This window comes from Limanda limanda, chromosome 4 (assembly GCF_963576545.1).
Source record: "Limanda limanda chromosome 4, fLimLim1.1, whole genome shotgun sequence".
In the NCBI taxonomy this organism is placed as follows: domain Eukaryota; kingdom Metazoa; phylum Chordata; class Actinopteri; order Pleuronectiformes; family Pleuronectidae; genus Limanda; species Limanda limanda.
This window is the reverse complement of record NC_083639.1, coordinates 23,879,246-24,302,179: the sequence shown is the minus strand read 5'-3', so window position 1 is coordinate 24,302,179 and position 422,934 is coordinate 23,879,246. Positions and strand designations below refer to the sequence as shown.

Genomic DNA, 422,934 nt, shown 5'->3' with positions numbered 1-422,934 from the left:
GGATAGGACATTACATTAATCACACACTGATACATTTTGAGGGAAATGGGAGCAAAATTTTCAGAATTATTCAAAATAGGCGAAAACAGGTGTGAGATCAGCACAAATATGACCAGGAACACTCATCATGCAGAGCAGCCTCGTACATAAGATGATAAAAAAGCAGGAAATGGCATCTACAATAAGTTTTTTGAAGGCATACAAAATATTACATTGTACCTTCATGTTGTGCAATCGAAAATGTCTACGGTCTTTGTACGGGAGCTTTGCTGTTGCTTTTGCTAAGAACTCTCTGTCACATTCTGAAAAGTACAGCCCACTGTAGCGTGGTTCCAAGTGAAATTGTGAAACTGATGCAAATGTCTGTTTTTTTGTAAACCTGCTAACAATTGCATGATCATCATTTTTGAAGTCATATTGTGATTGATCCAAGTGGTTGTAGAGAGAGATGGTTTCACATTAGACTGAGCATCCCCTCCAAAAAAAAAAAAAAATTCAGTTTTTCCCAAATTACTTGTGGATGTTTTTGAGCAATATTGATGCCAATTTTGTTCCCAAGATTATGAACAAGTCTAGAAATGTGTGTCTGTGTTATCCTAAAATATGTGCAGAGCTTGCCCCTCCCCTTCTGAATGTTGCCTGGCACCTGACCCCTGCTCTCCCATCTTCTCAGCGTACAGCCCTCGCTGCTGGCACACTCTCAAGTCCAGTCTCTGTTGCAAACTGACCGAGTTGCTGTATGAACGGTACCATGTGATGCAGCAGCTCATCAAAACAAGAAATAGAAATACGGTGGACTTTCCCTTTTAACAACACAGATCAGCTGTTCCTCTGATATGAGGCACTGTAACTTAGGGAACAACCAGTGATCGACGTTCGTGATCGACGTATTGGGAACCCCTGCTCTAGAGTTTCAGGGAATACTGCAACAATCAATATGTTGAGCACATAAGGTTTTTCATGCCAGTGATGACATTAAATATTTTGTGCAGTGGCATTTAAACGCACAGGTAGCACTCTAGGACATATTGGCTCATTGAGATTAACTGTTTAAACGGCCAGAGTGGCCACTAAGAGAAAAGCTGATTTCTACATAATATGGTCATGCAGTCTAAGTTCAGTAAAAGATCAGAATTGTTTTAATGCACTGGGGCAAATAATCATAGTCTGTACAAATGTTTTACATGTCTAATTTGGATTATAGCCACATAGTTATCATATTAACCATATTACTCACAACATCTCAATTTGTAAAGTAATTAGTAATTATAGATTGAAATTATTGTTGAGTAAAAAGTACAATATTTGCCTCTGAGATCTAGTTGAGTAGATGTTTAAAGTAAAATGAAATGGCTACACTCAAGTAAAGTATTTCCTCAAATTTGTATAGAGTTTATGAGTAAATGTACTAAGTAACATTCCATCATTGTTTACCCCACACCAGAACAAATAAAGAATAACAATAATAAAATTATGTTTTTCTGTTTGTCTTTATCTAGTTTCGTATATGGGTGACTGAAGTGTATGGGGAGCACCACAAAGCAAAATGGCTAGCAGCCTGGCAGCATTATTTGAAAAATGAAAGCAGTGGATGGGAAAAATAACACAATGAGGATTTAAGCATTTGTTAGAACATTATGGTCTAAAATCTGTCCTGTGTGTTTCGTCTATGAAAAGAAAATGAGGACAATGAAGACAGAAATGAATCATCCTCTGGAGAGCAGGGATATCCACAGCAGGTTTCAGAGCAAATAGCAGTTAATGTATCTTATGTGTTGGACAGATGGATAGATGATTAATGATAAATGGTAACTATTCTTAAAGCTTTTCTTGATGACGACTCAAAGCCACTAACAGCACAGTTTCCCCTGTTCATCCATATGCAGTGCATCTATGTGCTGCACTTTCTCTATCACACATCACTCACACTGCCAGTACAGCCATAAGGAGCAATTTGGGTTTCAGTATCTTGCCCAAGGACACCTAAGACACTCAGAATGGAGGATCCGGTGATTGAACAACCAACATTCTTGTTAGTGGACAAGCCGCTCTACTCTTGAGCCGCAGCCACCCATTAATCAGACACTGCCAACAGCAAAGGCAAAACCTCCATTATTAATTTGGATATACATTTGTGTCATGAACCTCGATGTCAGTAACTTAAGTTAGTGAAATGCGTTTGAACCTTGCACAAGGAGCCACAAGACACACATGTTCATTTTATCAACCTGTAGACGCACACAATTACTTTTTGCATGTGATATGGGATTGTGCAACAAACAAAATGAGGGCACAAATTTGTCAAAAGGTTTCAAAACTGTAAAATATGTAGCAGAATGGTAATGTGTTTGTTTTGTGCAGTGAAATTGAGAGGATGTCAGATTAAAATTCTTCCATTAGAGTGAGTGAGCTGGATTGGTCCTTCACAAATAAAGTGATACAGTGTCACTAATTTTAGAATAGTGTCAAATTGCCTCGAGTTAAATAGTGACAACAGAAGCTTTTTCCTGTGGTTGAAGACACTTACTGCCTGTGGTCTCACTTTTTAGATGTTGTTACTTTGATTTCCACATCAACATCTCTTGTCACTTTCTTTATTTTGGTGAGTAGATACATTAGCAAGGCAATACACATGTAGTTTGGTTTTTAATTAATTTCCCATTTACAGTTTTAAATCAAACTTTCAAATATAATTTGTATAAAAAAAGTTAGTTTAGTCTATTATTCATGTTCCTGTGAGTGCCCTTTACTTCATTTCAGGATGGATAATGGGGCTAATCCACATTTTTATAATGGATGACAGGAAGTGAAGTTTGCCTGTACTTTCCCTCTGTCAACTGTGTTCTATACTGTGCTCCTAGAGCCATGTGTTGTCCTGTATGCAAGTACTGCATGTATTCACTCCCCGAACTGTTTTGCTGTTACCAGTGGGTTCATCATGCTTCTGCCTTGTAGAAGAACCCACTGACGCCAAGAAGATATAAATAAAGGTAAATGGCAAATGTGGAAAGAGCGTGTGACCTTATTTATTGTTGTTGCTTTGAAATCATTGTTATTTCTAGAGAGAAATATGCTGAAACCACCCTGATGATTTGTTAAATTTTGCGTTTTTTTGTGTGATTTTGTTGAGAGAGCCAACCACTTGGATTGCACAGGGATGTTTCAGCAAACTCCCAAAAAAATACATATTTATTCATCCGTGCCACTGACCTCCCCTCCCCCTCTGCAGCATTTTCTTAAGAAAGAGGGTCTGAGATTAATGCACTGGATTAAAGCATCAGGCATCAGGCATCTTGAGAGTTGATATTACTGTCCAGAAGGAGATTGAAAGAATTGCCAGAGATCAAATCAACAATGACCAAAATCAAATCAAGAACCCAAGATGGAAACTAAGACCAAAAGTCGAGAGGATTACATATAATATAGTCCCAAATTAAAAGAAGACAGGATATCTTTTAATTATTTCATAGATGAGGGGGGGATAAATCCCTCTGAGGAGAACAAAGAAAAACACGATTTTGGATGAGAGTAAATTGCAATTGAAATCCTACTTTCTCCCTGGATGATACTAAAGCTTGCTGCAAAACAATAGGCTTATTCATACACATTCATAATGGTCACAGCTAGGAGGCTAATGCCATAACATTAATTTAGAGAATGTCCCTTTACTTTGTGTTACTTAAAAGAACTGTTGGAATCTGAGCTATAATAATAATAATACAACTTATAATAATATTATTAATAATAGTACTAATAATAATAACAATAATAATAATAATAGTAGTACTAATAATAATATTATTATTATTATTATAGTAGCATTATTATTATTATTATGACATTTGTTTGTAATTTCATGAACATGTTAAACAAATGTATTTGAAATGAAACTTGCATTTCAAAGGTTGATTCCTGTATTTTCCTTTGGTGAATGTTAGCTGGTAAACTATTCATCATATTTCTCATACAGTAATTCATGCACAGAAATAAAGGCTGATGAAAGATGTTAAGCAGAGTAGAAAGGAGAAAGGGCTGTTTGAGTTATTGCAACAAAGAACTCATGCTCCTGACCTTAATAGTCTCTACAGAAGCTATGCCCTCATATCCTTTACATATGAGAATAATCAACATCAAATACACAAAGCAGCCCACCTATTTTAAAATCCAATATGCAGAGATGCTTCTGAATACTATTAATTTAATTTCCCCATGAATATCCTGACACGATTGGGCAGTTCATGTGCGGGAGGCAACACTAGGATGGATTAATGTGCCTGGAGTTTTATGCCGGCACGATCTGAGCTTCTTTGGCTTTTAAGCTCCAATCAAGTGGGGAAATGGGAAATGACAACAGTATCAAAATAAAAAGAATCTCCAACTGACTATCACAGTGCGAACTGTTCCTGAGTCTGTGCGCTGACAAGCCACTGCTGTACTGCGGGGAGTCGTGTGCTAATGCGGATGTGAGAACAAGCCGTTCCGACACATTGATTCCATCAAACCGTCTCCGACATGATACGTGTGGATAATGACAACAGGAAAATGAAAAGATGAAGATAGAAATCAGCCCATGTGCAGACATTCAAGCTGCCAAATAAATTGGCCTGTGATTTGTTCTGAAGAGGCATTTCATTTGCAATGCTTTCCACTGTGTCCTTAAACTTAAACAGAGTAGGCCTACAGGCCCAGGAGTTGTGTTTATTTTTATGTGGTTGCTTTGCGTGCCAGAAGTGTCAAAATTGCCTGCCATTTGAGAGGGCAGGTAGATGTCAGATCCTTTTATAAAAAGCGCCCCCCAAAGCCTCTTATGTTTCGCCCCCCCCCTGCACCAAAACCTTCTTATCGTGGCCTTAAGAGGGGACAACAAGCCTGCTGATTAATTTTAGATCTTTTCCATGAAAAGAATGGCTTACAGTTTAAAGCAATCTCGCACAATGTTCAGGCAAGACATGCGGGCAGATTGTGATACCTCAGGGATGAATATTACACGGGACTGTTTGTCCTGTTTCATGGTCGTATACAGTAAACGCCCATATGGGGATCAACAGTATCACAGTCTTAAAGAGGGACTGCTGAAGCCACTGTTATTATTAGATGGATGTCAGGAGTTAATCCTCCCCCCTGCTGGCACATTTGATTGTGCACATCTCTTTTGACCAGATATTTTCCCCATACACACAAACTTTAACCGGAACTGCTAAACGTATCAATGGGAAAGGGAAACAAGTCAGTTTGATGTTCTCTTGCATGTTTATTTATTGGCAAAAAAGTATTCATTTAAGATATACACTTTTATTGAGGTTATTCTCATCATGTTTTTTTCTAAAATAACACATTTAAAACCTTTATTTTGCTTTGGACATGGATATGTGCATCTCAATATAGTATCAATACAGTTACTTTTCTAGCCTTATTGACACTATATTGTGACATATTTTATTGGTTAAATGTCCCTGCTGACTTGGAGATGAAGCTGAATCAGTGTTATGTACCTTGCCATTTAATATGATCTATGACACTATTACCAAGCTACATTGTGACTGTACTGTAATACCTTTACATAGAATAATTCCATTTTAAGGGCTCCAAAAGGCCTGAGCTGGTCCTGTCAATGAACCTTTGTGATTCGAAAGATTTGAATGAACTTGGACAGGAATGCATCATCTCCATATTCCCTGCCAAATAAAATTAGGCCTTCATTCCTGCACCATGTACGTCTTTGCAGCCAGAGCCTGTGGCCGCAATAATTCATTTTGTGAGTTTAAAACCCTGGCTGCTGCTGGACTGTATGTGCACTGGTGTTCAGAGGACATCTTTCTCCCTCATCGCTGCCCAAGGACCTATGAGGGAGGCTGTCTTCAACTTACTCACTGCAGAGCCAGAGGCTGCACACACATACATACACACACACACACACACACCTGTGTTGATCTATAAGAATTTAATAAATCAGAAGAAATAATGTAGGGCTGCCTCAGTCCTTCACTGATGCAGAAATGATAAAAAGAGTCAGAGTCATAAAAAACAAAATGCCCTCTGCATGAAATTTTCTTGTGGCCAAACTGTTCCAAATGACTTCTCTGAGACCCTTATGACTAACAAAATGATGCCAGGGTGTGCTGTAACATAGTGACACAAGATGCCAGCAAACCAAAAACTCTTGTTGTTAAAGGAAGTTGAGTCATTTTATGTTTTCGCTGTGGCAGCAGTACAGAGGAAACAACAACTTATGTTTTCCTTAATTATCCTAACTTCAGGTTTGCTTTTTTAGCTGAATACAAAAAAGTGTCAACGAAAGATGTAAACTAGAGCACATTTTGCAACTCATTCTGTCTTCTCAGAATAAAGACAATTTACCAGGTCGGCCTCACACAATTAGGGGCAGCAATGTAGTGCAGGGTATACAAAGATATACAGCGTATACCCACTTATTTTTCAATGAGCATAGCATAACCCACCTCTGAATCCCCTGTGCTGCGCATCATACACTAATGTACTCTCAGCCAGGTTGGGTCATGTCTCCTGGGAAAAAATATTACCTGCCCTTGACTTGTTTAACTCATTGAAAACTGCCATCTAATGCAATTCAAACATGAAGAGAACTACCCAAACATCGATTTCAGCAGAAAGGACCTCGTGCTACTACCTGGGTGCTGCATACCAGCAGCTCAGGGAGTGATGGGAGTTCAGCGACCACACAGGTATGCACTCAGTCCCCCACCTATATCGGAGAGGATGATGATTGGCGAGCACTTTTAATAAAATAACCTTTAGATGTGTTAATACCATATAGTGGAATTATCCCAGTAGTTTTATAAATAGTTATTATTATTGTTATTATGTAGTAATATTTGTAGCATGTGAAAAAATGGCAACATTTATCAAGTAATATTTACAAAATTTCCCTTATGTTAATTAATAATGTTAATTTGATATTAGTGGCACACTCTGGCCTAAACTTCCTGTTGCATATCAGCGGTTCTAAGTGACATTTTACAAAAGAAACTAATGGCCTATAGACCACTTGAAGAGGATAATAGTCCAATGCTCAAGTATGAAATGATTGAGGTATAAGGAATGACTCCAAATGGGAAATCATGTAGTTCTCATGGAGTTGCGTATCATGCCTCATTCCATAGTCTACTCTATGGGCCAGTATTGATGCAACATGTCACAATCACATTTACACATTTATACCTTGCTGGACAGGTTTCTTCTGAAGCATAATTCAAGAGTATACCCACTGGGCACCACTACACCACTGTATAAGGGAGATGGCTAAAATGAAACTACTCTCTATAGCTAATGTCTGTACTTCACCAAAGATGATTGATTCTAGGAAACACCTCTGTTCAGATATTAGTATTGCTATAGATCCAACAACCCAGAGAGATCAATCAATCGATCATCACATTTTATTTGTATAGCCCTTATTCACCATTTTCCACCCTCAGCCCTTGTCATGTTGCAAGCATAACTACTAGCATACTTCTTCTCTTGAAAAATACAAATTTTGAGGTACAAGAGTCCTTGACCTGGAATTCATATCATATTAATTGAGCATCAACTTCAATATTTTAATCGGATCTCTAGTATTTCCATCCAACACCTCAGAAAATTAAGTGTTTAAAGAAAATGGTAAATGGTATGATTCACATAGAGCTTTCTGTCTTGATGACCATTTACACCAACATTCATACAGTGCATCTATGGGTAGCACTTTCTATGGCCACAATTGTGGGTTCAGTATCCTTCCCATGAACACTTCAGCATGTGGAATCGGGAAGACTGAGATCAAACTGCCAACCTCCTGGTTAGAGGACAACCCTCTTTTTCCCCTGAGCCACAGCCAGGGTTAAAATGCTGCATTTCCCAAGACAGACCAGACATTAAACTTACTTTTAACGGTTGACACTGAGTCATACAATGGACAGTCACAGTGCTCACCTACAACAGCTCCAGCACCTGTCCCTCATGGTCTCTGTAGGTCTGCAGTTGAGCTTTATAATAAGTGTGACCTAAATGCAACCTCCATTGCATGGCCAATGAAATCAGATGTGCTCAGGGAAAACCTAATCTTCTTGTTTTCAAATGCAAACTCAAATCTTGGCATTCAATGGACTGGGCTCGACCACTGGAAAGACAGGGGGGTCATGAAAAAAAAGTGTGTGCAGAGGAGAGTAAAAAGGGACTGGAGCGTAAAAGTGGCCCATGGGGAGAATGTTGAGGGGTGGGGGTAGAAGACTCAAGTGAACAGAGGGGCAGGCTGCTCAAGTGGTTGCTTTATTGAACTAGCGTCTGTTAACTTGACAGCCCCACACTGAGCGAAAGAAAAGAGATTCTGGTGAAAATACACTCTCACACACACGGGATGTCACAAGTGTGTGTGTGTTTGGACATTTTTGTAAAGTGAAGTCATTGTGCCGCTACTTTTTTTTCACAAACAGCAAAGGTACAAGCCCACAGCAGCATAATTGATATAGCTCTAACAAAATCCAGACGGTTGCTCAAAAAAACTGTACAATCCTAACAAAACGGAGCAACGAGTGGCACATTCCTCAGTTTCAAATTCACCCACTTGGATTGCAATTCATATCTTTTGTAGCTTTTCAGTGTTCAAATTTTGAACAGCACTTTAGTATTTAAATGAATGTGCAATAGTAACAAGGCTTCTGTTATTTCAATTTGTCACATACATAATGCATATCTTCTGCAATTTTACATGTACATCTATCCCAGGTCAATTGTGTGTGCAGATATGTTGGAGAATGGGACTGGACTCAGTATCAGCAGATGTCCAATATCAAAGGCGGTTGGGAATCAGAAGGCCTTACTGGCAAAAGCTTAAGCTATGGAAACAAAACTAGTTGTTAAAGTTTAGAAAAGGCCCTAGTTTATGTTGAAACAGACGCTTCCTCAACATGAACCACGTGCAAAGATTTTCTGGCAGAAAGCATCAAAGGCAAACTTCTCAGGTTTGCGTGCAGTGCCAGAGGCCAGGCGGTGACAGGCCACATGGCAGTGGGGGGGTGCTGGGTGGAGTTGGTGTTCGGGAGGCCAGGTGACACATGACAGGCTGAAAAAACCCTCCACAGTGCTTCAGGACGGAAGCCCAGGCTGCCAAAAAGACTCACGCAGAAATCCAGTCAAGCAGTCAGTTCTGCTGTTCGCAGCACAAACATACCACATCGCCTTGACACACCAGGTTTTGCTCTTCCTTGGCATCCTTGCCAGAAACTTTTCTTCCTTTTTCAGGGCAAAGGAAGGAAGTAAGCAGACAGACAGACTGCTGGACACGACATCAGCACTTACACTTGTGTTGCCACAAAACCACGGCTTTGATTTTGATACTCATGAAGTTTAATAAAGTCTGATGAAACCTCAGCCTGATGAATAAGATTTAAAATTGAGAGATGTATTGATTATTTTTGTACAATGTCACAAGTCAAACAGAAAAATTGCTAATCATCATATTCAAAATAATTGCTTTACCAAACACCTTGAGGGTCCGTGGAGCAGATTGACAGAGAAGTCTTCAACTCCATTATATGTTTTTGCAATATCTCAAACAGAAATGTCTAGAACATTACCTGGTAGAGCGTAACATAGAACTGTACTTTTGTTTAGCAGCAAGCAGCTAATGCTGAGCTACAGGCAAAGCTCATGTGTCCTTCCTTGCTCAAGACAGAAGTAGTAGATCGGATGATCACAGCGCTATAACCAATCCAGCTTTAAACCTAGGTAAGCCAACCTCCCTAATTAAAAGGAGAATGTAGAAATACAGAAATGTATCAATAAATGTAGAAATACCCCCATAAATTAGGCAGACTTAAGCCTGCCTACATAATTAAGCTAATTAAAATGGTCACAAATATAAATAAATATAGAAATAGAGAGCTAAATAAATACATTTAGAAATATATAAATGAATAAATGTAGAAATATAAAATAAATGTAGAAATGCACAAATAAAACAATAAATAAATAAGTTTAGACACACATTTGATTATGGTTCAGTTAGTTATTTCATATTGAAGCAAAAATAATAATTTCCATCATTTTGTTTGGAATATAAACTTTGAGAGCAGATAATAGGAGGATTTGAAATAGTGTTGTCGAAATTGTGTGCTGTGAATAAAGGCCAAAAAGTTGAAGATGTGCTCCATGACCTCAATAGGGAATCATGCACACATTTTGCAAGATGCCACTGGGCAGCTGATTCAAATGATATGCTTGTCCTCCCACTTTCAAATCACTTCATTGGGCTGTTTTTGTCAGCAGAGCTTTTGAGCCACCTGGTTTTACCTTTGTCTCCTTCTGAGTTTCCCTGTCCTACTAATGGCACCTATTGCCTGTCAAAATGTCACTGTTTTTGTACAATTATTACATTTTTATTTTGTTTCTAAAAAGCTATTCGCAGAAATGTGAAATGTATCACCATCCCTGAAACATTTCACAGGGAAATCTGTGGGTAAACTCGATTCTCCATCCACACAAAACTAGTTATTTGCTATTGTATTCACGGATCACAATTTGCCTCATTAGAGGGCTTAAGGTGACATCATCTGCCCTTAACTCTACACAAAAGTTAGGAAAAACTGTATAAACCTCAGAGAGAGCTGCAATTGAGGAGGGGTCCCTCTCCCAGAATGAACAGAAGTTTAACAGAAGGTCAACAAAATAACAATATTCACAACATTCACAAGAAAATATAGTGTCCAACATAAACAGAGAGGTGTATTAATGTTTAAAGTATTTAAACTAAAGAAAAAGTCTGATCAACTACCACTGCCTCGGGAACAGCAACCTGACAAATACTGGAACAGAGACAGGGGTATTGATTGCTGCCCCTGTGTACAATCTGTTGCATGACCAGAAAACCATATAACCATAACAGCCATTTTCATGAACACTAAACAGCAGGAGGGTTGAGTTTTCCTTTCTTCACGGTGGTGTAAATTATTAACTCTTACAAGTATGAAAAATACCAAGAAAGGTGTTGAAAACTCAAGACTAATTTACATTTGATATAATGAAGGCACTGCACTACAACTGCATATGCATCAAAAATATCAGTGTTGTTCCAAGGAGAGGGAATAAACTGTTGAGTGTTTCATGTGTCAGCTTTTCTACACGAAAAAATAAATTGATGGTTTAAAGAAAACAGATATATAGTAGGCCTAATATATCACCTGTAATCATTAAAGTTGGGATCTTCCTCTGACAGGACAAGAAGTTTTATAATATTGAAAGACGGAAAACAGAATGAGAGGAATAGACCCCCTCTCTCCTCAGAGCCTGTAGGTGGAATGATCAATAAAAACTCTGATTAGAAAAGTAAGCTTGTAAAAATCTGCCATTAGGTCTAAATTCAGTATTTAAAATATGTTATATTGAAAAAAATGAAGACAGGCACTGAAAAGAAAGGGTTTGCTCCATCCAGACAGAATGCTGGCCCTCACATGCCTGCAGGCAAGAGGCAAGAGTCCCTTAAATCAATGCCTGAGCTAATTGCTGGTGGAGCTAAGAGCCTGGGTTACAGCAATAGGATCAATGTTTATTGTGTGGATGAGCTGGCAATTGCGCCTGAATAAACTCAAATTAGAGTATTCCTGCCTCATTTCCATATGAGTAGCACCGAGACAACAGGCATTAATCCTTCCATGCTGGGATGCAGGTGTAAAACAAAACAGACAAGGGACGTTTTTAAGGTTATTAATAGGAAATCTAGTGTTATAGGACGGCGGCATGCTGTGCTAAGTAAGGCACTAAGTCTATAGAGCTGGAGGTGAATCGTCACCTTCCTCCACCAACAGTGTCACAGGAGCCGTCAGTGGCTAGAAGCAGAGTGGGATGAATTCAGATGAGCAGGAATTCTGTGATATAAGAACCGAAGGTCAGTGGTGAAATTACACTTTTTCAATAACTCTCTTCTCAAGGCCACAAAATAAAATCTATAAAATCTATTGCATATGGTAACATATGGTAATTCAATGTAACTGTTGTGTTGCCGACCATGTTTAAATTCACACATTGCCTTTTTATTTCAATTTTTTTATTCTAGTGATTGTAAAGCTAAATGTCCAGATGACTTATGGGTACATTTGCGCATGTTAAAATGTTAAAAAACAAACTCTAGGGTTTAAATGATTCACTCAAAGGTCTGATGATGATAGTGAAGCTTCATGTGAAGTGTGTGGCAGCTCAAACAGGACAGTAAGTTCCCCTCAGTCTCTGACAGTGAAAAGCAACTGAAGGAGGAACTCCAATAACTTCAACACAGCAACATGAGTGGACCTTGTAGGGACTTTCTAATCAAATCTTAAATGGTTATAGGGAGAAATGTCATTTGGCTCGCTCTATATTTTTAAGGTTTATTTAAAAATGATGTGTTGCCAAAGTGTGAAAGATCAGTTGTTGAGCCTCTTTTTTATTGAAATGTTGTAATGTGTAATTCTCAGAGATTTCTCACTTTAATAAGACAACAAATATGTATAGTTGCAGCTGGATCTTGGTCCAGATGTTGTGTAAAACTTGTCTCTAATATCCCACTGGGCCTCCCTGATGAATTAAGGGTTAGTTAAATATACAAAACAAGTGTCTACTATTAACCAGATGCCTCATAACTGTCCTGTAAAACAAAGTTGCCTCTTTAAGACACTATATGAAGGCTGCCTGGGTGTGGGAGAGGGTTTGCACTTTTTTTTGTTCCATTGCTTTATGTACTTATTTGTAACCCTCTTATTACAAGCTGTATCTATTGAGCATATACAAAGCCTGGGTCATAACTTAATGTTTGGTGTCAATGTGATAAAATCTCAAATTGCTACAAAGTGTTCACCCCAAATTTCACTGTAGCTTAATAATATTTGAAATAATGATTTGAAAAATACCATGTGAAACTGAGTACTATAATGTCAGAACTAATTGTGTTCATACACCCCACCCTCCCTCGCCCTTGGTGGTGGAGCAGCCTGAATGGCTCCTCTCTCTCTCCCTCAGGTAAAATGGCCTGCGAACACATGAATTCAACGCGGCCCTTGTGGCGAACAGAGGAGAGTCTGCTGCTCATTGTAGCTCCCACACAACACGGTGGATTCCAGCAAACTTGTTGTATGCCTCTTTAGAGCAAATGCCTCTCTTTTCACTTGTTCTTGTATACCTCTGACCAAGCTAAGTCTTTTCTTGTTCGCTCTCTCTCTCTCCCCTCTTTAATCCGTCCCTCCATTTCAGGAAGGAAAAAAAAAAAAAAAAACACAAAACCAGGTTCACGCAGTGCTTTAGTGGCTAAAAGTGAAAGAGCCTGTGTTTTTTCTTTCCTTTTTCCCTCCTCCCTGCGCCGAGTTGAGCCTTGAATCGCTTTGGAAAATTGCTTCTTTTGAATAGAGGGCATTGGAGGGAACAACGTTTAATGGGATCCAAAGGGAGTCTCCGCTCTTAAACAGGTGGAAATTGGACGTCCTCGAATTTATACCAACACTGAGTAAGTATATAAGCCGGCGTGGAAAAGGAGGGATCCCATCACGGAGGATTAGCAGCTTTTCTCCTGGAAAAAGAAAAAAAAATCCCAAAGTGAAAAAAGAAAACGTTACTGTGTTAGTGGAAGACTTTTTATAGAAGCGCTCAAATGATTTGTTAAATAAAAGATGGAGAGACACAACCTTGAGTGTAATATTGAAATATTTTCCAACCATTTCCCCCAGAGAGAACATTGAACTGAATATTGAGTGGCAGGTAGGTAACATAGGTGTCAGATAGAAATCACTGCCCCTCCTCTACAGGCCGTGTGTCAGTGACGTGTGTGTTGATAAGTCTCCTCCTGTCAGTGGCTGAGGAGTTGTGTGTCGCTGATATCAGGAGACAGTGATCGTGCAGAGGAGGAGCGGCCGCTGCCAACATGTGACAGAGAGCAGGTTTCTCCACACACATCTGACCAATAAGAGGTAATAGAGGTTCATCACTGCATCTCTCTCTCTCTGTCTTTCTCCCTCCTCCTCCTCCTTCTTCTTCTTCTTTCGCCCTAACGAGCTCTGTAATGTCCTGTTAATTTTGTGTGCACTAGTTAATGAGCATTAATCCATCACCCCTGGATGCTATTGTTGCAGGGGGGATTGGCCATTTGAATGCAAATGCGTGACACTGTGACAGCAAGGTGCTTATTAAAGTGATGTGTCCTCCTGTCTTCTCTGCTGGGAGCTCAGGAGAGTGAAAGGACGCGCTGGGGCAGCTGCAGGAGCGGCTCGGACTTCACCAGTTGTTGCTCACACCACCAAGGTTCTGCTCTGCTGCTGCTGCAAACAAAACACGAAAACAACAACAACAACATGGCAAGTTCTGCCTCGCTGGAGACGGTGATGTCCTGCGGGAGGACCGGACCGTCCGCGGCTCCCAAGTCGCTGGCCTTCTCCATAGACCGGATCATGTCCAAGAGTTCGGAGCCGAAGGGGAGCGCGGAGGAGCGGGCAGAGGGCAAGAAGCTGCTCGGTCTCTGCTGCCCGATCCCCTGCATGATCCCGCTGCAGCCCTTCAGCTATGACCTCCAGGCCAAGGCGCTGATGAACTACTCCGAGCTGTGGAGAGCCAGTTTCAGGGGAACTTTTTGCGGTGCCGCTCCGTGCAAAGGGAGCTGCGGCATGTGCTGCAAAGCGGAGGCGAGTGTGAAGCAGCCGCTGCTGACGCCGGGAAGCCGGGTGGTGAAGCCGCAGGTCGTCCACCAGGCCGTGGCCGTGCCCAGCGGCGGCTCCCTCTACTATCTCAACTACCTGGACTCAGCGTACCAGCAGTCGGAGCTGCTGGCCGGACACTGGGTGTCCAACCCGCAGGCACAGGCCTCTCTGTCGGCGCACCACAGACTCTTGCTGCTGGAGAACGCCAAGCTGGCAGCGGTCGGGGCCGACAAGCTGCCCACACCTCAGTACCCGCACAAGGAGCATCTGCCCGGGCAGCTGGACCAGATCGTGAAGGAGAACCACGGCCTGAGCGCAGAGAAGAACGGAATCAAGACCCACAGCAAAGTCAGCGGCAGCGGCGCCGCGGACGGGAAACCCAAAAACTTCACTTGTGAAGTGTGTGGAAAGGTAAAGTTTTTACACGAGTTGGATTTTAAAAATTGAGATTCAACTTTTTTTTTTAATCAAATAATAATAAAAAAAGGAATCGAACTTTCTGCATTTGAAACGAACATTTGTCGTCAAAAGAAAAAAATAACACGTATAACTGACATTATTGTGACCGAGTTTTTCCTGATATGTTGTCACTTAAAAAAAATGTCACAATAATTCAGAATGATAACCTCGGTGGGGTTGTGTTGTCCGCAGGTTTTTAACGCGCACTACAACCTGACCAGACACATGCCGGTGCACACCGGGGCCCGGCCCTTCGTGTGCAAAGTCTGCGGCAAAGGATTCCGCCAGGCCAGCACGCTGTGCAGGCACAAGATCATCCACACACAGGTGCACACCCCTCATCGACCGGCTGCAACATCACACAACGCATTTCGTTGAACGATATTTAACTTTTATTTTTATTATATTTTTTTTCCATGAAGGAAAAGCCTCATAAATGCAACCAGTGCGGGAAAGCGTTCAACAGAAGCTCGACGCTCAACACGCACGTACGGATCCACGCAGGCTACAAACCGTTCGTGTGTGAGTTCTGCGGGAAAGGCTTCCACCAGAAAGGTAAAGTCCCCATCACTCATGTCTTCTTCACATCAGCATTAAAATCACACAGTTCCGTTGCCGTAATAGTTCATGCCATTATTTTCATTAAAACTCTAATATTTCGTTGCCATGGTCTCTTCTCTAAAAAGACAAAACAGTATAATTTTGATTTAATATGTTGATGCGTCCTTCTGTCTATTTTTATGACGAGAGAAAAAACTCAAAAAAGAGATCATCATATTTATTTTTTTATAGGAACGAATATGTTTACAAATTTAAGTGTAATTTGTCCTTTTATTTTCCTTAAAAGAGGAAAGTCATCTCACCTTACCTCATTTTTGTCACTGGATTTTTTTTTTCCCCCATCAGTTTAGAAATCTCTTCTTCTGTTTTTTTATTTTTTATAATTTGCTAATTTATTTGTTGAGTCTTACCATTAATGTTGTTGCTATTTATATAGTCATAATTTGACTAGTGGTGTAGATAAAAAAAAAAAAATACAGATCCTTATGTCGTATTTTGTTTAATTTACTTTGGCACGAGTATTTATTTTTCGAAGCAGCTGACATTTCTGTGGAACAGAGTGAAAACATCCATGTGAAGGAATCTCTGGAGTTCGTCGTGTGTTGAAATAAATAGGAACGGGGCTGAACGCATGACCATATGCTGCAGCTCTCGGTTTGTCTGTGAGTGTAATGAAAGAGGAAATAATTGCAGGCATGAAGCGATCAGTGGAAATAGGACATGTCACTTTGCACGGACTAATTCTCCCTTCAAGACGGAGCATTTGCTCTGGGTCAGCTGCGAGACCCCGGCAAAGTTGGGATTCGGGCCTTTTTTTGTTTCGTTGTCGCTGCGCTTGATTTTGACAAAGTTTGACAACTTCTTGACTTCGGCACACAAAATCCTGATTAACGAAGGCTGGGGCCGAGCAGAGGGACCTACGAGGCTCTAACTTCACCATGAACTGTTGACCTTTGTGGGGGAAAAGAAAAGTGAGGAAAATAAGGCCTCTTTCATCCTCACTTTCTCAGACGAGTGGAGGACTGCACCGGGTCTCGCTGTCCTCTTCAACGCTCCATTAAAAACTGTTCATCTTCGGTCGTTGTGTCAGCAGTGAGCTCGTTTCATTCAGACGTGCTGCTTGGTTGTTCAGCTTCTCTTGACAACAGCATCGTCTCCGTTATTATTACATATTTTGTTTTTTTAAGAAAAAGCCAAACAGAATTGCTCTGCATCTTTTAATGATCTCAAGACAAATAAGAAGCTGCATGGCGCTTAGTAGCTCTATCATTTCTACAGGTCATTTCTGATGAATGTGTGTTTTTAATTCCATGAGGCAGCATTGAAGCTGCTGGTCTGTGTCAGTGCAGAACTGCATTCACTCTACTCTGTTTCCACTTTATTTATTCCATTTATTTTGGAAGTGAAAGAGTCATTTTTTTCTGTAATTTTTCCATTTTCATGTAGTGTGAAAATGTAATTAAATGATTTACTTCAATAGTGTGAATAATTAGATTTTACATTGTTCACACGCAACACGTATCTTGTATTTAGAGCTGAATTGATCAGTCAGAAGTTTTTTTATAAGTTAAAATACCAAAAGGCTGATTTTGATTTTTTAATTTTTTTTTATTTTGCCACTGTAGGAATTTAACTGTTGCACAAGATATGGCTTTAGGTTCCGGGAAATTAAGATGACATTATTGTCATATGATTACATTTAATAGGTTTAACAATATAATAAGCAGTACTTAAAATAAAAAGGCTGAAACTACAGCAAGTACTGCTGCATTCAAATAAATGTCTTCATGTAATAAGTCATCCTGTCCTCTTATATGCATGTACTGATTATTTTCCTTTTTTTAATTCTCCAGGAAACTACAAGAACCACAAGCTCACACACAGCGGAGAGAAGCAGTACAAGTGCTCCATCTGCAACAAGGCCTTCCACCAGATCTACAACCTGACCTTCCACATGCACACGCACAACGACAAGAAGCCCTTCACCTGCAACACCTGCGGCAAGGGCTTCTGCCGCAACTTTGACCTGAAGAAACACATCCGGAAGCTGCATGACAACGTCTACTCTACGGCCACAGAGGCCTCCAGACAGCTGCAGAGCTGAGCCGAGGAAACAGCCCACCTGGGACTGTGAGGCCTCAGAAAGACTCATGTCTGGCTCTTGTGGCCCTGTTGAAAAGTCCAAGGAGAGGGCGGGGTAGTCCAATCAAATTGGAAATGAGCCCTCAACAAAAACTTTCTAATCTGATGACTTTTAGGACCCTCCTATCAACAGTGGGCATGAAGACCAGAGATGAAGATACAACAATATACACTTAACACTGGTCCCATACTGTAGGAATATTATAGTTTTTCTGTCCAGAATTTCAGTTACGAACTGGGATCAATCGTCTGTCTCCTTGATGGAACTGTAAATAATAGGTTATGGAAAAAATGATATTTAAAATGTGAATTGTCCGGGGAATGCATCACCATGTTGTGTATTTCACAGATAAGCAACTGCTAATGTGAATGAGTAAGTTATAAGTTATAATGAAAACTGAATGTTTGAGCCATGTTGTTTCAATTTTTTGGCATTTGAAAATAAAACTGATGAAAGTATGCTGACTAAAGACATTATTGGTGTGGGGGTTTTAGCTGACTGGTGCATGTGATTATGTTTAAATACAGGAACATTTGAAAAAACAAATTTTCCAGAAAAAGGTAACAAGAGCACAGACAACTCAGGGCACAAAACAATCAAATACACAGTGACAACAAATTGAACAAACAATAAAAGTAACAACGTTTGAAAAGATCTGCTGACATTTGTGAGCAGTTGTGCTGAGTGGCTGATATATTTTTGTTCTGTTTGTTGTGTTCACTTTTCCCTTTTATTAGACATGTTGACCTGTTTTCAGCCTATAGGCCCCAAAGATGAGCGTTTTTCTTCAAGATGATGATTATGTTCAAATGTATATATTTTAAACAAGCCACAATATTAAGGCCTTGTGTGCTGAGCTTTGCTTGTGTTGTATTCTGTAGTTTTGTTAGAAACACACATATAGACACAGTCTGGCTCTAGTGTATGCTCTGCAGCCACTTTGTTTCACCATTTATTGACAGACACGATCTTAATACTGCCGCATTTACACTTGACTCCGACGTAATGATCAGAGATAACATGGGCCCTTGAAAGCGAATTACATTAACCAGATAAACGGCCTCGGGAGGCTTGATAGTGGAGGAGGTGGTGTGTGTGTGTGTGTGTGTCTGTGTCTGTGTCTGTGTGTATGTGTGTGCATCCGAAGCCGCTCATCAGAACAGGAGATAATGGAGCACTCAGGCCGCAGCTCCTCATCTGGGCCCCTGCGTTAATAGAGCACAAGTTATTCTCGGCACGGCTCCTGGAACAATATTATCCCTGCACACATTCTGTCGAGAGGCAGATCCGTGCACCCAAATGGCGCTCTTTCTATTAACAGCCAATTAGCGCTCAGCCAGGTCGGACCGGCTTAGCCTGGCAGAGCTAACCGGGCCAGATGAATGCCTGGTGCACCTACTTCCTCAGTGTGCATCGGAGAACATATGTGGGCAAAACTATCGAAATGTCAAATTTAATAAAATTAACTAAATGGCTGGTTCACTGAGCCTCGCAACATATTGGTCCAAAAAAAAATCCTTGGAACTAGATTCCAAGCTGGATTTCTAACTTTGCTTTGTTGCAAAGTTGCATGAAGTTGTATGCATTCGTTAAAAAAAATCTAATTTAGTTCGCAAGTGAATTGTATTTTTTTTTTAGAATTGAACTGTTTAATCCTAAAAGTGTCAGTGCTGAATTCCACGGAGTTTCAACAAAAATTTACCTGGATGGAATAACAACAAAAGACGAACCTGGATCTGTCCAAAAAAATCAAAAGACTATTCTCCCTACCCTGTCTAGTGCCCCTGAGCAAGGCACCTTACTCCCCCAACATCTGCTCCCCGGGCGCCCTACATGGCTGCTCACTGCTCTGTGTGTCCTGCACCAGATGGGATAAAAGCAGAGGACAAATTTCCCACACACACTCACTCACTCACACACTAACGCACACACACAAACACACACAGGCTGCGGGACATGACAAACAACAATGTCGGAGCAGTAAACAACCTAAAGGCGAGCAGGTTGTCCTTTTCTCTGCACTTTTCCCCTTTCTCGTCCTCCTCCTCCTCCTCCTCCTCCTCCTCCCCCCCTTCCGCACCTCCAGCATCTGAGCAACCGCCTTCACTTCCACAAACACGTTCATTGACGAACGGGAGCTTTAATTAAAGGCGCGCCCACGCGGGGGGAGATTAGAGGCAGGAGGCCGCGGAGGAGACGCTCGGACCGCGGGAGCGCGCCCTCCAATCAGCCGTCAACAACATGAGGACATCTCCGTGCGCCACCGGGGGGATCACCGGGGATTCAAGCAATTTACGGGCCCACAAAGGAGCTCGTTTGAGACGGCGAGGGAAGAAAAGGAGAGGCGGACTTTTTGTCTGGCGGACTGAATTGATTGTAAATGGGAGATTAGCGCGAAGCCTCGGCAGCGGCGCGTTAAGTGCCCGATCGAGGAGGAGGGAGAGAAAAGGACCAATTAAGTCTACCAAATGTTAACTTACATCAGTTTCCCCTCAGTTTAGCCCACATGAAACTCCAATTAAAATGTCCCCGCGCTGGCTGCTTCTTTCTTTACAAGAGGGTGGAGGGGTGACAGTTTGTGTCACAGCAACAAGCAGCCGACAACGTTCCCACAACATGTGATAACCTGCAGCCATTAGGATCACAGCGACACAGGCTTTTTATTCACTACAATCCTCAGTGTGAGAATATCAACTCAATGTAAAAGCGAAACAAGCTGCTCAGCACAACTGTATTATTAGTAGTATTATAAATAATAATATGCGAGTGAAATGACAACATGCAAAAAACAGATGAAGAAAAGACAAAAGATCAGGCAGTCCAGTTACATGTCCATGTAATTCAGACAAAACAAACAAGAGGCCCAGAAGGTTATTTTGTGTATTGCATAAAATAAAAGAAGAATCTGGAAAAGTCAATAGTTTGACATGTTGGAGCTAAATACCAATGAAAAACTAATGGAGTTAGACAATGCATATGTCATTGAGTAAGATAGCCAAATCTCCCACACACCACCCACCTCTCTATCCATTTGAGAAAGAACTGGCCGTTTGGCACAATGAGCCTTCAGGATTCATTGTAAAGTACCGAGGGGTTAATGAGCAGTGGCTTCTCTTCACTAGTTGGCTGTGTTCCTGCTTCAAATGAAAGGACCGAGAATGGAATGGGCAACAATGGAATTTTAAAATGTTGAGATGTTCTGTTGAAAAAACACATTTAGCTTGTAGGGCAAGTTTGGCATTATGCTTATTGAAGGAAAATGTCGTTGTAAGCCTTGATTTGGCTTAAAGTATAATCAGAATGTGTCAGGCACTCCGGTATTCAGGGTGTGATGCATGGAAATGAGCCACTCAAGAAGCAGCCGGACACACAGATTAAAATGGAACAGCCGCGGCATTCACTTGCACCTCATTGAGATTCTTTTTACAAAGTCAACCCTGAATCTTTCACCACCGAAACCTCATCAGAATGTCTTAAAGACAGCGGCGAGCAGCTTGTCCCTGCATGCTTGCCCGTCTGCCTTGGCATATCAAGGGCACAATGGGCTAGGAGAAGGTGCTTTGTGGCTGGGGGGGTAAGTGATGGGCTGCTGGGAATTGAGCAGGGAGGGAGATCTCATCGCTGATCTGTTGTCAAACTCCACTCTCTGACCTCCATCCCTCCATCCCTCTGTCTGCCTTGTCTGTAGCTTGAGGTTGGAAATTGTGTGTGTGTGTGTGTGTGTGTGTGTTTGTGTATGTGTGTGGGTATGTGTGTAACATTTATATATATTATTTAGATCTAATTTTCCGAAAAATTATAATATTATTTTCTGTTATTTTTTAATGGATTTTTAGTGTGTAGGGCAGGGGCCTTCAACGTTTTTCAGGCCAAGGACCCCCAAACTGGTGGAGAGATGGAGCAGGGACCCCCTACTATATATATTGTATAAAATTGTGTTTTATATTAAACTGGGTCTAGTACCATGTATAAACATAACTACCCTGATATTGTGCATTCAATACTAAGCTATTCAAGTACAACACGGGTTCATATATTCATGTTTTTAATTTAAACATGTGCAAGGTACAGGGTGGCCATGCCACTGCTATTTATAAACATAGAGTGGGTACGGAAAGTTTTCAGACCCCTTTAAATTTTTCACTCTGTTTCATTGCAGCAATTTGCAAAAATCAAAAAAGTTAATTTTATTTCTCATTAATGTACACTCAGCAACCCATCTTGACAGAAACATTTTTTTTTGCAAATTTATTAAAAAAGAAAAACTGAAATATCACATGGTCATAAGTGAAACAGAGAGTGAAATATTTAAAGGGGTCTGAATGGTGACATTACACTCAAGATGTGTAAAAAGTACAAAATACACACACCCGGTTCCAAAAGACACAATTTTTAATAAACTCTGAAATGGTAATCTTTAATACTTATTGACACTGACTGAACTTGTACCTTTTAGAAGGGGAGTTCCTCACTGGTGACTGAGAGTACTGTTTACAACTCAGCTATTACATGCAATTATGTTGCTTGTTGATAATGTATCGGCTAGATTTGTACCGAACTGAACATTAATGACTTTGCTTAACCTAACAAGCTACACCAGTAGCAGTCTGCATTGATGCTGAATGGTAAATAACTATGGATTCATTAAATTAAACACATATTTCACCAAAATGAGGGTATTTTCTAAATGAGTAACCCTAACAGTGAGCTGCTAGCAATTGGGCAAAATGTTAAACTGGATCATTTGCGTCTCATTCAAAGATCAGTGCTTCTCTCAGTGTCAGAGCCTCAGAGTGGGACGTAAATGTCAGTTTTCTTTCTACTTAACTGTTCTGTCTCCCTTTTTTCAGGGCTGCTGCTCACCTTCGTAGCCCGGATGCAGTACACGCTCAGTAGACCTACTCAGCATCAAGCATCGTTAGCATAGCTGTGCTGCGCAATTAGTCCATAGACATTATAAAAAGTTATGGGGTTTAATAGGACCATGGTTGGTTTACAGTTTTTGTCTTTAAGAGGTCATCAGAAATAATCACACTGTAGAGATGAGCCTATGAACCTAGTGCACAGCAGTTGCATATGGGCCATAATAAATGTTCTAGTAAATATACTAAGAACTTGGATGTCACGGAAAGCAGGGTGAAAATGGCCTAAGACCCAACACAACAAGTCTCTGATTACGGTGCAAATACAGTTTAAGCAATTATATTCAGCCTGTGAAATTGATGTTACTGGCTATGTACAGATTTTTTGGCTATTAGGATACAATATATGAAAAGAGGGGAAGGTCCGTGGTTTGATCCTCATATATATATGGATATACCATTCGTGTAAAAATAAAAAAATAAAAACTGTCTGCAGGTATAATGCAGAAAAAACTAGCACTTGCCAATAATTCATGTATAATTCATCATTCATTAACCGTAGAAACTGCCAGCATAACATTTTCTGTCAAAAGGGTCAACAGCTGCTCAAACCCGAGGACGGATGGCATCCCAAGCTGAGCTCTCAGGTTGTGCGCAGATTAACTGGCAGAGCTATTCACCAACATCTTTAACCTCTTATTGAGTTAAGGCCGATATATGCTTCTCCGTCGTGACTGACACAGACAGATAGGACCGCCCTCTCTGCCATGGAACGCCCTCTCCGAGCGCGATTTTTCTAACACGTCGGCATGGCGGAGAGCCTAGGAACAGCCCTTGGCTGTGATTGGTCCGCTAACAACAGTATTTCGGAACGACATCATTCCGGACCTCAAACTTCCTGTTTCATCCCCTATGTCACAATAAACCCAAACACAACTACAATTCTACGATTAATGTGACGAGTGTGTTAAGCCAGCGGAGTTGTCCGGCTGACGGTGGCTGGTTAGAGCACTGACGGCATGTGTGCACGGTCATATACGGTTATAACGAACTTTCATAACAGCGCTAGTGTGCTAGCCACCATGCTAAATGCGGTGGTAAGAGCGCAACAACCTGCTGTCACGACTTTAATTCCACTCCTCTATCATTATTTGCACTACTGCACAAATTGAACATTCATCTGTAACGATATATATTTTATTTTCTATTTTAAATTTTTGATATTCTATTTCTTTGTTATTCTATTTTATTCTTTTTTTATTCTATTTTTATTTTTATTTTATATTTTTGGGTTGAAATTACTGAGCATTGCTTAAAGAGAGTGTGTGACCCAAGCATTTCATTGACAGTGACTACTTCATGTTATCTGTGTTCATTTGACAATTAAAAATCTTGAATCTTGAATGACACTGTTTCTCAAATACGGTCAGGTTAGAAGCAAACACTGGGCAGTAGTTAGTATCGGGAGTCCCTGCTGACTGTGTGTGGAAGCGGGGGGGGGGGGGAGCTAGCTGCCTCCGTGTAGCTTCAAGCTGTAGAATTAGCAACGCAGTTCGGAAACAAGACCTGGGAACCGCTGCGCTACGAAAAAAAAACATAAGCATTTTGACCCGCTGGGTGTCACTTTATTTAGTTCTGTTAGTTGCCATCGTTCACTGTGTGTGAGGAAAGCCGGGAGGAGGTAAATAAACAACGTGGACTTCTTCTCGAACATAGAGGTAGGCTTCTATAAGCTCGTCTTCCGTTGCGCCACTTACTGTTCTGGCGGTGAATTGTTCTCAGCACCAACAGCCTTTCGGAGATCTATAAATTAGTGTCCGTCGGGTCCGTCCGTCCGCAACGGATTCGGAGTAGCACTCTGGAGCCTTTGGTCCATGGTCCGTGCCCCCTTCAAGGTATCATACTTCCAGACTCTGCAGTTTTCCCTCTCTATGGAAACATTCTCTAGGACAGTCACCATGATTGTTTGATGCTTCCACAAAGTGCTTTGACTGATTAGTCAAAACCAAAATCTGCTCCCTCCTTCTTCACACCTTGGAGCCTCTTCATTTTGCCTACAGACCGAACAGGGCCACAGATGAAGCCTTGTCTTTGTGACTAACGGCTCAGTGTTACAATACATTTCATTTAGCTGACACTTTTGTCCAAAGCGACTTACAATAAGTGCATTCAACTCCGAGGGTACAGACCCAGAACAAAAAGAATCAAGAAAGTACAATTTCTTCAAAAAAACTACAAAGAGCTATAAGTAAGTGCCATTTCAGTGCTACTAAATTATTATTTTAAAAATTGTATTCAAGGTATAGGCCGGAATAGGTATGTTTTTAGTTTGCGGCGGAAGATGTGCAAACTTTCTGATGTTAGGATGTCGATGGGGAGCTCATTCCACCATTAAGGAGCCAGGACAGCAAACAGTCGTGATTTTGATGAGTGTTTAGCTCGCAGTGAGGGAGCAACAAGCGGATTGGCCAAAGCAGAGCGGAGTGAACGGACTGGGGTGTAACATTTGACCATGTCCTGGATGTAGACTGGACCGGATCCATTTACATCACGATACGTAAGAACTAATATTTTGAAACGGATGCGAGCAGCCACTGGTAGCCAGTGAAGGGAGCGGAGGAGTGTGAGTGAATTCAGGTTGGTTAAAAACCAGTCGAGCTGCTGCATTCTGTATGAGCTGCAAAGGTCGGATGGCACTAGCAGGTAGACCTGCCAGGAGGGAGTTGCAGTAGTCTAGGCGTGAGATGACCAGGGCCTGGACCAGAACCTGCACCGCCTTCTGAGTGAGAAAGGGACGTATTCTCCGGATATTGTACAGCATGAATCTACAGGAACGCGTTGTTACAGTAATGTTGGCAGTAAGGGATAGTTGGCTGGCGAGTGTCACACCCAGGTTCCTAGCCGGCTCGGACTCTTCCAGCATTTTTCATTGTACTGTTGACCCTGTGTTAACTTACATAATATGACAATTAAAACTTGAAACTTGAATTTGAACCTGTCTTCTCCAGACCTACAAAGGTAAGTGCCTATGAGGCATCCTGGTCAGATGTCCACATATCCTTTGCCTTCTGCATCAGCTCACTCTTCAGCATTGTCATGGTCTGATGAAAGTCACAAAAGCACATTGTCTGCAAAAAAAAGAGACGCACAACTAAAGTGGAGTCCAACACCCAATAAAAGACTTCTGGCCAAGATCAGGACACATCTCTCAGTCTGGTTTTAGACCAGATCGCTTGTACAAGGCTCCCCGAGGGACATGCTTGTAAGCCCTCTCCAAGTACACAAAACACATATAGATTGGATGGGCAAACGTCTATTTTATCGCCTTGTGAGGGGGATAAGCTGGTTCATCATTCCACAATTATAGGACAGAAGTTGGACAATTAGTCTCCGTCTCCATTCTGCCATATAGTTTCCCAGGAAGGCTGAGCAGTGTGTTGCCCTGATAATTGGAGGTTACCCTTCGTTGAACCTTTTTTAAAATTGGAGCCACAACTTTTTAAATGATTCTTACGTCATTGCAGACAAACAAATGAACACACATAACACAGTCTATTCAAATACGTAAATCTTTGTCCAGCTAATTTCAGGCAAATTAATCCAATCCTCTGATGCTGCAAACCAATGAGCCATTTTCTCTATCAGGCTCTGGCTGCGCTCAGCCCTTTTCTAGTGGCATTAGTGAGTCATTGTTGGGCAGGATCAGTTGATTTGGGGATGTCCGGTGCTACAGTTAATCCTTTTGACCTGACCTGGCCTTGCTGGGAATCGTCCTCTCCTCCTTCACGTTAGGCCTCTTTGTTAATGGTGAACCAGTCTGTTGGCTAACACAATTAAAGACCAGCTTATACAGAACCTTAAAATCTATGTGATGCTACACACCAAGCTGGAAAAACCTCAAGAGAAGCATGATTTTTTTTTTCTTGCATTTCCTTGAAACTGCATGCAAATTATGCTAAAGAAGGATTTAGGAACATGACTGATATAATCCAATTAATTTGTTAAAGTTAGAACAATTCAACCTGCTGACTTGTGGATCCAAGGTTTCATCTCTGTGTGGTTTCGAGCTGTTGTAGATATAATACTTTGCAAAACGTAACTTTGAGGACAGAAAACAACACTAATGGTAAGTGGTCTGTATTCATATAGCGCTTTTCTACAGGTTTTTTTTTGATTTACACATTCACACACACATTCATACAGTGCATCTTTGTGCAGCACTTTTCCCTATGATAAGGCGTAACCTTTGTGGTTCAGTATCTTGCCCAAGGATACTTCAGCATGTGCAATGGGGAAGACAGAGCACTTACCACCCTGTCTCGTATTAAATCTCTACAATAGATCTATAAACTCTTGATCTGTAATTGTCAATTTTTTTTTTTATCCCACCTTTTTGATGATCATACCTAGGGTTGCAAAAGGGTGGAAAGCTTCTGGTAAATTTCCGGAAACTTTCCGGAAACTTTCAATGGGAAGTTAAGCTCGGGAATTTTGAAAAAAAAAATAAAACTACGCAAATTAAACGCTGAGCAATAATAACATCATTCAAAACTCTATTTTAAAGATGTATGGAATGTAGCACACTGCATGTTGAGTTTCAACCCTCCACTGTGCATTCTTCCATCACATGCACAGATAACTCCCAGCATCCTTCACTCTACAGCAGGGATATTGAGGCCTGCTGTAGTGTGCAGGACTAGTCAGGTAAGTTTCGATGATATTACTTGGAAAAAATATATTAGCATGCTGATTGAGGATTGTTCATCTGTTCATCTAGCCTATTTACATTCATTTATCCATCAATTGTAAAATATGTTTACAGATGATTTGGCTAACTATTTATATCTCTTGCATTGCATTAGTGTTTTTTTATAAACTTTTTTCTCATCTTATTCTACAGAAAAATGCCACATGCACTATCTCATGTGTGGAGACATTTCACCCCATCCAATGTAGAAGGAAAGGCTGTGTACATTTGCAAATACTGTGCAAAGACCTATGTTAAGAATGACACAAAGATGCAGAAGCATATAGTCAAGTGCCCAAATTTCCTCAGGGCTAAAATCAGCCTATAACAAAACAAAATGTTATATTTATGTCTGTATATGACAAGGTCAATACAGTTAGTATAAATTATCCACAAAATTTCCAGTTTATTCCCGTTAATTCCCGTTAATTCCCGTATATTCCCATATATTCCCATTAATTCCCGTATATTCCCATGGAAAGTTTCTAACTTTGAATATTCCCGGAATTTTGCAACCCTAATTATACCTTTATAGATGATTTGGGATTGATTCAGGGTTTAACCATTCTTGTCATGAAATCTAATTTTTTGACTCCAGCAGCAGAATAGTCTGACATTCTCACCCTCTAGAATGGAACTGAAGCATTTCTCATACAGTCTGACCCAACACTGTTACCATCAATCACTGTATCGCTTTACACTGCTTTAGATAATTCATGCTTGAAAATCATCTTGGTCCAAACAGAATCATCTTCAATCTAACACCAGTGAGGGTGACATATGTATCAGACTGGTGAGAGGAGAAGACCCTTTCTCCACTTATAATGGACGATTTTATTTTACTCTGCACTGCAGCAGATCTGCCGAAACAGAATGGTTGCTTTTTCTTTAGTAAGAAACCAATTGAAATGTTTGCTTTGACTGGCGTGTGTGGCAGTAAACTCATTAGAGTGTGATAAAGGACTTAATTAAGATAGAAACACAACACGCTGCTGCAGTGTGTGGATCCATGCCAAGGCAAAATCAATATCAACAAAAGGCACAAGTACACAAACACCAAATTCATACGTGTCCTTTCAGCTGCCCATTTAATCCATCAGTTGATACAAATAGCAGCACATTTTCTGACTTTACCAGGTGACGGCAGAAAGAAGTGCATGGACGCACAATCAATACAGTGAGTGAAGAGGAATTCAGCAGGAACAACCCCCCCCACTGGGCTTCTCTCAGCACAATAATGCAGCTCAAGCAGCCAGGGAAGAATTTTCACATTAGCTCTAGAAGGCTGGTTTCTGTTTAAGTGCACAGAGTCTGAAAAAAAACAAAACAAAAAACGTTTTTCTTTTGGAAGGAGCTATAGGAGAGCTGAGAGGTATGTGATTACAGTTACACAATAGTCCAGGCAAAGTATCCCATTTTGGAGCCAAAAATAGAAGTAATTGTAAAAGAATTTTTTTCAGCATAGATTATTTCTATGAGGTGTCCAGAACAACATACTAAAAGTCCTAAGATATCCTAGTTGAGGAAATATGTTTAATTCTCATCAATGTGTGCATATAAGGCCCGGCAACAATACACCCCAAAAAGACTATTTTTTTCCTTTACTCCTATCAAAATGAAACTTTACACAATGAAAGTAGCCATGAAACGTAACATTTTTTGTATTACAAGTTTCTTTGAAAATGAATTTATGTATGTATTTGTAATACATATGAATGGTGTTTGCCTATGCAAATTAGGACATATTCAATAAGTGTGGAGCTCATGTGGTTGTCAAATTCATTTCAAAAGAAACTTGTAATACAAAAAATGTTACGTTTCATGGTTACTTTCATTGTGTAAAGCTTTATTTTGATTGGAGTAAAGGAAAAAAATAGTCTTTTTGGGCCTTATTGGCACACATTGATGAGAATTAAACATATTTCCTCAACTAGGATTTCTTAGGACTTTTAGTATGTTGTTCTGGACACCTCATACAAATGATCTAAGCTGAAAAAAATTATTTTACAATTAGTCGGTCGTAAAACGCTACTTTGCCTGGACTACAAGTGAAGTCAGGGGCTGTAAAAGAGAAAATGTTACACATGCAGTCAATGAGGAGCTGTGCCAAGCTACCTTAAGGCCAATGTTGCTTCCTCTTAGTGTACGACATGAAGCCTTCTCTTTAATGTGAGACAACATGACAACAGTCAAGGCCTCTGTGAAGGAAAAGACAAAGAGCTGGCAGCCGGAGCTGTTAAGTGGAGGTGACATGCCATGATCAAAGGAGAAACTCTGGACTTCCAGGCGGCGCACAGGGTCAGAGGGAAGCCTCAAACAGCGCCACCAGGCACAGGGCTCGGCAGCCGCTCGGATCGGAGAAATGTGAATTCAAAAAAATTGAGAAGTGAGAACGTGAACAAAAAAATGTAACTCCTCAACAATTAAATGATGTCATTTGCAATTTAAATTGCATCCGCAGTTGATTTCAAACCTGTGATCCAAACAAGTGCAACAGACTCAAAGTGTGAAATAACAGGCTGCAAAAAACACAGCATGCCAAAATATTTTCCCTCCTCCATTCTTTCCCTCCCCTCCGCTTGCCCCTGCTACACCCACAGCATATCACTGAATGAAATGCAGCGTGCAATTACCCATTATCCAATCAACTGGAGTCGACACTTAACCATTTGCGCGGCTTTGGGCTCAGCCAATTATCCATCGGGGCTCTCAGTGGGCTCTCAATAGCCGAACCACGTTGCATAATCGTATGGCTGCAGATTCATGCCACGCCACCGGAGAGACTGAGGCGGGCTGGAGGAGAGCCAGGCTGCTGTCTGAGGGGTCATTGTTGTTATCAGAGGCTGGCAGAGCGCATCGAGGTCTGGTCACTGACAACAGCTGTGATTCAGGCTCCGGCCCCCCCGGGGCGTCGGCCATTAGAATACATAATGTAAGGCTAGTCAATTGGAAGGGCTCCAGATCGTGCTCTTCAAAACCCTTTTAGATAATTCGCTACATTGCATCTTCATCACCCCCACTCAGCCTCCCACCGCCCGACACTGTCACCCGCAATTGGACACACGGCCCTAACGCCTCCCCCACCCCTTTCTTCTTTAAATCCTGCCCTTGACCTCACAGCACTTGCCCCCCGATCCTGCTCCTTCTCCAAACCAACACCCCACCACCCCGACCCCTATCAGTCCAGTCTGGTCCAGTCAGTCAGTGGTGGCCGGTAGCTAGCCGACCCCCCGAGGGCCTTCCACACTGGGGCCCCAGCTGAGGAGCCTGGGCAGCTGCCAACCACCAGCCACTTCAACCCCGGCCGTCCGGATGATTGCGTTTGTCAAGCCGCCACTCCGCGTCAGCCCCGCACGGGTCTGATCACCGACAATTAGGGGTTAAAGTGTGGGGGTCCCATCTCTCTGTGCACCCTGGCAGTGGATGAAGACCACCACTCTGGTCTCTGGTGACAGTCAGAAGCGATGTTCAGCCCATGGCTCTGCTTTGTACATTCACTCACAACTTCTGCTATATCAGCCAGATCAAATGCGGGATGTATTGTTGTTGTGACCCCCTGTGACCCCGTGAATGAAAGCAGTCATACAGCATAGGCTCATTTGGAAAAACAGCAGCGGGACAAAGCCAAGGCGTCCAAAAGCACAGAGTGCACGTGCACAGCTGGATCGGCACACAGCCAGAGCACTACCAGTGCAATACCTGATTTAATCTCACATTTCATACAAAAAATTTGCCAAACTTCTTGAATGCACCAGTATTTATTGAAAGTACAAAAACTGTAACAAATTTACAAATTTGTTGATTATATCATCACATAGTCAGGTAATATATGCAATAAGAAATGACATCTTTGTTCATGTAACATTAATGATTGCATTAGCCATTTTTCACATCACCACAGTTTATGAAACTGTCATGGACACCTGATTGACAACTTAAAAGCTTAAGAAGTGATACACAGAGACCCTGCATCACTGGTGACCTTTAAGAATGTTTAAGATGATCAGCTACAACATGAATAATGATGTCAAATGAAAACAGCAACCTCCTGAGCTATGACTGAAATTACATGCAGATCCCAAAGTTGTTTTTTGGACATCCATAAGACACTAAACGCACTGCATAAATACAATAACTCATTTAAACATTTTGATAACACCTGTAAGATTGTGTCAATGTTGTTAAAATAAACTTCTCTATCTCTAAAATCTAAAAAATCATATATATTAATATGCATGGAAGTCATTTACTGTAACAGACAGACTGGACAGTTTCTAAAGGTTTTACCTCTTCTGATGAAACGCTTTCCTTCTTTTGTCTGGAATGCTGGCTCCCTCTAGTGGGTTTTACACAGCATTGCAAACACAAACTCAAAAAGGATCCTGAGAAAACATGATTGCACTGCAGCCCCCTCTTCCTGTCAGAACGGACTCAGAATGATGTGATTCTGCATAATCACCTGTTGCTCTGTCTTTTCTCTGAATCCAACCTGGAAAGACGACAGGTCACACAAGTGAAGCAGCCTCTAACCTGCATCCACCCCCAGGGCCTCCTTCTTAACCGTTGCATATGCATCTTTCAAACCCCATTTTGTGCGAACACCACTTCTCATAAACGTTGGGATTTATAACAACAAACACGACAGGAGAATGTGCCCACTTGTACGCAAACTTTAACCCATGTGTAAGAAAGTGGCGATGCCGATCTGAAGAGGTGAATTGAAGCCAGATTATTGATCACCTTCCATCAGTAATATCAACAGTGCTATTTGTGCTTGCTTGACATTTGTTCCGTAAGAACTTTCAATTGAAAAACCTATAAAATTGAAGTTGATCCGATGAAAACCCTGGTACAAGTACATCAAAGTAAAAATGTGGAATATGGCCAAAATGGCCACTAAATGCAAAATAGCAGGCTTCCTGTTGTGTTTTTCCAATTGCACCTAGAGACTTTTTTGTTTGTCTGGTAATGATACACCTGTGTATCGATTTTTGTGAAGATCGGTCAATGGGAACACCTTCCGGGAGCCATTTTGCGACTCCCATTAAAAATTCCTCCAGAATACGTACATTTTCACCACTTTCTAGCTTTCTGTAAATTTTGGTAAGAATTTGAGCATGTTAAAGCCCTCAAAAAGCCAATTCATTTGCCTGAATAATAATAATAATAATAATAATAATCCTTACAATTTTAATAGGGTCTCACCTGACACCTTTGATGTCAGTGCTCGGGCCCTAATTAAAGCAAATCAGCGGTCAGATGGACACCACTTACATGAAATTAATAAACTGTGTTCACTTTTAAACTTCAATTTCCAAATGATTTCCCAGAGTGGAGGTGTGTGAAGTATCAGCCCATACGCTGTAAAAAATAAATGCGGTAAATGTAACCACTTTTTTTTAAATTCAGGCACTGTCGTCTGTTTCGTACTCGCTCTGCATTTACAGCAGCAGCAACACGTTACCACTCTGTGCATGCTCTTCTATTAATGACATCACTGCTGTGGCCACCAAACAAACAATCGGTCGATCTCCACCTCCACCTCACAAACAAACACCTTGATGTTGGTGTCAGAAAGTTACGCTTCTTCTCATTGCTTGATGCCATGGTTCACCATAGAAACCCATTGGTCGGCAGAACATCTGACTTGTGCTCATTTTCATCATGTCACTTTAAAACGGTGATTTCAGGCTGCAGTAGCACCATCATAATCAGCTACCTGGCAGCCCGTGGTTTTGGCCGAGGAGGCAGGCCTATGCTGGGGTTGTGTTTGTTTCTCCTTGCGGTCTGTCCTGGACCATCGATTGGGTGTGGGCCTTTACCCAAGAGGAAGTGCTCCCAGGCTGGGACGGACTCTTCCACAGACACCCAATACCTTGTCTGCAAGAAAAGAACCAAAATGAGCCCTGTGGTTGGTCACAAAACTCCAACACACCATATCTCACTCCATTTTCAATCAGGTCTGAAGGCAGATCTGGACCTGAAAGAAATATATTCCTGAAAGAGAAATATCATATGTAATCCTTAGTTAGTGGGACATAAATTTAAATTTTTTCAGCAGCAAATATTGACATTTCGTTTTTTGTTACTTTGGGTCTTTTCCTTCTAGGAATGTAAATGTTTAACAGCCAAAATTAATTTCTTAAGAGTTTCCTTCCAACACACAAATGCATGCACACCCAAACATACACAGCAGACCTGCAGATTTTCACTATTTTAACTATATAAACATTCAGTTGCATCATCACACAATAGTGTAAAATAATATATAGAAAAAAAGTCTGCCAGAAAGGAAAAGAAAACCAGTAAAACAACGTTGATGGTTAATGAGTAGCTAAATACTGGTATGGTCCTTAAGCGATGTTGTAATTTAGACCCTCAGACATTTGTAATGGGATTAGCTGCAGAGTGAGCTGTAGAAAATACAAATGATGGTGATGATGGCACATTTCCTCAATTTCTACATTATTCTTCATCTGTTACACGTAAGCTCCAAGTGTTGGTCTGTAAAGCTGGGCATGCTCCGGACAATTTAAAGGGATAGTTCACTGAAAAATTAAAATCCACTAATTATCTTCTCACCACTATGCTGATGGGGAGGTGGGTGAAGTGTCATAAACTGGTGATAGGATGCACCTGGCGCATGTGGAAACAAGGGGAAAGACTGCCTTTAAGGACTGTGTAGTGTAATTTTGCTGACTCTGTATAAAGTATAAAATGATGTATTTTTATCCCAACACTAACACACCCACATCTCAATCTTTCCCTGTTTCCAGATGAGCGAAGTGCATCCTGTCACTGGTATGCCAAATGCGCTCTGGACATTTTACTGCACATTGCACTGTGTTGAGGTGCACGAAGATAGAGACCTATGTTTTTATTGACAAGTCCACCGGTGCGCGGCATATCCTCGGGTTATATTGTGGCCACATAAAAATGTTCTTCCCCCAAATGTGACTAGGAGGTCTCCGTTGCTTTCCACAAGGGAATTTTACAAGTATGGTGTGAGCAGTCAGGTCGCAGCTAACGATCTGACCGTAGAGTCTGAGCACATAAATCGTTAGCTTTGGCTTCACATCGCAGGCGATTTACTCGTACAGAATGAGTTGTATTTTGACAACAGCATTTCTAAAGTCGTAGTGTATGCCCAGCTTCGTCTTATTAGGAATGGAGCTTTATTTTGAAAAGAAAAACTTTTGCGAAACCAGGCAATTCGATTTTACCTTGATTATCATGATCAATAATCAAATGTACAATATCTGAGTCAGGAGCCTCAGGAGCAGATGTTTCTTGTTCACAAGGAGATAATGTATTAACAGTTAACAGATGTAGAAAACATGACCTGAAATGTAAACTTGTGATACAAGACAGCTTCACACAGTTAGCAGTACTGTAACTATAAAAAAAACATGTCACCTCTGAAGCCAGGAGATGTGTGTGTGTCAGCTTCGCTCCTCTAAGACCATCCTCTATCTTCTGTAAGTCCTGGAGGGACAGGGGGGACATGCTGTTTGTTCCACACTCGTCTCTGGGCAAAGTCGATTAAACTCAATCCTCATCTGAATGTTTAGAATGTCAATTGAAATTATATGAACTGCATAGTTCTGGAAACTCTCTGAAAATGTGTTTGGATGAATATAAACATTACAATCACTCCTCTATTCTGCGTGTCCCTCTTCTCTTCCTGAGGATGCTTCTACAAACTCACACAGATACAGTGGAATAAGCAGTTTTACAAATACCCCGGAGGGAAGTAAAGGAGATGTCGGTACATGACAGGCACAGAGAAGACAGGTGTGAGGGGTCCTCACCTGCAGCAAGGTGGCATTCCTGTGGCGAGCGGCCTCACGCTCCTGTACCTGTCGCCTCCTCAGGATGTTCAGCTGCTCTCTGCGTCTCCCCATCTCCTCCAGCAGCTCTGCACTTCTTCCTGAACTGAGACCACACACAGCAAAGCAAGAATCCATATTCAGCTCATAGCACCTCCAGTATGAACAACGGCCCTGGTCAAACTGGCTGGTGGGTTTGTCAAAAGTGTGGAGTGTACTGTATGTCTGATGAGCATGAGCAAAAGAAAACAGACAAAAGTTATAATGTTTTTCATCAAATTAAGCTGAATTTGGTTACTGTGCATGTGTGTGGATTATATACAAGTTTGAATGATAACTGTTGTTATTAATGATTTTCTGTAGATTATCTGCAGACAAAGAAGACGAATACGTATTCCACTTGGTCCACAGACTGAAGGCCTTCTGCCTCGCCCCCAGAGGACTGCTACGGAGTGTTGCCGGTTTATTACATATTTATAATTTTTAGGTAATGCATGTCCAAATTGCACCAAACTCGGCACCGCACTTCCTCGAGCAAATTACTATACACATGCCAAGTGCGAAGCTGATAAGCCGAATAGACCAGAGAACATGTTTTATAAACGGTTCGTGAGAAATGTTCTACAAACAGCTTAACAATTGTGGAATTGGTAGATAGACAAAACCTAGTGCATGTGTTCCTTTGAAGCAGAGTGGGAATACTTATGGGTAGTTAGGAACCACTTCAGGTTAGTGGTGGGGGAAAAAATCGATTCTGTTCAGTATCGCGATATTTTGCGGCGGCGATACTATCGATACTGTAGCACAAAGTATTGCAATTTTTTAAAATTTTTACAATTATATATGTAACAGCCCCTGGCTGGCAAAGCATGACGAGGGGAGTTTCAGAGTTTAAAAGATACCTAGTGTGTCTGCGGAAAGGATGTTCTCCACTGCAGGAGATATAGTAACGGCCCAGAGGAGCACTTTAACATATGAGCATGTTGACCAACTCCTTTTTCTGAACAAAAATGCCAATATTCCCAAATGAATTTAACATTTTGTGTCATGACCTTGCAGCCAACTGGACTGGACTCTAGTAGTACACATTTGTTTATTTTTCTCAATTTGATTGAAGCTCTAGGTTACTCTTATTTATATGATTATTCTCAGGTTTATGTTACTCTATTATGTCTGCTTGATGTTACTGTATTGTATTTAAATAATTTTAAGTTATGTGCTGGGAGCTCAGTGTTCATCTGAGAGGTCTCCTATTCAGAAAATAATTACAAAGGTCCTGTGTCCTGAATGTTCAAGGACAAAGTTTTTGCACTACCCTTTCTTAGTTTTTGCACTTCAGTTAATGTGTAGAAGACAATGTTGTTCACAGAATTAAATGTGACATTTGAAGTGAGTTGAGCAGTCTTATTTTCCTAATTTTTTTTAATGCCTTTGAATAATATGGGGGACATGAATCGCAATATATCGCAGAATCGAATCGCAATACTTGCAGTATCGCACTATATTGCAGAATCGCAATACTATTCAATCGTAGCCCAAATATCGCAATACTATTGAATCGTCACATTTTTGCCAATTCCCAGCCCTACTTCAGGTTCAGGTCTATGCACTGTGGCTCATCTAACTGTTATCATTCAGACGGCCATCCTTTATCACCAGCCCTGTTCACTCTGTCCTCAAAATCACTTCAAAGCATCCATATACCAGCTCTATGCCTTAATGGATGACTGTTGAAATGATCTGATGTTTCCATTTCCACTTCTCTTACTTTAATTGAAAACGTTGTCAGGTTATAAAATGAACTAAGGGAACCGGCGTTTTCTCTGCCTCCTCCATTATCCTGACAGGTGTTTTAGGTGTTTCACTACATCTGCATGGCAGCACGACAATTCCAAATCCCATGTATATAAAATGACTTATCAGAACAACTGGGACTATTCATGTTCCCTCCAGTGTGTTCTAGGGGATTCATGTTTCTATGATGATAAAGCACCTTTCAACATCTGAAGGAACAATCTGTCCAGTTTCAACCTGGCTCTTTCATTTGCACAATGTCTTTCAGACAGATGATGTTCTCTGGCAAGGATAATACCTGCTCAAGCTCCTTTCTAATTTAAAAACTACCCTCACATATTTTGTCACATTAGGTCTGTTTTACTAGATTAAAAGATTGTATCGAAATTACACCCAATATAAAAGTAAAGATAAGAATATAGTTTGAATAAAAAATGTCATAAAGGTCTTTAAAGTTGTTTTTCTTTCTTGTCCAATGATGAACAAACCATTGTGAATATGCAATGCACATAAATTAAAATTACATCACATTGTTTCTGCAGCTGAAGCAGAGGTGAGAAGAGAAGGACTCAATTATGAGGTCTGTCTGACTGGCACGTTGAAATAATAATCATGAGGAATATTTGACAAATTGTTCGAATTATTTTTTCTAATAAGAGACAATGACAGTTTTAGGTTTGATTTACAATTATCTACTTAGCTGCAGAGGTATAGGAGTATAAACGCATTAATAGTAAAATCATCAGTAAAATTTAAATTAATGTAAGGAGGGGGGTTAATTAATTTGTCTGAAACATCTAGTAGTAGTAAAGTCCATAATTCTAAATAATAATAGCTTGAATTTATACAGCGGCTTTTAAGTGACCCAAGGATGCTTTACATATGTCTGTGGGGACAAAAGAGAAAGAATTTTTTTTTGCACAAAACAGGACAGAAATAAATAGCAGTAATGGCAGAGTGGAGTGTTCACTGAGATTGTAATCCATGATGTTGCCACAGCTGCGGCCCTGGATATGTTTGATCTGTATTTACAGGTGCATCTCAATAGATTAGAATATCATGGAAAAGTTCATTTATTTTGATATTTCAATACAAAAAGTGAAACTCATATATTATATAGATTCAATACAGACAGAGTGAAATGTTTGAGGATTATGGCTTACATATGGCTTCACCATAAGAAGATTAATGTTTGTTTCTGCGTGCTGTAATACAATCAAAAGGGGCTTCAACAAAGTATTAATATAAGGGTGTGCACACTTATGCCACCAGGTTATTGTAATTTTTTTATTTTTTTTATTTTCCGCCTAAAATATTTCAGTTTGTTTTTTATTTCAATTGTTCACATTATAGGTGGAAAAAGTTCGGACAGGATTTATCTTTGTCTCATTAGTTTACATCAAAAAAACCTTGCATTTTAACAGGGCAGTGTAGACTTTTTATATCCACTGTATGTGTCTCTCTCTTCATCAGGCTACAGCTGGAAGCATTGACCAATAGGTTTCCTCTAACAAACACTGGAACCTCAGCACACTGTTTATTACAATCCTGGTGTTAAAGCCTCAAGACGGTGGACTGCACTTGTTGATCCAGTACTGACAGACAGTCATCTACAGCTCAGACATCTTCAGCGGACTGTTACTGTTGTTATAGATAGATTACTTTATTCATCCCCGAAAGGAAATTAAGTCGTCATAGCAGCCGGTATATTTGAATACAATAAAATACAATACAATAGAATAAAATAAAAAATATTGAGGTAGAAAGAATAAAAACGGAAACACAAGATTAATAGGTAGATAAGGTGCAGTGGCAAGATGATGGTAATAGTACTGATGATATGATGGTAATGTTATTGTTAGACAGTATATAAAAATAGTACAGTATATATAGTATATAATATAACATAATATATATTTATATATGATAGTAATTTTACCAATATAATAGCAGTATATAGTAATAATGGCAGCAACAGTATATATAATAATAAATAGTAAATATAATAATAATAATATGTACACATGTATAAATATGTGTATATAGACTTATATATACAAAGAATATACAAAGAGTATGATATAATATGTTATGATATATAGTAGAGGTATAAATATAAGTATTTGACTATATAATAGATAATATAATATACTATGAGTGTAAGAATATGTAGACAGAGTTTGCAAAAGACAATATTATTGTATAAAATGATATATAATATCAATATGGTTTATATGAACACATATCACATATGATGTGAAGTAAGTGTATATGGAGCGGAGTGTTGTACTGGGTACACAGTGCAGGAGACAGGTATATTTAGTGCAGTTCTGTGATGGTGGCTCTGACAGAGGTAGATGAGTTGTAAAGTTTTATTGCGGTTGGGAGGAACGATTTCCTGTATCATTAAAAAGATGAATGTACATCACTATCACGAACACGTCAAAGGGACAGATTCAAGCGGCTTATTGACTGTGTGACAACAGTGTGTTGTATTGGTCGGATCTGATGTGCTCTGTGTTTGTTTTCACAGGTTTAACAGCACCGGGGCTAACCGGGAAGCTAATGTAATCTAGGTCGGCTAATTCTGTGGTCCGGTTCCATCGAACTCTATTATCGCTGATTCCCACCGAAGCTGCCCCACTTACATGTCCTCTTGTTTCTCGGGTAAGTCCATGCGTTCACAGCCACAGTCCGTCTCTGCCTGTAGCAACGAGGCTACACCAACACATCAATAGCAACAACTGTGGCATTCCTAACCGGAAAGGGAACGTGGCGTACTTCAAAATAAATGCAACGTCCGTGAGGTCGAAAAGGCTTTTTATTTACCCTTTTTATAATTATAATAACTGACATGCAGTGGTGTATAAAGTACTTGAAAGCCATACTTGAGTAAAAGTACAGATATCTTACCTGAAAGTGACTTCGGTAAAAAAAAGTCACCCGTCAGAAAATGACTTGAGTAAAAGTCTTAAAGTAGCTCAAAAAGTACTTAAGAATAAAAAGTATCTGGTGTTGAAATGTACTTAAGTATCAAAAGTAAAAGTACAAGTACCAAAATTAAAAATGCAAAGTGCTTTTTATAGTAGGCCTATAAAGACACAAAACTAACCAAAATGTTTCTCCTCAAGATTTATTTCAACTGACTGAAACATTTTAACAACAATATGAATATAATGTATATAATGTAAAAATGTTGAACCCTAGATGAGAGAGAGAGAGAGAGAGATAGAGATAGAGATAGAGAGAGAGAGAGAGAGAGAGAGAGAGAGAGAGAGAGAGAGAGAGAGAGAGAGAGAACCAACCTCCGCTGCTCAAGTAACGAGCCAGTTTGAGAATGTAAGAAGTAGAAAGTACACATTTTTGTTCAAATGTAACGAGTAAAAGTAAAAAGTCGTCAGGAAAATAAATACTCAAGTAAAGTACAGTACAGATATGTGAAAAATCTACTTAAGTACAGAAACAAAGTATTTCTACCTCGTTACTTCCCACCACTGCTGACATGTCACTTATATTTTAATTAAATGTTTACTTATTATGGACAAAAGACAAATGTTTTGATGCTGATTTACAAAAGATACTACACGTGTACTATTATGTTAAAATGTTTAATGTTATTTACATAAGACATTAAACACAAAACCAATAGAACAACAGTGGTGACCTTTATTTGATTGGTTTGGTGCTGGCATTGGTAAAATAAATTCCACACAGGTAAGGTGTCTTACAACTATGACTTAAACCTTTTGCAAAACTAAGATGATTCATTTGGATGAAAATATATGTAAACAGCTGGTTGATCTTATTCCAAGTTACCCAGGTCTGTTCTCTGACACTCGCAACAATTTTATATAGCATGATGTTGACGTGGCACCATCAGGTCTTTCCTCGTATACCGTCTTCCCAAATGAGCTGTGCAATGCTCAGCACCATTTCAGAGATTAATGAACAAAGCTGTTAGTGTGCTGGAGAGCGGTGTAGTCTATTTTGATGTGGTTATTTGTAGCGAAAATTAGGAAGAACATCTAAAAAGAGTAAACGTTTTAGCAATGCAAGCATTTCCTGTTCCCTCCACTAAGTGCAAATTGTTGCATTTCCTGGGGATGGCAGGTTATTATTATAATTGTGTTCTAATGTATTCTGTGTACCCTGTAGTGGCCCCACTGCCTGAGTTTTTTAAATCAGGCATCTGACCATGTGAATAGTCTGTGCAGCTCCTGTGCACGCAAATCCCCGAATGGACTTTTTAATTGAATCTTTATCTTATCACATTGAGTTCAAGATCTTGTTTCCAAGAGAGGCCTGAGAACAAGAAACATTCACAATCAGCAACAACAAAACACAGTAAAAATAAATCAATAAAAACGGTCACAAAACATCACATAGTAGAGATTTAAAATCCCCAAGGAGAACAAAAAACTGTAATTTCAGGGAAGTATGAAAAGTTTTTCATTTAGCAGCTGCATAGCAACCAAATTAAGTTCTGCCATTATTGTCGCGTACATGATGTATGTCTACGGTTATATAATTAATGGATCTGGTGCTGTTTGTACTATTTTTAAATGAGAAAATAGAGCTTAGGTAATTTGGAAGTTTTAACAACAGAGTTTTAATAGACGGATATCATGAGCTGACTGTCTTTTCTTGTTTGTAATGAAGTCCATCCAACAGAGTGATACATAGAACAATGATGTGTGTGGAGTTTGTCATTCTTGATGAAGTCAAGGACTGATGGAGGAGTAGACAATAGTTTCAGTTTCCTTTAGAGGAAACTGAGTTTGATGTTTAATTTCTGGGTTAGTTGTTGAATATGTGTTTTGAATTCAAGTGATCTGTCGAGCCAAATTCCAAGATATTTGTAAGAGGTTGTTTTAGTTATATAGGTGCCGTTTCATTTTTTAACTGGAGGTAGAAAAGACTATGTTTTATCTGCATTTAAAACCAGTCGGAGTATGCAGTGAATATTTTGATGAATCAATGGCAGGCTGTTTAATGAGACAGGGCCTGAGCAGGGGTTGAACCTGCAACTCATAAAGTAGTATCATCAGCAAACAATTGTACATTGTAGAGATGAGATGGCGTAATTTTTTTATATGTATATTGTAAACAGCACCGGTTGCATTAAAAAATAAAGAATAAAGTCTAAAAATATAAGTGAAAAAAAAAAATTATAAGTGTAATGTAAATAAAATATACATATTAAGTGTAATGAACAATTTTTCCAGTAACTAATAGTAAATATAAATGAGAATATAATAAGCATAAAAATAAGCAAGTTAAAGTGAGACAGATAAACTGACAGATATACTTAAACAAAGTGGCAGTAAGTAGAAATTATATAGAGTATGTAATATGTGATATCGCAAATGATATTGAGATATGACACATGATATTTTATATGCCTTCACAGACCTTATAATAAATCTAATAATCTAATCCCTAATAATACTTCTTTACCCCCTGTGCTGAGTTTATTTAACATACAATAGCTCATTTGATCTTTTCTTGGAAATGGCATTCTTGGAGATGTTTATGAACACCTTGTTCAGTTCTGACATTGCAAACATCATATTAAATGAATTTTGATATCACCTTTCACCCTGTAGTTCTTCGATATTAGTTTCTAGAGTTTCTTCTTTTGCTATATCTTCATTATCACTTAAACTGTATCTGCTATCTACTTTCACAAAGGTCAGAGCTAATAACTCTGCATTGTACTTATCTATTATCAAATTTTCTCTATCTTTCATTATCGGATATCCACAATTTATTTCTACTTTGAGCCTTTTTTTAATCGATTTAATACTCTATTTTCATCTTCTTTATTACATTTCTCACTATTGCCTGATTTTTTTGTGAAAATCGGTCAATGTTCCAGGGGTCTCGAGGGGCACCGTTGAGCCATTTTGCGATACCCATTGAAAATTCCTACACAATACGTAAATTGTCACCACTTTCTAACTTTCTGCAAATTTTGGTAAGAATTTGAGCATGTTAAGGCCCTCGAAAAGCCAATTCATTTGCCTGAATAATAATAATAATAATAAGAATCCTTACAATTTCAATAGGGCATCACTAGTCAGTGCCTGTCATTGCTCGGGCCCTAATAAGCCTAGTGACCTTATCCAAAAACCATAATGGCCTTACTTCTATTGTGTATTCTTCTGGCAAACTTGAGTCTACCACAGAACTCACTTTTTCCTTGTTATGCCACTGCTTTTGGGCAAAAATACTTTTGCTGCATCTATTATGATTTTACTGATTTCAGCGCTGATTAAAGGCCAATTTATGCCTCTCCGTTGTTTCTATTACGGACAGATAAGACCGCCCTATCCGTCGTGAAACGCCCTCTCCGAGGGCTTCGGACAGCTTTTCGTACACGTCTGATTTTTCTAACTATCCGTCTTCATGTTGGAGACCCGATGGACCGCTCTTGGCTGTGATTGGTCCGCGAACGACATCATTTCCGTATGACGTCATTTCCGTATTTCCGGACCTCAAACTTCCCGTTTACTTGTAGCAACAAACACGAACACAACTATGATTCTACGATTAATGTGACGTGTGTGTTAAGCCAGCGGAGTTGTCCGGCTGACGGTGGCTCGTTCGAGCACTGAGGGCATGTGTGCACGGTCACAGACGGCTATAACGAGCTTTCAAAACGGCGCTAGCGGGCTAGGCTAGCCACCATTCTAACTGCGGTGGTAACAGTGCAAGAACCCGCCGTCACGACTTTAATTCCACTTCTATCATGACACTGTTTCTATAATACTGTCAGGTTAGAAGCAAACATTGGATAGTAGTTGTTAGTGCCGGGAGTCCCTGCTGACTGTGTGTGGAAGCTGGGGGGGAGCTAGGTCCGGGTAGCTTCTAGCTACATGTAGCCTCAAGCAGATTCAAGCTGTGGAATCAGCAACACAGTTCGGAAACAAGACCGGGGAACCGCTGCGCTAAGAAACGATAACATCAGCATCTTGACACGCTGGGTGTCACTTTATTTAGTTCTGTTAGTTGCCATGGTTCAGTGTGTGGGACGCAGGCTAACATGTAAACAGAGACACGTGGACTTCTTCTTCCCAAATGGGGTAGGCTTCTCTGAGCTCGTCTTCCGTTGCGCCACCTATGGTTTTGGCGATGAATTTTTTCCGACGTACGGACTGTGTCGGAGAAGTAAATATCAAAAAGACTCTTTACCCCCCGCTGAGACCTCTCCGAGAAACGGACACGTAGTAGTATATAAGAGCCTTAATACATTGAGATTTATACCTTTCAATTTAGCCTCATTGACTGTTTTGAATTTGTTCCAGTCTGCCTCCTAAATTGCATCTCCTTCTCTTTCACCTTGTTCTGTATTGCTTTCTATTCATAGGTCAACCAATATTAGAGAGTGGTAGCTTCCTATAGTGTCTTTTACAGTTTTTTCCTATCGTTTTCGGTCATGTACCCATACTATGGTCACTTTTCCCTATCACTTAACACAGTGGGCTTTAGAGACACACACCTCTGCATATCTGTTAACCTTTGGTGCAAAATGCACTACAACAACCACACCACAAACAATGCTGCCATAACTTAACACATGTTTCCTCTCAGAACACTATGACCTAAAAAACACTAACATCTTGAAGCATTGCCAATTGCATATATAAAATGTTGCTGTGTCCTCCAGTTTGGCGTAGATTTCATGTAGTGTTGCATTGAAAAAAAGAGAAAAAACACAGACAAACACTTCTTTGGACTACAGTAATAAAGTTTGTAATATTACAGTATGACAATCCAAGCCAAGTATCTGCTGACAGTGTTCATATGTCGGTTTACCTCCCACAAAAGATGTCACAATTGAGTGTGGTAAATGTACTGTAATTGTAAATACAGTAAATACTGTAAGTGTTTTATGAGAAACTGAGAATAACAATTTTCAGTTTTTGTTATGCAAATTACATACAGTAAGTACGTAATATATGATCCAGAAACAAATCACAAACACAACAGTTTTTTTCACCGTGCTTTACTTTTTGGAGATTTTGTCACAGTGCAAGTGTTACACAAAACAGAAAATACATTACAAAGTCAAAAAATGTGTTCTAACAAAAAATGCAATGCACAAAACCTGCACATACTGTATATTACAGTAGCCCAACAGTGGCGCAGAATTGGGCTAATCCCTCCTACTATCCTCCTCTTCCTCTTCCTCTACCTCTTCCTCTTCCTCCTACTCCACCTTCACCTCCACCTCCACCTCCACCTCCACCTCCACCTCCACCTCCACCTTCACCTTCACCTCCACCTCTTCCTCTTCCTCTACCTCTTCCTCTTCCTCCTACTCCACGTTCACCTCCACCTTCACCTTCACCTCCACATCCACCTCCACCTCCACCTTCACCTTCACCTTCACCTTCACCTTCACCTTCACCTCCACCTCTTCCTCTTCCTCTTCCTCTACCTCTTCCTCTTCCTCCTACTCCACCTTCACCTCCACCTTCACCTCCACCTTCACCTTCACCTTCACCTCCACCTCCACCTCCACCTCCACCTCCACCTCCACCTCCACCTTCACCTTCACCTCCACCTCTTCCTCTTCCTCTTCCTCTGCCTCTTCCTCTGCCTCTGCCTCTTGCTCTTGCTCTTGCTGCATCCATTTTCCTATACCAACTACGTAAAGAAGTCCAAAGCAAATGCCAAAGAAGGCCCTTTTTCAACGAGGCACAAATTACATGTAAAACACCTGAGTAGGTCTTTAGCTGAGTAGGTCATTAGCTGAAATGACCACCAGGTGTTTTGCATTGCAAAACTTATCCTCTGTGTTTTGTACAGATCATTGTATGTAGTGTTGCTTTTACGTAAAAAAAGTAATTCCATGCCAATTCACCAAGAACTATGGTGCACAGGGGAAAAAAAAATCTAAATTACTGTAAAATAAAATAAATAAACTATAAACTAAATATTTTTTCTTATTCAAACATGTAACTTCATTTGTCTGTCCAAATGCAGCATCTTTCCATCTACAGTGATCTAAATTACTGATAAGTTAGGTTTTGAACAGAAAGTTCACTGTTTTGAACAGAGTATCTAAACATTGGTAAAATATGCTGTAGTTCCACAGCGTTTTGCCGGTAGTGAACATTGACTGGGGCAGGTATCCATGAAATTTGGAAGAAGGCGTCATTGCCAGCATTTGTATCTTAGCATAGGGGCAAGTAACCACAGTTTGGTTCACATGGTCTACTGGTATGCTCACTGTGTGAAGTGTTTAGGGAATGTGAACATGGTTTAGGTAAATTGCCTAAAACGATAGGAAAAAACTGTAATGACATCCACTAAGTTTACCACTACTGATGCATTTCCATTGATTCTATCCTTGTGTAGGCTACAGTATCTTGCAAGACCGTATTCTAAAACGGGTTTGAGCCGTGTTTCCTGTAAGCTGATGACATCTTGTTTTGTTTTTAATGAGCTAATATATCGTTTTAACTCTTGTTTGCAGTCAAATTTCTAGAAAAGTATGCACATAATGGGATGATTGGGTGACCTTTCCAAGAAACCTTCACTTTGACTTAGTGTAGATCTGCGTGTTTTCTCTCAAGATAAATCTTTCATATCTAAGATCTTTGCTGCTCCAGTTTAAGCTACCAACTAACAGATGTTAGCAGGTGTTAGGAGTCACCAGCAGATGTCTGGTGTTAGCATGGCGTTCTTTGTCTGGTATTTTGTTCCTCATTCTGACTCGTTCTATGATGTCTTTTCCCACTGTCAGCGATCTTCACTGCCTCTGCATATTACTCTCTGCTCGGGTCTTACTTGCTGGACCTCCACTGCCTGCTTCTCATACTGTATGCTCCCCACCAGAATTGCAGCATCATATTTTAGCTGTTCCCACCACACTCTACATATCTGTTTTCCCTTGCACACACTCACAATGTGACCACATCTCCGGCATTTTAAGAAATGTACGGGTTATGAACTTACTTTTAAGCTCACATAACCCACCATGACGTTTTCCCCAGAAGAACATCATCTTTAAACTCCAGTAACACTGACTGACTGTCCAGCCTTTTGCCTTTATTTATGCCTACAACATTGTAATTCCTCCAACGGTTATTCCTGTCAACATTCTTAATGTGCCTCCAAATCTTCTCCAATGGGAATTCCTGATATCACCAATCTCTGCTTCTCTCACCTATTGTTTTCCTTTCTACAATTTCTTTCTAACAAATTATTTGCAGGTCAAGCTGCTTATTTTTCCGCTCAGCATTCTTGCATCTTTCCAGCAGCCATCCCTCAACATTTTCACCATTTCAATATCCCCACCTTATTTCTTTAAACCATTTGTCAATGCAACCTGGTTAACAGATGAGATTTTATGTTCTGCTTTAAACTTGAGAATGATCTTAAATACGTTTCAATAATTTTGCATATATCAAGCCTTTCATCTTCTTCCTCATCACTTGTTTGTATGACAGCGTGACTGTGTTGCAGTTTTTTCCCATTCCTTCCTTCTTCTTTTCTGTTACCCACAATCCTTGTTGAAGATTTTATAGTCATTATTTTTAATAAAAATGAAACTGGTGTTATGCTTTCATACATTACATGTGAGCTATTCCAGAGGTCTGTTTTAAACTTCTTCAGACTCAACTTTTCAAAATAAAATCTCTGTAATTCAGCTCGGTATTAAGCTTTACACCCAAAAAAACAAATGTCGTTGTTTGCTTTTAATTTGAACTGCAAGTTGCTACAGAAGTGGTTCTAATGTTGACGCCATGATGGAGATGAGCGCCTGCGATTGTCTGTTTTGGACCGATATGGTGAAATTAAAATTGTCAAATTATCAAAATGACCTTGCTGGGATTTTGACCCAGGCACAAGATTAACAGGTGACCTATTGATCTTGATCATATCGCGTTTCCAAATTTGACCAAAATCAGCGCTGCAATTTACAATCCACATGCCATGTGCGAGGCAGTTAAGTTAGGGTGAGTTTGCAAGATAAGCGTTCCACAGACAGACAGACAGAAATAAAACGTTTCTGAATTTTGTCGGTAGATGGATGTTTTTCAATAAAACGTATATTTAAACTTCGTCAGATACAATGGCGGAATTTCAAAGAGTTATACTGAAAGAGTGTTAGTATATTTGATTTAGATGAGAACACGCAGGTTATTGGGAAAGTTGCTTCGCAAGAGACATTACAGTCTCAACAAAGATATAGCACAAACTATTTCAGAAAATTACATCAAAACCCATATTTTATTTTATGTATAGCAATACCATTTACATATTAAATAACACTATAATAGAATGCTTTGATATAGCTTTCAATAAAACAAAAAGGGAAAAAGAAATCCGTCTTTTTTTCTTTCTTAGTTCATGTTTAAAAAGAGGAAGGGAACATCGACCTTTCCAAAATGGGTCAATAAGGAGGACATTATCTAGAAACATACAAGGTAGCTGACAGCAGACTCGTAGCTTCTAAAGGATGAAAACCAGAAGAAATCAAAAGATAGGTGGATAACATCTTAATATCACAATCACTGCCTGGACATTAATGGAGGGCGTGAAGCTGGAAACTGGAATCTGATGATGTGGATACAAAGACACCTGGCTTCCACAGGATACAGCACGAACAGCAATGCCATAAGTGAGTTCACATGAAAGAGAATAGATTTATAAAGTGTGTGATAATAGATCAGATGGGTCAGTTTGGAACCATCGTGAGAGTTCTGGGGCACAAAACTCAAACAGTAATAGAAATGTAAGGTTTATGTTACAAAATCAGTCAAAAGGAAATAATGGAAATGTGTATGATACCACTTCAAACACTCCTCTGACACAGTTCATAAATACACAGTTTCAGGAGAAGGTCTGTGTTACAGAGGCAACAAAATATATGTACATTTTCATTGACAGTACAGCTGCGTGTGCACTTCAAAGGCAACACAAAACATTTTTCATTCAGAATGATCAAGAATTGCATGAAAGCAGGGAGAGAAAGATGGCAGTGACAGTCTGAAGGGCCTGGTCACACCAGCACATTTTAAACTTTATTTCACTCAACAGTACATTCTATATATGAATCCACACCATGAAGCTCCAGCAAACTGTCAACACTGATAATTGGGAGATCCAGAGAGGAAAAAATTAAGGATGCTGTCAAATTAATCAATTTAATAGCATTACTCCACCCAAGAGGAATGTCCCTCGTGCTCTGTAGAGAGATTCAGCATAGTCTGCAGGTATGGATAGAATTGGCCATTTTACCTGAATATTAGTAACTGGAAGCAAACCAGCATCATTGGCTAGGTAACAATTTATATAGAATGCTAGTCAAGTTCACTTTTATGTATATTTTAATATGTACAAATTAATTTAGCTTTGCCTCTTTCTGGTGTGACCAGGCACTTGATAAGTGTATAATTCATAAAAAATGAATAAACAAAAATGCTCCGTAGAGTTCTCCCTCAAAGTTGGACAGTTTCTACTGTGTGCCCCATTGGGGAGATAATACTGCAAGATAAAGAGAAATATAATATGTCTTTAATGCTCTACCTACTCAGATTATCCATTGATTCTTCTCTCTGTCCCAAATGATAATGACAGCAGTAACTGAAAGAACTTCAATGCTAATGTAAAAAAAAATAGGTCTAGGTGAAGTGTTTGTCCGTGTGTCTGTTTGTGTGCGTGTGTGGTGGTTGGCTGATGGGGGTCGGGCAGTCATAAGAGAGATGTCGGCAAAAGAGAGAAAAAAGATCATCCAAAATCTTTTGCTGCACGGGAAGGATTCAAGTCTTTGGTTAAAGTTTCTTAAAAAATGGAAATACATTTGTCCCCCTTTCTCTCAGCGTTACACACTGTTTTGTGCTGTGTGGAAAAAAATGAAGGAAAATACTTTCACAATTGTTCATTTCACAGGTACAGAATATCATCTCGATCTGTGGTAGAGCTAGAACATCCTCAAGAAAAAAAGAAAATAAGTAAGCAATTATGTATATGTGTGTGTGAGAGGTTACTGCAGCTAAAGCAGGAAACATCTTAGACTCTGCTTTTTGCTTGTAGGCCACAAAAATACAACTCCGGAGAAAAGTGAGTGAAGAATGGTGAATATATACACAAGGCCTTGATGAGTAGTCACCTCTGACAGCAAGCATGGCTCTTGGACCTGTTCTGTCTTTGACCAAACGCAATTGGAACGTGCGGTTTCTGCTCGTCCAGTTACATATAGAGATTGCATGATTTTCAGTTTGCAACATATTGTATTTGATCTCTTCAGGTGTTTTAACAGCTGCAGTTTAATCACATCTGGTTTTAGCCCTGGATTTAAGGATAAGAAAAAGGATAGAGGTTAAGATGGGTGTTATTCTGTTCATTTTGTATCGTCATAAAATAGACCTGTTTGAGTTGTTTTAGGAAATTACTATTTATAACTACAACTACTTTTTAATGTCCTCAGTAGAAACCAGTGAGCTCAGAGTGCTTCATTCACACCAAAGGTAGAAGAAGACTTGATCCTACCCTGCTTCTATGGTGCTCAGGGCCTGGTCACACATACAAGAATGTATTTGGGGCAAATGTTTGCATTTTGTCCACTTCCAATCTGTGCAAGCTAGGAGGCGAAATAAAACAACCTGTGTTAGGCAAATCGCAGCGTGGTTTCAACTTTGACTTGTGTATGTGAAGCTGCGCAATCCTAACCTTTTGAATCCTTTACCTTATAAATATCATCACCCTTCATCCCAAACTTGACCAACCCAACCAACAAAGGCAATGGGTAGATTAGCCAATAAGAAGCAGGGGTAGGGGGTGGGTTCTCCTCCATCTCAGACAGGCTGATCTGAAAGAAGTGAGTGAGAGACTAACACCTTCTGATATAATTTGTAGACAGAAACAAAAATATAGAAAAACATCCTTCCAGTTTGACAAAGGGGTAGGGTTATGTAATGATTCTTTTTCTTATCAAATGCATTTTCAGGTTCTTGTCATATTATTACAGTGAAATAAAACTGTGTCAAAAGCAAAGAGAACTTTTTTGTTTAAGCACATTTTGGGCATTAGTGATGCTACTCCATGCAACAATAACTGTATTCTCATGTAAGACACAGCTCTCATTCACCATATCGTAGAGCACTGTGTTGGAGCTGATACAAGCATCGTAGGCCTTAACATTTTGAGATCACCCAACGATATAATGAAAAAACTAAACTGCAAACAAAATACTGCAGCTCATCTTACCCAAGCCTATAGGTGGCAAACTGAAGGATAATGGATCATCTTGAAATGATTCATCAGAAATAAAGCATCACAAACATACAGTATGTGTATTATAAAAGCATCAGCTCCCGGTCTGCAAATTAGTACTTAATGGAAATCCTATGGGGAAACATTTCATGTCAGATTCCGTTGTCAAATATGTGATACATATCATGAACTTAAAATCTCTTTAAAGCAAAATAAAATGATTTTTTTTCAGCTTTTTCATGTTTGAGACAACGTGAGCACAATTTAAATGAATATGTTTAAAAAAAACTGACTGTGAAGAGTCAAATCTAGACTCACACTGAGAAGCCAAAAACTGTTTAAACCCTGTTTCATTTCTAGAACATAAGCTATTTGTTGCATAGAGTTTGTTGTTGAGTCTGCTGTCCCCTGGGAGATCATACTTACTCAACCCTATACAGTGACACACACACACATACAGTTGCATGTGGGTAAATGATGGCTCCACATATATGTTATGTGTTTTTAATCTCTGACTTCATCGTCAAAATGATTCAATGACTAGAAAAAAAGAAACATTCACAACGTTAGATTCAAAATGATGGCAAAATGATAAGAGGTTGCCTCGTCTGTTGTAGCTCATCAGATGTTGTGGATAAAAAATCTCTAGTTGTGGCATCTGTATGTGTGTTTGTGTGTGTGAGGACAAATGATGTAGCAGCATACAAGAACATAGAGGACTGAGGGTGTCTGCTCCCAGATTGCTGTGAGTCAGCTATGAGCACTGGAGTGGTAAATTATCGGATGTAATGGAAATCAACCGGCCTGCGGCAGGAGGCCACAAAGAACATGTACAAAATCACAAAGTTATTATGAGGATATATTTATATATGTATACATACAGTATTCCCATATATTAAAAAGCATATTATGAATTATACAAAGAAATAATAAAAGTTCACAGTAGCAATTGTTATACCACCTCAGGTACTCTTAACTGAATGTGACTTGCTAACAGCAACAAAATAAAAATTGGGAGGGAAATTACTTTCGGAAAACAAGCACTAATTGTCTGTGACAAGCCTTCCAGATCTTGGTTCTTGTGATAAATGAGTGGTAATATGATATTAGAGATGAGCAGGGAGGAGGAGGTTGTACTGAGCTGAAGCTGACCAGCATTTTGTCACTGAGGCTGAGAGTTTGTAACTTCCTCCATCCGCTGCTTTAAATGAACTGGTAGGTGGCAGGCAGAACAAGGTCCTTCACAGAAGCAGTTGGTTGAATAAGGGCAAATGTTATGGAATGTCAAAAGAAAAAGAAAAAAAATCTGAGCTTAAGTGAGGAAAAGCCAAGTGAGTCAGCTTTAGTATAGGCAGTAACACTGACATTATATAGTGCAAACAAGAAAAGACAGAAAGGCGTTTCTCGTTGCCTACCAACGCCGCTGTGAAACTCAAAACGCAGGTGCAAACCCTTCAGTAGGAGAACATTAAGACATAAAATGGCGAAAAAAATAAATATCAAAAACTTTTTATCAGTGTAAAAAAGTAATCAGGTTATTTGTTTTAACCAAGAGTCTGGCAAAAAAGGCCTCAAAAAGTCTTGTCCTCAATAGTTCTTTGACGTTTTACAAAGTTAAGTGCCAGCTTTGTAGGTTCCGGGACCTCGCAGGGTGTTGGGACACACAGGACACGCTCAGCTCCGGGCCTCTGAGGGACCTCCCTCACACCAACGACTCCATGCTCTCTGCCTGGTCGGACTGGTCGGACATGGACGCCATGGTCCCGTTAACGTCCCTGGCCAGAGGACCCAAACTGTTCTCTGTGGTGCTGATGAGGCTGAGCAGAGCTTTGTATAGGTACTGGTAGTGGTCCTGTGGACCAATCAGAGACAGGTAGAGTGAAAAGATGAGAACAATATATGCCCCCAATGCTTTTCTTCTTCGAGCCAAATCCTGCAGTGACACTGTAGCTAGATTATAGTTATACTGAGGCAATGTGTTATTTGAACCAGAATTGATCATCAGCCATGACGTCTTGTCCTGTTTGTACAAGACGTCATGGCTGACATGCAACAGTAACTGTATTCTCATGTTAGACACAGCTCTTATTCACCATATCGTAGAGCACTGTGTTGGAGCGATATAATGAAAAAACTAAACTGCAAACAAAATACTGCAGCTCTTCTTACCCAAGCCTATAGGTGGCAAACTGAAGGATAATGGATCATCTTGAACTGATTCATCAGAAATAAAGCATCACAAACATACAGTATGTGTATTATAAAAGCATCAGCTCCCGGTCTGCAAATTAGTACTTAATGGAAATCCTATGGGGAAATATTTCATGTCAGATTCCGTTGTCAAATATGTGATACATATCATGAACTTAAAATCTCTTTAAAGCAAAATAAAATGTTTTTTTTTCAGCTTTTTCATGTTTGAGACAACGTGAGCACAATTAAAATGAATATGTTTAAAAAAAACTGACTGTGAAGAGTCAAATCTAGACTTACACTGAGAAGCCAAAAACATAAAAGCGGTTATAAAAGCGTGTTATAAAAGCGTGTTCTGAACCTGAAAATATATGATTTACTTAAACTCTTGAACAAGACGCCTGCAGGGATGGTACAGAAGGACAGTTACAGTGTTGTCAGACTCACAATGTCTGTGAAGACTCCTGGCCTCATGAGGTTGATCATCTTGGCCACCTGGTAGATATCGACGGCGCCCTCACTCTCCAGCTGCTGAGACAGGGTGGTGAGGGCACACAACATGCCAGCTGACACCGCTCCCAACCTGACAACCACACACACACACACACACAAGAGGGAAAGAAAAGTCTGTGTGATTTAACCTATTTTAATCTATTTTCTCTGCACATGCACCTGAGGGTTTGGTTCCAGGTTGTGTCAAAAAATGAAAATGGAATACTACAATAATATACAAAACTACTGTTTTGGGTCCATTCATGGAATCATTCAACCTCTTGCTGCTTTTTCACTCCCTCTGGTTCACATCATCATTATACCTTTGTTAGCTACAGAAGTGTCTTCTCGCTCCTCATTCTGAAATTGAAATTCAACACACTTCTTCTTGGTCTTCTTGGTTTTCTTTTTGTGAATGTTAATAAAGAGCTTTTTGTATCTGTAACTATTACATTTCAAGTATGTGAATTCCATTTCTGGAGCTTCAAATTATTATAATTCCTTCCTTGTATAATGTTGTTTTTAGCACATGCTTAAAAAGAAAGTTCTAAACTGTCATGTAATTTGTGTGGGGGTACAATTTATGGACACACTTGACTGGGGAGATTTTACTATTTGACCATTTCTGACATAACACAACACACACAAAGCCAGACTCCATTATTTACACATACATCTTCGAGGCTGCTTGATGAAATGGTTTCAGAAACCACCTCACAAAGATCATGGTTAAGTTGGGGGCTCTGTCTGATCACTTCTTCTTTTGCAGAGTCAACAATTTCACATTCACACCAACTTAACACTGTGATTGATCAACTTTGTGGAGATGAGACAACAGCCAGGATTGGAACTTCACCAGCCCTGCTTTTTTTTAATTCTTTGCACAACTATTACTGTTTGAAGCTGAGTGCCCCCTTAAAGAACAGGTAGTCCACAGCGAGAAACCCCTTAAATTCTGTGGTGAAGAAACCCCTTAAATTCTGTGATTGGCTATGTGCTGGACTGCATTAACACCAGGGTCTGAAACCCCCATGACGAGACCCCATTCCATTAGCTTCATGTCAAAATCTTTTAAGAGGTTTGGTTGAAGACCCAAAAAACATCATGAGTATCTCGCAGTGCATGTTTCTTTTATGATCACAACCTGCTGGAGATTAAATCTGGCCACAGCAAAGTCTCTGTCGCCTCTTAAAGACAGCTTCATCTCTCAGTTTTTCAGATTTCCTTGACAACAACTCAGCCACAGAGTGGAGACACTCACAGATCATAAATGGTAAATAGTAAATGGTTTTGTATTTATATAGCGCTTTTCTAGTATTGATGACCACTCAAAGCGCTTTAAAGTACAGTTTTACATTCACCCATTCACACACACATTACAGTGCATCTATTATCAGCACTCTTGTTGTTCTATGAGGGCCAAGTCAGTGTTCAGCATCTTGCCCAATGACACTTCGGCATGCAGATGGGAATTACCGGGGATCGAACTACCGACCTTCAGGTTGGAGGACAACCGCTCTACCCCTCAGCCACAGCCGCCCCCATAAGCATCATCTTTGCGCTTAAATATTTCTCAGTAAAAGCATTAACCTAAGCATGACAGCTCAGCCCAGCGTGAGGCTCCCTGGAGAACACTGGGTCGCCTTCACCATGTCAGGGGTCTCCTCTTCCATTAGCAGCCCTGCCAGGAGAGCAGCAGACACTGCTGCTTAAAACCCATGCCTGGCTGAGTAATGAGCGCTCAGACAATTAGGACAAGCTTCTAACTGACAATCTCGTAGGTGCCACGAGTTCGACTGCAGCATAGCAACCAGATGAAGTGCTCAATTAGTCGCTCTTCTTCTGGAGGATGCGACAAGCAATCTTCATCATTCTAATGAATAAACATGAGCAGAGCTGCTGGAGTGTTGTTCAAGAACGCTAATGCGTGTCAATACGAAAGACACGTTCATTAATTTTAATTGAGCAGTTTATTGAGTTACCTGTTGTGGGGGGATTTAGGGGGTTGTAAGGACTGTCACTTGCAATAAAAAGGGCTGTAAAACACTAAGTAGGAATCTGATCTCTTACATGATCTCTGTCAGGACTGACCAATACGCTGCTTGATTGCAGGGTTCTTATTGAAAATAACATTTTTCCACACAGATGAACATCGGATCAATTTGGGTTCAGTATCTTGCCCAAGGACACTTTGACATGTGGTGTGGAGGTGCTGGGGATCAAACCAATGACCTATAAGTGCCATGACTCTAAGCTTTAGACTCTTAGATAAAGACGTTTTTGTTTTGTTTCACACTTTTCTTTGTGGACATTTGCCTATAGTTTTATTTTGAAGTTTGAAGTTGGCTTAACTTCCTGTCTTTTTGACCTGTATCCGGCCCCTGTGATTGTCTGCACTTGTTCCTCAAGTGTTTCCCCTGTGTTCAATTACCCCTGCCTACCCTGTGTGTTTATAAGTCTCTATGCTTCCCTTTGTCTTTGTCAGTTTGTTTATCTTTCACTGTCGTTGCCTTTCACCCTTTGGTCTTCACTCACCTTCATATCCTTCTCTTGTGAGTTTTTCTTGTTCCTAGTGTTTTCTTTTGATCCCAATGTTTTGTAGATGTTTTGGACTTTAACCTTATTTCTGTAAGATCCTTTGCCTTAATTTACAGGACACTTTTTGTTATTCTACATGGCTTCTGCAAATGTGGGTCCACCTGCGCTCTACCCCGTGACAATAAGTGGAAGTTAGTAAGGGAACTATCCACTCTACCTCCTGAGCAACAGTCGCTAATGTAATTTTCTATTGTCTTGAGTTTCTGCTGTTTTTTATGAACCTCGGTAGTTTGTCATAATAACTAGCATATTGTATTTAAAAATGAAGCCATGTTTTGAAGTGTGTCTGAATACATCAAAACATGTGACATATTATTTATAGAAAGAATATATGAGTAAAAAAAAAAATCTGACTGACTCATCGTGGACGATGGTTGGTCCATCCCGGGTGGCTGCCTCCTCTTTAATGATGTTGATGAGCTCAAAGGTGCTGCTGATGGGTGCATCAGGGTTCGGCCACTTGGGGCATTGAAAGTGGCGAACCTCTAAAGCATAATCATCCTGGTTGTTGAAAGTGGAAACAAGCAGAAAGATAGCAAGAGAGATAAAGGTTAGACAAGGCATGTAGAGTAATTCAATGCACTGCACACAGCTCAAAAATGTTAACATACAGCCGTGGCCAAAAGCGAAAGTGATAACTAAGTGGCTCGGGGAACAAAACATCGAAATTTTGGGTACATGACCAGGAAATTCCCCAGACCTTAATCCCATTCAGAACTTGTGGTCAATCCTCAAGAGGCGGGTGGACAAACAAAACCCCACAAATTCTGACGAACTCCAAGCATTGATTATGCAAGAATGAGCTGCCATCAGTCAGGGTGTGGCACAGAAGTTAATTGAAAGCATGCCAAAGCGAATTACAGAGGTCTCAAAAAAGAAGGGTCAACACTGCAAATATTGACTCTTTGCTGAAACTTAATGTAATTGTCAATAAAATCCTTTGACACTTATGAAATGCTTGTAATTATACTTCAGTATACCATAGTTACATCTGACAAAAAGATCTAAAAACACTGAAGCAACACACTTTGTGAAAACCAATACTTCTCAAAACTTTTGGCCACGGCTGTATAAGATTTCTCATTTCCATATTAAAAGAAATAGGAAATCAAGTGTTGACACATTTGTTTTCACACTGGGAAAATAATATGGCCCCATGTGTCTGAGCGATCAGATCTTAAATGTGTCCTCAATTACCCTGTTCACACCTGCTATTAACATCCGTCCTGAGAGATCTGATCACAAGTTGCCAGTGCTAAGTAAATGTGTCTTTAAAATAAATGCTTCCTCAATGTGTCTCCTGTGACAAGAGATAAGAGTATAAATAGGTTAAATGAAACTGAAGCAGGTCAGAGGACATCAGCTGAGTACGAGGTCCTTCATATGTGGCCCAGGACGCATGTGTGACTGTTGTAGACACATGCCAGACCACCTCCGACTGTGGTCTGGAGTGATTGGATCTGAGTGCCCTCACACACCTGTGTAGCTTCAAGGATGAAGTCATGGATGATAATCTGCTCCTCGTTGGACAGACAGAGTCGATCTTTGCTGATGAGAGTGACAGTAAACGCCTCACAGTTCATCGCCTCCTCCCGACTGGGCCAGTACACAAACTCATCTTCCGCCTGCAGAAGAGCAGACACACAGTTTTACTTCTGTCTTTATTATTCAACAATGTAAAACAGCATACATTATTCATTTAGTAAACTTTCTGTTCATAAATCTATACTGGTGGGTGAAATGGTTCACTCAATTCAACAATGAACTGAAATGTTCACTTTTAGTAGATAACAGTGAAACAAAATTCATTAACACAAATCCTGTGCTTTCTATTCTATTCTTGCAATGTGTAGACCTATGTATAGATTAAATGATCTATCCAAAAGTCTGAATATATGATTATCTGTATTTAAATTGAGCAAAACCCATCAATGAATGTCCCATGCTAAAGTGGCTGTGGCTCATCAAACCACTGTGAGATGGGATGTTTGCAATCGATGATTGTGTGTTTGTGAATCTTTCTATGTGTGTGTGTGTTAGTTGAGTATTTGGCTGGATGCTTATCAGTGTATATGTAACTCCTGCTTCATAAAAGTCAGGAAACTGTCAGATGAGCACAAGCAAGTTTACAAATTACACAAAATGACACCAAAACACAAAACACTTGCCATGAAGTTGTGTGATAATAACTTAAACACAGGTGTGCGTGCATGTATGTTGGATTCATACCAGTCCGTGGTTGGCGGGGAGCATAACAATAATTTGTGCATTGTGGTCCCAGATCATTCTCCAAAAGTCTTTTATGGTGTGGGGCAGAGGATGCTGGGTAATTATGAATTCATTACTACGGTAGTATCCCTGTAGAAAAGATAGGAATAAAACATCAAATAAAAAAGGGTTAAAGGGAGACTGACACCAAATAATGACATCAACTGATGAAAGGATGATAATGAGCTGCTATTAGATGAGCTGTGAGTTCATTGTCACGCATACATGGAGATAAGTGACTTCACCTGACAACAATCATATCGTCATACATACCTGCTTTTTACAGGCTTGTTGGATTCAGAGGCTAGTCTGAACTTTGAAGTCACTCTTTATAGAGATAATCCACCGATTTTACACATCAAAATCATGTCAGTAGTTACGGAGAGTTCTACTCAGCCCGTGAAAACATGACATATGATGACCTTTTTGGTTATGGCTGGGTTTCAAGAGAGCAGGAAAATGTCACTGTGTAGTCAATCAGGGTTTTTCTCTGCTTAAGACTTAAGACTTGACATTTTTAAATTGACGTTTTCATCACAAATGACAGCATTGAGAAGAGATCCTGACCCACAACCAAATATTAGCCACACCCAAGTTAAATTCACTCTTCTTTGGGTCTGGGTTTTATTCATAATCAAAGCTTACAGAGGTGAGCCACACATAGTCTAGTATTAGGTGCAGTTGTCCTCAGGGCTATAGCAGTTCTGAGTGACTTCATCATTCATTCATGTTACTGGTGTATTTTTATTTTGTATTAGTCAGTTTTGCATTGAGGGGAACAGTAGAATCCAGTGTATATGGAGCTAGACCCATCCTACCGATTAAAGTCTGAATATCTCAGTCTCTCCAGCTTTGATTTTGCAAAACTTGATGTAACCTGCTCTGAGTCAAACAGTGGAGATCAATGACTGACAGAAGAAGTGGGTGTACTGACCATGATATATGATGCGTTAATGTAGTCGGTGCCCTTGATGCCAGGCAAAGGTGCTAGGCCGACTCTGGCTTGCTCCGCTGTTCAGAGACAAACAGAAAGGTGAGGTAGAAAGGGAGGGTGGTGGAGTGGTTTGCATGGAGAGAGGAAAAGAATATAATTTAATCAGTTTATTGAATTGGTTCACATTAAAAGGCCAGTCTGTGTGTATCATGCTTGCACTGTTATTGGCTACAACCAGTAACAGATTACGCAACGGCTGGAAACAAAAGAGAGTAGCTGAATGATCATACTGAGACCAGTCAACATACAGACAGCCTAGTTATTCAAACGAGAAATATTTCAATTTACTATGTATTGTGCCTTTGTTAGATATAGTAATAGCAGAGATAGAAATTATCACCTACAGTCCCTCCGGAGAATAACCGGAGGCTGTCCAGTGTTCAGTACATGTTCGAGAGCAGTTATAGCAGGAATACGTAAACAACTACTCAGATAACATTGATTTCCTTGAAGGGGTTTGACCCAGGGAGGAACCCAGTTATTTTAGAGCCACTTCATTTTTCTTTATTCCAGATTTAATCAATTTTTACAAGACTGTTAAACTTACATGGCACCACAGAGGAATTTCGATTTTTCTCTTTGTTGTAGTCTTTCTGAGCATTGGAGCAGTCCATGAATCTGGAATTACACTGCGTTACCAGCTGAAAAAAAAAACAGAAAAAGAGAGGGAGGGAGTGTTACACCAACAACCAGTGGAATGACAGACTGACTAATACCTACTAGAAGGTTGTCTCATTTTAATGCATATGGTGAGATTATGGGGGAAATTTATTTTTTCCCATTAATCACTGTTGAGTTTACATCTATTCCATAGTGACTTAAAGTGGGGTGTTGTCTCAAGCCTATTTCCTAATTTCTCCTCACCTCTACCTGAGCGCAATTAAAGAAAATGTATCTTTAGACATTTTCTCTTTCTGCTGGAAAGTCGTTCAGTAAATGGTCCAATCACCTTGAGCTTTTGATTCTCATGAATGGTAAAGTATTCACAAGAGTCTTGATTGTTGTTGATGGTATCGTATAAGCTGTACACATTTCTGCATATGTTACACACGTACAAAACGCAAAGAATACAAAAGAGAGAGCAGAGGATACTCTGACAGTCATACCCTGTTCCCTTCAGTTTCTGGTGTTTGTGCTACGCTAAGCTCATCATGACGAGAACTAACTAACTACATCTCAATTGTACAGATTTATACAAATTGTACAAAATTTGCACATATTTATCTTATTGAGTACACATTCATATACATAGTACAATGTATTTGATAAAACAAGAATGCACTTCTCCCTCACTGCTGGTTAGATCTGCTGTGTTTGTGAGTCATCAAGCTTCCTTTTTTACAATGTAGGTAAACAATACCTGAAGGTTAAAGAGAAGGCAGCTCTCAATAGAAAACCCCAATCCAAGAACAAGATTATTCAACAACATGGAGAAAAACAAAACAGCTGAAAACAATGACTTCATTCAGCAGTTTGAACCTTCGCATAAAGTCATAAATTAATTACCATCACAACAGAAGACATTGTTCTCTGCTCACACTTCATCTACTTTAGACTTGGGACTTGAGTGCAGCGTATGTTGTGAATAATCATCAGCCACATACTCTCCTGTTGTCAAGACTTACCACAAGAAACAACACAAACCAGCGCTAGATAACGAGATTGACAGGAGGATAATTTACTTTGTATTCAATTGTCAATACATATCAGTATTTTAATATAATTTAATTTCTTACATACTAATTTAATGAAAAAGTAAGATACTATCATTTAATGAACCACCAAAATCTTGAATTACTTCTTTTTAATGTCTTTGAAACTGAGATTAGAAATTAGATTTGGTAATATGGTCCAATGACAAACTATCTTTTGTAATTGAGTCTAAACACATTACTCACAGATGAATAGTTGATTTTCAAAGAGAATTGTTGGATGTGGGAGAAACATGCAAAGACCTGAGAGACACTGCCAAGGACCAAACTGTCTTGGCCAGAATGGTCGGAGCCTCTTTGGCTCCGGTAGTGGTGAGTAATGAGGCACAGAAGGCTCCACTACACCGGTCATAATGTTTTGGCAAACCAGCATACATTTTATGTTATGATATTTCCCTCTCTTCTCTCCAATTGTGCCATAGTGTTGTCACATGTGTCCCTTCACCTTGAACTGTTTATCCAGACGTATCCGGCCAGTGTGTCCTGGTGTTGTGATGCTGGTGAAGTAGATGTGAAGCTGGCTAGCTGCCATTTCTGTCTCCTTCCCCAAAATAGCTTCCATCAAGGCATTATGGATGAAGATGTACTGCTCCTGGATAAGAAAAGACAAAAAAGATGTTTAACAGCAGGTATAGCAGATCATTGTACAGGTGTTTTCACACATACATACTTACAAATTACTGATTATGTGCTTCATTTGCATTGCAACAAAAGCAAGTATTAGCCATAAGGACATTTGCTTTCACTATGCGAATCTGTCGGTCTGTAAAAAATGAGGTGCAACTGCAGCTGTGCAACCAAAACATAGGAAGTTAGCTCTTTTCTACTCTGGTGAGTCTGGAGACATATGTCCAGCAGGGTCTCATGTGCACACTAAATGACAGAGGGCAGGAGAAGATACTGTTGGACAAATCCATAGAATGTATATAAAGGTGGAGGATAGGACAGCTCCCAAAAGTGAAGCCAAACTTTTTGATTTCCCCCAGGTGCCTGGCTGCATGTAAGCCACAAACCCTGACCCTCCATGTTAGCAAATAAGATTAAAAAAAAAGTACACATCAAATACATTGATTGACAGCAAATAATGCCTCACAATTAGTCCAATAAATGTACTGATAGGAAAATTATACCATGGCTCCATTCCGTGATCACTACTATGCAGACCTCCAAATGGCATTACCAGTGCAACAGAGCATGGCCGGACTCCACAATGTTTTGGCCTGATTTTTGTATAGTGAGAGGAAATGGAGATGGATTGTCTATCTTTAATGACAGACATTGGCAAAAACTGAATGTATATGTTCTGGGTCCACCTGCACACAGATGCAACAGATTGGTTGCAACAGTCCTGGTGGCCAGTTCGACTATGGAGAGAGTTCCATGTGTTGACAAACATCCCATTATTTCCCGCATTATTTCTACGACCTGATTCCTAAACCTGATCAAATTCTTATGGTTCTTTCCTGCTTTGGACAGTGACCAGGGGAATAGTGGCAGCCTGGTGATATTGCTACAGCTAGTAGCCAGAAATAAACATCTATGATTCATTGTCCTTTTGAAAAAAACACAAAATAACATGTTTTCTGGTCAGTCTTAGGTACGTTTATAACGACCAACTTGGTAGTAGGCTACCTAGTATTGATTCACATTAAATCAAATGGTGCCCAATTTCAATACCTTAAAGCTCATGTGGGTGAGATATTTCAGAGCCAAAAAAGACAGAGCGAGAGTGAGACTAACATAAGTCTTCACTCCAGATAAGTGGGTGGTAATGCACCAAAAGATGAAGAAGAAGAGACAAATATGACCACTCAGCGAGTCAGGGCAATCAATGGTCTAAATCTTGATCTCTCTCTCTCTCTCCCCCTCTCCCACCCCCATCTGTCTCTCTTTTCTACAGCTCTATGCCACCCACCTCCACTCTTCCCCATTTCCTCTGCTCACCCCAACCGGTCGAGGAAGATGGCCGCCCACACTAAGTCTGGTTCTGACAGATGTTTCTCCCAGTTAATGAGGGAGTTTTTCTCTCCACAGTTGCTGTGCTTGCTCACTGTGGGAACTGTTGTCTTTCTCTACAAAGCTAAGGTCTCTACCTTATTCTGGTATGATTTGGCTCTTAAGTTGGACTAAACTGAATATCTTTTAGTACAATCGATTCTTCATTTTGCCATGGACTTTTGTGTGGAGCACTTTTTTTTACCTCGTTAAGATACTGTAAGTGCTAAAGTTATTATTATTATCATAAAGGTGAAGCAAAAGTGCTCACAATTGCCACGGCTATTGTTAGCACGCCCTCAGCCAGCATTGAAACCCTATTGAGGATGAAACATTATGTGAGGCATCAACCTCTTGAACAGTTGGACTTGCTGGACCTCCAGTATCAGCAGGAATGAATGATCAATGATGCAAACTGACACATTAAGATGCATGTTTGAATCATGTCCCTGTGCTTGTTTTAATACGTTTAATAAGGTACCAGCAGAAAAAAACAGCTTTTAATCTAAACTGATCAGAGGAAACAAATAAGCCAGTAAATGGTTTTGGTGTCTATGTTCTCATAATTTACAACATGAAAACCAGATATTTGGTTCACACACAAACATGGATATACCAACCTCTGTCTGGACTAGGTAGTTGCGCTGGCAGCGTATGTGTTTTAGGAAGCCAAGTACATTTACTGTGCTCTTTCCTTTGAGCTGCTGCAGCATGCTGTCGATGACGATGTACGTCCCCGTCCGACCCACTCCGGCACTGCAACACAACACAGTGAAACTGAGGACCAGCACACACCAAATTACATTAGAGGTAATGATGGACCCAGACACGACACAGTGAAGTTACAATAACATGGCTTTCATGTGCTATGTCACTGTATTTTCCCGGAACATCCAAATTAGTTAGCACAACTTTTGGCGTCTATATTCACAGTATCTAAAGATGGAAATGTTTGTAATGCGTTAATTGTTCATTCAAATGTGTCCTTTATGTGACACAATATGCAAATCCACAACAAGTCCAAGTCTAACACCAATTAAGTTGCCGTAATTAATGAGCACATACTGATAGAGAGAGATTACAATGCAACTTTGTACTTCAGCTGTTCAGAACTGAGAAATAAAGATGAAACAATTATGTAAAGAGCAGCTGGGAAGTTTTGCTTAACTTTTCCAACTTCCATATTTCTACAAAATAAAAGCATGGGCACCACTGCAATTAGCTCCTGTACTGTAATTACAAATTCATAAATGTATTGAATGTGAGGTATTGTCTGCTACTGTGTGTGTGTGTGTGTGTACGTGCGGCCATAGCACATGTTATTAATGAGTGGTGTGCCTGCAGCCACAGCAATTGGGCAGTGTGCCAACCCCACATCACCCTCCCACCACCACCACCAATAACCTGTAAACACCCTGCCTGCATAAATGTAAAAATACAAAATTACTATAGTGATTGCAGGTTTACTGCTGCTGCTTGGTGAGATAGGAAATTAAAGCTGCAGCAAAAACAACTATTAAGTGGGAAAAGCACAAACACATTGGTTTTACCAGCTGTATTTTCATTTGCCATATTTCTGCTTCTTCAATTCGAATAATACTGTACCATTGTTGCAGATGTAATGGCAGTGAAAAGCAAAAATAATTAGAGGGTGGAATTAATGCCTTTGTCTCACAATAATAATGACATAGACAGAATGACAACAGTGTACTTCTCTAAAAAAAGAAAAATGTTTTTTAATGTGTACATTGAGCACACAGTGTGAGGGAGGATGTTAAAGTGAAGTGAAAGTAGAACAGAGACATCACCTGCAGTGAACAAGCATGGGCCCCATATCAGGCCTCTGAGCCCCTGAGGACCTTCGGACAAACGTGAGGACAGGCAGGGTGTACTCTGGGACACCCATGTCTGGCCACTGGGTGTAATGATACTGGAGCACTGTGCGTTCATTCTGGGTCCCTGCCTTGGAGCTCCCCTTCCCACCCTGGATGCAAGAGAAGAAGGAAAAGGAGAAGGAAGATATGCTTGTTAGAATAGATAAGAATAAAAGACAACATGGAATTGGAAGCATCAACTTTCACCCCAATTTATTTCTGAAAGCTCAAGACTGAATAGATCCTATCATCTCTTCAGTGAAACTAAATAATGACTTTCAAATGACGAAAGCAGCAGAATAAAGGAAACATGGATCCTGAAAGCTACATAACATCTGTTCACTATTTTCAGTCTCAATCGTTGATAATGATAACATATATCACATCAATCATATCTAATTAATGCCATCTTCAAAATTTAAACCAAAGTTCAACCTCGACCTGTCCAGACAGGAAGTCCCACCTCCTGTCTGTTATTCTCACCTTTTTGACTCGAGTGTTGCGCAGTGTGAAACAGCGAACAGTGTGGCAGGCATGAACCTTGGTGCTTTTCAGTGTAACTACCATGTTGCCGTACTCTTCACTGTTTTCTGTTGGCCAGTACTGGTCACATTTTCTCTGTGTTGCACAAATACACACACACACACACACACAGACATACACAGACAAGTTCAATTCAGTTACCTAATGAACCCCTTCCCCCTTCAGGACTCTACAGCACACTCAAATTAACACAGTGTCCATATACAGGAACATCCATCCATTAACCTCAGGCAGCTGTGTGAAGTACCCAAGCAACAGGACACTACTTTTCTCAAAATGGACAATTTCACTTGCCCCAGCAGGAAAACCTTGTTTCACATTATTGATGGCTTGGCCATTAAAGTGAGCGAGCATGCACAACACCAGGTTCTCATCCATATCTGCTGTATAGGCATAAAATTATGCATCTCACCGAAAAGTTGAATTAAAAGAACTTGATCACGTGTACCTGCACAGAAACTGTGACACTTTGGAGAGATGGTTGAAGTAGAGATTTGTATTTATGATATATATAATGACATACTAATTTATAATCTATATTTTTATAATCTGTAATTTAAAATCTATAATCTATTATAAATACAATCTTATTATCTTTCACACGGGTTAAGCTTCAAATATCAAACTAATAAATCATATATCCACAGTGTGACACTGAGGCCACTTGTATTGTGCTTGTGTTCCGCAGAAGCTTATTATATTTGGATGAAAATCTTAATCTGTAATTCATTGTTAAATTAACAGATAAACGATCGAGCACCGGCTCTCCCGGCCAGTCCTGTACTTCTGCCAAGATATATATTTAGATGTATATATTTTATTTTCTATTTTAAATTTTTGATATTCTATTTCATTGTTATTCTATTTTATTCTTTTTTTATTCTATTTTATACTATTTCTATTTTTATTTTATTTTTTTGGGTTGAAATTACTGAGCATTGCTTAAAGAGAGTGTGACCCAAGCATTTCATTGACAGTGACTACTTTATGTTATCTCTGTTCATTTGACAATAAAAATCTTGAATCTTGACTGCACCAGAATGTGTCAGCTAGTAGATTCTGTCTCTCCTTTCCATAATAAGAAGCCTTAATATCCTGAGTTCTCTTCATCTACACTGCATTCTCTGATGCAATAATCAGCAAATTACATCCAATTTCATTGTAGAACTGGAAACATGTCTTTAGGTAGATATCTTACAAAGCCTTTAAACACTGTTAATATCTGAGCAGTTACACATTGTGCTGCTACTCACAAGGTCTATCATCTGCCTCTTCTCTCTCCTCACTTCTTACACCTGCACTTCATCCTGCATATGTTCAATATCAATATACTGTATATGCCTATCAAATGACCGGTGGTGAGCATCAGGGCCTGAGACTCCACTGGTTGGACCATTCTTTGACACCGTGAAGCACAGCAAGCCAATGACATGTACCGTGAGGTTTCATGAAACATTTCAGGATGGCTTTCCATTTCTGCTCCAGAAAACAAAATGTATAAATTATAAATTGTAGATGGCTGGACATAAGCACATGCTGATCACTATATCACCCTTAGAACATAAAACATTGCAACACATCTTCGAACCTCGCCCAAACCAAAAAGCTAGACTGCACTTGAGTCGGCATCAGCACTTACCCTTCCTTTTTCAACTAAGTTGGTGATCATGACGATGACACCCGTATTCTGTTCCCATACCATCCTCCAGAAGTCCTCATAAGTGGACTTGAGAGGTCCCTGGGCGGCAATATAGGCTTTAGGCTTATTATAACCCTGATGAATGAAGATTGGAGAGGTAGACCATTAGTTTGGCAATATGTAGCATAAAAAAATGATATACTTATTACAAAATTCTTCCAAAGCTTAAGAAAGTGTCTAAGATACAATTCAGATTTTTGTATTCTTGTATATCTTCTCCAAGATGATTGTCTTTATCGTGCCTGCACACACACACACGCACACACACACACACACACACACCAGTATTCTAGATTCCCCAGTGGAAGCACTCACGTCTACATAGTTGGCATTGATGTAGTCTGTGTGTTTGGAGTCCCTCCCAGCCAGCAGCCTCAGCCTCACCCTGCTGTGGTCATCTTATGAGGAAACAATGAGCAGTGAAACAGTTAGACTGAAACCTATCCTTAGCCCCAACACACAGTACTTTCCATGTAACGTCCACGCCCTGCCCAGACACCAACCAGAAAGCACATTAACCTTTGTACTTAAAACATTGCTCAATGTACCTGTCCCCTGCCTTCAGCACACACTTATAACTAATGAATACAAGACTGAGCTAATCTAGCCACAGTCAATGTATGAGACATGTGAGACCAACGCCCTCCAGCACCAGGCCTGTGTGTTGGGTTTTAGCTTGATAGGGCTTGTGTTAATTTGTTGTTGTTTGGTCTGTAACAGCTCACAGATATACTTTGTGTTTTGCTTTGACATGATAGAGTATTTGGTATGATTATTCATGGTCCCACAAGGATTGCAATGATTCATCAAGTATTTGGGCAGCTATATATCTGAGACAAACATCCATGAATATATGGCTGAGAATCTATTGGGTACAAGATACGTCTTGGGTTTTAAGATATGTCCTTCAGTGGGGGAATTAACGATTCCTGGAAATGGGTAATTCCAGGATGTTTCCCTTCGCACCACGTTTACTGTCAATATTCTTGGACCCCAGAGGACACATACTTATTTGGACGATCCAGCTGCCTTTCCTTAACAACAATGCACCACTTGCACACACAATCTCGGATTAGTTTACTTTTCTCAAAAGTCATTCGCCTTAAATGATCATGGTTCAGTGGTTCAACTAACTGATATCTTTATTGTAATTCTGATTCAGTTCAGTTACATTTGTTTGCAGTTTTATCTTAGTGTTTACCATTAGAAATATAAATCAGTTAAATGAAAATAAACAAATTAACTGACAATTAAAACTGCCACTGACTGTGGATGAAGTGGCTCTGAATAGATTTTCAGTTGAATGTGGTGTGATTCATTAGGGCTAAGGGAGAATTTAAGAAAACAGCAGCAGGAACAGAGCCCCACTTCCACTGAGTCACTTTAAATTACACCAGCCACAGATACATTCATTAATTTTGTTATAGTGGTTAATACATAAAGTGTGTACTCACAGGCCACTATGTTGATGTATCTGTTTTTGTGCTTGTTGTCAGGGTGGTTGGAGTGCTCCGATGTGATCTTCATATCAGCAGTGCACCGTTGAACAGCCTGGGGAGGAACACACACACACATTCTGACATGTCATTCCAATCCGTTTGTACACTTGTATCAAAATGTTCCATTTCTTGAACATTAACTGTGGATGTCCATTGTCCCCATAGGATGAATCTTTTTTTCAAGATATGCCTGAATGTAATAGGGACTTAGTTGTGAAAGGTACCTTACACATCATGTTCCTCAGAGGATGAACACTTTCCATTTTGCATGCAATGACACAGTGTAACCTATAAGTGCTGAATCACGTAGAATCTAGGGGCTGATGCTTGTGCTTTAGGGCTAAAGCCTTGTTTCCCTCTCGATTGCTCATATTCATATGACATTTATATAAATGGGAAAAAGCTGATTTATTAGATGGATTTGAAGTAAATGTGGTCATGCAAATAATAAAATCATGTCTTTTTCCAATGCTTTCTTTTTAAATGATTGCTCCCAGTTCAACGCACACTTGAGTTTTGTAGTTAATGTAAATTGTATTCTAACTGTTATGTCTCTCCCCAAAAGGCTGCTCTCCTAGTTCTACCAGTTAGGGCTGATTCCAGCTTCTTCAGCCCCTCATTATCTGTCATTCTTATCTTTGGTGACAGCAGGTGTTTCTTCCTTCATACCTCCTAGTCAAGCAACATTCCTTGCATGATAATTATCTATTTTCATGACCCGAGGCCTTAGTGCAGCATGTTGGAAAGTAACAAGTACAATGAAATCACATGATTCAACCTGGAGGTATTTTGTTGTATATCTCCTGTATTCCTTCTTTACGTGATGAAAACTACAGATGACCTTTCTGGGAATTGCAGTCAGTTTGATGTTGAGTTCCTGCCAAGCAAACAGCTGTTAGCTGACCCTGGTTTTGGCTCTGACCCTCGTGTCATTCTCTTGGGAGCTTTACAGGCCAATCAACTTGTTGTATCACTATTAAACATGGATTTATTTGGGGTGAAGCAGACTTCCCCTTTGAGCACATGTGAGAGGCTGCAGGTATGATGGGAAAAGATTTGACTGGAGATGGTTTACACACTGTCTTGTTCTTTCAGGCTGACACGGTGATTCACAGTTTCAGAGACTAAATTACATGGAACCACTGTTAAAACTACTCCTTTTAGGATTCTGAGAAGGTTGCTGTTAAAGTTTTGCTCTTAAGGCTAAAATCTGATGGCACTAGATCGCTTCATCACCTCAACATAAACATGTCATTTTGGAGCTAATGCAAAAAAGACAGACGCAGTCTCCTACGACTGCTGGTCATATACCTGCTGTCACAAACAACAACAGCAACAGCAACAACAACAACGTTTTTAAGGGAGTTTTTTGTGTAGTGCGGACTTTGTCAGTTATTTTAATGTAGTCTTTGATTGTTGTTGCCTCTTTCGTACATAAAACAGATCATTTGGTCATATTTAAAAATACTAATGGACGTCAAAGAAAACCACAAACCCAGGAGAATTTAACTCGAACTTCAGCAATTTTATGATACAAGAAAATTTAGATGACAGATTGAATGATTAGGATCAAAGCTTTGTGGAGAGGGTGCCTGGTCTGAAAACATTATTTAGGATCTGTAAAATGATCAAATCCCCTCATTATAATGTTCAGTTCTGTCAGGACTGAGGCAGAAAGGTTTTTAGTCTCTCATATGATCCCGCACTCGACTTCAGTGAACTTCAGTGATCTTGTCAGCTGCAAACGTTATTGCTCAAACGTCTTTATCATTTTGCAAAAGGTTGTGGTCAAATATTTTTCATAATATGTTCAACTAACTTAACACTTTGTGTGGTACCAAAGGGATGAAAACATTCATCCAAAAGATATATCATTTTGTGCTTTGATGGTGTCAATCAATCAATCAATCAATCAAATTGTATTTGTATAGCCCACATTCACAAATAACAATTCGTCTCATAGGGCTTTAACATGGTGTGACATCCTCTGTCCTTAACCCTCAGCAAGAGTAAGGAAAAACTACTAAAAACCCTTTTAACAGGTAAAAAAACGTAGAAACCTCAGAGAGAGCCACATGTGAGGGATCCCTCTCCCAGGACGGACAGAAGTGCAACAGATGTCAAGTGTAGGAAAACATCATCGGGATTAAAGTTTTTTAGCAGCATCGATGAGGGTAAACATTTTTGAAGGATAACTTCAATACTATATGTCAAGTAGTCCTGCTGCAATCATAGTCTCTCCATAGCAATGGAGTCTGACACATTGTTTAACAGGACGTATAACAGACTGCATATCTGAAAAATGCCTCCTTTGTATATGCTGACTGTGAGGTCATGTACATGTCATATGCGATCCTTCTATAACATGATGTTTATGTGGGTTGATACAAGGTGAAGTAACTGTTTTATTAATCTTATCTGATAACCACAGTGTGGGTGTATTTCCTCTGAGCATGTTCAAAATATTTTTCTTACAAAAGCTCTTTCCAGCGTCCTGCGAAAACTGGGGCACAGGGAAGAGGGAAGAGGGGAAGCGCTCACATAGGTACTTTGTAAGGGTCTCTGCTTTTCTAGTTAAGTAACTCATTCAGGGGCTCCTGCTCAGCCCACCCCCTTTCCTCTTTCTAGGAAGAGCATGGTGATGGACTGCAGAGGGACGGAAGTATATTGTGACAGACCACAAACACCGAGGGAGCTACAGCTGGTGTGATGAAGCAAGCAAGGGGGGTAACTCAAATAAATTGCACATCACGGAAACTTCCCTCTCGTTTTCCCTGCAATAACCATAATCATTCAGTATGCAGTATGGTCTTCGTTATCTCTCACTATCTCTGCTTTTAATATTTATTTGACATGGGAGTGCATTTAGACAGGAGAGAGCCCATATTTTCTTCCCCTACAAGATTAAATACACAAGGGAAACACTCCTGAATGAATCAACGATATCTTTTAGTGAGCGGATATTTGAGTTTTATGAGTGCGTACTCGTGTACTGTGAATAATATGCCAATTAGAGCTTTAGAACTACAGTGGGAATAGGAACAATGACTGTGTCTGAGCTAAAACAATGGACTATGGTGGTAACCTGCTCTTGTACATTCTTTCACCCGTTTATCTCTCATGAACTGATAGTGTGTGTTTTCATGTGAAGGTTTCAGAATTCAGTGAAGGACTAGTGTCATGTGAAACAGATTAGAATTTAACATAGAGTTCTCATGCACTGTTTTGAGATTTCTGTTGCTATTATCTGGTCTTAGGGACTGAGTGACAGTCTGAAAGAAAAACCAGATGCCACTTGCATACCAGCCTTTAAAAGTTGTTTGTATGAAAACTGAGCTCCCCTCAGCTTTACAGAGTTTGGCAGACAGTTTCAGTTCATGGTCTATCTGTCTGGACCACAACTCTCCTTCTTTCATATAGCATAATTTTCAGCTAACACTAGCAACTGTTTTCAGAATAAAAGCTGTATAAATGTAGATGTTTAACAGAGCTAAAGGCAAGTGACTATTGGATTAACCCAATTCCATAAACACGTTCCATAAGCACATTCTTAACTGCTGGATGTGAAAATAAGCAACTACCATATCAACTTGAAATGTACTGACAGACTTACATGTAATGACTTCCAGGGTTATTTTTTTTTTCGAAAAAGAAAAAAATGGTTGTTTAAGAACTCCTGCATTGTTACCATGCCTGGTTTGGTGTGCATGTACAACACTTTACTGCTTACCTCAAAATCCTCTGAGAATCCATGTTGGTTATTTGAGTAGAGTTCAGAGATGTGTTTTATGAACTGCCTGACTGGAATGGCTTCCATGTCATCTGTAAGAGATGAGAGCAGGGTTAAAACATGAGCAAGTGCTGTTACAGGGCCACTTGTATATTTGTAAACAAATATTTGAGAAATAGACACGTATGTATATATCTATTTCTCGCTTCATTGAGAAACCAACAATCCCCTGTTGTAACATTGGTGGAACAAGATGGAAATCTGTTCTTTACTGACAAGACCGGGCGGAATGTACTGAAGAAGCCTCTTGGATGAGAGATGTAACATTTCACTTAATCAAATGTTGAGTTAGTCATCTCGTTCCTGTAACCTTAAGACTGAATACATCTTGATATCGTAATTTTTTTTTCCCCAACGAATGGCACTGGTGGCGGAAGCTCAATGGGAAACAGAAATTGGTAGTTTATTCCATGTTCTTCCAGTTTAAAAAGATAAATAATAAATATGACAGGGTTTAGGGCAAATTTAGTATTTTTTGTTGTTCAGGTGTTTTGGCGCAGGATTGGAGCACATGTTTCATCTGATAACAAACAGCTGCAAAGTGGTAGCTGTTCTTCCAGATGCTGAACTCGAGCCACAGTAATGGAGCCGGTTCAGTGAAAAGACACACAGGTCCTCACAGCTTCCTACACTTTAGTCTTCATCAAATATTAACGAGAGCGTACACTGGCTCACTTTAACTTTGTGTCTTAATTTAGGGATGCAAATATGTCAACATTATTTGGTTGTCAGTAAACACAGCTGGCTGCTGAGAGTTACAAGGATAGGTCTGGAACCAATTAGCTGCATGGATACCTAATCAAATCTGTTTTTATTGCTTTGACATATTTCACAGACAGCACACTCCTTTGCTCCATGGCATGTTCTATCTATCTGTCTGTCTGTCTGTCTGTCTGTCTGTCTGTCTGTCTGTCTGTCTGTCTGTCTGTCTGTCTGTCTGTCTGTCTGTCTGTCTGTCTGTCTGTCTGTCTGTCTGTCTGTCTGTCTGTCTGTCTGTCTGTCTGTCTGTCTGTCTGTCTGTCTGTCTGTCTGTCTGTCTGTCTGTCTGTCTGTCTGTCTGTCTGTCTGTCTGTCTGTCTGTCTGTCTGTCTGTCTGTCTGTCTGTCTGTCTGTCTGTCTGTCTGTCTGTCTGTCTGTCTGTCTGTCTGTCTGTCTGTCTGTCTGTCTGTCTGTCTGTCTGTCTGTCTGTCTGTCTGTCTGTCTGTCTGTCTGTCTGTCTGTCTGTCTGTCTGTCTGTCTGTCTGTCTGTCTGTCTGTCTGTCTGTCTGTCTGTCTGTCTGTCTGTCTGTCTGTCTGTCTGTCTGTCTGTCTGTCTGTCTGTCTGTCTGTCTGTCTGTCTGTCTGTCTGTCTGTCTGTCTGTCTGTCTGTCTGTCTGTCTGTCTGTCTGTCTGTCTGTCTGTCTGTCTGTCTATCTATCGTACACTGTCCATCTGTCTTCATCTGTACCCCTGTCCGTATCTGTCTATCCCTCCTTCCATCTATCTGTCTGTTTGTCTATCTATCTATCTATCCACAGTACTAGGTAATATAACAAATTATACTGAAGTCTGTGTGTGTGTGTGTGTGTGTGTGTGTGTGTGTGTGTGTGTGTGTGTGTGTGTGTGTTGAGTTTAAGGCTCTGTAAGAAGCTGGTTTTAAATCCAGCAGAAGGTCTTAAAGAGGATTCTGGAGTGTGCAAAGCTTTAGGTCTGAGCTTTTTGAGACAATTAACACTGCTGAGACATATGGTCAGACAACACGTCCCTGTCTGTCTGCTGCCATAAATCTGCTGCCCTCATGGTGTGGCTTTCTGTACAGGAGGGTCTGTAAAGCTATGAGGCTTCCAACACTCACTGTATCTGTAGCTCTAGGAGCCTGTTCCTGCTGGGGATGTGACAGAGGCTCTTTGTCTGTGCTGGGCTCGGCCGTGGTGGAGCTGCTGTGAATAAAGGTCTTTGGACTGAGCCAAGGCCCATTGTAATGGCGCCACATGCAGAAGCTCTCAACCGATTTGACGGGTTTGGAGCGGTTTCTAAGATGTGAGTGTGGGTGTTTGGTAACTGGGGAATCTCCACAGTAAGGATGTTTGATATGATTTAAAAATAATACTGCTGTAACACTTTGCAACAACCGATCAAATACACACATTGAGAATTCACATACTCCCTATTTGCTTTTACTACTACACATGTGCATTGAGAGTAGAGTTCTGGCCACCATGGTCACCATGTTTGATTCCTGTCGCCAAATAATGGTGCAACATTTAATATGCTATTAAGATAGAGCTTATGCAAAATACGTGACTTATATCTTTACAAGTTGTACAACTGTGCTTTTGTTTCTTGAAGATGTTTTAAATCACATCCAAGAGGCCTCTTCAGTTCTATCTGAAGCTGTTTTCAGACGCCGCAGATCCTCCATGTTTTCGTGTGCGCATGTGTGAACGCAAATGTCTAGGTGAGACACTCCACAGTTTCTACGGACTTTATCTGCCTTGCCTCCTAGTATAAAGTCCGTAGAGATCCAGGAGAAGTCGATGTGTGAACACAGCGGGGGATCCTCCGCTGGATTCACAGCGAGCAAGTTGATATCATACACATAGAAGACACCGAAAAACATGTCAGGAGAGTTTGTGGTGATAAGAGCTGACTACAGGCTATTTGGTCACCGGAAGATGACACCAGTTGGCTCTTCACACTGGCTTATGACCTCAGACCTCAGATCCAAGAATAGCCCTGACCTACAACCTCACAGAGACCACCTAGCTAACACTGTGGAGAAACAACTTAAAGGGAGTTTACTACAGCAAATACACATTATACAAGCTCTAACCTGGGATGGGGATGACAGGGATCGTCTCATTGGGCACCACTCGGGGTGAATCGTTGTCCTCCACATAGAAATGGGCTGTCTGGAAACAGCGCCTGGCGGAAAGACAGAGAGATCCCATTTTATAACTTTAGTGGTTCTTGGTGAACAAATTCATGATTACATCCTGTCTAACCATAACCAAACACTCATGATAGTTTTCAAACACATTGACCGCTCTTTACATGATTGGTGTTGGTTACCAAAACAGTTGGTTACCAAAACTTAACTGAATCTTTTTCATTGAAAGGGCACACCAGAGAAATAGGTCAGTGTGAAAGGAGAGCCAATAGCACTGGGAACATTTTGGCTGGACACAAACTATTTAACAAACCATTAGTTAGATCTTTTTTGGCGAGGAAGAGAAGGTTTGGCCTGGGCTTCAGTCCTCTGACAAACCCCTTAACATATCTGGTCCTGACCTAGACAAAAGCTAGACAGCATGATGCAGGTCATCTTTCAGAGATCATCACGTGTGTGTGTATGTGTGTGTATGGAGAGAGAGAGCAAGGGAGAGCGAAAGAGAGATTTGGTAATGGCAGTCAGCAATATAGTGCTCCTCCCCTAAAAGTCAAACAGAACGCAGAAATAGACTCTGAACTCCTGCACGCACACACACACACACACACACACACACACACACACACACACACACACACACACACACACAGTGTGTGTTTGAAGTTAGAGACTGTACAAAGAAGCTGTGAAATAGGAAAGTGTTAAGCTGCAGTAAGAGTCATGTCTTGTCTGTGAAAATTCACAAATGCGATGTTTTACATCAGACTGGTGTAAACTAGAGATCTGCACCAGGTATTTAGAGTTGACAAGGAGTTAACATACATCAGATAGAAACAGGAGAGGAGTCACTTGAGTCACTCTCTTAAAACATGAAACTAGAGGTAGAGTAGCAGCAGTTACTGTACATCTAACTGTCAGGCAGCTTTTATGATATAATCTGCATGGCAGCAGATGAGATCTTTTTGTATAAAAGAAATTGACACTTTTTCTGTAATTTAATTGTTCTATATACATGTATTAATAAGTAAGGAAACATTGTGTTACCACCTAAACAAAACATGTTATCAGTTGAAAATGAACTACAACTACTGAAGGAGATGTAATTTGGGCCTGACAAAATCATTAGTGTCTTAAAATGTTACAGATATGTTCTAAAGTCAGTATATTTCCCAATGTGGATTTTATAGAGCCTTTCAGTGGCCTCCATCATCTGACCAGATGCTTTACTGAACACAACATGAATCAATTGCAATTTCTTGACTATAACTCTGAATAACTGCTCAATACACCTCATGGTAGAGGATAAGGGGATCATTCTAACGCAACAAAAAGACATTCATAGTTACAGGTTATTACACACAAATAATAACAGATTTATGGATTCCATATTCCATTGTTCTTCTTACATCTAACACACTGGACCTTTAAGCTTTGCTTATTTTCTGGGAATGAACTGCTGCCCATAAAACACCAGACCAGAAAGCCTTCTTTTCAAGACAAGGCAGAACAAACTACCCTCAACTAGAGAGGAAGCTTTGATGAATGGTGGCTGATGGTAACCTGATTCTATCAAACAGATCGCACTACTGTATTTGTGACATTTTGGAATTACATACATTCTTTCCACCAAAAATAAAATACAGAATCATACGAAAATATTATTAACACCATTCAGACATTAATTCCATAATAGTAGTGAAACAGCAATGATTTCATGATATAGCAGAAACACAGAATCATTACACATGCTCTACAGTGTCATCCATGAGAACTTTATGTGACCTGTTTTCTATTCAACAACTACATGACACCAAATGACAGTGTGTGCTACCACCTACCCTTTGTGGTGTCCTCATCTACTACTATCGCCTCCTGTGACAACAACAATTACTAAGTGTGTCCAGACCCTCCCTACCTGTATTTGATACAGAGCAGAGAGTAGAGAGCGTTCATCCTTGTGAACAAGTGGCAGGGAGAGCAGACGGTCTGCCACATACATGCTGCTAACCTGAACTGACAGCCAGTGTACAAAGAAGGAGGGAAGACCGAGGGAGGGCTTTCCTAACAAGGCATGAAGGGGGCTGGTCCCTCTCAGTCACACACACACACACACACACACACACACACACACACACACACACACACACACACACACACACACACACACACACACACACACACACACACACACACACACACGCACACACACACAAACAAAAGACACTTTAAGAGCCATTATGTAGATTTGCATTTCCAGGAGACTTACCTAAACCCTAACCATAATCACTGATAACCTTACCATATTAACCTCCCATCTAGACCCCTGAAACTGAACCTAGCTGGAACCATTAAAATTCATCTAAAAAAATCTGCTATTTTTAAATCCAGGACACAGCTTTTGTCTCCACTTGGACACGCCATCCCCAATTAACTGGTCTCTAAACTGAAATTTGTCCCCAAAGGTAGCCCATGACAGAAACAGACAAACACACTCACACACAGACACACACACACGCACACACACGCACGCACGCACGCACGCACGCACGCACACACACACACACACACACACACACACCGGCTGTCCAATACCACTTCCTGGTGTGGGATTCAACAACTACTTGTGCATTCATATCAAATGGGACAAAGCTGTGTGCTTTCCACACTTGAGGTCAATGATTCAGTTATTACTTGAGTTTCATGTAACCCAACCCTGCATTACATATTTCAAGAAACTTGGTGCTATTCTACACTGTTTATTGTAGTGATAAAATGTTACTTAAGTCATCACACTGGGCTGCATCATTATGCACCCTGATATTGTGTTGAGAGCTGAACTCTAGTGTTCTTCTTCACATTAGTCCCTGTAGATATTATAAAGTGTTGTGAAACTCATATTTACCTCTACGACCTGAATGCAGCAGCATTGAGTAATGTGGGCTGTCCAATAAGACAGCAGTGGGGGTGGAGTCCGTGCAGAACACAGGGTTGTGACCTGAGCTTTGCTCGACAATAGGATTAAATACCCAAACACTCCCCCAGCACCTGTTGCTATGCCTGTGTGTGTGTGTGTGTGTGTGTGTGAGAGAGAGAGAGAGGGAGAGAGAGAGAGAGAGAAAGAGAGAGAGAGAGATTACGCAATATTTCATACGTAACAGTATTTGCAAAAGAAGCCTGACAGCAAACTGATTTGGTCGGTCCCACAGATATGATGTCGAGTAAATATTCAGGTTTGCGAAGAAAAGACAAGACTGTAGTGGAGCTAGTCATCCATCAGGCGCACCAATTTTAACACTTTGTGATTATTGTGTCAGCATTGCTTACTGTCACCTTCTATCTGTCTTCATATGCCGCCAGTAATTTGTATTGTGTTCAAGATCGCTGCAAGTCCAACTTGGTGGAACCTGTTAAAACTAGTTATATAATCAGGATCTGATCTTTTATTTTTTCCAAAATGTACTAAGAGCACTGTCTACATGAGGATTGCAGAGGCTGGTGTGTAAAGTACAAGGAACTGGCCATAGCCTTTACGAGCAACTTAAAAATGATAATAGATGGCCGCAGAAACAAAAGGCTCTGTATAAAATATCTTACAAAATATTTGTTAATACTTGGCCAAGAAAGGATTTACAGTTATCAATTTGCCAGTATGCTACACTGTACAGTTCTTCAAGCTTCCACCTGGCAGCCAATGTCAGCATACCCTTTGTTAGAGTTACATACATCACTCAAACATCAGCCCAACAGCCAGGGTGTAATCATTACAGAGTACAGACCAATCTTTACATTAGATACAGATTATTGTGAAATAGCTTTTCCTCGATAGAAATATAAGACATGGTCGATACAACTACAATAGAATTCATTCCATCCATGTTTTGACCGACAACATGTACATCCAATGATAATGAGAATAGCGCAGCACCGAACCAATCGTGTGGTTGGAGTAGTGTTCCAGCCACGTCAGGTAAGGTTGATGTACACAGCACAAAGTGTACGAGTAGCAGCCTGCAAATTGTGTTGAAAGAATGTTCCCACAAAGACAGGTAATACCACTTATGTCTTTCAACTTCTGAAGCAGGAATGACAGAAATAGTAATTTGATTTAGATCCTGATATGTACCGGCATCTACTGATATGAAAAAATATAATTTGATATGGTTTTTTTCCGTATCGCCCAGCTCAACTTTACATGCACGCCACATCTCAGAAACAGAGTTACTTCAACAAAATAAGAGATAGGTATATTATTTAAGATGTGTGTATGATATTCAAAAACATGCTAGAAGCCTCAGTGTGACTCAATGTGTTCTTCTTCTCTAATATTATTCATGCACTTTCTAAAGTGTATATGCTGACAACAAAAATGGTAGTGATGGGCAGTGTTGTAGTAACACTACTACATTTGCCAATAACTAGTAGTGTAAACTATGACTTAAGTAAGGAATTGATTGGATGATGGATGCAGCCCAAAGACATAAGTAACACAATGTAGCACAATGCAGCCCTCTCCAGAGGTTTCAGGGTTTCCAATGATTGAATCAACCAATCAGTGTTATCTGACTGACATTTGTATACTTAAGTAAAATAATTGAAGCAGACGTTTAAAAAAGCTTAAAAAAGTAGTTACTATAAACAGTAATCACATGAGGTAATTACTGTTTATGCAGTAACTAGTAACTGTAATAAGTAATAATTCTCAGTAACGTGCCTGACAGTGATTATAGCCACAGGCAAAATAGGCCTGACTGACAAAGGATAAAGGCAGGTTAGACTTTCTGTTAGAGTTGTTTGGTTTAAATCAATCAACCCAATTAAATATTAATGATACAAAGATCAGTGCGCTTTAAGTGGTCATGAAGACTAGAAAAGCGCTATAAAAATACAGACCATTTACCATTTATATACAATTTTAATATCTATTAATGTACCAAACTCAGTAATGATGCATATGCAACCAATGCTACATCAGAAACCTTATACCCACCTTTCCAACATCTAGACCTGCAGCTCAAGAGTAGTGCAAGTGATGGTGCGATAGTACTAACCTCCAGTAGACAAGCACAGCCAGCAGGAGGACAAGGCAGAGGAAGGTTAGAGCTGAGACCATCAACAAAGGTGCCAGCCACTCCACACGGCCCAGAGCTACCCCAGGACCTGGATTTACATGGCCAGTCAGATTGGTCGCAACTCTGGGACGATCTGGGGAAAAAAGATGGAGAAATTAATGGACGAAAGAAATAAATTCTACAGGAATTGTGTGGGAAGAGTACTTGTGGGAGGAGAGGCAGATTGAGGAATTTGACTCAGAAGAAGGCAGAAGAGATGAAAGCCATTTAGAAGACAACGTATGATAAAGTAAAATCAATTAACACTTATCTCCTTTTGTGTGAGCAGGTTTATTGAAAAGACAGGTAATCAAGGTCGCCAGAGATGTTTCATTAGAAAAAATGAACCCATGTCAAGTCCCAAGTATAAGACAATGTACATTCATTTTATCATCACTTCCACATTAAAATCTGCAAATGGACATTTTCTTTCACAATCTAAGATGGGACTTAAACATATACACAAAGAAATATTAAACAAGAAAAATGTATAATGTATAATTACGGAAGTAAAATAACCTCCAGAAAATGTAAAGGTTTTTGAATTGTATGCTATTGATCAAGTGTTGAAACAAACATCAGTTGACCTTTGCATAATTTCTTTACACATCTGCCAATGAGAGCACAATTCGTTATATCACTCAATTCATTCTCTCTTCTTTATTATTATTATTATTATTTCTGCAGATTTTACAGAGGTGGAATTGGGCAGCACACACCAAGAAGCAGTCACCAGCAATGTGTAATATCTGGTCGCTATGTGAGACAAGTTGCATTTGCGGTTAGTGAGTGTGAGAGCAGCCGCAAGCCGGCAGTCTTCAAAACCTGTAAAACTGCAAATCTGCTGTTCATGGACACAGCAATGCTTTTAGGTTATGATTAAATGTCAGCATGAGAACAGAGCTTAAATTATATACCATAGGCTATCTTCTGTAAAGGAATATTCTGACATTTTAGGAAATGTCTTCTGACAGCTTTAAAGTTGTTGGAAGGTGGATTTTGTATTATTTATTTCACTTATAATGGGGCTGTGCTAACAGTTTACAATTTGCTGCCTTTATCTGAGTCCCTACTCCATAACTTAAAAGTCAGAAGTCAGAACGAGTTTTCATTTATTCACTTATTCATCCACCCATTTTGTGTCTATGTATTTTCTGTTGGACTAAACAATCAGTTAGTGTTAGTCGACATGCTGTGATAGCAGCTTATAAAGGAAGAGGTACACGTGTATATGTTTGGAGATTTGTATCCAGTTGGGCCTTGCTACCTTTTTGTGGCCATATTTTTCATGGATATATGTTACCAACCATATAGGAAGAAGATGCCAACCTTTTTAATACAGGGCCCCAATTTGTCCATTACTTCACAAACCAGTGGAGACAGCCACCAATAAACACAAAACTGAACCCAGTTGACAAAACAAGCAAACGTAATTAAAAAAGGTCAACATGACTGCAAACAATACAATTCACCAAGGAAATGAATCGCAACTTACAGCTGGAAAAAGATGCTCTGATAAAAGTCGGACATCTTTGAGAAACATTTTGCTTTCTCCATGTTCCTAATTTTATACTGGAAGAAGTTTGATGGACACGTGTCCGGCCATGTTGTTTTCAATTTCCTGTTCACTTAGCTCTTCACTGTTCATTTTTGGGTCAACTCTTATTTGCTAAGCTAGGCTAAACACCACTGTATCACTACAGAGGACTCAATGGGATGGTGCTGTTCGATAGCTCATGCTGAGTGAGAAAGCCAACACGCTTATGACAAGACGCTGCTCCTTTAACTTCATCTGACTAAAACAGGAGGATGTTAAAATAAAGAAGAACAGACTGCCAGTCCAATCCCCAGTAAACAGACCCCCTGCCCTGATCTCTGCACACTATGCACACTGTGGGAATATGTGCAGCCAGGTAACAGCATCAAAACAACACATAGCTCTAATAATAGATAATTTGAGATAATTTGCTTCATCCAATTTACTTTACGTTCACAACACCACCACCATCCCCACCTACCCAGTTCAGCTGCTGCAGCCGTGACGTTGCTGGAGCTGACGCCGGCCCCCATGGCCTTCAATCTGCAGCTCTGCCCGGAGCCAAACATTACAGCAGGCCGGGCCCCGGCACTGCACCACAGCTGGCTGGCATCCTCACTAACTCTGCATCTCCTCCCTTATATCCACACGCACACACAGATGCACAGAGAGACAAACTGAAATGCCTCTCTTTCCCCATCCGCATTTGTCTTATGATTTCGGCGCTCTGCCAAAATAAAATTTAAAAAAAACCTCACCAGCAGCATGAAAACACATAACACACATGCACAAATTTCAGCCAGTCACTAATGTGCAGTGAGATACATGCACGCTCTAACGCACGTGCGTCAACACACACACACACAATCACAATCACACACACACACACACACACACACACACGCACACGCACACACACACACACACACGTGACTTAAAAATGGAGCAGAGGTTGTTTTTTTCCCCCTACAGCTGAATCTGGCCTCCAAGCCTCATCTCTTTTTCGCCGTGTCTGAAAGTAGGCCAGCACTCAGATCAGAGCAAGACGAGAAGGAGAGGCAGGGAGGATGAGGTGGTGGAGGGGGGAGTAAGAGAGAGAGAGAGAGAGGAAGGGTGGGGAGGGGAAAAGAGAAAATGGAGTAAAAGAAGAGAGGAAGAGAGTAAAGAAAATAGAGAAATAGAGGGATGCAGGAGCAGTAAAGAAAAGAGGGCAGGACATTTGGAAATCGAAAGCAAAGAGGTTTTGCTTCATTTTCTGTTTTCAGTTCACAGGCAGCTGAATCATGGTCCCCACTGTGAGGCCCCCAGATAAACTGCAAGTCATCTGACTTTACTATCAAATAACCACTTCCATAACATTACTAAGAGGATGAGGGTTATAAACAAGTTCACTCTCAAGATATAAGATTAGGACCATGGTGACTTAAAGGTCACATTACATTTTTTAGAACAGAGACTAGAGCAGTTTAAATCCTATTTCCAGATCGATTCCAATTTGTGCAAATGAATGATGAGTTAACTGTGCACATCAAAGTAATGAATTGTAATGTAATCAATTAACTAAACCCGCATTTTTCTCTTATTAAACTCAGATAAAACAGAGGAAAAAAAATTAATTATTGAGGTTGTTGTGAAAAAAATGATAAACTAAGGTATTACAATCATTATCATAATTTTTAAATCCTTATTTATGCCGTTAACTACACTTTTGGGTCTCTGTTGCTTGTGATTCGCAAGGCATTTTGGGAAATTTCTATACCACTTGGTTTGAAGTGAGGGTCGGAAAAATCTGAGTTTTGAAAGAGGCCAAAATCACAGAGGGCAAAAATTATAAACTGGCAGTACGTCGAGGGCCAAACAGGGTCAACATTTATTAAACAGGATAAACAGGATATTGGATAAAATGCAAAAAGAAAACATATCTATTTGTTATGAGACATGAGGACAAACATTTAGTTGCATCTCATGCTTTTAAAATTCCTTACCCCCACAGTTTGTCAAATCACGACACATTAGACAGTGACAGATGATCATGAATATAACATAACATCAAAACTGTATTTCTATAGGGGGGTTGTTATTAGTCTGAGGCTGCTGCTCACCACTGATGAAGTGTCTTTTGGATATAATGCCTGAGCTCATCATCATGAAATGTTTGTACATAATAAGACACTCTTTGTGATTGTTTTTAATGATTGGCACTAAAATCAGGCCTTTCAGAACCTATGTAAATGAAACTGTCCTCTGATGGCAGACCTGCTTCATGAGGGGAAGAGCTTCCTAATGTGCCAACCCAACATGCCACACTACATCATGCTAGACTGCCTGCCTGTCAACTGGGCAGAGGCACTGCCCAAGGGTAGACACCATGTCTGCAGTTGAATTTGAGGTGTGATGTGTGTTGATGTCAGAACAGGGAACTAATGTAGAGAATATTGTCTTCAGCGAAGCATTTATCTTTATCTTCTAAACCAGGGGTTTTCAACTGGTTTTGTCCCAGGGACCACCATTCTGACTAGAAAGTAATCCGCGGCCCACTGATGTGCCTACGTGCGTGTGTGCGTGCATGCATGTAGATTGAAGAAGTTTTAACATTTGGATTTGCATGTTGGTTTTATTTAAAAACCTCAAACAAATCTAGAAAAATCTGTGTAAAAAACAACAAAACGGTTGATTTTCAGTGCTTAAGAATTGAAAACAAAATTAAAACGCAGTTTGTATTGTACTGTATCTCTGTGTCTATTCATTCTGTCAAGAGAACTGCTACTGGATAGATGAAAGTCTTAGAACTCTCCTAAGAAATTGTTTCTCAACCAGCGAACGTGGTAAAGTTGACTGTTATTGCAATCAATTGTTTTGGCTATTATGCCAATTTATTTTTCTCATTACAAAGTATTTGTTTTTCACTCTTTTATTTTATTTAATATTTTCATTATTAATTCTGCCCTTTTGGTCATCTTTTTGGGAAAATAAAAATTCCCATCATACAAACTACATCTCCAAGAGCTCCTGAGAGTTTTTCTACCTAGTTCAAACGCTCTTCTACATCTACCTTTAACACGCATGGACAGGGGAAAACTACTGGCAGTTTCTAGCCCCAAGCCGGTTTCAAGATTCCCCTCATCACCTATATATTATTTTAAACATTTTTTCTTATTTTGGATATTTTTCACGATATTCAAGAGTAATCTGGAAATGTGTTGAAATATCAAATCGAATTTCGCGGACCCCTGCAATGCCGTCGCAGACCACCAGGGGGCCCGGTTGAAAACCCCTGTTCTAAACTGCACTGTTTACAAGTTCAAACCGATAAATTCCACTCAACATATAAGATTAAGTTTGTGATTTTAAAGTGTTCAGAGTTCTGCTGAGCACTCACAATCACTAGGTTCATTCATCTTATATTCTGATTGCATAGTAAGAATCATTGAAATAACACAATGATAGATTATAATAGATTATGTCCTCTCTCTCTCTCTCTCTCTCAGTCAATGTCTCACCCCCCTGTCTCTAACGTCTGTGGTACAGCACAAAAAAAAACACAATAAGCAATGTAAGATCTGACTGACTGAAGCAGTATTATATTTCCAAATAGTCTGATATGTGGCGGAAGCTTTACAGTACTGTGAGGCGAACAAATTATTCATGATCAGCTAACATTAGCCATCGCTGTTCACCCACAAAGATACCAGACACTTTTTCAGCTCTACACATTTTCTGCTGGCAGCAAAGTACACACACACTGCACACACACTCCAGATAACATGGACCATCAACTCCCCGCCCTATTAATTGAATAGTTGATTCTCATATAAAGAACAGAGTTTTGAGCTCACATGTCATTTAAACCTCGCATAAAAAAGTATTTTAGGTGATTGGATTGCAGTAAAATAAAGCTTGACCACACACAGTAAAGATGTAGGTGGCTAACAGCAGTAGTGGTCGTTGAACCTGCCTCCTCCATGTTTGTCGATGGTAGGCCTATACTGGACCAACTGGTTCCGAAACAGCAATGTAGCATCATAATCTCACCATACCAGAATGAGTGTGTCACTGCAGCAGGCCAGCAAGATAATCTTTATTTCAACTTTAATTGTGTGAGTGGTCCTTCTTTATGTATTCATGCACGTCTGATCTTAGTACCATTAGTGGCATTATCAATCCCTACCTCTTTAAGGATTATAATAATTACAATTTTGCAAATTTTCATGAAGATTTAGCTGTGTTAAAATTGTCCCACTTTTTTTCAGTGTAGCATATATATGAATATTTAAGACTGTGTGCAGCAGTGATATAGCATCTCTCTGAGTCCATTCTTATTTTGAAATAGTTGTCCATCATGGTAATTTGACTTACTGCGGGGTTATTACTGAATTAGAGTCAATGCTTTGACTTCATTAATTCAATGACAAACTTCCAAAGCCCTTTACAAACTGCATTACCAATGACCTCACACTTCTAAGGGGATTACACTGGTTAGAATAAAATAATGATCAGAGCTGCCAGTCTTCTACATATTCGTGTTCCCTCCTAAAATCAGAACTGATATGAAAAATTGAACACCCTATTACTTTTGGAACATGTGCAAATATAAGGGCCTTGGTGATCATAAACATCCAACAGTAAATTATTTCACTTGTAAGGATTCTTTCAAATCGTCTGCCTCGATGCATTCCTGACTATAGAGTATTTGATAGAGGCAGATTTTCAGAGAAACTGAAGGCTTCCTGAATGCTCACTGTAGACCTTACTCATTTATTTGATGTTATGTTTATGTAAGAAGGTACTTGGGATTCCAAAAAGAGACTGAGGACATTTTTAGAGAAAAAAACACTCAAAAGTTGGAATGTTTTGGTCACATTAGTAAAAGGAACAGAAAATGGATAATTCTGCACTTTATTCTCTAATTCCCACTTTTCTGTTCTTGCTCTACAAAGTATCACAGGTGATGTTTACATACAGTTTAAGCACTTAGCAGACTCACCAGTGTGGATGGAGAAAGACCAGTGCTTCTTTCCTCTCCCTGCTCTGGGTCTCAATGTTCGTGCCGGCTCCTTGGGGGTAGTGAGTGCTGCTGTTTCATTGGCTGCCTCTGCAATGGTAGTGGCGTCAGAGTTACGTGGACTGTGTGAACAAGCCTCTGGTTGTCTTTCTACACAAGGTGTCATTTTAGTTGGATCTGGTTCAGTCTGTTTTTTCTCCTTTGCGGTGGACTCCGATGTCTTGCCCAGTGGCTCATTCACCACTATATGACTGGCCTTCCTCCCTGCTTTGCCTTCTAGTCTTGATCCCTTCTTCTTCTTTTTCGTCTTCTTCTCGTCTTTCTCTTCTTCCTCATCCTCTTCATCCTTGTCCTCTCCTTCCATCTCTCCATCCTCTTCTTGACCCTTGCTGTTCTCCCTGTCCTCACCACTAGTCTCACCGCAATCGTTGGCAGCAGACGATGTGACAGCGGAGGCAGAGGTGGCGGTATCCTTGCCGGGCTCAGTGGGTTCGGCGGTTTGGCGATTGGAGGTGGGATTATGCCTCAGTGCTCTGCTTGGCCAAACAGAGCTGGGGAAGGAAGAGATGACACCACCACTGAAACCCAGCCCGGCCAGTAAAGTGCTGGTCACCACGGACGCTACTGTGGCCTGACTACCGCTGGAGGAGGGACCGATGCCTGTCGCCATGGAGACAAAAGAGAAGGGGATGCCTGAGGAGGTCCAGGTGGATGAGCCAGAGGAAATGGGTGCCATGTCGGCTGAGGAGGCTGGAGAGACCGTCGGCTAAAGGAGAAAAATGCAACTGATTAGAATTTGAAATATTTTTTTCACCTCAGTCAAATCTAACATTTTAAAGAGTGTTAACCTGTATTTAAAGGAGTAGTTAAAGGTTTGATCCTCAGTTTGTTAAAAGTTATGTTACAACATTGTTATGGGACAGCAGCAATTAAAGCACAATTTTGAAGTGATTTCTGAATCGTGTGAGTTACTGTGTCTGCGTGAAATAGTAAAACATAATAGAAAGATATGACACTCATGGCTGGAAGCAGTTACACAACAAGAAAGAAACAAACAGAAGCTACAGGGGTTCTTACAGTGCAGTAATCAGAGTGTATAGCTAGTCATCAATTTGCAATAAGGTAGCCTAAAATGTAGTTTACTTTCCTTTTACAAAACTGTAGTAAGTAGTAAGTCAGTAGTAAGCTTTGGCTCAGATCTCAAATGATTTACCCTGTTTGTGCATTGCATTTCAACAACAACATTTCTAAAGTCTCACAGTGTATGACCAATTTAAGATATTTCAACGTTTTTAATGGCTGTCTAGTCACCAGATACTTGCACTTTAAAAAAAATGTTTTATCATTTAAGTAACCTGTAAAATTACAAACAATCTAAGATACAAGGTTCGTTGAATAAGAATGAATAATAGTCAAGCAAGCTGGTCTCTGTTCTGTAACATACTGAGGATTACAAATTACAGCTTCAAATGGTTTGGAGCCACTGACATGCAGGATCCCTTCAGGTCACTTAAAACCTATTAATTTTGAGTCATGTGAAATGTGTGCAGAATAAGTAATTAAATTATGGATTCCTATCCCTAATAGACCAAATCAAAATTATAGACTGGTCTAATGGCAATAAATAAAATATGTAGTAAGTGAAGAAAGGCCCACAGGAAAGAAGAATGCTAATACAAACACTGCTCTCTGCTGGATAAAAGGTGCAAAGACAATAGTTGTGATTCAAACTTACCATCCCGGTTTTCACAATCCTTGTTCCTTCAAAGATCCTTGTGGTGTTTGCTGAAATACAGGGAGAAACTGGGTGAGTGAGGCAACACTTGACTTTGGGAGGTGTCACAGACTTCCATAAGTGCACTGTAAGAACATTAATTACAGCATGGCATAATATACGTGGTCTTTGAATAGTGAATGAGGAAAACAATAAACAGAATTTAGTTAGATGAAATAAATACATCTCTCTCCATTTCAGAGTATTTTTTTTCTCTCCTCTGTTGTTTTTCTTTAGCCTGCAGCTATTGATATTAGATTCTTTGTGATATTATGATCAAAGGAATCTTTGCTGCCCGATTATGGTTCTATACGATACAAGACAATATGATAGGCCTGTTAAAAGAAGGCTGTGCACATGAAAGAAATACTAATGCTCATGTGGCGGAGACACTGATAATGAAAACATGACATAAAGGCAGAAATTCATGAGCATGATTCATGTTTGTGTTGGAATTTGTGTGTGTGTGTGTGTGTGTTACCTCTGAAAAGCATGCTCTGGCTGAAGTCACTGCGCATGTCATTCATGCAAACGGCTTGGACTCGAAACAGGTACAGTACATCCGGGGAGACAGGAGAAATTACAGCCTCCTGGATAACACACAAACACACACACACACACACACACACACACACACACACACAAACACACACACACACACACACACACAAAACACAGGACAGAAAGTTAAATCTCTGATTAAGATTAAGAATAGATTAAAACATTCTAAATTTTAATTGGAAGTTTTTTTTCTCAGGATAGTTACATACAAACCTTGAACATTTATAAACTACCTTTCAAACTCACATTCTGTGCATGCAACTGGAATGGTTTCTCAATCCTGAGATGAACAGGGGGGTCAGAAATCCACATCGAGGGGGACTGGATAACCCATGAATAACACACAAAGGAGGAGGGAAACAAATCAGGATTTGGAATTGGGCAATCCATCAATTTTCCCCTTAAATGTCCCAAAAACTGAGACTGGTGCTCATTAAAAAAACAAAATCTATAACAGCACAGCACATTTAAAATAGTGCAGAACAAAAGGGATTGGCAGCTCCAGTGTGTGAGCCTGGTGTGTGGAAGGACAGTGAAATGTGTTGCTCTCCTGGTGAAGCCACAGTGAAGGTCACAAAGGCCTCCTCATCCCCACACAGTCGTATTTCCCACCAGCCTTTTAGTCCAGACAGTTCGCCTCACATTCAATCTGCTGCTGTCCAAAAACTGATAATGTACCACCCTCTCATTCTGTGTCGGAACTTTCATCTTAGCTGTTTGTTCCAAATAATAATAATAATAATTTCGCTGTCAAATCCACCAGACAGTGAGCTGAGAGGTCTCAGTTGTAGTTCACTGCAGATGGAGGGGGCTCAGGTAAAATCTAGGGACGGGAATCGACAGGGACCTCCTGATACGATACTATCACGATACTTAGGTGGCGATACGATATGTATTGCGATTTCTGTGGGTATTGCGATTCTGTAAGTATTGCGATTTCTGTGGGTATTGCGATTCTGTAAGTATTGCGATTCGATATTACGATTTCCTGGGATTTTTTTTGGTTATTTTTTTTTTTTAAATACTGGACTTGTTGAATCATTCCTTCAAATACAACACAGTCAAATTCACTTAGAGCTTTACAAGTTTTATTTCAAATATTAACATTAACTTAATGACTGCCGGGCAGCCAATAGAGAAAATAAATAAAAATGTGCCCTATTATTGTATAGCCCCTGTCAACTGCACACAAACTGACAGATTAAGAAATGTATGCCACTTAGGCTACTTTTAAACAATAAATAAAAGATGAATTAAATAGAATGAATAAAAGTTTACTTAAAATATAAACATTGAAATAAACAAAAAGTAGGCTATTGTTGTTTGCATGTAGCCGATACAAAGCTAGTGCTTGGGTATGTTTAGATTCTTGTGCAAAAACAAGAGCTGGTCAACATGCTCTGGGGTGATGTTGCTCCCCCAATATATCCCCCCCGGTATAAACCAATAAATATGTTTTTTTTTTTTTTTTTTTTTTAAATCGATTTGGGAGGCAGCATATCGATTTAAAATCGTCAGTCACAAGAATCGCGATTTGTAACTGAATCGATTTTTCCCCACATCCCTAGTAAAATCCCATGATCCAGTTCCTTTGTCAAGTGAAAAAAAGATGCATTAGAAAAGCTGCTCTTTATGGTATTAGCAACACAAAAAGCCTCCTCAACGGACATGCTTGCACTCCCCTCTCTATCCTTGAGTGGCTCAGCATGGGGGCCGGCAGCCTGTCCTCTCTAACCACATCAGCTCACCTCCACAAACTGACCATCACCCTGTTAAACAGAAAACATCTGAGCCAGCACTGGGGTTTCTGCCAAACGATCCAATCTCATAAAGTGTCCTCTCATTGAGAAAAATTCCTCTACTAAATAAACCAGTTAAAGATCTCATGACACTTTGGTCCAGCAAAAAAATACAAATATCATGCACTTGCAGTCCTCACCACCATCCATCTCTACCACATAAAGGGGCGACAATGTAAGATTAATCTTAGAACCAGTAAGAGATCAATTGCAGCAGCCTTGCTACAGCCTTATTTTAATGGAATATTAGAGTCGCTGAGTCGGGCAGAAATTTCATGCACTCTTTTATCACTAGTAATCAGAATCACACTGAGTTACAATTGAAATGATGCTGTAGGACATTGGAAAATATAGCCTCCTCAGTTTTATAGTCATACGAGGAAAAATCAGTCAGGAGGAGACATTTAACCAGCAACTCTATCCACTACAGCATCTCATTATATCATCATTTTCTTTATATGCACATTAGTAAACTATAGACTGCAGTTCACTATCAATTAGATAAACGGTATTTTTAGTAACTAATAACTCATTATCAAATTAAGAATACAACCTTTACTAATGTGATAGTGTGTATTATATTCAACAAATTAAAGATACATTTATAAATATCAAATGTACAACTCTTACTAGAAAATAATCTAATAATAATCCTGTACATTCCTCCATGTTTTGTTCCTTATCCTTGTAGAAAACATACATATAGGAAATTGTTTCTTTCATCAGACTTTCACTCATTCAATCCCAGTCTTCCCCATTCCGCATGCCGAAGTGTCTTTGAGCAAAATACCAAGACCACAAATGTACCTTCTCATAGAGAAATTGCTGCACATGGTTACACTGAATATGTGTGTGAATGGGTTAGTGGCAAAAACTCTACTGTAAAGTGCTCTGAGTGGTCATCAAGACTAGAATAGCTCTAAATACAGACCACAGGTGATGTAACTGGCTACACGGTGCTAAACATGATGAAGCATTTACTTTTTAAAAGAGCTGGGGCAAAATGTAAAGAATTAATATTTGATTGTATTGATCAGATGGCCAACAATCCAATGACAATGATAATTGTGTTTTCTGATTGTGTTAACAGGTAATTGGCTCGATTGATCACAGCCACTAAACAAAAGCTTTGGTCCATGGTGACCGATAGTAAATAATAAATAGATAAGTGCGTCTTTAAGGAATTTGAGATTAGCCACAAGTCAGTCTGTGGAGAGAAAAAATATAGTGTTAAGATAACCCCTCCCATAAATGTTTACTGGCTGTAAAACAACTCATTCAACACTGTGTACTTTTCACCAGGATTGTCGTAATATTTTATTTTCCCTATTCCCTCACAGTCCTTTGCAATATGCCCAAACATGCCAATATCTCATTATACATTAGCAGCTCTAAGTCTATTGCTTCGTCAAACACTGTGTGATGCCAGGATAGCTCCACACATCTCATTTATGTCATGTAGTAATCTCGCAGATATCCCACCAAATCCAACACGGGGAATCCCAGTGGTCACGTCCCAGTTTCTCTGCCGAGGATTCAACATTGTTTCGTTCTCATTCCGAGCCTCAATGGAGACAGTCTGAGAGAGCAGGCATTTTTCACCCTTCAATGGAAAGTTGTGGTCAATCCTGACAACTGCAGATGTGTACAGTGAACAGCTCCAGGCTGTAAATATACTGAGTGAAATGATCTACACAATCAAACATGTAGCATCTTCAGTGAAAACAAACAAATTTTAGTTTTCAAAGTCAAAGTGGTTAATTGTAAAGTTTTCGTATCTTTGCTGTCAATTGCCACCAAACCAGCACCCTGGAATATTTGCATATTTGCACCAGCACCATAACAAGCATATTTTAATATTTGCACTACTGCACAAATTGAACATTCATCTGTAAAGGTATATATTTAGATATATATATTTTATTTTCCATTTTAAATTTTTGATATTCTATTTAATTGTTATTCTATTTTATTCTTTTTTATTCTATTTTATACTATTTCTATTTTGATTTTATTTTTTTGGGTTGAAATTACTGAGCATTGCTTAAAGAGAGCCTGTGACCCAAGTATTTAATTGACAGTGACTGCTTCATGTTATCTCTGTGCATTTGACAATAAAAATCTGGAATCTTGAATCTTGTGATGTATTCAGAGAGAAAAGATATTATCATCACAAATTAACCATGGGAATGAACAGAAACTCTGACGTGCCAGTGACTGCCGTTAGACCTGGGTGCTTCTGCTCTCACACACAGGGGGGGGCATAGATCGAGTGAACCAGAGAGGTTTTGCTGTGTCTCTTCTGTTTGATGTACAGTGACATCAACACTAAAGCCCCGGGATGTGTGGAGAGTATGGAATCTCGTCAGTGTCTCTTTACAGAACTGCTCAACACATAGTTTTTACCATTTTGTGTAAACAAGCATACGTCATTCTAACAGTTAAGAATGACATAATATTATACACCGAAGACAGCTAAGTTAGTTAGCCGGCGGTAAATTAACAAGTTGGCATAAGGAGCTTTTCAGTGACAGTATTTAATATTTTAGTTTTTTGAGTATGTAAAAAGTCTGCAAACTTTAAAAGCCCACTAGAAAACACTGAAGCTCCTGAAACACCTGGTCAGTAGTCTGACATATACTTCCGGGGAAATTTGATGTCACATGACATCATAATGTCCCACATTTGCAAAATGCACCCCCATGAAATCATTTTCACCAAGCTGGTTGGTTCCTAAAAGCTTCCATTGTAACTTTAATGGGATTGTGGTCCTAAAAATGTTCCACTTTTAAAGCAACATCAGAATTTTTGTAAATCATCTCAGTGACTATAGAAAAACACAGACTATAATTCATCTGTTAGAGGCCAGAAAGAAAGAGACCCATTCACCATTTTAATTGTTTTAACCATTATATTTAATACAGTTATGTCCTAACTTGCCTACTATTAATTTGCAGTATTATCACACACACACAATATACTCCTCTGCTTTCTATTTGATTTGTATTAGTTATGTTCAAGCTTCTTCTTTTTTCAACAACCTTGTCGGCTCAGGAGACCAACATGAGGCCACTGACATTCCAACAAATCCACGGCTTATATACATATCCTCTATGAAAGACTGCATTAAATTACCATTGACTCCAGATGGCTAATGCATGAAATGATCATTATGACCATTTATGCCATTACACTAATGTCTTTTTTCATATTATGGTGCTTTTTTTTATCGATTTTACCACACCCCCACTCTTCGACTGATGCCAGTTCTGCCCTGTTAAACCCAGTAATTTGTTGTTTCCCTTACTGGCTTTCCAAGCTTTTTCACAAGTGGTATGGACCAAAAAAAAGTCCAGTCCACAGTATCTCATTGCTAGGGGATTGGTCATTGATTGTGACAAGGGGGACATGTGTGTGTAGAATTTGGGGATCCTAAAGCCATGTAAGTCCCTGTTGTGACCTAGATATAGAGGCATCAGGGGAGGATGAGGAATAAGAGCAGAATCAAAGGGCTGACAGAGAGAGGGAGGGGGAAACAATGGTGTGTGGGAACAGGGAACTGGGGAGAGAAGACATGTGGAGAAAGATGAAGAAGGCTGTGTGTGTGTGTGTGTGTGTGTGTGTGGGGGGGGGGGGGTGGTCTCTTGAGTTAATGATGAGAGGATAAAACACTTCCCACCTCTTTCCCTCCATCTCTCATCATGGCAGATTCCCAGTTCAGAAAGCAGATTGTGCACACTTCCACAGCCAGGGGGCACTCAGATCCTTTTTCTTGTGCAGCAAATCCGGTTTTTCCACACAACCACTGGCCCAAGGTCATGCTTTTTTGCACAGGCTGGCAGCCCTGCATCGCCTCCAGCTTAGCATTAGTATTCTGCGAGCTGACCGGCACACCACAATGTAAGGGAATGAAGCCTCCTGTCCGCTCCACAGCCTTCTCTCATAGCTCATTTTGGCCCCTGATGAGACCATTTGTAATGAAACTGATGGAGGATATTGCTTGCTTTGTGTGTGTGTGTGTGTTGGTGTGTGTGTGTGTGTGTGTGTGTGTGTGTCTGTATTAGTGCTCAAAAACTTCTCTCCCCACACAAATTTTGAACTACATTATTAACTTCTCGGCTGACAGATTTCCTATTAATACTTCGTACTTTGCCAAAGCCACATGTGAGCCCCTGTTGAACAAAAAACTAATATCTTAATGATGCAATCAGTGCTGATTTTATATGTATCAAAACAGTTTTGTTCCAAAAGAAGTTATTAGATTTGTCACTGCCCCTCACACTCACAGTTTTGATGATGTAAAACCCTCTGTATCTCTGCAATGAAACACACACACACACACACATATACATTCCCCAGAGCAACTGCATCTGATAGTCCGTAATATGCTCATAATGATTTATAATTACATCAAATAAAGTTGACATAGGCTCCATTCAAAGCACTTTCACTGTCTAATGAGAAATTCATCTGGACAGATGGAAATATACTACACGTTAAAAAAATATGTCCATGTTATGTACAGGGCCTCACAGTGATAAGGGTAAATCAGAGTCCATTAATCAAGTTAACCAAACATCAGATGGCTGTAGGCCTGAGCAGCGGCTGGTGTATTTTCAGCCGGTAATGCATCAGCAGGGAAAGGAGCAAGGAAGTGGGAGGGAAAAAAGCAACAGTGGACAAAAATGTCTAACTGCACTTTGCCTTCACGATCATCTGGAATCAGGAATTTGCTGTCACTAAATTGGGTCTTTTGAGTCCTGCAAAGCTTCCGAATACAGATGTGATGAGCACCTCTAGTCGAGGATTAGGACACAATAACAAGCATAACTTTAACTGTTATCTAACAATAAAACGGTTCTTAACTCAACATCAAATGAAAGGGTCTGTTAACTGACATATACTATTTTTAGAGACATGCTTTTATTTATATCCCCAACTCTTCTATAAGCGTACTTTAATGTAAATTTGTATACACATATACATTTACAGTGTTTGATTTGTTGTTCCAAGTGTTATTGTAAACTCAGTCCTTCCTCTCTTTGTTTCCCATTAAAATCTCTTCAGTGGTTTGGGAAATATATTATTCAGTGAAATGTCTGCCATCTACTTTCCCCAGGAAAGGCTGTGTGATAAGGATATGTCAAATTTGCTGCAGGTCTATCCTAATATCACATGTACACTGGGAGAATTGTTACTAGTTGTAATCTTTCCCCTTTTCCCCCCCTTGTCCACACTTTGCACAGAAACTACAATGGAGTAGTCCATGTTCCTGAGCAACACACTGGCTGGGGAAACAGAAGGAGAGTTTTTTGCAACAAATACACTGATCTCTACTGCACGTGTCAAACTCACATTAGCTTCACAGAATCCAGGGCTGTGGATGTTTCACCCTAGTAGCTCTGTGAATATAGAACATCTCTGTATGGCCGGTGAATTACTACAGCTGTAGAGTTTCTCAATATGATAAGAGACTATATGAATATATAGGTATATAAGTAATGTGATAAATGTGTCTTACACATTTGACATACTCACAGTAAGCAATGGGCGTATTACACGTATGACTGCACACTGGCTGAAGCTGCTCCATACCAAAGACGCAGCATTATGGAACTGGGTTATTGTATTGTTGTGGATGCTGACACATTGGGGACACTGTGTGGAGTATTGGCATCTTTGCTTGTCTAAAGGGGATTTGAGCGCTGCCGTTTATTCACACAAGTTAATTTTATCAGATTTTTATTTTGGTTACTGACACATCTGTTGTGACTGCAGCCTAGAAAATATATATTTTGGTCCTACTAATTTGACTTGCTAAACGCTATGTGTTCCCTGGCAGTATATGCTTTTTTCAGCCTAGGCAGTGTGACGTTCTTCTACCACACAGATGCCATTGGTTGGTTGGGTGGACTAGGCTCAGGACTTTGATATCCTGTTTTCTCTTCTTCATCACGACACACTGTAATCACTAAATGTTTTTAGCTATTTTGTCTATTTTTTAGTCCTTTTTTTTACTGATTTTAACATACAATAAACTCCAACTAACTAAATGGGGATACTGTCCTGTTTTTTACTTGGTTGTTAATATTTACAGTGAGATCTATCTGTGGTCTCACAATAAAATATAAAAAATAAAAATGTTGCAATCAGTGTGAAATTAATGCAATATTCTATTTTGTTAGGCACTCGGCAGGAGACTGGGTCAGGTAGGATTTATAGAATAAAGCACAGCTTGCACATTTATCTTAATATACACTGAGTCCAGCAAGTGCTGGTTGTTTGTATTGTGGGATTTATTTTCCCTCAGTAGATCTCATCACACAACAACAAGTACAAGTCAACATTAGAGCACCTGAAGGCAACATACTGTAAGTCAGCACTGGCCTTTTCAAAGGAATCATCTGCTTATATGCAACATTGCAACAAACACCACACAAGACAAATCCACTCACGTATTCTTTCTGTTATAACCTTCGATCCCTCATACCTGACCCAGACCTGCTTTGTTCCTGATGTATCTAAAAGTGTATATACGATATGTTTTCAAGTCATGCGTTTGTTTAGTCACATCTAAGGGAGTAATCGTAGGATTCCATCTCACCAGTTTGTGCTTAGGGTCTGTGAGGTGCGTCTCCTCGTAGCTGTCGTCGTGGGTGGTCCAGCTGTAGGACACCAGGAAGTGGAGGATGGGCGGGTGGTAGGTGATCTCTGGGCGCGCCCAGCGGACCACAAGAGCGCTGCTGTTCACATGCTGCACCTTCATGTTGATGGGAGCGCTGCTGCACACTGGGAGAAGGATGCAAAAAAAAAAATAGAAAGAAGGTGAGCAGGAGGGAAGTTTGGAAAAAAGAAAAAGAGGGGAAGGAAAGGCAGTAAGATAAGAGATACAAAAAGAAGGGAAAGGGCAGACAAATGATCGAGGATGGAGGGGGAGGGCGGAAGTGGGTGGAAGTGTTTAAAGAAGGAGGATATTTAGGGGGGAAGTGGAACGTCAGAAATGAAGGAAAACAGTAAGGAAGACATTTAAAAGGAAGGGAAGAGTCAATGCGACCAATAAGGGAGAAAATAAGGAAATAAGGAGAAAGAAAGGAAGGAAAGGATAAACACAAGATGGAAAAAAGTGAGGGAAGACACAGAAGCAAGGGTTAAAGTAAATGACGAATAAAGCAATAATAATTAAAGGGAGAAAAGAACAGATAATTTAATGGCTAAATACATCAGCTCAGCTTATCTTTTAAATACACTCAGAGAGGAGGAGACGGAGAGAGAGAGATAGAGAGTTATGTGAGCATGAGTTGTATTCATGATGTGTTATTAATATTGCTCTGAGTCATCAGCACACACAAGCGCACAAACACACATACACACACACACACAACATAACACAATCTAGTGCACACACATCTGAATAGCTGGCCTCTGCCTACATAAAATGTTTAAAACACTGGCACAGAGAACTGCTATACACATGAACAGGCATCAAATACACACACACAAGTAAACACGTACAAATTGTATGTTTCTCTAATGAATTCAACAATATACAACTCTCTCCAGTCAGAGGATGAGCCCTGCACCGGCTGCTCCTGACCACTGGGTGTCTCTATTTGACCACTGAGGTTTCTCAGCAACAGGGACACTGTTTGATTTCATATCTAAAATATCTGATCATTACCATGAATTCGCAACTATGAAACCGGTTTACATTAGACAAAGGCTCTCGTCATCCTCTACATACTGTATGTTTTTTCATAAAGTAAGATCCCTTTCTGTTTTCTGATCTGTTCCCATTCCAATCTGCTGTTGAAGCTGTTTGCTGTGCAAAGGTCCTCCGTGTTTACCTGAAGGCCTGATGACTCCAGGTGCTCCACAGATTAATTCTATTGTCTTCTCTTATATTTCATTCGTAATATTATTCACAGCTTTGCTTACATTTAGCCATTTTGCAATAGCTGTTAGGTTGCCATCAAAGAAACGCACCACTTTCTAACAGTGTTCTCACATCAAAAGCATTTCAGCAGCTCAAAGGGAATTAATGCTAATAGGTTTTCAAAGTGAAACATTTGCATGAAGTGTTGTTTACCATGTAACCTTTTAATTTGACAAATAACTCCACACCCTCAGTGTTTTGGTGACTGGCCTCTAGTCCTGCTGGCCACTTGCTTGGGTAAAACGTCTCCTGTTTCAACATGGCAATGCTTCCATGCACAAAGCCAGCTCCTGTTAGGTGTGGAACATGCTCACCCACTGTGCTTCAAGTTAGAAAATCAAACATATGACGCTTTCATAATCTGGTTGAAATTCATGTGCATTTATCTTAAAGATCCAATCACCTCTTAATCATATGGGATGAATGAGAGACAATAAAAACAAAAGGAATGGTCATAATGATATTCAGGCGCATTGCTTGATTCAAACTTCGATCATTATAGGTGCAACCTGGTACTTTAACAAATAACACTACACCTCTGGCGTGGAGGAACTTGTCTGCGGACCTAAATCCAGACCTTTATACCATCCAACCCATTTGGAATGAGATGGATTGCTGACTGTGAGTCAGACCTTATCACTCAACGTCACTGTTGGACCTCACTAATGCTCTTGTGTCTGGATGGGAGCGAGTCCCTGCAGCCAGGTTCTATCATCCAGTGGAGAGTCTTCAAAGGAGAGTGGAGGCTGTTTAAGCAGCAAATTGATTGAAATGCACGTGCAAAAATCACATGTGGTGCGGAACATTCTGTGTCCACATACTATCGTCAGTGTAATTGTAGTATAACTGTACAGTATTTTAGACAGCAATTTGTTACAGTACACTATTTGCTGTTTACTGTAAGAGAGAGAAATGTATTACTATCCAACAAAGCCCATGATGATTATTCCAAACACTGTATCATAGTATGCAAATGTGTAAGGTAATTTGATGATGAACATGGGTTGATTGAGAATAGAGCTCACGTGCCTTGTGGAACCAAATTGATTACCTTGCTCATAAAGAGCTGCAGTTGAGTTTTTCTATTCATAACCTGCAGTTGAGCCCCTTGTGGCTTAGCATTACTAAAGCCATTAGTCACACACACACACTCATACGCACACACACACACACACACACACACACACACACACACACACGCACACGCACACGCACACGCACACTCACACACACTCATACACATACACACACACACACACACACACACACACACATACACACAGTAGTAAAACACACAGAGAAATAATTTAGAAGTCAAACAGTGAATAACCTCAATGCAGGGAAAGCATATTCAATAGATGATATCTCCCTGGGCCCAGTGAGCCGTGACCTTTGTTTATGTGCGTTCATGTGTGTATGTGTCATATGGTTCATCTGAATACCAATTAAAAACAGACAGAATAATGGCATGGTAATGAACTCAAAGCAAACCCTTCACCATAGATGCAAAACAACAAAAATATGTGAAATACCATATGAATCCAAAACTGTTTAAGTGAGGCTAGCACACAAACTGACTGGTGTAACTCACTGTCAGTCAACATGTTAAAACGTATTAATCGTATTCACATGAGCATCAGTTAGACATATTATGCTGGTCATTCTTGTCATTGATTTTACATCAAACAGATAAACATTTAGTCAAATTTAGCCAATTTGTCTGTTCTGTGTGTATGCTTCAATCCAGAGTTCTTACACAGCGGTGGGCCTCTATAAATAAGTCTCTAGCCAATCAGCAACACAGGAGAACAAAGAAGAAGAGGGGCTATACAGTACAGGCCACACATACACTGTCAGTACCAATCACATTCTGTCATCAGGGAGACATTTTGGGGTTCACTATCTCACCCAAGGACACTTCATTATGCAGTCTGGTGAGTGGACAAGCCTCTCTCTCTCCTGAAGCCACAGAAGGCCCCCACACCTTGTTGTATATCATAGTATTTTACATATAACATACAAAGGATTTGTAACCATCAAGACCTAATACACAATTTTACATACACAGTGGTATTATTTAGATTGATGCTAAATTTCAAATGCTATTCCAGTTAACGTGACCTTCCTTGATAGCTTGGCTACAAACCTGTCCTCTTTCGTTGTAGTTTTTTTTAAAAACAATTGCATGTAGTAGAACAGGTGAAACTGTTAACATGAATAATCACTTAAAGTGCCCAGCTCTTATCCAAGCATCCTTACAGGCATGGGATGCTTACTGTAAATAGGATGCAGCCATTGTTCATATAAACCTGTGCTTTTGCTGATATAACAAGGCTTGGTCCTGACTAACTCAGATACAAAGAACACAGTGACTATAACTAAGCAACAATAAGGCTTTAAAAGGCTCAGATAATAACACTCTCTTCTCATTAATTGCATTTAAAAATTACATATGGTAAATTATGCAACGATAAAACTGACATGTACCAACAAAGCCGTTTATAAAACCACAATCTCTCATTTTCCCACGCTATTTCTCTAAACAAGATACAACATGTGAACAAGCCATTGTTCTGGTCGAGTAACTAAGCGATGGAGTTGATGGTTCCTATAAAGAAGCTACTAATTTTCCCTAAGTTACAGCGTCTCATATCAGAGGAACAGATGTTAAAAGGGAAAGTCCACCGTATGTCTATTTCCTGTTTGATGAGATGCTGCATTACATGGAACCGTTCATACAGCAACTCGGTCAGTTTGCAAAAGAGACTGGACTTTGCCAGTGTGTCAGCAGTGACGGCTGTACGCTGAGGAGACGGGAGAGCATTTTTATTTTTGTATTTTAAAAGCTACGTAAACAGTGTTTACATTGGTTTACCCCCCACAACATCACTGAGTGTATCTGTGGCTTCCACCATATTTTCATTAATCTTGACTAGGGTTGCAAAGGGGCGGAAAGTTTCCGGTAAATTTCCGGAAACTTTCCGGAAACTTTCCATGGGAAGTTTAGCTTGGGAATTTTGGGAATTATAAATAAATAAATAATAAATAAATAAATACGCAAATTATACGCTGAGCAATAAAAACATCATTCAAAACTCTATTTTAAAGATGTATGGAATGCAGCACACGCTGCACGTTGGATTTCAACCCTCCACTGTGCATTCTTCCATCACATGCACAGATAACTTCCAGCATCCTTCACTCTACAGCAGGGCTATTGAGACCTGCTGTAGAGTGCAGGACTAGTCAGGTAAGTTTCGATGATATTACTGGGGAAAACATATTAGCATGCTGATTGAGGATTGTTCATCTGTTCATCCAGCCTATTTCCATACATGTATCCATCAATTGTAAAATATGTTTACAGACGATTCCAATTGTTTGGCTAACTATTTATATCTCTGGCATTGCATTAGCGTTTTTCACAAACTTTTTTCTCATCTTATTCTACAGAACAATGCCACATGTACTATCTCATGTGTGGAGGCATGTCACCCCGTCCAATGTAGAAGGAAAGGCTGTGTACATTTGCAAATACTGTGCAAAGACCTATGTTAAGAATGACACAACGATGCAGAAGCATATAGTCAAGTGCCCAAAGTTTCCTCAGGGCTCAAATCAGCCTATGACAAAAAAAAAAAAGTTTATATTTATGTCTGTATATGACAAGTTAAATACAGTTAGTATAAATTACCCACAACATTTCCAGTTTATTCCCGTTAATTCCCGTATATTCCCGTTTATTCCCGTTAATTCCCGTATATTCCCGTTTATTCCCATTAATTCCTGTATATTCCCGTTAATTCCCGTTAATTCCCATAAAAAATTTCCAACTTTGAATATTCCCGTATTTTGCAACCCTAATCTTGACAGATTCTTTGATAAAGCTTGTCTTATCCATGATTCTTTCGCCACATGAACTATACGTATGCATGTGTGTGTGTGTGTGTGTGTGTGTGTGTGTGTGTGTGTGTGTGTGTGTGTGTGTGTGTGTGTGTGTGTGTGTGTGTGTTTGGGTGCGCATGTGTCTCCCTACACACTCTTGTGTTGTAGCAGAATTGCTACACCGGACCAATGGGCCACTTTAAGCGACTTCTAATATTCCCTGTGTGTAACTCAACTGAAAGGGTTTTGTAGCCCAGTGTGTCTGGTTGGGTGATGAACAGATCCTCTTACAGCTTTCATCAAAGATAAGCGGCCATCTCACACTCACACACACACACACACACACACACACACACACACACACACACACGTACACACAGGGGAGAACCCCGGGTGGCAGTGAGTGATGGAGTCTAGGGGGTGCCTGACACACATAAAACCCACAGAGGACCACTCTCTCTTTCTCTCTCTAATAACTCTGAGTCCAACAGCAGGAGTAAAAGATGCCACCGGCCATGCAGCATGTTGATCAAGGTTGATCTATGAATTGGTCTTGATTGTGGGTCATATGCAAGGTTTTTTACTGGGATGGATTCGCTGGAACTAGAAATGTACCAATATTATGGTGGCAAATTCTGCTTTAGACTATTCATAGTCGAGTGCAGTTAAATGTTTATAGAGTTTATCAAAAGCCAAACCCTTCAGTGCTCGTGTTCGTTTTTTTCCTTTGCAGAGCACAGCTCGTCTGTTTGCTATACATCATCAACTCTGTCATTGTTTTAAAACTGGCAACCTCTTAATTTAAAAAAGGACTGTAAATTGAGTGTCACTTCTCATTTGCTTTGCTCAAACTACTTGATACTGTACTTGTATCTTTTAGTGAAATAGTTATTTATGCATTCTGTGCTATTCAGGGACCTCATTCAGCAACTGAATATCTAAACTAATAGAACATGTGCACAAAATCATGTTCAGAGAAAAGAAAAAGCTCATTCTGATTGCAGTTATTCTTTTACTAAAGTCATTTTAACAATTTTAAGCTACACAAAAGAGCTTAATCAAAACATCTAAAAGTAAAATTGTATTGATATTTGACCCATTTGTAAGATACTGTGATGTTAAATCACTAAATTTGATTAAGAAATAATATGCATGTGATATTAAAGCATGGTCATAACATCATTTTACAAAATACAAAAACAAAAAGCACAAATAAAAAGAGTAAATGTAATAATTCTCTTCACCAGAAAAGGCAAATCCCAAACAAAAGGACTGTTCTTTTAATAAAGAAATCCTGGACATGAATGCATACACAGCTGAAATAGAGAGATAGAGAAGAAGGTAAACTGGTCTTCATCCATTGAGTCCTCATCTTTGAACCCCTACGTTTCGACTAATTACTAATTGGACCAGCAGTTTTGGTTGCCTAGTAATGACAGCCATGACAATAGCACAACCTCCTGGGTACCTTGGATGAATGGATGGATGCGGCATATCTGACGTTTTCCATACAGCAACTATTCACATATGAATGGCCTCTAAGGTTCTGTGATATACAGTATGTGTATGCCAATAGGCTGTATCACCATACGCAGTATGTGCTTTGGATCTTGATTGGAATCTCATTAAGTAGAACAGAACCAAATACAACAGCTTCTGTAACAATGCATTGTTGCACACAGGGGTTGCAGGTTGTAGAATGCGTCCATGTAGCTTTGTGATCATACTGAGAACACATCATGCTCGTTGATTCACAGTATCACTTAACAATAGATGTTGCAAGGTAAGTACAAACATATTGTGAGGTTACACTTAATTATTTACAACATTACTTTACATATATACTGAATGAACAAAACTTGTCCTCCTCTCCCTATTATTTTATCAGTTGTAGTTTATGCATCATTATTTACTTAATTTGTTAACAAAGCTTTCACTGAAATATCGACGCTTAAAATGTTCAGACTGCAAATAGTCCCACTGTTTATTTCACATAAGTCTTTATAAGATAACCTAATCAGAAACGTGTGTATGTTATTATAATTGTATTTTACAAAAGAAATATTGAATACATTCTTGCTCAACTCTTGGTTACCACGAAAAAAATGGTCTTAAAAGTTTCTCCCTGTTAATAGCATATACTGGAAGTGCCAATGTCAGATAGTGATTCAGGAAATTAGGAAGGGGCAGAGTGCAGCCTAGCTTTTTCAATACTTCTCATCTCTACCCAGAGAGTGAAGGGTAGACTCTTTAGGAGCAAATGTCAAAAGGCAGAAATTCCTTTGCTCAATTTTGTCAGCCAAGGTCTTTTGGGCTTTCTTATGATTTCTTGTTCTAAATCCCACATAAACCTATCATTATTTTTTATCACCCTTTGACCTTGAATTTGTCTGATGTGTTATATTCTATTTTAAAACGAAAGGTCTGACAACTTGGAAATGTTTGTTTGATCTCTGAACTGGAGTTGAAAGATAACAATCTCAGTCCAGTACAGAGACAGGGCCAGCATGTTATGAGCTTAACTTTGCACAAACTGTTCAGGCCCTACAACTGAAAGACCTTGTTGGGATTAAGGGGTTTTAAAGACAAAGAACATTTATTGCCCTATAGCGGTGAGGCTGCAGATTGTAACACAGAACACCTCACTTTCATATTTCAAAGCATATAGGAAAATCTATGCTAGCCTTCAGGTAAAATAAAAACGTGAAAACATAATGGGCTAATTCTAAGGTAAAAAAACAGAGTGATGCTTAGTTTTGTGTGATAAACATTAATGAAAACATCATTATGAATATTATATTCCACTTCTAAGACGTAGATCCTCCTACATCCTACACTATGGACCTTGTTCGCACATGGCTGTTATCACAGCAGAACCAGGAAGGACTGCAGAGATTATGGTTTAAATTTGGGTTACATTGTACAATTACATTATAATAAAGCATTGGTGAATATCATGGAAACTGTCTCAAGATCTTCTCATAGACTAAAAAGCTGGTAAAAGTGAGGTAGGGGAGTGTCTCTGGACACGTGGACAGATAACAACAAAAAATGGGTTATCTTTCTGTCACTTTGCATAACATCCATGACAAGAACAAACTGACTGAGCCAGTCTTTGGTGAAATGGGACAATATCTTATGTGGAGAAAGAAATCTGACCAGATGTCATGCATGTTCTGCATGAGCACAGTGTGGATGAGTTTCACAGTGAGTGACTGTGTATCTTGTTTTTAATTAATCGTATGAGTATGGGTCAGGTCACTGGACTTGAGAGATGGAAGGGATATTGATCATTTTATTTATATTATTATCACAGTGTACTGGATGAAACTCAGTTTAAAAAATGTTGGGGTGTAGCTCCAATAACGCTTAAACACTATTCCTCTGTGTTTTCTGACTCCACGCATCTATCCATCATCCTGGCTCACTAAATGTGAGGCTGCCATTCATTCATACACCCAAAAGTAAATGCACTATAATGGCTGATGGGAAAAAATCAGTCGCAGAAGGAAGGTGATCTAGGCTGAGCCACAGCTAAATGGACTAAATTAGCACAGGGAGGGGGGACTGGAAGGAAAATGACTCATGTGGTTGAGCTGCTGTACAGGTTTTGTTCAGGTTTCCAATCTACAATATCACTTGTGTGTTGTGTGGCTGTATGTTGTGAGGTCCAGAATTATAGAGGTGTACATGATTTAATTTCCATCTCTAACTCACTCAGGTAGGATGGCAGCATTAAGAACAAGATATGTAGTACGCATGTGCTCTGTTTCTCTGTGTGTCTGTTTGTCTTTTTTGTTTTCTGCTCCCATTCTCCTCTTTGCGTTTTTCCCCCTGCTGTCCTTCACCCTCCTCCTCTTCTGTGTTTCCTCTGCCGGCCTTAAAGATCTGCTTTCAGCAAATGTCCCACTGCTGTGCTCAAGGACAAACTGTAGGAGCAGGCACTACACAGTACCAGGACACATATACAGTACATACATGTGAGTAGGTTGTGTAGGTGTGTGTACAACTAGGTGACACACCTCTCTTGTAGTAGACCATATAGAAGTGTACCTGAAGTAAGGCAGGGGACAAACCCTGCTAGGACAGTCGACACAACACAGATGCCAGGCCACACATGAGACATTGTAAATACACTAAGAGACATGCGCGAGCACCCACACACAAAAACCGCAAAATGTGTGGTGTTGTTTGAGTGGTAATGAGCTAGGAGTGGGAGGACGGCTGGTGTTCCTCCCTCTGCCTTATGCTAGGGGAGTTACCCAGCTCGCTGGTGAAATGACAGAGGACTAGCCCAGACCACACACACACACACACACACACACGCACGCACACGCACACGCACACACACACACTCACACACAGACAGACACACACATACACACACATACACACACACACACACACAAAGAGAAGACAATTGGTTTCCTCTGGGCATGTGAGCAAGAATGAATATCCCTCATTTATTAGCATTAAGAAATGTCACCATCCAGGAATAATGTGAGAATATTGGACCAGTTTAGCCAGAAGAGGGACTTTAATGATGCTATATAAATCACTGGGCAGAAAAAGTGCTTACGTGAAGCAATTGGAGAGGGTCTACATGCAGCAGTACAACATCTGCGCCTTTTTCTACTTGTAAAAACAAGGGTCTATGCTTATACACATGTTCTTTCTTTAAGAACTCAAGATCAAATCAATCAGACCAAGGATATATGGTTGCACCTTGAGTTCCTTTAATTGAATGTTTTCTATTTACTACTTTGTTGTTAGTAAATAAGGATATTAAATCGCTTTTAGATGACGCTTGGTGTCACGCAGGCTCCTGGTATAGAGCAGGTATAGAATGTGCTTTTGTTACGTGTATGGGAATATATACAAAGAGTTCTGGTTTCTAAATCATCAAAACTCAACCGCCCTACCTTTTGAAGCCTCTGTGCCGTATGGTCCACTGGCGCTGTCAGTCAGGTCGGGTAGCCAGGCATCTTTGACTGCTGACTTGAAGACGTGGCGATTATCCAAGCTCTGGATGGGCCTGAAGTTACTGCGCAGATACTCCACTGACTTAACGTGGTCCTGCTGCTCCGTGGTGAAGATTGAGTAGAAAGCTTCCAACTGCAGCGAGAGAGGAGGCAAGGCAAAGACAGAGAAATGGAGGGAGAAAAGTAGAGAAGAGTTACTTCCAAACACAACTCACTAAATCACAGTTACTCCTGGTGACTTTGAGTTGGTGATTTTTCCATCCCTCTCGCAGAAGAAGCCATTCTTACTATCCCCCCAAAAAACACAATATGAGAATGCAATGCAGATATATAACTGAAATACAAGCTGAGGATGAAATTTTAATGATCCCCATGAGAAAACTGGGTCACTGCTGCAGCAAAACAAAGGCTTATCATAAAGGAGAATACTGGGAATAAATTACTAATAATACTAGAATATGAGGAACATATTGGGTAAACAATGTTTCCATGTGTCAGTGAAAAATATGAACAAATAATAAATAGAGTGCAAAATACTACTGTGACACCTTTGAAATAATGTTGTAAAACTTTAATTTGTTCGAAGCTATAAAGGAAATAAGACTTGTCCATCAATAGTTTGATTTAAAATGTCCATAACGTGGGTTTGTATTATGTTTTCTAGGGGGGATAATTTGACACCTCCAGAAATATGCTCATTCTTAAACTTGCCAAGATTTAAATGAAAGGATTCATACCAATCCCATATCTGAGGGTTGGATATGGAGGGAGAGCCAAGATATGATTAGAATATCTTAGCATAGAGGCTGTGAAAGGGGGAGAGAGCTGGGCGGTAAAGTTATCAGGAAACAAACCGTAATGTACAAATCACAACTCCTGGGAGTCACTGCTCAATAGACTCTAAAATTTGTCAAGTTGACTTTTGGTGGACAATATTGTAGTGACATCTTTCAAAATATGTCATTAAATGGTCTTAGCTCAGACAAACAACGATACACAAATACAAACCAAGAAACTTAAAGGTACAATAGACAAATACAATTGTTTCAGTTATCCAAAGACAATACCCCCAGAATCTGACAAAACAGTTTCGACATATAGCTTGTTCACGACAAGCTTCAGGAAATTATGTCACCAATGCATGGAGAAAGCAAACATACCAATAACAGATTGATATTACATGTTCATATAATTCTGAACATCAACACATCAAATGATCACATATCCGTGAACCAAGATTTCAATCTATAATTTCTCCCACCAGAGGAGCTGTTTAAGTCTGTCAACCATCAATGATGAAAACTACCCTCTCATCTCACATGTTTGGAGATAAACTTGGAACTTGGAGAGAAACTTCAAATACGTCAACTTTAAGTGAATGAGTATCCTTGTGGCCTGCTTCTGTGAAGGGCTGTCCCAGGGGATAATTGCAGTTGTAGAGTTCTGATTGAATATTCCTGCTTTACCTTGTGGTATCTTGTGGGCCACAGACCAAAGAGCCCTACTAATGTAGTGTTTGAGTTGGCCAAGTCCTTGAAATAGTCAGTGTTGTGATGAACACATTGGAATAGAGTACTGTTGTTATTTGCATAAACTGTATCTGAAAGAGCTCTTGCTAAGGTGGCCTAAAAGGCTTGTCCCACCGGCAGTCCAGAGCGGGTAAAGGTAGGTGCCAAACTCACACCATGGTGAATGATCAATAACTGAAAAAGCTCGTTCTCAGATGCAACCTCCAAATCCTTGCCAAATCTAGCTGCCATGTACAGACTAAAGCCAGTTCACATTCATATCTCTGAACATAGCTTTCAGCACCTAGTTGGACTATCGGGTGAATCCTTGGTTTGGTTTGATAAACCAGGAAGTAGGTCTGAGATTGTTAAATTCCTACATACAAACATATTTTTTTGGAAATTAAATACTGTAGATATTGTTACTTGTGAAAGTTAGTATCTCTGACGCATTGAAACGGTTTTGCCAAAATTGTTTTAATCTTAATTTAGCTGCCATGTTATCAAGCTGTGAACATTTTGTACTGCTTTGGTTTGATGTTGAAGTTGGCCTCTTCCTGTTGCCATTTGTCAAACACATGCTGTGTGGCAAGACGGGCGAGCAGACATGGATTTGCACTGTGTGATTGAAGTGTCATCTTTCTGCCTGTGTTGGCAGATGGATACTCTGTACAATGTGTTTGGAAGCAATGCACTCAGACAAACAGCTTGTGAGCAAGGCAGAGCTGCGCGGAGGGGGCTGAGACGAAGATTCAGTTTTATTAAGGTAAAAATCGCAGTGAGGAACTATCTGAGGACAGCAAATTCTCCTGCAACTCTCTGGGCTGTAGGACAACCTCATACTCTAAAATAAAACAGAAACCAAACCACAGCAAAACGAAGTGTCTATCCTGAGCCTGACAGGAAATGATGACTCGAACGTCCTTGATTTATTTCTGAAAGTAGGACTCGGAGATATGCTGCATTATTTCTGACCTCTAGTACTGCTAAGGAGCCGTCTTTCTAGTGATGGCAGTAAATAGAGTGTCTATGAGAACAAGACACATTTTATCAATTAGGCTCATTGCCAAGACGTCCAATAGTGTATCAAAGTGGAAAACCTTATTCTTATTAGACAGTAGGTGATGAGATATCTTCTGGAGCAAAGTCACGCATGGATAAACTGTAAAACATCCCCACCTACTGCTGATAAAAATAATAGTTATTGAGGAAATTAGCTTTTTTTCCTGAGCCGAATGTGATTGCAGCAAACCCAAATCCCAAACCCCCCAAGCTGCTGCAAAACACATGCACAACGCCCATAAAACATCAGCCTGCCAGCTTCGGTGACCAGCTTTTGGGGTGACTTTGTGATGATGGAAGTCAAATGTGAGCGTCAAAGCAAGGGATTAATACGAGTCTGTTTCGACTGTTTACCAAGTCTTAGTAAACCCTCAGGGTTTAGTCTGGACAAAGAATTGAGAATGGAGGACACGCTTAAAAAATTATAAAATAAATACAGATCCAGGCATGACTCTTTAGCTTATCTGTTTGTATTCCAGCTATGGCTTTGTTATGAACTGCTGCTTTACCTTTTAATTTTAAAGTCCCTTTATTTGACACCTTTCTGGGATTTAGTTTGAGGTATTGGTACCCTTAAGATGATATATTAGTGGTTTAAAGTCAGAAAAACTGCAGCAATGTGTATTTCCATTTCCTCTCTTCTGCCTCCCTCTAGAGCTGCAGACAGAACAGGCTGTTTTTCACCTGCCTCTTGATCCTCTCCTCTAATTATCTGACTGCACTTTGAGTGACACGCGACTAGGACTATCACGCTTCATTCTGGCGCATTGACGACCTCTGGTAAACACATCTGAAGGTCACGTTGTTATGTTTGCAGCTATAGAAGACCTGCCACATATTTACAGTCGGTTACAACAGGATGTTTCTGAACGGTGAGTTATACCCGTCCTCATGTTTGTTTAAGTTATAGCAGGACAGTCTGCCAATGTAGGAGTAACGTCCTGAGTTACAGTACGGAGTTTCACAACGGAGTAACGTTACTCCGTACTGAGCTCACTGACACGGCACGTCAGAAGAAATAAAGCGTAACCGCTGGTCGCGAACAGTAACGTTCTTAGGAGGAATGTGCACGGACAAATTATCTTCGTTGGATCCCTCCACTCTGCAGTGTTTCTTCAGTGTTGTTTGTTGTGGTTAGCCTTTGGTTGCTAACAAGCTGCTAGGGGTAGTGGTGGGGAGTGGGGGTGGTGGGTTCGGAGGCGGGACAGGTACCGCCTGGGTGGGGCTGAGAAACAAGTGTGAACCCATATGATTCATACGGGGGAGGAAGTATGAAACAAGACGTTTCTACAACATATTTCTTAGAATGGACTGAGTGAAAAAGTCTGCAGAGTGGACTTTGAGGGTCCCTAATGACCCCCTGCAAGGAATTACTGATAGTTACAGCCCAGAAAAATTTATTTTACACAATATGGGCCCTTTAACACATATTTATTCAATTTGCAAGTTATAATCATTAGCATGCCTTTCAAGATTCAAGATTCAAGATTTTTTTATTGTCAAATGCACAGAGATAACATGAAGCAGTCGCTGGCAATGAAATACTTGGGTCACAGGCTCTCTTTAAGCAATGCTCAGTAATTTCAACCCCAAAAAATAAAATAAAAATAGAAATAGTATAAAATAGAATATCAATAAAATAGAATAAAATAGAATATCAAAAATTTTAAATAGAAAATAAAACAACAATAGTTCAATTTGTGCAGCATTTGTTGTTCCTTTAATTGAAGGTGTAATCAGTTGATCTAGGTCCAGTGCAGTTTGGTTCCTGGGCCTAAATTCCTGCAGTTCCAAAGCAGCAGAAGCATGGGTGTATTAAAAGAACTGGACTAGTGTGATTTTCTAAAAGGTTTGCAAAACCCGATTGTTGAAGTGTGAAAAACCTCAGTTCCTCAACATGTGAAAGATCAAGAGCATTTTTTTTTCTGTGAAATTGGTAAAGTTTGATTGCATGTAATTAACGGTAATTCTTGACTTGCGACACAGACATCATTTGTCAGTGTGTGTTTGTTAGTTACTCCACTTACAGTGGACTGCAGTAGTGCATGAGGTTCAGAGCCTTGCGCCCTTCTTCAGCTCCTGGATCAGCTTCGTACAGTACTGGTACACACATCACAGTGCAGCCCCATACCAGGCCATTATGTATCTGAAACCTCCACATGCCGCAAACCTGAGCTGAAATCACTATACTATCAAAGCACAAAGTCTCAGTCACAGCAGAGCAATATTCCTGTGGCAGTATAGGCAGATTCTAGGCTGTGTGTATCTGTTGCTATGGGGAACAACATCCTCAATCAGAGAAACGGGGACAGAATCCACAATGTTTTTCTCCACACTGAGTTTCCGCTGCCTCAAGCTAAGGCTTCTTCTTTTTTTTTTTTTACTTTTCGAGGCAGTAAATAAGACTTATAAATAAATACTAAGAAATAAATAAGACTATAAATTGTAAATTAAGAAAAGACTAACTGTTTGAATTTCATCAGATTCTATATGCTGATGTCACAGTAACTTGGCCCAGACACAAAGATTCATACGTCATTGCTGCGGCCAAGAGTGATCAGAATCCCAGCAGACAGGTGGGGATGGTGGAAAACCCTGCCAAAAATATTTATATGTAGACTCCATACTTGCCCTTTTTATTTGAAATTGTAGAATATGTCACAAATGATAATCATACAATATCACACAAACAATTGAGGCCTACTTAAGTTTAACCTCATGATCACCAGCACCTTTATATTATTTTAGACATATTTTTATTATTTTAGATATTTTGCATGATATTCAAGAGTAATCTGGAAGTGTGTTGAAATATCAAAGCGAATTTTGCGGACCCCCTGCAATGCTGTCACGGACCACCGGTTGAAAACCCCTGCCATAAAGGAAACCCCACATACAGTACCCTTGGAATTGCTGCACAGAGACAGAACTCACTAGCAACTCCCTCCTCTCAGCTAATATTTAGAGTAACTGCGGTGTGAGACCAACATAGCAAAAGCCATCTCATGTTGCTAACATCTGAGACGCAGCTTCCCTCTCTCCCACACACACACACACACACACATACCCTTACGCCAGGTGGACAAATACAAGCGTGGCGTGTCTACATGTCTGTTTGAAAGGAAGTCATTTAAGGTGAGCTGTTGTGCAAGAACCTGAGCATCGATCCACTTTGAAAGCAGGCCACAAGCAACTGCTGTCTCTCCTGCTGACCTACTTCAACTATCATCCAAAACAAAAGGCTGACAAAAAGAGGAGAAAGAGAAATCAAACACAGAGAGGCAGAAATAGACAATAACTACAGTCACCATCAATGTTAATTCTCCTTCCAACCTCTGCCTTGTATCTTAAAACAAAGGACTTCAAAAGAGGCTGTTGTTAAGACGGATTGACAAATGGACAGATATCAAGGAGCCAAAGAAAAGGAAGGACGATTGATGTCACTGTCACTAGCTTTTTTTATTGACTCTTATTTGATTAATTTTCCCATTTTAATATTCTGCTGGTTTTTGCATAATTTCCTATTTACTGACTTTGAAGTATTGTTTTTTGTATACTTTGCCTATATCACATGAGACGTACTGATGTTGAAATTAGATTAAAACTATATAATAGGTTTAAATGGTAGACTTGGAATGACATGTAAGTATTTATCAGTGCGGAGCTTTTATGGTAAATTATAACATCCAATGTATCTGTGGAGTTTACTGGGTTTTTGGGCAGCTGTGGCTGAGGGTTCGTCTTTTAACCAATGTAACCAATGTATCAATTCCAGTCTTTATCATCTTCTTGGGCAAGATGCTGAACCCCAAATTGCCCCTCGTGAAAAATAAAATTGTTACCCATAAATGCCCTGTATTAATGTGTGGGAAAGGGTAATTGACAAAAACTGTAAACTGTACTGTAAAGCGCCTTGAGTTTGTATCAAGACTAGAAGAGCACTTTACAAAAACAGAATCTGAAATATTGGTTATAGCAGCTTCAGGTCCTGAGGTTAGGATAGGATATGCTCTCTTTTTTTTTCTTTTGGCTAACACAGAATTCCTGACCTTTACACCTGTGGTAATGTGATGAGCAAAACACCACAATTCCTGTCCCAATTCAGGGGCAGGACCTAACACACTAAGCCGGATCCATTACAGGACTGCATGCTCAGCTGAACCTGCAGCTGTTAAAAGGGTTTTTAGTAGTTTGTCCTTACTCTTGCTGAGGGTTAAGGACAGAGGATGTCATACCATGTTAAAGCCCTATGGGATGAATTGTGATGAGATCCAACTCGTCGATTCACATTTCTTTAATACATGAGTAAAAAGGTGAACTGCTCTTAGCAGCCAACCAATACTGCAGCTTCTGTAACAGATTGAAACCAAATAGCTTCACTCCAATTTGATCTTATTTGTTGTGACACTTAAATCATGACAGAAGATGAATGAACTTGGTGGTATCTTCTCTGATGTGAAGATATACACCTTCTCTTTTTCACATCAAATTGAGAATCATTGGGTTTTCAACTGTTGTTCAGACCAAATACGTGATTTTAAGTTATTCCTTCAGGATGCCGGGATGTTTGTATTTGTATTATTTGCCAGTAAAAGAAGTTTGGCTAAAGAGCACCACCATCTCTTTGGCTTCCTGCCTCTACCTCCCTCCGTATCAATCTTCATCAATCTCCTCCGTCTTTGTAATGTCCTCCCACCGCTGGCTATACATTGACCTGTTCTTCTCACTTCAAGGCAGAGAAGCCAATATTTCGTCCACATTTAGTTTGCTCCACTGCTGCTCTTGAGCAACTCGTTTGGTCTCATTAGGGGACGAGTCTGCCAAATGTTCTTTGAACTGGGGAAGAAAGATGGGGGGAAAAAAATCTTTTTCCACAGACCCTTATTAACAGATACTGAACACACTGAAGCTGCTTTCCTAGTAATGACAACTCATATCCCTGTTTTTCACTGTTTTCGTTGACATGCATTTATAATCATATACACATGGAAATACAGCTGGTACTGCATCAAAATGACAGTATGTTGGTTGGTTCTGTCACACAGTGTTTTCACTTCAACAAGAGAAAGTGTGTGTGTGTGTGTGTGTGTGAGAGAGAGAGAGAGAGAGAGAGAGAGAGAGAGAGAGAGAGAGAGAGAGACTTAACATGTCTTAGAAAAAAATTATATATATTAATAACTACATTGTAAGTCCATTTAAAGCCCTTCTACAGTATTTATCTGCAAAGGCATTTATCAACTATGAATTTTAATTTTCTGATGTCATTGTTGTGACCACATCTTGACGTCAGTAATTACTATAATTATTATTGGGAATAATTTTCTGATCAATATAAGCTTTAGATTGTCTCTTTCCTAGAGAGATAAGTTGGAAATGTGTTTTTCAGACCATATTTGTGTTGAGTTTTACCTTTGATCTCAGAGAGAGAGAGAGACAGAGAGAGAGAGAGAGAGAGAGAGAGAGAGAGAGAGAGAGAGAGAGAGAGAGAGAGAGAGAGAGAGAGAGAGAGAGAGAGAAATCAGATGACCTGTAATTAATGTACAGAAAAAAACTGAGTTTAAATGGGGGATGTTATTTTAGTTTCACACCATCTACTTTAACATAATTCCACAGAAAAGAGTTTCACTCTTCATATCCATTATGCTATGTAACTAGCTAGAGCAACTCTGTAGACACTGTACAAACTGCCTTTTGACAAAAATTAATCCAACTATATGTATACATTTTGCCAAAGTCTCAATAGATTGAACAATAACTATATAATTAGACCAAAGTTGTTGTTTTATCATTAGAAAATACCAAAGAATAGTCAATAGACCAACTGCTGCTGCTACATCCTGAAAAAACCCTGCAATAACTGTATGGATGTGTACAGAGTAGAAGTTAAACACAACATTGAGGTGCAGTGATGGACAGGAGAGGACAGCAGCCTGATGTCAGCTGGCAGACTGTGCACACAGCCCTGTCATCCCGCCAGTGACTCTGGGTCATCACATGAAAAGTAAACAGGGGCAACTGTCAGATCTGTTTAGACTCTCAATAAACTGAAAGACCGAAAACAAACACTGCAGAGATTATATGAATTATATAATATATATGGATATTCATACATCTTAATAGAAAAAAAACAAGTTGGTTTTGTTGCTGCAGTGCTTTATACTAAGGATTATAGAGCTTTTATTTAGAAAAGTTGTGAACTTGGTTCTGAGTGTCGATTGCTTAGCAGACGTGTAAAATAGCCGACATTGCAATGTATAAGAAAATATCATCGAGTAAATCTAATAAATGAGTATATATGAGATGTGAAAGAAAAACACATTCTATAAAGTTGGTGTAAAAAATAACACTGATCATAGCTCACTTAGACAGGTTCAGAAAGTAAGCTGCAATCAACATCTCCAGTCACAAGTCAAGCAAAGAGCCCAGTCAGGTGGAGAACACCAAGTCCACTAGTACAGTATTTCCACAAATCAGGATGTCCAGGTTGTTGTAAGGACCAAGAGAACAGGATACAAAGACAGTTGACATTTTGAGAAGTGGCTGTTTGTTAAGGGGCATGCTAGTGCTAGACGGACCTGACTGTATGTACTCTCAGTTTGATCATGCCTCAAGGCAATGCTGATCCAAGTTCCTTGAGATGAACCCCCGCAAATGACAGATAGGTGCTCATAAAACAAACATCCTTTCAGAAACCGATGAGTTCCAAGCTAAGTCTATGTTTTTCTGCAGTCTGTGCAAGTAAAAGACATACCTGTATAATGATGCCCGCCACACATCCTCAAAATACCACAGGGTTCAGGGAGAAGACAGACCTCAAGTCATATGGCTAAAAACGTGTGGAGGGAAAGTTCATGGGCTGTAGTAAACACTAGAAAAGGATATGAACTCAAAGGCCTATTTATTTAGAAGACAAATTATGTGTTTCATACTTAACCCCTTGTAGACGAATGTCGCGAATTTGCCTCAAACCCCATTCCGGTCTTTTTATCCCACTAATGCCTGATGGTGCAAATACTACACACACCATGAAGGTATTGGAAGTACTCTGCTGTCATCTCGTGGTCGTGGAAAATACATACTAGCCCCTTGGTACTGTGCAGCAAAGTTATTTTCAGATATTAAGCTGTATTTGAATTACTGTGATGATGGAACAGCAATGATTGTACAGAAACATATGTGCTTATTCAATTTCAAGCAAAAGCAGCATCAATATAATAATTTACATACCAGAGACTTGAACATTTGTTAAATTACGGTTATACCACATTATGCCTAATGTCGCTAATTTGCATCATACCTAAATTTTATATCTATTGTATATGCTATATTGAAATCAACAATCTCCATTTAGTTTAGCATCTGTATGACAGCCAAAAACACAAATAATATTTTTTTTATATATTGGAAATTAATTCAGACAATAAGGGGTTAGAGCAATTAGCTGCAGTGAAGTCTCCTGGACATTCTAATATTGAAGAGGCTGTTATCCTGAAATAATATAACATATTTGATTACTGATCACAGTTTAAATAATTGCTATTTCAGGATAATAAACTTAGATCCCAACATTATTTCGTTTTTTTACTTGTGATCTTCAGATACCATTCTTGACTTCCAAACTTTTCCACCAAAACAACCCACACATGTAATCTCCACCTGTTTGATGCGTTATATTTGTGTCTTACCTGTTTGTATGAGACGTAAATAGGTCTGCTGAAAATGATCCACTCCACCACCTTACTGCAGGGCGGAGTGGTCAAAGAGCCGGTGTAGCGATAGTAACTTCCCAGTGCGGACGGCAGCAGGTCCTTCAGCACAAACGGCTCCAGGAACGTCTCTTTCTCTGCATGAGAGTGGACAGGACACAATGTTCAGATCAATACAACATGATCTACAGAGCACTTTGTGTTTCACTGTAAACTATGAGTTTCTGGAGCAGACCCAAATGCTACTGTTTCACAGCCTTAAGGTTGATGCTATTGATTGCATTTGCATTGTGCCTGCCCTGTTCAATGTCCCCCTGTTGACACATAATGGCACTGGACACCTACAACATCTCATCTCCAAGCACAAATGTTGACACAACGAAATGGTTCACTAACAATGTTTGCTCCAAACAGAAATCACCAGTGATTTGAAACACAACTGAGGCTTCAAGCCAGACACTCTGTTTACTCTTTAAATTATTCTTTTAGAGGGAGAACAATGTGGATCCAACAAAAACAGCCATTGATTAAACAGTACAATAGTTTTATGTGTGGCTGTGTCATTTAGTGCCCACTGACCTCAGAGGAAACGGTAACGTAAATTATTGTTGTATTCATGGTGGACAAAAGCAAGTTGTGGAGCAAAATTATGTATTAAGCCGTTTTCAGACATGAACTCTGGAAGTTGTCCGCAAAATTGGATCCAGTTGCCTGTCACACATGATCAACGCGGCATGAGATTCTCGGCTCAGACATGTTCACGACAACACAGAAATCTTCAGTGTTCAGGTGAAGGGAGGCTCAACAGGCAGAGGCAGGACATAACACATTAAGTATACTCCGGACCTCAAATGTTTTTGTTTACAGCACAACACCAGCAGTGGCTCTTATTACCAAAAGCTCTCCTGATGTCTTAGTCTGTGTCTGGGATGTGTATGGCTCCGCTTTTTCAACTTGAGATTGTGGTAAATTCAGCTAAATAGATCCCTGTAACCTGGGTATGAACCAGAATCACATATTTAAGCATGCAACCCTCATATTTAGCTTCTCAGTAATTCCTCATTATATTTTTAGTTAGTTCTCTCCTCTAGGGAATGATCTCTGACCTGTTAATGGATAAGCATAGAACATGGGTCTTTGTCTTTCTGCATGAGGCATGTCTTTATGGATACACGATTTCATTCACATTATATGCTTAGACACATGCAGTTATGTCCGGCTGAACCATGAGATTTCAGATGTTGTTTTGCCTTGGGTCGCAACCTCTCTATATAATGTGTGCTCGACTCCTGCAAAGGCAGACTTTCACTATTGGTTTGTGATGTCTCCGGGTATACCATGGTATCCGTCTGACCTGTGAAACTTCTGTGTAATAAACATTATTATACTTGTAAGTACTGGGTCCGCTGTCCTTTCCTTCATCATCAAACTTCGACAACCACATCAACTTCCCGGCCGACCAGAATATACTTCAAGATGTTTATATTCCTTTTGTTAATTTCATTTTATCGTTTTTTGCATGTTTGATATCAACAATCCTGTGTAAGATTTGTTTTCTCATATAGGCTAATTCTGTTGAGTTTTTCCGAAAGGCCTGGCACAAAAAGCTCCAGGGACAGTCCAGAGGCCCCCACTTGGACGTCTGCAACCTCACATACAACCTCACATACAGCACCAAGGAAAATAGGGAAACAGGCTGACTGTCGACCCTGCGTTAATGAGATAACTTGAGTCATGTTTTTAATAAAGCTGAAACTTTACAATTTACAATTTTGTCTCAAGGCATCTTGGGTTGAGTTTGTGGAAAGTTACGATGACAGCCTGCTCTCTGTTTTTGTCAGCACCTTCGCTCATGCCTGCGGATTTAGCTGATGAATTGGACCAGGATGAACCGGAGGAAGATGACAAGCACGATCAAATCATTTTTGGAGTAAGGGAGGACATGTACTTTCCAGCTGGGATCCAAAACATTTTCATTTGACGCAAAATGAGTACGTCCCTGAGCGCAGGATGACTCATCAGTTTACAGTCAACAGTTGAAACCATTTAACAGGAAGACAAATAGATTTAGATGAGAAAAGTGCTATGATATAGATCTGTTCCACATTTATTTGGCAAATACCAAAGCAAAAAAAAGCATTGTTAAATAGTGGGGAGTGTGAAACAGCCACACAATATTTCCTCATGCAAAATAATAAGGCCATCCATTATTAGTACTCTTCTTCTGATGTAACCACTTGTTCTATCTCTAAAATAAGAAACCTACAGCAAATGTGACAGGGACAATGATCCACTGTTCCGATGAAAACATGGAAGGAAGGAGAGTGACAGGAATGGAAATAAAGGGTGAAAGGGTGTGTGAGTGTCTATGACGTGGGGAAGATGAGTGCAGCAGGGCGGGTCACTCGACAGGGACGGCAACGGGCGGAGAGGAAGATGCACTCTCTTTATCAGTGACATATAGATCCCCCCTAACCCTTCTTTCTCTCCCTTTTCACCCTCCACTGACAAGGCCTGTCTCCTGCTGCCTTCCCCCAGTGCCAAGTTCAGGGAAGTATTTTCAGCTCCATCGAATCCGTGCGACCGAGTGAGCTGGGGAGAGAGGAAGAGAGGAGACTGGGGGGGGTGGGTGATGATAGAGAGGGTGCGGGGGTTGGTGGAGTGTACTCAGGAAAAGGAAAATGATGACACAGACCCTCTTCATGATTTATACATCTGAATTAGCTCTCTCAAGTACTGAACACACTCTTTGGCACATCTCGCTCCAAACACACTGCTCAGTAAATGTCTCTGTGTGAGGCAAGAAAAGATGTCTCGGTCTTGTAAACTTGTGGATGACACATGCACGCAAACGGAGCATGAGAGAGGATGACGTTTCGGTGTGGCCGAACAGATTGTATGACAGTGTTGGTTTGTGACTCCTGTTTTTCTCCCACTAGCATAAGTGGTTGTAGCAGCAGCGACGATGCAGACGGGCCCAGGAAAGTCGAACATGGGTTGGAGCAGCAGGAGGTTGTTATCACACTGCAAGTATTTTAAGCTCTCAGCCTCCAGGCGAGGCGTCAGAACAGCTGTCCATTCATTTAATCGTCCCTAAGTGTCCTCGGTAAGGACTTAATATTTCATTCCCCAGCAAGGGAAAACCACACACGCTTAGCATAAAGTCACATTTTGGGAGGCATCCAAGGACTCTGGGTTTGCGTGACTGTATCTGGTGCCAATATTGATCTAAAACTGTGCCGTAGCTGTATTGTCTTGGTTCAGGTTGCTGCAAAAGTTTGAAGCTGTTGTTACAAAACCTAAAGAGATAGAGGTGCAGGTGAACTTTCATTCAGTCTTTGGAAGATTTCTTCGGCTTTAGATGTTCAGTGCCACTTCTGGTCAATCTCACACAGTCACTGCCTTCTGAAATGCAAACTTGTTATGGACCAATTCATGTGAGAATTATTAAGTTTTTAAGTTATTATTAAGTTGGTAGTAAGTTATAATTTAAGGAAATGGAGGGAGCAACAAAAGAACAACACATTTCCATTGGTTAGGGTTGTTAAAGGGAGCACTAAAAGGGAGCAATCTGTCCTACTACAATAACACTTGATCAGGGATGATGTTCTTAGTAAGAAGTGACCCTAAACACCTCAGAATCAAAGCCTTTAATTCAACCCATAAAAGTCATAGATAGGTTAAGTTAGGAAGAAAGCTTCTCAATTTTACAGTATCCGGGAGATGTTTTTGGACTTTGTTAAGAATGGTGACATTGAAGAGGCATTGGAAATGTGAAGTGACTAATCTGGTGTGAGGAATGTGTGCTGTGCTATATTTCTTGTTAGTGACTGTAATCTATTTTAAATATTAAATTTTGTTTTTATTTAGTTTAAACAAATTAGTAGTTTCATTGTAATGTTTTGTATTTGAATTTATGTTGTAATCATATCTTAGCAATTTCTGTGACTTTTGTAATATTTATATCATTTATGCTGCCACATGTTCAGGTTGGGGAAGGGTCTTGTATATATGTAAATTGATGTAAATGTATAAAACTATATAAAACCAATAAATATATGTTTAAAAAAAAAAAAGTCACAGATAGGACCCGTCACTGAATGAGGCAAAAGAAAACACTTCATCTCTTTGGTGTTGTCATTTCATTCGCTCATTTGAGATCACATGATGTGCACTTTGACTTCTACTTCATTGGTCCATGTCACATTCAGTATCATGGAGGAGGTGGGGTTTATGTCCTATACTGCCCCCGGGGGTTGAAGGAGATGTTTGGCTTCACTAATGGGGAGTATCAATCTATAAATGAATGATTCCTGTTTCTCGGTCACTAGTGTTAACTCTTCTATTCTGAGCTGCCAACTGTCACGGATGGCCTCTGAGTGAACACTGAGTTCTACACCAAATGTACATACACTGAAAGATTTTATTGAAACATATCGTTATCTTATTTGACCTGATGTAGGTGTGAGAGAAATACGTTTTCATGCATGACTCCAAATGGGTAATTTTTAGACTTAGCAGCCAATCAGAATCAGAATTATAAGGATGTTTATTTGCCTTTTGGTTTACACGAGCATCCTTAAGCATCTATGACGAAAGAGTAAATACATAATGGCTGTTTTCTTAATTTCTGAACTCCTGGACAGTGCTGCAGCTGGGTATAGAAAAAGTCTTAGAGGGTCTGTGGCACATGACTTTTAGTAGAAAGCTGACAACGTAGTAGTGGTACTTTCAAAAATAAAAAAAGCAGGAACTCATTTATCTGCACTGCAGTTAGATTGCTTCATTTGCACACAAAATGAGTTGGCATTTTATGCATGAATGAGAACTTTGCATTTTGCAGTGATTAGTGTTTTTACTGCTAAAGATGGGGCAAACGACTCCCTCTGCAGTCTTATCAACAGATGGTAAATGTTGCGATTTATTGTGTGGATTTATTAGGATTTTATCTCGTGTTTTTAAGTTTTTCTTTAATTGGGTTTTCTATTCTAAATCCTTTGAAAATGACGTCTGAATTAATTTGATTGGATTGTGGACATAAATGATATTTCTAATGATACCTTGTAGTGTGTGCTTGGCGAGCAGTTACATTCTAATGATCCAAGGAAGTCTACTCAGACTGCAGACTGCTTTGCAAGCTCAAATGATTACCAGGAAACATCTCATAGCTGCTCTCAGACATGCACTGGACCCTGCAGATCCTCCATTTTTTCTCTGGAAGAGGTGCATGTGTGAACACAAATGTCAGAGTGAGACGCTGCACAGTTTCTACAGACTTTATCCACCTGATCTCCTAGTGTAAAGTATGTGGAAATCCAGGAGAAGTCAAAGTGAGAACACAGGATTCACCCCTAGCAAGTTGATGATGCTTCTAACTTCCATCAGACGCAAAAATGAAAAAAACATAATGCGGAGGATGTTATGCTTTTGTCTGTGCATTTAACTTTGTAGTCAATTGTCCGGATTTCACCCGCAGCCGCAGGTCAGGTCTGAAAACTGCTTAGGACATTTCCACTTCCTCCAGCAGGCTGCCTTCTATGATTCTAATCTTAAAGGCTGATATAATTCAACACTGTAATACTCCAACACCGAAGCAGGACAACATGTGGGAACAAGACGTTGAGATGACTCTGCTTACATTGGATCTATTTTTTAACCACATTTACTTCCTATCCATTTGTCTCCATCATGATCTCAATCTCAGTTGATGTGTCCCAGATGTCATTGAGCATACATACAAACATTTGTAAATATTTAAAATGTACTCACACAGTAGATATATACTATCACCTCATACAAGTTAAGTGCTTTGACGTTCACTTTACTTTTCGTTGCTATTATTCTTTTACTCAGTGGATTAATCTCGAATGGGGAATCATATTTGAATCAATCACTAAACAGATAATTAAAGCAGGACCTGGTTTCATTCTATTGATCATGTGGGGGATCTATCCCTCCCTGCAGCTTGGTGTCACATTTTGTGCATGATTTCTTTGTCTCTCTCATTTCTACAGTGTGAAAATCTTTTCTACACACCCTGTTCTCCTTCTCTTCACCAACATAAATTGAATTATTTACTATGTTCCTGAAGGACACATACAATACTATTAGATAATAATAAATACATGTTTGGGTTTGGTCATCTGCAGCACATTTCATCCCAGACCTGAGATGTGAAGACAAAAACTTCATCTGCCATAATAAGAAATCGCGATATTCTGTGACTGACAGTCCGGTGAGCTTGAGATGAGTATACCGAGTTTACTGTAACACTTTTTGTCCAGAACAGTTCACAGCAAAGACAGACGGAGAGTGAGTTGCCTTTGTTTAAATGCTGCATATAGCTGTATATTTGCACACCCCCTGTGACATCACTGTGTCATTTGCCCTGTTTATCTACTCAAGTGTCAGTGCTCTTGCTGCTCTCGTGTCACAGAGCTGAAATGAAGCCCTTCCTCCTCGCAGGCACAAATTACAAGTCCATTAATTCACTATCTTACTCACTGCACGTAGTCTCCGCTGACTTGGCACTCTGTGACCCTGATTGGCAATTAATTTTTAAAGGGCGTACATGGCTCATGGTGTTTCCCCCTTGATTTGAAGTACTGTGTCGACCCTATGGTGCCAGTATAGGAATCTAAAGAAGAGAAATTCTGTTTTCATTTTTCCTCTTCCTCCCTTCGTCTGCACAAATATGTCTACCAGTCATTACCGATGAGGATTTGATTGCAAAACGCTGTGTTTCACATCCAATCTGATGTGGCTCCATTGCAGAATGCTCACATGTTAATCTTCTCTTTCATCCTCTACTCAGAAGGATTTCCAGAAATTTGGAGAGCATATATTTTCCATCTATTTGTCTCTCCTTATTTTCTCCTCAAACTGTGTTTAGGAAGATCTTTATTGAAAGGCTCTACATGGATTTTTATTTTAATGGATATTTCAGCAGTTTGGGCGTCATGGTATCTGCCTTGTGTTTTAAGACCAGGATTCTGGACTCGCATGAAGGTTGTTTGAGTTATTTATTTACAAGCTTTGTGTCGGTCAGCACATCTCTCCTTTTCACTTCCTGGTGAAGTGAACTGCTTCTTAGCAGCAGCTCATTTCCAGCTGTGCCGTGCATCATTTCAATGTCAGGATACCTGAAAGCCCTGCTGTTTTGGATAAGCTTGACTGAGATTGTAAAACTCTCCTAAAAAATGTGTCCCCACTCTGTCTCAGACCCTTCATCCTGCTCTTAAAGAGCGAGATGAGATGAACTAACTTCCTTCTGTATTTCTTTTCCTTCGCATCAAAACAGCTGCAGGCCAGACAGTGGTGAAAATGTGGCATCAACATTAATGTTTATTGAGAGTAAGCTCTCAATGTTTGGGATATTCAATGAGATTTTCCGCATGTATCACATCCTCTCACAGTTTTCTAATGCTGCTATGGATAATAAGGATGCTAATAACAATAAGGTGCTATTTAACTTAATCAAAAATGTATTGGTCGTAACCCAAACATGTCTTTGTTGGTAGTGTTTATCACACTGATGTATCTTTAAGTGCTTTTGTTTAATATAAGTTTAGTATAATTAGTTATTTGATGATGCAAAAATGGAATGAGACATCAGGATTGACAGCTAAAATAGACTAGATTGATAAATTGGTCAGGTAGGTGTGTGGGCGACAGCCCTATACTTTGGCTCTACTCAATGATCACTATGTGCACACTGGCTCCAAATGATGACCCCAGTGTAATATGGCAGCACTGTCAAAGATATTTTTGCTTCCTTGTCTCGAACATAGGTAGATCAACCTATGGTCATGTGGTAACTATGGGTATTTACCTCAGAAAACACAGGAAACATCTCAGTTTATCATTTAGAGACTTGGAATATGTTTTAGTTCATTATTTGTTCTGCCAACTTAGGAAAGGCCTTATGTGTTACACACTCTGGGAGATATTTGATCTTCTCCTCCTCTTTTGTCTAACACTTTTCCAGATATGTTTTTGAAATATCTGTAATGATGATCTCTGCAGTAGCAATGATGACATATCTGTATGTCAGAGTTCACTACAACCAAGATTAAAATGAATAGCATGAGAGGGCTATGCTTTGCTTGTCCTCCTCCTCGCTACCACCTCTCATCTTATCCATCATCCCACCACATCATTATAAGTCTTTGCATCTGCCTCCAAAGCCCCTGCAAACCCGGCTTAGACAATGGGCTCCTCTCTTCGCTGCCGAAGCCTTTCATGAGCTCTCTATGTAAATCAGGCTCGACTTCTTTATACCGGACTGATTTCACAGGGATGGCATGGAGCCACTAGCTGGCTAGCTAGTCAGAGGTCATTTGTTCCAGCGAAGTTTCATGTAAATGCAACAAGACATGAGGTACAAAACCAGCAGAGTCGGGTCTGTGGTGCATGTCCGCCAGACAAGCCCAGCTACAAGAGAAGAGAGTGCTGTGAAAAATGTAACCACCCGCTGCTCTGTAGAGTAGCACTGGTGGAGACAGAGAAAATTAACCAACTACCCTCCCTGTGGGAGAGATGGGAGTGTGGCCTGGATTAAACTTGAGTGGTCTTTGTGCAGATGAATTATGGAGGCAGAGGAGATTTTTTCCAAGACAGCTGAGCAGGAGATGGAGTACATGTATCATGCGCTGGGGTTTAATCAAAGTTTTATTTGTGTATGCTGAAGCTCTCAAAATTCACTCTGAAGCCGTTCTGTCGATGCAATGTGAGTGGGGCCCTTTGGGTGGGTGGCTGGGTGTGTGAAGGGGGGGGGGGGGGGGGGAGTACAGAACATCGCTTCAGGATAAATGTTTTGATCATGACAGGGATGAACTTCAGGGCTGTGTGCATGAGACAACTGTTTCTAACGCAGGGCAGACAGTGCTAACAAAAACATGCAAAACCCTTTAATTTGTTATGGGAACAAAAAAACACGGAATCATCCCAGAAGTCCTAATTTAATTTATTGTAAAAAAAATACTGTATGTGAGGCACTGAATGATGCAAAAGGATGATACTTTTTTGATGAGAAGAAACAAAGCTGGAGTACCCTAGAATTGAACTGAGATACAATAAAATACATCAGCTTATTATTCCACTCAGATGTGTTTTCTCTGCATCTTTCCATGTCGTGTAGAGAGCATCAAAACCCACATTACTGCCTCAACTAGTAAGTTTATTGGTGAAAATACCACAATCAGTCCTCTCTCCATAAATAAGTGAAACTGCAGATTCACTTCCTCCAAAGCACTGCCCATGTTGCTCTATACACTTTGCCCCTTACACTTCCTGTTGTAGTCACCATTCAAGATCAGCAGGTTGATGTTCTGTATATTAGACTGTCACTAATGATGGCTCTGATCACAATGGAGGTGGGACACCCTTGGTCCCTTATTAACGCTGTTTTTAAAACATGAACTTTGACTATTCGACTTTCTCCGAAGATGCTTTTCACATATGTGTAACGCAGCAGGAGATTCTCTGCATTCACAGCAACAGAAGTCTCTGGAGTTTTCAGGTGAGGCAGGATGTAACTAATTAATTCCGCTGCAGAGATCACATATTTTTGTTTACAGTACAACATCTTTGAATGAAGATATCCTACTTTGGCCTCACATTTGGAAATTATGCAGAGTTTTTACTTGGGGGCTTGAAGAAGAAAGTCTGAGGGCACTCACTCGCACATTTAACCCCTTTGGAGAATGTCGGGAGATTGTTCAGAGTTCACTGGGTGTCTGAAAGTAGGGTAACTGGTGTTTAACCAGAAAATGTCTTTAAAAATATCATGTCATGACGGTAATAACATTTATGTTACAACTGTGGTCTTATTTTTTATTTTTTAAGTTTTGACTCCTGAAAACATTACATTTTTCTCGATAGTTTCAGGTAATAAGAAATATTAGAGGTCATTGGTTTAAATCCCAGCTGCTTGATTTGATTTCTTTGCAAAAGCCTTTTTTAAGTTGAAATGTTACCTTTTCTCTACCACTGACTGGTTGCATGCAGATGTGTAAGGATCAAAGAAATGGCATTGGTACTTTTATTAACTAGAGTGAGTTATGGAGAAAATATAGTGTAATTGTACCGATTTTTGATGTCAGAGCTTAATGTCAGAATTTAATGGACGGTAAATGTTCATCAGGGCTAAAATCTCACCTTTCTGTAAATATGTGGACAGAGAAGAATGACAACATCGTAAACATCCAAAAATGTAGCCATCTATTCCCTGTGAAACTGGGCACTAGCACTGCCACTCACCATGATGGACCACGCCCTTCAGGCCATGGATTATGGGGTCGACAGCAGGATTGTCTTTCCCTCCAACCTGAGGAACACAAAAAGATCTGCTGTAAAATACAGTGATTATCACACTAAGCATTATTAAAAGACTACATCACTGTATACAGATTAACCATAATATCTTAGTCAGTACAGGCTCTAAGTACAGCTGACAGACCAAACTGGTGTCAACGGTCCATCAAACCCCCTGTAAGACAACCAACAAGTTTTTGGTTGTCTTACCAAGTGTTCGTGGTTCAATCCCTGGCTCCTCTATTTTGCAGTGTCCTTGGGCAAGAGACTGAACCCCAAATTGCTTCTGACGGCTGTGCTAAAAGATTGTGATTGATCTGTAAAGAGGAGGTGCTGCACAAAGCTGAACTTTATGAATGTTTGTGTGAATGGGGGAATGTCCAAACAATCAAGACTAGAAAAGATATATACAAATAAAAACCAAAGACAATAAAAAAAAGTAATCATATTACGGGCCAATGGTTGTTTACCTCAATTCAGTTTATACCTGCTGTCGCTGCTGCAGTGACTCAGTTCCCTGCAGGAATAAATAATCCCCTTATCTAAGCTTATATAATGCCCACATGTATTCATATTCATAGTAAAGTTGCCTACATTATGTGTTTTAAATCACCTGTGGAAAGAGAGAGAAAATAACAGATTCTCTCTCGAGAAAGAGAAAGAGAGGGGGCGATAAAAGTGACATGGGTGGAGGAAAAAAAGTCAAAAAGCACAGCAGAGATCCTGAGAAACCAAGTGCAGCGTAATTACAAGAAACAATCAGCAGCAATCAACAAGGCCCTCTCCATGGGAACTCAAAGAGGGAGCAATGTCATAGTAACACATGCATTTTCATTGTCTTCAATTAGAGCATCATTGTTGTCATGGAAGCTGGAAATCAATAAAAAAACACAGGCACACAAAAAGGCTAAGAACAAGTGCCTTCAAATATGACCGACCAGTCAGCCTGATCAGAGCCCTCTTTGGTTAAATATTTGCTTAAAATGCACAACATTTTTTTTGTGTGTTATGTGACATATCTGTAGAAGGAAATCCATCAGACTACAAATAGGTGGACTACTTTCATGGACATGCAATACACATTTCACATGACAATAGTTTGAATTCGAATTCATGCGAGAAACATTTTCTTGGAAAACATGGAAAATGTTTGAGTGATGTTTTGTTGAAATACCAGATAATTACTGTTATTACACATATTGACGAGCAAGATGGACTGTTTGGACAGACAGCAGGGTGCAGTATTATTGTCCACTTGCCTTCTACATGTTAAACACTACAAAAAAAAAAAGTGTAGTCAATTTGCATTTTTCCTGTAGTGATTTTGTATCCTCAAGTGAAATCCTTTTTTTAGTCTTCAATTTCCTCGCACTATTGCCGTTTTGCTATCAACACATTGTCCACATACGCGTTTTGGCTCCTTATCAGTTTTAATCCCCATCACTAATCACATACCACGTGACTGCTCCTGTACACAGGCGTGCAGTTGCCACCGTAAACAAGAAGACATGCCCATGCTGGTGAACTGGCACTGCTCAAACAAAAGCTTGTCTCCATGCATGTAAGCAGTTTATCATTGCAAAATGCTGAATTTAACTGCACAACAGCTTTAAGCAAGACAACAGGGTCAGCAACACTTGTAATTGATTTTTCCATGTTGTGTTATACACTGGTAGCCGAGCCTTGTATTCTTCCAGACAAATCAGCATATGCTACATGGTCACTAAAAAGAGCCAATCAGCAGGGATCTATGTCATGTGTCCAAACATCTCTGTTTTTCAAACTAAAATGAGAGTGCTGTATCCGTAGCTGTGTTGATGCATTTTCCAAAGAAAACATGGTAATATGGAAGTTACACAGCCTGCGTACAAACGTCAGCAGTGAGGTCTGGATTATTAACAGTAACCATGTTTAACCTTTTGAAAACTGACATTTTTTCAATGCTTTGAAATAAACAAATTATATTCACGCCCATTATATTCACATACTGGTATAAATGTTAAAACAGCAGGGGGAGATGGTGGCTGGCTCCTTAGCAGTTGTATTAATAAAATATGAATTAGAGAAACAGTATTTACAGCTGTAGCCTCTTTTTCTTCTGTGTGTATTTTTGGGTCAATAATTTTGTCTTTTATCTACTTCTGCATACAATAATTTGACTTCTTTGGTTTAAATTGCTCATCATATGCTGCAGATCATAAACCAGGTGAACTAAAGTAAGTGTGTCCTTAATGTGAGTCCCATCATGAAGCTATATCTCTACAGCTATGGCTCACCACACAATGGGACAGTAAGTTATGCTGTTACATTTGTTGTTCAGTCCGGCTTTTTCTGTGTTCATTGTAACAGTCATGTTGACTGGAGAGTCAATCATGGGATCAATAAAGGAAAAGCTGTTTCATTAAAAACTGGAACAGCCTATTCTTCTGAGGGGCAGAAGGACAACCTGCAGTACATCTGTGCAGACAGGAACAAAAAGAAAGCTTCTGTTTTGACAAGCGTTGTCTTTCTGGAGTATTAGTCATTACTGCTGCTCAAACACACTGACTACTGCTTCAACTACTAACCCTGCTACCACCGTGACTATACCCGCTTCCAAAAAACTGCTATTAGCTATGCTATATTGACACATATATTCAACATCACCCCAACTATATTATTGTTACTATACTGCTACCACTAGTGACTACGTACAGATACAACAACAATTACTACTAATGATAATCATCATTGTCACATTCAATTCAAGTCAATTCAATTTTATTTGTATAGGGCCAAATCATAACATACATTATCTCAAGGCACCTTACATAGAAGGTCATGGAAAATGGGGAGGAGAGGAGAGCTAGGTGGAAAAGAGGGAGATACTTTACCGTTGTCAGGTAATCAATAGATTTCCTTTAATTAAAATGAAGCTTTAAGGTCAAATATCAGTTTTTCACTTTTAGCCAAAAGTGTAAATATGTCTTGGAGAGCAACAGAGAGCTGTGTTGTGGAGAACACAAGCAAACCCAAACTCGGGCAGAGCCACTACCAGCATCCATATCCAAAGAGTTGCATGAACAGCAAAGAGACTGCCAAGACTGTCATCCCACCCCTCCCTCGCCTGACTCTCTTCGACCTTGTGTGTCCTAGATTTGGACACACGCACCTCACCTCAGGGTTTAACAAACACAAACGCAAAGTCCATTTGGATTCTGAAAAAACTACACTTGTTGGATAGGATTTCATTGTCAAGTTTGGTGAGAGGGATTATTGGGATTTGTCCTCACGCTGCCTGCCTGCTTGGACCGCAGCCAAAGCACATAGAATAAAACACAGCCTGTTCAATTTCTGGGCTTTCATCAACCACATGAAAACATCATATTGTGAAGCAAGCCATTTTTGTGGATGATTTGTCCAACAATTTCATCCAATTATCTTGAGTAGGAATTATATAAAAAAAAAAACAGCCATGTTTTTACTCATAAGGGTGGTGAATGATGTGACATACACATGCTTTAATTCCAAACTGTTCCTGCTGCTCACTGACGTGTGTGGATGTTACGGTTGAGGTGCAATCCTTCCTTAATTGGGCAACAGCTCTTTTTGGGTGAGAACAACATGTGTTGTCCAAACGTAAACAAGAGTAGGCCTATCTCCTTCATAACAGCTTGAACACAATCTCCCATTGGCTTGTTGATGATGTTGCACATTCATTCATGGTGACTACAAAATGTTATCAAGAAAAATGCCCAAAAGCTGTTTGCAGAATGCCACCATGTGGATGGCCAATAACGATACTGAAAGAAGATTCACTGAGGACAACCTGAACCCAACAGGTATTCAGTTTTTTGTGTGCACTCCTGACCTGAGCCCGATGCAGTTAATAAGCTGAGTTTGTGTTATACCAAACACAAAGCGCATTTTCACAGTATGTTACCTGCACGTGTTTGGACACAGAACCATTTGTTTTCAGGTGCATACCTCCGCCCTAAATTGTACGGACTCATAGATATTATTTCTCTAAATATGCCTGATGTTTTTCATCAAGATTCATTTGGAAAAATAGAAAAAATGTCAAACAAAAAACCTCTATCTCGCAATGTCAAAAAAGGTAATGATAAAAATCCTTCATTCTCTTTATTTAGATTTAATTAATCTAATGGGTAATTCCTTGACCAATATCTTACCCTTCAGTTTTACAAAATAATTGAGTCGTTATTGTGTAATACTTCTAACACACAAACAAAAATGAAAACAACAACCTCCTTAGCAGAAGTAATGAAAAAAAGCTTTTTCAAACATACAATATGTGCCTGGATGCCTTATCTTAAGCCGGTTTGCAACTTAATCATATGGAAATTTTTTAAATGAGTTCAGCAGAGTTGGCAGACTTGTCAACAACTGTGGTGCATCCCAGGTCAAGGGAGGTGATCTCTTCCTTCAGATGCATTCTTGCCGATCCATGACTAGCTTGTAAAATGCCTTCTGCATTACCATGATGATAAGTGACATCACCAAAACTAGGATCATATGGAGATATAATCTTTGTCTGGGGCAGTCTGCGGTTACTATGACACCAAGGACTGGTGGCCAAAACGGTAGAAAGAATCGAAACAGTGGCATATGGCTTAAGCTGCAGGACTGTGTAACAAGGAGGTATTCCATTGTCTCTGTGGGATCATCTCCATTGACAACGTGGGCTTGTACAGGCAAAACACAGAATAATTAATTAGCCTAAACTTTGTTGCAGCAATGTTAGACACAGTTTTTAACTTAGCAGAAGTACATAACTGGAAGTGAAATAAGGAGCTTGTTTTTGGTTCAAGGCAAGACAGAAATTTGGGGAGGAAAAAAGTGTGTGTGTGTGTGTTAGTGTGTGCGTGTGTGTGTGTGTGTGTGTGTGTGTGTAAATGAAAAGAGATTAAGAGAAATAAAGGCGGCCATGGAGACACAGAGAAAATGACAGACAGACAGGGAGGAGAGAAAGAAAGGAGGACAGAGGGAATTAGCGTTTCATTATTAATGTTTGTCTCTGAAAGCCCACAGGCTCGTCCCCTGAGATCCTGAGCCACCAGGCCTCACTTCACAATGTCCTACTCTCTCTCTATCTATGCCTTTTTCCCCTCTTTAAATCCTGCATCTTTCGTTCTTCCTCTTCATCCGTTGCCACAGCTCAGGCTCTCTCTTTCTCTCCAGGGACAGAGCACCGCAGTGACAAATCAGGAAAAAAAACACTGTACAATGTGACATGTCCTCATATTTCTCTCCTCTACCATTTTTCTCTCTCATCACCCAACACTTTCTTCCACTGTCATCCATTCAAGATCCCTCACAATGTATCATCTCTCTCTTGACTTGCTTCACCTCCTTCTGTGTCATAGAGAGACTCATTTCCTCCCTTTGGCACTGGTTGGACTAACGGCTGATGAATCAATGGCATAATAAATGTGATGGTTTTTTCAAACAAGACACATTGGAGTGAAGTTACTATCAGTGACAAGTTTATCAGTGGGTGCTGGGAGATGGGGACAAATACTAGACAAACACATTATTTTGCTGTTCAGCACCTCTTGGATTTAAACCTGGTAAAATAATTCAGAAGTTGACCAAAAGTCAACTGATCTTTTGGGCATTTTTATTAAGATATCTTTTTATTTCTGGGGTTTGTGTCATTTTTTGATGCATTTTTTGATGATCTGTGTGTTGCGGTTGTCTGATGTTCACACAGGCAGCATTTATGCAGCTTGTCTGAAGAGGAGCTGCAATGTGAGGATTCAGGTATGATCACGAGGGCGCCTATGGCTGAGAAGTAGAGCGGTCGTCCTCCAACCTGAAGGTCGGCAGAAGTGTCCTTGGGCAAGATGCTGAGCCCCGAATTTACCCTCATAGAAAAGAATGTGCTGCTAATAGATCCACTGTATGAATGTGTGTGTGAATGACAAACTGTAATGGATAATGCTTTGAGTGGTCATCAAGACTATAAGTTCTACATGAATACAAACCCTTTTCCATTCCTTTAAAGAGTTGAAAACATTTATATGTTGACATATTCAGCAGATATGCACTGTGGTGACAGATCAGTTTTTTACTGGCTATTGCTGAGAAAATATGCAAGAAATCTATTTTCCAGAAAAGCAGCGCTGTTTACGCAGGCAGTGTGGACGCTCTAATCTGTTAAACATGGGTGGCAAAATGAAAGGCAAGCCATTCGGCAGTGCACACACACTGCTTATTCAGCCAGAGTGGCCAGGGCATCATAGAACAAACAAATGCATGTTAGTCTAGTACAGGGGTGTCCAAACTTTTTGTCCCGAGGGCCACATACAGAAAAAAATACGAAGGACTGGGCCACTCACGCCGCCACGCCCCCCTGCCCTGGAGTGGACTGTTGACAGTCGCGTCGCTCAGGGCGGGGGGGCGTGGCGGCGTTCTGAGGGACAGCTAGCAAGTCAGCAAAGCAATTCACCGCCAGACCACTAGGTGGAGTAACGTTTTTTGTCGAAGAAAACCTTAGAGACACCTTCTTTGTCGACTGTTTATTACTTTTTCTGGAGGACAAATTTGTCCCTGATCTTTCTACACAGCTTTGTACACTCGTCGACCTGCAAATCGACGTCAGCCGAGATAAAAAATGACATGTAATCTCCTTCCAGGAATTGCACGTCATCTGCGTGTCCTTGTATTTAGTCAGTGACGGGTTATACAAGTGGTCATACTTTCAGATCTCTTCTGCCAAGTGCTCTTCTATTTGGTCCATATCCGTTCTTCTAAATCTTCCTTGGTTTCTGCCGGTATTATGGGGCATGAAACCGGAAATATGACTCTGGAAAGGATGTAGTTAGCGGACCAATCACAGCCTTGCGGGCTGCGTGAGGCTTGCATAGCTTTGTCATATAGTTACAAAAATTGGTGAACGCCCGCAAGCACGAAAGGAGCAAAACATTTTTTTTTTTTTATACATTATATTTTTAGACATTGATGCGGGCCAATTAAAAATGGATGGCGGGCCGCAGTTGGCCCGCGGGCCGTAGTTTGGACACCCCTGGTCTAGTAGAATGTATACAGAGATGGAGCCAGACCAGACATGGGCAAAGTACGGCCCGCAGGCTGCAGCTCAGGGGTTGGCGACTAATTTACAGACTCAGCAAAAAAAATGTTCACAGACAAACTTGGTAGATGACTTAAACAGACTTAAAAAGTCATCTACCAAGGCATTTTTTTGGGGGGCATTAGAAATAGCAAAGGCTAGCAAGCCTTTCTCGGAAGGCGAGTTTTTGTTAAATGGCCTTGCAAATAAGTGCTTTGCTACTTGGTAAAGGCCAAAATTCCATGTAATGATAGCTCGGCGGTAGCTCGGTCCCGTCAAAACATATTTTATCCAACATTTTACATACAATAGTGTAACAAAACATATTTGAGTAAAGTTTATTTGATGTAAAGGCTACTTTGACTTTTCAATGAAGCCCATCCCACAACCTCACACGAATGAGTCAATTTTTGAACTATACAGCACCAGCTTGCGATTTAGACGCTTTGGCTTCATTTTTGGGCATCAAACATCCATCATCCATCTTTATATAAAGAGTTACTCTACACGTTAGTTTACATTTTGTTGCTCTGGTTTATTCCTTAAACCACTCTACAGTTGCAGATATAAACGTAATGCTGGTACAAGGCCTGTCTTTGTGTTCCATAGAAAAATGATTTAATTTCTAAATCCGCATTTAGGAATCTCTGATTGATTTTTGAAACACAGAGTTGATTCTTCAGACTGAGTGATGTGTCATAAGTAATGCATTCTGTTTGGGTATATAACTGTAGAGCCTGAGGACTCCTCGTGTTGTGAACATTGTGATGATGGTGGTTTAGCAGATTATACTTTGTAATTACCATCATCGGGAGTAGGCTAATGAAGCTAAGTGAAGGTTCAGTCAGTAAGACGGTCGCCTGGTGCATGTCTCCCAAGTCACATACACAGTTTCTGCTACACCTAGGCTCCAGCAGCTCATTCTATTTTTAGCCAATCACTGACTGACATGCGTGCCTTGAGCCAATCATGCCTGAGCTATCAGAGTTTAAAATGCTCTTTCTCACTGCTGTTATTCAGTGATACTAAGCAACTCTCCTCCACACCTGCACCACCTCAAATCTACAATACAGCCAAGTCTAGTTATTACTAGACTAATTTCATAATATTGGGTTGAAAAATACCCATGGCAATTTAGAAGAAACAAATTAAACTAGCCGATACTTGACGTTGTGAGAACATCTGTTCTCTTAGGGTTAAACATTCAGTTTAAAAACCTTCACCTCAGTAACTTGGGTTAAGAAAAAAAGGAAAAAGGCCCTTCCCATAATCTCAGTTTTTATGATTTCTCATGCAGTTCATTGCAACTGTGCGTATCTATGTTAAAGCCATAAGGGTTTACAACTACTTTGTCTCGGACCATTCCTCATGAAGGCTTTCCCCTCCTCTTTTTACTCGACTTTCCATTTTCTCCGATCCTGCTCTTTGCCATTGAGGCTCTTTTTCTCAGTACACCAACATATTTCCCTTCATCTCTTTGTTTGTTCTCCTGCTTCTCCTTCCTCTCACTCTAAAATATTAAATGAGGTACAGATGCTTCAAAATCATGTGAAACGACTCAGCAGGATTCTTGTGTAAACTAAAGGGACAAATGGTCAAAAAGTAGAGTGGATGTTCCATGTGATGTGCATTCCAGCTGGGCCTTGGTTTCACATGTTTCTGCTTCTAGCTGAGAGTGAGTTAAACATCAGAGGCAGGCCACGCTGTAAATAAGCAAATAAAAGGCCAATGATCGATGTTTACAACAGTCTAGTATTTCAGTTCAAGGCTGTGCTGCAAAGCAATAGATGGTCATACAAGCGTGATAACCAAGCTCAGTCGAGATGATGGGGCCAATTTGCCCTGTAACCCGAGTGTGATGATTTAATTAATAGATGACACAGAAGCAACTATTCAGATGCTGCAGATACGCACTGATAGCAGAGGAGGGACAGGCTTCCTAATGGATGGAGAAACACTCAAGAGAGAAATAAATCAAGACAAGCAGGGCACTCTCCATGTTTACAATTATGTGAGTAAGACAGGCTCATGTTAACAGACAAGGAAAAATAATATCAACTACTGGAAACTGCTTTGTTAAAAAAATTTGATGCTTTAGTTGTGGTTGTACTGGACTTTATGATAGGTCACTGAGGGTATTTTCAATCAGTGTGAGCAGTCATTATCACTCTCATACACTCATATGTATGGAAAATGTTAAGTTAAAATCATAAGCCTTGCCCTCAAAATGGCAGAAGTTAGGTTGAATAATTAGTTCAAAATGTATAATGAGTTCTAAAAACATAGAACTAACTGACTTAATTCAACTGTACTGAGAGAGCAAGACCAACAAACAGACATTAACTGGACTCAAAAGAAATCATGTGGTCCGATATAAATTGCCAACAGGTTTGTATGGAGGTTCATCTGACTAACTGACTTTACTTAGTTTTTTCTTTTCATTTTACATTTTCTCAGTGTAAAGAGTCACGTCACGTCTTTGGCTGCTGCTGTCAGTGCTGCTTTGAGTCTGTGCTTTGAGACCTGGTGATGAATTCCTGCCAATTATACAAGCTACATGCATCTCTCCTTTTCCTGAGAAAATGTGCATTACCACTTCTTTGGTTGGACTTGTCCATGTGTTTAAACAGTGGAGATGAAATGTAAATTTGCATTTGAGAGAAATGTCTGTCAAAAGCCTGGTTGCATTATTTATATTTGTACAAATCAGTCTAGCAAAAGTTTCAGGGAGATCCTCACCTCTGTACATTTGACATTGTTTTTACAGGTTAATGTTGATGGTCTTCCTCTTGGCAGGGTAGTGTAAATACTTGTGATATATGGTGAGGTCTATGCAGGCTCCAACCTGAAAATGGCCGATGGAAGTAGTTTGGTCATGAGCTAATAAAAAACTTGTTGACATGGCTTTACAAGTTATACCATGGTATATTTCAAACCTTCTTTGTATCGATGGCTTCACCTACAGCCTTCTACCTCCCATTAGAGCTGATGGAGCATTTTGGATGAACAGCAAGACATCTCTATTTAAATATAAATAAATTTGATTAGATATATTATTTAAACGTTCAAATTAGTTTGTGTAGATTGATGAAATTACAATGTATACATAAACTGTACATGTGAGCAGATGCTATGAGCTTTTACTATGAGCTGTTACTGTATGAACCTACAGCTCTGCATAAAGTTTATATAACAGATACATACATGTAAGTTAATTTGCAGTAACACTGACCTGACATGTAATTTGGTTGCATCATGTGGCTCCTGTGTGGTCTAATATGAAAGTTTTCTAATATTTTAGTATCAGCTGGTGTTAAAGCACAAATTAGACAGACTACAAATGGCACTGTTTCATTTGAAACTGGTCAGGTCAATGGCTGGGGTCACAGGAAGATAGTGAGGATGAGCGTATTTCTTTTTCCCTGCAGGTGAGACGAAACTGACTTACATAGTAACTATAAACAAAAACTACATTTGATGTCATCAACAAAAAGATGTCAGCGAAATAACAATATCCTATTTTTATTTTAAAAAGGAGACAAATTGACATATTCAGGGAAGAAATCACATAATCCAAAGTCTCCCTCTTGTCTCTGAATGGCTGCACATTTCTCTTTGTGCATGCTTGAATTCCTTTCTGGGTGACTTTGCACATCAGCAGTGCACAGTGCAACAGTGTTAAACCTGGAGCTTGCTGCTCCCATGGCTATATGTGCTCAACCAATGATGTGAGGTGGAGAAAGTACATGATGGCAACATCAGCGCTTGGTTAGGGGAAAAAAACAGGTTGACATTCAAAGCCACTTAAATTTGAGTTTGTGAAGTACTAGTGGGAGAAAAGCCATATTACTCTGAAATAACTGGAAGCAAAATTATAGACCTGAAGACACCACAGAAATGTAGCTGACATTGACGATAAGATGCTATAATATTGTTAATTCGTTTTGACTTATATTATATTAAGGTACCCTGACAGAGAAAGGCAGTGATGAAATTACATATACCACCAGCATCTCCTGACAATGAAACATTGCCTTCCAACGCAGGTTTAGCCAATTAAGTACAAGTCATTTTGCTAGATAAACTGGAGAACCTCCTAATTTAGCTAAAATTGTTTTATGTGGTGTGTAAGACAGTCTGTCCTATAGGTTTGTAATTGTCATTAGCAGTTCTTTTAGCCTCAAATCATTTATATTGTGCTCAAAAAGAATAACAAGGGATTTTTAAATGTAATAAAGTAATGTGGACTTGTCTCTTTCATTTTGCCTAAAATGGCAAAACTAGTCAATTAAGAGTAAGATTACTGAATATAAAAATATTCTCCAAAAGTAAAGCCAGAGTACCTTGATCGCTCCCTGGTGGCTGGCTGTAGTATAGGTCATAAACCTGGCCTCTGCAATTGGTTGATGTGACATGGACTGATTGATAAACTAAAAGTACAGACCAAATGTGTCAAAATGAGTAGTTACTTGATGTTATAAACACAGGACTGACATGAAATTTAGTTAGTTTTTTAGTTTAGTTTAGTGCGTGTATCAGAGCGACCTTGCTAGTATTCGCCACTGGTTAGACTCTGGCTCCGAATTAATTCTTAGGGTCAAGATAGTGGCATTGGTACCTGGGATGTTTGCCATTAATTGTTGGATAGTTGATGGAAATGGAGATGTGGTCTCAATTTGTATATACAGTCCATGGCTGGGGCTAGCTGGTTGGCATGCTAACTACTATAGAGAAAGAAGTAACAGAAATAGAAGCAAAACAATAGTTAACATTTGTCTTTATTCTACCACCAGAGGTCTTAGTGAATGAAGGAAAATAGTTTAATTCTGAACTCCAGCAATTCAGTCACTGCAAGATTGGTAACATCTTTTGATTCTCAGCAAATGCTTATATACGGCACCTTTGCCTGACAAATTGGTTATTCAGCATACTGAGTAACCCAAGAAACTCAAAAAAGAAAAGATCTGGCCAGTTACATGCAGCCATTTAAATGAAAAATAGAAGAAAACAATTACTCAAGCAGCTCTCTCTATGAAGCATAGTGAGGGAGGCTGCTTTAGAACAGTGCAGCATGGCAGAGGGCATATTTAAACTGTATAGTCCAGGAGGAGAGCTTCTCTCAACACCATCAACGCAAGCAGGCCCACGAGACTCTCCAAGCCCGGCTCCACACACACACACACACACACACACACACACACACACACACACAAATACACAGTAAGAAAACTACTAACAGTTTTGTAATGAATTTGTAATCACATGTCAAAAACAACTATTGGGTGATGGCTCACATAATACGAACACACCACATCTACACACAGAGACACCCTGACATAGGCTCACAAATCACTCTTTCCCCTTAAAGTAAAACATTCAAGTGATAAAACTGCATAAAAACTTGATTTATAGGCACACATACATGTGTGTGTGTGTGTGGACTACATCATACAATCTATCTATTTAAAGCGCCTCCTGCGGCTACACACACACGACACATGAAATGACAATGAAAGACATCTTAGAATTTTCTGTAAAATGAGGAATGTGTCATTTGAGACAAACAACAAAATTCTGCCAATCAATTTAATTTTCCATTATCTTGGGGATGGCTGTAACTCTGGTGTGTCATAGATGTGATTGGGTTTCATTTTTCCAAAAGCATGATTGTGATTTATCAATTTCTCTTTTGTCCATCTCCTGATTAAACAGTGTAGGCTGTGTGTGGGAAATAAGACACATTCATTCCCAGCTAGAATGGGCATGATGCCGTGGCTTCTGAATATTCTGGTGGTCTGGATACATTGTGGGATCCTCAGTGTTTGTGCTGCCACCATTCCAAAGCTGAGGCAGCTTTTCATATCAAAATACTGACAAACACTAAATGAGTAAAGTGCAGCCAAGATAAACGGCACTTGATTATGTAGTGTTAACCACTCGAGCAAGTTCTAACTATCAGTACCAAAAACCTGTTAAAACCCCCCGGAATGTTTCATAATCTTAAGGATGGCTTTAAAGTGCATTCTATAGAAACCCAGGTCATTTTAATTTCTCCAGGAATCATCACGAAAAAAACAATTAAAATAGAGAAATATAACATATATGTATGACTTTCTTCATTCTGTTCAACACCCTCATATGTAGGTTTGTTATAAATCAAATGTAATGAAAGAATACCGCAGCATGTAGGTGTTGCAAAGATTTAGATCTTGGTCCAAATGGAAATTACTTTACGTGCCCACCCTCGTCTGTGCAACACTCACAAAGGAGAGAGAGCAAAAGGGGTGAAAGGACGATATAGAGCAAGATAGACTGAAGAGGAGGAAATATTAACTGGGGGTCACTGGTAAAAGAAAAAGTCACTTGGGCAATCGATGGACTCAAAGGATTTTTTTATTCCTGTCAATTGAGAGTGATAGAGCTTACAGTGATCACAGTCCACCCACAGCTCCACTCCACAGGCCAAGGGAAGGTAGAGCACTTTATTGGTGACTGGACTTTGATCTTGATCTACAGGACTTACAGCTCATACCCACACACCCTCAAAGCACTACGGCACAGAAAATCTGACTTTTTAGCTTTCTGGAAAACCAACAGGATAAAGCAAACTGAAGAGATAGATGAAATACACTCTACACCCCATGAAGAGCAGACAAAAATACAACCCTCAGTCTCCACAAAGTCACCACTTTGTATAGAAAATTGAAATCAAATGAAATGAGGGAGTATTTCAATGTAACGAAATGTATTTGTTGATCTTTTGTTGCTTAAAGTTTTGATTTTAAATGTTAACCAAACTTATAAACATGGCCCTATTTTGAGCTAATATTATTTTTTTCAGATTTCTGAAAAGTTAAATTGCCTAACCAACTTCTACTGAGAGATAAAGAAACATAGAAATGGTTCCTACCTGAAAAAACACAGCCATGGCTGCGATGATCCTCTTCTCCCTGAGCGATGCACTGAGGCTGTCGAAGTCATCCGAGTTGTACATGTAGATCTGCATCTGTGAGAGACAGAAACACTGGGTTACACCTTGAGAAACATTCCTTCATTGAAGATAATAAAACCATACATCACAGTGTGCTATTATGAATGAATGCACACTCTCAAAGTTAACCGTAATTATAGCTATACAGATACTTTCTACCTACAAAATACTATTGATATAAATGCTCTACTGTATATAGAATATAGCATTCTGGTGTTTGTATGTATAAAGACTTCAGCTGGATCTATAGTTGTAACAAGAGGTCAATGGGAGAGATTGAGAAAGGTTCAGATAGCTTTTATATTATTATATAACAATGTCAGTCTAATTATATAAAAGCATAGTTATAATTATAATGAGGTCTCAGATTTCACGTAGCTTAACACACGAACACTGGATGGATGGATATATAGCTCTTCTACAGCCAGATGATCAGTCCATTAAGCTGGAGCTGGAAACAGGAAGCACCAAAACAAAACATCTATGTAGAATTAACTATTATGTCAATTCTATGACAACATTAGGATTTACTTATATATAAACAAATAGTCTTTGTCCACATTTATTCAGATGACAGATGGATCCAAGTATGAGCAGACAACCTTTGTCTGCTACAAATGTGAAAACTGCCCTTCATGCTTTCACTACATACTATGGGATTCCCTGCTGTGGGATTTTCACACTCCTGACTAGAACAGCAGCAAATTCAAAGACTGCTGCTGCTGGAAGCCGCTCCTTCATATTAAGAAGTAAAGAAAACTTCTAATAAGATTTAAAACTGATAAACAAAAAGCTAATCAGAAGGACAAAAACATTTTTTTTCGCCGTTACATGTACGAGAAATGTGGACTAAACAAACTGCTAACATTAACAGCTCTGGGCTTCATTTATTGAGAAATGACTCAGCAGAAAATCTGCATTCACTGCATATTTTTGTGTTTGCATAATTGTGGTGATGAGGAAAGGCTGGAATTCAAATGTCCCATTATATTTGACTGGCATTAGCTGTAAAAGGTAGCTAGTTGGCATATTGTATAAACAATCAGTGAGGCCTGTGACCCATTAGAACTCATACAAAATAAATCAGTTGTTTCTTTTCTGTAAAACTGTTTTCCCTTTTACAGAGGAGTCCACATATCTCACATATGTTTAATAGTGTTATAATTAATGAGTAGGTCTGACCTGAAATATATCTCCTAAATGTCAAACTAGCAGTGTTTGTTACTATTAGTGCTCTACAAGCAGTATTTGCCATTCAATCGTCATTGGATATCAATGACATCCCAATACTCATTTCCTATGGTATTAGTCCATCACTTTCCTACTGTATCTGTTCCATTCAGACCCAAGCCCCTGTTAAAAAATGATTTTTTTATTAAATAGCTCCAAAATATTTGAATGGAACTAAATATTGCTTCCAATTTGGGACTACTTTCCAAATAAGTTGACTTAAATTACATGATTTCAGTCATGGATATGGTGACAACAGACAGCCAGTCATCTGGTATCAGAAGCAGTTTCAGTTGGCAGTAAACACAAGAAGAAACCTCAAATCATCAGACAACCATGTGGTAATTTAGGAAAGGATGTCAAAATTACAGTGTTTAAATAGGTTGTGAAATCAATGGAGGCACAGAATAATGTGTATCAGACAGAGGATACTCATTATCATCTTTTTAACCTTTGGTTAGAAGGATATATTTATTGTAGCTTTGGGCCTTGGAATGGGATTTTATAATAGCAAACCAAACTCCCTATAATCCTCATTAACTAAATGAACAAATCCCATATTTGGTGAATTTATGTAAACACAGTTGTCAATCGAGATGTTTATTAACGCAAGGTAAACTGTCACTTTGCTATTTGTGTTGAAAAAACAACCAAGTTGCAACCTAGAATATTATGAAAAGTGCCTAGAGTATGTGCCACTGCTCAGTGAAAACCAATGAGACGCACAGACAGGTCAAACAGTCAGGCACTGGCGGTTGTCATGGTGACACATAATAAATGTGTGCGCACTGTGTGAGAATGAGGAATACATTATTGGTTCTGTATCTATGTGCATGTACACAGAAACTGTGTTCATATGCACATGCGTTTACATAAATTGTGGCGAACACATTCCTGCCAAAAGCAGTTTCGTGAGCTTTTTCTTTGCCAAGATCAACACTGTCAATATCACTCGTGTTGTAGTTTCTCCAGCTTGCTAATCCTCGCATAAAGAGCCCGTGCATCGCTTTTTGATCTATTTGTGGAGTAAACAGTTGTCAAGCAGCCTGATATAGAGTCTGTTTGGTGAGTTTATAGCAGAGACGACTTGACTGGTACATCACATTGTCCCAGACTGGAATTAATTATAATCAAAGTGGAGAACTGTGCTTGGGAATGTGTCAGTGAGACAGCAGCTCCAAAAATTTGAACCGGTTTATACACAGCAGTATTTGTCTTCTTCGCATAGTGAAGTTGGATAGCGATGACACCAAATAGAGAAACGACTCAATTCAAGCAGCCATCTGTGACAAAAGCTGAGTGAGAAGTGTGGTGCAGGGCTCCTCTGGGCCCTTATATCAACTGCTGAGTCCCCCTGCATTATAATGCCATACTACCAACTTTAAATACTAATGAACTAACCAAAATTCCATCAAAATATCTCATGACACTGTTTACCACTTAAGCGCCCGTGCTTTCTTTCAGTTGTTCTAAGGAGAGAGCTTATATAACATCCTAGAGGAGAAGCCCAGCACCTACTGTCTTTTCTCCTAACGTGTCACCTGATTTGTGCAGCCTGTCCAAGTGTTTCTGATATAAAAGATCTGAACAAGAAGACTTTTGTTGTTGCCATGTCTCCCGAGCTGTACCATATGTCAGACTATCACAACAATGACACAACAATGTGGCACCAGATCAGCCAAATTACTCTGGGGAAAAAATCTAAAAAAGTCCAGTCACTCTACTGAACTGCTCATTAATCCAGCTAAAGGCAGACATTTTTGTGGCTCGAGTCTTTAATCGACACTTTCTACAATGAACTACACCTTATATTGTAATGTTTGGAGTCACTACTTTGTGCTGATGTTTATCTTTGAATTGTGAACTCTGCATGTCAATATTTCACACTGGTACCACAGTGAGTGTGCCAAATATATTTTAGCAGTCTGTCTGGGAAAGAGGAAGCCTGCCTCCCTCTCAGCGATCAGCCTTAGGGGGCCTGTAACAGCACCTCTCCTTTCCTGGAGTTCAAAAGCCTGAGTGGGAGAGATGCTGTTGAGCCCGGAGGCTAGTCATCTCATCACCAAACAACTTGTTTATTCTTTGCTCAGGAAAACACTTTGGAGAGGAGAGGGGACGCCTCCTGTCACTCACAGGGCACCCAAGGTCCACTTCCCCACTTTTGAATGTTCACATCAGGCCAAAAGACATCATCTCACAGCTGTTCTGAGACCAGCCATACACAGAGCTGCAACCTGTTATCTGAGCTGAGGAAGACCCATGGTTAGGTGAACGCTTGGTTAAAAATCCAACTGTATGCTCTGCCCTCCCAGGATTAAAATTAAATAGAAATTGACGCCAATGAGAGCCTTTCTGTGACACTGCAATGCATTCTGGCTGGTGAGTAAATGTAAAGACGTGACACACCAAAGGGAAGAAAAGGTAAGCATTCTTCATATCATATAGTGTTCTTCTTCAATGTTGATGCTGCAGTCATGCTTTTGTTTTACTACACTGATGCAATAATGCTGCTTATATTTCTTTAAAGAACAGTTCAACCTTGGAGTTATTTAGCTGCATCATTACAATTGCATCCATGTCTAATTTAACTTCAATTAACTTAAATTCTAAAGAGACAAGCACTGTACTCCCCTGTGAGTCAATCTATGAGGCTGCTATGCAAACCATGTAGAAAACTGTCCGATTGGTGAAAGCTCAGAACAAAAGTTTGTTTTACATTATGTCATGTTATGCAATAAACAGTTGTTGAGTTGTGCGATGTGAAAAATAATCTAGATAGATCAAATTATTTTAACCCGTAGATACAGTACGCATACAAACACATCCTTGGACATCTCATAACTTACACCATATAATATTTACTTATGTGTACATGTGTGTGCCTGAGCTCATCATCAAACACAGATGTGATACTGTGTAATGTACTCAATGAAACATTAATAAAGGTGAAGGCAAGCACAGGAGACAGACTCTCACCATGAACAGGCTGCCGTGATAAATCAGGCAGCCTGCACTGCTGACACCTTAATGCATCATTATTATAGATGTTCTAAGTGGTTTCTGAGGGAGGGAACAACAAGCTGATTTAAAGCTAACAACTCACCTGAAACACCAAGTGTACACACATTCATTCTATGATGGTAGAAGATTCTGTTATCTATCACTGTGAACAGCTCTCCTCAGTGATACACACATACATACACATAGTGTTGCGCATGAACACGTCCATATTTTTTTGTGGACGCTGAACTGGACAAATCAGTTTACAAATGATGAACGTGAGAGGCGTTTACTCCTGTGAGTGTTTAAAAAAAAATCATTATCATATAGGCCATCATGTTAAATACCAGCAGCCTGTGAAAACCAGGAGCGAGTGAAAATATGTGTGTGTGTGTGTATGTATGTGTTGCTCAGACTGCGAGCATACACACACAGGCCCGGCGACCCCGCCTCACTCACTCACAGTGACACAGTGAGATAATAGGACCAGAGCTCGTTGATGTGAACCAGGCAGTAAGTTACACTGTTGAGGAGAAGTGGCAACAAACTGTAAAAACAAAGTTTCCACTACTGTCCACAGCTGTACAAGGATCATGGGTTTGTACCGTGCTGGAGTTTCCTGTGTCCTCCCACACTCTGCTGCTGATCTGCTCTCACTTTAACTAACAAAACAGCAAGTTATCAGGACCTGATCAGAACATGACGTTTACTCCAGATTTTAAGAGGCTGCATTTAAACATCATGAATAATGTGTCAACATTTTGTGCGCACTCAGAAAAACACAATACAAACACACAGCCAGGACTCAGTGTTAAAGTGACCAGAGGATCCGTATTCATGATCTGACACCATGGATTTATAACTACATAACAGGCCTCATGATGCCAAGTGTAAAGTTTTCATCACACTGGTCAATGGTATTTATCCTGTGGTTGAAGGCTGTTTATAGTGTGTTGCATTGCTGCAGTTTGGACATTTGTGAGACAGAAATTGCTCAAACACTAAGTGCCATCATGAGAAGAGGACAGGGATGTATGCACAGTGGCCTGACTTCATTTCAAACTGCTGTCTCTCCTCATTCTTACAGTATGAGCCCAGAGGTTAAACATAGAAAGACTGAAGGTGATGAGGAAGATCAGTCACTTATGGCCCACCCTGTGGCCAAGAACATTTATAGTTTACAAACTGTCTGTCTCTGCCTAGACAGTGGCACAGAACACAAATACCTACATGCTGCGACAGTCAACTAACGTTACAGAAAAACTACATGTCACCTATGGTTTTGCCATTTGTGAGTTTAGTGCTCATTGCCATTTTTGCAGATAAACTCTGGAGATAAATAATGCTAAATTTGTGCACAGAAGATGAAAGCTTGGATATAGCAAAAAGTATCTGGGCGGAGTTTGTTGTCTCTCTGCTTGTCCCACAGACCAGAGACATGCAGTTATTTGGCAACCTTAAATCACAAATCAATGTGTTTCAAAGTGTCAATGTGATTGTCTTTGTCCGAATGTCAGCTCTGTGATGGAGTGGCTACCTGTTCAGGGTGTACCCTGCCCCTTTACACCATGGGTATCAGCCATGGGATTGGCTCCAGCCCTCGGACAGTTTTCACCGTTAAGTGGTTTGGCTAATGGAATCGGACGTAAATGTTTGAAAGTCTGGGTGGAGCTCAGGTCAGATAAGCAACCTTGACTATACTGTTATTTAATCTTGTCCATCAAGCAAACACAGGTTAATCCCTACTTTTTGTCATGCTTATGTACGAAGTGAAGAGGTGCAGAAGATGAGACTTATGCTCTCTCCAACACTCAACACTTCACCAGTGTGTCCTAATAGTTATGCCAAGAAAACCTCCAATCCAAGTTGCTCAGACAGCTGTTTCAGCTGGCTCCTTTTAACACAAACTAGCCGTGGCTCGACTCTGAGCTCCCTCTGGGCGTCTGACCTAGGTATCTTGGTGTGAGCCAAGCTGCGCAGGAAACTAAGTTCAGTGGCTTGTGTCCTCAATCTAAGTCTTTCTGTCAATACCAAAAGCTCCTGACCATAGATTTAAGGTGGAATTTAGATTTTCTGGAGTTATATACGGTAGTTTAATGCGCTTGCGCATGTACTGTGGGTTATATGGTAGTTGCAGACGCATGTAAGTGACGTATGTTGTGAGACACGGTCATTCAATAAAGCGAGTTTAGCAACTAAGAAGCCTCTATAGCATTGCTTTACAACTGGTACATCCAAACCTTTGCTTTGGGGCACAGCTTAAGGCCGCAACTCATTTCAGCCCTTGACACTTGGCTGTTAACCTCCTCATTTTGAAGGTCATGGTTTGATTAAGCCAACAAAACCACATAATCTGCAAAGATCAAAGAAGAAATTCTGAGGTCCCCAAACATGAAGCACCTCACTTCATGCCGAGAATAGGGACATAGCTCCAACTCCAATAACATGAGGAGGCTATTTTATTGGCTCATGTAGATGGCCTTAATATCCCATTCTCCTGCAGTACCCCTAACATGACCAGGCATGGTCATCTGGTCTATGAAACACTGGATGAGCAAACTTCATGACCCCTCTAACAACCTTACAGGAGTAACAAATTGGCTGTTCGACAACCAGGAGGAAATCCACCATCGCGTTCTGTTAGTTCACTGGAATGTCAATGCAGTTGGTTATTTTTTCAACAATTTTGTTCCATTCAAGGAAACATTACCTCACAATGAGACTCAACTTTTCTACCAACGGAGTAGATCCAGCTGAATATAAGCAATGTTACTCACCAAAACAGAAAGTATACAACTCTCCAAAGGAAAGATAGCTTTTTCTTCATTTCTTATCAAAGTAAAGGGACTATTTCCACCAGAGGGGAGTCAGCATTTTCCCCTTTCTCATTAAGTAATGGGGACATCTCTGGAGATAAAGAATATTTTATTGCCAGTTCTCAGCCAATTTAATATCAGACGTTTAACAAGAGAGGCTTTAAGATAATTCAGCTTTAATGCGAGATGTCTAAATGGTGATAGCAGAGTTTCAGATTGCTAACATCATAACGCTCAACACTAGGAGGAGCTATTATTCCTATGCATTACACTCGAGGCTGTGACTATCACACACGCATGCTGACACACACACGCACACACAAACACACAAAAGAGAAAATCAAAAGCAATGTACAGACTCAGTGGACAGAAAGTCGAGCCAGAACTGCAACTATCTCATGAATACATTCAAGGAAAAATAGGAGCAATGAGAAGTTTATATATGAGATTTTCTGCAGTTTTGGCTGTACTGTGTATTTACTTCACATATATATTTCACTGAAAAGAACCTAATGACTTCTTGACACCGATTGGCTGGCTGATTTGCATTAAAGATTTAAATTGTGGCAACAGTCAAAACTTATCGATACTTGTAATCTTATAGAAAAATTAAAAATAACGTTAGTCAAGCTCGAACAACATAATCAAAAACACACTGTTGTTCAGCAAAAACGATGCATTCAGAGGTTGTATTATCGAAAAATACCCCATAATTATATCCACGTGTGTTGTTTTCTTATACAGGGACACATCTGCTCTCATTTATTGCTAGCATAGCAGGACTTAATAATAATATCTGAATCCAAGTAGCTTCCCTCGATACTGATATGATATTTTGCATTTATTTTCCAAGATAAAACAACAACCCATAAGGATCTTTTTATAATGATATGACATAAAAAAAAGAAAAAAATTCTGTTATTCAGCAAATCGCTTAATCCCAAATAGTTTCAGCCTTCAAATGAAGAGATCTTTAAATCAAAAGACCCACGGAAAGTTTCATTACAAAATGTCAATATCCCAACTGACTAACTTTAATTAAAAATGGAAGCTAACATCATGATTGTGATTTTAATATGATAAACTTTGTCTCATATTGCATAGTTTAATTTTATCAGCTCTCACTAAGGACATGCATGGAATTTCTATGATATTAGTAACTGAAGACATACTAATGAAATATGTTGCAGGCTCAGCAGTCAATAATAAGAAAGACCTTCAAACGTGTCTGAGGCAGACATAACTTCTCCTCTGATTCCAACCACAGGACAACAATTCAGAAACATGTGTCCCGACAGAAACCTCTGAGAACTCCTATCATTCTTCCCATCCACCTTCAAGTGTCTCCTGGGAAGGCTCTGTTGCCTCAGGATGGAAATGTAAAGCAGGGGGTGACTGGGGGGGCTGGGTGGAAACGCTGCCGCTACAGTGCTGAGTGTGCGATGAGACCGGGCATGGCAGCCCATGATCCCCCCTGAGGGAGTGACAGATCCGAGGTGACATAAGCAAGGCTTGGTGTGAAAACAGACAACAGAATGTTCCGCATGGACAGCACATCCTTGCTGAGAGGAGAGAGCCAGTACATCAAGAGCAGGGTTTGATGCTGCCTCTCTTCCTCCCTCTCTCTCTCTCTCGCCACGCTATGGGGTTTTGAATTCCCTCGCCACCTCAGAGCAAGAGAAAGGCCGTCCATCAAAGAAGGTCATACGACGTAGTGTTGCCGGTCACTGATGCAACACACTCGCTGCCTTTCATCTCCCTCGCTGCCATGGCTTTACAAAACAGATTGGAGATGCGGGCACAGGGCTGTACAGTCTGGGTTATGAGATATGTTTAGAGCATGCTGTGGCCTCGTGCAATCTATCTGAAAAACCCAATTGAAATGCATTATGTGAGGAATAGCCCTGAGAGTCAGCTGTGGCTTTTTCAATTTCAACAGTGTTACTTTTTCATATAAGCAATGGGTTTGGGAGGAGTAGGGTGGGGATATTGCTTTTGCCCAAAACAGAAAACCTAAAAAAAAAAAAAAAGAAGAAACAAAATTAAGAAAAAGAATACAAAAAAATGGTAAGGGACTGACCCCATCAGCAAGCCAGATTATTAAAAATGGTAGATAACAAGCTCGGCAACTGGGACAGGATCTATGGGCCCTCTAGGTAGCATTGGGCTTTTAAAGAATGACTGTTTTTTGTGTCATTAAGGACAGGCACCAGGAAATACAACATAATTTTAGGGATGGAGTGTGTTCCCTATCTGAAGGGAAGACAAATCATAAATAAAATATATAAATATATATATTTAAAAAAACAAGGGAGTGCAGCCTGGCAGTAATCATTTATCTTTGACGGTCTAATGGAATGTAGCTGGCTGAGAGCGAGAGTGCAAGATTTAGAGGGAGAACGAGAAAGAAAAGACAATAAATGAGAAAAAAAAGGCTGAAAAGCTGGATGTAAAAATAACAGAGGGAAAACTCCCAAGGATAAGGTACCATTACTAATAAGATCAACAACAGAGAAAAACATCCCCCATCTACATAATGTGGTTTTGTACGGAACACCTCCACATGTTCGACTGCAACATCCAGTTAGACTGATTTCCTTCCTCCTGTAGGGAGCAACAGGAGAAGAGAGTGAATAGTGTTTTTCATCAGCTCTGTCTGTCTGTATAACAGCACTAACAGTGTTCTTTTCCGCCTGTCATGCTACTGCATCAACACAGATAGCTGACAGCTCACCTCTCGTTTCACGGACAAAGGCACACATATAGCCATTGCTTATAGGCACACAAATTCTATTATAATGTCTTATACCTCTCCTGCTCAGAAATGTGTCAGGAAACGTTGTTTGTCTCGAGATTAAAAACTAAAGCCTGTCATCAAATCATATTGATACTATTTGTGCTTTTTAATCAACTCAGCTTTACACCGTAATGCAATGGTAGAGTAATACATTAACGGTATGTGCTTCATTTGCACGAACATGCATAACTGTGACCTTAAGAGGAGCTTAATATGCATGCGTTTGTTATTTTTCTACACTAATCTTGTGTCTGGCAGCGAAGTGGAATCCAGCATGGAAACAATAATGAAGGTCAGAAGCTGCTGATATTCCGCCTTTTCTATGTAGCTGATGAACATAAGAAGTCCCACCAAGAGTGGGCCAAGATATTCTGTATTACCTGGCACATTCAAGGCAAGGACTGCAAACTAGTTACTACTTTGCAAAAACAGCTTCGCAAAAGTTGTACAAGTACAGAAATGTGCTCAACGTGTTGATTGGACGTCAAGGATACACAAAAAATCCCCCAAGAGAACTTTGGCTTGTTAACAAGAAAACTCCAAAAGGCAAATCTGAATGTTAACATTTCCTTCAGGCACAGGCCTGGGATTGCAGAAATGTTACTCGAAGGAGGATTATCAATGCAAAAGACTGGAGCCAGTGTGGATCCAGTGTTCGGTAACAAACAATTCCCATTAATTCCCGTTAATTCCAATGGAAAGTTTCCCACTTTGAATATTCCCAAAATGTTGCAACCCTAGTTGCAGCACAAAGCTTGGAATTGCTGTCTGCCTGCCAATGAGCTGCTCTTTGGAGTTGGTGCTGAGTTCACAGAATAAATGCAGCTTTTACCTCTTGTTGTTTTTGTCAGCTCCTGTAATTGAGAAAAAAAGGGGTTCATCTATATTCCCTGTTAATCATGAGGGAGAATCCATTGGAGATTATTCCTGCATGGCAATTTCAGAGAATATCAGTAGGGTTTGCATCCATGTTCAATAATTCTGCCTCAATCAGTTCACATCCAGTGCCAAAGGCCTTTATTTAAAGAGGTGGAAAGACCAAGGCGGTGAATGGGTGTGTGGATAGCTAACCTTATACACAACCTGATGTGATTTGAGTTACTGTAATTGAACCTTAGTTTTCCAGCAATATTGTCACATCAATTATATATTTATATATTCATATCTGGTTTAAAGGGGGCCAAGGCTTTCGTAAATCACACCATTACTTTATTCTACACAGTTTCATCCCAGCTTTAGAAGAGTAAAGTTGAGATCCCGTTTTGGCAGCCCAGCTAGGGAAGAAGTAATATCTATATCTCAGTTTCCCCAGAGTTTATATCCTCATGGACAGCCCTGTATCCCCCTGCATGATGTGCTTTGAGTTGATGTAATGAGCGGCCTTGTGTGGCATGGTCACGACAACTGTAAACATCTCAGACACTGCCAGCTCACTGAGGTGTTTTTGATTGTTTGACAAATATAAGCCAAATAAAATGTTATGGTGCCAGGTTACAAGTCCAAATGAATGATAGTGTTTGTGCTGCGCACACTGACTCCAATACTGTTTATATCATAATTCACAGTCAGGAAATGACTGCCAGAAACAATTAAGGAAACAAACGGTACCAAAAATAGAGAAGCATGAATTAAACTGCATTATTATTCTATGTCAGAAAGGTGTCGTATTTCTCATATCGTGAGTAAGACTAGGGTGGACACTGTTCGCCTCTTTGAAACTTGGCCTCTGTGTTGGTGGTGAATTTGGAACTCTCTCCCCTCAGGTCTGATTAAACAAGGCACAAACAAGAGCTTAAACAGCTACACCCCAGTTTGTGGAAGATCAGCATTCATTTTTACCTTCAGTGTGGCATACGCGCACACACACACACACACACACACACACACACACACACACACACACACACACACACACACACACACACACACACACACGCCTGCCCGCACCACATGCGCTGGGAGAAACAAACTGTTTGCATACTGAGCTTTGCAGAAAATAGTGGGGAGAAATGAAAACTGCTACCCAGTGTTATCATTATTCATCTGATGATTTAGGGGCCAGGATGTGCTTTCCATTTCCCACGCAGCAAAGGTTGATGGGAAATAAAATCCCATTCATCAATGACACATCTTTATCTGTGATACCTGCAGCAAAGCAAAGACGGGAAATGTGTGTGTGTGTGTGTGTATGTGTGAACGAGTGCACAAAGCCCCCCTATCACATACACACACACACACACACACAGCGCCTGTGCTCTCAGCCCCCCTATCGCGTGTTAATTTACAGTGCCTTTCTTATCTAGGCAGGTGGGTAAAAGCTGGCAGAGCAAGTTCTGAAGCCACACACACACTCAGCCCTTCCCCCTCCATCTTTCTTTCAACCTTCGCTCCTCTCGTTTATCACGTCTGGGAGGCTTGGGAGGAGGTTGAGATAAAAATGAGCCTTGGCAAGAGGCAGTCAGACAGAATGGATAGCTCAGCTCCTCAGCCAGCGAGCCCCGATAGCACCCTCACCTGCTCTAAGGGGGGTGGACAGGTGAGGTACCATGGTGGGAGGTATAGACCAGGTCTCTGATATAATGCAGGTGGAGGGTTCCAGATTTCATGATTGATTTCATGTTCATGCTGGAATAGAACCAGATAATACAACACTGGCTGCCACAGATGTCCTGCTGATGGATCTTGGTTTTTCTGTTCAAAAATGTCAGTAGGTAAATATGCAGTAGCTGAGAAAAATGTCTTGGAATACTTTAAACTCACATGCTATGATTGCTGCCAAAAGAGGCTTCTACAAATTATTGGAGATACCCGTTTTTGTAAAGGTACAAACATGTACTAATATTATGTTTTCACTTTGTATTGGCAATCTAATCTCATTATAACATACCAATTTTCTTTTCCCCCAACACCTTCTCATGTTGTGTCATTGATTGATCTAGGTGTGGGAAACTTCTCTCTGAGATTCTGCAACATTATCAAAATAATAAAAACCATCAGTTTTCTGAAGTTGGCTGCCAGTAGTAGAACCTGATGTTGTCTTTGAGTTTGAATTTGTTTGTCTCTCTTAGTTTTTTCTGTTTTTGTGGGAAGCAAGATTAAGCAACAGATTGCCGTGAAATTTTGTGGATTGGTGGGATATGACCCAAGGAAGAACGCATTGATATAGGAGCCTATTGGAATAAATGGGAGGAACTATGATTATTATTTTTTTACTTTCTTTTCTGCGTTGCCCAAATAATAATTTAATCTGTGGCAGTAATGAGGGCTCAATGCATAAAGTTTGCCCTTGTGCAATAGATTCAGAGTAAAAGATACACAGACTCAAGAGGAAAACAGAAGGTTTCTTTCAGAGAGTCCATTGTGAGCCACTCACACAACTGCAGCTGAAACTATGAGCTCTGACTCTCTGCATGGGCGGTAACAACTTAATTGATGATAGTACAAGTGAATATGCAGCAAATAGGGCTCTACAGATCCCCTATGTTATTATAAGAAGTGTTAAATGTTTTTTTTTTATATCATATACACACCCTCCAACTTCTGCGAGGTATTTAAACTACAAAGATTTCCCATCTCTCCCTTTGCTTGTCAGTGCCTCTGCTGCCCTGCGTAAATATCGCTGCCTGTTGATTCAGCCCCTCCACCACCCAGCGTCCACCTGAAGGCTCCGACAGGGGGGTTAAAGAAAACACTTCCCATTATACTAATGTACTCATATCTGGGGATGTGAAGTCGGAGCCTAGACGATGAACTCTAACTATGTTCTACTGCTGCGATAAAGGTTCCACACGACGCCTGACTGATATGAGGTAATATTGCTGCAGTTCAAAGGTTGTTAATATACAGCTGGATATTTAAGCACATAAAGTTAAAGTTACATACTCAGTAAAACTCGTTGCTTTCAAGGTTCTCTGTGCTACATTGCACCACTTCTCCAAAATAAAACTAAATCCTTTACATCCATGTGAAATCTAAAGCTCATATTAATTTGTCATATAATACAGTATGATAAGTGATGTCCTGAAGAATTCAAAAATGAAAAATGTTCAGCAGTGTCTATTGATCAAAAAATGATGTTTGATCATAGGGTAGGAATTATATAATCATGACATCGCTATGAAGTCAGAAAATACCATCATATTGTAGTAATGCATTTTGTATCCGATAACATCAGTGACTCAATATGGAGCTTATTTATATTAACCAACCATTTGCCATTATATGTTACATCATGATGACATCATTATGGCATTTTATATAATATCAAAAGTTAGCATCGACTGATTGAGGAAAATGCAGCACACACACGGTGTGCAACACATAAATGAGGTGAAACAGCACAGCAGATCAGAGTGTTAATCATGCTAACACAATCCCAAACATGTTTTCAGTTAAACTAGCCCACACATCGCAGGCAAGGACCTGCACTGGGTCCCCAGAATGTTCCTATGAAAGCTTGTATTTTTTAATTGGCTTTCAATGTGCAATTGTTCTGATGTGAATGTGCATCACAGGTAAGTAGAGTGTGCATTCACAGCATAATACACTAGTATTATCGACGCACTCGATTTCTGGAGGTCTATTTTGTCCACTACTCTGCAAACAGTGTGTGTAAACTTGTTTTGCCTCTGTTATTTGACCTTGGGCCAGACTTAGCAATTCAGAGTCGACCACACAGACTCCTCATTGAGAATATGTGTGGGGGAACTTATACATGTTTGACTTTGGATGTAAAGCACAAAACCGTGTAATGAGAGTGTACAGTGCGCAGGGGTGTGCATACCCACATGCAGGAGCTGCAGGGTGACACACTCCAGCAAAAGACGTGCACTGTGCTGCCTGGCAGTGCTGTGCTTGGCATATTAACCACGGCATTAGCGTTTAAAACAGCAGGTACGGGAGCAGCAGGTCCCTACTTCATCATGCCATTCACGGGCCCTATTAGGCTACAATTACTAAATGGCAAGGCTTGTAAATCATACATCATTCATGTGGAGAACTCAGAATAAGCACTCCTCACAACGCCCTATGCAACACAGTGAGCTGCTGAGAGGAACGTGTCAGAGGGGAAAGCAAAGGAAATTAAAAAGGATAGGATAGAAAGCAGAGAGTAGGGAAGCAAAGGGAGGGGGAAGGGAAAAGGAACATACGAGAAACAAGGGAAAATCAAAGACAAATTCTGGAATAGCAGCAGAGTGATCATGGGAGAAAATAGAGATAGGAGAAAGGAAAGAAAAGAGGAAAATTACCCAGGCATCTCAAATGGTGTGTGGGTGCAGGAGTGGAATGTCATGAAACCTATTTTAGATTACTTTATTATTACCAGAGAAGATTAAGTATTTTTTTTGGAGAAACAAGAACTGTAAATCATGCTCTACACAAGATGTACAAGAGTCTGAGGGGCAGGTTGGAAGGAAATATAGTCAGAATCAATCAAGCATCACACATTGATTTATAACAATGCAGCAGCTTTCTTCAAACATTTTATAACCCCAAAAGATATGCAAAACCTTTGAGGATGAATTCTAATTTACATTTCCTCTAATAAAATAAGTTAGCAAACACTAAGTTTAGAAGATGGGGAAGTCATTTGTGCTGCAGAGTTTGGGTCATGAACCTTAATATTGGCTGGAACTAACATTTTGAGTAGATGAGGGTGCTAACTGAAACTTAAGCACAAAATCCAAAAACCACAACTGCCAACACACTGAAAGCCCTAGGGGATCAATACAGTCATCCTCTGGGAGCTATCAGTGCTTGTATAAGATATAATCCATCTACCATTTTATTACTCCACCAAGCCATGCTATCAGCATAGCTAAATAAGTAATATGAATATGTTCAGCATGATCTGTATCGTAACTCACTGGTGGGACATGTTCTCTACATGATGAGTGATTAACTGTGTCCCATCATATAATATTCGTGCAGGGATCTCATAATGCCATATCAATATCTACACTACACACAGTGTACTGTACAAATTCAAGGAGAGACATGAACCAGTAGCAACTAAACAAATGTGAAGCAATATGCTTGGTTTACTAACTTAGTGTGAAGCTGTGAAGTGTGAAGTCTCAATATATGACTTGCCTTTGTCTGCCATGAGTTCATCACCAGTAAGACTATCAACTTTTGCCTTCGTATCAGCTGAGAAAACCCATATCTCACCTCGCACAAACACTGAATTCAGGTCAGTTGAAAAGGGAGAGAAATATTGAACCACAACCGGAAAAAGTTGACACATGGGATGAAGTTTTGAATATTTTCCCACAATCTTGTCGACTACAGCATCAGCAGCCCATGATGAAGAAAGATGACTACAGGGAGACAAGTAAGTATGTCTTCATTGTACATTTAGATTCACTATTCAGCAGATTATACGTAAGGCATTTTCTATTGATCTCTTTAGTCCTGGTGAATCATAAATGAGAGCACATAACTTGATTTTATTTTGAGTGCAAATTCAAATCTTTCCACAAATAAATCTTCCTGGACGAATTTGGAAAAATATTTGTCAAATGATGCACAAGACTTCACGCTACAGTTTTCAATTCTATAGAATAGAGCTGCAATAAAAACAAGGCCGACATAAATCCACTCAGTTCACACGTCATGTTTTGATTCTGTATATAGAGAGACATCTGCAGTGTGGGAGATACATACAATACGATAAAATAATGTTTGTTTTAAAACATTTATTAAAATAATTTGACTGCATTTAAAAGTCATCTGCAGTCGGTGTCTATACATCTTTATGTCTGACAGCCCAACACTTAATATTGTTAGAATTGCTGGAGCACATATCCACCAGACTAACGCTTGCACATTTTTAATCCTTTATGTTCTGTGGTGACAGACACAAGCATCAGTTTCTTTATGTATCTTCTGGATTCCTTCATCCATGGTAAGTCTAGACTTCAAGAGCTCCGTCAAGTTAAAATACACCATCGTTGTGGATTAACGTGCATAAGTACAACACAAAATTTGGTTGAATTAACTGACCCTTAAAATATATTTTTGGGAGAGATTTGTCAAGAGAGACAGAAAAAAGGTTAAATGCAATTTTAGGGATTAAATACCAACAAGGTTTTGTGCGTTCAGCCTTTTACAGTAAATGTGAGGATTTGCTTGAAGCTCTCTACAGCTGTTAGGTGATATTTTCTATGAACTATTCATAATATTGGCTCTAGCTCTCACCTGTAAGAATTTATTTTCAACATCTTATGAGTAATTATAGTTGAAAGACAAGTGTGAATCAGGAATCTTTACATTAATTTACAGTTTTCCTTTTAAAAGAAAAAAAGCCCCACTCATTCTTTTTTTATACACAAGGGCTGTTGTAATGGGATGCAGGGAATGCTGAAGGTCTGAATGTGCACTCTGCAGGGCTCGACCAGCAAATTACTGAAACTACACGGAGCCAGAGGGTCACAGATTTAAAGGTTGACAGCAACAACGTAATTGGTGAAATGCAATTTTACTGCAGTTAGCAGATTTTTAAGTTCTTCACGATTGAACTAATGCTGAGCTTTGTTTGAGAACGTTTCCAGAAACGGTGTGCTTGGTTACTTAGAATAATCCACAGATGTTGTTCAGGTCAGTTGATACTAAACAGCAAACTGAAGCTGTAAATATGTCTGGATATCAAAGCTGTAAGTGGAAACATATCTCTTATTGTGATAACGCTTAAGGTGCACACCCTTTTTGAATGTGTGCAAACTATATGTACTATTTGTATACATAGTGTACCTGTGTGTGTATGTGTGTGTGTGTGTGTGTGTGTGTGTGTGTGTGTGTGTGTGTGTGTAAATGCATGTGTGTCCATATATCAGTTTTCCATCCTCTCCCTGCAAAGATAACACTCTGCAATGTAGCAGCAGGCAATAATGTTAAACGGGACGCTGGACTGCAATCAAAGGCTGTGTCCCTATTTCATTGCTGATGTTCCTGTATGGAACAGCATCTGAGAGCATTACAGTCTGATAAATGCAATTCCCCCTTGTCAGTGCACATGCAACACACATGTAGCAGAGGTATTGGGTCCCCGACAACAATCACATTATGGATAAGAAATATTAACTGAAAATGTTCCGTGACTGTGGTGAAATATATAATAAAATGTATTAGAATTGGCCAGATTAGATGACTGTGTGAACTGTGTGATTTAATGCACACTATGCATTTACCATTCTCAGTAAAAACCTATTCAGAACACAAAAAATGTGTATTCACAATGTATCCCACTGGAATCATAAAGCTGACAGAGTAACCACCACCCTCCCTGAACATCAGTGATTTGTTATCTCTAAAAGTACTTTTACTTTCTTGCTCCACGGACAGTTTCACCTTGGAGTAAATTAATACATTCATCTCAGAAAAGCACGACTGACCACAGTGTTTTGTTCATCAGTTAAACAGAAAAAGCAGTGCCCTGGCACTGTTGGAGGCCTAGGCGAGATTTCAGATTGGCGCCACAAATGTGGAATAAGTACATAATTAAAGATCGGGAAATTTCATCATGTTGGGGCAAAAATCAGGGAGATTGAAACTCCAGGAAAACAGCAGGGAAATCAAAAGAATGGGATGTATATTATATATTATATTATTTTTAATTTTTGGCTTATATCATTTAATATATAGCTTATATCATTTAATATCGTTTTTCATTGTGTTTCCTGGCCTGATTCGCTCGCAGCAAACGGAAAAAAATAGAACAGACCCTGAAACCATCGCTGCCGGACAGCGGACAGCTTTCCATGGCAGTTCACAACACTTCTGCCTCCGGTGTGTCCCCAGGGTTAGAGGATGAGGGTGTGATGTTACTGCATTGGTTAACATTGCATGTATCACGTCATGGTAAATCAGCCTCTTGTGCCGCCCTCTTGGCATGGGCGATAGGCGGTTGCCTAGGGCGCTATATGGAGCCTCCCCTGGGTCCATGTGACCTGTTAGTGTACATTCATCAACTATGGTCAATTCTAGTCCCAGATTTGTTAATATATATACTTTCCTGTGCATTACAAGCAAGTAGTAAGATAAATTCCAACATCGGAGGCCTGTACTACGAAGCATGATTTTCAATTATCAGGGTAACTTCAGGTTTACTTAATAAGCTCGTTCACTTCTTATTGGGGTAAATCACCATGGTAACTTATGCTGAACGACTAAACTGCTCCGGAGCAGGTTAAGTAGGAGATAAAAGATCAAGCGGTATAAAAGCTCCACCTACTGACCAATCAATTCCTTTGAAACATGACATCAGCGTTCTTAGAGGATCCTGTGGAGCAACCAATTTTGTTAAAGGATCCCGTGGAGCTGAGTGTGGAGTGTTAGAGTCTCTGTGGAGGACAAGGGTCTTCAGAGATGACTAAATCCTGTGACTTCCTCTGATGAGTATCTTAATGAAAGATATAAATCTTCATCGGAGGGAATGATAAACCTCTGTTAGCTACTGGAACTGAGAGTATACCAACCTGACATGTAGGAGCAACGAGCTCACAGTAACACAGACTGTGAGCTGCATCACATGGGTTTATCCTATGAAATTAAATATTTTATTGTAATGGGAGATATTTTACAGATTGAACATGTGACAGCCCCCCTCCCTCCCTCCCCTCCCTCTTTCTGAGACTAGAACAGTCAGCCCTCACCAAAGTGGCACTACCCTGTTGCGTGTTGTGCACGCTCCTTAAAGGGAAGGATAAAAACATGTCTGGTTGCTTACATCGATCTCAATCTCTGTTTCCAGATGCGCCAGATCCATCCTGTCACCAGAATACCAAATGTGCACATTCACGATCTGTGCATCGTACTCAAAACAGGTCCATATGTTCTTAATGACTGGTTATTGAAACGTTTCCACCACAGTGTGTCCTCAGAGTCAGTGCAGACAGAGTGTGAAACTAAAGCCCATTATAGAGGCTTCGTCATGTGATCAAAACATTTCATCTCTCATCCAAGAATCCTTCTTCAGTTCAGTTCGACGGGTCTTGCTAGTAAAGAACAGATTCATATCTCGTTCCCACACGTTATAGGTGTGTCATCGTCACATAATATATACTCTTTCCATAATGTCACTGGAGGCCTCCGTAACTTACACATCACACAATCAGAGATTTTTTTACTAGCTGTCCTTGCTGCATTTAGCAGCTGTGACAGTCTCTCTTTTAGCCTTGATGATGAGATTGTGCTTATATTTCTAATATAAGAGTTTGATCCTCGTTTGTGACATATGCGGCTCTGCTGTCAGCTCACTTGTCCACACTGTCTGAATCACAGAATTTAGATTAAAGTAACATGTTGAATAATCTAACAAAATTCTTTAATATTTGAAAGTACAATAAAATGTCCTTTTTAATAAACAACAAACCCAGTTCATAACAAGTGTATCTGGAATTTAATTTAACACATTTGTACCAAAGCCTGCAGCAAATCAGGCTGCCAATGCGGTGTGGGTGTGTATCCAACAGACCAAGTCAATATGAGAAAGCAGGCTGGATTTTCACTGAAACTTTATAAAAGTGCCACAAGGAAACTTTTCCCTGCTGCTCTCTCTCAGCTAAATCAATTGTGATGGCATATCATAAATTGGCAATTTTAAAACACACACCTAGAATGCTTGGTCATGCATTCACATAAGAGCTTTTGTGTTTTCAGCAGAATCTCTCAATTCCTCACCTGTGGACACGTAAGCAATATTTCTAAATCAAATAGAGGATAAATGCATCATTTCTACACTGAGCTATCTCAGTCACTGACACCAAGCCACCAATATATGACTTTGTGAAAAGGTTTGGGTGGTAAAAAAAAGACTTTGGAGCGGAAGGAGGAGATTACAATATCAAGCTGATCTGTCAGCGTGCTGATCTGCCAAATGTCAAACAATACATATTCATCTGTTTGGCCAGCTATGGCAAAGAAGAAGCAGTCCAGGAGAGATCCAAACAGAGAGATGGCTGACATTTCAGTATTCAAGAGACTGACAGATGCAAATAACACACACAAACACACACACACTTAGACCAACCAATACACCCTACTCCTTTATAAACTTGGTGTACCACACCACTGACTTTGGCCGGGAAAAGCTGAGGCTGGATACTAAAAGTCCTGTCATGCCAAAAACCAAGTCAAAGAGTTCATGGCTTTCACAAACCAAACTATTCAGAACTGGATTAAGCAACCAGTGAGTGTTTGTATTGTGCTGACCTCCAAGACATCGCTATCAAGATTATGTAATATCCATTAACACTAGATGTAGCACTAGCACCTGAATCTTGGACTTTAGAAAATGTTTCATTAGCCATGCCTTCCCTTCCCTTTGTGTTGTCAGAAAGGGTTGCAATACAGTTGAGTTGTTAAGATCAGAGAAAGTTACTACTGCAAATACAGCCAGAAGTGCAGCTGAATAAATTACTCTGTGTACATGAACGTACACGGGGGTACACACATACAGACTATTAAATTGAAAAGTCATGTGTCATCGTCTGCTTGTCGCTCTTGCCAGTGTCTGAGCCTCTCTACATGAGATGCTCAGTGAAATGTGTTTTTAAAGCTTATTTCAGGCAGGCAAGACCACCGAGTCTCAGTAGGCCCTTCAATGGCAGCTAGTTAGCATTGCTCTCATTTTCTAGGCGATACAAAAACATTTATTTGATTTGACAGCCTGCTTACATTCCAGTAATAAACAAGAGGTATCAAAACAAAAGCTACATCCTAAAGAAACATCACTACTCGCTGTCAGATAAGGCTCATTCCTGAATATGTCATGGTTTGGTAGAATGAACTTGCCTCCACAGGATATCGTCGGCTGTTGATGCTGTGTTCAGAGCCATCAGATCCGTTGCTGGGACCCCAATGAAACTCCACTTTTTCTGCCTTAAATCTCCCCGGTAGGCCTGCTCCCCGAACAAAGTATTCATCCTTCAGCATAATTGCCACTGGAGAAAAGACAGAAGAACAAAGGAAAAAGAGACAGGGAAAATTGGGTGAGTGGTCATACATCACAAAATTGGTGTCTGTTGGCAATTTTCAAAGATTGCTGGAAACACAATCAAAACTTGTGCATGAGGACACATGCACTGTGTGATACCTCTTTAAGGTCTGAGGAGACAGACAAAAGGATGTATTCAGAGGATGTGATAGGTAGATACGTGTTTATCTTCTTAATTTGCTCTGAATAAAACATGCTTACACAGGACAATTTCTGTCATTTTCCATAAGCCTCTGAGGCAAGTTCTCAAATGAGGGGCTAATTTGTCGAGCTGAATTGTTCTCTTCAGCCTCTTCAAATTGCCCTTGCAGCCTCCTTTGCTATTCCATCACATATTGCTTAAATATAGGCAAAATTGAGAAGGGGCCTTATTTTCACATTCTCAAGTGACTCTGAGAAGATTCCCGTGTTCTATTAATCAGTCCATCTGCCTCGATTTCATACTTCATCAGATAGTTCTGTGCCATCTCTAAAGGGAGATCTGGATTGAGGAGAGTGACCTTGTTCATCATTTTATCAAAGCATTGGCCAAAACTCATGGATTGTTACATAGACCTGATGAAGCAGGCCCACTTTACATATATGATTATGTCAGAGCTCAAGCAGAAATGTTCATGAACATTATAATCATATTTCTAATGTTCAATTGAATTGTATTTGCATAGCACCAAATCATATGATACATTATCTCAAGACACTTTACATTGAACATATTCAAATAATACTAATAAAACAACCATAATAATGATCATAATATTAATACAATTTGTACAGCACTTATCTAAACAAGGTTACAAAGTGCTATCCACAAAAGTCGATGGCATAAATGAAGAATCGATTGTAATAAAATATATTCTGTTCAGTCCATTCATTAGATAGTTCTATGCCATCTCTAAAGGGAGATCTGGATTGAGGAGAGTGACCTTGTTCATCATTTCATCAAAGCATTGGCCAAAACTCATGGATTGTTACATAGACCTGATGAAGCAGGCCCACTTGACATATATGATTATGTCATAGCTCAAGGAGAAATGTTCATGAACATTATAATCATATTTCTAATGTTCAATTGAATTGTATTTGCATAGCACCAAATCATATGATACATTATCCCAAGACACTTTACATAGAACATATTCAAATAATACTAATAAAACAACCATAATAATAATCATAATATTAATACAATTTGTACAGCACTTATCTAAACAAGGTTACAAAGTGCTATCCACAAAAGTCGATGGCATAAATGAAGAATCGATTGTAATAAAATATATTCTGTTCAGTCCATTTTAAGAGCCAAATCTTAGCATAATAAGGTTGAGACCTTAAGTTCTAGAGGAAACCCAACAGTTCCCACAATGAGCAGCACTTTGGCGACTGTGGAGAGAGAAACTCATTAACTGGGAGAACCAGACTCAGTGTGTGACCATGTGTCAGTTATTATAGCTTCTATGTTAATGATGTACTTTGATGAAAGTTGATGGAGAGTTTGAAGGGGTTGGCCCTTGCAAATGCACACAGACAGACGGCAGTAAAACAAACGCCATCTAAATGTGTACCTATTGAGGTTTTTTCTTTCCATTAGAATGCACATGGAAGCAAAATAGACCAAAACCTAAAAATTGACCAGTACATGAAAAAACAATGTTTTGCCTGTAGTCTCCGGCTTTAAACAGTAACTACATCATTTTGATTGTAGGCTCCTCAATTATTAACTCTTCATTCTACGAGTTTGTTGTTTGCTGATAGATCTTTATCAAAACATGCTCCAGACAGCCCTCAAATGTGAAAGGGGGGAACAGTAAATACACTGAACTAAGTCCTTGTCACCAGCAGTTATTGTGTGTTATTATAAATATTTACCATAAACTAAAGTAGCATAGAAAACTTGCACATTGTGGCATAGTTTCCTTTGTTGTTGCTGCTCTTGTGATAAACCTTGTGAATACTAAAGAAGACTATTGTCTCTGTGTTAAATTCTCTCTTTTAGATTTTAACGTTTTCTTTAAAACATTTTTTTTCATGAATAATTATGAGAAGTGCCTTTTTTCTCACTTGAGCCCCTGCCGCTATCTTGGAGATTTTAAAGTTAAATAGCTCCTCAGAACTTGATAAACTGTGATACAAATTTTATTATTTTGGTCCAATATGGTAAATGGTAAATGGTTTTGTATTTATATAGCGCTTTTCTAGTCTTGATAACCACTCAAAGCGCTTTACAGTAGAGTTTTACATTCACCCATTCACACAGTGCATCTAATCGCAGCACTTTGTTATTCTATGGGGGGCTATTCAGGGTTCAGCATCTTGCCCAAGGACACTTCGGCATGCAGATGGGTCAGACTGGGGATCACAGCCGCCCAATAGTGCTCCTTCATTTTGTGTCACTCATCTCTTCCCTCCTTCATTCTTGGGTTGCCCCTTTTCCAACTTGCTTGGCAAAGCTAGAAGATATGAACAGAAATCACCCGCCAACTTCTAACCTTATGTCTACAAAATTAACTTGGACACCCAGGCCACCTCCTGTGAGGTTTTCCTTCCTTTTACAAGGCAGCTATTTTTTTTTATTCAGCACTAAAACCTTGTGCCCTAGAACCCTTGTTTCTTTGAATTTTCTTGTGTTTTATTAGACATAGCTGCAGATATATATTTTTACAGGGTATTTGTCTTGGTCATATTGGGGGATTTCCTCTCTCCATCCATATGTTGATTTATTAAAGGTTTAGATGTTAAAGTGGAGCTGTGAATAACACTAACATTATGTCTGTAAACAGAGCTAGTTGAGCAGGAGGTAGGGGGTTATCCTGTCCCTCCCTGCCGGATTTCACAGCTCCATCACAGCATTCAGTGGCAACTACATCAAGTGATCCTTCCACGGATAAAATGCTCATCTGTTGTTAAGAAACAGTGCAGAAACCATGCATAATTCATAGTAAAAAAATGCAGGGACATTTGTCTTGTTAGCCATGCATTATGTAGCGGGGGGAGGAGCTGAATCCGTGGGTGCCATTTTGTGGCGCAGCTGTTGTTTGTGTTAGCATTTTGACATGGCTCTATACATGCTGCGGCACACCAAATCCTTTTGAATAATGCTCTCTGTGTTTGTTACATTGCCTTGGGGCGATGGCTTGAGTTGTCAGATAACTTTTCATCTTGACCGCAATGATGAGGTCTTCTCTTTCGCATCTGTGGAGCGCACTCTCATCTTGCTGGATGTGCAAATGGGGTGTCAGTGCAGGTGATCCTCTACCTGAAGGTCAGCTGGCTGGTCCACTCCCACAGGGAATGACAACACACAACGCAGTGTGTTGGCCTTGCCCGACTGAGCTACCTGCACTCAGACAAGCAGAGGTCTCACGTCTTGGGGACGTCTGCCAACTCCTCACGATGCAGTGATGATGGGACGCACAAGACATTTACTCACTCTCTGTGGCCCAAAAATGAGTAAAACAAGGATGAAGACGAGATTTGCAAGCACAGAGGGAGACATGGCTCTCTCTTTTAATGGCCATATTGTAAACTAATTTTAATGCCATGCAGCCATTTTAAGCCCTGTCAGATTGTATAAAATGATGGACTAAATGACAGTTCCCAAAACCCTTTGGATCACCACCTGTTGGCTGTCTGCAGTAACCTCCACCCCCTCTGTGTCAGCAGATGAGACATAGACCAAACTAAAAAGTCAAAGTACATACATTGCATGTCAAAACAATTTTCCCAAACATGGTCATTTTAGTAAGTACTTATCAAACTGTATATTAGAAGTGTTCACGTTTCTGACAGTTTTAGTTCTAATTAGTTATCTGAGGCAATATACAATTGGATGAGAGCAAATGGTTGTTTCAGCCGGACCTGGATACTGCGGCTCCACTACATGATCACTACTGTGCAGACTCTGGCTCACAATGACGTCAAAGATTCAAGATGGAAGCACTATTATGTTGATTCAGCAGAGGACCCAAATGCAGGAGGCACTGCAGCTTGGTTGTTGATTGATTGTTTATTAGAGATAAACCAAACTAAGGCCTGAACCTTGCTATGCAGAGAGTTTAGGTAATATGTGTTGTGATTTCGGCCCACTACAAATTTGACTTAATTTATATAAATATATAAATAGGGGACCCGCAGCTTTAAATCCACAAACATCTAGACTGCTCGTTTATAGCACCATCAGCCAACAGCCCTCACCTCTGCACAGAAAAGCGGTGTGATCAATGTTCATGATGGGTTTTTGATTTTAGTGGGGCACGATCACTAGGTTGCAATAAAAACAGGAAGTCAAACTACATGCAAAAAATAAGCTTTCTTCATTTATAAGCTCGTCCCAAAGATGTGGGTTATTAAATTTGACTGTGCATGCTGTTGTATTTCCCAGATTGGTTCCTCCAATTTGAAATTGAGCGCATAGTTTTAAAAGACCTAAACATATTTCAGAGTTGGATTCAGGAGGAAAATCACAATGACAAGAAACAAGCTTGAAATGTAACCGTTCCGGCTTGGGGGAACGTCTGGAAGCTTAAATGTCCTTTTTGTTCCCAGCAGATAACCATCTCTTTTCTCAAATAAGAACTTATCACAATGTGTCTGCAGCTGCTGTTGTGTGATTTGATCAATGTCAATGTTTTGGGGATTGTGTGTGTGAAAACAAATATCCAGATTTAATCAGTATCAGCTCTGCGACTGTGAAGCCACAATGTCAGACCTTTGGCTCTGTAAATGAGGGACAGCTGGAAGAATGTTCAACTTGTCCCTTTACTAAGCCAGAGTGATATTTGAAAAATTATTTTTTTTCATATAATTTACTATCATTTAAACTCGTGTACTTACTCTGAAGCAGCAGGAATGCGGAACACACTCAGTGACTTTCTCAGAATGGCAGCAATGTTTTGATTATAAATCCTGCGATGATTGCTCAGGTGAATGTCATCTTTTGGTAGATTTAACTGGTTTAAGTCCAAAATAATGATTTGTAAGTTTCCTCCAAGATGTATGCTGAATAGATTATTATTCGGAAAATTGTAGGACAGATGATTTTGTTTTGACTTCACATCACTTTCCACTCATACTTTGGCCTATTGGGGGTGGGGTCTCTTTTCATGCACCAGCAGCAGAGGGGCTATTTACCCTACAAACCTACAGCTGATAAATGTATATAGCTAAAGTACAGCATTTTTATTGGCAAAGTGTTCCATGGTGAGATCAGAGAGTTGGAGACCATACGACCATTGCGGCTGTGGCTGAGGGGTAGAGTGGTCGTCCTCCAACCTGAAGGTCGGCAGTTCGATCCCCAGTCTGACCCATCTGCATGCCGAAGTGTCCTTGGGCAAGATGCTTAACCCCGAATGGCCCCCCATAGAATAACAAAGTGCTGCGAATAGATGCACTGTATGAATGTGTGTGTGAATGGGTGAATGTAAAAACTGTACTGTAAAGCGCTTTGAGTGGTTATCAAGACTAGAAAAGCGCTATATAAACAAAACAATAAATACAAAACCATACATACATCTGTCATAAAAACCTGTCTGCAGACCTGGACAGCTTTCGGAGCGGGAGAGAACGACACTGCACACCAAATCAGATTAATTCATTAACACGCATCTCTGTTTCCTTCCTGCATCCAGACTAAGGCAGTATTGTTCTCTGTGTCCGGAGCGTGTTGCAGATTTAAACGGTTGAATGGCATTAGCAGTTAGTAGTGAAACAGAGCTTTGTAAAAATGATACTATATCAGTGAAGGGCCTTTCATCATTTTCTTGCTATAACCAAAAACGGCACTGTTTCGTCATTGCCTTTTTGTATGGTAAGCTTTTAAGCTTCTCATCTGTCCACCACTCATGCCCAGTAGCGGGAGAGATTCTTTTTCTTAAGCCTTTTAATGTGGACAATTTCCAGAAACAAGATGAAACCTCTGGTGTGGATCCATGATTTAGCTGAAGCAACGTGGACATCAAACCTCGAACCAGTGTCTCTTAAACAACTGAATTCATATCTGTGCCAACTCACTGTGATATCATTGTAAACTTTGATTTGTTAATGACAAATACATGTTGTTACTCAATATGCTACTTATGAACAAACCAATGAAAAGGCTACTTACAGACCAAGCCAATTGCCTGTCACTAATTGATTTTAACCACAAATTCAACAGTTAACTTTGAGCTGAAAAGACAACAAGCTAGCAGGTTTTTGTTCTTAGAGATATGAGACAAGTGTGAAGCCCTGTTCAACAGAGAGGCACCAGCTCCTGCTACTCAGAGTAATAAGTCAGAGTGGAGAGAATGCCAACTCACACAAGTAGGTGAGGGGGAAAAGACTGCAGCATGGTCAAATGTGTGGCAGGATATGGTTGAGAAATCTGATGCAGAGGCCTACCAAAGGTGAGTCAGTGAACTTAGCTCAGGGGTCTTTGTGTAAGTTCTTCTCTCTATGTCTCAAAATTAGCTTTTCAGTTTTCTGTGACTGAATGGGTCTTGAATCCATCATAGTGCTTCCTTCCACAAGTGGAATCACGTGAAATGAGTTTGAACATCACTTTAATGTCTAAAGGTTTTTGGTGCTGCTGAAGCCACAGACAACGCATTCATGGAGCCTCTGTCCAAAGCCCTGTGCCACAGGGTGAGCCTGCCCATAAACCCCTGAATCTTGTCTGTGCATGATCAAAAGTTTACATTCATGCTCTGACGCTTTAGCTTTAAACCCACTGAGATGTTTCAACATGTCTGCGGGGTAAGCAAGCTGGGCTCTTCACCTCTCATCCAGCATATCTTTGTGTGGGCCTGTTTTTCTTGCGAGTGGGGAGTATGAGTGTCTGTGAGAGGTTTCTTCTGCTTTGCAGTAAGCTTTGATAGCCTAGAACCTGCCAGCAGTGTCTTATCAGAAACTGACACTTGCCAACGAATGGTCTTGCTGCCTCTGCACATACCCAACACTCTTTTGAGCAGTTTTTGTCAATGTGGAAGGGACGTTTCGTAGCCTTGTGCCTCTTCGGCCTGCATGGCACCATGTAAGCAAAAGTCAACTTCCCCAGCAGATGACACACAGGGACTGCCGTTAATATCGCCCATGTAACTGAAGCCATACGACCTGTTACTTTCATGTTACTGTCTACTAATATATAATAATAATCTTTACGTGATATGTGATCTGCAGTGAAAAGATCAATTATTAGATAACTTTACACTGTGGTTGTCATTGAAATCCCCCTGGCTTCCTGCGTCATTCGGGGACCACAGCCTTCTGACGTCCAACACATGTCCACACATTTTTGACAGAAAACAAATTCACACACACTGACCAGGACAAAGCTTCACACACAGAAATAATATTAGTTATTTACTAGAGCGACCACTCATATTAACATTGACTGCAGTTACGCTCTTTCTTAAGATTAAGGAGGTGAGTTAAAAAGTGGTGTGCTACTCATAACGATTACATCAGTATATGAGTGAATTTGCACTATGCGTTATGTCATTTAAGTATTAACCCAATAACAAGTAATGAGCCATGTTGGTGGCAGGTAACATTGACAAGGAAAGCATGCAGGAAAAAAAACTTGGATTAAATCCACTGTTGATGTGTCGGCATTGTGTATGAGCTGCTGAGCATCACTCGTGCTTTTGCCTGCATCAGTGTTGCATGCATAAATATGCAGCCAAAGCTTTACAGAAGTGCTGACACAACATCCAGCATATTATAAATGTGTGACAACATTCATTAAAGGGACTACTGGGGGGCAGGGACAATTGTAATCAGTGTGAGGACAAACTATTTCAGAATCATTTCGATAATGAAAGAACTATGTGTAGAGCTGTGCCCTACTCTACCAGACTCAATAACGAAAGCCTTAACAGTAGCAACATTGTCAGTGAGTAAGGTGAGATGATAATCACATACTTAAGGGGCCGCTAGCAAAGTTTTACACTTAAGTACTTAACAACTTCTGTTCCTGTAAAGTGTGGGTTTTAAAAAAAAAAACTTAATTAAAATCAAAGTCCTCAGTGTCTGGTCAATAATGTGATAGAATTAGTGTTCATGTGCTCAGTAAAAGCTAAACATAGATTTGAGAGTTAACACAGCATATGTTGCAGACATGTATTCTTGAATCAATGCACTGATGCATTTAAACATTGCATTTCCATTAGTAAAGCCTTCACACTCGTGTTCAACCAGAATGCAAATCAGCTGTCTGACATCATATGACTTGAACCCCAGGAACTCATAAACAGCTGCAGGAGCAACATTTTTTAATATGCCACGCTGTTTTCTCTGGTTTGCTGTTTTGAAAGTTAGTTGACATTTGCCTGAGTGGATAACTGTCTAATTAATGCTCCCTCTGCAGCTACAAATGGCACCATTAAATGCAAGAATTAAACAGCAGGCATTATGGGGGATTTTAACAGAACACTTGGCATATTCAAAATTGACTGCAAAACATGTTGTGGGGATAGGAGACCCTCAAGCTAGTACACGCCACTCCCGGCTGGGAAACTGACACATCAGGGGCAATGTAAACCCCTCCACAAAGACAGAGGTGAACAGCAACTGTGACTTAACTGCTCCATGGTGCGGCCACACTGTGGCCGCACCATGGATTATGATTGTGGATCGCGTGTCGGAGGTCGCAATGGTGGATCCAGTTCGGTGGATTCTGTATCGTGCCAGCTGATCGTCGTTGTAATGGAGGATCCTTTGTCGCGTTGGCATCGGATGATGAGGGACCACGACCGAGGCGGCAGCTGATAATGGATTCTAACTGGCGGCGGTGGACAATGACTGTGGATTATAGTGGATCCCATCCTGATGCTGGATCGTGGTCTTGCTGCTGGCCAGAGACTGTGATTGCAGCGGGACTGCCTGACACATAGTATTGAAAAATGTTTAGCCTAATGGATGCTGCTAAAAATCCTGATGATGTTTTCTTACACCTGACATCTATTGCACTTCTGTCCGTCCTGAGAGAGGGATCCCTCACATGTGGCTCTCTCTGAGGTTTCTACATATTTTTACCTGTGAAAAGGGTTTTTAGTAGTTTTTCCTTACTCTTGTTGAGGGTTAAGGACAGAGGATGTCACACAATGTTAAAGCCCCATGAGACGAATTGTTATTTGTGAATGTGGGCTATACAAATAAAACTTGATTGATTGATTGATTGATTAAAAGAGCATCTATGAGGCAGCTGTGCAAGACAGAAGGTATATAGGGAAAGATGAGCATTGCAGGTGTTGGGTTTTCTGAGCTGATGGATGAGCTGCTTAAACCCAGTCTCCTAAATCACACTCATGTACAAGTAAATTGTTTTCCAAGTAATGTTGTGGTGGAAGCATAATCACTGTATTGGGTTCAATTATGTTTCACCTTGTTTTTTGGACTGAATAAAGCACTCCATTTATTAACAGCAGTGAAGTCAACAGGTTGAGATTGAAACAAGCTCACTAAGTGCACTCCAGAGACCAGAGACCTGGGCTCACAGCCTTTGCAGCAACAACATCCTCAAATTTCTTGTATGAAACCAGACCAGGATTTTTCACTTGTCTTAACCACAAGTTCTAAGAAAAACTCTAACATACGTAGTATTTTACGTAATATTATTATCATTATATATTTAGAATGAACATATTTGTGCCCTTCAAATTTGTAAATAATAAATACCAATAATAGGCTGTGGAAGGTGTATATAAAGTAAACGAGGCTGCTTACAATATGACATACCAAAAAATATTTCTTAGACAATTTCAGCAGGTAAAATACATGGATGGTAAGAATTATACATCAGTTCTATTAAATTTGCTGATGATATTCATGATTGAAAGAGTATGAACTGCATGTTTATCATTGTGGAGTCAGATATCAGATGTGATATTATGCATTTGGTCAGTAGGGATCGTTTGGTAATGTTGTACTGCAAATCTGATATGTGCATAATTTTCTTTTTAAAACAGACAACAAATGAATCACTAACTATGAGGTTAAAGTCAACAACATTGAAAACCTGAACAGATGTATTATTATAATGTAATGTCTTCAATTGAAGATACAGGTATGTCTTTTATAAAAATGTTTTTAATCAAAAAAACAGGTGTCGTTATTGATGTGTGTTACTCAAAAATACTATAAAATGTGCAATACATACTGCTGGTGTTATCATGCATCATATAAATAATACATTGCTGCTGTCCTGTCCTGAGAGCAGATTGAAAGAATATTGAGAGACAGAAAGTGAAAGAGAGGCCACAGCAACAATAAGTGTTGATCGCTGTTTGTGCTGCTGAGCAGCATTTGCAGAAGACTTGACAACCTATTTCATAGGAGAATGTAACACTTTGCCTTCCCTGTGCTGTACTGTGGTGCAGATAAACATGATTTCTCCCATATGTAATGTTGTTGGATTCAATAATGTGTGAGTTTGTTCCAATTAGATATTTTAGGGTCTGTATCAAAGATCGGTAGAAATTGTAGAAAGAATGCTAGATATTTGGTTATGTATAATCAAGGTCTCGTGGCAAATTATGTCAAGCTGCAATATTAAGTGTTTTACAGATTACATAAAAAATGATGATTTGCTGTATTTCAACCCTTTCCTGTAGTGGGGCTAAAATTGGGCTCAGCAAATGTCTTGGCAATGGCTCTTTCACATTATACAGGATACTGAGTGCAGGTGGAACTGGCTGTTGCTAAAACAAAGAACTTGGGAACATCAAGATCCAAATCAATCCATCTCAAGTTAACCAGTGCTCTCCTCCTTCTCATTATTTACAGTATACTTTACTCCCCCTGACATTAAATATTATCCCACCATTGTCACAGCTTACAACATTCTATTTATTTTTAACCACAATTCTGCAGAGCTCATAAAGCCTGCACAATAATCTGTATTTCATGCCACACTAGCCTCAGGGCTGGCTCTCACATTTTATATTACAGTCATGTCTCATTTCATATTTACCCCTTAGCTCTGATAAGAATGCATATTATTCCACGGTACAGATTGACAGTATACCTGGTATTGTTGCGGTGCGTTGCTGCTAAAATAAAGTCTACATGTGAAAGATAACCGACTATCCTGCATTTACTTCACAAGCAGCTTATAATAAACTTGGGGAGGCTGTGGCTAAGGGGTTAGAGCTTTCGTCCTCTAACCAAAAGGTCGGCGGATTGATCCTAGTCTTCCTCAGTCCTCATGTCGAAGTGTCCTTTGGCAATATACTGAACCCCAACCCCCCCCCATAGAGGAAGTACTGTAGAATGATGCACAGTATGAATGTTGCACAGTGTGAATGTTTAAAAAAAAGATAAGATAAAATAAAAAATACAAAAATGAATATATATATATATATATATACAGTATATATGAAAAGGATATTAGAAAACTTCCCAGTTTTTCTCTCTTTGTCACACTGTTGATTAGAAATCTACTCTAAGAATCTGAAATTTTCTTCTAATGAGCATACTCATATGGGAGCATTACGGAGCTCAATAAACATGTTCACGCTGCCATATATACTATATAGATTCCCAATCTTCCAAAGTTCAGTTTTGTCATTATGTAAACCTTAAGGTAAAGCTTGTCGTTTTCTTCCAATGCTTTTGGGAAATGGAGTCCTACTTTGTAGTCAGTACCAGAGATTAAAGGTGCTGGACAACAATTCAAAAGGAATAGCTTGTCATTTGTCTAATTTGCTTTCTTGAGGAGTAAGATTTATATCACTGGTTCCTGTACAGTTATGATGATACAGCCAGCAGCTAATAAGACTTATTGATTTAATTTCATGAAATTAAACTTATTCATTTCATGAGAACTGCACGAGAATTATCCAGTGCAATGAATTAGGGCATTTTTAGTAACCAGTAATTTCCAAAGCCTTTTTCATAGAAAGGTCTTTAATACAGAGAAAATCATTGATATTGGTTAAACCAAATGCGTTAATTTAATCAGTACAATTATTATGGTTTAAAATTGAAGGCATGTTTTGTTTTTACTGTTATTCCTTTTTCTTGGCTGGACAAAGACACTTCCTGGAGACTCATGGCCAGGAAATTGGCACACAAATATTTAGTAAAACAGTGCATTGCTGTTTTTCTTTCCTTTTTTTTAAAGGGAATAAAGGGATTAAGCAAGCAAGATTTAATATATGAATCAGCAATGATGATCAAGCTCTTACCTTCAGACATTTCTACTCCTGCTGCTGTTTCCCTATTTTCAGACCTTTTGCAAAGATAACTTTATTGATCGAGTCGTTTAACTTTTTTTTTGTCATTTTCACTTGCAGATATTCATTTCACTTCTTGCATTTCGCTTCTTATCTATTTCCAAATATGAATTGGATATATCAGATATTGGTGTTTTTGGAATGGATTAGATATTTCCATTTGAAGAGTTTATAGCATAGGCTTTATTTTATAAAAAAAAAAACTAAATCAACAGTACACCTTTAAACAAATTGGGAATGTATTCAAATGTCATCACAGATGAATCCCATATCCTTGGCTGAGCAAGTGATTGGATGTTAAACGGGACTGTGCTAAACACACAGCTGTGCGGTGCTTTGGTTAGCACTCAAGAGTGCTGTCAACAGCTATGCCAACCACCTGTGGCCTCTGCCTCTCCAAAGCCTTTCAACTCCATTTCTCCAGTGAGGGGGAGATCATCCATCTTACTGACAACCTGGAATTGTGAAAAATACCCGTGGCTTACAAGGAGGGTCCTCAAGATGCCAAGAGAGCCAAATGCAGATGGCCTGCCGCTGAATCCTACCGGCAGTGACACCTGCCATGGCACTGCTAATACGGATTGCAGCATGTCTGACTGAAAGTGGGATGTGTAATCTTCATCATCAATGACTTGCTACATATTGCACCTGTCTTGTTTCATACTCGTGTGCAGGGAAGTGATGCAACAGATGTTTGACATTCAGACACCTGCCAGTATGAGCTGGGATTATCAGAGGCGTCACACTTCAGCTTTTCATTCTCTTTGAACAGTGGTCCATCACAGACTCACTGTATGTGGTAATATGCATTCTGTTGTAAAAAATTCTATGACGAACCCTACTCCGCCATTTTGGGGTTTATGACCCAATCTTAACTTTAACAAGTCCGAGGTTTCGTTACAAGAGAAACAAAAGATATATAAGAAAACACAAGATAAAATTTACTGAATAGACTAAACATTAAAATACTTGAGGTACATTGGACCTACAAGGCGTTTTAAATGCTCAACAAATCATATCAGCACCTATTTAATTCTCAGTCTTCCCTACGTCCATATGCTTAGTTATTCCCTTTTTACATTTAGCTGACTGTATACTTCTACATCCTCAAACATTGCAGTCTGTATGAGTGGAGGAAAAAAATGCTTATCCCACATAAATCAAGAGGGTATAACCTGGAAAATCTCCATCTGCAGCTTGAGCCTGTATGGTCTTTACTGTACCTGTTTTTCCTGTGTTCTTCATTGATGTCTTATTAGAGGATTCAGACTCAAAGCCCTCCAGTGTCAGTTCCTGATACTCTGTGGATACTTTAGTAGCGTGGTCCACAATATTGATTGGCGACTGGTTTCTCTCTCTGCATTCCGGGTAGGCAGAAGCCCAGCCCTCATCTGGTCCATATAGACCTGAGGAAGACACGAGAGGAAACAGGGTCTCAGCATGAGAAAGACACAATTTAATGTGAAACAGACACAGCTTCAGAAATACATGACATTTCAGAGCCATCTAATGTCCCTCAAGAACAGCTGACACTGTGCGACGCAAAGTCATCTGGATTCCAATCAAACATTCCCACAGAATATATACCATGAGTCCCAAACATTTTCATGTGTGTAGTAAATAGAACATTTCAAAACGTAATTATCATAAGGTTATGATGTTTGGCTGCCTTGGTGCAACATCATACATGCAAAATACATTCTATGGTTGGTTTTGCACTGCTGAGCTCCCTCTCTACTTATTGTCGGACAATCCCTCTGAAATCACTGTCAATCACATTATTTGCTGTGGGAGTAAATGTCCAACCCTGGGGCCAGAGGAGCATTGGAGTCACTTCTTTGCAGAGGCTGTGAGATAAAGATAGTCTGAGGGAAGGCCAGGACTGTAATGGCACAGGGCCTTGTTTGAACACCTGAGAGTTCGATCAAAGAGTTGGGCTGAAGCCAACGCTGGAGTGGCCAATCAGATGTACCAGGGACATTCCCAGTGTGCTGCTTAGTTGTTGGGCCAGAGACCAAGTTGGAAACAAATTCATTTAATTTGACAATTGCCATGTTGGTTAACCTACTCTAAAAGTTCAAGTTTCACATCGGGCAGCTGTGACACCACAGCCTCTGGATGGCAATAGAGTGGATGAATGCTGCTACCTATGGGACTAAGTCATTTCATCATGTGAGGTAGCAATCAGTGTCATTGGAGGTGTCAAAAGGGAGATGATGGATATTAAACAAGGTGAAGAGGTGCTAGAAAGGCCAAGTTATAAAGAAGAGGGGCTGTGGAGGATGACATGGCTTAACTGACGAGCTAAACTAACAGTACACAGCAGGTGGAGAGAGATACATGTTGATGAGACTGGTAATTATAACAGGAATGTCACGTTGCCACCCTCTTAGTAACATTTTTCAAACAAAATGTAATTTGATGAAAAAAATCAACATAGAACATTTAAACCATGACCCATGCATGCAGTAAAAAAGAGCACTTCAGTAATGATCAGACCTGCTATTAACATGCAGCTCAGGTGATGAAGTGTACAGCTCTGAATTTGTAAGCTGACACCTGGCATTATAATCTGTCTCAGCATGTGTCTCCTGTGAACAGATCTCAATTCTCTGCTCATTATGCATATACACATACACCATTTATGTCCTGTGTTTTGAGTAGTATGGAAATAGGGACACATATACATCAGAGGATGGAAAACTTACAGATTTGTTACACAAGCTCAGAATAAACATTTGCACATGTGAGTAACTTCACTGATGTAGCTGACAACACCAAGGACTCTGTTTTCCTTTAAGACTCTTTCAAAGCAACAGAGATAGGACATAAGCACATACTGTATTATGTGATTGGTACTGAGAGATACAATGGGCAGTGATCTATACAGTGCACTTTCTCTCAAAAGACATATGCCAAGGTGGGACGAGGCAAGTGATGACAAATATCACAGGGGACTGTGGGGAAACCAGGTTGTGGGCTAAGGTCCAGGCAGGTCTTTGGATGTTTCAGTAATTACAGGGACACCTTTTTTGTTGGCCTGCTACAGACCTTAGCCTCAGCTGAGGGAGAGAGGAGTGTGAGGACAGCAGTGGGGAACACACTGAGAGGGATACATACAAGCTCTTCTTCAAGTTTGACACTGCCCCTGCTGTTGAAGGGTTGAGGGGACAAGGGACTTTGACTGCACTCTCAGGGAAATATCTTTGAAAAGATGTGCCACAAGCCCATAGAATATGAGATGATGCTTACTTTGAGGTCAATGTGCACAATGTCATTCTGGTCACTGACAGACAGCATACTTTGGTAGGTTTTCAACTAACATGAAACTTCCCTCCGAGTTTTCTGGTCTTGATCCTAAAAAACTTTGCTTTAATAAGAGCAAATGGACCCAGGGGCTCAGCTCTCCAAGGAATCAGCAAACGTCTGCTTATGTCTGATGACAGAGCCGCTCTTGGCACATTTCATGCTGAGCTGTCTAGTCGTCTCTGGTGGGTTATACCGTCAGCACAGGTAATGAGATACCACTAAGAGATGAGGAGGATAGCGATGTACCATCATTTTGTAAATGGAGCCAGACATAAGGCAGCTGCAGGATCTGTCCAAGCCACAAACACTATGCCATTTGTATTCATCTAAACCTCTCACAACTGACTGATGACGCCCATGTAATTGGACTGGCATATAGGTTTCTGTTGACACTTTCTATCACTCTAGCTGTCAATGAGGGACTCTTCTCAACAGTAAAGTTTGTTAAGGACAGGCTAAGAAGTTCTCTGACTCAGCAGCACTTAAAGGCCTTCATGCTAATGTGCACTGAAAAGGAAATCCTCATGGCCATAGACACAAAGACAGAAATAAATACAGTTGCACAAACCAGTGTATTGCTTAGGCAGTTGTTGATGCTGCAGGGCTCTGTCACTTACGTCTCTGTCTAAAGTGTGTAAACCAGAGCTTGTATAGAATGCTGCCACTGGCCTTTCTTTATGAAAAAGTGAAATACAATTGAATTTACAATTATTTGACTGAAGTTTTCTTAACTAAAACAGTTTGAAAGAAAAATGCCTTTTCAGTTCTTGCCCCTTGTTCACCATAAAAATGAAATGGTCTTGGGCAAGAAACTCTCCGACTGAAATGTAGCCCACCTCTGCCCAACGCTGTGGCGATGAGGCACACTGGGGACACGATGCTGCCCGAGGCATTCCAACCCCACTCCTGACATGAGTAATTAAAAACCAACAATGTTTATAATGCAACTCAGTGTATACTTGTTTATAAGTGGAGGTTGAAAGACACATCTTTTTATGGTGGCTGTAAAATATTGTGGTGAATCTTGAACTTCTGGAGAACAATGAACTACCAATCAAATTATATTACACATTTTATTCAATATTCAGCCTTGAAACATAACCCTACTCAGTGGTATGTTGTGCTGTATAATCTGTGTAATTTATCCAGATTAGGTAAAATATATTTAAGTAAATGTTTGATATTTAACGATCCTCCGATTCGAAAAAAATATAGAAATGACTAGGCCGAGATGACAACAGGTGTGGCTCTAACAGCAGTAAGACAGAGAGGACTGATCTTTGCCATATTCATACAGCAGAGAAAAAGTCTGAACAGACTGTAACACGCAGCGAACACAAAAACCTGCAGCAGCATGACATGCTATTAATTCATTTGATGGATTAAAAATCAGTCATAGTGGAGAAGAGCAACAATACAACAAACAGCCTATACGTACATATTCAGAATGAAGGTGAAGTTAATCAGTAATAATAATTAATGTATACATTTCAACAAAATTCTGAAATATAAATAACATGATATTATTCAAAGTTCAGTTTCCTCCTTAAGGACAAAAAGCAAAAAAAAAAATGTAGCCACCTGCCTAATACAAGACAATGTTCTCACCTATAAAATATTTGTGGATCAAATTTCAATCTTCTCGACTAAACTTCTCTAAATCTGAGTGAAATAGCATTTCACAGCCATTACATGGTAAATTTGATGAAGGTTTATATAACACCTGGTTATTCATGCATCTATATTTATAAAAACATATGTGTTTTGAGCTTGATCTCTGATTGGTTGGCGCCATGAATGGATTTCTGCTTGGACTGATTCTTATCTTTGAAAAACATGATCAGCCTGGCCTGCCCTCTCACAGTATCCGACAAATTCTGGTCCCCACAGTTAATTTTAATGGATGGAGAATCTAGTACTCTTGCCAATGTGATTTCTGCTAAATCATTTAGAAATGTGTACCTTTTTATAGACTATTAGTGGATTTCTGACAGTTGCATTGGATTTTTATTCCACGTATGTTTATTGAGATTGAAAAATAGATTTTATTTTCTCAATGGACCCTTTACCTGGTTAAATACAGGAGACAGAGAGATATTAAACAGCTGAAAAACTCAATCTGATCTTTCCTGAGTTAAAGTTCAAACACTAAATCACAAATGGGTGTTGATGGAAGTGTGGTTTGCTGTTCCTTATGTTCAACCATTTGATCTTAATCTGCTCTTTAGTTGTTCTTTAAAGTGAACACACTCAATACAGTTGGGATATTCTGATTTTGAAAATGAAAACATCTGAATGATTGTACCTAAAAGCCTATAATAATCTCAGTATTAAATTAAAAAGACATACTACTATTCTTAATTTTGAATCAACTGTGCTATATTTTGAGGTATTATGGTATAGGTATCACCATGTGTATTTTCTCTGTATGAAAGAGATAAGACAGACTTTGGCATGGCATTTAAAGTGACTCACCTGCCATCCTGTTGTGCTTTACAGCAAAGTGCTGTACTGTTCCTACTTTTGTCTCAGACGTGTATTCTGAGATGGAAAACCTAGATAATAGGCCACCTTATTAATTGCTCTATATTCAGAGCTTTATTCTCTTTTATGTTAGACTCAGAGCTGCTGCTGCGCTTTGGTGCCATCATGTCCTATAAAAGCAGTGTTGTGAGTCCCACAGACCTATAATTCTCCTGTCAGTGGAAACTAGTTGAACTCTAAAATGTGGAGAACGAGACATGAGCTGTTAAAAAGCAGCTTTCACAGAGACATGACTGACAATTAGGTGATGTGTACTGCTCTGACATGTAATGGAATAGGTACAGTACATAAATAGCTCAAGATGGTACATCTCTTAAAAATCACAGTCATCTTCACAGTCAAATTCTGCTGTAGTGGATTTTGAACTGTGCGAAGGCCATTGAATGGTCACAGTCAACTACCTTGTCACAGGCTTATTTCTTCTCTCTTACTCTCAACTGCAGACAAATAAAAGGTCATCTCTGTCTCAATTTAGCAGCTGGTTATGTTGTTTAGGGTTGATTTGGATGTTTTTTATCATTAAAATGTTTTACAGAGTTTAAAACCATGGTGCTATTAGCCTTTGCATCTATTGATAATGTATAAGATCTTTGTAAGTACAGACTACTTTGTAGTCTTTACTCTAGAGAAAGCAGATAAAGGCTGTGATATACATCTGTTATCAAACAGTTTAGAAGATGCAGCTGATGCTGAGCAACATTAGCATTTAACACTAGTCAGATTTCACCTCGTGAATCTATCTCTCTGTATTTGTTTTGGCAAGAGAGAGGCAGTTTTGAATAATCTGGCAGAACTTAATCTACTTCTGGACATATTACCTCACCAAGAGTCACAAATTTGCAAGTGATACAATTAATAATCTAATATTAATTAGCATAATATCTGTCTCCCCCACTCTCAACAGCTCACAGCTAACTTTGTTTGTCTACCATTTGGTCCTGGATAGACTCTGAACACAAGATTTATAGAGCTATTTCACCTTATGGTGCGTTCACACCAAACACAAAGCAAATGTTCATGTTGTGTTACTTAATACCTGTTGTGGAATCCAGCACCGTTGTGTGTGGGTTAACACAACCATCCTGAGTCGCACACAGCTCAAGGAATTTCACAGCCAACTCCAGGAGCTGCGTCTGGATGACTGTCAATTCCAGCGCTATGCTCAGGGCTGATCAGATTACTGGTTAGATGAACTGCTAGCTCGGGTTGGTGCCATGACCTGAGTATGGTGAGTTTCATCATCAATGCTGATTGGCTATTGTGACATTGCGTCACACAAATCTTTTGCTCAAGTTCTTCTTTTGTCAACACTCAATAGAAGAGAGTTGTCTATTTGTATCTTTGCTTTGACTTCGTATGTGATTGGTGTAAACACAGCATTAACTTTTCCATAGGCCTTTAACCACCACTTACTGATTTGTACGATTACACATGGAAAGTATAGAACATAGAGTAAATAAAATACACTTAAATATTCCTTACACTAACACTCAAGATATCACACGTCACCAGTCTGAACAAATGCCAGAGATAAAGATTGTTACATATAGAGGATATAATGAAATCCCAGTGATCTCTAGAAGTGGCTTCAAAACTGCATTCCAAAGCTGCCACTTGCCTCTTCTATATTGGCAGTTGAGCAGAAATGCATTTATTTGCTATTTCCACATGCCAGTTAGAAAATCAAATCTAAAAGCAACTTGAAAAGACACAGCCTCCATAACTGATTTATTTACTGATAAACATAGTGACTGCTGGAGAAAGGTCCGGCTCCTGTCTATGCCTCTGACTGTGTTTCTGTTTTTCTGGCATTTTTTAAAGGAATCCATGCATAAATACCATATCTTACTGTACATCCCACTTGCTATTTTTCTTTCACTGAAACATCACAGTTATCAGCATAATATCCACTCAGTAATTGAACATTTTCCATAACTATATATGTCTGACAACAACTGAGTGATTACATTGCAGGGGATTTTAATGACTCCATGCCCACACTTTTGCCCTTTTGGCATGCAGAGGATGATGTGATATGATGAAAGACACAGCTGCAGAAAATCACCAAGTCAAAAAACATGGAGAATATCAAGAGGCGAGCTGGACAGATATATACAGGGAGAGGGAAGGAGGGCAGATGAGGTCAATGCCATGGAAACAGCAACAGAGAAAACAGATTTATATGTACACACACATTTTCTCACACACATACACACTGCATTCTACATTATCACAGAAATTAGTTGCAAACACACGCACAGACACACACACATAAATACCTTAGGTCTATAAATTGGAGCTGTCCAAATAGTGCATATATACGTTTTTTTTATTTTTGATTAAGTATTGTAGATAATTCAAGTGTAAAACTAAGTTTAATCTCACTTTAAGCACCTTGACTACACGTGGGTGCTTCTTAAGTAGAACTGGATTGTCCTGTCAATCCATTCTGTGGAACTGTGGAGTAGACCAGGTTCATCAGGTTGGACTACAATGGTCTGAAAAGTAATTTGGACAAAGGTTTCTTACTTATTCACATTTGAGCAGCAGTTTTCCCCGATGGATTCAACCTCGCTCATTTTTTTCTAAAAAAAAGGCATTCCATTCCAGCCTTTTTTTTAGCCAGCACTCATCTACAACATCTACAGTATAATGTACTTATTCTCCATGAGACGGAAAACAACACTGAGCCTCTCATGGATGGATCATTATGTGCATTTCACAGTGAACTGGTCAGTCAAGCATTACAACAACTCCTCTGGATATACTGAATGCCTGAAGAAGACCTCAGCTGCAAATTGGCTATGTCAACAGAAACTGATCCGATCTCTGTCTGAGCCTCTCCTTCTGCTGCCCACTCACAGCAGCTCTCACTATATGCACCCCGCTTGCTCTAAACTCTGCCCTTAATTGAAAGCAATACTGGGCTCCAGGGCTCTAAAATGAATTTGTCTATGATTACTCATACCCTGGCGCGTTGCAAGCATGGGGTAATGTCTCCTTCATTGAATTAGGCGGCATCCTGTTCTCCTTCCCATCTCCGTCCTTGCCCAGGGGCAGCTATTGATTGAGGTGGTCTGGCTTTCGTATAAGGCTAGCATTACCTATGGATCCAGACAGCCGTGGCCCGCCTGGCAAGTGCAGTGGAAGGGAAAATGTGAAGCGATTAGTCACTGCCTTAATACAGCTAATTTCTGCTGAAAGCAGCAGTATGGGCGAGTGCAAAGGTAAAGGAGGAAGGGAGAGAGGGGACTAGCCTAACTGCTAAAGCTCTCACCTCAATCACACACCTGGATAATGGTGAGACGTATGCAGGCTGAATCGGTGGACCCACAAGGGTACTGAATCTACAAATCCACTCCCATCTAAGTTTCCATTTTGCTCCGGCCCTGTCTGCATGTGTCGGGATGTGTAGGTGTGAAGTACAAAACAGCTTTTAATTTATCAATTCATTCTGGTACAATTTTACAGTGCTATGGTATGATGGCTGTCTGAATTAAATCCATGACAGCCGTAAAACCTTGCAGTGTGAATTTATGTGTATGTGTGCCTGCGTGCAAGCATTATAGTCTTTCAAAATCAAATCTTCAGTCAGTCCTGCTTGGAATTTTAATTAACTTGCACATTAAACATTACTGAAGGTCAGTCTCAGTATAAAGTCTACGAGCAGGAGAAACTGCTTTATAAATGGCCAAAATACCAGTTATCAACCAGTTTTATTCAAGGTCTAGCAAGCAAGTCAACACATCAGCTGAATTGAATGGAAATTGGTCAAAGTCACGTGGGAAGACAGTACTTAACTTAACTTGTACTTATCTACATTCTACATTGTCTGGCTGCTGCTGGACAAAGATGTTGTGTGTTTTCCCTCCAGGTGAGGATTGTAAAACAGAGACGGGTTAGGGAGACTCTGGCACTGACTGCATTCAGAGATTACAACTAATGCCCCCGCTTCACTGGATTGGTTCCTCTCCTCCAAATCCAGGCATCCTCAGCATACAAGCCAACTCCTCAGTGCATTGATTTCTGCCATTTCCCCACTAATCCTGATGGAATCAGTGCTGAGAGGGAGGATCTCTTAGTGCCTGCTGAGAGGAAGCTTCCTGCCAAATGGAAAAGAGAAACATGCCACACAAAGCTTTCTGTCTCTCTCCATCTTGTTATTTCCACGCTTGAGGAGACCTTTCTGACGTGAGTGGTTAATTGCAGGAGATGGACATATGGCGAGAGTGCGTCTCAGTTTTTCCAGGACAGAATATGAATCGGCATGAAAGATTGCTCTCTGTTTTCCTCCCCCAGCCTCCCTCCTGTTCTCAGTCTCACCGGAAAACCTTGATTTTTGTTATTCTCAAGTTTGTCAGACTTCTCTTGACAGCAAATTTCTCCCCAAGGTGTTTTCTTTTTGAAAAAAAAAACACAAAAAAGCTTTTGTCTTTATAGGCTTGCAGTCCATAACTGTGGTCATTAGGAAACTTTTTTTCCATACAGTCTTGTATCTTGTTTATGCAGCAAATTGGAATCATGGCAGGTGTTTCAGTTTGAAGTGAGCGAGGTCGTCGGCACAGCATCTGCTTCGAGAACGCTCCTTAATTGACTGAAAAGCCTCAAACTGTCTCAAAGGTCAGGAGCAGCAGCCACGTGCATTTACAAAGTGAATAATTGACGTCGATGAAGAGTAGATTGTTGACAATCTGAGGTGGAAGCTGCACGAGCGCAGCAGGGATCTCAGATGCGAGAGAATGTCCTCTCCTCCCCCCCCTCTCTCTCTGTTTACCTGAGTGACAGTTAATCTTGGCTGATCTTAGCTTTCCTCACTGTGGCAACTGTTCCCTTATTGTGTGCCTCTCATTATGTTCAGCCTGACTTCCATCTCCCCCTTTGGAGTGGTCAATGGAGAGCAATCAGACCGTCTCCGCGGTGGATTCAACCTCAAAGAGTTTTTTAAAAAATAATTAGACATTAAACATTTGCTATTATTACGACTCCTGGGCCCCGTGCTATAGGTTTCTCTCCTCCCTTCTGAGCTCTATTCCAGCATATTGCAGGACCATACACATAATGGCCTACATTTTGCAGCTCCATTAAGACTTGCTGTAACCCCCCCCCTCCCTTTTTTTTTCCCCGACTCAACATATTGTTTTCACACAAACTTTGAAAAAGTGAGCAGAGCCTGAGGCATTCTGAGATCTGATCGGAGCTGTTTATTTTAATAATTTTACTTATTTAACCATTCAAATGATTGATTGTCATCTTGTCTTGTTCATTATCATATTGTGATTAAACCCACTCTTCTTTGAATCGAGCTAAAAAGAAGAGGGGGAACATAATGCCAAGGTCCTCTGTTCTGGAGTACAGATATGATGTAGAATGTCTTCTTAATTATGTGATCAGAGGAGGCTGTTCACTGTGATTAACTTAAAGGGATAGTGAAATTCACTCATTATCTTCTTACCACTCTGCCAATGGAGGGGTGGGTGAAGTGTTTGAGTCCACAAATCACTTTTGGAGTTTCAGGGGTAAACAGTGTTGCAACCAAATCCAATACAATCACATGTTTCTGTTGTTTTTATACGTTTGAAGAAGTGGTCACCATTTACCTCAATTGTATGATAAGGACTCACAGATGACTTATAATTCTGAAGTAGCTCCAGACAATCACCTTAGGCTAAGCAAATGGTCCATTCCAAACGGATAGTTTTGGAATGCGCACTGCAGCAGTTGTCATGAGGTCTGTCAATACCATCGATGTGAACCTTAGATCTGGTTAAACTGTTGTTCCTGAATTCATACCTCCGCGTTAAAATGTATTAAACAATGAGTTTGTTCTCTGTCTGGCACTAAACAGTATCACTTAAGTTATTCAGCCTGTCCATTCAAGTCATCTCTCCTGACAGTGAGTTTCTTCACAGGATGACGCGTGTTAGACATTTGTGGTTGCTGCAAGAATGAATAAAAGAAGAGATGGATGACAGATCACAGAGGACCATCACGTTTTAACTGGCAAGTGCAGTCTCCGTCAGACTCAGTTCTGATTAGCAGTACGTTTTTTGGGCTACCGTCATAATGCAGCTATGCAGTGACAGTGTGCTCGCTGGGGGGGGCAAAGCACGGGCTCTCTGACAGGTCACGACTGTAGCAGCCACATGAGGTTTTATATTTGACAACATGAAAATACTGTCTTTAAAATTCAGTGTGTTACTTTGCCCTATGGTCTGACCAGCTGCCTTGATGGCCACATTAACATCTTTGAACATTCGTACATTGCACTGACTGTTACTTTGTTTTTTTATACTGTATTATCCTGCCTATAGTGTATTCATATTTATATATATTTAAATTTTTTAGCCTGCTCATAGTGTATTCATCGTCCCTATATCCTCAATTCCTGTTAATACTGTTATATTCCATATATATTTCTACTGTACAGATCCTATTTATTACATTTTCACTTTAATATGCACAATACTCTGCATTAATATGCACAATACTCTGCAATATATGCACAATACTCTGCACTTTACTGCCTTTTTTTTGCACTTCTGGTTAGACGCTAAACTGCATTTCGTTGCATATGTACTTGTACTGTGCAATGACAATAAAGTTGAATCTAATCTAATCTAATCTTGACGTTTATGAATAAGGGCAGAGGACATATTATTGTTTCAGGAAGCAAAGCAAACATTGCAGCAGGGGGAGCAGCCTTTCATTTGAAATATAACAAAAAAACAACCAAAATGTTTAATTTCTAACTTGTGTCTTAATACAAAGGAGAGTGGCAGAAACATATTGACACTCATCTGCCATCTGTTGAACTCATCATTTAATCAATCCATTCATCAGATACGCTATTTTTCTTTTATTGTTCCTCCATTGATTGAACAACACTTGCAGCAGCTGGAATAAAGCTTGTTTATGATTATGACCTACTTGGATAAGCATGTATTGATTGGATAATAATGTGTGACACCGGTAAACCCTAACTCCTTCATGGTTGAGATAAATGACTTGAGATTTGTTCAAGGGGAGTTTACTTGTGTGGCCTTGAGTGGAGTGCAGAGTTTCTCTTCTTTTATAAAACGTATTCCTCAGTTATGCACTGAGCACTTTGCTGTCACAAGTGTTTTACCCGCCTTTATGACCAGTGACTATCGAGACAGGCTTCAGAGCCCACGACATCAAGGACAGGCAGCTCCAAGTAATGTGTGGGTATATGGTATCAATATGTAAACCAACAATGGATCAAATCAACAAGTAAAAGATTGGCTTTTAGTTATTTATATGACTGTCTTTATGCTCTTTGATTTGTTTTCTTTTGTGTTGCGTTGTTTTTGGCACACAGTGGCACACAAAGTGTCCACTGCTCAGCACAACTATTGCAGAAAAAGCCATCAAGATTTCCGTTTATTTATAATTATTATTAAAATAAAAAGAGGATTTATTAAAAATATATTTTCGAAACACAATATGTGTCAATATAATGCAAATTAGGAAAGGAGATATAAAACCGTACAGATCCAATCGATATGTTGTTACATACCTGGGCTAATTTGTATTGTTTTACCTCATTTTACCAGTGCACTGCCCTAAGTATCTTAACAAGACTAAATATAGAGGCTAAAAGGAAAAGCTAAATGACTCAGCATATCACACAGCTAATAGGAAAAGGAAAAAAGCAGCAAGGAAATGGAAATGCAAATAAGAAAGGAAATCGCTTTTCAAAAGTCATCTGAATTCAATAGATGAAGGAAGTTGTTTATTTTCCTTTTCTATTTAAACTTAATTTTTACTTCCGTTATTTATGTATTCAATTTTAAATGATGTACTCATTGACTGATGTCATGTTATTTCTGTAAACCCTCTCTGGTAACTATGTTGCAGAGTGATACACACACACACACACACACACACACACACACACACACACACACACACACACACACACACACACACACACACACACACACATATACAGTTGAGCACTGTTTGTATGTAAAGGTTCATTAACAAGGTTACGCAGAGTCCAACCATTAATACAGGACATATGTTTCTGATAACATCTGACCAAATAAAGAAAATGTGTTTTCCTTAGGGTCTATATCTTTCTGATGCCTCAATGCTCAGCCCAACACCAATCCAATCCAATGCATAAAAGCTGCAGCGATAAACGGACCCAAAATTTTGCAAACTTTTTACCATGTTCTTAATGTTTTAGTAGTAATCAGTTGGTGATTAATATCCATGAATGTGTAATCTGGAATCAGGCTTCAAATTAATTTACCTAGTGATCTGCCCGATGCAGCAGTTAATTGCGTTAACAGCTCAAAGTGTCTGTCAGCATTACGTAAAATGGCTGCCTCATTATCTGCTCCCAGACATGCTAGGATGTCACTCAGCGTGGCCAATTACTGTGCTCTGTCATCAACACATGAGAGAGGAGCTGAGGAAATGTGCCCACCAGCCATAATAAGGCATGATCAGTGCTGCAGTAATGTCAGGAAAATAATAACACACCCCCTGCGAGGCTCAAAACAACATAAATCACAAGGCTTTGGGGATCAATCCCCAGTCACATTTGACACATGATCAGAAAGAGCAGCCAGTGGCTTGAGAATCCTAATTGCTTAAACAAATTTTTAAAAAACTTTCAAATGAAGGAAATGACACAGGTAGGAACATTATGAAATATGGCTCAGTAGTTAAGAGAAATATAGAAAATGAGTAGAATGTATGAATATGAAAAAATAAGAAGGGACAGAAGATGAATGATTTATTGACTTCAGGGAGCAAACATAGCTGTCTGTGGGTGTGGGTGCAGCTAGTATCCCATGGGTGCTGCCTCCTGTCACCTTGAACACAGGAGCCATCCATTTCACTTAGTGACCAATAGGAAGAAGTGAGCCAGAGTGAGTGCACACATGGGTGGAAAAGATGCATTTTGTCAAAGCCGAAACGGCACTCAGCCTTAATTAGATATAATCAAAACTGTGTGTGTGTGTGTGTGTGTGTGTGTGTGTGTGCGTGTGTGTGTGTGTGTGTGGCAAGGGACATGACAGATATGAAGGAAGGGAAAGTGCGTTGACAAAAGGCCACTGGGGCTCTTGGCTTGCCATGTGTAGTCAGTTAGTCTCGTTGAAGTCATAGTCACATTCCATTTCACAGCTGTCCAATGTCACACACACACACACACACACACACACACACACACACACACACACACACACACACACACACACACACACACACACACACACACACACACACACACACACACACACACACACACACACACACACACACACACACATTGCAAGGGCACCATACACACACTTCAACATGCCCAAGCACGTGACATCCAACTTTTGATTCAGAATAGGTAATGTAGTAACCAAGTTCCAGACCACACCATCTTTGACTACCCGTAGACACAAAGACCTGGTTTACTGTGCCCACACTTTATAGGCTTGTGAGCTACTCTTGAAATGACCAGCTCAACAAGATCTACCGACCAGATAATGTCGGTATCCACTAGAACCTGACTGAACTGTGGTAAAATGCTTATTAACAAGCCACCATATAATGCTTCAATCAGCGTTATGCTATCTTGTGATAGAAAAAAGAAGTGAAGAAGTGATACAAACGTGCCTAATTGCAGCAATTCCCCCCAAAATGTATGCTTTAAAATAATGGGATAATGCTCCCAACACTTTTTTCAAAACCAGTGATTTTCTTATTAATTTACAAATATTTTAACAAATTAACAAAATATTTTACAATTAAAATCAAGCGACTCGTCTGTTCCAATCGGTTTAGATTCTAGTGGATACTAATTACTTTTGACAGTTTCACATCTGCACATAATCATATATGGACCATTTTCAATCCAGACACAGCACCGTGTTGGGGGACTGTTACTTAGACTATACGACTGTAGTCCCTTATTGTTGATACCTTAAAGATGAAATACAATACAAAGGTTGAGGTAATATATCATCAAAATATGGTGACAATAAAAATGACAAAATACTGTAAATGTCAATGTGATATTGCTAAGGATTCGATTAGTTGTTAAGAGCCTGCACAGAGTGTTTGTTGCTGCTCTGCTAGAAGTCTCCATCGTACTTCTCCTTTGACTTCTACCACTTCTCTGAATCACTGAAAGAACTGAACCATGGCCACATGTGTTGTTAATTTTCCCTCAACATTTTGAACATCCTAGACATTTTTAAAGGTTTAAGGAATTCTTATTCATTTCATGACAAAACTGCTACTCCAACCAGTTTTACAAGAGCTAAAAAAAAAATAAACACTGCTACAGTGCTATTAAGATCAAGAAAGGTAAGCTCCACTCAAAAGTTAACCAGGAAATAAGTATGAAAAAGTTAACTTAAATAAATAAATGTAGTCAAGCTGATGGTATATAATGTTGATCCAGCATCCAGCCTCTGAGTTCTCAGTCGCTGTGCACCATAGAGAAGTGATTTCACACCTCGCCCCGTGTCCCACTGACCCGTCACTCTGCACGCCACCAACCATTAATCCCATCTGACTGTCCAACTGAGCGTGAAGAGATTGAAAAAACAAAATGCCCCCTCCACACAGGACTACAGCCGCCCTCACGTCCCGCCCACCTCACACTCACACACACACAAACACACACACACACACACACACAGGGGGGAAAAACCTCACACTTCCACCCAGATAATCTCATTTCCAGCATCACCTCCCACTTCTATTGTTCCACAAGGGCAGAGAGGACACTGATCCAAGCATGAATAACAATAACTTCATGTTTTACACCTTTCGTCACCTTAACTTTGCCTTAAGTTCAAGGCAGAACCCAAAGCAGTGTATTCACTCCCAGTCAAAGGACAGAGTAAGAACAATAGTTCTGTGTAGAGCAGCCTTTAAATGAACGAGTTTTCATACGCTAAAAACATATCCCAGGTGACTTGAGGGTTGAAGTGATGAATAACTCATCTTAATTCAAAGTACACAGATCTCACTTAGTCCTAAGAATGGTGATGTTTACCCTCCATAGGAATTTTTAGTTTTTAACTATATGCAAAAACACCAAATAGCTTTTTTATGGCAGACAAGCTAACTCTGGGTTACGCTTGTTATTAAAATATTGATAAATTGTTTTTCATTTGTATATGCAGTTATGTAGACAATACACAATAAACAGTAAAATGTTTTATTCGGGTAAAATAAAAATGTCACCATCTCCGCACAGAGCTGTAAAACTACATAGGATCTGTATTTGTCTCAGTGATGACGCACCTGTGTCATCACTAAGACACAGGCGGTGTTTCATTACGGGGGAATGAGATCTCAACACAGTCAAGCTGTTTAAAAACAAAGAACCGCTTCTGTAATATTATGTGAAACCTCAGTAAATAAAAGACACACTGCAGTACAGATGTCTCCACTCCCCAGCATTCAGACAATTATGAACGCTTCCACGCTGGATGAATCCCTGGCTGCTGAGGAGCTGCACCCACACTATCGCACGCCTCCTTCTCGCTGCCTCTCACCTCGACACAACACGCTGGAAATGAGAGTGGGAAGAGTTTTGTTGGAAAAGTTTGTGATAAACGGCTGCGTGGGCTCGGTCTGAGACGCTTTAAGTAGACCAATCATCCTTACAGTAGATGTGCTGCTCTGACTGACAGAGGCAAGTGTGTTTCTGGCTTACGCTTCTCCACTCCAAAATGTTGCTCCACAATTTAAGGTGAAGAACTGGTGAAGATAAAGGCAGCCGAGTGTCAGAGCTCTGCAAAGCTTCATGTTATTCACACAAGGAAGACATGAAGCTTTTCCACTGCTCTTCTTTCGATTGACAAGATGGCACAAATGATTGCATTGAGAATAAATGAAACCAAGCCTTAACTCAGGTCGAGGGACTTCCTGTTCTTGTGCATGCACAGATATTGCCATCTCCATTCTCCACCATTTATTTTCTCTTTTCATCCAATCACAATCTGACTTGCCTTGAGCCAATTGCCTGTAAGCCCTCAAATGTCAAAATGTTCACACTCGTGTCCTTCAGTTATCTCTTCAGTACTGTGATCAATGAGTGACCCACCTCCACCCCCGCACACCCCTGGCGTTTGATTGAAGATGACTTGTCATGGTGCTGATTCATCTAAATCAGGGGTTTTCAACTGGTTTTGTACCAGGGACCACCATTCTGACTAGGAAGTAATCCGCGGCCCACTGATGTGCCTACTCACGAGCGTGCCTAAGGAAGTTTTAACATTTGGTTTTCCATGTTGGTTTTATTTAAAAACCTCAAACAAATCTAGAAAAATCTGTGAAAAAACAACAAAAACGGTTGATTTTCAGTGCTTAAGAATTGAAAACAAAATTAAAATGCAGTTTGTAGTTGTACTGAATCTCAGAACCTTATGTACATCAATATATAACGTTCATGACTTAAATGTACAGACATGTAGCTGACATGTTGAGAGAATGTTAAAGTAACGGTGATCAATAACAATCAACATAAACTGGGGCTACAACTGAAGAGGGAAGATGACAAAGTTATGCAGAATATGTCACAAATGATAATCATACAATATAACACAAACAATTGAGGCCTACTTAAGTTTAACCTCATGATCACCAGCACCTTAATATTATTTTAGACATATTTTTTATTATTTTAGATATTTTTCACCATATTCAAGAGTAATCTGGAAATGTGTTGAAATATCAAAGCGAATTTTGCGGACCCCCTGCAATGCCGTCGCGGACAACCAGGGGGTCACGGACCCCCGGTTGAAAACCCCTGATCTAAATGAAAGAAGTAAAGGTGAGTACCCAGCCCGGACAGCATGCACAGTGCTTCTTGCTACAATGCACTACATCACATGTAATACATGTTAAAAGTATACAACTCTGTACATCAGTCAAGATACAACATCATAATGATAAGAAAGTGTCTGAAATTTCAATCCCTCCTTATGGAGTAAGCTATTCAGTCACCATTATAGAGACAGTAATAAATTAGTAAAGGAAAGACATTTTTCTGCATTGGGCAAGATGGTTGCACACTACTTTTTCCAATCATCCAGAGTGTAATGACATAGCAGCAGAATTGCCAATAAGAAAAAAGATAAAGACAACAAGAGACAAGTCACAAACATGTACTCTTATGTTTTGACAGAAATAGGTCTGAGAATGTTCTAATATGTCGTTTTAACATCCCTTCAACACTGAAACTACAGAGCATCTGTGGATCACACATAAGCAATGTTCTCCCTACAGATCTGCTCAAGCTCAGACGTGTATTCAGGATGTCTGGTTTGACCAGCGCTGAGCTCATTCCTTAGCCTCTGGGTTGGGTTAAGGTTTGGGAAAACAAAATGTACAATGATTAAAACAAAGGTTAAGATCTGAAACAAAACCAATACATCCATTTGACACTGCAAATAAGCACTCGTTTGGTGGCTCGGGTTGACCATTTTTTTGTTTTAACAACCAAAAGCTTATCTTCTAGCATGATTGTCAAGATTTGAGACTGCTTTAGTAGTTTCTTTAAGGATTGTGACAAGAGGATGAGAGGATATGCTGCACCCTGCTGACCATCCATAAGCATGTAGCGAGTGCATAACTGTAAATAGGAGGCGACAGTAGTAGATAAGTGAGAGGAGGAAAACTGAATCCAGCACAGACATGAAGCATAAAAGCCCAGTAAAACATTTAATTATTTGGCCCTGCTTAGAGTCTTTATCTTCGTAGAGGAGAGAGTTCAATATGTGTCTTCATGAAAAAAGAGTAGCCATAAGTAGCCAGGTGGTAGAGCAAGAGGTTGCACAGAATGGGTATTCTGCCATGTTTTTTATACTCCTGTATCATGTACATCAAACTGTCCAAAGAGTATTCGTGCTACATTCCTTAGAGATGGTGTATTTTTACAATCCAGGTCTATTTCCCTGCATTTCATACAAATGACTTCAGTGATTATTGGTGTGTCTGAGCATTTCCAAAAAACAAGTGACCTACAAAAACATCAGCGTTGTCCATCTCAAAGCTTTAATCTGTGTGCAGGGATTGTTTAATCATTATGTGCCTGAATGCGTGACCATGTGCATGTGGTTGACTATATGCCTCGGTTGTGTGTGTGTGTGTGTGTGTGTGTGTGTGTGTGTGTGTGTGTGTGTGTGTGTGTGTGTGTGTGAGAGTGTGGTAGGGTTTTACAAGCGGAGACAAACAGCACTGATCCGGACTGTGGAAATAAAAACATTTCATTTTCATGCCGTTAAATCCTTTTGACCTTGCTTTGTTCAAATCCTCCTCGACTGCTGCACTGTTCCTGGGATTGTTCCACTATGATTATAGTTGTTGTTCTTTACTTTTCTTCTGCTATGAATAAAAGATTATAAACATCCCTTTGGCAAAAAAAAAAATAGGTAGCATTTAATTCTAACAGGGATTCAACTGAGATTTACTTTTGGGTGTAGTTTTGAGTGTCACAAGGAGAAACAGTGGTGGAGTTTGGAGACAAAACAGAGAATAATGAATGGCTCTATAAACAAAACTCAAACTAAAGTGAATTTCTGAGATGATCAAAGCCATTCTTTATTAGGTGGTAAGAGGCAGGCAGGCAGGCAGGGAGAAGTTTTGGAAATGGGCTGAAGCAAATCAAGCTGATATGTAAAAGGCCAGATCTAATGAAAGCTTTCTTTATATAGACGTTCAATATTATTCCTTCACCCATCTCATACGGATGCTGAGATTGAATTCAAAAATTACACAGAATGTCCTTTATTAGAGTTCACAGGCAATCTAGGGAAATAGCCTTTTAATGGGTCATTTCAGCAGGCAGCCTTCTCTCACTACATATATGCAGGTATATGGCATATACCCACTTATATTTCAATTAGCATAGCATATATATCGTGGACAAAAAGTGCTGCAGAAAGGACCCTGTGCTGCTACCTGGTGGTAGTTCAGCCCTCTCCTTTCCCACCCCCATCAGAGGGGTGTCTTGCAATATGTCTTGCCATGGTGAGCACGTTTTAATAGAAAAACCTTGTAAATTATATGTGTAACATGCAGTGGAGTTATTTATATACTAATATTTGTAATATTTGCAATCTTACCCTTGACAAATAATGTTAATCCTAGCACACCCTGGTCTAAACTGTGTGTTGCAAAATCAGCTGGTCCAAGTTACTGTTTTCCAGAGAAACTACTGGCCCGTAGATAGTTAACATCTGCCTCAGAAATTAAGTGACAATGTGCAAACACAATTGGCCCATTTTTTGGGGTTAACAGAATATGCAGGAGTATCTTACATGTCACTGTTTATAACACACAACGGAACCATCAGCTTCTGAAATGCACTCACGTCTCCACTTGAGCTGATTATTCAGCCGCTCTCATCTCTTTCTCATGAACAGACAGTGGGACTGAATTCAATGCTTGCACATCCAACTCGTGTCACAACATATAGACTGTAACCAAGTGACACAGTGAACACACCCCAGCTATCTCCAGCACTGCCAGCATCACCTGAACTCTCAACTGCTTTCATCCTCCTCTTCAGATGAGCCTTCAACTGCTGCCTTCATGCACATTAACTGACATCTCTGTCACTTTCACCTTTTGCTCTTTATATATTAGTTATTATTATACCTGCTTAAGTACTTAGATACAAACTGACAATTCAATGTCTGTGGGGCTTAAAGTTCAAGCCTACATTTCAACTGCTTCCAGCTGTTTTAATCTCTTCCAACTCACTTTACATGCTGTCAGTCCTATCACCAGAAACGTCACTTTAACTCCTTTACCATCTTCAACTGCAAGTCACATATTTTATTATACAAGCAAACAGCTCATAATGAAAATCATTTTTACTGAGACATTCTACTGACTTTCAATGGCAGAATGACCATCAATGTATCACTTTTAATGAGTAGTCACTACAGAAGCTGGTATGGTAGCTAAAATAACAATATCAAAATAAAAATATTAGAGTGAGACATATAAAAAGAGTGAGTAAGAGGTAGATAGTGCTGTGTCAGTAAGCTGGGGATGGTTTGGTCTTGTGTTTCCATTTACAAACTAACTGTGGGTGGACGTTCATATAACAACCTTAAACGTGGCGGCAGCTAGAAGTCCCTCACTTACATTAATAACAAACTCCACCACCGTGGTGCCCCACCAAATACTCAGTATGCTTCAAATAGATGCACATCTGAAGACGATAGAGAGGAGGAGCAGCAGCCTTTGTTCACGACCGCAGCTCCCATGTGTTTAGTTCAAACACCAGTCAAGCTTTACAACACAGACAGAAGACCAAAGACAACAGGAGGCTTATTTAGCAGGATGATGATGTTCTACTGTGTTGTTTTCATTTTTGGTTTTATCACAAATTCTTATATGTCAATTCAAGTAGTCAAAGTCTATATGGCTACGACCTGTATACACATTTTGATAGAATTGAAACCCATCAGTAGTAGGTAGCAGCCACTTTAGGTATTAATGCTGACTTTTTGTGTGTTAGTTAATGAACTCTACCATATTGTTGTTTTATCATATTTTAGCTTTATTGCTTAATTGGGTGTATAAACATCCTTATCCAATCCTCTCCCCACTAGAGCACTGCAAGTCTCAGACCTAGTGCCCCTTCTCTTTGCAATATGCATCACTTCCTTGGGTCCAATTATTCACTCTTGGGCCTATAGATGACAGCCAACTACACCTGTCATTACCCCCAGATGGTCCTGATGTGAGTCTCTGCTTGTCTCCTTGACCTTTTGATATGGTTGAGAAAAACACCTTCTGCTGAAACTCTTTAAAACGTCCTCCTCTCATCAGAAACATGGGTGTTATAATCAATGATCAGCTATCCGTCTCGAACCATGTTGCTTCTGTCTCCCAACACAAGAAATATCAGGCTTTCCCTTGACTCAGTATGCCAACAGGCCATGGACGTCTGTTGGCTCAATGGCTGCAGTGCCCTGCTAGCAGGCGTACCTTTCAAGCACAGTGAGAATGGTGTAGAATGTGGCAGCATGTATGGTCTTCAACACACAGCAGTCAAAATCCAAACTGTTCTTCTTTTTTTGGTTCCTCAACGGTGGAACAACCTACCAAATGCCGTCAGAGCAGGGGCATCCCTCTTCATCTTCCAGAGCCTCTTTCACACTCAAACTCTTCTCCACCTCAAACACCATCACATGCCTAACCAACATTTACTGTGCATCTGTCTTATTATATTAACAGAATCAGCATTGAGTACTTTTTTCAAGGAAACCTACTTAATATTGAAGCTTAAGTGTTGTCACCCAGTTTAATATTTGACATGGAAATAAATGGCAAATAAATAAGTTTCTACTGTTCAATGTTCATGTTATTTATTTATTGCCAATAATTATAATCCCAGATGTTCACACAGACAGCCCTGTAGGTGTATAAATGTAGAGCAGCTGCTTAATATTAAATATTCCCAACACCAACACAGTCACAATGAAAAATGTGCCCATATGCGTTGGTGCATATTTTTACTATACACATAATTATTACAGTCTTAAAATGATATCCTACATGGATGACAGCCTATGCCATTGATATATATCTTTCAAATGCAATTCATTGTGTAAACCAACAGGAGCAAATTCCCAGTCAATCTCGATGTAACAGTATATTCATTGATTTCAGTAACTAAACACTGGTCTTGGAAAGATAAAGCTCCTTAAAGTGGAAACTTTTAACAGATATTGAAACAATAGGATAAACACACAACATAAGGTGATGATGTAACTAATTGGACATTTTTGCTTGTTCGCACACAACTATGATTTTTGCTCAACCAGTTAAGCAATATGGGATTTTAATGGAGCCAATGACGTCACTAATTACTGAATACTTTTGCACCCTCACACAAGCTGTTATTAATATAAGTTATGTCCCAAAGCAATACAAACTTTGATCTCTATCTTTCAGATCTTATCTGTATCTTAAAGCAATAATTAATTTGACTAATTTGAAGAAATTATGCTTTTCTCATTAACATTCCAATATATATGCAGAAAGGTGCTCTCAGATCTAATCATCTCGAACCTGTTAAGACAGATAGATAGATAGATAGATTACTATATTTATCCCCAAAGGGAAATTAAGTCATCATAGCAGCCGGTATATTTGAATACAATAAAATACAATACAATAGAATAAAATAAAAAATATTGAGGTAGAAAGAATAAAAACAGAAACACAAGATAAATAGGTAGATAAGGTGCAGTGACAAGATGATGGTAATAGTACTGATGATATGATGGTAATGTTAATGTTATTGTTAGACAGTATATTAAAATAGTACAGTATATATAGTATATAATATAACATAATATATTTATATATGATAGTAATTATACCAATATAATAGCAGTATATAGTAATAATGGCAGCAACAGTATATATATAATAATAATAGTAAATATAATAATAAAAACATGTACACATGTATAAATTTGTGTATATACAAGAATATACAAAGAGTATGATATAATATGATATATAGTAGAGGTGTAAACATAAGTATTTGACTATACAATAGATAATATAATATACTATGAGTGTAAGAATATGTAGACAGAGCGTGCAAAAGACAATATTATTGTATAAAATGATATATAATATCAATATGGTTTATATTAACACATATCACATATGAGATGAAGTAAGTGTTCCAGTATATGGAGTGTTGTACAGGGTACACAGTGCAAGGAGACAGGTATATTTAGTGCAGTTTTAAGAACACAGAGTTTTTAATCATATCCTACTCCTGTCTCATTTTAATATGATTACACACTGTACTTTGCAGCTTATGTAATGTGTTTACGGGTTACAGTTGTGTTGTGTTGATTGTAAGGCTGGAAACAGTATTAACAGTAACACTATTATTACATTCACCACTCACATCATGAGACTTATGATTGAATAAGAAAAAAAAGAATAATAATAAATATACCTTGCTATTTTTTTAATTTACACTAACAATAAATTATGAAAAAGAGATACAGAGAATCCTACACTGGAATCTTCTACCAAAGATATTGGATTATGTTTTATTGCATTTATATTTGTTTTTATTAAAATACATCTCTTTTCAATTGTTTGGGATTCTTTCAGTAGACACTGTGACACTGTCAGCTACTGAAAACCATTCTATGTCACATTTTTGCAGTCGATCAACTGATACAGTTTTTCCTTTCCGCTGTTAGTTTGAAATAATGATGAAGAAATCCTGTGTGTGGGTGTCACCTTGGACAGAGCCATGCTTACTGTTATTTTGGGTTGACAACAAGATTATTTATGTGCAACAATGTGTGGGCTTTGTTTATGTTTCCCAGCAGGTGTGTGTGTGTGTGTGTGTGTGTGTGTGTGTGTGTGTGTGTGTGTGTGTGTGTGTGTGTGTGTGTGTGTGTGTGTGTGTGTGAGCGAGAGAGACCTGGTTCCACTTATTGTGAAAATCCCTGAGAATTTGTTTAGTTTCTCTCCTTTTCCTTTTGATACATCTTCCTATAGGTTCCCCATGGTCCTCTTCCTCCAAAGTCCAGCCGACCACCTGTGAACAATTCCGCCTTCCTCCCACCCCCCTATACAGTCTGCTTGCAGCTGCACAAGTGTCAGTGTCTTTATAGGCTCTGTCTGGTGCATGATCACCCAACATTTTATCCAATTTTATCTCTTCTACTGAGATACCACAAAGTAACCCAAAATGCAAAGCCCCCCCACTTCCTGACCTTCTCACACACACACACACACACACACACACACACACACACACACACACACACACACACACACACACACACACACACAGCTCAGCAGCATATCAGCAGCTGAAGTAGATCCGCTGACCCCTTGCTTGTACTCTGTGTGACTGCTGAGGCCCAGGATAAGAGATCCTTAAGCCGTCCTGCCTATTAACGCTGTGCTTCATCTCTAGCCTCCATCCTTGGCTACCACACATTCCCAGTGACAAGTGTTCCAGCTTTATAAAGTATTACCAGCCTCCCCTGTTGTTTTTTCAACCTTTGGTAAGAATATGCCGGGTTTTTGGAGGATTGCATCGTCGCTCAGCGTGACTAAATAAGAGCACAAACTGCAAACCTCTCGACAACGGCAAATGCGAAACTACCACTTCAAGAAACATATCTGAGATATATCTTCGTTTTTAAACTGAAGTGAAACTATAATCAGTATTTTTTTATTAAATCTTTTTTTTATTTCTCCCAGGATATGTTTTCTCTGCGGAACTGCCTTCCTCCTCCTGCTTGGCAGACAGCTCTGAATTTTCTGTCTTTGTTCGCACGTGTTTCTTAAGTCAGATCCTGGAGATACTGTTATTCTAAATTGATTGGATGTGAATGTGCCGACAGCATATTTAAATCTGTTTTGAGCAGCCAAAGCCTCCAGACACACACCTTAGAGAAACCATTCACACTTTCGAAACTCTTATTGAGTGCTAACCCTGATTGTGTTAGTAGTTTGAACACAGTCTCAGTCTCCGGTCACCTGAGCTCCCCTGCCTACTCACACACCTGTTGCTGCTCGGCCTCCTGGTACATATATAACCTGCCCTTTGTCCAAAGACAGCATTGGATCATCTGCTTTGGATTCTCTTCCTGTTCCCTTGTCCTCCTCACCTTGCTCTTGCTACTTGTGTCTGGATCAGCTGTTTCTGGATTCCTGTTGTCTGTACTGTTCCGCTTGCCTGCTCATCAAGTCATCTGCCTTTAACCCTGCTTTATTTTTTAAAGATTACTTCACTGTATCAGCCTGCCTTTGTTTTTCTGCCTGGATGCTATGCCTGAACTGTTCTCTACAAAATTGGTTTCATATTTAAAAGCAGCTGTTCGCTATGGAGGATTTGACTTTCAGTGGCAGGATTCAATACAATGCAGTGAGCATTGACAGTTTTTAGAAGTTGAGAAGTTTGTCTCTGAGCTAAAGCTGTATTTTTATGTTATTCTATCAATGTTGTGAACACCTTGAAATGTGCGGATTACTGTGAGAGGTGGATTAGGCTGCAGCAGTGGTTACAAAGGTTTCTGTAGTGACTTGGAACAGTTTAACTCAAAAAGGATATTCAGATCAATCAGAGGGATTCATTCTAAATTACCAAATACAGCAATGTGCAGTTTAAATTCTTATTTATAATGTAATAGAAATAAATCATCCACAGACAAACTGAAGCATCAACTTTCCTGCTAAAAGTGTGAATGTCAGAGAAAATATTAATTTATCTTTTTGGTTCCTGCACTTGTGTTATACAGCAACACAGATGTACCTGTTTCCCAGCAGATTTAATAGTAAGTCATACTGTATTATAACACTGGTTAAAATTCATAGGTTACTCTTTTAATTGGGAACTGTAGACTATCTTTAAGTAGCCTACTTGATCTCTTAGATACTGAACTACTATGTCTGATGCTTTACTTTTAAAAATCACAACAATGATCATTTATATACAGTAATTATTATGTTTAAAATTAGATTTCAGCCAACAATAAAAATATGGTTTCTAATTCAAGCAGATGTTTATGGACAGAATTCATGAATGAGGCTTTGCAAATTAAGGAATATATAACAAATATTTAAAAAATACAAAAGTAGTCTGACCTATTTTACTTAAAAACCCAGTTATGTTCATCATTACATAAAAGATGCAAGTGACTGTTTAAACTCAATTGTGTGTGTGTATGTGTGTGTTAGAGGGAAAGAATGCTGTATGACAGACTAAAAGGTGCTGGGTTTTATGGAGCCCTGAGATTGACCAATAAAACTCACATATGCCCCCCCTCCCACAACATACACACACACACACACACACACACACACACACACAGTCACACACAACACCACAGCTGTGCTGATAGGTCCCTGTGAGGATTTGTTCTTGAGTAAGGTGGCAGATTGTTAGGTGATGAATGAGGGCAGGGAGTCAGGCCCCTCAAATGGTCCGTAAGTTGCCTGCATTGATTTTTAGTTCCTCTCCAACAGTCTCTGGGGAAAAAACACAGCTATCGCCTACAGCGTCTGATGTACCTCCAACCAAAACGCACAACCGTGAGAGGCACACTCGCCCTACTGCACATAGAGTGGGCTATACTGGTGTGAGCTGACTGATATTGGCTGGTAATACAACACTCAACCTCTTGTTCTGGAACAAAAACACCTAAAGAGTCCCTGGTTAGAGAGATGGAGAGCACTGCCTCTGCCTTGAAGAACTAAGATAGAATTACAAATGATTTTATTCCTCGAAGTGGCTCAGAAATATTTGCACAATATCCATGGTTTAAAAAAATGTGAAAATTATATTTATATTGTGTGACTTGTGAATATTCAATATAGCCCCCATATATCCAAGCAAAGAGTTGATATTTTCACCAAATACCATCACTGATAAACAATCTTGTGCCTCTATTAGAAAACATTTGTAAATACTGAACACAGATAATATAAAGTGTAGATCTCAGAAATCACTTGCGGAACATTTGGTGTCAGTTTTACACAGGCAGCTGAGAGACTGACATACTGACATATTGCCATTTGGAAATAGAGAATTTGTCCAGATGGAGTCGCCAACTGTGGTGCGATGCACTTCGTGGCGGGTTTAGATTGCGGTGGCACTCTCTCTATCTTCGCATATTTGCAAAGGACAAACTTCGATGGAAAGTTTATGTTGTTTGTAGTTTTTCCTGTAATATTTGTAGTGGGGCCTTAGATAAATGTGAATTAGCTGTTGATGGTCCTGGGAGTGGTGCTGTGGAGCAGAACCAGTCTTATTTCACATGGCTGGGTTCATCCTTAACATCATCATTGTCGGGTGAGAGTAGTGTCTTGTTGGGTCCCTAATTGCTCACTTCAACAGGACATGCTCTCTGGGCTCATCACATCCACGCAGAGAGAGGGTGCAACCCAGCTGAATCTCACATCTTACTGCAGAGTTTTACATCACAAAGGGGAGTTGATTCATCTGCTGTACAATATTCCACCATTTTCTCATACTTCTGCTAACTGACTGACCAGGTATTTTTATAGGTCTTATCCATTTCAAACAGTCTACAGATAGGTTGTGGATACAATTTAAATATTAACCTTCCATGAGGATTTTTTTTTCCATCTTGTTGACAGCCTGAGCCTCCATAACCACAGTCACTTTGGTCCAGAGTCAGTGTTTGATCACCTGAGTATTTACCTTTGCTGTTGCTACTTGTGTCTGGATCAGCTGTTTTTGGATTCCTGTTGCATGTATTGTTCCATTTCTGTGCTCATTCAGACAACTGCCTGCAAGCCTGTTTCATTTATTAAAAACTTCACTGTATCAGCCTGCCTTTGTGTTTCTGCATCTGGCTCCTGTGACTGAACATGTATCAGCATGTCTTGATTTTTGAACGGAATGATGAAAAGAAAAGATAATTCAAAAAATCCCTGTCTTCTTCACATTAGATTCATATGTAAAATCAGCTGTTTGGGCACGTTTGTTATTAGTGAATTTACATTCATTGGAAAGTTTCTTATTAAGCAGATGCTATCTTTACCCTTTCTATTTATACATAATAATGTAGAATATTTCAAACCATTTTGAGCACCAATGTGTTGAGGTTCCAAGGTACAAGGTTAATTATTATTAAATAAGTACTTGTTTGTTATCACCAGATTATCAATTAAACTGCACAATTCTTACAGTACAACATGCTGTTTGGAGAATGCAGCTCAGTTTCCTGGACTCACTCCCACACCATTCTACAGAGCACAGCTTAGTGCACATGCAGTGCCAGCATTCAGTGCTAATGCAGGTGTTCTAATTCAAGTATGGCGTAAAACCTGTGTTCTAAATTATGACATCCCACCTCTGCCATTAGTGTTTTAACTTCTAAGCGTCCTTGGGTCCCATGAAATGCACTATATAAATGCAAGACATTATTATTATTCTAAATCAGAAAGATGAGCTGTTTCCCTTTTATTAAATAATTGTTCTAGTTACCTGATAGAATATCATACATCTTCCCCAAACTGTAGTAGCATGAAGCAATTGGGAATAGCCTTTATATTTTATAAATGTCTTCCACTTAGAATTAATTTAAAATATTTTCTTTTCTTTTATAGGAGGAGGGATTGTTCTATTTCTTGGAGATTGTGGCTCTTCTGGCAAGTTTGATGACAGGTCTTACAGCCTCAGCCATACCCATCATTTAGGAAAGTGGAGAGGAGGGGTTAAATAACCAGTAAAATATTTGATATGCAGGACTCAAAAACAAATCTAATAAAATCTGATTTAAATTCTGGAAAAAACAACCGCAACTGCATGAATGTCTTATAGCACAATGCAGTTTGAGTCTCGCTGGCAAGACACTCAAATTGAAGCACTTTTGCCTTGGCTACTAAACTTCTTCTGTCTTCATGAAGAAGTTTCTGTTCATATATGTGATGAAAATGACTCCATATTACTGACAAGACAATCTGGCCTACTCTGTCCCCTGGCGCTTCCCTCCCAGCAGACTGGATGTCTCACCACGGACAGATGGCAGATCTTCACTGAGGAAATGACTTACACAATGCCTAACCTGAGCTGGGTTAAGATGCAGAGTCAATAGGATCCACCAGCTGGTTAACACACCAGAGACTCTGATAACAAAGTTTGTGTGCGAGCAGAGATTTCTAATTGATTTGTTGCTTCCCCTGCACACCAGCTGCAGGTGCCAGATTAGCTAACCTGAGTATCAGCGTCCATCTGAGGAAGATTCTCTGGATAACGATGTTAGCTGCTCTCCGGGAGCAACACAAGAGGATCAGGTCAGCCATGAACAGTGGGGACTGTATTAAGAGACAGCAGTGCACTGGTGTGGATTTGTATTCCTGCTGAGTTTGACAACGATCATGGAAGACAAGCTTAAGAAACAGATCCATGCTTCAAGATTTATTAGATATTTAAACTGTTCACGATATTATACCCATAACCCTACATTATTAAACTGTAACATAAAACATATTTTGCGATTAAATGAGTCCCAAATACATTGATATAGAATCCATCAATAAAATTATCGTTAAAATATATTTGTTTTCCTAAAAAGAATGGGATTGAACAATCTCCACTTATAGTGAGTCCAACATTATAACCCAATGCGTCATTGAGGCACAGTACTGTTTCCAGCCCTGTCTGTGTGTGGACAAAATAACTCCACATCACATGAACAGACTTTCACTGAAGTCAAGCTCAACAAAAAGATCATCATATACATAACTGATACACAACCCTAAGTGTTTGTATTATTGTAACCATGGTGATGAGGGTCTGCTGGGCCTTCTGCTGAAACTCCAATGCATCATATTGGATAGTATCAATCAATCAATCAATCAATCAAATTTTCTCTGTATAGCCTATATTCACAAATCGCAATTTGTCTCATAGGGCTTTAACATGGTGTGACATCCTCTGTCCTTAACCCTCAACAAGAGTAAAGAAAAACGACAGTCCTTTAAGTAGGAGGTTGCTACTATGCTTTACTGAAATTAATGTTTTTCTGGACAAGGGTTTATGCCTCTTGGACCCTGGTTAGACCTGGTATTAACATCCGTGCTGAGTGATCCAGCTTAAAGTGCCCGGCTCTAAGTACAGCTCGATATGACCAAATAACTGTGTCCTGAGATCTGATCAGTCAGACCACATTCTTTTAGGTGTGAGAACACAAATATTTTCTGGCATACATAGGAAGGACCACCTACTCAGTTGTTGTCATCTCACCCACTTTTTTCTCTGAATCAAATGTATGCATTTGATAAATGTACAATTATTTGTGGGCAAAACTGACCACAAGGTGATGATTGAATTTTTGACGATTGAACTGAAAAATCTTTCTTTATAGCAGAGCTGCATGCAGCTAAATAATTTGACTCTTTACCACACAACTACAACACACAGACACATGGATAACAGACACATCTGTAAACTCAGGCTGTTTAACAACAACTCAATTTGATCTTCATAAACACAAATTACTTTATTTATTTGCATGGTGAGAGCCGATCACAAGTGGTGATTCAGGACACATTTTGATGCCAGATTTTGGACAGACTTAGAGCTGTAGACTGTGGATCTGATGTATCAGGACACAACATTTTTTTCTAGTTTTAAGTACTTTTCTTTTTCATTTTAGTCTTTGATTGTGTATTCAGCTCAAACCTCTTGTGATAGGATTATCTCAGCAGTATGTTATTGAAAAGCACTTTTGTGTGTAAAGAGGATTGTGAATGTTAAAAACATTTTTTCCTCCACAACATGATTCGTATTTATCATTCAAATGTATCAATTTTTTTTATAAAAAAAGATGCTACTTTTTTTGTTGAAAAAGAAAACGTGTGTAAAGTACCCAAGCATTCAGCATTTGCTGGCTGAACACACCCTTCACTCTTTTCATTGGGTGTAACTACATATGACCCAGGCCTTTACCTTTCAGACTCAAACAACTACTTCCTGTTCCTTTCAAATGAGGTGAATAAACAGCTAATAGGCTGTTGAACTTCCTCTCTTCTCTCCACTGTGCTGTACTTAAAACACCATCAACACACCACAAAGCTTCCTTCCCAAACATACCACCTTTTGCCCTCCGCACTATAGGTACCATAAATCAACACTGGCAACAAATAACATTACAATCATTCAGTAATGGATTGCACCTTTCACTGTGGGGATGCGCGATCCATTAAAATTCAATTTAGCCCCCACACTTATTTCTCCAAACAAGTAAAAGTGCCAGTCATCATTTTGCGATGCAAGGAGAGACTCGGGCACTACTGGGCTGCTGAGATTGATGAGAAGAGAGATTAACACTTCATTTTCAACGCCACTGGAGATAGCCAGAACATAATGAGATAAATGGAGTGAAAAGAGAGTTCGTGGGGGAGAGACAGAGAAGAGGGCACAGAGGCAAAGTGAGAAAAAGCCAGAAGTAGATTGAACACTGTTTGAGCACCTGGCATGTCTGACAGGGTTTCAGGCCCAGGGCAGAAGGTGCTGGTAGGGGCGAGATGGGGATAGATGAGGCAGAACATGGAGGCTACATCTATAACACACAGAAGCAGGATGACACCCAGCCAGCCACTGTCAAGGCCGGCCAACCATCTGAAGTCTCCAGTCTAACCTCACATAGTCACCCATGTCTGAAAAAACATTCTTTTTTTCCACTATTTCTTTTAAGATTTCATTGTGAAGACCTTGGCAGACACAACACAACGTTAAGTGTAAAACTGAGAGGCAGCTCGCTGGTTTAGAAAAAAAAACACATGAACAATCTTTAAAAGTTGTTGTTGCCGATATACACGTGAGTGGCATGATTCTGAAAACAGTCCTTGGTTGTGAAAAAATTCCTTAATGCAGTTTTTCTTTTTCACGTTGGAAATCTAGAGGCCAACAACAGCCCTTCATGTGCCTCTATATGAGGCTGTGTACCCTAATGTTGTAGTAATACCTGCCTAAAAAAGATCATTATCAGACTGGGGAAATTGTGTCCACTGCAATGCCAGTAACACACCAGGATGATTCAGTGTCTCACTCCTGCGATTTTCTGAACATTTCATGATATAAAAGCATCATTTTAATTTTATCTGAATATTCCACAACATTAGCTTTCCAACCAATGTTACGTTGCCGCTCAGTGGCGACCCCCATCCTCCCTTGGGCTTGAATTGCCTCCCATCCGACAGCTCCTGCTTCGGGCCTTACTGAGCTTGATACGGCTCAGAACAACCATGGTCCTCCACCCAGTTAATCCCTGCTCCAGGGGCTTCTGGAGGGGACAAGTTTTCCACCTCAAAGGCGCCCGCTGTGTCGTCACCCACCATTTTTCTCTTGCCCGGGGATGTCAATGAGCAACTCCTGCCTCACATATCCATGTGTGACTTGTGCATGATTTTTCTACGTCTGACTGCATTAGATGATGCACACACACACACACACACCCCTTTAAACAGCCAACACAAAATGAATCACGTTCTCTGACCCGGGAGCATTCAGACCTACTGTGTGTTTAGCACATTTAAACACTGTTCACTGAGTTTACATTGCTAAATTCATTGTCCTTGTTTGCATGTGACGCTTGCAGTAAGGCCGTCTTCCAGCAGAGTGCTTTAAAACACAATTGTTGCTGTTACAGTGATGTACACAGAGCCACATGCTCGGCTCACATCCCAAATTGCACAGCTATTAGCCACAGAGTGCCTGATGTTTATAGCTTCAGCTCATTAGGGCTCTGGCTCCCTTATGCTCTTTTATGCATTTGCACAGCTTTTATCATCCTAAATTATTAATGTTTGTGGTGTTGTTTTTTTACTGCTTAATGTGTAGACATTCATATGATGTTATCCAGGCCTGAGAAAAATACATTAGTACAGTTTTAGTAAAGGTCGAATGAAAGTAACATAAAAAATGTATAAATAAATACAGCCAGCGAGTCACAAGTTCAAATAAAGTCTTTAAAGGGCTGTGATTTAGTAAAGCTGAGGAAGCAGGGGGTACCAGCGCTTGGCAGGGGGTTAAGTAAGGGTGTTGCCCTCTTTCATCTAACTGCAGCAGTGTATTTAAATAGCTCTCTCTTTTGGTCCCGCCTCCCTCCAGTTAATGAGGCTGCGTGATGTTCCTTCACCACTGGATAACAAACAGGATAACCTGTAGCCATTCCAGTTTAATTTATACATGTTGCACATTGCTTCTACTTTCTCTAATGGTCAGAGAATTCTGGTCTCCCAGTAAAATCTATGGCACATTTTCAAAGCACACAATAGTAGAGTAAATCTGGGTCCAGCATCTCTAGTACCGTTTCAATAAATTAAACTTAGAACAAGCTCCTGTTTTGAGTACTTATCATGCATACTTATATGTTATGTCTACCTTTATGTTTACACCAGGGATCAGAAAAGAAACAGCATTTGTCAATAAAGTTTTTTTTTGACAAAGTTTGAAAATGGTGCTGGGATTTTGAATAGTTTCTGATGCCACTCTTTGTAACCTAATATATGTATATTAGGTTACATATGTGTATTCAACTTTCCAGTCTATTGCTCTTTTTTATCATTTCTATACAGTAAAAAAGGAATGACACATATCATTCATAACATAAACAAAGGGGAAATCCATATGGCATTACTGAAGCGTCACATATAGATGTGTTTCCCATCACACAGTATCTTAAAGCAAAGCTATGACAACGAAGTCAAACTAACAGGGATAAACACACACACACACACACGTATATATATATATATATATATATATATATATATATATATATATATATATATATATATATATATATCAATAAGTTATATGGTAATAATTAGGCTAGCAATTACCAACTGCTCCCCCTAAGTTTGGCTAAAACTATATCTGAGAAATACACTTAATATCTATCTTCTCTTTTGACTTTGAGTTAGAGAGCAAACAGCTTTTCCAAAATGGTAGTGTTCCTTTAACATGGCCTTTCGGCTCCTGAACACAAGGTACATTTTCCACTCTGTGGCCCATACCCCATCTCCTCTGGAGTCACAGCAGTGTTAAATGGACTGCTCGCTGTGACTGGACGACCCTGGCTGGAGATCCCATAGAAAGAGTCCGACTCAGCTAACTGAACAGCAGACACCTTCATTATGCTGCTGTCAGGAGCACACTGACTGGGGTCAGCCGTAGCCAGCCAACCACACACACGTACACACACACACACACATACACACCTAGAGAAAAGAGGCATGCACACACGTATGCACACACACATATGCACATTTTTGTACTTCTATCTTAGCGAGGATACTCACTGACATAATACATTCCCTCGCCCTTTACCCTAACCTTAACTAAATGCGTAACCCTTAACCTAACCTACACCTAATTTTAACCCTAACCCTTAAATCAAGTCTTAACTCTTAAGCAGGCCATTGAAAAAGTGAGGACCGGTCAAAATGTCCCCACTTTACAAAAATGTCCTCACTCTGTAGAGTTTAGATATACGTACAGGAACACACACACACACACACACACACACACACACACAAACAGAAACACGCACAATTTGTAACAACAAATACATTTAGAGGATATATTAGAGGAAAATAATAATAAAATGACATCTCATGACACAGTTATTTGTGCAGTCACAAAATGTTGATACTGGCAGGTAATCCACAAAAAAGAACAACAGCTGTTGACTCCCTCTGTAAATACAGTAACTAGGACAAACTCCACCAGTGAAGAAGAGTTTCTGACCACAACCACAGAACTTGTGCACCATTCCTCGTTAACACAATCCACTGCCTCTAGTTTCACCAGACAGCAATTACTGCCTGTCATCTATAGGCAGCAAGTTACCCCATCCACCTCGATGGCTGTGTCCAGAGTGCTGTAGCTACTGGAAACAAAGATTATGAGTTCCCTGTTCTCACTCTACTGGGGTTGAAGTTACTCAGCTAAATTAACTAAAGCACGATATATGATTTTATGGTAACGTTTAAGTCTAACTTGCCAACCTTTTTGGATGAAATGCAGAAATTTCTGCTAAAAATAAGCATAGATGTTTAAATTTCAAAACTAAGTTTTGTTTATTTCTGCTTTACTCTACTGTTCCTCATTGTTTGACCTCTAATAGTTATTTTTAAAACCCATATTGGGGATTCCATCCCCAAGGTGGGAAACATTTGTTTAACAGTAACAGCACAATAAAGAAATATAGCCTGTCATCAAAATGCATTCAAACATTTTGTTATTTCCAAAACACATTTGGCAAACCCATTTAGTTTTATATAAATCTTTAGGAGACAGTTGCTGTCTGAAGTCTTTGTCATGCTAAATCAGACAACCAGTAATGTTTATACATGGCTGAGAGACTGTCTCTCTCCAGCAGAATTTTAAATCCATTTTCTCTAATCTCCTAACCTGATTACTGAGACTGTGTTTTTCTCTTACATGACGTTAGTGAAGTCAGATTACTGCAGAGATCCAACAATTACTAAAAAAAAGAAAACAATTTCTGTGTTGGAAACACAGTTAACGTCATGCTGAAAGGTTTTTGAGAAAATTAGATTTAGGAACTCGGTGAGATTTCACTGCTGTGGCATTCATCCCACACGACGCACACATTTTGTGCAAATTCCCCGTCACAAATTTCAGTTGAGACTACTCCACACAGTGAAATGCAATGTGCCACAAATATGCTGTCACACCATTGTAAGACTGCCTCATTAGCATTTCGGTGCTGCAACTGTATATACCATGAGACCGAGCAATATTTTTTCTAAATCTCATTGCCTTTTTCTTAAGAATTTAACACATAAAAGCCACATCTAAAATAATCCAACGATGTAGAACAAAACGGGTGGATTGCCTTGTGCAAGGTTAACCTTTGTTCTGCTGCCTTCACCTGGAAGGGCCAAGGAAGTGACAGGAACATTTGAGCTCTATAATTCCTACGAACACTGACAGCCCGACCCCATCTCGTCAACATCATGCTGGCTGAGAGAGCTGTCAGGCTCTGTCTGTGTGTGTGCTGGTTATGGGGGAATTAAAGGAGGGAGGGAGTTTCAGTGGCAGCAGAGGTGAGTCTGATGATAATTGGCAGGCAGATTATGGATGTGGCATTTGAGGTCTCTGCACCGAAGGCGAGCAGATATTCCAACCCGGAGGCTGCTGATGGTCTGGCTTTATACTCAGGTGTTGTCAGACAAGTAACAAGTAACATCACCAAAGACAGCCACATCTTCTGGGCATGATTATTTTTCACCGTTGTGCCACTTCTTGTTTTCTAGTAATTACATTTTTTTTCTTTTTGAATCTTTTACAAAATGTTTTTTTTCTGTTTTCCCAGAGACAAGACAGACAAAGGTCTTCTAAGGTTTTGGTACCTGCAAAGCCCTAATTTGTTAGTACAGTGAAACACTGTATGGTCAAACACATTTAAGGCATACATACATATTACAGGCTGTGGGGGGAAAAGAAAAGAAAAAAAAAGAGTTCACATTGTCTGACATGTTCCACATTGTACGTTTTGCTGCAGTGGCACTAACAATTATGTATGTAAGCCCTTTGGATTAGGTTACTGCATATATTGCATACATGTTTCTTTCAGTACTTCCTCAAGACTGTTACGCTGAGCTTTTGTTAAATCTCACTGATTATTCAGCTTTGTGCCTTTGAACTCATCTTGGTTTGATACCCACAAATAGGAGAGAGAACTCTAAAGCATCTCTTTTTGCAAAGCTCCTTTTGTCAAACTGCGGAATGATGAGTATCTAACCTCTTTAGGATGACTCTAAAACACATCCCAGCTTCACACAAATCAACACTTCTTGATCCTAAGTCTTCTAAGAACTTGTTTATGCAAGACACTGTTCACATCAGAAGATGCCTCTTGGAAACCGATAACTCAAATTGCCTCTCCAGTTGCGTATTACACTGCCTGCAACTCTTTGTTTATTGAGATTAAATATTCATCAGGTTTATCGTGAACATGTTTAAAACATTTTACTGGAGGAGGACTTCAAGTGTTTTTCACAAGCCAAAGTAGCTCCAAATCAAACCTCGAATCTGGATTCATCACTGGACTCCAGGTTTAGTCATGAGCCAAGGAGGTTATTTTACTTTGCCCAACCAAAACTGTGAATGTCAAAGGTAGGTTTTCAATGTGGACAATGATTTGTGTAATATAAGGCAAACCAACATCTGTTTGTTCATAAGTGTAACTTAGATGAACGTCTGACCATATCCTTACACAAATGTAGACATCAATTTATGATAATTCAAAATAATTCACTCACAGAGACTGGCACCACTATTTCCTTTCTCTTCTTTCTCACCTTCTGGTCTTCCCCGACCCCCTTCTCACCAGGATACCTGATAACTGGCAGCTAAATAAAGAGTATTTTAAAGACACTGCCTGTATCCTCTCAGGGAGGATTACACAGCAAGTAGTGCGCTGGTTTTGTTGTGTTACAGCAGAAACACAAACTGAGACTCTACTGATAATAATAGACTGTGCTATCATCTTTGTAACACAGTCATCTTCATTTCTCAAGGGCCTTACACCAGTGCCTGTGTAAAGTGTACATCAGCATACAAGCTCTGGCACACTAGATCAAAGGGCAAGCAGGAATTGATTTGGATGCGTCTGTGCAGCCTGGAAATAAAAGACTGTAATGAAGCGTGTTTACTGCCAGAGCCCTGTGCAAATGTCCTCTGGGAACCATGTAATGTATAGAGAAGGGGGTGGGGGAGGTGTTTATTGTGACACACTGCCCAACCATAACAGCTTCTCGAATCTGACAATGTAGCTGTGTTTCCATATTGCCTACATCGGATTGAGCTCGCAAATACAGGAGGTATCCGCTGAAGTCAGCAACTGTCAGGAACAACCAAGAGCGAGTCTGTGGACAGTAGAGACGGGAGGAGAGGGAGAGCAACTCAGGGATGTGATAGTGGGGGCTGTCCACCAACACACTGATGTGCCCCTCATAAAGTTTGTTTGAGCAAACTCATACTGAACGCCCTGAAGTTTTCTACTTTCATCCGCCAAAGAATGAACTTTGTGATCTGTTTGTGAAGATTTTTCTTAATCCTGAGAAGCTCTAGACCAGGGGTGGGCAAACTTCTTGACCTGCGGGCCACAATGGGTTCCAAAATTTGACAGAGGGGCCGGGCCAGGAACAGATGGATGGAGTGTTTTTGTGAATCATTACATGAAAGGATTTGGCCTTTACCAAGTAGCAAAGCACTTATTTGCAAGGCCATTTAACAAAAGCCCGCCTTCAGAAAAAGGCTTGCTAGCCTTTGCTTTTTCGAATGCCCCCCAAAAAACATTCCTTGGTAGAAGACTCTTTAATCGCAGTTTGTCTGTGAAAAAAAATGTTGCTGAGTGTAAATTAGTCGCCAACCTCTGAGCTGCAGCCACCCGTTCTTGCGTTGACTGCTTGCTAGCGTAGTTAGCATGTTTCGTAGCAAAGTGACGGCTGATGTTGTACTCCATGAAAACTGCGACAGTTTCTCGGCATATCAGGCATACAGCCTTCGATTGGACATCAGTGAAAAAGTATTTTGTTGTCGACTCCGTGTTAAACCCTCGGCACTCATTGTCCACTTTTCGTTTCCTTGATCCTCTCATTTTACAGAAAAGCTCACAGGGCAAAGGGAAAAAGTGAATGGAGATCATGTGCCCTTTCGAGCCCTATACACCACACTCCCAGTCAAATTTAATTTAGCTGACGCTTTTATCCAAAGCGACTTACAATAAGTGCATTCAACCCAGAGGGTTCAAACCCAGAACAACAAGAATCAAGAAAGTAAGATTTCTTCAAAAATAAAGCAAAACTACAAAGTTGTATAAGTACGTGCCATTTAAGTGCAACAAAATTGTTAGTTTAAAAAAAACAACAAAAAAAAACAATACGGCCGTACTTTGCCCATGTCTGCTCTAGAAGCTCCTCTTCTCTCACTAACATATAGGGCCAGTATCTTTTAGAATTAGCTTAAGCTTATCTCATTCTGTTCAAAATACCAAGCCAGAATCTGCACAGTAATGATGGAGTCTCCGTAGCAAGGTCCCACTAATACATTCATTCAGACCTAAATGAGTGTGACAAATGTATGCAATATTGATTGGATGTGTATTTTTACTATCAAGCATGGCTCCTCCACTAACAAGGAGGAGGCAGGGTTTATGGCCTATACTAAAGGTATACTGGCTTCACTTTTGGGGAGCTGTCATGTTGTCGTTCTTAACATATGTTCTATGGTGCTGATGCGGAAAATAAATGTTCAGAGGTTGCCCTGAACACCATAGTTTGTATGTTTGAATATACATGTTTTTGTTTGCCAGTACCATGATCAATGAACCTAACCATAACAAGTCAAATCCATTTTTATTTCCAAATAATCTTTAATGACATCATTTTTTCCCTTATCTTAAGGACCACTGTGGTTATTAAAACATGTGTTAGTATGTTCAGGGCGACCAACAATAATTGGACCTTTTACTGACGCACTGATTCAATATATTGTTGTCATTAATTCAAAATACAGGGATAGCAGATGTATTTCTTGACCGTGAATTACCTTTGGACCACCTGAACTTATGTAGGTGAAAATGCCTTGTGGAATGACTGAGAGTCTTACCCCTGTCCTGCTCCTTTGAGAAACGAAAAACTTGGCAACTTTATGAGAAGATATGCTATCCTTGGGCTCCTGGTCCCTGACAGAATCATGGCCAATTAGGCCAGCTCATAATGTGAACTTAATTTACTACACACTGGTGCTTTAATGGGTTGTGCTGGACTCTGCAGAGCAAAAGAAGCAGAGCGTGACAGATGAGGGAATATTTGCTATTAATGCTTAAACATATATATACATTTGTGAAGTGCGTTGAGATAATGTATGTTGTGATTTGGTGCTATACAAATAAAAAATAAAATATCTATATATAGATATACCGTATATAGACAGAGCTACCATCTTGCCTATAGCATATAGAGGAGAGGGCCTGGGAGATGTAATAGGCTGTAGCGACACTCAATTGTTTTCATCTAGAAGGTAACCCCCTGTTGGGAATCGACATTAGCTCACTAAATAGCTAAACTCCAGTCAAACTAATCCCCCTAAGCATTTGCAAAGACTGGCATTATCTGACACCCCACATACTGCATTTATTCAAGCTGTTAGCCCCGGTCCCCTGGAGCCTGCTTCCAATCGGTAGATGCACACCCTCACAGAGAATAGGGTATTGACTGAAATCAATTTTAGGCCCATTTACTTAATGAGCTTGGTCAACATCTGTGTCGGTGTGGCCACCGTGCGCCAAGCCTGATTGGCCCGGTCCTGACAATGGCTGAGGCCTGTCCCGGTGGTTAAGGGACACAGAAGCCTCTGTGCTGCCATCTCTTCTGCTATGTCTGGACAGCATAGTCTGTTCTCAGTTTTTTCTTGTTTAAGGACACCGCAGGCAGCTCAATAGACTAAAATCTGGACATGACAAACAATGCAAAACAAACAGGCAAAATTAATGTTTAGAGTCCAAGACCATCTGCACTCAAAGAATACACCATCAATGACCGGTTGCAATACAAGAGCTAGTATTTCTCTATTTGATTTTATGGTTTGGCTACATTTATATTCGGACTCCTTTTAAATATTCGGTCAAGTGCAAAACTGTAACAAAATCAAATCAAATATGAGCACAGTGTAGGAGATCGGTCAGGCTACTGCTGACCACTTGTTGCAGTGTTACTGTAAATCCATTCTTGGTAAAGACAAATGATTCAGTGATAAGTGAAACACTGTTACTGTCAGAAATCACCTCCAGAGCCACTAAAATGAAGACTGAGAAGATGTATGAAAGCGAGATTAAAAAAAGAACGTGCAGATGAAAAGGTGAGAAAGGGAGACAGAGGGTTAGAGATGAAGAGAAAGAGCGCAAGAGACAACATGGAGGACTAAGTGCTAAATGGTGTGAATAATTGAGTTGGAGGTGGCAACTTAATGAGGTGAGCAAGAGAGTGATCACGAAGAAGGCCAAGACTCCCATTGTGCCCCCCTGCAGGAGGACAGGCTAACACTGCCTGGCACATGCTAATCATGAGAGAATCACACGTGCACAAGCAAACACTGGAAGAAAAGGCCGTCTCAAATTGGCACCGGTAAAAAAAATGAGCTGATGCAGAATTGGTCATGCTTGAGGTACAGCTCTCACATTCACTTAATATGCCGTAGGTGCATTCATGCATCAGAGTCAAGGTGTGGTCTTCAGTTTAGTTTTAACATTTTAGTGATTTACATGACACCTAAATAACCTGCGCCTGATGAGTCGTGCTGTGTCACAATGGTTTTACATTAGTCCCTTGTATAGAGTGAAACAGATACAATCAATGGAAGACACTGCTCTTTGTAGCAGCTATCTGAGTGATGTACATGTACTGGATGCAAGTTTTACGTTCAAATAAGTTGAAATTATTGAAACTTTAACTCCCATTACACTGACCTACATAGCACAGGAGCAATAGCGTCTTTGACAGAAAAGAAAAGATCAAGTTGGCAGTTTCACTACATAAGAGAACGGAAGAGTTGTGTGAATGTGTGCAGTTAAATAAAACTACTTTTTAGTCATTGTGGGAGATGTGATAAAACAACTGAAGCCTGGCAGACAATAGAGAATGGGGAAATCAGGTTACAAGATTAATGTTGTGTTTTACATATTCCAATGTCTGATCTCAACGGACTGTAGGTCACAACATTAGACTTAGGTGCTGCACAGAGGGGGCATGGCATGTTCTTTAGCCCCTGCTTGACACTGGGCAAATTATGATGATAATGACGATGTATGTTTGAGATTGAGGGAAAACCAAGCCTACTAACAAGCAGACCATGAATCTTGTTCATACTAATGTATTTGTTTTTAATCCAAGAAGAGTAAAGCAAATCAAATTGACATAAAGGGTTACAAAATTTTACAATAATAAACGTTTATATTAATTTTGGTAGAGTTTAATCTTTCAGATTTGTGCTTCATGTGTTTTATAAACAATTGTTTTTTTTTTGTCGTGGAGGCTGTCTGAATCAGGCCTTTGAACTGAAACACTATCTTCCACAGATATGTTTTAGTAGCACAGCGCATGTACGCTGATGAGCAGTAACATACTGTTGTAGCTAAGACACTTTTGACACAACTCAGAACAAAACCGATAGTGTTTGGTTTTCAGAGGTTCTTCATATGAACGTTTCTCGTGAACACAGTAAACATGAACACATTTGATGCCAGTATATTTCTCTCAATCAACCCTTAGATAGAAATCCCAGGTGTACTCATAATTGTCAAACTGAGGTTGTACTTTATGCATTTTCAGGATAGTCTATGGTTTTTTGATTTGTTTTCAATAATTCATAAGATCCAATACCTTACACGTTGACTTAAAAACAAAATGTAAATATTGGAAGCTGGTACAATTTTAAATCTGTCAATCCTATCCTAGCTGACATTGGGCGAGGGGTGTTGACAGGTTGCCCTCATATTGCTGGGCTGACATTCAGAGACAAAGAGTCTCCAGTCAACCTGACACCGAACCCTATTTCTTTGGGCTGTGAGAGGAAGCTGGAGCACATGGAGAAACCCACACAGACATTAGAAGAACAGCGTTGAAACCTTCTTGCCGTGAGGAAACAGTGCTAACCAGTTTAAACTAATTTGACACTTTACTGATATTACACACATCTTTTAAGGATGCTGTATTGTACTAACTAAGTAACAAGCCATCACTCCTTTCTGTACAAACCTCCTGGCATCCCTCTAGCTGTGAATCATTCAAGGTGTCTTTCACCCAAAGTTGCAACTGCTATTTGTAGCAAATTAGCTAAAAACATTATGGAAACAGTCCTTAAAGGTTCACAGCAGACTAGATTAAAGATCTGGAGCAAAGAAAGGGGCGGGGGAGTTGAGTTGTTCTATATTCAGCAAAACTCAGAGTGAAATATCACTCAGGCTGACAAAGATACTTAGTTGACATTAAAGACTAATTGGCTGCTCAGGCGCTGCGGCTACGAATGCATCAGTCTAGAAATGGTGAGGTTCCGGAGTAACAAACTAACAGAGTCGGGATAATGAGGCACGGAAATAGAAACATTTTCTTTTTAATTAAAACATACACTGAAAAAACAATAAATAGGGTGTGTTTATTTTGTGTGTGTGTGTGTGTGCATACAAGTCAAATGCTTCCCTACTAAAAAAGACAAAAGCAGTGAGCTCATAAGTGCGCGTGTGAGTGTGCGTGTGTGTGTGTGAGAGAGAGAAAGAGAGAGAGAGAGAGAGAGAGAGAGAGAGAGAGAGAGAGAGAGAGAGAGAGGGCTTGAAGACCATGCCTTCTACTATCAAAAGGTTCATGTCGAGAGACAAATTGGAGACAAATAGAGATTTACCCTTGAAAAACTGATGAGAGGGAAGAAAGTCAAAGTTGCTACATCAAGGTGCTTTGAAAAAGGAGCTAAGCGTCTCATCAAGTTGTGTCAGTCTTGTCATTGTCAATATTCTCGTGAGCAACACTAAGCAAAGGCGGCGCCTGAGCCAATGACAGGCCATTTACTTGACAAACTGCTGTGCAAAATCAAAAGAGGTAGTCTGTTCATCAATGTACGCTGATGCTTTACAGATGCCAAGCAGTTGTTCATTCTCCTGTGTAACAGTCACCTCTTAATATTTTGACTGATCACCATTTAAACCAGGTAAAATGGCAGGATTGATACGAACATTAAAAATTGTTGGATAAGCGGGACCAGAACAGTTTGTATGTGATTTTACATACAGATGGGATCATTTCAGGCTTACTGTGAAATCCCACAGGAGGCAAAGCCCATCATATATGGTGTTCCCACTTTTAGCTCTGTCTAATGCCATAAATCTCAATATGCATCGCTATTATACTTTAATAATTTTATGAATCCGGATAACCACCTTGCCATATAGAGCAGCTGGGGCCCAGTTTTCTCAAATCTCATCCGACCACTGCATGTTAGATAAACATTTTGAACAAGTATTCCTGTTGCATTACAACAGCACACTCCCAGTACAAGTCCACCTGTTTTTGTTTATGCCAGCATGTTTTCATGAGGGTAGTGTAATACAAATTCTAAATTCTGATGCTGTATGTCACAGTAAGTTATTCCTCTCAGAATGCCTTTGACTTCTCATTTTTTACTTTCAAACACACAAAAAAATAAAACGGTAAAACACTCTAAACCTGTAGGTTATGCCAGTAATGCTTTTGTGAAGGTTTCTATTTAACCAAATGTCACTGCTGATTATGCAAAGTGTATCTCAAAGTGCATCAATGGATTACATTACCAAAAAAATGCCATGCAGATTTCTCTAGCTACATTTCAAAGTAGTCTGGCCCAACCCTGGTTTGCAAGCAGGTAGCAGATTCAAAATTGTGAAGAGACAAAAGCAGAGATAAAATCAGGGTAACCACACACATTAATATTGTAGATGAATAGTGTTGTTGAGCTATAATTGCTCAGTGTGTAAATAGGCACTTGTTTGGTTCTTCTGTCAAGCCCAGAAATCAGGAATTGTCTGTCTGTTTTTCAAAAACATCCAATCATATCCAGCACATTTTGTCATTATATATCACAGATATATGAAAAAAACGTTTTTACCTGTTGTGAAGAAATCGTCACAGCACATGAAAGAGAAAAAGGCAAAGAAAGACATAGAAAATCATTTACAATTTACTTTTGCACTTAAACATACAGAGATGAAGTCAAAGCACACATATTATCTGTAGAAATGGTAAATGAGTTTCATGTTTTTGATTTGCAAGAGAAGAAGCGAGAGAATGATTTGCACTATAATTACAGATAACTGGCAACAACATGGTTGACATCGGAATTGATGCTGTTTATTTTAGAGCCAAATTTTTTAAAATGATTCCTCAATACACACCACCTGTAGAGACAAAGCTAAAACAGTCTTGAATGAGGAGTCTGGAAAGGAAGAGGTGTGCTCCAGTACTTAGTGCAGTGACAGCCACCAGTATCCAGGAAAAAGACGGTGACATTTTTCATATCAAATGTGCTTGTAAGAAGAGAATTAACATTTAAGGGTTGGAGCAATAATAATAATAATAACAATAATGATAATTTTGAAAATAACACATATATATTTAAATAATAATAATAATTATAATAACAATAATAATAATAATAAAAACAATAATTATTATAGTAATACAGTTAATATAATCAATATACAGAGAGAGATGTGTTTAAAAAATGAGATTATAATAATATTTAAAAATAGTTATATTCCATGGAAGGGTATTAGTACTTCAAGTCAGACACTCCAAATATATATTTGGTACTAAGACAAGAATAACTATTTGTCGGCTTGTTTGACCGGATACTTAAAGAACAAAATATTGTGTTACATCACAGATAAAACATGAGAAAAATCTAAAATGATGAAAAGGGACTTAGAACTTTTCTCTAGGGTTGACATTGTTGATCACACACTCTGATAAAACCACTGTAGTTAAGACTGACAAATCTTGACAAAGGGTTTCCATGACAACCATGGTGACCATCCCATTGACCAAGGTGGTCCTCTGACTTTTCTTCCATCATCAGATGACAACATCAGCATGTCCAGGGGCTACTATGGTTTATTACCCACAGCTGTAAATTAATGACATTCCCAAAAGCCTCCGCTGTTGATGTTAATCACAAATTTGAGCATGTTAAGATCCTAAACTAAGATGATGAACAAAGCAAACATTCAACAGGCTAAATATGACTTAGGGTTAACCATCCGACCCATGAAGTATCTGATATTGCCTGGTTGCATTCATTATGTAATTTTCTAATTTGAAGCTTCACTTCTGGCTGATGTTCTTATGTTTTCTCTCATTTTCATTGACCTTTTGCCTAGGGTTGAGCCGAATACTCAGATGAAAAGAGAACCCAGTACGGATAATGTACTTTTACGAGCACAAGTACCAATCCGAGTAAAATGTGTCCATATCCTTACTTGTGATGGATGAAAATCCTCATTGGATAGATGTGTCTGGATCATTCCTTGATAGGCTAGCCACACACAGAGCTCTTCCCCCACACAGAGCCTATAAAAGGTTCACTGCTTCTGCGCCAGCAGCGCCATAAAAAAAAACACAATCATCTTGTTGTCACAGTCACTCTGTCCACAGGGTTACTAACGTGTAACATTGTTATCTATGATCATATATTCTCAGCGTCAGAGTCAGAGTGCACCACGCCCCGGCCAGATGCACACTGAGCGAGTGCTCCTCTCTGTCACTCACTCATACACAATGTAATTTTTAAAAAGTAAACAAAAAACTAAATGTTGAGTTTGAAAACTCGTTGAGTTAGAATGTTGAGTATGACAAATCTGTACTTTACTTAATACTTCTTAATACTACATGTGTTGTGTTCATTGATTTACTGAGGTTTATAAAAAACATGTTCGGAATTGTTATTTTACTCTTGTGATCAACAACATTGATCTGAAGCTCAATTCCAAAGCTGCTCTGCAAATAGTTTCCTAATAAACAATAAATATAGCAACTTCTGATCAACCCATATCAATGTCAGGCTTCAAATATATAAACTTCCGGTTTAAGTCCAGCTTCTTCCGAGATAAGGATACGGATAATTTAGTTGGTTGAACAGATACAGATACAGATAATGGTGTACTCGCTCATCCCTACTTTTGACAAGCACAGGGCAGGTTGTTATGGACTTTTCTGAGTTGAGGATCAAACTAGGGATCTATAAAGGGTGACTAGCTACATACGGTTTGCTTGTAAAGCTGCCCTAAATTCAGCAACCACATTTCTGAAATAAGGCGTCTTTCGGACATTATTATACACATGTGCATTATGAAAATAATACTTTCACAATTGTAACTTGTTTGTGACTAAAATAAATTGTATGGAAACTCTCCTCACCATATAAGCATAACCGTCAACCCCCAACTGTCAATATTGGTTTCGGTTGGCACTAACATTACTTTTTATGTTTCTTAGATATACAGACTTGTTGTCTGTCTTACAGATTGACCAACATGGTTGTCCTAAGGCCCCTTTGATAGCTGATTACAAATCTAAACAAATTATTGGAGTGGAACATTCTCTATTATCAGTAGGAATCCAAGGCCTCATTCAATCTAATGAGCTTAGATAAGTGTAGGGTAGAGGAAGGACAGTGTGATAGTGGTATAGGGGAGGTTGAAAAAAAATCATTTCTATTCAGAGCGTGGAGCAGTGCCTCCACAGAGAGACACAGAGAGAGCTGAGGCAGAGGACAGGTAATTAATGGTATTCAGGCCAGTCTAGGTGGGAGATAAGCTGAGTCCCTCTTATTGGGCACGTTCGTCAGGCCTTCCCATTACCATCACCAACATAATGACTATATGAGCACCTCAACACACAGCATAGCCTCCACTATACCCCTCGCTGGTGTATGGGAAACGGAGGAGAGACTAGAAACCTAAATGTCCACAAACTGTCCATTGTAGGGCAGTTCAGTGCTCTTAAGGGGTGCTAAAGAGAAGAAGAAGTATTTCTATATTGTGTTCCTTACTTTCATGAATAATAATAATAGGTAACAATCAAGAGCAGCAGGGAAACAATGAAGAAACCAGAGGAGTAACACAATACAAACCTAGTGGGATATTTGGTTTTCTTGTAAGATTATTTCAAGATGAATTCTGATCAAGTGGAGACTTTGTCGTGTGTTTGCAACATTGTTTGCGAATCTATTTGAAATCCTCAATTTTCATAGAGGACTATGACCTGTTAGAAATACAGAAGTTTACTCTCTGCAGACACATTTGAAGTAGCAGTGATTCTTTGGAAGCCTGGAAATAAATATATTGTCAGATGGGACTCGGGAAAATGTGCACTGCATGGTAAGTGTGTGTTTTTGGTTTTGTGCACATGAGAATCCTTTAGGTGTCCCTGTAGTGTGTAACTTGTAGTGTGTAACTTGTTTCTGAAATTAGAATATATATGTAGAAATACTTTCAACAATGACACACTTTTCCACAAGATGACACACACTTGTATTTGTTCTGGTATTTTTTCTTTAATCTTGTAGGAGGGTTAAGGGGTTAAGGACAGAGGAGGACACATCGTGTGAACCCTACGAGACAAGCTGGTATTTGTGAATATGGGCTACAAAAATAAAATTTGATTGAATTTGAATGATTGAAATAATCTTTCCATACACTGTGGACTATTTAACACTGGTAGTCAAGGATGATGCAGTTTCTCTTTCTTCTCTGACCTGTACTTTGATTTTTAAGTTTGGTCAAAGTCCAATGGACTGTAGCCAGCCACCAGGAGGTGATCAAGATGTTTTATCCTCACTTTTGGGAGTTGCCATATGACCTATCTTTATTTGCAGTACTTTGTGTGCACTTGAACAAGATTTCAACTTGAGACTGTCAATTTGCTTAACAGTCCCATCTGAAAGCATAAGGAACCATAGATTTCAGACATAGATCTGACAGAAGCTTGGACAGAGACAATACAAAAAATTTAAATGTTTAACTGTTTAATGCTAAATAGTGGACCAGTATCACAAGTATGTAAACCAACACGATGAATGAGTGAGTCTTTTTATTTTTATATAATTTGTCCTCCTTAATTACAAAGTTGCTTGGCTTCACGTCCTCTTACAGAAGGAGGAGGAGCGTTTTTTGTTACAGCTCGACTCTTCTTCATTGTACAAAACACTTTAATGAAAAGGCTCTAAAAAAAGATAGTGTTTTTGTCCCCTGTTGTGTTTGTATGTCACACATTCCTGCTTATGTGCATGTGGGTGTGCAGGCATATGACTGCAGCTCTGGGTTTTTGGTCTCACAATGGATGTGCTTCCATCCCCTGTGATGTGTGCATTTCAGAGATCGTTTTTTTCTGTGTGTGCTTGTGTATGTGTTTGTGCGTGTGTGTGTGTTTGCGTATGTGTGCATATACGTGTGTGTAGGTGTGTGTGTGGGGGCGGCTGGCTAAGAGAAAATGGGTCACGGGTGGAACAATAACAATTTAGAGAAGAAAACAATGAATGTGACTGTGACAGTTGAGGAAAATACATGGCTTTGCCTTTAACCAACTCCACTGAAAAGAAATGGACAAAACACAGCCAGATAAACACTGGCACAGAGGTGAGATCTATGATGACTAACTGCAGAGCTGCGTAATGCCACCTGAACACAGGTTTATAACTTCCCAAATATAAAGTTTGCAATTATAAATATGCAGCTAAGTTTTAATTGACAATATGTGTAGCCCATTTGCTAAGTGTGACCCTATAGAGCAGTATCCCTGCATCAAAACCTAATGATGTGTTTTCTTACGGTAAATGAATAGATACAAACAGAATTTCCTCAATTCCTTTTATCTATTTGATGAACATGATTCAGAGCTGATGACCCCAGCAGGGAAATGTGACTAAGTTTTAATGATCTGTGTTCTACATTAGTGATCCTTTAATCCAACTTGTCTGCAGCAGCACCTGAATTGCCGCTGGATTACTATGATAGGCAATGTTGTTGATTTACATATTTTGGAACTTATAAATATAGAGATTTGTTATATCAATTTTGTTTTCACAGAAAACATTTGTTTTCAATCAAAATATATATATTAAGTTCCTATTCAGGTTTAAAGGTCCATGCTCCCAGGTTTCATTTTGTGGTAACTGTTATCTCTTGTTATGAAACCATTATTATTGCTTACTACCAAAAGTATTTTGTATTGTCTGTTTTGTGGATGTGCAGAGACACATAGTTGTAAATGCACTGCCTCATTGGTGAGTTTAGAAACGTTGCTCGGCGACAGCATTCATATACAATGTATCAAACTAAACAAACCACAGTGAGGTAGCCTAACAATAAACCAGTATCCTCAAAGCATCTAATTTTATTAGAGTTTAAAGGCGTATGTCCATTCAAAACCTGCCGATGTTGTGTAGACAGCTTTTTATAAACAACTTTGTGATCTTTCTACCTAGTTTATCTGCAATGAAGATTTTATCGTCAATGTTTTTCATAAAATGAAACTGAATTAGCTTTAGGATTGTTGTTGATTATTTACAAGTTTAACTCATCTATTTTACTGTTGTTATTTTTTCATACAGTGCATGTCTGCTACATATTTCAGAGGTCTGTCAAACAAGCCAAAGAATCCTCCAAACAAACTTCACAATTTTTCAAGATAAAAAATCTGTATTTTTCCTCAATGTCATGAATTGCAGCAACAAAACAAATGTTGTGCTTTTACTTTGAAGACAAATTACAGAACAGGAAGTTATTCTGTGAATATCGTTGCTCTGAAAGAGATCAGCACCTGCCACCAGTCAGCCTGTTTGTTTAACTTGGTCCACAGACTGAATAATATCACACTACCCCTCTCAATGACTGCCACAGAGTGCTGCTCACCTGGTGATTCAATTGTTATAAATTCAAAGCTGATAAGACAAATGTTTCACAAGTTATGTGTTCTACATGCAGACAGACACGCGATTATGGAATTGGTAGTACAGTTGTACCCCTATTGTGTGTATTTGGGCCTCAGATAACTTTTAGAAGAAGCATCTCAGATCACACTTACACACAAAAAAAGAAGGATGCGTATTCGTGTGTAGTACCTTTGCTTTAGATTGTGCTTCTCATTCATCTACACTCACAAAAACATGCTCACTCATATGGTGATCAAACTACTGGGAGCAACTGTGGTTCAATGTCTTGCTCAAGGACATGTGAACATGGACAGGAGGAGCCAACAGCTTGTGATTAATACACAACCTGTGCTACCTCCTGAGCCACAAAGTGAAATGCCAAGTCCAGAGGAAAGAGGAACATCAATGCTTTACCTCCACCGGGAGAGTGTTCAGGGTATTTAGCCTTTTCACAGACACAAAGAAGACTCCTTTAAATACTGTCATTTCACTTTCTGCACACAGGAGATGTATTCATGTAGGCCCTTCACCATGACTGGAGTTGTTCAACATTATATTTCACTAGAACCAAATCACGACATACATTATTTCAAGTCACTTTGATGTGGAGACCTAGCGAAAGCCAACAGTTCAAGTTAAAATTTAAACACTTTGTATCGAAACATTATTCAGAGTAGTCCAGGTTCATGGTTTTATACGACGACACACCAGATAGCCTCCCCACAATGGCTGCTAAACTCCCTTCTTAGTCTTCCTTTAAAAGATGTGAAGGCAGAGCTCTGTCTCAATTGTCTTAGTGCCTCCAAGAAGTGCTAGAGCAACTGCACCTCATTGATTCTTTATTATTGCTCCTCTCATGATGACATTTCTCATTTTGTCGGTTCAGCTTTTTCCTCCCCCTGATTTCAATTGCTGATTATTCCGCATCAGTCACCACTGATTTGATGAGAGAGCCAATGGAGTTATTGCTTCCCTAACCCACAGTTATTGCCCTGCACTCTCCCCAAGCCGGCCGGGCTCAGACTGCATGCAGAGTGGCAAATAATATCAACAGTGCAGGCGGCCCAGATTTTGACACATCAGCAGAAGGCTGTTACTGATAGAGGACTACACAAGCCTACACACACACTCACACACTCACACACTAACTCACACACACTACAGAAGGTGCACTGCTTACAGTCAATACTGAATAAAGTCAGTTTTTAGGAATCTTGTACTTGAGAATGAACTGCAGTTTTGATAAAAATGTTTACGTTTCTATTTTTATAAGGGTCTGAGCTCATGGAGCAGGTGCTTGTAGGTCCTGTCTACTTCCACGTTTGGCGAACGAATTGTGAAAAAACGTTGTCGGCTGTTTTTTAAACATAATATGGAACAAACCAATTAGAGCTCCCATTTTTTTTAAAAGCCAGATGCACTTTGGTGGATAGATATTTGGTAGATTCATATAATAGGAAAATAAAAACTTAATCTGTCTGCTGTTAGCAAAGAAAGGCCCCTAAAGATGTGGGTCTTGATTTGTGCATGAAAAACTCAAATGGTTGTTGTCAGATTTAACTCGTTTCCCGTATTTTTAATAATCATAATTAGACATAACAGGTCGACAAATTCAAACCGGCATTCAGAAGACTCAAATGAACAAATGATTGACATAAAGCTGTACAAGGACAGAAAAAGAGGAAATAATAAAAAGTATATATATATAAATCTATACTCTGAAAAATTTACAAATTTTCTGTCTTGTGTGATTATCAAGTGAGTTAAGTCCCAGGTGAGATGCATTCAAGTGTGGTGCATTTCCAACTCAAACACAGTATGAATACAGGGGTTGTTGGATGTTAACATATAAAGATGTACTATCATACGGTGTGCGGAATAGTAGACACGAAAAACCTCCATCGACCCACCAAACCCCACACAACCTACCAAATCACATCATTTACATAAAAGACGTCCAAATCTTGTATACTCAGATATATACAGAAGGAATTGATTTTCTCTCCACTGTATATTAGCTCTGCTTTACTTGTAATTGGACAGACTGACCTTCAACAGATCAAATATGCAGCCCAGTCAACTTTTACACTATGGTTCAGAAAAAAATATACAAACTTTCTGCTCCTGTTCAAGTACAAGGTAAATATAGATTGTATGGAATATGTTGAACAATGGATGCAGCATCCATCTCTTTTCTACATATTCCCATAGACGTTCACTGTCACCAAACCACACATCATCTTACTGCATTGGGATCATTTTTGCATTGCTGTGCATTCTCGCAGTGGATTATACATTACATAACTATGCATTCTTATGTCAAAATGGGATTACAGATTCATTTCAGAACCCAAATCATTTCCCTGAAGTGGCAGGACTGGTTGTTCTGTATTTTTGAAGATTTGCAAATAAAAAGGTGAGAAATGTATCCTGCCTTCAAACCTGTGATGAGCCAACCACACGGTGTGCATTTACACTCGGAGCGAAAGTGAAATAAAAACAGCATTTCCATGAACAGCAAGGTGAACTGTCAATGAATGTGACTGCATTTAGCAGGTCAGACTGAATATGATTTGCAGTTAAATGAAGCTTGTTTGGGTGCAAAGATTGCAGCAAATCCAAAGAGATGGTCCATCATTCATTATTCACTATAGGAGCAAATCCATGTTGTTCATTAGAGTGGCACCGTGTTCTGAAAGTTTGCATTTCATTGGTTGTTTCCTTTCACAAATATTGATTTAACTGTCTGAGCCAGAAGACTAAAAACATGTATGGGGATTACGTGGTGGTCCCCTTAAAAAGGTCAGCCACACAGAAATGTATCTATTACCACTGCCAAGTGGAATATAAATTAAAAGTCCTTTCACTAATATTGGCAAATAGTAATACTATATATGTTCTAAAAGGTTTCAGATGTGTTGAACAAATCCCTACAACTGCAAACTATGTGAAGTACATTAAAAATCAATGTTCTGCAGTATGAGCATCCCACTCCTTGCAACACATAGCACTGTGCTAATGCTCACTTTTACCTCCCCTGACTGTTTAACCTACTTCCAGAGCAAACACATGCTATGGCTGAAAACTACAGGATAAAGTTATCCCTTACAGTCTAGTTACAATAGTCTGTACCTAATTGATTAATGGAAATTGTAAAAAATAATATCAGACATCAAGTAGCTATTGGATTCTCATATTGTTGCAGTAATATTTACTGTAAACTAGAGGCTATTCAGTGTTTCAGCCTCAGAGACCTGTAACTGGAAGAGCATCGTGTCTGTGTTCTTGTGTCAGTGGGAGTTGTTGCAGCTAGTTTGAGTCTGAGTCTCTTTTCTCTGTGATCAGCATAGCTATTTTAGCACAAAAAACAAGATGAAAAATTTCTTTGTACTTTTGAATGTCTTCAGTGCTATTTCATTCATTTAATTTCTACTACTTCACCAGTGGATGTTACTGGGTGTTCGCGACCACCAGCCGCCGGACTGGATCAAGAGCCAAAAAAAAAAAAAAATCGAGGAATCAAACAGCTTACTTATAATTGTAGCAGGTGATTTATATGCTTGTTATACCTTAATAGCATAATTGGGATGCAATTAGGGTTTGGTCCAGTTAAATCCCTGTGGAGTTTTCCACAAATCAAGATGCTAACGTCTGTTAGATGAAAGGAAGAACAGAAAGAAAGGAACCAAACTCCAAAGAGCAGAGATTCTGGCACAAGCTCAATAATAATAATAATAATAATAATAATGATAACAATCACACATATTTGCAATGCCTAAACATTTACAAACCTTGAGAAGGATATTTACTCATTATGGCAAAAAGAAAATATCACACCGACACAAAAAAACCTGAACCACTAATAGAGCACTGGCCTCAACCTTGATAGTGCATTGTAACAGCATGTCTTTCACAGAGCTTTGACTTATACTGTGATGTTATATCCGTTGATATTACTGTGAGAGGTGAGGAGAAAGGTGGAGATGATCTATGAGGTTGAGCATTATGAGGAATAATGGGTATTGTAAACTATAGGAACTCACATACATTTTTGGAAAAGGCGGGTTAAAAGAAACAGCAAAAACTATTGGTTTCACAATGCACATTAACATTGGTATTGTACCCCAACCTCTGCCTAACAAAGGATTTTGTTGCTGGATGTACCACATTGCTTCATCCATTGCTCCCGCCATAATAACAATGGCCACTGGAGGTCATCTAACAATAGAATTTAATAATCTGCACCTATTTGCACAGACCTTTGGAGGGGGGCGGTTAAAGGAGGACAGTCTCGTCTGTAAACACCTCCACAACACGCAGAAACACAAACATGCATACACTTAAGTTTGCTCGCTTCCATTCCAGGTTCCAAGACTGCAGGGTGTAGAACAGACAGAGTAGAGTGTATTGTGTACCAAATCAGTGTAGCCACATCCTTGCTATAATCCATTTAGCTTGCCTCCACCCGGGCGCTGCTGGGAAGAGCTGCGACTCAGCAGAGTGAAACGACGGAGCAGACTGCATAAACCAGTCCTCAGAAAAGATCCAGGCTAAAAATACCATTTGCAACTATTGTCTCTCCGACACCGCAGCTTTGTTGAAATGCCTCGCACGTTCTCTAATTCTTTAAAGGCAAGACTCACATCAGAGAAATCCCTTGTTCTTTGTGATTGTCCCACTCCGAATGCACCATGTACTTTACATTCAGTTTTGCGTGGATACTTCTTCAAGTATTTCATTACATAAGTGAAATATTCATATATCTAACAAGCTGGAAAAAATAAATTTAAATCTTTATTAAATGATATCAGTATATGATATCAGTCATATCAGTTATATGATAATAGTAATACTATTTGGGATTTTGACTAAGTTTAGACTCTTTTTCATGGAGGAGAAAATCATTTGGAGAGTATTTTAACATTATACTCAAAGTTCTCAGTGGAATTAATGCCCATGCTGAGTAAAGCCGTTACGATTAGAATGACTAAGATTGTTAATAACAATTTGCAAATATGAAATACTGGATTATTTTATTGTGATGACTGCAGTAAAGTGTGTAGGGATCTCAGGGAACACATTTTCTGTAGTAACCTACATTGAATACAGTATAGTGTACACACACTGCTTGTGGCAGTTCCAGTGTTTGCCTGTAGACACGGACGAACTGTTGTAGAACAATATGTGTCATGTTTTTCTCAGTTTGTGTTATTCTTGATCAACTGTAAATTAATAAAGGTCTTAAAGTTGAGTTTTGACACAGAGCCCCAGAACACTACATCAGGTGTTAATGACAAATCTTTAGTGTCACAAATGCTCTTACATAGTGCAATTTGTCACAATATACAAGATATTCAATAAGCTTTTGGATCGACTTATGAAGTTGTTTATTTACTTCCAAGCAGCACTGGTTTCCGTTTATTTTACTGAGCTATAAACCTAATGCGGGAGAGACTTGCAACTTGCCAGAGCTCGGTGATTCATCACAGTGGACAACACATCCGCTTTTATTCTGCAAAGTCACAGTTTTTGTTGTGTTGTAAAGCATTTCAAGCACCGCAAATAAATGTGCACTCACAAATGCTTTGTTATTATAAAAGTGCACATGTTGTTGAGGACAATATGTTAATTTGCCGAAAATAATGGACACAAAGGAAAAACCGCAGTTGTAAACAGTAATGGATATGTGATGTGTCTAAACATGCTAAAACAAAGGAATGGTCCTTTAACCTGCTGTGCTTTATAAACCTGCCAACATTTTTTCTAAATAAAACCTGAGATCTCTGCCAACGCTGGGACAACATTTCAAAAGGCCAGTCTCATTATGAACACTAAATGGAAAAATAAAACCTCCACACACTGTATATAATGTACTTAAATGCTCTTTATGGGCTTACATTTTTCAGACTTTATGACTTCCCGTGGCTTGTTTGCCTGAATAGCATCCCATTGGCTGCTATCCCCCGAGCCTCTCTCATCAGCCGCGATGATAAATGATGCAGCTCCACGCCTCATTTCACATTAGACCCAGCAAATCGTCAGTAGGACAGATTAACGGGACGGTGAATGCCGGCACCCTGGGTGTAAACACTGTATTAATCACAGCCGGCCTCTCTGCTGGACCGCCTCACCCAAGTCTCCTCCCCTTCACCCCCTACACACACTGCTGGCAAACTAACAGACATACATACAGTGCAATGGTGCAGCTGTGTATCAGCCCCCCCCCCATGTTATTTCACACTGTGTGCACCTGCCAATTGAAGACCTGTACTTTAGGGACTGAGCTGAGGATGTATGTGTGTGTGTGTGTGTGTATAACAGTGTTTTGTCAACAGGGAAAATGGGTCAGCGTCACGACCAGGACCTGAGCGCATGGGGAGGGGGGCGGCCTCAAGAAACACAGACTGTCTGAGGAGGATCAAAGCCTGTGTGTTTGTGCATAACCTCAACTTTATTGTGTGTATTTGTGTGTCCTTTTGCTCTGTCACACTGTAGCCACACCCATAGCTGAGTTCTGAAGGTGTATGGTTTTTCCTGCACATGAGGTCTCATTCAGAGTGGATAAAGTTGGCATGATGACTAAAGAATTAATATTATTATTAAAGAATCAGCCAAAATATTCTATGTATAATGAATAATGCGTGTTGATATGTGGAGGACTTCTGGGCCTTTACATCAATGCATAAGCTTCTCATAGTTGGGTCAAAGTTGTTCTCAAAGTAAAAGACTGATGCTCCTCTCAGCTCTGCAGGCATTTTAAAAGACATCTCCCTCTCTTTAGCTAAGAACACCTTACAGTAATCTTACTGTCTAATATTAAAGATGTGGTTCAATAAGTATTTTCTTTTATTGATTAATAATATGAATGCCTTTACACTGGCTTTTCAAAATGGCACCATTATTGCTCTATGTGTTTAAATTTGCACTTTCTTGTTATATATATTATATCCACAGTTTTCCTTTGCACTAAAACTTTGGAATCTTCATTGTTTTTTTATATATGTTTCCGCTTTGTTCCACAAAGGTCAGCCACAAGGTGCAACTCAGACATGTCACTTTGTCCATATCAGCAGCACACTATGATAATTCTCACAGCACCTTAGAACCTGAAGCTGGTTTTAAACAGATACATGTTTTATCAGGTTTATAGATCATACAGCGCCTGGGAGAGGAAGACTTGTCCAGTCAAATTACAACTTGGCTGACACTAACAACAAGCTGTTATGTACACAGGCTTGTATCTCTGATTTTTTAATTAAGTAGTGGTTATTCCTCAACACAGTCGCTCTTCTGTTGTATGGATGATTCAAATAGTCGAGTTTAATGTCCATCCTGTCTTTGGAGGTGTTCCAACACTGAATTAAAGTGAAATTTATTCCCAGAACCGTATAAATGAACCAAATCCTTCAACTTTGGATCTTTCCGAAAGTTACAGTTAAGACATCACATGTTGAAAATAGAAGCTGCATTTTCTTTTCTCTTACACTTTGTTTGAAGAGAAAGATCCTTTTTTAATGACTGACAGCTATAGCCTGCTGGATAATGAAACCTATGTAGGAATATAATCAATCAAATTAAATGTGAATCAGTGGCATGAACATGTTTAAAAACTCTCTCTAATAAAGACAACAGTCATTTCTAAGTGGCCACATGTCCACTGTGCGTTCTGCACATCACACCGTCTGAGCTGATGCTGCAGGGACAGAATATGGGATGTTAAATCATGATTATGCTGCTGTAAATGACTGCATGGGAAAAGAATAAAAAAATGGAAGCAATTAAACTAATGCTGAAGATTCCATTACTGATGAAAATATATATACAACGTCATTGGAATAAGATCATGTTTTATTAGGGGTGCAACAGATCAAAAACTCCTGGGTCAGATATTCAAATCAGCAAGACAGGGAGACAAAATATAACTTTGGTTCCTACTTATTAAATAACAACAATTACAACAAGTAACTTTCACAACATTCAAGGTATGAAATCTTTAAATAATGGTTTAAACTAAAATATTCAATATATAGGCTTCCTCATAAATTGAAGTACAATATGAACAATTGTGACCAAAAATGCCCTTTGTTGTTGTGTCTACAGTGTTTTCCATTAATTGTTAAATTAATTGATACATCTATAATAAGCCCCAAATTAATTTGCAGTTAGTGTTTTGTTCTGTTGATTCCTTGTAGAGCTAACTGCAGTGCTATTTGTCTCGAGCTCAGTCTCCCACTTGCTCACCCATAAAGTGTTTTACTGCCCACACAAACTGTCAGACCTCATAGTTTTAACTTCAGCTACGAGCACACAAGCTCTATCACCTGCCTTAACACCTTAGACTGAATCAATTCTGTGGGAAACCCTGGTCAAATGTGCCGGTCCTGCCTCTGGCAAATATGTAGCATAGATGTATTCCCAATGTCAAATGGCTTTCTTTGGGCACAAGTCCTACATAATGCACTGGGAAGCACAACTCACGTCACACACAACTGCTTAGATTTAACATCATCTCTGGAATTACGTTTACAGTTATTACTGTCAGAAGTGACAGTGACATCTAAACTGTATTTTACATTGATATGTAAACTTTGCAATTATTCAGCGGTTCACATGCACTCTGAACCGTGAGGGAAGAACCCCACAGACTGTTCCAGACTGTTCAAGATCAAGATCAAGTGTGGTCCATGACACAACTATATCTTATGTCACCCTCATTCACTCTGAAGCTGTATTTCTACAACCTTGCAACTTCTTTGCCAGGTTTCCATTCACCTCTTGTTATACACCACTGTGATAGTGGGTTAACATCTACATCTCTGTCTTTTCTCTTCCTGTTAATCACTTTCTCATTCTCGGTCTTATGATAATGCATGTAGAATTTTTAGCTGGCTCCCAGTGGCCTAAGATGCCCAATTCATCAGTTGGACCTGCAGGCGTACTTTCAATGTTGAGCTGCTCATAACTGTCAACTCTGCCACAGGGCATAATGCACATTTAGTGCTGAATTGGCTGCTGTAAATGCAATCAATATCCAAGATAATTCCCTCCATAGCATTCTCTTATGAGTCACATAAATATAATCAAATCAAACAACTCCTGACAACTGTTTCATTGCATCTTTAAATACCACAAACGTACAATACATGACAGCTTCAGAGTTTATGAAAGATATACTTTTTTTAGATAGACCTAAGCTTGCGTTCTACCTCTGATACCAACCTTTGATGGAGCTGTGAGGCTAGAAACAACATGTCTGTGTCTTGGATGGGCACAAATCACCATGTGTCCCAAATGTTGGAAGTACAGTTCATGAACATGAACACACCCAACTATGATGTCTGCGTTTCTTTCTTTCCAGTGAAATAAAAAACTATTCAATTTCACACCAATTGTCGTAGCCTGAGTTTTAACCATTTTCACAATTTCTGACGCACATCAAATTGTTGAGGTAGGCTGTGGGAGTGTGTGTGTGTGTGTGTGTGTGTGTGTGTATGTGTGTGTGTGTGTGTGTGTGTCAAGTGGGAACTGATGATTGTTCAGCTGTGAAATTCATGCAGTCCCCTTGAAACCCTCAAGGAGAAGCAGTAATTTATTCTGTGAAGCGCTTTTACTTTTGAGAACACACATGCACATGAACATGCACATACAGTATACAACACACACACACACACACACACACACACACAGTGTGAAGAAAAGAGCTTCTCTTTAACAAAGGACTACATTAATTAGCAGCACAGGGTTTCCTGCCACTCATCTCCAGGGGCCTCAGGGCTCTATCCCAGGAACCCCATAGTCTCCTCCTTCCCACTGACACCCACCCATAATGCATCTGTCCCGGGATTTACCAGCACCTTGCAAAAAAAACCTTTCACTGAAACTCAGGCACACACAGTGCTTTCAACATATTCTAGCAAATTAAAAGACGTGATGAACATTTTTTTGAAAGTAGATTGCTGAGTGTAACACTGAATTACACAGCTGCCAGTTTCTTGTCTTATGCAACAACAACCACATCACTGGGTGCTCTGAGGTGGGAGCTAGTGGGTGGGGGCTATGAGATCAAATATAGACTCATTTAATGGAGGCTGTACTTTCTGGCTAATTGGAAGAAGCTGGTTTGAGAAGAGAAATGGAAAAAGAGAGCTCTAAGTGTATTAAGCAGTGGAGAGGAAGAGGCTTGCATAGAGGAAATATTTTGAGGAAATTGCATCTAAATATCTTGTGATATTCATTAAATTAGAAGTGATTGTAATTGACTGTGAAGTGAGGGTAAATGAAAAGCAAGTTAGTTTAAGGAAATCACAGCCGCAGCCCTCTGGGGTTGTTTATTGATAAGAGGTGAGGGCAACATCAATACTTGGATTGGCACAACTGAGCGCTCACTCTTTGAATGAACCCGAAATTAACAAAAGGACATATTCACAGAACTTTTTGCTCCATTGTTGAAGCAAAAATTGAGTTGTGTTACAGCACAGGCAAATATAATCCAGATACCGACACCTCTTGATGACTTTGAGAAAAGACATCTGGCTGTTCAGCTGCTATATGCTCCAGTATGTTGCAGTGTTCCCAAGGCAAAGCTGCTAAAAAGAAGCTCAACATGCATAGTTTAATATGTTTTCTCTTAACAATTGGCATTTATTTTCCACTATTGTATCAGAGTATTTGCCAACTGCATCATGACTCTTGACTCTAAATACGTTCAAATCTCAACTCAGGAGCCAGTTCACTAAGTATCTGTTCATCATTACAGATTTCCTTAAGAGTCTGTTTGCACTAATATATGCAAATAGAATTGGCACTTATGTTGTGAAGGCCGGCGCATGCTTCTGCAACGGCGTCTGTGGCTTTTCACGCAGTTGTGACGCAGGACTCGTTGTCATTCATGGTTTTCCAAGCGTTGCGCGTGTTGCCATGCAATTCCCCGCCAGAACACTAGGCGGAGTAATGTTTTTTGTCTAAGTCGGCTCTTCTTCATGTGTGGCACGAAGAACAGCCTTTTATTTACATCGCCACGGCGGCTTCCATAGCCTTTTTCTGGCGGACAAATCCGCCAGTCAGTGACGGGTTATACTAGTGGTCATAGTTTCGGATCTCTTCTGCCAAGTGCTCTTCTATTTGGTCCATATTCGTTCTTCTAAATCTTCCGTGGTTTCCGCCGGTATTATCGAGCAAGAACCGGAAATGCGACTCCGGAAATTATGTAGTTATCAGACAAATCACAGCCTTGCCGGCTACGTGACGCTTGCGGAGCTTTGCCGTCTAGTTAGAAAAATTGGACGACGCACGTAAGCACGTTAGAAGGGATATGTAAGCGCTTAAGGGGCCCGGAAGGGCTCTTACGCTTCCGGGCCCGTGAAAACGCAGAAGCATGCGCCGGCCTTAAGAGTGAACATATGAACATTTTAATTAGTGGTGCACCGATGTATATTTGGAATTGTAACGTCCCCACCTCAGAGAAAATCTTATTTGTAACTTTATTAAAGTCAAACGAACGTGTCAAACTCCTTTTTCCTTCTCTGACACTCCGCACATCAACAACCGTCTTCGACACTTTCTATCTCATTCACCCCTGACCCCCAAACATGTCATCCCACACAACCCCACTCCATTGGTCTAGAACTGTCACATGCCCCGTCCTGACCTGTTCACTGACCCTCAGGACATCTCAATACTCCTTTAACACGGTGTCTTAACTGACCATAAGTCATAACAAAACATAAGCATAAACCCAGTCCGTTACAGTATGTTTTCTGCAGCCTGCCAATCCGGCATCCAGATTATATCCCTAGGTGGTGGTACACTCACACACTCAAAACAGGTCAATCTGAGGAGGGCTGTTTGAGACAGGGTAAGAAGGCTGCTGTTTTAAATGATCCTTGTGGAAGTTTGACCAAAATATGTTTCAGACATTTCATTAAGACCCCAAGGAACCAAATCAATTTGTGGTAAAATGGGCATAATTTGTCTCCTTTAAATAAAGTTTAGTTAAACTAAAGATTGTTTCATAAATCTGATTGCATTTCTGCTCATTAAAAGGTGAAAGTGATAAAGGGCTGAAATAATTTAAAATAGTGCTTTTTAAATAATGATTTAATTATTTTCCTGGCACAAAATGGTGAATGAATGACAACAAAAACAAAACAAACAAATATCGGTATCAGCTGTCGGCTAGATTGTTGTTTTAAGCATCGGTATCGTATCAGCCAAGAATTTCAATATCGGTGCATCCCTAATTTTAATGCTTAGACAAATTCTCGCCATGGAAAATGTTGTTTTGAATTCAACTGAATTGCTTTAGTGGGTGACCCCTGCTGACTGTCTAGGATCATGTGTTAATATTATGTGCATTTCACTTTGCTGGTAAAAAATGTTTTTGTCTTGGACTATGTCCCCATTTTTCTGACAAACCCCATGATATGATATGATTTGTATGACAATTATATCTGGTGCTTACTGGAAAAGCAGCAGTAAGAGATCACAATCAGAAACAATAAATCAAGACACAACTAAATTTATCAGTCTCTTCACTTCCCACAAACTTTAAAACTTGATTGTATTCACTGTCCTGAGATATAAAGATATTGAGCAATGCCAGAGTATTGTCATGGCCTGGACAAAGAAAAAGAACACTGGCTGAGGGTTGTGCGAACAAACAGAGTCCTGCATGCTTTCTGAGGTGAGGAGTCTGAGTTCGATACGGCTGCCAAATACATCTGTGGCTATTGTTGCCCAGGCACTGCTCACATTCATACAACAATACAGTCGGTCAGCAAGTGGAGTGAAATTGTTAAATAAATGTCTTACACTCAAACACACACATACACACATACACATTGAGCATCTTGCCTAAACTCAAGAATACAGTCACCATTCAACAGATATTTGATGTGCATATAATCTTGTACAGAGAGGTATGTGTGGATCAACTGTTTCATACAAAATGTCACTTAGCACAACTGTCCACAATCCAAGCCAATCCAATAAAATAATAAATTTTTCTGTCCATCCATTCATCTTTAACTCTTTTTTTGGATGGTGATTTTCCTCCATTCATTTAAAGATGTAAACTGCTCTTTGTGTTTCCGTGGTAACTATGTAAGATACAAGTTACAAAGTTTTAATAGCATCACCTATGATGTCATCAAAAGCTTGTGTACGGCAACTGCATTTACATTTCGGAACCTTTGTGCACATGTGCAGATTCTGCCAGTATTTTTGAACACAATAAAAATTCAGTTTGTATTCACTCAAGATGTGTCCACATTTCATGTGAGCAGTCGGTGAAAAGAGAATCAGACGGTACGTTTTTACCGTCTTTAAATAGAGGATGAATTAGAGCAGCAACAGTCACGGAATTATGATTTGAACATAGGGTATAAAAGTCTCCTGTTGCTGCCTGTAACATCGCATTCGACCTTTTCAGTCCCGTTTTATTTTCCATGCTTCAGGTTCCCTTAGCTTTACATGCATATCTATTATTTTTTTAAATTTCTCCTTTATCTTTTTATTTACCCCTTTATCTTGTTATTACACTTTTCTTAAACTTATAACACATTCACCTCAACCAAACACGGCTCCACAAACCAAGCGACTAAATCAGCATTAATAAAAAACACACTTATTGTACATAACCAAAACATGTGCAACTGACTCATTCTACGTCAATCTGTAATATGAGGTGAGAGTCTGCAGATTCCTGACGTAGGCCTATACTTCACTACAATCAAACTTCACTGAAGCAGCAGCCAGAGAGAAGCAAAAACAGCATGTTGAAGTCAAACAGCCATACACATAAATCACGTATTAACCTTACCTTTCTCGACATAAATTGTCTTTAAATCATTTTAAAGCTTTTTTCATTTTCACTTTTACATCAATGTGTATGCTGTTGTGTTGTCGCTGATATTGATTTTGAGGCCGTCCCTTCATTCTTTTGGCTCTTAGAGTTCTTCAGAGGGGTCAATCATTCAAGGACCCGTGGACAGCAGAAACATCTCTGCTGACACTCAATGGGAGGTCAGCTGCTGTTACGTTGACGACCCCCCACTTACACTCACAGGTTGCCCCTGAGCTAAATGCTTATTTGAGCTTGATAACTTGCTTACAGTGATGACGTTAACAAGATAAAGTTTTGAGTCAAAGGATCATCAAAGTTACTGCAGCTTCTCCTTTTGAAAATGTTTGTCTCCTCCAAGTTTCATAGAAAAATCCGTCCAGTTCAGATATCTCAGCCATGACCAAAGTGTTACAGTGTGTCTTACGTCTCACAAATGTGTCAATCAGCATGTTTATCAGCCCAATATACTGTAGCTACACAAGATACAAAACCTTGAGTTGTCTTGCTCACTGTTAACACACACTTGATTGTGCAATGTACTGTGAACACTGCCAACACATGGGTAACCTGCACTTAATACCAGTGTATCCTGTGTACACATATGAGCTGCTTTCACAACCCACTCAATTGACTTGAGTTGCAGATCACTTCTGATGATCAGTCTGTGTGAAATGTGTTCTTACCGACTGAAAATATTCCATTTGGATTAAGTGAGGGGTGGAGTGTAGAGTGCACAGAATAGAAACAATAGAAACACCCCCAAAATAACGGTGCCAGAGACTGGGGACTCCCAACGACACTGGAGGCGGTTTATAATGTTGCGCACAGCCACGCACATGCACTATGCGTGAGTGCGTGCGTGCGTGCATGCTTATGCATGTCTGCTCCGGTAGCCTCTCCTTCTCCGCTAGCCTGTCCTGTTCCTGTGGCCTCCTCGATTTGGTTGGTATTAACCAACGTTTCATTGTGACTGTCAATAATTTTCAGCTGCTTTCCAAAAGAGTTTTGGCCAGCTACCGTGTGACTGGTGCTGCTGTAAATTGAACTGCTGCTAACCTGTGTCGTAAGATAAAAAAAGGAAATGTTTTTTTTTGTGGAGGAAAAAAAGGGGAGAAAAAAAAAAAAAACTGATGGGAAATGTGTAAGCTATTTTATTTAGTGACTCTTATTTTGAAGAGGGGTTTTACCGGAAGGATGTGCTGTACTAAACGGCTGCTATGTCTCCTGTGTCTTCTTTAGGCTGAGGCCTTATTCAATTTTTATATAAAAAAACAAATAATTGTATTTTTTTTTGGGAATGCATTTCGCAACCCCGCCTCTGTGTCTCGGGGTCGCGACCCCCACTTTGGGAACCCCTGACATAAGCAGCTATAGGTCAGTGTCAACACAGGTCATCCCGAGGTGCCTGGGCAAACGGCTAATGCTGGGGATGTTACTGTGAGAACCGTCTCGCCAAAGAGATGGTTGGATTCTGATCTGTCAGCAGTGAGGCCCTGCATGCTATCCGAGTCACATGGAGAGCAGCTCACATTCCTCCCTCTCTCCTCCTTCCGCTTCCTCGCCTGCTGGAAAGGTCAGTGGGATAATTAGGGCTGTCTGAGGCTGGCTTATCCCTTCTCCTGTCTGTCTGGGACGTCAGCTGCATTTTCCAGCTGCCCCCTGTTCCGTCCTTCAGTTACTGCCCATCACTCAGGTTGGCTTCGTTTGGATCGAGCCCTACTGGCCTCACAGGAGGGAGATTAGTGGTGGTGGTGTGGGTGGAGGGCGGTGCTTGGGGTGGTCGGCTGGAGAGACGGTAAGTAGCGTCAGAATTAAGACATTTCATTTTAGCAGGGCACTAACCTAATTAGCCCTGCTACCCCGCCACGCATATCTGCAATCTAATAAGTAATTAGCATCCAGCGCTGCCTCTGCCTGGCGTGTGGGGAGAGACATGGAGAAAAGAAAGAGGGAAAGAGAAGGAGCGCCTCTGGCTATTTCTCCTTCCTTCTTCGCCTCCTTCCCCTCTCTTCAACACATCTCCCCCTGCCTCTCTGGCTCTTCATGTCCCTCGCTCTCTTCCTCCAAACAAGCCTCCTCCCCATCTCTCCCCCCCATTCCTCTCTCGCTACACATCTACTCTCTCTTTTTCTCCGGTTTGCGCCCACAAGAAAACCAAAAGACAGGAGGTGTATGAGGAGGATGGGTAGGCTTTTTTTTACTTTCATGCACCAGGGGGTTCGGCGAGACAAGAAGCAAGCAAAAGTTCCAAGAAATCAGGAGCAACAAAGCCAGTGGGAAGACAGAGGAAGAGATTGTTCTTCTTCTTCTATCAATTTCAAATCCACAGAGTCTCGGACCTTTAAGTGAGTGAACACATTTTGGTTGTACCCTCTTACAACCTGCAGGGTTTTTTTAGACACTTTTGCCATCTCGTGTCAGAAAAGAATATGATGTTAAACTCTGATCGCCTCCTTAAACCTTCGGCAGAATGTGTTTTATAAAAATTAAATATAAGGCATACCTAATCATTTCTTGTCGTGCCTCATACTAATCAAACAAAAAGCAGATTTTTTCCCTCTGTGTCAACTAAAATCTAAAGAGATTGATCTCTACTCATCAATTGTTACAGTACAAGCAGAAGCTGCTTGTTGCAAATGAAGCGTGATTTTCGGTTACACAAAATCACTAATATGTGATGCAAAAAGAAGTACTGGCTCATTTTGGGGCACACAGCTTTATCACTGACTCCATTGCAACTATGGACGTACTATGATATCTCAATTGTGTTAAAGGCAACAAACTTTCCTCTTATCCTGGTCTTCTTCAGTCTGATTTCAGGCTGCACGGTCCACTGCACATGTGCATTAGTGTCTCATAGACTTTGAATTGATAGGAGTCATTAAACAAAAGGTTGTCTTACTGCTGGGGGGAGTTCCCAATTTTATAACTTCATGGTTGAGAAAATCCAAATTCAAAAAGTGATAATGACCTTGTTTTCAGTTTTAGGCATCGTGTCATCAGGTTACCTACTTTATAATTCTGGTCTACACATAAGATAATTTTTGGGCCACAGGGGACATAATTCAATTCAATAACTCGACAAGAGTTGATAAAAACTTTTCGGCTATTAAACACATTCACAGTTCCTTCATTATAAAAAAATGCACTTCCTATTTATGCTTCCTGTTCAAATCAAGAAAAGTAGGTAGGGATGCGCAAGGTTTTGTTATCCCATGTTCAAGTATAGATATTTGGATGTATGGGACAGTGCTAGACTGTTACTATAACGTGAGTGTCTGTATAAATTCAATTCACATTGATACAGCAAGATGAAAGAAAGCAATTTCAGCCCTGCAAATGCTGCAGCAATGGCTGTTTTGTTATGATTCATTTTTTTTAAGTTCACTACGTACTCTGACTCAAACAGAGATACTGGAAAGGCATATGGCAGAGGGATCTCGCCCCATCCTAATAATAACACTCTAACACTGTGTATGCACACAACACTGGCTCTAGCCCTCTCAGAAGAGCAGATGTATCAGCTCTGTTAACACTAACCTGCTCTCGGCCCATGGAACTCACAAACACAGCAACGCTTAAACTGTGTCCCCAGATGCACTTATTCACTTTAGCACACAAAAAGGATATGAAGCACAGCAAGGTCTCAGTAGGTTTTTATCATGAAGTGTGGAGCAGCACAGCAAACGGCAGAACGATAGTAGAAAATGTTTGCCCTGCATCTTTGCAGCTCAGTTTTTACTGACAGATTTAGTGTGGGACCACAAATCTAAATCTGTACCAGAGCCAAGATATTCTAGCAGCGCTCATGAACTATTAGTACAAAGGCTTGTTCTTTTTTTATTGCCTACATTTTATTATCAAAACAAAGATGCTGAATATTAATCTACTACCAGCAGTGTGTCAGCTTAGTTTTACACTGGAAACATGGTCAATTTAGGATGGCTCAGTCCAAAGGTAACACAATACATCAGCGGCGGCTGTGGCTGGGGGGTAGAGCGGTTGTCCTCCAACCTGAAGGTTGGATTCCCAGTCTTCCCCATCTGCATGTCCTTGGGCAAGATTATGAACCCTAAATTGCCCCTCATAGAACAACAAAGTGCTGCTAATAGATGCTCTGTATGAATGTGTGTGTGAATGGGTGAATGTAAAACTGGACTGTAAAGCGCTTTGAGTGGTCATCACGACTAGAAAAGCGCTATATAAATACAAAACCATTTACATCTATACCTTAAAACCTACCGATCAATACATAGCGTTTTATTGGAACTATTAATGCCTGAAGAGTTCGTGGCTGAGAACAATCAGACATGTTATGAATAATCTTATCATTTAAGCAGATAAGCAAAGGTACTTGGGTTGGTAGAAAAGAAAAGTCAGCATACCTGAGAAGGATAGATGACCCCACATTGCAAACAGCTACAGTTAACTCAACTCAAACTTTTGTCAGTATATGATTTTTTTATGTTCACTGTCACTTATCACCTTCACATTTGCCTTCAACCGTGTTCATAGCAAGCACATTGTAATAGTCAAGCCGGGGTTAATTTATAAACGACAGGTTTAGTTATATAGCTGGAGGCACACATTCCAGCTATCTGTTCAGAGGATCAACAGAAGAAAGCAGTGTAATCTGCAGTTATCAGGTATAATAGAAATTACAGCAATAACTACCACAATGAATTGTTTTTAACTGGAATTTTCATGATGTTTGATCATATAATGCATTGGTAATTTTCAGAGCAGGCAATCTTAAAATTTTGTTCTCTGACCTCCCTAAATTCCTTTAACTTCCTAGAAATGTACCTTTTTATGAAAAATAGAAAAATGATTCCCCCCCATTAGGAATCAGACAACAGAGGCAGATGATAAAAAAAACAGTGCCTATTGTTGTGCTAAGCATCACTTCAGGTTGACATGTATTGGAATGTAAAGATATACCATTGTCCTATTTCCTTCTTCTGAATCTGTCAATGCTTTAGACAAGCAGCAATTTTATCATATTTTCTGTCAGGATTGGCACGTCCCAGCAAATTCACCTTGACTGCCTCTTGTGTCTCTCTGGTGTTCGATGTGTGCTACAAACTTTAGATGACTGTCTGTGTGTATTGCCCTGAAGACACCCAAAATCCAAAGTGTGACCAAGAAGTACAGCAAATAGTCTATTCCTGTTAAATTCAGGCCTACAGTCTTTAGACTTATATATGACAGGTGGGACATTTTGTCAAGTGAAAATCCACAGCGAACGTAGGACTGCATTTGATGCATGCATCCAACAATGATGAAAGAGCATTCATGTAAAAAGAAAATGCTGCAGGGTTTTTACACTAAAGTGTCACACGGCGGAGAGGGATCAGTGCCAGGAACGACAGGGATGAGAAAGTGTCAAGACTGTGTGAGCAGAGAGGGAAATGCAGCTCCTGTTCTCCTGTCCTGAAGTTAAACTCCTGTGAATGAAACTTTCAATTGACTCGTCCCACATGTCCTGTACTGTGGGCACCTGGTTACATTAGCAGTGTACGAGCCTGATTAGTGACTTCTGCCTGCAAACACATTCTAATTTCCAGAGTCTACATTTCACTGGGACCAAACAGCTCCTGTCACGCTCACAGGCTTTCACCGCAGTACATAATGGCCTTTAATTCCCCCTCCTGTCCTCACAGCAACATCTCATAAATCAACCATCGCCCATGTGGTCCACCTTGCATTTCACAGAATTTGAATCAATTCTTCAGTGGCTGTGTTTCCTTGCCATTTTCTGTGATGTGAAATCAGATGACAAAGTGCTCCGCTCACAGTCGGAGTGCCTAAAGAGATGTGGTCGTGTGATCAGAGATTCAGGCCTCCTGTCTATCTGCCACGGCCCTGAGCCCCCTGTCCCCATGAATTCACTTCCCTGTCAGCCTCTGCGGCTCATCAGGCTCTTTGATTGTCCAACTTCGGGCGAGATCTGAGGTTTTTCCACCACCGCTGCAGTCTTCAAAAGCGCACAGCCCAGCCATCGTTTTTGCTGACTATCTCTGCTCTGATCAAATAGACACCCAAATGAATGGGCTCTGGGTTGAATTCAGAAGGAGTCACACATTTGGTATGCAAACCTTAGGTCTAGTTAGGTCAAGTTTTGAAAAATGCGATATTTTCTCAGACGAAAACACAGCATACATCTTTAACAAGTCAAATATTTTCTAGGCCAACGCATTTAATGCTCCCATTTAGAGAAAAAAACAGTATAATCAGAGGTTTTCTTGCACTAGATGATTACAGATACAGTTGTACAGTTGCCCCGGAAAAAAAATCACACCACACAGCATCAGAGTGTTGCTGGACAGCGATACCAACTCAATTTATGCTCTGAAAGCGATGTTGTCAAGCAGCGCTATCTCTTACACTCAGCTGTGACAACCCATCATCTGTGATACACATACAGCTGCATTTGGGGACTGGGAAAGACATCAAGGCAAACCTCATCCAGCCAGTCAAATGACCGAGCCAGCATGGTAGGGTGGGGTACTGCAGTAGCACATCCTGCAGAGGGGAGATGGACAACTTGCTTCATTTTTCACTAAATTACACATTTGCATGTTATGAACATGTGTATGGGTTCATTAGGGGGGGGAATTGGCAAAAATGTGACGATTCAATAGTATTGCGATATTTAGGCCAAGATTCAATAGTATTGCGATTCTGCGATATATTGCGATACTGCAAGTATTACGATTCGATTATGCGATATATTGCGATTCATGTCCCCCATATTATTCAAAGGCATTACAAAAAATGAGGAAAATAAGACTGCTCAACTCACTTCAAATGTCACATTTAATTCTGTGAACAACATTGTCTTCTACACATTAACTGAAGTGCAAAAACTTTGTCCTTGAACATTCAGGACACAGGACCTTTGTAATTATTTTCTGAATAGGAGACCTCTCACATGAACTCTGAGCTCCCAGCACATAACGTACAATTATATAAATACAATACAGTAACATATAGCAGACATAATAGAGTAACATAAACCTGAGAATAATCATATAAATAAGAGTAACTTAGAGCTTCAATTAAATTGAGAAAAATAAACAAATGTGTACTACTAGAGTCCAGTCCAGTTTGCTGCAAGGTCATGACCCAAAATGTTAAATTCATTTGGGAATATTGGCATTTTTGTTCAGAAAAAGGTGTTGGTCAACATGCTCAGATGTTAAAGTGCTCCTCTGGGCCGTTACTATATTTCCTGCAGTGATAATCGCGGGCGCAAAATATCGCGATACTGAACAGAATTGATTTTTCCCCCCACCACTAGGGTTCATATGAGCTAATATTACAATTATGGGAAAAAACATGATCATGGCCATGGATCCTAATATGTTTATATATGCGATGCCACTAGATGTTGCACTTGACACCAGCACCTTGGACCCAGAAATGCTTCTATGGACACCTCCCCCTCCCTTTGACGTATTATTCTGCAAGGTGTCGCCATCACAGTCTATGGGTGTAGAGAATAACAACTAAGTTTTTCTGTAAAATGACAGCCAGTGTAAATGTAAACTGGTAAATGGATCCTGTCAGTGTTAGAGTCTGGCTCCTGTATCGAGACATGTATTGGACCCTGTCATGATGGAAAAATACTCCCCTTCTACATGTTGCCTAGCTGGTTCCATTAATCCAATTTCAGATGTTTCATTCAATTTGTTTGTTGTGTAAAGAAATATTTATGTCTATGGAAAAGAAAGAGGGCAGATGCTGCCTGATGTGACCAGGATAGATGCAGTATCACAGTAAAATTCAGACAGTGTGAAAAAAACAGTGTGTGTCATTGCCATTGCTACAGAGACACATGTTCAGTATGTTCTTTGTAAAGGGACCTAACACATCAAAGCAAAGCGATATTAATAGGTCACATTTAAACTGAGTTCCTTGCATCGATACTTATATATAAAATAAGTTCAGTAAAACCACTTCCATTGTTTTAAAACTATTTGTAAACAAGTGTTTGACCTCAGTTCTCACATTAAATGTAAAATTATTTGACAAAATAAACAGTGCTTTGCATCTTTGCATTATAAAAATGGCCATATACTGTATTCATTAAAGGGCTTAATCCATATGAGATGAGAGACAGACAATATATGCTTATTAATACATTTACACAACAGAAACGTGTACAATGAAGGAGTAATGTGATGTATCATAATAGTATTATTCAGCTAAACATCCATCAACTCTAGACCCAGAAAGGCCAAGTTGCCCAGACACACCTCTATCTCCCTCCATCCCTCCCCCACTCACTCCCCCACACATACACCCACACACACACACACAAACACACAGCAGCTCTTATCAAATAAATTTACTTAACATGTTCATAACGTCAAACATTTCGATCCCTTCAATACTTCCAAAATCTTTCTTATTGATCATTTTCTAAGCTACAAGATAGAGATGCATTTCCTTTCCATGTAAAATATTGTATATTGTGTATTTACACCACGTGTTCATCATAATTCCATGGCTACTTCTCTTCATCCACTTTACAACCATGAACATCCATCTGCTGAAGCAGTTCAGCCTCACTCTATCATCTGCACCATTAAACATGTTTAAGTGTGAGCAGGTATTTATTTACTGCATCTTAACCCATACTACAAAAGGTGATTGTACATACATTGGTTCAAATGATTCAATTGATGTGTTTCTATTCCTATACTGCATTTATCACATTTTCATTGGATGTTGACAAGTCTTCCTTATAAATAAGGTGCTGTATTTCCTTTATTGGAGGCTGAACTGCTCTTCAAGTTGCCCAATCTTCCAAGACAGCAGGACCACAATAAGCAGCAGTGCCTCACAGGGAATAATTCAGTACATTACTCTGAGCTGTCATAGCAAACAACGTCTCAAAGGAACTTTAGAGAATATCAAACATATTTTTTTTTCCAATGTCTGCAGTAGCAATACTATATTATTTTCCACTTTTGGATATTATGAATATTTTTCTGCATTAACAGCAGGTTGCAAACATAGCAGCCCATATTTTTGATATACATCCAAAAAGTCCAAAAAGTTTGTCCAACATGAGAAAAACATTAGAAATGGATGTAGTGGCTGGGTAAAATTAGATCCTCACTCCATCTCCATGCAGACCTGCTGTTATGTATCTGTACAACAGTCAATAGTATGGCTTACTTTTGTATTTCGATACGACAAAATGTATTCAAACCTGTATTTCTCAACTCAACAGTTCTAACCCTGAAGGTTAGGGCAGTATGATATGTAGACAGATAAGTCTCTGTTACTTTTGTTAATAACAAACAATATATTTGTAATCAGTTATTATTCATATACATTCCCTTTGGACCTCCCTCCATGCAATTTAAAAAAACTCTGTAGCTAACAACCATGAACTACAGAGTAAACATATTCAGCAAAATCTTCATGTGCATCGTTACCTTATGTTAGGGTTAGTTTCAATTCTTCTTGTTGCAGAGATAGACACAGCTACAATACAAGCACACACATCACACACGAGGATCACTACACACTTTAATCTGTGATGTTATACACCCATTAACTCCTAATCGAGCAGAGAAGGCGAAAGATGGGAAGAGATGTAGTGTGAGAGATGTAACTGTTACAACTGTTAAACTATCAAGAGAATCATTTAGACAATCAAAAAAACACTTGAAAAACATTCAAGAGTGTCTTAGACCTTCAAATTCAAATATAGACAATGGGAAGTCAAGTAAAGACCATGAAAAACCAGTAGACCAATTAATTGCATTTTTGGATGTTGAAAAAAAAAAGGTTAAGAGAACTAAAGACCAGTTCAGGCCACCAAAGTTTAGCAGCAAAATATAGGGCAACCAAATTAAATCATATTTTGTCCCAATGTTGCAAAGTCCAACAGATCAGAGTGAAAATATTAGACCTGTTCTTGCAGGGCTTCAGTAGCATGCTGATCTAGGAAGAAATTGGCTGCAACCTGTGGACGGTTTTAAGTAGTTTAAGAAATGCAGTGAGTGCAGCCTGAAGAGGGCTCCCACCCTCAGTTCAGGTCAACTATTTGACTGCATTACAATAATCAGTATTTCTTTATTCCAAGCAACCTGCATGCCTGCAGGCTTCAGATTAGTGAGGCACTACTGTATTTTTAATGCTGTAAAAACTCCACATAGTGCAGTTTGGATTACAGCCCGAATGTGGAATGCATAAGCACAAAGGGCATTCTGGGTATGATGGGGTTGCAGGAGTTCAAAACAATGATTAGGTTGTAATAAATTACAACTTGTGTGAATTTTCGAGGATAAGACATGCATGAGCAACTAAACCGTCTGTACACTGGTCAATTAAACTTTCATACACTCATTCGCTCTGCAGCCCACTTTCCAGTCCTGGGCCACTTAACACACATGTGTTCCTTTCTCCTTCAGTTTACTCGAGCATGTACAGTGAGCACAAGCCGACTGGAGGGTTCATGAAAGAAACATTAATGCACACTGGAGGGAGAACGTGAGGAGAACCGCTGTGAAACACCCTACCGGACCAGGACAGTGTTATTTCCAAGGCATTTCATACGGACACTTGAACTCCACTGATCTTTTTTTTTTTGTGGTCTGGATACCCTCTTAGCTCTATTTCCCAAAATGCAGGAGAGTTTGATAAAGTTGATGCATGAGTGAAGCACAGCGTGGTCTGATGATGTGCGGTCTCAAAGTCACAGTGAACTTTATCTGTAATCAACCACACCACAATCTTTTCCTAACCTCATGGAAAGTGCCAGTGTTGCCGTAACCACAGAAAGAAACGCTGGGGTCTGGTGCAACAGTTAGGTCAGGTTCCCCATGTGTTAAAAATGTACGCTAGGGCTCCTAACGCCGGGTTCACACCGGACGCTGAAGCGACGCGTCAAGCCTTGAATAACAGCTGGCTCCCATCCACTCCCATGTTAATCCCTTGTGCCGGCCCCACCGGAGGCTGAACCCCCGCGAGTCTATTCTTTGCGCTTGACGCGAGCGTATCGCTCCGGGAAACACAGTGAAAAATGATTTTAAAACGATATTGATGACATATTTTATATGATATAAATTATCAAATATGCATCCCATAGTTTGTATTCCCCTTCTGTTGTCCTGGAGTTTTAATTTTACCAATTTTACCGATCACATTATTAAATATCCCCCTCTGCCCCCCCAGCCACACAAGCAGTCATAAAGATAAAAAGAGAGAGAGGGTGGGGGCATTGGCTTGAGTGGAGAATACGTAATTTACCCCCGACACCCGACATTGAACGGAGCAAACAGCGGAGAAGTTCTTGAAGATGGATGACATTAAATTAATAATTGAAGTGGAGAAGTAGTACAGTGAGCTGTATGATCCTCGGCACATGTTGTATAAAGACAACATTAAAAAGGACAAAGGTTGGGACGCCGTTGCAGTTAATGTTGGAGCAACAAGTGACCATATGCTTTTATACTACTGGGTCAACGGGTGATACTATAAGCGCTGCCCGGCGCTTCAGCGTGGCTTCAGCGTCCGGTGTGACCAGCCAAACGCTGGCGCTCTAGGGATTAGCGCTAACGCTTTGCTTCAGGGTCCGGTGTGAACCCGGCGTAAGGGCTCTTAAAGCAAGAATTCATACGTTTACGACAGGAATGAGAATGAGTTGATTGCACATAAAGCCCAGAGGTAGAAAACAAACAGGGCTGCATCACATAAAAGAGAAAATCCTATACTGATCCCACTCAGTGTCTGCTGGGACAAATGCAATGTTTTAGCCTTTTTTAGGGGAGGAGCTGCAAGCATGCCTTCCTCGTTAGTCTACAATAAAAGGTAGAAGGTTGCGGATAAAGAGCAAGAAAGGTTTCCCCCAGTGACTGATCGCTAGTATTTGAGGGATCCCATATTCAAGGTTAAAAACTCTATCTCAGGATCCCTTCTCTCTATGCATGGAATGGGTCGCTGGAGGCAACACTCACGAGGAAAATTCATCATGTTGAGTTTAAGGCTCCAGTTTTACCTCCCTGTGTCCTCAAGGCGACAGGGTGACATGCTGTGTGTACTTGCAGAAATGAAAAATATATACGCTGTCTATTGAAAGAAATATTAAGTTATTCAAATTTTTTCACACAGCTCAGATTTTCCTTGCATTTTCTAATGCTTCTCACGTCATTATCTTGTTGGTTTAAAGCCATGACTCTTCACAGACGTCGTGAGAGACGTATTCAAGTATGTTTCTTTTATTTCAAGTCGAGAAGAGTTGTTTATTGTATCCGAGAAGCAATTATCGTTATTTTGTAGAAGAGAAAGAGAGACTTCTTGTGGTGACACATCAATATACAGTTTCTCTAGTTTACAGCATGTCATTTCCACGTTAAGAAGACTAATTTGCCTCTCAGGGAGAACAGTGAGAGCAATTCATATGCTATTGACTTTCAAGTGCAACTTCTCACTTCCCACTGATACAAAGATTTCAGTTTTCAGACTGCATTTTCAATATATAATTTAGAAAATGTTGTTGCTGTTTCTCAGTTTTATTCCAATGCTGTGGTTTACTGGAGGGTAGGAGAACATCAAATTGATTGCTTCCATACCGAAATAATGTCACTGTAAATAAGGCAGACATAATAGTTGTGCTATATTTAGCTGATTTGACTTCGTCGTAGAGCCTCCAGACTGCTGATATAACACTACTAAAGCTTAAAACAGGAGAAGCACCACCTGTGCCACTTGAGGTGTAAGTGATTTAATTAAGTTTTTCAGAAAAAATTTGAGATCAATATTATATATATATTTAGATTACCCAAAATCTATCTATTTTGCTCACTACACACTGTAGTCTGTACAAAAAAAAACCTGTAAATTGAGTTTGATATTGTCTGTAATCTGCCTGTTGTTGTCTGTTAAAGGGTTCAAATCTATAGCTTTCAATGGTGGTTTTGTGTTTTAGTGACAACTCTGTGTTGTGTGTAGTGTTGGTAGAGTCAAGCATAGGAGACATTCTGTTTAGTTGAACAACTGAACTTAGCTGTTCACAGTGTGTATGTTCCATCTTATGATCTGTCTTCTATACTATCTATAAATATTCTCACAAAGGCACCTGGAGAGGAGGTGCAATGACCCACTGTACCAAACCCAATCCGAAGAAGATAAATTGGGTTTTACATAAAGGAAAACGATAATTGTCTGTTCTCTTACCATGTAATGTTATAGAAAGCAAACTCCAGCCTGTTTTAAAAAGTCTGACATATAAAATCTTTGAATGACATTATTTTTCATATTCTTATTCTTCACCGTGACCATGCATAAACAGTACAATATAGGGGGAAATTGCTGGTCAGAATATTGTTGTGGTTTTAAACCTATTTTGCTTAGTTTCACTGCAAAGAGGAAATTGTTTTCGCTTTTGATAGTAAATGAATCTCCTCAATTACTTCAAATAGGCGCTTTCATGGTGTTTCATTAGTTATTACACTGATTTTGTTCATAGGAGATGATGATTGAGATAATTAATGTGTGACAGTGATCTTCGATGGTGGTAAAAGAAACACATTCATCCCTCACTCCCTCTGTGTCCCTGAATGTTTCACCTGTACTCCTGCAGCCTTAGCAGAACTCACTTACGTTCTTTGGTGGTTTACTCGATACAGAAATGTTACACATTCACTTATACTCAGTTACTCAAATGATGTGCTTTCAACAAATCTACAAAGGCCCTATGTCCTAACTAGAGATGAGCCGGATACTCGGCTGAAACGAGTATCCGGTACGGATAAAGCACTTTTGCCGAGCACGAGTATTATACGAGTAATACGAGTCAATATCTGTGCTCCCCTTCACACACGGCTCTGCTCACTCACTCACAGAACAGCTCTCAGTCACTCAGGTTCGCGGGTCTTTTCCGTTAACGTTTACGGTTTCTTCAGCTTGAAGTTTGTTTTTATTTCAGTTTGTACTTACTTATTAACCAGTAGAGTTCTTTTAAACGTGGGTTCGTTCAGACGTGGTGCTGGTAGAAAGCGACTCGCGTTGCGTCTCTGCCTGTCGGAGATTTTTTTTTTTTTTTCGCTGCATCGCTCTTGTTCACATGAATGTGATTATACCGTGTTTGTTTTAATTATCCTCATCCGAAGCAGGAGAGACCCGCGTCTCCTGTCAATCTTGTCCCCGGGAAATAGCAAACAGCATCGGACACAGTCTCCCCGCCCCCCTCTCTCTCTTTGTCTCTCTCTTACTCACTCATACACACACTCACACACACACACACACACACACACCTGGTGTGGAAATAAATTAAAAAAAAATAAAAATAAAAAAATCATAAAAAAATGTCAAAGTTAAAAAAGAAAGTTATGTTGAACCAGCCCACTTCCTGGTTAAACCACACCCACTTCCGGATTAGGCCCCGCCCACCCATAGTACGGATACGGATCATTCATATGGTTAACAGATACAGATAATGCTGTACTCGCTCATCCCAAGTCCTAACGCTCTGTTCTGACCCACTGATGTGTCTCCTGAAATAGTGCAGCTATTATATCAGGTGTGCCACTGTTCTGTACAGTAAACCTAATACTTAAGATTTAGGCACAAACACTATTTGTAAGTTGCTGTTGTGAATTATTATTATGAAAAATATTGTGTTATCTTCACTACAACTGTACATATATATATACATGTCTCCACTATACATCTTTTTTCATCCGCACCCATGAGTCCTTTTTAGTGTGGCATAAATTAGGAAACATTAGGTAGATTACAACGTACAAAGAGCAATCATAGCTGCTGATGCCTTTAAGCAGTGGCATGGATAGAAATATCTACTGGGACTCTGCCAGACATTACAATTGGGTGCATTGTTACAGTTAATGTTTATGTGGCTCTTAAAGTGTTCTGTTAAAATCCCTCCTGACTAATAAAATCCATATGGTGTGCCTTGTAAAAGACAAATGCTGGCACCCGATGGCTTGGCAAAAACCAGCAAGGTTAATATGTGTAATTGACCGGTTGTTGAAAAGAAAGGGTAACCAAAGTGTGGCATTCACATATAGGGAGCAACCTTTTTAGCTGTCCAGATGACACCTTTTACCTCCATTAAAATATTGACCGTTCACTGCTTACAAAAGATGTCTCGAAAGAGCTGCAGAGATTCTGTTAAATAGCTTTAACAAGTGTACCTTTGGTAGACTGTTGTCTGACCTTTTAACCACCACTCCCTGAAATAAATAAAAGTTATACACTAAGACCAGTTTTGTCAAAGTGAATGCATGTGGCCAGGCCTGTTCAGGATTTCAACAAAAAGTGGAATTATACAGAACATCTCTATTTACACCCTGTATGTGTGTTTATAGATTAATTGCAGGAGCAGTTTGCAGTTTCTTGTTCCAGTGCTTTGTGTGGAGACACACATCACACTATTCCAGGCTACTCTTTGTGTTTAGCCCTCTACCCTCTGAGGGCTAAAAGCAAGCCATGCCCTGAAGGTGTTGCATCAAAGAAACTGTAATATCAAAGCAATATATTTGAACAGCAGCTGTGATTTTGCAGGAATCCTCAGTGCCCATGATTTGTGGCTTTTTGCTCAGGTATACATCCTCGAGGCACAGCTCAGAAACCTGAGAGTTCAAGGACTTAACTCCCTGAGGGCAGCACATTAACAGTGGCCTCACAAAGCATTCTGACCCCTTCACTTTGTACACACTTTGTGCTCTACATTCAGCCCAAAACTGAGTCACTCATCGTGTTTTTAGAAATGTTTAACACCTTTATATAAGATGAACAATGGAATCCCACATTGACACAGTTATCCAGAATTTTGTATAATTTAGTGTGTTGTAGAAACTTTGTGGGAATATGCTCGGACAGCTTCTAACTAAAAATCTCTCACATGGACTCTTAGAACTGCCGAGAGGGAGGAAGAGAGGAACGTTTAACTCAGTATAGCATTCCTTATACTGTTGTGCAACAGCTGAACAGTGTAAACAGAAACACAAAAAAAAGGCCCAAAAGAATATTGCACTTAAAAAATGGCATAAGAGTTTGTGCTTAATGTTATTAATATTATAGGATCAAAGAAAATACACATTCCTCTTATTAGATATGTAGTCTGTAATTTAGGGATCTAAGGTCCCAGGGAAAGAAACTGCTTCTAAGTCTGTTTGTCCGGCTTTTAAAAGACTTGTGGCTGAGGGGTAGAGTGGTCGTCCTCCAATCTGAAGGTCGGCAGTTCGATCCCCAGTCTGACCCATCTTAATGCCAAAGTGTCCTTGGGCAAGATGCTGAACCCTGAATGGCCCCCCATAGAATAACAAAGTGCTGCGAATAGATGCACTGTATGAATGTGTGTGTGAATGGTTGAACGTAAAACTGCCCTGTAAAGCGCTTTGAGTGGTCTTCAAGACTAGAAAAGCGCTATATAAATCGCCATGCTGCCTCCCAAATCGATTTTTAAAACATATTTATTGTTTTATACCGGGGGGATATATGGGGGGAGCAACATCACCCCAGAGCAAGTTGACCAGCTCTTGTTTTTGCACAAGAATCTAAACATACCCAAGCACTAGCTTTACAACGCCTACATGCAAACAACAATAGCCTACTTTTTGTTTATTTCAAAGTTTATATTTTAATTAAACTTTTATTCATTCTATTTAATTTACCTTTTATTTATTGTTTAAAAGTAGCCTAAGTGACATACATTTCTTAATCTGTCAGTTTGTGTGCAGTTGACAGGGGCTATACAATAATAGGGCACATTTTTATTTATTATTTTTCTCTAAGTGAATTTGACGTTGTATTTGAAGGTATGATTCAACATTTTTCCATGGTCCAGTATTTAAAAAAATAAATAACCAAAAGAAATCCCAGGAAATCGTAATATCGAATCGCAATACCCACAGAAATCGCAATACATATCGTATCGCCACCTAAGTATCGTGATAGTATCGTATCGGGAGGTCCCTGCCGATTCCTGTCCCTAATATAAATACAAAACCATTTACCATTCCAGAGGGCATGGGTTGGATTGGTTGGTGTGTAAATCGACCACAAACCGGTGAACCAGCAAAGGCAAAATAACAAGAAAACCCAACTGCACAGACAACCAGTCGGGTTTTTACTTTACTCCTAGTTCAACTATCTGGTGAGAGTGAAAACACTGTGAGAAGGCCAAAAGGCAGGTGTGGAAGACAACAGCAGCAGATTAACACCTTGTTCTCTTTGGTTGTGCTGCAGCAGTTTAAATACAAGAGGAGAGACTGCGGCACACAAACAGAAGTCTTCTCACCCAGGTGACTGCTGTAGAACCTACTTAAAACTGCTGGCAGAGTTTCTTTAATAACTTCATGACTTCCATTTTCTCCTCTGGTTGCAAAACTCTTAAAATTCTGCTTCCTCCACCAAACAGTTTTTCACCTTGAGAGCTCTCTTCAGGGCTGAGATGTTTTTTGAATGACTTAAACCTTGTAAATCTAGTTTAAATAGAGAGAAAAAATCCTAAGAAAAGTCTACATATTTAAACAATACAGTTCTGCGACACACACAGTGGGGCTCGATAGGATTGGAAGTGTCTGCCACCTCAAGGTCTTTACACTGATGTTATATGGAATCTAACTTTGTGCTTTGGCGGAGCTACTCAAGGACAGAGAGGCTTAAAAAATAATCTGTGCAGTATTCACTTGTTAACCTAGAAGAGAACCAAATTAAATTAATCGTAAACCACAGTATTACTCAATCACTTGTTTTAATATAATAAAACAGAGAAGGCAGGGGCCCATGTGATTAACACCAGATAAAGGCAGTGTTTCATATTGCCCTGACCTCTACTTCATTTAAACTAACTGCATATAATTTGAGGTCAGAACCTATTCAGAACTTTGAAGTGATTCCTCCCCCTTTGCCAACTTTACACATCTGCACCCATGCCTCTGTTACTAGACATATACTTTATAAACTATTTAAAAAGGAAAAAGAAATAGAATCAGGCATTGACCCTTTTTTCACAGTGTTAAATCAAGCTTATGTCAGCTGATTGTTGCTCCTGGCAGGCCGGTAGTCAAGCAAAAGGTACAGCAGAGATATGCCAGTGGTGTACAGAGTAAACAGGGGAGGGAGGGAAAAGATGGGGTTAAAAAGGAAACAGTGGACCTGTGAAATGGAAATCCAGTCGAGCCTGACCCCCTTCCCGTTCTCCCGTTACTATTTAAAGTGATAGCTTTCCTGTTACACGCCACACTCGAGCCCATGAATATTGCAACAACCAGCAGTTTCCTGTAATGCTGAAGACATATTTTTCCGACTGGTATTGATGGGGATCGCAACAGGGCTTTTAATGGGGTGGAAGGAACGGAGAGATGACCCCCCATCTTTAGAATCACACACAGGAATAAAGAAACGTCTGCCAGTAAGAGGTGAGATGAATCATGAACGAAGACATCCGCAACCCAGTCACCATGCTGGGACATCCTGGAACTGCTGTCCATGGCTGCGGTCCAACACCAAAACATTTCATTATGTCAGCCTGAGATGTGAAGCCTCCTCAGGGTACCAGCATCAGAGACAGTTTGGTAGAAGAAGAGAAGGGAACGAGATAATCAAGCGTCCTGATTGTTTTCAGCAAAGTTATGACAAGGGACTCAAAATGTTTCCAGATAAGAGTTTCCTCCGACACAGACCTATTCATGAAGTAGGTTAGAGCAACATTAAGTGACAAATTAACATACAATAGATCAATGCAAAGGTATTCCTCACGAGGCCTTGTATTGCAAATGTGTCATCCAAATGTGAAACATTGCTGAAGCATTATTGATTTCAGGTCAGGTTGCTAAATGTAAAATACTACTACTACCAACAGGGAAGTCAGTTCCACTGAAAACAAATGAACAGGTGCTTTGGCTTAATAAGAGAATATCCTTCATTGTTCAATCCTGACCTATTTAAAGGTTAACATAACTCTTTCAACGCTCTCTTTCTGCAGTAAAGCGGTTCAGTCTCACATTTCTGCACAGTGGCTTTTTTTATACTTAGATAAATGCAAAATTAAGAGTCAGAGTTAGACAGCACATCAGGGCTCCGGAGAATTAGTGATTTGACCACACTTGAGCCCAATCCCATTTCACCCATTGTCCCTACCCCTACCACTTGTTTTCAAGTGTTAGCTTGTCCCTTGAAATGGAGTTAAAAAGATTAGTGGTTCAAATCTTCACCTAGGAATTGGGACAGCCCTTCAAGAAGCCATTACATCATCAGCAGTCGATGTAAACAGACGAGACAGTTTTGCCGGGGATGTCATAGTAGTAACAGTGCTGAGATCTTAAATAAACCAATGCTATTGTTTGCAGTTACTAAAGTGACAAAACTAAAATTTCCAAGTAACATCTATGCTGATGCAGGCGAATCAATAACATTTGTAATTGAAAAGCTTGGATGCTCTGTATTATGTTATATATGAATCACAAGGACACAGGCTGCCAGCAGTGGTCTATAGGCAACCCTGCCAGGATGCTTTGTTATGAGAGCTGCAGTTCAGTTCAGTTCAGTGACATCGCTGCTTTACTTAGGTTCAAACAAGTGCGACATGTAATTTTGTGAAAATACGGGACTATCATGCAAAATAAAAAGATCGCTAGCATGCTAACCGAGCACGCTCATGATCTATTGTTTATAATTATTGTGAGGAATAATTAACATTGATGTGATCAGACGGACTCTTCACACATATTATTTTTATTATTAAAAGGTGATCTGTCCAACTTTGTTATTCAGGAAGTTTGTATCAAACAATTAGCCCTTCGTACTACTCAGTACCTTTGAAGTAGCTCTCAGTTTCCAAAAGGTTGGTGACCCCTGTGTTAGAGGCGCTGAGTGAGGGACCTTTACAGGTGACTCATTAAAGCATTGACATATAAAAATACGGAATACTGTGTGTTTAATGACAACTTTTTAAGTAGTAAAAGTAATAAGCTTCTGATCTAATACCGTAATTGCAAACGACCCATAAATGCTGACAAGTATTCTGTTATTAGGTTGGTTGGAGGTATATTTTGCCTCTGACGTCCCAAAAAACTCCCATTCTGTTGAAGAAAAATTGGTTACAATAAATCAGCTGCGACATGCTTATTTTACACAGACACTGAGTCATCTAATCACCTTATTGTGTTTACTCTTTTTTTTGGGCTGTTTTCATGGTAGCCTTCTGAATACTGGGGTTGACAAATGCTTGATGAATATAAAGCACATTCCAAATAAAACCGTAGACAGGATCATAAATCATCAACAACAATAAATTCAGTAAATTTGCTGAAGAAGCTCCTTATTTGAGACTTGATGTTTCGTTTAAGTTTTATGTCCAGGTCATATAATCCATAGGGCCGGCCGTCTCCACAAATAGCGCCCCCTACAGTAGGCAACATACAAGACATTCTCTATCACGGTTTGAATTATTAACATGTTGTGTAACACAAGTGTTGACATCGCAACAATACAAAACAGATTGGCTTTACAGCACAAATACTATTTATCTAGGTTGAGAAAAACCAGAGTTGTGTTGAAATAAATCATTTTACATTGTTAACCTCATGGCATACTTAATTCATTCCTCCTTACTGAAAATTGCGTAGGGGATGGAGTCAATTGACATTGGTCGTCAGTCCATCACAGGGTCAATATACAGAGACAAAAAACAAGTCTTTGCACTGTGGGACGAAGCCGGGGTGCCGGGGAGAAAACCCACATAGAAAGACGCTTGTTGCTGTGAGGCAAAAGTTCTAACCATTGCACCACTGTGCCATTCAATTATGGGCAACATATATTTCAGTTCAGGTGTGAACACACTTCTCTAGCTTTACGAAACTGCATTGATGGACAAAGGTTTTTGGAGAACCTGAGCACAAAGTACTAACAGATCCAGTGGGAACTTTCCTCAGGTGATTAGAATTCATTGGCCATTAACGCAAGCGCAGTACACAACTGGTATTAACATGTGATTTCTCTGATCACAAGTCGACAGCTCTAAGCACAGGTGAGAATGCACTCAGATCGGGGAGTGATCCGATCACTCCAGACCACATTCGGAGGTGGTCAGGGCCACATGTGTCCACGGACTCAGCGCTGGCCACAGGTGCAGGTGTGTACCAGGCCTCAGCTAATGCAACATTTGAGCAGTTTGGGCTTTAGCAAATGGCTAATGGTTTTAGGCTTGTCTCTCAAGTGCCTGACATATGGTGACACAGGTTCCTGGACTGGGTTAGAGTCAGTGACTGGTGAAACATAGCAGGTGGTGACACGGCCCTCAGCAGTGAGAACGGAAAGGCCCAGTCATGGTGTGACATCCCTGTCATCCATCATGTGGTGGGAAAGAGAAGCCTTGACTACCCATAAATCATCTTCCTAGAACATAAATGTGACACAGCACCTTTCTTTTTGCTTACAAGATAAGCCAAATGTCCAACCTGTCTGAAAAAAAGGACCAGTAGTTTAATTATCTGTCTTTAGAGCAGTATTACACTCAGCTGTGCTTACTCCCAGTCAGCTCTTTGTTCAATAAAAAGTGGAATACTGAATAGGGTCACCAATCCCAACCCACTTATCTATTATCTATATACCCCATTCAAGGTGGCTGGAGTGTACCCCTATTCACATTGGTCAAGAGGCTGGGTACACCCAAGTTGGTGGTCGATCACAGGGCTGAAATTTATATAGAGAGTGAACACTGGGAAGTAGTGGACATGGGACACTAGTGGGCTGTGGGTTCATACACAAAACCCTGTTACAAAGCATCATATACAATACATCTCCATTTGCAGACATGTATTGTACTATAAATAAGGGTTGAATGAATACACCAAGACAGTGTAATTGCTGATATGTGTGAAACCCCAACAAAGCCACAACACTGATTCCGCTGAATAAAAGCAGTCCTGCCTTCTCTTAGTGTGATCAGCCATGAAGGAGCGCCAGCTCCTATACACACACTCACAATGGCAGTAGGATAGGTGAAAATGAGCACCCACATTAACAAATATGGGTCAGCAGAGCCCTAATATTATGATTTATTATTGCTTTTGTCAGTCTGAGGTCCTAATTTATCTACCACTGGCAGTCCCGGGGGGAATGCTACACTGGCTAACTCAAATCTCCCCTGACACAATGTGCCTTTGAATGTGTTCTTGCAAACACAGACATAACCGCATGCTGAGCCATAATTGGCCTGCATCATTTGCATTTGAATGGAGGGAAGCCAAGTATGGGAGGCCTCAGAGAGAAAAATATCTACATGTCTCACTGTAGTAGGAGCACGACAGGAGAAAATGTACTGGGTAAAGAGGGAGGAAATGGAAAGAAGAGACAGGTAATCAGTGTAAGGACTTTAAAATGAGCAAAGAACAGAAGAAAAATTAGGGAAACAGTAAATTACTAAGGTGCTTTCATTTTAGAAATAGAATGCAGAAGACATGAGTGTGATAGAAAAGACAATTTAACGAAAAGTGAGAGTTTTGGTTGAAATGATCAGGAACAATATTGACTGGTAAAAATAAAAATGTTTCTTTGGCATAAAATAAATGTGATTGTTGTCCAGCCAAATAATGAATGTAATATTTCATAAATGGATCTATTGCCTCTATGTTGGCGGTATGGACTGTACTGGCATTGGCATTCGGGCTCTAAACAAACTTTCAACAATATGGACAACTGCACTGTTGACACAATATCTCCATAAAGTCACTGTGTCTCTTTCTTGCAGTTAACAGAGCTGGCAATGATCCTGGAAATTTGTCCAAGTGGCAAGCAGTTGGTCACCAGTAGTGACAGTATCTCTAGCCTTTTTTGGGGATGTTGCTGGAATGGGTGATGCGAGGTGGGGAGGTAAAGAGTTAAGTTGGGGTGCTGTGTGAGACATCTTCAGACTTGGGGGGGGGGGTCAAATGCTCATGTTCCTCTGTTACCATTGATTTTGTTCCACCTTCTAGTCTCCTTTTTGAATCGAGTCTATATTAAACTCTTCTGTGTAAGACATAAACTGCTTCCTGAGTTCTCCTTTCACCAGCTTCCAGAAAACTTTCATCACATCCAGTTAAAAGACATGGTTGAGCATCAATTAATACTGTAGAAATGCAAAGGGGGCATGGCATGGGTTAAACATTAATGTATATTCTAAATTTGTGCATGTGTGTGTGTTTTAAATGTTTTTTGGGGGTAAATTATATTTCTGTTTGGCTACTTTGTGGTAAACAAATAGTAATAGTAATAGTAATGTTATCTTATCTTGGACAAAGCATTTTAAAATGTTAAATTCTCCCTCTTGGGAAGTGATTTGTGGAAAGGAAAGGACATGTAATTTACTAAATAGATCTGAAAGATATTGCTGGGGGAAAAAGCATTTAAAAAAAAAAATGAGATAAAGAGGACAGGATATCAGCAAATGTAATTTGAAAATATGAATAGTGTTACGCCCATCAGTTATAGGGCGATAGTTATCTTGACACTCGCACAATTGAGAAGTTGCGTCACCAAGAAAGGCGCTTACAGCAGAGGCAGTGAGTGTGAGGCAGAGGTTGGGGCTGGAAAGGAGGCCAGGGATGGCAGGAGAGAGAAAATAAGACATAACAGCGCTGGATGCAACTCAGCACAATTACTCACTCACACTGACACACACACACACACACACACACACACAAGTAACTCCCAGGACGCCGTTGGCCAGCTGTTTAAAAGGTGTCCTCAGAGAACGTGTCCTATCCCCCACCAGCCCATCCTACCCCTACCAGTGTCACCTGGCCCTGTCACAGCCAATCAGAATGGCCATTAATCACACCTCATGCAAACGCTGTCACCCTGCTGTAGCTTCCAGCTCCTTTCCCCTGTCCTGCTGCCTGGCTCTCTCCCTCGCCTTTACTCCCTTGACTCACCAAGCATACACTGAAACCAGGAAATGTCTTTTCCTCTCCTCATGCCGCTGACATTCCTCTCCTTGAGACAACTCACCTACAGCACTGGTATGAACGTGTTAGCCTTGCTTCATGCTGGGTCACCTGACTCTGAGACTTACTGTATGTTTTCACAGAGGTTGTGAAATAGATAGAGACTGATGCAATATGTATAATTAATATGTTTTAATTACTGTGCATTCCAAGTACTATCAGTGAAACTTGAGTCATTTTCATTATGAAGAAATAACTAATAATACAGGTAACTTACCAAATTAAAGTTCATTATAGTTTTTTCTAACACAGCCCTCGATGCTAATCACTGTAACTCATTGTGCCACAGTCAGACCATTCCTCCGATTCACTGATCTTCACTCAAGATATTCCTGTGACAAACAGCACCTACTCATTACTATTGCATGGGTAGCTGTGTTTGTATAGTATGTAGGAAGAAGACTCAGACACCCCACTTAACAGATATTTAGATACTGTCTGCTCCACAGAATACAAATCCCACTATGTTTCAGGTGACTAAACAAGTTCTCTCTCAGATGGTAGATATATATCCTGAGGGACTACCAGCTCTTTTCCCAAATTTAGGCTAAATTCCAATCCACCCCTTATACTCTCACCCTGTCCATTCTGACTCCTCTCAGTGACGGGTTACTCACATTAAGTACCATTCCTAATCAATTAACTTTAAGTGGGAGTGGGTTATATCGCCCTCCAACAGAGTCTGGTTCAGTGCTGACTTACTTGCTGCACTCCTTTAAATAACCTGTTTTGTGTAATGGAGGAGATCCACGAACTTTGAGTTCAAAAATTTGAGTTCCATGCAGTTATTTCTGAGGGAAGTGTAGAAAGTTGCCCTTCTTTAGTCCAACATTTGACATTGTATGACACAGCAAAAATGTCTTACAAAAAAGATAACTTTTCATACAATAGTGTTCATTACCAAGAAAAATAAAGAAAATAATTAAAAACAGGTTGGGGCGTTCCAGAAAATGTGTTATGTTCTAAATGCCAGAATGCATTGCAATGGGACAGACTTGCATACTTGCCAAAAGAGCCTTCAACGTTTCGAGAACTCTGATCTTTTGGCAGGTGTTAAGCAGCACAAGTTGCCACAGCTAAAGGAGGCTGATTGGACACCATGCTGAGGAAATGCCCTTACTCCCCCAGCATGGTGTCTAATCAAGACAAGGGCTTCCAAAAGTGTGCCACTGTATTCATACCTTACACCTTAATTAAGAGGGCCCTCCACAGCTGAGAGTGAGACTCCTGTACAGAGTTCCTGACTTGCTTCATTTTAGCATCCACTCAGTCTATATCTCAGTGCTCAGTGACATTTCTGCACATGGTGATGTCCCCAGGTGTTTTGTATTTTGTAATGTTTTACACTGTGATACATGTGCCAAAGTCAAACTACACAAAAACAAAGCCGTCAGCTGTCCATTCGCAAATAGTTTGGCAATTCAAATCACATCATACATTGTTCCTTGTCCCACACTTCCCCTCTGGCTATCTTCTCTTTTTCCTACTCTTTCCCTCCTCATCCACAGGCCTGTATTACCTGAGAGACTGCTCTTGCACATCTAGCAGCCACTTCTTTCCTCTGAATCCCCTCTACAACCTCCTCTTGTCAGATGCTGTTGCTGAGCCCCATATAGCCTGTGATGTATCTCAACCCATCAACGCTGCCTTCCTCTAGGTGGTTCCATCTAGGTGGTGAGATTTTTGGTACTGTACTCTTTACTGCCACATACCTATACTTTGGCAGTATAATTACTAGCCTTAATTTCGCAGTCCTACGTTAACTTCTCATAGGGAGCTCCAAAATACCAACCCTGCTGAGGGAACGTGGGACTAGTTTGTAATGTAAGAGCTAAACACCTAAACCCAACCCTTTCAGGTATTACCACCATCATGGAAGCAGACCAAAGTGCTGACACCACAGTTTGACTTCAACCAGAGGCCATGACATCTCTGTACTGTTAATACCAACCATCATGGGCTGCCTCAGGCCCTAGATCTGTTCTTTATGACAGATAGCTATTTTGTATCACCTACTAAAACTTTGAACTGGCTCCCCTCACACTGCTGGAATGGCTTTCTTCACGATAGAAACGCTGTTCCTGGAAAGAACACCATTTATGATTTAAATACTACATGATTTCTCTGGCTTAACCATGATCCTAGCCAAATTTTCTTTGGTACACAGTACTGTCACGGCCCTAATGGGTGTTAAGTGCTGCCCTGAATTACCCCTTCTTTATAACTTAGATGCCCTTATAATAACCTTCATTGCCATGGTAAAAAGAGCAAACAGCAGAATTGTGCATGTGACGTGCGACTCTCTCAAACTGTGCAATATAGTAGTAAACTCTGCAGTTGTGAAATATATCTGGATGTTCTGAGCTAGACCCTGACAAGCCCTTTAGTTATGTACAACACAGCACCCCACTGCTTTCCGCAGTAGGCTATGTGAAATTGAACCCAATGCATTAATCTCTACCACATGCACTCTCCTCTTTCCTCTTGACTGATTCTGATGCTATCATGCTTGTGTGCTCCGAACATCCAGGAAAACATGGTATTCCATCTGCCTGCACGGAGGTATTGATACGTTTATTTATTTCTAGGAAGCAACCTCTGTGCCGCTAAAATTGTGGACATTTTACCTTCTACCACGACGAAGCAGAAAAGCCAACAATGTTATATCCCTCCTGTCCCTTCTACAAGATTTAGGAGTAGACTGTTTCCTCCATGCTGCCATGACAAGCCTTCAGAAAAACCTTAACATGAATGGATCATTAATTAAAGCTTGTGAGGCACATTTTAAAACCGTGGGCTCATGCTGATCTTGCTCATCTAGCAAAAACACTTGTTTCAAATGTGTCTGTTGTCACAAAGGAGGGAATATATAGATATAAACTTGACTCCCTTTTCCTATCGAATATGAAATTAGCTTTTCCATATTCAAGATTCAAGATTTTTATTGTCAAATGCACAGAGATAACATGAAGCAGTCACTGGCAATGAAATACTTGGGTCACAGGCTCTCTTTAAGCAATGCAGTAATTTCAACCAAAAAAATAAAATAAAAATAGAAATAGTATAGAATAGAATAAAATAGAATATCAATAAAATAGAAAATCAAAAATTTAAAATAGAAAATAAAATATATATATCTAAATATATATCTTCACAGATGAAGAGAAAAAAATATTTTATAGTCTCGATTAGCCTTTAAATTACTTGTATATGCCACTTCTCTCAATATGTACAACCCATGTTTCAGGTTATCAGTTGGTAAACCATAAAGAAAATGGTTGCTAAACTTAATAGTATATGGAAACACAAAATCTGCCCTGGCTCATTCAAGACTTAATGCTTTCCTCAAAGCTTTACTTTTACATGAATGCCTTGTCCATCACTGCTTTCTGAGTTTCCTTTGTTCCTCAGATGAGTTGATCTTTTCCTGCTACCTTGACTTTACTATCATAAATGCAACAATGGTTGCCTGCATGCTCTCCTCACTCGACTTTGAAACAAGCAATCCTTTGGGCTTCTCCCTACCAGTCCTTTTGCCTTGGTGTCCTACTCTTGCCACTCTTGCAGCCCTACCATTTGGCACTTGCTGAAACACATTTTACCCACTGTGTCACTGTGACCCAAGTGATTGGACCGACTTCGTTGGAGACTACTTCTTAAACCAATTTTTCTCTATGTGTATTTACAAGACCAGTCACAACTGCATATCTGCATGTCTTAACGGTCATCGTAAATTTGACACAGAATATTTTTTAAATAAAACACAAAATGGCATTTGCTTTTCTAAAAAGAGTAAAGGTGGCAGTGACTCACTGGGGTGATATACTCTGTAATCTGAAGTCTCCTGCTCTAGTTGAGAGTCACTTTGTAGCAGCCTTGTGTCATTCGCAGCACTGAACAGCAGTGTATCTGGTTTGGAACTTCAAAAAGCAGATTTCAGAACAACATATCTGTTCTGCTGCCTTTGATTGGCTGCAGGAGTTAAATGAACTGAATGAGAAGCTTTTTATACTAATATAAAGCAGCTGTGAGGAACAGATATAATCTGTCTAATTGTATTCCTTGATAGATCAATGCACACATACTTACTAAACTTCCTGCTTTAAACAAAATAAACTAGCAATATGATTTCAACTTGAACACATCTACTGGTTAGAAAGAGTATAATAGGGGTTAGAGCGGTCGTCCTCTAACCAGAAGGTCAGCAGTTTGATCTCAGTCTTCCCCATCTGCATGCTGAAGATTCCTTGGGAGAGATACTGAACCCCAAAGAAAACCTCCTTGAAAAAATGCTGCCCATAGATGCACGGTATGAATGTGAGTGTGTGTGAATGGGTGACTGGCAATAAACTGTAATTTAAAGCGCTTTGAGTGGTCATTAAGGCTAGAAAAGTGCTATATAAAGGTTCATTTTTTTCCATGCATACTAACTCACACTAAACACTCACTTGCTTTCTGTTTGTTTTTAAGGCCTAGAGACCTGTTTCTGCAAGGTGATCCATCACAGTCCAACATCATGCCACCTTTTATTCTTGTCAATGTTAAATTATTGTGGCATGGTAATGGAGCTGAAAGTGCAGATTGATTTGAGGTCTGCATTGTATTACCATGCCGCACCATCTTTAAGGAAAATAAAAGCAGACCTGGTGCTTATTGTGATGGAATATTGAAGTTAAATAAGTCTCAGGCCCTGAGGTGTTGGTTTTTACAGTAGTAAAATGAACGGAAACCACTGGGTTTTTACGAGGTAGCAACCATTCGTCCAGTAATCTCTTGCATCACTCATCTTCGACAACACCCACATGTTTTGCTGTGGATATATGAAATAGACCACTGCACCTACAGTGGTTAAAAAGCTGAAAACTAAGGTCAACTTTGCCTAAGTGCCTATGCTTTTGGTTTATTTCAAGGATAGCTGTGCATGCAACATAAGTTAGAGTAGGGTAATTGTATGTTACTTCTCTGAATATGATTATATCCACAGGCTTGAACTTTACATAAAAAAGTAAGATGCTGTCCAATACTGCAGTTGATCATCATGTCTATCCATGCCTTGGAAGGGCCCCAGCTGCCAGCCATCTAACAAGAATCTCAAAGGAATCTCCCAAAACTCTGGTGCCTTACTACAAAATGGATATGAGTAAATTATCCACCATTAAACGTGCTTACCACACTAAACAGAGGCACCACAGTCAAACACTATAAAATGCTACTACTTCACAGACACTAATTAAAAAATATATAATACCCAAATGCACTCTTGATAATGTCACACTAATTTACATTCTGTGCGTGGATATTACTGCAATTATTATTTGTTCCATTGTTCAGTGAAAGGTTTAATAGAGGTCATACAGTATTGCAGTAAACAAACACACAGGCAAACACAGAGAAAGGCGAGGAGACAGAACTTAATTTGTCGGACTTGACTGGATTCTTCTCCCACAGGACAGAACTAGTGATTAAGACCGTGTGAATATACAAACAACACTGAGTTCCTTACCTGGATGGGAGGTGTCCGGAGAGATCAGAAACACAAAGGAAACAAGAGAACAGAAGGCGACAGAAGAAAACAAAGAGATCATTAGAAGGCATAAAAGTGTGAGTCAGAATATCTGTGGAAAGACACACAGAATCAACACATGCATGTGAAGAAAGAACAAGGCGCATTCGTTTTCCCACATACTTCTGATGTCGTTTAGCCACACCTCATGACTGCAGTGCAAAAACACCTTTAGGCGGATGAAAGTCTTTCAGAACCTCACTGAACATTCTACAAAAATGCAATAATGGAGTAAAAAACCCAGCTGTTAGATCCATGTGTTGAAGACATCTTGCATATGTGACACGTTCATCCATCTGAAGGAAGCTGCGCTCTACTCACACACACTCACACTCACACACACACAAAATCAAATCAGACTGATAAAGGTAAAGGTGCCTTGACACTTTTCTAAAACAATCCTTATGTGCTAACACACCGACAGTGTGTGCTGTTAGTTAACAGCCCATTATGTGGGGCTGCAATGGTGAAGGGTACACCAAACACCTGGAATAAAAAGTTTTGATTTATTTTTTTCATTACATTTTTGGGGGAAGTATTTATTGTCATAATCATATCATCTATTCATCTTTTACACTATATGATTTGTAAATCATTATTTTCTGACTTAATAGTGACATTCTTGTGGTGTCATTCCTACCATTAGATCATAAATTATCAGGGTACCAAAAAGGTAAGACAGCAAAGTGAGGGAAAATATATGAAAAAGACAAGCACAGCAAATATAGTTTAAGCAGTTTGATGGCAGCCAGGAATCTAGCTTGGAGCTTATTTGCATTTCATAATATAAAATAATTGGTATCATAAATTAATCAGCATCACATCTACAATGTCATTTGGCAGATTTATCAACATTACCTAGCAAATCCTAAGAGAAGGAAATACAAGGTCCTCAGTTTTAGCAGCAGCCCCTGAGAGTGGAGCAGTGGTGGGTCCTTCACGTGTCACAGAGGACGCGAGGCAAGGCTGAGCTCATGAAGTTGTGCTTGATAAAAGTGTATGACCTTTCCCAGAAAGAAAACATAATATATTTGGTGCCATGGATTCATTACACCCTCAAGATCCTCCATGGTAACTTACAATCTGAGCCCGCAATGACCCTCAAAAGAAAGACCAGAATGTTAATGCCTGGTGACTCACTGATCATTTACAAAGTATTTAATGTTGACCAAGTAAAACGAGGAGAAAAATAAAGCCATTGTTAAAATCATGGGGATGAGACAGAGCATATTGTTCCATTGTTCTCTTTGACTTGGTTGAAGTTAAAATTTTGTTCTACTGGTTTCTGTTGCATGGTACAGTGGGTGCAGCCCTCAGTATAAACTCACTTCCTGCTTTGGAATTTCCCTTCAACAGCACAACGTTAGTTTTTTAGGTGCAATGCTTCATATCAAACTGATTATCAACAGCTTTAACTTTTAAAGGTTGTGAACTTGGGTCTAAAGATTTTGCCAAATGCTTAACAAATCTCAGAAATTCCTGACATACAATGGGTGAAAAAAACAACAGTTAAGTTATTAATTCAAACTGGTGTATAAGCCACACATGTGAGCAATGATGAAGCAACATCTGTTTCATTTAATGAAAAAGATTGACTATAAAATCTTCATTGTATAGAAACCTGGTATGATAAACGCACTAGTAATGATAAAAAACAAAATATGAAGAAAGTTAGCCAACATATCACAGCCATTCTAAGCTACAGTATGCTGCGGAGAGAGGGGGAGGACTTGTTTAGAAGTGTGTGATGGACGTACCCATCACACCATTAAAATATAAATTTGATAATAAGCATCCTGTCTCACGCTCACGAGGCAACTTCAAAATACAGTTTTATGGTTTCACACTTTCACATCATAATCCCAGCTGCTGTTTTCTTTGCAGTGACTTATGTTGCATAAAAAAAGAACAACCGTTTTTTGTTGTTTTAGAACTGTGTTTATTGTAAAAGTGTGCCAGTTTTTCTTTTTACTGTCTGTTCCACAAAAATTACTTTCATACGAACAATTCATAAGTGACTATACCAGAATAACCAGTAGAGACTTGTGTACAGTTGTTCAAAAGATATGTGAGAGCCAGAGTTCAAGAGAGGCCCCACAAAGACTGCTAATGTGTTGGTGCCTGGGGACTGTAAAAGTTCTGCTGGACATTTGCGTCAATCGCTAAACTTGCTCACGTTGAAATATCTGAATTTGAACAAAACATTTCCTGGAAACCAATCAGCTTTGAGATTTGACCTGCGCTATCAAATCATTGAAATCAGCCATTGATCAGCCACAGGTTGTAATGGCAATGGCAATCATCCAGACAGAGCTCCTGGAAGTGACGGTGGAAATGTGCATCTTCAGACACAACAGTGCTTGCTTCTCTGGTATCACCACAACACGTACAACAAAGTGAGTGTGGTCACTTCAGCTTGTAGTTCTCCTTTTCACAGGATAACGGGCAAATATTCCTGATCCCACGACCAAACTTTCGTGAGTAACGTGAGTTCGCTTTGTGTTTGGTGTGAACATTGCTTGAGAGTAAGATTGCAGCATGACTGCTTTCATCTGCAGAAGGTTAATAATCCAGTCAAACAAATTAAAGGGGAACATTGCAATTACAATTATTATTGTAAGGTATTGACTTTACTCTGTTAAGTGTCTTGCAATACAGTGTGCTGTGATTTGGTGCTACACAAACAACATTGAAGAATGATCATGAATGATCTCCAAACCCTTATGCCTCGTGAGCTAAATATTTAGGAACCAAGTGATTAGAATTGGGGCATGGAATTTAAAAGACAAGTCTGTTTCACAAGTGTTCGAGTTTCGCAGCTTGATTGAGCTATTTAAGCCTCTGATTTTCCTTTTTTCAGTAATGGAAAGTATCTAACTACATTTACTGTGGTGCCATTCCACTTTGTTTTTATATGCTACTTTACACTTTTACTCCACTACATATCTGTAAGAAATATGGGACTTTTTGCTACATTACATTTATATGACAGCCACAAATCCTCAGGGCTGTATCACTGTCTGGTTTGGGAATGTGGCAAGACCCTGCAATAGTGATTGTGAGGACAGCTGAGGGGATAATCAGAGGCTCTATCCCATCCATCACGGACCTCTCACACATTGCCCTCACAACACAACTGTCATTGTTGCAAACTCTTTCCAGCCCTCACATGAACCGTTAACCCTCCTGCCGAATGCAGATTGTTTCAAAAGAAAGATACTGTCCATCAGATTAGTAGATCACCACACCGAGGAAGAGCAAAGGAAAACACACAAATCATAAACCATTAGGCCAAAACAAACAGCACTTGTGTTTTCCCTCTTCTGCTGTTTTGTTCCATGAGCCAGGAAGAAGCATTCTACAGTAACACATCAGAGAGTTCATTTACCAGCAGTGACGACTCAAGTCATCAGAAACGACAACCCGTGCAATCTGATACGGTGTTAGGAGAATGAATGTCAGGAAATATCATATTTGATGTACATGGGCCATCCTCTCTGACCTCAGGGGCATGAACACAAGTCTTAAGTCCTGCTAAAAATGTACAATTCAAAATGACACAATGAAACAGCCTTGACTTTATTCTAAGATTTATCAGGAGGGGCTCTCAGAATAATTTGCTCATTAAAATTAAAAACCAATTGGTCCTTTCACATTTCATGTCAACTTACCTTACGGGACCTAACGGGACGTTTTTTTATCTGGGGCATACAAACATTTCTGAATCTTTGAGTGTCGAGGTGGATCCAAACTTTACAATTACTGAGTCCACTGTGCTTCTGGGAACACTCAGCTATAGAAATGATTTGATATCCATGCTCTGATCTGTACCTTACTCCAGTTTTATCACACAAGGTCTACAGAGAGTTTCGACAGACTTTAACCTGCTGCACCAGGTGTTTTGTTACACAGCACTTTCTAGGAAGGATTTACTGTATAAGGACAGGCCTTTAAAAACATACTCAGCAGGTGATTGGAAGAACAATCCCCAAATCACCATCTAGCATGGATACCAAATCCAGTCGGGAAAATAATTAAACATGTTTTTCTCTGATAAATTCCTTCGGACTGTTCTTTGCTCTTCTTTTAAAGAAGATATACTCTTGAGTTGTGGAATAACTGATTCTATAGCAGCATCTACCCAAACCTTTTTTAGGAGCCCAATTGGTTTTATTCCTGATAGAACACAGTTTAAACTACTGCAGTTCATCTACATGTGAAGATGGATTCTCTCTTGCCAGGACTCCGGTTGCCTTTTTGTTGCTTTTTTATTTTCCAATCTTAAGTCACTCCAAAATTCAATACTTACGCTCTAGCTGTGTGTTTGTCAAATACAAATCCTTGATAATCAAAGATGAAGGACTTCGGTTTAGATCTGCAAGCACCAACTCTCAACAATCATATAAGGTTAAATCAACCCAAGAGTTCACACAAGGACCACAATACTGTACATATTCTTGGAGTAAAGGACAAGGCTCTGGCACTGCTCTCACACCGCTGTTGCTGCTCTCTCCACCTACACATAAAACCCATAGCTGAACACATCTAGGTTATGTCTGTTCCCTGAGGTGCAAACTTGTCAAGGGTACTTGTGGAGAATGTATTGGAAATCACTGAGTGAAACAGACGCAGGTACTGAAACAAATATATAGAGGCAGGTGGAGATAAAATAAGGGCATCGGAACAAAGAACAACACACACAGCAAAAATAGACTGCACAGTAACAGTACAGGTGGACTGTGTAGTCAGAGTAATGCACAAGTAGTTTGTTTCTTCCTTTAGAGCAGATTTACCTTGAAGAATAGGGACCCCTGGAGACAGCTGCAAGTTGAAAGTTGGAGCACCATTACCAAGAAATGGTTCAACCGGGTGCCATCAGAGCCGCTCTGGTAATTACTACAATTAGTGGCGTTACCCATGGCACTGTCCCAGTGGGGCCCATTTGTGAAGGAAGAGACTCAAAGTACTACATTGTTGGAGAATCTATTATGAGAGCCGAAAACCTCTCAATCCATCCCGTCATTTTAGAACATCTTTGGAACTCTCCATCTTTTTGAAATCAGCTTGAACCAAACAATCACAACAATTTCACACAGATACCAAGTGTTTTGATATGTAAAATTAACATTTACATATAAATCATATAATTTTTACTTTGGGGCAGAGTAGTTCAGGGTGTTAGGTTGTAAGCACCTATAACCGTTAGTGTTAAGCATTCTGTTGAGATTAACACCTACTTTAGTAAGAACAGCTGTACACAAGTTTCAGTCAGCAATCAATTTGCAGCAGTGCAGTGCATAAAATCCTGCAGATACATGTTGGGGTATTCATTATGATTCTTCCATTCCAATAGCATCCATAGCATTCATTGTGCATGGGTAACACTGGCAACAATGTGACTATACAGACAACCAAACTGCAATAAGTGCAGCGGCTGAAACAATAAGGGCAGGACAAGATGTTCACACAAATAGGAAATCTTAAAGAAAAAATGTCTCATCTAATTGTGGTTTGGATCAAATGTACATCCGATTAAAAACGATAATGCTGTTTTAATTTAAATTTGTTTATGTTTGGTAACGCTATGTGAAAAACACTGGAAAGGACATATAGACTTTTAATATTTACTTATACAAAACTAGTATACCTTTTTTTGTCTTATTTATAGATATTGTATGTGAAGGTCTGATATTGAAAAAGTGTATGTGTGCCTTGAAAGCTAAATAGAGCTCTGTGGTATTTGTTCATTTGTGGTGTAAGACCCTGACGCCTTGTCACTGTTGTGAATGACAATTCAATCATTCAGTCAGTGTATATTTTCGGAACAGTGACAAAACATGGCATATTTCTATACTCACTCACCTCCAATGCTTCCAATGAACACCACTAACTGCGGATTTTAAAGGCGTAATTGTCAGGTAGCGCTTTCCTAATTTACTGGTATGCAAAATGACTATAATCAAAGGGGACCATAGTTAGATAATTGTCAGCCTTTGTGACATCATTGTTAAAAATAAGGGACCTCTTTCCACAACCTTTCACCACAGAATAATAATCCCCTTTCATGGTTTCACAGGTAAATAAATAAATGGTAAATGGACAGCATTTATACTGTTTTTTCTGGAATCAATGCTCACTGAAGCCCAGTGCACTAAAAAACACATTTACCCACCCAAGCACACATAAATACACTTAGCACTTCCCTCCTCATACACCCTATTCACACACTGTTGGCACAGCCATCAGGGGGCAGTTTGGGATTCACTGTCTTGGCCAGGGAAACTTTCTTATGTGGAGTGAAGGAGCCTAGGATCAAATCACTGAACTTCCAATGACCTACCAACTGACCCACTGCCTTGAAAAAAAAACTGTTATAATATCGGTTTAAGTCATATGCCAATAACATACGTCTTTCATTGACTTTTATCAAATGAAAGTATCTGAGAGAAAAATAGAGCTGTCTGTTTTATTATAAGCCTGTTCAAGAGCTCCACAAAAGCACAATACTGAACTGGTTATGACATCTCAAGTTCAGTATTGGCCAGTTTGAGAACGTGCATGTCTTTTATTAACATGCCCATTAAATAATACATGATGATAAACTGTTGGTCTGGACAATCAATAACACTTGTGACACTTTTCTTTCTATTTTTCTCATATTCCTTCACATTATTACTGCACTTTTTCATGTTCCTATTATGCAGTCTTCCATTCCTGGAGTTTGAATGTTTTATTGTCACTCTGCTACTGGAAGGAAATGATCTGGTGTCAATCAACATCTCAGCATCTGTCTCTAGTTTGCGTCTTTTTAGACTGTGGAACGTGTGGTGGAATGTCATAATATTTACAGATTTGTATGCAGCCACTAATCACAAAGCAGCAACAGGAGCTGTCACACTGACTCAGCCCCAGCATAATTCATTTAAAAATGTTTTTTCGTCACATTATTTATGTTTATATACTGAAACTAAAAGAACAGCGTCATCACTTTTTCATTTCATATCATATCAATGCTCCACCTTTAAACTGGAACTTCAACTTAATGAAAGTTGAAGATGAATCCCTTAATACTCTTACAATCTATTTATTTGCATACAACTAAATACATGTAATGTAGTTACTGTGACCCTCAAGGAAACAGGTGTATGGAATGCTCAGTTATTAAATGCTTCAATATTTCTTTCTACATATTTCTATTTTTAAGCTTTTACATTTGACATTTTAAATATTGACTTTCGAAGCTGAATAGTCAAAGTCAAGGGCAGCAAGTGCTAGATACGCTATTATATGATCATTGACATCATGAAGAAGTCAGAAAGAAGTCAGAAGATGAGGTCATGCATAGTTACATTTTTCCAGGTATCCAGGTAATGCAGATTTTTGTTCTGTCACCTCTGTCAGAATGCTAGTGTCAGCCAGCAGATGAAAAGCAACCCGTTTCTTCCACAAGAGAAAAGCAGTATGTGCCGGCAGACAGAGAGTAAGCAGAACGTGTGACTTTGTGGCGAGGTCCTTCCTGCCCAGGGGCACAAACCAGAGTAAATGTCACCGTTTTCATCTCCCTCTGCATTGATCTCACACTCGGCTGTTCAAACAGCTACTGGATCTCCTTATGCCCTTTATGAAATCAATGCATTCTCTGCCTACCTCATAAAAGTCCAACAAATGGCAGGAAGGCTTGACACACACAAACACACACACACACGCACACACACGGGTCATTGCTGACTTTGCACAAGTTTTCCACATGGATCATTATCTTAATTAATTTGTCAGGTAATTTGCTGACCCAAGAACTGAGAGCTGAAATGGACTTTTCTGCCTCCTCTCCTCACCTGACGTGTCTCCACACTTCTGTCCTTGCTCCTTTCTTCTCTCTCTCTCTGTTTTCTCTGTTCTTTTTAATGTCTCCCCATCTCTCTTCCTCTGTCCTTCTTGTTCTGTTTCTTCTCATTTTCCATCTCCTATTGTCTTTCTTGTACTCTGACATCTAAATCCCCCTCTGACCCCTCCCTTAGTTACACAGTATATCACTTACTTTGTTGCCACCTTTCTATTCATGAGACTATTTATAGCCTTTTTATTGACACGTGGGAGTAAATTTAAGACCTACTTTAAAACCAAAGAAAAGAAACAAAGTAGCCTCTTTGTAAATGAACAGCGGCAATGAGAGCTGGGGAGCTATAAACCGGCAGTATAAAGGAAGATCACTTGTTAAGGAACATTAAGTCTAACTACAATGTACTTGAAAAGAGACTTAATGTATTTTGTCCTGATAGATATCTTATGTATTAATTAGTACACTTCATGTATCAGGTTTATCATCACTAAATGTCATTTGAACTGCACTTCAACTTTGTTAATATATTTCATCTTTTCTCACGATGAGTCTTTTGCATTGACTTTTCATGTCACAACAAATCATTTCTCCACTAACTCAAACCCAAACCCTTACTAAAATGGCAATATTGACACACCCACTTTACATGTGTCGACATGACACATAGTTGACTTATGGTATATTTTTAATAACCTTAATGCAGCTCTCTGACCTCAATTCACTTCCAACCCTCATAACTCCACTTCCCTCGTTCCTATCTGTTCTGACTCCACCTTTAACAAGCTCTCAGAGGTTTGCCGGAGGTTTCACTGGTCTCCCGTCAACACTTGAACTGTTCCATACACTCTCACACACCCAAACTAAAGCAGGAACATTTGACTTCCAGACTTTCACTCTACCTCAAGTAAAGGTTCTGGGAGAAAGTCAAGTTGCACGGAAAATGTTTGTGTTTTGTATGTTTTAACTTGCTTTGTATTATTACAGCTACATATCATCATCTTTTGATTGTTGACTTTCTTTCACCATCGTCAGAAATTCAACCTGTAACTGCTGTATAGGTCTATCAGAGTATAAGTATCATTAGCTTTCCCAATGTTGCAGTATCAATGTATTGGTACTGTACACATGCTTCAGTAACTGAAGCAAGTGTAGCATTTGTTGAGATTTCTAATTTTAGTTTCTCTCTGTGTTTGACAGAACTCTAAACAATTAAGATAAGTTGGGACAGAAGTAGTTTTAGCTATATATTAGGCATTCATACAAATTATTTTAATAATAACTTTTCCTTCCTAGGGTTTAATCTACAAATTAGGAATGGATGTTTCACTTGTTTTTTATTTCTAACTTCTGATATTAAAGCGTTATTCCCTCAGATTCATTGAACTCACATAGAATTCCAGAAGCTGTCTGATAAGTCTCGAGGTTGGAGTCACAACGATGGTCAGTCTCACAGCTGTCCTGATAGGAGAGTCCAAGAGAGTTTGTTATGGCTCATATGCAGCAGCCGAGATGGCAAGGCGCAGGACATTTTCTACTCAAGGCTAAATTACGAGACAACATCAGACTAGCTGGATAAAGGTGCCAAGCAACCGGCAGAGTAGCGTAGGAGCGCATGACGGAGAGCTGCTGCTATGTCACTTCCTGGATTCGGTGACAAGAGGCGTGAGACTGCGGCTGGACCAATAAGGGAGATCCAAAGTGATTTGTGGTGACACCCCTCTAAATACTTCATAACCAATCACATCAAATCTACTGTTATAATTATATCCCACCCCTGCTGTTCGGGGCCATTTTCAACTTCCTACTGCTAACTTAATTAGCATAGGATGTGATAATTGTCCATAGCTAGGAATAACTCTTCATTGTATCTTTAAATAAAACACTTGATTGAACCAAAATCTTGGATCGGCTCCTCTCATATTTTAGGATAAACGAACACGCCTAACACATTCAATTGCTAAAAATGCATTATGTCATTATATCTGTGACTCAATCATTTTCAGTTTCCACTGCTGGTCATTTTCAGCTGACCGCAGAACATCACATAGTTCAGAGGCTGTGAGAGCCACACATGTGACAACAGATGACTGATCAGAAGTTTAGTTGACATAATATTTTGAGAGATTAAAGTAGGGAAATACTGCAGCATATCTATTGCAATATACTGTGGGTAAATTAATAAGTACAGATATTTGTGAATGACAGCAGATCTGTGTCTTGGATTGTATGAGGCAGCACAGTCCTGTGGCTGCTGCTGACTGAGGTGACACAAGTGACACCAAGGCTCCTACTTCGTGTCTGTGTGTGTGTGTGTGTGTGTGTGTGTGTGTGTGTGTGTGTGTGTGTGTGTACATTTCCACCTGTATGTGTGCTTCCTGTTTGAGAATGTGTGCGACTCAAGGGTCACCTCTAGGTCACGGCAAGGAGGAGGAGTGCTGTGTTGGTGATTTATGGCTCTAACAGCACTATCAGGCAGGCCCTATTTTCCCAGAGGTCTTTGCAACATGAAGAGAATTATATTCCTTTTCCTAGACACCCCTGCTTTGTTTTCCAGCCAGCCAACATCCTCTCCAGTCCTCACCGTATCTTGCTCTGAAGCTCCTTATTATTTTTGCTCAACTCACTGATTTCCAGCTTTACAGTCTGGGAGGAAGTAAATGGCAAACCCTGCCTAAGATCAGGTCACTCACCTCCATAACTGCGTAAAAGGGATTCATTCAATGTGTAAAAGTGAAGCAAGTCATTTGAGGATTTGATAATTTCAGATCTGACTTTTTGTTCCTGGTACAGTATGTGAGGGCCAAGACCGTGGTGTAGTGATAGTACTGGATTACTGGTTCCTTTCAGTCTGGAATGTTCTTCCTCTGTCTGTGTGCCTTTTCTCGTGGAGAATTGGAGAACCTAAATTTGCCGTGGGTGTGAATTCAGTGTGAATGACATTTTTTCTCTTTATGTCGAGCCTGTGAACATTAACAAGTGTACCCTGGCAGACGGGGATTGACTTCAGGGCTGGGTCTAAATTAGATTTGTCTTATTGGTGCTTTATCATGCTACTGTTATTGTTGGAGCTCTCTCTCTCTCTCTGTTTGGGTCTGTTTGAGTTGGCAGACTTTTGTATCAGGGCTAATTAGACTCAGGTAAATCTGGATCACGTCAGCTTAGCTTTCAGTAACTTAATTAATGTGGATCTACAGAGGCCTTTCATTTTTCAGTGGTAGAGGAGGATTGTGACTCCCTAACCCTATGTGTCATGCCACAGTCAAGTCAAGGACAGATCTTTCATGAAACTATAGAATTGTGTTCTACAAAAACAGCTGCTAAGACATGGCTTAGATATGACATTTCTAAACATCTTTCACAACCACAACAAAAAAAAAAGTCACAATGTAATCCCTGGATAGGATATTACAATCTATAGCTTGTATACCCGTAGCTGGAAATAAAGATAAGCACAGTCCTACATACTTTTTTTCCAAATTCATATTAGGTCAGTATGACCTTTGACCATTGAAAGGTAATCACTTTATCTACAGGCAGTCCTAATATCACATTCACAGTATCATGCTGTCACTTGGACCTTGACCTCTGACCCCCAAGCACTAAAATCGAATCAGTTCATCTTTGAGTCCAAGTGAACGTTTGTATCACATTTAAAGACATTCCCTTTCACTGAAGATAACTTGTTCAAGATAAACATACTGAGGCCACCGTGACCTAAACCTTTGACTTAATGAAATGAAAACCAAGTTCAAGTGAATGTTTGGGCCAAATGTTAAAGAATTCCCTAAAAGCATATTGGAGATATCACATTTTGTGAGGTCACAGTGACCTTTGACCACCTAAGTCTAAGTGAATGTTCGTGCCTTGTAATGAAATTCATTGCATTCATATTTATAATGAAGTATATTGAGTTCAAAACAACGCAAGGTCATGGAACCTTGAACTTTTGACCTTCGATCACCAAAATGTTATCAGTTAATCTTTTGAGTCTAACTGACTGTTTATATCAAACTAGAAGACATCCCCTTAGCTGATGTCAAGGTATCAGGTTCAAGAAAAACATAGGAATACTTTGCGAGGCATCCGAGATTTTGACCTTTGACTACTTAACCCTTGAATTCAAGTGGGTGTTTGTGCCAAATGTGAGATGATTCCTTCAAGCATTTTAGAGATTTCACCTTCACAAGAAGATAAATGTGCTTGTGAGGTCTCTGTGACCTTGATCTTTGATCACCAAAATCCAATCAGTTCATCCTTGAGTCCAAGTGTATATTTTTTTTACCAATTTTGAAGAAATCACCTAAAGACAAGTTTTGCTAAACACATTTGTAAGTTTTCAGTTACACATCATGAGATCCAAGTCATTATTCGTCCATATTGGAATTTTAATCAATCAGGCCAACCAAATCCTAGGTCCAGATTTTTCCGGTTACTGTAAATCTACACGACTAGTAGAGCTCAATTATCAAGCACTTACATCTCTGCCCCTCATGTATTTTCCTGTGACCTCCCCTCTCCTCCTGTTATTTGTTAGTCATCACTTGGGTCGCTAACGCTCTTCGAGGATCCTTCATACCAGGAGATTATTAAAAAACCCTTGACTCTGCACCCCAGCATTGCTTGTTGCAATCTCCTCATCTATTTTCAGCAGGAGATTCCACTCACACAAATCAATATGGGAGGAGGGAAGCAGGCCATGTGAATGAATTGTGTGGCAGAGGTAGAATAATCACAATCTATTATTTCGAGGTAGACGCTGAAAATACCATGCAAAGAAGATTATCTGATCAAATAATTTCACAGGGCCATCACCTACACAAACAAACACATGAAATTATTTCTGTTTTGTGTCCCATGACTGATGTGTTGCATCGACCCCTGCCACTGCGGCCCTGTTTTGCACTACTTGGCTGACTCTGGCCTTATTAATTGGCTCATTAGCAAATGAGAGGAGGGATAATGGAAGTCTGTGTTTGCCGATCACAGTGACCAACTGAGGCAACTGGAAAGCATGCCTGTCAGCATCCGAAAGCACAGGAAGCATTAACCTTCGCATTTGTTTTCTCTATCAGAGGGTGGAGAATTAGACTCTGATGATGGACACCTACTGAGGAGTGAATATTAGTGGTCACACTTAATAAAGATGACATCAGGAAACGTGTTCCCTGCAGATATGAAACACATCAGGAAAATGCATAATTTCACTTTTCCTTCCCCTGACTAATTAACAGCATATTTACCACTGGATACAAGCTATTTTGCCCTATTGACATTCTGAGAAGTAGCTGAATCATTTATACATGTTGCAATTGAAGACTGTATGAATATATAATCAGTTTTTATGTTGCATGACAAGATGCTGTATCATGTGCTAGTGACATAATTTGAAACCAGAGTGTGTGCAGTAGTCTCCGTGCAGTGGAAGTCTTAATATCCCACCAATAAACATACCCAAACAATTTACTCAATCGCAGTCGTGTATCAGTAAATTTTCACAGTATAAAAACAATGAGACCAAATTTCACACAAACATGAGCACCTGAACATACATCAATATGAGAGGAACCCCATAGAATGGCAGGATAATCTTTTTTAACATAAATGGTTTATAGACTAGTTTTATCAACCACTCAAAGCACTTTACAATACAAGTCCCGCTCTATCTTTATCTCTCCAGCCACCATGTATTTAGAATTTGTTTTAGTTTGGACCATGTCCCATCTGCTAACATGGGGAAGGAAATATGATTTGGATTTTCTTTTGGGTTCTGTTATGTCATCTATCTTCAAATCCAGTCAGTTACATTCCATACAGAACATATTTTCTCTTTAAAGGGACTCTTACCTTTGTTGCATTTGAGAATTACAGCACATTCAAATCATCCCGCCTTCCTCCAATGCCCCACCCCCTCGTTCCCATCCGCGGTGTTTTTTTGAAGAAACTTTATTTACAAGCAGACTTACAATCTACTGCCTCCGCGCACGCACGTGAGTTTTTGTTTACCAAAGCAATGGATTCGGTAAGTTATATACATTTACATTCACATGCCTTGATGACGCGGGCCCGAATGCGCCACAAGAAGCAGACGGAAAACCTGCATGTCCATGCAGCAAACAGACAGGTCTGTCGGCCAATAAGGTCCTTCGGTCCGAAGAATTTTATTGGTTGAAGTTTCCACTAAATATTATGAGAGTGAAATAATTGTTTGTTTGTACTCCTGGTGGGTCTGTCTTGCATTTTAGAGTGTCATTACCTTATTAATACCAATTTAACCTTATCCAAAAAAAGTGTAAAAATGCAACAAAGGTAAGAGTCCCTTTAAACCTAGTTGTATTAAAAAGTAATACTTTTTAGAAGTGTGTTGTGTATGGAAACCAGAGCAAGAGTCATTAATTGCGCTAAAGCAATAATAAACCTATTGTCAAAAAATCACGGAGAAGAGCTAAAGTAAGGGCCTATCACCATCGAGTTAAGTCAGAGCTTGCATAATGGTCTGTCGACATACAACATGGCAGTATCTATTAAGTCCTACAATCTGTGAAACTGAAAATGATTTCATATCCATCACCAATTACTTCATGACTTATCCTGGTAAAAGTTTCTGTCAACATGTTTGATAACAAGTAAACAAACAAACATGCATATTTGTAGTATCACCAGTAAAAGAATCAGCAACCACAATTTGCATTAAATGAACTAAATAAACCCCCAAACATATCTGTCAAAAGTATTAATACAGTTAACTTTGAGCTTCATATTCATATTCACAAATACTGCCTTTGTTTTGAAGTCAAAGTGTCTGTCAGGAAGTAAGGAATGCTGATCCTTATTTGCCATTAGCTATAATGTAGCAGGTTATTGTGGGTGCACATGCACCTTTAAGACTTGGAATCTTAAGTAAGAGGATAAAAGTGGGAAAGATTTTTTGGGTGGTGAAAGTAACATCGGACATTGAACATGTAGCAACTTACTAGACTTAACAAATCAAAGCAGATTTCAAGCATTCAAATTGTCAAGTAAATTGTGTCAGGCTAAACTGACAACAATTACTGTGCCCCTTTCCACATTACTGAGATCACACTGTGGAGGCATAAGAAATTACCCCAGGACCTATCACTTCTCTTAACCCTATTAAGTAATTGTGCAATTTTAGATGTTATAAAATTCATGTAGGTGCTCGGGTAATAATAACTATCGTTCCACCTCTCCATTGATAGTCAAGTCAGCCAGAGATTGTTGTATAAAGGCCAAGGAAAATGATTCCCTCCAATTTGGAGAGGTCCTCAGAGAATCAGGGACACACCACTTAAAAGTCTTCCTTCATTGCCTGTGTGATATGTCAAACTCTAAATACACACAACAGTTAAACAGAGAGTAATTGAAAACAATGACAGGTTTTTGTCTTGACTTGTGCACATTAGAGGCTGTAACAACACCATCCTAAACCGACACAGACGTGTAATTAAAGTTACCAGGCTGCATGGAGCTGCTCTGACATTATCACCGCTGCTTTCTAAGTTCAGAAGTGAACAAAGGATCAAGTGTTGGTTGGAATGTGATTAAACAGGGACTGGTGTGGGATTTTGAGGGGTTGCCGGTCTGCACTTAATAGTCATCTTAGGGAGGCTTTAATCACCTGTACCAGTGGAAGTCAAAAGGAAAAAGAGCAAACCTAGAACAACGTGGGGCTAATATCACTGCCAGAAGAAGTGATGAGTTCCCTCAGTGGACAGTCAGGGGCCTTATTACCTTAACACCCATCAGTAATGAAGCATGAAACTCATTCAGCACACACACACACACACACACACACACTTCTGATATAGGACAGTAATTACTGTCCCCTGCCCCTGATTCCCCCTGCTGTTTGAATGCATTAGCAGTCACCACAAATATTCAGCAGATGTAGATGAGACTCATGGCACATTCCTGAGGCCACAACCTTGGCATTACACTTTAACAGGCGCACTTGAGCTTCAGTTAGACAATGAGAATATGTTTCCATCCCTTATCATTTTCTTTTCCTGATTTCTGCCTTTTCTTTCTCATGCAACAGCCAAGGTGATCTTGCCTGAGGCCGATCAGACGCCCCTTTGCTCAGACTGACGTTCACTATGTAAACACTTGGTGGAAAAAGCAGTAGTCTAACTCTTACCAGCTACAAGAAAGGAAATCAATGGCAAGCTAAATGGGGAGGAGCTAATGTTGAACCTAATTGCTGTGGGGGTTTTTTTACCGCCTGAACCATTTTTGGAAAAATGTGGTGGAAGGGGGGAGTATGGACAGAGGAGAAATCCATTAATGTTTTGTTTACAGGGAGGGATCCATGACTTCACAATATTTTACATAACAAGACGTTTTGACATTATTGTGACTTTTTTTCTCATTTTGCAAGATCTGATATGAGTGTGTGCAGCTTGGTTGAGTTAAAGGGAACTGCTGGACCTTGCTACAGGTGTGCCCTACTGGGACCATTCTAGTTTGCTTGTTGTTTGAATGGTTTGTTTGTTTATGTGTTAGGAAGATTACAAAAATTGTAACAATACATTTTCATAACATTTGGTGGAAGGATAGGACATGGGCCAAAAAAGAACAAATTTAGGAGTATAAAACAAATTAGGTACCATCCATTTTCACTGTCCACGCAGACAGTCAGACCTCATAGGGTCAGCTGCAGTCTTGCACCTTCCCACAACAGGCTTGCAATGTAGTTATTTCTGTCAAGAAACAACTTCTCTTTTTCCCTTTGGTGTTGTGTACCTGTCACTCGGAATTTGCTACGCTTAGTGCATGTGCACATGTAATGCCGAGGTAGATTTAATAAATTATGTGGGAAAGGCTACAAAGAAAGTGGAAAAAGTGATACAGTTATAATGAGGTAACAAAGATTAGATCATATATGAGCAGCTGCTGCTGTGTACAGGTGCCGCCTGTTGAGCAATTGATCACGTGATAATCACCAAATATTATTTTTAAGTGAGGATAAACTGTCAATACGGGATATATTGCACATTATACATGGTGTTATTGTCTTTTTGCTTGTGACTATTTCATTCAATACCAGAGACACTCACCAAGTGAGCAGAGATATCTAAATATTGATGTGTGACACGTAAAAAAGGTCTATCTTATGTTGTTTCTTAGTTTCTGAATCTGGGTGTTTGGGAAAAGTGATACGAGTTCCCAAAATTACTGTAGGCTGTCTCTTCATTATAGCTCATTAACTAAATAACACCCATTCAAGCTGTTTTTACTGAACCTCCTGTGAAACTGTTTGGAGCCCCCCTGAGGAGACCTTCCTCCCACGTTGATAACCTCTGCCCGAGCCTGAAGACTTTGTTATTTTTTTCTTTCTTTTAATTCAAGTGCCCATATCTGTATATCTGAAGTCAAAATGAGGCTCAGCTGTTTGTTAGTGTCCCTTGGCCAGTTCTTCACCACCAGTGCACCATGCTACCATTATGAGAGAAGCACACACAATTACAGCGCACACTTCAGACATACTCAGTCCAGGGTTAAGCAACAACTTGAAAGAGCCAGAGTTAACCTCGCTTTATGTATTTCAAAGACCGATTGTGCCCTTCCACTTAGAGCTGAGCTGAAGAGCCGAACTGAATCAATTACTGTATATCCTCAGCAATGCTGTTGCATCTTCGGAGGAAGCTGCCCAACGCATATCTTCAGAGAGTAAGAGATATTGTATCCTTCTGTGACACTTTCTTCTTCTGCTCCTCTGTGCAGCCAAGCTGTACGCTGTACAAGCAATGTCAGCCTGGATGGCTCTTTTTGATGTGCTTGGTGATCAGTGGCCTCAGTATTTCAGTCACCATTAACCTGGAAATAAACCAGAACCCCACCCCCACCACCCGACCCCTTTACCCACACATGCCTCATTTTCAATTACCCTGCCAAACACATGCTGCACTAAAGAGGCAACAAGCAGTGGCATCCATCACAGGCCTGCATGGAGATAAGGCTGATAACACGGCAGCAGCTGACAGCCCACCACATCTCTTACGCACAAACACAAACACACACACACAAATTAAAAGCAAAGTTTTAAAATAAGTTAAAATAAAACTGACAGTGTAGAGGAAATTGTTTTTTCCCTTCTGCTAATATCTACGCAGATCGCTCAACTCTGCCTGCTGTCTCTCCCACTGGACTTTTTCTGCAATGTTACAGTGTTCCTGGCTCCTGATTACTTTACTTGGTTTGCTAATTATTGTTGTTACTAATAGAAATAATGACCTGAATTATAACATTAAGACCCAAGCTTAATGAAACATTTTTGGCGTGCATGCCTCCCTTGTTCCCTCTCCTTTCAGCCTCCTCTTCGTTTCCACATCTCCTGCTCAAAAATCATCACCTTCACTTTTTTGGTCAGTGCTCTCCATCTGTCAGTCCCATGTCCTCTTCTTCCCACCATGAGCCACTAGGTTTATTAACTACGTAAACACACATTACCTCAGTCTTTCTCTTACTTGTGGACCACCTCTAACTCACTCTAGCTCTGTTGCGTATCCTCAGATGTTGTTTGTCCGTGTCAGCGCTAAGCCGCTAGTCCCAGGGTATACACTCCGTGTCATTACGTGAAAGCTGTGTCAGGCATACTGAACAGGCTGCGAGACAATAAAGCCGGTCAGTGTGAATTTTACAAACCAAAGTAATCTGCCCGGAGCTTTCATAAGAGATTTTCTGTGTGTTTGGTTTCTCTGCCTATAGGCTACATGTTTGTGACTGTGTTTATTTGTCCCATGAAATTGATATTGTGGAGTCTTGGGAGAAACTCTGCCACTTCCTATGTAATGTAGGCAGGCTAGCATTGATGAGTGATGGTTTCAGGTGTCTAGCAGTTTAATCAGGTTTCACTGACGTAGAACGCAGGATTTTGCAAAAACTCCTACCTCTAACTAATTCACTTGAAAATAGTGTGTGGTATACACACACACTGGGATAATTTGGACTTCAGGTGCTTTTTTTATGATTAATGGTGATTATTCTCTTCATTCAAAGTAAAGACTTCAGAAATGACTTGTATACGAAAGATTTACCAGTTTCCAGGTAACAAGCAAGCACCTCGAGGCACACACAAATACCAGGATCCACAAGGAGCCAAAAGAGTAAGTGCACTTGTCTCGGTCAAACCCTGAAACAGATGGATCCTGGGAATTCAACCAAAAGCTTCTTCACTGGCTACTGGCAGGACTAGTTCAACTGCAGTGAACACACACGTATATTATTCCCTTTCTCTGTTTTATAAGGTAACAGCAATGAAAAATATGTTTTTGTAAACAGGTTGCAAGGTTATTGCAGTAGTAAGATAACACCTTGCAAATTCACTCTCAGCAAGCCTTGGAATAATTCCTGTTCCAATAGAGTTTAATATAATGTAAACTAATGAACATGTTGCACACAGTTATTTGTGATATTGTATTGTGCAATACTACAATGCAAAAGAGTTTATTATTGCAGCTCTTTTTTAATGGTCTGGTTAATGTTTAAGATCATGGGGCTGCTGCGGCAGAGGGATACAGCTGTCGTCCTCCAACCTGAAGGTCGGCAGTTCGATCCCCAGTCTTCCCCATCTGCATGCCATAGTGTCCTTGGACAAGATGCTGAACCCCGAATTGCCCCTCATAGAACAACACAGTGCTGCTAACAATAGCTGCACTGTGTGAATGTGTGTGTGAATGGAAGACTGTACTGTAAAGGGCTTTGAGTGGTCATCAAGACTAGAAAAGTGCTATAAAAATACAAAACCATTTACCATGGCTGTTGAAACATTAGCATGTTTGACTTGTCATTGTTTGTTTGAGATTAAAGAGGATAAACATACACCTGAAATTAGGCTTTTAGAAAACTGGACTTGTATAACTCCTGGGGCTGTGTATTCTTACTTGTGCATACATTTTTGTTAAAAACTGATGAAATGAGTCACTCCTATTGATCAAAAAACAGACGCATCAGTCTAATTACAATACTTACTCATGAACTTCCCTACCACTACCACACACTCATACTCGGCTGAATCTTTTACATCATAAATATATAATCTCCTTGCCTCAGCTAAAATATTGCAGATGACATCACTGAGGTATTGTCAGGCTTATTTCCTCAGATTTGACACAATTGCTCCACCACAATCACAGAAGATGTTTTATAACTGTTTCCACAGGCTGAGTAGTAATCTCCATGCAAACCCTAGCAAACTGATCTTTATGATGAAAATAGAGGCCTCCCCTCAACAATCTTCAGTGACAACAATTAACATAACCAACAGAAATCATAAGACGCGGAGATGAAACAAATCTTCTCTCTTACTGTGAGATCACTATTCAAGAAACGTTTTAAAACAAGGTGTGATACAGTTCAAATGTCAATATCAAATCACACATGACTGACTCCTTAGCACCGGTTGGCAGGGCTGGCAGCTTTAAAACTACATTTCAGGTTACCCTGTCAGGATCACAATCAGAGCAAACATATTTTTTAGTCTTCACTTAAATATTATTAAAACATGTCATCTGTTCGCATTAGATCTGCTTGTTCTGCGATCTTCTTGGAGTCCACCCTTATTTTTTTTCTTTTGCAAACTTTATCTTTAATTTTTACACCCAACTGAATTACTTTTTTGTTTGTGCAGAGTACATCTGAATATGTGTCAGTGTGATTGAATGAGAAAAGCAGAAAATAATTTCCCTCTTGTCTAATCTTTGCTCGGAGCATTTGCTAAGGTAATGGCTTGCTTTGTAAAGACTTGAAACAGATCTGACACCTGTCAACACCACGCCCAATCCTTACCAAATACAAATGGCTCAGCAGTGTAACCGCTCCACAAGCAGCACTGCCATTTGTGATGTTTTATGATGCTACAGTTTAACTGAGGCAGGCAGGATAGTCTGAAGCCAGACACCAGCCAAGAGCTTCAGATTGGCTTTGATCATGAGAAGCCCTGAGCAAAGCCAATCCATTCCATCTGCTGATGCAATGAAACCAAATGGTAGGCTGGTCATATTGGTTTATCTTCCACGATTCTAAGCAGACTGAAAAACTCACATTCTACACACATCTTAGGTTTCAAAAGTAAGAATAAGTAACGTCCTAGTGTTTCTGCCAGAAATGTCAGTTTGCTGACTATATTGCGTCAAACATGTAGGCCTGTATATGGTGAGATAACTGCAACCATCATTCCAGTGCAGAATCACTCCACTGCTACGGCCCTAAATGTCTTCTACCCAGTTGCACTCATCCCATCATTTGAAAGTGTATTGAAAGCCTTGTTCTTTCACATCTGAAGTCCTGGCTGCCCACTACGCTGGACCCCCATCAGTTTGACTACTGCACCAACAGGTCAACAGAGGACTTCATTTCCATGGCGCACCACGGTGTCCTGACTCACCTACACAGTGACAACTCTTATGTCAAACTACTGGTCATTGATTCCAGTTCAGTGTTCAACGCTGTGATTCTCTCCAAGCTGTTTGCTAAGCTGAGGCAGCTTGGAATCAGCACATCCCTCTGCAAATTGACTGAGGACTTTATGACTAACAAAACCCAGACTGTTAAGTTAAAGAACCTTCCTTTTTCTCATCTGAACAAGGCTTTATGTTGAGACATCTGTCCTTCTTCACCCATGACTGAATTCTTGTACATGGTTCTGACAACATTATCAAGTTTACAGACGATAAGCCCTGATCAGAGGGTACACTGAGACAGACAACCGGGACGAATTCCAGCACCTGCAACTTAGAGCCAGGAGCCACAATCTCATCTACAACAGAGTTGAGCCATACCACCAACATCTCTGTGCGCTATGGCTGCTAATGACAGAGCCATTAAAAACTGTAAAAAACAACTATTATGGTCCAAACATGTATGAAAAGACCCAACAATGAGACAAAGCGAGCCACCTGATCACTACAACTGAATTAGCATAACAGCATTTGTATAGTGACCATTGTGTCCCAATCCTTTTGATCCATATAAACAGTGATCACTATATCTGTGAATACTATATCCGGTTTCCACTGTATTATCAAACATGGTCTTTTCTAGCTCATCTGAAATATTCAAAGTGATCCAGTATGGTTTTAACATGAGATGCGAGGATCAGAGAGGTTGATCTGAGAAATAATGTCAGTCAACTGAAAGAGAATTTAAAAAGATCACAGCAGAGTACATATGACAGAATAAATACCCAGTGAACGCTGATGGTCTTTTCTATCATGAGCTGCTTATTCCGAATAACAACTACACAGTCTAGCTATGGGTTTGATACTTTACATTGATCCAGAATATTGAAGGGTTATGAGATGGCTGACCAGAGTGATCAAGTAAGGACAACATAACACATACAGATCTGAAAATTATAATATATATAGCATATATAGTATATACAAAATAGAGGGAGGGTACATTGTGTCTCAAAAGATTTGTTTGTGCCTAATTCAAACTGCCAGTGAATGGGGGAGGTAAAGTGTTTCTTATTATTCTTAATTTCTTAAATTGAGACTCTGGAATGAAAGAGATACTTGTTCGGTTTTGATGAGACAACAAGCTGTGTATTTGCAGAAAAATAACCATTTGACCCATTTGTGTTCCAATTATCTCAAGGAAATCCAGACATTTGCAAGACTGAGTAAAACAGCCATGTTTACTACAAGAGTACTTATTGATCCACAGTAACCCATAACCATGCTGCCACATCCACAGAAATACTGCATCTAACAAAAACAAACAAACAAATAGAAAACATTGCCAACAGACAAATGGCGGTTTTACATTCTCCCTCACTGTTTCCCAACATTTATTATGAATTTTCTTCATAAACTCATTCAAGACGAATTCTGGCTCATATATTATGCCGCAGAAAAATCTGATGAGGTGACTGTGTCACACCGCGGTGAGATCATGTCTTGTTTTGTGTTTTTTTGTCACGTCATTTCCGGTTTTATTTTGAAAAGTAACTCTCCTCTCGTTTCAGGTCACTTGCCCTTCCTCATGTGTCACCGGTCTGATCGTCTCCCCTGATTCCTGATTGTGTCCACCTGTTCCCCCATGTGTTCATATAGTCTGCGTCTCCCTTTGTCTTGTGCCAGTGTGTCGTCTTTTGTCGTCATTCCAGCCCGTGCCATAGTTACAAGAGTCATAGTCTCAGTTTTTGCTTAGCCTCGTGCTTATAGTTTTACCTCAGTTGAGTGATTATTCTTTGTAGCCTTTTTTGTTTCAGTGTTTAGTCTTAGTTAGGTTTATAGAATTAAGCTTTGTTTTTCCTCCCTTTGGAGCGCTTTTGTTTAATTGTTATTTTTGTATTGCAGTGTAAAGATAGCGTTTTCCTCCTTTTTGGAGCGACTTTATTTTTTGTACCGTAGTTTACTCTGTGTGGAGGTGTGAATAAAACATTCTCCTAACACATCCGCTCTGCGTCTGAGTCCTGCCTTTTGCGCGGCCTGACAGACTGAAGGTTTGAGAAACAAGACGCACTGCTCTGTCACCCAGAACTCATGTGGCATAAAAAAAAGACTTAGGCTGATTATGAAGACAAAGATAATGTTTAATTAAAACAACATTGGCTGAGCTGAAAAATAACATCATTATCTGTCTCAGACAGGCAACAATCTAGTACTTTACTTCTCTCTAGATGTTTTTTCGAAACCTCAAAAGCCCTCCACCACATAGGGCCAGAATATGGGGGACCTTGCAGACAGATCTGCAAGATGCTTTACTACTCATATGATCAAATCTTTAACGCCTCAGAAGACCCTCTATCTACTCTATCAGTAACTTAAATGCCTGTCTGTTTGGAAGTGGAATGCATATGGAACCATTCATCTTCTCTCTTGACATGCATATTCTTGATTTCCGAGGGAAGAGCAGTGTCAAATGTGGTGAATTTTGGACACACAATATTTTCAATATTAATACAAGTAAAATAAACAGTTTTGTTGGCCAGGCCTTGTAGTTGGTGAAGGCGGGCCTTAATTGGTAGTTTGCGAACCAGTTTGAACAGGTCTTCTTTCACGTCCTCAGAATACCTACAGCAGTGGTTTGAATCTTGTTGGCCATAGTATAGGTAAAAAGTTGCCCACCAGTAATAATATCTGGCATGCCAGAACATTTTGACTTGATTCATTTTATTATATTTATTTCCCTATATTGGACTGGCAGCTACATTCATAAAAACACTCTCTCATTAGCAAGTTGTTAAGCAAAATACGTTTAGAAAAGTAAAACCACAATGTTTGTTTTGTTGCTGTAATGTTTTATTTTTAGCTGAATCACATCGTTCGCATTTTGAAAAGACTAAGAAAGCCATTCGAACATACATGCATCGGTCGCTTCAAAAAGAAACCTGCAGCCATTAGCCTCCAACAGGCCACACAGTCGTGTTTAGATTGAGTTCAATGGAAGTCTAACAAGGTGGGTTTGCATGCAAACTGTCTAAACTGCCCAGCCTGAGATCGAGCTGCTTTGATAGTAGAAATCAAATGAAGGCCCTCTGCTCACTCAAACCCAGAGCCCCAGTTCCTCTGGAGGCTGAAAACATCGATCATACTCAGTGCTGCGTCCGCCTCTCTCTCGAAATTTGTTCTGCTCTCATGAATCTGTCCCTGCACGCTGTCAAATATTTTTGTCTTGCTTTTGCACTCTTATTAGGAAATGTGTGCATGACTGTACCATATTTGTACTATTTCATGCCAAGAATTAGCAGACTCTGGACTAATTGAAATTTCTAATGAATACATCTGAATCTAGGCGATTGAGTGTGTAGGCTAATGTAGTGTATGTACAAAGGGTGATCATTTGATTTAAAGAAAGTAGCCACAGCTTAGAGGCCTTTGCTGTATGTATGATTCAATAACTTGTTTATGTATGATTGAGCACCAATGACATCGGCGTATGTACATATGTACTATTTACTTCTGTTTTTCTAAATACAACTGTTGCCAGATGATTAAATAAATTGCGAAGATATTTGTATTATGTACTGACATTTGATACTGCCATATGTTCAGGATGGGGAAGGTTCATGTATGTATGTAAATTGATGTTAATGTATAAAACTGTATAAAACCAATAAATATATGTTTAAAAAAATAAATAAATAAATTGCAGAGTCTAAAATAAAGCTAAAAACTATACAAACTATGAATTTTATTACATGGCAGCAAGAAACAAATGCAGGTTCTACTTCACTGCATTTATTGGGTAGCTAATTAATACTCATCAGGTTTGCAAAGTCTTTAATATCATATGCACTTTAATATATGTTAATGCAATAACAAGTGATTGTCCTGCACAGAATTCTGCGGGGTTCTGAGTCCCACAACTAGTCTATCCTTTTCAGCGGCTCAATTACTGCAGGCCACTTTTACAGTTTCACGAAGACAACCAGCATCACCACAGGCCAAGCAAATAGGCATGTTTACTACGGGCACTGCACGTATGAGAGTAAGTCCATGACAGCAAATATATTTTTTCCAAGAGTGAAATTTAAAGAGACAAAAGAAGATAATCCAGAACAGAGCCTTGGGGTACTCTATATTCAGTCAAAAACTGCAGAGAAGTTCAGTAAGAGAAGCTTAGAGCGAAATCTGTATCTATAGTAAGTAGAAGATCATTCACCATTTTAGTAAGTGAAATGGACGAAGAGCACTGAATAGGCAATGTTTTATTTAATTATTATTGTCTAAGACTTGGTTTGGAGGGTCTTTTTTATTCTTTACTTGGAGATGGGGAAGACTTTGGATCCAGCCAATCTACTGGTTAGAGGACGAGCGCTCTACCCTCTCAGCCACAGTAAAGGGACACTGATATACATCTGAACATTCATTGAGATTTGTTTACCTCCTGAAAATGGATAAATTGTTTTCTATTCTGGAAAGGTACCAACTGCTTGTATTTGCTTTAACTTTCTCCCCCCTTGTGTGCTGTTTATTGATTAATTAATAGTGAGTGATCCTTCATCTTTAAGGGCTGTAATTACACTCAGGAGCGATGCAAGGACACAGTGGTTGCTGTCGCACGCGTGCCCTTTTTCAAGTGGACCTCAGGGAGTTGATGTGTGTTAGTGTGTGAGTTTTTTTTCCCCTTCTCTGCTATTGACAGAGCCCATTTACTCCTGCAGATGACCCAACCATATGCCATAACAGGGAGAGTGAACAGGATCCTGGATCATCCCCTGAGCTCACACAAGCTCCTCTGCATGCAGAACAAATTAACCTCATCCCTACATAGCTAATCCGACATGGAATTAGGATTTTAGCCCTCTCATCTCCACCGAACAGGATTCAGTTGAGATGATAAAGGGGCAACCCTGTGGGGCTGCTATTGGCTAACACAAGGTTACACTGCATGCATGTTCTGTTGTTAAAATCCCTTCCAAGCCCCTGCCCACAGGCCTGCAGGGCCTAAAGATGATAATATCATTTGGTTTGTTGGTCAGATAACACTTTAGATCAGATTAAATTAGGTTACATTAGATTCATCTGTATTGTCATTGTGCAATACCACAAGTACTGGATGACCAGTTCTAAGCCAATGAATTCCACTTAGCATTCAATGATTTAAGTGCACAATAATATTTGTTTTGGATAAATACACTACTGTTGAAGGAATATTTTAAAGTAGGGACAGTGCTTTTGACAGTGGAGATTATGTACTGTATGTATAATACATTTAATAATAAGTGTGTGAAGTGGACAGAGGAGTGAAGGCCTAGCGTATAAATATAAAACGTTCAGCTTTTGTGGGAATAAGCAGTACAAATACAGGTCTTGAGACAGGATGTAATGAGGGTAATGATGCTTAGTGCTGTGATGTGGAGGTCACCAGGGTCACATTCGGAAAGAAGAAGCCTGCTGGTGTGGGAGTGGAGGTGACTCACCAGGCAGGATTTTTGGTAAATGTTCTCGTTAGTAGTTAGCTGGGCAGGTTTCACTACCCGCTGGAGTGCTTTACCGCAGAACACACTAATCTACTGCTCCTTTCTGTGTCTCTATCATTCACGTTGCACACTACCAACCGAGGCGAGTCCAACCAATCCCCACCTCCACTGCCTCTCCATATATTGTCTCAGACTCTAATTCAGGGGTGTCCAAACTACGGCCCGCGGACCAACTGCGGCCCGCCATCCATTTTTAAAATTTTTTTTTTTTTTGATTTTCAAAATTTTGTAGCGCTCAAATGGCACTTACTTAAATCACTTTGTTTTGCTTTATGGGGCCAGGCTTCTTCGACAGGGGAGAGGCCGGTGCATGCTTCTGCGTTTTCAGAGACACGCAAGAAGGGGCACGCAAGAGCCCTTGCGTCTTGCGTGCCCCTTCTTTCGTGCTTGCGTGCATTCACCAATTTTTGTAACTATACGACAAAGCTACGCAAGCCTCACGCAGCCCACAAGGCTGTGATTGGTCCGCTAACTACATCCTTTCCAGAGTCATATTTCCGGTTTCATGCCCCATAATACCGGCAGAAACCAAGGAAGATTTAGAAGAACGGATATGGACCAAATAGAAGAGCACTTGGCAGAAGAGATCTGAAAGTATGACCACTTGTATAACCCGTCACTGACTAAATACAAGGACACGCAGATGACCTGCAATTCCTGGAAGGAGATCTCGACCGACGTCGGTTTGCAGGTCGACGAGTGTACGAAGCAGTGTAGAAAGATCAGGGACAAATTTGTCCTCCAGAAAAAGTAATAAACAGTTGACAAAGACTGCCACACACAAAGAAGGTGTCTCTAGGGTTGTCTTCGACAAAAAACGTTACTCCACCTAGTGGTCTGGCAGTGAATTGCTTTGCTGACTTGCTAGCTGTCCCTCAGAACGCCGCCACGCCGCCACGCCCCCCCCCCCCGCCCTGAGCGACGCGACTGTCAACCGTCCACTCCAGGGGGCGTGGCGGCGCGAGTGGCCCAGTCCTTGGTATTTTTTTCTGTATGTGGCCCTCGGGACAAAAAGTTTGGACACCCCTGCTCTAAGTGTACAAATTCTGTTGTTTGTACCTAGTCTGAGTTTACACGTGTGTCCGATGACACTGTTTGTGTTTGGTGCAGCGTGATAGAGAGGGGTAGAGGGCGAGCGGGACAGGCTGATGAATGTGTATGGGTGAGTGTGCAGGCACGCAGAGGCAAGTGCACAACGCTACCTTTCCCCTCGTGCAGTGGAGGATCCTCCGATGTTATGGTGATATACAAGGAATGTATATTTAAGAAACAACTATTGTCTTTGCCTCCCATCTTTATCACCCAAGCCTGTCCCAAAATAAGAGATTGCAAAAACTGTAACAAGACCAGCTTCTCTGTTGATATGAAAAACACAACAAAAAAAATTGACTCAGTCAGTTTCCAAATAAGAATTTAAGCTCTAATTAATATTCACAAATCTAGAACGAGTTATTTTATAATGTCTAAGCCCTAAACTGACATACTGAAAAAACTACTGACAACCCCTAATAGAAATAAATTAAGCATTATGTTCCTTCTCCTCTGAACTTTTTAAGTCTAAAACATTGATAGATAAGATAATATTATTTATCTAGTATACCTTTGATGACGAAGCTGACGATATTCTTTTCAAACAGCATTTATTAATATGAAAAAAGATTAGGCACCAGAAATGGGACAGGACACCCATTTCAGCAGCATGTCATCAGGACTGTTCTCTTAGTCCCTTTTGCGATTTCAAAGTTGAAATAAATTACATGATTTACTCTGGTGTGAAAACAACATTGTGTTGTTTTGTGATCAGGCTCCACTTATTCCTATTTTAGACACAGTTACAGAAGGTTCCTGTCTGTTTTAAACCGAACCTTGTTTTAATCAAGTACAAATTCTGCTATCCTAATGTGTTTGAGGGGACAAATAGTTACATAGTTCACCCAAAAATGTTAATGTCCTCATTATCTACTAACCACTATGCCGATGGAGGGGTGGGTGAAGAGTTTGATTCCACAAAACACTTTTTGAGTTTCAGGGTAAAACAGCATTGCAGCCAAATCCAATCCAATGGAAATAAATGGCAACCACTTCTTCAAACGTAAAAAAAAAATACAGAAAAAAGCATAAAATGTTTCCAAACTGCTCCTGTGGTGTCATCCAAGTGTCCTGAAGCCCCGACATTCAAATAAGACTCGAAATGACGTCCTTTACACCGAGTTTTTAGCCTAAATGTTTTTTTCCTATTCAGGAACGATTTATGTCCTGAACATTAGTCTTGTCAGAATCTTACATCATCGACCAGGTAATGGAAAGTGGAACGTTTCTGTGACAATACCCCCATGAAGTCATGTGATTTCAGTCACGTGATGTCCATGCAAACCTATAGGAAAAGTGCTGTTGACTAGATGTTGTTGGAAGAGGAATTAACAGACTGAAGCTTAGATGTCTAACTTTACCCAATGTCCCAGGCATTATCCAAATTCACCCCTACAACAAAATTACCTGATAAAAGTTTAGCTTTCAATTTCTACTCTATTCATCTATAGATAGAGCCATATTATTCAAATTCTGGATGACATGTTGACATATATGATACAGTATATGCAGCCTCTTTACCTTAGATGATTTTAAAAAGTCTTGCTTTAGACCTGCTTCTATTTTGGGTCTGACTCTTAACTGCAAAACCTCATGAATACTTATTATAATTATCTAAAAATTAGCAAAAGATTTTCCATTGGAGGAATTACACATTTTAACGTTCTCAGACTGGATGTGTCAATATATGAGTATCATGTGCTCTGAATCTCATATAACAGCAGGGGATTATCACAGATATAACAATAGAAGCGCAGCATTTATAAAAAGTGAGAAAACACCACCAAATACTGAGAAGAAAAACCACATACAAAGGTGTAATTTATTCAACGGAAAATGTAATCAAAGAGCATCACCAATTATTTAACAACACATGTGCAGCAATAAGAATAAGTGAGATGCTGTTCACTGCCAGGTAATCAAAGAAAAAACAGAGTAACTCAAAAGTTAGTGGTTTAGTAAATGTTAGTTTATTCAAACACAGCAGCTTTGAGTCAACAAGGAAACAACCATTTTGGTTTTAGCAAAGTCAGCAACACCTATGGTTGGTTATACAGATTTCTGTTCTGCACTGATTGCAAAGGCTATTATTGGGTGTTTTCACCTGGATGGGAATCATATCAAAAGGTGGTTGATGCCCCAACAGACCCTAATCAGCAAGCTGTTGTGAGTTTTGGGTACGAGTGTCAGCTCTTCCACACATCTCAACTTTAGCATCTCTAAATCTCTGGATTGTGGAGACTAGAAGTGAAAGTAACATTTGCTATAAGATTTTGAGCCTTTAAATCATCTGATAATATTTTTTTTTTTCCAAGGCATGATTCATATGTTGAATTTTTTTCTGGCCTCATGTGAAAAATACTTTTGAGATAGAAAAAAAACATTTGCAGGATTCAGGATGCAAACCCTAATCGTCTTTGTCCAAATCCTGAACATAGTAATAAATACACACCAAGCACCTCCACACAACTATAGTTGTGAAGAGATGATATGTTGCCCTTGGCATCATTTATCTTTTACCTCACAATGTGAATACCTTAACAAATACATTTATACATTCATATTATATAAACCTTGATATTACAAGACACAATTGCATGGCCTTCATGGTTATGTGTCTAAAGGTTTTGATTGTAGCCAGTGTCTGAAAATGTGCATTGATAGAAAGTCTGCCTGACCACTTTTGATTTTTGCCAAAGTGGAACATTTTTTTAGAAATGGAAAAGGATGAACTTGTTATGAAACTGCAGTTTTTCTTTAATGTCTATATAAATCTTTACATTGTAATGTGTATAAGAGTTTTACTCTCATATATTTAACCTTGCCTCAACATTTCCAACAAGTTTTCAGTGATTCGCAAAGTAATATTCCCTGCTCTTATAAAACTGACCAAACTATCCACATTTTCCTTATTCTCAAGGACGTACAACACAGCGTTGTACTTTCCTTTGAGAAACTCTAAAATCATTCCCAGACATGAGGAGAAATAAGCTTCTTAAAAGATATACATAGACATGCATTCATTATCAAACACACACACACACTTCAAAGCCAGCTGGCAGCAAAAAAAAAAGCTTTTGGCAGCGACACAGTTGTCATCCATCAATGCTAAAACAAATCCTTCAATCCTTGTCGATACAATATTTATTCTAGCCATCCTAGCGTATACTAATTTATTTACATTCCTGATATATTGATGTTTTTGTTTTTTCTCTCGGTTGTTTGTTTTTCTGCCGCTGAAGCAGGTTGATAGATGGTTGGAGGGGTGAAAGGAGGTGATTTGGTGATTTAAGGCCCAATTCTGGGTGCTAAAATTGGTTCCTGCCAGAGTAATATATCAAAGGGAATTAAAAGGTGATTGTGGTGTGTGTGTGTGTGTGTGTGTGTGTGTGTGTGTGTGTGTGTCATGCAGTCTGGGTCTGTGGCAACAAGGAAAAAAGGAAATGGGTAGATTTCATGGTAACATAGGTAACAGACACACACACATACACACAGAGAGCGAGCAAGCGAGAGAAAGAGAGTGAGAGAGAGCAGACGGATTAGGATGTGGACAGAAAAAGGAATTGAAAGAAAATGGGTGGTGGTGGTGGTGTGGAGGGGGGTGGGGGGACAGCTTCAAACTATCATTGACCTGAGCCTGATTCAGGTTGCCCCAACCCACACATGCACACACACACACACACACACACACACACGCATATGCACACACACCGACACACGCACACACACCACCTCTGTTTCTCCACAGCACTAAACTGTGAGTGATGGGGCACTTGTCCCGTCATCATGACTGCCATGTCGGACACACAGAATAAATGATATCCAGGAGAGCAGGCCAGTTTGGCTCTGATATGTGGGAGAGAGAGCGCACACTCTGTCAGCATCTGAAATTATCCATAAACCAGGATTACAAAAGGGAAAAAAAGTAAAACATAAATTCCTTTTACTATAATATACTTTATAAGCTGGTTCAGTAAACTGTATTAAAATCAAAGTTTATTCCACAACACCAGAGCCTTATATATGAGCTGTGCCCACATTACAGGCCTTCTGGTAGCTGCAAAACAAACTCAATATACTGTGAATTTTAGATCAAGATCAGGAATCCAGTTGTACTTCTGTTAGGTTACATTACAGATAGCTGTGATTTCACTGTTTGGAAACCCTTACCAAATGCTTTTGTTGAATTAACAAACCCACACTCAGGATGCAAACTGTTATCTATCTGTGCTTTGTACAAACACCACCCGTCCTGACCATAAAGTGATCCTGATAAATAATCCTAATAATACAAAAAACAATGCCACCAATTAACACAATCCTCTCTCAAAACAAGACTATAAACATGAGTAATATGTAAACCTACAATAATTTCAAGGTAACTGGATTGTGTATGAAGTTGGTATTTTGCCTGATGACTATTAAAAGTCATGACAATCAGAAGTTGTCTTTATTTGTTGCTCTGGACATCGACAGAACATACTATGCTTTTAGTTAAATCCCTTTCATTCATAAAAAGGCCATTCAGTGTGTTACCTGTGGAATTCTTTTTGGGGGGGTTATTGACATTATTAGGCATTATAAGGATCCATCTTTTGGAGACCCTGAATATCCATCATACTTTTCATTTGAGATATGTTGCGCTGGACCAGAGGGTTGGACTCACCGACTCTACTGTGTTCCTTCCTTATCACACAGGTGACCCCTGCTTTCAAAAACATCCTTCTGTGAATTCATTCATGTATTTGTAACAGCATATTCAAAGGGAGGTTTCTTAACCAGAGCATGGGTGATGTATTATAATTTTAAGTGTACATATTTACTTCAGATCCTACCACGATCCTCCAATGGTGGACATTTTGTCTCTTCCCAGCCTGTGAGAGTGATGTGTTAATTCAAGAAACTACACACAACATTTGTGTGCCTCAAGGGGGCCTGGCAGGAAACACGAATATCATGTTTATGTTAAAACCCTGGACAGTGAGGTTGGATCAGTAAAGCCATGCAGGAATCAAACCCTCACACAAGCTTTAAATTCCCGCTCTTGGTATTTGTCGTGTTTCTGACTTAGAAACAACAATATTATCGAAACAAATTCAGACAGACATCAATATTTCAGCTATCAAATCTAGCCCATTATGGAGCTTAATTTGAAACACAAAATAAGTTTTAGACAACAATCATTTATATTGTACACCAAAAAACACCTGGACAATATAAAAAAAAATTGAACTTATTCCCAGTTAAGTCCATTTACATACACAGAGTAATGCTTTAGCCCAAGCTTAATGATTCCTGTTAAACACAAACCTGTGAACGGATAATTTCCCAGTCTGGACTGATGATCTTTTTCCAGTTGCTCTATACTGGACTTTTTTTGCATTGCTGTGTTTTGCTCTACCTTTCACTGTAAAATACTCAAGTGTCAGCAGAGTGACTTTGACACTTCAGGCAGTTTCCATATTTGCCTGTTCGGTTTAATTAAGACGTGTCTAAGGAAAGCAATATCTTACTTTACTGTTTATCTACAATGATGACTTTGGCAAGGTGGGAACTTTCTCAAAGGATAAAATGTCTTGTGATAAAAACACTCTGTTTCTGTCTCTGTGAGTCCTACAGGAAAAAAGAGTTATGCATTTTCTGTGTAGACAAGAACATTTTCCATCTCCTTTCGTACAGTACAACCTGTCCTCTGTCATCAGGGCTTTGTTCAGTATGAACAATAGTGACTAAGTGGTTCTGCAACCACACAATTCACCCTCCACAAGGGGAATGTAGCTTAAAACCTCTGGTAATCTCTGTCATGTGTCAAGAGTTATAACAATACATGGGGAATGCTGTGCTTGTATGTCTGCAAGCACATTAAGGTGTGCTTCATATAGACAGCATCCATACGCAGACACACACACACACACACACACACACACACACACACACACACACACACACACACACACATTGCCCACCATTACTGCCATTTCTGCCATGCACTGTACGTGTGTGCTTTTTTTTAGATTATGATAATTATTCAAGGTGACATTACAATCAATAATTTACATACCTGCTCCTTCGGAGGCAGATAGAGTGCCGTCATTAAACTGATGTGTGTGAAAGAGCAATATGCTGCATGTATGCATTAATGGATGAGGAGAATTTATGATCAATAACTCATAGAGTTTAAACTCAATCTATGACACAGAGTAGCCACAGAGATCAATAAACTGATCATAGATTACGCATTTAGAAATATAAGCAAGGCAACTTTCTACAACAGGATTCATCAACAATGGAGCTATTCCAGAAATGTTTCATATGGCCTCAGATATGAGCTGAGACGTATCAGTAATAAAACATCTCACATGTGTCTGGACCTACTACTGGTGCATGTCACAGGGCATGTCAACAATAGGATGATGTATTAGCACTATACCTGCAGCCAGTGATGCCTCAGCAAATAAAAAGCAAGATGAGCTATTATCTCCATTAAGAGATCATCGTAATGCAAATCAAAATCTGCTGAGGAGCACAAAAAGGGCTTGGTCTGGCTCTGCATCTTAAACAACCTATTTCTGATTCATACAATTCAAATAATTAAGTGTTGTACAAAATATCTGTTTGTAAAGGGCAATTAGGTCTATGAAAACCAAGATATGTGTATATAAATGTATATATAATATATATATATATCGTACAGGAAGAACATGTGCATCGAGTATGGGCTGGAAGTCTCAAGGTCAGAAGCTCAACAATACCAAGGGCTAAAGAGGAGCTAGAGACAATGTGGAAAGTGAAGGCAACAGTGGTGCCAGTGGTAATCAGGGCTGTTGTTGCTGTAACCCCGAAATTGGGAGAATAGCTCCATCTAAAATCTATGTCTAGAAGAGCACAGTCCTAGGATCAGCTATGATACTGTGAAGAAGACTCAGGCTCCCAGGCCATAGTAAACAGAAAAGTATGTTCATAATGTGACTTTAGGTTACACAAAACAGTAAAGAGTTTCATATTGCAAAAGCACCAATTCACTGTGTTTTGGGAATCATATGTCTCATCCTACATACTGCAAAAAAATCTAGAAATTAGTACATAAAGCATTTAGTACTCAAAAGGCACTTCTGGCAAGAGTGAGTGTTATAATATGGTAAATATATTTAAGTCACCTTGGGGTGACAGTATTTTAGGTGTATCGCGCACACACACACACACACACACACACTGTGTTTACATGGATATAACACCATGCCCTTCACTTCTACAATGTTGTCACAGCCTTGTCTGATGATGAATGACAAGTGTTGGAAATCTTTAGCGGGGATGATCTCGGCCAAATGAATTAATAATTTATGTTTGATGGAGTCTTTTTAATATTTCAGGCATAATTGCTAAGCAGGGGCATTGCTTCCCCTCAACAGAGAAAATCACACTCAACGTCAACAGCAGATAAATGAGACAGAGCGTCCTGCCCGGGCTATCTCTCTCTTTCTCTCTCTCTCTCTCTCTCTCTCTCTCTCTCTCTCTCTTTTTCCCTCACACACACAATCACACACACACAAAGTCATACACACACATACAGACTCAAATACTCAGATGGATAAGACAGGAGGCCTAGGGCGTAGCCTGGCTTATTATTAGTCAAGGAGCAAGGAATGAACATACACTGTCTCGCACACACACACACACACACACACACACACACACACACACACACATACACACACACACACACACACACACACACACACACACACACACACACACACACACACACACACACACACACATTTGTGAGTGATGTGCGGCATTACTGATGTGGAATAAAAAGAGACGGGGAGGAGGAGTGTACATCTAAGTCCCTATTAAGTTCAAATCCAACTCTCAGCTCATAGAAAATTAATTCACAAACGGCAGAACGACTCTCATTCCCTACACACAGTAGCGCTGGATCTTCTCAGGCCGACATGCACACACGCAGAGCTTCAGGGGGAGGCATTAGATAGAGTACAACACACTTGCACACACACACATACAGTCCCTCGAGTGTATCGCTGTGTGTGGTGGCTGGATATTATCAGTGCATCGTGATGAAGAACGGTCCCGGAGCACACGCCGCTTGCTCTAAATAAACCATAATCAGAAATGCCAGCCTTTTAGCTAATACATTCTGTTCTGGCCACAGCAGGGAGGTGATCCTGCTGGGAGGGTGGGGGGATGGGGGGCGGGAGACTGGTGCACAGTGGCAAACTACTTATACTAGTATCTGAGTGGCTTAATTGCCCCCTCATCCCCCGACCTAAATCACCTCCCTTCCTTCATGTGGGTCCCATGTCTCCGCCCTGTCTCCACCATGATAGGCCTAGAACCAATTCCCTGCCCCCACCACCATAAAATAAATAACTTTCTTCTTATAATAATGTGATTTTTACTTCAGTTCAGGCACTAGTTTATGAAATTCGGGTAAAGATCATGATTTGAGTTAAAGTAAGTACTGTAAAGGCGTCTGAGGAAAGGTTAGAAGATCTTCACCATCATGGTAACAATAAGACACATGGTGAAGATTATGCATCATCTGTGTTTTAAGAAATTCACTCACAACTGTTCTGAAATGTGAATATATATAAATATAATTATTAGCCTAAATAAAGTTTATTTACTTGTAAAAAGTACTGACATTGTGGTATTGTTCCCTTTACTGAGGCCAAAGTATCTGAGTCCCTCTACCATTAATGATGGCAAAGAACTAAGTACACTCAGTCCAGATATTATAGACATAGCAGACACTCAGTTTGCACTTGCATAGTGAAGCAGTGTACATTAGATTTATCCACCTATTCGTTTTGATAAATTTTAGTCAGGACAAATTCTCTTTTGGGATGAAATAGATGGGGCAGAAAGTATCATTTTCTCCTACGTTGTGTCCTACATTCTGCTCTCGAGCCCGTCCATTGCAAGTGTAAGCCCATGTTGCTGTACCATTTATTTAACACACTAAATTAGTGGCTGACCCATCACAAAATTGGACATTTGTAAACTAACAACTGTGGGTTTTGGTCTGATCATTTTTGAATTCTAAACCAAATAAAATACAAATCAATGTATCAGACAAAAGAGACAAGCTGAGGGAACAGATCTTTCTGCAGCTGAAGGACGCCAGAAAAAAGGCGTGCAAGTGTAACCTGTGTTATCTGCTTCTATTGTTGCACCGTTGGTGTCTGCATTGTGTTCTGTGCAATAATTATGGGTCAGGACTTACTTGGTCTCAATATTATTCTGTTTAAGTAAAAAAAAAAACAGTGAGCAATGTGGTCTGATGGCATGGGATGTGACACTCCTGATTGAAGAGGAGGCATGAACATCATTAACATCAGATCATTTGGAGTTTATAATATCTTACCTCCCCATTTGCTCCATATTTACCACATATTTTCGAGACAAAACTTCATAAAAAGAAACGTAAAACTCAACAAAACTAGCTCAACACAGGTCATACCTTTCACAGAACAACATTCAACAGTTTGGTCAAATTCTGATCACAACAAAAACTTTTATTAAGTTTAAATTAGCAAAGCTCAAATGTGCAACAACTCATCTCCACCATATTCGACAAAACGTTGACCGGAGTGTCCAAGCACACGTGTGACTACATAACCATGCTGAATGACAACTCCAAGCCACACACACACACACACACACATGCCCAAGAGATATTAATCTCAATTCACATGAATAAAAAAAATGTTTTTGGATGGAATTCATAGGCCATGACAATATAAATCTGCAACACAAGATCAGAAAGCATACATTTGCTGATTTTGTAATGGACAGACACAACCACTCACCAAACCAGAGCCAGCGTAAGATGCAGCCGTATGGAGAGCTGACACATCAGTGGCCTCATTTGTTCACACTAATTATACTAATGTGTGAAAAAAAAATGTGCTAATGATTTATTGATAGTTCAATTTTGCCACCTTTAGCTGTGAGGATCAAATTAGCAGCCAACATTTCTACAAAATCACCATTCATTGGCCAGAAACACACACACACACACGGGCCAACTTGTGTTATATATTTTGCACTGACTGATCACAACTGCAACACAACCACCGGGTCAATGCAGCTTTGTTACGTGATTTTTGTCTCACTTGTGAAGCTGGCAAAGGTCGCCTGGTAGCCCCAGTGAATTCTGGGACACGATTACTGCTTCACATGATAATAGATGATGTTAACCTGAATCAAAATGACAAATGATGTGAAATAATTTATTTTTCAATGCAGCCAATAACATAATATATGTAATAGAGCGTAGGGCACTGCTGTCCTGAGGTTTAGTATGATGTGTTGATGTTCATTTCACAACCCCCAAGTGGACTATAATACATTATTAATACAGTGCAGGAAGGACTGCAATTTTTTTTGTCCGTAACTATCTGAGCCAGGAAGTAAACTAACTGAGCCTGACCCGAACCCACCAGACATGACTTGAATCTGAAAATCCTTTCAAAAAATTTAAGCTGTATCAGTGAATGTAGCCTTAAAAATGATGTGGAATTGATTTGGTTTTGCTTATGTTGTTTATGAATAAAGTGTAATTAAAATAGTTCAAACCTATAACTTGTTTGCATAATTGTAAAGCAAATTTTTTAATCAAATTTGAAATTCATTTAATTTCTTTGGAGGGATGCAGTGTGATGCACCTCAGCAGTTCATCGAAAAATAAAACATGGAGATCGCTCCATCACAGATAGAGGACAGAGAGGACAAAGTCATATCATATTATAGCGATGGTAACCTTTAACTGACTGTATGTGCTTTTATTATTGTCATTATCATTTTGTGCTTTTGTTTATTCCACCTTTGTCTACTTTTCTTTCAAAGCCACTATCTGTAAGAAAGGTACAACCAAATGTTGCTGTGTGTATGCCCTTGAAGTATATCCTCTATCATATTTGTCATATCAAACATGAATAAAAGCATCTACAACAATAATATCTAATGTGAATAAACTCGTGGAAGGGCGGGTGTGAGTCAGGAGGTTTACCCGCCAACCAGAAGGTGGCAGTTCAATTCCAGTCTCCCCAATTTCCCAGGGACACTTTGGCACGTGGAAGACCATTGTTAATGGGGTAATCTGCTTTACCCAGACCCACATAATGCTGTTCGACATAAATTAGTGCAGCGGAACATACAAGAGATATTCTCCATCTTGTCCTATGTTCTAAAAAGGGACACTGTTTAGTAAAAGGCATAAAGGTAATGATGTCTGATCTACTGATCTACATGGCCTTCATAGTATTGCCATACAAGCCAGTAGCCAGTTAGATTTGCATTAAGCCTCTGCCTGTATTATCGATTACAAGGCCAAACCACTTGATGATGCGGATGTACACAACAGAAGATATGTCCCTGAAATCTACTGGTGGCCGCTTACATCTACTGGTAGTTGGTAACTTAAATTGTGCAGAAAACATTCAAACGTACAAGCGATATTCACCATCTTGTCCTATATTGTAAAAACACAGGAAACCCTGCATGCACATACTGGACATGATGTGTGAGAGGAGAGACAGCGCTGAGCATTTAACAGCATTTAACACTTAGCAGAATGCTCCTGCTGTTGTAACAGTAACAGTGCAAGTATCATTAAGATGTGTCACTAAAAGCAACTGAAATCCTGTAAGTCCTTTTAAAGAAACCTGTGTCCTCTGGGTCTGAGTCAGCCTCGTTGCAATAATTTTAAAGTGAGAATCTCTCTCTGTGTTTTCTCAGATGGTTGTGTAGCAGAGCAATGTTCTCATTGCCAGAAGCCCGGCTGCTCAATGTGACCTACATGCTTTATCTACACAAGATGCATTTTTACTCACCTCCTGCTCTCACCCCCCCCCCTCTCTCTCTCTCTTTCTCCGTCTCCCTCACTCCGCCCCAGTGAGGGGTCGCAGCATGAAGCGAAGAGATTACTCAAACAGGACAAAGTCATATTCAATTACAGCATGGGGATATTGGCTGTACAGTAAATTGAACAATTATGTGGCAGGGCTACAGTGGCAGATGTGCACGGGGGCCCCATTTTAGTGGAGTGTGCTGTCAGCGGGGCCAGGTCATTCCATTACATCTGCAGACTGGGAGGGAGGCCGTCGCAGCATACTTATTACACCACACAACCACACACACACACACACACACACACACACACACACACACACACACACACACACACACACACACACACACACACACACACATACACACACACTGGAAGACAGTCATAGTGAAAGGATGTTCAGCACAGATATTTATCTGACCATCTCTACAAACCCCCTGTTTAATTTACATTATTTCCCCCCCCTTTAATGCAAATCCCAATTACAGTGACTGACATCAGCTATATACTGTAACGTCCTCACGTAGAGAGGACAGGAAGCTTCTTCGTCGTTTATCAACTTTATTAACTTTTACATGAACATGTGCCTTTTTCCTTCACTCCGTCACTCGCGCACATCAACAACAAACTAACTTCCTCATTGCCACCCAATCCCCCTGCAAAACCAGCCAATGAGAGAGCCTCTTCAGCAAAGAACCCATCCTATTTGTCTAAACAATCACATGTCCCGCCCCCGACCCCTTCACTGCCGCTCAGGACATCAGAACATTCCTTCTACACAATGTCTTACTGACAAAGCCCAACAATCACACATCACCATAAACCCCAATCCGTTACAATACCATGGAGGAATCTCCAATAATTAGGTAAAACAAATAGGTTATGCAGTGCACTATACTTCAGCATTGCTATTTTAACTTTATTTATGGTATAAGTCCTGATAACACGAAGCAAAACAGAAAAATAATTAAAATTTTGGCCAAAAGAAAACGCAAGTACATTGCCTTGACATACGGAGTCAATTTGAAGCTGATTAATCAGGGGCCCTTCAGTGTGTTAACGGAGTTCAGTTCAGATGAAGAGATGTTAAAACTGGAACCTGAGGTTATCACATGTTGACGATACTACACAATTAAAATGGTAGCGAGTATATGAGCTGCTGCTACAGTTCTACTGCCAAACTATACAGACTGTGACATCACTTCCTGGAATGGTTTTCCCTTTTGCAGTAACATGAAATGTGACCAGAAATCTTAGTGGCCTGATATATTCTCTTTCTTCACAGCAGATACTTAGTTATTTTATCAGAAACACTAGGACGTTAACAGTGTTGACAAATATTTGGTCAGTATGGCGCATGGCAACACCACAAACATGAGATCGTTCAAGCCATTTTAAAGTTGTGATATAAACACCAAGTCCTGAAAATACATAATGCCCACTGCCTCACTGCCCACACACATATGACTGTTTTCAGATTTAATGACTCTATCAGCAGGAGACTGATAATTATGGTTGAAGAAATACTTGGCTATGTTTAGAAAAAGACTGTGAATATGGTTTGAATTGAAAGATTGGAACCTGCGGGTAAAGTCTGGTGCAGTTTGCCTTTCACACATGCACAACCCAGCGGGAGGTTTTCCCTACAATGTGTTCATAACAGCAACAAATCCTCTGCATCGTCCAGGCTAGAGGTGGTGCAGCCAGCTGCAGCAGGCAGAAACAGGATGGAACGTATTCATTCTGCTCTCCCATCTCCCCAACAAGCTGATCAAACTTTGCTTGGTCTCAACACTCACCTGGGAAACTATATCCAGGTGATCCTCACCAGCAGACTACAAATGGTGGGTGTGGGTAAGCACTCACCCTTAACTGTCAACACCAGAGCACCACAGGGCTGTGTGCTGAGCACCCTCCTTTACTTTACAAAGTATTTGACTTTGTCCACAGACTGAAGGCATACTGCCCTGCTCCCACTGACTGCTAGAGAGCGCTAATACTGTGTCCAAATCTCACTCATAGAATATGAGTATGAGTAGAATATTATATTATCTATTGTATAGTAAAATACTTATATTTATACCTCTACTATATATTATATATTATATCATATTATTTGTATATATAAGTCTATATACACATATTTATACATGTATACATGTTATTATTATTATTATTATATTTACTATTATTATTATATATACTGTTGCCTTTCATTATTACTATATACTGCTATTATATTGGTATAATTACTATCATATATAAATATATATTATGTTATATTATATACTATATATACTGTACTATTTGTATATACTGTCTAACAATAACATTACCATCATATCATCAGTACTATTATTACCATCATCTTGCCACTGCACCTTATCTACCTATTTATCTTGTGTTTCTGTTTTTATCCTTTCTTCCTCAATATTTTTTATTTTATTCTATTGTATTGTATTTTATTGTATTTAAATATACCGGCTGCTATGACAACTTAATTTCCCTTCGGGGATGAATAAAGTAATCTATCTATCTATCTATCTATCTATCTATCTATCTATCTATCTATCTATCTATCTATCTATCTATCTATCTATCTATCTATCTATCTATCTATCTATCTATCTATCTATCTATCTATCTATCTATCTATCTATCTATCTATCTATCTATCTATCTATCTATCTATCTATCTATACCCAATATGACACTGCATGTTGTCTGGCCATCAAGGACACATGCCAAGTGTGAACTTGATGAGATGAACTGTTTTCAGTGGTTCAATCATTTCAAGATTTACAAACAAAGAGAAGAACTTGAATTCTAAAGGAAAATCTATTCAAGATACAGTTTGCAATAAGCAGGGGGCTAGGAGTTTTCAAAGGATTCTGAAAAGGCTGAATTTGCTTTGTAGTACAATCAGTACAAAGAGAATGGACAGAATCTAAAACACCAATTATTAAGGCAATTAAATATTTCGGCAAAGTTGGTGCCTTGTGGCAGAATTCATATTCACTTGTTCGGGGGGGCACCAGCTCTTACTAGAGTAAATTTAGACAGTTTAATTAAACTGATCAGTCTCAGATACGAAACTGTGTCTTTAGAGTCAACAGATCTCCATTATCTACTTACAAGGGACATACTTTATAGGAAGCTAGTGGTTCCAAAATACAGGTAATTTATTCACTATTATTTACTGACATGGTATAAATGATCTGACACACCACAAGCCCAAGGCTGGTCATCCCTGTCAGTGGTGGTTCTATTCTCAATATCAGGCATAGATGGTAGGATCCGTTAACAAGCAGAATTTCCCCAGTTCGAACTCTGAACTTGAAAATACTTTAGAAACTTAACAATGGAAAACAAATGTATGCTAGAGTCAGTAGTCAGTAACAGCAAAGTAGATCACAATCAATTAAAAGATCCTCACCTGTCATCGGTGTCTCATCACCCCTTTCAATCTTATTTTCACACTGTTCACCCCCTGCCAGCCTTCTTTCCCCATGTTCTCACCTAATGTTTCTCTGTGGCAAGCCGCCAGTGAATTTATTAGCACACGTGGAGAGAACAAAGAAGAAACCGAGTGTGGGACCAAGAGAATGGAGACGATTGCAGAGAATGTATCTGAACAGCATGGATGGTTTTCATGTTCAAATGCCTCTCCGGCTTAGGTCTATGTCATATAACAGCGATGATAAAGTAAACAGCAGCCGGGCAAACAATGTAAGTTCACTTACATTTAATTAATAAAGTTGTAACTGATACTTGGGCAGGAATTCTTCTCCAAAGATGAAGTGAAAATGAAGTGAAATTTAAAAGGTTGGGGAACAACAGCAACTGAGGGGTTAAACAGAAGCTGACAGTGACGGAGACCAGAAGAAGTTGGAGTCAGTGGCAGGGGTTTGGACTGCTGAGTCTGGATTGATTGTTTCATTAGCTTATCAAGGCTTCAATATTAAGATTAAGATACATTTATTTGTCCCAAACACATGCACAGACATGCACGAGCACACTCATGCAAGGAGGGAAATTTAACCTCTGCTTTTAACCCATCTGGTGCAGGACACACAGAGCAGTGGTCAGCCATGCTCCCGGGGAGCAGATGTTGGGGGAGTAAGGTGCCTTGCTCAGGGGCACTAGACAGGGAGAATCCTCTTGGATTTTTGGACAGATCAATCCAGGTTCGTCTTTTTGTTGTTTCTCCGTGGAGTCGAACCAGAGACGAACCAGAGACCTTTTCGGCCCATAGTCCAAGTTTCTGCCACTAGTCCACCGCCTCTCCCATAAGGAAGTGCCGTGACCCGGATATAAACCGGGGTTGCTGAGGCTTCTTTTACTCACCTCAAGCTGAGCACTGTACACATGTGAGTTTTTGGTATGTAGCTGGATCAACCGTGGCGGTCTATTTACTTGGATCATTCACATTCTTTCATCTGTTTTAGGAGTGCCTCATAAGTTACTTTGGTGTCCACAAGCAGGCTAATGGGCTGAGCTTTCGTCGGACATCATGTATGTATCCAGAGCCTTGAAACACGGTGTGGAGAAAAACATCTGTGGTTGCACTGTACTCTGTACACTGTCTTTTTGTTTAGTGCATATCAACTCTTGGAACAGCTCTGGATTATCTTGCTTAACCCATGTGGGAATGGATAAAGTTTCACTACAGTTTTAATATATAACAACTGTCCAACCCATTAGGTCTGTAGTTTTGGGGTTTATAAAGTTTGATAATAAAATCTGTTTTTAAAGGAAAATCTCTGTCCAGATGAGTTTTTTTTGCTCCATATCAGAAATAGCTCAAACATGTTGACATTTTTCAGGGAGAGACATTAACCCAGAATGTTGGTGTCATAGCCGCTTTCAAACTCGAGCCACTGTTTGTAATCTCCCTCACTTGTGTAACTCCAGTGCAACTTTTCTGACAGGACACCACTTCTGTCACTTGGGGATAGACCTTCTCAGTCACTCTTCAGATCACAAGCTCCATTCAGCTGTCCTCTTCCAACATCATACCTACGGGGGTTCTTTGCGTCATTTCTTTTCCTCTATCACATAACTTCATATGCTGCCTTATCTTTATCTCCAGTCACTTAAGCTCCATTTTTCAGACTTCTGTCATATTTATCAATTCATCTCCAGTTTTGTATCTCCCATCTCTCTCACTCTCTGTCTCCCTCTGAGCCATAACACATTTCGGCTCTTAATTTCCATCGATATCACTGGTGTTCCCATCGGCACTGAATTACATCTCCCATTAAGGAAAACAACATGCGTCAAAAAACTTCACACAGTGTGAAAAGTTGGTCTGCTCTGCTTTTTCTGACGACGTCCTGAAGATGCCTGGAGGCGCAGAGCGGACCACCACACAGGCACATTATGGGACGTTACTGTCAAAACTGATGTGCCTACGCATAAAAAAGAAAATCCCTGCTGAAGAAAGTTTTTCAGTGCAAGAGGAAGAAGTGGGAGTAAAGAAAAGCTTAACTTTCAATAAATTCTGTATATTCAGCTCATTAAAAAAAAACTTAAGAGACTTTAGTGTAGCAGCTAATGACTGTCCATGTGGGCACCAACAAATTTACAACATTTTAAGATTTTCATCTTCTTTTTGTTTATTGATTCCCCAGCTCCTCAAATTCCAAGCATGAAGCAGCTTTTCCCGTCTGTGCCTCTAAGCTGTGTAAATGCTGGTACGACAACCAGTGTCCTTGAATACTTGCAGCTCATGGTAATTGATTCTCTTCTGTTTATTACTTAATTCATTCTGTTTCATATTTTTTTGTGTGCAATAAATTAGTTTGTTACTGGAATTAAAGTTTCCGTATCTGCCAAGTTGAATCCAGGCCATTCAAGCCTTTGAAAAATGCAAACTTTTTAAAAAAACCTTTTCCAGTTTCTGTAGCAGGTATGTCTTTAATAATTAGGAGGGAGTCCAAACAGTTAAATTTGTAAGTCAGTTATACTAATAGTGAAGAATAAATTCAATACACCATGTAGTGATACGGTTGAATCTCATCTCCTGCTAATGCTACTGATTACCTAGCATGTGTTCAAAATATAATAAAGGTCAAATTATTCTAAAGAGATATGACAAAAGATTCAGAACCAGAGGACTCCGGCCATTTATATTAGAGTGATGCTGGAAAGCTTTGTGACTCTTTGCAGGTTGTAGACAAACTGCTGTTGACAATGACTTCCAATGGAGGTTGTCGCAGCTTTGTGAAATGCTGGTGCCAGCGGCTGAATGACAGACCTATTTTAGGCACTTCTTGACTGCAGAGCCGGCTTTCCTGATATATACACTTGATGGATATTATCCTCCTGAGCCCTCAATAGATACCAAGGCTACTCAAGGACTACTTGAGAGGTGTGGAAATATTATGATGGCTGTGAGGGCATCAAATCGATGCGTTTTTCCCAGAGAGCGACTCGGTTTGATCCCGCATTAGACACACAGCCGCTGACGCAATCATGGAGAGTACTCCTATAATGCATCACCTCTCGCACCTCGCACAGACAGCTCAATTGGTCGCTGCCCTTCATTTAATCACCATACACACGCACAAAAACACAGGGCTCTGTGCACACATACACAGCTATAGGCATTTATGGGATGACAGCAGCAATATTGAAGTGACAAGGTTGATTGAGAGGAGCTTTCTTTGTCCTCTTTGTCCTCTGAATGTGTTCATCATCAAAGACTAGCACAACTGGTGTCCCTGCTTTTTCATGGCTGCTTCAGTTTCGGTATTGGTAATGGTTCTGTGATTGACTGTACGAAAGGCAATGCATTTTATTGACACGCATGAAATACATGGCAAAAATATGTGGACACTAAGACACTACACTTGTGAGATAGTTGAACGTGTCGTCCTATCATCCTGCTACCGGAACAGCCTCTGCTGGTCCTCACAGATTTGTAACCTGGTTGAAGATAACATCTTCTCATTGCAGCGACAGAGGCACTTGTGAGGTCCAACACTGATAATGAGTGATAAGGCCTGGCTCACAGAGGGTGTATCAATCCGTTGTCGTTTTGCCTGTCTGTGTTTGCCGTGATAGAGCAGTTTGTTGTAAATTTTACTTATAAAATTCAAGCACCTCTACACACATTCTACAGAGGTCAAGACAAAGCCAAACAAATCCTTTGTCAGGTGCTGGGACATGGTTGAAACTGCCATAAGTAAATTCAGCAAAATAAAGCAGTCTAGTGTGTTGTATGAGTTGTTTGTATGAGAAAACACAAGACAGGTCAGGGCTCCGTGCAGGTCAGTCAGTTTCTTGAATACTGAACTGAGGAAAGACATTAAACAATGGACCTTAGTGGATCTTTATTCTTTCTTGGGGGCATTGCCATATTGGAACAGGGAAGAGACTTCCTCAAACTGCAGTATCACTACATGTGTAGCCATTCCAAAGTCTATGCTAAAAACCAGAGGAGACAGAGCCTTTGCTGTGGGGCCCCAACACCTTGGAACAATCTGCCAGAGGAGATTAGATTGGCAGAATCGGTCACCTGTTTTATTTAACTTCCTAAGACACATCTCTATAAAAGCCTTTATCTTTTATCATGTGATGTCTCTTGCTTTTTTTTTCTGTATTTATTTATTTTTTACTGTGATTGTGATTTTTATATTGTTTATTGTCACTTTAAAATGGTCAAAGTGGACTGAGCGACTTTTCACATACCCCCCTCTACCCCTCATGAATAAATATTAAGTATACTACACACTGACACCCATTTACTGAATCAATATGTAATGCTGATGAATCTATTCATCACATTATTCATATCAATGATTTAGTGATTTCATTGATCACAAACTGTTATATTTGAGGATCACAAAGAAACAGATAACAATGGGAAAATATGCATTGAATGAAGAATCCACAGATATTATTGTCTGTGAAATGGCTGACTCTACACATGCATTAGATTGTTTTGTAAATTGCTTATACGATGGATTTACAACTCAGAATGTGTTATTTTGAGAAACATATTTGTGTTTCACACTTATTTACAGAAAAGTTGCCATTAGTCAAGGTTAAACTTCAACTAGTTGATCTATAATCCTTGATTAAACTAACTCAAACCTGCTTTCCTCTGACAATCTTTGTAAAACAATAGAAAAAACTGAATAAAACATAAAAGATATCAGAATATATAATTTCATTATTTCCATTATTGAGTTTGGCATTGGCAGTGACTGCAGATGCACATTTGTAGATTAGAGCATGGATCAGGAGACATGAGATTTTGAGTTTGGCACACCATTATTGTATTTATTGAAATGCTGTATAGATCTCTGTGGGGAGGTTGGTGTTTTCTGTTGGCCCCTTCCAGCTGAGACAGAGGTCAGGGGTCATTCTGAGCTGCAGAACTGAGCCACAGAGTCGATAGGGATTTAGTGACACTTCAGAGGAAAGAGCTGAGTCATCCAGTTGTGGGACAGAAATATATTTTCCTCCTCAAACTTTGATCTTTATTAAAGCATAAAGCATCACGATAAAAAAAAAATACAGTGGACCATTTTGCTAGGGGTCTGTAGGTGTTGACAGTAAGAACCTCACCAAAAAAAAATGTGTCTTCTTCAGTGAAGTTTAAAACGGTAACAGCAACAATCAGGCAGAAAATTCTCAAGTGACATAAAAAGGTCAAGAAAAGTGACACCTTAGAACGGTTTTATCTTCTAAAAGCTGCCAAATATCATCGATAAAACAATAGCTCACATCATCACATCTTTTTTTTTATGAATTCTTGCTGTCCATTAAAGCTATATAGTCCCCTCAGAATAAAGAATGTCATGATGCTATTGCCATACTGCAGCAAAGCTGTTGTTCTCATGCTCCATCTCTGTTACAGCATAAGTAGCAGTCGTTCTTCTTTTGTTGGCAAGTTTGGAAAGAGACCGTGGCAGGAATAGTACAGTAGTTTGATGTCTATATATGGGGGGTGATAAAAACCAAGCGCATCATTTTGGAAAATTCTCTTGTCTGTCCTCTCATTCATAGTCAGATGAAACATCTAGTTCCACTGCTGGATATTTCTTTTAGATTGTTTCTTTAACACCAGGATAATACACAATTTAACATTGTGGTTTAAGTAGCAGTAAGGTGCTATTTCTGATCAACAATGGCTGATCATGTTCCTGCTGTCACAGTCTGTATTTATATAGCGCCTTTTTCTATGTCTTGAGGACCACTCAGCGCTTTAGAGTACATTCACCCATGTACCCTCACAATTATGCAGTGCATTTATGTACACAACTTTCTTTATGAGAGGTTCAGTATCCTGCCCAATTGGGAATACTGAGATCGACCACTCTACCCTCTGAGCCACAGCCGCCCGTCCCAGTGAAGTGAAGGGGCCAGGTTTGACTGTCATAACTTAGAAAAATACCTGTTATCTTGTTGATGGATTGGTGAATATATGGCGGGCTACAGCCAAAATTCAATTTTCTTTATCTACATATGTGCATGTGTGATTATGTTATATCATTCATCTGCACATCTGTGAGGGTCCTTTGGTTCATAAGTAACCTGTGTGTGAACATATGCGTCCTAATTACGTCTGTAATACGTCCTGGATTCCAACGTGTCAGCTGTGTCTTTCCATGTCCTATTTGAAATGTACTAATAATCAAACAGATTTAGAGTTGTATCAATTTTTGCTCAAGCTATGATTGTATTTTACTGCGTCTTTCAGTCTTCGTGCTAAGCAAGGCTAAACCAGTCATTGATCTCCGCTGCATCACGGTACAGGTAGGCTGAACTCTTCTAGTGGTTCATTCAAACCTTTTCTTCCTAAGAAAATACTTGCAAGATAAGGCTGTTATTATTCTTCTAGGAACTAAATTCTATAATAGTGCAACCAACAATGCAATACTCTGTCATACAGATACATAGGCTACATCCATATTCATGGAAATGTCCATGACTGTCTTCTGGAAGAAAACAACCGCCAAGAGCCTCGGCCACCAGTGTAGAATGCTAATTGGATAACTAATTACAACCATTGCTGACCCTGTTTTCTTTAAAACAGCTGTTGTGCACTGAAATTCTGCATTTCACAATTATGCTGTTTACATAGTTATTGGAGACAAGCTATTATTCAAGCAATTCTGCTTATAGCATAGGTCTGGGTTACCAGCACCTTGTGTTGGTAATGACATGGATTAAAACTGATACATAGGTAAAACGCTTGTGTGGACAATAATAGAGATAATAATACAGATAATTTGGTTTGAAAATGTCATCTTAGGTGTGTAGCTATACTGTAAAAATGTTTAACACAAAGCTAAGTATAAGCTAAATATAAATATATCTGGATGTGACATGTGCTTCAGAAGATGTTAGTATTGAACTAAGTTTGTTCTTACATTTTTTTTTTCAATTTAATGCTCTCTTACATAAGCATAAAATGTTCCAGATTGAATTAAAAAAAAAAATGCTACTTACTATCAGGCTAATAAAATTGCTTTGAGTAAAATGACTGTACAACTCATATCCTTAGCTTCCATCTTCATTTACCCACGTCAAGGCTGCAGCACAAAGGCCCGAGAGCTCTCTGATGGTGACTGTTGTTGAATGGTAAAACAGCTTGACAAGGAGCACACAAATTAGTTCCGCCTCTCCCGTCAATAGCAAGCCTTGACAGCCCACCATGACTCATATATTGCAAAATTAAAAATATATAATTCAATCAAATAAACAAGGGTATTCAGACAACAAGCATCCACAGACAGGGAGAGTCAATCAATTTGACCTGAGAGGGACACAGTGAGCCCATTACTAGAGATAGCCTCTTAAAACTATATGGCAAAGCTCTTGTAGTTATGTCGAATGTGAAACATATATCATGGTAAGGGTTGCATAGTATATAACATGGTTTATATTGCATGTCTGAAGATAAGGCTTGGCTAATGGAGCTTCAATGGGGTTAATAGGAGCAGTAAAAGTTGGAGACTTGTCCTCATAATGACTTGCAGTTAATATGAAGTTATGTTCATTCAATAATAATTTTGATTCATCTGATTACAATGTCCCTTGATTGTGTCATCATTTTATATCAATAATTAGTAAATGACAGTGGAGATAGTGCATCGATAAATCTTTATTAATATTATAATTACAATATGACAAAACTGCATCTTTGATTTTTTTTTTCTTAACTGACTGTCAAGATTTGATGAACAGACTAGACCTGGAGTTTCTAACATAATGGTCACTATGGCACATATAAACCCTATATGATGTATTTGTACACACATGTCACCATTGGCTGTTTGCTCTAAAGTCAGTGTGAACTGAAAGTCTGTTGTTGTCACTATCATTGTGCCAGTAAATAATAAAAAGGCACGCCCAAAATTATCACGTTATGAAATAATTATGAATGTCAATATTATGCTATTATTAGAGTTTCTCTTCAATAACCTCCAAAGTAATGGTTATTGATAGTAAGCAAGGAAGCTGTACATTGATTACAGGTTTAATACACTTTTCTCAGTATGGGTCTTCACACTTCATGCAGAATACAACATTAATAAATGCTGTATAAATGCTGTATAATGCTATAAAACGCCAAGGCACCTTGTGTACATGCCAATAAGAATAAGCCACAAATACAGTTCAGTACAGATTCGTTGTGTTTCTGTAGCAGTGACTGTGAGAATTTGTCTTTTTCTGTCTCTTTGTCCCTGTATAAGGCCGTTTCCAGATAACGCTCGATTTGTCAGCACTGCGCCTGGTTTTAATCTGCCATTCTGATCAGACAGAGGGCAGAACAGCCATAGCCCACTGAGGTCCCGATTAGACTTTGTCAGACCTCTGGAGGACACGATTAGAACAAGCTAATTAGGAGAGACAGAAGTTTAGGAAACTTTTGAGAGGAGAATCAGAGGCGAGAGAACAAGAGGGTAAGATTGTGGTGAGAGAGGAAGAGTTTGTGTGATACCACTGAAAAGTATATTTAATGGAGAATAGTGTTGAGTGCAGAAATGTAAAATCTAAATCATACATTAAATGGATTTTAGTCAGAACAAAAATCCATTGAAATTTAATTCTATTTAAAGACTGTAGAAAGAGAAGAAGAAGCCAAATCCTCAGTGATTAAGGTCAAATTCCACATCCTTCTGCCTAAATGTTCACCTCCTGACAACAGAGATACAGACTGGGCAAAGTGAACAACTACCCAAGAGTTAAGTTTATATTATTGCAGTACAAATAATTTGATTTATTACAAATTGGTGCACAATTTGCACGGATGAAGTCGTTATCTGTGATGAAGACCCTTATCTTACATCTTGTGGTCCTCATCTTGTAGAGGAACAAAATCTAACCTTCAGACCTCAAAGCTGTCGTATGTCTTTTTTAATTTGTATTGTTCTTTAAATCTTCTCCCAAACCTAAATGTGCAGAGGAGTTCACTAAAAAACCTAGCATCAGTGGCAGGCAGAGATAGGAGGGGAATGGTTAGACGTTTTTTATTGTGTGAGATGCGTTTATCAACATTGTTGCCAATAATTTCCTATTGATCGGCTGATCATCTAATCATTTCAGCACTTTAATGGGTAGAGCCTGACTGTTTTTAACTGTTTAGGTTTGGTTGAACTGAGGATTCAGCAAATCTATTCAGTCTTTACATAACATAAGCCCAGGTTTTATAAAAACTACTTTTTCACGTAACTCTGTACTTTCTGTGGTTCTTTGACATAAAACGTGTAATATCAACCAGTATTTCAGCCTGCTGCCTCTCTATTGTTTTCCTCTCTTGCCTGAATCCTGCCCACTGTTACATCAGCGTCTTATGTAAGAGCTGCGACCAAACACGAGCGTGGGGACAACAGGGGAGCATCGGTAGGTTTTATCATCAGCAGCAGCAGCAACACTAAGTGAAACTGTCATTGGCTACGTTCCTTTTTTTCGTCTTTTTTTTTTTTTTTTTACCCACATGCTCCCGCACTCTCGCAGGCACGACGGGCGACCAATTAGGGTTAGACAAGCAAGCGGAAATATTGAAATAAATAAACTAAAAGATCATTTGTGGCCTGAGGCTCGCGTCGCTTGCATGGTGAAAGATTAATGCTGCCTCTCTGAAAAACTAAAGCCTCCAAAGGGACAGTGGAAGTGGCTTTTTTCCTCTTCTGAAGCACTGGTAAAGAAAAAAAATGCCTGGAGACGCCTCCGGGCCAGAGGAGTACCGACCAAGGAGAGATGAGGAGGAAAGTGGTTGAGAGAGAGAAAGAAAGAGAGAGAGAGAGAGAGAGAGAGAGAGAGAGAGAGAGAGAGAGAGAGAGAGAGAGAGAGAGAGAGAGAGAGAGAGAGAGAGAGAGAGAGAGAGAGAGAGAGAGAGAGAGAGAGAGAGAGAGAGAGAGAGAGAGAGAGAGAGAGAGAGAGAGAGAGAGAGAGAGAGAGAGAGAGAGAGAGAGAGAGGAAGGCAAACATATTGCAGTGACAGTGGCACATAATTGCTTTCACTCTTGAGCACACACCCACACGCAGCATGCTCTAAATCAAACAGCTAGCCCCTATACTGTAAAACTATACTGTAAAAGCTTTGCCAATTGCTAAAATCTCTAATATCTGACACTAAACATACTGTAAAGCACAATGCTGTTCTAATATGAAAGGCAGTATTCAGTGATGGTTGAGTCATTAATCACAGCATGAAATAAGGGCTGATGAGTTTTACTCCTGTTTCAGTAAGACACAACTACTGCAGATGTTTCCATCAAAAGCCAAGCTTGAGTACTTTGAGCTATAAGAAGTTGTTTTAATGTGATGCAGGGAGAAGCTGAGTTTCAAAGATTAAAAACTAAACTAAAAAATACAACAACAACCTACATGCAACTGCACCCAATTAGTAGTAATAGTTATTCTGATAAAAGGAGAAACCCAGAGCAACAAAGTGGTGATTTTAAAATAGTTCTGCAGTTGCAATGATGGAGTTAGTGCTTTGGAAATGAGCATTATCCTGCAACAGGTATCGAGATTGCATTTAAAGCTAATCCTCTAATCGAGGCCTGTTTCAAATAGACACCTAATTTTGCTGCTGTTTGGGCAAATCATGGTCACTGATTGGGAATTTAGCACTATTATAAATGTAGTGAGCATCTGGTTCTGGGCTGATACACCAGCAAAATAAACAGATAAATAAACAAATAAAGCATTTATATATAGAGCTCTGCGACTGTAAAACATGAATCATGAAGTTCATCTTGTCTGAAAAAGCCCTGCAGAGTTTTCAGAAAGTCACTGATCCTTCTCTGCTGTGTTTATAGTATGTACTCACTAGAGTACCGGAGGTAAAGATTGTTTTTTTTCCCCTATCAGTTTTATTTTACTACATTTTTAGTCTCAAAGAGGATATTATGCTTCAAGGAATATTCATTATCTACTCACCACTATGCTGATGGAGGGGTAGGTGAAGTGTTTGAGTTTTTTGGCCTACGATACCACAGGAAGTGGCTAAGCTAGTGGACGCAGCAACATGATGGTGTGTCTGAGGGTCTGTGAATACACTTGTAGGACGATATCAGTGGACATTTAGGCTTAAAACATGGTGTCAATGACCTCGTTTTGGGTCGAATATGAATGTCGGGGCTTGCGGACACTTGGATGGCACCACACAAGCAGTATGGAGGCATGTCACGTTTTTTCTGTTGTTTTATTAGGTCTGAAGAGATACAAGTCCTAGTGAATTTTCATTTTTAAGACCAACATGACTCTGACATGATCCCAACATTTTAACTCCCATTAGTTGACGGTGTTTGAGCATGTGACAGATTTATTTTGAGTATCACAATTTAATTGTATAGGCTTTCGAAATTTCCCAAACCATGTGGAACAACCAAGACTCATCGCAGTGAGTTAACTGGACTGTCTCAAACTGGTTATACCAGTGAAAGGAAGTACACTAACACACGGACACACACCTGAGTAGGCCCAGTAGGTCTCCTCTGTGGCAGCTCTCCGGAGTCGCGTCCCATCGGCTGTGGCTTTGCGAAGGCTGAGGGCAGGGGTTTGGGACTCGGCTTGGCTTCCTGTCAGTGCTGCAGGGGGGCAAAAGAACATGGGGACAGGCGGATTAGTATAAACAGTAGCAGAGCTTCAACAGCACTTTGGAGCCTGGGCTGGATATCAGCCGGCCAGGATGACAGCCAACTGTGTGCTTAGCTGCCTTACCACGCCAGCTGCCTCATAATAACAGACACAGCAGGAAGAAAGGTCAACAACAAAGAACAGCAACTCTGTGAAACTCAACTGTCTGAGAAAAAGACCAAGCTACCTTGCGAACATTTAAGGACAACCTCAGACCCCAGCTCCAGTTCTTGCAAAACAGTCTCACTTGTGAGACCAAAAAGATATGGCATTAAAATGCAGAGGTAGGATAAAGACAAAAGACAAAATATCAGCTTTGGCCAAGGATCTTCTCTGCTTCTGCTACACACCAGCCAATGCAGTTGAATATTATACACGATACAGTTGTTTCATATGCATTGCTGTGAGCATTCACAATGTAATGATCAATACTAACAAGGCATAATACCTCAGACTTCTAGAAGCCCAAAATGCTCCAGGTTCACTGCATGTTTGTTGTTTTTTTGTAATTTGATTAAATCCAAACTACTACGAGATTCTGCACCACTTATACCAATAAAAGGTTAGTTGAGCATTTAAGCTATTATTTGGCTGCTTCTAAACCTTTGTTAATTCGAAAACCTGGGGCCAGTTTATATGATTTGTGCACAGGAGTGCCAGCTCATTTCTAGGTCTCTGGGGGAGTAAAATGAAGCTGGCATGTAGAGTCTGTTGAGAGATATGTTTAAAGGATGTATGCATGGGGCCCTACAGGGATAATCTGGCCATGGTCTGACAATGCCCTCTTTTAATGCCCATCATTCAAATCAGTTTATACCATGTTGAAATAATCCTTAATATAAAAAATGTCCCTTTGTCAATTTTGACAATTCTACTGCTAGTCTATTTTTCTATCCTTGAGTTTTTTCCTTTTGGGGTATTTTGTAGTCTAGTAGTGCAGCTTCTCAGACCTGCAAATAATCAAGAGCTGTCACGTTTGAGCTCATTCCTGCCCTGAGGGGATGTGGTTCTTAGAGAGATAATGCTGTCACATGGGTAAAATACCTCAACAAAGAAGATGCAATAAAAGCTGGAAGCAGATGTTTCCTTATGAACTCTATTGTGTACAAAAGTATTCCAAAATAAAAAAGGGGCTTATGTCAACAGTCAAAGTTGCACCCACAAAAGCAATCGTCAATATCAAACATCTAGATGTCAGATGATTGTAAATGTCTTGAGGTTCACAATTTGTGAAAACATGAAATCCCCTCCCACAGTCAGGCATATCACAGCAGAGCAGCATTTCTCGTACATTTCATTGGGGAGTAGAATAATCGAATGGAAATCAAGAATCCCTCTGCTGGATTCATGTGTGAAACTCTAACTCTCTGGTTGAGAAACCTTCTTGATCCCCACTAAAGAAAAGGCAGAGATGGAACGCTTGGCTTCTCTACAGTGGAGGACAGTATTTCTGACAGCTACTCTCTTAATGACTCCACTTGCTCTGCTATTTGGCCTTTAAAGGATCTTCCACAGGACAAAAATCTGACTAAAAGAAAAATAGTGAAGTGTCTTTTAGACTTGTTGAAGGCCACCTTTAACTTCCCACTGGCGGTATGTCTTAAGCCAGAATACATACAAAATAAAAGAGGAACATTTATTTATTTTTCATAAGTTCAACACGGTTATATTCTCACAGTGCATTGTTTGCATTGTATACTAAGTATGTGGCTGCTGATGACATTGTCAATATAATAGTTACAGTATGAAATTCAGTGTGTTCTTGTGATAGGAGACTGGGAGTCTAACATTTAGAATGAAACTTACTCCATTTGGCAGAGTAGCCTGATCACACTGCAGCCATCAAAGCAAGTACTGAGCAATTTCGCCTGTTGCATCATGTTGTTGTTGTGCTAGTACAGTGCATCACTTTTGAACTGCTTCTGTACACTCTGACTGGTACATACTGTGACACATTGAATGATTAAACTGCTGCTAAAATAATGGGTATATGTAAACTAGACCTCTGAAAATGCTAATATCTCATATATATATATATAAACCAGGTTTAAATAATCACCAACAAGCCAGAACTTTTTCATGTTTTCCAACAGCGGCAGGCAATTTTAAAAGTTTAACCCGTTAACATTCTGGAAAGTAATCTAAAAAATAAAAGTTAAGCTGAAAACCTGCCTGACAAGATTTGTTTTTAACATGAGGCATTATGACCCAACTTGGATTTGAATGGTATCCACTCTTGAAGGAATACTAATATGTTAACACTATTATCCATCAAAGTTAGCAACTGTTAAGTCTTTTAATTCATACATTAAAAAATACTATGACTATGTAACTTTAATAATGTTACAACTCTAAAGACTCAGTGGTTTAATGTATGCTCCCAGCTTCAAGGTTAGATTCATACTGTCCAAATGGGTCAACGTGGTGGGAAAGTGTGTTCGAGTTACACTTTTTCACAATTAAATATGTTCTCTTGCTGGGATATGTGCTGTTGGATGTCAGCGGGGAGTCTCACCTCAGCCTACTATAAATAGACAGAGGCTGCATCAGGAGGTGGAACTGCCGTTTCACATCTGACCTCACAGTATCCAGCTGTGATGATGTGACCACCAGGAGGTGTTTTTGTGAGTGAGTGTGTTTGATATCTGAGCATCAGTGGGGCCAGACCGAGCAGTCTCAGGCTACATCCACACTATACTTGTATCATATTTTAACAAAACTGAGATCCAGACAAGCATTTTAACTCCACATCGAAATATTCTCTACCCGCACTTACGCACCGGCAAATGCATTTGTATAAAGACAATGTGTGCTGGTGTAAACAATAGGCAAATTGTGTACTCTGCAATTAGAGAAAAGAAAAAGAAAAGATTTATTTTGATGGAAGTTTTCATAACAGTTAGTAGCAGCAATGCTTGTAATCCGTTATTCATGTTGCATTCACCGCTGTCGTGTCTCAATTTATAAGATCTGATCAGGAAACATTTAAATGCCGTTGTTTCTAAAAGTGTCTTCTTAAAAGGTCTCTGTCTTCTGTCCTCTGTTGTTTCTACTAATAGAGTAGAACCTGTGGATGTAGCCTTGATCTGAAAACAGATACCAATCACATTGTGATGAAAAAACTACCTTTCTGGCATTTTGTAAATCAATGTATGAAAGATATAAAGACTCAGGACGAACAAAGGGTGAAGCTTAGTTTCGATGACAGAGAACACAGCCCCCCCCACCCTCTTCTTGTTTTAATTCTTTGGGATGCAAGCATGGCTCATGTATACAAATGTCAATGGGAGCCAGTTGTATGGCTTTTCTATGAATTACATTATTGATTCCCAATACTGCTCAGAACAGAAAATGTAATTATGCACGGACCCACCCTATCCCCCCCCACCCCTCCATCCTTGCCGAATGGATGTTCCTCTGTCCCTGCCTCCCTTTTTTCTTGTCTTTCACTTGGTGGCTTTGCATCAATTTGTCTTTCGCTCTTGCCTTTAGTGACCTGCCCCACCGATGCACTCTCACACACACACACACACACAAACAAACACACACCCATCTCCACCCCGCCACCCCCCAACCTGACCTCTCTAAAGCCTCTAAGTGTGTTGTCCTTCACTCATGTCACGTGGGCAAAGGCTTTCTGGAATTGCTCTGCAGCAGTATAAACAGTGCCATTACCACGTGAGCAAGTGTTGTCTCTTATAGAGTCCTTAATCCAAGAGTTTTACCCAAGAGCTTCTTTGAAATGGTGAAGCAATCTCTTTCAATCTTTCATGTTATTGACATTTTTACAGAAAGACTGTATCTAACAAAGTAAAGGTTAATTGTTTCTTATCTAGATGCTTTGGGTCTGTCTTAGTCCCTATACTGGTGATCTTGGGCACGTAAGTCCCATGTAATAAAAATGTCAACACACAGTGCACTTGGCTGATATTTGATGCACAGCTCATATATAATACTGTTCTCCATTAGTCTGTGCAAGCAGCTAATTATTTATCTTTTATTTCAGGAGATCTCTAATTATTATTAATCATGAGGTCTTCTAACCTTTAGGAAGTTATTTTTTTCAGCCAAAAATAATTTCCTAAACCCAACCAAGGAGTTTGTGTATCAAATCTCACTATCTCTGCTATAACGTTATAAAAAGTCTAGTTCCCTGGTCTCTGGTAGGTATTTACAGGTTATATGAAGGTTAGGATTGTGGACTCATCACTTTGCGGTGTTGTTTCCGATTCCTGATTTCCTGTTGTATTTGCATGTCCTTAATTGGTTCCTGATCCTGGTTGTGTGTGCTGCTAGCTTACCATGTTCTCTGACTGATCCTCCTCCGTACCTGAGCTTTCACCTGTGTAAGGACCGGTTCTTGCACTTCAAGACGCTGCCAGCTCATTGTTTACCTTTGTGGTAAAAGAAAAACGCTTTGGACCTCCTGTCTACCCCTGTTGTGTTCTGAAGATGTGTGTCTTGCCTCTCTGCCTGAACGTTAACCTTTGTTTTTGTGCTCAGGATCATCTATCTGCCTTGCCATGCCTGTCACTCTCAGCCAGCCTCCAATGCCACATGTTCATGTTTGGACACCAGCCTGCCTCTTTGTCAGCACATTCTCTAAACTGGAAACTGGAGGAGATGGAAAGTTGGAGGGGTGGGTGAAGTGTTTGATGGAATCAAACACTTCTGGAGTTTCAGGGGTAAAGTAAGTTGAAGCAGAATCCGATACTATTGAGTCAATGGTGAGTATTTCTTCAGACGTAATAAAATGTAAATACTAAATGTCCGCTAATATCTTCCGACGAGGTGCAATCAGGGACCGTCGGAAATGCTAACGTCCGCTAGCTAAGCCACTTCTGTTGGACTTTTGAGCTTAAAACACAGTGTAAATTACCTGTTTAGAGGCGAAAATTTATCTCCGGCTTACAGACACTTGGATGACACCACATGAGGACCATAGAGGCATGTTGTGTTTTTGTTGGTTAATTAATGATTGTTATGTTGATTATTTTCTTTCATTTATCTATTTAATGTATTTATTCACATTGCAATGTATCTATTCATCCTTCCCTATACCTTCATTCTATTTGTATTCTTCTCAGAACCCCAGGGAACCCCTTAACCCCCTCTCCACCCTTCCATCTCAATCAAATCTTGGTCGTGGCCATTCGGACGTGTCCAGCTATTTAGCAGCCTTTACTTATCCTGAGCCGACGCCCCATTAAGGCGAGTGGACAGAATCTATCTCAGGGAGGGGGGAGCTCTCCTATGGGATCCTACCACAAGAACAACAATGTTTAAGTCAGTGACAGCGAAAAGAGGTGGTGGGCAGATTGAAACCAGAGGTGAAGGACACTGAAGGAGATGAGGAAGGAGAGGAATGACAGATGAGAAGAGGAGGATAAGATGGGGCTAAGAGCAGAGCGATGGACTTAAGGAGGCTGAAGGAGATGCCTGAAGAAGGGGAATATGGAGTGAAGAGAGTGTATAAATAGGAGGGGAATTAAGCATAAACGATAAAAAATTACAATTCTCCCTTAGCAACAGTTACCGGGTCACTGATCGACAGGGTGCCGCATGGCAACCAGTCAGCAGATGAGGAGAGAAGATGAAAACAGGCCTACTATTGGGCTGGGGGGGTATAATGAAATAGGGGGTGGGGGAGGGAAGGAAGGAAGCTGTGACGGTGTCAAGAGGAAAATTTACACCACAAATACAACGTTCTCCACAACGCTTAGTATAACATGAGTGTGAATATTAACATATGGGCATTAAGCTGGTAGTCTGCACATGAGGCTGAACAAGGTCTGGCAAAATAAAGAGAAAGAGAATTGGGGGAGAGTCCTCTAGGTTTTATGTTCAGAATGTTCACACTGTTGCAGTCTCACATTTCTGAGCTCACTACAAAAACAGGGGAACAAGAGGAGGGCAGAGCTGCCACTACGAGGGCAAAACAACTCCTGCAGTGTATTATGACAGGTAGGTTCTAACATGGTGACTACAAGGTCTCTGTTGTCAGACGATAAGGACAGCTGCAGTTTTAAAATCCCAACTGATTATGAAATCGGGTTGCATTGTTCGCGTGACAATTTCACAGATGTTCCTTTTTCTAATCTACAACATGCACACATTACGTCTGAAGGTCTGAAAATAATGGCACATCCCTCTCTCCTGGATATTGTTCAGATTATCGTGTCAAAGGGATCTCTTGGCAAGGCGTTGGTAATACTTTGCGATGAGAAATAACAAACTCTGAAGCCTAGATGAGTCTGGGTGAGAAAATGGAACTGGAGATTTTGCACTGTCAGTTTTAATATCTGTCAACAACACAAGGATGGTTAATGTGTTTACCGTTGCCAGTCAGCATTGTCAGCTGCTCAGGGATTGACGTCATCATGATAACATTCAGATCGTAAATATAACACATGTTTGCAGCTCATATTTTTTTTAAGAAACACCTTGCTATTTTCTTACTTTCACAACAAGCTTAATGGTGACCTCATTTTCATTATAATGAAGAGTGTGAAAACAACAACCATTTTTTTTCTCTACCCTCTCACACTGAACCCCCTGTCAGTCAGAGCTCATATGCATCAACATTTAGATTTTTTAAACTTAAAAAAATATAAGAACATTTCTACAGGTTTAAGTTTTATACAAAGTTTTTAAGTAAATAACATTTATTAGAAGATTAAAAACCACCAAACAAGCTATAATTCAAGTTGGCAGTGGCTGAATGATAGAGCGATCGTCTTCCAACCAGAAGATCGGCAGTTCAACCCCCAGACATCCGAAGTGTCCCTGGGCAAAAAGTTGGATGAACAATAGATGCACTGTATGAATGTATGTGTAAATGGGTGTAATGCAAAGTACTCTGAGTGGTCATCAACACTAGAAAAGCTCAATATAAATACAAACCATTTCCCAGTATTTCCACAAAAACTTTCAGTAGCCAACCCTTTTAATACTCCACCGCAATGAACACTGTACAGTGAATCATATAAATATATTGAGGTTTCTAATCCAGTCATAGCACCCCCCCCAACACACACACACACACACACACACACACACACACACACATACACACATTCAGTGCCCACGTTTCCTCTTCTTTCATTAGACATATTAAATTGTTCTTCCTCTAACATCACCACAGAGGCTTGTTGAGGTGTGCAGCTTCCCAGTGCAGTGTGCAGGTTGTGAGGTTATTGCTCCGACTACAAGTCCCACGTGTTGTCAAGGAGAGCCTGGTCAGACTCAGCTGTTGCCCAGCGGTTTATGGCACTATAGTGTTTAAGTGTACCCACTTTAGAGGAAAATGCCCTTATAAAGGCAGAGAGAAAGATGTGACATGTTTTCTTTTTTTTCCTCAAGCCATCTGCTCAGCGGGAAAAAAAAAATCAATGATCTTTTACAACAAAAGTGCTTCTTCTGTCTGATACATTTCACAGACACATATTGCACTTTTTACTTTAATACATTTTCTAATTACGTATATGTTCCGATACAAACACATAATTTGAGCGGTGTATTGAATATAATGCAGCTCTACCTAACCAGCTACAGCATTAAAATGTTGCTTACACGTCAATGCACCAGAGATAATGAACTATTGTGTTGAATACTGAACACTGTCACAAATCTGAGTGGGTAAATTGAAAAAAATTCCTTCAATGAAAAGAAAAGTGATCATTATGTATGCAGAGGTACATGCACAACATGTACAACGTATATGGTGGTACACATCGGTGGACATATTTTGCTCAGTGAGCTGAAGTATTCAATGAAACCACTATAGCCAGGAGTGGCATGGAAACACAATCCAATGTTGGCTCTAATTTAGATGAGTCAAAAGAAACAGTTTGTTCGGTTTTAACTTGTTAATGAGCTGCTAGTAGTATGTCACACAAAACAAAGCCTTGAAGCAAATTATTTATATGTCGAGTGGGGAGTATATGGTTGGTGCTTAGGGGGGAATGCAAGTTGGAATATTGTGTGAATGTTCATGTATTTGTCAGAACATTCCAGACATAAATCATGTGTCTTTGTTAACATCTTTGTGTGAATTTAAATGCATTTCCAGCTCACTACAGGTCAATCAACTATTTAGAGGAAACCACAGGAAACAGTTCCCGAGAGTTAAGTGCTTTCAGACACCACCTGACTGAAGTTTTAATTCTACAATGTCATTTTTTATAGTTGCACATGCACATCAGAGGTTCAGCCTGACTGATATGATTGATTTGTAGCATTTGTCTATATGAGGAACTATGGAAACGCTCTGTCTCTTTGAACAGTGTGGGAAAAGCTGAAGAAGATGGATCGACTGCAGCAGTGGGTTTACAGAGATACCGCTGAAAGTCTTGCCTGTGCAGGTGCACATTGGTTAGATAGATTCCTGTTATTGACATGCTGTGCAGAGAGAGAGAGAGAGAGAGAGCTTACCACATGCACTGGAGATGTGTACCAAGGTAACTTGTTTTCTCTCTAACACTATGTTGGTGTGCAGTGCCAGAAGTCAATAAACTTAAAGGAGCTGGGACTTTAGCTGGCCCGGCTTTTTGTGTCCGAACATACTGCTGCTTGCACAAAAGTTCCTCTTGAGAGGAAAAATAGACAACACTGGTTCCTGTCATCCATCACGGGAGGCCATTTAGGGGAATTGCAGAGTGTTTGCTCAAGCCTTAATTAAAATGCACAGCCCATCACAGTGCTCCTGTACTTAACCTTGGCTCACCCACTTCTCACTTGCTCTCTCCTCTCTTGACTTCAGAGAGAACGAACATCAGGGTGTTCGTATGCACACACTCACACATGGACATAAACACAAACCCATACAGTGCATGTGTGCCAGAGCTGGCCAAGTCAGTCCTCACTCTGGTGTATCAATTCATTAGCATTCTTTACATCTCCCTCCAATGCTCTTAGTAGTGAAGGACATCCACCAAGACCACACACACACACGCATGAACGCACGCATGTGCATGCCCATATTCACACATACACACACACATCATGATGCAAAGCTAGCCTTCACTCCAGATCTGGTGGGGACCTCCTCTCTGGATGAGTTGTGCTGCTTTGTCGCAGCAGCTGTTGTGCTACAGCACACTGCAGAGAGGCAGGCTGGGGTTAATGGTCATCCTGCAGCCTGCTGGTAGCTGACCAGATACCCTGGCACTGAAAACTGACGGGTGGGGGATGCATGTGTGAGGGTGTGGAGGATGATGGGGTGAGAGTTGGCGTGAGGAATATGGTCTGGAATAAGATTAACTGGTCTGGAATAAGATAGAACTCCCGAGAGGATTTTGACTTAGGTGGAGTTATCAGCTGGACAATACACTTTTGTAAAACAATGACACACTGGGTGGAATGATCACAATGTTATAAGCCTGGAAATTATTGGAAGATGATAATACTAATTATGCCATTATGATGAATGCAAACTTCACTCTGCACCATAGACATCAAAGTAAACGTTCTGGGCATAATGTCTGGCACGCAGAACAAAATAAACATGACAGTATAATGTTGGATTGTTTTTAAAGAGAAGTCACTAATGACAAGGAATATTTCTGAAACAGCTCCACAGCATTAACAGCATTATCACAGGCCAAGCAAACATTCTAAACAGGCGTGTTAAGAAACAGCACTGCACTATGTTAATGTTGTAGTTGGTTCAGTTGATTGCATATGCTACACATGTATTGTGTAACTAGTAACTACAGCTGTAAAGAATTGTAATGAGAATTATGTTTTCTGTAAAGTAAATAAATTTAAAATAAATATGAATACATTCTGCGTGAAAGCAGTCTGACTTGTATGGGAGATTTTTCCATTTTCTTTTATTTGCAGTATGTAAATGTTAAGTTTATTGAAAAATTTGAAAAAATTCTGTAGGTGCTGTGGATGTGTTCAGTGAATTCCTTTTGTAATCAGATTTCATTATATAGATAGTTCTTCCAAAGCACAAAATTTAGAGGCAAGGTCACAGGGTCAACAATTGCATCTCGTAGAAATCCTCTTGTGTGGATAATGAAATATAATTTTGTGTTCTGGTCTAAAATCTTGGATGGGGCAAGGCCCCCTCAGAGTAACATGTCTATAATCATGCCTTGCTACCTGCAAACTAAAATAAAGGGAAGGAACAAAGAGGATTGGGTCAAGACTCAGAGAAAGGTTGAGGTTAGGAAGACAGGGTTTGGATTTTAAAGCAGAGAGAAGAAAGAAGGAGGGGTTTTGAGAATCAATGGCTATAGGGAGGGAGTGAAGGAGAGGATGTGGTGAGGAGAAGAATGGAGGGTAGAGGGTCAGAGGAGGAGGATGTGGGGGCTGGGGGGGAACTGGCAGCTTTTTTTGGCTGGTTGGACGTTGATCAGAGCAAAGCGGAGAGAAATCACTTGCTCACAGAGTCCGCCCAGCATGACTTCATGTTTTCTGGAGCACTGGCCAAGGGCAGAGAAAGACAGTAGCACACACACCCACACACACACACACACACACACACACACACACACACACACACACACACGCAGGATCTATGAAGCCCAACAAGGCATGTCATCATCTGTGGAGCCGAAACACTGGGAGGCAGAGCTGTGTGAGGAGGTTAGGGGAGACAGAGGAAGCGTGGCCACAACATACAGCCTGAAGAGCTCTTTAATGTTGTCGAAAATGTCCCAGCAGACACGACTCGCCTCCAAAGCACCTTCCTCCCTTCCTCTTCATCCGCCTCCTTCCTCCAAGCACACACACACACACGCACGCACGCACGCACGCACGCACGCACGCACGCACGCACGCACACACACACACACACACACACACAAACACACGCACGCACACATGCACACACTTACATGCTTGGCTAATTAATAGCCACTGTTCAGTGAGACAAGGTCACACTGCCAGGGGGCTAAACACAATGAAACAAAGCTGACACCTCTGCTGGTACACACGACAGTGAAAGCTGTTCTCTTGTCCCCACCTCCATCACCAACTATGTCCGGCCTTTTTTCCCCTTTGACCATACTGTGATATCAGTGAGGGACTTTTTGTCTCCCGTGATGTGAAAGTCATATAAGTCCCACATCAGGTCCAAGTGGGTGTAACCATCTGCTGCCTGCATGCTTTTTCTTCCCAAATATATTGTTCAACAGAATTAAATTGCAGGTCTTTATTAGCCATTTCAGGCAAGGCTTTTTGATCAATGGCTTCAGTGCAGCAATAAACATGTTTTGCTATGACTAATGAAATCTATTGATGAATGAAAAATATGACCACATTGGAATTTCTTACATGGTTCTTCTGCATTTTACCTAAATTCTGGAGGGAACTGGACTGTAGCAAAAAACAAAATGGAAACAGTAGGTATAACATTTGTCAAACAGCAGCCGCTATGGCAACACAGCAATTACAGGCACAGTAAAGGCACAGGAGCGTCTTCATTTTCCAAATTTCTCCTTAGTGAGCTGCTTCAAAGACATCATCAGATGACGTGACTGAAACTGGATACCACAGGTACTAAAATGTGATATCCATATTATAAAACTCACTTGTTGGTTTGATGACATAAAATCAAATTAGCAACTACAAACAACTGGTCATTCCAGCCAGAACAAGTGAGCCTGCAGCATCCCATTTACCAATTCAACTTTTTATTGGAAAAAGGGCAAATATGTCTCACTTCCTGCTATGGTGAATGAATGATGGAAAACAGTTGGTTTAGGTGAAGATGGGGAACATTTCTTGCAGAATTCAGAACACATAAGAACCCTGTTTTCTATCAAAATAAAACTTAAAACCTACTCTCAGATCAAAACAAAATTCAATATTTACATCGCTCCAGGTAGTGTGAGGGCAAGTCACAGCCTGGGGGAAAACCAGCAGGACAACATATGAAAATGAATCGAGCTCTTTCAAATCTCACTCCTGTTTGATTCAATCTTTTTACTATTCTGGTTCTCAGGGTTGCCATTAGCCATCAGTTCTAAACTGCTTATATTGTGAGATTACTTTGTGTTCCAAATCGTTTTATGGGAGGGCCATAACAAAATCTGGGGACTGAATATAAACTGAAAAAGGTCCCGGTCAGACACGTGCTGTCTTCATTTGGAGAATAATAACCAAGAAAGTGTTCTTGTACACTTATGATGTTACAGTTAAGTTGACCTTTAACCTTTTGCACATAAAATGTCATCACATTTAATCCTATTAGACATCTGTCTGACATTGTGTCATAATTAGCATATGGATGTGACCATTAGAGGTCATCAAGCTTGACCTTTCACTTTTTGTCCTCCAAAATCTAATCCATTTCCCCCTAAGGTCCAAGGGAATTTTCTGGGCCAAAATTGAAGCAATCCCTTGAGGAGTTACTATGACGATTCACCAGAGTCGGACGCAGAGATGGATGAACTTTGGCCACAGCTGTCACTGTTGCAGATGCATATTCAATCAATCAATTAATCATCAAATCATACAAATATCCACAGACTTACACGATGATTAAAGCATAGGGGTTAGATTTATCCACACTGGACTCATGAAGCCATGATACAGGCGGTAAATGATGGAGTGTGCACTCTGTGAAATGCTTTTCACCCATCTCTGCTCTCTGAACATGATGTTCTGCTGAGTGCCCATGAAAAAGGCTTCTAGGTTCAGCTGCAACTTAAATGACAGCCTGATGGAGTACAGCGTGGGCCCGCTGAACTTTACCCAGAAGGCAGCAGTCCTCCACATAAGTATTCAGAGCAGGGAACTGTGGGTGATCTTTAGTAATGTTCTGGTTGATTGGTGTAGGATGGCAGGGGTGATTTGTTGCCATCACCTTCCAATGAAAAAGGAAGAGAAAAAAAATCTCCCAGCCCATCTTGTGCATTTACCAAGGATGAGGGGCAAGGAAAGAGAAATGAGACGTACTCTTCTTCATCTCTTCCCTTCTCTTTTCTAAGTAGGCTTGAAGGTCACCGCGTATAAAACAATCCATTACAGATGTCGCTTTGCAGACAAAAGGCATCTGCTGTTGTGCTCTCACTGAAACAGCACTATCCTCTTAATAACTCACCGTTTTCTCATATGGCATTTCAATATCACACACACACACATGCTGGTCCTGCAGGCTTTGCATTGTCCAGCAGAAGTCTGTGCAAAATGTCAATGCATCTGGTGCACTGATATGTTGTCAGGGCCGCACCCTCACACTCATGTGGCTCATAGCACTGCTCTGCTCTCTCTGTGATATGGACATTGCATGCAAGTAATCACAAAAATGGTGTCAGCTTCCCGTTTTGATGCAAATGCTAGTTTGTATTATTGTGTAATTGTGTGGTATTGTGTCATTATGATAAGTGAGAAAGGTCGAATTTCAAAAATTCACAAACCCAATTTATTTGGAACCATACTCAGGGAAATGCCCCCAAACACATCTCTGCCCTCCTGTCCCTCGCACAGCTCTGGTAAACATCTGTGTTACTGATTGTATTTTATTTGACTTGATTTTAAAATGTATTTTCTATCAAATTGCTTGATTTTCTCAGATGAGATAAGAATGTATAATCACTTTCAGGGGGCCTATGTCAAGTGTGGGGTGGGATAGGCTAGATCGACATAGGCTGCATGATGTGAGGGTGAATTTATGATTAAAATCCAGTTTTTCCTCAGGAAGGTGATATCAGTGGAAGTTTCTGTGGAAGAGAACATGGTCCTGTGCAGAAAAGAACGAGGCCATCTTAATGCAATATAAAATGCTTTCAATCTGATTTCATCATATTTTGTTTACAGACTTTTTTCTGTAAGTTTTGTTCCCTAACAAAAGGTCAGACACCCCTCAGGTTGGTAAATCCCCAAGATTTCCAGATAAAATACAACAGACGTGACCTCAGTGTCCTCAACGGTAGCTATGGCCCTGGGTAGTTGGCATTTAAACTGAAGCATAATGCCAAATGAGCATTATGCTTGGGTGGTGGGGTTGGGGTCGTGGGTGGTGGGGATCTGTCCCTGGGCACAAAAGTGGTTGAAAGCGGCGCTGGCACAATGTGTCCATTGTCTCTCTCTTGTTCTCGCAGCTTTGGACAGGTGTTTCCGATTCAGAAAAATGAATGTCTCAATGGAGCAATTTAGACACATAAAGGCTGCATGAGCTAATGCACACTGGGCTGAGAGTGACAATATGTCGGATGTAACACAAAGCTCGGGCTTTTCAGACCACTGAATGTGCCTTATTAGAAGCAGTCGTTCGTTTTTTCCCCCTCTTCCGAGCTCCTGTGGTTAAGTGGCTGCTTTAATTAGGCAAACATTGTTGTGCAGCCATTCAGTAGTCACTGTTAAGTCAAACATCTCAGTTAAGCTTTGCTCAGTACAAATGGGGCTTAATTGGGAGTTAAAAGTCTAACTGTTGGGTTTTCAAATCTAATCAGTGTGCCTTTGAAAGGGCGATGTGCTCGGAGCAGCCTGTACTTGTGTTTGTAATGTCTCTGCTTGACAATCACTTGATGTACGATGCTCTTTTTTGGTTTGTTGTGTCCCAGTCGAGGCGCTGAAACTGGTTGTATATGCAAGACGTGCTACATTTTGGGATGAATGCAGAAATGTTGTGATGAGAGTGAAGTGATGATAGCAAAATTAATTTAGACTATTCATTCAAAAGCACAACATATACAAAACCGCTATTAGAGCAGCAATCTTCTAAATAAAGTAGAATTGGTACAGATGTGTGTGTGTGTGTGTGTGTGTGTCTGTGTGTGTGTGCGTAGTGGGCACTGCAGTATTGAACAAAGAGATGAAGATCAAACCCCACACACACGTTACTTTGTCCTTGCATCATCTGGGATGGTGAACGGATTAACAAATATTGCATCAAGCCGAGACACCTTCCACCCGGCAATTATCACCCATTCAATTGAAGGGTAGAAGCAAATATGAAATTAGGCGACTTACTTTTTCCCAGTTGCACACAATTAATTGTCTGGATGGATCAAGACAGGAGCCACATATCCTTAGAGGGACATCATAATAAAATCCAATGGAGAACAGTATCACTTTAGTTTTATTGTTAAAATTGATCTAGTTATTTAATGCCTGAACAACAGGCAGTGTTGTGTAAAAAGGTGGCTAGAGCTGAAAACTCGAGAATAAAAGTAACAGAGCTCTGGGCATGTTACTTTCAAGAGTTAACCTTGTGGGTCAGCGTGGTTTTCATACCCTCTGCCCCCCTTAGTGATGTGCCTGTGACTCCAGAGACACACAACCCTATAATTAACAGATTGCCATTCATGAAACATATGTTCTAGTCTTCACATGACGCTGATGACATGTGGTATACTGTAAAGGGAAAAACCTGATAGCAAACTCAAAGTTGGAAAAAATCTATTCAATAAGTACATCATCCATTTACTAATAGTCAAAGTGAAGAACATAGGTTCAGCAGCCTTTAAAAAGGCAAATTGATGATGTGACACAACAATTCAGCTCTTAAACAGTTAATACAATCATGTAATTCTGGTATACATTCTTATATGATGAGTTTATTTATGTTACTATGACAGTGGGACTGAATGCACAAAAAAGGCATTATTTCCTGTCCCTCCCTCCTATTGATAATGACTTCATCATTGTCATTTCACCTTTCACCAGCTTCGGTCATTGTGCTGAACTGTGAAAAAAAAAATCCTGCATGTTAAAATTAGTTGCATATATGCAAAGAAAAAAATTTCAAGAAATCCTGACTGATTGTTTTGCAGTCTTCTCGGAATTTAATTAACGTGAAAAAAGTTCAGTGTCATCCATGTGTGTCCAGGACAAAGATGTGTTCAGCCTCTAATTAGCACAAAGGTTAAGTGCAGATCCACAGGTCTGAGTGGGAAAACACAGCCTCTTTAGTGAAGTTCAATGGGACCAAAATGTTGGCTCCGGCACACAAACGTGTTTCCTCAGTAGAAGAATGACAGCACCAGTGGTTTTAGCATTTGCCCCACTGTGCCAGCTGTCCACATGACATTCATTGTGATGTGAGCAAAGCAGCAAGTCAGGTGACATTGTTCAAGTCTGAGCAGGGAGGAGGTCGGACTGGAAAGATTAGTCAATAACACATCATACTTTAGCTCTACCAATGTTCACTCCCCATTTTTCAGTGATTTATTACTCAAAGTGGCCTTACCATTTGTACTTGTTTGTCAACAGATTTGAGCCTGACCGCTTGAGGTTTCTTGTTCATTTGTTGTAGTTTGGCCCTTTATTGTCAGAACTGACAAGAAAGTCGTACTTTAGGTGACATTGTGATAGTCAACCTAGCTTGCTATTCACGTAAGGCTGAAGAACAATGGTTTGGAACAATAGGGCAAGATCCACACTACCAATCCTCTATCTTACTTTCCATCATTCCTGTCATTTGTAAAATTATCAGCAACTAAGCAACCAACTGCAGACTCGATCTTTACATCGACACACGTTCAAAGCGTACAACAATGGACATGTGATGTGCAAGGTCAGGTTTGTCAGTGTGGATGGAAAGTAGTTTAGTTATGGAGCTAAAATGTGCATCTGAATTGAGTGAATGGAGATAGTTTTTGTTTGAAACACTGCTTTAAATCTAGCATATTACAATGGATGTAGCCGGAGCGTCTTATGAGAGAGGAGCCACTGCAGGCTCTGGGCATGTGTTCAGGGTGACAACAGAAAGAAGCAACTGTTCATTCAGGTCAGCAAGTATTTCTCTCCTGTCTCCATGTTCCCTGTTCCCAGATGTTGGTAAATACTTTGCTTACTCCCATTACTTTTAAAAAAAAAGCTTCAGCTTCATCAGCTCTAAGAGACACATTGCAGGTTTCACTGGGTTTTTTGGTGTGGTGGCGGTTGATGGAACAAACATGGAGAAAGATCAATGCATCCTGTCAGAGGTGGGTGACACTGACTCCCAGATATCCAGTCCTTAACAAAAGACCACTGACTGAAATACTTGGAAACACAAACAAATCAGTCACATCCTAGCACACTATTTGTTTTTCTTGCTCTTACTCTATTTGGCAGATCAGAAGGTTCAATGCATCAACTACATTGGATTTTCTTTCTTCAGGGAACCCGGTTTCCACCTTTTCTGTTTCTCACCTCCATCCAATCTCTCGCTACCGTCTCCCTATATTATACTGACAAATATGACAGAGGACGAAGGAGGCCAAAACAATGAGATCTGACCTGGGATGCACGCCAACTGACAAGATTTAGACACCTGAATGGATAAGATACAACACGGTATGCTGCTGCAGTTGCCGGGGCTTTTAAAGGTGTGCTTGAAATTGCCTCAGTGAGCTGATAAACGGAGTTTTTGGCAGGCAATGAGAGTTTGTGGGGCATAATCTTGCAGCAGGGAAGATGTGCTTGAGTGCTGGACAGTGAGAAATTCGATTAACGCCTCTTCTGGGGTCTTGCTCTCTCTCCCCAACCATATCCCCACCTCACAGAATACCCCTCCCCCCAAAGGGTTGCATCCCGCTCTGGATATGGACCCCGTCATCCACAACCGGTTAATGACAAAGCTGCTCTCTCCTGGCTTGAAACCGGCTGCTGCTGACAAGGCTTTTCAAGCAAACACCATGCTGGCAAAGGGAGCTGAAAAGCTGGCTGGTTGGTTGCTGTGGGTATATATGTTTGCATGTGTTGATCTACGAAAAAACGACAAAAACACACCCTCCTAAAGCCTGACAATAACATGCAGCCCGAGTAATCCGATTGTCGTAAGGGAGAGAAAGATAAATAAAAATGTGAGCTAGATGCATTGAGGAGGGGAAGGATTGGACTTTTTGGACGTGAGCAAAGACACGCTTTACCACCAGACTGTGAAGGCAACATGTCTCCAGGGCATATCTTGGAGTTATACAGACAGAAATTAACTTTTAACATAGGAATCCAGTCGATGATTGTGCAAAGCAGCAGACCAGGGTCGGGCAATGTCATGGAAATGGCACACAAAAATGCGATGTAGGATGAAATTGGGGGGTTGTACACGTTTGATAATCTCTGACGCTGATAATCATGACCATAGACAATGCAGTGTTGAAAACATTCAGCTGCAGCTTCTCATATTTAGCTGCTGCTGAGTATAAGTGTCGCCAGTTTGATTTTTCAAAGCTGTAAACAAATTAAACTGGGCTTGGTGTGGGTGCATCATCCATATTAATTCATCCATGTTAACTTTGGTAGCTGGTGATGCGGGAAGTTCGAGATTGTATGTGAGTTAACACCTTATTTTAAAGTTACTACATGTGGATACTGAGGAAAAATAAACAGGATAAGGTTTCGGTGGAAAGGCTGCAGTTTCGTTTACTTTGAGGAAGCAGCAACTTTGTAGATGTTTTCCATAAAAACAGTACTTTGCAAATGGGGAAAATGGGGATTAAAATATAGTCCAAGTGGCATTATCATAAATTCATTCCTATCATTATCAAAACGCAATACCAGTGCAAATTATGAATAGATCTTTATAAACACATTTATTTAGGAAATAGGGTTTGGCTAGGCTGGTTTCAAATTGGTCAACAATAAAAAAATAACTAAATTTACATTCTTTGTTTTTTTCAACATTTTGGAAGGAACAGACAAAAACCTAAAAATTCTGCAATATATATAACACAATATCTGCTTAAACTAGAACTACAACCTACCAACAGCAGGGTCCTGTAGTCTATACTTATATAAATAACTATATTTCTTAACTACAATCATTGCTTTGTCTATGCCTCTGCCAACCGGTCAAGTTACATACATGAGTTTAAATTAATGTCAAGTGCAGATGCTCCTACATGTGTGCAATGTAACGTATAACTAGGCTATTAATATCTGACCATGCAAAACACCTAACCAAGATGCAAACTGTCATTGCTTTATATGTAGTGAAGACTCAATGAAAACTAGAAAATACTTAATTTTTTGGTGAAAAGTCGCTAAATGACATGCATGATTCTTGTGAATTATTTACTTATTGTGGTATCCTGTTCCTGGTGTTGAATGCTAAATATTACACTGTCATCGTGTCACCACCATTAGTCATGCTATTAGTAATTTTTGTGAAATTGTGTCATAATTAGATCATTCATTATTATTAATGTCAAATAATTGTAAAAATGTTTTTGAGCAGTCACAATGACATTGACTTTTGACCTTTGACAACTAAAAATGTAATGTCCCAAATTTGAAGAAATTCCCTCGATCTGTTACCGACATAATGCATTCATGAGAATTGGTCCTACTACACTAAAAAGTAATGCTTCTGGCTATGTGTGTTGTAGTGTGTAGGCACAGTAAGGCTGATTGTCTTGACTGACTGCTGCTGTGACTCTAAATAACTTGTGGTGAAAAAAAGGAAATGCTTTCTCAGCAAAATCCATCACCGCATGAGAGCGGTTGCACTTTCTTCTCCTGAAGACATTAAAAGGGCCATAATGTTGGTTGATCTCATGCACAGCTGCCCTAACACACACAAGCACAGGCACTTATCCACAGTAATTACTAGGGGATCATTAATCATCAATTACAGGCTGTGCGCGGCCCCAGCACACATACAAACTACTTGTTTAGTAGAAATCTTGGAGGAAATAAATACTAATACCAGGTTTAAATATGCTCGGTAATGAATTTCCGGTATTGTTGGTCCAAGCAAATAATTATACATAAACAAGTAATAACCCTGCTGATTATCTTGATCATCCAGCTTCAGTTGGACAGTCACCTCCAGTTGAGACTCCTGATTCAGAATCAGTTGGAAACATATTTCTAAGGCACTTCAAAAAACATCCAGAGATGTTGTGAAAAATAAGTTAATAAATAACACACACATGAAGCAAGGCAGTGTAGCACGAACAACAAATTTGTCTTCTTTCCCCCCTCCGGCAGTGCGCCTTACAACGACACGGCTCTTGGTCGAGTCATCAGCCCTTCACAGCCAGACTGACTGGTGGAAATGCATAAATATTCTGTCAATTAGACATTTAGTGTTAACCTGCTCCTAGCAATTTGTGATAAGGTGTGGGAGTGGTGAGGTGAATCCAGCTAATAAATGACTAGAGCCGCTGAAGCCACTCCTCGGAACGACAGATAAAAAAAAGTTACCTGGCAAATGTATTTCTCTTGGGAGCAGCCCAATCTAATTATGGAGGGAGATGAGGGGTTGAGGTGGCTAGTGAGGGGCTTGGGAGGTGGGATATTGTGTGTGTGTGTGTGTGTGTGTGTGTGTGTGTGTGTGTGTGTGTGTGTGTGTGTGTGTGTGTGTGTCTGTGTGTCTGTGTGTGTGTGTGTAAGCCAGCATGAAGATTCCTGTGCCACAGAATGTGATTCCAAGGCTCAATATCTAATAATGTGTCTCTTGAAGAGGAGTTGCATTATGGACCTATATATAGAGAATTGCAAGTAAAAAGCCCAAAGTCCTGCTAATGGCTCTACAGTCTACAATGTGCACTTTAACCTTCAATATAGAAGCGTACGACGGTACTCCTGTAAAAAAATTCTCAGCGCAGCACCTTATTACGACCCCTACTTACGTTTTATTGTTGGGTGACCTCTAGTGGATAATGGTGGGGTGAATTGAGAAATTCTAGTTGTATTTAGAGATGTAGTTTAAGGAGTGACAAAGTGTGCATAAGGTTGAGGTTGGAGTCTATCTATTGTTTTGAGCATTGGTGGTTTCCCATGTTGGAGGGCTCAGGGGGTAGAGCTGTCCACAAACCAGAAAGTGGGCAGTTCAATCCTAGTCTTCTCCATTTCGCAAGCCAAGGTGTCTTGCTGCAAATAGATGCACTGTAGCCATGTATTTAGTACTGTCTGTGACTAACTAAACCATGACAATAAGGGTTCCTCTAACCTTATGCCAGTACTTGATTCACATGTTTATTGTCACCATGGTCATAACGGTACACAGACTGCTGTCTCCCACTAAGTAAATGTTATGGTTGTTTAGGTTGGAGGACAACATACAGATGATTTGTAAGATATTTAATAGAAGTGGAAGTGAACATCTGTTCTTAAGGTTGGGCTGCAGGAAATGCCAATTCATAGAAGTCCCAGCCATTAAACCCATAAGGGCTCATTATTTTGGAAACATGGCATTCTGTTAGCTAGATTATAAGAAACCTTGTGTGATGAGTTCACATTTTGTCCTGCAGGTGACCAGGAAGAGACTTCAGAACATACCAAGAACATGCGTATGGAAACTGTTCATCCTCCAGGGAGCACGGACATTTAGCATAAATGCATTATCAAATGGGCAACTGGGATAAACTGTAAACCATAAACATGTTCTTGCTCTCAAACAATTGCTAGCAGAGGTAAATGGAAGGGAATGCCTCTTCAGTGATGGGTGATGAGACTCTCATTCACCAGGCAAAATAATCTGTAATTGTTTTTTTTCCCTGGTATTGTCAGATGCCTGGGGCATTTTTTCTGATCCACAAATTGACTAAGATATTTAATTATTCCCATGGGCACAAACAAAATACAGGTCACGAGCCACATACCGCCAGGCTGTCATGTAAAGTAAAGTGATGCTTAAGTGAGCAAATGTAGGACGGTGGTTGTATTTCACTTCATTTTGAATGCAGCCCTTGAGAAAGAGTTCTGCCTGGAAGGCATTATTATTCAGTGAAGTCTAGACAGGTAGCATGACAGCATGACAAAGAGTGGCTTTACGGAATTCAGGTAATGGATAAAAACTGCTGTTTAAAAAAAGAGCAGAGATCAAAGCTGCCTAGTCTGTCATCAGGGGCGGATCCAGAAAATAAAAATATTCATGGGGGTGGCACACTAAGAGTAGCATAGACACTTACTATAAGGAGTCGAAGAATATATACAAATATACATATATATATATATATGGGTGAATGAACTCTCACTGCTAAGTAATCTGTCCTGTTTGGGGATTACAGCATTTTCAACTGGCTGTTTTTGTGTGTGTCTACAGAACAAGCAGCTTGTGAGATGTTGGTAGCTGACGGCAATTTGGGATAGGTCCAGTTACATCCATCGCTCACACAATCAAATATGAATTACTATTACTAAACAACATGTTTCAACAAAACAACCACACCAGTTTCCATCTGTGGCCATAGACTACAGTAACCTGCAACCCTAAATGCACATTTTGCAGGAGAAAAACCACTAGCAGTCGTTGTTTGGAGCCAGGAATAGTAAAGGCAGCATAGAGAGCTGCCGGGGCCGTGAGAAAGCAGAGGCAGCTGCTGTCTGCTGCAGGGCCAGCTCACGGCAGCTGAGTGAAATCATTTTGTTACCAATCCTGTGTCTTTCTGTGGCTCCTGGCACCATACTACCGTAAGCTGTTTGCATGTTTCTCTTTTTCAGGGGATCAAATCTTATTTTGACCTTCTGTAAAAGTTGTGAGGATGAGATTTGTGAGGGGCAGAACACAGGGGGCGTCATGTCTTTCTGCATTGTCTTGCACTTTGACATTGTAGTTTCATAAATCTACGAACAGACCCTTTATATTATTTATATATTTTGAACTTAGGTGACAGCTGGGGTGGCAAGGTCTTTTTTAGGTATTTGCCACCTGGACTGATCTGCCCCTGCCTGTCATGATGTGAGCAATTGGAGTTTGGTGTTTTCAGTATGATGGATAGAACTGTTTTGACATGAAATCCCATCTATCAGTCAGCCCACTGAGTGAGCCTCTCCTCTGCTGTGTGTGTTTGCTGCTCAGATCTCATATTCAATCCCAGGGCAGTAAAGAGGCTGATTAGAAGAAAATATCTTTCAACACAACACGTCTGCGCGTGAAGCAAGAACTGATGGAGGCTTGAATTTCACAGACCCCACAACAACAACACCATGAAAAGACTGAGGAAATAGATCAGCAACATGTAGTAACAAAGCTTATTTTGACATTTTTCAACAGAACAAAGAAATTGATTTCTCCATTTAGTGGAACTATTCAGTTAAACACTGAGAATAATTGCTGCTATGATAAGAAAATAAATTATTGTGGTCTTGACTGAGCCACTCTATTAATTCCATAAGAGAAGCACTGAACAAGGTTAAAGAAAGGACCTTCACAAACACATGTATTGGATCTAACTATAGTAAGTGTAATTATTTTTACTAAGAAGAAAAAATAAGGTAAATATACCGGTTAAGTTTTTGACATTTGCATTGTAAGAGATTCAGTTTTATCAAAGCAGAAAAGGAAATATTTGTTCTCGTTTAGCACAGTTATTCAGCAATTTCCTCCAAAATCAAATCAGATTGTCTGGTGTAAGAGGGACCTGTGCTGTGACTACTCATCTTATCTTTGATTATGTTTACATGACTGAGACTACAAAGATAGACACAGCCCTGTGATTGCATAATATTCCAAATAATAATTAATAGGCCAGAGGGGAAAGGAGAAAAAAGTTAATTTAATCACACTGAAAGCCCTCAGAGGAGATAAAAAGAGAGCTGCACCTTTGCAGCAACAAGAAGAGCTGTGCACCAAGTCCCAAAGGTTTCTCTTGTAAAAGAAAAAAATGAACAAAAGGTTCTTAAATTTAAATCTCTGTATGGTTCATAATTGGGTGAGTTATACCCCATAGGTATACATCACATTGAGGAGGAGATGAAGTGAATTTGTCTTCCAGCAACTGGCACTGGCAACTGGAAAAGACAGTGGCCGTCTGACTCTCATCTGTCTACATGGTACAGACTCACACAAGCTAAAATGTCAGATGTCCTTTCTTTTGCTGGGAACATTTTTTATGACCAGCGACTAAAGGTTAATGGCAAGGATGGATCGAATGAGGCTATTCGTTTCCTCACATGTTGCTGTGCAGGTTGCCTCATTCCTAATCTGTTTCTTATTGTCAACTGCAGCAGTTAACTTAACTTGTTTGTCCATCTTACTCTTTGGTTAGAGATTTCGCTTGTGTTTAGCTGGCCTCTTCTTGGTCATTTGGCCTTGAAATTACCTGTAAGGCAACACATATTAAAGAGTGCAAGTCATGACAAGATTGAAAAATCTTAATTTTGATGCCCTCCCGGCAAGTGCCACATCTCGATGCCATATTATTAATCTTGTTGAATGTTCCCAGATTGTCCTTTTGAAGTTGAAAGAAATATTAGTGTCCTTTTTAGTCACTTAAGTCAATCGTACCACTGCCCAGAGCTGATGACTGACCCTGAAGCTACACTGACACCTGACAACACCAGCAGGGGGGTAAGTGGGTAAGCCTAGGTCAGTAACGGTACTCAAGAGTCCCTGGATCACACATCATCAGCACATTTACACCATATGGTCTGTTGGAAAAATATTGAATAGTTATTGATTTCTGTGTGTGTGTGAATGGATGGATACAAGCATTAGTGCTATATCAGTGCAGACCATTTGCCATTCAGTGTTCTGCTGGGTAAATTAATTTTTTTTAATTAGGCACGGCCACATTTAGCCCATTTAATGCTCACAATATTAAACTACAAGACTACGAACCTGATCCTTTGTTACAAACTGTTTACAGTTCCAGACTGCTCCTCCTGATATGTATCACCCCTGATGGAACTGTAACACTGCATCTTTTTCCAGGGCTGAGGGCTGAGAGTGTGGAACAAGCTTTATTTGACAGAAAGCTATTGCAAGAGTATTAATGGTGGGTGAATGTTTCACAAATGTTTTACAAACAAAATTGGTTATTTTGAATCATGACCAGTCCTTTTCTAACCTTGCCTGCCTGAAGTCAGCCAAACTAACTAACTTGCTAACTTACTGAGGAGTTGAATCAGAAAACAGAAACATTTCCTGATGATGCAGCAGCCAGATCACAAAATGCTCATGTAAGTTGTTTTTCGGAAAATGACAAATGAGCTCTCTATTGATTATTATCCTAATTAATAGCATTGATTAATGACCCTGCAAACTGAAATTTGACACCTTGTAGCTTTTTCTGAAGCTTTCAACCTACATCATGGTCTTCATCAATAGAGCAAAAACAGCTGACTCCATTTGCTGAGGATTATCACGCAATGCTGCTAAATGTCACACTTTTAAATTACCCAAAGGCGTTTTGTCCAGATTGATCAAACTATAAAGTATTTTGCAATGGATCACACTATACAGGGACTACATTATTAAATAAGTACTCAGTAGTCATTACAACAAGCCAACTTAAAAATAAGCATCAGCAAATTACTAAATTTAAATTGATTAGATTTTACATGATGACATATGACACATATGCACACACACCTTTAAATACTGTACTAATCTAATTTATGGTCAGTAATCATGTGTTTTTTGCTTTGTAATGTGATGGAGAAACGACAATGAACCATGACTATGACAGACTCCAACCTTTTGCATCAAGTTCAATTTGGCCGTAGACTATGAAGTAGGAGGGCAAACATTTTATGAAAGGCTCACGTTGGCTTCATTTCAATGTTCTACCTTCATTTGGCTCCTTTGTACATGTTTCCCCCTTCAACGATATTAATATATAAATGACTCATGCCTGAATTCTGTCAGCTGCCATACTTCAGTCTTTCTGTCTGTGGTGCATGGAGCATGGAGAAGGAGAATGACATCTCTTTCCTGATTGGGTCAGACACATGCACGCACGCTCACGCACGCACACAAACACCCTCAAACACACACTCTCTTCCTTGAACAGTCGCTGTTAAAGGAGATATAAAAATGAGGAGATGATGAATTTACTGGAGACATGCTTTGTCCCCTATTCTGCTCCCATCACTGTTGACTGAACACGGGATGGGATGATAGATGTCCAACCCCTCCTCCACCCTCCTCCACCCCCGATCTCACAGTCATGCTCGTGCTTAATGGTGCCTTCCAATAAACCTACATTCAATCTACACATTACTGGTACAGCTCCCACTTATTGACCCGGCTGGTTATTGCTTTCTAATGGAGTCTGCGCCGATCTGAGAGTTAAATTTGAGATGGAATCAATAAGTGCAGGAGTAAATTATATACTTAGCCTTGGCCGTTCATCCCTTTTGACATAAAAAAAAGGACAGGAACAAAAGAGATTTGAGATATACATATGATTCCAATGATGAGCATTGGAATCAAAGCCTTCACTGGTCACAATGAAGGCATTGATTATTAGAGTTTATCGTTATGACAGCATAGGCTGTGGGTTCCTCAACTTCCATCGAAATATGTAATCAAACCCTGTTTTGTCGGTGAGCTGCAGAGGTAAATTTAAATAGACAGAGATATATTTATTTAAAACAGCACTTGTCTAAACACTGTGGATTGATCTTTATATCCACAGTGTGATACAACCATCCCCAATCCCATTTCACCCCTTAGCCCTTCCCGTCTATCTCTTGCCTTTAGGGGTAGTGTGTCCCGATACATGTTGGGATAGAGGGGTAGGGGTAAATGTTGTGGCTCAGTCCTTGAAACTGAGATTCAAACCCAGACTTTGAACTGAGGGCTATCAGAATTTCCCAGAATGCCGTGCAAATCGCCGGCAAGCTGGGAGAGAGAGACCCCCAAATGTAGTAAGAAATCCATCTTCCATTTGAGTCTACTAAATGCAAATAAAGAAAGACTGGTTACAGCATGATTGATGAATACATCAGGCTGCTTGCTCACTCTCATGCCTGTGCTCTTATGTACAAACACACGCACACACAAACAGCCTCCTGTCTAAACCCCACAACAGACAGAACAAAATCTGGTCACTTCAGCTGATTTACAGACATAAATGTGTATGTGTGTGTGTGTGTGTGTGTGTGTGTGTGTGTGTGTGTGTGTGTGTGTTCAATGAAGTGAAAACCATAACACCTAACATACACACACATTCTTCTACTATGTAAAACAGCAATGAGCTAGAGACAAAGAAAAAATCCAACTTCAAGGGCACGGAAAGCCTTTAGCTTCAAAGCAAGTGAAGGAGACAACAACATTGCAGAAAATAAGCAGCGGATTTGGAGTGAAAGCAAATTCCACTCCTCCTGACCTCTGACCCTCAACCTGCAGCCCCCTGATCTGGGGTCAGCTACACCAGAAATGTAAACCTATGAAGGTGATTGGCCAGACATCTTGGGGGAAACGTACAAAAGATCAAATAAACAGGGAGAAGGTGAGGAGAAGGTCTGACTGGCTGGATACAGAGGCAGAGGCTCGTTAAAATCTTCAGTGGCTTTTGGTAAAAAGAAAATCAGGCTTCAAACAGTTGTGGTGATTGTGGTAGATTTTGTTGTTGCTTGTGCTATTATAAGATCAGTTTTAGAGATTAGGGGATTTATGGCAGGGGTGTGAGACATGTTGTAACACAGGTCACCAGGGCAACAAAACTGTCCAATTAGAGCTGGGTTTTTAGGGCCAGTGGGACACATGAATGTGTGTATGTGTGTGTGTGTGTGTGTGTGTGTGTGTGTGTGTGTGTGTGTGTGTGTGTGTGTGTGTGTGTGTGTGTGTGTGTGTGTGTGTGTGTGTGCCTGTGTGTGCCTGTCTGTGTGTTTGTGTGTGTTTGCGTTTATAACCTTGAACTATAACAGAGCACTGGCTCAACCATGATCTGCATACACATAATCATTTCTTCCCAAGAAAGTGAAAAATAATTGAATATGATATAAAACACCAGTTTCAGTGCTGAAACTTAAAAGAGTGAAAACTAAATCCAAATGAAAAAAAAAAAAACTAATTACTTTACGTATTTACAGGACATTTACACGAAAGCTTATGTTTAACTGGGTCTTCATTGGCAATAAAATATTCACTCTCGAATCACAAAAAATTGATGATGATTAGAAAACAGTCAGATGCTATAGTGGCAACAATGTCAATGTTCAGCATTCTCCTCACAAGGCATGCAGAATAGGAATCTGCATAACACTGATATACCAAAAAAACAGGTTAGCAACAGTAATCTTGCTGAGCTACATTGTTAATAACTCTGTATGACAGTACAAATCGAAGAAAATGCTAAGATTGGTAAAATAATAATGACCCAATAAATACAAGAGCCAAACAGCATGGGTATAAGCCACATTAGTAGAAATCATAATATAACATTGTTTTTTGTAATTTCTCCAATGGCAGTGAATTGTAATAAGTAAGTGATGGGTCTCTGGTCACATATAGTGAGAGGAACAGTGACAGAGCTGGTGGAAAATAATCAAAAGAGATTCTGGAGTGTCACACACATACACATGGCACATGGCATGCAAAAGTTAGGCCCCTTTCTTAGAAACATTAAACCTTCTTCTGTCTATGCTGAGCCTGTTGCTGCCATACAAACTCAAAGAATGGTATGTGTTTAACCATGAGAAACATTGAACATTCTTCAAACACGCCTGAGGTGACTGTGGGCAAACAGCTCAGTTTGAACTTCCACAAACTTGTTTGCAGAACCGATCCAGTTTATCCAGATGTGGATTATCATCCTCCAGACAGAAACTTTTGTGATGGAGTCTCAGGTAACGTTCATTTCTGAACACTAGAAACGCAATATCCAGTATAAGGATGACATATCGGACATTTGTGGCAAATGACCATAAAATATATGAGCTATAATATATACTGATATACTCATGCATTCAAAGCAAGGAAAAATGCAATCACTTTTATTAAGTCTGAAAACAATAGTCAGGTTCTATTCCCAGCATCATCTCTCATTCTACTCCCTGTTTCACCCTCACACTCACACACACACACACACACACAGGTTATGTTAAGGTGAACTACAGTTCAGGTAGCGCTAAGGAGTAGTAATTATGATGACAAAAACAAGAGCCGGGCTGGCTACAGTTTAAAACGGTAGTAGCTTTTAAAAGTTCCCCCTGTGGACAGTCAATGGAGAAATTGTAGAGAAAATATCCCAAAAAGTGAACAGAAGACTATTTAATAGTTACATATAGCATGCAGGTAGAATGTGATTTCATGGTTACCATAGGAATGTTACCTGCATTACCTCCTACAAAGTGCAGTTATCAATTATATTATGCAATCAATAATGACGTAATGATAACCTCATTATGAAAATGTTTATTTAATTATAAAAAGGTTAGCATTGCTTGGGGTGCATACAGCACATGCAGGATATCGACTTTTACATGACTTCTTTGCTTAAATGTAAAAACAATGGGTTTATTTTCAGCCCTCAGCTCAACCTCATAGCAACAGCACATGTTCTGTTTACAGCCAAGGTATAATGAGGATCGGGTGACAAAGTTAAAGTCAACCCAGATGGATGACTTTGCAATGTGGGATTCTCGGCTCAAGACTGACGGATCATCGGCCAGATTTGTAGATCTATGAGCTCCTCAAGACAATCAAAGGATGCAGTTCTTCTACTCACAGATAAACAATGACAATCGCAGCAGAATCCAGAATCTAAAGGACATGTACAGCGACGAGTCACACTAACTCTTACTACGTGGGGAAGGCATACACAACAGAGTGAAGAAACACAATGAATGAACAGAGAATGGCCAGTTCGCATTCTAACAAAAAAACACGAGGCAAACTAGAGAGCAAACACACCTACACAGCAGCAGTTATACCCTGCGAACTTGGCTCTAGATCCCCAAGCAGGAAAGAAACCCTATCCATCACACACGCTGGTATTAAATGGGCGTGCTGGGGTTAATCGAATGTACTAAATAAAAAGATGCTCACCCATTTTGCCCTCTCAACAGACACACACACACACACACACACACACACATGTCTCGAAAGCCATAAATAAAGCACAGCAATCTTGGCTGTAGCTTCTCCACATCCTTTCAGGTTCACCAGCCTCACCTCAGTGTGCTTTTGAGTATTATTTACACGTTCCTTCAATGACCAGTGATAAACTCAGTCTGTCAACATGAAGAAAGTGGGCGGTGGTACAGGCAGAGAGGAGGCATGGCAGAAACAATATACACATTTTACTGCATCCGTCTGTAAAGGATCAGCCTCTGTTCCTCTTCAGAAATCGTCCCTCAGTTTCTTTTCATTTCAAATGGCTGTTTACAAGCTACGAAGCATTGAAAAGGTACTAAAGACACAAATTAGCCTCAAACGTGACAACCAACTCAGTAAAAGCCAAATCTCATTGAGGTAATGTAAAAGCTTTGTAATCAAACTTTAATTTGGCTTTCATGTCAGCTCAGACAGTAATCATTGCAGCCCACTTCTGTATAGTCAGTGTTAGCTATACATAAATGCATGAATATATTTTTTTGATCCGAACCAAAGGCTTCTATTTACTGCCATATATTATGCAAAAAGGAAAAACCAATGGTCATTAAAAACGACAGAGCGAGCCCATACTCGCTGCTGTACCACATTGTGCCGATGGCACTTTCATGTGTAATCAAAGACAAAAAGCCAAGTTACAATCAGTGATATCAAAGGCCTCTTCTGAAACACAATATAATCGTATATCTTTCCCAATTATGGGACTCTTTTTTTCCAAACAACTGGGAGCTGGCTTCAAAGGAAAAGAGAGCGTGTGACACAAAACAATATCAGCACTCTAAGATATATACACAAAAGTAACTTGTGTGTACACATAGATCATGCTACATGTATTATAATATGTATCTGCTTCAGTGCATTACTCAGTTTTACTTTGGAATGATAGTAACTGTGTCAGTGGTCCCCAAACTATGTTTTCCAGCTATCGAATAAAATCTAAAAACTTTTGAAAATAATGAAAGAAATAAAAAGTCTAAAATAAAACCATGTAATTAAAAAATGTGTAATAAGCAGAACCTTGAATTTCCTCATTTCCACAAGACCGCTGAAGTGATTATGACAGATTAGCATCATCATCAGTTACAGAAGGTCAGTTTACAGTATCACAGAAATTATTGGGACATCAATATCCTTTTGTGTCTCAACCACCTTCAGTGATAGTAGTGGTCGCAGGGCTCTGGCATTTGTATATCTAGGGAACTACATGAAGAAACAATACGTAGGCTCAACAGGACATTCAATTCCGGGTTTCACGATCTGATAATGTTCTATGCTGTTGAAATATTTCCAATAGCACATAAAGTACAGAGGTGTCATGCTATGGAGTTTGTAGTTCTAAACAGATTATTTGTCAAAGAAAACCATAAAACCTTTTTCTGTATTTGACTTAGCAAATCTTGTATGGCTGGCTTGGTCAAAAACTACAACAGAATTAAATCAGGAATATTAATGGCACGTGCTGTGAGATTTAGAAAGTTAATTGTAGATGAAAATAAGAATTTTAGATGGTAATCCAAGACAAAATTCATTTATTTTGGCAGGAGGGGATAATTGAAAGGTTCAAGAACTTCTGGGGGTTACAAAAGTCACACCAAGAGTCAGTAGGAGTTAATTTCAAGTGGGAAGAAGAAAATCAACTCGAAGGGAGTCACGTTGTTATTTTCTCCCACATCCGTTGACTCCCACAGTCTTCACCTCTGACAACTCCTACTGTTGGCCTAAGGAGACTGGGTGAAAACCATCATGTGTGTCCTCAAAAACCCATGGAGCCACCAGCTGCTTCACTTCCAATGGCTGCCTGGACAAATTTGCTAGATAGAGTTCTTTGGACATAAGGTCAACTGGCTGAAGTGTCTGTGCTGGTGGGTGGAAGAAAACTTCAGAAAACTTTCTGTGATGGCTATTCACAAAGAAGCATGCATACCTCCTCCCAGGCTTCTCGTGTTTTGCTGAATTGGGATGTTCTGTCTCCAATAGTGGGCGTTAAAACAAAAGTCCAGCACTGAAACCAGTATGTTGTGTCACAAACATGATGGCAAGGATTTTCCAGACTATATTCTATTTTGTTTGTAGAGACTTGTTTTTTTTTTTTTTTTTTTACTTTTCCTCATTAAAATGTCTGAAATCAACTCAATCTATGTTATATTTTGTGGTTCTTCCTCCTGTTTTATTGCATCCTTTATGTATTTATTCTTATTTCGTGGCTGCTTTTTGTAGTAATACCTTCTCAAGATTGTTACATTTTGAAATTATGTTAGTGAAACATGCATCTGGTAGCACAATTTGTTTGTATAACTTTAATATAACCCTGTTAAGCAGCAGCAGTACTCAGTGCTGGCTAAAATCGAACTCCGGCTTGACAACGTGCTTCAGCGTAAACAAGCTGCATAGAACCATACAACAGGATATTAGAATGAGTTTACTTGTTTACTTATGTCTATGAAGCTATATCCAGCTCAGCTCTATGAAAACCCAGGAGGGTAGAGGACCTACTTGTCCCACTTTTATGGCCAACATAAGGCTTCCAGATATACATTTGAAGTTTACATCATAGGACATAGCCCATGACCTCATGACCATCCACCAGTGCTACAGGGATGCTGCACTATGGATTTTAACTATTTACCGATTCAAGAATTTAAAACCTCAAATATCAGGATGATAAACTCAGTTCAGTGTTTGCTCCTCACAGCAGAATTTATTTCCTTCGCATCTCCTTCCCATTTGTAATTTACTTGTGCTGTGCGATGTGGTCACAGTTTTAACAGTTTGCGTAGGGATTAGATCTGAGTGAACAAACACTGTTCCATGAATCTACACACAGTCAGCAGTGACTATCTGCACAAGCACTCAGGTCCTTAAGGGCCTGCGAACACTGAGCTCAGTCGGTCAGCACAGGAAAAATGTAGAGCAACTGTACAAAATGTCACATCAATTCATTATGTTTCGTTGTCTTGAGATACACTGTTGACCTGCCTGTACTGTCCCCATGGATTCTGGGAAAATAAATGACTTATATGAATAATATGGACATTAAAACCATGGTGATAGAATTCCTTGAAAGGTTTGTACCTGCTTTTTCCATTTATTGATAAATCATTTAGTGGATGAGATGTCAGAAAGTATGGATAAAATGTCCAACACAAGATTCCACCCAACTCAACCCCCACTGTACACATTCCTTCATTCAGGAATATGAGTAAATTGCATTACCAAAACATGCACTCAAAGAGTTCAGACTTATTATTCAATTTAAAAAATAACCCAGAAAATAATTGGACCTCCTCATTTGAAATTCATGATTTCAAGTATGGTACAAACAAGTTTGGGTCTAAAGGCTTAAGGCGACCTGGGTCCCATCCACAGTTCCGAGGGTTGGTATTTTTCACAGTGCTTCACACTATGAGTCACATTCTCACATTCCCACCTATACAATTGCATATGAAGCACTTCTCCATCACTCATGAACAAAAATGTGTTTCCTAAGGAAAGGGTTAACTCTAGCTCCTGAGCTGCCCCCAACACAGACACAAACATAACATAATTACATATTTCGTGTTGAGCTGTGGCAGTGGTGGACAGCAGGGGTCAACCAAGGAATGGTATAGGTAATCAACTCAATATGTATAAGGCATACATGTAAGTGTTGTTTGTAGTAAAGTAGGACTGTCAGCAACCTGGCGACTGACTTTTATTGTATTCTTTAACATATATTTATACTCAGATTTATTAGTGATAGGCTCTAACCTTAGACCCTGAGTAGCAACTCTCATACTTTGAATTGATTCATTCTCTGCCGGTCAATTAATTGTTTTTATTTATCGTTGAAAAGGTGAAAAGTCAACTTATAGTAAATGGAGTAAATAAATAAGAAGTAAATAGAAGTAAATAGTGAGTAAATATATATTGTTTTTTTATTATTATTATTGTTTTTCTTATGTGTGGTGTATTTATTGTGTTTTTATGTTTCTATGTTCATTGTATGCACCAATAACCAGAGCAAATTCCAGGTAGGTGTAAACCTACTTGGCAATAAATACTTTCTGATTCTGATGGAAACTTTAAGACCAGAGACAATCCTGTTGGTAGAAAAATGACTAACAAGATGAAAAAATCAAAAAATGCCACAACTCCAGGAGCTGCTGAGCTATCATCCACAATTCCCAGCACTGCACCTTTTCAACCCAGTTATTTCCATAATGGCCCCATGGCTCCTCAGTATTGATTACCGCTACTAGCAAACCTTCAACCACCAGCAGCACCAAAACTCAATTTCACAAGATTGAGCCAACTCGCTGAGATTATGCATATGAGACATAAGGAAGAGCTGGGAGTGAGGAAGACAGACAGCAAGAGACAAATGAGACGATGGAAAGAGGAAGAAAAGCAGCTGCCTGGCTGAGAGTAATGAAGGAGAATAAGTCGACTCTGATTGGAGTGGAGTTGGGAGTGTGTAGTATGTGTGAGCCCTATTGATTTCACTGTGCAGTGCTCCAGCAGTGACACCCCTGCTGTAACGAGGTGAAGCTCTGATTTTTCAGATGTGAACCATGGCAGCCAATAATGTAAAACAGAAACGGGCTGGTGGGTAACACACCGAATGTTAGATTTAGGGCTGAAGGAGCCAGTCAGGTCTGTCTCCTGCAAGCCTTGATTCCCAACTGGGTGAAACAGGCATCTGCCCAGGGGCCCATGTTCATTTCTAATTTGCAGTGGAATGAATGCAATGAAAGTAACTTCCTAATAACTTCTAAGAAGGAGCCACAGTGTCTATTTGGTTCTAAAAGAAGGAATAAGGAAGCAGTATTAAGTATAAATAATAGTTGAGTCAGTGCATCACAGGTGAGCTAAACATCCAAGAATATAAAATTGGCTACAAGATAGCAAATCTTTCATATTATAATAAGAATGGCTGCATATTCACCGATGTTTGAATGTATCATTTATTTCAAGATGTTGATACTACTGCCCCGTAAATTCCTTATATTTCATTCAGAGCTGACAGAAAGTCTTACCAGATTGTTCACCACTGAAGCACAATAAATGATCTGGACTTATAAAGGTGTCCCTTGTCAACATATACAAATTTCAAATGGTGTTTGCATGAAATGATCATTAACCAATGATTCAAACACAAATCCACCTGACACTGGAAGACAGAACAGGCCCCTAACTTCAACCCAGCCTAACAGACATAAGAACATCTTATGGAAGAGAAGTGAATGATGTGTGACATATGTGTGAGTCACTTCATGGAGAGAGTTACTCTACACGGACATTCTATTCTTATGTGATGACGATTCAAAAATATTGAAATTTGCTACCATAACAGCCTGCTGGACTTTCCACCAGATACTGTCACTTGGTGGCAGGGATTTGTAGACTTATAATTATTTAAAATGCATAATATGTGGCAGGATTTCATGCTTGTCTGGGTTTTGTTGTGAATTTGAATGAATCTGAACTTGTTTCAGCACACACTCACACTCACACAAACAAACACGGATACACTCACACACATTTCTCCCTCCCTGACTGTGGTGAAGCTGTAGCTCTCTCCTTGCTTTTGTGAAATGAGCTTAGCAGCAACAAAGATCCTCTTTGATCTCTGACAGGGAGGTGGAGGACAGAAGGGGAATGGTGAGGAGGACAGGGGAGAGAAACAGAGATGTACATAAGTCGGCAGAGGTGAACAGATGGTAAGGGGAAAAAAAGACTGGATTAGTTTTTCCTTTGGTGCCAACTACAGACCCTGGGACCCCGGACAGCCCTGCCACAGTACCACCAAGCCTGGGGTAGACACCCAGGGAGCCATGCGCCGCTCCAATAGGTCCGCTTACAGTGTTCATTTGGGGTTCTTTCATACATGTTTGGACAATAACAACGTTTTCTTATTACAGTTCCTACTGGCTCTGTCAGTAATGTACTGCTCCTCTCTGTGTCTCTATTATTAGCGCTGTGCACTTCCAACGGAAGTTAGCCAAAGCAATTGCCTTTTTTTCCGGCTCTCATTACATTGTTTAAGTTTACGAATTCTGTTTGTTTGTTCCAAGACTGAGTTAACAGATGTGTCCGATGACCGTGTTTGTGTGTGTATGTGTGTGTTTGGAGGTCAGCGAGAGAGATAGAGAGAGAAGTGAGAAACGGAGTCACTGTGTGTTTGCGTGTGTGTCTGGTGCCGTTAGTTCTCCCTCAAGTTCTCGGACTGTCAAACAGAAGATATATTTCTTTTATAGTAATCAACCGATTATATGAATGTGGCCCAGGATAAACGTGATAACTAAAAAAGGTTTGTACTGTACTAGGTGGAGGCGGAACAAAATTTCACTGTCATTCTTTGATTGTTTGTGTGCAGAGTTTTATAAACAGACAATGGTGCAGAGTGAAGTTAGAACACTTTGTATTCATCCTACCCGGTTCATCTGCAATGAACATTTTATAGTACATTTTTTTCATAAAATGAAACTGAATTTGCTTTATTACTGTTCATGTTGTGGTTTATATGTAAGTTTGAAACCTTTTAAAATAAAAGCTCTGTCAAATACAAGCAAACTCCTCCTGTTTACCTTTAACAATGTATGTCAATCTCTCCAGTCCAAGACAAGTCATCAACTCTTTCTTCCATATTGCCAGTGATGGTGGTTCTACATTTTTCCAGTATAGTGCTCTATGAATGTTGTTGACATTAGGGCCGGAACCACTGCATGTGTCAGTTGGAGAGCGAACAAAGAAAGAGAAGATATCAAAATGATCTGGCTTAAATTTGAACCCTCGGTTTGACCCTGTTGCCGACCACTGCTGAAGTTTATCTGAGAAGATAGAAGAACATCACTTCTACTGACCAGCTGGGCTTCTCACCAACTGTACCTGTGAAAAGTTTTCCTTCTGTCAACCACATTGGAAAGGAACGTGGCTTTGGGCACCAGAAACTTTTCAGTAGGATGCATCTACGACTGTATCCACAGCAGTGAAACAGACTGAAGTATGCTGTCCACTGTCTGCTTCCCAGCTTTGTGTGTACATGTCTTAAACACAAGGAGAAGAGGGAGTGGGTAGTGGGCGCGACCATTCAGAAGTTGGATGGTGTTGTTTTTCTGTGCTATTTTTCCATGAGCTGAAAAAACCCCAACCTTTTCTTTTTTTGGTTGGGTGGGCAAGACACATCCTTTCCCATAGCTACCACTGTCCTGTATTAGCAATGCACTTCCTTACATTAATTATTTCCAACATAAAACATGACAGAATTTAATGACGTACGTGTAGAAAAGCAGATCTGAGCACTTTGCCATCTGTACCGACTGGCTGCCACTGAACTGACATAAATACTCTGATATTTTTAGCTCCCTTATATATGCAGAGAATGGGCAATATGCAATTAGTCACTTCACACATTCACCCCAAGAGCTACAGGAAAGCATGTTTGGGTAGAAACTGCATCACATCCATACTATTTCAGTTACTCCATGCTGTCCTTTGCCTCTGATGTGGGAGGTGTCACATTTTAATACTGTAAATGCCTCCAATATATCTTATCCCAAAATCAATCCACATCAACATGATCCTGCCATTTCTGGGAAGGCATTCTCATATAACTCTTTTCTGTCCTTCCCACGAGCTGCTTACTTATGTGTATCTATATGTGCATGATAAATTTACAAAGCTGAGAGGATATAGGCCCATGTGTAAATGCATTATATGTGTGTGTGTGTGTGTGTGTGTGTGTGTGTGTGTGTGTGTGTGTTTTCTACTCCAGCTGCTTTAATATTCCAGATCTTTTTTTTTTTTTTAATGCTATTAAGCATTTCTTTTCTGTTGACTGTATTTGCTGACAGCAAGGCTGCGAGAAGGCAAGCAAAATAAGAGATCCTGTTACTGAAGTGAGAGTCTGGCCTGCAAATATGCTAACCTCACCACAAGGAATAAATTGGAAATCACTTGAGTCTCTTTTTAAATCAGAGGGATTTTGAAGAGCAGATAATTACCTGGCAAAGAGGAAAAAAAACGAGCATCAGGCGTGCACCTTTACACATTCAGATATGTAAGTGTAAAAAAAGGACTATTAAAAGGTCTGTGCAAATTACGTGTAAAGATACTGCTTCATCTAAGATGGTAGTTTGTAAAGTGAGAAGTTAGTGACTCAAAATTTTTATATTTATGCGTACTATAGCACATTGTTTATATTGTGTATTGTGTTCATGACATGCAGTATTGCACATACATAGGGCAATGGTTGGAAAGATATACTGCACATATTACTGTCCAGTGGTGTTTGTGGCATGCCTGGTGAGTTGTTGGGAACAGTGCTGGTTTTACAGTCTGACAGCAGCAGGAAGAAAGGACCTGTGATATTGTTCCTTTGAACATTACCACTGAAGCAGCTGGTCACTGACAGAGCTGTCCAGTGCTGTCAGAGTCGCATGCAGGGGATGAGAGACATTCTCCATTAACCCTTCTATTATGTGGGCATCATTATTTAAAAAATGTTCAAGTTTTACACCATTTTACAAAACAATACAATTAAATACAATAAACCTACAACAATGCATCTGTAGTAGGATTTATTAAATTTGGATTGTTATAATTTATGCATGATAGTTACACCATAATGAGAAAGGCATTGTATTTATTATTAACCAAAAAATTGCAATACAATCGTACTGTAAAATATTGTGAAAATATTGCTTCATGCAAAGAAAGTCTATCGACTTAAATTCAAAGGTCAAAGAGTGGCAAACACATATGCATCTGCTCTCTCTCCCTCTCATAATCCTAATACATGTGCATGTTCTGTACATCATATCCAATAAAAAACACATATTTTGGTAATTTTAAACAATCTGCACCTTGTATATGAAATAATGCAAATACAGTAAATATACTCAATGATTGTAAATATATATATACAGCAAATATTATTGTTAAGTGATTGTTAAAACATTTAAATATGATTTTGATCCGATAGCTGTGAGACTTATATACCATTTTCAATTAAGTATGTAACCTTGACCAGTATCCCCACAACCTCGATCTATCAAAGAAGCCCCACGGTAAAAGCTCACCCTACTGACCTTTTTTGTTCAGTCTTTGCTTTACATCTACTGAGATACGGAGCGGTCAGACCAACAGACCACTTCATAACAACGGCCGATACCACCTTAAAATATATATATGGTTTTACTTGACTTTCTAACATTTATCAATGCAGGCAGTAAAAGTACTTAACTAAACCGTATCAGCCTCTCTCTCTTAGGCCCACAGGCAGCAATAATCGAGAATATCCAAAAGTTCAAAACCTAACAGGCAGTGAGTCTGCTGCCTGACTGGCGAGCCACAAAGCTCCCAGCTTCAGCATATGGGCCGTGGCTCAGCACGTGTGAGGAGTGTGGCGGACAGTCAATCTGTTTGAGAGCTGCCATTAGCAGTGGCCAAGCCAAGCTGAGTACACAGTGTTGTACAGGTCTGGGGTACAGACAGTGACAGCAGCAAGCATTAACAGCTGTTTTAATCCACAATGGGGACATATGTCAGGAAGTCAAGTACTGCACATGTAAGATTAACTTTGACACACCCTTCTCAGGTGTAAATGCGACACTACTCAAGGTTGTACTGTCTTTTTGTATATATGTCTGGAAGTTTGGGAAACATGAAATCAAAGTAGAAAAAGAAAGTTGTTTTGACCTGTAAGACTGCCTTATTAGAGGCAGTATGTTCCAATGTACACTTCATATTGAAAACCAGTAGAAATTATTTTTTACAAACAACTCACAATTGCTCCATTTGAAAGACCTGTCATCCTTCTGTCATTTTCTCTGTAATATCTGCTGTCTAAAAACATCTCCACCCATTTATCCCTATCCGTCCATCTTCACAGCTAACAATATGGCTTCAGACTGCCCACCTGTAGTATGAAAACAAATATTGGTCTTGGGGGAAGCAGTGTCCTGTAAAAACAGCAGCAGCCAACGAGGGACAAGAGAGAGACTGTCATACAGAAACCTGACTTTGTCACCATTTATCCACAAAGAGTGAAGTAAATAAAAAGTCAGTGCTGCTCTGACTTTTTGATTGACAAATGATCTCAGGGAAGCGTGGAGCAAAAATGCCAAGGCAATTAGCGCAAATTCTGGTCGAGGACTGTCAGAGCTTTGCATACAAAACCTTTGCAGGTCTTGAACAAATTAGGTCCTTTGAGTTACGCTGAATCATGATAGACAGCACGAAAAGTCCCATGGATCTGGTCCCCATCATCCTCCTGTAAATGATGCTGCTAATACTGGCAAATTTCTAGTATCCCCCCCCACACACACACACACTTATACATATTGTTCTTCTCTCCATGTCAATACGCTATCTTTGTGAGGACACTCATTGGCAGAGGAGTTCCCTTGTCTCTTACACAAACGCCTAACGACAGTCATTACCCTAACAGACTGTCAGGCACGTCAAAATTCACCACTAAAGTATCCATTATTCTGTGTCATTTATTCGCGTCACCAATGATGTGCAAGTCTTCATCTCCAACAGCCCTTTGAAGTTATAAGAATTGGCCAAAATATCCTCATTCATATGGTCAAAGATTCAGTTCACAGTTCAGTTAGGGTTCAACTCTTCAGCGAGAGAGAGAGAGAGAGAGAGAGAGAGAGAGAGAGAGAGAGAGAGAGAGAGAGAGAGAGAGAGAGAGAGAGAGAGAGAGAGAGAGAGAGAGAGAGAGAGAGAGAGAGAGAGAGAGAGAGAGAGAGAGAGAGAGAGAGAGAGAGAGAGAGAGAGAGAGAGAGAGAGAGAGAGAGAGAGAGAGAGAGAGAGAGAGAGAGAGAGAGAGAGAGAGAGAGAGAGAGAGAGAGAGAGCGAGAGAGAGATTTGAGTTGACTTTCCAACCTCTCCAGGAACTTTGTCCTATCTCATCAGCATACCCCACACACCTGTTCTCCATATAACCCACAGATAATTTCCCCACTATCTATTTCCATATGTCTTAGCCTTTTGAGGGTTAAGTACCCTTGGCTGAGGGCACGTCGTGCAGTCCCATGAGGGAGGAGATTTGAGCTGATGGTTGCCACAGTTCTGCTCAGATAAGATGGGAGCAGCAATTCCTTGGGGGTATTTCCCTTTTAAGGTTGAGGGAGACTATAACAGGACTCTATGGGACTCTAATTAAAATACTACCACAACTTTCTGCGGCTGGATAAGCATTACATTAACATACAATACAATGTGAAACCTTTGGACCTACTGAGAATGTGTCTGTAATATGGCAGGTAGCTGAGATTTACTGTAAGGAACCAGAGTTGAGGCACAAGATCATATGACCCAGGTACATGTGCTGCTTCTGCTACTAAAGACCCACATCAATAATCAGATACTACATTTACATACGGTGGTCGAAAAAAAAACGAGAAAAAACCCTCACAAATTTGTCATTAGTAGGATATAAAGTAGCACAATGGATAGCAGGCATTCATATCTGATTGTTTATAAAAACAACAAATTTCCAAATGTCATAGGACACATGCAGGTTGTGTCAGATTGCTTCCAGCCTGGGATGTTTCTTCTATTTGTACTTCTGTGCTTGTCTGTGCGTGCAGACTCCATCCAATTTGCCAGTAAGTTAATCAAAGAGTCCAAGTGAAAGGTTGTACCAAATTTGAAGACATTCCCTCAAGCTGATATTAAGATGTCATGTTCAAGAAATACATCAGCATACTTTAAAATCCAATTTCAAGTGAATGTTTGTGACAAATGTGAAAGAAATCCCTTGAGGTGTTTCAAAAGATATTGCATTCACATGGCAAAAAATGTGCTTTGTGCGGTCACAGTGACCTTGACCTCTGACCAGCAAATTCTATTTTGGTCATCCTTGGGTCAAAGGGAATGTTTGTGCCACATGTATTGAAATTCCCTTTGGGTATTCCTGATATGTTGGGTTAAAAACATCCCAAGATCATGGTGGTCTCAACCTTTTGACCACCAAAATGGTATCAGTTAATCTTTGAGTCTAAGAGAATGATTTTACCAAATCTGACAACATTCGCTCAAGCTGATCTTTAACATATCACTTTCAAGGAAAACATAAACACACTTTGTGAGGCCACTTTAACATTGACCTTTGGCTACCAAATTCAAGTGATGTAATCCTTGACTCGTGAATGTTTGTGCCAAATGTGAGTCCTTCACAGCGTTTCAGAGATATCCTCTTGATACAGCAAAAACTGTGCTTTGTGAGGTCCCTGTGACTTCCGCTGCTTTGTGGATGACACCCAGTTATACTTGTCAATAAAACTATAACAGTGTAAAAAATTAACTAAAGTCCAAGCATTTCTCAATGACATAAAAACCTGGATGACCCGCAAATTCCTCCTAATAAACTCAGATTATACAGAGGTTCTAATACTTGGCCATTACTGACAATAATCCAACAATTCATTGAGCTTCCATTATGCTACAAAGTGTAAGTATCAGTTCATCATTGTGTCTAACTTAATATTTGTACCAAATTTGAAGAAATTCCCTCGAGGCATTCTTGAGGTATCTTGTTTCATGTGTATAGGACGAACAACCCAAAAAGATAATGCTTCTAGGCCACCGGCTGTCACTGGTGCGGAGGCATAAAAATGTATTAACCTGCATTTCTATGCTGCAGTCCTGAGAACCATTCAAAGGAAAGATTGTAAGAACTCATAAAAACAGATTGCATTTTCTCCTGCATGTCTCTGATACCAATACACATAGTAGTTAAGCAGCATGATGCATTCAAAGACCCCAGTAATGTACTCCATTTCAATGGCACCTCACAGATTTTCAAGCAATGCTATTTCCACTGCAAATCGATAACTAACAGTCATCCCTTCACCCCAGGGGTGACAATGTGCTATAATGTCATGATGACATTACAAATATTTTTGTAAGGACAATATTTTCCATTCCTTATTTTATCGCTGTCTTCCTCTTATTTATCTTTACTAGTCTAAGCTTCAACAGTTTTGTGTTGTTTGTTTTAATTCTGCAATGTGCCACTCTGGCTGATTTCCATGCAACAAATGTGATCATTGTTTATGTCTCATTCATGGCCCTTTAAACTGAATCAGGTCTGATACCTAGTTAATACTTCCGTTAGTAGAAGTTTTGTGAATGAGTGAGATGTAATTTATATTACGTTTCCCAAAGCTGATTATTTTATGAGTTCTCCTCAGTCATGTGCATTATTGCAGCACATGTTGTAAAACTTCTAATCAGTTGTGATAATGAAGTGAACAAAACTATGGTATAAAGTTAGACATGGTCCACTCTTCCACTATCATTGTCCCTGTTATCGGTTTCAGTGGGATGTAAAATTCAAGAATGATACAATAATATAAGAGGATTTGGGGATATTATGTATGTCTAGTGTTGCAGTGGTGCTAACAACACGTGAGAACTGAGGCTGAGCTCTGAATCCGTACCTCAGATCCACAGGAGTACAATTTCAAAGTTGTTGTCAAATTGCTTCAAATTCAAATGCTGTCTAAATCAAATTTTCCACTGCAGTTCAGACCATGGGTCATATTGTGCAAATCTTTAAGACACTAAAAGTAAAGTGAGGATATATTTAAAAGTAAGGCATTGAATAGATTTTATTCAATGATTAATTTGCAGTAAACAGGAAAAAGTGAGTCTGATGATGTTGACATCAGGCAGCCTGGGGGCCTCACCCTCTGATCCCACATCTTCTTGTACAGGAAGATATAGTTCTTTACGACTGTGGCTTTACATTTGAACCTCTTGTCCTACGGCTTATTGACCCCCCCTCCCTTTGAATTAGGAAAGATGCAGCTTTTTTTTCAGCCTCAGCTGTGAGGAAACTGATCTGCCTGGGTGGCCGGGGGGATCAGGAACAACTGGACCTTCTATGCAGGATTACTGGAAGGGATGCAGTGTAGCCTCAAAATACTGAAAATATTCAGTTAGACTTGGATTAATAAAATAATATTCACAGTATTTTTCACAATGTAAAATTGTGAACAAATTGTGACTTGCAAGTGGATTATTTCTCTTGCTGGCCATCATTTGGGGGACTGGTGTCCTCAATGTTAAAGAGATGCTTGATCCCCCGGACTGACAGGATCAGGCAGTGGGGGAGTGAGATCCACACATCCAGGGAGAGAGGAGAGGAGGAAGAATAGACAGTGATTCAGAAAAGTAAGAAAAGTGATTTCACATGGCACGCTCAAAAAAGAGACATGGTTTTAAAATCAAGACTCAACATCAAAACATAATCGTGTATGTCTCATTTCCGAGACTGAGGTCATTGTTAAAAGAGGCAAAGAGAAACAACACTCCACCATTCCAGCTCAGACTTTAAATCCAGACAGGACTCACTTCTCATAAATTGTTCAGACGTGTCCTTCAGAGGAACCCCAGAGAATTGGGTCCAGACTTTCCATTTACACAACCCAGCTGGAGGTTCTCTCTTCCGTCGAGTTCACAACAAATACTCCGCAGGATTCAGGTGAGTGGTGGTGCAGCAGGCAGGGGCAGGATAGTACGCATTGAAGTTTGGCACTGCTTTGTCATTTGGAGATATCTGTATCCTTTTTCAACCCCAACTCACTCACGATGAATCTCCTGCTGTGATTTTAGATCGGCTTCGCAGGATTTTCTGCAAACATTTTACTTGGCCAGGTGGAGAAAGTCCACAGGAGCTCCGGAGGCTCTCACTCGGACATTCGCGATAGCACACCTATTTTGAGTTCAGCGCATGTCTGAAAGCAGCTTTACTGACCAATAAGGTGGGGGTGGGATACGAAAGGAAGAGAATGAAAGAGAAAACTTTGTGTTAAAGTTGCTCAAATGTGTAGACGTTGTTAAGGTCAAGGTCAAGTGCAAACCTGATAAATCAAAGAAGAAAAGAGAGTTCTTTTACATTTTTTATGGGAAGAACACTAAATGTATGTGCACAATTCAGCCGTGGGCTGTGTGCTTGACTTCATCTGCTATCAATAATCCCTGGAACATGATTGATTGGGACATGGGCAGGGTATTTATTTCTTTTATTTTTCATTGCTCATGGGCCTTCAAGTGTTGTTTAGTGTGTGAATTTGGTCTCAGATCAGTGATTCTCAACGATCTGTTGCTGAAGCACACCTGCTGACAGCTGAGCAGCCCCTCTCATCTCATCATCACCCCCCATAGTGATTTGTCCACACAGTGAATTGATTATAAAACAAATTAGATAAGAAGCAGGCTTACATTTGCACCTGCTGATTTCCCTTGCTATGACAGGATAAGTAGTAAGTTCTTATTTCTTTATCTTAGAAAAAAAGCAAGAAGCAAATATAACAGAACCAGGATTTAAAGGAGTAAAACACAGCTGAACAAAGGCAACAAGATGAACCAAACTTATGCTCTCATTTCATGGATCATTTATTACTGCTCTCTGACACATAATGAAATTACGACAGGCTTCCCACTCCTTTACAAAAAGTTTTCCAAAACACTAAAAATATAACTTAATGACTTTGTTACAAAACTGATTTATATGAGCATTTTTGTGTACTGATTTGCCACCTCGTGTCTGGTATGAGGATTCATTGGACAATAAAACTAAATTAAATAAGTACAGCACACTTAATTGTGTGCTTTTTGAGCTGAAAACTAAATTATATGACCGTTCTTTGATGAAACACATTAATGCTGGTTCCAAGAAGCACTCAGATTTATAACCATATATAAATATAAAATAATATCTATAAAAGTCTGAACGATCTTGAACATGGTTCAAAAGACCACCCAGTGTTTGAAACTGTCGTGGACCTTGTCGGCATAGAGTTGACCATTTAGGACATCTCTATGTCATGACATTGATACATATTTGAAAACACCCAAAAGTTTGGTGGCCCCTAAACCACCACATCTTCAAACATTAAGAGACGCCCCCATCCCCTCCTGCCCCTCAGCTGTCCCTCAAACAGCATTCGTACCACTGGCTGAGACAAACGCCTGTGCCAGGGGTTTGAATGGCTCAGGACACCCGTGGTCTTCACTTCAGAGGCGGTAACCCTCTTTTCTATACAACATTATTATCACAAAACTGGTCGTTGCTCATAGATAGACAACTTAGATAACTTAGCTTTAGCAAGCCAATTAGTATGTCATATGTCTAGCCCCGCCTCCCAGTTTTGTGTTGTAAAGCCATTTTTTTTATTCCAGGGAGACACACTTCAGCCAAAATGTATGGGGAAAAAAGTACTTTAATGTTCCAACATATCTCAGACAATCTTAGCTAGTACTTCCAGGACGAGTGCTCCTACCTTTAATTGGAAACTACATCATAGAAGTGCACTTTGAAAGTCCCATATGCACAACTACATGCTGTGTTTTTGTTAGGCTAAAACAATGACAATACACTAATCTGGGATGATTGGGAAATCAGGAAGTAGCTACTTGTCTCTGAATTGTATTCATGTTATGAAATATGTCAAATATGTATTGCTATAATCTGGATGCCTGCACAGGGGACTGGGTCACAGCTCAGGTGTTAAATTCTACTGTGTCACGGTGTCTTTCTTGCCGGGCGACTGCTGGCTGCCTGACACTTATAGCTGAGAGTATCAGAGCTGCCCCCCGTTTCCATCACCCATTTTTGCTTCCTCTGACTCTGAGTCATGATGCATCAATTCATCAACTGTCACCCTTGAAGTCCTGAGTTCTGACAAACCTCCGTCCCAATTCGATTTTTTCGAATTTTCGAAAAAGGTTTCACCCTGAAAAGAAAATGGGTTACTTCAGTCAGTCACATACAGATACACTCAAACACACACACTGAGCAGTATCCATGCTTCGCTCTGTTTTAGGGGGAACTGACAATATGAGGGAGCAGTAAAAGGTCTTCATACTTTCACTAATAACCCTGAGTGGATGTCAGCATCAATCCTCACATTGGTGTCCACACAAATTGTATGCAATACACTACAAGGTGTCCTCACACACTGTGTTCATTTTTTTTATGTTTATTTTTTTTATGTTTAGCAAAAAAACAACCAAGGACGCCTTCTTTCTGTCAGGAGATCCACATCATGAACATGATGGTGTTGAGGACACCAACAGTGACCTGACCGTGTGAAACATCCTCATAAAAGCTACATGTGAAAGAACATAGTAACTCTGGCCATTGGTTTATCTGCTGTTTTAAAAAATGGAGTTGGATTATTTCAGTAGAATTATAGACTGTATATCAACTCTCCTGGTAGTAGGCTGCAATTGCACTCTGACATACATGGTCCCTGATCATCAGAACGCATGGGTCTTCCTTTGGTCACATGTTTCATTCCTTGAAACATAATTTTTTTGTTTTTAAAACTTAAATCAATCAAATCTAACAATAACATCCACACAGAGAGAGAACTCATCGTGTGTCTGAGTCCCTCTATCTCCTGCAGCCATCAGAACAATCCCCATACACTAATTGGCCCATTAGTTTTGGCATTAGCCTTGGGGGAGGGTCCTGCAGCCATTACTTCTGTAGCAGCCTCTGACCAATGCACTGATTGACTAGTTGGCTGGCTGGCTGACCGGGGCACGGGGAATATGAAGTGAGAGGACTACTAAAGCTGGAGCAGTCGCACCATTAGCCAGCTAAAACAACCGCCCATACACTTTCCTCTCTAATGACATAACCCCCCCTTTCTCTGGCCGTTCCTCAGACCAATTACTCATAAGCGTGCAAGGAAATGCCGGCAGTCTGCATTCAGCATGCCGTCTTTGATTAGCCCTTGCCGCTGACTTTCCGCTAAAACGTCCTGTCACATGCAGAATGCCTGCATAGCAATCGGGGCCATTTGTCAAAGAGCGTTGAGGCCTTTATTTACAGCTCTGTGTCCAGTGCCAGCGAGTGAGATGGTAGGGAATTCCGAAGAGCATGCATTAAGTGGCTGTATCAGTGATTTATATTATTATTTTTTAAGGGAATAGGAGAAAGGTGTGGAAGAAAAAAAAATATCCCATTGAAAGCCTACCACAAGCTATTAAAAGGAGTTATGGTATGAACACAACTCTTATTCAGTCTTTTGGCGGAGTGTATTTCATAGATGGGCTGGGGGTGATGGGGAGGTGATGGCTGTGATGGATACAAGCAGTCGAACGAGACAAGAAGAGCAAAGTTAAATACAAAAGGAGAGGCTAAAGGTGGTATGGAGACTAAATGAACAGAATTCATTTATACAGCTCAGGTTGAAAATAACTGCCTGCAAGAAATACACACACATGCCTATATAAATGTATTATGTAGTTTATGACATAATATATCAGAAATGTTGACAGTTCTAACAGGCTTGATTTGACCCAAACTCTACAGTTTGTACTGAACCTGGTGCAACAATAACTGTCATGGTTTAATCCTCTGAAATAGATTTGGTCAATCTCAAGGACGCAGTATGTTACATTGTGGAGGTAAACTTTGAGTTGTGAGTGGCATTTATTGAGGTTTCATAAAGTCAGCTCATCCACCGGGGATAAATGTTTTGGTAATCTATCCAAGTGATTTTGACATTTCTCAACTAAAATCTTTAACCTTTCAACATGATTGTGGCACAAGATAAAAGGTCAGTGCTAATCCTCTGGGGACTGTTATCCATACTAAATTTCATGGTAATCCAAACCACAGCTTGGAATGACAACATTGTCTGCTTTCACCGCTGAGGTAAAGATTATGTTTTAGTTCTATTTGTATTTTGGATAGATATATCCATGATGCTATCTAACTATGTTGTCCTTCAGTTTCCGTAGCTTGGTATTTGCAGAGTTTCAGCAGGAGTGGGGTGCACTATAAAAAAAAATAAAGTCAAATTCAGTAAAAATGTGACTGTTGAGCCTTGGCATAGAGGCTTCTGCTTTGCCTCTGGTGGGTGACCCTCTCTTCTTCTCCCGTTTCTCATTCCTCCCCTCCTCTTTAGGCTCCAACACCCATCTTCTCCCACTTGCTTTTCACTGCCCGATCAATATGCCCCCTAAGTGCTGTCTGACTAAAGGCATATCCCACATTTAAGTTCACTTCACACAACAGTGGCTGTAACTCAATCTCCACATTACACCGCCCCTTGATGATGCACAGTGCCATTTCTTACAGCTCCTCTAATGTAGCCTGCCTACGTGCCTGTGTGTTGCAGTCCCATACTGAGGCAGAAATTCATTGTGTCATATTCATGAAAATCAATAGATTTAATGAATGTCTTCCAGATTTGCCTCCATGCAGTAGAAACCAGAGCGCTTCTGTGCACACAAGTATCATTGTTGTCTTTGTTATTGTCATTCATTTACAGTGTTGGGGAGTAACGGAATACATGTAACGGCGTTACGTATTTAGAATACAAATTATGAGTAACTGTATTCCGTTACAGTTACAAATTAAATAGATGGTATTCAGAATACAGTTACATTGTTGAAATCAGTGGATTACATGACGGTACTTCTCTGTTTCACGAGTTTAATCACTGTCTCGTAAATCCACCGGAGGCAAAGCCCCCAGGAAGCAGCTGGAGACCAGGGCTGCCGTAAGAGCGCCCGGGACCCCGGCGGCGTGAAGAAGCCTCACCGCGACCGGCTCGGGACCGAGGCTCTGAGAGAGTTCCGTCGCTACCAGAAATCTACGGAGCTGCTGATCCGCAAGCTGCCCGACCTGCGCTTCCAGAGCTCCGCTGTCATGGCTCTGCAGGAGACCAGCGAGGCATGCAGGGTTCACACCGGACGCTGAAGCGACGCTAAAATAATATCACCCATTGACCCAGTAGTATAAAAGCATATAGTCACTTGTTGCTCCAACATTAACTGCAACAGCGTCCCAATTTAATGTCATCCATCTTCAAGAACTTCTCCGCTGTTTGCTCCGTTCAATGTCGGGTGTCGAGGGTAAATTACGTATTCTCCGCACCCCCCCCCCCCCCCCCCCCTCTCTTTATTTAAAACTCCAGGACAACAGAAGGGGAATACAAACTATGGGATGCATGCTTTATCATTTATATCATATAAAATATGTCATCAATATCGTTTAAAATCCTTTTTCAGTGTGTTTCCTGGAGCGATACGCTCGCGTCAAGCGCAAAAAATAGACCCGACGCCGAAACGATCGCTGCACGGCGCGAGGCAGCCTTGGCGCAGGGGGGGGGTTCAGCCTCCGGTGGGACCGGCACAGAGATGGGAGAGGATGGGAGCCGGACATCCAGCGGGCCCGCAGCATCGGCGGAGAGAGTTTAAACTGCTGCTGCTCCACTGACTATAACAACGCCGCAATCATACACTTAAAAAATGCAATACAAACCGGAAGTATTCCAAGTATTCAGAATACGTTACTCAGATTAGTTAATGTAATGGAATACGTTACAGATTACATTTTTGTGCATGTATTCTGTATTCTGTAACGGAATACGTTTTGAAAGTATCCTTCCCAACACTGTTCATTTATAATCCATACTTGTTTTTTATAGTCATATCAAGGCGGTCTAAAGTCGAGAACAATCATCCTGGATGTGTCAACAATCCGTAAGTTCCAAAGCTCTTTGAATTAAGAGACTTAAAGTATGAAATTTGTCCCATATACCCAACAATAGGAATGAGTGGATAGAAAATCACGATAAATGTATTGGCGGATTTGATATCATCATAGTCATTCCAGAATGAGAATAATAGGTTAAATAAACATTAAAACAGAGAACTTATTTGTATTAATAAAAACTTGATCTGCTGTCGAGATAGAAAGTGGTGTGTAAGAGTTTTAGGTTTCAGTATGTACCCGGCATTATCAGATCTGCATTAAAGGTACAGTTACTATGTTAACTGAGCCTTCTGGCTGATGCAGCGGAAAGGGCTTGTCAATCTCTACAAGGACAAGGGTTCAATCCCAGTCAGTGTTTAATTCAGCTTCTCCCATTGCTGGCAAAGCTGATGGGGGGGGAGCCATGTTCTTAGCAGGAGTAGTAACTTCAACTGGTTGGTGTATGTGTAGCGGTATAGTAGTGGTAGTGCTAAATAGCTATATCTCTGGGCAGACTTCTATACAGGTAACATCTTCACCAATATCAAAAGTGTGTTGCTTGCTGACAGATGATAACACAAATAAAGCATTAGATCATGACATTACACAATTTAGATCCTAAAAAGTAATGGCATTAGGCCAACATTAAAAACAAGTAGCATTCATTGCATTTTGATGTCTGACCCACCTCCTCTATAGTTAAGGTTAGTTTAAGTTTTAAAACGATTTCCTATAAAAAAAAATTGGGAATCGTAATGCACGGGTATGGTGTGTTGCCCCAGCATACCTTTCTTTCTAATCCAAAAGGTGGAGTGCTGCTCACCATTTTTGTGTATATAATTTCTGTTAAATGTTAATTATCCTCATGCTCATCTCTTCCACTTCTTGGGAAGCTTTGTTGAAAATGAACTCTCTCTAATTGCCCTGCCTCTCTCCCTAATCAAAGTGGAAGCTGTCTAGCTCTTCCACAGTCTGATCTGAGGGCTTGAGGGCATCTCAACAGTAAAAAACATAAAAGAGGGGAAAGAGCTATACTTTAATGTCCACACCTAAATTACTCCTGGTTCAGGGATCAACCCACTGACCTTTCTATACCAGTCCCACGTCCTTCTTAAGGCTCTAGGGCACCTGAGCACAGTATTAAAAAAGAAAGCCAAAATGATTAAAAGAGATATACGATCATGAATAATCAATCAGTCCAACATCTAAAACCTAATAGTGCTGAATACTCAAAAAGAAGAAAGAGGACTTTCTACCTTTTGGCCACCTTTCAAAGTCGAAATTCAAACATCCGAAATCTCTTAAAAGTCAAATCCCCAAAAAAACACTGACCAAAAGAGAAATACAAAGTCTGACTCATTGCTGCTCTCAAGGTACAATCCTCCCTCTAGCTGGATCTGGTTTCCTCCTCCTCTTCCTACTCACCCAGCCCTTGCCTTCCCCTCCCAGCACATCTTAAGTCAGTCAGACGGCGTCTTTGATGTTATTTTGGGATCAATATGTTCTGAAAGCCAGTGAGCCATTCTCATGCTGCTGCGGGAAGGAAGGGAGAAGGGGACGACAACATATGAGGAAGCTTTGCATCTCTGTTTTCCTCAGGCCACTTCAAGCTGTCTGAAGCCTCTTCTCAACACGTCCCTTAGTGTGCACTGAATGTGGAAAACACATTCAGGGTGTTAACAGGACGGATGCAAAGGTTGTTTTTGTGTTTGCACACTGCATTTACAGACCTGAGATTTAAACTGGTTATGCCTTCAGGCACTTAGCAGGAAAATGCATTTGGTTTGTGAAAATAATTAACATGCAATCGTAGACACAGGTCGACCATGTCTCTGTATGTGGTAAAAAAAAAAGGTTCTATGTTATCTCAAATAAATAGATCAAAAAATGGTTGGTAAAATATATGAAAAATATTGTGAATTCTAGATGCTCAGTGGTTTAAAATTTATTAAAATGTGACCTCTTTCCATGTGCAGTATCACATGTCAGCTGCGGTTTCAGATGAAGCACTTAAAGGAACTGAAGTGTCAGCTGAGGTTGAACCACTGATATGTTTGAATTGTCAGATGAACTGTAAGCATGAAGCAGCTGAGGGTTTGAAGTGTTGGAGCCGAAAGCAGCAATGTAGACAACTAAGGTGTCAGATTGTAATCTATGTTAGCACTGGTTGAAATAACAGGAATACTGAAAACTGAAAGCAACTATAAGAGATGACAGCAGACTCAAATAAATTGGTGGTGAACGATTGATAAAAACAATAAATTGGTAACTTTTTGCAATATTTGCAGTCTCCTAGATTTCCATCAGGATCAATTAACAATCTTTCTATCTATCTATCTATCTATCTATCTATCTATCTATCTATCTATCTATCTATCTATCTATCTATCTATCTATCTATCTATCTATCTATCTATCTATCTATCTATCTATCTATCTATCTATCTATCTATCTATCTATCTATCTATCTATCTATCTTTTCTAATGTCTGGCATCATCTGGTCCTGTCGTTGCTGCTGTGTCCTTACGATCTTCTTCTATTCACACCATTTTCTTAGTCCTAACTTTCCATTTAAATGCAGCAAAACTTGGCTACATGTGCAAAATGCCAAACAATCACATCTACATCAGCATCGGCCTTTGCTACCACACGTTAGCTGATACTCAACATGATCACGTTCTATCAAGACAGACTAATGCACACGCACACGCTCTTTCATGCTGTTTCGTCAAGCTAAAGTCCCTCAGTCACATTTCAGTCTGCATTCACATTAGTGTCAAAGCAGCCGCGCTGCTTCCCACCCCGATGAATAGCCATTACCAATCCAATTGGACCGGGTTATCATCAGCTGGCACGAGCCCCAAATCCCATTTCACCCCTTCAACAAGCTGTAACTCTGTCCCTTACTCTGTTCCACACTGACATTATCTGTTTATGTAAAAACAAAAACACCATCATTATCATATATATATATATATATATATATATAGCAGTTCAGATGCTAGGGCAGAGCTGCATCCTGCAACACATTTCAGTTCCTGTTCTAATTCATTCATTCATCAATTCTAAATGATGTCTTAAAATCCACATCTGAGGCCTTTCAGCTTCTGATTTAAAATCCATATAGCCTATAAATGATTTTCATTATAACTTAATCGATTTAAAATCCACATTTATATTAGTGTTATCACTGGAAATCAATATCCTTATATAGATATAAATATCCAACTATGGATTGTTAGGGCCAATACAGTATCTCAAACTCCATGTATGAACGTCTGTGTGTGTCACTGTACTAACTCTGTGCAAGATCAGTTAATCCATAGGAGGGCTGAGGGGATAACATAATAATTACTGAGCCTTATCTTGATATCAATATTGAATGTCTTACAACAAAAACAATCATAAAATGTTCTATTCATGACACTGGGACTGAACTTGTATATTGAAATGATTGAATGACAATAACTTATTGGTACAATTTCATCACGATACTATATGTAAGGATAATATAACAACCTGCCAACAGGAAATACTCAAACCTAGTCTTGTTACTATTTTAAATAACCGTTTTTGGGTGAAGAGACAGAGTTAGCAAATACACTATGAACTAATTACAGACACATTTTAAATCATGAATGTCAATCAACAGCATATTGGCTCCTTAGTAGTTTTAAAATCATACAGTGCTATTTAATGACTAATATTCAACTACCAAAACATTAATCAAGTTTTCCCTCTACTAAAATAACTCTGAATTAATTTCTGTCTCACAATGTTTCAAATTATCAAATGAGATTTGAATATATAAAGAGAAAATTAAGTTTTACAGGTTAACAGGCTTTATTTATACTCTAAGCCCTTCACAGTCATTCACTAATTCACACACAGTCATACAGTGCATCTACATGTATGTGCAGCACCTTCTCTATGAGCAATTTTGGGGTCGAGCATCTCGCCAAAAGGACACTTCGACATGTGGAAAGGAGAAGAAGAAGACTGATGGGTGATTATTTTATAGTATAGACATTATTAAGACTTGTAGTTGTAGTTGTGTGTTATGTTACTGCAGAGTAGACCTTAAAAGTATTAAATTTAATGAATGCGTTATAATGGATAATAAAGAGCCAATAGGATCTCAATATACATCAGTATTAGTAAATGGTTTAGGTAAATGGTTTTGTATTTATATAGCGCTTTTAGTAATAGTTAATGGTGAGTAAGTGTACCTTAAGTGTTATTAGGGTTGCAAAGCGTATAGTCAAGTGCCCAAAGTTTCCTCAGGGCTCAAATCAGCCTATGACAAAACAAAATGTTTATATTTATGTCTGTTTATGACAAGGTAAATACAGTTAGTATAAATTACCCACAACATTTCCAGTTTATTCCCGTTAATTCCGGTTAATTCCCGTATATTCCTGTTAATTCCCATGGAAAGTTTCCAACTTTGAATATTCCCTGGATTTTGCAACCCTAAGTGTTATCATTATTTTTTCCAGCTTTCCCTTAAATGTGTCACCTGTCTATATAGTGTGACATGTTATTGAAGCTCTTCATGGCTCTCACTAATAATAATCTTAAAACAACACTACAGTTTGACTATAGTTGACACAGTTACTCTGTATTAGGGAACATGTATTGTCAGTGATCGTTTCACAGAGAAGAAAAACAACTGCTGTAACTGCCTTCTGCGTAAGCCTATCTGCACACAAGCAACAAAGTGCCTTCCTCACTCTTTACTCGTCCGTCCACCCATCCATCTCCCTGCCTCTCTTTCTGTCTCTCCTGCTCTGTAAGCAGAGCTCAGACTTGCTTCTTGCCAGTTGCATAATAAATACTGCCTGCCTGGGTCACATGGGATCACAAGCCTCTGCATTAGCATTCCTCACACACACAAACACACGCACACACACACACACACACACACACACACACACACACTCACGCACACACACACACAAACACACACACACACTAGCGCGGCTGACAGCAGTGACATCACCAGGCTTGTCAACATAAACACACTCTCAGCCTTTATACACAGAGCCAGCTCCTAACACCTTGATGTTTCCACTGGTTTCTCTCCTTCACCTGTAGATTCCCCAATGACGACTCCACCATATACTCAATGTATACATACATTATGAATGGATCTGCATGCTCAAGTTTGGAGTCAGAATTTTGAAACTCATTCCATAAATATTAATGTTGTAGACGCATAATGTAACATAACAAGTTTAGGCTATTAAAAGCCTCTAACTCAGCACTCAGTTGTGTTAATTTGCTGTTCATCGCTGTAAATGGTTTGGTAATTTACTGAGCTGTGAACAGGGGATGGATATTTCAGCTCTTCTTTTCTTCAGCAATACAAGCTATTGTTGAAAACTGACTGATTTCTTTAGTGAGGTCTTCAAAACTGGTCTTTATCCTCTCCCAAACCAGAAAGTAGTGAAGTTCAGTATTTCAACTCAATCATAACTTTCTAAATTGCCATTGATTCACAGAGCTTCGTCTCAACAGATCGCCACTGAAAAACACGGAAAAACGCAGAAACTTTAGAGAGAGTCGCCTTTGAAAAGATCCCTCTCCCAGGAGGGACAGAAGAGCAATAGATCAACAAAATGACAATTTTTACAACATTAATGAGAAAGATGTTTTCTAACATAAATGGAGAGGTGCATCAATATATTTAGTATTTATACATAAGAAAATGTCTGACATAGATGAAGTGACTAGCAACTACATTTGTAATGAGAGCAGTATTGATAGTTATGGCACTATATGTGAGTAGCCATATTCTATCTTTAAGCAGTGATGAAAATGTTTTGACAAACAAGTATGTTATTTCCTGTGCTCATGTTGGCTCTGGCTTATCAGCCCTTGGCCTTGTCATTCTGATCTGTTGGTCACAGACCCCATCTAGATGGCAAGCTTCATTTTGGGTGATCAGGCACTGTTCCAAACCAGCCAGGTAGCAGCAGCATTAGCTGGCATTAGCCGACAAATACAGGAAGCAGTCCTCTCCTCAGTTCTTTTTTAAATGACTGGACCTATTGGCAAATGAGAGGAGGATGTTCACAAATACACAATATCCTCTGTGTATGAAAACAAACTGCTTCATGTGTATACAATATTTTTAGTTTGAGCTATGGCTCTTAAAGAAGTTGTTTTAACCAGAAACCTTTTATAAACCTTATAAACTGTTAATGTCCAATAATGTTGGTGAACATTTGTGATTTATTATGCAGCCCTTGCTTCATATGCAGGTTCTGTACTCAGCCCTAATGATGAACACACGGAACTTTTGTCCACCTTCCTGCTGTTCATTCCACCTCCATGCTCATTGGATTTGGGATGTATCTGGGATGGATATGGAGGCAGGGATGGAGGAGAGGAGGAAATGATGGGAGGTGCTGGCTAATGCCAATGGGGCCTAATTAGAGAGATTAGAAGTAGAGGGAGTGACTCACACTACAATAGCAGCTCTGACCTAAACACTTACCCAGCCCATTTAATCCAGTTCACATCCATTATCTTTAGCCTCTTTGTGCTCGCTCGCCCTCTGTCCCTTCACATACTGCTGAATGTCATTCTTTGTTTTTTCTTTCCTTTTTTTCACTTCTTTGAGGATAGGAATCAGTACAGATGGGACTGAAAGATGGTGGGAGATCTGGCCCTTAACTCTTTTTCCTGCATCCACTAATTCATGCTTTTATTGAGGGAAAATAAAATCAATGAGATTTAATGATAAAGGCAGACGGAAATATGTCTTCTGCCAAGTGGTCACATTTAGCTGATACAATAAACCTGGTTATACTTCAACACAATCTTTAATGAGAAGTGCAATCAAAATGAAAATAAAACTTAATCAAAGTCATCAAATCAATATGTTTTGATTCATCAAATCTGCTATAAGCTACATTTATGAATACATGTAAGATTTATTTGCTCTAGAATAATGGAAGTGCTGATTCTGGGAAAAAATACTCCTTATACTTCCTTTGAGGTGTTTGCTGTTACTCGCAGGATCAACATTTGTTGGGTACAGCAGATATAATGTTTTCCTGCTGATGTTTATCTTGTCACCCACTGAAATTGATTCAAAAAAGAAAATGTGAACCCATAGCTATCAGCACCAATCTCATAATGGTCATGTTAGGATAGAGGACATCTCTACAGTATCCTCTCCAAATGGATTTAATTAGAAAATATTAAGAGATAGAGACATAACAGACGAGAACAGAGCTTGACATAATGTTAGCATTTTGATTATGATATAATATGAGGATCTTTTTCATTCCAAGATGACAACCGGACATAATGAAAATATTGCGCTTTTTTCTCTTTACAACAGTCATATGAGCCCAACAAAACAATGAAAATGAGACTGAAGTCAGGTTGATTATTTAAATTAATAGTATAGGGAATTTGATGGTCTTTACAGTTTTGGTCAGAAAAGTGTAATAACAGGAGAGATGTTGATCAAATAAATAGGTTATCTGTTTTTACCTCTTTCACAAAAAATATGAAATTGAGAGAAAAAGGTACTTTGAACATAGGATTGTGCAATAGTATAATAGTATAAATATCTAAGGGTATACACCACAGGGGCGGAAAAGCCCTTAGATATTTAGCTTTTTATCTTTTTTAATTATCTAATTAGCACTACCATACTGTAGAGGTCCATCCAAACCGTGTTTTTTTTTTAATTTAATTGTGGGTCTTTTTATGGAAGCTAAAGCGGGTATCAGCAGCCCACAGCTCAGACCAGCCTCAGTCCCACATCAGACGGGCCCTTTCAAAGTGCCTCCACTGGCTCGGAAGCACCAGGAGGCTAAAGCAGGCGGCTGCGGCAGGCCGAGCTTGGGTCAACCTGATAAGGCGTTCATGTTCAGTCCCCGGCTGAGCTGGGAGTCCGTAGTCTGGGATGCGAAGAGCGTCATGCCTTTGATTAGCTGCAATAGCCGAACTCCTATGTGCGATAAGGGCTCAAATCCAGCTCAGCTACGATCAAATAGATAATTTCACGCACACATATGTGACCACAAAGTACATGCACTCTGAGGCACACATAAATCCCAAAACACCCTTTCAAATGAACCCGATTGTGCACTCGACCAGATGTGTTTCCCTCTTTAAGCCTATATGCTGGAGGGATGCTTCAACGGAAAGTCTTAAAGAGAAAGATTAGGACACCAGTCAATCAGGTTTTAAGATTGATATGAAGTCTGTGTTTCTGTTGATGAACACGCTGACTGCTTACTACAAATGATATGATATTGGTGACAGCAACAACAAACTAAACAGACAAACAAAAATGTCTGTCTGTCCATATATGCCTTTGATTATTATTATGAATACTACTCAACATGGGAGTAGATTCCAAGGAACTTAATCCTCTGAAGGGGATGCATGAAAAGGAAATCCTACTGCAAAGCCAGACCTAAAAAAGGAAAGGGATAGGGTCCAGAGCGGAGGGAGGTACTGCAAATGTAGGACAGTGTTGTAAAAACTCCCCCTTATAAAAGGTATTTCTCAGAGCAGCCTGCAAATTCATACAGCAGTAACGTGGCAACATAGCTGTTCGCTGATTTACCAGAACAACTCAATGTTTCGAGCATCAAGAGCGAATTCTGTAAATTTTTTGGGGTGAATGTCAACAATGATCCAAATATATCTGATTAAACTCAGATGCACTCTGTAACATGATTATCTGCTTACATTTTAAATGCACTTTTGTTAGGGTGTCAAATTATCGGTAGATTTGTATGTGTGAAGCACTGATGGCTCAGTGTACGAATGCAGATCAGAGACAAGTCTCAGAGAAAGAACGGAAGCCATTTATTCCACTGTTATTATTACTACAATTATCACTGCACCTAGGAACAATGCCTTCCTCTGCTGACAGAGGGCTGGTTAGAGGGGCGTTTAACAGAGCATAACTTTTGGTAGCCATGACAACCAAGACAATGACGAATGATGATCCTATCACCCACCCGTTCCCTCTTTGACGCTTCACGTGGAGTACAGTAGTGATGCGGGTGAATAAGGCAGCTAACAGGAACATAATGTGGTCACCATGGTAAGTAGTGGGAAAGCATTAGCTATAGATAAAAAATGTGGACATAATTTGGTACATATTTTATTATACACATTTGTGAATTATCATGTTTATGTTGCATTTGCCAGTATGTAATACAGATAAACTTCCCCGGACACAGTATGAAAATATACTTTTCTTGCATTATCTAATGATTTCTAAGGGGTTTGTTAGGGAATGAAAGTGTGGTAAAATGGTCTAAGCTAATGAATGACCTTGGATTCCTTTAGCTGATAGCATACATTCAACAAAACTAGGGATAAAATGTTGTCCTTTGACAGTGTCATGAAATTGTTAGTTATACCTGTGGAATATTCAGAACCACATAATATTGTGGCCTGTGGTACATGTTGGTGTGAAAGCAGCATTTCAAATGTAGCATGTCAGCAAGCTAGCCCTGGTATATGGCTTGATGCCAAGCTCAGTCTTGAAGCAAAGCTGAGACAATGTAAAGCTGCTTTCAGACATGCACTGAACTCCAGATAAACTCCTGAAATTTAGAAGGGGCTCTATGTGAGAATAAAAATGTGTGAGTGAGAGCCTCTGTACTTTTCCAGAATTTTTCCAGCCAGCCCAACTAGTACAAACTCTGTCGTGAGAAAATAACAGGAGATCCTCTGCAGGATTCATAGCGAGAAAGTGGGCGTGCAGATGATGTTTCTAAAATGTGATGGACACATAAATTAGGTCAGGCTGACAGCTGCGACTGACCTAATTTTTGTAAGAACAATGTGCAAATAGATCATTGATGAAACAGTTCTAAAGACTGTGATATTACACCAGAGTTTTAAAAGAGAGGTACTTCTGGTCCTGCTCTATCATGCAGTTACAAGAGACATGGCCTGTTAGAGTGTTGGAAGTGACAAGTTCTGCTTTTATTCTGGGGTCCTTTCGAAGTAGAACATGTAATGCATCAGCCTCCCCCACCCAAATACAGCTCAAAACGAGGTGGGATCAAAGCCTGACACATCATAATGGACAAACTGTGTATCATTTCCAACAGGGGGATTGGATTCAGTGTGTGACTCAGGCAGCATTACCAACAAGGATGTAAGCAAACCCCATCTAGATGAGACAACATGCACTCACTGCACCAAAGATTTCGATTTTCACCTCCCGGAAGTAGAAACATAGAGGAGGAGTGTGAAAAAGAGGCTCGTGGCAAGGACAGGGAAATGTGTGACTGTGCCTGGAAGCAGGGCAAAAATGTGTGTCCTTTTTAATGTGTGTGAGTGCATGTGCTAATTTTGGATAATAGGCCTGGGAGCAATGTTGCTGGCTAAAGCACGGCTCCCTGGTTTAATGGTAATTAGATTTAGCTTTTGGTTGGCTCTCCTGGTGCCTGTCAACATCATGTGACAGCAGTGGTCTTTTGAGTGACACTGCCTGAGAGCCTTTTTTCCACTGGCCAGAGCCAAAACAGGGCCACAGGCAGAAAGTCAGAGTGAAATATACAGTACAACAAGACACAGAACTGCAACCACTACACAGAGGGTGAGGGGAAAGGCAAATCAAACAGTATGGGATGGTAGTGGAAGGTGAAGGAGGTAGAAGAATCCTGATACGAGGTCTCAGGATCTTTTGAGATTGGATGCAGATACTAACTTAGTGGTAAGTGTGTTCAAATGTATAGACCCCGCGTAATACATTACTGGCCACCTATAAATGCAAGCAGTGATGCAATCGGTTTGGGTAGACTGCAAGGAAGATGACATTTCCAAACCGATGAAGTCATATGTTTGACTTATGTATAGGGTTTTCAGTATATAAATAAAAAGCATTACCTCCCAAAGTTTAATTGTCTTATAATGTGGAACAAGTTTAGGAAAGAAAACTCATTTGAATTTATAATCCATTTCCTGATGTATGATTCAGTTTTGGAGCAATTATGTATGATTTTAATTTTACAGCCATTTTGGAACCTCTGTATGCGGAGCACTGACCACATTTCAGAATAATAAAGTAAAAGAGCTGTTTTTATGCCTACGGACTGCACCTGATAAAAAAATGATTGTCTTGGAAGCTCTCATGTTTTACTGAATGATTTCTCTTCAGGAGAACACAAAGTTGTGCTGTACCTCAGTGGGATAATTGAAAGCTCAGTTGTTACTACTGTTGTGAGGGTCAGATGGTTCAGAGTTCAATTCCATTGCTCATCGGAGCCAGTCAACCTAAGCCCTCAGTACCTGCTGGGGGCAGTTTTGTTAACAGTGCCATGTTCTGATGAGTGGAATCTGATGAAATGACACAGTTTCATGGTGTTTGTTCTATAATGGTGGCATTTTTCAACTTGCACATTCCCCTTTAATTTTAAAACAGCCTAACCCAACAATAGCTGTGAAACAGTTCTCCTGCTGACACAACGACAAACTTTAGTTTATGGACAATTACACAACTTAAAAATGTGAAGCAGAGATTACTTATTACTTCCCCCTCGGGATCTGTTGGATTGGTGTTTGTTGCAATCTAACTATCAGAGGATTCCAATCACCATTAAAGGCAAACACATGATCCCCATCTCAACATGAGCGCTGGTTGACTGGGCATATCTGTCTGCCATCACGTAGTTGTAAATTGTCGTTTGGAACATGAAGAAATCTCTACCACTCCCTTTATTTTGTATGCAAGGGGTTCATAATTATTTTTAAGTTTATAGGTGTTGCGAAGCCCAGTGGAAACAGGTCCTAAACACACAACCTGAACAGGACTGTCAAAAACGTAGCTGCTATGCAGACTGTTGAATTGATCTGTTGGTTCTCATCTGCAGGCGAGTGTTGACTTGCTTCAGGGCTTCATTACTAACTACAGCAGGGACAATCCTCCCACAAGAGGCATATTTTCAATTATTCAAAACTGTTGACCCACAGTTGACATACAACAAATAAGAATTTATCTCTGGATAAAGAACAGGTTGCAACATGCACTAAATTAGCCGCAAAGATGCCTCTGGCTTAAGGTACAAACAAACTGAATTACTTTGCCATCCTGTTCTCTCTCTCTCTGTGTGTGTGTGTGTGTGTGTATGGCACCTAGAAAATACTTGAGAGAAGCGTCAGGCTTGGCTAGTTTCCATTCGATTTCCCCTGCGGGTCATCCATCGGCCTGGGGACGTGGCGAGCTGGAGCTACCCAGCCCCGAGGTGATTAACCGAAGAAAGATGGCTGCAGTCCTCAGCGTAAATCCAAAGGCGTTTCAGGTGGAACACGGGTGCTTGTCTAGCAGTGAGGAATGGGGAAAGGCTTCATTTCATCCAGCACTGGAAACCTCTCCCCCTCTCTGTCCTTACTCCAATTTTAGCAAATGTCTCAAGACAAAGGAAAGCCGGCAATCAAATGAGGGAGGGGAAAATGTAGTGCAGAAGTTAGACACACGATTTTTATTTCTTTCTTTTAAGAACATTACAAAATAGCAGATATTTAATAGAGAGCTACACTCAATGACAGAGGGATGGGTGGCTGAGGCTGAGATAGCTAGAGTGGAAACCTGTGCACCCTGGGGTGGAATTAGTGAAAGCCATCTGTTGAACATCTGGCGTGAGGAGCCAAACACCTCAAGCGGCCCTGCTCAGGAAATCTTAAATTTAGCAGCCATGCTCTCACAGAGGTTGAGACAGGCCTCAGTCGTCCTGGAACCAATGGAGATGAGTCAGGTAAACTCTTCATCCATCATCAATCCAACACCTTCTCTTAGCCAGTAATATGGGACAGTATGTCAGGATCTCAATATATCTTTCGAAGTCAAAAATATAAACACATTTTCCATGTTAAGTGATCTTTTTAAAATTCACTTTGTTAAACAGTTAAACATTTTTAAAAATAAACTGAAAATGTGTGCAGGTGTACACAATGTGACTATAACATGATCACAAGTTTGATATCACACCATCAACAATGATTTTGAATGTTTTCCTATTTCAATTGGACCAGTCTATCTCTGCTCAGACTGAACTGGACTGTCGCTTTATCTGCAGACAGATGTTCCACTGGTCTTGCGGAAACCAGTTCATTTAACAGCATAGTGTGTCCTCTTAGCTGATTGTTCAGTGGCTTCAGTCACTTACAATTTGTCAAATTGTGTTTGTTCCAGTGAACCCCATTATGTGCTTAAATTGCCTGAAGAAAGTATCATAACCTGAACACCCCTATAATTGATTTTTAATCCACAAATTGCCAGATTACCTGTCAAGGTATTCTGTTTCACTCCTTATGTACCATAGGAAAGGAAGGATGGGAGTGATTATAAGAAGAGGGTCAATCCCCATCCCTGAAAAAAGGTTGGGCAACCACAGGCACCCAGTAAAATGAATGTGTGTTCAGTTCATTGCTGGACAGCCATTCTTTTATTAATCAGGTTGAGCTGTGTGTCTCAAGAGATGTGCTAGTCTGACTGCTTCTTCAGCTCAAGTGAAATATCTCAACCACTCTTGAATGGAAATGCATGAAAGCTGTTACAGGCTAGAATAAATCCTGATGACTTTTAATCTATTGAAGAGTTCAGCTTTCACTCAGTGAAATAACAGTACAATAAGAAGAAAAACAACAATAAAGTACTTACTTCTTGTGTTCATTGGACACACTTACAAATCTGAACAATTTGTGCACTTGATCTTTTCCCAACATTTATATCCTAGTAAGGCCCTAAAACCTAGAAAATACATTGGTTTTGTTGATATCCAAATTGCAAGCCATTTTGTGATTCTCCTGTATCTTTTCATGCCAATGTATGTCTAGACATGAACCTTAATTTAAATTAACTGAACTGAATGTTGTAAATTCTTCCACACCCTAAAGTCACAATGGGACAGGGCAAGAGTTGGCTTGGACATTGACAGAAAAACTGAAAAATTAAGTCAAATAAAACAGAACAGAGCATCAATGAGCAAGGGAGCTCATGGCACACCAGAGATGTAAGATAGAGACAGGGAGAGGTCACTAGAGATTAGGAAAGAGTAGAAGGCCTTGCTGTTTAAACCACTTCCCCGTGGAACTAAGACAAATTGGGCTATGTGCTTGTCTCGGTGGGCCCCAAGTCCCTTTCTCTCTCTGTGGAAGAAGCCAGCGTCTCCCAAGCATTAAAGTGGAAAAACCAACGCCACTACAAGAATTTAATGAGAAGGGCTCTGAACTGCTCTTTGCTCAGTGTGACACAACACTTCCTAGTATGTAGTGATTTTCACTCCATCTTTCTTCTTTATTCACTGCCTTTATTCCCACTGGCCAAACAGGAGAAAAGAGGTGGAGCTTGAAAGCAGCGCAAGCCCACTCCTCAGTGTAAGGATACAGAGAAGTCCATTGCACTCTTTTTATTGGGTCATAGTAATAATGTAATCTAAATAAATAATTCTCCCACTGATTAAAGGAGCTCTGTAAGAAATGATAAAACACATACTTTTGACCTAGAGTTGTCAGTAATGATACATTTTAGTCCAAATCAATCCTCCTCACCAGTGACAGCCAGGAGCCAGAGGGAGTAGGTTTTCGGGTTGTCCGTCCATCCCTCTGTCTGTCCCATTCTTGTCAACGCGATAACTCAAGAATGTCTAGAGGGAATCACTTCAAATTTGCTACAAACATTAACTGGGACTTAAGATGGAACTGATTCGATTTTAGTGATCAAAGGTCAAGGTCACTGAGACCTCACCAGTACTCTTTTTTTATTAATGTTTCTCTTAAATGGGATATCTTAAGTTCATCTTGAGGGATTTTCTTTAAATTTGGTTAAAGCTGCACTATGTCACGTTTACCTCTTGAATGTGATATCTATGAAGCACCTCAAGAGAATTCAAATTTGGCAGACATGTTCATTTGGACTCATGATTAAACTGACTAGAATTTGGTGATCAAAGGTCATGGGAACCTTATATGAATGCAGAAAGAAATGTATGTGGAAGGACACTGCACTGGTTGGCGGGGCATACAACTGCAGACCACTTTTTGTAGTTTTTAAATAATAAATAAATATAATGGGAGTTTTGTTTTATGTATAGATACAATATTACCTTTTCACCACCCAATCTTCCCACTTGCAAAAAAACAGTAACTACCGATCAACATCCATTTCATGGGGCAAAAGCTTGCACGTTAACTGTACACAGAAAACGGTTAATGGCTCAACAGAGCCGTCTACAACACCAGAACTGAGGAACAGAGCTGGAAAGAAGGTTTGTGCTCCCTTTGTAAATATTTGATCAAGGCAGAAATCATGAGCAGCCATGAGATTGATGTGCAGGCACCGATTTTTTTTTGGGGGGGAGCTGCTGATGTGAGATTGGGAGACCAGGAGTAGTGAAGGGTGCGAAAAATTAATTTAGTGGGAATGGGGGCAGGAGAGCTGGCAGGCGAGGAGAGCTGGAGGTCTGTGTAAAAAGTGAAGGAAAGGGCTGATGGATGAACATTTCCAACACTGGTGTGATAGAGTGATAAAACAAACCTTATGAATTTATGCATGGCGATTTTTCAGAGTGTAAGTGCACACATGCACATTCGGCTTTTTACAGACAGGCCAACACTTTACACAATAATGTTGAATTTAGCTACATTGTCTCAGCATTTTACCAGATGTGAAAAAAATACAAAAGTAAAAGCTATTACTCAAACTGTTGCTATTAACAACAGGTAGATGGAGGCTATTCAGTGTATAATCTCAGAGCAATTAGTATTATTTTGGATTTACTGTGATTATAATATGATTAAATAATTATAGCAGGTTTGACAGTTACAAACCAATGCAGGAGTCATTAAGTGTTTGTAAATATCAGTTACACAACATTTATCTAAAGTGTAAAATCATACCCATCATACCAGAGTTGTTCAAATTCTTTTTTCTTTCCATGCTTCCACACCAGACCCAGCCACTGATATTATGTGTTTCAGTTGTACATCCGTCCATCTGTTCAGCCCATAAATGTGATATCTCAACAAACATACACTTGGACTCAGGGGTGAACTGATTATATTTGGGTGGACAAAGGTCACACTCAAGGTGGCCTCACAAAGTATGTTTATGTTTTTCTTGAATGAACCTGCAGGTTTGACACTGGCTAATATTGTGGGGTGCCAGTCAGAGTCAATTCTGGAAAAATGATAAGAAGAATAGAAAGAAAGAGATTTGTCATACAATACAAAAGAAACCACAAATGACCAGTAATCAAATATTTTCAGGAAAAAATGGCAATGCAAAAGCAACAGACCACAACAAAATCAGCTCTCAAAAGTGTATTTACCAAAAGCCACCAAGTAATGTGAAGGAAGTGTGTGTGTGTGTGTGTGTGTGTGTGTGTGTGTGTGTGTGTGTGTGTGTGCGTGTGTGTGTGCGTGTGTGTGTGTGTATGTGTCTCAGTCTCAGAGTTCCATCCATGCATGTAAAACGTCAATTTCAGTTTCCACCACAAGCCCAACCCAATTCAGTCCCTTCCAGCTCAAACCAATGCAAAACAGACCACAACACGACCTTTAACCGACAACTTTGGGGAAACTCCACAGGTGAATACACAATCCACTGGAATATCTCTTCCTGACTCAGACAATCCTCTCGTACTCTCCTGTACTGACCAATCACACGCATTGCTCTGAAGCATATTAGTAACGTTTCATATGTTTGATCAAAATATGCAAGGCTGTGGTTTGGGATTGGGATGAATGAATAAACTCTCTGCTGTGAGGGCAGTGACAAGATCTGACGCTAGTCGCTATAACTTGATATCTTAATATCAGCTTCAGCAAATGTCTTCAAATTTGGTACAAACATTCACTTGGACTCCAAGACTAACTGTTTTGATTTCGGTGCCTGGAGGTTGAAGCTCAAGGTGACCTCACATTCCTTTAAATGTGCTGTATCAGGAGTGCTCGTAGGGAATTGCATTACATCCGGCACAATTCACTTTTCATGAATGACCTCATTAGAATTCGGCGGTCAAAGGTCAAGGTCACAGTGACCTCTGAAAACATTTTTTTTGCCATGTAATATCTCAGGAACTTTTGGCACACATGTTCACTTGGACTCACTGGTTAACTGATTGGATTTTGGTGGTCAAAGGTCAAGTTCAATGTAGCCTCACAAAACATGCTTTTGGTCTCTTGAATGTGATATCTCAAGACCGCCTCGAGGGATTTAAAAAAAATGTTTGTATCAGTTGTCAATTGAACTCAACGATGAGGCGACAAGATGCCAGTGGTCAAAGGTAAAGGTCACAGTGACCTAATTAAATCTGGGGTTTTTTGGGGAATTTGTTCTTTCAAACTTTAAAATTATGGGACTTTTGATAGACAGATTACATTTGCATTCTCCTGTGTCTCTTTTAGGGTAAAATTCTTATGTTTGACAATTGCTTCATAGACAGCATGAGCATTAGCAATGCATTTAACAGAATCATTGCGATTTCAGCATCAAGCTTCATTGACTTAACAAGAGCTGTCTTGTTCAGTCAATGAATAGATAGAAAGGTAGAAAGCAAAGCCAATGTTAACTCATTAGTTCCACTGGATTAAGCATGCTAACCAACTAGTCCTATCCCAGCCGGCCAGTCTTGTCACTTAACAATGAACCAACTAACAGTGAAGACCTGTAAAATCCAGTCCGCTCAGAAGATGTGGTTCTGCTGAGAGTGTGTGTAATAACCTCTGGTCTTGAAAATCCAATAAAGGCTGAAGCTTTTTGTAAGACTGAAGTCACAAGCTGTGCGGTCTAATGCTCACATTGGCATTATAGCAGCATGGGCAACGTAGCAACATGAAAATATACATAACGCCCCCTTAATTTAGAGTAAAAATCTGATTGTATGTATTGTATCTTACTGTGCTGTGCTTTAACAGTGTGACCTCAGCAATTAACCCACTGGATAAAAGAGGATTAATGAGATGATTTAGAAAACTTAAAAATAAGGCCCAGGTAGGAAGTGTAGTTTTTTTTGGTGTCTAAGCCAATTGTTATTATTTATCTTCCTGAAAGTAGGGCTGTAACGATTTTCAAACCAAACCAAAATACGCAAACACTGAACCGCGACACGTCTCCCTGGCCAACACCACAAGCCGCTGTGTGCCTATGTGTCCTATCACAACCCGGCGTAATCTGAACCAACACAGAAGTGACTAGTAGCTTCAGAGTAATACATGTGAAGGTCAGAGAGGATCCTCTGTTTTGCCTTTATAAACTCGGGAGCAGACCCCTTGTCTGGAGGAAATCATCATGTGGATTGTTTATTCTCTGTGGAGATTCCCCGGAGCTGCTGGCCGTCGTATGCCTGACTGACTGACCGGCTTAAGCATCGACGGGGACCTGACTGCTGTGTACATATTGTTTACAGGATCGCTGTAGTTATTGATGTGACACGGACGCTTCTCTTTATATTTACTTTCCTGAGTTGTTGGTTTGTGAAGAGCTGTGGTAAAACCCGGAAAAACTTGTCTTTGCCATATCCGAACAGAATTGAACTGAACTAAGTTGAGCTTGTTGGGGAGACAGAAACCGAGTAAATATACTTATAATAGAGGTTGAGACTGTGGTAGACACACACAACCTAACCTCTTTCTTATTCTTTGGTTAATTTTGTATACAAGTCCAACATGTTCTTTAGTGTTCTTCTCTTTACTGTTCCTAATATTGGTGTCTGAATAAAACCCAGAAATCCTCATCCCTGAGGTATGGACTACACCATGGCTCAAAAAACGAGGTCGGTACGGAACTGTGGACTGTTACAGCCCTACCTGATATCATATTTATTTCCTCATTCATAGCCAGATAGGAGATGTTAAAATGTGCCCTTATGTGTCTCCAAAACTTTGCATCTTGATGCCGACTTTGAAATTCATCCTGACTCATTAATAATAATATATGTATATATAATAATATGTGTAGCGAAAACTACTTTGTGAGCACTTAACAATCGTAAAATTAGGTTATATTGTGTGTATTCGTGGGCACGTGTGTGTGTTATCACACAATATTTTTTCCGTCTGGAAAAAAAAAGGGATTTAAATGGCTTGATTGAGCTATGCTTGCAAATGGGGCTGAAGCTATAATGTGTTTAGAATAATAATCCATGGTTAAAGAAGCATGTTAATGTGACCAGAGAGGGGAGGAACCCAAAGGGGAATCAACATAAAACAAATACTGCTGTATAAAATACAAAGAAGAGTAGAGAGGAAAGAAAAAGCTACTTAGAGGGGTATGGAAGACAGTTAGTAAATGTTAGATTGAAAGGGTAAAGGACTACATAAAAGCAAACAAAGTAATTGGTGAATACCTGTATTACAGCCCTACGGCAAGAAACAAGGATGAAGAAAAGATGGATAATGAAAAACTAAAGAAGTCAGTAAATAAAAGGAGAAAAAAAAGATGAGATGGGAAACAAGAGAACATTTGTAACTTGTTGTTTTGCTCTGTTACTGTATTGTATAGCTCAAATAGCTCTGCCAACTCCTCTGTTGTGAGCTTTCACTGACATCAAGAAAGTTGTTACAGTCCATGCAGACATTTAGGCCTCACAGGTTGGGCAGCAGTTGTGTGCATAGCTGAAGTTGCATGAAATACATTTCTCTTTCTCACATGATCACGTGTCTTTTACTCTTCTCAGTTCGTGTACCTGGCTCTTGGAATTTTTATGTAAGTGTGTGCACGTACATCCCTGCTACCGTAATATAGCAAATTAATTCTGTGGAAAACGCTGAACACAACTGCTAAGTTTTAGCAGTCTTCATTCGAGTCAAGCAAATCGTGTCAATATATTGTGGATTACAATTTAGGTTGTGCTTATCTCCTTATTAATGTATTAAAAGGATGATCACCAAAAGGGTCTGACAAATGAAAATTTGGCCAGATCAATCAAGCAGGAGACTATCCTACGACAGAAAAACTATAAAGTGAAACGAAAGGAAAACAAAGCAGGGAGAATAGATGAATTACAAGGGGAATGTACAAAGGAAATAAATGACGGCTGAAACAAGAAATGAGGTAAGAAGCAAAAAAAGAATAGACTCTGAGTGAAGAGCTTACCAAACTGTTAAGGAAAACATGAGGACTGTTGTCTAACTGACACACCAAATATCATAGTAAGACGGTGACATTTCGGACACATTTCTAAGGCAGGAAATAGCGGCTTCCATTCTTCCATTCAACTGTCAGCAGGAATGACTGATGGAAGCCATGTGAAGTGCATTTCCCCATTCAGAATGAGAAAGTGGTCTAGGAAATGGCAGGAACACCCATCTACACCTTTCACCAGTGTATTGGCGAGCTGTCACAGCTCCAGAGTGAAGGGCCACCTATTGAGCCTGACAAAAGAACACAAAGTGTCTAAAAGTTCTGACATGTGCCAAGGTGTTGGGAAAAGGAGGGAGGGGGGGATGACTGTGGCCTAAAGAACCACCTGGCAACCGTCAGCAACCCCCTGTCAGGAATATCCCATCAGACTGCATCTTACAGCTTCAAAAAAAACGACTCGAGGTCACAAGTTTCTATCTAGCGGGCAGGTGGAGCGCAAACTCTTTGGCTTTCATAGTGTCCATTTGTTTTCTCATCTCATCCCCTTCTCCCTGCGCTTCCCACTGTTTGTTTGGTGTCGCCATTGGTTTGGCTCGTTAGACTCCATGCCAGTCGACAGCCTGTCAGTCTAAGCTCCTTTTAACACTCAGCAGCCCCGCACAGTGACACAGAAGCTCCCCTGGCATCGCGCTTAGCAAAATGGAAAAAAGGGGCTCGGCTGCATACACCTCTCCACTCTCATCAGCATCTCGTGCCGTCTCTGTGTCGTTCTCGTTTCTCTTTGTTTTGTTCCCATCTCTGTGTGTCGTGTTGCTGCCTGCACGCAACCGCAGCCTGCCAGGGTGTCGTGCAGCATTTATTGGTTTAACAAGAGGGAGAGGAGACACAAAAAAAAGAGAGGAAATTGTACAGACATTCAACTAATCTTTAACTCTGTTGATGTTGTCTGTAGGGTTGAATAACATACCTGTTTTTATACTGGTAATAATATTGTACAACAAATTTTATAAAAACACAATATTGTGATGTGAGCAGTGGATAAATTGACTAGGGATGGGGGGGGGAATCGATTCAGTTACAAATCGCGATTCTTGTGAATGATGATTTTAAATCGCCATGCTGCCTCCAAAATCGATTTTTTTTTAAAAAATATATATATATTTTTTTATTTTTAAAACATATTTATTGGTTTATACCTGGGGTGATATATATGGGGGGAGCAACATCAGCCCAGAGCATGTTGACCAGCTCTTGTTTTTGCACAAGAATCTAAACATACCCAAGCACTAGCTTTGCATCGCCTACATGCAAACAACAATAGCCTACCTTATGTTTAATGAATTTGACTGTGTTGTATTTGAAGGTATGATTCAACATTTTTCCATGGTCCAGTATTAAAAAAAAAAAATAACCAAAAGAAATCCCAGGAAATCTTAATATCGAATCGCAATACTTACAGAATCGCAATACCCACAAAATCGCAATACATATCGTATCGCCACCTAAGTATCGTGATAGTATCGTATCGGGAGGTCCCTGCCGATTCCCGTCCCTAAAATTTACTGGTTCTCTCACCATTACCATTACCATAACCATTAGCCATAAATATCACCTAACACAGACATCACTCGCATCCACCATGTATGTTCCCTCTTTTACCTGACTATTGTCTTTTTATTGGCCAACATTTTGTCTCTCAACTATATATTTGCCACCGTTGTTTTTCAGCAGGCACCACAAATTTACAAAACCCTCACACACAAAGCTTTTATATCAAGACAATGTAACTGAAGCCATAGTGGACGTAGACTGCTTCAAAGTGTGTTTGATGCTGGTTCTACAGTAGCCTTTTTTCCCAAGAGAGCCTTAGTCAGAGGTAAGAATGAAACGTCTGCTTCAGAAGCATGTTTGTGCTAATGGCAGGGGGAAGCACATATGGCAGCTAACAAAACCTGCCGCAAGCAAAGAGGACTTCGTAAAGCACAATGAACAGAGTGAGAACGGTGAGTAAATATGAGGAGGAGGTGGGTCGACCATGCTGTTGGGAAGCAGCTCCTTCAAGCTTGACATGTCTTCCAGAAAATGATCGGGAAGAGCCCCCTCCTCTTCTCCAAATTAGCAGCCAGTGGACCTGATTGAAAACAGTGAAGTGGAACAATGGATGGTACGAGAAAGAGAAAATAAAGTGAAAACCTTGTGACAGTAGAAGCACACACCGTATTTTCATCAGCCCAGTAAAGATACGTGAAATGGGGTAGCAGCAAAAGAAAGGCAAGACAGCTCCATCTTTCCCAGAGTTCTCTCTGTTGTCACTCTGAGCTGTGGGGCCACACGCTCATGAGGTGCACAGGGGAAAAAAAAGGATGAGGAACAGATTAAACGCCTAACAGGCCCACTCAGCTGGGCAGAAACACTGGGCGGAAACCAAAATGAAGCTCCATGTTCGACTCCACTCATGGTGTTCTTCAGATATCATTAGTGCTCCTGCACTTAATATCATCATTACTATTGTTTTCATTATCAGACCTATTTATCTTTGGTTCACTTTGTGCAGCAGAACAGCATCATTTCCTCCTAAAAATCAATGTAGAAAAAAACATTTTTTTCCCTCATTTATCCAGCTCCCTCTCTCTCTCTCTCTCTCCCTCTCTCTCTCTCTCTCTCTCTCTCTCTCTCTCTCTCCCTCTCTCTCTCTCTCTCTCTCTCTCGCTCTCTCTCATCCCTCTAGCCAACTGCTACCAAAAGCTATATCTAACACAGATTTCTAACACCTCCCCAGCTGCATCATACATGCATGTAAATTCATAAACACGCACACACCTACGACCATGGCAATGTATCTTTTTAAGAGATCTGTTAAGGGGGGTGTTGACAGGCTCTGTGCCTACCGATAAAGTGACCCGTGAGCCGACGTGCTATCGTTTTTCTGACCACAGCAGAAGCCAGATAATAGCCTGGTGAGCACTGAGATGATGACGATGATAATGTCGGCAACTGAAGGCCACAAAGCATATCCAATTTCTTCCCTAAATGTCAACCTTTCCCCCGTATCAGTGCAACACAAAAAGCTGGAGAAAAGGTTCATGACACGGAGTAATGCTTAATAGTGTAAAAAAAAAAAAAAAGAAGCATAAAGGCAGTATGTGCATTCACGTACTCAGAACAAAGAAAAGGAGGGTCGATTAAAAACAATGAGGGAGGGTGGTTCGTGGAGGTGAAGAGATCTGCCAGCTCAGGCACTGGTGAGATTACAATGACTGTTCTGTTTCTCCTCCCAGCCAGAAGCGACAGGACCCATTCATTTTTTTGCAAGCAGAAAACGACAGATTTGAGCCAAAACATCTCTTTCTTTCCTTATCCCTTCTGTTTTCTTCCTCTTTTGTTCTCCCTTTCTCTTGAGTGTTTGCTTGACCCAAGGCTGAAGAACAGCACAGTGACAGGGGCGTGATGCCTCAACACTGACATCGCAGACAGCAAAGTAAAAGTGATGGTCTGTGTCAGCGAGCAGTCGCCCCGCGGTGGAGTTCAATGTATTCCATCCGCGCAAAAAACAGATGTTTCTGTGGCTGCGAGCGGACCATTATGTGAACGACCAGGGGGCCGTGGTAGCAGCAGGCAGGTCGCTTGTACAGACAGAAAAAAAAAAACTCCCGTATTTGTAACGCAAGCTTAATCACTGCGAGTGTTGCTTTGCAGCGAGGTATGACATAATTAAAGTGTGCTCCAGACTGAGCTCAGAGGATGTAGCTCTTGCCCACGGCCTTCCAACACTGCAGGTTGGAACTGAGGTTATTCACGGACTTTATAGCCTCCCAGCTGAGGAAATCACAGGGAGCCACCTCAGGGACGGAGATGAGATGATGTCTGCTTTTTAAATATGCAGGCAGATACAAAACCACACAGATATGACATGAGATAGATCACTGCCGTCTGTCTCCCTTATTTCTGATCATGATTAAGACAGGTCATGTTGGAATATGAATTTTGTTTAGAGGATTAGAAAATGACCAAACATTCTGTGACACTCGGGAATGGTTTTCTCACTTTCGGAGAAAAATGTGGCTCATCTCTTTATCACTGCTCTGTTTCACAGCACAACATGCATAAACTGTCGTCTGCATGCTTTGTCAAATATCGCTATAACAAGGTGATGTTTATTAAAATAACGGACAAAAATCCAAGAGCAGAAAAAAATATACGGCGTGTATTTTTATATTTGAACGGAATGCGTGTGGATCTTTACAGAACACCTCCCACTATTGTCTCCACTTCACACTCAACTGTACAAAATTATTTTGTTAGATGCGTCTTTTATACTGCATTTGCATGTGGCCCGCGGGTGACGTATTTTTTTTTTTATGGAAAGCTGATCTTGCCTTTCCAGCCCAATCTCCCAGCTAAGAGCCTTATTAATAGAAAAGAAGAGCACGCTGGAGGTAAGGAGAGCGGCGCAGAGAGCCTGCGGATGACGATACCCACCAGGAGAGAAGCACACTCATCTCTGTTTCAACATCATCTGCCAGCCATTCAACATGAACCCGCCACCTTGGGCTTGCTCAAAGCCGCTATCATGACAACACGCAGCAGAGCTGAGGGCAGGGGGAGTGGAGGAAGGGGTCAAGTAGGGAGGGGGTGGGTGGAGAGAATCATCAATGTGCGGAGGTCTGAGCCACGGGTTTGCCCTTCGGCGTCAACGCTTCCTTCCCCAGACATTCACCGTTGTCAGTAAAGCATCGCAAACTGGCAAATGAATATCCATCCATGCATCCGTCTGTTTCCTATGCACAGGGTATACTTCACTTGTGATCGATTTTCGCCCGGCACAAAAAGATGCCTTTAGATTTTTGCATTGATTTTGTATCTTTCACAAGACAAAGTGACATGCCGATGATTTTGACATGTGTCATTTCACTGTGAGAAAGAAACCCCACCCACCTTTCCACATTTCTTCTAATAGTCACAACCTTATTATTTCATTTTATTTTTTTACATTATTTGACTCTTTTAATTAATAAATGCTTTTATCTGCTTTCCAGCCGTTTAATGTGTTACATTCCCTTTAAATAAACACACTACAACCGGACAGTTTTACCTGCTAATGAGTATGTTATTAATAAGTGACTACTTCATCATGATGAAAATGTATTAATGCATTTGATTGAATTTATTCTCGGTATTTCATCTGTGAATACCAAGTGGTAACTTTTTTCGACGACACAAACAATCCTCACGTATTCATGAACCAACACGAATGAATTCTCAACCTGTGGGTTAAACTCTCCTTTCCATCCTGTTTTTCCTCTTTCCATCTATGTCTCCCTCCATCTATCCATCCGTGCCATCCATCTCTCGCCGCAGCTCTCTCTCTCTTTTGCTTCTGGGCTCACTTGATTTGATTTCTCTCCAGATTTGAGATCAGATGGAATGCAAGATGAGAAATGGAGGGGATGAACAGGCACGACAAAAATCCTGAGTGTCTAACAAGAGCTCCATTTTCAAAATTTAAAGTCCGTCTATCAATCCTCACAGTACACGAATACTGGTACAGATTTTTTTAAAAGCAGTTATCATTGGTCAACAGGGCAGCATTTTAAATTAGCTCTTGACTCTCCCACATTCTATGTGTGTGTTTCCTGACACCGCTTAAGACGTGTAAAACATATAAGAGCTAATCTAGGCGAGCTGAAAACTAGGCTAATACTGTCTGACTGACTGGGTCTGTGAGAACGTGTCGTTTCTACAAACGGCTTCAGGACAGCAACACAACCGCTGGTGAATATCAACACTAGAATGGCTCCTCATGCTGGAGATTTTAGGGGCATTTAGGGAATAGGTTTCAATAAAGTAAAAAAATTTTGATTGATAAAGGGTGTCATTGAATATTTAATGGGGTTATTGTAAAAATGACTGTAAAGATAGAGTTCGGCAAGCCCATTTTGTTCAGCCTTTTGGTCACGCTCCGGGTTGAGAGTGGACCTGGGTAATGTATCAGTATATTATCATGACATAAAAACAACACTTAGACAGCGTGAGGGTGATTTTCTCCCAACATTGTGTGAAGTGTTGCATTTTAAAATGAGCAAAGTCATTTTACATTATTCTCTTTAACTAAATTTGTCTTGCACTTACATATCAGTCACGCTTATGATGATGTCTCCTCATACAGACGTAGAGGTATTTGGTGAGAAACACAATTTACCATGGGGTTCACATCACCCAACCTCTGTTTAATCTTTAAATTAAATTTTGGGCGTATCGACATTGGATGAAAAAGATGCTCCCGGATGGAGATTCTGTGTAACGTCAATTGTTACAGCCGGTGTGAACGTATGAACATTGCAACTCCAGATTCAATTGGATTCGGGCGACCCGCTAAAGTGTCCAGGAGACATGTAGGATGAACTGCTAGATGAATGTAGGCATGGACACATCTGGTCAAGGTCAAATTAGATTTTGCCGGATTTCTTTTGCAATTTGATGAATTTGATTTATCTTCCTTGCAGTAAGGGAGTAAAAGCAAGAGAAAGGGTGCTGATTCACTCCAGCTATTGGATCTTGGGGGTTTAATTACTGGAGTCTCTGGACCTCACACACTGGGGTCCGGGCCCAGCGGTCTTTTATTTATCGATAACTGGAGAGGAGGGTTCCCTTTTACAAAATTAATTTGGGACTTAACTGAGTTCTGTTTTGTAACATAGTCCATCCATTATTATCTCAATTAGAAAAGCAAGTATAAAGGACAGGGATGTAATTTTTTTTTTCAAATATAAAATCAGTGTTATAAAGCCATGTGGTCACAGTGTCAGGTGCCATTATCTGTGGACCCCTTGTGTCGGTCTACATGACCCCATAGACTGGCATGAGGTCTGCTTTCCCTTTTAGAACAAATTTGAGGCTCAACTGGATTTCAGTGTGGTGTGCCTGAGAGTGTGAGGAGGCTCCACAGCCCTGCCTTGCTCCAGGCGGTGAGATAACGGCTCCAGCGTACGCGCCGCCGGCTCACAAAGCATCCCATCTTCCTCGTTTCATCCACCCGTACTACCCGGATCCCTGACCCAATGCTCTTCACACATAGGATCCCCGCTTTGCGTAATTTCTTTCACAATTGGATTTCTATTTACAGGGGATAAAAACAAATAAAAAAACGGTGGAATTGGAGCGCAGAGGGGAAAAGGGTTCTCTTGTGATAAACTTGTGTTTTGACTGGGTTCAAACAGGTCCCAGAGCTGCATTCACATCCTGTCACTAAACTGCCCTTTGCCTCAAACAGTTGCCGGTGCCGGTAAAGCGCGTCCAAACGGCACCAACAGAACAGTAGAGACCGGCGGCAGTTTATTCAATGAGGGGACCTGACTTTAACCAGCCTATTAGAGAAACCTTTTGTCCCGACAATGGTTTAAGGCAGAACCGCATTTCTCCATTTCTCACACAGGCATTCGGAGCAAAAAAACACAAAGCCCGGCGTTGGACTTGGAGGGTATTAAACTTACCGGGATGGCAATCGGCCCAGAGGAGCACGCAGGCTGGCATAACGATCAAGAAAATCCACCAGCAGCAACAGCACGATTGCAGTAGCCTCCACATTGTGATGATACGCCCGTCGACATGCACACAAGAAAGCAGCAACAACTGTTGAGTTTCTCTCCCCCTTTTTTTGCGGTCAAATTAGCGTCGCCTTTCGCTGCGTAAAGAGAAGCAGCGCCGCCGGGGGACGCAGCGGAGCCCGGGAGCGTGCCTGGTGGAGAGGGGTTTAGTTAGAGGAGCAGTGGAGTGGAGGAGTCTTTCCGTCCCGAAATCCCCCCGATATTCCCGGATCTCAGCATAACACTCAGATACTGGTGGTGATGGAGGATGCAGCCAGGGAAAAGTGGGTTAGAGGAGACCGGAGCAGCGGAGGTCCACACGGCGCCTTGTCGCTCATGCGGCTGCGGCGGCGGAGGGAGCGCTCGTCGGGCACACGGAGAGGAGAGAGTCGGTGTCGTCGGTGGTGGAGGTGGTGGAGGAGGTGGTGGTGATGATGATGGAGAGGTGCTGCACGCTTTCCATTCCTCCATCCATCCAGGAAGTAACGTGTGTGAGCCCAAGTCAAGCAGAGACTTTAAAACAGTCTTCGAGCAGAGGGAGAGAGAGAGAGAGAAGGGGAGAGAGAGAGAGAGAGAGAGAGAAGGGGAGAGAGAGAGAGAGTGAACGAGAGAGGGGGGGGGGTCATTCCTCCGGATCCTAGCGCCGGCGACAGAACGAACGCACAGTCGCTCGGTAATAAAACGGAACATGTCCCATAATAGCAGGTAATAATAGATCTATGCTCTCCAGGGGGTCCTCGAGCTTGTAGTGACCTGAGAATAGATCCACATCTGACAGAAACCCCCCCCCACCCACCCACTCTGCCTTAGACGGATTCCAGTCTGGAAGGGGATGCAGTTATGATTTATTGAGCCTATAGAATTTATTGTAGAACATCACTTAATACAGTGCAAGGTGTAGTAATCTCCACTCTAGTAAAGCTCCCTAATGGTGTGATTATGTAAAGACCTGCGCCGATAAAAAGGACCAGTGGGGGACTATTTCGTGCCCCCTAATCAGAATTTGACCCTGGCCACCCATGTCAGCTCCTCCTCCTGTGACACTGTCTCAGGTGCACCAGAACACCGACTTTATGTTAGTGTCTGTGTTAAGCCCACACACTCACTGCCACATGTCATCATGGGTTGCCACACAAACGGTCCTAATGTCAGCATCAGTCTACAGCTGCAGGTTGTGAATGGGCTCTTTGCTTTCGCCTGTGTTAATGCTGGTTCCAGCTTTAATTACCAAATCCAAAAAAGTGACCTATGATCGACTCAATTTTGAAAAAAAAAATCATAAATGTCACAGTCTGTGTTTTCATGAAATTAAAATGTATTTGGTTCATTACTGTGTGGCGTATATGTAAGTTCAATGATTTATTAGGGAGAGGCGGTGGACTAGTGGCAGAAACTTGGACTATGGGCAGAAAAGTTCTCTGGTTCGTCTCTGGCTCGACTCCACGGAGAAACAACAAAAAGACGAACCTGGATAGATCTGTCCAAAAATCCAAGAGGCTTCTCCCTACCCTGTCTAGTGCCCCTGAGCAAGGCACCTTACTTGCCATACACGGCTGCCCACTGCTCTGTGTGTCTGGCACCAGATGGGTTAAAAGCAGAGGTTAAATTTCCCCATGCATGAGTGTGCCTGTGCATGTCTGTACATGTCTGTGCATGTGTGTGGGATAATAAAATGTATCTTAATCTTAAAGAATGTATTATTAAACTCATGTTATTTTTCCATACGTTGCTGGTCGGTTATTACATAGATCTATTAAATAGTTCCATCTTCAGACCCAAGTTCACAACGTCTTCAAATAGAAGCTCTATAATTCTGCTTGGTTGTAGAGCATAAGAGAAAAAAATCTAACAGGATTGTTCTTTGATTTTGTTGAAGAGGAAATTATTCAATGAATGTTGTAGCCATTATAGAGATTAGCACCAACGAGTCCTGTGTATGTCTGTGTAAGTCAAATTTAATTAAATACAAATAATCAAATTATCTAAATGATCTGGACGGACAGTTTTTAATCACGGGCTGCCAGTTGTCGGCCATCTTTGTAATTTATCCAAGGACATAGTAGACATGTTCTCATTGGTCTACAGACTGAAGGCACACTGCCCTGCACCCACTGACTACAGAGCGCTGGTCACCTGTTTACTGAATTTGTATTAATATTAACATATCACAAGTCCAAATCGCATCAAACTTGGCACTGAAAATTCGCGGGAAATTTCTAATTGACATGTCAAGTGTGAAGTCGATAAATTGAACAGTTTGCCAGATACGTGTTTCACATAGAGACAGACAGGCGTTTTCACAATTGATAGATGACACATACCTTGGCCACTTCCTCTCTCAAATGACGTAACGTGACTTAACTGTATCTCAGGCAAGTGGACTTAAATGTGTATTTTGCAGTGATGGGTACAATGTTACAGGTAGTTTTATAGCATGCAGTAATTTTTTTTTAATATATAATATAATATTCTTTTTTAGAGCTGTACTTCTACACTTACTTAGTCAGGTTAGGGGTTAGTTGTTTTCAATTTTTCTTTCATTATTTCAAAGAGTAATATTGTATTTGGTTGTGAAGCTGCACACATATTTACACACGTGTGTTGCAGTGCAGACTGACTCAAATCTAAATCATTTGCCCCTTGTGCACAGACATGACGTGTCTGCATGCTTATATAGAGTAGGAAAGTGGGATCCGATTACATGTGGTTTGGAGACACATGGAGAAACATTGTAATGCCAGGTGTGAACTGACAAACCCGGATCTTTCCACTTGTGATCGGATCACCTGAGACAGATGTTAATTCCAGATCTGAACAGTGGACTTGTCTGCTCTACATCAGGGGGAGAAAGCTTGAGAAGCTCGTCCACTACAGACGAGTTAAAAAACGAAGCACTGCCTGTCTTTAGACCATGATGCAGACACAATGATGACAGATAAATACCCTCCAGCGACAAGCCCTGGCCACATCTGGCCGCGATTTGTATTTACAAAATCTGAAAGAGGCAAGTGACAATATAAAAGACAAGACAAATGCTTATTGTGTTTCCCAAAAATACCAATATCTCTGCTTTTAACCTCTCCTCTTCAAAAAAAGTGTATTGGAGTAAGTTGAACACTGACGGTATGTGGTCATAGCTGACATTAGATATAGTCATTCTAATTTAGCGAATATGGTTATATTGTAAAGGTGCAGGATTGTGATCAGGCTGAGAATGCTATAAGACCAGTGTGCGCAGCTGGTGTTCGGGTTGCCCATGGTATGCATTGCATTTACATGTGTGTTGACAAGGTTTTAAATCTCCTGATGTGTTAAGGGGTAGTGGATCATAGGAAGGAGGCCTATAAACTGGGAAGACCGACCATTGTTCTAGTACTTGAGTTTCCAAACTGTTCCTTTTCTTTAAATTGTAGAAATCAAGTTGCAATAGTGTTTGTCTATCAGTTACATGATGAAGAGAAACATCACTGGGTCTAAAGTGCGACGAATTAGAGAGAATAGGATCCCTACAGAGTGAACTGTCGGGGTCCTCTCTACGGAGGCAGAAATGTTTCTTGTAGTAGCCCAGACTGGAAAACTAAACACCCTTTGAGTTTTTATGAAAATTGAAGGTAACCACAGGTTCTCTTTCATGTTTGGAAGGGGAGGAGGAGGTGAGAGGTATTCAGCTGCTAGATGCAACTTCACCACCGTCACAGAATTCTACAAACTGCAACTTTAAGAAGAAATATTTGACTACAAGGGAAAGAAACTTCTTAGGAAGTGAAAGTCAATAATACAGTAATATGATAATCCATTTGAATTTTTTCAAAAAGAGAAAGAATGAAATATCATTATTTGGATTTATTTTGTATTCAGAGAGAACTCCAAAAAGTCTGTCAACAATTATTATATTTAAACCACATCGCAATTAGTCTACAATATTTTAAAGCGTGTGAACCCTCCCAGGGACTTCTGCAATATTTATTAATGTATCTCAACTCAAAGAAGGTCACTTTATGACACTAGCTGGCAAACATGAGCTTAAACTGAAGCTGCAGAACAAATTGCTCCGTTCTCCTGACAGTGAAGATCTCCCTCTCCATTGGTTTCAGTCACCTGTTGTTTTTAATTTATTTAGAGAAAATTGAAAATGGAAGTCATACCAAGCCAAAAAAACAAGGCATTTCCCACTTTGTTCCACTTGATTGTATTAGTGTACATTAAAAAAGGAAATATTATTAAAACAATCAAATGTTGTGTCTTTCTTATGCTAACCATTAAGCCCCATATAATCTTATTATGAGCCCATAACACATTCACTGAACACTTTAAGTACAAGAGCAAGAGCAGACTTTAATGATATCTTTAAAACTATCTCTTCCTGGTCCAAGACACAAAACCAAACAAAGCCTTTTAGTCTTATGAACTGAGTCTAGTTCTGGACCTTTTTTTACATTTCTGCAGTATTTAGGACACAAAGCCTGGAACTACAACACAAAGCCTGTAAAACCCAGACAACCTTGTTGCTCACCAGGTTTTACCCACAGCAGAAACTAAAACAACATTATTCATTGAAGCAACAGGAATTCAGTTAACATTGTACTGCCTGCTCTCACAGTCGCCCATGACCAAACAATACTGAGGAGCATCAACAGTGGAAAAAGTAACGCAGATTTGGAGCAGACTCTGACTCACTTCTATAAGTACACTCTCCAGGGTTCATACTGTACATGCACAGAGTCAATGGCTGCCTGGAAGGTTGAAAACACACGTTAAAACACTGTTGTGGTCCTTTGAAAGTAATCTGTAACTCTCAGAGCTAAACAAATCACAAACAACTGCAACAGAAAAGGTTGTGTGGAGTAGCACAATCTCAGATTCAACACTTACCTGTCTTGTACAGGAGTTCTGTACAATCGGAGACAATTGCTCATCAACAGTGCAGAGACAGGAGAACAAGGCATTACAACAGGCCCAATTCAAAGGGCCAGCAAGACTTTGGCTGGCTGTTATCAGCTGCCAATCACACAGGTTCAGTCTGTCACTGAATGAGCTGGATTTGTGTGGAGCAGTTACTTGAAGACACAGAGTAAAAACAAAACAGAATTCTTGTGTCTAAAAGTTCCAAGTGAAAATCATACCAATGTCCACCAGAGGCACTCGTGGACCAGGTTTCTCAGTGTTTTCTTTTTGTCTCAGTCACAAATTGTAGCTACAATTATTCAAGCAGCACTTCTGTCTTGCATTAGCACCAAAGATTCATGAAACTTTCAGGACTTTCCAATTACACTGAACATGGACATGGTGACAGGTTTACCTACCTTCAAAATGTACCTTTTCTTTTTTGAAAAATCTGATTTCATATGAACTGTTGAAATTGACATGTATAATACATTATATGCAGGAATAGGTATACTTGTAAAAGTTGCACTTAGAACTGCGAAGGGAATTTTACAATCCTGCGCATACTATTGACTGGATGTGGATGAAACTCAAAGTATCAGATGACAACATATTAAGGGCAGCAACAGTTAAAATCCCAGGATAGCTGTTTGTATATGCTGTACATTAAAGTCAACATTGAAAACAGTGAAAATAATGCTGCTCCGGTCTTTGTGATCTGAAGCTTGTATTTCTGGCCACAGACCATTAACTGATAACAGAAAACACTTGTTTTGCCATGCAGGGTGCTGATCACTTCTGTGTCCAAGAAGCAGATTAGGGAGCATTCATATTTCCTGCACCAAACCCAACATGATATGGTAGAAACACTGAGAATAACTTGACTCTTATGTGACAACAGACACCCTGGATAAAGAATGGCAGTTCACCTCAGTTCTTTAAAGACCAACATTTGGCCTGTGCTATACACCTTTTAGGCACAGGACTAAAGGGGTGGGGCTAAATTTAGAATTTAGAAAAATTTGCATCAGAAAGAAATTGTCAATTTAAGCTGAGTAAAGGGAAAAACTCTAAATCCTGTATATATTCTGTCTCCTTTTAAGGATTCTATAATTGAAATGTAACCTCACCACTGAGTATTGGCTGTGTCTCTCCCTGGAAACTTGAACAGAGCTGGGACAGTTCTGGGCTAAGACACGCCCACACAAAGTTAAGGTAGATGAATGAATTTCAGAGATAGAGATCTGAAAACCTGTGTCAACAATAATAATAACAAAGATAATAATCCTTGAGGGGACTGGTGATTTAGGGTGTATCCCGACTCTCAGCTAATGTCAGCTAGGGATTGGCTCAGCCCACCGTACCCTCAAGGGATAAGTGTTATTGACACTATTTTGTATACGTATTCTTATATTATTATTCTCAATAGTCTGTAATTGCAAATGGGTCTTGTTCTTGACCAATCGACAGACCAAGATAAACACTTTTATGCTGAGCCTCTAGCAGGGTCTCAAAGTAATACTTTAAAGCTGTTGAAAAATAGAAAACACAGGCCCCTTAAAGCTTCATAGGTGTTAAAATCTTTTGTTAGATCAAAATAATGATCCTCCTTCAGAGGGAGTGCAGCGAGCCAAAGATTTGACTGGGAGGATCATGATTCTTTCAGCAGACAGAAAGTTTAACAGGGTGTCAGTCTATCTTAGAGCAGAGCAATCCTCTCCAGCGTCTGCTCTCTCACATCTGAATGACAATTCATCAACATGTCTATCTGCTGCTATCAGGCCCTCATGCTGAGGCTGAGAAACCGTTTTATTTGAGACAAGTCACTTATTGAGGGTTGTCTGACAATGAAAGGCTCCTTTTTTCACTTTAATGGCAATTAATTTATAAGTGAAATAAAAAGCTTCATAAAGTTTGTAGCTGCCCATCTAGTCATGCCTTTCACAATGGAACACATTAACACGGCTTTTAATTTAAAAGAGTTAAACAGACAAGGCTGATTTCAATTAAGCCTAAACATACAGCTTTTGCGATGGTACGGGGAATATTTGTTATGGTTTGATTCAGATCAGTGAGGGACATCAGAAGTGGGGGAAACTTGGCTTCGGGGTTAGTTAGTGGATAGGGAATTAAAATTTATAAGAATAATAACATACACATCTGACATGAAGGGTCTTCTGAATCCAAAATCTTTTCTTTTAACCTTCTCACTTCACACTCGATGTAATTTGACAGATTGGTCAACAATTACATTCACAATTATATGATTGGTCTACATACAAAATATTGTCACCATTTAAGTGATTGCTGGAAAAGACAGCTAATTGTCTAAGTAGCTCACACTGATGATTTCCGCCTGCACACTGGTCCAGTTACTGCACCATTCTGCACTGCCTCCTCAGGCTTTGTTGAAAGAAAACTAACTTTTCTTCTGACCTTAGTGTCTCTAGGTCAAGATGCACGTTTTCCTCTTCACAATGCTGAGCTTACCAATTATTTTCTGTATCCATATAACTGTAAGTTCTGTTCTTAATGTGCTCTGATCAGACCCAGTGTTGATTACATGAACTTCATGGTATAAGTTATGTACACGGTACTTGTTATGCCTCTGTGCCGGCATCTACCAGTGGCCAACTGACTTTCTTCAATTTAGGTAGAAATATTTATTTGAACTCAAAGATGAACTGATTTGGAATTTGGTACCTAGAGGTCAAAGGTCAAGGTCACAGTGACCTCACCTTCCTGTGAATGTGATCTATGAACAGTGCGTACACACAAACCTGTGCTACGCAATTTTGACGCACAAATCTGAGATTCATCGATATGTTCGCACCTAAATTGGTTCATACTCTGAAAAAAATGTGAACTTCCTCAGACCATGTGTAAGCATAACTGATGTGTGTATGTGCCATCCTAGAAAATGTTAACACACACCCTTCGGACGAAATGCATCGTATATTAAAACTAAAAATATTAGATACACAGCAGTAATTTAATATACTAATGCATTGACCGAATGTATTATATAACTATGAAATTGACGCCCTTTCATCCTCATCATCTCCATTAAAACTTGCTGAATTCATATGAATGTTTCTGGATAAACTTTGCTTCTTCTGCAACAATGAAGTTAAAACACTGTGGTAAATCCTAATCTGCGAGGGGAACTCTTCTGTCTGCAGGAGCGTGTGTGTGTCTGTGTTTGTGTGTGTGTGTGTGTGTGTGTGTTCCTCTATGTCCCTTTTCAGAGAAAACTGATAACCACATATATTTAGTTAGTATCGAGGATGTCGGATGACTCCATCGCATCACTTTAACCCTGATGTCCTTAATGTGCGCGACGTGTTACATCTCGTTGTGTAGCAGGTTTAAACATTTGCAAATCAAACCAACACAAAGTAAACATCAGTCCTGTACGTGTCTTAATAACTTGTGATCAGTTCTGGTGTTTATTGTTGAAGTGTAAAGTGGTAGAGGAGTGAGGAGGAAGCTTCGATAGAGACACAGGACGACCGGACCTTAAATGTGATCCTGAACCAGCTGTGTTATATAATTATTTAGCGGAGTCCACGTTGCGATGTATCTAAGAGTTTGTCATCTCCTAATGACAAACAGATGTCCTTATATGGAGAAATAGAGGCGTGGCAGTATGCTAATCACAGAGAGCGGATATGATTTAGAATGATTCTGATTCACAAACAGACGTCTGGTGCACACGTGTCATGAATCCGGAGGCAATTTTGCGCACGCACTTATTTTCTGCAGAGAGTAAGAGGATTTCTGCGCACATGTTAGTAAATGAGGCCCAATGTGACCTCTCAAACCTTGTAAGTGTAGTATTCAAATATGGCACACGTATTCACTTCTTAACTTATTAACTGATTCGATTTCAGTGGTCAAAGGTCAAGGTCGACGTGGGCTCAAAAAGCATGCTTTAGGCCTCTTGAATGTGATATCTTAAGACTGCTTACGCTTGTCATTTGGATTTAAAGGTAAAGTGATTCCATTTCAGTGGTGTAATGTCATAGTGACTCTCGATGAATCTGAATACAAACATTTTGCAGCTATATGTACACTGGAACTGCACCGGTTGGCAGAAGCATACACCTGCAGTCAAGTCATTTTAGTTTGGGGAATTATTAAAATATTGTTTGGTATAACTATGGTATCACGTTGTTTCTGGTATAAGTAAATGTGCTGAATGAAAGCAGGCTATTGCACATATATAATATTGGATTTAAATGACCTAGTGCTTAGTGCAAACCATAATGAGTCCTTCAAGTGGATTTGCCCTTATGTGTCAGGAATGCATTTTTCTTTCCCTACAGTATCAAACTGCAAAGTTAGCTGCACCTTGTGATCTAATGTCCTGTGACCTAAGGTCGTTTTCATTGGATTGAAATGCGAAATGTATTTCTACCACACGGTGACGAATGACTCTAACCCTATTATGGCAAGATAGGGTGTTAGCCTAGGCAGAGCAGAGCCCCTTGTAGTTCCATTGTGATGATGCTCTCTTTATTTTCTTGTGCACAGTTCTCTTTTGAAAAGAGAGATGTTGATGTCAGTAAGACGACCATTTTGAATGCAGGATTAACTAGAAGGGCTCTCTCCAATGCCCTATTTTGCCATTATTCTTTTCACAAGAAAGGGAAAAGAAAGTCCAGACATTCTCATTTATTTAGGTCCACTCCAAAGTATGATGGGTTGTTTCCTGTGTCATGTTCTGTCCACCCACTCCTTTAGTGAGTAATCCTGCTGACAACCAGACAGACAGACAGATTGACAGACAGCAATGTAAACATATCATCATTGGTTGAGGTACATTTATGTGTTTATTTGCTGTCTGATTGTCAAAAGTGATGTTCAGTATTGTGTGTCTGTATTTAATTCTTGGCTGTTTTGTTCATTTTTACTGTTACCACACAGCAACAGAGCCAACAAGCTGGCACACAGCATTTTCTCCATCACTTGTTATGTACAGGAAACCAAAACTAATGCATGATGGTCCCTTTAAATCAGAGAAAAATGTGATGATGTTTCCAGTTAAAGCACGGATTTAATCAATTTAGCACGTTAGCACCTGTAAGCTTCAGGCAAAGTAAGTAGCGGCAAGTGAACATCTCGTAGAGAACACTCAGAAATAGACAAGTCGGTCCTGAACACTAACCAACAGAGTCAAAGTGTTGTTTATTCAAGTTAAGCTTGTGTAAATGGCGAATTTTCAAGTGATTAGGGTCATAAGGTATTTACCTCATGCAATTTCCAGTAGAGGTTAGTGGAACATGAGCTGTTTCCATGTTTACAGAATGCGCATGGGACAACTCTAGCAAGGTGGATTTTGATTCCTTTTCACATGTAGTACTGGATATTATTTTACGTTACGATTACATTTCCAGTACATTTTTCTAAATCATGATTTATATAATTCCTTATCTAAATATTGTGTTTTTCCATTGTATGAGTAAAATGGAGTGGATTGCTTGAATTTTACACCACTCTCTTGGGTATATCTGGAAACTTTGCGACCTTCAAAAGCCGTATTTTCTGTACTGTAAAATAAATAATAGTTTCAAAGTAAAAATCTGTTCTGTTGAATTTCTTGTCACTGTTACTAAGTCCCAAATCAAACCTTTCTTGAGTCATCAACAGTAAAAGGTAGCCAGGATATTGTTTTTTGCCTCAAACTCTAAATAATTTTGTTTTTATATCACCTTTATTTAGAAATCATCCATTTCCAGAATGTTTATGCGCTACATTCTGTATGCAGGCGTCACTTTCTTGAAAAGAAAGGGCTTTAATAATGCATGTTCAGCAGGTTGAAAATAAGCTGTCCCATCACTTTTTAGGCCATAAACATGAATTGTGTGAGCAACTATATGTGATCATTTCTAACTTGGAGTCAATATGATTTAACCGTTATGATGATTTACTGTCTGCTGTACTGGCTGTGTGATGGGACTGCCTGTAAACTCTGCTCCACTTGATGGATAGCCTAGCCATTGCATCTGAAGTTGGCCTTTTACTTTTGCATTGCTTTAAACAAAATGGAAAAGTCTTATTTAAATCTTTTCTTTTTTGACATTTCAAAACTTGTAATACTTAAACTGGTGCTACTAGTTATATAGGAGTCACAATATCACATCAACAGACACAACCCATTTTCTGTCATTACTCTGAGCTTAAGAGATTTGGGGATTTTGATGGACACTTTTTGATAATGTGGACACAAATCTTTGCTTGTGTTAGGTTTATAAGAGTTTCCTGGTTTATGTTGATAATATGCTCCTTGTGTGTATCCAGCTTAATTTCCTGCCAGTGTCTTGTTTTCCCACCCATGTGATTTTCTGCCCCTGTCCCTCATGTGTTTCCCCTGTGTTCAATCCACCCTGCGTCCCTTGTGTATAGTCTCTGTGTTTCCCGTTGACGTGGCCAGCTCGCCGTGTTTCCCTAGTTGATCTTATCATCCCGTCACCTTGTTGCAGTTCACTGTGTTAGTCATGTTCCTCTTCAGTTTAAAAATGTTTTACCCGGTTTGTTTGCCTTGAGTACCCGAGCTGTATTAATGGACACCTTTTGTTAACCTGACTCCTGCACTTGGGTCCTCCTGCTTTCCTCAACTGTGACATTTCCAGTTGTAAAAGTATGACAGGTCCACTGGGGTGCTGTCCCAGAGATATCAACCATTTGATCCACCATGTCAAATGCAAGCAGAACCCGAACTGCACATATACATCCATCAGCCTTTATCAAGATATCATAGGTAACTCTAATATGGTCTGTTTTAGTGAGGTGTTGTTTTCAGAAAACAATTTTTACAAAAGTATTGTAATTAAATAAGATTTCTAGGAGTTGAACAGAGACTTTTATTTTCTACAATTAATAATAAAAAGGGAAACTTATAATTTGGTATGCAGTTGCTACCGAAGTATCTGATTTGGGTTTTGCGAGAAATCTGTCGTAAGTAAGCAGAAACAAATTAAGTAGATAAAGAACTGTTTATGATTGAAAGTGGGGATGGGTGGTGGACCTTCTTAGATCCCCTTGATTTTAAGCATAGAACACGCCTATGCTGCCTAAATATGAGCAAACATGTGAAGAGAAGAGTGCACATGGAGTCCTGTTCTGATGCAGGGGAAATGATGTCACCCATATGGAGCTGTCCGGTGCTGAAGTTGCTGCATCGTGTCAGTCTTGCAGCTTTTTCAGATTTCTAAGGAGCTGTCCAGTCCTGAACTGAGAGAGGGGTTTTGTTGCTTTAGACCAGGGGTTTTCAACTGGTTTTGTCCCAGGGACCACCATTCTGACTAGAAAGTAATCCACAGCCTACTGATGTGCCTACACCGGCATGTGCCTACGTGTGTGTGTGTGTGCTTGCGTGCATGTGGATAGAAGGAAGTTTTAACATTTGGTTTTCCATGTTGGTTTTATTTAAAAACCTCAAACAAATCTTGAAAAATCTGTGAAAAAACAACAAAAACGGTTGATTTTCATTGCTTAAGAATTGAAAACAAAATTAAAATGCAGTTTTTAGTTGTACTGCATCTCAGAACCATATGTACATCAATATATAACGTTCATGACTTAAATGTACAGACATGTAGCTGACATGTTGAGAGAATGTTAAAGTAACGGTGATCAATAACGATCAACATAAACTGGGGCTACAACTGACATATTTTTCTTATTTTAGATATTTTTCACCATATTAAAGAGTAATCTGGAAATGTGTTGAAATATCAAAGTGAATTTCGCGGACCCCCTGCACTGCTGTCACGGACCACCAGGGGGCCGCGGACCCCCGGTTGAAAACCCCTGCTCTAGACCAAGAAAATTTGATAATCTTACGAATTGTCGCTTCTCATCCGTCTCCTGTCTGAGTTAACTGAAGCAGGTAATGATGTTTGCTGATGTTTCTTCCAAAGCATGTTTGCTGAAACATGACATTGATGGGGGGGGGGGGGGGGGGGGGTCACTCTAAGACTTTGTACAGACAGCAGCCCAAATCAGATTTCCACCCCTATATGTGACCCAGATCTGATTATTTAATGACAGTTTGAACAGCAAAAATCACATGGAATCTTAGCTTTTCAAATGATATTTGGGCCACTTTCACATGTGGTTTTAAATCAGATATAGATCAAATTGTTTGATGTGCGACCTCAGTCTGGACAGCCATGTGATCTGAATTGGAATTCAATGGCGAGGGGGCGGGGGGAGTCATCCAGCTTAAACAAACATGGAACAGCTGTGACTGAGGTAGTCAGTGGAGGGGCAGTGAGGTTTTAGTCCTCATAAGTACTTGAGGTGAAACGTCTAAAAGCTAAACTTGAGGGGTATTCTGTGTTAGACAGCATATCTGGAGAGAAATTAAACTGTAAATACTCACGTGTGGCCTCCATGTTTGTTACCATCTCCTCCTTGTTTACTTCCACATTCAGCGTGCTGCGTGTGAGATCTTGTTGTTCTTCTGTGCATGTGGGTCACATAAGGGCCATGAACAGTTCACATGGAGCTGTTTCCCTATCTTTATTCAAGAGCGTGGTCTTTCAGTTTGAGAGCATGACTTTATGTTCAGATTGTGTATTACTTTTCATCAAAACCCTGCCCTTGCACTCAAATAGCCCCTGTTTGCCCTGAAATTTTCTCTGATTCTGCTCAAACTGCGGGCTATCCCACATGAATTTCCTGCGCTCCAGCTTCAGCCTCTCTACGCACTCGGGCTGCTGTCTGTGCGCTCGCGAATCATCTGCTCTCAGATTTCTCCTCTGCTCTTGGGTTTTGTTTTGATCCGTGCCTCGTTACGGGCGCGTTCAATTTACTTCAGAGTGTCCTGTGCGATCGTTTAATCTTTAACCGGGTTCATCCACTCCTGCCCTCCACGCCTTTATTATATGGATAAAGACTCGTCAATCAGGAAGTTGACTTTTTCCCTTCGGTGTAGCAAAAGATAAAAAATACAAAATAAAGAAGGGCAGTGTAGAAAGCTGGATAGCCAAGATGTCTGCATTAACAGACCTTCCAAGTCTGACAGTAAGTTTGAAATCTGATGAACCTTATCTGTTTTCTGAGCTGCGTCACGTGAGCCACATATATTTAGTAAGAAGAGAGGGATGCTGTAAATACAACATTTTTACAGCATAATAGCATAATAAAAACATTGCAGGCATAATTGGGACTTATGCTAGATCTGTATTTTGTTTAAGGATCTGTCCGTAGTGTCTTAATAGGTTTTTGCCATGTATTCTACATATGGATTCAATTTGCCTTCACTGCATGTGTGTCCAGAGGCTGGGCTGCAGGAAACTGCCAGGGGACAACAGTGACCAGCTGGTTTTTTATTAATTTTCAATTCTTGAAAAAAAAAGAAGCATTTAATTAGTCCAATCTCAGTAGTGCTGTAAAGAAAACTCACATGACTCCTTCCCCTCAAATGGCAGCCATCTGTCGGGTAGGATAAAATAGACACATGACTTTTCAAAGAGGAATCCTTGCATTTTAGAGTGTGTGAGAGCTCAGCTTCTCAGAACTGTCAGTGAATACGACACAAACACCTGCTCCGACATGCAAGCTGCAACTCAGAGCAGCATAGGAGTGTTACTGCAACCAACCTTACATTCCTGTAACTGCATGTTAGTGATTTGACAGATACCTGAGTGGTTTTGCCTGTTTTGTTTTTGTTGTTTTTCTGCTGATGATTTTTGTTTTAATATGCATTATTTTGAGAGGAATACACTGAGATTTGTTTGCAATCTATTCTTTGCATCCCAATGGTCAAGGGGTCCAATGATTTAACTATGCTTCTCTGGTGATGCATGTAAACCTCTCCATGAACCTACACAGCTGAAGAACACACCTTCAGAATCTCAACAGTATGTTGTGCTGATCAGTGCATCAAGCAGGCTAACTGATAAATCCTACCCCAGGAGCTAGGAAAAATACTCCCCAGCCATCTATTCTTGTTGTCTGCATTAGTGGCTGAATTGATACATGTAAGCCTGGTGGTGCCTGCAGTGCAGATTTGCATAAAGCATTAACAGCGTGGATCATTAGATCAGTGACATTGTATCCCTCAGATCCCCTGACCTGCTTTGCGTCATAACTTCACATGCAGATTTGCGAACAGGGATGCATAATGTAAGAGAGCCCATATCAATTATGCACCATTTATTCATGCCAAAGTACTTCACACAGTTGATTTTGTTCCTTCTGCTTCATGTATAATTCAAAAGAGCCACGTCCATTCTCTCATAGAGCTGTATTTTCCGTGCTCGTTGGACATCCAGACATATTGTGCTGGTGCATTGTTGTGGCAGGTCTGTCCCTGACACAGAAGTTGTCCTGTTATTTACTTCTTGAGAAACATGTGTGTGGCCTGACGTCACACCCGGACCCACACATTACACATTGAATCCAGCTAATTAAGTTTAGTAAAGATAAGTGAGATATTTGATTTAATTCCATTAATTGGAAATTAGATATTTTATTATCACCGGCAGCATTTTACATCTTCTTAGAAAATGTTTTATGTATTTGTGACTTTATATAATCATTTCCTCTAGATTCTGTTGTGAGAATTTTTTATTTGGGGTGTAAAAACAAGACAAATAGGTACAAATAGTCATTGCTTTCCATAATTACACATCTGTACGTTTTCTGAAGAAGTCCATGGGCAGGACAGAAGTTTTCAGTCTCTTAAAAAATTGTTACAATTTTGTTTTATTTTCTGATAGCACCTTCTTGCTTTGGTTTAGACAACTTAATGATTACTTAGTATAAGTCAGTGAAATTTGTGGTTATACTTTAAGGTAGAAATTATAATTGTTGATATGAGATGGGATGAAAACGTCGGTCTACAAGACCAACTAGGTTTGTTATATTGGGATGTAAAACAACACGGGTAGGGGTGAATTTTTTATTGATTATTGACAGTTTTAATGAGACAAATGAATCTGGACATTAACAGCTTCTTGGTGGGACCTGTCTTCTGTCACAAGGGAAGGATCATGGCTGCTATGGACATAGCATCCAACAATAAGCATGTGAATATAAAATTCAGACAAAATCCCAACTTCAAGCAAAATAAATAGAATCAGTTTTAAATTGACGTTTGTATTAATTCCCCTATACTACTAATATAGACGTGGATGACACATCTCATTAGCTTGGTAACGCAGACAAGAACAATGTTGTGGTTTTCAGAGAGGACAGTGACTTGTTGATTGTATGCAATCTAACGCTGTGCTTTGTCTTCATACATAAGATTATGTCAAATATGATAATGATTGCAGGGTATTTCTTGAGGGAAAGGCTAAGGTCGGACTGCTAATCCAGGCCTTGATATTGTATGAAAATGGATGCAGCAGAAAGTTGGAGTTAGTGGTGAAAAAAGTCCAAAGAATTCCTCACTTCAGTTTGTACTTGAGCTGATGGTGTGTCTATATGTGTGCATACTGCAAGAGGTCAGAGGAGCTGCCAAATGATTTTCAATGCAAGGTCGGAAGGTCAACATCAAGGTTTGGAGAACGGGGCTCGGCTAAACCTCATGCTGAATATCAATGCTTTACCTCTCTCCCTCAGTGGTTCTCACATTTACATCAAAAAATCATTCTCAGCCATGAACACAGAAAACTGCAGCACTGAAAAGTCCTCCCTCACAGGTAAAGATCGCACAGCTGATACACTACTGCACAACTACTTCTACACAAAAAAGAAAGTGTAATTAATAATGGAGGTTTGAGATGTTTCTCCCCAATTTTGTTTGTGTGTGTGTGTGAGGCTAACATCAGTGTGCATTGTTAACATTAACATATTAAATCTATCTGATAAATATGATTTAAACATTCTAATTCTGTTCTTTTAATCCCTACATGTTATCCAGTCTCTGTAACAGAATCGTATGATCTATGGTGTCAATCACACTCTTCAGGATCCAACAGGACAAGTATCTGATGCCATGAAAAGGTCATTAATAACATTTAATAGTGCTGTTTCTGTGCTGTAATGGATCTAAATCCTCACTGAAAGTTTCCCAACAGACCATTACTATCTAAGTAATCACAGAGCTGGTTAGCAACAGCTCTTTCTAGTATTTTTTTAATTTGTTTGCAAATGAAGGGCAGGTTTGATATGAGTCTATTATAAACTGAAACCTCTGGATCAAGAGTGGGCTTTTTAAGCAGAGGTTTAATTACTGGTACCTTCAAAGCTTGTGGTACGTATCCGGTTAACTAAGACATATTAATCTGATTTAAAATGGAACTTGAAACTTCCTTAAAAAGTCTAGTTGGTGGAGGGTCTAATAGACAAGTTTTAGATGATGAAACTAGAGAGGTCAATCAGGAAGATAAATTGAAGTTATCATTTTATTTGTGAAGAGGTTGATGAAGTCATTGCTTCTCAGAGTTAAAGGAATAGATGAATCAGTAAAGCTATAACTCTGTGTCAGCCTGGGTACAGAGCTGAAGAAGAACTTGGGGTTGTTCTTATTTTTTTTTGTTAATGATGAATGATAGGAGGTTCTGGCATTTCTGAGTACTTTTTGTAATTTATTAGGCTATCTTTCCAGCCTAGATGAAAATCATCTTGGCCACTTCCTTTGCAGCTTCTGTTCTAAAACAAGTGTTTGAGAAATAAAGCATGGAGCATATCTCTTAAGATTTTCTTATTTCTTTTTGAGCAGGGCGACAGTCTCAAGTGTCGATCGTAAAGAGGCTGCTCTACTATTAACAAAGTTATCAACTAGTGCTGGAGTGAAGTTATGATAACTTTTCTGTATTGTACTGACACATGGCTGTGAGGTGACTGTCTGAGGAATCAGCTCTTGAAATGAATGACAGTATTATCAGATAAACACTGACTATAATATAATTTGTATCTAGAATCATATTATAATGTTTGCATAACGGCAAAGATAAAGAGTACTGAGTCACAGAAACTTTTATTGTAAACCTTTTTAAAATCTTTGTGGTTAGCATTAATGAGAAGGGAACATTGTCATTGAAACAATAAAG

At 39.9% G+C, this 422,934-nt stretch overlaps 3 protein-coding genes across 3 annotated transcripts; 1 reads left to right on the top strand and 2 right to left on the bottom strand.

The window, feature by feature from the left end:
* The first annotated feature begins 14,324 nt into the window (after positions 1-14,324).
* Positions 14,325-17,790, top strand: fezf2 (FEZ family zinc finger 2). Its single transcript, XM_061069919.1, has 4 exons — positions 14,325-15,077; positions 15,318-15,452; positions 15,548-15,680; positions 17,540-17,790. Exons 1-4 carry the CDS (start codon positions 14,325-14,327, stop codon positions 17,788-17,790), a joined length of 1,272 nt encoding a protein of 423 aa, XP_060925902.1.
* Positions 17,791-32,856: 15,066 nt separating this feature from the next.
* cep15 (centrosomal protein 15) lies at positions 32,857-39,762 on the bottom strand. Its single transcript, XM_061070658.1, has 4 exons — positions 39,710-39,762; positions 35,250-35,373; positions 34,855-34,923; positions 32,857-33,318 (listed from the first exon to the last, which is right to left on the bottom strand). The coding sequence occupies exons 1-4, from the start codon at positions 39,736-39,738 to the stop codon at positions 33,154-33,156; spliced, it is 387 nt and encodes a 128-aa protein (XP_060926641.1). The 5' UTR covers positions 39,739-39,762; the 3' UTR covers positions 32,857-33,153.
* A 12,374-nt stretch (positions 39,763-52,136) lies between these two features.
* On the bottom strand, positions 52,137-405,038 carry ptprga (protein tyrosine phosphatase receptor type Ga). The gene is made up of 29 exons (XM_061070454.1): positions 404,945-405,038; positions 327,039-327,155; positions 178,321-178,503; positions 164,687-164,835; positions 142,970-143,065; positions 128,934-129,000; positions 118,653-118,810; positions 108,338-108,530; positions 98,202-98,386; positions 89,719-89,827; positions 89,199-89,248; positions 87,446-88,229; positions 80,865-81,018; positions 75,760-75,851; positions 72,888-72,979; positions 69,113-69,209; positions 67,974-68,056; positions 67,599-67,733; positions 65,900-66,034; positions 65,351-65,526; positions 64,163-64,298; positions 61,993-62,139; positions 60,383-60,476; positions 59,776-59,852; positions 58,803-58,931; positions 58,052-58,198; positions 56,932-57,074; positions 53,931-54,066; positions 52,137-53,142 (listed from the first exon to the last, which is right to left on the bottom strand). The coding sequence occupies exons 1-29, from the start codon at positions 405,036-405,038 to the stop codon at positions 52,993-52,995; spliced, it is 4,308 nt and encodes a 1,435-aa protein (XP_060926437.1). The 3' UTR covers positions 52,137-52,992.
* Positions 405,039-422,934: the final 17,896 nt, after the last annotated feature.

Bases quoted from the DNA above. Each gene is read 5' to 3' on its own strand.
- fezf2 (XM_061069919.1), top strand. From the start codon at position 14,325: ATGGCAAGTTCTGCCTCGCTGGAGACGGTGATGTCCTGCGGGAGGACC. The intron at 15,453-15,547 runs GTGCACACCCCT...TTTTCCATGAAG, and splicing joins ACAAGATCATCCACACACAG to GAAAAGCCTCATAAATGCAA. The intron at 15,681-17,539 runs GTAAAGTCCCCA...TTAATTCTCCAG, and splicing joins GAAAGGCTTCCACCAGAAAG to GAAACTACAAGAACCACAAG.
- cep15 (XM_061070658.1), bottom strand. From the start codon at position 39,738: ATGGACTTACCCGAGAAACAAGAGGACAT. The intron at 34,924-35,249 runs GTGAGGACCCCT...CTGTCCCTCCAG, and splicing joins GGAATGCCACCTTGCTGCAG to GACTTACAGAAGATAGAGGA. The intron at 33,319-34,854 runs GTGACATGTTTT...CTTTTCTTGCAG, and splicing joins CACATCTCCTGGCTTCAGAG to ACAAGGTATTGGGTGTCTGT.
- ptprga (XM_061070454.1), bottom strand. From the start codon at position 405,038: ATGTGGAGGCTACTGCAATCGTGCTGTTGCTGCTGGTGGATTTTCTTG. The intron at 81,019-87,445 runs GTGAGTCTGCTA...TTTTTTCCCCAG, and splicing joins GTCTTTCTCCATCCACACTG to ATCGTCCCAGAGTTGCGACC. The intron at 59,853-60,382 runs GTAAGTTTAACA...GTCTCTGAACAG, and splicing joins AAATTCCTCTGTGGTGCCAT to CGGAGCAAGCCAGAGTCGGC.